General features: G+C 43.5%; 23 protein-coding genes and 3 long non-coding RNA genes across 60 annotated transcripts; 19 read left to right on the forward strand and 7 right to left on the reverse strand.

Moving 5' to 3' along the window:
• Nucleotides 1–12510: 12510 nt before the first annotated feature.
• On the forward strand, nucleotides 12511–29809 carry LOC114828700 (nuclear body protein SP140-like protein). 3 transcript variants are annotated; one of them, XM_034295213.1, is made up of 15 exons: nucleotides 12511–12907; nucleotides 14143–14317; nucleotides 15484–15726; nucleotides 17047–17169; nucleotides 17709–17842; nucleotides 18211–18258; nucleotides 18494–18542; nucleotides 18617–18826; nucleotides 21893–22032; nucleotides 22137–22205; nucleotides 22381–22508; nucleotides 24562–24679; nucleotides 24831–24905; nucleotides 25185–25328; nucleotides 28987–29809. In XM_034295213.1, exons 1-15 carry the CDS (start codon nucleotides 12764–12766, stop codon nucleotides 29074–29076), a joined length of 1890 nt encoding a protein of 629 aa, XP_034151104.1. In that variant the 5' UTR covers nucleotides 12511–12763; the 3' UTR covers nucleotides 29077–29809. The 3 variants fall into 3 exon arrangements, with proteins under 3 accessions (XP_034151104.1, XP_034151105.1, XP_034151106.1); XM_034295214.1 differs by having other exon boundaries at nucleotides 17047–17166; XM_034295215.1 differs by lacking the exon at nucleotides 15484–15726.
• Nucleotides 29810–38908: 9099 nt separating this feature from the next.
• LOC117595242 (nuclear body protein SP140-like protein) lies at nucleotides 38909–58620 on the forward strand. 2 transcript variants are annotated; one of them, XM_034295211.1, is made up of 15 exons: nucleotides 38909–39533; nucleotides 47314–47488; nucleotides 47670–47891; nucleotides 49037–49156; nucleotides 51383–51516; nucleotides 52460–52507; nucleotides 52937–52985; nucleotides 53069–53272; nucleotides 54935–55074; nucleotides 55172–55240; nucleotides 55415–55542; nucleotides 56042–56159; nucleotides 56480–56554; nucleotides 56925–57068; nucleotides 57745–58620. In XM_034295211.1, exons 1-15 carry the CDS (start codon nucleotides 39342–39344, stop codon nucleotides 57823–57825), a joined length of 1899 nt encoding a protein of 632 aa, XP_034151102.1. In that variant the 5' UTR covers nucleotides 38909–39341; the 3' UTR covers nucleotides 57826–58620. The 2 variants fall into 2 exon arrangements, with proteins under 2 accessions (XP_034151102.1, XP_034151103.1); XM_034295212.1 differs by lacking the exon at nucleotides 49037–49156 and having other exon boundaries at nucleotides 38912–39533.
• A 261-nt stretch (nucleotides 58621–58881) lies between these two features.
• LOC105023396 lies at nucleotides 58882–63817 on the forward strand. 3 transcript variants are annotated; one of them, XR_002197437.3, is made up of 5 exons: nucleotides 58882–59320; nucleotides 59498–59569; nucleotides 60324–60613; nucleotides 60991–62326; nucleotides 62484–63817. XR_002197437.3 is itself a non-coding variant. In XM_010892550.4 (4 exons), exons 1-4 carry the CDS (start codon nucleotides 59113–59115, stop codon nucleotides 61741–61743), a joined length of 1323 nt encoding a protein of 440 aa, XP_010890852.1. In that variant the 5' UTR covers nucleotides 58882–59112; the 3' UTR covers nucleotides 61744–63817. The 3 variants fall into 3 exon arrangements, 2 of the variants coding, with proteins under 2 accessions (XP_010890852.1, XP_010890853.1); XM_010892550.4 differs by having other exon boundaries at nucleotides 60991–63817; XM_010892551.4 differs by having other exon boundaries at nucleotides 59540–59569; nucleotides 60991–63817.
• A 50-nt stretch (nucleotides 63818–63867) lies between these two features.
• slc25a17 (solute carrier family 25 member 17) lies at nucleotides 63868–69827 on the forward strand. Its single transcript, XM_010892549.5, has 9 exons — nucleotides 63868–64241; nucleotides 64491–64551; nucleotides 64630–64696; nucleotides 64814–64965; nucleotides 65561–65677; nucleotides 66101–66249; nucleotides 67199–67294; nucleotides 67654–67736; nucleotides 68838–69827. The coding sequence occupies exons 1-9, from the start codon at nucleotides 64167–64169 to the stop codon at nucleotides 68986–68988; spliced, it is 951 nt and encodes a 316-aa protein (XP_010890851.1). The 5' UTR covers nucleotides 63868–64166; the 3' UTR covers nucleotides 68989–69827.
• Nucleotides 69828–70091: 264 nt separating this feature from the next.
• Nucleotides 70092–75775, forward strand: LOC105023393 (zinc finger protein 701-like). The gene is made up of 4 exons (XM_010892545.4): nucleotides 70092–70534; nucleotides 70752–70855; nucleotides 72256–72361; nucleotides 73308–75775. Exons 1-4 carry the CDS (start codon nucleotides 70270–70272, stop codon nucleotides 74237–74239), a joined length of 1407 nt encoding a protein of 468 aa, XP_010890847.2. The 5' UTR covers nucleotides 70092–70269; the 3' UTR covers nucleotides 74240–75775.
• Nucleotides 75776–75875: 100 nt separating this feature from the next.
• On the reverse strand, nucleotides 75876–82875 carry LOC105023391 (gastrula zinc finger protein xFG20-1-like). Of its 5 annotated transcripts, none has more exons than XM_029123039.2 (8): nucleotides 82361–82875; nucleotides 82003–82090; nucleotides 81825–81911; nucleotides 81623–81731; nucleotides 79593–81282; nucleotides 79361–79488; nucleotides 78875–78980; nucleotides 75876–78517 (listed from the first exon to the last, which is right to left on the reverse strand). In XM_029123039.2, exons 5-8 carry the CDS (start codon nucleotides 79891–79893, stop codon nucleotides 77853–77855), a joined length of 1200 nt encoding a protein of 399 aa, XP_028978872.2. In that variant the 5' UTR covers nucleotides 79894–81282; nucleotides 81623–81731; nucleotides 81825–81911; nucleotides 82003–82090; nucleotides 82361–82875; the 3' UTR covers nucleotides 75876–77852. The 5 variants fall into 5 exon arrangements, with proteins under 5 accessions (XP_028978872.2, XP_028978871.2, XP_034150824.1 ...); XM_029123038.2 differs by having other exon boundaries at nucleotides 79352–79488; XM_034294933.1 differs by lacking the exons at nucleotides 75876–78517; nucleotides 78875–78980; nucleotides 79361–79488 and having other exon boundaries at nucleotides 80416–81013; nucleotides 81086–81282; nucleotides 82361–82868.
• Nucleotides 82468–88977, forward strand: pgls (6-phosphogluconolactonase). 2 transcript variants are annotated; one of them, XM_020050524.2, is made up of 6 exons: nucleotides 82468–82525; nucleotides 84641–84910; nucleotides 86353–86460; nucleotides 86565–86666; nucleotides 87900–88040; nucleotides 88306–88907. In XM_020050524.2, exons 2-6 carry the CDS (start codon nucleotides 84647–84649, stop codon nucleotides 88450–88452), a joined length of 762 nt encoding a protein of 253 aa, XP_019906083.2. In that variant the 5' UTR covers nucleotides 82468–82525; nucleotides 84641–84646; the 3' UTR covers nucleotides 88453–88907.
• A 2-nt stretch (nucleotides 88978–88979) lies between these two features.
• Nucleotides 88980–107543, forward strand: colgalt1a (collagen beta(1-O)galactosyltransferase 1a). The gene is made up of 12 exons (XM_010892540.3): nucleotides 88980–89534; nucleotides 93329–93439; nucleotides 93661–93778; nucleotides 94934–95068; nucleotides 97722–97926; nucleotides 99672–99791; nucleotides 100088–100164; nucleotides 102267–102373; nucleotides 102573–102705; nucleotides 104359–104486; nucleotides 104872–105078; nucleotides 105436–107543. Exons 1-12 carry the CDS (start codon nucleotides 89317–89319, stop codon nucleotides 105704–105706), a joined length of 1830 nt encoding a protein of 609 aa, XP_010890842.1. The 5' UTR covers nucleotides 88980–89316; the 3' UTR covers nucleotides 105707–107543.
• A 7380-nt stretch (nucleotides 107544–114923) lies between these two features.
• gmip (GEM interacting protein) lies at nucleotides 114924–153022 on the forward strand. 3 transcript variants are annotated; one of them, XM_034295234.1, is made up of 21 exons: nucleotides 114926–115560; nucleotides 117141–117284; nucleotides 124544–124631; nucleotides 126788–126884; nucleotides 127186–127240; nucleotides 131433–131558; nucleotides 134769–134833; nucleotides 135368–135475; nucleotides 135865–135945; nucleotides 136045–136209; nucleotides 137209–137346; nucleotides 138189–138379; nucleotides 138555–138688; nucleotides 138839–138934; nucleotides 143232–143392; nucleotides 143936–144112; nucleotides 144395–144532; nucleotides 145710–145912; nucleotides 146486–146834; nucleotides 150352–150454; nucleotides 151253–153022. In XM_034295234.1, the coding sequence occupies exons 1-21, from the start codon at nucleotides 115314–115316 to the stop codon at nucleotides 151846–151848; spliced, it is 3462 nt and encodes a 1153-aa protein (XP_034151125.1). In that variant the 5' UTR covers nucleotides 114926–115313; the 3' UTR covers nucleotides 151849–153022. The 3 variants fall into 3 exon arrangements, with proteins under 3 accessions (XP_028979225.1, XP_034151125.1, XP_034151126.1); XM_029123392.2 differs by lacking the exon at nucleotides 150352–150454 and having other exon boundaries at nucleotides 114924–115560; nucleotides 151253–151372; XM_034295235.1 differs by lacking the exons at nucleotides 114926–115560; nucleotides 117141–117284 and adding an exon at nucleotides 118690–119096 and having other exon boundaries at nucleotides 151253–153020.
• On the reverse strand, nucleotides 117229–131240 carry LOC109616367. The gene is made up of 7 exons (XR_002197489.2): nucleotides 131154–131240; nucleotides 129071–129227; nucleotides 128634–128785; nucleotides 128355–128515; nucleotides 128192–128209; nucleotides 127979–128054; nucleotides 117229–117315 (listed from the first exon to the last, which is right to left on the reverse strand). It is a non-coding gene; the product is annotated as an uncharacterized LOC109616367 (long non-coding RNA).
• A 4187-nt stretch (nucleotides 153023–157209) lies between the features above and the next one.
• On the forward strand, nucleotides 157210–186294 carry lmx1al. The gene is made up of 9 exons (XR_002197344.2): nucleotides 157210–157464; nucleotides 161720–161805; nucleotides 162481–162676; nucleotides 181664–181896; nucleotides 182271–182431; nucleotides 182589–182666; nucleotides 183705–183822; nucleotides 184027–184179; nucleotides 185944–186294. It is a non-coding gene; the product is annotated as an LIM homeobox transcription factor 1, alpha-like (long non-coding RNA).
• Nucleotides 186295–191854: 5560 nt separating this feature from the next.
• chchd5 (coiled-coil-helix-coiled-coil-helix domain containing 5) lies at nucleotides 191855–195953 on the reverse strand. The gene is given in 4 exon segments (NM_001310971.1): nucleotides 191855–192344; nucleotides 192652–192803; nucleotides 193095–193235; nucleotides 195852–195953. Coding segments are annotated over 4 exon segments (372 nt in total). The 5' UTR covers nucleotides 195854–195953; the 3' UTR covers nucleotides 191855–192267.
• Nucleotides 195954–196121: 168 nt separating this feature from the next.
• Nucleotides 196122–212592, forward strand: atp13a1 (ATPase 13A1). The gene is made up of 25 exons (XM_010892535.4): nucleotides 196122–197107; nucleotides 198154–198243; nucleotides 198554–198817; nucleotides 199601–199756; nucleotides 200268–200337; nucleotides 200548–200654; nucleotides 201500–201629; nucleotides 201798–201853; nucleotides 201976–202102; nucleotides 202462–202599; nucleotides 204733–204853; nucleotides 205017–205174; nucleotides 206585–206760; nucleotides 206919–207029; nucleotides 207353–207478; nucleotides 207597–207705; nucleotides 207846–208039; nucleotides 208365–208461; nucleotides 208755–208945; nucleotides 209304–209418; nucleotides 209504–209700; nucleotides 209860–210002; nucleotides 210284–210395; nucleotides 210710–210853; nucleotides 211764–212592. Exons 1-25 carry the CDS (start codon nucleotides 196745–196747, stop codon nucleotides 211872–211874), a joined length of 3606 nt encoding a protein of 1201 aa, XP_010890837.1. The 5' UTR covers nucleotides 196122–196744; the 3' UTR covers nucleotides 211875–212592.
• A 65-nt stretch (nucleotides 212593–212657) lies between these two features.
• Nucleotides 212658–221560, forward strand: LOC105023383. 5 transcript variants are annotated; one of them, XM_010892533.4, is made up of 11 exons: nucleotides 212658–212836; nucleotides 213446–213467; nucleotides 213702–213987; nucleotides 214191–214264; nucleotides 214408–214480; nucleotides 216594–216660; nucleotides 216964–217002; nucleotides 217472–217543; nucleotides 218233–218380; nucleotides 218860–218947; nucleotides 219583–221560. In XM_010892533.4, exons 1-11 carry the CDS (start codon nucleotides 212829–212831, stop codon nucleotides 219687–219689), a joined length of 984 nt encoding a protein of 327 aa, XP_010890835.2. In that variant the 5' UTR covers nucleotides 212658–212828; the 3' UTR covers nucleotides 219690–221560. The 5 variants fall into 5 exon arrangements, with proteins under 5 accessions (XP_010890835.2, XP_019906526.2, XP_010890832.2 ...); XM_020050967.3 differs by having other exon boundaries at nucleotides 213711–213987; XM_010892530.4 differs by lacking the exon at nucleotides 212658–212836 and adding an exon at nucleotides 212853–213143.
• A 563-nt stretch (nucleotides 221561–222123) lies between these two features.
• pbx4 (pre-B-cell leukemia transcription factor 4) lies at nucleotides 222124–267152 on the forward strand. Of its 4 annotated transcripts, XM_034295236.1 has the most exons (9): nucleotides 222124–223560; nucleotides 230288–230361; nucleotides 249758–250005; nucleotides 254213–254403; nucleotides 255101–255236; nucleotides 255835–255883; nucleotides 259934–260067; nucleotides 262970–263056; nucleotides 263279–267152. In XM_034295236.1, exons 1-9 carry the CDS (start codon nucleotides 223382–223384, stop codon nucleotides 263369–263371), a joined length of 1191 nt encoding a protein of 396 aa, XP_034151127.1. In that variant the 5' UTR covers nucleotides 222124–223381; the 3' UTR covers nucleotides 263372–267152. The 4 variants fall into 4 exon arrangements, with proteins under 4 accessions (XP_034151127.1, XP_010890831.1, XP_010890830.1 ...); XM_010892529.5 differs by lacking the exon at nucleotides 259934–260067 and having other exon boundaries at nucleotides 222125–223560; nucleotides 263279–263367; XM_010892528.5 differs by lacking the exon at nucleotides 259934–260067 and having other exon boundaries at nucleotides 222128–223560; nucleotides 255835–255991; nucleotides 263279–263367.
• Nucleotides 267153–268334: 1182 nt separating this feature from the next.
• On the reverse strand, nucleotides 268335–278335 carry lpar2a (lysophosphatidic acid receptor 2a). Its single transcript, XM_010892527.3, has 7 exons — nucleotides 278071–278335; nucleotides 273383–273695; nucleotides 272652–272769; nucleotides 272248–272399; nucleotides 271501–271679; nucleotides 270078–270340; nucleotides 268335–268936 (listed from the first exon to the last, which is right to left on the reverse strand). Exons 2-7 carry the CDS (start codon nucleotides 273688–273690, stop codon nucleotides 268850–268852), a joined length of 1107 nt encoding a protein of 368 aa, XP_010890829.1. The 5' UTR covers nucleotides 273691–273695; nucleotides 278071–278335; the 3' UTR covers nucleotides 268335–268849.
• A 14331-nt stretch (nucleotides 278336–292666) lies between these two features.
• Nucleotides 292667–324523, reverse strand: brd4 (bromodomain containing 4). Of its 3 annotated transcripts, none has more exons than XM_034295030.1 (21): nucleotides 323806–324523; nucleotides 307544–307973; nucleotides 306111–306248; nucleotides 305516–305651; nucleotides 304984–305369; nucleotides 304453–304842; nucleotides 303511–303639; nucleotides 302792–303070; nucleotides 302040–302257; nucleotides 301560–301936; nucleotides 301287–301394; nucleotides 300431–300630; nucleotides 299185–299395; nucleotides 298496–299037; nucleotides 297690–297978; nucleotides 297308–297414; nucleotides 296601–296760; nucleotides 296148–296281; nucleotides 295731–295936; nucleotides 295239–295479; nucleotides 292667–294979 (listed from the first exon to the last, which is right to left on the reverse strand). In XM_034295030.1, the coding sequence occupies exons 1-21, from the start codon at nucleotides 323907–323909 to the stop codon at nucleotides 294911–294913; spliced, it is 4854 nt and encodes a 1617-aa protein (XP_034150921.1). In that variant the 5' UTR covers nucleotides 323910–324523; the 3' UTR covers nucleotides 292667–294910. The 3 variants fall into 3 exon arrangements, with proteins under 3 accessions (XP_034150921.1, XP_034150920.1, XP_028979677.2); XM_034295029.1 differs by having other exon boundaries at nucleotides 296154–296281; nucleotides 296601–296766; nucleotides 323806–324522; XM_029123844.2 differs by having other exon boundaries at nucleotides 296601–296766; nucleotides 323806–324522.
• Nucleotides 324524–344398: 19875 nt separating this feature from the next.
• Nucleotides 344399–348612, forward strand: LOC105023379. 5 transcript variants are annotated; one of them, XR_828971.3, is made up of 8 exons: nucleotides 344399–345415; nucleotides 345615–345747; nucleotides 345869–346258; nucleotides 346534–346614; nucleotides 346757–346828; nucleotides 346909–346962; nucleotides 347125–347288; nucleotides 348404–348612. It is a non-coding gene; the product is annotated as an uncharacterized LOC105023379 (long non-coding RNA). The 5 variants fall into 5 exon arrangements; XR_828972.3 differs by lacking the exon at nucleotides 345615–345747 and having other exon boundaries at nucleotides 344410–345415; nucleotides 345869–346074; nucleotides 346170–346258; XR_002197445.2 differs by lacking the exon at nucleotides 345615–345747 and having other exon boundaries at nucleotides 344411–345415; nucleotides 345869–346037; nucleotides 346154–346258.
• A 592-nt stretch (nucleotides 348613–349204) lies between these two features.
• Nucleotides 349205–352042, forward strand: LOC105023378 (protein PET100 homolog, mitochondrial). Its single transcript, XM_010892524.4, has 4 exons — nucleotides 349205–349467; nucleotides 349858–349944; nucleotides 350055–350087; nucleotides 351399–352042. The coding sequence occupies exons 1-4, from the start codon at nucleotides 349441–349443 to the stop codon at nucleotides 351504–351506; spliced, it is 255 nt and encodes an 84-aa protein (XP_010890826.1). The 5' UTR covers nucleotides 349205–349440; the 3' UTR covers nucleotides 351507–352042.
• Nucleotides 352043–352118: 76 nt separating this feature from the next.
• LOC109616239 (protein FAM102B-like) lies at nucleotides 352119–356357 on the forward strand. Of its 2 annotated transcripts, none has more exons than XM_034294979.1 (8): nucleotides 352119–352505; nucleotides 353236–353356; nucleotides 353687–353716; nucleotides 353894–354010; nucleotides 354387–354433; nucleotides 354663–354754; nucleotides 355243–355563; nucleotides 355650–356357. In XM_034294979.1, the coding sequence occupies exons 1-7, from the start codon at nucleotides 352321–352323 to the stop codon at nucleotides 355527–355529; spliced, it is 879 nt and encodes a 292-aa protein (XP_034150870.1). In that variant the 5' UTR covers nucleotides 352119–352320; the 3' UTR covers nucleotides 355530–355563; nucleotides 355650–356357. The 2 variants fall into 2 exon arrangements, with proteins under 2 accessions (XP_034150870.1, XP_019906279.1); XM_020050720.2 differs by having other exon boundaries at nucleotides 355243–355458; nucleotides 355980–356357.
• A 266-nt stretch (nucleotides 356358–356623) lies between these two features.
• Nucleotides 356624–375303, forward strand: stxbp2 (syntaxin binding protein 2). The gene is made up of 18 exons (XM_010892523.4): nucleotides 356624–356707; nucleotides 357465–357514; nucleotides 357694–357775; nucleotides 358209–358285; nucleotides 358428–358503; nucleotides 358699–358802; nucleotides 359243–359391; nucleotides 359694–359778; nucleotides 361367–361497; nucleotides 361692–361799; nucleotides 361902–362025; nucleotides 362148–362228; nucleotides 364435–364576; nucleotides 367404–367510; nucleotides 367633–367731; nucleotides 370473–370558; nucleotides 373451–373611; nucleotides 373775–375303. Exons 1-18 carry the CDS (start codon nucleotides 356671–356673, stop codon nucleotides 373846–373848), a joined length of 1773 nt encoding a protein of 590 aa, XP_010890825.1. The 5' UTR covers nucleotides 356624–356670; the 3' UTR covers nucleotides 373849–375303.
• A 2181-nt stretch (nucleotides 375304–377484) lies between these two features.
• Nucleotides 377485–390320, forward strand: LOC105023376 (pollen-specific leucine-rich repeat extensin-like protein 1). 4 transcript variants are annotated; one of them, XM_010892522.3, is made up of 13 exons: nucleotides 377485–377681; nucleotides 379162–379300; nucleotides 380455–380552; nucleotides 382222–382347; nucleotides 382726–382834; nucleotides 383337–383557; nucleotides 385182–385367; nucleotides 385694–385855; nucleotides 385974–386115; nucleotides 386901–387166; nucleotides 387740–387949; nucleotides 388144–388182; nucleotides 388875–390320. In XM_010892522.3, the coding sequence occupies exons 1-13, from the start codon at nucleotides 377631–377633 to the stop codon at nucleotides 389637–389639; spliced, it is 2514 nt and encodes an 837-aa protein (XP_010890824.2). In that variant the 5' UTR covers nucleotides 377485–377630; the 3' UTR covers nucleotides 389640–390320. The 4 variants fall into 4 exon arrangements, with proteins under 4 accessions (XP_010890824.2, XP_034150847.1, XP_034150848.1 ...); XM_034294956.1 differs by having other exon boundaries at nucleotides 386991–387166; XM_034294957.1 differs by having other exon boundaries at nucleotides 379203–379300.
• Nucleotides 390321–390483: 163 nt separating this feature from the next.
• Nucleotides 390484–394809, reverse strand: LOC105023374 (zinc finger protein 81-like). Its single transcript, XM_010892521.3, has 2 exons — nucleotides 393830–394809; nucleotides 390484–393653 (listed from the first exon to the last, which is right to left on the reverse strand). The coding sequence occupies exons 1-2, from the start codon at nucleotides 394026–394028 to the stop codon at nucleotides 392467–392469; spliced, it is 1386 nt and encodes a 461-aa protein (XP_010890823.1). The 5' UTR covers nucleotides 394029–394809; the 3' UTR covers nucleotides 390484–392466.
• Nucleotides 394287–404359, forward strand: xab2 (XPA binding protein 2). Its single transcript, XM_010892520.4, has 19 exons — nucleotides 394287–394403; nucleotides 394803–394951; nucleotides 395721–395844; nucleotides 396239–396436; nucleotides 397298–397432; nucleotides 397612–397776; nucleotides 398016–398160; nucleotides 399258–399409; nucleotides 399662–399781; nucleotides 400281–400412; nucleotides 400624–400755; nucleotides 400984–401097; nucleotides 401382–401544; nucleotides 401932–402122; nucleotides 402214–402336; nucleotides 402751–402922; nucleotides 403406–403532; nucleotides 403709–403821; nucleotides 404100–404359. The coding sequence occupies exons 1-19, from the start codon at nucleotides 394368–394370 to the stop codon at nucleotides 404165–404167; spliced, it is 2559 nt and encodes an 852-aa protein (XP_010890822.1). The 5' UTR covers nucleotides 394287–394367; the 3' UTR covers nucleotides 404168–404359.
• Nucleotides 404360–406640: 2281 nt separating this feature from the next.
• On the forward strand, nucleotides 406641–442960 carry camsap3 (calmodulin regulated spectrin-associated protein family, member 3). Of its 6 annotated transcripts, none has more exons than XM_010892514.4 (18): nucleotides 406641–407184; nucleotides 418018–418280; nucleotides 428976–429131; nucleotides 429502–429588; nucleotides 429835–429867; nucleotides 432171–432309; nucleotides 432706–432845; nucleotides 432931–433015; nucleotides 433190–433220; nucleotides 433473–433543; nucleotides 433953–434025; nucleotides 434138–436412; nucleotides 436539–436672; nucleotides 436776–437062; nucleotides 437577–437679; nucleotides 438317–438456; nucleotides 439652–439770; nucleotides 440431–442960. In XM_010892514.4, the coding sequence occupies exons 1-18, from the start codon at nucleotides 407052–407054 to the stop codon at nucleotides 440731–440733; spliced, it is 4572 nt and encodes a 1523-aa protein (XP_010890816.2). In that variant the 5' UTR covers nucleotides 406641–407051; the 3' UTR covers nucleotides 440734–442960. The 6 variants fall into 6 exon arrangements, with proteins under 6 accessions (XP_010890816.2, XP_010890820.2, XP_010890817.2 ...); XM_010892518.4 differs by having other exon boundaries at nucleotides 433989–434025; XM_010892515.4 differs by having other exon boundaries at nucleotides 433476–433543.
• A 1532-nt stretch (nucleotides 442961–444492) lies between these two features.
• On the reverse strand, nucleotides 444493–451559 carry nr5a5 (nuclear receptor subfamily 5, group A, member 5). Its single transcript, XM_010892513.4, has 7 exons — nucleotides 451288–451559; nucleotides 448315–448430; nucleotides 447245–447386; nucleotides 446281–447005; nucleotides 445744–445863; nucleotides 445310–445457; nucleotides 444493–444803 (listed from the first exon to the last, which is right to left on the reverse strand). The coding sequence occupies exons 1-7, from the start codon at nucleotides 451403–451405 to the stop codon at nucleotides 444556–444558; spliced, it is 1617 nt and encodes a 538-aa protein (XP_010890815.2). The 5' UTR covers nucleotides 451406–451559; the 3' UTR covers nucleotides 444493–444555.
• Nucleotides 451560–544101: the final 92542 nt, after the last annotated feature.

The following is a 544101-nucleotide window of genomic DNA, read 5'->3' on the forward strand; positions in this document are numbered from 1 at the left end:
CGGACAGGGTCCAACAGGCAGGAAATCAGTCCACTCACATTGCCAAGCATCAACCAAAGCATTGCCAAACACCAACCAACCACAACCACCCTGAATGAGGGCTGAGTATTGCCAACAGAGTTCACTCCAGGTATACACAAACACTCTGTTCTGCCTCAGGAACCATGGATTCCAAAAAAGCACTGGGAAGAAAAACGGATGTAACAGCGGATTGCCTGCTATTCAATATTTTTTTATGCTATGACAGAGTCTGAGCCCTCTAAATCTTGGAAAACCGCTAACTCACTTAAACGTGGTAACTCCTCGATAACCCTACCAAAGCAAATTATATCAGATGCTGGGATCATCAGTGACCATCTGAAATATGTGATACCTTAATAAGCACTTCATCTTTCTTTATGAAAGAAAAAATTGCCAATATAATCCTGACTGGGCTATTTCCTCAGCCCCTCGGCTATCTGGGGAAGTGGAAAACAATAAGCCTGTTTGTAATTTCCAAAAATTCACAAAAAGTGAGGTCTTATAAACTTAATCTCAGATAGACTCTCAGGAATTGGTAGGCACTGACAATCTGGATCCATACTTGCTCATGGGTGCCGTTCCTGTCATTGCTAATACAGTGACGCATATCTTCATTCAAACACTAGTTGTAGAAAAGATTGCTAAAGCTTTTGTTTGAACAGTCCACAAGGGAGGTGATAGTAGTGAATTGGATAATTACCAGCTCATCCCTAATCTTGCCTGTATGGCAGAAAATCTAGATTAATTGGTGAATAAGGAACTCCAATAATTTCTAATGAGTTACAATTCTCTTTCCAGCATTCAATCTGGTTTCAGACCTAAACACAGTACCACTAGAGCCACAGTATGTGTTGTAAATGATATTAGTAATGCCTTAGACAATAACAAGTGCTGTGTTGCCATGTTTGTGGATTTGACTAAAGCCTTTGACACTGTGGATCATGCGATACTTTTGAATAAGGCTGCCTGTTGATGGTTTCAGAACTATCTTAAGGAAAGAAGTCAGGCTGTTAGAGTAGACGGCATCCAGTCAGAGCCACTGGAGTTGTCTAAAGGGGTCCCACAATTGTATCAACCCATGCGTTCGTTTGTTCGGGAATGTAAGCGTATACACAGTAAACGAAAGTTAGTATTCTCTAGCTAGAAAGCAATTTACTTATTTCGTCTTTGATATACACCTCGGACAGTCAATCTTAATTTGCTTGAGGTAGAAAGGAAAAAACATATTTTATATCTGACTCTGAATACGATCAGGAAGAAAATTTTCGAGGGCTATACCTTAACTGTTCTAACCATAATACACAGATGATGAATTGACTGAATAGAAGATTGGAGAGCAGCTAAAAGGGCGCGATGGTAAACAAGTTAATCCCCAACTCGTGCCGAGAATATCCAGAGGCAATGTATAATTTGTGTATTATAACGTAGCAATCAGAAGTATTAGTTACAATCTGTTTTGTCTCCAAGGGTTGAACTAGGTAACATGATGGAATTGCATTCGCCTTTAGTCCTCTTCAAAGTGAATGTGTATCACGATCCTCTGTATTAAAATGTTTCACACAAAAATGGTATGCCTTGTTTGGGAAGTTGCTCCATTGATTCTGCCATAATACAACTCGGGAGAGGCTGTACGTGTTATTGTCCCAATTTCAGAGTGGGTAGAATTTAATTAACTCAAGATCCATGAACAGGCAAACGAGCAGAAAGAAGTTTATTGATACAAACAAAGGAAATCCAGAAGTTCAAAGTTTATACATCAAATGCACTGAATAACACAGCGCCATCCTGCACCGAATAACACAGCGCCATCCTGCACAATGACATTCTTGTGACATGGCACACAACATCTATGTAGTAAGAATTAAGAAATATATAAAGCAAAAATACAGCTGAAAATACACACAAAAGTGTAAACTAGCAGCAATTTTAAAAAGCTAGGTGAAGCCACCTATCTTCACACAACTTGTTCAGGTTAATTCTCACACTCACCTTGATGACATATCACTGCCGAAGAACAGAAGCTGTGAATGGTGGCTATAGGAATGCTATTGGCAGTTTGAATTCAGCCAATTCCTTATCGTCAGTGTACAGTATAAAAAAATCTATGCTGCCACGACAGATTAATGAATGTAGTTTGAAGTGTTTTGAAGTAATTATTTTTCAACTTTGTGATAGCGATAAGAAACGTTACCATTCATGAATTTGGACAATGCTAATAACGCTAATAGACTCTGTGCACCAGCGTAGTGACGAACTTCTGCTTTTGTCTAGAAGTCGGTTTTGCAGTTTCCGGTTTACTTACTAATATTCATCCGCATTAGTAAACACCTAAACTCACAACAAGATGAGTGATGCTGTTGTACGGAGAAAAAAAAAGAAATATAATGTACGTGACTCATTTAAGTTTCACGGTACAAGTGGGGCTTCATTTTAATCAGGAGAAAGTCCTCTTTTTAATATAATATGGCTTGCGCCCTTCAATGACTTCAAACGCAAGACTAGAAATAGTCAGAAAAGGCGATTTTTTATATACTTCCACGTAACGCAGGTTTAAGCGTAATATAGGACCAGATGTTTACTTCCTATGCCAGTTGTTATTTTTCAGTTTCGTTGTGAAATGAGGTTACAGTAGTAAAATAAAAGAGGAGACCTGTTTTGGTGCTTATTTGAGGCTATGGAAATTTAGCTTCATTCAGGTTAGAAGAGGCTGAACAAAGGTTTGTTTCAATTCACTTGCTATAGGGACGTGCTAGCGTTCCAGCTCAGCCAGCGTTCTTTTGCCGTTTTTGAGGCTAGGGTGAATTTTTATGCGTTCTATTGTCCTGCCTAATACTACACTAAAAAGGAACACGTCGCTAACTAGCTTAGCCGATAGCCGGCCGGCACACCATAGTAAACTACTTACCCTCATAGTTGTGCAGATAACACAATACGTATAGAGTTTGAATCCCTTGTTCTGCTTGCTTGTTGGAGCAGGGGACCAGGCATCAACAATTCGATGGACATCACAATGCTTATTTTAGGCAGGTCTTGGAGGCAACGTGGGTGATCGCCTTAAGTAAAACGGAAAATTATATGCCGACATCTGGCTAAAGCGGAAAATGGAAGACATACAAGACTACTGATAATCTCCCTCAATCCGGGGCTCCATGCAAAATCTCACCCCGTGGGGTCAAAATTATCACAAGGTGAGCAAAAATCCCAGAACCGCACAGGGGGACCTAGTGAATGACCTGCAGAGAGCTGGGACCAAAGTAACAAAGGCTACCATCAGTAACACACTACGCTGCCAGGGACTCAAATCCTGCAGTGCCAGACGTGTCCCCCTGCTTAAACCAGTACATGTCCAGGCCCGTCTGAGGTTTCCTAGAGAGCATTTGGATGATCCAGAAGAGGATTGGGAGAATGTAATATGGTAGGATGAAAACAAAACAGAACTTTTTGGTTTGGAGGAGAAAGAATGCTGAGTTGCATCCAAAGAACACCATACCTACTGTGAAGCATGGGGGTGGAAACATCATGCTTTGGGGCTGTTTTTCTGCAAAGGGACCAGGACAACTGATCCGTGTAAAGGAAAGAATGAATGGGGCCATGTATCGTGAGATTTTGAGTGAAAACCTCCTTCCACCAGCAAGGGCATTGAAGATTAAATGTGGCTGGGTCTTTCAGCATAACAATGATCCCAAACACACCGCCCAGGCAATGAAGGAGTGGCTTCGTAAGAAGCAGTTCAAGGACCTGGAGTGACCTAGCCAGTCACCAGATCTCAACCCCATAGAAAATCTTTGGAGGGAGTTGAAAGTCTGTGTTGCCCAGCGACAGCCCCAAAACATCATGGCTCTAGAGGAGATCTGCATGGAGGCATGGGCCAAAATACCAGCTATAGTGTGTGAAAACCTTGTGAAGACTTACAGAAAACTTTTGACCTCTGTCATTGCCAACAAAGGGTATATAACAAAGTATTGAGATGAACTTTTGTTATTGACCAAATACTTATTTTCCACCCGAATTTACCAATAAATTCATTTAAAATCCTACAATGTGATTTTCTGGATTTTCTTTTCTCATTTTGTCTCTCATAGTTGAAGTGTATCTATGATGAAAATTATAGACCTCTCTCATCTTTTTAAGTAGGAGAACTTGCACAATTGGGGCTGACTAAGTACAATTTTATTGTTTTGGAGGGGGCGCCGCTGAGGCCGGGTCAGGGAGGGCGCCGCTGAGGCCGGGTCAGGAGAGGTGCGGGGCGGTCGGGTCAGGAGGGGGACGGCGGCGGCTGCCCAGTCCTCGGCGGGCGGCGTCAGCCAGTCCTCGAGCCACTACCACTTGCCAGGGATGGAGCTGAGCTTTCTCTCCCATGGGTGTGAACCTTAGTCTCCCCTTTGGTGCTAAAATCTTCTGCTCCCCGATTTCCCAACAAAAGATAGAGGCAGATAATATTATTATAATTAGCCTTGTAGGGTTGTTATGAGGCTACAACAAAACATACCTGTAGTGTACAAACGTCACTGTTTAGCTGCTGTTGGGACATGGATCCTAACTGTATTGTTGTGGGTGGTGATGTATATCTTGGGGGTTTAGGTGGACCAGTCTGAGTCAAAAGGTCCAGGGCCATTTTCCATTCCCAGTCTGTCCCTGTTAGGTTGTATCAGCTGGTACATAGTTGTTACAATTCATATTTTATAGATGTTTTAAAAGTAAAAACAACCCTGTAATATGGGCTTGAATTTTCCAGGCACGATAAAATCTTTATGATAGAATACCATCTGCGTTTTAAATATATAGCTAATATATAGGTTATATACGTTTACTATTTCCACTTTCATTGGGTCAGTTATTTGGACAGTGGTGCCTTTAGGTTACCATTGCATGCATGTGGTTGAGCAGGAGAGTTTGTCTGAGACCAAATGCGCTAAATCTACTTTTAATCTGCATTTGGGCACTGACCTAAAACGTGCCCCAACGCCTAACCACTGCAAACCGAAATTGTGTCTGCATTCAGACGGTGAGGACTTTACAACTAAATTATACAGTTTATTTTATTGCACAAACACAAATATTTATATACAGGAAGTATAGAACATTCATGAACAAAAATGCAAGGGAGTACAAGAAAATACAGATTATACTAACCGCCTTATTAGAAATGTGAACGCATCCAAAAGAACCAGTTCACCAAAAGACTCGGAATCACAAATTAATTCACTGTCCTCCAGGACAGCTCGGTGTATTGAACAACTGCGCGGAGAACAACAGACCTAGACTATCTGCAGGGAAAGAGTCGAGATTACATTGCATGATAGACACAGCTTTATAGAACCTACAAACCGAGACTTTGCTTCAAGTTAAAGAATACTAAATGTAATCATTCGATCGATGAGTAATCTATCGTTAGCGTAGTCGTTACTCTAAACTTTACTCTATACGTCAATGCCACAAATGAACGAATGACAGATTATTTTTACAGAACGACTCGAAAAAGACAAATTTGTACAAAGAGTCGGATGTCACAACACTAGCCTATTGCGCAGAAGGGCCGACGTTCTCCTCTTGGAAGGGCGGGTCTGGTGTTATATGATACTTCATCAGCGTCTTTTGAGCAACATTAAAGAAACACTTCAAAATCTGGAATTTTTCAAAATAAAAGAGACCAACGAATTACTTATAAACTGAGATAAATTGAGTTTATTAATTGTTTGAGAACATGTACCTCTCAAAACATTGACAACAATTCAAATATGATCATATTTAAGTGTAATTTCGATAAAAAGTGGGTGTTAAAACACGTTCCAAGGGTAAAATTCAGACAATGCCAATGACAGAATATGGAATACATATTGCCTCATAGCTCATAAACTATTGAATATTCCACAGAGAAAGCAGTGTAGGAAATGTCCAGGAGAATGTGTAGAGTAAGTCAAACCTGTCTAATCATGGGGAACAGTGTGCTACATCTAGCAACACAATATTTCCACACCCTCTTTTCCACAATGTAACTTATGGATATGAAATACATATTGACTCATACAGAAAAAACGATTCTATACGCCACAGTGAATGTATTGTAGGAAATGATCAGGAGACTCTATAGATTGATTATATGCAAAGAAATCAAGGGGCACTGTGTATTTGCAATTGTTGCTGGTGTTTAACTCCGCCCACCCCATTGGCCATATGTAACTCAATGGATATGAAATACATATTGGCCTATAAAAAAATAACTATTCTACACGCCGCGGTGAATGTATTGTAGGAAATGTTCAGGAGAGTGGATAAGTAATTATATGCAAAGAAATCAAGGGCACTGTGTATTTGCATTGGCCACAATCCAAATGACTGATTAGCCATCAATTTAGATCCATTATCCCTTGTGTTAATGGTGGTGATAATCACTACTGTACTTAGTGATTACTTAACAATTCAGCCAACGATCTTAAGTAGTTGTCAATGGCTTACATTAACCGGTCATTAGGCTTCCTGTTCCACCTTTAAAGGTGAATCCCAAAAGAATGTTTTCAGTTGTATACTTTTTGATAAACAAAATCATTTTTACACAAAATCACGCCATAACCAATTTCCAACTATTACATACTAGAATACATTCAACTTCATCATCTCGATAAGAAGGATTTATTTAATTACAACTACATTTAAACAATAGCTTAAAAAAATAAGTATTTGTCCTTATATTAAAAGTAGGAAATTGCAAAGTAGGAAGGCTTGTATTGTGTATGAGTGTTCAGTACGATTTGTGGACTCTAGAGAAAATAATAACACTTTAAAAACTTCTTGCTCGGGTACAGACATTGTCTCAGAGCCCTGGTGGTCCAGTGCCCCCTGCCAGACGGTAACAGAGCAGATGTCTTGGATGTCCTTATGTAAGATTAGGTCAGGATATCAGCACCTGAATACAACAAACATTTTGAGAGCCATAGTGCAAGTGCACATATTGCATGATCACATTATTTCAGACTAATCTTGTAACAATGTACATGGATTAATTTGTTCATGGGGTTCCCCATCTGCTGAATATGTTCTGACATTAATGCAATAACTCATATAAAATAGAACATCTCATGTTGTTTTTAATTAATTAATTAATGTTATCTCCAAATAGGACTTCTTTAGTGAACACACACACATAGGGACCACAACTATTTCCATCTACCTGAGCTTTGAAATTCCCACAACGATGATAAAATTCATATTTGAGAACATGTCCACAACTTTTGCATGTAAAGCCAAATACTGTAAAGCCAGATACTTCTGTAGTGGGTGAAGAATGCTCTGCAGTTGATTCTCATGCTGCTTTAAGGAGTCTCGTTAGTTTAACATTCAGTGTTTAAGACCGTTCTGTGCATGTACTTTCTTTTAATGTCTATAGCTATGGCCATCCAATGGTCATTTAAAATGACAGGTATTATTACATTTTCAAAACACCACCAATTGTGTGCTACTCTAGGTACCTCAGGCAGAACATCATCCTTTCAGAAAATAGATTTTGTAGCTGTTGGCTAACGAAAGACGCAGGCACATCAGCACAAGTGATCCTCCAAATGAGATTTAATTAGATCAAGGTACTCGTCAATTATCTTATCACTGAACCAATTTCCATAGCTTATTGTATCAAAATCCTCAGCAGCCAGTAAAGATGGTTTTCTGTGAGTTGGCTTAGGAATGTCTTTATTTAGAGAGGAATCACATTTCCTTACATTTGTCAGTACACATGTGAATGACTTCTTTCTGACCAAAGTGGAGAACTTCTACACTACTTGTAAGATCATATGCAAGAAGACAGAATGTGCCTTAAGCAACACTTTCTGAGTAATACAAAAGTATAGCCCACTGGCATCTTGATGTCTTAGTGCAGTTTGCATGCCAAAGCTGGTCATTGTATTTATACAGTTTCATAAATGAGTATTCATCTGAAAATGTGACTACACTGGAAAGAGTATAGGTGTGTTTGCTAAATATTGAAGGTAAAGTGTGTGCTTCTAGGTAAGTGTGTGCTCACTGTGTCCATTTTTATAAGCAACGTCTTTGGGGTAACATAACAGTTGGAATGTTGGGAGCCTTTTGATTTCTTAGATACATTACATGCTCTGATCTGTTGGACTGAAACAAGATATTCACCAATGCTTTCTGCAGAAATCTCCCTTGGTTCTACTATGAGTTGTTTTGTGTTTAGACTGTGAATGTAGAGCAGGTCATTTGCCAAGAAGTTAGCAGGTAGAATTTCATGAACAAAATCTTCAACTATATCCTTTACACAACTATAATGAAGTTGGTATTGAACCATGGATTGTGAAAACATGGTTGAATCCACTGCTTCTAACTAGGAAATGGCCTTTTTGAAGTGACAAGATGGTTTCACTTGATCAGCTCTAAGTAATCTCTTATGGCATTCTTGAAATGCTAATGTAGTTTTCAGAAAAATCTAAATGGGTAACGCTCCATCCACTGTATGGTTGGAAAAGTAGTCATACTGTGGAATCACAGAAATATCTGATTCTGCATCATGTTGGTGTACATCACTACAATTGGTTTGTGTCTGAGGCTCATTAGCTACTTCATAGAAATATATAACCCCGTCTGTACTTATGCTAACCCCTTCCCTAGTCCTGCCAACAGAAATGTATATGTCATCAGCCCAAATATTTAAAGTGTCAAAATCCAGCACTGACCAGAAATGCCCACCTGTAGATGTTTTACCTGAATGGCATATCACAGAGCTCAATCTGTACTTCTCCTTCTTGTTGCCAACAACTGGGATTTCAATTGTACGGGAGGGAAGAACTGAGTTTCTATTAACTGTATAGTTGTCTGCAACATGGGGCACAAAAAACACTAGAATATCTGGTGTGGTGTTCCAAACGGTTTGTCTAATCAATACACCATCACACTGACTGCATTTGTTGGGTACTCCACCGTTGGTGATTAGTTGTCTGAAAAGACTATCAAGCGATATTGTGTCTGTATTCAGTCTAAGTTGAAAATGTGAGTTGAAGTAATGCTCATTGTGTGAGGTGCTGATTTTGTACATTTCACATCTATCAGTATTGCATAGCACTGACCGTTGTTTTGATACCCAGCTGTTGTAACCAGGGGAGTAATTGATATATAAAATCTATGGGGTCATTATGCTGACCTAATTTCAATGTTGGAATTGTGTGGTTTATCTCTATCAAAACTTGCTTTAATACACAATGCTTAAATTTGTGTCCAGGCCTCTGAACTGCAGACAAGAGAGCAGCAAAGTTCTCTTTAATATCTGAACATTCTGTAATGGATTGTGAGTCAAGATTTTTAAAAGAAGTTTTTACTATGCTGAGATGTAACAAAGACTGCAAGGTTGAGTTGAACCAACAGTTTGAAGCTCTGTTTTCAAATCTACATATAGTTCTTTTAGGATCAAAATCCTGCTGAGAATTTAACAATTTGGCCAAATTTGACTCATTACGCAATGCATTCTGATCATTGGTCATCCCTATATTTTCATTAAGACTAAATGAATTAGAACTTATAGGTGGAGGAACCTGAAAAGACCTAAGAAGATGCTTTGGTGCTTTTCTCATTTTCTCCCAGCCTTCCTCCGGTTGCGGCAATATGTGTTGCCTTTTGGGATTTCGAACTTTGATTTTCTCCCATATGTCTCTCTGGCCAGCTTTATGCAGAGTATACAGTTTGCCAATACATTCGTCAATTCTATGTTTTTTATCATCAAGGAATAGAACTTTTGTGTTTTTGAACATTACCTCACTAATTGCTGTACTTTTCTTATTCTGTCTTGGTTTTGACTTGTATGATTCTGAAAACCTCTGTAAATCTCCTGTCATAAGGTCAGACCAAATTGGTATTACAGGGAGAAAGTTTTTGAATAGTGTGTCCAACATCCCTTTCTTAAAGTAAAGGTTCTGATCTGTGTATGGGACACTACTGCTAATATCTTTGATGCTTTTTTCTCGAATTTGAATAAAACAATAAAAGGTGATTTTATGTATTTTAGAACTTCCTGATCACCCAGTCGCTCAGATAATCTGCCATCTAATTCATCCATTGAGTTGCATGGTTCACTTTTACAATGGCTGTTCAACCTTCCTGCTTGACTATGCACACTTACAAGGCTCTGTATTACCAATGTACTATTAGTTCTGCTCCCCAGGACTATGCAAATGTCATACACCAAAGCACAGATGTCCTTGAGATGTGTGGAATTCAACAACAAGCTGAACATGTACATGCCGACTCTATACCTATCATCTTTACCAGTAAACTGTTTTTTACAGAGTTCGCTAGCCTGTCACATTAAATGACTTTTACAAGCCCGTATGATACAGAAGTCAAGATCTCCTGTTGTGGCATGTCCTTTGACTATTCTCCAGCAACGCTGCAAATACATCTCCATATTGTTATTGTTAAACACTTTCATAGCTGCATTCAACAACACTAAGGACCTATCACTATTCATTTGTACAGGTACTGCATTATTGTTAAACACCAGCCTTTCTTTGTCTCTCATTGTATTCAAAAACTGCTCTACTGCACTCTGTGTATGATCCTCACTTATCATAACTGCAACAGGAGCATAATTCTTTGGCGAGGATGGGCAAGCTACAACTATATCATAGAGTAAAATCATTTTTTTATTGACTCTAGAGTTGATCACACCACCAGTGGCATCCCAGAAAGCTTGGTCATATCATGCCAGAGTCTGATTCCCCCCTCAGTAAAACAAATTACCTTAAAAGGAGATACTTGTAACACATGAATGAACTGAGCCGCTGTTCTGAGCCGCTCAACATCAGAGGTCAGCATTTGCTATTAATTCCCTGTGAACTTTATATGGGGCAGTATTATGTAATGACAATGCAAGTTTCTTCCTCTCTGGACCACGAAATGGTCTGGTCTTGATACCATCTTTAACAGAATGTATAATACTGCCTAAATATGAGACATGGAAATCTTGTATATTCACATTGTTCAGAACAATATTAAATGTTAACTCGCATGAAGAATGGCCACAGTATCCATTTATTGTAAGATATGTTTTTTTTTATATCCTTTTCTGAGCAATTGTGAAGTGATGATTTCGAAAAGTTACTAGTACACAGTAAGGATTGGACTCTTACATTTTTTCTGCAAATAGACCTACCCATGAAAATCTCTTAAAATATCTACCACTCTTTTCAGAATGGACCCTGTCCCATTCATGATGAGTCAAAGTAAACACACTCTTGTTTGGAGTGGGAAGCCTGAACCCTCCAAAATCCGCTGCATCTGACAAAACACACTTCAGTGTATCCTTGCTTATACTGATATCAACCTCTCCAGATAAATGTTGCTCATAAGATTTAGTTTCCATAGAGCTTGCAATGTTGTCATCAGATGCACCTTTATCAGAACGGTCTGTCTCAAACTGATAGTATTCATTTCCAATATCTTCGGTGTCTGAGATTTTATCGGGCACTTTGGACATTGATCATATGAAATATAGGCTACATCGGGATGAACATTAAAACCAGTTTCTTTATCTTCAAACGTGTCTAAAGGTTGCAAATTAAGTTGGCCTTCTGAGGGTGTTGTCTGACAAGTTGACATTCTCTCATTTAAAGTGTCTTTAGGAAACGGATGTTCTACATGAGCCTCATTTACATTCTCTGTTTGTATCATTTTGTTGATCTTGTCCTCACTAGCGATAGAATGTATACATGATTTTGCATATAATTACTCTATCCACTCTCCTGAACATTTCCTACAATACATTCACTGTGGCGCATAGAATAGTATTTTTTTTATAGGCCAATATGTATTTCATATCCATTGAGTTATTGTGGCCAATGGAATGGGTGAGTAAAATGCCAGAAACAATTGCAAATACACAGTGCCCCTTGATTTCTTTGCATATAATCAATCTATAGAGTCTCCTGATCATTTCCTACAATACATTCCCTGCGGCGTATAGAACAGTTTTTTTTTCTATAGGGCAATATATATTTCATATCCATTGAGTTGCATTGTGGCCAATGGGATGAGCGCAGTAAAATGCCAGCAACAATTGCAAATACAAAGTGCCCCTTGATTTCTTTGCATATAATCAGTCTATATAGTCTCCTGAACATTTCCTACAATACATTCACTGTGGCGTATAGAACAGTATAAAACAGTTTTTTTATATATTTCATATCCATTGAGTTACATTGTGGCCAATAGGATCTAGGATGGGTGGAGTAAAATGCCAGCAACAATTGCAAATACACAGTGCCCCTTGATTTATTTGCATATCATTATTCTACCCACTCTCCTGGCCATTTCCTAGAGTACATTTTTACAATATACACTAAGCAAAGTGTCAAAATCGATACATTTAATATTATTAAAATTGCGTTTTAACGCGGACTTCTATTTTGAAGGCATTATTGTTGCTACGGAATCTCTAATGTTGCCAGCATGACGCTAATGATACTTTCACTTTCAATAATGTGATTTGAATATCACGGAACTGTGCCTGCGAGGGCGGGAGATCTACGGAAGGCTACTCTGGAAATGAATAACGTACCAGCCGAAAACTTGAAGATTACCGCCACAAAACAAATCAATATTACTGGGACCTGTAACTTATAAATTCTATGTTCTTACATGACATCACTTACATTGTAGCTAAGTTCATTTATAAACGCGCAATCGGAGAAAGATATTGATGTAACAACAACACAGTGAGTTAAAGACGCAAGAATTGGCGCCAATGGACCCGTTGGATTTTGTGACAGATGATCAATTACTTAGGTTTTTCCGATGTAGTAGGACAGAAATGTCGTGCATGGAGCAACCACATATCTTCCTTTATCAACTCCGAGACCACAACCTCATTCCAGAGGAAGTGTACAAGGTGAGAGACAACGCTTGATCCTGGCCTCCTTCAAAACAAGTAGCTATACCATTACAATCTGTCCCAGGCCTGGCCAGGGTAAACCATGTTGTACAGAACATCGTGGTAAAATGTTTTATCCTATAGTTCAAAAGGTTTATTTGTCATTTGCAATATGGCAATGAAATGCTTGGTTTTCCTACTCCCGGCAGTTCAGTTAAGTAACTGTAATTATAATATATAAATAAGAAGATAACAAGATAACACTAACTATCAATAATAACACCTACAAAAAAACAGGAAGAAGAGGGTACCTGCACTAGTGACGGCCATAGGCTTCGTTACCGATCTTCTAGCAGCAGGATAATGTGCATGCAGCGCTAACCCAGATTTTCGTATTCAAAATAAAAGCAATAATTGAACTATATAAGGCAATATAGTTAACAATGCAGTCTGTACATTTTATGTTTAATGTCCGTTCCAATATTGTTCTTGTCTGTTCTTTTTTACAGACTAGATTGTTAACTGTATTCCCTTATACATTTCAATTATGGCTTTTTGTGATAAAGGGTGCTGCCAGCGTAATATCCTGCTGCTAAAATAATGCTAATGAAGCCTCGTTTGGCCATCACTACCGACTGGTCATTCTTACATTCTTGTCTGTCCTGTTAACACAGGGGTCTCAAACCGGTTCCACGGAGGGCAGAGTGTCTGAAGGTTTTAGTTTTTTTCTATAAATTGGTTCCCAGTTCAGACATAAACAACCAGGTGAGGGTAGAAACTAACCATTTATTGACCTAATTAACCAATCAAGTACAAGGTGAGAGGAAAACCCTCCAGACACTCTGCCTGCCGTGTAACCTGTTTGACACCTTTGGTAACATATTGAGATGCAGGTTGTTTCAATCTAGAGCACGGATTGGAAACTTTGAGAATTAAGGCCACAAAATATCTGAATTGATCAGCATAAACACTACCATAAAAAAACGTTGATCCATCTGACAGCCCAGGGCCACAAATTGGACTAAATTTTTTATATTTCTGGTTGTTATCATGCCATTCGCTCAACTAGACAAATAAGATAGGAATCCCTAAGAAACACACTCTGGTGGACTTCTACCGTGAGCTCCCCGGGATATCTGGGTCATTTCGAGACCGGTTTAAATCCTTCCGTTTGGAAAAGCTAAATGTGACGCAGTGAATATACCGCTGTGCCATTCAGATGCCCTCATATGTTTTATATCGGACTTCTTCAGAAGCTGATTCGGAAGAAGAGTAAGGAGCAGAGGGAGAAGGGTTTGTACGACATGCTGAACTGGTTGGAGGAAAAGAGACCTGACTGCATCAAGCTCTTCTGGCGCTGTGTGTTTAAGGACCACCTCCTGCAACAGTACCCCACGCTACGCCTGCTTCGTAATAGCCTGCTGGACGGTCAGTGGGTCTTTTCTTTGGTTGTTAAATCTGTTATTATATAATCAGTGATATTGTGTTTATTTCTCTGGTAAATTCTGTTAGTGTTTTAGTTTTCCATGAAAGTCAGAAACCAATACTGTATGGTTTGAAATTGTGCCATTGACTAAGTATTCTAGCACCTGCTTCTTTCCCACAAGTGACACGTCAGAACGTCTTAAAAGCCCTGTACGGTAGGCTGCAGAAGTTAACAAAAGTGAAGTGAATTAACAAAGTTCACACACGAACTGGCTTGTGCTAAAAAAAAAATGCATCCATCAAGCTTAAGGTAAAGTGATTCATCAACGTGAACCTTCAGTGGTAAACACAGGGAACAGTTGGGTGGCAGTGTGCTTGCTATTGTTGACAGTTTGCAAACATGAAGCCACAAAGGACAGCAATGATCTTGGCTAGCCTCACAGCGGCCATCTCAGGCAGAGAGTATAGAGAGGAGAGGAGGCTAAGAAGAAGAAAGTCTACAGTCCCTCAGTAACTTTGAATATACACTGATCAGCCATAACATTATGACCACTGACAGCTGAAGTGAATAACACTGATCTCGTTATCATGGCACTTGTCAGTGGGTGGGATATTTTGGGCAGCAAGTGAACATTCTGTCCTCAAAGTTGATGTGTTAGAAGGAGGGAAAATGGGCAAGAGTAAGGATCTGAGCGACTTTGAAAAGGGTCATGGGCGGCCATGGCTCATTGATGCATGTGGGGAGTGAAGGCTGGCCCGTGTGGTCCGATCCCACAGACAAGCTATTGTAACTAAAATTGCTGAAAAAATTTATGTTGGTACTGATAGATAGGTGTCTGAACACACAGTGCATTGCAGTTTGTTGCGTATGGGGCTGCGTAGACGAAAACCAGTCAGGGTGCCCATGCTGACACCTGTCCACTGCCGAAAGCATCTACAATGGGCATGTGAGCATCAGAACTGGACCACGAAGCTATTGGAAGGTGGTCTGGTCTGATGAATCATGTTTACCTTCACATCCTGTGGATAGCTGTGTGTCACTTACCTGGAGAACACAGGCATCAGGGTGCACTATGGGGCGGAGGCAAGTCGGTGGAGGCAGTGTGATGCTTTTAACAGCCTGTAACTGTAATGTTATTGTCCTTGTTACACTCTGTATCCAATCCCAGGGTCGTTCACATTATGTGAGAAATTGCCAGAGAAGATGGAGAAGAAAGTGGAGGAGGAGGTGAATGGAAAGAAGAGGAAGTATTCAGGGGAAGGAGAAGAGGAGCCTAAGAAGAAGAAAACAACTGTCATTAGAAAGAGGCAAACGTCAAAGGAAAATGAGAGTGGTGAGGAAGAGGAGCAGCCCAGCACATCCACCCAGTCCACACCCAGTCAGAAGAAGAAAGTCCAGAAACCTGTCTTCAGTAAGTCCCAGGATTCACACTCACTAGAGAAGCGAGAGGTGGCCTTGACTGAGAAAGTCTACAGTCCCTCAGTAACTTCAAATATCCACTGATCAGCCATAACATTATGACCATTGACAGGTGAAGTGAATAACACTGATAATCTCATTATCATGGCACCAGTCAGTGGGTGGGATATATTATTCAGCAAGTGAACATTCTGTCCTCAAAGTTGATGTGTTAAAAGCAGGAAAAATGGGCAAGCGTAAGGATCTGAGTGAAGTTGACAAGGGCCAAGTTGTGATGGCTAGACGACTGGGTCAGATCATCTCCAAAACTGCAGCCCTTGTGGGGTGTTCCTGGTCTGCAGTGGTCAGTACCTATCAAAAGTGGTCCAAGGAAGGAAAAGCGATGAACCGGCAACAGGGTCATGGGCGGCCAAGGCTCATTGACACATGTGGGGAGTGAAGGCTGGCCCGTGTGGTCTGATCCAACGGACAAGCTACTGTTGCTAAAATTGCTGAAAAAGTTAATGCTGGTACTGATAGAAAGGTGTCAGAACACACAGTGCATTGCAGTTTGTTGCATCTGGGGCTGCGTAGCCACAGACCAGTCAGGGTGCTGACCCCTGTCCACTGCCCAAAGTGGCTACAATGGTCACATGAGCATCAGAACTGAACCACAGAGCAATGGAAGGTGGCCTGGTCTGATGAATCATGTTTCTGTTTACATCCATGGATGCACTAATGGGAAGGAGGCAAGCCAGCGGAGGCAGTGTGATGCTTTGGGCAATGTTCTGCTGGGAAACACTGGGTCCTGCCATTCATGTGGATGTTACTTTGACACGTACCACCTACCTAAGCATTGTTGCAGAACATGTGTACCCTTTCATGGCAACAGTTTTCCCTGATGGCATTGGACTCTTTCAGCAGGGTAATGCGTCCTACCACAAAGCAAAAATGGTTCAGGAATGGTTTGAGGAACACAACGAGTTCAAGGTGTTGACTTGGCCTTCAAATTCCCCAGATCTCAATCCAATCGAGCATCTGTGGGATGTGCTGGACAAACAAGTTTGATCCATGGAGGCCCTACCTCGCAACTTACGGGACTTAAAGAATCTGCTGCTGAAGTCTTTGTGCCAGATACCACAGTCCATGCCTCGACGGGTCAGCCTGTTTTGGCAGCAAAAGGGGGACCAACACAATATTAGGCAGGTGGTCATAATGTTATGGCTGATCGGTGTACATCATTCAATAAAAAATGTAAGACTTATTCAATTGTAATAAAATCTTTTTTTCACTACATTCACAAGTTAATTGTCTCCAACGTGTCCTGATGCAGGTTCTCCTCTCAAGAAGGGGGAGACAGCTGACATCTGGACATGGCCCTTCTACAAGACCCAGCTACCAGTTACCTGCGGGGACAAGAAGGCCACACTCTACCGGGACAAGCTGGCCAGAGGTGGTAGGTTAACAGACTCTGTGAACCATGTCTGAGACCTGGGGGGGGGGGGGGGGGGGGGGTGTATGGCATTCTATTGATAAGTCACCCAAAATAATTTTTTTTGGTCAGCAGTATGGATTGTTGATATCTGCTATTTAATTGGCCAATGTGTAAGTATTAGTCAGCAATGCAGCAGTTACAGATTCAACTAAGAATAAGGTTTAAAAAGCAGGTTGCATTGTTTTATTTTGAGATATGCAATCAAGGCCAGTAGTCTGAGAGTATCCTACCAGGTCAGTAGTCTGAGAGTATCCTACCTGGTCAGTAGTCTGAGAGTATCCTACCTGGTCAGTAGTCTGAGAGTATCCTACCTGGTCAGTAGTCTGAGAGTATCCTACCTGGTCAGTAGTCTGAGAGTATCCTACCTGGTCAGTAGTCTGAGAGTATCCTACCTGGTCAGTAGTCTGAGAGTATCCTTCCTGGTCAGTAGTCTGAGAGTCCAGGAAATGTGAGGCAGGATGTCAAGTTGCTGTACTGACTTCCTCAATCAAATGTTTTAGGGGAGGACTGCATTTTGGTAGATGATCAGTGGTTCACCCTGGCTGGCTTTGAGGAGTTTGGGGGGAAGAAGAGCAGTAAGAACTGGAAGACCAGTATCCGCTGTGAAGGGATCACTCTGGCAAAACTGATTCAGGTACAGCATACAGACATACAAACTGATCCAGGTACAGCATACAGACATACAAACTGTTCCAGGTACAGCATACAGACATACAAACTGATCCTGGTACAGCATACAGACATACAAATGGAGGTGTGTCATTCCATGTAACAACATCTACATTTAACCCAGCACTGTTAAAACAAAGGGCTCTGTAACATTCTAACTACAGTATAATGCCAACTGAGCTGCCAACAACTAAGAAAACCACACCTGAGCATCAATGTATTTCTGTAAAGAAACTAACTGGATCTGTTTTACTTTAAAGTGCCACCAAGTCATTGAATATTGGAAAGCAATGTCCTTCTGTCTGTCTATAACCTCTCCCATCACCGCCACAGGAAGGTCATTTAATTTCACCAAGTTTCAAAAGAAGAAAAGTTGGAAAGGTGAGACACCAATGTTTAAATATTCAAAATCTTCTAAATACAATTTTTTTGTCCATCTAGTTATACAAAGGTCTTTAAGCTTGGTACATTAAGATCTTTATAAACATCAGATGTGATTGGTCAAAACACCAATTAGTGGAGGAAAGTGTTATTATAGAGCTGCCTTTGCATTTAATCAGCCTCTGCAACATATGTGATTTGAGTAACACTGATCAGTCCCTGTCTCCCCAACTAGATCAAGACAGAACTGTTTCCCTCCAACAAATCAGCAGTCTCGAGCACAGGTATATATACCAATCACCGTTCAATAGAATATTTCTGAAAGCTCTTAATAAATATCTTAATTTCTCTTTGTCAGATTCAGAATATGAGAGTGATCAGGAAGAGGACGATGAAGAAGTGGAGGTTGAAAATGAAAAGGAGGAAGGAGAAAGAGGAGAGCAATCAACCTCTGCTGGAGGAGGGGCCAGTCCAGGAGGGAGTCAGGTTGTTGGTTTGCGAAAGATTGTCTTCCAAGTCACCTGTGGCGTCCTCAGTGGGATGCTACACAAGGACCGCTTTGCATCAGGTATTTGAATCTTTTCATCTAATTACAAAAATACACTTCTAATTTGATTTGGTTTGATGAATTTGCGTTACCACACAGAAGATTTACACTTTTCTGCGAGCTTATATTAACACAACTGGGATGGTGTTACAAAACACAAACAACGATAGCTAATAGGTGATTTGATTTCACAGACCGGCCCTCTTTCCAATAACGCTGGCTTGTATGCACTTCCCCATTAAGCCCACGACGATCATCTAGTCTGGTGATGCCTCTGCTTTCAATTTGTTAGAAACATAACAAGACTGTATTGCTATTGACATTTCTCAGAAGCTTTTGTAAGTACTGGACTCTGGTGTAAATATTGCATGTTGACAACATTATTTCTCTGTCTTTGCATCAATTCACACGCTTTGAGCTTTCACCCATTGCCCAGTTTCAGTCAGTTTTCCCTAGAGAGACTTTCACAAATTGCCCTCTTTAAGTCAGTTTTCACTAGATACTTTTCTCCCATAGCCTCTTTTTTTCGAATGTCTCTTACTGAGTGACTGACTGACTACCTACCCCTTGTTAAATAGCGTAGTGGTTAGAGACGACATGCAAGGGTCCGTGTTCGAGCCTTGCCACAGTCAAGAATTATGCATTAGAATTTGTTCAGGATAGCCAAAACTTTGCAGGCTACAACCTTCACTAGCTATAATAATAAATAATAATATATGGGATTTTTTGCACCTTTCAGGAGAACCAAAGACACTGTACATCTACAAAAAACTAAAAACACAATAGGAACAGTAAACATGGCACAGAAGGAAAAGCCAGCATGTACAAGTCTGTTTTTAGTCTATTTCTGAAGATGGTGATGGAATCTGAATTGTGGGTGGCAATAGGGAGAGAGGTCCAAAGTTTAGGGGCAACAACACTGAATGCCCGGTCCCCCATGTTACAGAGTCTAGTCTTTGGAATGATGAGAAGTTCAGTATCAGAGGAACGGAGCCTACGAGAGGGGTTGTGTATGTAAAGGAGGTTGGACAGGTATGAGGGGGCAAGGCCATGAAGGGCCTTGTAAGTGAGGAGCAGAATGTTGTAATTGATGCAGAACTTGACTGGAAGCCAGTGAAGATTGTACAGTGTTGGAGTGATGTGCTCCCTGGGTTTGGTGTGTGTGAGAATTCTGGCAGCTGAGTTTTAAAGATGCTGGAGCCTGTCCAGGGTTTGCCTGTTACTCCGTACCAGACTCCATTACAGTAGTCCAGACGTGATGTTGTGAAGGCATGTATGAGGGTCTCTGCAACTGGGTCCGTGAGGGATGAGCGGAGCCGAGAGATGTTACGTAGGTGGAAGAAAGCTGATTTGGTGACAGACTTCATGTGGAGGTCAAAAGAGAGGGTAGAGTCAAAAACTACACCCAGGTTTTTGACCATGGAGGATGGGCAGATGGAGCAGCCGTTGATCGACACACAAAGTCACCAATTTTGTTGAGTAGAGCCTTGGGAGCCACCAACACGATCTCAGTTTTACTGCTGTTGAGTTTGAGTACATTTTATGTCATCCATTTTTTTATGTCTTAAGACAGCTGATCTGAGATGGGGGAGGAAGTTGAGAGTTGGGATTGGTGTGGATGTAGATCTGCGTGTTATCTGCGTAAAAGTGGAATTGAAGACCAATGCCGGCGAATGATCTGGCCCAGGAGTAGCATGTAAATGATAAGCTATATTGTAGTAAGCTATATTGTAGTATATTGTAGTTACATTGCTACTATTTCTGATGGATTTTCAAAGTACACATCCATGCATGCTTTTTGGGGTAATATACACTAGATCACAACCCCTTGCGCAGTAAAAGAGGATGGGTTTCCACAATTCTCTCGTCTTTTCACTTGATGAAAATGTAAGTTATCGTCACCTATATTGATAGGTATGTCATTCATGAATGAAAGAAAAACGAACATTGTTGTGCCATGAAATGAAATAGCACAACACAAATTCTATTCACTTGATGAATAGGTTATCGTCACCTATGTTGAAAGAAAAGTGAATGTTGTTGTGCCATGAAATTATATTGATTTGGCATTGTAAAGTTCAACTTCAGTCTTGCTAGAAATGGCTCAATTCCAAGTAGTGGGTTAGTGTCACGTCTTCGGGTTGCGGAATAAGGAGGAGCAGGAGAACAGCGTGATAGAATGTATCTTTTAATACTATAGCGTTGAAATAATATGTTGCTACGAAGCGTAACACAGCTCTTTTGTTTGGTACAGAGACAATTACACACAAAGACAGGGGGAACAGAGGGAACATATATACTGGGGGGAATGATGAGGATGAGGAACAGGTGCGCTAAACAGGACACAGGTGAAATGTATAATGAGATGGACGGTGGTGTCAGAAGGCCGGTGACGTCGAACGCCGGAGCCCGTCCGCTGCAGGGGGAGGTGAAGAAGCAGAGGGCGCAGTTGTCACAGTTAGTAGATACTAGTAAGCCTATTACTGGCTAATATGCTGTTAAAACGGCCAGTAGCATAAGCCATACAGTTCATAGTTACTATTTGTGGTGGAGGTAAACTTAATAAGAAACGTTAGTCAGTTTAACACAATGCTTAATGGTGTCTAGCGAAATATTCAAACTTGGCGTTATGTTAATGTGTGACAAAATGATTTAATGTCAAGACACTTGGTATATGTATAGCTTAGTGGGGTAGCGGTTAAAGACACAGCCTCTCACATGGGAGACCCCGGTTTGAATCCAGCGAGGGCAACAACATACATCCCTTTTGATCGCGGGCCGGCTGAACTAGGCTTTCCTGGTTCCTTTACTTGTTATTTGTTTTTCATCTACAGTCCTTTAGTAAACCCAGCAAGACACTGTTCTTGTTGTAGCCAGGTACAATAACACCTTAGTCACTTGTCCACCAATCATCAAGCCCTCCTAAGAGATTAATCAGGTCAGTTCATCCAGGGCTTAAACAAATACATGTCCTGTATTTGGGACCTCAGGGACTAGAGTTTAGAGACACTGACCCAATGTCACTCCTGTCAGAAGTAGGTCTATATTAGATTGACACTTGGGTCCATACCTTTTCTGTTTCCCCAGGGACTCGTGGGAAAAGTGTCCGTACAGAGCGGAGCTGGATGACCCCAATGGAGTTTTTGAGGGGGGCTTCAGTCATGGCAGAGACCTCCTGGAAGAAAGACATCCTGTGTGATGGGAATCCTCTCAGTGTCCTCATCGAGGTGCAGAGGGATAAAGATAAAGCCTTTAATAACATTTCTTTCCCATTTTTACATGAAAAGTTTTTTTTATTAATTGTAATGTCCTTGTTGGTTTCTCCTGTCAGAATAAGGTGTTGATAATCCACTCTGTCTTGTGCAAGTGCAAGTTGTGCAATCCCACTGCCGAAGACTTGGTACGTTTCCCCCCTGACCCTCTGGAACATTAGCAAACATCCAATTAAATGCTTCAGTTGAAATACAATTCTAGGATGTTTCTTTATAGAGGATAATTGTAAAGAAAGTGAGCTGTAGAGGAGGTTTTTAATTAACCAAGCCATTCTGACCTTCCTCTCTCCTCGGTCTGGGCAGCAAGAACAGGTTAACGATGATGACTGCTTCATCTGTAGGATCCAAGGCAGCTTGATTTGCTGTGATGAATGTCCACGCTCTTTCCATCAGGGATGTCACCTACCTAATGTAGACGATGCATTGCTGGGGTTGGTTCTGTTTAAGATTGAAAAAAATACTTTCTGGGTTCTTGATGAGAGACTGGGTGTGGTCCATTTGTTTTGTTTTATCTACATATCGTGTGTGTGTGTGTGTTGTTGCAAACATGTGCATATATAAAGATAAGCTGTGTTTCGGTCACATCTTTGAATTACTTAAGAGTAATTTCTTAAATTGTAATTTAAGCATGTACAAGTCTGTTTTCAGTCTATTTCTGAAGATGGTGATGGAATCTGAATTGTGGGTGGCAATAGGGAGAGAGGTCCAAAGTTTAGGGGCAACAACACTGAATGCCCGGTCCCCCATGTTACAGAGTCTAGTCTTTGGAATGGTGAGAAGTTCAGTATCAGAGGAACGGAGCCTACGAGAGGGGTTGTGTATGTAAAGGAGGTTGGACAGGTATGAGGGGGCAATTACTTAAGAGTAATTTCTTAAATTGTAATTCACTGTCTTGAAGTCCAATATATTTTTTTTAAATACCTGTCATTTGTGGTCCCCTTACGTCCTTGTAAGATATATGGTGGCACTAAGGTGGGTCAAGACAACATGGAAGAGATATACACTCACCTAAAGGATTATTAGGAACACCTGTTCAATTTCTCATTAATGCAATTATCTAATCAACCAATCACATGGCAGTTGCTTCAATGCATTTAGGGGTGTGGTCCTGGTCAAGACAATCTCCTGAACTCCAAACTGAATGTCAGAATGGGAAAGAAAGGTGATTTAAGCAATTTTGAGCGTGGCATGGTTGTTGGTGCCAGACGGGCCGGTCTGAGTATTTCACAATCTGCTCAGTTACTGGGATTTTCACGCACAACCATTTCTAGGGTTTACAAAGAATGGTGCGAAAAGGGAAAAACATCCAGTATGCGGCAGTCCTGTGGGCGAAAATGCCTTGTTGATGCTAGAGGTCAGAGGAGAATGAGCCGACTGATTCAAGCTGATAGAAGAGCAACTTTGACTGAAATAACCACTCGTTACAACCGAGGTATGCAGCAAAGCATTTGTGAAGACACAACACGCACAACTTGAGGCGGATGGGCTACAACAGCTGAAGACCCCACCGGGTACCACTCATCTCCACTACAAATAGGAAAAAGAGGCTACAATTTGCATGAGCTCACCAAAATTGGACAGTTGAAGACTGGAAGAATGTTGCCTGGTCTGATGAGTCTCGATTTCTGTTGAGACATTCAGATGGTAGAGTCAGAATTTGGCGTAAACAGAATGAGAACATGGATCCATCATGCCTTGTTACCACTGTGTAGGCTGCTGGTGATGGTGTAATGGTGTAGGGGATGTTTTCTTGGCACACTTTAGGCCCCTTAGTGCCAATTGGGCATCGTTTAAATGCCACGGCCTACCTGAGCATTGTTTCTGACCATGTCCATCCCTTTATGACCACCATGTACCCATCCTCTGATGGCTACTTCCAGCAGGATAATGCACCATGTCACAAAGCTCGAATAATTTCAAATTGGTTTCTTGAACATGACAATGAGTTCACTGTACTGAAATGGCCCCCACAGTCACCAGATCTCAACCCAATAGAGCATCTTTGGGATGTGGTGGAACGGGAGCTTCGTCCCCTGGATGTGCATCCAACAAATCTCCATCAACTGCAAGATGCTATCCTATCAATATGGGCCAACATTTCTAAAGAATGCTTTCAGCACCTTGTTGAATCAATGCCACGTAGAATTAAGGCAGTTCTGAAGGCGAAAGGGGGTCAAACACAGTATTAGTATGGTGTTCCTAATAATCCTTTAGGTGAGTGTTAGTCTAGAGTGTACTTCATAGTGAATAAAAAATAAAATAAAAATAAAAATTTCAAATAAGAGCATTTTCTAAACTACTTAAATCAAAATACAACACTTTTGTTTTGTAATTATTAGATACATTGGTTTTTAGAGTATTTAGTCATTCTGACTAGAATGGGGGACCTTCCACACCTGTTGGCGCGAGGCTGATGTTCAGGACGGTGCACCCACACCACACTAGATATTGTTTGACCATCACTTTGTGTTTGTGTCAATACAGGAATGATCGTCCCTGGGTGTGCACGTTCTGTATACTGAGAAACACTCAATCATGGCGTCAGCCCAGTAAGAAATCTTACCAGGATGTTCTGAACTACCGAACCTCTGACCGTCTTCTGGTGAGAAAAGTTATTAACTACTAGCATCGGGCCAAATGCCAATCAATTAATCTTTAAACTTTCTGTCTATCGTCCATCCATTATATATGTAACAGTGAATAATTGTACTGAATGAAATGTAAGCCAGTTTGGGGTGTGTGTTGACTGACAGGAATGCCAGTACCTCCTGCTGTGTCTGTACCACACAGACGAGGACCAAATCTTTGTGAAAAATCCTAGCATCAACGTAAGTTTACCTAGGCTCTCTTTTGCACACTTTTTTCTCTCCATTTATCTCACCTTGTCTCTCTCCATGTATTTTATACTACTCCAGATTGATTTTGTTTCTAAGACATTTGTCTAGGATGTCCATATATGCCTTCAGAACATTCCACAAGGGGCAAAAAAATTTAAATGACTGCCCCCCCCCGTCCACAGTGCGGTGGAACAGCAAGCCTATTTGATGGTGATTCGTGTCAGTGTGTCAGCTTTAGACCGTCTCTCCATCTGTGTGTTTCACTGCCAGGTGAGAAACTACTCCAGCATGATAAAGACTCCAATGTGGCTGGATGGGGTGGTGGAGAAGCTGCAGAACAGTCAGTACCAGACGGTGAAGGCCTTCGTGGCCGACGTGTTGCTCATCTTCACCAACTGTGCCGCCTTCAACAGGGTGAGGTTGATATGTTGCCCCGTCTCATTTCCAGAATAACCTAAAAGCTGATAAACACTTTGAAGAACAGCTTGAATGTACACATTTCAAATGTTATGTTTCTCTTTTTGCTGGACTGCGAATGACTCTTACTGAGTGAGTGACTGACTGGCTACCCCTTGTTAAGTAGCGTATTGGTTAGAGAAACATGTGGGCGCCCAGAGTTCAATCCTCACCTCTGACAGAACAAAGCATGCATTAGGCATTTTTCATGATAGACAAAAACCTTGATGGCTACCAGCTTCCGTAGCTATGTTATAGTAAACCTAAAATAAAACTGTTTACGGTTATATATGCAACTATTTCTGGTGGATTTCTGAAGTACACATCCATGCATGCTTTTTGGGGTAATATACAGGTGCTGGTCATATAATTAGAATATCATCAAAAAGTTTATTTATTTCAGTAATTCCATTCAAAAAGTGAAAAAAAAGGTGTCTGGAACTATAGAGGTACTGGAAGCAGTAAACTGACTCAGGAAGACATGCCCTGAAAGTGGCCTGGTCCTCCGTTCCCTCAAGGTATCTAGTGTGTTTCCCCCTACACCCTCATGTGTTTAGGACTAATAGAAAGTCAGCACAAAATAAAATGTTCTAGTGGTTTGGATTCTGCTGGAGGTTACATGGCATGTGGATTTTTGCAGTGGTTGTCAGAACTCCTCTGGAACCCCCAGTTATTCCATGTACAGGTGCTGGTCATAAAATTTGAATATCTTCAAAAAGTTGATTGAACATGAAAAGTATGAGCATGTACAGCACTCAATACTTAGTTGGGGCTCCTTTTGCCTTAATTACTGCAGCAATACGGTGTGGCATGGAGTCGATCAGTCTGTGCCACTGCTGAGGTGTTATGAGGGCCCAGGTTGCTCTGATAGTGGCTTAGCTCTTCTCCATTGTTGGGTCTGGCGTATCGCATCTTCCTCTTCACAATACCTCATAGATTTTCTATAGGGTTAAGGTCAGGCGAGTTTGCTGGCCAATTAAGAACAGGGATACCATGGTCCTTAAACAAGGCACTGGTAGCTTTGGCACTGTGTGCAGGTGCCAATTCCTGTTGGAAAATGAAATCTGCAACTCCATCAAGTTGGTCAGCAGCAAGAAGTGTTCTAAAACTTACTGGTAGATGGCTGCGTTGACCTTGGACCTCAGAAAACATAGTGGACCAACAGCAGGCGACATGGCACCCCAAACCAAACCAATATTCAAATTTTCTGAGATACTGAATTTGGGATTTTCATTAGTTGTCCGATATAATCATCAAAATTAAAAGAAATAAACACTTTAAATATATCAGTCTGTGTGGAATGAATGAATACATTATAGAAGTTTCGCCTTTTGAATGGAATTACTGAAATATATAAACTTTTTGATGATATTGTAATTATATGACCAGCAGCTGTTGACCACAAACCCTTGCTCAGTAAAATAGGAGTGGTTTCCACGATACTCTCATCTTTTCATTTGACGAGAAAGTCAGTTATCGTCAACTATATTGATCAGAGTCATTCACAAATGAAAGAAAAACAAATGTTGTTGTGCCATGAAATGAAATTGCTTTGGCAGTGTAAAGTTCATCTTCAGTCTCGCTAGCTGTTGCTCAATTCCTATGACTATTCCAAGTATTAAGTTAGTAGATACTAGTAAGCCTATTACTGCCTAATAAGCTGTTAAAACAGCCAGTGGCAAAAGCCATACAGTTCAGAGATGCTATTTGTGGTGGATGTAAACTTAATAAGAAACGTTAGTCACAATGCTTAATGGTGTCAGGCTAAATATTCTTGCCATGATGTTAATGCATGACAGAATGATCTTATGTCGAGATGCATTTTTATGACGAGGCAGTATGTCCAAATCGGTCCCAGTACTGGCGTACTAGCTTACTATATACAAGACAGTACTTCACCATCATCCACGAAATACAGTGGGGAGAACAAGTATTTGATACACTGCCGATTTTGCAGGTTTTCCCACTTACAAAGCATGTCTGTCATTTTTATCATAGGCACTCTTCAACTGTGAGTGACGGAATATTAAACAGAAATCCAGAAAATCACATTGTATGATTTTTAAGTAATTCATTTGCATTTTATTGCATGACATAAGTATTTGATACATCAGAAAAGCAGAACTTAATATTTGGTACAGAAACCTTTGTTTGCAATTACAGAGATCATACGTTTCCTGTAGTTCTTGACCAGGTTTGCACACACTGCAGCAGGGATTTTGGCCCACTCCTCCATATAGACCTTCTCCAGAACCTTCAGGTTTCAGGGCTGTCGCTGGGCAATACAGACTTTCAGCTCCCTCCAAAGATTTTCTATTGGGTTCAGGTCTGGAGACTGGCTAGGCCACTCCAGGACCTTGAGATGCTTCTTACGAGGCCACTTCTTAGTTGCCCTGGCTGTGTGTTTCGGGTCGTTGTCATGCTGGAAGACCCATCTTCAATGCTCTTACTGAGGGAAGGAGGTTGTTGGCCAAGATCTCGCGGTACATGGCCCCATCCATCCTCCCCTCAATACCGTGCAGTCGTCCTGTCCCCTTTGCAGAAAAGCATCCCCAAAGAATGAGGTTTCCACCTCCATGCTTCACGGTTGGGATGAAGATCATCCTCCTCTGGATCATCCAAATGGTCATTGGCAAACTTAAGACGGGCCAGGACATGCGCTGGCTTGAGCAGGGGGACCTTGCATGAGCTGCAGGATTTTAATACATCTTGGCCATTGTGGAGAGGTTGAGTCTGTTTGATTGAGTGTGAGGTGTCTTTTATACAGATAACAAGTTCAAACAGGTGCAGTTAATACAGGTAATGAGTGGAGAACAGGAGGGCTTCTTAAAGAAAAAGTAACAGGTCTGTGAGAGCCGGAATTCTTACTGGTAGATAGGTGATCAAATACTTATTTCATGCAATAAAATGCTAATTAATTATTTAAAAAAGTAGGAAAACCTGCAAAATCGGCAGTGTATCAAATACTTGTTCTCCCCACTGTATGTACTTGTAGTATGTAATATGCGATTAGAGATTCAGCCATTGCTTTCGATTAACATTGTAGTTCGCATAGCATAATTGTTGGCTATTCAACTGTCATTGTTTTCTAAAGAAACAAACCAGTCATGGAGTGATTCTGAAGAAGCGAACCCGCCATGTTTCGACTAATTGGTTTAACAATGGAGAAGTATACCGACACTTTGCACATGTATAGCTTAGTGGCGTGGTTGTTCAAGACACAGCCTGTCACGTAGGAAGCCCTGGTTCAAATCCAGCGAGGGCAACACCATTCATCCCTTCTTATCAAGGAACCCTGGTTCTTTTTTCTTTTTAGTATTTTACGTACTATGGTACATTAGACTTTTTGTTTCGTTGGGTCAGAAGGTTGAGGACCAGCTTGAAACATTAGCCAGGAAAGCCCGTAATCTTTAGTTCCCACAGAAACTGTTTAACTGATGTATGTATACCATTTGAAGACAGACAGTCTCATCCATTTACATTAACATTTAAGTCTTCTGAAAACTGTTATCCAGAGTGCATACATTTTCAAAATGTTTCCTTAACAAAATTGGATTAGGCTAATATATTGTCTAGATTGATATTGATTATTTTCTATTAATGAATTATTCTGAAGGATAATTCAGAGTTCCGTGAGATGGGTGAAAGACTGGCGGATCTGTTTGAGAGAGAGTTCCGGAATACATTCAGCATTCAGCAGCAGTGACCCCAAATGCACATCCTGTGGAGCTTTCATCAAGTGCTTACCATTGCTTTCCTAAAAGACAATGTCAAGACTACCCTGGCCTTGTTTACATACATGTACACCAGTATGTACATCTCTTTTTTTCCACGTATGTACATTGTTATTCATTATGGATCTTTCAATCATTCTTTTCATTTGTTTCACTGTAAAACATGTGTTAATTTAAATATAGAATTGTGATGATATTTCAAAGTATTATGGGTCAAATCATTCGGCAAGGTAGCCCTTCTCTACAACCTTAGTACACGAGAGGTGGCTTGTTCTAATCCCCAAGATGGCAAAATCATGAATCTGTTTTTCTGTCCTTGAGCAAGGCAGTTATCCCAATTTCTTCTCAGGGTGTTGCAGACAATAAGAATTAGTTGGTCAAATCATGCATTAATGGTTGCCCTCCCAACCTTAAATGCCTGTAGGCCTGAATTATGTCAGGAATTCTTCAGCATTGGAGTGTCAGAGACCCTTATAACTGTCCAGCCAATTATGTCGAACCTCTGAGTACCCGCTAACAAATTAACAAACTGGAGAATTGTTCATGTTATATGTTCATGTGATTTTGAAGTGCAATATAATTATTTGATTTGAATGTATTAACTATATGTGGCTATATATTGTATTTAGTAATTATCTTTATACTGCTTTTGGTGTTTTTTCCCTCATCTTCTGATGAAAAATAAACTACTACTTTTCTAAAACACATTGGCCCTCATTTATCATTCTTGCGTAGAAACGGGTGTATATGTTGGCGTAAGATTTTGCTTACACTCCTCTCACCGCCTGATTTATGAAGCTGTGCGTACCTTTAAAATCCAGGTGTACGCAATACCTTCCCTTGATAAATGTCGCGGCTGAAAACGATCGTCATTATAATAACACGCCCCATTATATTCAAGTCTCCGCTTCCCCCACGCCCTCATTTTACGCCATGGACACACGGAAGACGGCAAAAAAGAGAAACTTCTCTGACGTGGAGATTGAGACGATCGCCAGGGAGGTAGAAAGAAATAAAATTGTTTCATTTGGCAGTTTAAAAAGCGGAATAAAAGATGATGATGTGATGTCGAGTACCATTCATTCACATTAATAATTGCATGACAATTTGTAATATTCGTCTTATTATTTCATGATATTTATTATTAATGACGTTTATTGTTATTTAGAAGAAGAATGTCGTTATTATTATTATTTCTATTATTATTTAAAAGAAGAAGAATGTCATTTTTATTATTTTGTCAGTCTGAATTATATTTTGGTAATTTAAAGCCTTTTATTACTGAACCCAGTCCATGCGCAACTGCCGGGCCTAACCCTGAAACGTCATGTAAAGCGCACAGGCTCGCATCTGAAGGAATACATATAAGTCAAATGCTTTGGTAAAGTCACACAAATGAAACCTTGAAGTCCACGTTGCACAAAAATAAACACTGAAGTTTGTAATTATGTTGTTTTTTTTTACAGTGGGTCATAATATATCATATATTTTAGTTTGTCAGTGCATTAGGATTTTTCTTTCTGCGCATTTCGGCACTAACTCAAAACGTGCGTACACCACCTCCTGAACGTCCATATTGATAAATCTCAAAGTCCTCGTGGTTTTGGGTGTACGCCAGGTGTACGCTGGAAATTTGATGTACGCACTTTTGATAAATGAGGGCCATTGTACTTGCTTATGTAAAGTCTGTCCCAGAATGTGAATGAGCAGCAGCGCCATCTTCAGGCAGGCAGCGTCTGCACAGCGTTTCTGCACCCAGTTCAAACCTCTCCACTCGGCAGGGCCTGCGCACGCTGGCCACACGTCACCACAGAGGCCAGCAGCGAATTCCTAAATAAAAAATGTGGGGATCTTGATACCAAGCCAAGGTCAAGTAGACCAAGAAAGATTTCAGCCAAAACTGCCAGAAGGATTTTTTGGCATATAAAGAAAAACCCACAGGTAACCTCAGGAGAAATACAGGCTTCTCTGTAAAATGACAGTGTGGTTGTTTCAAGGAGCACAATACGACGATTCTTGAACAAAAATTAGCTGCATGGTCGAGTTGCCAGAAAGAAGCCTTTACTGCACCAATGCCACAAAAAAACCTGATTACAATTTCCCCGAGAACATCTTGACAGGCCTCACAGCTTCTGGCACACTGTAATTTGGAGTGACGAGACCAAAATAGAGCTTTATGGTCACAACCATAAGTGCTATGTTTGGAGAGGGGTCAACAAGGCCTATAGTGAATGGAATACCATCCCCACTGTGAAGCATGGTGGTGGCTCAATTATGTTTTGTGTGTGAGCTCTAAAGGCACAGGGAATCTTGTGAAAATTGATGGCAAGATGGATACAGCATGTTATCATAAAATACTGGCAGACAATTTGCATTCCTCTGCATGAAAGCTGCAAATGGGACGCTCTTGGACTTTTCAGCACGACAATGACCCTAAGCACAAGGCCAAGTTGACCCTCCAGTGGTTACAGTAAAAAATGGTGAAGGTTCTGGAGTGGCCATCACAGTCTCCTGACCTTAATATCATCGAGCCATTCTGGGGAGATTTCAAACATGCGGTTCATGCAAGACAACCAAAGACTTTGCATGACCTGGAGAAATTTTGCCAAGATGAATGGGCAGCTATATCACCTGCAATAATTCGGGGCCTCATAGACAACTATTACAAAAGACTGCACACTGTCATTGATGCTAAAGGGGGCAATACACAGTATTAAGGACTAAGGGTATGCAGACTTTTGAACATGTTTTGTTTTATGATTGTGCTATTCTCATATGACCAACAGCTGAATGTGAATCCCATAAGAAATAAGTATTTTGCCTGCTCACTCATGTTTTCTTTACAAATGGTACATACACTCACCTAAAGGATTATTAGGAACACCTGTTCAATTTCTCAATTTAATTATCTAATCAACCAAACACATGGCAGTTGCTTCAATGCATTTAGGGGTGTGGTCCTGGTCAAGACAATCTCCTGAACTCCAAACTGAATGGGAAAGAAAGGTGATTTAAGCAATTTTGAGCGTGGCATGGTTGTTGGTGCCAGACGGGCCGGTCTGAGTATTTCACAATCTGCTCAGTTACTGGGATTTTCACGCACAACCATTTCTAGGGTTTACAAAGAATGGTGTGAAAAGGGAAAAACATCCAGTATGCGGCAGTCCTGTGGGCGAAAATGCCTTGTTGATGCTAGAGGTCAGAGGAGAATGGGCCGACGGATTCAAGCTGATAGAAGAGCAACTTTGACTGAAATAACCACTCTTTACAACCGAGGTATGCAGCAAAGCATTTGTGAAGCCACAACATGCACAACCTTGAGGCGGATGGGCTACAACAGCAGAAGACCCCACTCATCTCCACTACAAATAGGGTAAAGAGGCTACAATTTGCACGAGCTCACTAAAATTGGACAGTTGAAGACTGGAAGAATGTTGCCTGGTCTGATGAGTCTTGATTTCTGTTGAGACATTCAGATGGTAGAGTCAGAATTTGGCGTAAACAGAAGGAGAACATGGATCCATCATGCCTTGTTACCACTGTGCAGGCTGGTGGTGGTGGTGTAATGGTGTAGGGGATGTTTTCTTGGCACACTTTAGGCCCCTTAGTGCCAATTGGGCATCGTTTAAATGCCACGGCCAACCTGAGCATTGTTTCTGACCATGTCCATCCCTTTATGACCACCATGTACCCATCCTCTGATGGCTACTTCTAGCAGGATAATGCACCATGTCACAAAGCTTGAATCATTTCAAATTGGTTTCTTGAACATGACAATGAGTTCACTGTACTGAAATGGCCCCCACAGTCACCAGATCTCAACCCAATAGAGCATCTTTGGGATGTGGTGGAACGGGAGCTTCGTGCCCTGGATGTGCATCCCACAAATCTCCATCAACTACAAGATGCTATCCTATCAATATGGGCCAACATTTCTAAAGAGTGCTTTCAGCACCTTGTTGAATCAATGCCACGTAGAATTAAGGCAGTTCTGAAGGCGAAAGGGGGTCAAACACAGTATTAGTATGATGTTCCTAATAATCCTTTAGGTGAGTGTATAAATGCAAACGTAACATAACAAAAGTTGTTTTACTCTCCTAAATATAACCAAGATGTGTAACTTTCCAACCTTAACCAAGTTGTTTCTTAATATCTAACCTTAACCACTGTTTTCCTTTCCCACCAAGTTCCACTCAGGTGCTGTGCACACTCATTTTCACACTGTCTATTGATGAGGGAGGTTGTCATAGTACTGGTGGGCCACTCTTGGTAGTACTGGTTTCATTGCCTGCAAGTCATTGAATTTCCTGAGAGTAATTGGAAATTGGGCAGGAAAGAGTGGGACCCAGTGGAATGGTTCTTCGGGGATGTTGATTCGCTGAGGCAGGTCCTCCCATTCAGACTCAAAATCCAACTTGTACCGGATTCGACCATCAGCCAAGTACTGGAGAACCCGGAGGCCATGGACTGTGGGGTCACCAACTTTTTTACCTGGTCGAATATTGGTGACATAGGCCCCAGATAACTTAATGAAGTCATTGTGGTATAGCTGAGTCACCTTGTATGGGGATGGATGCATTCGTGCAGTCTCAAAGACGACAATTTAATCACGTGGAGTGTAAATATCTTTGACGATGCGCCGCTCAATGAGGCTATGCATGGAGTCACACTCCATTTGTGTGTGCCCAGCAACCTGAAACTTTTGCTCTATGGTGACACCATGATTCATGGCCAGATGAAGGTAGGTGTTGCTGATGGCACCACACCGATTTTGATATCCACAGCCATCACTCCAGACAATGACTTTCTCAATGTTTCCGTTGGCTTCTAGGATTGATTCGAAGTGTTTGGACTGCAGTTGGGCAAAAACCTCACTGCTGAGGGAGCCTTCATGCTCTTCCCAAGCGTAACAATATGCATCTTTGTTGTACATGTTGAAGCAAGTAAAGTTGCGCATCTGTAATTTAGTTTTGTAATACATTGTACTTGCTTTCGTCTGGGGGCACAGTAGAACGCATTGAAGGTCCATTGTCCACACTGAAAGTTTGTCACTGGATTCCTTTTTATCCTTAGCTTTTTCAGCTTGAGCCTGAGCCTTTAATTTCTAGTGAGTAGTAAGGGTATCCTGATCTGTATTTCCTACCTTGGCGCTGTCACATACATCACACTGGTCTTTTTTTGGTATGAACACAGAGTTATTCTGCCTAAGTCAAAGAGATGACTAAGGCTGATAGTGTTTTTGGATTCTAATAAGTGTTGTGATTGGCTAAGGACAATGATGCAGCAGTGGTAGGACAGTTAGGCAGATATCACAATTTGGACAAAAAATGACTTAGGCAATTATGCTATGAGGCTAACGATATTTATTCTTAACATAGACCTATTAGCATGTTTTCTAAAAATAAATATGAAATCACTCATCAGCTATATAGCAGCCAATATTATTGTTTTTTTCGTTGTTATGCTATATTCTTGTTAATATAGACTTGCATGAAAACGAAACAGAGCTGTATATATTACAGCCTTGTCACGTAATTCTTTCCTCCATCCTTGCCTTGTTGCCATATCGTTAATTAATCTCCCTCTCTCAACCTCCTTCATCTGTACTAGGCTCTGCTGCTGTCGCTGATTTTTCACGTTCATAAGAGGGCCCCTTAAAATCTGGCTCCACAGTTTCTTCCTAGGTTCCATTCCCACTGTTTTTTTTATAGTCACTGTGCCCCAATTATTTTGTGTACATGCACTTTGTGACCACTGCCAATGCAAAAAGGGTTCTATAAAATGTATTTGATGAACAGAAAACACCTGTGGATGAGTGTATCATCCAACATAAGGTCTGTATTCCAGTTATAAATCCTCTTGCTCTGATTTCTATTGAACACTGAGACAACCATAGAGCATGAATATTTATAGATGACAAAGGAGAACCCCTGTAGATTATGTAGAGTATACTAAACTACATATTATACTGTACTACATAAACTACAGCAAAATCAGTGTTCAATTTGAAATGAGTTCTGACAAATGTTTCAAGTAGTAGGTGAACACAACTTGCCAGGTATGGATTGGGTGGACAGCCTGGCAGAATTTCTGATGAAACCTGAAGACCAGCCTGACCCTCAACTACCAGTAAAACGTTTTATGTTCTAGTCCAGTTTATTTATATATGACAATCACATGTATGCCTTGACCTGTATAGCACACACTCATTTTGGAGTCATGATTTATCCTTAGAATCTAACATCACCAACATTGTCAGACATTGTGGTAAAGCAAATAAAACTCCCCAGTCTGAAATAAAATCATTAAACACTAGTACTTAGTGTGAACTGTTATTTACATTAGTGATTCAATTAAGATCTTAATGTTGTATACGCTATATCAGCTGAGTTGTATATAATTATAAACCGGGTTGCTCAAACACTAAATCCTGATTAGCTGTAAGTGACACAACCGCAGGAACGCGGGGATCCAAATGCAGACACAGGCAGAGAAGAATGATCCAAAATCTTTATTAAACCAATAGGGACAAGGCAGTCTCATAGTGGTAGTCCAGGCAGGGGTCGGTACCGATGATCAGATGGTTGGCAGCACAGAGAGGCAGACAAGCTCGTAGTGGAAGACAGGCAGGGTTCGTTATCAGGTGGTCAGAAGAACACCTGGTGAGGGGCTGAGACAAGACAACAGGTGAAACACATCAGGGCGTGACAGTAAGATCTGGTACAAGTTAGTAACAGGTTTATATTAGTAATAACACAGGAAGTTTCAGGTGTCTGGCTGATATACAATGTCAAAAACTATATCCAGGCATTCTTCATCACATGTCATATATTGGTCAACCCTAACCCCTTCAAACCTATTTGCTTAAATATCTTAAATTATCTATGAATAATTAATGTTATTGTAAGTATGAATATTGAAGAATGACTGACCAACACAAAGGTTATTCAAAATGTTTTATTAAATATGGAGACACATTAAATGCATGTCAAACAAACAGACCATAAGGCCATGGTTACTGAGTCTGTAGTATGGTTACTGAGTCTTACAGTATGTCAAAGCTGTATCCAACTACGGGAGAAGAAGCATCCAGACTGGAAAAACATTTCTCATAACATAAAGAGGATGAAAAAGGTGTCTGGAACTATAGAGATACTGGAAGCAGTAACCTGACTCAGGAAGACATGCCCTGAAAGTGGCCTGGTCCTCCGTTCCCTCAAGGTATCTAGTGTGTTTCCCCCTACACCCTCATGTGTTTAGGACTAATAGAAAGTCAGCACAAAATAAAATGTTCTAGTGGTTTGGATTCTGCTGGAGGTTACATGGCATGTGGATTTTTGCAGTGGTTGTCAGAACTCCTCTGGAACCCCCAGTTATTCCATGTACAGGTGCTGGTCATAAAATTTGAATATCATCAAAAAGTTGATTTATGTCAGTAATTCCATTCAAAAAGTGAAACTTGTATATTATATTTATTCATTACACACATACTGATATATTTCAAATATTTATTTATTTTAATTGTGATGATTATAACTGACAACTAATGAAAATCCCAAATTCAGTATCTCAGAAAATTTGAATATTACTTAAGACCAATACAAAAAAAATATTTTTTGAAATGTTGGCCAACTGAAAAGTATGAACATGAAAGGTATGAGCATGTATAGCACTCAATACTTAGTTGGGGTTCCTTTTGCCTTAATTACTGCAGCAATACGGCGTGGCACTGCTCAGGTGTTATGAGAGCCCAGGTTGCTCTGATAGTGGCCTTCAGCCCTTCTGCATTGTTGGGTCTGGCGTATCGCATCTTCCTCTTCACAATACCTCATAGATTTTCTATAGGGTTAAGGTTAGGCGAGTTTGCTGGCCAATTGAGAACAGGTATACCATGGTCCTTAAACCAGGTACTGGTAGCTTTGGCACTGTGTGCAGGTGCCAAGTCCTGTTGGAAAATGAAATCTGCATCTCCATAAAGTTGGTCAGCAGTATGAAGTGCTCTAAAACTTCCTGGTAGACGGCTGCGTTGACCTTGGACCTCAGAAAACACAGTTGACCAACACCAGCAGATGACATGGCACCCCAAACCATCACTGAGTGTGGAAACTTTACACTGGACTTCAAGCAACGTGGATGCTGTCCCTCTCTGGGACCTTGATTTCCAAAGGAAATGCAAAATGTACTTTCATCAGAGAACATAACTCAGCAGCAGTCCAGTCCTTTTTGTCTTTAGCCCAGGCGAGATGCTTCTAACGCTGTGTCTTGTTCAAGAGTGGCTTGACACAAGGAATGCGACAGCTGAAACCCATGTCTTGCCTACGCCTGTGCGTGGTGACTCCAGCTGCAGTCCACTCTTTGTGAATCTCCCCCACATTTTTGAATGGGTTTTGTTTCACAATCCTCTCCAGGGTGCGGTTATCCCTATTGCTTGTACACTTTTTTCTACCACATCTTTTCCTTCCCTTCAACTCTCTTAATGTGCTTGGACACAGGGCTCTGTGAACAGCCAGCCTCTTTAGCAATGACCTTTTGTGTCTAGCCCTCCTTGTGCAAGGTGTCAGTGGTCATCTTTTGGATAGCTGTCAAGTCAGCAGTCTTCCCCATGATTTTGTTGACTACAGAACTAGACTGAGAGACCATTTAAAGGCCTTTGCAGGTATTTTGAGTTAATTAGCTGATTAGAGTGTGGCACCAGGTGTCTTCAGTATTGAACCTTTTCACAATATTCAAATTTTCGGAGATACTGAATTTGGGGTTTTCATTAGTTGTCAGTTATAATAATCAAAATTAAAAGAAATAAACACTTGAAATATATCAGTCTGTGTGGAATGAGTGTATACATTATACAAGTTTCACTTTTTGAATGGAATTACTGAAATAAATCAACTTTTTGATGATATTCTAATTTTATGACCAGCACCTGTAAGAGTTGGACCTCATTTATACTTTTAATCTACAATCTTGTAACTAATCAATACAAACATTGAATTATTAATAAATGCCAAATAGAAATCTCTTATCCAATACATTGATCTCTTTATAATTATTATTTAATTTATGTTGGTGTAAATGTTTAGCACTAAAACGTAATCCTATCAGTGTAACCTATATTTTTTGTCTTATGTCCATTCTTTCTGAATAGGTGAAATGTAGTAATGCTGGAGTTGTCATTCCATAGTATGTGCTCGGGAAAGGAGGGTAGTATACTTTTTCTGTCAAGGACAGCATTCAACAACAGTGTTGAAATAAAGTATGTTGAGAGATTTAAATGAATAAGACCAATATATTACTTTGTAGGCCTACTTTCACACCCTCATACATACAGACACACACAAACATGTTAAATTAACTATCTAAATGGGACACCTAAATAGATTTCCCCCCAAAAAGCCTACTTTTAGTAATCCTTCTACTAACCCTAAACCTTACCACATTGGTTCCCAAACCTTTTCAGTCATATTAGACAATAAAATAAAACTTGTATATTATTATACAGGCGGGTGACCAATGTAAGGAAACACCAACTTGAAGTGTTTCAGGTGTTGGGCAACTACAAGCCACTTGCCCCATGTTACCCTATGTCTTCAGGCTTTCACCAGCCTGATCGTCGTTTTCTTTTTGTAATGGAAAACACCATGTATGATTTCTTACAATTTAGTTTTATATACTTGTTATTTTTTGTTCTTGTGTTTTTTTTTTACCCTTTCCCTTTCAATTGTTTTTACAGTGTTATTTTCAGGTGCTGTAATGTTTAAATGTTTATCTGAAATGTTCAGGACCCATACATTATGATATATGGAATTACAAATTAAATTGTATTGAACATTGCTTAGTACGGTGGATTGATAGTATACATGTTGTATGTGATGTTATGTGTCGTATTACCACAAACAAAACTGAAAGTGAACTGATTTTGTTACACCAGACAGGCGATATTTCTGGGGAAATGATGCAGAATTCCGGTTCTCAATAATAGTTTCACTTTCCCTTTCCATGTTTGAAAATCTTTTAAACAGATTCAAGTGCGAACTATAAATTACAGCTTCATAGCCGCACGTATACCCGCAGGCTGCGATCGCTTTGTTACAATAAATACATCTTACCTTGGACCATATTGATTCTATTTCACTACAATCCTTAAATTGAACTTTAATCTATGATTACAAGCTACGTTATGATCCAGTAATAACCGTCTGCATATGTGACTATTTTTGCAACAGCAATAACTAAAATCTAAATGGAAAAATTATTTGCGCAAATGGACCAGGCAGATTTTTTGACAGATCAGGACCCGTTGGAGTCTCTAAATCAAGAGAAATTACTTCACTTTTTCCACAGTAGAAGGAAACAGATGTCCTGCATGGAACGCCCGGACACCTTCCTAAACCAGCTCCGAGTCGACGAACTAATTCCGGAAGAAATGTACCAGGTTTGAGCCGGTAGACAGCCAGAAGCATTCAACCAGACTTACATAAAATTCAACCCTGACCAAAGACACAGCATCTTACACAGAACGTATTTCTTACGTGACGTAGGCTATTCTATAGTGCCCGCATTTGATTTACTGTTCTGTTATTACTGGTCATCTTGAGCAATAGAGCAGAGGTGTCATAACGGTTCCATGGAGTTCCGAGTGTCTGCGGGTTTTCACTCTCACCTTGTACTTCATTGATTAGGTCACCACTTGGTTCGTTTCTACCCTCACCTGGTTGTTTAGGTCTGAACTGGGAACCAATTTATAGGAAAAAACTAAAACCTGCAGATCAGTGGCGTAGGCATAAATTGTTGTTTGGCTGGGCATGAGTAAAGATGGCTGGGCCCAAAAACTAAGTACAGCAAAACTAACAGACATATTTAGTTTAAATCTGACCAAAAAACAACAAAAATCCACTGACAAACAAGACCGTTTTATTAAGTGGAGACCATAGGGAGGGCAGCGCAGCAACAGCGTTGACAAAAACACGCATCCTTTCCGAGTACAACCACGACCAAAAACATGAAACAAATGCCCAACATGTACATATCACTTACAGGCTACATATTCTTTGAGGAAAGGAGGAATCGAGAGAGAACGATAAATTAGAGAATACAGGAACCATAAAAAGCGCATTATAAAGGTCAGAAATTATACTGTACCCGGCGTGTTCCGTCTGACAGCCACAACATTGGCAAACGCCAATATTAAATTATAAATACTATCACGAGAGGCATGAATACATTCACTCACTTGAAACATCGAACAAATAAACCTGGCCTACAAAAGCAGGCACCATCATAATAATAAAACGACGGCAACGAAAGCGGTCGCTTACTTAGTATCGAATGACATCATGATGCTAAATCGTACATATTCAGGCTTAGCTAGTTCCACAGCACAAGGCGTAACCTGAACAATCCAGGGTAATGTAACCAAAGACAGAAAAAAGCTGCAGCCAAAGACGTTTAACACAATATCATTATCAAGAAAATGTCCTGTGAATGCAAATAATTATTTGCATTCATTTTTAATACATTTGTTTTCGCCCTTTCAAAATATTTTATTTCCAATACATATATTTATGATCTCAATACTTTTTAGTTGATTATTTTTTTTCAATATTAATTATTTTATTTGCAATATTAATACTTCTGTTTTGTTCTTATTGAAACAAAAGTAACTCCATACCCGTCCCCCCTGGGATTTGCTCCTTGGTCGAACTGTATTACAGCCAAGAAAATTGCCTGTACCACTTCTATGAGAAACTACGTTATTTTCCATTTATCATTGTACTGGGGAGCACTCAGAATTGTGGTTGTGTTGGCGGTTCGTCTACTGCAGACAAATCCGGAGGTGGTGCAGAGTGATGGTTATCCTGGGCTGTCAGGTCCCTGAACAACCGAAGCAGGAGCTTGGTCCGCATTGTCGGCAGTAAGTCAGACTTGTTCCCTGTGCATGTTGGACTCCGGCAGGGCTGCCCTTTGTCACCGGTTCTGTTCATAATTTTTATGGACAGAATTTCTAGGCGCAGCCAGGGGCCGGAGGGTGTCAGGTTTGGGGACCACACGATTTCGTCTCTGCTCTTTGCGGATGATGTTGTCGTGTTGGCCCCTTCAAGCCAGGACATTCAGCATGCACTTGGACGGTTTGCAGCCGAGTGTGAAGCGGTGGGGATGAGAATCAGTACCTCCAAATCCGAGGCCATGGTCCTCAGTTGTGAAAAGGGTGGCTTGCCCACTTCAGATTGGTGGAGAGTGCCTGCCTCAATTGGAGGTGTTTAAGTATCTAGTGGTCCTGTTCACGAGTGAGGGAAGGATGGAACGGGAGATTGACAGACGGATCGGTGCAGCTTCTGCAGTAATGCGGTCGATGTATCGGTCTGTCGTGGCGAAGAAAGAGCTGAGCCGCAAGGCGAAGCTCTCGATTTACCAGTCAATCTACGTTCCTACTCTCACCTATGGTCATGAGCTTTGGGTCATGACCGAAAGGACAAGATCCCGGATACAGGCGGCCGAAATGAGCTTTCTCCGCAAGGTGGCTGGGCGATCCCTTAGAGATAAGGTGAGAAGCTCGGTCACCCGGTAGGAGCTCAGAGTAGAGCCGTCTGGGCATCCCTGCTTAGACTGCTGCCCCCGCGACCCGGCCCCGGATACGCGGAAGATGATGGATGGAATCTCAGTGATTGTACAGAAATCAGGGGCGGAGCCAGCTGATATAAACATACGGGGCTTAGCCCAAAACTAGGGGGTTCTGGGGGCATGCTCCCCCGCTGGAGATTTCCCCCCCAATTATGTCAGCTAAATGCACAATTTATCAGGTTGTTTAAAATAATAGAATGCCTAAAATTCTATACACAATCTGGGAAAATGATGATAGTTACTCAGTAAAAAAACAAATAAATAAAAAATCACCCAGTAGAGCCTACAACCTATTTTGTATTTAATTGTTCGCCAGCTGTAGTGAATCCAAAACACCAAACATTTTAAGGATGACTAATTTTTACCCCTGGCAACTAAAAACAGGCAACCATTATCTGACCATTTTTAAGTTAGCCTACATAGGTAAAATTGTAATTTGGTGTAAACATCATTACTAATCTTAAGAGTTCTGTTCTGTTTAGTTTGTGCCTAGCTGATAAATTTGCTACATCAGAATCCATGAAATGGAAAAAAGAACAATTGAAGCTTTAACTGCACAACAAGGTTTATCATGTATTTTTAAACAATACACAAGTAATAATAATGTAATATAATAAAACAATAAAAATATGTTTTAATAAGACCTGTGACCTGTGTCTTATTATTAAATATGTATACTTTTTGTTCAGAATTTCTGCATTAAATACAGATGATAGTGTAATATGTTACAGTAAAATAATGATGCGCTGTCCAAAAAGCTTACATATAAAATTGTGGACAGTGATATTCATTTAATTAGCAATACTCTGCTGCTACTATTTATTCATTATTACTGTTCACCATAACAGTTCCTTTAATTATGTAAATACTAATACATTTATTACATTATTACAGGCACATCTCAAACATTTTGTTGGTATATCATTGTGCTGCACCACCAGAACCAGAATGAGAGATGAAATAATTTTTTTAGTTTTGAGTTGATTAGCTGATTAGAGATCTTGTCAGGTCGTATAAAAAAGTATTTGTCCTAAAATTCTAATACATTTGTACTGGAATTTTGATTTACTTGAGCTGTAAGCCCTTATCATCAAGATTAAAACAATAAAAGGCTTGAAATATTTTACTTTTATGTAATGAATGTAGAATATATTAAAGATTTACTTTTTTCATTAAAGTATGGGGGGGGGGGGGGGTGGAAATCACTTTTCCAGTGATATTGATGCATCTGTACTTGGGATTGTTGTCATCAGGAGGAGGAAATAAACTTTCTCATGTCTTTCTGATCTTCTTTATCACTATATTTCTCAATTAGTCTCTCTTCTTATCCCACTAATGTGCCGAGATTAGCTGTAAAACATGCCCTGAGATTGCTTTTGATACAAGCTGTGTGTTTTGGTTTTACGAGTGAGGTCTGTTACTAGTGTTCCTGTTTCGTATAAAAAACTTTGTTATATCCATAACTTCAGCCGGTTAGCCAGTAAGCTTGCAACACTGATGAAACATACAACATGACAACATGCATGACAACAGCCCGCCAGCCCCTGATGACAAGTTAACGACGAAGAAGAAGATTTATATTCTTCTTCGCTAGTTTTTATTGGCAGTTGGCAAACAAGCTGATTGATGCGGGATGCATTACCGTCCGCCACCACGCACAGTAATAGAGCTTTTGTTTTATTTTTTGCCACTCCAGTCAGAAAGACTGAGAGGAAATGAAACAAAGTTGAAGTTATTTTAAAAAACCTAAAAGATTCGGGGCTTTTGATAAAACATTCGGGGCCCAATTAGCCACCCCTGCTCCACCGCTGACAGAAATGTATCTTTCAAAACAACCATTTTTTTAATAGCTCACTATCCATGAGCTAGAGATCTACAAACAAGTGTGTTGTGTTCTTTTCCCTCTACTCTCAATTAATACATTTGCCGTATTTTATTATAGTATAGCTTTTACAGTCAAAACTGTTTTTATTTTAGCCTTTCTGAGAGAAATGCATTATGTTGTTCAAAGTGAAACACTATTTTGTTGCTTCAGTCTAAGTTATTGTCTAGAGACAGTTAGTTGTGGGCTGGGGGTGATAGTTTGACTGTCCTGTATTTCACCCTATCCAATCTGGTCACCCTACCACACAGGGATTATGGATTTGGAAGGACGAGTAATGGCCTTACCAAGGTCGTTAAAATATGTCATAAATGCATTTTAACATTACAGTTGGGTTAAAGTTAGGTATCACTGCACTGGGTTTAAGGATAGGGTTAAGGTTAGGTATCACACCACTGGGGTTAAGATTAGGGTAAAGGATTAGGGTAAGGTTAGAAAACAAAAAAGGTTAGGTTAAGGTTTGGTTAGGGTTAGGTGTCACAGCACTGGGGTTACGGTTAGGGTTTGGGTTAGAAAGAAAATCACTTTTAACACATTGACCTTGTAACACCACTACTCGCTGCCTGTATCAGGAAGTTCCTATTTTGAGCAGTATCTTGTGCACCTGTCTGTAGAGCTGAAGGACCTGGGTTTGAAACACAGCCTGCCAATTGCAATTTCTTTTTCTGGATTATTAATATAGCAATACTTCACCTAACCTAATATATCTTGCGAAATCAGCTGTCAAATGTTTACATAAAATAGTCTTCCTATTCCCAGAGACCTGGTTGGTTCACAAGATTATTTATATAGCAGAATTCATACATCGAAGCAATTCAATGTGCTTTACAAAGAAAAATATATGAAAGTACAATAACATAAAAACAAATACTCAAATGAAAACATCAAAACAAATGAATACATCATAATAATAAAAAAGACAATAAGAAAACCTATACAGATTAAAAATGGGATAAAAACATAGGAAGCTATGAGGCTAAACAGGTTACGTTTAAGTGCTCAGTCATAGGCACGTGAGAAGAGAAGTGTTTTTAATAAGTTTGCTATTGTTCGCACTACCTTGTTTAACGTTTCTCAGCATGGAATGAGTCACAGTGGCAATAGGTAAAACTTTATTAACTGCTATGGTTATGCAATCAACAGGCTCCACTATGCTAGCAGGCTGGCTAACAGCCTGCGGCTTGACCTGCACCCTATCTCATGGTGAGGCTATAGGAGTGAGACTCTTGTCAATGTTCCTAGATAAAAGAAGAGCACCACTCCAGCTAGTATGGAGTCTGTCACTCCTCAGCAGATCAGGCTTGGCCCTATTTCTGGGAGAGTCCCAAAAAGAGAGCCAGTTATCTACAAACTCTACCACCTGCGACGGGCAGAACTCTGTTTTCAGCCAGCAATTGAGTTGCGCAAGTCTGCTGTAGAGCTCGTCACTACCCCTAGCTGGGAGGGGGCAGAGACAATTACTCGATGCCGACACATCTTTCTAGCTAGTTTACACGCTGATGCTATGTTCTGCTACGTAACCTCTGACTGTTTCATCATAAACGTCGTTTGAATAACAATATCTCTGTACTTTCTATACTTGCCAGTTTTAGACTTCGCTAGCACCAACCCCAGATTTGCGGCTACGTCGGTGGCTCTGCCCCCCGGTAAATCAGCCGGCTGATTCTTTAGTCAAATACTGCGGGTAATGGAATCGCCGATGACTAAAGTTTTCAGTTTTTCCGTACCACCGGTAGAACATGCCTGCCGATTATTCCCCTCCAAAGACGGCTCAGATCTTGACTCCGACTCCAGTGGGGAAAACCTATTGAAAATATCAGTTGGCTCTGGCAACGACTCAGGTTTAACTGGTCGACGGCATTTCTTCCCAGTGACCAAGAGAAAGTTCATGCCAGGCTGCAAGAGCTGTGCCGGGGGGCTAACATGACTATCGTTTCTTCCTGGTGGCACAGACGCAGTTAGTAACATAATCCTTGCGATAGTTCTCCTTGTTGTAGATACAACAATTACAGTGATAAGGCATAGTAATGATAATTAGCGTCGGGTTTTCAGGGTTGAGTAGTTCCGTTAATTATGTCCAAAAAGAGTTTGGTAAAAGGTCAGTAGATAAAAAGTATTGAGTTGGTAAAACTCTTGAAGTAGAATTTGACAAATTAGTTTATATAGAGTAAATTTGAAAAAGTTTGGCAGGTAGCCAGGTAGGTAACAGCAGGCAGCGTACAGCACGTCAAAAATCTCACAATACAATGCAAATCTACCACACACACTCACGTGGTTGACTTTCTCAAGGAGGTGTGTAGGCTCTAACCAGAAGTAGAATACTGTACTATATTGTATAAATGTAAGTTGAACAGCAATTTTATTTTCAGATTTATACCGCAACATTTACGCATTTACCGTGACACATTTCTTGCTGAAGCTGAAATGCACACGGGGATCATTCTTTGCGCGCTCTCAGAATTTTGACATGAAAAGAGGAGTTCTGCACTTTGAGGTTCGTAAGTGAAAACCGGTGAAAACTCCACGAGCAAGAGAGTGTAGGAAATCTAATGGAAATACCCTATTTCCAGAAGAAGATTAATTCTCCACAATTGTGTAAAGTTTCCTGATGTACACTCAAGTTCAAAGTTTATTTATCAAATGCATCAAATGACACAGCCTCATCCTGCACAATTACATTTTTGTGACATGGCACACAACAACTACGAAGTAAGAATGAAGAAATATGAAAAGCTAAAATGTATCAATAATATACTTAAAAATATAAACTAGCAGCAATTTTAAAAAGAGTGGGATGGGGAATATGTACAATATGGGTATTGAACATTATAAATACAATATGAGTGTAACATCCCTATGAATGGTACTGTACATACAAAATAATATTCTCATGTACAGTACATTAAATGTACATGGAAAGACTTCAGAGCATTTGGAATGTTCAGTATGATCATATGTTGCTGGTTGAGGAGCCTTATGGCCTGAAGTGGAAAAGAATTGTGAGTCTGAAAGTGTGTCTACCAGACTACAGCTGTGTGAACAGACCATAGCCTGGGTGGCTGGGATCTTTTATGATGTTCCGTGCTTTCCTCAATCATCGTGTTTGGTAGATGCCTTGCACAGAGGGGAGATGGCAGTTGATGAAGCGCTCCACAGACTTCACCCTCTGGAGGGCCTTGCGATCAGCAGCGGAGCAGCTGCCGTACCAGGCAGTAATGCAGCCTGAGAGGATGCTCTCAATGGTGCACCTGTAGAAGTTGGTGAGAGTTTTTACAGACATGCCCAACTTGAGTCTCCTCAGGAAGTAAAATAGTTTTTGTGCAGTTTTCACTGCAGACCTTGCTTGCCTGGAATAAGTGAGGTACAACGGTGTTGCACTTCTATGAGCTGTTATTCTTTTTGCATTTATAATTTTGTTCAGTGTATAATAAAATGCGGAAAACGTAATCCTTTTTACTGTTGTCTTTAAGGACACAAATAAAGAATGTTTTCTTCTACAAGAGCAGTGAAACGTAGGCTAAAATGACAACAAAAGAAAGGGCAGGTTGCAGCAATGGAGAACAGAGTGTGTGTGCATTCACAAGTAGTTGGGTAAGATTCTGGCAGGGGGTCGGTTTTCGGCACAGCACCGGATTCAAAACACCCCGTTTGATGCAGCTAAATGCACCAATCAGAGGCACTTATATGTTTTTTTATTTGACCTCTTCTTCAGAAGCTGAAGTGGATAAAGAGTAAGGAGCAGAGGGAGAAGGGTTTGTACGACATGCTGAACTGGTTGGAGGAAAAGAGATCTGACTGCATCCAGCTCTTCTGGCGCTGTGTGTTTAAGGACCACCTCCTTCAACAGTACCCCATGCTACGCCTGCTTCGTAATAGCCTGCTGGACGGTCAGTGGGTCTTTTCTTTGGTTGTATTAACTGTTTCTAACATTATTTGTATTTCTCCAGTAGTTTCTGGTAGCATTTTGGTTTGCTTTGGAAGTCAGAAGAGCTGTTGCTTCGATTGTTGCTACTAATTTCATTACTTACCCAGAGTTTCAAGCTAAATTTTCTGACATCTCTGCCAAAGGTAAGGAAAGCTCACCTCATGCACATACTGAGGAGGAGGATGAGAAAGGGAACAAGAGGAAGATTTCGGAGGAAGGAGAAGACGATGGGGAGGAGAAAAAGACAGTAAAGAAAAAGAGAGAAATGAGAAAGGGAAAGGAGAGTAGTGAGGAAGAGGAGCAGCCCAGCACATCCACCCAGTCCACACCCAGTCAGAAGAAGGATGTCCACAAACCTGTCTTCAGTGAGTCCCAGGATTCACACTGACTAGGGGGGCAAGAGGTGGCCTTGACGGGCAAAGTCTAAAGTCCCCCAGTAACTTCAAATATACATCATCTTCAATAAATAATTAATTAATTTACATATTTATTTTAAATAAAATATTATTTTCACTAAAGTCACATTGGCCCTCATTTATCATTCTTGCGTAGAAACGGGCGTATATGTTGGCGTAAGATTTTGCTTACACTCCTCTCACCGCCTGATTTATGAAGCTGTGCGTACCTTTAAAATCCAGGTGTACGCAATACCTGCCCTTGATAAATGCAGAGGCTGAAAACGATCGTCATTAGAATAACACGCCCCATTATATTCAAGTCTCCGCTTCCCCCACGCCCTCATTTTACGCCATGGACACACGGAAGACGGTAAAAAGGAGAAACTTCTCTGACGTGGAGATTGAGACAATCGCCAGGGAGGTAGAAAGAAATAAAATTATTTTATTTGGCAGTTTAAAAAGCGGAATAAAAGATGATGTGATGTGGAGTACCATTCATTCACATTAATAATTGCATGACAATTTGTAATATTAGTCTTATTATTTTATGATATTTATTATTAATTACGTTTATTGTTATTTAGAAGAAGAATGTCGTTATTATTATTTCTATTATGATTATTTAAAAGAAGAAGAATGTCATTTTTATTATTTTGTCAGTCTGAATTATATTTTGGTCATTAAAAGCCTTTTATTATTGAACCCAGTCTGTGCGCAACTGCCGGGCCTAACCCTGAAACGTCATGTAAAGCGCACAGGCTCGCATCTGAAGGAATACATATACATCAAATGCTTTGGTAAAGTCACACAAATTAAACATGTTGCACAAAAATAAACACTGAAGTTTGTAATTATTATGTTGTTAATATATCATATCTTTTAGTTTGTCAGTGCGTTAGGATTTTTTTTTCTGCGAATTACCTCACTAACTCAAAACGTGCGTACACCACCTCCTGAGCTGGCGTAGGATTTGAGAGTGCCGTACGCCAACGTCCATATTGATAAATCTCAAAGTCACCGTGGTTTTGGGTGTACGCCAGGTGTACGCTGGAAATTTGGTGTATGCACTTTTGATAAATGAGGGCCATTGTCTCCAATGTGTCCTGATGCAGGTTCTCCTCTCAAGAATGGGGAGACAGCTGACATCTGGACTTGGCCCTTCTATAAGATCCAGCTACCAGTCACCTGCAGGGATAAGAAGGCCACACTCTACCGGGACAAGCTGGCCAGAGGTGGGAGCTTAACAGATTCTGTTAACCATGTCTGAGACCTAGTGGAAAGACCAGCATGTTTGCATTGTTGCTATGATTTGCAGTTATATGTACACTCACCTAAAGGATTATTAGGAACACCTGTTCAATTTCTCATTAATGCAATTATCTAATCAACCAATCACATGGCAGTTGCTTCAATGCATTTAGGGGTGTGGTCCTGGTCAAGACAATCTCCTGAACTCCAAACTGAATGTCAGAATGGGAAAGAAAGGTGTTTTAAGCAATTTTGAGCGTGGCATGGTTGTTGGTGCCAGACGGGCCGGTCTGAGTATTTCACAATCTGCTCAGTTACTGGGATTTTCACGCACAACCATTTCTAGGGTTTACAAAGAATGGTGTGAAAAGGGAAAAACATCCAGTATGCGGCAGTCCTGTGGGCGAAAATGCCTTGTTGATGCTAGAGGTCAGAGGAGAATGGGCCGACTGATTCAAGCTGATAGAAGAGCAACTTTGACTGAAATAACCACTCTTTACAACCGAGGTATGCAGCAAAGCATTTGTGAAGCCACAACACGCACAACCTTGAGGCGGATGGGCTACAACAGCAGAAGACCCCACCGGGTACCACTCATCTCCACTACAAATAGGAAAAAGAGGCTACAATTGGCATGAGCTCACCAAAATTGGACAGTTGAAGACTGGAAGAATGTTGCCTGGTCTGATGAGTCTCGATTTCTGTTGAGACATTCAGATGGTAGAGTCAGAATTTGGCGTAAACAGAATGAGAACATGGATCCATCATGCCTTGTTACCACTGTGCAGGCTGGTGGAGGTGGTGTAATGGTGTGGGGAATGTTTTCTTGGCACACTTTAGGCCCCTTAGTGCCAATTGGGCATTGTTTAAATGCCACGGCCTACCTGAGCATTGTTTCTGACCATGTCCATCCCTTTATGACCACCATGTACCCATCCTCTGATAGCTACTTCCAGCAGGATAATGCACCATGTCACAAAGCTTGAATCATTTCAAATTGGTTTCTTGAACATGACAATGAGTTCACTGTACTGAAATGGCCCCCACAGTCACCAGATCTCAACCCAATAGAGCATCTTTGGAATGTGGTGGAACGGGAGCTTCGTGCCCTGGATGTGCATCCCACAAATCTCCATCAACTGCAAGTTGCTATCCTATCAATATGGGCCAACATTTCTAAAGAATGCTTTCAGCACCTTGTTGAATCAATGCCACATAGAATTAAGGCAGTTCTGATGGCGAAAGGGGGTCAAACACAGTATTAGTATGGTGTTCCTAATAATCCTTTAGGTGAGTGTATGTTTTGGTCAACAACGGGGAAGTTACTGCTTCCTACAACAACACAAAACATGTGCATTATGAGGAGAACAATGATTCAGGTGAAAAACAAGTTTAACTTAAGTCTTTTAACAAATGCTGTTATCTTCAGTGTTCATTGTTAACTCACACTGGACGTTGGACAGAATTGCATGTTTCTGCTCACAAGACATTCACTCTGTGCCCTCAGAAATGATCAGAATCAGATGGTGGATGTCAGGATGGACTCAGAATGCACCTTCATAGTCTTTAGCAGGTTGAAATTTTTCAACAAGTACATCCTCTGCTGAGCTTTCTTTGTTAGCGAGGTGATGTTCAGCTTCAACTTGAGGTCCTGGGCGACCTCAAGTGTGGGGGGGGGGGGTTATCAGAGTGGCAGCTGGAATCGTCCGGTATCGTCTTGATCTGCAACACAACCAGGAGGACTCTGGACAGGGACAGCATCAAGTCTCCTAAAGTCCACTATCATCTCCATTGTCTTTAGGGCGTTGAGTTCTAAAGACAGTGGAGTTGTTCTGACTTCACCAAGACACCTATTAATCTCCCACCTGTAGCTGGACTCATTTCCATCAGAAATAAGTCAGATGAGGGTGGTGTCATCTGCATACTTCAGGAGCTTGACAGAGTGGTGACTGGAGGTGCAGCTGTAGGTGTACAGGGTAGGTGGGACTGGACGCATCCTTGAGGGGAGCCAGTGCTGATGGTCAGAGGGTCAGAACTGCTTCCCGAGCCTCATGTGCTACCTCCTATTGCTTTACTGCTCCACATCTATGCCCTTCGCACAACAGACTTAAAAAGTTGTAGTTTTTGCCAGGGTCTTAGATGGACCATGACGTGGTCTGAAAGACATTTCAATTTACTATTCTGACCTTCTCATTCATGGTCTGTTTAAGGGGAGGACTGCATTTGGGTAGATGATCAATGGTTCACCCCGGCTGACTTTGAGGAGTTTGGGGGGAAGAACAGACGTAAAAACTGGAAGACCAGTATCCGCTGTGAAGGGACCACTCTGGAAAAACTGATCCAGGTACAGTGTATAGACATGCAAACTGATCCAGGTACAACATACTGACATACAAACGGATCCTGGTACAGCATTCTGATATACAAACGGATCCTGGTACAGCATACTGATATACAAACGGATCCTGGTACAGCATACTGATATACAAACGGATCCTGGTACAGCATACAGACATGCAGTAGTCTACATAAGGTCAGTGGTATTCAAAATCATTCAGAGGAGACCCGTTTATTAACCTCTAGAGTAATTTGTAGTGTTCATTATTTGTATATCGTCCTGTACGATAAATCTGCACTCCAAACGCTTTTGTACGAAAAGCGCTTATTATTATTTATACAGAATATTGTCTGTCCTGCTGATGCTACTTGAGGCTTTACGTCTGGATTTTTTAGTAGATCCAACCCCTCAGCTTGATTATAGCTGCACATTGGTTGATCAGGCTTCATGTTTAGACTAAGACACTCCAGAGTGAGGTGCAGTGGATGAGTGCTAATTTTTTCAGACGGTTTTTACTGGTCCATGTGGGAAGGACCCAGTGTCTTAAGCTAAACAGTTAGCCTGTCAAACTCAAGGGCAGCTGTAAGAAAGGATAGGCTTGGACCAGCTGGCTAGGGATGCAAATGGGTACATAAGTCTACATAGGACTACATAGGACTGTATTATGTTAACACTGGATGGAGGTATGTCATTCTGTGTAACAACATGTGGGCAAGACAACATCTACATTCAACCCAGCACTGTTAAAACAAAGGGCTCTGTAACATTCTAACTACAGTAGAATGCCAACTGAGCTGCCAACAACTTTAAGAAAACCACACCTGAGCATCAATGTATTTCTGTAAAGAAACTAACTGGATCTGTTTTACTTTGATGTGCCACCAAGTCATTGAATATTGGAAAGCAATGTCCTTGTGTCTTTCTATAACCTCTCCCATCACCGCCACAGGAAGGTCATTTAATTTCACCAAGTTTCAAAAGAAGAAAAGTTGGAAAGGTGAGACACCAATGTTTAAATATTCCAAATCTTCTAAATTAAAACATTTTTTGTCCATCTAGTGGTACAAAGGTATTTAAGCTTGATACATTGAGATCTTTATAAACATTTACTAACATAATTCAGTGTCAATTAAAATGTTCTTGTTTATAACTAATTCATTTGTATTCATTTTTTTTTTTTGTTCTTACCATTGTAGATGAAATCCATATTAGTCTAATTAGTCTGTGTGTAAACAGGCAGACAAATTCTCATGTTCATTTCACAAGTTGGTCTTTTGGCCCGTCAGATCAGCTCTGATGTGATTGGTCAAAACACCAATTAGTGGAGGAAAATATAATGATAGAGCTGCCTTTTCATTGGATTTAATCAGTCTCTGTAACTAATGTTATCTGAGTAACACTGATCTGTCCGTGTTGTCTCAACTAGTCCAAAAGAGAACTGTTTGCCTCCAACCAATCAGCGGCCTCAAGTACAGGTATGTACACCAATCACCATTCAATAGAACATTTCTGACAACATAAACATCTTAATTTGTCCTTTAATTTCTGTCTTTGTCAGATTCAGAATATGAGGATGTTCAGGACGAGGACAATGAAGAACTGGAAGTTGAACAGGAAAATGAAGGAGAAAGAGGAGAGCAGACGACTCCTGCTGGAGGAGGAACCAGTCCAGGAGGGAGTCAGGTTGTTCCGCAAAAGACTGTCTTCCAAGTCACCTGTGGGGTCATTGACGGGATGTTACACAAGGACCGCTTTGCATCAGGTATGTGGTATTTGAATCCTATTGATCTAATTACAAAAACACACTTGATTTGACTTGATGAGTTTACGTTACCACACACAGAAGATTTACTATTTTCTGCGAGCTGATATTAACACAACTGGGATGGTGTTAAAAAACGCAAACAACAATAGCCAACAGGTGATTTGATTTCACAGACCGGCCCTCATTCCAATAACGCTGGCTTGTATGCACTTCCCCACTAAGCCCATGACGATCATTTAGTCTGGTGATGCCTCTGCTTTCAACCTATTAGAAACATAACAAGACTGCATGGCTGTTGACATTTCTCAGAAGCTTTTGTAGGTACTGGACTCTGGTGTAAATAATGCATGTTGGCAACATTATTTCTCTGTCTTTGCATCAATTCACACGCTTTGAGCTTTCACCCATTGTCCTCTTTGAGTCAGTTTTCACTAGATACTTTTCTCCCATTGCCCCCTTTTTTCCGGACCGTGCAAACGAAAAGAGTGAATGTCTCTTATTGAGTGAGTGAGTGACTGACTACCTACCCCTTGTTAAATAGCGTAGTGGTTAGAGATGACATGCAAGGGACTGTGTTCGAGCCTCGCCACAGTCAAAACAAATGATACATTAGAATTTGTTCAGGATAGTCAAAACTTCGCTGGCTACAACTTTCACTAGCTACATTATAGTAAGCCTAAAATAAAATATTTTACAGTTATAATGCAACCATTTCTTGTGGATTTTCGAAGTACGCACCCATGCATGCTTTTTGGGGTAATATACAGTAGATCACAACTCCTTGTGCAGTAAAAGAGGAGGGGTTTCCATGATTCTCTCGTCCTTTCACTTGATGAAAATGTCAGTTATCGTCACCTATATTGATAGCTGTTGTATCAATGTCATTCTTGAATGAAAGAAAAACAAACTTTGTTGTGCAATAAAATTAAATTGCTTTGGCGCTGTAAAGTTCAACTTCAGTCTCGCTAGCAATTGCTCAATTCTTATGAGTAGTATTAAGTAGACACTCGTAAGCCTATTACTGTCTTATAAGCTGTTAAAACAGCCAGTGGCATAATTGTATGCACTTCCCCACTAAGCCCACAGCGATCAATAGTCTGGTGATGTCTTTGATTTCAACTTGTTAGAAACATATCAAACATAACAAACTATTGACATTTCTGGAAAGCTTTTGTAGGTACTGGACTCTGGGGTAAATAATGCATGTTGGCAACATTCTTTCTCTGACTTTTCCTCAATTCACACGCTTTGAACTTTCACCCAGTGCCCTCATTCAGCCAGTTTTCCCTAGAGATACCTTCATCCATTGTCCTCTTTCAGACAGTTTTCCCTAGAGATACCTTCATCCATTGTCCTCTTTCAGTCAGTTTTCACTAGAGATACTTTCTCCCATTGTCCCTTTTCATCTCTTATCCTTTGGTACACCCAACCGGACACTGTTCTTGTTGTAGCCAGGTAAAATAACACCTTAGTCACTTGTCCACAAATCATCAAGCCCTCTAGATTAATCAGGTGAGTTCCTCCAGGACGTAAACAAATACACGTCCTGACTTAGGGACATCAGCAAGTGGAGTTGAGAGACACTGATCCAATGTCACTGGTCAGAATCAGGTATATATTGGATTTACACTTGGGTACATGCCTTTTCTGTTTCCCCAGGGACTTGTGGGAAAAGTATCCGTACAGAGCAGAGCTGGATGTCCCCAGTGGAGTTTTTGAAGGGGGCTTCAGTCATGGCAGAGACCTCCTGGAAGAAAGACATCCTGTGTGATGGGAATCCTCTCAGTGTCCTCATCAAGGTATAGAGGGATAAAGATAAAGCCTTTAATATGATTTCTTTACTATGTTAAAATGTTTACTACTAATAGTAATGTCCTTGTTTGTTCCTCATGTCAGAGTAAGGTCTTGATAATTCACCCTCCATTGTGCAAGTGCAAGTTGTGCGATCCCACTGCCAAAGACTTGGTACGTTTCCCCCCTGACCCCTGGAACATTAGCAAACATCCAATTAAATGCTTCCGTTGAAATACAATTCTAGGATGTTTCTTTATAGAGGATAATTGTAAAGAAAGTGAGCTGTAGAGGAGGTTTTTAATTAACCAAGCCATTCTGACCTTCCTCTCTCCTCGGTCTGGGCAGCAAGAACAGGTTAACGATGATGACTGCTTCATCTGTAGGATCCAAGGCAGCTTGATTTGCTGTGATGAATGTCCACGCTCTTTCCATCAGGGATGTCACCTACCTAATGTAGAAGATGCATTGCTGGGGTTGGTTTGAAAAAAAGATTGAAAAAAATACTTTCTGGGTTCTTGATGAGAGACTGGGTGTGGTCCATTTGTTTTGTTTTATCTACATATCGTGTGTGTGTGTGTGTTGTTGCAAACATGTGCATATATAAAGATAAGCTGTATTTCGGTCACATCTTTGAATTACTTAAGAGTAATTTCTTAAATTGTAATAATACTTTCTGGGTTGTTGATGAGAGACTGGGAGAGGTCCATTTGTTTTGTATTGGGAAACCCATTTGTCTGCATATCGTGTGTGTTTGTGTGTGTGTGTTGTTGCACACATGTGCATATATAAAGATAGGCTGTATTTCTATCATGTATTTGAATTACTTTTGAGGATTTTCTTCAATTGTAATTCACTGTCCTGAACTACAATAAAAAAATGTAATGACCTATAATTTTGACTAGATAAATATATAATGGTTTGCCTATACCTGTGTAATTGTTTGCCCATACCTGTGTACATGTTTCAATACAGGAAGGATTTTCACTGGGTGTGCACATTCTGTATACTGAGAATGAGCCTGTTGTGGCGTCTCCCCAGTCTGAAAACTTACCAGGAGGTTCTGAACTACCGAACATCTGGCCGTCTTCTGGTGAGAAACAATATTAACTACTAGCATTGGGCCAAATGCCAATCAATTAATCGTCAAACTACAGCTCCGGAAAAAATTAAGAGCACCTTTTTATTTCCTTTCCAAAAAAGTTGAAAAGGAAAGTTTTGAGTGAGGAACACAAGAGTTCAATTTGCAGTGGTCTCTTAATTTTAACCCTTTTTTCCTCACTCAAAACCTTCCTATTCGACTTTTTCCAGAGCTGTATTTCTATCTACACGTCCGTCCATTATATATGTTACATTAAATAATTGTTTTACGAATTAAATGTAAGCCAGTTTGGGGTGTGTGTTGACTGACAGGAATGCCAGTACCTCCTGCTGTTTCTGTACCATGCAGACGAGGACTGCATCTTTGTAAAAGATCCTCGCGTCAATGTAAGTTTACTTTGGTCTGTTTATCTCTCTCTCTTTCACTCTCTCCCTCTTTCTCTTTCTCCAGTCATCTCTTCCTGCCACTCATTCTCTGTGTTTTATCACCTGTGTGCAGGTGTTCATAAGAACTACTCCAGATTGATTTTGTTATAAGACATTTGTCCAGGATGTCCATATATGCCTTCAGAACAGTCCACAAGGGACAAAAATATAGAAATGAATGCTAAGTACTGGGACTGAGCTCCTAGATTAAACCATCCAGGCCCGGCCCCCCCCAGTCCACAGTGCGGTGGAACAGCAAGCCTATTTGATGGTGATTCGTGTCAGTGTGTCAGCTTTAGACCGTCTCTCCATCTGTGTGTTTCACTGCCAGGTGAGGAACTACTCCAGCATGATAAAGACTCCAATGTGGCTGGATGGGGTGGTGGAGAAGCTGCAGAACAGTCAGTACCAGACGGTGAAGGCCTTTGTGGCCGACGTGTTGCTCATCTTCACCAACTGTGCCGCCTTCAACAGGGTGAGGTTGATATGTTGCCCCGTCTCATTTCCAGAATCACCTAAAAGCTGATAAACACTTTGAAGAACGGCTTGAATGTACACATTTCAAATGTTTCTCTTTGTAGTAACCCACAGTGGCGTCGTTAGGCCTGGGCGTCTGGGGCTATAGCCTCGGATCTCAAACGGAACAAAAAGAATAATAAGAAGAAAATAGCCCCTGATCTATTCATCTATAATTCCGATGGCGCATTATGGCCATGTGGACGTGTAGCCCGCTAGCGTGTACATCGAACTTTTCCACATGTACATTCAAAACCCTGTACTTTTTGTCCCGGGTGGGGTGGGAGGGTGGGCTGAGCCCTGGATGTATTGTGACGCCTCTGCTTACCCAGTACCTATGGTACGTTCGACCTTTTGTTTCGTTGGGAGGGGGTTGAGGCCCAGATTGAAACATTAGCCAGGAAAGCCCCTAGTCTTTAGTTCACACAAAACACTGGTTTAACTGATGAGTACTGTAATACTGTTTAAAGACATACCAGTCTCATCCATTTACATTAACATTTAAGTCCTTCAGCAAACTGTTTTCCAGAGTGCATACATTTTCAAAATGTTTCCTTAACAAAATCACATTAGGCTAATATTTTCTTGCTTGATTTGGACTGTTTTCTATTAATGGAAATGTTTTTATTCTGAAGGATAATTCAGAGTTCCGTGAGATGGGTGAAAGTCTGAAGGATCTGTTTGAGAGAGAGATCCGGAATGCATTCAGCATTTAGCAGCAGTGACCCAAAATGGACATCATGTGGAGCATTCGTACGCTGCTTACCGTTGCTTTCCTAAAAGACAATGTCCAGACTACCCTGGTCTTTGTTCACAGACTGGTACACCAGTTTGTACATCTCTTCCACGTATGTTCAGTGTTATTCATTATGGATCTTTCAGCCATTCATTTATTTTGTACTTGCTGTGAAACATTTGTTCACTGAAATCTAGAACGATGGTGATAATATTTCAAATCAAAGTATTAAGGGTCAAATCATACGGCAGGGTAGCCTAGTGTTCAGCTTCAGTAAACGGTAAAATGACCAATCTGTTGTTCTGTCCCTGAGCAAGGCAGTTATCCAAAATTCTTCTTAGGTTGGTGCAGAAGATGAGAATTAGTTCTTAGTCATACCTGCAGTACTTAGGCCCCTGAAAGTCAAACTAAGACAATGTTTTGGGTTAATATTTTAATAAAACAGATTTTTATATGTAGTAATACATGAACATAAAATACATACAAATAAAATACAAAACAAATAAACACTTACCAAATAAATGACTTCAGTTTGACTTTCAAGTGCCTAAGACTTTTTCACTGAACTGTACTGTTTAAAACAATTGGAACAAAGCATGTAGTGTCAAATCAAGCATTCATTGTTGCCCTCCTCTGAGGCCTGATTTTGTACCTGGCCACGGACATAAAACTGGAGAATTGGACACTTGATGTAATATGTTCTGATATTGACATACAATACAATTATTTGATGTGAATGTATTATGAAGCTATATATTTAGTCATTATCTTTATACTGCTTTTGGTGTTGTTTCCTTCATCTTCTGACAAAAAATAAACTACTACTTTTCTAAAACACATTGTACTTGCTGATGTAAATTCTGTCCCAGAATGTGAATTGGGTTGAGAAGCAGCATCGCCATCTTCCGGCAGGCAGCGTCTGCGCAGCGTCTCTGCACCCAGTTCAAACCTCTGCACTCGGCAGGGCCTGCGCACGCTGGCCACACGTCACCACAGAGGCCAACTGCGAATCCCTGCCCAGAGCTGCGCAGCAGCGTTGCGCAGACAAGCTCGGCAAAGAACGCAGCCATTTATTTTCAGCTTTTTGTAAATACACGGGTCCCAGCAAAGTGGACGCCACAATTGTGACAGACGTAATTGAAAGACTAAAACTTTCCCCTTATCCAACGTATTTCTAGAAGCTGCCACATACGCGGTCCATTTAGACAATAGTCAAGTGTTTTCATTCCATAGCCAAGAAAGTGCTCTTGGTATACTCAACGCTGTAATGTCATTGAATATTACGGTGAAAAGTGAAGATTCCGAGTCTTTTGATGAAGAAGACGAATCATCTTCGTTGCTTTCGGTCAGTAGGGGCTTTGAGTCTGCAGCTTGTCATGATATTTCTCCTGGAGGTGTTCCGATAGAAGACCATGCAGGGTATTCAACAAAGAATGAGATTCTGGAAACTAAAACTACCAAACCCATCTTACTATGTAAGTTGCTTTTTCAGTAAATCACAAATGTAGCGCATTTTTAAGTTTTTCACTGGAACCTCTACTCTTACTGCAGTCTATAGTGCAATATCAGAATTGTATACGAGCTATCGCAAAAAATACGGATCTTAACTTTGACTGCGCATGTGACAACTGCATGTCTTTAATCTGCACTAGATTCTGTGAGTGGTGATCGGTTATTTTCCTCTACGTCAACAGATGGCAAAACCGTCTTAAAAATTGCTCCAGGTAAGTCAAGAGCTGAGTAAAATAAAGTCACCATATAATTTCTGTAAGAAATGTGTAACCCTTAAATTATGTGGAATATAACCCTGTGAACAAACTAATGTGAAAGAAATGGAACAACCCCTTTAATATTTATTTGGCCCCGTTTTTCGAAAGTTATATATCTGTATTTTGGCTTGGATTAAATGAATACAAATAGAATAAATAGAACGGAGAAATCTTTGCCTTTGATGGGGAGTTCCTTTGTGTATGTATTTATCCATCTTGATAACAAACTTCAAGGTCCCATTTTTTGGCAGCACACAGAACCAACTCTCACTCATAGTGGCTATCAGGCCTACACAGAATCAGAGTTTTATTGCCAAGTAAGTTTCACAACAAACTAGGAATTTGTTCTGGTATGTTAGTGCAGCAATTTTGTACAAAAGAAATAAAAACAAATAAGAATGGTGGACTGAGCATAAAAACAGCAGATTCATTATCATTTAGCGCAGTGGTTCTCAAACCTGTCCTGGGGCCCTGCAGCCGTCCCACGTATTGGATGTATTCTAGCACAGCCGAAACAACTTTTTAACTAATTATTAAGTCGTTGGCAGCTTCATTCAGGTGAGCAAGTTCAGGGCTACAACTAAATGGTGAGACAGCCTGGGTTTCCCAGGAGAGGTCTGAGAACCACTGATTTAACAGGCACCCTTTTCCAAAACAGCTTGCGGGCAATCGTGCACCAATTAAACACTCCATCTCCTCCACTCGGCAGCTCCGGCGAACCGGCCTCCGCCTCGGCCTCTCCCCCAAGTGTCCCCCGAGTTCTCCTACCAGGCCATTGTGTACCTGATTGAAGCGGTGGGGCGTCGCTGGAGCCTTTATGGGACCCGGGAGCGCTCTCAGCTCTTCCAAAGCGTCCAGAAGGAGCTGGCAGAGCAGGGCCACTGCCACCCTGTGGAGAAGATCCGCCGCAAGTGGAACAACCTGATCGTCACCTACAAGAGGGTGAAATACAGATGCAGGGAGACGGGCCAGGCCAGGACCTCCTGGGAGTACTTTGAGGTACTGGATTTTCTGTAATAACTCGGTTTATGAAAAACCCAATCACTGCGGTCCACTTCCATCCAGTGAATGCTTGTCGGTTCTTCCGGTGACGAGATTAAAAGACGTGACAGGAAAGTTAGCTGCCTAAACCCCAACAGCTCAACATTCTCTGTCTCTCTTTGTCTCGGTCACTCTTTGTCTATCTCGGTCGCTCTGTGTCTGTCTAACTCGCTCTGTCTCGGTCACTCTCTGTCCATCTCGGTCGCTCTGTGTCTGTCTAACTCTCTCTCTCTCGGTCACTCTCTGTCCATCTCGGTCGCTCTGTGTCTGTCTAACTGTCTCTCTCTGTATCGGTCACTCTGTGTCTGCCTGTCTCTTTCTGTCTCCCCTTTAAGATGATGGACGCCATGCTCGGTGACACCATTGGCGCAGAGACGACAAGCAGCCCCGCCTTAGTAACCAGCTCACCTCTAGTAACAGGCATACCTAAGATGACCGTCGCCACAGAGCCCGTCAAATCTGAACAGAAGCCACTCCTTCTTCCCCAAGGCAACCTCATTGCCGCTGGCTCACGGACACTCACCCTGGTCTCCCCCTCCTCCCAAGCTCTCTCCAGCCCCGTTCCTTCCCCCCTCCCTGTGTATACGTTTGTCAGGTCACTCCCTACCCCCACGCCCGTACGCTCCCCCCTCACTCTCTCCACCACCTTGGATAGGCCCTCCTCCTGGGTACCCAATAATTCAGACCCTCTACAGCCAAACCCCACCCCTGCTCTGGCCACACCACCCCCCGTCCCCAGTCACGTCTCCTCCAACCTCAGCCGTGTGCGCCTCCTCAGAAAAAAGCGCAGCCGATTCTCTTCCGCCTCCCAGGGCTCCTCCACCACCTCCCTCATGGCTCAGCAGCAGAAGCGAGGGGAGGAGAGCACCTCTGTGCTCCAGGAGTTCCTGAGGAGGCAAGAGGAGCAGGCCAAGGAGGAGAAGGCAAGACGCGACCGTGCGGAAGCCCGGGAGAAGAGGCGTGAGCGAAGGGAGGCCCGCATGGCAGAGTCCCTGGGTCGGATGGCTACTGCATTGGAGCTGCTCTCCTCCAAACAGGACACTGTCATCGCCCTGCTGCAGAGGTTGGCAGAGAGGGACAGGAAATGACCTCACACTCGGATCCCTGTTTGGACAGACTTTCTTTGGTTACGAAGTAGAACTTGCAAACAGAACACCGTATTTTTACTGATTAAATGGTTTGTTCATTAACTGACCCACTGATTGTAGTAGTCAGTCATTTACAATGACTCCACTGTGTTGCAACGTTTTTCCTGGGAGAAACCGGCGTGGCCAGCAGAAACTGCTTATTAGTCAGGTAGAGTAGAATAGGGACACGCGCGGTGAAACTCTTTCTCGCGACTCCAGTTGAACCAGTAAATCCCAAAACAGGCGGCCTGCCTCACAAATGACATCCTGTTCCCTCCTAAGTGCACTAATTTGGCACTGCCACTGTCAAAACGAGTGCACTTTGAGGGGAATGAGAACGCAGGCGCACCTTCATTTCAGCTCCTTTCAACAGGCTGAGTGAACGGAGCCGACTCAGAGGTCGGCTGACAGCCCGGTGGCGTGAATCGTACCTGCGACACCAGCGGAGCTGTCGGAAGTAAATTGTTTGAGGAAGGCTATCTGAAGAGTAGTGGCAGTGTTTACCCAATGGGTGTGGCCTACGTCACAGCAAAAGCGCTTTCAAGTAAGACTTATTTTTCTATTGATTCTCTGTCCTAGAGGTGACCTGCACCTTACTGTGTGGAGGATTTGCTTCAGGAGAGGTAAGCAGTCAGTGTGACCCACTGAGGCCGGGAGAGGATATATCAGATAACCAGTCGCTGGTTTCACCTTTCACACAGGAAGACGGGTGCCTTGTCTCAGCCGACGCATACCGAAACACCGGGAGAACGATTGACTGAGATGATCCAATAAAAGAGTTTACCTGAAAGAATCCATTGCGGAGCAAACAGAGAGGGACACGGCGTTCTGAATCCAAGCGGGGCTCATGGCATTTGCTGAGGTCACGCAGATCGTGGCTGGACTGGGAGTTTTGTCTCTCTCTCTGGGGGCACGGACAGCACTTGGACTTGGGGACATGGAGGAGAGGAGCCCGGGAGTGGAAGTGACCCTGAAAACAACCGGGCAACTGGACTTCCACCAGGGTGCGGAGCTGGTGTTGAGAGCAGCTTCTACAGGGGGTATCACCTGGTTACTTCGTGGGGTAGCACTGGTCTTGGTGGTCTGGATTGCAGAGGTCTTGTCTGGGTCTAAAGGCCTGGTCTCATCAGTGCTCCGCGCCCCCTGCTTGGGGCTTCTGATCGGGCTTGGACTGGGAGCTGTGGATGGACTGTGCAAGGCTGGGGAAGTCCTAGGGCCCGAGGTGTGGTTGAGAGTTGTGTGTAATGGGATAAGTGGGGCGGGGGTCGGGGCCAGCGTGGCCGCAGAGAGCGGAGTGGCCATCGGCGGTCTGTTGAGCCTTGCGGCGGTCAGGGCGGCAAAGAACGTGGCCATCGGGGGTAAGATCAGGCCTGCTCCACTTGTTGTCCTTTTGGTAGTTGCTGGGGCATCAAGGATGGTGGTCAGCTTAGCCCCGGGGTGTATGGCTGCAGGAGCCTTTGCTGGATCCATCCTGGGCACCGGAAGGGACGGACAGGCCTTTGCAGCCCTTGGGGTGCTTGGGTTGGGGTGGTGCGCTGGGTGGAGGTGGCTCGGTGGGGGCGGGGGCAGTGCGTTAGTTCTCGTGACGTGGGGAGAGGCGGTGCGGCTTTCAGCGGGACATGTAATAGGCGGGGTTGCTGGATCGATTGTGGCCGTGGTTGGAGTCATGTGCCTGGGGATTCCTCTGCAGATCTACCCCGCGCTGGTAAGTGTGTTACTGGGCGCTCCGATCGCAGTCCTTTCCTGGACGAGCGGGGAGGCTGTCTGTCGAACACTCGCCGAGTCGGTGGAGAGACTGTTTGTGTCTATAAGCGTCAATACATATCGTGGACAAGAAGAGAGACTTATGGATACATTCGGATGGGACAAACGACCTCTGCATGCTTGATATATGTATAAATGCATTAAATATAATGTATTTGTGTTGTAGTTCTGCTGCTATTGACTACTTGAATGACTTCCTAGTAGACTAAAATGCGTTAATTTGACTAAATGATTTCCTGTTGTAATTCTGTATTAAAGATTTTACATTTTGTTCGGGACCACAAAAAAACAAGTATTTTCTAAATTAAGCAAAGGTTTGTTTTTTGCTAAATGTACTTAGTTATAGCTAGAGGGGCGCATTTAAGTTTGATTGACAAAATGAAAAGCCAATGAATTGAAGACGCGGCCTCACGTACTGTCCAATCGCCTTTGGATATGAACGACCTGGATGTAAAAGGTAGAAGTGCATTCTGAGTAAACCCCCTGATCCAGAGTTCTTATACTGCAGGTGTTTTAGGGGGTAAGACATTGAAATATAAATGTATATTTTGCCAAACAATTGTGCTTAGTCGAAAAGGGAAAACAACGTGAAGTTTATATTTGTATCTACTGCAATCAAAATGAGCTCTGGAGACTTTCGATTTGCGGAGGTTTTCTCGTACGAAAGCTTGGTTCATGCAATGGCAGGAGCAGTGGTAAGTGAACTTTGTATTAATGTGCATTGCTTTGTTAATCACATGTTATTGCTGATTTCGATTAATGATAAATTGACAAGATTCGGGGTAAAGTTAGTGCTCTGACATGAATTGTTTTCGTCAAGAATTGCTATTTCACGAGCTAAAACTGTCAAGGCTGTCCCCTATAAATACTGTTAGCCTAAAATCACGAAAGGTTCCCATTTTAAGATCCTGCTTGTAAGTGACCGAATTACTGAATATTTGTAGGGGAGTGTGACAGCTATGACCGTTTTCTTCCCACTCGACACCGCGAGACTCCGGCTGCAAGGTGAGGCTACTCCGTCCATAACTTCATACTTTATGTTAATTGGTGTGGAAGTCTCACGTCTATTCTTCTTTTCTGTAGTGGACGAGAAGAGGAAAGCAAGGTCCACTCCTACCATTTTATCGGAGATCGTCAAGGAAGAGGGGTTGTGAGTTAACACGAGCACTGTAAATCTACTCCTTCACATTTGTCGTCCCCCCCCCCCTTTTTGTATTCACAGAATCAACCAAGGATGTGTCATTTTCCCCCTGTGTCCCCTGTGCAGGCTGGCACCTTACAGGGGCTGGTTCCCGGTGATCTGTAGTCTGTGCTGCTCCAACTTCGTCTACTTCTACTGCTTCCACAGCCTGAAGGCCAGCTGGCTTCGAGGACTCAAGTCAACCCCAAGCAAAGACCTGCTCATTGGCATCACGTCAGGTTGGCCTGCCCAAGACCCCTGAGACCCAGATGTTTTCATGTGCAGCTTAGGAACTATAGTTGCATTATTTTTTTGTATGGAATTTCTTTAATTTGGTCCGGTTTATTTTTTGTATTTTTTTTATTGCCAAACACTGCGAAAACACATAACCAAAAGTGTTTGTTATAACCAGTCATTTATCTGAGATAAAGGTAATAGCCACCGGTCTCCCATAATTCTCGTCAGATGAGCTCATGGATGTTGATATTACAAGGTGTGACTGTATGAGTCTTGAAATTACATGTTGGGACTGGATGAGTCTTGATATTACATGGTGGGGCTGGATGAGTCTTGATATTACATGGTGGGGCTGGATGAGTCTTGATATTACATGGTGGGGCTGGAGAGACCATTCCTCTAGGCTGGACTGCCTTCTCACCGTTCTTCTGTCTTGTAAATTCCAGTGCCGGCAACAACAAAAAAAAGTTGGGAAAATAAAACACTTCAAACCAGTTGGTTGTGAATGTCACCTGATATACCAAGTTATTCTGACTTAAAAACACTACGTGTCAAGGAATGACTCCAAGCTATCGGTTTCCCTCTGTCTCTCTACAGGTGTAGTGAATGTGCTTGTGACAACTCCACTGTGGGTGGTCAACACCCGCCTCAAGCTTCAGGGGGCAAAGTTCCGCAATGCAGACATCCGTCCCACTAACTACTCTGGCATCATGGGTAAGAACAGCAGCAGCAGTATACGTTTTTTAAAACTGATGAAGTGGCCGTGAAATCTGATGTGTGTGCCCCCGTACCATGTCTCTCTGTCATTCCTTTTCAGCCTCTCATTTGCTCATTTTCTTCTCATCTTCTATATATCAAAGCTCTTGTCACCGTGGCTGGCTGTGTTTGGGTCACCGTGGCTGGCTGTGTTTGGGTCACCGTGGCTGGCTGTGTTTGGGTCACCGTGGCTGGCTGTGTTTGGGTCACCGTGGCTGGCTGTGTTTGGGTCACCGTGGCTGGCTGTGTTTGGGTCACCGTGGCTGGCTGTGTTTGGGTCACCGTGGCTGGCTGTCTTTGGGTCACCGTGGCTGGCTGTCTTTGGGTCACCGTGGCTGGCTGTCTTTGCGGTAACCAGGTTCCCTCTCCTTCCGCCACCAGATGCCTTTGTACAGATTGTTGAGGATGAAGGGATTGGAGCCCTGTGGAACGGGACGTTCCCCTCTCTCCTGCTGGTGCTCAACCCGGCCGTCCAGTTCATGATCTACGAGGGCCTGAAGCGACAGCTGAAGAAGGGGGTGCACCGAGAGGTAAGGGCCGAGTCAACTGGACTGTGGACCTCGAGGCAGACACAACCTACCGTTGTGCTCCGGTCGAGTCTGGAATAGACCCTGTCTTCCCTGCTTGTCGGCCCGCTGATCATCCCGTCATGTGGATGAGCCTATGAAGGACCTGAGACGAAGAGAGGAACCGGTCCTCATGGTCTACATGTTGAGATATTGATAAATCCCCCCCATAATGAATATGACCTGAAGACTGGATGGGATTTGCCATGAAACTTTAATTCTCATTGGTTGGGGGAAAAGCCCACCTTCCTAGGTCTTACAGCAAAGCAAATAGGAACAGCTCACTTCATTACTTGCCCAGTGCACACCTCTTTTTAATAAGTACACAGTCATGGTGCAGTCCCATCACCAGTATGTCAGAGTACTCTGGCTAGGATACTGCCGTGTAATGGTGTCTGTGCTCTACGCTATACAGACATAGATGTTTCTCTCCCAGAGATGTATCACAAACCAGTTTCTTGAATTATGTCGAGCGAGGTGGTGTTTCCGGAATGTTCAGGTGCATTGTCCAAACTGTGTAAAAGCTAAAGACTTTAGTTGCTATATCAACATTATATTATTCATTAAATTAATTTACATCCATTAGTTATTTGCATATGACATGATAAATGCCTTGTGTGCTTAGTCTTTTTCCTAACAAAAGCAAACACTGTATAGCCTCTCTGAAATTCTTCAGGGCCACCCCTTAACTGTTTACCAAAATTGTGACAGGTTTCCAACTTAATTTTTGTAACTAAGTGTTCAGGGCCTTCAACTACACCTAGCTAAGCCTAACACTTGTCTGCCCTCTTCTATGTTGTGGGCCTTAAACTGGACCTAGCTAAGCCTAACACTGTGGCCTGCCCTTACCTGTGTTGAGGGCATTAAACTGGACCTAGCTAAGCCTAACACTGTGGCCTGCCCTCACTCATAGCTGCTGTCTCTGGAGGCGTTTATGATCGGAGCTGTAGCCAAAGCTGTGGCCACAACTGTCACTTATCCACTGCAGACTGTACAGTCCATCCTCAGGGTAAGGTGTGTGTCTGTATGTGTGTCTGTGTGTGTGTTGTCCCGTCCCTACTGGGAAAAAGTCTCCTGGTCAGGTTCTCCAGGTTGGGTTTAGTGTAAAATGAATTGTGATTACTGGTAGGTTCAAGCATTAAGGCAGGCATATTCAACTCTTACATTACAAGAGCCAGATCATGGATTTCTTGTTTATCTGGTTCCCACAAGAGTGGGTGTGTGTGTGTGCGCTACAATGTTTGTAGATGTTTCTCAGTGCTCTGCTGTGACATTGGACTCTCTGGCATGTTCCTCTCTAAGCTAATAGATTGACCTCTGTGCACTAATGTCTATGGTGCTTGTTTCTTGTCTGCATCTCACTGTCAGTTTGGCCAACATGGAGAACACACAGGCAGGTCCCTGCTGAATAGCTTGAGAGGGGTGATGCATCTACTGATCAACAGAGTGAGGTACGTACACACACACACACAACCCTATCTTCAGCCGCCACAACTGTCACAACCACAGCGAACGCATTTATCTATCAGTCGGTGGTTGGTGTTCCAGGATGCCTTCATCTCAGCTCGTGTTCATCAGTAGGTCACTGTCAGATAACATGGTTCCTCCTGAAGTGTCCAGTCCATTGTATTATGATGATGGAAGCTGGGATGAGAGTCCAGACAAACCTGAGTCTTTTCACTGGAAATCGCTGTCTTACTGTAAGCATAGCTCACTATTGGTCTGACCACCCTGTTTTCTGTACCCTGAATCTGTGTGCAGGAGCACATGCAGGACAATACAGGAAAAGTACACAAGACTTGTATTATCAGATATCCGATTGTATGTCGCACACATTTTCTTTTCGTATAATTGAGAGACATCAGTTAATGGTGTTACGTCATTCAGAAATTCTGAGACCCCAAAAACTTGTCATTGTTGTTGAAAACCACCATGTATGTCTAGAGAAGTCCGGTCAAGAAGAATCATCTGAGACAATGGTGTTTTTCAAAGCATAGGGGCTGGTCAGAAAAGATAGCCTGTGAAGGTCAGGTTCAGGACGCTGAGGCAGAGTGAATGTTTATTTCAATGACAATTCCTATGTCTTTCTAGACACTTTTCCCAGTCTTCTTGTGTTTCTTTACAGCTGTTGGTTAATTGCATTGCAAAACCCCTAACACAATTAATGCAATGTAATATTTCTGTAGTCTTCAGCATATAATTGACGGTCTATAATGTCCTGCAAATTGCAGAATGTGTGGGGTACATTCTAGAACACCTTATGGTTATTCATTAATATGTTTATTATAGTGTTTTAAATTTCTCTCAGCAATACGCAATTGGTATTCACTAGTGACACTGCATTTTATGCTTTTGTGTGCCACCTGAGGGCTAAGTTAATTTATATGCCAGAGAATATGATTGAGTGGAACGTTTTATTTTGATTGAGTTTTAATGAATACGGTGCAAGTTTTGGGAATACATGCTATAAAGTCCAGAAACGTGCATTAGCATTTGTGAAAATGTATTTCACCTGTGCCAATTGGTTTTTATGTTTCTTACATCTCCCACAGGAGGCATGGGTGGCAGGGCCTTTTCAAAGGCCTGGAGGCTAAACTCCTTCAGACTGTCCTGACGGCAGCACTCATGTTTCTACTCTATGAGAAGATCGCCAGCAGCACCTTCAGAGTCATGGGAGTGAAGAGGCCCGTGTCCAGTCGCTAACCCGTATTACGACCGTAACGATCAGATGCGATGGAGAACGTCAGCACACCCCAGCAAGTTGACTACAGGGAAAGCATGTGAACAGTTGCTAACGCCTTACATATATTACAGTGCTTAGATGGGTACTTTCAGTCAATCGTATCATACAGCAATGTGACATATGACACTCTGAAGTCACATGATGCCATTGTTTAATGCGTACAAATTCTTAGCTGGGGAGCGTGACCTCAGAGAGGAAAAGGCAAAACAAAAATAATTCTAAAATAAGCCAGATGCTTCATTCAGCATCAATGGTCCTAAGGCTTGTTAGCTGATTGGACCACACCCCATTGCCAGGAAGACAACATCAGGTCTGGTCATTATATAGACCTCTGATAAGCTGTGCGCATTTGAAGGATCCTTTTAAGCTTGGAAGGTGCCTGTGCAAAACAGCTCATGTCTTATTTATTGTTTAGGCTATATACATTTTTTCTTTTTACATTTTGTGGACAAACAAAACGTGTCAAAACACGGGTGATGCAAGTGAATTTCATACTTTCGTACTAAGTCGGCTGCAGTATTGAAATATTACTTTTGTGTTAAATTGTTTCCATGTCGTGGGTCTATGGTAATCGCACTTTTCAAGTCGCTGCAATGTTTTGTCATCAGTCAACCAATTGTTATATGTCTGACAAATCTATGAAATCATTTGGAGATTTGTTTAATGTGAAAATAATTTACTACATTGGGAAGAATGTATAATTTACCAGTATACCAGGTTCTTGGAAAGGCTGATGGAACTAAACGCTGCTGCACCAGTGACAACATTTTATAAAAATTAAACTATATTGTTTCTCTGATTTGCACGCTCCTTTGTACTGATGTGGCACACATTTTTATTTAGTAATGGTTTCTATGCATTATTTATTTTGACCTGTAGGTGGGGCTTCATTTTAACCGGTACAGACCACAAGATATGATTTAAGGTCAAACGATTTACGCTTAAGGTGGTCACGTTTTTGATTAATCAGACGTATTAATTTTGACTAAACACGTTTCAATCAAATACATTTAAAATCTATAAAATCTACAAGTAACGTCATAGATATGCGTCGACCGGAAGTTGAATATCCATTCCCAAATTGCCAGTCGGTTTACCGCTTGTTTTGGTCCCTTTGGTACCCAGTCAGATTATTTACATAGCAACTGGGTTAGCTTTTTAGGAATAGGAAATAGACTATTTCGTTTGTTTAAACAATTTCAATATCAGTACAGAAGGAGTTTTGACAATAAAGCAGAGCTATGTCTGTACGCGCATCTTTTCACACACAACTGTCCTCCATCATGGATGTACTGTCCAGGACCGCAATGGCTCATGTGTGCAAACTGGTTGACGACGAATACTCGGAAATATCTCGAATATCACAAGAAAATGAGGCTCTCACTGAAAAGCTGCATAGTCTGGAATGTGAACTGACCATTGTGAAAAGCACAGCCCCAAAGCTGGCAGGGAATTATCGCTCCGTGGGTGTTCAAACTGGTGAAACAATCCCCAGACCTGACAGAGGTGAGCTAAATGTTGTAGTTTTGAACTGTTACTTCGAAAATTACCGCATTATTAAAGGAGTTGAATGCTTGTGTTGACTCGACAACGCACGCAGCCAGGCAAAGCAGTTAAATAGTCAAACATCCCTCTTGTCCAACGTTATAGATTTTCGCCCTACAGGGGACACTGTTTTCAGTGTCCTTCATCTAGTCTCCCGTGTTACGTATTTCTCTCTCAGGGCTGAACGGATCTCCCACCGTTGAAGGAATCTTTGGGAAGGAATGGTGCCTGGATCTATGGAACCACGGGGACTCCAGCAACACGGGGAACCCTTCGCAGCAGGTGAGGGGCATATTTGTCTTTGCACTGAGATGTGAAAACACTAGGGGAGGATTTGGGAAAGCAACAGGAGACAAAGGTTTACCAGGGAGCTTGGCAGAGGACACTGTCGGCATCAGGACTGGAGTATAGATCCTGATTTCTGGGATCAGGTTTAATTCACTGCCAATACAATTCTTTACAAGCCAGAATGTTGAATAAATCATTTTAAACTTATCCTAGATGTAAGGTTTCTCTTCATACAGGTCTGTATTAGGGAAAACAATGTCATATACAACATTATATACAGATGGGTGACAAAGGAAAAGACAACATTAAGTGTCTCAGTAAGGTGTTACTGCAAGTCTCTGGACTTCTACTGGAGAGATGAAATCCCAATATTCCAAAAGGTGTTTTGATGATGGAGAGCTTTGTCTAACAATTAGATCCGTTCCTTTTGCGATCTTGATCAACTGGACCTGCTCAGTATTTCTATCCATGCCACAGAGCATGGCAGGATGTTAATTGCTTAATTGTATCATCCAGTACACCTGCATGGAAGCACCTGCATTCATTATGATCCTCCACTCGTGTATTTAGGTTTTATCTTTCATTTGTCACCTATCTGTATGCAATTTAACCAATGTATTTTTGATTACACAGGTATGGCCTTTAACATTTAAATTCCTGCTGTCAACCCCTTCAAGAATCCAGGACGTACATAAATACAAAAAACTAGCCTACTCACTACTCAGTGAAAGCTTCGCTAAAAGGCTCTGCATGGTGGTAAACCATGCGCAAAAGTAGTCTAGCCGGTGGTGCTAACGTTCGTTAATACACAACTCAGCCATGTATTTGATAGGTACAATGTATCATTTTGACCGGCAGGAAGCTCTTGAAAAATCCATAATTTTATGAAGGCTAATCTCATTGGTTTAAAACAAAAGGTTACATGAATGTATAAGGAATATATATATTTTTATTATACATCACAAAAATATGTATTTTTATCTTTTGGATTTCAATCCAACGATGGTTGTGGGCTTAATGGGTAGTTAGGTTTAACAGGTACACTTACCCTAATTGCTGCCCAAAATCCTGTTGCCTCTTCCTGTCCGCCCCTAATAATGCACTAATAATAATGCACTTAATGGGGATTTGGCCTTGTTATTTACCGCAGGTCAATAAAGCTGTTTTGTAATTGTACCTTTTATTCATTTATTCATTCATTTTAGCCAAGATAAAATGTTTTCTAAAATGTTTTCAAATCCAAACTGCCAGCAAAGCATGTTACTGAGCCAGAGCTCTTAACATGAATAGATAAATAGATAAAACCTTGTTGATTAACGTGCCCCATGGCTGACGTTCACCCTCTCTGAATGCAGTTCTTGCTGTTATCTGCATGTTTCATGGTCCTGTCATAGTCAACGGAGGTGCCTCCAGGCCAAGCTGACGTCAAAGAGGAGGATTTTGAGGTGGAAATCATAAACTCCAGTTACCCACAGCAAAGACCTACAATCATTCTAGACGGTATGTGGTTAGAGGATCTGAGATGTTGGATTTTGTCTGCCTTCGACGGTGTTAAATCACCTATGATTTAACTTTTTTGGCATTCAGTCAAGTCTTATGTGATCATTGTGGAGTGTACGCATCATCTTTCCTTATTAGGATGACAGAAAATTAAGGATATTTCCCAACCACCTGTTAATGGGTTACTTTGGGATTTCCAGATTTCAGATATGTTCCTACTTACCTAGCGTCAGACTTACCCAGTGTCAGACAAAGTGATGGTGAACGTTTTTATGTCTTTGCATAAAGTTGTAAGAAAATTGAGGTGTAGCATAATGATAGCTTTGCTGGGTGTCAATGGGTACCAGCCAGCTCTTCTCAAAAGCAGTGAAATTCCTCAGTATATTCTAGCTCCAGAAGTGTTTTCTACCTCGAAGTCTGACATGACTTTCCAAGTGTTCCAATTATTTGATGCCAGCTTGCTTCCAATGAGAAACAACCATATTGTTGTTGTTTTGTTTTACGGTAGTTTTGTACAAACCTACAAGTCTCACAAAAAGAGAGTGCAGACCACCCTAAGAAGTCTATAGTCCGTTGTGAATGAGGAAGTCGATGGAGTCTATTTGTTACGATTATCAGTAAGCATTATTAGTTCACAGATTACTATGTAGACCTATTGTTGTGTAATAATAACAAAACAGTTTGGGAGTGTTTTTGTGGGAGTGTGAATTGAGAAGAGCTGGCTAGTACAACTTCTTTAAAACCAGCAATTGTGCTAAGCTATCAATATGCTACAATATGCTAGGAGTATCAATAAACTCGCCAACTTTTTTCAAACTTCATGCTATTACGTAAAAATAGTATCTATCAGTCCATCTAACTCTGGGTAAGTAGGAACATATCCAGAACCTGGAAATATCAAAGAATCTGTTTTAGTGTCTCATAAAATTTTTATCTGTTGCTTCAGGAGATGACGAGCCAGTAGACAACGTAAGAGGGGATGGCTCAAAGTACCCGTCCTTAGATTCCTACCTCCAGGAGAGGCCGAAGAGACCGCATGAACGACAGCTAGAGATGTCTACCACGGATGTCTCCACCGGACACACCTTACGTTTCATCTCCATCGACGGCATGGAGGAGGAATACGGTGAGCATGTGTTTCCCATCGAGGAGGATGACGCCAACGACGCCGAGTTCCTGCCCGACGACGCCGAGCTGCTGCCCGTCGAGGGACAGGACGAACACGCCGTGAAGCCGGCGCATTCGGAGAAGCCCGTGGCCAAGTCAAAAGCCAAGGGCGGAAAGACTAAGACTTTCAGCTACTTCAACAGGTTTAACTTGCACTCCCACAGTAAGTCGGACACCAACAAGATAAGCTGTTCAATCTGCAAGAGGACTTTCCTGCGTCAGAACCATCTGACGATGCACATGAAGTCTCACAGCTCCCTGTACTGTAGTGTGTGTAAGAACCATTATCCGGGCAAAACTCAGCTGAAGAAACACAAGTGCGCCGTGGACAATTTTCCCACGTCCAAGTACTTCTGCCAGTACTGTGGCAAGTCTTTCACGTGTCAGTCCAGCCTGAGGATCCACCACCTGGTGCACACTGGGGAGAGACCCCACACGTGCACCGTCTGCGGGAAGGGTTTCACGCAGAAGGGCAACCTGAAATGTCACATGCGCCTTCACACGGGCGAGAAACCGTACAAATGCCCCGAATGCGAAATGAGCTTCACCCAGAAAATATACCTCACGCAGCACTTGGCCAAAGCTCACGGCCAGAAGGAGGACAAGAAGAAGAAGAAGAAGGCACCGTTGCATAAATGTCCGAAGTGTCAGTTGTCTTTCGTCAGTCAGCAGCTGCTCCAGGTGCACATGGCCGTTCATGAAAATAAATGATTCATACATTTGGTAATTCTCTTCACATTGAGGGCGAGTGCCTGCCCTGCTCAAACTTTAGAACCAAATACTGTCTTTAGTGTACGTAATACATTATTGGAGCAACCTTAAGCCAAGACCGAGCAACCTCGTCAGGGGGTTCAGAACAGGACCCAGCTGGAGTTGGCAGCACCCAAGTTAGCTACAGCGTGTTGTAGCCTTTGAGTGTATTTGATTGCACTCTTGTTAAGTCTGAATTATTTCACGTCACTAGCCGAGGACGCATTAGGCTATCTGGTGTGAATTTACTACCAACACTTAGACCTCGATTCAACCCCAAAGTGTGTCGTAAGCGATGTGCCTTTCACAGGCATTGTTTGTTTAGTTTTTATTTTCAGGCATTTACACTTTAATTGGATAGAGACAGTGGGTAAATATATGTGTACCCGCCAGTGACAGTGGCCTAGTCCAACCTACACTACTTCAAAGGAAATGTTTTTGGAGATCACTATTCCCTCCAAGTGCAGATGCTGGATCAATCAGAAATGGCCTTTAAAAGCTGCAGTGCCTGTACCCTGCTTTTGGATTGAATCCAGGCCATAGTAAATTATGACGTCAAGATGAATTCAGAATACAAGTTGAAGGCCTTCAGTTCATTATCAACAATTTTTTGTTGGGCAGAGAACATTGTGTGCATGACAGTTGCACAGTTCATGTCTAATGTTCACCGCTACATTAGTGGTATTTGCCCTGCCATCATTCCTTCACATAAGCTAGTCATCTCATTCTTTTTTAGACTCTGGAAAGGACGTGCTGGAAAGGCACAGCGGTGAAGTCACAGCTTTGCAGTACCGCCATGTCATTGCTAACAGGAGTTCAACACCTGGCCGCGGCATATCAGCTGTCCCTAGAGCCCTTGCGCGCCCCAGTGCACATTAGTCGCTGTTGGACAACATTGTGTTGTCGCGATCTATCAGGTCCTCACGGTCATTTAGATGCCTGCAAGCGCAATTCTAGTTGTTGGCCAGTGATTGTGTTCTTCAAGCGAGTAGTCACTGGTAAACACTTCCTGTGTGACAAGCAGAATTGCCCGGTCGATCCTCAGCTCTCACAAACCCTCTGTGGAATGGTTGCGACGAGGCATGGCTATAATTGCAGACTGGGCAAAATGAAATTGGGAGGACAGTTACGCTAAAGTAGTGCCTGTAACGAGACTGGTCAGCGTCCAGCTGATCCTAACTGCACCGCCCCCGTGCTGGACCCCGGGGCGTTGTCCGCAAGCCACGTCCAGGAAATGAAACCCTGGCCGCATTGACCCAGCTGTCCTGTAAAGCGGTGCCGTAGGCCACAGCGCTGCCCATGGGGCAGTATGTTCTTTATTAGGACAATTTTGCAAATCCCATTGCAATTGCTTTGCAACTTTGAATTTAATCACCACCGACAATGAACAGGGTTTTACTCAAGGAATGAGTCTGCTAATGACTGGTGCAGGATTGGCTCTGTGTGCTGGAGCCGTACTCTCCCTTCGTAGATCTTGGTAGACATTTCATTGGGTAATGTTAACAGTTTGCCATTTCTCTTCCCACCAGTGCAATTGTTAGTTGTTTTGTATATAATGCTTTACAAACATGTCAATCATTGTTTCTTCTGGAATATACTCTGCTGCTGTAAACTTTATTTTGTTTTCATTATTGAAACAGCATTAAAAGTACAGTATAAGTATATCCTAACGACCGTCTGATTCTGTGGACGCATTAACATATTGAAGAATACAAAATTCATGTGAGTATAAATAAGTAAACAATTTAGTACTAATTGTGTGAATCCATTAAAATAATTAAAAATAACAATTGGCACACATTCAAATTATCTGCATCTACCACTCTTCACAGTAGCACAAATAACATCTGGTAACAGGAAAACCACTGTTTAGCACGCAGAAACAGTATCAAGTCTTCAGAGTGAATGCATCAATAAGAGAATTTCACTCATCTGCGTTCAACCTAACAGTGGGGCCAGTCACTTGCCAATTGAGGGACAAGAAAGCCAGGTCTGTGTGTGCAATCCTCTGGGGGGAACACTCATGAAACTGTCCTCTCCCAGCTAGTGAAGAGTAACGTCTGGTTCGTGTTTGTTACGACCCTGCTACAGTACAGCCACTGAGGGAACGCTAACTTAAAAAAAGAAAATAATCTGTATAAGCTTGCATGGCGTCCGTCAGCAACGTCCAAGCTTGAGATTTCTGAGGTTTGACTTGATGGCTGACGCGTGTATTTATTGTAACTTGTGAACTGCACAAATAAAATAAATGGTTTATGTTGAAAAGGGTAGAACTAAACATTGGACCTGATGCTCATGAAGTGTTCGGGTAAGTAGCTATGTTGTTACAATAGTAGGCTTGTTCTGGTATAACGCATACCTGGGTATTTTAATTTTGTTAACAAACGTTTAATTGTCCTTGTGTTTGCCCCTTTTTGATCTACAATGTTAAGACCGACCATAATAATAAATATAGAACTTAAGTGAACATATCACATAAAAACCTATCATTTCCATTTTGGGCTGGATGTAATAACACTGTATGTAGATATCACAACCAAATTTCAATTAGCTATCAAATTCTATGTTTGATGATATGGTCCTTGGTGATTTTGAATGGTCCATTTTGCCTCAATTTTTACAACCAGTGGCCAAAAATCATGGACTGCATCTTTAACTATGCAAGATTTGTGTTTGGCGCATCTGAACTGTGTATCAAGCCCCGCCATGACATCTCAATTGGGTTTGGATATGGCCATTCCTAAAAGTTCAAACGTATATTTCAATCAATTCTCAAATAGACTTGCTTGAGTGTTCACGATCGGTCTTTCTGCATGACCCAAGAGTGCTTCAACTTCTGCTTACAGGTGGCCTGACGAAGAATTCTGGGATACAGAGCAGCATTTATGGTTCCTTCAATAAGTCATCTAGCTTGAGGGAACAAAGCATCGCCACAACATCACACTGCCACCACTGTGCCTGGCAGTTGATGTGACGTGTTTGGGATTTCGCAATGACCACATTGAATTGCTGTTACCTCGGGTCCCCTTTATTTGGTATTATATATTGATTGAAGATCTGATAACATCCATTGTTAAAAATATATATTTTTAAATGTAGACAATCACAAAGGGGACTGAAAGATGCATACTGGGATTTTTGGCCACTGGTTGCAAAAGTGACATGCCAAAACTGATCCGCAAAAAACGGTAACCATGATATTCATATACTAAATATGGACACTTTACATACATTTCCACACTAGCTAGATAAAAAAAATACAACTTTTTAGCATTTAACTGGTGTGGAAATGTATGAGTACTTTGTTAGTATTCAGGTAGCTTGGACTTTCATGAGTACTTTGTTAGCATTTGTTTACACAGAAGAAAAAATGGTGCTGTGTATGGTCAGTAATACTGTATAACCTGGTATGGTGAAACGGAATGGAGATCTGGATCCTGCTGAGACCTATCCGGCAGAGAAACTGATTTGACTACAATAACGCGTAAGATGTTTCAGTTGCCAGTTTGAAATGAGGTTGAAATGTTTAAAAGATTTTAAAATAAGATCCCATATAAAATGTCCTCGTATCCCTTTAACTGAAACACTGATGTGTGTTAAAACCATGTTTATATGTGTAGCTCTTTCCACAGTCAACGCAGCTGTAGGGCTTCTCCCCAGTGTGACTCCGGAGGTGGACATTCAGCGAGCTCTTCTGGGAGAAACTCTTCCCACACTCTGTGCAGCTGTAGGGTTTCTCCCCAGAGTGTGTCCGCTGGTGCAGCTTCAGGTAGGTTTTCTGAGCGAAGCGCTTCCCGCAGACTGTGCAGCCAAATGGTTTCTCTCCCGAGTGCCGTCTGATGTGGACTTTCAGGTAACTCAGATAACCAAAGCTCTTCCCGCAAAAGAGACAGTCAAACTGCTGTTTCTGGTCTTTCCCATTTCCCTGGTGTTGGTGTTGCTGGTTAGGCCGGTTTCTCTGCGTGCTCGTTGTGTTGAAACTGCGGGTGGGATAGTCCATGTACATTCCCTCGGCTGTCTCTGGGCCGGAAACCTCTGCTGTGTTGTCAACCAGACTGGCCAGAGCAGGGTCTTCCATGAGGCTATCAATCGACGTGGGTTGCTGTGTGTCTGGCTGGATCTGAAGGCTGCCTGCAGGGCCGGGCATGGAAGGGTACGTGTTCAAGTCCCCTTGATACAGGTGAAGTTCACTGGCGGCTGCCCTCTCCCCTGCTGGTCTGTCCTCAATAGCTACACTCCCTGAAAAGTGGAAACCAAACCGATATCAATACTGTCACGCCAGCTGTAAAACAATTCAATCAGTACCGTGTTAAAGCCCTAGTAGTTTTCCCCCACCGCATTTTGCCCCACACGGTAATGCCGAAACCCAAAAGCGACCCCAACTCAGATCCCTCGCCAAGCCGCAAGCCCCCACCACACCCAAGACGAGTCTGAGAGATTGCATTTCCCGAATGAGAATTTGACGGAAGTATTATTGTGTGGATTTAGTTTTGAGGTTTCACCATGTCACAGTCATAGTATTTCACTGAAAGGAAGAATGTCATAAATTTTACTTCTGAATTAACTACCCGGACGTCTCCACATAAAAGCACACACTTTTTCTGTTGCTTGTATGTCCCCTCAGCTGGTCCACTGGTCGATCCTCAAACATCTCTTCCTTGACAAAGACCAACTCAGGCTCATTGTCCACCAAGTCTATTGCCTACACAAAAAAGGTGAAAATGTTATAGAATGCAACACCTTGTTATTCAATAGCCATTATAAATTCATTAAAAATCTAAGATTTTCGCACTTAAAAGTATGTGATCAATCCCTATTTGCATCTTAAAGATTCTGGTGGTTAAAACAAGCCGCAGGTTTCTAAACTAGGGTCCCCAGACCAGTTTTTCTTCCAGTTTACAGAGTATTTATGTGAAGATCAAAATGATGTGCACTTAATCACACTCTGAAACACAACATCATTTGGAAAATTTCCACGGTGGTTCAGACTTATGACATTCACTATATGTGACGCCGCCTGCGCCGAGATATGCTGGTCATAAAGGCTGTTAGTCTTATGTAAATAAATCCGACCTGAGTGACCTCATCATCACCCAAGATGGCCGATCCCATTGTCTCTTTATGTTGAGGGATGGACTCTCCTTCTCTCCACAGATCCATGCACCAGTCCTTCCCAAAGACACCTTCTATGGCCGGAGCAGACTGCTTCTCTGAAAATGGAAGCGTGAATTATTAATACAACTCATTGCCTATGTACTGAGAAGCCTGAAGCCAAGGCTAAGTGCGATTGACCGTCTTGTCTAAAAATGCTCACCTCGATTCTCTGTAGCGCTATGCGTAAATACTTGTCCCGAGACCTGAACTCCATTCTGACGACGGTTTGCGATTACCTTTTTACGCTCCAGCAATTTTACTGTCTTTAATTCAATCTCCAGCATATAACATTTCTTCTTCAGTGCCTCATTCTCATTCATGTGTTGGGATATCTCCGAACGGAGCACGGCCGAGCACTCGTCGACAAGTTTACCGATTTCAACCACGGCAGATTTGCTTAGCATTTCCATAATGGAAGCTAACTGGGTCTGAAAACTTCCCCGATTCATCATCGTATTCATTTTTTCGTATTTGTAAAGAAACTACAAGTCCAGTATATAATCTGCTAGCGATATTAATAAAACTGAATAATAATAGACATTTGGTGGCTGGCTGAAATAAGACCCCTCGCTCTGCAACGAGCATGCGCAGCTCATGAACCTAAAGTCAAGATGGTACACAAACAAAGATGGTTAATAAAGGGCTTGAATCCCCAGAAGGTACGTTCCGGTCTGCTTAAGTGTTGGATCTGCCCAAGACACCGACGCGAGAGCAGGGGTGAATTCGACTTTCACTGAAACAATGAAAAGGAGAGAGTGGGATGTCTCGATTGTTCCGTCTCTGTCTAAACATTACCGCGTGGAATTGTGGGACATATTACCGTAAAGCTCAATTGATAAGTACAACATAATTTGAGCTAATCCAAACAAGATAGTTACAACCTCCTGGCAATCGGATTTTACTTCCAGTCACGATTTCAATCTTATTCATCCTACAAACCTATTTTGTTTGGTGGTTAAAAGGTATGCAAAACAATAGCCTAGTAAATTTTGAAAAAGAATCTTTATTATTCCAGAGAATACAGACATTCTATAAGGAAAACGTGAAGGACTGAAGTTGAGCAAATCCACCGCAGAGGTGCTTAGCGTATGATTGGAACTATTAATGTATTATTAAAAAAATGTTTCAATGTTGTCCCTCTGTACTCTTGTAAACTGGGCCCCTGGACTCTCTACTGAAATGCATGCTAAACTCAGTATGAACACCCATGTGTTTCTTAAGATTACAGTTCTTAGTGAACCCCTTCCCACATTTCATACAAACGTAAGGTTTCTCTCCAGTGTGGGTACGTTTGTGCATATCAAGAGTGCATTTCTGAATGAAGCTCTTCCCACAGTCGAGGCAACGGTACGGCTTCTCTCCAGTATGCGTGCGTTGGTGGGTATAAAGATGTCCTTTCTGTGCATATCTCTTTCCACATAATTGGCACCGGTAGGGTTTCTCTCCTGTGTGACTTCGTTGGTGTATTTCCAGCTGACTGTAGCACCTGAAACTCTTGCCACATTGCATGCAGCCAAACCTTTTAGTGCCTGACGTTCTTAGGCTGTGTATCTTCATATTTAACTTTGCTACACTGGAGCTCTGAGGAGAGAAGTTCGTTATACCACCACAGCTGTTTCCAGTTGCATAGTTTGTCTGTGCAGCAGATGTTACCTGCTGTGCATTTTCGCTCTGTGAACATGCAGGCGGCGTCCATTGTGTGTCCAGGCCCTCCAGTTGCACTATGGATGAGGCCAGATTGCTATGGTTCACTTGGCTCTCAGCATGCGTGGGTTGATTGTCTGAGTCATCTGGACAATGCTGAAGCCCATTGAGACATCCGGCATCTGTTTCAACTGATTTTGCTGCTCCTGCTTGTCATGAAGGAAAGCATGTGTTAGCGAGGTTTATGAAAATAATGCATTAGCACACCTTTTAAGACAGTATGTAACAGTCCTGACTGCTAACACAAAACCTGCTAATTTGTCTGCATTCAGAATTTTGCATGTTTTGACCTTGTTAGCTTGGTGTTCTAAATTACCAACCTTTTACAGGACATTACCGAACCATTCAGAAAACACTATTGCAAGTCAATGGTCTACCCAATTTTGAAATCCCAGACACTATTCACTCGACAAGATCCACTGACCTACGGTCACTGTAGAGCTCAGCCCGAATCCCCTGGTGATTTCTAACACCATCTACACCCACCTTTTTTATTCATGAGCTCTGTCTTTGGCCCACCGTCCCATATATCCACCAATGAAGCCTCCTCCTTGATCACAATCAGCTCAGGCTGGTCTCTCATCACGGCAGTAGGCTGCAGGGCAAAGAACAATAGTTGGAGAAAATGGAACCTGGCAAAAAGGACAGTGAGGCTACTTGACGATATGAGTTTGATGTCCAGACTTACCGCTGTGTGGTCAAGGTTGGTCCAGCGGTCTAAACCACTGCCTCCAGTGCACAAGTACTGCTGCAGCATGAGTTTGAATCCAGCCCACTGCTCTTTCAGGAAAAGCGTATCTTTTCCACTGTGTCTATTAAAAGCATGAATGCCTGAAAAAAAGATCTAAAAAAATAAATGAACTTACCACCGTTTCCAGAACACGAGAACCATCTTCAGCCCTTTGGATGCCTTGTGAATCTTGGGGAGGGCAAATGTTTTCCCAAGAACTCTCACTGAGCATACAAGAAAAAAATATCTATTCTGTCAGGTGAATAACTCTGGATTCAATCAATCTATTGATTAAATGTATCTTTAAATGTCATAATGTCTTTGTGGCTAGAATAATCCAAAAGATGAAAAAAATTTGCACTTTTGGGACAAAACCCCCCCAAGAACATTGCCTACATATTTGAAAGTAACTGACCAAGGTCTACTGAGACATGTATTACTCCTGCGCATCGAGTTTTTATTAAAGGTCAATTTTACAAACCAATTTTACAAACCTTTTGATGGCAGGTACTGAAAGCTCGGGCAGAGGTCTTCCAAAAGAACCGTTTACTGAGCCTTCTCTTGCCCTTGTTGGCGTTTTCGTGCGCGAGTCTGTTGTTCCATCCTGCCGGTGCCCACGGCCGATCCAAATCAAACTCTCCATCAACTGCAGTTTCTCTGTGAGTACTGCGATTTCATTGCGACCCCGAGTGATTTCTAATTTTAAAACCTTAGATTCGATGTCGACCAGTTTGCTTATTTCTGAAACAGCTGTTTTTGATAAAGCGTCCATGATAGAAACGAGTTGTTCGTGAAAAGAATAGATTGCCGACATTTTGGCAGATCTTGCACAAATGTCTATTTAACAGTAGGGTATACGTTACTTCAACCAACCGATTACCGTATGTATTAGTTTCCACGAGCTGTCAAATATTTAAAATATTGTTATGGTATGTGTGTTCCTCGAGTCCATTGTAACAACCAGTGAGCTAATCGTAACATGCACTCAAAATAAAGACACATGGTTCCATCTACAGGATCGGCGGGGAAATCACAAAGGTCAAAGAAAACGTGGTATAGTGCCAATTCTGTATTTAAATGTTTTCGATGTGAATCTATTTTTTAAATAATATATGAAGCCTTTTTTACATCAGCCGTTTCAACAAGCGCTTATTAAGGAGCAGGCAACTTGTGGAAGTAAAGTGGCTTTAACATATTTGTTGGAATAAAACAAATTAAAACAATGACTCAAAACATTATGTTTTAAGTTATAAACAATTATTATTGTATATTTTAAACGCCAAGGGCCGGTTAACGGACAAAACCTAGTCCTGAACGAATAAATTAAGTAGGCCTAGTAGTGTGTCTCCATTGATATTAATTTCGGACCAGGATCCTCATTTTTTTTACACCATGAATAAGCAATCAGTGTCTGCAAAATAAGCCTCACAAGAAATATTTTTTTCATAAGGTTATAGGACCTCATTTTTTACAAATGTGTGGTTTTCTGTTTCCACCAGATTCTGTAGCCACATCTGATTATATACCCAAAAAGTCAAATTTGAACCAAGACGTATTTTTGTGTACATTTAAGATTATTTTAAGCAATAGGAATAACAAAGTGGTTAGGGTTACGGTTAAACACGTTTTAAGAAGATAGATAATTAGGCGCAATTTATAATTTCGACCTATATAAACCCCCGCTGGTCTCGTGAAGTTGCGCACATAGATATTGTAATCTATGCTAGCGCCTCTGGTTTTAAAATCTTAATGGGTTGGAATTCCAACCAACTTCCTATTCGACCGCATATTTATGAATAATACGGGAGCAATCACCTGTGCCACCCCATTGTCACAATGCTGCTACTGACGTCAGACCGCATATAGTGGCTACAAATATCTTCTAAATAGCTAATTATATTATTAACAATGAGTGTCCACTAAAGACCCTTCTAGTCTTAAACATCCACTTAATATACTGGAGTCACTCCATTCAGAATGAACCATAGGAGGGCGGTCTTGAACGTCTTATCGGATTTGATTGGCTATAGAGTGATCGTATCAGGAAGTGCTGGAAACCACCAGTCCCACAGTCAAAGCTGTTAGCCGACAATACATTCTACTATAGGTAACTATTCCATATTGTCTTTCATTGATATTCTAATATGACCCGTATCATTCACATTGTGGAATGATTGAGCTTCTCCTAATTAGAGTTTTTTCGGTAGCCTTGCCTAAATTGAGGTTATATTGGTGGTTAGCGTTGACTTGTATTGCCCAGCATGCCAACCAAAACATTTTGTTTGAGAACGAATACGCATATAGCTCACTGTAGGGAAATGGCCAAATCATTGAATTTAAACGATTATGAGCTTATTTTATAGCCTTTTCATAAAATTGTATAGCTCACCCAATGCTATTGTACACATAATGAACTGCCTTGTTTCAACATCACTGTTGCTGTGGTTCTATGTATAATCAATCTGAAACAAAATGCCAGAGACGATAACTGTTTCTCAAAAACAATGTTTTGTAAATATAGGCCTACTTCAACGTAATTCGCTGGTTCTCGCTGCGGTTTGCGTTTCACTTATCCGTATAGACAAAAACAACGGAAATACAAACCGCAGAATTTTAGAAAAGAACAGTGTCCTGACATTTTGGTCCGTAACCTAACACTTCCCTTTGCATATTGTTGTCTCACAATACCTCCCGCTTAAGGACAACATTGAAGTTTATTCAACATATTTATTTCACATCAGCTCTTCTACAACAAAACACGTCTTCTCTTCCAGTCAGATATGTCTGCCAGAAGAGTGGTGGTGTTCCCTTCCGCAGCTGAGCTTGGTCCGACTCTTGCTCACTTGGTGGCATCTCGGGCTGACAAGGCCCTTAAGGACCGTGGCCGCTTCACCGTCGGCCTGTCTGGTGGCAGCCTGGTGTCAATGCTCAGCAAGGAGCTGCCCGCCCTGCCGGACCTGGACTGCAGCCGCTGGCTAGCGGGGTTTTGTGACGAGAGGCTAGTTCCCTTCGATGACGGCGAAAGCACCTACGGACTGTATAAGGTGACAAAACCTTGCTTGTTGTCCTTCGACGTGGCAGCATATACTTATTTTACAGGGATTCCTGTATAAAATGAAACTCTGTATATAGCACATTTGTTGCAATAAATTAAACTCAGCAAATAAAGAAACGTCCTCTGACTTTCAACTGTTTTCACTTTCAGTAAACTTAATGAGTCAACACCATAAGACAAACTAAAAATGTTTCACAGACATGTGACTAACAGAAATGTGTCCCTGAATGAAGGGAGGCTCAAAATCAAAAGTACCAGTCAGTATCTGGTGTGGCCACCAGCTGCTTGAAGTACTGCAGTGCATCTCCTCCTCATGGACTGGACCAGATTTGTCCTATTGCGGACAGTCTATGCACTGATGGAGGGATTGTGTGTTCCTGGTGTGACTCGGGCAGTTGTGGCCATCCTGTACCTGTCACGCAGGTGTGATATTCGGATGTACCGATCCTGTGCAGGTGTTGTTACATGTGGTCTTCCGCTGCAAGGATGATCAGCTGTCCTTCCTGTCTCCCTGTAGCGCTGTCTTAGGCGTCTCACAGTGCGGACATGGCAATTTATTGCCCTGGCCACATCAGCAGTCCTCATGCCTCCCTGCAGCATGCCTAATGCACGTTCACGCAGATGAGCAGGGACCCTGGGCATCTTTCTTTGGGTGTTTTTCACAGTCGGTAGACAAGTCTCTTTAGTGTCCTGCGTTTTTAGAACTGTGACCTTAAATTCCTACTCTCTGTAAGCTGTTAAGGTCTTAACGACCATTCCACAGGTGCATGTTAATTAATTGATTATGGTTCATTGAACATGCATGAAAAACATTGTTTAAACCCTTTACAATGAAGATCTGTAAAGTTATTTGGATATGTACAACATTATTGTTGAAATACACAGTCCTGATAAAGGGATGTTTCTTTTTTTTTTTGCTGAGTTTACATTTCAATGCACTGTATACCACATATACAGTGCTAATGACCATTAACACATCAGCCTGATGTCTGGGTGTTTCAGTAAGCAGGCGTATTTACTCTAAGTGCATTTAAAAATACATTCTCAATAAGACCTTTAGCAAGGATATTTTATTTACGAGCCCGGGTGAAGTCACTCACTCTTGGTTGTCCCTCAGTGTTGACAGATTTGATTGACTGTAAACCACGCACTCACCTGCACACTCCAGAAAAGATAAATGAAAAAAACCTATACAACCCTATCTGTAAATCGAACAGCCCAAGCCCATTTTTGGCCGCACACTGTCATTAAAAGTAGCCCAATTGTTTGGGAAACCTCCCCATCTGTCAACACTGGTCTCCCTGCATTATGGCAGCTATTCGGGATGGGAGGAAGATGGGTTGAAACCTTTAAAATGGGCAGTTCTTCTTATCAAGTGTTGTTGCCAGGAGGTGAAATAACAGCTTTTATTCAATCATGTTTGTGTTGAAGAGTCAGTTGTTTTCCAAAATCAACATCCCGGACAGCGGAGTGCTGGCGATCGACCCCTCTTTAACCGTACATGAGTGTGCTGAGGATTATGCCAACAAACTGAAGAAGGTACACACGCTCAAAACCTTTCACGTGCATGGTTACGTAACATATTTTAACATGTAAAATACATGTCTTGACATGAATTCTTGACATTCTGTGTACATACATAGGCCTTCCCAAATGAGGACATTCCTGTGTTTGATGTGTTGCTGCTTGGCATGGGCCCTGATGGACACACCTGTTCCCTTTTTCCCGATCATCCACTGCTGGAGGTGAGCACCGTCTACAGCTGCGTTCCAGCTTGTCCTTAAATGGCCTGTAGGCTCCTTCCAGATTCACTGTTTACCTTTTTTTGCAATCTGTAGACACGCACTGGATTTGCTCACAGGTCGTCTTCATTGCAGTCTTTCTGCATTGATTGTAAAATCTCATAATGGCCGGGAAAGTGATTAGCATTTTATATGAAGACATGTTGTCAGATTACAGCGGTGCTGATATGAAGGCAACTTTGAATAGCACCTGTGTCATTGACTGACTTGTAAAGCTGACATCAAAAGAGCTAAAGTAGATAATTGGTATGGATATATTTGACCCTTCTTGTTACTCTCCAGATGGTCTTTAGATGTTACATCAGTTCTCCAAAAGAGGAAAGAAAGAATGCAATTACGCAAGGCGTTGCTTCACATGGATGTAATTAAAGCTTCCTTTAATCGTAGAGTCATCTGTTATGGGATACCAGAGAGCCCTCAACACACATGTACCAAGCAGCAGCCGTCGTGCGTTTTCAGTGTCGTCTGGCTGCCTCATCAAACCCTTCACAATTAGCCGAAAGTAAAGACTTGTGTTCAACGCGTGTCAGGGGAAGGCGTTTATGTTAACACACACCGTGTTGCGTAAAGCCGCAGAGGCTGAAGGGTCAAAACAACCCAAGGAGATTTTAACCACGTCAGCAAAGATGTTACTGTCAGAGACACACTAAAAACAGAACAACTCCTGCACTTCAGTCCGTCCCAATAAGAACATCAGAACAATTTTTTTTTTAAGTCGCTGGTTGACATTAGGCGAATACGGGGTTAACATATGGACTCCGAGGTTTAGAAATTGAATGTGCGCATGGCCAGTGTTTTTGGAGTATCAGTGCAGGGTTTTTGACCATTATCTTTAGACCCTTTCAGGGTATTATTCTGTAACAGTGTACACCAAGTGCTGTGTTTTTAGCAATCCTTAAGTTCTGGCATGAATGTGGTTTTAGCCCCTCACCTGGTTGGGGATGGATTTATTCTTTTTTTTCTATTCACCCACTTTTTAAATTGACAATTGTTTGGAAATCCACTGTGCCTTAGCTAAGTGTGCGTTCTTTTTGCAATGTGTGTAAGATGTTGCATTGACCTCCTGTCACCAGACACTCACCTTGTGTAATAGCTGTCACATGGTTGCCTTGGTACTTTAGGGTTGGCTCTGAGTGCTTTTAACATTTGTTGTGTATTTTGGTGAACCCCTTTTAGGAAACCCAGAAGATTGTCGCTCCAATCAACAACTCACCCAAGCCCCCACCACAACGTGTGACCATGACATTTCCCGTGGTAAACTCTGCACGCTGTGTGGTCTTTGTGTCAACAGGGGGCAGCAAAGCAGCTGTGCTAAAGGTACTGCAACTTAATCTCCAAACTACTGATGCAGTTATTTCACCCTGAACATGGCATACCAAGCGTCACAAAATATTGCTATATGATGACTTGATTAACTTGTATTTCAGTTTACCTGGCATTTACAGTTATGAGAACATTTGATCGCAAAATGAAATGTCGCTTCATACCAGTAGACGATTGAAAGGATTTCTGTGGTTGTTGATAACACCATGAAAAATGATTACTTTTCTGTTTAACTTGTGGCTCTAATTAACCCCCACAGCAAGTGCTGGAGGGTGGGGAAGGTCCAACCCTACCCGCGGCCAGAGTGGTCCCAAGCCAGGGGGAGCTGTTCTGGCTTATAGATGAACCGGCAGCTGCCTCCTTGACAGTCCATGTTGAGAGACAAAGCACTGCAGCTAAACTCTGAACACCAAAGTGCAGGATCAAATGGAGCTCAAGAACTGGACATGAACAACCAAATGTGTGGGATGTCTCTGAACATTCCTATTTCAACTTCAAGTGTTGGTTCAGACGTGATAGTGAACGCTAAATACAGCTGTAAACTGGGATGTGCAGTGATTGCATCGAGAACACTGTGGTCTTACCTCAGTTATAGTTGAACTGTACTAACTGCCAGTATATCAACAAACATACTTTGAAGTCGTTTCTGGATGAGTCATTGTATAGGAAACAGTGTATTGTAATAACAATGTGGATGCCATAAAAATAGATTTGCAAAGGGTCGGAGTTCCCACGTCAGGAATGCTTTATCTGTTGATTAATCTGGTAGTTTAGAGTTGGATTTAAAACTTAACTATAAAATTGACTGATGAAACTTTTGGCAGGCATTTCTAAAATAAAACATTTAATGATGAACTGAAATGGAACCGATTTGAACGTTTTACTCAATTATCATCAGTATTGTAATTTTGAATTAATAAATCAAAGTATGAAAATGAAATAGCTTGCATATCGAAACAGTTTCGATAAGCAAAATGGTTTATTTGATATGTTGTTATAAACTTGATGTTATAATACATTGTTACCAGTGTAACAGACGAACGAAGGCCCATCCCCTTTAAATATTGAGGAACATCCCCTTTAAAATCTTTGGTTGGAAAGACAGCCCGAGACTATTTGCAGCGTTGTCACTAGGTGTTTCATTTTAGTCCGTGGCGATATATTTTCATAAAAGGGCTTCAAATCAGTGAGATATTTCCTGTTTTTGCATAGTGTATTTTTTTTCTGTTAGTTTAAAAGTCGTTTTTTTCTCAATTTACTGTGTTTTGCGATGCACCGGTACATCATCCTACTGTCCACCGCCCTGACGTTACTGCTCTCCGGACCAGTTCAAGGATACTTCCCCGAAGAGCGCTGGAGTCCCGAATCTCCACTTCTCGCTCCGCGTGTCCTCATTGCACTTATCTGCCGTAACTCGGAACATTCTTTGCCTTATTTCCTTGGAAATATCGAACGGCTGAATTACCCCAAGGACCGTGTGGCAGTTTGGTAAGTGTCTTCTGGACTATTCGGTTGAGTGCAACGTATGGTCACAGTTGGCGTTGATGTGGCTAACTCACTAGCGAGGTTGCTAGTAACTTGGCTAGCTAGTGAACTCGTAGAGGTGTCTTGTTCATTGAACAATTCGGTTGCAATCCAAGGCCACGGAGGCAGGGTCTGGGCATCACCACCACCAACAATGACATTTTAAAAAACCAAGATCATAATCAGAGCAATCATGTCATCACAAAGATGTGCATTTTTCTGGAAAGATTAATCCAGTCGTAGGGGGCGCGACTTCTTTGCGGTGAGTCTGCGATAGAGTTTAGCGAGAAGAGGAGGGCTCATCTTCCCTCAACGTCATCAGATTTTCTAATGATTGAAGCTTGTAGGCCTGTGTACTGTTGGAATTTATCAGATGTTTGGTATTTCTGTGGGAGTGTGGGTGGTATTAGCCATTACAGCTAGCCAGTGCACTGCCTACGTGGTATTTATTCACCACTTGGAAACAGACTGGATTTGTCCTCTTCCATGGGACGACCCAGTACTTGTCTGTCTGAGTTCTTCTCACCTGCGCCAAATTGACCATATCCCCTTTACTTGTAGGGGTACGCCCCATTCACATTTATGAATGTTGTCTTCTGGGGCCTCCATAAAAAAAAAAACGAACTGAGATGATGTGGCGGCAGTGATGCATCTGGCCTGTAGGCCAAAGAAAGTTTGTCCAATAAAATTCCCAAAACTGGCAACGTGAGAAGTCCAGCCTTGTATCCTTAAACAAGACAGTTAACCACAATATGCTTCTGTAAGTATCTCCAGACAAGAGTCTGCTATGACTGAACTGTAGAGTGAGTATTGTGAAAATACAGCCATTAGCTAAATAAGACATTAAAGGAAACATTTAATGGACTATGATGTGTCCAATTTTCACAGCTGTTGTATGTGGCCCATTTACAAACTATTCACTCTAAAGGTAAATATGATGATTAGTTGGGAAATCTATCATTAGGTGGTAAGGACACCTACAAAGGACACCAGCTCTATAGCCTATGGTGGCCTGGTGTCTAGTATGGACTCGTTGTGAACTGAAAAGGATCTTATGTGACAATACGATTTACGTTGCGATTCACCCTATTTCACTAAATCTATATGTAGTCGTGGAAATAAAAGCGATTTTTGAAACTTTTCATATATTGTCCAAAACGTTTTTGATCAATATGTAACCTGTTCTGTGGTGTCTGTGTGGTCACCTCAGCTAGGCCAAAGAAAGCACTTCTACCCCGCTCAACTGATAGTTACCTGTGTAGGCTTTTCAGACTGACAGTTTTGTATATGGGCCCTACGATATATTGACTAATCAGTAAACTGTCTAGCAACTGGGAATCAAATTTCAGACGTGAAGAAATAAACAGCAGAACTGATATAACTTAGTTGTGAGAACTTTCCCCAGCAAATAGATCTGCCTGGAATGACCTGTTCCTTGTACATTCAAAACATGTAGGTGTGCTGATCTCAGATCCGAGCTCTCCTTACACCATATTTACTTTGATCTAAAAGGATTAAAGCTGATCCTGTATCTGCTTACAGGCAATGTGAGAGCGCACAGACGGCATCTGTTTCCACCCTCTGACACTAGACAAGGTGGCTTTGTGGTTAGGGTGACTGACTAGTCTCCATAAGGTCCCTGGTTTTAATCCTACTGCCGCCAAGGTGAAAGTAAGAAAGTTAACCCTAATTGCCTCCTGTGACATTACCTCCAGGTCATTGCTGTAAATAAGCGTTGACTTGCCTGCTTTGATAATGATAAACCTGAAAAATGAAGTAATGTTTATGAAAATATACTGGCCAAATGTAGATGGATTGAGTTGGACGTATGCTGTTATTAACATGCATTAGTCAAAAGCAAGTGCAGAATTCTGTTGGATGGTCAAATGAGTCTCAGTGTAGATATATGAAGGCAAGTTTATGGTGACAGCAACATTGTTAGTGCTGGCTGTTCAAGCGCTCAGTTGGTTTATTGCATAAAGTGCAAGAGTGGGAATCTCCAACCATGTCTTTCACTCCCGCTCATAGAATGCTCCGCCTCTAGGGACTTCTGAACCAAAACGGGGTGTGGCGAGCAGCCTATATATCTAGCCTTAGGTTCTGTAAACAACCAGCGACCGGCCAATGTGGAGGATGGGGCATGGTGGGGGGGGGGTGGCACTCTAGCCCTGGGTCTGAGGCGCTGACGTTGAACTGGGGGCTGGGCTGGGGCCCTGGATTTAAGGGGATTGGAATGCTCCAGAATGTTCCTCGCTCACCTTAGCTTGTCTCTATCAATGGGCTTTAGTCTACTAGTCAGGCAGAGTAAGGATTTGAATGTACTTGCCTAATTCCAGGCGTATGGGCTACACTCCAGATAGCAAGAGTCAGTTATCGTTTTGTTCTTGTTTTTAAAAAAAGCTAACTTATTTCCAGGTTGTAGTTGTGTAGTGTGTGGTCGCGCGCGCATGGGTGATAGCAAGACATGTTGTTTGTAGGATGTGTTTGTAAGACTTTTTCTAAACAGCTTCCTATGTGATAAACAGTTAAGTTATTCTCATAAACATTGGTCATAAACACCGTCTTACAGCAGTTGGAGGTGTTTTGTGAGGTTCCACAACCTTAAGGACATTTCACCTCAAATTCAAAATTTCTGGTAAATTCCCTGGTAAATTTGAGTCCCAGCTATAGATAGGAATGATTTAAGTTGTCACACATCCGAAATGAGTTTAACATTTTCACACAGGTGTATTCAGTAGCCCATTGTTTCTCTTCTCTGTGTCAGAGAAAGGCCCAATAGGTAATCCAGGACTGAACCGTCCCGTTCTCCTGAACGTTGCATTGCCAACTTAGGGCTGTGTAATAGCAGGTGACCCGGGAGGAGCCAGAGGAGCGGATTTCGACCATGCGTGAGACTCGGAGTGCCCCGGACATGTCCCGGGGCGGTTTGATAAGTATGTGGGGATCCTAAACATTGCAGTCTGGAGATGGATGAGAGTGTGTTTATCGACGAGCCGCTGTGTTCTCGCAGGGTAGTGTGACATCAGCTACGCAGCACTCCGCACAGGGAAGAGACAGTCTGATCTGGCTGCCCGCCGTGTTACACATTCGACTGTCCGCTGGCCACGTTAGGCCTGGAGGTGGAGGTCAGTCCAGGGCTGGAATCATTGGTTAATTGTCCTTCTTGACACGTTCCGGTAGGTCTCTTCCAGTTTGGTTCCACGGGGCGCCACGCAGAGACACAGCCCAAGACCTAAACCTGTAGATACTAATCTGAAATAACATTATATGAGAGTCTGCTGAGAAAAACCAACATTTTCTTTGTCTTGTGCTTGTACCTACAAGGCTAAATCATTTAAATATATTTAAAGTGTAATTAACAACCGTACTGCTCTCTGATCCAAAGCCTACTATAATATTATAAATAGAAAGTGTAATGTATGATTTCATAATCAGGAGGAAGGATAGAGGACTCCAAACACTGGGGTGTTTCTTCATGGGTTCAGGAGGAAGGTTAGAGAACTCAGTCAGTCAATCTGTCAGTCAAATGTATTTTATAAAGCCCTTTTTACCTCAGGCTCTGGGGGAAGGGTAGAGAACTCCTGACACTGTGATGTTTCTTCACGGTTCCTCAGGCTCTGGGGGAAAGATGGGTGTTGTGTTGCCACAGAATCCCCTGGACCACATAGAGATTGAAAAGCTCAACGTGTGGTTTGAGTTGTTACCTCGGCATTCGCTGTTGGAACGTGATGAGTGATGTCGTGTCCACATGTTTGCAGGGTTGCGACGGACCACAATGTGGACAACACCACGTCCCTCCTACGGGACTGGCTCGTCAAAGTCCAGAAGTTGTACCACTATGTGGAGTGGAGGCCGCAGGAGGAACCCACGTGAGTTGCCTCATCTTCACGCAGAAACTCTGTTCTACCCCTGTCCACGTCTGTTGCCACAGAGTGAGATGATTATGAACTGCCTGCAAAGTATAAATCTGCTTTACAGTGAGACGGCTTTAATGTAATCTTTTAATGTAAAGTTTAACAGAGAGGCGCCTTAATGTACTGTAGTGTTACAGAGAGACCAAATATACTGTTTGTTTATGTTTGTCTTCCAGAGAGTACGAGGATGCAGACAGCCCAAAGCAATGGAGCAACTATCGCTATGCACATGTTATGAAGCTACGCCAGGCAGCGCTGGAGTCTGCCAGGGAGATGTGGGCAGACTACTTCATGGTACATCTCCTTCCTGTCTCCATAATGACCCTCTTTCTCAACAGCGAAACTTAATGGGTCCCAAATGGTGCCCTATTCCATGTATAGAACATGGTGGACTAGGTGTCATTTGGGGATACAGATGTATATCTCTGTAATATAAGATATCGTAGTTTGCTATGTCTTGTCTAATGTAGTGCACAATGTCTGGTTAAAAGTAATTCAGGATGCAGTCTCACTCCTTCACTCCCATGCCCTTTTCCCCCCAGAAACAGTTCTCTTTTAAAAGCAGTTACTAAACAGTAGGACTCATGCTTTCCTATAACACTTCATTTTAACTAAACCATGTAATTAGGCTCAGTTGTACTTTTTTTATGAAACCTGGCAGAACCCTAAATATGAAAGCTTTGACAGATATGTTCTGGCACCCCTCAGCATGGACACATTGTCCAGGATAACATTCTGGGACGGTGTGAATCAGGTGATTTTGTTATTGAAATGGTCCTGTTGTCTTCTGTTATTTTGCAACAAAAACCCAACTGGTTTCAAACAGCACAGCTGAAGTATGAGATGTTTTGAGCCAAGATCTGAGTCCAGGTTTGTCTCTTCCCCCTTCTAACAGTGACTCTGTTGGTTGGACTTTTAGGCAACAAGGACATCTGTTGTTTTGAAGTGCAACTGAGCAGGACTAATGTGGCGGGCTTCATGTTCAAAAGGGGTACTTTGGTACTTTGGCATTTTGGCATTTTGGCAATGAAGCTCAACATATTTCCCCAGAGCCAGCTTAGAATGAGTGAATGTAGTTGTTTTGTTGTTGTTTCTGCATACCATGTTACAAAGTAAGATTGAGACAGCATTTTCTAGCCAATCTAAACCGACTAGGACAAAGACGGAAAGTCCAGGAGAACCCGAGTTACAAACGTTGGCCAACAACTACTTAGCAATTGTACAATCCCTCCTAGCAATGTCCATCAAACTACATGCTGAGACATAAACGTTTTAACCAAGTTCATCTCAGGGTGTCATTGTCAAAATCACAAATGATCTTCAAAGAGGATGATGTTCCTGATTCATTGTTTCCTGTCCTTTACTTAATTACATTATGCACGCATGTGAGTGCGCATGCGCACGCACATACACACACCCACTTCATGCCAGCACCCTTTTGCTGTTTAGGTGGTGGACTGCGACAATCTTCTGACCAACCCAGATGTGCTGTGGAAGCTCATCAAGGAAGACAAGACCATCGTAGCTCCCATGCTGGAGTCCCGTGCTGCCTATTCCAATTTCTGGTGTGGCATGACATCCCAGGTACCGTGTGTTTGTGTGTGTGTGTGTTTGTGTGTTTGTGTGTTTGTGTTTTTTTAGGTCTAACTATACTCATGGGGACCAAATGTCTCAATGAGTATAGTAAAACCAGAAAATGTTTACTCATGGGGAACTTTTGCCGGTCCCCATGAGGCAAAAGTCAATCTCCGGCTCAGGTTTTAGTTTTAGGGTAAAACGTACAATTCATTTTAGAGTTAGAATTGGGGTTTCTTTAAGGTCCAGGCTTTGTTGATTACGTTTAGGGTTAAGGTTAGGCATTACATCTAGGTAAAGTTTAGGCATAAATGTTACTTTATTGAGGTTAAGATTAGGGTAAGGGTTAGGATTAGGGTTAAGATTAGGGCAAACGGAGCATGCAATTTCTATTTACTGGTCCCCATGAGGATAGCCATACAAACTTGTATGTCTGTGTGTGTGTGTGTGAGAAAGACAGAAAAATGCCTCTCCATGATGGATGACCGGGTACATGGTTTTTTGGGGGGTATTCTCTGGGTGATGGCATCTTGCCGTGAGGCTACTTTTCCAGTAATCAGGTAGGTATTGAAGATATGTGGGTACAGTAGGGCTGGGGTGTTGTGGGTTTTTAGTCACATACTCTATTGGGCTGCAGATGGCCTAAGAGTTGGAGCATCTGACTAGTAAACCAAATCTTATTAAATTAAATCACTGAAGGTGATTCGTTCTGTCCCTGATCAAGGCAGTTAATCCCATTTTGCTTCCATCTCATTGCTATTAATGAAAATATTTGTCAGTTATACTTGACTGTTCAAGTAAGAGCAAGAAAGCACTAAAATAGGATTGCTGCTTGCCTACATGTTACCATGGCTCGTAGACGCGGGGGATTCTCTCTCCCAAACCAGGCAGGAGTGAGCATGTTTTCTGCCTAAACCCGGGAATATGTTACTTTTAGCATGAATACACAAAATGTTACACTGTGCTGTGGAAGTTCTGAGGTGACATTGGTAGTTTGTCGTGTGGTGTAATGAACAGTGTACCTGAAGAAATGGGTGTTCGGAAACTTTTCAGACCCCTTTACTTCTCCCACTTTTATAATTTTTTTACTTTACAGCCTTATTCTGAAAGTTTATTTTTATAATACATTTGTTCACACACAATTTTTTCCTCATAATTTTTTTTTTCAGAATGTCTTTCAACTTGAAATAAACAACAACATAAATATCGAATTTACATAAGTATTCTGACCCCTTTACTCAGTATTAAATACTAATAAAACATATATTTGACAACCATTACAGCCTCAAGACTACTTGGGTATGATGCCTGTATTTGGAGATTTTTCCACAGTTTTCCTCTCAAGTTCTGTGAGGTTGGAAAAGGAATGTCACTGCACAGACTTTTTCAGAACTCTTCAGCAGTGTTTCGTTGGGTTCAATTCCAGGCTCTGAATTGTCCTGTCAATGTTATGTGGATGTTTTATCAGATGCAGGACGTACTGTATTTCTAAGTGTACTTTTTATCTCATGTGTACAAACGCTCCTTCCTTTAAGTTATTCTTGTTAAATCAGCTGATTATTGTTCGGAGTGCTGTTATCTTCATCAGAAATATTAACCAGAGACAGACATGGCTTTTGCCAATGTGTCCTACAGTATCTTCTCCAGAGAGGTGCTTGTTATCAGATATGCTCTCTCACACATACCTTTATTAAATATTCTGAGCTGGAAGGTAAAGACACAAAATGTGCTAAAAAGTGCAGTGGAGACCACTGGAGACACTTAGAAAAAAAATCAGATATACACTTGTCACAAACACACAACTGTGGTATCTTGGACATAAATGTAAAATTGTTAATTTTCTTTAACTTGTCTGGCTTTGGACATTAATGTTTCACATGCATTTTGTCATAGTTCTAAGAAGGCCTTATGCATCCCCTCTGAAACATCCACTCTGTGCACTTTCATATATTAGTTAAATAAGCTTTTGCTAAACCATATGCGTTACCTGGCCTGTGCACAAATGTATGTCTATAAAAACGCATGTGGGATGTATTTAAGTTACTATAATAGTATAATTACGTGAACTGCCAAACTCCTGTAAGTAATTTTCATCACCTCGCACACAGTCTGCCATGTTTGATGCTATCTGTTGCAATTGCAAAGTATGTATTTCCCATTCCTTTACAACACTCCTAAATACTAAGCCTTGTAACAGAAGTATCAGACCGCAAATCTCCATTGAAAACATAAAAAATTCTACAAATATTTGAGCCACGGAAAATAGACAATTTAAGCAATTTTTCAAGTTCAGTCGGTGCTCAACCAGACAAGATATGAGGAGAGATGGAATCTCAAATAACCTGTCCAGAACCAGTGTAGCTCTGGGAATGATATAATATTATTGTTATTATTATTATTCTCAGCATATTTTCTTATAATATCATTTCAGATACTTTCTGTATTTCACATTATCACCGGGACCCCGGATTGTGTGTGTGTGTGTGTGTGTGTGTGTGTTATGGACTGTTTGTGGGAGACTTACATGTGTGTCCTAGGTGCCTTCCAAAGTACTTTGCATGAAATCCCACATGAATCAAGGAGAGCATGGCAGTCTGGAATAAAACATCAAAGTGCTCATGGTTTTCTGAAGACATCTTCCCAATCCCCCGCCTCCCTCCAGGGCTACTATAAGCGCACCCCGGCCTACATCCCCATCAGGAAGCAGGTGCGTAGGGGCTGTTTCGCTGTACCCATGGTGCACTCCACCTTCCTGATTGACCTGAGGAAAGAGTCGTCACGCCAGCTGGCCTTCCACCCGCCGCACCCAGACTACAGCTGGGCTTTCGATGATATCATCGTCTTCGCCTTCTCCGCTCGCATGGCAGGTACTGCTAACTTCTCTCATGTCCTTTTCAGTGGCTCCGATTGGGTATGCTTCACTGTCTTTGCCTGCTCCGCTCACATTCATGGAAGGTCTTCGGCTGTTACTCAGGGTCCACATTCATGGAAGGCCTGATGCTGTTATTCAGGCTCCGCGTTCATGGAAGGCCTGATGCTGTTATTCAGGCTCCGCGTTCATGGAAGGCCTGATGCTGGTATTCAGGCTCCGCGTTCATGGAAGGCCTGATGCTGTTATTCAGGCTCCGCGTTCATGGAAGGCCTGATGCTGTTATTCAGGCTCCGCGTTCATGGAAGGCCTGATGCTGGTATTCAGGCTCCGCGTTCATGGAAGGCCTGATGCTGTTATTCAGGCTCTGCGTTCATGGAAGGCCTGATGCTGTTATTCAGGCTCTGCGTTCATGGAAGGCCTGATGCTGTTATTCAGGCACCGCGTTCATGGAAGGCCTGAAGCTGGTATTCAGGCTCCGCGTTCATGGAAGGCCTGAAGCTGGTATTCAGGCTCCGCGTTCATGGAAGGCCTGATGCTGGTATTCAGGCTCCGCGTTCATGGAAGGCCTGATGCTGGTATTCAGGCTCCGCGTTCATGGAAGGCTGGATGCTGTTATTCAGGGACCACGTTCATGGAAGGCCTGATGCTGTTATTCAGGGTCCATGTTCATGCCTGCTGCTGTTATTCAGAGTAGAAGAGCCTGCAGAGTAGAAGAGTTTCAAAAGTAAAAAATAAAAAAAGTTATTCCATGAATAAGGCTATATAGACTAGACCACTGCTTTTATTGAAGAGAAATGTACTGTGATCTGTAATTAACGGCTGATGAGAGTCATCTGTTAAATAACAAAAATGTACTGGATAATAGAGCAACACTCTGTCTGAGGCTCTTTGTGAATAGAAACCCTGGTTGTGTCTGTCCTCCTCTATGTCCAGATCTAGTCAGGGTGAATATAAACCCTGGTTCTGTCTGTCCATTCCGGTTTCCAGATCTAGTCAGGGTGAATATAAACCCTGGTTCTGTTTGTCCATTCCGGTTTCCAGATCTAGTCAGGGTGAATATAAACCCTGGTTCTGTTTGTCCATTCCGGTTTCCAGATCTAGTCAGGGTGAATATAAACCCTGGTTCTGTTTGTCCTTTCTGGTTTCCAGATCTAGTCAGGGTGAATATAAACCCTGGTTCTGTTTGTCCATTCCGGTTTCCAGATCTAATCAGGGTGAATATAAACCCTGGTTCTGTTTGTCCTTTATGGTTTCCAGATCTAGTCAGGGTGAATATAAACCCTGGTTCTGTTTGTCCATTCCGGTTTCCAGATCTAATCAGGGTGAATATAAACTCTGGTTCTGTTTGTCCTTTCCTATGTCCTGCTCTAGTTAGTGTGGGGTTGGGAGGAGGGGGGAGGTCATCTGGGGATGCCTATTTTCTTTTTTTTTTTTCTTCTCTAAATTCCTGGGGATTTAACCATGGTGAGTTCCCAGAGGTTTTCAAGTTCCATGCTAGGTCATAGTCAGTGCTTTGTGCCCTCTGTAAAGATATATTAACATGTATAAAGACACCCGTTACAATAAATTAAACTCATATTCTGAAGGTTATTTTCAGGTGTGACAAAGTGGATGAAAAATCCACTATGTGACACTGGTTAAGTCGTTAATCTTCCCGGGACACACATTAATAACAAACAGTCTACCACATGTTGTTAATCTCAACATTTCTGTCTCTCCCTTTCTTCACTCCGTCCTCAGATGTGCAAATGTTCCTTTGTAACAAGGAGACTTATGGGTATTTTCCCGTGCCGCTGCGAGCCCATAACTCCCTGACTGACGAAGCAGACAGTTTTCTGCATTCCTTGCTGGAGGTGAATGGTGAGTGTTATGTCATAGCCCCGGGTCAAACGGCAGTCTGCACTCCATTGTCCATGCCTGACTGCGCCAGCTAGCCAGTGGGGTAAAGGGATGAAATTATGTCAGATCAGCTTGTTTTGCAGATTGGGATCTTACCGGGAATGCTGGCCCGTTATATTGCTTCATTCTATGAGCTATTTTAGGGTTTTCATTAGAAGTCCGAGGGCTGGAAAGTTCTTCACAGTTTTTTTTAAGCAGTGTTACAGGAAGTGTTGTGCATGTTGTCTATCGCTCCTATCACTCTTCTCCTTTCTTAGTGCGGAACCCTCCAGTGCGACCATCAGCGTACCTCCCAGTCCCGAGGAGGGTACCAGACAAACTGGGCTTTGATGAGGTGAGAATATCAGCAGGGCAAGATGGCTGATTGGTTCTTAGTCGACCTGGGGTTCCTCGTTGGCCCTCCAAGGAAACGTAATCCTCTGAGGGCCGAATGTCTGTGGATTTTCAAGCCAACGTTGTGTTTTACTAATCAGTTTAGGTCATTGATTAGTTGGGAACTCCCCTCACCTGATTGTCTAGGTCAGAAATGGACACAAGTGGAAAGAAAATGACTCTTGTAGATGTTTAGATGTCCTTTAGTTGTGGTCATGAAGTTCCTCACAGAAATGAGAGGTTTACATTCCAACAAGTGAAACTTTATTATATAAGGGGATTGGGTCCTGTTTCCTGTTGGTAATGGAAGGCCAACCATCTTCCATACCATTTCAGACCAATACACGTCACCTGTTCATTACCCCTTCAAGACAGATGGGCTACAATCACACTGTCGAACAAGAATTCCACCATCTACATCCATAAATAAACAGGGAAGACTGAACTCAGGTCAGCAAACAATACCTCACAAAATAGTACAGTTGCTAATTCTTTTTTTTCTTTTTCTTTTTTGCTGCTGGGTGTGGTACTATTCAAACAATGCTAAAATTACAGATCAGCATTTTCACATTCGGTGAAAATATGATTTCACCAAGGCTCATCTTTCTCTGACTTTTTTTATTGTTGTGGAGATTAGAGACTTCCTGGACGCATGATTACTTAAGAAAATGACCACAGTTATCACAAACAAAATGCGTGCCTTTTCATGTTGATGAGCACACCTCTAGAGTCATGTTGCGGTTCTGTAGTGGAGTTTGTTGTCTCAAGCGAATTACCTCAGTCCAGAGGTATAATAACAGAAACTATGGCCTGGGTAGATCGCTCCAATCTGCTTTCACGCATGCTCACCCTTTGGGGCCGTACACTGACAGGTGGGATGAGGTGCAATCACATTTGGATGTGCATTTACTAGTTAACAAATACATAATTTGCTCCGTTGTTGGTGCAAGTTCCTTTGGTGTTGTTTGTTTAAACACTAAATTAGTGGTTGTCTCCATTCAGGAACTCCCATTATAGTCGTCACAACTCATCACAATGGTTTTCTCATCCAAAGTAAGTACAGTCATTGGTAAACCATCTTTGGAAGTTGGGTGTGTATAATGTGAAGTTCAACAGTTAGATCACAACTTCAGTATCTTCCCATGAGAACAACATTATCGTGTTGTCATGGTAATGCACCAACAATCCCTTAAGTCTTTTCGGTGTATCGAACAGTTTAGAGAACATGCTGTGTTGTTCCTCCTCTGTTTGTGCTTCATCGCAGTGCTGTGCCCTACGTGGTACAACTCCTGGAGAGCGGTCAGATTAGGTCACTATCATAACATAATTCAGTCAGTTGCAATAACTGGTTACATTAGTCAAAGTTAACATTAAAACCCCCAGGTTTGCCCTGTCTCTCAAAATTACCCCCAAGTTCTCTATCATCTTGCCAACAGTGGATGTCCTCCACTCTCCACTGTGAACCAGCCACTCTCAAACATAGGCTTTGTTTTACAAATAGGTTCCCTTCCCTGCCTAAGTTTATCCAGGAAGACTTGCAAAAGGCAGAAGAAAATGGTCATGGCACCATTGGTTGTCATGGAATTCCACACAGACTAGAGAAGTCTACATACAAGCAAGAGAACCATTATTCATATACGCATAGATGAAGAAGCAACCTTTTACAACCAAATTCTACAGGTTACTTGCTGAACAGCAGTCTTACCCGTGGTATTGACTCGGTATTGACTCGGCATTGACTTGGTATTGACTCGGCATTGACTCTGCATTGACTCGGTATTGACTCTGCATTGACCCTGCATTGACTTGGTATTGACTCGGCATTGACTCTGCATTGACTCGGTATTGACTCTGCATTGACTCTGCATTGACTTGGTATTGACTCGGCATTGACTCTGCATTGACTTGGTATTGACTCGGTATTGACTCTGCATTGACTTGGTATTGACTAGGCATTGACTTGGTATTGACTAGGCATTGACACTGCATTGACTTGGTATTGACTGTGCATTGACTTGGTATTGACTCTGTGTCATAAGGCCACTGTGTTGCATGTGTGCGCAGGTGTTCATGATCAATCTGAAGAAACGGAGTGACCGGCGGGTGCGCATGCTGACAACCCTGTACGAACTGGAGATCGCCTCCAAGGTTATTCAAGCAGTGGACGGCAAGTAAGTGAAACCCTTTACTGGAGGCGCCTCTCTCTGCGCGCCATGAACGCTGTCAAAGGTAGACTCAGGGATGTGGCACCAAAGTGCACAGCCAAAGTAAGAGGCAGACGTTGTGTCATTGGATCCACTTTTTAAATGACCTAAATTATCTCACATTTTTGAAATCTTCGTTACTCTCTCCCTCTGCCGGTTGCCGTAGAGCGATGAACATCAGTGAGATCAACGAGCTGGGGATCCACATGTTGCCGGGCTACAGCGACCCGTATCATGGCCGCCCCCTCACCAAGGGGGAGCTGGGCTGCTTCCTGTCCCACTATAACATTTGGAAAGAGGTGAGCCCCAGTGTCTGCAACCCTGTGGGGAGTGTTCAGCAGGGAGAAAACGTTTGAGAACGGCGCAAAACCAATATCTGGTGTTGAACCCTTGTAACTGACACCAGGTTTTTGTCGATAAGAGCCTTTGAAGACAACAGCCTACCGTCGTCCTCCTATCCTATTCCATCTTTTGGGGCTTTGAGCAATGGCAGTTAGCCAGGGAATGGTGGTATCCCCATAATAAAATCAGATCCATGGCCGGGATGCAGCAGACGCCAATTCCTGGGCAATGAGAAGGTGTTTCATATACAAGTTTGGAAGTTATTTATGTTGTAAAATTTACTTCATGGTATATTTTGGAAAACAGGCAGCTTCTATTGCTACGAATGTACGCTTGTCTGTCAGGTGGCTAGGCTAGTTTAGGTCGGTATGCTAGGTACCTCGCAATGTCATAACCCATTGATATATGAAAACTTGTGGATGTGGATAAATGTCTGCACAAACTACTGTGATGGCCCACAGTATTCTGTAATGGGTTTTCTATTAGTAGTTTAACACACATTGTGAAATTGACAAATGAATGTACCTGATTTTAGCCGCTAGCCTAGCACTAGCTACGACATGACAGGGTATAAATTGTCTCCCACCACCACCAGTGAAGCTGTGCTTGTGTAGACTGCAGCCCCAGCATTAGTTTGATGGGAGAAATGTATTGATGTTGACTGTATGCCATTTCTTTTTTTATTGGCTTCAAAGAGGGATAACTTTATTCATCGTAAACCAGCCAGCGGTACTGAAAACATTATAATGGGATGCATTAGCCTAACTTTGCCAGGTTTATACAGCTCCGGAAAAAATTAAGAGACTACTGCCTTTTTCTTTCCTTTCCAAAATTGTCAAAAAGGAACAGAAGGGTTAAAATTAAGAGACCACTGCGAATTGAAGGTTTCTGTCCCTCACTCAAAACTTTCCTTTTCAACTTTTTTGGAAAGGAAAGAAAAAGGTGCAGTGGTCTCTTAATTTCTTCCAGAGCTGTATTTATAGATAATGTGTTGCTTTGTATTGTACAGGTGAACTATGTGACCCTTTAATGAACAATACACATTATTCACAGATAACAATAATAATTTATATTATTCTCGTTTATATAAATGATATTTATATCATATATTTATTTTCTGTACCATGTACCAATATTTCCTGTGGAGACTGTGATTTACGAGTACCCTAATGGCAGATGATGTCTGCAGAACAGCGCCCCCTGCTACTCTTCTAATGAATATACAATACATGGAAGAACATTCATTTTTTTTATGTCATTCATTTTAGGAGAATAGCAATTCTACCTGATATTTCGTTTCTCAAATAGTTCCAATAGTTTCCAAGTATTTCTTTCAATTTCACATTAATCTGTCAAAGTTGGTGATTATGGGCAGAACCATAAGCTCAGTGAGAACCTTCCTTTACAAATGTCCAAATCCATTTATTTGTCACTAAAGCTGCATTGCTAATGAAATAAATCACAACACATTATGGTATATACATTACAACGTCAACAAAGGTTTTGCTGCAGTGTGCTCCTAATGAATACAGCCCCTGTCACTCTAGGGTTCAGATTCCTTTGTGTCCAATGAATGTGAGGGTCACAGTTTTCTCTGTGTGTGTGTTTAGATTGCAGAACGCGGTCTGAAGACTTCCCTGGTAATCGAGGATGACTTGCGCTTCGAGGTGTTCTTCAAGCGACGCTTAATGAACTTGATGAGTGAGGTGGAGAGTCAGAGGCTGGACTGGGACCTGATGTATGTATCATGTAAACACAGTTTCATCACCCACACACACACCCTGCATTTTAGTTATGTAGCAGGCAAACCCCTTTTCTTACTGTCCAGGTCTGTGCTTCTTAACCTCTGGTACGGGGACTGGAATTGCCTATCTGAGATATCTCTAGCCCTTTAGACATGTGACATTTTTAGACGTTGTTTTCTGTCTTTTCAAAATATTTAAGATCCCCTGTTCTAGTTGGTTGACAATGTCTTTGTTGTTCTGTTTCCCCGGACTGTTGTTTTCCTTTCCCCCGACTGTTGTTTACCCCTGACTGTTGTTTTGTTTTCCCCTGACTGCTGTTTTCCCCTGACTGTTGTTTTGTTTACCCTGACTATTTCCCCTGACTGTTGTTCCTCACAGTTATATAGGCAGGAAGAGAATGCAGGTAGACCACCCGGAGAAAGCTGTACCCAACATACACAACTTGGTGGAGGCAGACTACTCCTATTGGACGCTGGGCTACATGATATCATTACAAGGTGCCCAGAAGCTGCTGAGAGCAGAGCCATTGAAGAAGATGTTGCCTGTAGACGAGTTCCTCCCGGTCATGTTTAATAAGCACCCGGTGTAAGTTTACTCTTCCCTGGGATCAGTCGTAAGAATCTTTTCCTCTCTCTTCCTTTGTCTTTCTCTCATTTCTCACTTTCTCCTTGGGTCAGTCTCAAAATACTTTTCCTGGATTGCTTGAGTCCTGTCCTGTCCTGTAGTGTCAGTACAAACTAAAGAAACCAGTGGAGTAAAATGAAATTTTTCAGAAGGTCCCATTAAGAGTTTTCAGGGGCAAGGAGAGAAGACTCCGGGAAAACAATGTATGAGATTTCCCCCCTTTCTACCAATCCATGTGTTCATCATAATGCCTCAACACCTCAAATTGTGTCTCTGCACCTCCTGTCTCTCTCCTTTCCTTCCTCTCTCTGTCTCCAGCTCAGAATACATGGAGCACTTTGAGAAACGGGACCTGAAGGCCTTCTCAGCTGAGCCGCTGCTGGTCTTCCCGACCCACTACACCGGTGACCCAGGCTACATCAGCGACACAGAGACCTCTGTGGTGTGGGACAACGAGATGGTCCGCACAGATTGGGACCGGGCCCGCTCGGGGAAGACCCACGAACAGGCCGAGATCAGCACCGAGGCCCAGAACTCTGACGTTCTCCAGTCACCTCTGGACAGCACAGCCTCGCGGGACGAGCTATGAGATGGGGGGGGCGGGCAGGCAGAGGGCAAGAGGAAGGGGAGGGGGGCAATGGAGGATGGATGGAGAAATACACCGAAGATTAAGAACTAACGTGGAGGATTTTACCCATGTTTTTTTCTTGTTTTTATCTTTCTTTTATTCTCTTTGGAGACATAATGTATCTTACATAGGGGCAAATATTTCTTTTGTTTTTCTCTGAAATTGACAATATAAAAACAAAAGGGATCCGTTACATTCAGTTGTATTTAAAACCTATTTTCATTTTAATTTTTTTCCTGAATTTTGTTGGACTCACCCTGTTTATTTTAATTTTTTACTGCTTTTTGCCAGTCACTAATTGTGGGTGGGATCTACAGGTCAATAGTGGTCTGATTGGAAAATCTGTTACATATCAGTGAAGTGATTGGCCCAGGAACTATGACAGTGTCTCTTACTGGTCACCCCAATTACTTTGTGCTTTATGGCCTAGCTCATCATGCTAAATCTCACCACTGACCCGAGTAGACCTTGTCGCCTCTAGAATAAATAGTTCATGAATTAGCTGTGGATTTATTAACATGTGTTAATATGTATTATAACAGCATATTGTACTGTAGCAGTCTTCGTGAAAGGCCTGGAAGACAAGCACTTGCATGCTTTTCAAGATGGTTTTCCAATTTTTATCCTTTTTATTTTCAAACCTGTTTGATAGACCTAACATATCTTTTCTATGTTTGAAGATTGTATGTGAAGTTTGTGTGTGCCGTGTCATCTTATATTTTTAACAAAACCTCAACAACAAGATGGAGGTCATATCACAGAACGTAAGAGATTGATGCCAAAACAGCAGTAATTAAAAAGAAGCAGTTCCCAAAGTTGGCTTGCCTCCTCACATCCTCCCTGCCAGACCGTAGCCATTGAGCTGCAGTGGGAGCCCTTTATAGCAGGGCAGTACTTCTTAAAAAGCAACAGCTCCCGAAGTTAATCGCTACGGGGCGAATGCTAACTTGTACTTAAATCAAATGTTGGCATCGATGTGACAAGTGAAAATTCATTTTGAAGTGTCCATTTCTCTGTGTCAGTCAGTGACTGTTGAGTTACAGCTGGGCTGTTTATAGCAGCGTTCCTCCTCCCTGCTGTCCGCAGACACTGCTAAAGACGCCTAGCACGTTTCGCTCACGGAGAAGCCTTGTGATTTAAAAAGGACAATAAAAATTCCCTGCAGAGATTCCTCCCAGCCACATCCAAACTGGGTCGGTCGGTTTGTGCCCCACCTCCACCTCACTGTCCTTTTGAAAGTGGAAAGAGGAAAAGAAAACACTTTGGCCCCTGTGCCAAAGCAGTTCAATAGAAGACTGCACTTAACAGATGAGATTCAGAGCTTGGACAGTTTGTCATGCTTTATAGCCCTCTTTTCTTAATTTATTGCTGGCCTGTCGAGAGAAACCGCTGTATTCGGGGACCTCCCAAGGTGTTGGTTCTGGCTGAAGCGTTTCTTTCCAAGGCATTGATTGTTGCGCTGGTGTTCCCTTCCAAGGCATTGATTGGTGCACTGGTGTTCCCTTCCAAGGCATTGATTGGTGCACTGGCGTTCCCTTCCAAGGCATTGATTGGTGCACTGGCGTTCCCTTCCAAGGCATTGATTGGTGCACTGGCGTTCCCTTCCAAGAACTAGTGTTGCCTAGCGTTAATGTTGGTTGTAGCACTAGCGCTGCTTGTTAGGCAGTCACAGTGAGATGGGAGAACATGGTGCTCTACATGCTTCAAGCTTATGAATCATGGTGTTGAAGAAGATATTACATTCTGTCTTTCTGTATATCTGTGTTATAGTGCATTCATACCAAATAAAATATTTTGTTAAAAAATTATCATTGTGGTCTTATTCTTCCTGTTACAATTTTTGGCAGTTGCTTACACAATGGAAGTGAATGCTTTAGACAAAAGCGTCAAAACCTTTTGCAACCATGCCTGTTTTGTACCCTTGCAGTTGTGTGTTTCTGTGTGTATGTGTGTCTGTCTGTGTGTTAATGGTCTACAGGTGCAAGAGTGTGATAAGATGCCAGTTTTCCCACCTGTCATTACTGTTCCGATCCAGGCCAATCAGCTGATTCTTAAGAGACATAATTTTGTTTTTCTCCAGTGTCTTTTTGTTTTCTTTGCTCTGTGTGAAGCGGTTGCATATTGTTGTGTAGTATCTTTTACTACAGGTGGTACGTGTCAAAGTAACATCCCCATGAATGGCAGAACCCAAGGTTTCCCAGCAGAACATTGCCCAAAGCATCACACTGCCTCCGCCAGCTTGCCTTTTTCCCATAGTACATCCTGGTGCCATGTGTTCTCCAGGTAAGCGACAAACACGCACCCAGCCATCCACGTGATGTAAAAGAAAACGCGATTCATCTGACCAGGCCACCGTCTTCCATTGCTCTGTGGTCCAATTCAGATACTCACATGTCCGTTGTAGGTGCTTTCGGCAGTAGACAGGGGTCAGCATGGGAACTCTGACTGGTGTGCAGCAATGCAGCCCCATATGCAACAAACTGTGATCTTACACCTTTCTATCAGTACCAGCATTAATCTTTACAGCAATTTGAGCTACAGTAGCTGGTCTGTTGTATCAGACCAAATGGGCCACCCACGTACATCAATGAGCCTCTTTGGTGAAGTTACGCCCATCAGCGCTCATGTTGCAGGGTTTACATTGGTTCTCTGTAGTCCCAGACAATGTTTTGAGGTCTCTCCAGGCATCACACAACTGTCCACATTGAAATGTATTTTCCACCTTTTCTTTAGACCATTTAGCTTCCTTAATTTGCTTACTTCATTTACCTTGAATCAAATTACACTAGATCTTGACACCTATGGAATACGTACATTTGTTTCTACTGTAATATTATTTTAAGTTCTTTAATTATCCAAAGTTTATAATTTAAACATATTTTCAAAGGTATTACAGGGGCTGGTCATAAAATTAGAATATCATAAAAAAGTTGATTTATATCAGTAATTCCATTCAAAAAGTGAAACTTGTATATTATATTAATAAATTGCACACAGACTGATATATTTCAAATGTTTATTTCTTTTAATTGTGATGATTATAACTGACAACTAATGAAAATCTCAAATTCAGTATCTCCGAAAATTTGAAAATTACTAAAGACCAATACAAAAAAAATCATCATCATCATCATCATCATCTTCTTCCGCTTCATCCGGGGCCGGGTCGCGGGGGCAGCAGTCTAAGCAGGGATGCCCAGACTTCCCTCTCCCCAGACACTTCCTGCAGCTCTTCCGGGGGGACACCGAGGCGTTCCCAGGCCAGCCGGGAGACATAGTCCCTCCAGCGTGTCCTAGGTCTTCCCCGGGGTCTCCTCCCGGTGGGACGGGACCGGAACACCTTTCCTGGAAGGCGTTCCAGAGGCATCCGAAACAGATGCCCAAGCCACCTCAGCTGACCCCTCTCGATGTGGAGGAGCAGCGGCTCTACTCCGAGCTCCTCCCGGGTGACCGAGCTTCTCACCCTATCTCTAAGGGAACGCCCAGCCACCCTGCGGAGAAAGCTCATTTCAGCCGCCTGTATCCGGGATCTTGTCCTTTCGGTCATGACCCAAAGCTCATGACCATAGGTGAGAGTAGGAACGTAGATTGACCGGTAAATCGAGAGCTTCGCCTTGCGGCTCAGCTCTTTCTTCACCACGACAGACCGATACATCGACCGCATTACTGCAGAAGCTGCACCGATCCGTCTGTCAATCTCCCGTTCCATCCTTCCCTCACTCGTGAACAAGACCCCTAGATACTTAAACTCCTCCACTTGAGGCAGGCACTCTCCACCAACCTGAAGTGAGCAAGCCACCCTTTTCCGACTGAGGACCATGGCCTCAGATTTGGAGGTACTGATTCTCATCCCCACCGCTTCACACTCGGCTGCAAACCGTCCCAGCGCATGCTGAAGGTCCTGGTTTGAAGAGGCCAACACGACAACATCATCCGCAAAGAGCAGAGACGAAATCGTGTGGTCCCCAAACCTGACACCCTCCGGCCCCTGGCTGCGCCTAGAAATTCTGTCCATAAAAATTATGAACAGGACCGGTGACAAAGGGCAGCCCTGCCGGAGTCCAACATGCACTGGGAACAAGTCTGACTTACTGCCGGCAATGCGGACCAAGCTCCTGCTTCGGTCGTACAGGGACCTGACAGCCCTTAGCAATGGACCCAGGACCCCATATTCCCGAAGCACTCTCCACAGGATGCCGCGAGGGACACAGTCGAATGCCTTCTCCAAATCCACAAAACACATGTGGATTGGTTGGGCAAACTCCCATGAACCCTCCAACACCCCGTAGAGGGTATAGAGCTGGTCCAGTGTTCCACGGCCCGGACGAAAACCAGACTGTTCCTCCTGAATCCGAGGTTCTACTATCGGCCGTATTCTCCTCTCCAGAACCCTGGCATAGACTTTCCCGGGGAGGCTGAGAAGTGTGATCCCCCTGTAGTTGGAACACACCCTCCGGTCCCCCTTCTTAAAAAGAGGGACCACCACCCCGGTCTGCCATCCCAAAGGCACTGTCCCCGACCGCCACGCGATGTTGCACAGGCGTGTCAACCAAGACAGCCCCACAACATCCAGAGACTTGAGGTACTCAGGGCGGATCTCATCCACCCCCGGTGCCTTGCCACCGAGGAGTTTCTTGACCACCTCAGTGACTTCAGCCCGGGTGATGGACGAGTCCACCTCTGAGCCCTCATCCTCTGCTTCCTCAATGGAAGATGTGACGGCGGGATTGAGGAGATCCTCGAAGTACTCCTTCCACCGCCCGACGACATCCCCAGTTGAGGTCAACAGCTGGCCACCTCTACTGTAAACAGCGTTGGTAGGGCACTGTTTCCCTCTCCTGAGGCGCCGGACGGTTTGCCAGAATCTCTTCGAGGCCAGCCGATAGTCCTTCTCCATGGCCTCACCGAACTCCTCCCAGGCCCGAGTTTTTGCCTCCACAACCACCCGGGCTGCAGTCCGCTTGGCCTGTCGGTACCCGTCAGCTGCCTCAGGAGTCCCACAAGCCAACCAGGCCTGATAGGACTCCTTCTTCAGCTTGACGGCATCCCTTACTTCCGGTGTCCACCACCGGGTTCGGGGATTGCCGCCTCGACAGGCACCGGAGACCTTACGTCCACAGCTCCGAACGGCCGCTTCGACAATGGCGGTGGAGAACATGGTCCACTCGGACTCAATATCTCCAGCCTCCCTCGGGATCCAGTCGAAGCTCTGTCGGAGGTGGGAGTTAAAGATCTCTCTGACAGGAGACTCGGCCAGACGTTCCCAGCAGACCCTTACAGTACGCTTGGGCCTGCCGAGTCTGTCCAGCTTCCTCCCCCGCCATCGGATCCAGCTCACCACCAGGTGGTGATCAGTTGACAGCTCCGCCCCTCTCTTCACCCGAGTGTCCAAGACATACGGCTGCAGGTCAGATGAAACGACAACAAAGTCGATCATCGACCTGCGGCCTAGGGTGTCCTGGTGCCATGTGCACTGATGGACACCCTTATGCTTGAACATGGTGTTCGTTATGGACAAACTGTGACTAGCACAGAAGTCCAATAACTGAACACCACTCGGGTTCAGATCAGGGGGGCCGTTCCTCCCAATCACACCCCTCCAGGTGTCACTGTCGTTGCCCACGTGGGCGTTGAAGTCCCCCAGTAGAACGATAGAGTCCCCAGTTGGAGCACTTTCCAGCACCCCTCCCAGAGACTCCAAGAAGGTCGGGTACTCTGCACTGCCGTTCGGCCCATAGGCACAAACAACAGTGAGAGACCTATCCCCGACCCGAAGGCGCAGGGAAACGACCCTCTCGTTCACCGGGGTAAACTCCAACACATGGCGGCAGAGCTGGGGAGCTATAAGCAAACCCACACCAGCCCTCCGCCTCTCACCATGGGCAACTCCAGAGTGGTGAAGAGTCCATCCTCTCTCAAGGAGTGTGGTTCCAGAGCCCAAGCCGTGCGTAGAGGTGATTCCGACTACCTCCAGTCGGAACCTCTCAACCTCACGCACTATCTCAGGCTCCTTCCCCGCCAGCGAGGTGACGTTCCACGTCCCTAGAGCTAGTTTCCGTGTCCAGGGATCGGGTTGCCTAGGCCCCTGCCTTCGACTGCCGCCCGATCCTCTACGCACCGACCCCTTATGGTCCCTCCTGTGGGTGGTGAGCCAACTGAAAAAAAAAAAAATATTTTTAGAAATGTTGGCCAACTGAAAAGTATGAACATGAAAAGTATGAGCATGTAAAGCACTCAATACTTAGTTGGGGCTCCTTTTTCCTGAATTACTGCAGCAATGCAGTGTGGCATGGAGTCGATCAGTCTGTGGCACTGCTCAGGTGTTATGAGAGCCCAGGTTGCTCTGATAGTGGCCTTCAGCTCTTCTGCATTGTTGGGTCTGGCGTATCGCATCTTCCTCTTCACAATACCCCATACATTTTCTATAGGGTTAAGGCCAGGCGAGTTTGCTGGCCAATTAAGAACAGGGATACCATGGTCCTTAAACCAGGTACTGGTAGCTTTGGCTGTTGGAAAATGAAATCTCTGCATATCCATAAAGTTGGTCAGCAGCAGGAAGCATGAAGTGCTCTAAAGCTTCCTGGAAGACGGCTCCGTTGACCTTGGACCTCAGAAAACACAGTGGACCAACACCAGCAGATGACATGGCACCCCAAACCATCACTGACTGTGGAAACTTTACACTGGTCTTCAAGCAACATGGATTCTGTGCCTCTCCTCTTTTCAGACTCTGGGACCTTGATTTCCAAAGGAAATGCAAAATTTACTTTCATCAGAGAACATAACTTTGGACCACTCAGCAGCATTCCAGTCCTTTTTGTCAGGCGAGCCCAGACGAGACGCTTCTGACGCTGTGTCTTGTTCACGAGTGGCTTGACACAAGGAATGTGACAGCTGAAACCCATGTCTTGCATACGTCTGTGCGTGGTGGTTCTTGAAGCACTGACTCCAGCTGCAGTCCACTCTTTGTGAATCTCCCCCACATTTTTGAATGGGTTTTGTTTCACAATCCTCTCCAGGGTGCGGTTATCCCTATTGCTTGTACACTTTTTTTCTACCACATCTTTTCCTTCCCTTCGCCTCTCTATTAATGTGCTTGGACACAGAGCACTGTGAACATCTAGCCTCTTTAGCAATGACCTTTTGTGTCTTGCCCTCCTTGTGCATGGTGTCAATGGTCGTCTTTTGGACATGTCACGTCAGCAGTCTTCCCCATGATTGTGTAGCCTACAGAACTAGACCGAGAGACCATTTAAAGGCCTTTGCAGGTGTTTTGAGTTAATTAGTTGATTAGAGTGTGGCACCAGATGTCTTCAATATTGAACCTTTTCACAATATTCTAATTTTCTGAGATACTGAATTTGGGGTTTTCATTAGTTGTCAGTAATAATCATCAAAATTAAAAGAAATAAACACTTGAAATATATCAGTCTGTGTGGAATGAATGCATACATTATACAAGTTTCACTTTTTGAATGGAATTAGTGAAAGAAATCTACTTTTTGATGATATTCAAATTTAATGACCAGCACCTGTATTGCCTCCTCAAATGTCATCACATACCCTGAGAAAGCCTCCACAGCCTCATCACGTGTGTTGTTACAGTCTTGAAAATCTAGGGTCATAGAAATGTGGTCCTGAAACTGCAGCCTCCGGCTGGGGTCGAATACTGTCTTCCGGTAATCCAATTCGCTAGGTGGCGCTGTCGTCGTGAATAACGAGGGTCCTAGAACTGCGGTCCTGAAACTGCAGGCTCCTACTGCAGCCACATACTATTGGGGAAAGTTCTTGTGGGTGTGTCTTTGGGTGAACTAGCATCATAACAGCAGGTAAGCTGTATATTAAGGTTTGAGAATTGCACGTGTATGAAGGATTTTTTCCTTTTTTCATTTTATATATCTACTCAATTCATATGCATCATTGATGTACTTCTTACAACCTGCAATGCTAGCTAGCAAACCAGCTTGCTAGAATTAAGTAGCCACCAGACAGCTAAGGTATCTAATATTGACACTAGAAGCACCAACTATCTCGGCCACCTGTCTCCACACCGTATTTTCTTTTGTTTGCGTCTCTGTAGGAAAATAGCGTGCAATTGTATAGCTCCCATCACTGCTACTAAAACATCCACCTTTTAAAAAGGACCGCAAAATCTGTTCATTTTATTCTTTTAATTGCACGGAGAGCATTTCACAACCAGCTACACAAAATCCTGTGATTGGTCAGTCCCCAGGGATAGGCGCGGGTGATTTGGAACAAGTTGGAAAATCTAAACTTTTTCATCGCCTCTCACGGATCCCACGCATCGCCCCGCAAGCCACTAGCTCGCCACGCTTCCCTTCATTGAAATGAATTGAGCCATCGCTCCCATTGCGAAAAGTGTGAATGAACAGTGAGAGTTGAGTACCTCTGGTGTATAATATACTGTGTGATACCTTGTGTTGTCCACAGGAGTGTGCACGAGTCAGTCTGTTGAGCAACCTGCCTAGAATAACAGACCTGTGAGGGAACAATAACCTAACATAGTTGCTGTGGGATGTCAGAGCTGTGTGGGTTGGATCTCCCAAGTAGATCATGGGTGGAGTTGGCGCTGAGTTACACAGTGCTTACATTGTTTGGCTGCACAAATGCCTACTTCCCACTTTATCAATAACAAATACACAATAAGTCGAAATAAGAGGAAATATATGTGGTATATACATAAATAAACACAGCAGTTGCCGTGGAAATAAAAATACACATACACACTTGTAATATTGTTCTACTAACAAGATATAATGTAGTCACTATCTGGTCTCTACATGTCACAAAGGAATGTCTGCCATGCATTCAAGCAATTCCCGCCCAAAAAGTACATTTACCTCCAAAATGTGATTAATATATCTGGATCAGACTTAGTCTAGGGTGTACCCAGATATATTTTAGCACGGTAACCAGCGTAAATCTACACAATGTGCAATAAAATGCGCTTTTTTAACCGTACAAACATACTTATTTATCGGATAAATAGCCTAAGAGTGGATGACGTGCGGGGAGCCAGCTTTGTCTTTAGCCGCGACTACAGTTATTGCTATCCTTCAGCTAAACAAATCCACGGTTGACGTAACGCCAAGAACGTTTCGACACAGGAATGTGGACGAACAAGATGCTTAGCGGAACAAAATTTTGTTAAGTATTGAGGTGAAATGTAAGCCTAGTTTGGGTCACAGAAAGCTCTCGTCGTTTGATAGACCTGAAAAAAATTGCTCTTTTAAATACATTTACATCACAAAAGCGTTGAGAAAGTTTGTCTGATGACCTGGGAGAACGTCGCAGCGGACAAGGTAGCCTATTGACCAGGCTTCGTGTATGCGCGATGAACACTGCCCGGGACAATTCACACCTATGGAAAATACATTTCTATTAACTCTGATGTTTTTTTGGCTCTAAATTAAATGGAAGTTATGTTTTTCTATTAATATAGACTACTACTTTGAATATACATTTTGAATTACCTGAATATTTGTTTATTTTGTTATTATGTTGCGTTTGTGTGCCCATATGGAATTTCAGACAACTTCAGTTAGAAATGCCTTTGGATTTGAATGTACATCTCGGCCTGCGGCGTGCGGTTGTTAAACATAAGCCAAGTGAACAGGGAGAAAATTATTCTCATTTACCCGGAATGACCACCACCACTGCCAAACTTGTACCGTGTCAACTCGGTCGTGGTATTCGTAGCATTGAGTACAACAACATACCGTGGACTGTAACAAAACTCCGCGCTGTGGCGGAATGCCTGAGACAACTTCGGCTTCTTTTTCAGGACTGTTGCGGTAAGACAATTGAAAATACGTGTGACTTCTACTAACAAGGTTCTGTTTCTGAGAGCTGTAAATTCTCTCTGAGTAAGCCCGTGCACAAAAAGGGGGGGGGGGGGGGTGGTGCTGGAGCCCCTGTATCTTTCCCTACAGACTTAACAAGTTACCTTTTTGCCCATCTGTGTCAGCATTCTACCTGCGTGGGTTAGGGTTGACGCGCGCCACCGGAGCAGACGGGCGTACAGTTAAGACAAAAGTATTCATACCCATGCCAAATTTTGAGCCATAGTACATTTTTATTTGACCAATAGGTTTCTTCTGGCTGGAAATGACATTAGCAAGTGACAAAACATGGTAAGACATTGCGCTGGAGATACAAATGAATAACGTAACTATTAGAGTTTGGGTTTTTTTATTACGAAAAATGCCATGTCCAACATTATTCATACCCCTTAAAATTGTTGCAAATTTTTGAGAAAATGACGTTTCTATACCATTCAAAATGGTCTTGTAATTTCCACAATTCGAGAGCATTCTAATCACCTATAAATGGAGAACAGCTGAACAGCAGTAGTTCTCTAGTCAGTTAGTCAACTGCAGGTCATGGCTAAAAACAGAAATTGTTACGTTGTTCATTTGTACCTCCAGCACAATGTCTTACAGGGTTTTGTCACTTGTTTATGTCATTTCCGGTCAGAAGAAACCTATTTGTCAAATAAAAATTCACTATGGCTCAAAATTTGCCATGGGTATGAATACTTTTGTATGTTGTTCACCTGCATGACGAGTATGGCGAAAGCTAGGCCTTAAACATCTTCAAACTGATTACAAGAATGACTTCATAGGAAGTGCAATTAAACAGTTTAAACAGAATAAAATAGGCTACACGTTTATTACATTGGTACTGAGACATGGTGTTTTGCAAAGTGGCCCTAAAAGAGAGAAATTATAGTTTACAGTCACAAAATCTGGACACTAATTGACCAAAAGACAGATAGAAATGTAGACAAAAAAACAAACAAATTCTGGGTATTATTATTCTCATGTGCTCCACCCCAAAACAAGACCACATTTCAATCAGGACTGATATTTTTGAAAATACTAAACACATCCCCCTACAGTATTTTGTTACAAATTACATTGAACTTTAATTCAGGCCATTAAAAGAAATCTCCAAAGAAGTTTAAATACATATATCAAATAATGAAAAGGCCCCTTTCTCGGCCCCCAGCAAGGATACTGTCCTACTAACCTATATGCACACTGTCCGCTCGACAGTGTGCAGTTACCAGTAGATACCTGAAGGGGTCGCTGTCCTACTTCAGTATGGATAATGCAGTGAAGTTGTTGGGCCATTAGGCTCACTGATGCTATTGAGCAGAGGCACAAGAGGCTGTGCTGTGTTTTGAATACACCCACAAGTAACCCGTATCTTGTTGCTTATTTATATCAAACATTGCCAACATATTGAATTAATAGTGACTTTTATATTCCAATTAAAATGCGTGATATGATTAGTAAGTGCACAGTATTCATCGTTTTTTCTTCTCACCCGAACACACTTTGTCTTATTTCTTTTCCCCTCTGCCTCCCAGAGCCAGGTGGTCCTCCGCAGGCGAAAGTGTCCTTTGGGCTCGAGGCCCTACAGGAGTCCGTCCAGTCCCTGGCAGAACGCTATCCATCCATGGGTCGACCTCCCGTCAGCCACGCCCTTGCCATGCTGCGCCTCTCCCTCACTGGTCAGTCAGTCTCCGCCCCCTAGAATGCTTCCTAAACGCAGAGTGTTACCTTACAGTTGGGTGGGGAAAGCATTTGCATGTGGCCTGATAACAGGGGTCTTGCAATCTGGGCACAATTAAAATAATAGAAATCACAAAAAATATTTGTTAGGCTCTGCTTTACTCTTATTCTGTCTGGTCCCAGGTGCTCTGGGGCAATGCTACATAGACTCCTGTGGTAACATTGGTCGACGAATAAGGCCGTTCCCCTTCCTGGACAGTTGTCCACAGCTGGCCAGTTAGAGTACGTGGCCTGAACCCCTGAACATGCAGCAACCTCCGCGTGGTTTCAAATCCAATGTTTTTAGCAGCGTTCTTTCATGTGTGCATTGGCGGGGCTACCTGTAACAGCGACAACTTCAGAGAGGAAACCCGGCCCCACCTCAACACGTTTTTCTCAGAGCTCGTTGCTGACTAGTTAAAAGGCCACATTTGGGACCTAGCCACTGATTAGCCCGATGGGCTACATGTGGCGACCACCTGCTTCAGTTTGCTGTTTGGCTGAGGGTGGGCTACAGGGATTGCGCCAATTTCTAGCATGCCTGATAAAATGTATGTCTAGCCACTAAGTGTAACAAAATGTTATCGGGGGGAGCGATGTTATGGCAAATATGTTCAGGTGTGTCCAAACACTTCTGCCTATGGATATAGTATCCATTACTAACAGTAAAGACCTAATACGTCCGCCTATGGATATAGTAACTGTTAACCTGCTGGCCCATTTCAATCAGTTTAAATATTAATACATAATTTTGCTGTCACTTTTTAACCAGAACAACTTATTGTGGTGAGTGCACATACTTTCTTACTTTTCTGTCTTAGCCACCAGTGGGAATCAAACCAACAACCATAATGTTGCTAACTCTACGCTCTACAACTGAGCTACACAGGGTCTTTATGAATGTTTAAAGATATATTTTCCTTGGGCATGTCATGCTTTATTGGACAGCAAAGTGGCGAAATATAGGGGAGGGAGTTTTTTCGGAAAAAGCAGTAGGTGGGATCTGAACCCACGCTGAAGCGGTTCGTGTGCACCCTAGGACACGTGGGTTTTTGACTCTTAACTGTCACCTGTGAGGACTGGGAGAATTGGACATCTCACAATGTTGCAGGTTTAATTGGTGAGACGTACAAAGTCAAACGTAGTATTGATATGACCTGGCTACCCAAATGCCTGAGTGCACATTTGGACAAAGTGGTTTTATTCTAGAACATCTGCAAACTGTGCAAACTGCTTCAACATGCGCACAGACATGGACACTTTCTGAATAAAAATACTTTTTTTTTTTCTCTCTGCCTCTCTCTCCTTCTGTACATACCCACACATCTTTAGCTCTTTTCTGTGTGACAGCATAGGTTGGGCTTAAAGTGACAAAGGGCCACACTTCCTCTTCTGACGAGTGTTGAAACCAATTGGCCAACCTCCCCTTTGCAGTTGAGGAAGACAACTGCTCGAGAGCAAACAGAAACGGTTCAAACCCGGGCACTTCACCAGGCAGCAGCGCCTTGAAAGTCAAGTGCATTTGCGTGGAACTAGAGGAAACTGAGCTGATTTCCTGCTCTCTGGCGCTTGTTCCGTAACGTGTCTAGGTAGGCGGTACTAACGTTGATAGAATGTTGGCGGAACATTGACTGAAAGTTGCCTGAAGGTACAAGGACCATTGATGAGGCGACAGTGGTAGATCGGTTAGGTGCGCCTGTGATATTTTGTCTTAGCGATGGAGAGAGAAGGAGAAGCCGAAGTCATGGAGAAGGAGGCCTCCACGTCCTCAGGTGAGTAACAAGAGAATGGATCGGTGTTGTAGTTTAGTTCAGTTTCCACTGCCCCTACTCCTGAACTAAAGCAAGCTCAGCAGAGTGTCTAAATGTTTAGTGCGTTTGTGTGTGTGGCTGCGTGTGTGTATTTGTGTGTGTGTGTGTGTGTGTGTGTGAGGTTGCATGTTAGATGCTTAACATCCTTCCCATTGGTGAACCGCCTGAACTTGTCTTCCATTTTGTGCTGGTGTAGAATTCTGTAATCTTTCTTTGAACTTCTTACACCACATAATCAGGGACGTCAGTCTCCGTTACTTTAGCAGGATGGTTTGAAGACCAAAAAAATTCATTTTTTTATGAAACCACCATCTAGAACTATGAGAAACTGTCTAAACTGTAGGCCAGGGATATTCAAATCATACCCTACGAGGGCCAAAGCCCGCTGGCTTCCTGTTCTACCTCATCATTAATGTCTCCCACCCGGTGTCCCAGGTCTTAATAAGTTCCTGACTGGGGGGTTGCAATGAAAAATGGAGTCGAACTGTCTTGGAGGTCCGGATTTGAAAACCCCTGCAGGCTGTTGGCTTTAGCACTGGTTCTCAATCTCTTGGGCGCCGGGGATCCATCTTGTGTTAGGAAATTCACCGAGCCCAACTCAGGACTGACTTAACAAGAGTGCATGAGTGAACATTATCATGTTTTGGGCCCTACAATGTAACATTTATAACATCTTTGCAACTGAGGAGGTTGTTACTGTTTTTAAGCTTATTTCACACAACTCTACACATTTTACCATGAGGTTGAGAGAGATCCTTTGCCCTTTGTTTTAAAGATGAATTAATATAAACCCTTGTCTCTGTTGCCTAGGGTTCAGTTTATTCCAATTTTATTGTATGACAGCCTCTAAACTATTCCTTGTATCACTTGGCTAGATCTGTTTAAACTGTAATAAAAACAATATAAAAGGCTAAAACGTACAAAACTTAGTGATTGGCTTCAGTTCAATTAGCTCTTAAGCCGATGATACACTCTACATTAATTTATTCAAAATTGCCTATCAAATCGCTAGTAGACACTCAGTTCTACCTACTGTGTGTTTTTCTACTGTGTGAACAGAAATCTATTAAAGTGAAAAACAAGCACTTTATATCTACTGAAAAAAACGCTACACATACAGTGTCATGCAGGATGTGGTTGACCTGAATGAAGACCGAGAGAGGGACGACAGAGTGAGGCAGAGAGATGGATGACTTACTGAGGCACAGAGGAGGAGGACAGACCGAGGCAGATAGAAGAGAGTCAGGTGGAAGAAGCAGGCTTAGACAGAGACAGAGGAAGAGAAAAAGAGAGGTGTTCATTTTTCCTCCGCTGCTTACTGCAACTTCAAAGCTTTTGCATTTCAGCCGCCCTGAAAGTGAAACGCAGTCAGCTTCAACTGTGACCAGAACCTTGTTGTCAGGCTTGTCTGCAATCTCAGCACGTGTGCAAGCCTGCAAACATTTTTTTGGGAGAAACTACAGCGATAGTTTGAGTTTCACTCAGGGCAAATGTACCAACCTTCCGTATGAGACTAACTAAATGGAAACACAGGAACAAATAATTCCTGTTATTCCTTTGTTCCGGGTTAACCCTGCGTACCCTGATGGGGAGCGGGCAACATGGATAAAACTACTGTACGCTAGATGTGCCCCTTAGAGAGTAAATACATATATACAATAAAAAGCATATCCACGCAAATTTAGAAACATTTTGAAATTCCGTGAAAATTATTAGATTAAAGGCGATGACAGGTTGAAAAATATTAAGTTCCGTGAGCGAGAGGAATGACAGATGTCTTTAAATGGAAACGCACTAATTTCACGTTTACGATTTGAACTACAAGGTGCTTTTAGACCATCACAATTACTATAGTTTATGCAGTTCATAAAATGTGACATTTAAGTTTTTGTAATCCTATTTTAGTATTATCTTAAGATCTTACTGTCAGGCCCCAAACAGGGCCTTTCGAAGGATTATAAATTCAGCGTGAATATAATAAGTGTTCCGTTGCAGGATCAGTTTAACCTTGCTTCACAACAGCTAAAAATAGAACAAAAATAGGATGTGACGGTATATCGTCGTATAACATCCAACAGTGGCTATCGGTACATAGTGACATGGAATTATGTGGAGGATATGGAAATGTGAAGCGGTGACGTCACCCCATTTTTCTCACTTGTCTCCCATTTTCTTGAAGATGCATTGTCAGGCATGTCATGCTTTATCGGATGGGAAAGTGGCGAAAGATAGTAGAGTTTTTGCTAAGTGCGCAGTAGGTGGGATTCGAGCGTTCATATCATTAAATCAATGATCACGAAATGTAGTGGTAAGTAATGTAACTTTGGGATTTACATAGGGTTTTGAGCAATTTCCTACGGCATCCCCAGAATGTTGGAAGGCTGTGACATGAAATTGGTCCCCTGTACATTCTTCAGACATCCTCTGTTTGCAGGGTCATTTGATGCATTTGATGCCACAAACTTGTGTAAGGGAACAGATGGGCCGGAATGGCAATTTTGGGTGGTCATTTATATATACTTACATACAGTACAGGACCAGTTCTAGGCATACGTGACATAAGAGGTCACTTAGGGCCACCGTCCACAGGTGGGCCCCGACCACTAGGGGCCCCAAATCAAATTTTGCATAAGGTCCCTAATAGGCTACAACCAGACTAGCAAGCATACATACAGTATCTCACAAATACTTGAATATGACACTTTGCTACAATGTAAAGTTGTGAGTGTACAGCTTGTATAACAGTGTAAATTTGCTGTCCCCTCAAAATAACACAACACACAGCCATTAATGTCTAAACCACTGGCAACAAAATTAAGTACACCCCTAAGTGAAAATGTCCAAATTGGGCCCAAAGTGTCAATATTTTGTGTGGCTACCATCATTTTCCAGCACTGCCTTAACCATATTGGGCATGGAGTTCACCAGAGCATCACAGGTTGCCACTGGAGTCCTCTTCCACTCCTCCATGACGGCATCACAGAGCTGGTGGATGTTAGAGACCTTGCGCTCCTCCACCTTCCGTTTAAGGATGCCCCACAGATCCTCAATAGGGTTTAGGTCTGGAGACATGCTTGGCCAGTCCATCATCTTTACCCTCAGTTTCTTTAGCAAGGCAATGGTCGTCTTGGAGTTGTGTTTGGGGTCGTTATCATGTTGGAATACTTACCTGCTGCCCAGTCTCTGCTTCAGTATGTCACAGTACATGTTGGCATTCATGGTTCCCTCAATGAACTGTAGATCCTCAGTGCCGGCAGCACTCATGCAGCCCCAGACCATGACACTCCCACCACCATGCTTCACTGAAGGCAAGACACACTTGTCTTTGTACTCCTCACCTGGTTGCCGCCACACACTCTTGACACCATCTGAACCAAATAAGTATATATTTGTCTTATCAGACTACAGGACATGGTTCCAGTAATCCATGTCCTTAGTCTGCTTGTCTTCAGCAAACAGTTTTCAGGCTTTCTTGTTCATTATCTTTAGAAGAGGCTTCCTTCTGGGACGACAGCCATGCAGACCAAATTGATGCAGTGTGCGGCGTATGGTCTGAGCACTGACAGGCTGACTCCCCACCCCTTCAACCTCTGCAGCAATGCTGGCAGCACTCATGTCTATTTCGCAAAGACAAACTCTGGATATGACGCTGAGCATGTGCACTCAACCTCTTTGGTCGACCATGGCGAGGCCTGTTCTGAGTGGAACCTGTCCTGTTAAACCGCTGTATGGTCTTGGCCACCATGCTGCAGCTCAGTTTCAGGGTCTTGGTCTTCTTATAGCTTAGGCCATCTTTATGTAGAGCTACAATTCTTTTTTTCAGATCCTCAGAGAGTTCTTTGCCATGAGGTGCCATGTTGAACTTCCAGTGACCAGTAAGAGGGAGTGTGAGAGCGATGACACCAAATTTAACACACTACTCCCCATTCACAGCTGAGACCCTGTAACACAAACAAGTCACATGACACAGGGGAGGGAAAATTGCTAATTGGGCCCAATTTGGACATTTTCACTTAGGGGTGTACTCACTTTTCTTGCCTGCGGTTTAAACATTAATGGCTGTGTGTTGAGTTATTTTGAGGGGACAGCAAATTTCCACTGTTATATAAGCTGTACACTCACTACTTTTCCTTGTAGCAAAGTGTCATTTCTTCAGTGTTGTCACATGAAAAGATATACTCAAATATTTACAAAAATGTGAGGGGTGTACTCACTTTTGTGAGGAACTGTACATGTAATCTTAAACACCTCAACTCCAGTCTTCCTTTGGGAACCTATGGTTACATTGCACCATGAATGGCTTCTCCCAAAGGTCCTCAACTAACCAAACATAAATGGCTTCTCCCAAAGACCCTCAACTAACCAAACATGAAAATTAAAACCACTAATGAGTAATGATTGCATTTTCCAACAACCAGGAATTGTGTTTCAATTAAAAGTTTTTGTGTGTCAAAGTCTGTATTTTTTTAACCCTTATACAGGTAGCAATATAAGGAACTGAGTACAGATGCCGTATCTTAATTTGAGTTTCACACAGTAAGAGCCAGAGAAAATAAGGAAATGTGAAGGGCTATGTGGATTATAATTCATTAACATGTTTTGCGAGGGAACCTCTTTTCTTTATTAGGGCAAATGAAGTCTGCAATTTTTAGCTGTAAATTACAATCTTTTGAAGCTTCTGAAACCTCGTGAATTACGCTGCGAGTTTGTATTTCCAGCAAGAACAGAACAGTGAAATTAAGATACAGAATCTACAGTGGTTGTCATCAGGTTTTTGTATGGCATTGATGTGTTTTACACAGTGAGGTCACGTTAGGTCACAGACAGGGAAACCACAATGTATTCTGACGTGAGAGCAGCATTCCACCTGTGTTTTACACTCCGTTAACATTCAGAATCATGTACAGGTCATATTTCATTGAAAACTGACAACACGATGGAGTTGCCAGAATATGAAACAAAAACAACCCTTTGTTTGAATTGCATTTCTCTTTTTCTCATGTCGACTTCAGGCCTTCCTGTATCAGACCTTTTACAACATATGTTTCAGTCCTTCCCATATTAGAACTTACTAAGACTCTGCTTATCGGTTGTTCGCACAGAAGAAGCTGGCAAGTTGAAATGCCCAAGTGTTAGAACAAAGGCCTTTTACGCTAGCACTCAGTAACACTCCTGATTGTCCGTCACCTACACCACCCTTCAAACCCACTAACTGTCTTTTATCTTCCCTCGGGGTTCAGTTGGGTGTACAGACTGTTTTAATGGATTTGTTTGTTATTCACGCTTTGTTTTGTGAGAGGAGCATGTTTATTTTTTGTATTTTTTTAGGTATGTTTGTGTGATTTTTCTGCATGAACAATAAAAGATAATCTCAAAATTCCCTCATCTCCCTCTGTATCCTACCCCAGATGCCAAGATCCCCAGCCAAACACAGACCAAGCGCTACAGCGAGATCTTCCGGGACTTCGACAACTTTGAACTCTCACTGGTCTACTCGTAAGTCTGACTTTTAAATTCACCCGTCGCGTTCACCCTTTTCTTGACTAACATTGCAATGATTGCAATCAGATTAAATCGGGACAGCTCTGATGTCTGCGGGACCGGCTCAATCAATCAATCAATCAAATTTATTTAAAAGCCCTTTTTACAACAGCAGTTGTCACAAAATGCTTTTACAGAGACACCCGGCCTTAAACCCCAAGGAGCAAACAACAGTAGTGTTGAATTTTGGCTAACGTACAAAGTGAAGCGTACAATAACTAACCGTGTAATACAGTAACTTACACATTTTGTGCATTTCTTCCAACTGTTGCCAAAGAGAGGAAGTGTGTACTCAATAGGTCTACCTAATCTGCATGATGTTATTAACTGATTATATTCTTCCTCATGCATCTACAGTGGGGAGAACAAGTATTTGATACACTGCCGATATTGCAGGTTTTCGCACGCAGAAGTCTGTCATTTTTATCTTAGGTACTCGTCAACTGTGAGTGACGGAATCTAAAACAAAAATCCAGAAAATCACATTTTTAAGTAATTAATTTGCATTTTATTGCATGACATAAGTATTTGATACATCAGAAAAGCAGAACTTTACCTTTGTTTGCAATTACAGAGATCATACGTTTCCTGTAGTTCTTGACCAGGTTTGCACACACTGCAGCAGGGATTTTGGCCCACTCCTCCATACAGACCTTCTCCAGATTCAGGTTTCGGGGCTGTCGCTGGGCAATACCGACTTTCAGCTCCCTCCAAAGATTTTCTATTGGGTTCAGGTCTGGAGACTGGCTAAGCCACTCTAGGACCTTGAGATGCTTCTTACAGAGCCACTCCTTAGTTGCCCTGGCTGTGTGTTTCGGGTCGTTGTCATGCTGGAGACCCAGCCACGACCCATCTTCAATGCTCTTACTGAGGGAAGGAGGTTGTTGGCCAAGATCTTGCGGTACATGGCCCCATCCATCCTCCCCTCAATACGGTGCAGTCGTCCTGTCCCCTTTGCAGAAAAGCATCCCCAAAGAATGTTTCCACCTCCATGCTTCACGGTTGGGATGGTGTTCTTGGGGTTGTACTCATCCTTCTTCTTCCTCCAAACACGGCGAGTGGAGTTTAGACCAAAATGCCCTATTTTTGTCTCATCAGACCACATGACCTTCTCCCATTCCTCCTCTGCATTATCCAGATGGTCATTGGCAAACTTCAGATGGTCCTAGACATGCGCTGGCTTGAGCAGTGGGAGCTTGCATGCGCTGCATGATTTTAATCCATGACAGCGTAGTGTGTTACTAATGGTTTTCTTTGAGAGTGTGGTCCCATCTCTCTTCAGGTCATTGACCAGGTCCTGCTGTGTTGTTCTGGGCCGATCCCTCACCTTCCTCATGATCATTGATGCCCCACGAGGTGAGATCTTATATGGAGCCCCAGACCGAGGGAGATTGACCGTCATCTTAAACTTCTTCCATTTTCTAATAATTGCGCCAACAGTTGTTGCCGTCTCACCAAGCTGCTTACCGATTATCCTGTAGCCCATCCCAGCCTTGTGCAGGTCTACAATTTTATCCCTGATGTCCTTATGCAGCTCTCTGGTCTTGGCAATTGTGGAGAGGTTGGAGTCTGTTTGATTGAGTGTGTGGACAGGTGTCTTTTATACAGGTAAACAGGTGCAGTTAATACAGAAAAACGAACATGTCTGTGGGAGCCGGAATTCTTACTGGTTGGCAGGTGATCAAATACTTATGTCATGCAATAAAATGCGAATTCATTATTTAAAAATCATACAATGTGATTTGATGGATTTTCGTTTTAGATTCCGTCTCTGACAGTTGAAGTGTACCTATGATAAAAATTACAGACCTCTACATTCTTTGTAAGTAGGAAAACCTGCAAAATCGGTAGTGTATCAAATACTTGTTCTCCCCACTGTATGCTAAGTCCTACTCAGCCTCTACCACTTTCCTCCATGTGTTCTTATTAGGTGTTGTATAGGTGTGTTATTCATTAGATAATGCTGTCACATCTACCTAGATGGTTAAAATGGCTGACGGTACACAGATTACCTGAAAGTGACACCACCTTGAACTTGTAAAGCACCCATGTAGCCCTTATGAATCCTTTACAAAGGCTTCATTGAGCATTCATAACATGTGTCCCATCAGCACGGTGGAGGAGATGCTGCCAGACCCCGACTCTCAGTCTATCGCTGAATCCACCTCTACGGAAACAACTGAAATTACAGAGGCGGATAATGTGACGGTGAGGGAACATTGCTATTGGTCAATCAACCAGCCAATCAGTTGCTATGTCATCTTTGTCAGTCAGTCCTGTTTCCCGCCTGTTGATTGGCTGCGGTTATTAGGTCACATTTCCTTCATTAATCGCTATAATTCGTAGCATTAATTCAATGCACACTGAATTATCACGTCTTTTGGGTACCGTTCATACTAGGCAAGTGGGTGATCAGTCAAATTCATTTTCTGTTGCCGTTCTATTCGTGTGCAGTAGTCTTTAGGTTTGTGCCTGACTGACGACTGATATTGTGTGTCTTGCCTTGCAGTGTGACGAAGACGTCTATCCTCCGGATGGAGATGATAAAGATGGAGGTCTAACAGGTATGTTTCTGCTGTGCTCTGGCGTGTTGTATAACTGCACGCGTGTGAGTGTTTGTGTGTGAAGACAGCCTAACCCTCACAGACACGAGACAACGCAGGAAGACACACGTTTGAACCTGGTGGGTAACGCGTTACCCATCATGCCGAGCAGTAGCCCGGGTTTGCGACAGGAATGCTAAGACAGGTTGCATTGCATCTCAGTCAGCAGTAGAAGACTTTGGTTTGAGTGTTGAATCACAAGGACAATATTGTTTCAAGCCATTCTCTTCGGGAAACACTGCCCTCTGACTGACACCTGTAGATGGCCAATCCACATAGGGTTGGATGGGTGACGTGGGCAAGACTAGAGGGGAGGACAGTCAGTCGCGCTGGTTAATCTCCACCTCGTCAATCTCCCATGCTGTCTTGTAATTAGCTGCCGACTCTAATTGCCGGCGTGCTAACGAGATTAGGAGAAGACCCAAGGGGGGCGGAGGGAGGGGATTAGTGCTACAGACAGATGCTCTCTGGTTTACCCCTAAGGCATATACATCCAACAGGAGTCAGGCAGCGAGGTGAAGGGAGAGAAGAAAGGGATGGGGGGAGAGAGAGAGCAAAGTGGGCAGAAGCGTAGGCCTACGTTGAACATTCAGTTACACATCGTATTATTTTAGTAATGTGACAATAAAGAGCACAGAATTCTCCCAGGTGCCTTTGGGTGTTGATTTGTTCATAAATACCGTCCATGGACATACAGACCTGTGAGATTGGCCCTGTGGCCCCAGGCGATTCGGCATTAGACCGGTGGGACATCTGGTCCAAATAACTTGCACCACTGTGTGTGGAAACAATTCAATCAGAAGGTTCGACCATAAAGCTTGTTCAGTGTAGTGACTTTGTAAATCCATTCCCTTCTTGTTAGTGGGGTCTTGGCTAGCTTCATCTTTAGGTCGGTAGCTAGCTGGCACTTACCGAGTGGTTGTAATGTTCCTGAAAAAGGTAATGAGGGAAGCATCCCAATATTAAGTATGTTAGGGACATTATGGGACAGAATGACAGTTTTCTCAACTCGCCGGTTTAGAAAATTATCTAGCAAACTTTACGGTTACTGGTCAAATGACACTAGTCTACCTACCGTCCTTGAATTGACTGGAACAAGCAGACAAGAAAATTGCGAATGGGAAAGGTTCAATTTTGCCAAGAGCCGATGGTTAATGGAGGCTTCCCCAGGTGTTCCAGTCAACACAGACCAGGAGAATCATGAGGTAGCCACATTGGCCAACCTCTCATATATGCCTGTAAAGAGCCGTGGTTGTCAGATCGTGCTGTGTTCAGAGGCACACACCAAAACAGTCTGAAAACACCATCCTTATTTGATGGTTGGCATTAAAAAAAAAAATCCCTGAGCAAGTACCTGGTTCGGTGGAGGCACGTGCAGCTGTCATCCAATGGAGATTAAGGATTAATCTCAGAGCCGCAGAGCGGCATTTGAATTAGATGCTGGAATGGAAACATCCTGGAGCAGTGCCGAGTAACAGTGTTGACGGCCACACATCCCATGATGCACTGCAACAGACAGCACAGACCCGCAGGTTGTTGAACGGCATAATATAATCACAGGGATGGAGTGACATGTAGATATTAGGTTTGTAATGTGTGTTTAACACCACACCGTTCAAGCCATTAGTATTAGCACCGCCTCCCCAATCAAGGTGACACCAGTTGCCTATGAAGGCGGAGGAAACACCCTTGTTTTGTCGGTTGGGGACAGTCCCTCTCTTATCTACTCATTAACCCTTCTATTCTTATTGGCAGACTCAAAAGCCTTGGTTTCTCAAATGACGGCCTCACCTGGTTTACCAACTACTTCTCAGATAGGGTCCACTGTGTTAAATCGGAGGGCCTGTTGTCTGGACCTATGGCTGTCTCTATGGCATTGTTTCTTAATCCTGGTCCTGGGGACTTTTTCCACAACAGGGCCTCCTTCACTTGTGGTGCCACGCTTGCCCTGGTGAGAATGATCATAGTACCAATCTCAAACTTCAGTGATATCATATAGAGAACAGCCTCAAACTCTGTCCTGAAGAACATTGGATGTGGTCTATCACAGTGCCATCCGTTTTGCTACTGGAGCCCCTTATAATGCCCACCACTGCAACCTCTACACATTAGTTGGCTGGCCCTCATTACTCACCCGGTGCCTATCTCACTGTACCAATTCATTTACAAGTGCTTGCTAGGCAAAGCCCCACTGTACCTTAGCTCATTGGTCAACCTTTGCTTTACATATAGTATCACTCCTTTGCACTCTACCATTTGCACAGGTATTTCCTAGTGTTATGCTCCCTATTGTCTTTGCCACACCAGTTTTGCACACGAACTGACCTACCTCGCAAAATATACCTCAATTTGTACAAACTGTATAACACTCTCTACTGCATTTTTTCACTTTTAGCTACTCTCTAGCGCATTGGTACTTCTGTTATTGCCTTATCACCTTTGCACTAACTGTATATAGACTCATATATAGACTGCATTTGTATTTTGTACTCGGTGTGTAACTGTATGTTGTCCACCATGTTTGCACTTTGTCTCAGCCACGTCGCCGTTGCAAATCAGAATATGTTCTCAGTCAGTCTACCTGGTTAAGTAAAGGTTCACTGAATGGGACGCCCCAGAGATGGCAGAGGATGAAGGGAGAGAAAGAGGAAGAGAGATATTTTCTTAAGGGGGGGGGGTGAGAGAGGAAGAGATAAGATCTAGCCCCCCCCCCATGTTGGCTAGACAATGGTAGGTCAGTCACGCACCCATAGACCAGGAGGTAAAGCCTGGTGATGATCTAAAGCCTGTCACTGCACAATCTGGACCTGCCCTCTCAGGGTAATCCCTGCAGCAAGCACGCACACACACACACACACACCAAACACATACAGACAGAACAGAGATGCTTTCTGCAGAACGTGTGTCCAAAAGAGGGAGAGGGAGCGCATGTGGTCAACCCATCACTACAACACGCAACCGGAATATCTTGTTTCTTTCAAGACCTGCATTTTTGCCTGGACACTGTTTTAATGGGGAAATTCTCTTTGTTTCAATGGACGCTTTTTTTCTTCCCTGTTCTCACTGCTGGAACAGTGAACTCACAGTCGACTAGAGTTTATGTCACAGTCGACTAGAGTTTATGACACAGTAAATTTTCACGGTGGAGAAGAGGAAGCGATACAGGAGATGCAGTCATATTTCTCAGAAGAATGATGCTTTGACAGATCCGGTGGCCTAATTCTGTTCCTACAGCCCTACCTGTGGAGCGTTAGGAGGAGGAGGAGGACAGTGGAAATGATAGTGGCGATGAAACCCGACCAGTGAGGGAGAGAGCGACTGAGAGATGGGTGGAAGGAGAGAGAGGGCACAGAGTAGAGTGTTAGGAAGGGACAAACCACATGACGTTGCAGGGCCACTGCACGTCACCATCTGCAGTCAGCGTGAGTCAGAACCAAGCCTTCCTTAGCGACCACAGCACAATTCACCCATTCTGCTGTTGCCACAGCAATTAACGCTGCAGCGATCGTCTCAGATCGTCACACTCTGTCTCTGTCTGTCTGTCTATGTCTCTCCTTCTGATGGAGGAAGGGAATAATAGGAGAAGATGTGTAGCTAAAATTATGTTTGACCCCCCCTTCTCTCTTTCTCTTCCTTCCTTCTGTTATTAATACTGAGACGCCGTTTGTTTGGAAACAGCTGGTGTGGACATTTCAGTGGACATATAGATTTTTCCACATTTTCAGATTTTGATCTGCATGCTTTGAGGTGATTGACCTTTGACCTGACCCCCACCCAAGGTGTACGGACCGCTGACACAGGGACCCTGTAACTGACTCCTTCCCAGTCAATTCTTTTTTTCTCTCCATAGTAATTGTCTGACCAAATCACCAACCTGTAGTCAAAATGGAGCATTGTTTCTGCTGAACAAAACGGAGAAACAGGACATAAGCCTTCTGTCCTGCCGTATCTTTTCTCCCCCGTCTGTGAGGAGTTTCACTTCCCTCCACAGACTTGGATGACACGCTGACAGCATGACCCCCCCAAGCACTGTGATCTCCGCAGTCTCCTTGGCGTCAAGGGGCCAAGGGATTTGTCTGTGACAAACCGGGTGGGTGGGGGTGCCTGGCGTGTCGTAGGGGTGACGCGCTGACACTGATGTATTCCCTCTCAGCCCAAGAAGCCGACCTGGTCCTGTGTCGCTGCGAGGGTGGCGTGGATCTGGCCCTGCAGTACGCTAAGATGTGGTGCCGCTACGCCAAGGACCTGCTAGCCTGGATGGACAAGAGGATTACCCTGGGTGAGTGTGGGGGGACAGTGGAGTGTGGCGGGAAACTGAGGAGGGACAATGGAGAGCGTTTTGCTAAAAGAGCCGCTGGCTGGATTTGGGGCAGTACATACACACTAGAAGCTGCAGGTTAGACGCTGGCCAGTTTGCCATTCGCCGACTAGCGGCAAAAGGTTTGACGTGTTTTACCCTCCGCCGGCACAACAAAGTTTAAGACAGGCTGGTCCTATTTTTCATAATCTTCACTGTTATTTGAAGGGTTATCTGAACCTTACAACTAAGAAATGTCACCACCCCACCCCCCAAAACAAATGTAATCACGTTTTGGATTGCACTGTTAAATTCACATGTCTCAGGTTAGCCCCTTAGTGTTTCATTTAAATCTGGGTCACGCCTTTCATAGTGTACATGTACTGCTCAACATGGGTTTGAATATGCCCCACAGTTCTTTCAGTGTAAACTTTCTCCTCTGTCCTCCCTGCGTTCCTTTCCACTAAAGCCTGAAATTGACAAAACATTAATCCCTAAATCAAGTCACTGATAGTTATCTAGAGATTGAAACTAACAGATTTACCGAAAGGTAAAATATTTCAACACATATATTTGTAAGTATAAAGAAAGCATACAGCTGCGTGAAAAATTACATGGTACAGAAAATAAATATATGATATAAATATCATTTATATAAACGAGAATAATATAAATTATTCTTGTTTTCTGTGAATAATGTGTATTGTTCATTAAAGGGTCACATAGTTCACCTGTACAATACAAAGCAACACATTATCTATAAATACAGCTCTGGAAGAAATTAAGAGACCACTGCACCTTTTTCTTTCCTTTCCAATAAAGTTGAAAAGGAAAGTTTTGAGTGAGGTAGAGAAGCGTTCAATTTGCAGTGGTCTCTTAATTTTAACCCTTCGGTTCCTCACTCAAAATCTTCCTGTTCGACTTTTTTGGAAAGGAAAGAAAAAGGTCCGGTGGTCTCTTAATTTTTTCAGGAGCTGTATATTTGTAAGTACCCTCCAGAATAATTGGTATGAACAAAAATGGCTGTGAATAGAATGGCACTATTGTTAATCAGCGTTATACTAAACTCTGAACCTTTAATTGAGTGAAAATTGTTCAAAGAAAATAAATCGTCATCAAAAAATAATTGTTTTATTTACATTTGAGGCCGTGAGCATATGGGAAGACACCATTCCTCCAAACAGAAACTATCCAGATCCTTCAGAGTCCTTGGTCCTTCTGTAGACTCTCTTCTTCAGCTCACTTGACAGGTTGTCATTGGGATTTATGTCGGCAGAATAGGATGGCCATTGTAAAAGGATTTTAGAGATATGGTTTTTGCTTGATATCCTGCTGGAAGATCCAGCAACAACCCAGTTTTAGCCTCTTGGCAGAGGAAGTCTTTGTATCCTCAGAAGATTCCCGGGGCCTTTGGAAGTAAAGCAGCCCCACAACATCACAGATCCACCACTCTTCTGCACAGTGGGGATTATGTTGCTCTCTGCATGATTATGGCTCTTTTCACGCCAAACCTTCCTCTGGTGTTGCCAAAAAGCTTAATTCGACCAACGAACCTGGTTTTAATCAAAGTACCAATGACATCTACTCCAGCAACTCCAGCTGCTTGTGTTTGTGAATTGGTGACCTGCAGAAGCTTTCTTCTGGCTATTCCAAATAAGCTGTTGGCATGGAGGTGGCATCTAATCGTAGTTTTGGAGACTTAGTGACCCCAAGATGTACCACCTTTTGACGATCCTTCTTACTGTGTGTCTGAGAAAAATGTGCCTGTCCTCTTCCCGGCAGGTTCATCACAGCTCCAGTTGTTTTACATGTCTTTGTTATTTCTCTTATTGTAGAGATAAATAAAGGCATGTATGTTTTATAGCCATTGGCTGATTTGTGAAGGTTGCTAAACTTTTGTCTCTTTTCGTTTGGATGATCTCTGATGGATGACTACTTAAGAGTTTCCAAAGAGTCAGATGAAATTGCAATTAGTAATATCTTATCCTCAATACACATCAATTGGATTTTGTTCATAATATTTTTTAGGGGTGCCAGTAAATGTGGCACGCATGCTTTTCAAATGAAAGTTGTTGATCACAATTGACTTTATTTTGAAGAATTTTCACTCAATTAAAGGTTAGACTCATATGATATTTTGATTGTAAGATCAAGCTGATTAACAACAATTAACTTTTTTCCTAGGATACCAATACAGTACTTCTGGAGGGCACTGTGTGTGCCTATAGATAAACTGCTGAAAACATAGGCTACTATCTTTTTTGGTTTCACAGCTATCCTCTCTCAGACGCAGGACAGATAAACAAAAATATATGTTTCAGGACAACTTCCTGGACAAAGAAAATATGTCTAATCATTCTGAAAATAGTTTTGTTTTTATGGAATTGCAGTTCCCACTTTCACAGTTTTTTTGCCAGCAAAAACTAACAGTCAGTTACTCTACTCCTGAAAAAGACAACATATATACTTTTAAGTAAACATGTCTTGACATGAGAAGAATGTGTGTTAATTCCTCACGGGTAAACAATCTTGGAACCGATTGGCTGGATGCACGGTAGTCTCCGCAGTACCCCCTGGTGGTAGAACTGGAGCATAACTTGGCCAGGCTAATATATCCCAAACCTCCTACTGAGGGCCGCTAACCTCTGTCCCTTTATACAATGTCTTCATCCACTTGTCAACAAATGTCACCTAATTTGGATCACTGCCGGAATACCTGAAGTGAAAAGTGGAACGTGGCCGAGGAGCTTGTGAAGTAGATTACGGAGCACCATGTTGGGGTATTAAAGAGCCAGGTGACTTCTGCCCTGTAACATCATCAAAGCAGTCTGTGAGGCAACACGGAGAGGGCAGGAATTGGATGGGTCATGGTGCTGAACTGTAGCCTAAGAAATTACATTTAAATATAATTCTCATAATGCGTTCAACACTACAAGTGATCACAATGAGGCGTTAAGCCTAAAAACAGCCCTCAGTTGTGGTATTTTGGCCGTCCGGTACACCTCGCCAGTCCAGCTTTAGTGCTTAAATACATTCCTATAAACAGTCCCTAATGGAAGTTTCACCCAAAACTAAACAAATGTCCGGACAAAGGCTTTTGACTAGCGAGCCGTTTGTGCTGGTCAATGCTGGTTCTCCCTGAAATCAATCCCCAGCTGTGTCACAACTGAGTCATGCGGGTTTGTTTTGCAGAGCAAGAGTTTGCCAAGAACATCATGAAGGCGGCAGAAACGGCCAAGTCATGTGTGGCCCAGCAGGTATGAATGGAGCGGTTGTGTCCCGTGTGGCTGGAAGTATGTAAGTGGTGATTGTTTTGATGTGTACAGTTCTGATCTGAAACATTCAACTGATGTCCGATCACCCTGTAGGCCTAGCTTTCTCTGAAAATGTATTAATTATACAATTTGTTAACATTTCCCTTGCTATGCTGTCAGTGATATATTTAATTATAAACGAGGTGGTTTGAATCCTGAATGCTGGATTGGCTGATAGGCACAGAGCATTGCGGAGTGCCTGGTCACAGCTCCTTGGTGTGGTATATTGGCAATATATCATAAACCCCCGAGATCCCTTTTTATTATAAACCGGTTATCAACACAATTAGAGGAATAAAAAAATATGGTACCACACTTGTGGTCTCCTGGTATCGGTATGACAGAAATTAAATTTTTACTGCTTTATTGGAAACGGTGGTGCTCTTAGCTGTGATTTATTGGCCGTAAACCACACCCCTAATTGTTTAATTAACATCCTGAAACCACATGAGGACCTGGTTGTTCCTGTTACTGTAGGACATGATGCCCCTGCAGTACATATACACCATGGCCCTGGAGCACGACGTGAAGACCAGCCAGGCTGGCAAACACACCTCAGATCTGCTGCACCAGCGCTGCTTCATGGTAGGGTTACCACAGGCAGACAGACAGGTTGAATGACAGACAGATGGGTTGACGGACAGCCAAGCAGACAGACAGACAAATAGACAGACCGCCGAGTGGGCAGGCAGGCAGACGGAAAGCCCACAGACAAACGGACAGACAGGTAGATAGACAGACTGACAGATAGGCAGGTAGACAGACAACTGAGCAGATAGACAGGCAGCCGAGCAGACAGACAGGCAGACCTACCGGTAGACTGACAGACAGACAAGCAGACAGACAGGTGGAATGACAGACAGACGGGTTGACGGACAGATGAGCAGACAGGCTTACAACATGCATGAACATGTTCAAGTAAGTGTGGACTGATTTATTAGGACATATAACAATCCTACATCTTTGTCTTGAAGGCCCTGATGGCCAAGAAGAATGAGATTGATAAGTGGCGTCGGGAGTTCAAGGAGCAGTGGTCCAGACAGCAGAGGAAAATGGTAAGTGCTGGCATGTGGTAACTTCTGGCCGTGTGTGTGCGTGTGTGCGCGCGTGTGTACGTGTGTGTCTGCTGTTAAACAGCTTCTCTGATTGGTCAGAACGAGGCTGTGGTGGCCCTGAAGAAAGCTCGTCAGCACTACATTCAGCGGAGCGAGGAGCTGGAGAAGACCAAGGCTGCGACCGCCAAGGTCGGGGACGACCTCCCAGCGGGACACAAAACCCTGGACAAGAGGAAGAAGTCACGCGATGAGGCCCACTCCAAGGTGCGTCCACTATATGGGATCCCATAACATTTCCCTCTTTCTGTGGTTCCACCTTTTGCGTTTTTGTTTTTCACAGCATTTATTTTTTTTTTTATCATACATATATTTACAATACAGACGGGTATCAAGGAACTTAAAGTTTCTCAGTTAGGTGTTGGGTCACCATGAGCTTCAATGCACCTTGATTTAGATTCTACAAGGGTCTGTTGGAACTCTGCTGGAGGGATGGAACATCATTCTTCCAAAAGACATTCCCCTCATTTGGTGTTTTGATGGCAGTGGTGTGTTTTGAAGGCCACAGCATATCATCATTTTCATACTCATCAAACCATTTAGTGACCCCTCGTGCCCTGTGAAACCCATTGTCATCCTGGAAGAGACCCAATAAGGAATCCTCTCTCAAAGACACTCTTGCCATCTTTATCGAGAATGAAGGTCAGCTGGGCCTGCTCAGCATGTTTATACAGAGCATGATAGGATGTTAACTGTTTAATTGTATCTTGCTGTACACCTGTATGGAAGCATCTGCTTTCGTTATGTTCATCCACTTATTTGTAAAAAATTTTTCATTCTGTAATTTGTCACCCATCTGCATTACACAGTCGACTCCAAAAGTATTTTGACAGAAATTATTTTGTTCTTTTGGCTCTGTATTCTAACATTTTGTGTTTCTAATTAGGCATGCGTGTTAGTTTGTTAATACAGGCCCTAGAGAGATGTCAGTGCCTAGTTTTGATTGTAGGCTTTGCATTTGGAGTCTGTTACTGATGTCCAACAACACTGAGACCAAAGAGGTGTAATTACAAGTCAGGATGGCCTTCTTGAAGCAGATGAATTGGAATCAACATATCAGATGCATAGCTGAACATTTGGTACATTGAGGAGACCAAAAACACTGAGCTTACCAGCGACAAGCGCCCTGACAGACAAAATGTTTGTTGTTTTGAGTCATTTTGCCTTCCTGTCCCTCACTCTCCTTCCATTATTGGGACTCCCCAGGTGATGGAGGCAGAGATGCAATACCGACAGTGTGTTTCTGAGGCCCAGGACCACCAGGACGAGCTGGAGAGGGTCAAGGAGAAGATCATCATTCACATCCGCAAGCTTATCTGCCAGGGGGACACGGTGCTGAAGGAGGTGGGTTCCAGACCCATCCCGAGCTGAACGCCATGGGTGAAGAGTATAAGGCAATAGGGGGGTTTAATAAGGCAATAGGGCGGTTTAATAAGGCAATAGGGGGGTTTAATAAGGCAATGGGGGGTTTGATAAGGCAATAGGTGGGTTTAATAAGGCAATAGGTGGGTTTAATAAGGCAATAGGTGGGTTTAATAAGGCAATAGGGGGGTTTAATAAGGCAATGGGGGGTTTGATAAGGCAATAGGTGGGTTTAATAAGGCAATAGGTGTGGTTTAATAAGGCAATAGGTGTGGTTTAATAAGGCAATAGGTGTGGCTTAATTAGGCAATAGGGCATGGGGTTGTGGAGTATGGTAAATATACCACAGCTAGGGGCTGTTCTTAACGAGCGAACACAATGTGGAGTGCCTGGATGAAGCACTTAGCCAGGTTTTATTATATAATATATACGGTTGTATTATATACTATATAAATATAGCCTCCACAATGCTCAGACCTCAAACCAATAGAGTATATTCGGAGTGAGATGGAACAGGCTATGGTCACAGAATGGATGTACCCCCATTCATTGGGAGCAACTGATTAATACCAAAACCTTAACATGGACCAACAACCCTTCATAAGGTTTCAGACACCTTGTTGCACCCATGCCCTGAAGTAGAGTTCCAAGACGGACCTGATAAACTGGCTACTGAGTCTAGATAAAGGCTATCTTCTATTCTGAGTCTCTGGATATAGGCTCAGGTCTCCTCTGGCTTTCAAAGGTGTCTTGAGCTCAGTGGTACGTCCTGGATGAATCAATACAATTAACGTAATCAAACAATTGTCCTGTGCTACCTCCAGGCGACAGTGAACATGTTCTACTATCAGCGTCAGCAGACGGAACCGGTTCCTTTAGGTTACCACAACTTGGAGTTGACGTGCCGGCCATGTGAACCCGGGGAGCCGTACCTGCTCTACGTCTTCAGGAAGAGAACCGCCAAACAGCAACCCCAGACCTTCACATTCCAGGAGTTTGTCCCGCAGAACAAGAGGTGAGGACGGGGGGACCGATGTGTGCTCCTCCCGGTGGGCTTCAGTGCCACTGGATCCAGGATACTGTTGAGCTCCTTCTCCTGCACAAAGATGTTCAGATATCCAGATGATATTTGAAAATGTTAAGGGTGTGTGCATATGTTTGTGTGTGTGCTCGTTCTAATGTGTATGTAGCCGACGTAAGACGAGCAACCCAATCAGCTCGATCCAGGACTCTTTCCCCCTGCCTGATGACAGCCCAGTGAAACGGAAGGGCAACAGTGACAGTGAGAGCATGGGAGGCAGTCAGGAGTCCCTTTCTAGCCCAGGTAAACGGATGTCCTTCAGCTAACACTTTCTGTTGTTAGGGAGGAAAAAAAGTACCACGCAAAGTCTTTGGTCCTCTGTGTCTGATCCCTCTCCCCCTCTGTGTGTCTGACATCTGACCCGTCTGACCACTCTGGACCCTGACCGTTTAGCCTATGGCACCAGGAGGCTACCAAAAGCCCCCTCAACGGGGACGATGTCATCAGACGACTTGGATGAGAGGGACATGGGCACCGTGATGGAGGGAGGTCAGGGTCCCCGTCGTCAGCTAACTCATTGAAGCCCCTTACCCCTGCACCCTAACCTCTAATCCCTACACCCTAATCCATGCACTTTAATCCGTATACGCTAACCGCGCCCGAAACTATGGACCCTAAACCATACACCCAACCCCTACACCCTAACCTGTACCCCCTAACCCATACACCCTAACTGGGGATGCACTGATCCGATACTGGCGTCAGACATTTATCCAAAACAGGGTTGTCAGCTGTAAGTGACAGTATACCGCACAATCACCTGCAGACTCCACAGGTTATTGCGTACAACACTATCTGTAAACCAACCCGTCTAAACCCATTTTTGGCCACACACTGTCATTAAAAATAACCCAACTGAGTGGGAAACCGCCCATCTGGCAACACTGACAAATTGTAATATCAATGCTGAAATCATGTTGTTAAATGTTAATGATGGGCAGACCAGAAACATATCTAGTGTACTCAGTAACAACAACAATTGTCTGCAGTCTGGAATGAACATACACTTGAAACAGACACTAGTAAAACTAGTGCATGCAAATGTTGCAAAGCAAGTGTTGAAAGGAGTGACAGTAGAGAAGCTTAGGCTTGCTAGCTAACGCTATCTATGTTGGCTAACGCTAGCTAAGTTGGCTAACGCTAGCTAAGTTGGCTAACGCTAACTAAGTTGGCTAACGCTAACTAAGTTGGCTAACGCTAGCTAAGTTGGCTAACGCTAGCTAAGTTGGCTAACGCTAGCTAAGTTGGCAAGCGTTGGCTGATGTTAGCTAACGCCAGCTAGTTAACAACAGTCTAATTGAAAATACATTACTTTTAACTGTGCAATCTGATGTTGAAATCCATTCAGATTCATAGCTAAATTGCAAGCCTTCATGTTTGGTGGCATGCATTGTTTTGTTTTAGTTTCATTTTTATTTCCTAAAGAGCCTAATGTTATCCTGGTGTCACTTTGACTTTTGAAGTTGTGATTGGACGACAAGCTAAACGTGCCAATTCATATGGAATTTTATGATTTTAACCAAATACAGATAACAAAATGCTTGTATAAACTTGAAGGAAAATTGTCAGGTAGATAGTCACAAGCCTAGTTTACACCACAGTGAATTTACACCACTTTCCCATTGTACATTGCAATAGAATTTCCACAAATACCTTGGAGGGTCTTTTACCATTTTAACAACATCAGATCTAGTAAAATATGTAACGTTTTCATAATAAGTATCATAATCTTAAATATTGGCAAAGTTGTTAATAAAATGTTGTATAACATACAATTTAGTCATGTAAAATTATTATGCAATCATAGCAAGTCAACAAAATAAAAATAGCAGTATCAGGTCGATACTCGGTGATGTTCAGAATGGGTTTCAGAATGGGCAATGAAAAAGTGGTATCTGTTCATCCCTAACCCTAAGCCGCATCCCCAAACTCACATACCCTAACCCACAGACCATACACCCTAAACTACACACCCTAAACCAGGGATGGGCACCTTGGATGGTGGTGGGGGCCACAGAATGTATGTACTGGTCATCAGGGGGCCGCAGATTAACTTGGAACACACACACACGTCCATGTATTGTATGTAATTATTAACAAATGTATTAAAAGTACAATGTATTAAAAGTAGGTGTGATGCTAGTTAACATATATCTGGGCAATTTTAAAATGTATATCAACGTTACGTTTTCCCACTCTGCTCATCTCTCCCGGGATTCAGCGCGTTAGCTGCCTTGTTATTAAACACGTTGATACCCTTTGCACGCTATAGAATTATTTGGCTAAGTAGTTTTCACTACTTTGATATTTTGGCTTGTACAGAGACTTCTTTAATAGGTGTCATCAAGTGTTTCATTGCTCAAACAACATACTCTCAGACATCACAACAGCTTTCTGAGACCCTGAAATTACTGTTTGATATGTAAACATGCAAACAATTATTTCAAGTCTATTTCATGTTTTGTTTCCAGCATAGATTTTGTTTCCAAAACTAAATTTACAATTAATTAAAAGGTCAAACATGATATATATTTGAGGTAGACCAATAGTTGATGTTTAAAGGATAAAGAATAATGATAGTTAGGAGCAGGAAAAAGCTGATAGTCTATTAATCAGCCACCACACTCCGTGAAAAAGTGACATTGTCTGGAATGAACCATCTTTGACTTAATTTGAAACAGGATAACTGTTGGACTGAACATCTAAGTCAAAGAAAATACGTAAATAAACAAATAAATCTGGAACTGAACAAATTGACTGATTGCAAAAATAACACTGTGTGGGAGCTATATTAGAGTTTACTTTATTTTAACGGCCTCTGGACATAACAGCTACCAGACATACACCTCCGGGAAAAAAATTAAGACCACTCTACCTTTTTCTTTTCTTTCCAAAAAAGTTGAAAAGGAAAGTTTTGAGTGAGGAACTGAAGCATTCAATTTGCAGTGGTTTCTTAATTTTAACCCTTCTGTTCCTCACTCAAAACAGTCCTTTTTTTATTTCGTATTCCAAACCTGATTGGTAGATTGTCTTAGCTAGCTTGTTAGCTCTGTTGTTAAAAGTGTTTTGTGGAGCCAGGCTATTTGTTCATGTGTTAAATAAACACATCAGTAGCAAGAGGGAGTTTTGTAGCTTTACTGGTATGTATCCTATATTTTGAAATTTGTTTTTACATTTAAAAATGCCACTGGCTGTTCCAACGTTTACCCTGGGACCTTAGCCCACGTTTTCTAACCCCATCACCTCAATAATGTGTCAAAGGTTTTTTCCATTCCATGGGGTCTTTACCAGTTGTTTAGATTGTTATCAGGAGTTAATCCCATGCACACATTTACAGCAAAAGTGGCCCCCAAATTATCAGATATAGCCATTGGCCCATAGTTGTGCTAGGCCTGCAAATACGGCTAGCCAAATTCTAACAACCAAGCTTGCTAGAAAAACAGAGACTGCATGCTTTCAGCAGAGCAGCAGTTATCTTCAGTCTAATACATTAATAATGTCAGTTACCTTTCATTTAAATATAAATGATCTCAGGAACTGTACACAGTGACATTACCTTGACTTCTTGTATGGAGTCTCCGGCTCGTCGCAAGGTGACGTAAATCGCAAGTGACCGTTAGAGGCTGCGCAGTAAAGTTATGCTGATAGCACTAGTTTGTAAAACGTCCTATCGGCGCCGATTAATCAGGACAAATAATTAATCGGCCGACCTCTAATATATATTTATATTTTAATCTTTTTTTGTGTATATATTGTCGTGCAAATCACTAATGGGAAAGGCACAGAGACTGTAGATTCTTTTCACAAGTAAAGCTTTATTCAAGATTTATAAACCTGGAGCAGTTAACAATACTCTCAGCAGAGTCAGTTCAAGAGTCCTCCGTTGAAGGTTTAGCTCAAGTCTATATACATTCAGTACAGGCCACTGTGTCTTTCTCCCAAGCATGACTAGTCTACATGTCTCACCAGCTTCTCTGCAAACTTCGGCTTATAAAGATAACAAGATTTTTACAGCCCTTGAGAAGTTCAGCCAACACTATAGCTATCTGTTGTAGGCGCATCCTGTACATGTGAGCAGAGCCAAAACACACAATGGCCTTATACTTAGAATAAGCAGTATGATTTCATTGTACAATGGAATAAGAACATTTCTACCACAATATCCTGTTTTCTTAATTCATCTGAGGGCCACAAAAAGAGGCTGTGGGGGCTGCATGCAGCCTGTGGGCCACCAGTTTCCAATGCCCGCCCTAAACCATACACTCTACCTGGTCCAGGAGATCTGAGGAGACTTCTTGCCTACTGCCAAGACTCGAACATAGGCTGTGGGGGTCAGCTTGGGGCTAAGAAAGAGCACCTTAGACGGCTACACTAATTTGGATGCCCTAAAAGTGGAATTGTCACCATGTTTCTTTCCTGCTGATTGGTTTGCTGGAAATTTCACCATAGTTCTTGCATGCAGATTGGTTAGTTGGAAATGTTGGCATATAACTTGCCTGCTCATTCAGCATCTGGAAATGTCACAATATTGCATGCAGATTGGTTAGCAGAAAATCACCATATTGCTTTCCTACTCTTTGGTGAGCTGAAAATGTCCCTATATTGCTTAATTACCTACTGAAGTGTAAATGTCTCTCAATTGCTTCCCCTTATCTAGGAGAGGGAGTGGCTAGTGAGAAGGGTTCTGTCTGGATCTACCAGGGGTACATTTGGTGGGTAGAGTATCCCGGCATGTTAGGCATGCACCGCACAGTTTGACTAAGCCTTGTCCCGTGATTCTGTGTAGATTCCCTGGACTCAACTCCAGAGGGGAACGGTGCCGTGGGGAAGGTACGGACGACTTCCCGAGCTGCACTGACTCACCGACTCAGGAAGATGAAGAGCAAGATGATGAAGTGCAAACAGTGTGAGAACTACATTGTGGTCAGCGGCATTGAGTGTGAGGAGGTGAGAGATTACCGCCATCAGACATACGTGGAATTTAGCTACATAAGGAGAATATTTATCTAAATGAAGAGAACATTTAGAAGATAGGGATTGACAGATATCTCAGTGCTTGTCTTCATACCAACGTACATACGTACTCATCTTCTGAGGGCAGAAATAAATGTGATTGGTCCAGGCAAACCCCCAAGCAAAATGGAGAGGAGTTGGTGCTCATGAACAATTCAAGCTATATCGAAAGAGCGAGTGAATGTTAGACCAAAATTTCACCACTGAATGTTAGCTACATTACATCACATATCGTAATCAAGCATGTTCATTAGGACATAACAGGCAAACTTACTCTCTCGCAGGCGTTATCAGAATTGTGCGCTTCTTGATGTAATTTGAAGTCTTCGTGAACACCGCCTCCTCTCCATTTCAACTAGGTGTTCGCCCATTCCAATCACATTTCTTTCTGTCCTTGAGAAGATGTTTGAGTCAGTAAAACTGGTATATCCTGGCAAGGGGAAGAAAAATTGACCCCAGCCCTCCCTCCCATTGCAGTGCGGTCTAACAGTCCACAGGAAGTGTCTGGAGGTCTTACAGCAGGAGTGTGAAAACCGTAAGGGGATTCTATTTGGGGTGGGCTTCTCCCTACTACCCCGGGAACGACCAGACGAGGTGCCCTTCGTGGTCCAGCGATGCACCGCGGAGATAGAGAGTCGAGCGCTGACTGTGCAGGTACTCACTGGACAGGCCCAAATACCCTTCCTTCCTGCATGCCTACATGATCCTGGATGTGCTCACTAAGTAATCCATCGGGTGAAACTGGGTGGGGAAACGGACCAGTTAAATGTTGATTGTTAAAGCCTGCTCTTTAGGTGTCTTTTTAGCAAATCTTCTTGTCAAGGATAAGTAAAGTAGCCAACAGGACAACTATCTTGCAGAAGAGACAAAAATGTATCCTTGCTGAATATCACTCTTCTCTCCCACCTTTCTACCCTCTTCCCTTCTTCCTCTCAGGGGGTGTATCGTATTAGTGGGTCAAAGCCTCGCATCCAAAAGCTGTGTCTGGCCTTTGAGATCCAAAAGGACCAGGTGGACCTCTCTGACCTTTCACCTCATGACATCACCTCTGTCCTCAAATATTTCTTCAAGCAGGTATGACTTCACAGATGAACAAAGGATATAGATAATGCGGTCAATAGAGAGCTGAATCTAAAACTATAGGTAATGCAGTCAATAGCCTATAGGGCTACATGTAAAACAATATAGATAATGCAGTCAATATAGGGGTACATCTGAAGCAATATATATAATGCAGTCAATATAGGGCTACATCTGAAGCAATATATATAATGCAGTCAATATAGGGCTACACCTAAAACAATGTAGATAATGCAGTCAATATAGGGCCACATCTAAAACAATATAGATAATGCAGTCAATATAGGGTTAAATGCAAAATTATAGATAATGCAACCACATGGGGCTAAATCTAAAAATGTACACACAGTGCAGTTAATATAGATCTAAATGCCAAAAATATAGATAATGCACACAAGATTTTAATCAATCACTGACACAAACACCGACTTGGGCACAGCACCCCTGGACGTGATTCCGGTAGACTGTTGTCTGTTGGTCGAGACAATTCGGCTGACGGGCATGAATTGTCCGTTCCGTGCTCAAGTTCGCTGGGCATCATTATGGCCGTTATTAGCAGCCAATGGTCAAACGATATTCCCGTGGCCTTGCAAGCACATACACAAAATATGTTGCCAGTTTTAAGTATCGTTAACTAAGTATTATAAAGCAATTTGTTCGTCTGCATCCTGCAGATTTATCTTTTAAACTGTTACTCAGCCCTCTGGCACCATAGACAGAGGGCCTGAAGATGGGAACGGAACTACCCTCAACCAGGGTTTGTTCTCAGAAGTCCGTCAGGAAATGGCTCTACAGGTCAGGCTGGAGTTGCTGCTAACAGTGTATTTCCAAGATGCTGGAAAAACTGTCATTTTAAAACTCCTTCATGGCTGTCATCAATCGCCCTCTGGCGCTTACAGTCGACCAATTACCCATTTGTTGTTTACCTTTGTGTCACTGATATTAATAATAAAGAATTGTACCTGATGTTTTATTTATGGAGACGTGAGATTTTGATGATTTTATGCAATTTATCAGGACTCACTGAATAGTCATTGAGGCTACATTTCAACTTGACAACACATTTTCATATACAACTCAAGATTCACTTTCTGTTAATATTCCTGTGTATTCCATAATAAGAAATGCAGTTTACAATGCAAAAAACAACACACCGTTGTACTCCTCACAGCTTCCAGAGCCCTTGTTGACCTTTGACCTGTACAACGACTTCATCAGAGTGGGCAAGGACATCCAGCGGGTCAGTGAGAAGGAATCCACGGGGGAGTCACCAGGGGTGGTGGAAGACATCGTGCACAACTTGAGAGACCTGCTGGAAAGACTGCCCCCTTTGCACTACTACACACTGCGACACATGATGTTTCACCTTCACAAGTAATACTACTATTATAACTACCAGTACTACTGTTATTACTACCAACACTACTATTATCACTGTCAATAATACTGCCCCCATTCCACTACTACACACTGCAACACATAAAGCAGTAACTACTATTATTTTTATACCACTACTGCTGCTACTAATAGAGTACTACTACATGCCACTAGTAGACCAATGCTACTACATCACTGCTATCATTACTACTAGTTAATACTACGAATACTACTACTAGCATACTGCTATTACTACTACTATTACTACAAATGACTGATATATTTGCGTCGTCTACACATGTACTACTAGTGTACTACTAGTACTTCTAGCATACTACAATTACTTGTAGTAGGTATTCTACTACTAGTCCACTACTAATACTACTACTACATTGACAGCCGATATTACATCACCAACCTAGGACCTCCTGTCAATCTGTGGCACCTCCTGTCAAACCCCTAACAAACCCCTCTATTTTCTTTACTCCTTTGGTTTTTTTCATCTTTCGCCTCCATTCCTTTGCTCTCAAATGTTTCCCTCTCTTTCTCCCTTTCTCTCTCCCACTGCAGAGTGTCGGAGAACTATGAGGAGAACAAGATGTCTTCCGGTAACCTGGGCATAGTGTTTGGGCCGACCCTGCTCCGCCCGCTGGTGTCTGTGGACGTGTCCATGGTGGCTCTGCTGGAGAGCACATACCAGGCTCTGCTTGTGGAGTTCCTCATCACACACCACCGCCGGGTCTTCCTCCGCCCCCTCGACACCCCTCCTCCACCCGCCCCCACCGCCCCGCTGCCCGACACCCCTCCCCGGCTGCCCAGCCCGGCCCCGGCCCAGGACGACGTTGCCGGTCCTGAGCCTGGAGCTCGGGATTCCTCCGTCGAAGGGGACTCGTCCAAGGAGAGACCCCACTCGCTTGAGGTAGGGGGAGGGCCTCCGCTGGGCTCCACTTGATGGGTGGGGTCTAAAAATGGCGCCATGCTAATGTGTGAACTGTCTTTTTGACTGATGGGTTCACTCTGACCTGACAGACACACATATAGTCATTGAAGACTTTTCTAACTGAATACTAGTTGGTATGTATTCTAGTTGGTATGTTGTCGTAGTGCTTTAATGGGGTTCAGGTGTTTGAACCCATTCACTTCCATGGGCACACTGAGTTCAGGACACCATGGTTTCCTATGGCTTCTGTTACCTGGGGTGACCCCGAAGGGGCAATCTGGGATTCAAAGGAAAACAAATGTTTTGGTGAACAGCTGAGGGATCAGGCTGCAGATCTGTACTCATGAGGCACTATAAAAAATGCAACTTAAGGAACTATAGCTGTATCAGTAATTGCTTGCGGTTAATAATGAAAATTTGGCCCTAAATACACACCTTTGTGTTTAAAAGGTAGTGCATTGTGTTAATGACCCACTGTGTGGAATTGTAAATTATGGACGGTACTTTACTTAATTAAATGACTGAAATGTTAAATTAGTTCAATCTAGGGCTGCAACAAACAACTATTTTGATAATCAATGAATCTGTCAATTACTATTTTGATTACTCGAAGCAGTAAAATAATTTTTTTGTGTTTTTCTCATCATTTTACAATGCCATCATTACAACAACTGTAGGCAGTAGTTAGAAAACAAATAAAAACATGCAAAAACTAAAGAGATATCAAAATATAATTTTCAAAACTGCTGGAAAAGCATTCCAGGGTATCATGAAGCTGGCTGATAGACTTTTGACTCGGCGCCAGGATGAGATAACTAAGGGAGCATAGCATAGCATAGCATCATCTTCCGCTTATCCGGGGCTGGGTCGCGGGGGCAGCAGTCTAAGCAGGGATGCCCAGACTTCCCTCTCCCCAGACACTTCCTCCAGCTCTTCCGGGGGGACACCGAGGCGTTCCCAGGCCAGCCGGGAGACATAGTCCCTCCAGCGTGTCCTAGGTCTTCCCCGGGGTCTCTTCCCGGTGGGACGGGACCGGAACACCTTCCCAGGAAGGCGTTCCGGAGGCATCCGAAACAGATGCCCAAGCCACCTCAGCTGACCCCTCTCGATGTGGAGGAGCAGCGGCTCTACTCTGAGCTCCTCCCGGGTGACCGAGCTTCTCACCCTATCTCTAAGGGATCGCCCAGCCACCCTGCGGAGAAAGCTCATTTCGGCCGCCTGTATCCGGGATCTTGTCCTTTCGGTCATGACCCAAAGCTCATGACCATAGGTGAGAGTAGGAACGTAGATTGACCGGTAAATCGAGAGCTTCGCCTTGCGGCTCAGCTCTTTCTTCACCACGACAGACCGATACATCGACCGCATTACTGCAGAAGCTGCACCGATCCGTCTGTCAATCTCCCGTTCCATCCTTCCCTCACTCGTGAACAGGACCCCTAGATACTTAAACTCCTCCACTTGAGGCAGGCACTCTCCACCAACCTGAAGTTGGCAAGCCACCCTTTTCCGACTGAGGACCATGGCCTCGGATTTGGAGGTACTGATTTTCATCCCCACCGCTTCACACTCGGCTGCAAACCATCCAAGTGCATGCTGAAGGTCCTGGCTTGAAGGGGCCAACACGGCAACATCATCCGCAAAGAGCAGAGACGAAATCGTGTGGTCCCCAAACCTGACACCCTCCGGCCCCTGGCTGCGCCTAGAAATTCTGTCCATAAAAATTACGAACAGAACCGGTGACAAAGGGCAGCCCTGCCGGAGTCCAACTAAGGGAGTATTTGTTATAAATGAGGGGGCATGTCTAATCACTGTGCTACACCCCCCCCCCCCCCCCCCATCCCCATGACGAAAGATTTAGAAGCTTATACTCTCATGTAAAGCCGATGGGAACGTGTGACTGTGAAGACCGGACCCGGTGGATTTCATATACCATCGGCTGTGTATATGGGGAAACAAAACTGATTCTATCTGGCCAACCCAGTCGTGCTCCCAAACCAATTCTGGAAAATTTTGCAACAAACTGTTTTTGTTAAATTCTTAATCATAAAGCGGTCCCACTCAGTACTTTTTAAATGTTTGGTCATACACAACTTCCCTCTGGTGTAGCCTCCATCATCCTTCAAACTGTTTTTTTTTGTGTTTTTTTTTACTGTCTCCTGTAGACCCAGCTAATCAATAATGACATTCGCTGCCAAGAACTTGGATTATCGACATTATCGATTTTTATTGATTAGTTGTTGCAGCCCTAGTTAAATCAGTGTTTTTACAAGTCGTCCATCAGACCAGGGTATCATGGCCATTAGACCAGGGTGTCACAGCCATTAAATGCCAGACCCCAAATTGCCACCCTGACAGCATCTATTTGTATACCTGGTAAATCTATGTAGAAGCTTGCTGGTCTCTGAACTATCATCTACAACCATTGTGCTCTTGAGCAAGGTCCTTACTACAATAACTGCTATGTAAGGCTACAGTATAGAACATCTATCAGCTCCTCTCATGTGGAGAGCTGCTTGGTGTGCAGGCATTTGATCCAACACTGAATCACACCAGAGATTTTCAAGGTAGTGTCCCTTGATGTTTAGGCTGAAATGTGGTTAGGTCAGGGCCTGTGAACAGTAGCTATTAAGATTTTTTTCAAATTCTATTTAAGTCCAAAAACCGATGTACCAATCCCAGATTGCCACTTTAATGCTCCTGGCTCAGCTGAACTATGCCTCTGGCTGTGGCCAATCCTAAGGGGATTACCTGCTTATTCTGTGAGGCTTAGCGCAACGCAACATGGTCATGGCTGTGTGTGAGTGTGTGAGAGCATTACCTCTAAGTTCACTCTTCTGTAAAATACTACTAAGTCTGAAATTCCTCTTCTTCTGTGAAACATTGCTTCCTTTTCCTATTTCCTTTACTTACCTTCTTTCCTTCCCCACCACTAATCCACAGGACAGGACATTGTTGAAGTCAGGTTTTCATAGGTAGGTAGGGTACATGAGAACAGGAAGTCAGCTGAGATCCATGGCTGTCCAGAGCGACTATATACGCACAGCACTGAGTATTGACCAATCCTGGGTGGTTACTGGTCTGGGAGAGAGTTAAGGCCCAGCTCTCTAAACTGGATGGAAAGGATTTGGAGGTGTTTAGGGAGATGTGGATTTAACTTTATTTTTAGCCTGAGAAACATTACTAGGAGAAAGAAATGACCAAACCTATTTTCTTTTCTTTAGTATGATGTAATTGCCCTCTTATGTTGGAAACATTTCGGATCCACAGTTACGCAGTCAATCTCTCTGTGAGCTTGTCCCTTATCCAGGCCTATATCTGTTGTAAGGTGTGTTATTTATTTATTAGTCTTCAGCGACTCCTCTTCCTGAGGTCCTTAGAAAACAAACAACACAAGACCGAACAGATGTATCTCGTTTCAGCATTCCATTCCCAACAAGTCCTTCCCCTTAAATATTTGGTATCTGTCCCCAAAACTCCACTTGTGTCATTTCAACAGAATTACACAATCAAGGGAGATTCGAGCGAGGGTTATATATCTGACAAGTCGTCTTCCAATGAGGCAGTGGACCAGCTCAGCTCTGAAGCCAATGAGAGAGCAGGTAGGCGGGATGTCCTGTAGCATCACAGGGATGATTGGTTTAGCCTAAACAGAGTTAGCAGTTTTTTAAAATCTGATCCATAGTTTTCTCATTTATCCTTTCCTCTTGCCTGTTGTTTTCTGGTTTGTGCTATGGCACCCTCTGCTGGCTTGACTCTAGATCTTTTCTGCCTTTTGCCAATAGCCTCACAGTCTGAGTCTCAGAGGTGAGGCTAACTCATGCCCACATGTTATGAGAGAGGGTGTGTGATTATTCATGTCAAGTTCAAAATAATCTGTTTCTCCAATTTGTCAAATGGTTTCTCCATTTTCCCATAAATCCACCTACCTCTTCCCCTCTGTCTTTTCTCTCTCCCTCCCCTCTCTACCCACCCCCTCTCTCTACCCACCCCCTCTCTCTACCCACCCCCCCTCTCTACCCACCCCCTCTCTACCCACCCCCCCTCTCTACCCACCCCCTCTCTACCCACCCCCTCTCTACCCACCCCCTCTCTCTACCCACCCCCTCTCTACCCACCCCCTCTCTCTACCCACCCCCTCTCTACCCACCCCCTCTCTCTACCCACCCCCTCTCTCTACCCACCCCCTCTCTACCCACCCCCTCTCTCTACCCACCCCCTCTCTCTACCCACCCCCTCTCTCTCCACCCCCTCTCTACCCACCCCCTCTCTCTACCCACCCCCTCTCTCGACCCCCTGTCTCTCTCCACCCCCTCTCTCTCTCCACCCCCTCTCTCTCCACCCCCTCTCTCTCCACCCCCTCTCTCTCCCCCCTACCCCTCTCCCTGTCCCTCCCCTAGTCATGGCTGTGAGGCGGGCCGCTGCCCTGGGTGATCCGGAGGGCGATCTGGAGCTGAGGCACTCACCCTCCGTGGGGAACCAGCCACGGAGACACTTCATCAGGCAGCCCTTCAAGTACCAGCGCCAGCCCACCCCGGGCCTCCGCCGCTCCGCTGACACCACCAGGGCCGGGCAGCTCGGGGAGGAGGACGAGGAAGGTGAGGAGGAGGAGGAAGAGGAGAATAGGAGGAGGAACCAGTCGAGGAGTGCCGACAGCTACCGCAGCCCCTACCCTGACCCTGGGAGCCAGCGGAGGAGGAGCCTTCGGTCTGAGCCCCTCCCTCAGACAACTGCCCATTCACTGCTCAGCAAGGCAGATGGCTCCGCCCATGACACCCAGACTGACCGAGAGACATGTCCATGTGAGGTTCCACAGGGGGCAGAAACGGTGGTAGAACCATCAACACCCAATCCTACGCCAGGCACCGGAGACCAGGAGGCAGTTGAGAGGCGGAGACAGAGCAGGGACGAGGCTCTGAATGGCCCGGCCCGGAAGATCTTGTCGGGGCTGAAGCTCAGACGCAGCCATTCAGGACTACAGCAACACTTTGTCTGAGGAGCTGCAGGGTTGGAACTTGGACCATAGAATTAGAATCACATGGATCTGTTGGGATTCTATTTCTATGGTTAAACCCATAGGATGTAATAGAATGTAACTTCTAAGTGGAGCAAAAAAAACCACACCTTGATGATTAATTACTCCAGAATGCTCATAAGAACATTTTAACATGATCATACATGGTGATGCACATTTAAACACAGTTCAGACTCTCACACTATTCAGACTCAACATACACACAGGTACAAATCAAACTGTTTAGGCCATTTGTGTATTCTTTTTAGGAGCAAAATCTGCATCACCACAAACTGCATGTTTGCCAACCGAAGGACGTGAATCTACCGAAGCATGTTTGCCAACTGAAGGACAGTTCCGTTGTCCACACTTTGGTTGTATTCACTAGGAACGAAACACAAACCAGACGAATGGCATAGGTAGAGGCAGATCTGAATTTGTTCAGGGGAAAGTATCCTTTTCTGTTGAGCACTAATAAACCTCATATCTCTGCCACGCCAGGACTGGATCAACAGCCAGAGAGACTAAATAAACACTTTGATAGCAAATGTCCCATCAGTGTCTTACATCGTTCCCTGCTCCAGTGCACTATACAGAGAATAGGGTGCCATTGGGGACGTCATCTCACTGTAATACTGCGTGGTTGGTGGTGTGCGGAGCTGGCAATGCCAAGACTACTAAAAACCACAGACTAAATCCAGATGGATCTTCTAAATGACATTCTCCTTACTTAATGAAGAAAGACATTCCATCTATGGAGGCCTGGTGTGGTTACAGACTAGAGTCAGTGTACCCTCTCATTCTCAGAGCCAACCTGTTGGATGTATCGGTCGGTGGGAGGGTAGATGCTATTGACAGGCTCTTTCTCTAGACAATTTGTGTTATTTATTTATGAATGTCAACTCTGGATTGCTCTGGAGGGTTTGGACAGAGTTTGAGACGTGTTGATAATGCCATTGTGGTGACTTGAATAGGGTTATACTTTCTATTCTCTGTAATTCTGTGGTTTGGGAGCTGTGTGGAGAAGAACTATGTCCCCGGGGAATTATTGACCCCTTGGTGAAGGACAGCAGAAATGCCATGACAAATTTGATTGGTGTTCATCAGTCTTTAACTGAGGTACAATTGTTCAAATAAATAAATATTTTTCTCAAAAACGTGTCATGGTTATTGGCACCCCTACGAATACATACAAACAAAATCTAATTGAATTATCTTTCCATTATATAAACAGCTCTGGAATAAATTAAGAGACCACTCCTAATTTTTCTTAAATTAGCAGTCATTCCATTCCAGTGTCTGTTAAATTCCAACACAGGCACACCTCATTTTACTTAAATAAGGTACTGATTACTGATCGATTACTGATTGAGGTACCTGAACCAAATCTAATTTTTACAAGGAAAAGTATAAAAACCACTGCTGTGGCCATCACTATCCTCTTGCAGTACCTCAAAGGTAATTTGAATAAAAAAATAACTATTCAGCATGACAAAGGAGTTGAAAAGAAAAGCTTTGAGTGAGGAAAAGAAGGGTTCAATTCTGGCTTTACTGGCAGAAGGATACAGTGAGTGTCAGGTTGCTTCCATCCTGAAAATTTCAAAGCCGGCGGTTCATAAGAACAAGGTCAAGCAACAGACATTGGGGACAACAAAGCTACTGACAGTCGAAAACGACTGTCCACTGACCGAGATGATATTCAACTCATTAAAATGTCACTCAACAACCATAGGATGACATCAAGTGACCTACAAAAAGATTGGCAAACAGCAGCTGGGGTGAAGTGCATGGCGAGGACAGTTCAAAACAGGCTCCTAGGGGCAGGGCTAAAGTCGTGCAAAGCTAGAATAAAGCCCTTCATCAATGAGAAGCAAAGAAGAGCCAGGCTGAAGTTTGCAAAAGACCATAAGGATTGGACCGTAGAGGAATGGAGTAAGGTCATCTTCTCTGACAGGTCAAATGTTCTGCTTTGCCCAAAACCTGGTCGTCTAATGGTTAGACGGAGACCCTTAGAGGCCTAGAAGCCACAGTGTCTCGCACCCGCTGAAATTTGGTGGAGGGTCAGTGATGATCTGGGGATGCTTCACCAAGGCTGGAATCGGTCAGATTTGTCTTTGTGAAGGACGCATGAATCAAGCCAAGTACAAGGTTATCCTGGAGGTTATTCCTTCTGCTCTGACGATGTTCCCCAACTCTGAAAATTGTTTTTTCCAGCAGGACAATGCTCCATGTCACACAGCCAGGTCAATCAAGGTGTGGATGGAGAACCACCAGATCAAGACCCTGTTATGGCCAGCCCAATCTTCAGACCTGAACCCCATTGAAAACCTCTGGAATTTAATGAAGAGGAAGATGGATGTTCACAAGCCATCGAACAAAGCCGAGCTAATTTAATATTTGTGCCACGGGTGGCATAAAGTCACCCAACAGTAATGTGACAGACTGGTGGACAGCATCCCAAGACGCCTGAAAGCTGTGATTAGAAAGTCAGGGTAATTCCATCAAATATTGATTTCTGAACTGAACATTTGTATTTTGTTGTTGAAAAATGCTTCCTTTGCATTATTTGAGGTCTGAAAACAATGCATATTTTTTGGGTTATTTTGACCAGTTGTTATTTTCTACAAATAAATTCTCTAAATTACATACATAAATACATACATCTTCTTCCGCTTCATCCGGGGCCGGGTCACGGGGGCAGCAGTCTAAGCAGGGATGCCCAGACTTCCCTCTCCCTAGACACTTCCTCCAGTTCTTCCGGGGGGACACCGAGGCGTTCCCAGGCCAGCCGGGAGACATAGTTCCTCCAGCGTGTCCTAGGTCTTCCCCGGGGTCTCCTCCTGGTGGGATGGGACCGGAACACCTTCCCAGGAAGGCATCCGGAGGCATCTGTAACGCTAAATTACAATATTTTTATTTGGAATTCAGGAGTAATGTTGTCAGTAGTTAATAGAATAAAACTAAACTGTTAATTTTACTCAAACACATACCTATGAATAGTAAAACCAGAGAAACTGATAATTTTGCAGTGGTCTCTTTTTTTCCAGAGCTGTATATATATAATGTAAATTATCTGTTTCTCTGGTTTTACTATACATAGGTATGTATATATATATACCGGTTCACCACATATATACACACACACACACCGATCAGCCATAACATGACCACCTGTCTAATATTGTGTTGGTCCCCCTTTTGCCACCAAAACAGCTCTGACCCGTCAAGGAATGGACTCCACTAGACCTCTGAAGGTGTACTGTGGTATCTGTCACCAAGACGTTAGCAGCAGATCCATTAAGTCCTGTAAGTTGCGAGGTAGGGCCTCCATGGATCGGACCTGTTCATCCAGCACATCCTACAGATGCTCGATAAGATTGAGATCAGGGGAATTTGGAGGCCAAGTCAACATCTTGAACTTGTTGTGTTCCTCAAATCATACCTGAACCATTTTTGCTTTGTTGAAGGGCGCATTATCCTGCTGAAAGAGGCCAATGCCATCATGGATTACCATTGCCATGAAAGGGTGCACATGATCTGCAACAATGCTCAGGTAGGTGCTAAGTGCCAAAGTAACATCCACATGAATGGCAGGACCCAAGGTTTCCCAGCAGAACATTGCCCAAAGCATCACACTGCCTCAGCCGGCTTGCCATCTTCCCTTAGTGCATCCTGGCGCCATGTGTTCTCCAGGTAAGTGACAGAAATGCACCTGGCCATCCATGTGATGTGAAAAGAAAACGTGATTCATCAGACCAGCCCACCTTCTTCCATTGCTCTGTGGTTCAGTTCTGATGCTCACATGCTCATTGTAGGCAACTTTGGGAGTGGACAGAGGTCAGCATGGGCACCCTGACTGGTCTGCGGCTATACAGCCCCACACGCAACCAACTGTGATGCATTGTGTGTTCTGACACCGTTCTATCAGTACCAGCATTAACTTTTTCAGCAATTTGAGCTAAAGTAGCTTCTCTGTTGGATCGGACCACACAGGCCAGCCTTTGCTCCCCACATGAATTAGTGAGCCTTGGCCACCCATGACCCTGTCACCGGTTCACAGCTTTTCCTTCCTTGGACCACTTTAGATAAGTACTGAACAGACCGGGAACACCCGACAGGGCTGCAGTTTTGGAGATGCTCTGACCCAGTCGTCTAGCCATCACAATTTTGCCCTTGTCATAGTCGCTCAGATCCTTACGCTCGCCCATTTTTCCTGTTTCTAACACATCAACTTTGAGGACAGAATGTTCACTGCTCTGCGATCAGTCATAACATTATGACCACTGACAGGTGAAGTGAATAACACTGTTAATCTGGTTATCATGGCACCTGTCAGTGGGTGGATATATTAGGCAGAAAGTGGTTTTTCATTACACCTTTTCCCCTTGACGACATGGACGTCGCCAGACCTGCAAGAGCCCAATGACGCCACTTCTTGGGGATTAACCAGCAACCTTTTTGTTTTCCTGGCCCAATGTTCTTGACCATTAGGCTACCCTGCTGCCCCATTAATTTCCTTGGCAAATTCTAATTACTTGTTAATACGTAACTTCTTATTAATTTCCAAGTATTACATCCATTTGACATGCATTTAAGTCATAACTGATTGTTTAATGGGCTTACAAAAAAAGCATTCTGTAGAAATCCTCGAATGATTGATCAGGGCAATGGGCAACGCCACGCTACGTTCCATTTAGCCACACGGTGGCGGTAGAATTCTCTGTGGGTAGGAAAAATGCCCATCACAACAGGGTCTAACCATAAAACCAGGCAACCGTTAACTAGGCTACTTATTCTTTCTAGCAAGTAGGACACAATAATGTTCTAATATTTTTTCAGGATTGTAGGTTTTGTCTCAATCACACAAAGCTCATCAAACCCTCTCTCCATACACACGGATAATACCACATGGTCAGGCCTATTGATCAATGAATAATATATAACAACTCACGAGAGCCATTGGAGAAATATCTTCTATAATATTAAACTTCTTGATAGAAGTAGCCGTGCATCTATTCATCTAATGACTGATGCTTATTTTACAAGCGCATAAATTCTATTGCGCTTGTAAAATAGAATGTATGCGCTTGAATTTATCCACATTGGTAGGTCAATGTGGTTGTCAAAGCACGGACTTTTTATTAGGTTAATAGAATTGTCCAAAAGACAAGACGATGGCGATTCCTCCATTGACTAGTACGTCTCCATCTCTCTTATCACCACAAACATGTCTACACTTACTCAGTTTAACCGTTATTTTACCAGATATTTTACGTAGGCATACGTCGACGCACACCTCACATTCAGAACACCTTACCGTCTCTCTTTCCTCGCAGTTTCTCCTGCCCCCTCGTTCTCTCTTCTTACTCAAACTCTCCCCCTCCCTCGTTTTTCGCACACTGAACTCTGCGCTCACAGTCAGGTTCCGAGCTGCCCGGAGAAAAGAGAGCGTGACAATAGAATAGTTTGCCTGTCATGCTGCTATTTGGAAACTGTCTGGAGTTTGATATAGGAGTACGACGCGGCTACGGACCTACTAGTTTTTTGTTATTTTAATGCTACCACAGAGATTTCAGGAGGAGCGTGCTTCACCTCAAGGTACGTGCGCCCTCCGCCAACATCGACAGGTTGTTGGTGCGTTGTCAGCCTCAGTTTGCAGATAATGTTGTGGTCTATGCGATGAGTTGCATTTTTCATTACATTTGCCACATAATCGACGATCGTCTGACTTGGTGTTATTATTTCAGTAAGACCCAAGTGAATTCCCCCAAAGGTTTGACCTTTATTCGTATAGCAGAGGTTACCCTATGTGTAGCCTTGTCTAGTCTACATCATTTAACATTCATGTGACATGGACTGAAGAGGTATTTTTAATTTTCACATAATTCCAAAGAACAATTTTAAATACCCACATACTTGCCTTATTTGTCGTTAAACTTGTTTTCCTCTAGTATGGTTGGCCAGACTTTTCACCCAGTATTTTCTGGGTTTTTTCAGTGGTCTGCAACCCGTTGTCCGTAAAGACATCAGACAGTTTCGATAGCCAATCCCAGGGGTTTTCACATCTCTGCGAGACCCTGCCTTTTCCAGATCATTTACTAGGAAAGTTCGAGAACAAGCACACCTGATGCAACGCGTCAACTAGTTATTAATGCCTTGATTGGGTAAATCGGTGAGTTAGTTCAGAGATACAACAACCTTGTGAAAGGTTGGGGGCTCGCGGATAGATAAGGGTAACCGGTACCATGACTCTGTGGTATCATTTTTTTTTATTGGATTTCAGCCAACCCGGACCCGGAGTCATGTTTCTACAATTGGAGTTGCAGAAATGTGGCGTGTGAAAGGAAACAAATGATATGGGATGAAATATCTCAAATCAACATAATCAGAAATGATAATAGTCCACATTTTTACACCAACATGGTTTGTAGAATATCAACTACATGGAGAGCAAGTAGAATCAAAAGCAGCAGAGACTGGCTCCTCTCTATGTTTCTTCCTTGACATCCGCCTTTCTAGCTCGGTTCATTTTTAACCACTGTGCTTCTAAATCAGCGTTGCTCGCATTGCTGAGTTTTGGATAGGTCATCTGTATGAACATAACTTACTGTTGATGTAAAATAGGCTTTATAAAATACTTTTGATTGATTGATCGTTCAACTGTTTCCAGTCGACGAACCTTATTATAAGTGCGTTTTTAACGCTTTGATATCCGCACTGGATTGCTTTACATGACTGATGTATGTTTTTATAGGGGGGCAAAATAACATCTAAACAAGTTGCCCTTTCCAGTTAAGTATATTATTAGAAAGCTAACATTTTACATTTATATTTTTAGCTGTTAGAAGAAGGTTTTGTCCAGAGCGACAATACACAATACAAAATATTTTTTCGTATGTGCATTTAGCCTAAAGGCTTATATTATAGTAATAATGTTTTGCGCCTTGTTTCCTAGCTTGGATCAAATTGTTAACATAAGCATTACAATGACGGTACAATTTAGTTGTATTGTTATTTTAAAGACAACTTGAGTGTTTCCCAAGAAAGTAGATATGAGAGAAAAAAGATTTCATCCCTCCCCCTGCCAATGAATGTATTTGATATTTATTCCAGGGCTAGCACACCTGCTAAGACTTTTCAGCTAGTCATCAAGCTCATTCACCTGACAAGTGAATCAGCTGTGCCTATTCCAGGCTACAACAAAAATTAGACAAGTATGGGGGTCTCTGAGGAAAGATTTCAAAACCCAGCACTTCTATGAACCCTGAGCAATCGCACACCTTTATTGTAGCCGTGAACTAGCTCAATAGAATGAAGCAGCCAAGGTTTTGATAGTTTTGCTAGAATACATCCAATACGTGGAACGGCTGTGGGTTCCCAGAAGAGATTTGAGAACAACTGTGCGGCCGCACCATGTGTCCATATTGATAGAATACAAAAAAATTGCACTGCTCTCGGATTAGGTTTGTTTTCATTCCAATCGTAGGTCCTTAGAATAATTCCACAATACTGACAATAGATCAAATCATAGAAATAATGCCAATATCACCCATGCGGAAAATTGTCTATTAACAGGGAACAGCATTTCGCACATTTTGTCACACATTCAACTTACTGAGTTGAGTATTATAGACATTAGGCCTAGCCTATCATTTAGGCAAAAAATATTTAACATACTTTTAAAACCGAGCTGTAACTTGGTATCGATCACTTATTGTTTTCAGTAGGCATATGACTGAAAATAAACGCAAAGCCTATTATGTTGTCATCTCTGTATTCATTCCAAGTTAAGTTGTATCCTTCACTTGTTAAAAAATTGCTAATAGGCCTACTTTGGCCACTTTGTTGGCGTATGCCTAACGTTTGCACACACATCTTAATTCTATAAGCAGAGGTCTATGAATACAGTGCAACGAGGAAAGGGCAAACATCTTTCAACTACCCACTAAAGGTTGTCTGGAAGATTTTTTTGTAGGACACTCGTTACCAATGAAGGCTCAGAGAAACGACCTGTCCGCTACTTCCCTGACCTTAACGCTGCACACGGTTCTGGGTAACGAGGCTCGTGTCCGTTAACTGAGTTATGAGTATTGGACATTCAAGTGCAATCAGGGTGTGTATTCTTTGTTTCTGTTATTTTTTTTCAGGTGAGTTGACTGAGAATAGATTTTCTTTTATAGCAACGACGTGGGGATAGTTACAATACAAGACGTAGGCAAGACGCACGAGTCGAATAAAAACCCGCTTCAGAACGTTGAAACTGTGCGACAGGTTGATTAATACATTTTAGCAGTTGGTCAAAACCTACATAACATTCCAATGCCTATGTTTGTTTTGAATATATCATTTTATTGATGTATGTGATTTTCGAAAATTATATAAAAGATTAATTTTCGGACTCACAATTGAAATATTCTCTTGCAGTAAGTGGATGTTCAGTAATTAAGATGTATGCAGACAAATAAGCCTATACAATTTTTACTCTAGATTGCAATTTAATACAACATATTTTTTCCGTTTGTAATAACGGTGTAAATTAAATTGTAGGGTATTTATTAATATGCCCTAACCCATTTATAGAATAATTGATTCACGTTACGTGAAGATATTTCAGGATATTTTATTTTATTCCTTAATATTTATTCCTAAAATGTTGTGTAATAAAAGCACATCCTCTTCTAATGATAGAAAAATGTTTCTTGGAAGTCTAAAAATGTAATTACAGCTACAAATTAAGAATTGTTTGGCCAATATCTATTATAGCCAATAATTGAAAAACAATGAATGCATAATTTGATTCCTAAATTCATTTAAAATAACTAATATTTTTCGCTTAAATTGGTCATTTAGAATAATTAGTTCTGACGAGTAGGACATAGATTGGAATTAGATTTAGGCGTTCTTTAATTATAAATAATAATAATAAATAATAAACCCTAATGCATTTAACGCTAATTTGGAATATTGTAAATTAATAAATATAATTATTTTCGCTATGTTTAAATAGGCTTATTGCATATATTGCATTTTTGAAATGCCATGATTTATGCACACGGATTAAGTTTGGGTTCATGGAATATATTAGGAAATTACTAAGTATCGTGGTTGCAAATAATACCACACAGACAATCATTAGTCCTTCTGATATTATTTGCATATTAGCTAATATTATTAACTGTTTTGCATATTATCATTAGGTCTATGTTTTATTATAGGCTATTATTCCGAGAACAAAGTGAAAACCCATGCTATTTTCTATGTATCATATTCCACAAAGCCTCCATTTATTTTATTAAACTATCAGTTATTACAACCCAAACGATTACAGACGGATGTGGATTTGGTCCATACATGCGTTTTTATTAGGCTCGTGCTTGGCGTCAGCAGGTCATTAGAACTAATGTTCTAATTTACAGTCAAGTTTACACCTACGCGGACACGATCTCCCCGTCTGACCTCGTATTTTACGGAAGGAAATAAACATTAATTAACGCTTCCCGTCCGACGTTCAATGTCTATGTGTGTTGTGTTCAAAAATGATTTAGTCAACGGTTCTGAGCTTTGACAAAACATTTTATTGTATTTAATTGTGCTTATCGAATAAAAAAAAAAGTTATTTTCTGTTTCATTCGCTTGACTTACATATCTTGTATTTTTAAAGTTGGAGGCCTCTCAAATGTAATTGGCCATAGTTGACGAAGTAGCCTCTTTATTGTACCTATTTAATTTATGCTTGATTTATTTTATTTTAAATCCTATTTCTCACTCTTCACAACCTTTTACATTTATACATGTATTGATGATAGGCAAAGCAAACTGACTTTTTCTTTCATGGTGACTCTCTCTCCTCCAGCGAACACAGCCAAGGTCGGAGGGGCGGGATGAAAACAGAAGAGACCCAATCATGTCTTCAGCAGGCTCCCTCCTCCACGCCATTTGGTGAGACAGAAGTCACTAAAACTGAACCTGAATAAACATTTATCAGATATATTTTAAAATCGTGATTTATATATATGAATTTCTTGATTCCTTTTTAACTTGGTATTAAGGTGTGGCGACAGGAACGTACACATTATATAAATGTGATATGTAGTCATATATTACATTTTAATTTTACATTTTAATACTGACATGATGGGTAGGAACTTAACATTATTGAAAGCATTTTGTGACATTATTGGTTATAGACACTGGACACAGCTCACATGCATTTATTAATGATTAAAACTTTCACGCTTAAAATGTCCACATGGCCCAAGCCAGAAGAGGACTGGTCACCCCTCCAAGCCTGATTCCTCTCTAGGTTTCTTCCTGAATTTCGGCCTCTTTTAGGGACTTTTTCCTAGCCTCTGTGCTTCAACACTGTTGTTGATTTTTTTCCTAGCAACTGGGTGCTTTGTAAAAGCACTTCGTGACAACTGCTGAAGTAAAAATGGCTTTATAAATAAATGTGATTGATTGATTTACATTTTCTGCTTCATTTTTAGAGCCGTTTGAGTCCTTAATAACTAAAATATCAAGCTCAGTGGAGAATTTTTATCTTTGTCCGCCACGTGGACCTTACACGCTTCCACTCACCAATCTGTCCCCTGTGCGCCTCTCTCTCCCCCCCAGGTTCAGAGCACGGGGGCGGCGGAGGGGGTGAGGTGTGTGCGGGGTGTGAATCGCCAATCGCGGACCGTTTCCTGCTGCGTGTCAACGAGCGCTCGTGGCACGAAACCTGCGTTAAGTGTGCGGTGTGTCTGAGCGCACTCAGTGGGACCTGCTACTGCAGAGATCGTCTGCTCTACTGCAAGCACGACTACGAGAAGTAAGAGAGAAACACTGATATCTTAGTAGGACCGGTTGGGGGGGGGGGGCGCAGAACTTTCTATAGTGTTTCGACACCTTTTCCCCCTCCTATTGAGTCATTGGTTCCAGCGCACTGAAAAGAGCTGTGGAGTGGCTCAGGGGACTTATGGGATTGACGGGGAATCTGCGGTGTATAAAATATAGGATTAAAAGATATGGGGGTTTTCTCCGTATGAATGAAATGCTGGATGGCTATTAGTGAAACAGCGTGTCAGCTCATTTGTGTGTGTTGGTTCGTCTGTGGTTGTGTGTGTTGGTTAGTGCTGGAGTGGGTGTGTGTTGGTTAGTTTTGGAGTGGGTGTGTTGGTTACTATTGGAATGTATGTTATTTAGTGTTGGAGTAGGTGTGTTGGTTAGTATTGGAATGTGTGTGTTGGTTACTATTGGAATGTGTGTGTTGATTAGTATTGGAATGTGTGTTATTTAGTATTGGAGTGGGTGTGTGTTGGTTAGTATTGGAATGTGTGTTATTTAGTATTGGAGTGGGTGTGTGTTGGTTAGTATTGGAATGTATGTTATTTAGTATTGGAGTGGGTGTGTGTTGGTTAGTATTGGAATGTATGTTATTTAGTATTGGAGTGGGTGTGTGTTGGTTAGCATTGGAGTGGGTGTGTGTTGGTTAGCATTGGAGTGGGTGTGTGTTGGTTAGTATTGGAGTGTGTGTGTTATTTAGTATTGGAGTGTGTGTGTTATTTAGTATTGGAGTGGGTGTGCTGGTTAGCGTTGGAGTGGGTGTGTGTTGGTTAGTATTGGAATGTGTGTGCTGGTTAGCATTGGAGTGGGTGTGTGTTGGTTAGTATTGGAATGTGTGTTTTGATTAGTATTGGAGTGGGTGTGTTGGTTAGTATTAGAGTGTGTGTGTTGGTTAGTATTAGAGTGTGTGTGTTTGTTAGTATTGGAGTGTGTGTGTTGGTCAGTATTAGTGTGTGTGTTGGTTAGTATTAGAGTGTGAATGTTTATTAGTATTTAGAGTGTGTGTGCGTTGGTCAGTATTAGTGTGTGTGTTGGTTAGTATTAGAGTGTGAATGTTTATTAGTATTTGGAGTGTGTGTGTGTTAGTCAGTATTAGTGTGTGTGTGTTGGTTAGTATTAGAGGGTGTTGTTCATGCAGAGAGTGTGGGGTGCATGTGTGTCTGAGTATATATGTTCAACCTGTGATTTTGTGCCTTTCATGTGTTTATGTGTATATGGTGTGTGATGTGTGTGTGTATATGTGGTTTGTGTGTCTCTTGTGTGTGGTTGTGTGTGTGTGTGTGTGGTATGTCTGTGATGTGTATGTTTGGTGTGTAATGTGTGTATGTTTGTGTGTATAGTGTGTATGTGTAAGTTTGGGGTGTGATGTGTGTGTGGTGTGTGTATGTGTGTGTGTGGTGGGTGTATGTATACATTTGGGGGGTGTGTGTAGTGTGTATGTGTGTATGGTATGGGTATGTGTGTGTGGTGTGTGTATGTGTGTGTAGGTGTGTGTATGTGTGTGGTTTGTGCATGCATGTGTGGGGTGTGTGTGTGGTGTGTTTGTGTGCGTGTGTGGTGTGTATGTATGTGTGTGGTGTGTGTATGTATGTGTGTGGTGTGTGTGTGTGTATGTGGTGTGTATGTATGTGTGTGGTGTGTGTGTATGTGTGTGGTGTGTGTGTGTGTGTGTATGTGGTGTGTATGTATGTGTGTGGTGTGTGTGTGTGTTGTACAGTGGGGAGAACAAGTATTTGATACACTGCCGATTTTGCAGGTTTTCCTACTTACAAAGCATGTAGAAGTCTATAATTTTTATCATAGGTACTCTTCAACTGTGAGTGACGGAATCTAAAACAAAAATCCAGAAAATCACATTGTATGATTATTAAGTAATTAATTTGCATTTTATTGCATGACATAAGTATTTGATACATCAGAAAAGCAGAACTTAATATTTGGTACAGAAATCTTTGTTTGCAATTACAGAGATCATACGTTTCCTGTAGTTCTGGACCAGGTTTGCACACACTGCAGCAGGGATTTTGGCCCTCTCCTCCATACAGACCTTCTCCAGATCCTTCAGGTTGCGGGGCTGTCGCTGGGCAATACCGACTTTCAGCTCCCTCCAAAGATTTTCTATTGGGTTCAGGTCTGGAGACTGGCTAGGCCACTCCAGGACCTTGAGATGCTTCTTACGGAGCCACTCCTTAGTTGCCCTGGCTTTGTGTTTCGGGTCATTGTCATGCTGGAAGACCCAGCCACGACCCATCTTCAATGCTCTTACTGAGGGAAGGAGGTTGTTGGCCAAGATCTCGCGATACATGGCCCCATCCATCCTCCCCTAAATACGGTGCAGTCGTCCTGTCCCCTTTGCAGAAAAGCATCCCCAAAGAATGTTGTTTCAACCTCCATGCTTCATGGTTGGGATGGTGTTCTTGGGGTTGTACTCATCCTTCTTCTTCCTCCAAACACGGCGAGTGGAGTTTAGACCAAAATGCTCTATTTTTGTCTCATCAAACCACATGATCTTCTCCCATTCCTCCTCTGGATCACCCAGATGGTCATTGGCAAACTTCAGATGGTCCTAGACATGCGCTGGCTTGAGCAGTGGGAGCTTGTAAGCGCTGCAGGATTTTAATCCATGACAGTGTAGTGTGTTACTAATGGTTTTCTTTGAGAGTGTGGTCCCAGCTCTCTTCAGGTCATTGACCAGGTCCTGCCGTGTTGTTCTGGGCTGATCCCTCACCTTCCTCATGATCATTGATGCCCCACGAGGTGAGATCTTGCATGGAGCCCCAGACCGAGGGAGATTGACCGTTATCTTGAACTTCTTCCATTTTCTAATAATTGCGCCAACAGTTGTTGCCGTCTCACCAAGCTGCTTGCCTATTGTCCTGTAGCCCATCCCAGCCTTGTGCAGGTCTACAATTTTATCCCTGATGTCCTTACACAGCTCTCTGGTCTTGGCCATTGTGGAGAGGTTGGAGTCTGTTTGATTGATTGTGTGGACAGGTTTCTTTTATACAGGTAACGAGTTCAAACAGGTGCAGTTAATAAAGGTAATGAGTGGAGAACAGGAGGGCTTTTTAAAGAAAAACTAACAGGTCTGTGAGAGCCTGAATTCTTACTGGTTGGCAGGTGATCAAATACTTATGTCATGCAATAAAATGCAAATTAATTATTTAAAAATCATAAAATGAGATTTTGTGGATTTTTGTTTTAGATTCCGTCTCTGACAGTTGAAGAGTACTTATGATAAAAATTACAGACCTCTACATGCTTTGTAAGTGGGAAAACCTGCAAAATCGGCAGTGTATCAACTACTTGTTCTCCCAACTGTATGTATGTATATTGGTGTGTGTGTGGTGTGTGTATGTGTATGTGTGTGATGAGTGCATGTGTGTATGTGTTTGGTGTGTGTGTGGTGTGTGTATGTGTGTGTGTGATGTGTGCATGTGTGTATGCATGTGCGGTGTGGTCAGATCCCTGGGGGCGGACGGCTGAAGGACATAGTCTGCAGGTTGTTATCATTGTTGTGAAAAGTGTCAGACGACATCCAGCCGAACAATCACTCCCACTGTAGAAGACATCTGGAGGAGAGGAGAGGAGGAGAGGAGAGGGAGGACAGAGGAGGAGAGTGGGGAGAGGGAGGACAGGAGCGGTAGAAAAGGAGAGGGAGGGACTATAGCAGACAGCTGGAGAAAAAAACATTGTGGTAAGAAAGGGAGACAAAGGGTGAGAAAGAGAGGGAGAGAGGGTTTAGTTGAGGTTTTGAGGAGAGAGGAGTTGAGAACAGAAGAGTTGAAAGGTTGACAACTTTGGGACCGAGGAATTTAGAGGTAGAGGATTTGAGAGGTTGAGGAGTTGAGGACAGAGGAGTTGATTATGGAGGAGTTGAGGAGGTTAGGACAGAGGAGTTGAGGACAGAGGAGTTGAGATTAGCATAGAGGAGTCGAGGACAGAGGAGTTGCGGAGGTTAGGACAGAGGAGTTGAGGACAGGGGAGTTGAGGAGGTTAGGACAGAGGAGTTGAGGACAGAGGAGTTGAGGAGGTTAGGACAGAGAAGTTGAGGACAGAGGAGTTGAGGACAGAGGAGTTGAGGAGGTTAGGACAGAGGAGTTGAGGACAGAGGAGTTGAGGAGGTTAGGACAGAGGAGTTGAGGACAGAGGAGTTGAGGAGGTTAGGACAGAGGAGTTGAGGGCAGAGGAGTTGAGGAGGTTAGGACAGAGGAGTTGAGGACAGAGGAGTTATTGCTTTACATTCTTAGCATGTTCATTTCCAACCTGAAATTTAGGAAGAACTAGTGACTTCAACAGTGATGGAATATCAGTGTGATGAATAGAGGGTCACTATAATTATGCATTATGGACCACAGGACATTTTGGAGGGAAGGTCACATTGGAAATTTCTTTTTTTGTTTCTAACAGTATATACTAATACAATCCTAATCTGGTAGAACCAGATTGGGTATCTATATTAAGTCTAAATTCACTGTTTAAACAGTATATTTGCTACAAGCTGACAGAGTGAAAAGTGAAATCAGTGACAGAAAATCTTAAGTACAATATTATTAATAAAATACAATAATCCTGAATTTATGTTCTGACCTCTGTCTCAGGTACACATGTTCTGAGTTGTTATCCGGCCTATCTAAATCTTTTTTTCTACTTTTCAGTCCAAAATGAAATAAACAGACATTGCCATGAGTATTGGGAGATCAAAGTCAAAATTGCTATTTTTGCTGTACAGGCATATGAAAACACAGTACAGTACAGACTATCACCTTCTATTACTGTTTGTTTCAACAGTTTCTTTCTATTACTTGGTTTACCAACTAAGGATAACAGCACTGACAGGGTTCCATCCCTCTTTTTTATGTGCCCATAAGCATTGGGACTTTAGGCTCACAGGTGTTTCCTGTTGCATTGATTGTTCACATATAAAAGAGCTGTGAACATGTAGTCTCCGTTCCATCCTTTGCTTTTGCCTTTGGAGTCTGTGTTTGGTGTCAGTAGGTGTAATCCAACATGAAGACTAGGGAGCTGATATGGTGGAGGTGGTGTCATGGGACGGGAACTGCTGTCTCTGGAACTCACTCAGTCATCTTTGTTGATGATGTAGTGAATGATGGCAGCAGTGGAATTAATTCCGAAGTGAACAGAAGCAGCTTGGCAACTGATGTACAAGAAAATGCCACCAGACCCATTTTGGAGGCTTCTGCAATGCTAGAAGACAATGACCCCAAAACACATTGCCAACGCAACCAAGGAGTTCATCAGGGGAAAGCATTTCCAGACTGGCCAAGTCAGTCTCCTGATTTAAATGCGATTGAACATGCATTTCACAGGTCTTTAAGGTCAACTCAAGCCATATTTTTGCCAGTGATTGAAGTGATGTCAGTATAGTTCGATGGAAGTTAAGCATTTGTAATTTAGGCATGAAACTCTATTTTCATTAACTCCTACGCAAACATAGGGTCTACTGACCTGAGTTGTCAGAGAACTTTATATACTTTTGTGTTCATCATGTCTCCATTAGGTGTAGGTCAGCTATTCCGTGCTGCGACTCAGTGAATTCATCGCATGGCTCAGCATCATCCGTGGCCGTTTCATTTTTCTAAAAAATATTTTAAGAGGAAAATGCTAGAAAGCAGAATTAGCTGGAATGGCTCATTTAAGACAGCCTTTCAGATGCTGTAATAATGTATAATATGCTACATCACCCTCATAGTTGCATGGTGACTTGGCACATGACTCCTCTGGTGACCTTCAGAAGATCAGAACAATGTCTCCTTGTTTTCCCTGCAGTCCCTCCATCAGCGGACACGCACACGCACACCCACTCTCCCTCAACTCCCCCTTAACTGTAAGTAGGTACAGGAGTGTGTTCTAGTATATAAAAAAAGGTGTGTGTTTAAGAATGCAGAAACTGGAAAGCCTTTGCTTCTGTTGAAAACTTCAGTTGTGGTCTGGAGTTAGTATGTTAGAAGGACCCCAGGGAGGTTTGCACAAGATTCTGTTCTGTTTATCTCTAATAGATTTTTTGAAAAACAGAAAGACAGATAGAAAACCTGAGATACCGCTACCTAGACAGACAGACAGAAAGAGACAAAGAGACAGACAAGCCATTACCCAGACAGACAGTAATACAGAGAGACCACTACCCGTATAGACAGAGAGACAAAGGGACAGACAGACAGGCCACTACCCAGACAGAGAGACAGACAGGCCACTACCCAAACAGAGAGACAGACAGGTTACTACACAGAGAGACAGACAGCCCACAACCCGGACAGCGAGACAGACAGCCCACTACCCAGACAGAAAGACAGACCACTACCAAGACAAATAGACAAACAGGCCACTACCCAGACAGAGAGACAGACAGCCCACAACCCAGACAGTGAGACAGATAGCCCACTACCCAGACAGAGAGACAAACAGGCCACTACCCAGACAGAAAGACAGACAGGCCACTACCCAAACAGAGAGACAGTTAGGCCACTACCAAGACAAAATAGACAGACAGGCCACTACCAAGACAAATACACAGATAGGCCACTAACAAGACAAAGAGACAGACAAAAACAGAGACAGACAGGCCATTAGCCATTCCTGTCTCCCCCAAACACCCCACTCTTATACACTTCTTAAAATGCCCTCATCTCACGTGACAACAATATACTTCAAACACAGAGACACACACACACACAGTAATATACTCTCCACACCCCCCACAGAGCAGACAGAGATTCCTTCCCTTCATCTCTCCAGGCAGACCCAGGTCTCAGACCAATAAAGGCAGTCTTCCCAGAGGCCCGGCGGGTGGAAACAGGCAGGAGAAGCCCAGAGGAACCAGGAGCCTATAGGTTCAATATATGTCTAGAGAAGCTCTAGTAGATAGACGGAACATTACCTGCTCCAATGACAGTGAGTGGCGTGTGAGTAAAATACGTCTGGATTGGGTTTCGGTCCCACACTGACATGGCGATCAACACTTCAGGTTCTAATAGTAAACCCTGGGAACCGGGCCTTAGGCAGAGCTGCCCAACTCCGGGAGAGCTACGGTACTGTAGATTTTAGTATGGAAATTAGGGGTTAAAACCTACAGGACAGCATCTCTCCAGGAACAGGTTTGAAGTTAAAACCTACAGTTTACTGGGTTCTATATGGAATCTCTGTTTGCCTATTTGGAGTCTCCCACACAGACATGCTCCAGTATCTCTCTGAGCCATCCTGCTTCCTCCTCTCCGACTCTCACTCTCTACCTATCTCCATCTCTCGGCTCTCTCGCTCCCTCTCTTCCTCTCTCCATTACCTCGTTCATCACTGTCTGGTTTGTAATAATATTTCTCGATTCCAAACCTCATTTCCCGCTGGTAGAGATTGATAGCAGTGATGACACCAATCAGTTTATCTCTCCGTTTATCCCTCGTTTTCTCTTAATCGTCTCTCCTTTCAGCTCCTCTTTGTGTCTCGAGACACAAGAAAAGTGAGAGGGCATGTAGGGATAGAGAAAGGGAGAGAGAAAGAAAGAGTGAGGTTGAGAGAGAAAGGGAGGAAGAGAGGAAGGGACAGCCATGACCTTATGTACCAATCCACTCCATGATGGCAACTTGATGGCAACTAGCAGGAAAACGATATACATACTGTGTATATATATATAAACTGCACAAAAGAAAACAAGGGAACACGTAATCCTCACAGTATAACACCAAGTCATTTAAACTTCAGGGAAATCAATCTGTCCAGTTAGGAACCATAAGCGATTGTGGATCAGTGTCACCTGTTTTGGTGTAAATGAAAGTGACAACAGGTGCACTGGAAAGGCAACAGCAAGAGAACCCCCAAAAAGGGAATGGTTTTGCAGGTGGTGGCCACAGACAATTGCTCTCTCCTTCCCGACTGATTCTTTTCTAGTTTTGTGTTTTGCTAGTGACTTTGTCACTACTGGTAACATGAGGCATTACCTGCAGCCCATTCACATTGCACAGGCAATCCAGATCCTCTCTCGCAAGGTTTGCTGGGTTTTCCAGAACAGCCTCAAGAGCATGGAGAAGATACCAGGAGATGTTACATGAGGAGAGCTGGACAGGGCATCAGCCCAGCAGCAAGACCGGTATCTGCTCCTTTGTGTGAGGAGGAACAGGAGGAAAACTGCCAGAGCCCTACACAATGAAGTCCATCAGGCTACTGGTGTGCATGTTTCTGACCAATCTGTCAGAAACAGACTCCATGAGGGTGCCATGAGGGCCTGAGGTCCTCTAGTGGGACCTGTGCTCACAGTCCAGCACCGTGTAGCTCGATTGGCATTCGCCAGAGAACACCAGAATTGGCAGGTCTGCCATTGGTTCCCTGTTCTCTTCACAGATAAGAGCAAGTTCACAATGAGCACATGTGACAGACGTAAAGGAGTCTGGAGACTCTGTGGTGAACGTTATGCTGCCTGCAACATCATCCCGCATGACCGGTTTGTCAGTGGGTCAGTGATCAGTGGGTCTGGGGAGGCATATACTTGGAGGGTCGCACAGACCTCCACGTGTTAGCCAACGGTACCCTGACTGCTGTTAGGTACCGGGATGAAATCCTCAGATCCATCGTCAGACCTTACACTGGTGCAGTGGGCCCTGGGTTCCTCCTAGTGCAGAATAATGCCAATGCCTGGCCTCATGTGGCCAGAGTGTGTAGGCAGTACCTGGATGACGAAGGCATTGATGCGCTTGACTGGCCCTCACATTCCCCAGACCTGAATCTTTTTTTGACCAATAGGTTTCTGAATTTTATTTGACCAATATGTTTCTTCTTGCTGAAAATTGCATAAACAAGTGACAAAACACTGTAAGACATTGTGCTGGAGATATAAATTCATAACATAACTATTTTTTCATACCCCTTGAAAATGTTGCAAATTTTTGAGAAAATGCAAGTTTCTATACCATTTAAAATGGTCTTGTAATATCCATCATGAGAGAGCATTCTAATCACCAATAACATATATATATATGTATATGTATATATCGTTTGAAAGTTTTGGGTCACTTAGAAATGTCCTTGTTTTCCATGAAAACATTCATAAATGACAGAATATCAGCCGACTGCTTCTTCCCTATATAGTTCTTGCATAGTATGTATGCTACTGTATGCTTGGGTCATTGTCCTGTTGTAGGAGGAAATTGGCTCCAATCAAGCGCAGTCTACAGGGTATGGCATGGTGTTGCAAAATGGGGTGATAGCCTTCCTTCAAGATCCCTTTTACCCTGTTCAAATCTCCCACCTCACCACCACCAATGCACCCCCAGACCATCACATTGCCTCCACCATGCTTGACAGATGGTGTCAAGCACTCCTCCAGCATATTTTCTTTTGGTATTCATCTCACAAATGTTTGTTGTGATCTGAATACCTCAAACTTTGATTTGTTTGACCATATTCCAGTATTCCTCTGCCCAGTGTCTGTGTTCTTTTGCCCATCATAATCTTCTCTTTTTATTTTCCAGTCTGAGATTTGGTCACTTCTTCACCGGTTATGTTGAGACTGGTGTTTTGTGGGTACTATATAATGAAGCTGCCATTTGAGGACCTGTGAGGTGTCTGTTTCTCAAACTAAACACTCTAATGTATGAGATCTTAATTTTCTTGGCTATTTCTCACATGGAATAGCCTTCATTTCTCAGAACAAGAATAGATTGACGAGTTTCAGAAGAAAGTTCTCTGTTTCTGGCCATTTTGAACCTGTAATCGAACCCACAATTGGCTAATGCTCCAGATACTCACAAGTCTAAAGGACTATTTTATTGCTTCTTTAATCAGCACAGGTTTTCAGCTCTGGTAACATAATTGCAAAAGGTTTTCTAATTATCTATTAGAAGGAAATAGTATTATAAGGACGTTTTTCAGTTGTTACATGTACATGTCTATCTCGTGAACCTCATTGCTGCTAACCCTACATTCAGTTGCACATGCTACACCTTCAATTTGCCTCGATTGCACATTTAGAATTGCCATTTGTACTTGCATTTGCCTCATCGCATGCTATCCATCCCAATTGTAACATACATTATACCTAATACTTTCATTTTCTGCCTTCCTCTACTTGCCTTCATTGCACATTTAGAATTGCCATTGGTACGGCATTTGCCTTCATTGCGCATCTATACATTGCACATCTGTTTGTCACATCTGTAACATTATACTTCTCAATCAATCAATCAAATTTACTTATAAAGCCTTTTTTTACATCAGCAGTGGTCACAACGAGCTTTTACAAAGCACCCAGCCTGAAACCCAAAGGAGCAAGTACAGTGGCTAGGAAAAACTCCCTTAGAGCGGCCGAAATTCAGGAAGAAACCTAGAAAGGAACCAGGCTCAGTGGAGTAACCAGTCCTCTTCTGGCTGTGCCGGGTGAACATTGTAACAGTACAAGTTGTAATAATTAGTAAAATGGGGTGATAGGCTTCCTTCAAGATCCCTTTTACCCTGTTCAAATCTCCCACCTCGCCACCACCAATGCACCCCCAGACCATCACATTGCCTCTGCCACGCTTGACAGATGGTGTCAAGCACTCCTCCAGCAACTTTTCATTTGGTATTCATCTCACGAATTAGCAAAACGGGTGAACATTTTAAGATTTTAAGAAGTTGTAATAATTATTATATGCATTTGGGTTGTGACTAGAGTCTATAGATCCTAAGCCAGTCAGCTGAGACAAGGACAAGGAATGGGACAACCGAGTGGAGGGGGTGCGGGGTGATTATCAGACTGGCAGCTGGAATCGTCAGGTATCATTTTGATCTGCAACACAGCAAGGAGGACTTTGGACAGTGGTAGCAACGAGTCTTTAGAGCCTGTTACTTGGGAGGTGTGGGCCAAGACCTCATGATAAGTATGATACTTAATACTTACAAATGTGTCCCCTGTTCTATTTGCTCTTCTGGTTAGATGCTAACTGCATTTCGTTGTACTGTACTTCAATTACAATGAAGTGGAATCTAATCTAATCTAATTAGTTTTTCAAAATGATAAACTTGGATTAGCAAACATAACATTCCACTGGAACACTATGTAGATATTCCATTAAAAAAAATTATGTTTCCAGATACAAGTCATTTACAACATTAACAATGCCTACACTGTATTCATTATCAAGCTGATGTTATTTTAATGGACCAAAAATGTGCTTTCCTGTCGAAAACAAGAAAATGTCTAAGTGACCCCAAACTTTTAAACAGTGGTGTGAGAAAGATAGGTTGTTGTCTAGGGTCACGCCAAGGTTTGATGCACTCTGGGAGGGAGACAATATTGAGTTGTCAACCATGTTGGAAAGATCATCAAGCGGACAGGCTTTCCCCCAAAAGAGCAGCTCCGTCTTGTTGAGGTTGAGCTTGATGTGTTGGGCCAACGTCCTTGCAGAGATCTCAGCCAGTCGCTTAGAGATGAGAAAAATAGTTGAGTGTCATCTACTTAGCAATGATATGAGAGACCACGTGAAAAGAAGACAGAGCCAAGTGACTTGGTGTATAGAGAGAAGACATGGCCTAGAACCAAGGTGGTGGAAAGGTGGATCTGTCGAGTCGAGTGGCCGAGTGGCCCTTCGTGAATGTCACAGTTTTTTGCTCAGCTGACTGAAGCCCTGTTCCGTGAACTCACAGTGAGGACAGTGCCGGCAAGGAGCAAAGTGGATGGTGAGAATGGTAGGACCTGGCCTCAGAAGGGAGAACGATCTCGAAGATGGGGGAGATGACAGGATGAGTGAGCAGTTGGGGGGTGAGAATGAGTGTTGTGGTGGCACATGACCTAGGTGGGGGCTGACAGTGTAGGGGTGGAGGAGAAATATAGATGAGGAGACAATGTAGTGGTCAGAGACCTGATGGGGGTTTAACATGAGATTAGTCCACAGACAGCATATAATCAAGCTGACATCAAGTGCATTGTCGGCCTTTTGAGTCGGGGAAGGTGAGGTCGTAAGAGGACAGAAGTGGAAAGAACTTTCACCCTTGTCCCTTGCGTACAGGGATTATTCCAGATTCTCTGAATCTTTTAATTATGTATTGTGTATTGTAGATGATGAGATCCCCAAACTCTTTGTAATTTTACATTGTGATATGTTATTCTTGAATTGTGGCACTATTTGCCCACGCAGGCTTCACCCCTCCCCATCCTCACTTCTGACAGGCCCATCCTCTCTGGAATGATCTTTTAATACCCAATCATGTTACTGACTTGCCAATTGACCTAATTAGTTGTGAGATCTTACGCCAGGTATTGTTTTTAGCATCATACAACTTTTCAGTCTTTTGCTGCCCGTCCCATCTTCTTTTTTTAAACATGTTGCTGGCATCAAATTCCAAGTCAGCATGAATTCAGCATGAAGAAAACAGTAACATTTCTCAGTTTCAACCTTTGATATGTTGTCTTTGTACTATTTTTTTTATTGAATATAGGGTTTATCATTTGCACATCATCATTGCATTCTGTTTTGATTGTATTTTTTATTCACAGCATCCCAACGTTTTTGGAAACAGGGTTAAATGAATGTACCATTTGTAATTCAGTAATATAAGATAGGTGGTCGGGGGGTTGAAATATTTTGCAACGTGCTGTTTAGCAAATCATGTCTATTCTAATGAATATAAAGAATCCCACTTCAGTCTGATAGAGGGTTCAGTCTGATAGAGGGTTCAGTCTGATAGAGGGTTCAGTCTGATAGAGGGTTCAGTCTGATAGAGGGTTGTTAGTCTTGGGACGGACACAATAATCTAAAGTGGTTATGGACGTACAGACACACAGACATACCTTCAGACAAAGAAGACAGACAGGTATACAGACAGGCAGACAGGCAGACAGACTGACTGGCAGGGAGACAGGCATACAGACAGCCAGACTGCCAGGGAGACAGGCATACAGACAGGCAGACTGGCAGGGAGACAGGCATACAGACAGGCAGACTGGCAGGGAGACAGTGGACTCCAAAGCCAGACTGAGTAGTGAAGAATAGAAGATAGAAGTGCAATTTTCACATCACCTCCTGGCTGAGGTCAATCAGGGATTACAGAGGAAGACCGAGTAAGATGCCAAGAAAGAGAGGAAGAGGAAAAGAGACAAAGAGGAAAAGAAAAGAGACAAAGAGGAAAGGGAGGAATAGGAAAGGAAGACTGATGGTCTCCTGACAGAAGTTATTTAGTGAGAATGTAGGTACACAAATGAGATGTATAAAAAAGAAAACTAAAGGAAGAGAATAGTTTATGAAAGTTGCAGAGAAGTGTAATAGCAGGAGGGTTGCTCAGAAAGGGACAAGAGAGAAAGATGAGAAGAGGGAAGCCAGAGAGAAGAAAATGGAAGACGAGGTGTGAGCCGAGGTGTATCTGTCTTACCCCCCAGTAATATTGCCACCATTTTTGCATAATGCCCGATGAGTCCCTATCATCTGGCCTCCCCCACAACAATTTCATTACAGACAGCTAATAAATGTTTCATGGAAGAACAAGCTGCTCGCCTCGCTGTTATTAAATCTGAGATAATAAAAGAAGAGGGAGAGAAATGGGGGCGGACCAGCGAGAGGGAGAGAGAGAGAGAGAGAGAGGGAGAGTGAAAGAGGGGGAGAGAGAAAGTGAAAGCGAGAGAGGAAGAGAGGGAGAGCGGTGTTGACATTCTCAAATCAGGCGGCTGTATCTCCTGTTTCTGGGGCAACGGGTACCCCCCCCCCCGTCCATCCCCCTCCATCTTCTCCCCCTTGCATCCCGCTCCGCCAGAGAGAGACAGGAAATGAGAAACCGCCAGACAGGATATTGCGTTCTCGTGGCCTGGGGATTAGCTGTTTTATCTAAACACACACACACGTCAATATCCACACACTCCTTTCACACCCAGTGAAGCGTCAGGCACAGCTCTTAGCCGTTTGCTTGATGCCTGGTTCATTCCTGTTGGTCATGTTATTCCATGTGTGAGCTGTCACATGCAGATCCCTCAGTCAGCCTCGGTCAGGGGAGCAGGTGAACAGTGGAGTCCATGGAGCCGTGCCTTCCAACTGTCCGCCTGTCTCTGTGTCTCAGGCCTCTACGTTTTGTCTCAGTAACCCGTGCATCGTTCATAATGTACACCAAAACACGTGTAGACACCCACTAAGACTGTCTGATGCTGTTTGGAAAGAAATACTCAGATTCAGAAGGGAATGACTGATTTGTGTGTGTGTGTATGTGTTCATGTCCTTTGGCACACATTGTCAAATGATGTGTGCAACTTAACTTATTGTGTGTGTGTGTGTGTCTGTGTGTGTGTTGCTGCGTATAGTATCAATGATGTGTGTGTGTTTGTGTGTGTGTGTGTGCGTGCGTGTGCGTGGCGGTGGGTGAGGAGGGGGGGTATCGTGGGGAATGCTGGGAGATTTTAATAACACAGAAGCAGTGCAGGGAGATTTAATAAGAGGAGATGATGTGATTACTGAACCCTGGCTCTGAGCCATCCTGTTCACGGAGCAATATCCGCTCGCTCTCACACACACTGACACACACACAAGCACAACCCCCCGCCGACACACACACACACACACACGGATACATATTCACACACATATAAATACATACAAACCCTCACAGAGTTGCTGTAAAGCTATAAGATGACTGGAACATTCAGACGTACTCTGCTGCTGTACCTCACCTGCAAGATCACCCCATCTGCCATTTCCAATATGTAGAGACAAACACCCACTCACCATCCGAATCCCGACGCACTCCCATGGATCCGTTCACACGGACTGACACATCCTCCACAGGTGTGCTTCCCCGCGTGCAAACAAGACAGTCCACCTCCACGTTCTGGCGCACACCTTGGTGACAGCTCATGAGAAAGGCTTTGTCCATACCATGAAGTATGAACACTTCAGTTGGAACCGATACAGGTTCATCTCCGGTATCCTACTCGTGTGGTAGTGTTGCACATTTTATAACTTGAACATGTTTTAACAAATCCGAACGTATCGTCAAAGTGATAATATACAGGCATTTTCTCTGCTGTCCCTTGAGGTGCCGTTCCTGTCGAGAAAGCAGTGGAAATCCCAGACGTGGCCTATGGTGTTTCGGGAGCGCCAAACGTGGGAGTAATGTGGTTTGGTTTACTCACGGACGTCCGTGAAAGATTTCCTCTGCATCTTTGTAGGTTTCGTAAAAGTGTTTATGGAGGTTTCATTAAGCCCTAAAAGTGGTGTCTCGTCTGAGGTGGGACCGTTCATCTCGATAGCGAGCACGAGATGTGTCTTCTCTCCCCAGTTCATTAGAACAAGTTGCACACTATCAAGCTATTCAGCACACTTCTTTTGGCCAAAGCCTTAGGGGCTATTGTCAAAAGTAGTGTAGTACATAAGGAATGGGGTGTTTTTCATGACCGTTTGGGTCTATTGTGAATTACACTTCTATTAGGGGGATTAGACTGATCTGCTTAGGGACCTCCCTCGGTGACAGTGGCCACAAGTTGCCTTCAGTTTCCAAGTTGAGTAAATTCTACAATGTGAGGCACTGCAGAAATAAATACAGAAAGCAGGACTTAAACACTGCAGGGCGGTGTGGTCTGGTGACTGTGGTCCAAGTTGCCTTTATTTCAAGTAAACTGAGGTCATTCTGTTGTATGAAATAGGTTGAAAACTATCATTAAGATTCACGTTTCAAAGTTTGTCAAATTCACCAAACAACACAGCGTCATCCTGCACAATGAAATTCTTGTGGGGTGGTACCCGGCAACTACGCAGTGAGAGTTAAGAAGAAGAATATATAAGCTAAAATATAGTCAGATAAATTTTTTTTTAATAAAGCAACAATATACATAACACTGTACACTAGCAATCTGGGTAGTATTATTGAACATGTAGATATGTCAAGTATGGCTGTAATATACATAACGGTGTAAACTAGCAGCAGTTGGTAGAATTATTGAATATTATAGATACATATGAGTGTAATTAGCTTATGAATGTTGGCATTGCACACTACAACTATGTAGTGAGAATTTAAGAAGAAAAATTTATACACAGCTAAAATATAGCGAGTAGATAAAGCAATAATATACATAACACTGTACATAGCAGCAGTTTAAAAAGAGTACTGTAAGCTAGCAGCAATATTGGTAGTAGTATTGAATATTGCAAATGGCAAGTATGGCAATAATATACATAACAATGTAAACTAGCATACATTTTGAAAGAGTAGGATTGGGAGTATTAACAGTATGGTAGAAGTATTGGGTATTATAGATAGATATGAGCATAATATGCTTACGAATGGAACATGCAAAGAAATATTCTAATGTCCATTAAAAGTACCTGAAAGGACATCAGAGCATCTGGAAAGATGTCCTCCACACCTGCTTCTTACCTAATTATAGGTAAAAAGCATGTGTTTGAATGACCTAGGGCAGTGTTGCTGATTGGCTGATTATTTGAATCTAGTGTTAAATGAAATGTCCAGATTCTGATTAGGAGGGCGGGGCTACTGAAGTGGTGGCCGGATGGTTGTTGCCTTAAATAGTGTTGAAGTTGGGCTCCTCCATCAATGTGTGTGTGTCTGTGTGTGTGTCTGTGTGTGTGTGTGTGTCTGTGTGTGTGTATGTGTGTGTGTGTGCACAGACAGCATGTATTTGCGTGTGTTTGGCAAGTGAGTGTGTGCTCACTAAAGTGCGCTTGTGTTTGACAGCAGCAACGGCGCTCTGTTTGAGGTGATTTGGGGAGCGTTGGCTAGTTGGTCAGACAGATGGATTGAGATGATCCGTGGCAGCTGTGATTGGGACAGGACAGAGTAGTGATGGCTCTAATGTGCCGAGCTGGCTCACTGTCCTCCTCTCACCTCTTCTCCTCCCCTCTCCGCCCTCCAGATTTGGTGTAGCAACGCCTTTCCTCTCGCTCAGTCAGGGAGCCGTGACACCTCCCTCCGCCCCGTCCTTCTTTGTCTTTCTGTAGGTGTTGTTACCCTTCACTTCTTGCCCCTTAGTTATTTCAACAACAAAAAATGTCTATTGTTTTGATGGTCTCTATTCGTTCTCTCTCTTGTGTCTGTTTTGGTCTCACTTCCTCTCTCTCTTTGTCTCTGTCTGTATACCTCTTTCTGTGGGTCTCTCTCTCTGACTCCCACTGTCTGTCGACTCCTACTGTCTGTCTCTCTCTCTGTCTCCCTCAGTCTCTCTGTCTCCCTTTGTCTGTGCGCTCTCTCTGTCTCTCTGTCTTAGTTTTATTCTGTCTCTCTCTGACTCTTTGTCTGTCAGTCTCTCTCTGACTCTTTGTCTGTCTGTCTCTCTCTCTCTCTCCGTCATCCTGTGTCTCACTGTCTCCCTTAGTCTGTGGTTTTCTCCCTGTCTCTGTCTGTCTGTGTCTCTCCCTGAGGGATAGGTTTCTCTTGTGTAATGACCTTGGAACACTGTATGCACTCTTACAAATATCACTGAGACACCTTAAGTGTAGTTATGCTGTAATTACTGCATCAGAAATACCACAGTCATTTCTATACCTGCACTTAAACTTAAGTTTCAAAACTGCCGTCTTTTTTTATAAGGTTGGAAATGTACTCAGTACATAATGTGTTGGTATCCTGGGCCTCCGTCAATATACTTTGCGTGTGTTTATGGCTTGGGTTATGCAAGAAAGAAAGAAAAGAAAGAAGGAGAGCGGGAGAGGGTGTGTGTGTTTGTTTGTGTGTGTGTTTGTGTGGTTGTGTATTTTGGTTTGTTAAAGAGGGTCTAAGAGATTAACCCCACGCCACGGCCAGTCCTGTGGTTATGAGTCTAGAGCGTCCGTCTGGGCATCGCACTGTTTAAACAACAATCTAATTAATCCCGTCTTTATTAGTTTCACTGAACTGAAGGGGCGGGGGGGGGGGGGCGGGAAACCTGTCAGAAAATACTGGAGAGGGAGGGGGAGAGGGGAAGGAGAAAACTGGGATTTAAGAGGAATTTAAAAAGCAGTAGTTTCGGGGGTTCAAATTGAACGGACATGTTGATTTAGAAGAGGGGTGGGAAAAGAAGTGAGAGCACAAAACGAGAGAAGAAGTAAGAGGACAAAACAAGAGAAGTAAGAGCACAAAAGGATCTAGGGAACGGTAGTGTGTGTACATGTGAACTGTCAACAGAACTGGCCAATCATCAGACTCGGATTACGGTGTGTTTTAAACGTTCTCTTCCTCTAAACCCTTCTAATTGTAAGTAACACTACAAAACGCGACTAGCTCGCTAATTACATTCATGTAAATGATAAGACGTGAGACTCCACTGCCACCTCAGTTCAGGCTGCCCTAAACATGAGTTCACTGCTGCCCCCCGGTGTCCACAGAGAAGAATGACCCAAAAAAATCACAAATCGTTGAAACATGTCTAAGAACTGTGTTCCTGGAAAATTCTGCTGTGGTATTTGCTTACAGGTTCGGTTGGGAATCTCTGAGCAGGGCAGCGGGTGTTATGTCTGGCTGTCTGTCTTAGGGCGCGTTCCAGGTTGTCTTTAATTCTGTCCACGCGTTCGTCTCTGCGGATTGCTGATATCACGGTTAGCGTGGTTCCGTACTGAGACGTTACATGACTCCCGCAAGCCGTGTCAGATCTGACTATCTGTGCAGCCAGACCACTAGAACTAAAATGGTTCGGAAGGTCACCTCGAAGAAGGCCTTGAAAGCTCTGCTCTGCTGTGTGGTGAAGACGGTGTCTTCTGCACACCTCAGGAGATTACCATATCCTGTCACTACTGTGATTAGACAGCCTGGAACACACTCAACTGAAATAAAGAGAAAACCCACCGTAGGCGGCTGGTGGTACTGAAATTGGGGAGGACAGGCTGATAGTGACGGCTGGAACTGAATCATTAGGCTGGTGTCAAAACGCACATGCAACCTGCGTTGTCTGCGTGTTAAATTCCACTTCACCCTCCCCAGACCGGGCTATGAGCCGTCCTCCCTGCGCCAGCCTCCTCTGCAGCCCACCTATAATACACCGGAAACAAACTCCTTTCCACCCCCTCTGCCCCTATAGGCTGTTTGTCAGGAAGTGCAGTGCGTGCCTGCAGGTGATTGGTCGCTCAGAGCTGATCATGCGGGTGCTCGGCCAGGTGTACCACCTGGGCTGTTTCAGCTGCTGTGAGTGTGAACGTCGGCTGCAGCGCGGAGACGAGTTCGTCCTGAAGGAAGGGCAGCTGCTCTGCCGGGGAGACTACGAGAAGGAACGGGAGATGCTGGCAGCCATCAGCCCCACCCCCACCGAGTCAGGTAACAGGACAGGCCGGTCAGCCACTTAAATCAACCAATCAGCCGACCAGTCAATCAACCAATCAGCCAATCGACCAACCTGTCAATCAACCAATCAACCGACCAGTCAACCAACCAGTCAGTCAACCCATCAAATCACTAGATCAAAACTAGGTGGAACTTTATTTTACGGTGCCGAAGGTTCATGGGGTTCACTTTATATTTCTACACAATAATAACCTAATCTGTTACTACTTTGCAAAATTCTTGGTCAAAAATGTTAAGTGGAAAAATACCCCCCATTTGGGCTGCTTCTGTGCACACAACCACTGGGCGCCACTCATGACATGAGTTTGTCTGTCGACTGAAGATCCTATTTTCTCTCTCCGCACCAGTGAAGAGTGAGGATGAGGATGGTGGGGGCGGTTCTGTAGGGGGGAAGGGCGGCGAAGGGAAGGACCACAAGCGGTCCAAGCGGCCACGTACCATCCTGACCACACAGCAGCGCAGAGCTTTCAAGGCCTCCTTCGAGGTGTCCTCCAAGCCCTGCAGGAAGGTGAGGACACAACGCCGGTCACTGCTCCCTATGTCTCTCGCTCTCCTTTACACACTAATACACGCTGGAGAAGACACAACACACACACAACACACACACCAACACAACACACACACAGTCACATTTAGTGTCATGGTCTGATTCATGTCAACTTCAGGTGAGAGAAACTCTGGCAGCTGAGACTGGTCTGACGGTTCGCGTCGTACAGGTGTGGTTCCAAAACCAGAGAGCAAAGGTGAGATTACCCCACCCACACACATTTCTCCACCACCCAATGGTCCACCTCCTCACAACGAACCTCCCCACCCTCCACCTCCTAACCCTGAACCTCCCCATCTGTTCAGGCTCCACCTCCTAATTATGAATACCAACTTGTATTAACTCCACAGAGTCAGTAGCTCTATAGTGTAATAACTCCATAATATAATACCTCCACAGAGTCTGTAACTCCATAGTGTAATAACTCCATAATATGATAACTCCACAGAGTCCGTAACTCCATAGTGTAATAACTCATTAGTGTAATACCTCCACAGAGTCCGTAACGCCATAGTGTAATAACTCCATAGTGTAATAATTCCACAGAGTCAGTAACTCCATAGTGTAATAACTCCACAGAGTCAGTAACTCCATAGTGTAATAATTCCATTGTGTAATAACTCCACAGTCAGTAACTCCATAGTGCAATAATTCCATAGTGTAATAACTCTACAGCATCAGTAACTTCATAGTCTAATAACACCACAGGATCAATAACTGCATAGTGTAATAATTCCATAGTGTAATAACACCACAGGGTCAATAACTGCATAGTGTAATAATTCCATAGTGTAATAACACCATAAGGTCTCTAACTGCATAGTGTAAAAATGCCATGGTGTAATAACACCACAGGGTCAATAACTGCATAGTGTAATAATTCCATAGTGTAATAACACCACAGACTCAGTAACTCCATTGTGCAGTAATTTCATACTGTAATAACTCAACAGCATCAGTAACGCCATAGTGTAATAACACCACAGGGTCAATAACTGCATAGTGTAATAACACCACAGACTCAGTTACTCCATTGTATAATAATTCCATAGTGTAATAACACCACAAGGTCACTAACTGCATAGTGTAATAATTCCATAGTGTAATAACACCACAGAGTCAGTAACTCCATAGTGTAATAACACCACAGGGTGAATAACTCCACAGAGTCAGTAACTCCACAGTGTAATGACTTGACCGGGTCCATTGCCATGGTGCCTGTGTGTTTGTGCAGATGAAGAAGATTGCTCGCAGGCAGCAGCAACAGCAACAGCAACAGGAGCAGGAGCAGCTGGGAGGGTCCAGGAGAGGGCCAAGCAGAGGGGGTCGTCAGAGCAACGATGACAGCGAGGGTATGACAGTGGGGAACTGGGGGAGGGGCTGTTCCTAAAGCCTTGTAGCTAACTGATCCATACCTCAGAGAAGTACATTTGACCACTGAATTGTTGTCAATTGTAGCACCATTACAGAAAGGTCAACTTTGGGCAGGTGAAATGTCTCAGGAGGTTAAAGGTCAGGATGGGGGAAATAGAGTGATGTTCTGTCTCTGTTTCCAGATGGCTCTAGTGGTCACGGATTGGAAAGTCTGTTGGCGTACCCCTCATTGCCACGACAGCAGCTGTTGGCTCTGGACCCCAACATTTACGGAGGAGAGCCGTTCCGTCATGGCCTCACACCCCCTCAGCTGGGCTCAGATCAGCTTCACTATGGTGAGACAAACAGACAGGTCAACTTTACAATGGTGAGAGAGACTGACAGGTCAACTACACTATGGTGAGAGACAGACAGGTTAACTTCACTATGGTGAGAGAAAGACAGGTCAACTTCACTATGGTGAGAGACAGACAGGTCAACTTCACTATGGTGAGAAACAGACAGACAGGTCAACTACACTATGGTGAGAGACACTGACAGGTCAACTACACTGTGATGAGAGACAGACAGGTCAACTTCACTACAGTGAGAGACAGACAGACAGGTCAACTTCACTATGGTGAGAGAGACTGACAGGTCAACTACACTGTGATGAGAGACAGACAGGTCAACTTCACTATGGTGAGAGACAGACAGACAGGTCAACTACAATATGGTGAGAGAGGCTGACAGGTCAACTTCATTATGGTGAGACACAGATGGGTCAATTTCACTATGGTGAGAGACAGACAGATGAACTTTACTAAGATGAGAGCGAGACAGACTGACACATACATTTTACTATGTTGAGAAAGAGACACACATATAGATCAACTAAGGTGAGAGAGACAGACAGATCAACTAATAAGATGAGAGAGAGACACACTTATAGATCAACTTCACTATGGTGTGAGCGACAGACTGGTCAACTTCACTACGATGAGAGAGACATACAGGTCAACTTCACTATGGCAAGAGTGTCATACAGGTCAACTTCACTTTGGTGAAAGAGACAGACTGGTCAACTTCACCACGGTGAGAGAGACATACAGGTCAACTTCACCACGGTGAGAGAGACATACAGGTCAACTTCACCACGGTGAGAGAGACATACAGGTCAACTTCACCACGGTGAGAGAGACATACAGGTCAACTTCACCACGGTGAGAGAGACATACAGGTCAACTTCACCACGGTGAGAGAGACATACAGGTCAACTTCACTATGGCGATAGAGTCATACATGTCAACTTCACCACGGTAAGAGAGACATGCAGGTAAACTTCTATATGGTGAGAGAGACATACAGGTCAACTTCACTACAGTGAGTGAGACATACAGTTCAACTTCACTACGATCAGAGAGACAGATACTAGAAATAGAAAAAGAAAGTGAGACAGAGATGGATACTTTATTTTAATAAATCTGTGTATTTGATTAGATTTATGTTACAAAGCTGATATCATAAAATAAATGGTTAAAATCTGGAATGCTGATTGATTTAAAGAACTGGTTATGACTTAGTTATGACTGGTTTATAGACACAGTTATGACTTTGTTATGATTGGACATAGTAATGAATTCACAACGTTTTACTGTTCTAATAGCCTTTATAACAGCAATAAGGCATTTAAGGGTTTATTGGTATTTTACCAATATTCCACGACTAAGTGCAGTGTCCAAGACATGATGTCATGTCTAAGAACAGATTTTAGCCCTGGTATATCCAGTACCACACCACTTCATGCCTAATTGCTTTAATGAAGTTTTTCTTTTATTGTAACTTTTGTTTGCTTACAGTGATTTGCAATTGTCAATTTGACCTTATTTGACAATGATCCTTTGAATTGAACTTGAGGTAGATAGAGAGGGAGAGACAGAGAGGGACTGGCTTAAAGATTCTTATTGTTTTCTTTATTACATTTGTTTCAAACGTTATTATGCATCTAAACCTAGCCCTTGGCATATAGCTTATTCAAACAAAAACACTGGTTTAACCTGTGGAAATGGGGTTTCTCATAGGCTAAATTTTGCGTCAACAACAAATTCTTCTCTCCTCAGATTCAGAGACTGTGTTTCATGATCTGGACAGCGATGGGAGCCTCAGTCATCTCGGGGACTGTCTCTTGGCAACGTCAGACGGTGGGGTACTGACAGGGCGGGTGGGAAACCCCATTGACCGTCTCTACTCCATGCAGAACTCTTACTTCACCTCCTGACCCCTCATCTTTGACCTCGGACCCGCGACTCATTCAACTCTAAAGAAGCAGTTAATGTATGTTCAACTGGGCCTACGCCATTAAACTTCATCTCAACAGACCAGCTGTAGCTGACAGGCAGGTCCTATGATGTGTTCTGTCTAATACATTGTCTTTATTTAACGTTTTTCACTGAGGAATTTACACTGAGGAATAAGTTTAGTTCCCTCCCCACCTTCTATTCTGTGAGGGGTGGGGGGTTGGAGCCTCATAGCGAGGGCAGCTAAAGCATTTGAGAAATATATGAATACTATTTGAACCCCCGTTTCTGTTTCACTTGTTAATATTCAAAAAGTTTATGTTAATATTCAAAATTAATTGGGAGTGGTTCATACACTAGCTCACGATCTAACACATGTACATATATGAAAAGGTCCAAATATTTGGCAGATGCTCTTATCAGAGCGAACAATAAAAATGAGTTTGAGTCAAGTGCCCAAACTTGCTTAAAGGTACATCAACAGATCTATCTTTATCACTGTCAGTACGGGGATTCAAACCGTTTACTATTTGGTCACTGAGTCAACGGCTTTATCACTGAGCTCTCTGCTGACCTGCTTGTCTCCAGATGGTTAGGGAGTCGACTTGGCAGCGGGCTTTGAGAGCAGCGTGAGGATGCATACCAGAGGGGTTACGGAAGGCTAGTGGCAAAGCTGCCTCAAGATACATGATTCATCTCCAGAAATGTCCACCTGATGTTCTTCAGCCGCTGTATGTAGAGATGGGCACTAGCACAGCCAATTATATTTTCGATTCAGTTAAACCAGAGAGATAATGGGGGTTAGGCCAGAATACACTTTACTGCTTGTGAATTTCGTATTGAAACACTGATAAGGCATTTCCAAATAGATTTAGGCTTAGGGTTGAGTAAGGGCGAAGCAGCATTCACTTTATCATGTCCCTTGATTGAGCATGGGCACCTGACATTCCAGGGTTGTGGGTTCAGTTTGCATAGATGACCAGTCGGACTAGTATGAAAACTGTATCCACACTACTGTAATTCGCTCTCGGTAAGAGCACCTGCTAAGTGAAATATAGATTAGGGACAGTAAATTGACCTGATTGTGGTTTATTTTGGAGATTCAAAAAGTAGTGGTTGATTTTGATGGGCATTTGAGAGATAAACTGCACTGGTTGGGTGTTTTCATCCATATCAAGTGAATCGAGTAGAAATTACAGAACATTTGAGGGCCTTTGAATGGCACAGCATTGAAGTCACTGCCTAGCAGTTAGCTGCGTCCTTGGGAGAGCAGGGTAATCAAATGTAACTGCATTGTTGCACTCTAGTGACACCTTGTGGTGGCTTGGGCACCTGTGAGTAGACTACCTGGTTGAGTGAGCATAATAATAACAAGGACAGTGTCAGATGTGGTTAGGAAGACACATACCTTGACATTTACTGTCCTGAGTCTGCTGGTAGTTTGTGTGGTAAAGCAGGGCCTTAATTATGAATTGGGTATCATACATTAGTATTGGGAAATGGGACAAAGAAAAAAAAAAAAGAATTACAGTAAGGTTTGTACATAGTCTCCCCCGATTTTAGGATACTAAAACTATTTAGACATTTTAAAATGATGTGTCCAGTAAAGTTGTAAAATGTCTAGTAAAGTCGTCATTTTTCGAACAAGGCACTTGTTGGTGTTTGAGCAGACAAGATTATGCTGTACACTGTACACATCCTACTGTTTCCATAAGCACTAAATCATCAATGAAGACAAGTTCCATAACATCCCAGACACCGTATTTCACAGATGAAGCAGAACGGCAGTTCCTTTTCTTCTCCACACTTTCTTCTTGCCATCACACTGGTTCATGTTCACATATGTTTCATTGTTCTTCAAGGCTTCCAGAATTATGCTGGGTCTTTCTAGTACTTTTTAGGCCATCCTATTATAGAGCCTAACTAATGTTTTGGCACCTAACTGATCTGATTTTGGTAACAGCCTAGCTTTCTCCACGATCTTACCGCCCCACACAGGGCTCGAACCAGTCATCCTCTGACCACAATGACAACTGTCACCCATGAAGCATTGTTACTATTATTCCATGACAGGGAAACAACTTCAAGGTTTCAGTGAGAGTGACACCACTGACTGACAAGCTATGCCAAATGTTTTGGCAAACTCTCTGATATATCTGCCTCATGATGGCCTGCTTGACTTGCATTGACACATCTTTGGCATGTTGTCAGACACTAGCAACAAACTCCAAATGCAAATGAGAATCAAAACTAGACATTGAGAGTTCTTGTGCATCCACTAACAGTGCAAACAAAAATACATGCCTAATAAGAGAAAGTTGTGAAGTGAACTTTCAAAATACCCCATAGTCATTGTACCATTTCGAATCCAAAGTGCTGGAATACAGAGACAAAAAGCCAAATAGTGTGTCACTGGCATTGACTGTACATAGTTCTGGTTGGCTCTCATGGCAGTAGGCATGTAGGTTGAAAGACCTTTTTTATAAAAACTGTACTGGAAATAATTTACAATTGTTCAATCCTCAGATGGTGCCACATTTTGTTAACATAGAAGAGGTGTTGTTTAGACGGTAGTTTTCCGTGTCCTCTGTGGTAGGTTTCTAATCCTGTGTTCTGGGGACACGAAGTGGAGCACTTTGAAAAAAGACAAAGAACAAAACATAAAACAATGTGGGGCTTGGTCAGCCTTTCTGCACGTTTCAGAGGACACCTCCAAGAAGGCTATGAAAGCTCTGTGCTGCTGTGTGGTCAGGATGGCACATCCTGTTGAATCCCCAGGAGCAGGATTCAGATTGCTATGGAGTAGGCTAACAGGGTCATTTAGAAGGCCTTATAAGGAAACAGGGTTTTGTAAAGAAAAGTGTAATGTCTTTTAAGTAGCTCTGGTCCTGGACATCATGTTTGGCTTGCTTAGGAAACTAGAATTTGTTTAACTATTTCATCAATACTGTATAATACTCACCAATAAAAGGTGCAGGGGTTTTTCCTAGGTTAAAAAAAGGCTGGGTCCAAACTAATGTGTAGGACTTAAATACTGATAGGGGGGTATCACTTCAGTCAAAAGTATGATAATGCTGCCTTCATATCTGGGTGGGAACTAGGAATTTACCAGTTGTAAAATCATAAATACCAGTTGGAAGTGTTAAAGTGCCTTGTACTAATTGAAAAACAGCAATTGGCCAAGGGAGTGTATGTAGGAAATGTACACAATTAAGGGGGGATGAAAATCTTTCTTGGATGTTTTTGCCGGACCATGTAAGTGGAGCAGCCCTAGAAGAGCGAATGTCTCCTACTGAGTCAGTCACAGACTACCCCCTTAAATAGTGTAGTGGTTAGAGACACAGACTACAGAACAACAGGTCCCACGTTTGAACTCCCGTCACAATCAAAACAGTTTAGGCATTAGGATTTGTTCAGGATAGACAAAAACTTGGCTGGCTACACGATTCTTGTTCAGGATAGACAAAAACCTTCAATAGCTACGTTATAGGAAGCCTAAAATTAAACTGTTTACTGTTATATTGCGACTATGTCTGGTGGATTTTCGAATGATGCATTAGGATTCGTTCAGTACAGACAAAAATGTTGCTGGCTACACGATTCTCTCATCTTTTCACTTGACGACAAAGTCAGTTATCGTCACCTATATTGATAGTTATTGTATCAAAGTCATTCACGAATGGCTAATACGCTGTTAAAACAGCCAGTCGCAAAAGCCATAAAGTTCATAGATGCTATTTGTGGTGGAAGTAAACTTAATAAAAGTCAGTAGTCAGTTTAACACAATGCTTAACGGTGTCTAGCGAAATATTCAAACTTAATGCGTGACAAAATGATCTAATGTGGAAATGCTATATCACTTTTAATTGTGGGCCAGCTGAACTAGGCTTGCCTGGTTCCTTTTCTGGTTTTTAGTGGGGTGTCATTTCATTTGCAATTGCCGGAATTTCTAAATTTTTTCATACAGTTACTGTTTACATGCATGTAAAGTTGAATTCCTCTATGCTATAAATGCCGAAAGCTAGCTTTACAGACAGAAATGTATGTTGTAAAGGCTGCCAGATAGCAGGCAAAGTTTGAGACGTTAGGCTAATGCTACAAAGGGTAACTGCTGTCCTCAGGTGGAAAAAGTGAACTTTACCAGAGGTTCTGGAACCGATTTGCAACATTCATAACTAAAACTCAGGGTTTAAAATTCCTGTAATTTTTATTTAATTATTGATTCGGACGCATCCAGGAGAGGCATTTCAAAGAACTCGTCTTTCCTCAAAGTATCCTCATCATGAATAACATACACTCCGTAATGGCCAATAAGCTGTCAAACATTTTTGCAGCCCAAGGGTGATGCATGACCCCTCCCACTAGTAGTCATGAGTTGGAGGAAGTTACCTTTTCAGCTTCAGGCAGTAAATTCACACTTCTCACTTTCTTACGAACGCAGCACTTGGCCCACTAAGTATTTTTCTGGAAAGATCACACAGAGAAAATAACAATGTCCTGAGTTAACGAGGAGGCCCATGTGTTCCAATGTAAAATAAACGTGTTAATAATATTGTATTTGCCATTCACACTACAGTACTGCTATAAGTATAATCACTGTAACGATTTCTGTTCAACACCGTACAATAACTCGTAAAATTTTTGTACTCTTATGGTGAAGTATTTATGTTTCAGCATGATCTGTGTGCCACAAGTTGGCAAAGTGTAAATAATTATTACTATGAACATAGCACTGATGACAGTATTTTCTTAGCCTATTCACATACTGGCCCTCTCTCATCCAGTTCACCTCCTGTATGATTTCTGACAACTGACTGATATATTTTTAAGGTATAGTATTTCGGTGGATATAATTTATTGTGAGATTTTTCTCTGCAGGGTACAAGACCATTTGTTATTTAGAATTTGACTGAAATAAATGGTGGAAGTTTTTTTGTTCTGTGACATCTTCCGGTGTAGAAATGTGCTTTTTCTGAGTGTAATTATGTCTTTTCTTCCATGTAATCTGCCAGGAAGGCTAGCTGCTGCTTTTGGCAGTAGCTAATGGGCATCCAAATAAAATCCTAAAAATCAGCCCAAATATGGCTACCTTATTATCTTTAATCTAGACATGTGCCAAGAACGCAGGGCCTCTCCTTCTATACAAGGTATGATGAAAAGCGTTAACATACTTCCAGAACAGACGCAAGGTTGTGTCAATATTTTGACAGTAGAATTTCAAAGGAAGAATCTCTCCTCCTGACTGGGTCCGCCTGACTGAGTCCTCCTCAGCCTTTCCCAGGTGAGGCAGAACAGGGGGACGGTTCTGCTTGGTAGTCAAAGGGCACATAACTCTGCATCCTCCCCATTTTCTCTGTCTCCGTGGTCAGTCACACAGATTAATTGTAACTCCACAGCCCCCTCCTCCTTCTCCTCTGGCTCTGTTCCATCAGCCAGGACCACAACCTCCCCCCTCAACCCTTCTGCGTTCTCCTTCCAGCCTTAGGCCCTTTGCTTTAGAACGGCAGCCCTTTCTCCACCACCTCCTACTCCTTCCTGTGCTCCCTTCTCCCTCAGCAGATGGGTATCCAAGAGGTGTGTGGGAGATACATTCCAGGGTTTAATATTCTACTGTGACTCACTTTAACACGAGTACCATACAGGCGGGAGTGAGGAAGGAGCACCCTTGAGTAGCCCCGGTGTCAAACATCAGAGGTTATTTAACAAAACCGGACGGACAACAGGACCGAAACATAGGAGTTCAATGAAACACTTCACTCAAAAATAACACATCAGAGATAGAACAACCACATTGCAAACAAGACACAAATCCTGGAACGACACAAAAATAACTCAGTTACATTCACTCCCAAAATGGCATTCATGAATAGTTAATTTGTTGGTAGAGGACAAGAAAAAAAAAAAAACCGTCTGTCCAGTGTATTTCAGGGAGCTGTAGGATTGATGAGTTATGACAGAACGTCAAGATGGACCCGGTCTTGAATCTTAACTTCCAAACAGAAATAAGCCCAGTAACTTCTGTATTCCGAGTTCTGTCTGTGGCCACTTTGGGATTTTTCAACAGAAGTCTCCTTGTAGAATGTCAGGATATAATCAAAATGACATGAGCATTCATTTTTCCATGATAGATTGAGCAGTTTGTTGTCCCTACTGTGAGAATTCCTTCTCTGGGAAGGATGGGTGATCATACTTTCTGGGTTCTGAGGGCTGAGGAACTTGATTTCCTGGTCAAAGAGAAGACACTGACTTTTACTATTAACACAACTAAAGACTCAACAAGTATTCAGTCTACTCAAACAGTATGATAAGGACACTGGACAGGTCTGAGTAATAAGGACACAAATCTAAGTAATAACAAGTTATAAAACATCTAATGTTTACTTTTGGTGGTACTTGGAGACTGACACTTAGAGAGACATTGATATTAATGCACTCAATGCCAGTGATAAGTCACAGTACAAGCACAAAACAGTGAGGGCCAAGGTGAAAGAGCCCAAGACCTACAAAGATCTACAACCAGGACACGCTCACCTACTCCAGCCAGGTCTACCGTCTCTGCACATCCGAGGAAACGTGCTACGTGAGCTGAACAAGAGGTAGGTGAGGTTGGGTTCTCTCTTAAGCAGCTGTCGAACATGGCAAACTCTTTAGAACAGTCTGACCGGATCTTCTGAATCACGGGGCTGCAGAAACAATCATCCACCAGATATAAATTAAATTAACAAATTATGCTTTTATTTTTTATAAGCGTTTACACTTCAAGTTCAATGTCCCCCTAAATAGGTAGTCATTTTAAGGTGAATAACTAAAGCATGGTAAAATATTGATCCACTGCAGTTAATCTTGGCCTATGGAGAATGTAAGTGAACAACAGTTGCTATGCTGACAGTAAACTTTCCGGGAAAACAATTATTTGAACCTTTACTGCAGATGTATAGAACAAAATACAGAACAGATCCAAACTTCCTTCTTACTGTGAAGAAGTACACTGTGCCACCTTCATCTTCAGATCATGACAGTGCTGTTGCCATGTTAACTGGTTGGATGCCACGCACTGTCCATAGTTCTCCATCTCTTTATGGCAATGCTTGGTGGTGATATCCATGGCAACCTGCCTGAAGAAGCACACAGACTTGCACATCAGTTTATGTACGGCGTTCCATCAGTCTCAAAACTCATGTGCACACAAGATAGAGTCGAGAGATCAGAAACACAAGCTGCGCATGCAGAGGACCAAACTCGAGCGCACGCTGACGCCACTTCGAGACAAAAAAATTAAATCGAGAGAGCAGAAAGTTACGTTGAAAAAGCAGAAAACCAGCCGCGTGAGCGAAGAACCAGGTCGCGCGAGAGTGTAAACATTGTGAGAGTACAAACATTGTGGCGTGGAATTTCTCCGCGACTTCTCAAAATTCACCTGCGCCTTCTCGAAAACCCCTGCTCTCCAGTGATGGGTCGTTCGCGAACGAATGTCTCTTTTTGGTGAACGATGGGAGCCGATTTACGAATTACAAAGAGCCGTTCATTTGGCCCTTAAATACGTTTGAGGCAAGTTTTGTTAAATAAGACATTTACAAAAGGCATTTGCCGTAAACCACAAAATAAACTCATAGCTGTACAAAATGTTACCCACAGTAAATTAAAAATGTAGAACATAAATATTATTCCAAAGGAATAGCCTGAACCGTTAACCCATTAAGCCGTAACCCTTGACTGATGTAATTGGCCAATGACGGAATTCGATAGGATATTCATAAATGTACGTATTAACTTCAATAATATATTTTTTTAAAACTCTAACTTGTAAAACATTTTTTTTAAATGTTAATCCGTATTACCATCTTGGAATATACTCTGTGAATGTGTTCAATTATATCGATTTTTTATATAGCCTATATAAAAAGAAACTGCGTGGAACCTGCGAAAAGACTCAGTAGCTAAGATGCCAACACGAGTGACACTCCTAAGAGATCTCAAATGTGGACGTTTTTTTACAAAACAAAAAACTAGGAAAATGCAGTATGCAGAATTTGCAAAGCAACACTTTAAAACCGTTCTGGCTCCACCAACAATCTCCACAGGCACGTAAAAACGGAACATCAAACAGTCCTGTTGCCACAGCTGAAAAGTTGCTGTTAGTGTGTTACCTGATGCTAGCAAATGCCTCTACTACAGTTGAGTCAGGGACCACTGCTACAACCTCCAACTACATCCAGTGCTGCAAGTGCATACAGTTACCAGACAAAAAAATAAATAATAAATAAAACTGCCACCCAGACCTACATAGGCCAGTACATGCCAAAGGCCATTACCTCAACGAACAATGTTAGATAAAGAAATGGTTAAAATGGTTGCCAGAGATTTCCAACCACTTCATTGTTGATGACAAGGGATTCAGAAAGTATTGTCATGTTCTAAATCCAGCTTATGTTCTTCCAAGCAGGACAACCCTATCTAACGCAATAATTCCTGATCTGTTAAACCTTGAGTCATGTTTATAGTTTGGCCAACGATTAGAACAAATGGCATGTTGAACTGCTAATAATAATTTTCCTTTTACAATTGACATTATTAGTTAATGTGTGTTACAATGTTTTGTTACTGTGTTCTATTGTGATCTGTTCTACTGTTCTTTCATTATTGGAAATGTTTCAATGGAGAGTGAAACATTTCACTCTTCAACACAATGAAAAGTTATTGCATTGTTAACAAGATTTTGCACTTATTTCTTAATGCATGGAACCTGCTAGGATTAAAACACAATTTCAGTGAAAGATAAATTAACAAATAAGTGTTACTTTCCACAGCTTAACTAAGGCCAGCATATGTTATTATGGCCTTTAGATTATTTGGGTTGATTAGAAACATTTGCATAATAATTATATTTCCAATAAAGGGTGATAAAAAGAAATTAAAAAAATAAAAATACTGAACGAATAAACGTTTTCAGAGGCAAAATGAACCATATCTTATAAATAAACTGGTCCAAGTGAGCCGGATCACTAAAAATACTCGAAATTCCCATCACTATATTGAGCTAATGGCCAATAATAGTTGGGTCACGTTGTATAAGTCCCGGGGTTTTAAATTAGCCAATCAACGGCATTGTAGCAAAAAGACGACATGTGATTAAGCAATAAGTCTACCAATCATATTTGAGGTACCATGTACTGTTTCGTGTCTTCAAACACGGAGGGGAGTAGTCGAGAAGTCGCGGAGAAATTCCACACTACCAAGTCTGTGCTCTTACACGGTTTATACTCTCGCGCGACTGATCCTTCCCTCACGCGGCTTGTGTTTCTGCTCTCTGGACTGAATTTATTTTATTCTCGAACTGGCACCGGCGTGCAGACGAGTTTGATCCTCTGTACGCGCCGCTTGTGTTTCTGCTCTCTCGACTCAATTTATTCTTCTCGAAGTGGCAAGTGCATGCTCTTGAGTTTTGAGACTGATGTGACGCCATATTTCTGGGCCATGTATTGTTCGATCTTGGACTGTGTGCACACTTCTTTGACAATGAGAATTTGGATTATTAGTATTAGTAGCAAATTAAATTTTCTGTTACACTGAACAGAGTATTGCCGACTAAACCAGAGGATTTCGTGTATGTGGACAGCAGCTCCAACACAAAACGTTTAGCCCGCATTTACACATAGCGACGACATTTTTGTTAATCAACCAGTGTAAATAGATGGCTACTACATTCAATTCAGAACACTTAAGACACTTACATGTTAGCGGTGGATGTACCTAGAGTGCGTGTTTAGCATGAAAGAAACGCGAGGAACAAGGATATGAAACACGTTTTCACCGGTTTTTATCCGTCAGGCGGAGACACCATATAATCCAGCAATTTGACATATACTATATTTGGATTGGTCGCAAACGTTGGTCGTAACCAATGAGGTTGTATATGAAACCCGTCGCCTACTACCATTGTCCTATCTCGTTGGACGTGTAGATGTCAATCACAGATTTGATAGTCATTGCTGACGACCAAAAGCATCGTTTTTTTTTTTTTAGGAAAACAACTGATTGAACTAAGACATTTCAACCTTTATTAAGACAACCTTGGCTTTTAAAAATAAAATATGATGCACTTTGACATTTGACTTTGAAACGTCATCAAATCATAGAGAACGTTAGAGGACGCATGCTTGAAAATGCCCCATTTTGAAATATTTGGCTTCGCGCATGGATATCAGTATATAACTTGCATTTATTGAATTTTTATATATTTCCGACGCCTTCATCCGTGAAATCGTCGCTCGAAATGCTCAGTTGTCCCCATGACATGTCAAACCTGGTCCGTCAAGTGTGCTTGTGATGCGTTTCCGGTACAGCGATATTGCGCTTCTGTGTGCTCTGGACCATTAGACTAGTCATCTAACCTTCTTCATGAGTCAAACAGTGTCTCTTTCGGCAGCAAGTAACCAAACGCCGGCCATTACGTGTCTGTACGTGGTGCCGTATGCGGAAGCAGCTGTAGGCGAGCTAGAACCGAAACAGAAAACTGTCTGGACGCAGGACAAAACAACTGGATTTTGTGGAACTGCCTCACCACCAACACCAAAAGCTTGGGGGAGGTGGAGGATAGAGGGGGCCCGAAGAGAAAGGGACTAAAATGAACGAGACTAAGAAACAGAGGAACATGGCTACGGGGGAAACGGGTCAGGGGCCGGGTGAGCTGCAAATGGCCCCCTCTATGAACAACCATAGCCAGCATGACAGCGCCGATACCGACGACGAGAACGTCAGGTCGGTGTCACTGTACCGGCGCAGACCCCGGTTATTCCACGGCACGGTTTTGCCCTTCTTGGGCGTGCTGTACCCAGGCTGGTTGTACGTGTGGCTCGGAGTTTACGGTGCTTCCGAGTACCCGGAGGCAGGCCTGCTGGCTCTTGCGGGCATCGGGATCGTGCACGTCCTCACGGCGCTTTCCGGTTATTGGTCCGTGCACGCGCATTGTTGGCTCACCTGCTCCAAGGTAAACGTGGATGAAATGTGGCCCTTAGTCAACATTAATTTAATGAACATTTTGACACTAGAGAGAGGTAATCGATCTCTATCCCATGTTAAGATAGTTACTTTGGTTTTAGCATGGAAATTGCCATAGAAGGCATCAGGGGCGTTGAATTAGGGGAGACAAGACCCCCCTTCAATATTACAGACAGGTCAAAGTGACCCTCCTGTAAAAGAGTGAAAATCCAGGGATTTTGCTAATGACTCATAATTGTATCCTAAATTAGTTACTTGGTGTTTGTTAATGAAGGGCCTACTTTGCAAATGACAAAATTATATTTGGTATTTGAAATACATATTTGAAATATATGCATCATAAATACTGCCCATCCCTGTCTAACACCATGTAGATACATTGGAAACCAAGTCTTTGAACTACCCTAACCTACCCTGCTTCTTGCATCCTAACCAGAGGTTTTTGGACTTTATAGTAAATCTTTCACTCACTTTACTATCTATAGGTCTGGCCAATCATTGGTGTCTATGAAGAACAAAAACATACAGTATACGAAGTAATTTACAGTGAAAGTGCAAATAAGATGACTAATTTACACCACAACAAGATTGCAATATTTTATTAAAATAGCAAGCTATGTACTGTATGATCCACTATTGGCCATATGAAAGCAGAAAGGTTTAAATAAGGAAAATAGCTAACTGGCTACCAGTCCTGATGTCAGCTTCCCTACTTGCATTTTCCAATCGAACTAGCTACCATTTACAAAACTCAAAAATTGTCAACAGTAAAGTTAGCTAGAAAACATTTGCCAGCTAAGGCAGTTAACGAGGGAGTACTGCTAAACCGCAACATTGACAAATTGATTTAAAGCAAAAATACATAATTTGCTATGCCCGCTGACAAAGAGTGGATAGAAAGCATATACATGCGTATACCCTCCACTAAACCACTGGTATGTAGTGAGTGTATGCAATGGCAGCTGACAACAAAGTGGGTATACGGGTAAACTATAGGGTAATATAATGTGTGTAAATTGCTCACCTGGTCCACAGGAGCCCAACCCCGACAAGGCAACTCTGGCCAAGGTTATTCCAACACCCAACAACGGTTCTCCTGAGCTGGTTCCACTGCAGAGAGAACAGGTGAGTTTGACCCTGGGGCTACACCTTGTTAATTTAACCCCGGGTTGTGTTCAGTGGGAAGAAGAAAAAAACAGTTTGGAATGTTTTGCTACCTCGTACGCCATACTGAGCACAACCCAGGGGTCAGAACGGTCTTCACAGAAAAAAATACATCTCTGTTAAATATATATATATATATATATATATATAATAAATATTTTTTTTCCATAGCACATTCTTTGTGTTTTACACTGCATTCTCTCTTTCCACTCTCTCGCTCTCTCTCGTTCCACTTCTTTCTATTTCTCCACCCACTTCCTCTTTGCCCCAGGACGAGAACGGGGAGGGCATCCTGTCCTTTGAGTTCCAGAAGATCCGCTACATTTTTGACAGCAAGGAGAAGAAGTGTTTCCTCCCTGTGTCCTTCCCTGTCCGACAGCCAATGGGCTACTTCCAGGGCTGGCGAGGCTACCAGGAGGAGACGGACCTGCGCACCGCAGAGAAGCGCTACGGAACCAACCGGGCAGAGATGGTGGTGCCTGACTTCCTGGAACTCTTCAGGGAGAGAGCCACTGCTCCGTTCTTTGTCTTCCAGGTGTGTGCGCGTGCATGCGTGTTTGTGTTTTGTCAAGTAGTCATTTGATAAGTCGTTCATCACTCTAGTCTCTGTCTTTCACTATCGATCTCGGTGAGGGCATGGCGTGAGGGGCAGGGGAGGCCTAATAATCACAGAGCATCTGAACAGTAACTAGAAGGTTGCTGGGTTGAACCCCAGAGCTTTGGGGCCATTTGCTCCCAAGTGGTTGCTGAAACTAAAAATGTTAGGGCCCTGAATGGTGCAGCGTAAAGTAGCTTCTCCGTCATGGCTACGGTTCGCCGACACGGGTGTCCCACGGAAGGTGGTGCAATTGGCTGGCATCGTCTGGGTTTGGGGGGTTGGTAATGGCATTGACCTCACCTTGTCGCGCTCTAGCGACTCCTTGTGGCAGCTTGGGCGTGAGCTCATTCTCACTACAAGTCTGGAGATTGAGTTAAAAATATACTGAAATGCATTATGGGGTTTTCACAGTATTACCGACCTGAACCAGGTACATTTTCTTTTCACATGGCCCTTTACATTGTTGTTGTTTCAACAGTGACAGTCGATGCCATTGCACAGATCAGGCCAGCACAGTACCACTTGTCTGGGCTGAATACTGTGTTAAGGGTATCACAGAACCAAGCTAATTCAACGCCCTGTTCTACTATGATGTTGAGTCGCGAGTAGTGTGGACTAACATAAGCTTAATCATCTTGTGAAATATGCATTTTTCTTCACGTGGCTGGTATGAATTTGAGTGCAGGTTGTACTGATGGATGCTCGGTCTCCCTCCCTCAGGTGTTTTGTGTGGGTCTGTGGTGTTTGGATGAGTACTGGTACTACAGCGTTTTCACCCTCTTCATGCTGGTCGCCTTCGAAGCCTCCCTGGTCCAGCAGCAGATGAGGAACATGTCTGAGATACGACGGATGGGGAACAAACCCTATATGATCCAGGTGAGCTGGCTTTATTGTGGAGTCCACACAGCTCTCAGTATGGCATTGTGGCCAATTATTAAATTCCTGGTAACGGCATAGAGACAGAACAGCCTGTTGGTCCTGTGAAGGGTAGTGGAACCTGTCTCAGGATTAAGAGGAAAATCTGTAATTAATAACAATATCACATAGTTTCATACATGCTTCTCTTGGCTTTAGTGCAATCGCCTAACACATCTCAGAGACTAAGTAATCGCTCCAGTGCTGGTTCCCAATTACTCCAGAATCAACCTTCAATTTCCTTCAAAGTGCGCTTAGAGAAAAGGCTTTGACACTTATAACTAGTGTCAACCTACTTTCATCTATCTTTAAGAGATCTCAGTTTGTGTTTCTCCAGTTCACAACGTGTAACAACTTTTATCTTTACTACAAAGTGTGGCTAGTACCTTTTATTTACCTTGGTACCGAAACGTTTCTCTCCTCAGCACAGGCTGCTGATGTTTCCATGCATGTGCTCATGTTTGTCTAACAGGTTTACCGCAACAGGAAGTGGAGGCCGGTGTCCAGTGATGAACTGGTCCCCGGGGACATCGTCTCAGTGGGTGAGGATCTTCCCCACAGTATTTTCTCATTGTACAACAAGGCTTTTTTCTCCAGTCTTCTTTTTAAAAAATGCGTTGGAGGAAAATTGGAAGAGAGTAAGGAGCTTGGATCCTTTCTTCGATTAACGGTTGTAAAGGATGCCCCCCCCCCCCCCCCCCCAAACAGCCAGCAGGTTTGTCAGTCAGTGTCTGTGTTTTTCCTCCCCCCAGGCCGCTCACCCCAGGAGAACTTGGTTCCGTGTGACGTGCTGCTCCTGAGGGGGCGTTGTATCGTGGATGAGGCCATGCTGACAGGAGAGTCCGTTCCTCAGATGAAGGTCAGACCAAAATCGATATCCTATACTGGACCAAAAAGCAAGCACGACGAGCAATGCAGGGACTCAAAAAATATCCATATTGTTAAACATCGGGATCGCTGCTATAGTGTGTCTGTAAAGTCTTCATAAGCATGGACTGTCATAGGTGATTCTCAGGTCATCTGTAAGCAAAATCATTCACTTCATCCCATCTCCATTACTTATTCATTAGTTTGATCGTTGTTATGTCTTAACTTGTGAAGGAAGTTGCCAGCTGGCGTTTGCGAAGTTTAGCATAAGTTTCCCAAAATACCTAGAACTTCCTTCAAATGCAGAGACATTATACTTTAGGGATGCAAAATAATACAATGCTTGGCTGATACTGATAGCCACATTTTTGTATAATTGTTCCCTGGCAAAAAATATAGCTTCTGATGATGCTCCTAATTTCAACAAATGCACATTTCAGTTATGCAAAAGCTCTCTATAAATATAATCTAATAACAAAAAACAATTATAAATGATATGACAATATTAAATTATCATCAATTTCTTGTTGTTGCTGCTCTTTCGGGTATCAGGCTGGATAGCTGTCTAGAGGTTTTTGTGGTCAGGCTGGGTACCCGTGTGGGGGCGTTGTGGTCAGGTTGGGTACCCGTGTGGGGGCGTTGTGGTCAGGCTGGGTACCCGTGTGGGGGCGTTGTGGTCAGGCTGGGTACCCGTGTAGGCATGTTGTGGTCAGGCTGGGTACCCGTGTGAGCGTGTTGTGGTCAGGCTGGGTACCCGTGTGGGGGCGTTGTGGTCAGGCTGGGTACCCGTGTGGGCGTTTTGTGACGACTGCAGATGCATGTCTGTTGTGTGTCCAGGAGCCAGTGGAGGACCTGGTCCCGGAGAGGGTGTTGGACCTAGAGGGGGACGCCCGTCTACACATCATCTCTGGGGGGACGAAGGTGGTGCAGCACAGTCCCCCCCTGCGTGCCAGCGCTGGACTCAAACGTCAGTTTCTAGCTACAATATATATCCTCTTAATTACATACATTTTAAATTAATGATGAAACAATTGTTGGTTTGTTTTGTAATATTAAGTCAATCAGTTGTCTGTGCCTAGTTTCTCAAAGAGCAGGTCATGAATATTGTCTGTTGTCGCTCTTCATCGCTTTGCAGCTGTGGACAATGGCTGTGTGGCATACGTGTTGAGAACCGGCTTTTATACTTCTCAGGTGAGACGCTGCTGTATTCCTCCATGTCAGTTTGTCCTGTGAGAAACACCTAAAAGTGTTTTCAGCACGATGGCCGCGGATTAATTTGAGTTGGTTTTTTCCCCGACCGGTCCTGTCCACAGGGTAAACTGCTGAGGACCATCCTGTTCGGAGTAAAGCGGGTGACGGCCAACAACCTAGAGACCTTCATCTTCATCCTCTTCCTCCTGGTGTTCGCCATTGCTGCGGCAGGCTACGTCTGGGTGGAAGGTGAGTGGTGGACTGGTGCGAGGCTTGGGACTGTCCTCCCATGAAACCGCGGACAACACTTGGTAATACGTTGCGCTGAAGAGATGAGTCCTCAGTGAATGTTTATGGGACGCTGAGTGGGCGTTTCTCACATGGATCGCCTCCAGCTGTTTGTTTAATACTTCTAGGTAAAGCAGGAAGGCCCGGGTCCTGTGACCATAGTGTAGGTAGGGGTATGTACTGCAGGACCAATTCAGAGACATCAGAGCAAGTCCATGTAATGATTTGGAGGTTAACAGTAAAAGTTGTATGTGTAACAACCTTTTGTAACCAGTTGTGGAACTGTGTGTGTGTGTGTTTGTGTGTGTTTTGTCCTGCAGGAACCAAGGACCCAAGCAGGAATCGCTATAAGTTGTTCCTGGAGTGTACTTTGATCTTAACCTCTGTGGTTCCTCCGGAGCTTCCTATTGAACTGTCTCTGGCAGTCAACACGTCCCTCATCGCTCTGGCCAAGCTCTGTGAGTCAGACTGTGTGTGTGTGACAACAACCGGTTTTACTATATTAATGTTGACTAAATCCTACCAAAACTATGACTAGCCTCTAAAACCAGGCCTAGAATGTCGCCTATAGTCGCCTATGGCTATAGTTTTACTGACACAGTTTTGAAGAAGAAAAGGTTTTGGCTTAAAGTGTTTAAGGTTTTAGTGAAAATTCTACACTTGGGGTTAGGTTATGTTTTGGGTTAGAAAAAATACAGGTTCTTAACACATACACAACCTAGGTCCAAGGCATAAAATTCCATTGAGTGCAAAGTTAACAAATGCAATTGTTTTAAGAGGAGTTTTGCATAGATTATTTGTGAGTTGTTGGACCTGAAATAGCTTTCCTGAAAAAATTATGTACCATGTTTTGATATGACCATGAAATTGTCTTAAGTTATTTAAAAACAAAAACAAAATTTCATGGTAAACCTGGTACATTTAATAGAATCTACTTTTATGCACAAATTATTTACTGCATTTTGTATTTTCGATCCAAAAATGTTTTATTGTTTTTTATTTTTTACCTTCATTTTCCTACAACATAGTACATTACCATTGTACATCTGCCTATGGGTGTCCTAGAGCAAAACTAAATCCATCCCCTTGTTTTAGAGAAAACATTTGTATAATTTTAGGTCCAGCTGGTAATTATTTTTTTTTTTATTCATAAGTGCACCCAATGAGGGTGAATTTTCCCTTGGCTCCAGTCCTAAAGCTGAGCTATTGGTTGCCAACTTACAGCAGAACTGAACACATCCATGTGTTCCATCATCTTTCCTGGTTCGAATGGCGTTACTTACTTTTGTAGCTCCCACCATGTGGTCATGGCGATTGTCTATGTGACTAGACAACTGCCACTGAAGACTCCGGGTGGATTCGGCATCATCTCAGTCTCAGTTTGTCTGAGAGGAAAATGCTCTGGCTTTCCCCTTTCGATTTATGTATACCACACCATTGTGTCAGAGATTGAGATTTCTTTTGTTTGGTCACCGCACCTTCACAGATGGTAATGCAATTCTTGATTTACTGGAATAATGACTTATATCGCCTGTTTCGTACGTTTCTGCTGAAGATAGTTAAAGCATGATGATTCACTCGTATGCAGGGCAGGCCCTGGACGTTCTGCCTTCTTAGGCAAGACTTAAAAAATACCGTTGTCACGCTGGAGGGAGGCAGCCAGTTGTCACGCTGGAGGGAGGCAGCCAGTTGTCACGCTGGAGGGAGGCAGCCAGTTGTCACGCTGGAGGGAGGCAGCCAGTTGTCACGCTGGAGGGAGGCAGCCAGTTGTCACGCTGGAGGGAGGCAGCCAGTTGTCACGCTGGAGGGAGGCAGCCAGTTGTCACGCTGGAGGGAGGCAGCCAGTTGTCACGCTGGAGGGAGGCAGCCAGTTGTCACGCTGGAGGGAGGCAGCCAGTTGTCACGCTGGAGGGAGGCAGCCAGTTGTCACGCTGGAGGGAGGCAGCCAGTTGTCACGCTGGAGGGAGGCAGCCAGTTGTCACGCTGGAGGGAGGCAGCCAGTTGTCACGCTGGAGGGAGGCAGCCAGTTGTCACGCTGGAGGGAGGCAGCCAGTTGTCACGCTGGAGGGAGGCAGCCAGTTGTCACGCTGGAGGGAGGCAGCCAGTTGTCACGCTGGAGGGAGGCAGCCAGTTGTCACGCTGGAGGGAGGCAGCCAGTTGTCAGGCTGGAGGGAGGCAGCCAGTTGTCAGGCTGGAGGGAGGCAGCCAGTTGTCAGGCTGGAGGGAGGCAGCCAGTTGTCACGCTGGAGGGAGGCAGCCAGTTGTCACGCTGGAGGGAGGCAGCCAGTTGTCACGCTGGAAGGAGGCAGCCAGTTGTCACGCTGGAAGGAGGCAGCCAGTTGTCACGCTGGAAGGAGGCAGCCAGTTGTCACGCTGGAGGGAGGCAGCCAGTTGTCACGCTGGAGGGAGGCAGCCAGTTGTCAGGCTCGTATGGATTAACGGAAAATAACCCATTTCAATAGCTAGTTCAGATGTGTACATTCGCCTGCTTTTTGTACCCATCCTGAAATCTCATTAACACATTTACAGTATGACAGGATGTTAATCCTCACAGTGGCACTATCTGAGGCTTCTTCCTCCCCTCATCACAGATGTGTTCTGCACGGAGCCCTTCAGGATCCCCTTCGCTGGCAAGGTGGAGGTGTGCTGCTTTGACAAGACGGGCACGTTGACCAGCGACAGCCTGGTGGTACGAGGAGTGGCGGGCCTCAGGTAGAACCACGTTCAGCCAGTGTAGAGCTTGTTGACATTCCTTACAGTTGCTTAGTGAACACTGAATGCATAGGAAAGTGTGTGTCTTTGCCTTATTTAAGGCTGGCCATTTTGAAATGAAGAGGTGCGGATTGCGTAATTTTGTATTATTTATTAACTCCAGAGAGGGGAAGGAGGTGATGCCGGTGTCCGAGATCCCAGTGGAAACGCATCGGGTGGTTGCCACGTGTCACTCACTGGTAACCCTTGATGACGGACAGCTAGTTGGAGACCCTCTGGAGAAGGCCATGCTAACTGCTGCTGACTGGACCCTGACTAAAGGTCAGTACTTCAGACCATTCTGTACTAGACTGGACCCTGACTGAAGGTCAGTACTTCAGACCATTCTGTACTAGACTGGACCCTGACTAAAGGTCAGTACTTCAGACCATTCTGTACTAGACTGGACCCTGACTAAAGGTCAGTACTTCAGACCATTCTGTACTAGACTGGACCCTGACTGAAGGTCAGTACTTCAGACCATTCTGTACTAGACTGGACCCTGACTGAAGGTCAGTACTTCAGACCATTCTGTACTAGACTGGACCCTGACTGAAGGTCAGTACTTCAGACCATTCTGTACTAGACTGGACCCTGACTAAAGGTCAGTACTTCAGACCATTATGTACTAGACTGGACCCTGACTAAAGGTCAGTACTTCAGACCATTCTGTACTAGACTGGACCCTGACTGAAGGTCAGTACTTCAGACCATTCTGTACTAGACTGGACCCTGACTGAAGGTCAGTACTTCAGACCATTCTGTTCTAGACTGGACCCTGACTGAAGGTCAGTACTTCAGACCATTCTGTACTAGACTGGACCCTGACTGAAGGTCAGTACTTCAGACCATTCTGTACTAGACTGGACCCTGACTAAAGGTCAGTACTTCAGACCATTCTGTACTAGACTGGACCCTGACTAAAGGTCAGTACTTCAGACCATTCTGTACTAGACTGGACCCTGACTGAAGGTCAGTACTTCAGACCATTCTGTACTAGACTGGACCCTGACTGAAGGTCAGTACTTCAGACCATTCTGTACTAGACTGGACCCTGACTGAAGGTCAGTACTTCAGACCATTCTGTACTAGACTGGACCCTGACTAAAGGTCAGTACTTCAGACCATTATGTACTAGACTGGACCCTGACTAAAGGTCAGTACTTCAGACCATTCTGTACTAGACTGGACCCTGACTGAAGGTCAGTACTTCAGACCATTCTGTACTAGACTGGACCCTGACTGAAGGTCAGTACTTCAGACCATTCTGTTCTAGACTGGACCCTGACTGAAGGTCAGTACTTCAGACCATTCTGTACTAGACTGGACCCTGACTGAAGGTCAGTACTTCAGACCATTCTGTACTAGACTGGACCCTGACTAAAGGTCAGTACTTCAGACCATTCTGTACTAGACTGGACCCTGACTAAAGGTCAGTACTTCAGACCATTCTGTACTAGACTGGACCCTGACTAAAGGTCAGTACTTCAGACCATTCTGTACTAGACTGGACCCTGACTAAAGGTCAGTACTTCAGACCATTCTGTACTAGACTGGACCCTGACTAAAGGTCAGTGAGTGTTCCTTCAAATGTTTGGTTAATCCATGTTTATCTATGTTGTGTATACCCTCTGGTCTCTCTCTCTCTGTCTCCCCACCCCCTCTCTTTGTCTTGCTCTCTCGCTGGTGCAGATGAGAAGGTTTTCGCTCGTGGTATCAAAACCCCAGGTCTGAAGATTCACCAACGCTTCCACTTTGCCAGTGCTCTTAAGAGAATGTCTGTCCTGGCCTCCTATGAGAAGCTGGGCTCCACAGACCTGTGCTATGTATCCGCTGTGAAAGGCGCGCCGGAGACCCTCCGCCACATGGTGAACATCCTGGAGCTGAAACACTGTCTGACCTTTCATGTAGAATAACGTTTCCGTCTGACAGCATGCAAGTTCAGAGTTGAGTTGATGCCCCGTTGCTGCGGTCGCAACCTGCTCACTACATCGGTTCTCTTCTAACCTGCGGATTGTTCCTACAGTTCTCCGGGCGTCCGGCCAGCTACGATCAGGTCCACCAGGAGATCTCCAGGGAAGGGGCCAGGGTGTTGGCCTTGGGCTACAGAGAGATCGGACACCTCAGCCACCAACAGGTAGCGCTGTCTGCCTTGCCGGCCTGGTGTTGGCTAAGAGACACCTTGACATTTTAGAGTTACTCTTCTCCGTGTAATGTGTGATGTGGTTCTCAGTCAGGGTGCAGCCATGCCAATGTTTAGGGGGTTCTTCTTCTATGGCAAAAATCGAATTCCAAAGCAAGAATGTTTGGTCTTTTCTATTTAAACATCTAAGGGTGACGCTGGATGAGAACATTCCCAGTGTTCCGGCTGTTTTTCTATTGAAGTCCAATGGGCTTTGTGTTGGGTTTTCATCGCAACACTGTTAACATTGTTGGCTGACTTTGTGGTTGTCTGTCCAGGTGCGCGAGGTCACTCGCGATGCTCTGGAATGTGACCTTCAGTTTGCTGGCTTCATGGTTGTGTCCTGTCCCCTGAAGACCGACAGCAAGGCGGTCATCAGAGAGATCCAGGAGGCATCTCATCATGTGAGGAGGCTGTCTCCGTACACACACACTCACATCGACTCCCAAGCAAGAACACACACACACGCCAGTGTTGACGAGGGTTCTGTTCAACCCGTAACGGTGCTGTTGTCTCTGCCAGGTGGTAATGATAACAGGTGACAACCCACTGACAGCGTGTCACGTGGCCAGAGAGCTCCACTTCATCCAGAAGGAACACACACTCATACTGCAGGCAGACCACAACCACGGTAAGACGCGCTAGTGATACGAAAAAGACATTTGGCTAGCAATTTCAGAGAGACATTACCATATTACCGTACAGAGTGTTTTGCATAATCAGTACTGTATGTATTTCACCTGTGTATTCTGTTCAAATTGTTTCTTTCAGGTGAGTGGCAGTGGGAATCTATAGATGGCAGTGTATGTGTTCCGTTGCCCCCGTCTTCTGTCCCCTCATTGGTCAGTCAGTATGACCTGTGTGTGACTGGGGAGGGGCTAGCCAGACTGACCAATGACACGCGGTTGCTCCACGCCCTCCTGCCACATGTCCGGGTTTTTGCCCGGGTCAGCCCTAAGCAGAAGGTCGGTCTTCTAGCAACATTCTATCAATATTAATCATATCAAAAATGGAACCCTATTCATCTTCTAGTGCACTGTTTTCTTGGCACTATATTGGAATTTTGTTGCCATTTCAGACCGACAAATATTCTATTTTGTGATAGTTTTGTTGGATTCTTAATTTAATTTCACATTTACATATTGTGGTTGTAATCATTGATTACATAATTAAGATTATAGTTACATAAAACCAAATCACCAAAGAACTGGCTGTACATTAAGGCTAGTTCCTCACATTTTTTGCTGTAATTTTCTCTTCTTTACTGTGTTTATTGTAATTGTATTGCAGGAGTTTGTAATTACTAGTCTTAAAGGATTGGGTTACACAACGCTGATGTGTGGAGACGGAACCAATGACGTGGGAGCCCTCAAACACGCCCATATTGGTGAGGTCATTCATAGCTGTGAACAATATTCAGCAAAGTTAGTGCACACACCTGTTTTTGACCATCTCAGCTTGTAAAGGAACCGTGTTGGTCGTACTAGAAGGGGGATTCAAAGGGCTGTTGTCCGGGTACGAAAGCACCCTGGAGCTCTGACCATGATCCCTTCATTTAACCCTGTCCTATTACCATTAACAGACATGGCAGTCATTTTGTTAACGTTCTCATGCTCTCTCGCCTCTTTCTCTCCTCCCTCCTCCTCTCTCCTCTTCCCCTCCTCCACCTCCCTCTGGCAGGAGTGGCTCTGCTGGCCAATGCCCCAGAGCGGATGCCTGAAAGGAAAAAGAAAGGCAGAGAGAAGGAGGCGCCGGCGGCTGACTCCAGACCCCCCATACCCCCCGTCTCCAGCTCAGGGGTCAAGCTGACCTCCAGGGCAGCCAGGCAGAGGGTCATGGCCCAGAGAGAAGAGCAACTAGCTGCACAGAAGGTGGTTTGTGTTTGTCTCCGTGTGTGGCAGATTCTCACTTCAGAAAATGTTTTAGGCCTAGGTTTTTCCAGGTGCAGGGTAAGAATTAGGGTTTAGTGGTTAGGGGTAGGAGTTAACGCTAGATGTAGTGTTAGGGTTTTGGGTCGGTTTTAGAGTTAGGGAATGTAGCATTTTAAAAGCATATTCATGCTTTTCCTCATGGGGTAGGTAGGGGTGGCTGGAGAGGGGTTTTATAAATATTTGGGTTGGTCTCATATACCATGAACTCTGGTTGTACCTTCTCAATGACATATACACATTGGTCCGGTGGAGAGGGTCTGCTGAGTGACTAACAAACAAACTGTGGTTTCTGTTAAAGGAGAGGATCAGCCAAGTGTTGAGGGAGCTCGAGGAGGATCAGATCCAAGTGGTGAAGCTAGGAGATGCCTCCATCGCTGCCCCGTTCACATCCAAACTGTCCTCCATCCAGTGCAGTGAGTAACACACACACAGTGATCAACAACAGTCGTTTTTGTGTACACCCCCAGCGTATCCAGTCACGTGTGTCTGTCTCTGCAGTCTGCCACGTGATAAAGCAGGGCCGCTGCACTCTGGTGACCACCCTGCAGATGTTTAAGATCCTGGCGCTGAACGCCCTGGTGCTGGCCTACAGCCAATCTGTTCTCTACCTGGAGGGGGTGAAGTTCAGCGACTTCCAGGCCACCCTCCAGGGACTGCTGTTGGCTGGCTGCTTCCTTTTCATCTCCAGGTCAAAGGTGAGAGGCCACAGGAAGAGACAATAGAATAGTCAGGGTGGCCTGGGCTGGTCTCTCTCATTCTCACTCTTGCTCTCTCTCTGTGGTCCAGGCTCTCCCTGTCCAGCCCGTAACTCGTCTTAATGCAATTTCTCCTCCTCTCCCCATCTCCCCGTACAGCCCCTGAAGACCTTATCCAAAGAGCGGCCCTTACCCAACATCTTCAACCTGTACACCATTCTGACGGTGCTGCTGCAGTTCTCCGTTCACTTCTGTAGTTTGGTCTACCTGTACAAAGGTGCTCAGAGCAGAAGTCCTCCAAGGTGTGAATATGCATATATACACAGTATACACACACACAGCAATACCGTACAAGCATCCTCGTCCTTGGCCTTCAAATGGTGGGCCTACATAAGTGATTTACTGTCAGCCTGTGAACACGGCCCAGACCGGCGCCGATAACCGAGGCCATTCAGGCGTAACATGATGTTCTCAATATAGGAAGAGGTGTTTCATCACGGGTGACGGACGTCCGTAATGGAACAAAACAAGTCCTAAGTCTTCCCCTGATAATGCCTGGTGTCTGTCGTTCTCTGTCTCCCAGGGAGGAGCGTTTTGCCGACCTGTACAAGGAGTTTGAACCCAGTCTCATCAACAGCACTGTGTACATAATGTCTATGGCCATGCAGATGGCCACTTTTGCCATTAACTACAAGGTACTCCTTCTCTTCCTTCATCACTATTACAACATGCTGATTACAACATGCTGGTCCCACTGTGCAGGAAACCGTGTGACGTTATATTTCAGTCGTTCAGTGGGTGTCCTTAACCGGAGCCAATCCTTGGTGGATTTGTTGTCAGTTTGATACATATCCATCAATGAGTAATAAAAGTGTATTCCACAAAATGAGCAGTAAGGCAAGAGGACGTGTTATATGGCCAACATGCCAAGTCTGAGGACCATGTAAGGCACAATGTAATGCGGAAGCTGAGAAGATAATTGCCGGGGCTGTGTGCTGTGTTTTTCTAGGGTCATCCTTTCATGGAGTCCCTGAGAGAGAACAAGCCTCTTTTGTGGAGTATTGCCCTGTCAGGCCTGGCCATCGTGGGCCTGCTCTCAGGATCCTCTCCAGAATTCAACGAGCAGTTTGCTCTTGTAGATATCCCAACAGAGGTCAGTACATACACATTGTGGGATAGTTTTAAGAGCAAGGCTTTATGACCTGTTTAGAGCAAGGCTTTATGACCTGTTTAGAGCAAGGCTTTATGACCTGTTTAGAGCAAGGCTTTATGACCTGTTTAGAGCAAGGCTTTATGACCTGTTTAGAGCAAGGCTTTATGACCTGTTTAGAGCAGGGCTTTGTGACCTGTTTAGAGCAGGGCTTTGTGACCTGTTTAGAGCAGGGCTTTGTGACCTGTTTAGAGCAGGGCTTTGTGACCTGTTTAGAGCAGGGCTTTATGGCCTGTTTAGAGCAGGGCTTTATGGCCTGTTTAGAGCAGGGCTTTATGACCTGTTTAGAGCAGGGCTTTATGACCTGTTTAGAGCAGGGCTTTATGACCTGTTTAGAGCAGGGCTTTATGACCTGTTTAGAGCAAGGCTTTATAACCTGTAAAGGGCAAGCCTTTGTAACCTGTTAAGGGCAAGCCTTTGTAACCTGTTAAGGGCAAGCCTTTGTAACCTGTTAAGGGCAAGCCTTTGTAACCTGTTAAGGGCAAGCCTTTGTAACCTGTTGAGGGCAAGCCTTTGTAACCTGTTGAGGGCAAGCCTTTGTAACCTGTTGAGGGCAAGCCTTTGTAACCTGTTGAGGGCAAGGCTTGTTAAGAGCATGTATATGGCATTATAAAGTATGCTGAATATGTGTGTAGTTGTTTATTTATTAAGTTAACAAATCTTACAAAAGTGAGAATTTCAGAACATTAAGCTTTGTTATTTTGTAATCAGAGAATGACTAGACATGGAAGACATGCAGTAGTGAAAAATAATCAGGCTTGTAATATGAGGTTGTCACTAAAGAAAGCTGTTTAGTCCAATACTAGGCTTAAGCTGTGTTGGTGAAAACATGTTTTTCTTTTTCTTCCTGCAGTTCAAGCTAATCATTGCCCAAGTCCTGGTAGTAGACTTTGTCGCCGCCCTGCTGGTCGACCGCATTCTGCAGTTCCTCTTGGGCAAAGGAACCTTGAGGCTGCCTTCCTGAATCACCAATGCCGACAGCTACACTGAGCGACCAGGGTTGCCCTCAGCAACCGAACTGCAGAGGGGGAGAGGACTTATGGGAGAGGGGACAAGACAGGAGGCTGTTGTGACGCACAAGCTGAGACAGCTGAGGTGGACTAGACATGGATGGCACGCTGTTTTGCTGCAACACACCCCCTAAAAGTTCCCCCCCCGGTTCTCCTCTGTTCCTCCCTCACTAATGGATTTCAACTTTTAGTTTGTTTTATGATTTAGACAAAACATTGCTTCAAGTAGTATTTGGCTCTTTCTAATTCTTTGAGTGTTTGATCTGAGCTTGCCCGGGGGTGCCGAATCGGTGCGGTTTGCAATTTTGGGATTGTTCTGTTGCCCTGTGCAAACTCGCTCGTGTGCAGCTAAAGTTTTTGAAAGAAGACAAATGCTTCTGTAGCCCTGTTGTAGTTACCGACTTTGCCTCTCTTTCTTCTTGTTTCATCCCTCCCTCCCTCTCCCACTATAGGCCAAGAAGACAGCAGTATTGTGTGGAGTTTGAGATTGTGTGCTGGCTCATGTGAAGCATGCGTGTGCGCATATATATATATATGCGCGCACACACACACACACAAAACAGGGGCATTCTCCAAGAGAACTGCAAAGTGTTCGTTTTTTTTCCATTTGTTTTTTCTTCATTTTGTAAAAATATAACTCTTGCAGACTTATAAAAGACCAAAAAATGTAAATGGAGTCAGTTGTTTTTTATGTTCTGTGTATTCTACTACAGTCCAGTACACTCTAGTAGAATACAACTTGTGCCAAAGCAGTAGCTGTGGTGAAAAATAAAGTAGAGAAAGTATAGCTAGCCTACAACCCTAGGAGTGGACACGAACTACAAGTTCTGTTCGTTCTGTCTGAGAATGAACTACTGCTACTACTGAATGACCAGAGGGCCATGTCGTGAAAAACAACAGTTCCCAACATGCACAGGTTTGTAAATGGGAGGGGCAGGGGTTGGTGTGGTTTCTACTAGATTACACAGACAGACAGGCTCTAGCCAAGTCACATTTGCAAAGAAAATATAGCTTTTGGTTATAGTTTAAGGTTATACATGACGGTAACAATGAGTTAAGGTTTGAGTTAGGTTTAAAATACATTTCAACGCAAATAAATAGTAGAAATAGGCGGGGTTAATGACAATATTACTGCAGCTACAGAGACTAGTGACGGAAGTGGTGTTGCGCGGGCTGATTTTGAAAGAAATGGCGGATCTTCATTCTGGGAAGCAATCCGAGAGGTATTCCCTTTAGTTAATAATTTTACTGGTTACTACTTAAAGTGAAACATTTTGTAATTAACGTCGTCAGTGAGTCTTATTGCGGTGTCATTTAAAAGCTATGCTACATAGCTAGAATGTTAATGTATCTAACTTCTTTGGGCTTGTTTTTTTAGCCACCCCAACTGACGTTAGTACGGTAGCTAGCTGACGTTAACTCGCTAAACATGTCAGTACGTATGTTTTTTAAACAGCGGCTATAAAATTAAATAAAAAAAACCAACTTAATCTTTCTCTTCTTGTTTTAAACTTGACATCACCAGCTGCGGTAGCTCTGCTGAGAAGGTAGGTTGCTACTTATAACACAACTCGGACTACAGTAACAGCTGATTTTTATTCTCAAAACCTTTTTGGTTGTGTAACAATAATGGGGCAATATTAGTAATTATTACTTTTCACCTTTTGTAATAATATAACCTCAATGTTAGCCTAGTTCCCCATACCAGTGGTAGTGATAAATGTGAATAGAGAAAAGGCAAATTATTTTGTCTCTCAATCACGGTATATCTCATGGTTGAGCACCCTCAGCAGCAACTCAAAAGAGATTACCCCGGGAGTCCAAATCCAGGAGCACCACATCTGAAAACAGCTTGCAGACACACCCCTTCCTCGGACATCGCACTGCCAGAAACATCCGAGATGCAGGCGGAGCCAGCGGTGGAGCTACATTCAGGGGGAGCGGAACAGAAAGAGGACCCGGAATGGGCCGTACAAACGCACAACCCGTCCGGCTCACGGAGGAAGTCCTGGAGGAGGTCAACCAGGGGGAGGCACTCTCTCTCTGCCCTCCCCAACACCTGTCAGGGTGAGACCTGAATCTTTATTCATCGTGACAGCCTGGAAACCTTTGGCTGTGGTGTCTGGGATAGGTAGTCATCCACCTATTCCAAGTTGCCCCTTGAAACAATGTGTACACATTTAAAAATTGTCTGAACGATGCTGTAAATGGTGAAAGACAATGTAACCACAGAACCCCCCCCCCCCCCCCCCCCCCCCCCCCCCACTCAGCCTTGTGCAGGTCAATCAGCCGGTCTCTGCCAGAGGAGGAGAGGCTGGAGAAACTGATGGAGGCTTCAATGAGGGTATGTTCCAGTGATTATGTCTGAGGTGGATTTGACGGGGCCAGGGCAACTTCCACTGGCAGATTGTTTCTGCGTGCGCCATCACAGCTGACAAATCATTTGACTTGATGTTAATACGTCCTGTGTTTCCCCTCTGTCCTCAGCTGGCAGTCGAGAAGCTACAAGACTCACTGAGCACGACACCCGATGCCAGTTTGGAGTCGCTTCAGGCACAAGGTTTGTCAGGTCATTGTACCGTCCATTGATTCCGCTGTGTTCGTTTTACCGTGGCGCCTTGCCATGGCAAAATCTTTCCTGACACTTCAAGAAACAATGTTTTGTTAGACAACGTACACTTCATTTGTTTTTATAGGAATTTTATCACGTTGAGATATTTTCTGTATGTGATTTGAGAACCGTAATCAGAGCCACCAATACACTCTATGCAGACTAGCTGAACCAGGAAAACAGACCTCCTGACCGCGTTCAAAACAACTCTCGTTCTCCCTACGCTAAACAAATGATATCAGAGTGTTTGCCAGCAGTAAGGAGACAGATCAGGCCAGTCACCAGAGGAGGAACACAGGGTAATGATATAGATCAGGCCAGTCACCAGAGGAGGAACACCGGGTAAAGATCTAGATCAGGCCAGTCACCAGAGGAGGAACACAGGGTAAAGATATAGATCAGGCCAGTCACCAGAGGAGGAACACCGGGTAAAGATCTAGATCAGGCCAGTCACCAGAGGAGGAACACAGGGTAAAGATCTAGATCAGGCCAGTCACCAGAGGAGGAACACAAGTGACAGGTACCAGTCGTTTGTTTGCATGGCTGTGTTAATTAGCTAACCACTCAGTTATTCTCACCTAGTCTAGATATGGTTAATATTGCTGCCACAAATGTAACCCCAGTTATATTGAGATGTGTTGAGAAACAGATGTTAGGTACAGCAGCAATAACAGTACTATTTTTGCCTTGCTAGCTAGTTGTTCATCCAACATTAAATGCAACTTAAATGTGTCGGTTTTCAATGTGATTTTTCTTCAGAGTAAATAGTTTAAGCTGTTGCAACAAAAGAGAAAGGGGGAGCAGGGATTTAAAGTTGAATCAAATGATGTATTTACCTGAACCTGAATAACCTTAATTAATTAGGAGAATGATTATTACCATCTCTTGAAGGTTATTGTGGAAAATGTTCACAATTTCTACAAGTAAAACCTTCTCAGAGTCTGGTATAACAGTTGATTATTTCAAGTTTAATTATGTGGATCCACGGGAACAATTGTTTTCACATAACAGAGTATAAGTACAGAGACCAACAGAGTAGTGTTATAACAATTGTTCTGATTACATATTATGGCTTCTAGCTATTTATACTCCCTCTTATCAGCCCCCAAAATATTATCTGAAATGCTATGAGATACATTCAAAACAAGTCACACTAATAGGAAAACAAGATAGAACCCTATACTGCCATAGTTACCAGACCTGATCTGAGCGACCCCCAGTCCCTGTCCTACACATACGGAAGGATACAGAGGAGACACAGGCAACCTAGGAGCCAACTGAACAGGGTCGTAGATAAGATAGGGTTGAGGCCTGGCACCTCGGATGTGGCTCTAATCACTTCTAAGAACAGGGCATGCTGACCTAGGTCTTCTATACGTGGCAACCATGAACAGTCTAAAGCAATCTAAGGCCTAATCTATCATAGTTAATTTGCATAATAATGATATAATTAGAATAGGGTAATAAATTAATCTTTAACATTATGCTGTGTTTTTTTTTTTTTATAAGAAGTGTATGTATTACTTTAGTGCGCAGGGAGGAGACGAGTCTGGATAGTGAGGGACAGAAATGTACAGAATGTAGTGAGCCAGCAGGCTACATGGAAGAGGAGAGAGTGGAACAGAGGATAGGAGACAGCAGAGGGAGGAGGAGAGAGTGGAACAGGGGATAGGAGACAGCAGAGGGAGGTGGAGAGAGTGGAACAGGGGATAGGAGACAGCAGAGGGAGGAGGAGAGAGTGGAACAGGGGATAGGAGACCGCAGAGGGAGGAGGAGAGAGTGGAACAGGGGATAGGAGACAGCAGAGGGAGGAGGAGAGAGTGGAACAGGGGATAGGAGACAGCAGAGGGAGGAGGAGAGAGTGGAACAGGGGATAGGAGACAGCAGAGGGAGGAGGAGAGACCCCCCACTGTATTGGTTTTGTATTGTATTCAAGTATATACATGAATACGTGCTTCCTGGTTTGCTGCTGTAACGTTGAACAGGGACCAGAGCAGTGTGTGCATGTTTTGTTAATGGATTTGCATTCATTACCACCCTTCTTTTCTTGCCCCCCTCTCAGTGGAGGTCCTACAGAAGGAGTGGTTTTCTCTAGCCAAAGACCTACGCTCTCACACTCCCACTGCCAGGTAGTGCTGTCTTAATGTGTTCACCTTTTTTGTGCTGTGTTGGCTGGACCGTGGCTGAGTTGCTCCTGTTGGCTGGACCTTCCTATTTCTGCAATGACTGGCTGTGTTTAACAGTCATCCTACTGTATTGTCTAATTTGGTGAATAGTTATTACCAACCCTCCCTTGTAACAGTCTGGGGACTGTTCAGTCTTTTTTGGGGCTTTCAAAGCAGACTTCAAGGCCTCGCTGTTGGGTGGCCTGCCGTTCCTCTGAGACATTAACAATGTGGTTGATATTATTGGTTTTGACTGTCTCTTTCCAGTGACCCAGGCTTGGAGCAGATCAGGGAGACCATCCACAGGTATGACTTCCCTGTCCTGTGGGCCTGTGTCATGTTTTTGTGCACTTGCCCTTAATTGCTTATAACCCATTTGATGCTCATACTCAATGGCTATCTGTAAATGAAAGTTTTGGGGGGGGGGTGCATAGTTTTGACATGACGTACAGTATTTGTTAATCAACTCGTCTGCCATTAGATAGGAATACATGCAGTTTTTCATCTGCCTTCTTGTTGCCTGGGAAGATTGTATAACCCATTGCTTACCAGACTGTCTAATCTCAATGCTTCAAAGTGGGCATATTTTTCAGTTTCAACATTTAACGTGTTGTCTTTGTACTATTTTCTATTGAATATAGGGTTGAAATTGCGTTCTGTTTTTTACATTTTGCAGTGTCCCAACTTTGGAATAATATACAGGGTTGTATATTAGAGCGTATGAGAGGTGTGTGTACATACAATGAATGGTAATTGTTCTAACTTTGTGATTCAGGCTGCAGACTGAGCGTGCATCTTGGAAATTGCTGTTAGAGAAGCACCGGAGTAAAGCTAAAGAATTGGACAGGTGACACCCACATGCAACTCCACTTACCATGCCCCAACTTGAGGTAGTCCGTAACATATATTTGTTTCATCACATTGTTTCTTCCCCAATTTTATGTCAATTTCTTTACAAAGAGCCTGTCTTACCGCAGCAACTCCCAATGGGTCCGGTAGAGTTGAAGATTGTGGCATACCTTCCCCCTGGGCATTGGCCTTTTTCACCAGACAGTGTATCTAACAATGAAGTCAGTCACAAGGAGTTCACGCTCATTGATCATTGAGCTCAGTTAGCTTGCCTGTGTTTGATCTGAAATCGCTTGAGCCCAACTGTAACTTTGAAACCTAGACTGATGGACAACTTGGCGCTGTGAAAGAGCACCTCAGACCATTCCGCCACACGGGGGACCACAGGAAAAGGATTTCTCACCTCACAGGCCTGATCATCTTCTGGTTTTTGGCCAATGGTGGTTTCACCTCTCATTGGATCAGCCAAGAGCTGGGATGATAAACCAAAAACGATCAACCCAAACCACGGCAATTACTCTGCTGTCATCATTAATTATGATATGTAGCCTACACTAGAGAAATTAGGTTTGAGGTGAAACCACCACCTGGGTTTTTGATAGACTGTGTCTGTGTCTCCATTGCAGGCGGGTGGAGCAGGGTCAGGAGGTGGGGTTGATAGACCGTGTCTCTGTGTCTCCATTGCAGGCGGGTGGAGCAGGGTCAGGAGGTGGGGTTACCGTTGGATCCTAGCCGTGTGGCCCAGTCCTCCCAGAGCCAGCTCATCCTGGCTAAGCCGGATTACCACAGCGTGCTCGCCAGACAGCAGCCCCTACTGCACACGGTTGACATGGTGGTAAGAGGAACTATTTACTCCGATGGCCTCGTCTCAGTTCTCGTTGTGAGGATGTCCTGTCAGTGGGACATCCGAGGTCCCCGGCGTGTAATGGAACAAACCGGTGTCGTGGTTTTTCTCCTCGTTTCATTCACGTGGCCACACGCTTCATGTCAACGGGAGATTACGGTCTAATTTATTTCGACGTTTAACTGAAATGGGAGTTTAGGTTTGCCCCTCGTTATTCCAATGTTTCGTACTCAGAATGTTTGATAGTGGTAACTCTGTTTCATTGATGCGCTACGTGTTTTTAAATAATACGCTTTTGATACCTGTGAGCTGTTCATGCTCTCCTTTAATGAGATGAGGGGCATATGTTTGTGTGTGTGTGTGTGTGTGTGTGAGAATCTGCCATAAAACATCCCTTCTTCTTGGGCCTTTATTTGCCTCAACAACAGAACTATCTCAGCTCCCTGTTAAAATGGGTTTGGCGATTTCAGATTAACACCCAGTGCAAGATGATCCGCGAGGTGCTGTCCATCCAGGAGAGTTCTGAGCTGCTCTTACAGGAGATGAGCAGGAGATTGGGTAAGATGGAATGGATGGATCATTAAAGAATCATTTTAAATATGGTTCTGGACATTCCGCCATGGCAATGGGGGCGGGGAAGATCCGTCTCTAAGGTGATTTGCACATTTGGCAAAAAGAAGGCATGAATTATTTACGTAATCATTATTTTTATCGAGAGTGAGAAATTATCCTTTTTGCACTTTGTTGGGAAGGAATGTTTGTTTGATCATGCCAATTCAGGCAGATCAGTAAATCCAGATGATGAAATGTTGTAAGTATGCAACAGAAATATTCTAAACAAAAACTGCAGCCTCCCAGCTCTTCAAGCTGGCACTCAACATAATTGGCTGCACACAATGTGCTTATGAAGTGTATAGGCTGAGTCCTCTTGCTGCTGTGTGACATGAAATGGGTGTGTGTGTGCCTGGTAGTACAGAGGTCATCTCCAGCAGTACACAATGTGGCAGAACACTTAGATTTCAATGTTCTGTTTCTATCTTCTAATTAGATACATTTAGTTAGTAACTTCCCTTCTCAATCTGTTTGAAGAGGATTTGGCACTAATATAATCATCCTGCTTGTGTGTTTGTACATTTTTGTTTACGTATTCCTTCAGACCACTGTGTATTCCTAAAGAGTGTTTCTCCCCACAGCGGCTGACGCAGGATTCCAGGATCTGTCGTCTGACCCAGTAAGGAGTTTACTGGCAGTACCATCTATGTCTTCCGGGTCTGCCGCTCCGTCTACCATGTCATCCTAGCCCCCTCTGGCTGCCCCCCTCACAAATGGTCCCGTTGGTACCCCTTTTTATGCCACAGCGAGAAAACATGAGCAGATTGAACTCTGTTTGAGAAGCAGGACCAAACACCTCCTTTTCCCCCCCTCAATAGCACAGACTGTGAGTAGTGGCCTTGTGTCTGGTGAGGGACAGGTTCAGTGGTTGGTGAACAGGAGGAAGGACTTTGTTTTGTAAATAATCTTTTCTTTGCTTTGTAAATAATGTAATCTCTCATTGGATGATTGCTGAGTGTACTATATTGCTTTTGTAAATGTTTACTGCAATTGTACCAGGTCTTCACTAACCTCTGATAATTGGGACAGGATGAAGAACAGGTGTGTTTTGCCCCTCCTTGTAATGGTGTTGCCTACCACTGTAAGGACAAAGGTGCCGTTTAGGACCGGTGGGCTATTGCCCACTAGAGGGCGAGATTGTCATTTATTCAAATAGCTAAGGAATTTTCAGCTACTGTAAAGTCTCTAATATTTACCTGCTATCGAGGTTTTTTTTTATGCTTATTTTTTGGGAAAATGTTCTTCCTGTACATTATCTTGTCTAATATCTTGGTGACATTTGATTTTGTCTTTCTGATAATTTAATCAGTTGTTATTAAAATCTGCTTGTCTTGTTTAACTCTAAGGCAATATGAAATGTCATAAATATGTATAAATGTATCATACTTTTCCCTGTCCTCTTTTCTACAAAAAATCTTTCATGTGTTGTCCAGAGGTTTATCCTCTTCCCTTGAGCGCTGCTGCGTACATTTCTCTGTCCTTTCTCCTGTCCGTCAAAAGAAGCCCCTCCCCCACCCCATCGTGACTCCCTTCGCTGGGTCACTGAGGCAGAACGAAAGCATGACATTATGCCAAGTGATTCACAACCCCCCCCCCCCCCTTTTCTTTTTTCAATCTAATCCACTCTTTATCACTTCCTACGTTCTCTCTCAACATCTTTCGTGTTACTTGCTGGTGTTTTGGGGCTTTCTTCAACCAGGTACATTAAATTGCGTAAAACCAATGGGGTTTAAGTCCTGACCACAAAACAGCGTGCTGGGATATTGAACTGCACCTATAGGCTCAAATCACTAAGCATTGACAAATTGTAAACATTTGTATTTTCTTTTTGCTGTTCTTGCAGCAGGGGGTAAGTGGGTGGAGGAGCACAGGCCGAGGAGCGGGGGAAAGTGTGGAGTGTCACGAAGGGAGGGTGTGCACGGCAAGAGATCGATTCTTATTTAGATGAAAATGAGGCTGGGTGCTTGTGGGATGAGAATGAGGACATCTCTTGCTTACAAACTGAAAGCAGAGTCACATTCCTTTCAGGCACCGAAGAAACAACTTTATAATGTATGGCGAGGTAGATAAATATGGATTATTTCATTTATTACTTATATGTATTTTCTTCGAAATTTAGCCTGTGTGTAAATGTACAATGGGTTAAATGTGAATGGTTTCTTGAGACTCCTGATGTGCCCAGGACTTACTAGTGAGAACAGCCTTGCCAGCATAGTAGAAATACTCTCCCTTCGGTGGGCCAGGCCTTTATGAACTCTAGCCCCTCTTCCCGAACTTCAGATTGATTAGGAGGAGATTGTAACGGAGGGATGTGCTGAGTGTCAGCATAATCCGCGGCCAGTTTTGTCCCATACACTCCCCTTTGGGCTGCGCACACCCATCATTCTAGCGCGGCAGACAGCCTGTCTTCTCCAGGCCTACTCAGTCTCCGATTCGTCCGGAGGAGTTCCCGTCTCTCGTCCGAGTGATAAACGGCAGGGATATCCTCTGCGTTTGCAAAAAATAATGAAGACATTTTTTGTTTTCAATCTGTACTTCGCTGTCAGCATTTTTGTGCGTTATAAGACAAATGTTTTTTATTATTATCATTAAACACATTCTTACTATGTGGTGTGATTTGTTGAATTTGACTAAATTATTTAGTGTGGCCTAGATATAATGCTTCCGAATTGCTCCTTGTCATACTGAATTAGTTATTTGATGAAGTAGGTCAATGATTGAGGCGTGGGGGAAATTCAATCAATTTTTCAGTTCAATGTTGAGGTAATTTCAGCAGTCAAATTAGACTTTTCACAACTAATTACAGTTGTATTAGAGAGACACTTCGCTAAGTTCAATAATCACCATTTTCTAACTGCCTAAGAGGCCGAACCCACTCCGTGCCACTAAGGTCAAGACCTGTTTTCAGCTGTACATTACGGTAGCACAGGTGGTTGAATTAACGGTCATTGCCTGAATATGTACTGCTATGATAGGCTTTGGCTTAGTGCCCTCAAAAAGGTTAAGGGTTTGCTTAGACTTTGGGTCTTGAGAGGGTAGTTTCAGATTTCTGTTCCGCATAAAGCAGAAAAATATTTCATTAAATAAAATACAACCTGACAGCCCCTATTGGTGAAATAGTAGCATTATGCACTGAATGCCAGATTCCCCGGTGTTGTGGAGCAGCAGAGAGGAGACGCAAACCTTCAGCCAGGGAAAAATATGAACACGCCGCACAAGTTTTGCCTAGAAGGGACTGTGTGAACTTGCCGATGCTATCCGATGGAAATTAATACCATTATGTAACTTAAAGCAACAAAAAAAAATCTTAAACGTGATTTTATGTGGGAGGAGAGTGGAACCCTTTGGTCAAGTCAAGTGAAGGTTCTTGCAGAGTACTATTGTACTGTAGTACCCGTAAAATACACGGCGGGTGGTCATCCTTTTGTTGGCTAGCTATTAAGCATGCCCGCTTCCTTGCCTTTTGAACTACCATAACCCAGCATTAACAAAATTGTTTTGAGATGCGATTCTGAGTTTGTTGTTCTGTTTTATCACACATCAAGCGAGCTAAGCTTAGAGCGTTAACGTTGTGGTCCTCGCTTGCTATGTGACGTTAGCCACTTTTAATAAGCAAGCTACTCTGCTAACGTCGCTATTTAAATCATCACTACTTGCGCCATAGTATGCTATTTGCGTAGATAGACGTATATTACATTATAACTAAGCATTTATTTTCTATTGTCAGGCAAGATTTTCAGCACTTAAAATAACTAGCTAACGGGCAGCTTAGTTGATGGCTGGCTTTCTAATTTGATAATTAGCCACAAGCTAACTCAAACTGGTGTTCTGTGAACGATGCTCACTGGTCCTCCTCGCGCAGCTTTTTCCAAAGCTGAGAAAACAATGCTCTGTTTTTATAAGCCGCTCCGAACCAACCCAAGTGTGTGATTCTTGATGTATACATCAAGCTAGTAAGGTGTTTGCAGATGTAGTTTTTTTTGTGTGCATTATTTTGAATGCATATTTTATTCGGCGGTCAGGACGCTTTTATTCGGGTTTTAGCGCGAGGCGCTGTTTGCCAGTTCCCCAGTTGGTGCTTGTGCCCGTTGCTTTTTTTCTGTATTTCTTGGGGCTACAGCTAGCTTGCTAGTTGCTTAGCTGCATTTATTTGCTAGCTTTACCGTGGTTATTGACATCGGCCAACACTATAACGTTAAATCGTATCTGAATGTGGAACCGCTTTGCATGTTTACTTTTTGGGATAAGTAGCTAGTTGGCTGAAATTAATTACTATCGGCCAGTGGCGTATGATTTGCGCTGGGGGTTGCATTGTTAGATAGCTAGCTAGCTGGCTAATTCGGTATTCTATTCTGAGGAAAACAGCAAGTCTTTAAAAGTATGGATGATCAGACGCGAATGCTGGCAGGTCTTGCCGGACTGGGTGGGTTATCGCATGGCGACGTTGGCGACCCAGACTCGGTTAGAAAACAACTCGGTCAACCGCAACAAGACATTGGGGACATTCTACAACAGATAATGGCCATCACAGACGAAAGCCTGGACGAGGCGCAGGCCAGGTAAGAAACGTGCTGCGATGGAAAGATGGAACGAAGATGAGACGAGCGATAGCTACTGTACTGTAATGTTTTTGTTCATAGCAAGCTGTCTAGTTTTTTTGGAGGGGTCGCTCGTCGCTTGTTTGCAACAACGATGGATATTTTGATGTGATGCATATTGCCTTTAGTGTGTTTTGAACCGATATTATTTAATAATTAACTAATGTAATGGTTGGCTACACAGACATACATCCAGCTTCCCTAAACACTCACGTTACCGCATACATTGCCATGGGTTTAAGGCTCAACATGTGTAATCTCGTTGCATTTACGTTTATTCTCTCCACATTTTGCGTCTGTGACCAATTTAATATTTTACCGTTATATTCAAATAACCTGTCCGATTATTTCCAAGGTTGTTGGAAATCCATGGTTACGGTGAACAATGTAACCCGGACTATATATAATTATTGGTCATTATTTAGTGCCTATCTTATGGTGTTTATGATAGCTAGTCTGTTCGCGTCGATCTTGTATAGTGGGTATAACGAACTTACATGACAAAAGTTTCCTCCGAGGGGTTGCCAACTTTAGACAAGTTAGTGGTTGTCCACAAATGTCAGGGCCATCGTATGTGCATGGAATAGGAACAATTTAGAAATATTACAGTTGTAAATTCATTAGTTCGGTGTACTTTCTACTACTACATAACCTACGTCATAAAATTGATGTCGGACAGTACGGTGGATGATTGAGATTTGCGTGTTTTTCTTCTTTTTAATTAATATTGAGTGCAAATAAACAAAATATCACTTAACACATCAGTTTGTTCCCATCCTGACAATTTGTGATCCCCCAGGTTCAACAGAAGTGCCCTACTGTTGATCTAGTGCATTGAATTGGGAATCTCTTTTATTGGGGACTCGAGTAAATACACTTGATTCATCTGCTTCATTGTCATTAACATAGATAATCAGGCAAACTTTAATTGAGCCGTCACTGTCGGTGATGAGCTTTGAAATTCAAATGGTCGTTAGTTAAAATGTTGGACTGCTCAGGGCGTGTAGAGCGCATCGCCATCCCATCTGATATGACACAACATGGTTACGGATGTATTAACGTGGTGTAGGTATAGCGCACATTCAACCACTGTTTTAATTTAACTGGGGGAAAATCTGTTTTTGGAAGTCTCACTATAATGTTTGTTTGCATATCATCAGTCATGTTGTGCGTGTGCTTGTCTGTTTGACAATAAGCAAATGATCCATTATATTAATAAATGCCATGTGGCTAAGAGAAGCTGTAGGTCTACTGAATGAGTGGAGGGGAAGGAGCGTCAGAATTCCGAACAAAAGACGCGGCCCTCCGCGGTCCCAATACGAGACTGAGACCAGTGATGTGTCATTAGCTAGTGATTTTCCACCCCACGTTTGACCACCTGGTTCCCTTAATTAATTCACTCCCTCCTTTCCTGGTGGTGTGCATCCTTTTCATTGTGCACGGGGTGCAATCAATTCTCCTATAATGTGTACACGAGTGCAGCTGTCCGCAAATCGAGTTTCTATTAACGAGATTGGTCCGGTAAGCTGGACGCTACATGCGCTCATGCGATGATTTTGATAAATCTAAGAATATTGCTTTTACTGTTGGTTATACAACTGTAACAGGAATACGTTTTCAACAACCTTTCTAAGGCCTAAAATTCTAAATAGATTTAAAATGCAAAGACATGTTTTAAGTGTCGTTCAGGTGTTTTTGCTGGTTAGTGACTAACGTTTTTGTTTTTATTTTAGTCTTTTTTTTATGAATTACCTTCTTTTTGTGCCTGAAATAATATACCTAAAATGGGTTTTTCTTAAAAAGGGATTACATTCCCATACCAACAGATTACAGCCTGCCAATCCACTTCGGGGTAATTCTGTCACTCAAAATATTTCCACCACACCTCCAGCATTTTAAGAACATAGAACATTAAACATGGGCTACATTTCTCTGAGAAAGGATTTAAATAGATTTTTGTTTATCCAGCGCATGATTCCATGTCACTTGAAAGGAGTTTAAAACAGACCCCTGCTCCTACCTGTTTTTGGCATTTTGGTGTGTGGTTGTACATCACCCAGCTGACACTATAAACCTAAGGCATATATACTGTTTCATTTTTGTAAGTTTAACTCAAAGTTAATGAGATGTTACTAATTAAAATGTTTTTGACACTGATTTTTCATTCTTTGTAAGTTTAGAATGATTTCCCCAACATGCTCTACAGCAGGTTGATATTTTGAAATTGTCAACCTTGTTTTGCATGTACACTACATGGTTTATTTTAGAAAAAAATAGATAAAACTAATAAATTAAGTAAATTTTGCACCTAATATTGACATGGTTGATCTAATTAAATAACAATTCTGTCTGGCTGTCAGAACACATGCTGGACTCCAGTAGACCTTTCCCTTCCCTTTGAGGTCCAGTGCCATGCAGGTAGGGGTGTAGGTTTCCCTTCCCTTTGAGGTACAGTGCCATGCAGGTAGGGGTGTAGGTTTCCCTTCCCTTTGAGGTCCAGTGCCATGCAGGTAGGGGTGTAGGTTTCCCTTCCCTTTGAGGTCCAGTGCCATGCAGGTAGGGGTGTAGGTTTCCCTTCCCTTTGAGGTCCAGTGCCATGCAGGTAGGGGTGTAGGTTTCCCTTCCCTTTGAGGTCCAGTGCCATGCAGGTAGGGGTGTAGGTTTCCCTTCCCTTTGAGGTCCAGTGCCATGCAGGTAGGGGTGTAGACGTTCTAGCCACTGTACTATGCAAAGCAAGACTTCAAAACCCTTGTTGGATACATATTTTTATTACTCCTGAAAAATGTATAACATGGTCTAGGAACTCACATTACAAAAAATTATTTAAAGTGAGTTAGTTCAATAACCATGTGTCTGTCATTAACAAATACAGTTTATTGGTGGTAACGAGTTCACTTAAAAGGACAATACATACTGGGAAATTATATTGGAGGTGTGGCTTAAATCTGGTTAAAGATGTGTATGCATTCTCAATAATTTGAGTATGCAATGAAATGTTTAATTAGCCCTAAACCTGTTGATTTTGCAGACCTCTGTTGTGAAATGTTATGAAAATATTAGGGCGAAAATATTAAGGCTACTGTCTTTTTTGTTTTCTGCCAACTTGTTTGGGTTGACAGTGTACTGATGTTTACATCTTAGGGGAACTCTGTACCCCTTTGTGATAACATCGCCTTGTGTGGACCCCTCTCTTTCTTGTGATTTCCAGTTATGATGTTTCAGTAGGGCCAATTGCACATCGGCGTATAGCACCAAACAAGATAGAAGTGAACATTTTGGCCGTTTGGATCCTACAATGTGGATCGGCTGAAGATGCGTAAATGCAAGTCCTTCTACCCGCTCACATGACGTGATCTATGACCTCATTGGAACCTGTGGGTGCTTCCTGGGATCCCAGAGATTTGTTGTGGATCCCAACTTGTGGGTGAATTGCAAGTTCAGGGGGAGAGGGGTGCAGGCCGTTTTTGTTCCCTTAGGTGGAAGAGGGGGAAAAAAGTACTGTTTATATCACGGTGGACTACCTGAATACATGGGAGTGACCCAATGCACCATCAAACAGCTGCACTACCTCAAACGAGAGGCGTTGCTACCCTTTGTTTTGGATAAACTGAAGCTGTGTCCATTTAAGTCTGTTGCGGCTGGTAGCGTAGCAGTCAGAGCAAATAAGCAGTAACCAGAAGGTTGCTGGATCGAATCACTGAGCCGACAAGGTGACGCGCCGTTCTGTTCTTGAGCAAGGCAGTTAACTCTGATTGCTATGGGGTCGCAGTAAAAATGTCAGATCCTCCTGGCTGTGAGCCCGCTCCCAGGAGGTGTCCTAGGGAGTGAGGGACCCGTTCTAACTCACACATGCGCGTGTGTATATAATATACGGCACAGTGTTTGAGATAACATTGTCCTTCATTATTGCAACTGTGCTGGAAATATTCATGATTAACTGTTATAGAAATGTGATTTTGGTCATTCTGAGTGTGTGTGTGAATGCCCTAATGGGTCCAGGACCCGATGCATGTGGGTGAAATATACTGGAATGGACGCCCTGACGCGCACACACACAGAGGCACCTGCTCTCCGGGCAGGGTGATGGGTTGCACACAAAAAATCGAGGGAATGAAGTAGGTTCCGACCCGGTCTAGTAGGAGGGGCCATGTTTTGCTTCCTGCTAGCAGGGGTCATGTTTTACTTCCTGGATGCAGCGAAGATGCCGTGGTATGTGAAGTGCTTAACCCCCGCCACCGGGGCGCCACCCCTCTCCCTGTCCCCTGTTACCCTGTGTCCAGATGCTGGCCAGAGGACTCGCCGGCGCACTGGGGCGGATCAGACGACCCCGCAGAGGGAGGGGGAGCGGGGGGGGGGCGCGGCAGGGGGGGGCCTTCCGCTCAACTTCCAGCACAGGTCAGTAGAGTACAGGACAGACTCACCGCATGACCCATTAGACCTCTACACCCACCCCACCCCCGCTCCTGCTTACCCCTCCTAATGCCCTCCCGCCTTGCCCGTGGCTGGCACGCCCCCCACCCCACCCCTACACACACTTTATTCCAGCAGTTATGAATTAAAATAGGTTTATTTTTTTTATTTTTTTTTTTTTACCTGAACAGATCCCACATACTGGATATTTTTTGAGGAAAGTGAATAAGTAAAAATTGCCTGACACATACAGGACGTGGACCCAGTTAGTGACTTGAGGAGTAACCAAACGAGCGGTCCCCTCGTTGAACGCAGACACATCCTAATGCACTTGCTGTAAGCATTTAAACAGTAATGTCCTCATGTTATAGCCTAGTTTAGATCTGTTACATGGACTCAACTGGAGTTGAGACTAGGTCATGAACTACTATTACTCGTATTCATTTGTTGTGTTCTGATTGTTTCTTACACTGTGTTGGAAAGCTGCTGCTAACGAGTTGAAAAGTAGTTAATTTATTCCTTTATGAAATGTATCCCTTTTTTCTTCTTTACTGATGGTTTTTTTTCCCTTTGATTATTCCGTTATCCGTCAAATCCATAAATGTACATTTTATCTTTCATTTATTTTGTCACGTGATTCCCATTGTATGTCATGCCTTCTGAACACAAGTTGAAATATCACATCTTTTAAACGTTTTTACGTTATTTCTTGATGTTTATAAATAGGCATTGTCTCGAAAAATAGCACAGCGTCGTGAGTTTGAATGGTTTGTATCGAGAATCGCAGCTCCAGGAACTTACTGTGATACTATTAAAGGACTCCGTATTCATATTAAGCTTCTTTTGCGATGCTGCTCAGACCAGAACAGTGAGGAATACCTGAGTCATGTTTCTTAGAAGGATGCGTCTTTACGCATGTGCAAGTTGTATGGACTACAGACTTGAGAAATACAGTGTTACGGCTTTTAAAAATAAGCTTATGTAGCTTAAGGCTACATTTCAAGTTGTTCTCTGCAATTCTTGTGCACTTCACATTCTTCTGTACATTTTCACGCATTTGAGTAACAAGACAACTGATGGCTGTTTATTGGTCAAGATGTACTGTATTCTTCATATCACGGGTGAGACACTGCAGTCAGATTGTACCTTCAATCCCTAAATTCAGTAGGTTGTATTTATAGGGACAGAATACACGAAATCTGTCTAAAGTTGACAAACAACTGTATACAAAGGGTGGTGAGCATATAAGATATGAGTGGCGACAATATGATACACTAGACGTGCAACGTTTTTGAGGGCGAGACAAATGAGGAGATGGTGAGGTCTGTCTCCGACCTGTCCATTCAGCAGCGGTCCACCTGTGCGGTTGCCTGTAGCATGTCGCCATTCAGCTTGATACCTCCCCCTGCCAACACGGGACGGCAGAGGTCTGTGCCGGGTCATGTCCTGTTACTGGAGACTCCGCCAGTTTTGGAGACTCATTCAAGTCCTCGAGAGGAACCGCCCAGAGCAACATGGAGGGGGGGGGGGGGGCAGCACGTCTCATTACTTTGTGTTCGTGCATTTGTTAAATATTATAATTAAGACTTTGGAATGTAATTACGTTATGATATAATTAAAAGTCAGTGTCAGTGAGTGTTGGGCAGAGTATGCTTTTGCAAAGCGCTGTGAGTCTACAAAAGTCACACGGCTTGGGAGGAAAGTTAATGAAGCGCTGTGACAGACCTGAATTTTGACATTTCATCAAGCTCCATGCAAAAACGCGAGCACAGGGTCTCCCTAGTGGCACAGCAGCATAATGATCAACAGCCTAGCGTCGAAGCGCCACTATGTCCCAGGTTAAACCTGCCTAGTTGAAGAGGACACGTCTTGATCTTTGACTCTCCAAAGTGACTGGGTGTTGCTGCAACAAGACAAGGTCACAATTATCAATTGAACAATACAACATTTGAGGAAGGTATTATTTTAAAGAAAAGTATTTTTAGATAACCTAGATTCAGGGAAAAATCTTATTTGCATTTCTGCCGTCTTCTCAAACCCAATTGGGTGAAAAGTGAAGTGGTCAAAGCATAGCAATCTCGGCTGAAGTCTGCATCAATCCAGAACCACCAACTAGACCAATTTTGAACGGAAGACCAAATGTAGTCTTGTACACCAAGCAGTGTGTGTCACAGCTAGTATTTATGACTGCTTGTCCCAATCCTTTAACTCCCTTCTCTTTCTCACTATCTCTTTTCCCTTTTTCTCTCTCTCCTGCTCTCTCTCCTTCCTCCGGCAGGAAACATGCCCTGAACTGTCACAGAATGAAGCCGGCCCTCTTCAGCGTTCTGTGTGAGATCAAGGAGAAGACAGGTGAGTCTCCACTTCTCCTTCTCTGTCAAGTGCATCCCAAATGGCCCCATATTTAGTTCGCAGCCCTATTCTGAACTGCAGTAGTGCACTAGGCAGGGAATAGGGTGGTGTTTTGGATGCGAAGCTTATTTTTCGTTCTCAACTCATCCCGCACCTGCCATAAGCCCAGTTCGCTGCCTTTTTCCGAACAATGCGCTTGAGCGGAATTGTTCTGTGGCACGGGTCCACGGTTCTGTGGGAGTTGTCAATGAAATGATGCAGCTTGCTGCTTCCCAGGGTTTTTGAAGGATTGGGATTGGTGTAATTATGGGCTGGAGCATCTCCACCGTATTACATGCCACAGACCTCCCAACCTTTATGTATTTTGCGTAGGATGTACACAATTTAAAGTCAAATTACGCTGCTCCAAAAAATACTATTTTTGCGTATTCACTAGTTGTGTGTGTGTGTCATTTTTATTCACCGTTTAATATTGGAACTGAGTCAATCAGAGAATTCGGTCGAGGGAAAAATCTCAGCGTCCTTTTTCGCCAGCCCCTAGCAGTTGTGATATAACTCCCTCACGCTGCAGTAACCGGAGAAAGGGTAGGGAAATCAAAAACAACCCGTTTGCTAAATAGATGTTCAAAAATATCACGTTTTAGGGGCTATTCCAGAACATTGCTAACCAGTATTGTCATAGTTAGCAATCTTTTCAGCTGTTTTCATTACGACGAAGGTAGCTATCAGGTGTAAGTAACTGACATTCATTCCGTAATGCAGAAAGTTTAGCTAGCAAGTGTAGCAAACTTCACAGCTTTTAGCCAACTAATGTAACTTTAGAGAGACCAATTTCTCATTGAAAATACGCAGATATAGTTCTAATTTAAATTACCAATGTTTTCACTACTTTGAAGCTTGCTTTAACGAGTGTTGTGATTCATGAGACAACACTTGGCTTAAGTGCCGCAATGTTTCACGTTGTTAGTGCGGAGTAACGTCGACAATGATGTTGCATGAGGAACCGTAGGAGTCTGACAGGAAGAAAACGTACCTGTAGGCTTACCTTCCAAAAAATCCCAACGAATCCGCCCATATCAGAAGTGGTTGGGAAGATGCAAGGAGACATGCCTTTAGCAATTAGCGCTCCAGAAAAAACCCTTTTGCACAGTGTGCATTTACAATTTTGACATCACCCACCAAGGAGCATCAGGTAAAAAAATTCACATATCTGCATTTGAAATAAAAGTTAAACATAATGTTATATGAAGATAGTGCTTGATATTATAAAGTAGATGCTATATGTATAATATTTCAGTAGTCATTAATAGAAACCAAATGCAGGAAATGAGAAAATGCAGGGGTTTTCTTACCATAAAATCTGTTTAACTATTGAACAAAATACAATAGCAGGACTGACGTACAAGCCCCCTGCCCGCCTTTTCAGACTGCAAAAGTCATGTTGGGATAAAACGAAAAAACTGGAGGGTGTCACAGCATCTGTCCCCAAATCATCAGATGTTATTTTCAATTCTGATTCTATGGTTAGTTCAATGTATGCATATGTATATTTTGGGGGTTGTTTATTGAGATGGTGGAATGCCCACTTCCTGAAGACTATGAAGCACTGCGATATGCCGTGTCCAGGTGAATTACTACTTATAATAATGTCTCAGGGTTGGCAGGTCACATGCACCAATCAGATCCTTTGAGATCCACAGCCGACAAACGGAATACGTGTTTACTGATTGGGTTCTAATAATGATAGGGTGCTAGCTGTGAGATTGATTGTTATGGGGGCTGGAGTGGGAAAGTTTAGGCTGGCCTTTAGCTACCTCCCCTCTGAACCTTTTTTTCTCTCGACTCTCTCCTCCCCTCGTTTCTCTCCCTCCTTGCTCCTTCACTCCTCGGTGTCTCCCTACTCCCATTCTCCCCCTTCTATCTATCCCTTTGGATGGCAGTTTTTAAGTGCTTCTCCTCGACTGCCTCAGGTCATCGGGACCTGTCAATAGTGTGTCATTGTTGCTCTCTGATTGGAGCAGGGTCAAGGTCTGTCTTGATTGGACCAGGGTTGCCCAGGCAACCAGTACTCTAATGCCATTCCCTCTTTAAAGAAAAAAAAAACAAGATAGCAAAACATTAGAGGTGTGATGGGGACAGGCCTGTGAAATGTGTGGCATGGATGGGGAAATGCCCTGGTTATGGCTTGTTTTTGTCGGTCCTCTCAACCACTCCTCCAGTCCACTGGGTGATCTCAGTCTTGTCAGTGGCCTCTCTTCCTCCTGGCTCTGTTGACCTGTATGCCTGGCCATTTCCCCATTTCCTTCACCTGTGTGCCTGGCCATTTCCCCATTTCCTTCACCTGTGTGCCTGGCCATTTCCCCTTTCCCTTCACCTGTATGCCTGGCCATTTCCCCATTCCCTTCACCTGTGTGCCTGGCCATTTCCCCATTCCCTTCATTTTTGCAGATCCCAGGAGGAATCTCTGGACTGTCAATAGAAGATGGGATATTTCTTGCAATTCAGTTTAAAGGGCTTTCTTGGCATGGGAAACATTTTGTATGGAAAACATAACATTTAAGTAATGAAAGTGGGAAAAGGTAATGGAATATCAGAGTCCACCACACACTGAAGTTTGATAAGGGTGAAGGCATTTGAAGTTGTACTTCGTAATACATTATTATTGTACTGAGTAACAAAAAGTCCGGGGCTTGGCACCAAGTGAGAGCCGGGCCACTCAGCCATGGCTTAGCGGCGCTGGCCCTTGTCAATGAAAACAGCAAAATTTTAACCCAGAGAAGAGCCTTATGTGGACTTGACAAAATGGTACGAATTACTCAAGATGATCCCGACCTATTACAACTGAAATGGTGAAGGAACACTGCATTTGCATGTTGCACCAGCTGACTGGTAGATCGCCTGGGCTAAGGGCAATCCACCAGTCAGCTGGTGCAACATGCAAATGTAGTGTTCCTTCAACATTTCAGTTGTAATAGGTCGGGATCATCTTGAGTAATTCGTACCATTTTGTCAAGTCCACATAAGTGCACTGCATATTATGGATACTCCTAAAATGTAGGGTGTGTATTAAATGAAACATTTAGTTTTTAAAATCTCAACCAATTGATTGAGTTATTTTGTATTGATGTTTCCTCATGTCAACAGATCACACATTGAACATGGCATTATTTCATACAGCAGATTGTTAGTGTTTGATTTATCTTTTAATTATTTGAAGCTCTGTATGATCTGAGAGAACAAAGGCTCCAATGTTGTCATACATTTCATGAAAGGTCAGGAGGTTTCCACCTAATTGTTTTGGGCTGTGTTCAGTGTCTTCCCTCGGGCATGCTCGGTCTTTGGTGTCGTCTATATACCAAGGCCATGCTCACGGATTCTGTACTAAGTCGAGGTGTCTTTGATTTCTGTTCCGTCACAGTGTCAGGTATTCTGCCGCTGTCTACTGTGTTTAGGTAGAATTCCAGTTTGCTTTGTTTTCTGGTTAGTTCCTTCTAGTACGTCCAGTAGATCTCCTTTGTCTCATGATCTGGTTGGGTCTGTTCTGCTCTGTGGTCGTCTGTTTGGGTTTGTGAGCAGAGCCCAGGGACTAGTTTATGAGGCTCTTCTCTGGGTTAATCTCTCTGTAGCTGGGGCTCTTGTTATGGATGGGTTGAGGTTTATTGGTTTGTGTTGTAAATTAGTGGGTACAGTCAACATTCAGCTCTGCATGGATTATTGGGGGTTTTGCGTTCTGTTGTGAGAGTCATTGAATTCTGCTTGCCTGAATCTCCGTTGGGTGTTTGTCTCATTTTGTGACTTAATGGTTGGTAAGTGGACCCAGACCTACGAACCACAGAGGGCAATGGGTTCTTTGGCGCAGTGTTTTAAGCCAGCTCATGGTGATAAAGTTGAGTTTGATGATGTTGTTTACTTCAAAGGGCCCAATTTGCCTCGTCTCAGGTCTTGTTCAGGTTGGCCCACCTGTAGCATCGATGTTTGGGTGGACTTCAGTGTTGTTGTCTCTCATTTCAGTTTCAGTGTGAACAATGAACAATTGTGCTTAATACTGCTGAAGCTCCAAGAAGGTAAGGTAGTTGACCGGAGCAGTCCAAGAGCCTGTCTCTGGTGCCCGTCCTCTGCGGCGTGGGTTCATTTCTGTTTCTGCACACTCCTCCGGCTTTCTCCTCCGTCAATAAACCATGAAATACCCTAAGATGGATCTTAAATAACTAGCTGCAGTGCAGAAAAAAGACATTTTAAGTAAACATACAGTGTTGATATGCGCACAGTTCTGTCTCTGTTTCACAGCGGTCTATGAAAGGCCTCAATCAGTAGTCCTCTAGTATCTCTGCTCGATTTTCTGCAGTCTATACACACACACACACACACACACACACTCTCTCACTGAACAGCAGGGATAAAAGCGAGCTTGGTGCTCCGGTCTGCTCCTGCTGCTTCGGTCCTGCCCCCCCCCCCCATCCACCCCCCGTTCCCTCCCTTCTTGCCTTCGCATCGCTCCCGTTCTTGAAAGAGAAGACTTGCTCTGAACTCCGGGCTTTGATATGGTAATGGATGGGGGAGGGGAGGGAGGAGTAAATTCCTCTGAGTACTGCAGTTGGGTAGATTGTTTTCATTTTTAAGGAAATGTTCAGCTCAAAATGCCAGGACCCCCCCCCCCCCCCCCCATCTCCCCTCTTCCTTTCTCCACCACTGCCTCTTCTGGCTTGCTCTGTTCTCTCTGTCTCTGAGACTCTCTTTCTCTCCCTGTTACGATAAACATGACCTTCATCCGCGTGAAAACTTTTTTTCCTTTTTTTTCTTTCTTAAAACCTTTTGTTGAAGATTCACTCTGAAACAAATTAAAAGCCGTGGTAAGTCTTTTGAGAGAGGGGGGGACGGAGAGATGAGGAATTGATCAAAGTTGAAGAGACTTCTTTTGCTTCAGCTGGGGTCGTCCTGCTCTGTTCTCTTATCCTCTCTCTTGGGCTTTGGCAGTAAAAATAGCTTCTGGTGCAATGGGGAAACTTTTGCCAAATGTTTTCATAACAAGAGACTGCTGTTCCTCCTTTGCGTGTTCAACCCTTGTCCACCTGCTCAGATTCGGTTAGACCTGTCTTTGTAAAAACGAGGATCCTTAGTCACTGCAGGCACGGTCAGAACCCCTAATTTACATTCGCCCCGGTCCAAATCAAACCCATGTCCCTTAGTGCTGTGTTCTGGCTACAGAGCCTGCACAAATGGCTGTGTTGGTCACACAGGGCTGTGTGTTTGTTCTGAGTCTACGTTGTAGAGCATTTTAAAGATCAAGGCTGTAAAAACTAATGACTGAGTGTGGAGCCCTCAAGCATGCCAAGCCAAGGTTTCTGAACCGGCTCCATGGCCCCAGCCTGAGAGATGTTGTTTTCAGCCCTCCAGATGAAGCGGTTTGCTTTTATTGGTTGCTAATTGAATAGAAAAGCATGAAGACTGTTCGGCTGTAATTCTTTCCTGATGGCAGCTTCCTCATTGTTACATTACATTGAAATATTATACTTCTGCTTATTGATTGTGTTTGGTATTTAATATGTTAATATTTGTGTTCTGTAAAAACGGCACATTATCACAGAGACCTGGCTTACAAAGTGAGTCCTAGATAGAAAATGTGAATATCTAGTGGACATTCCAAATGTAGAGGGCAGTGTCACTGTTCCCGCACAAAGGGCTGCATGAGGTCACCGGAAACGTCAATTCTGGTCCTTTGGACAGATTCATTTTTTTTTGCATTGGCATCTGTTGAACGTATCGCTCTGGACCTGCCCCATAGGCGGTGATTGTAACAAAGCGCGTACAATGCCGTCTCAGACACTGTTGATCTGGAGCCGTTGGCCTGGCAGCACAGTGAATCACACAGCTAATTCTGCCCTTTTTAAAGAGTCTTACCTCAACCTAGACATTAAAGTTAATGAGTTGTTGGAGAAACCTCTGGCTTTTTAATGATTTTTAATAAGGTTAAAGCCTGCGGCGATGTTTTGCTGAGAGGGAGATGTGGTCATGTGTAGTGGGCCACTTGGGACGGAACACCAAATCATAGAGCCTTTTTGGACTGCAACACTTATCCTGCTGACATTCATTTAAATAACATTTCTATAGTATGGAAAACTTTTTTTATTCTTCACACATGATAACGAGAAACCCTTCTTGGGAAAATTGGTTCGGAGAAGTGTCCCTCATTACCCCGGGAATGTGACATGCGTCAATCAGGATTTTCACCTATTTACATTATTTTAAAACAATTCGTTCATCAAAACATAGTGTAAAGACGGTCTGTTACCAGTACACCGCTTGGAGATTGATCGGATAAATATAGTATAGTATTAGGAGTTAAATTGCTTTTAGCATTCCTCAAATACTGAAATACAAACATAAAAACAACATTCACAAGCATCAAGTAAAAGAGAAACAAGTAACTCTCATTCTGCTGTCCGTGACATTATCCCACTTCCTTCTAAACCAGTGGGCTGTTGCCCGGGTGCTGACCTCTGAACCGGGAATGGTCCTGATCGGTCACTGAATAGGAAGACCGGTGCTGCTGGAGGTGTTGTTGGGGGTCCTGCAGAAAGACTCTCCTCTGGTTCAGATGCCTCGGTGGGGACGTTCAAGACCCAACAGAACAGCAGGGGTTCTAATCCTGGTGGTCTGGAACCCAACCTGTTCCTGCCCCCATCAGGGCCGCATGATCCTCCCCCTTCATTCCCAGCTGACGTGCTGTTGGGGCGGTCCTCCATTGCCCAGATGGACGTTACACGTTTTCGTGTAACAAAAACGTGGCAGTCTCTCCCTCACTATGGGGCAGTTCTCTCCCTCACTATGGAAAATCCTTTGAGTACCTCAGATGGTAGAAAGGTGTTGTATAATTATTAATTGTTGCTATTGTTGCTACTAGATTTTAAATATTTTAGACTGGCAACATTTTTGTGGAAGAAAGTTATTTAAATGTTGCCTTATTACACAGACGAACTTGGTCAGGCATTGGCTCACAACTGGATGAACTCAGGCTCATCTAATGACTATCCAACCAACGTTTTGTTTATTGCCATGACGCCGATTTATACAGTGGATCACACCAGATGATTTCATTCTGCAGTGCTTTATATCTCCAGTTGTTATGGTTCTTTCTCCTTCTGTCTCTCTCTCTGTCTCCCTTTTTGCCGCTCAATTTTGCAGAATGCAAGGAATGAAAAAGAGAGGGTTGCTTGTGGGGGGGAGGGAGAAGGAGCGATAGAGAGAGATTGATGAGGCAGAAAGAGCATTAGTAATTACTCTGTATCCATTCCCCCATGCCAGATTGGCAGAGGGCTAATATCACACAGACCCTGGGACCTGATGGACAGCAGCCCCGCCCCCCTACCAGCCCCCAACACAAGCCCTCCGACCGGGGAGGGACGGCCGGCCCGCCACCCCAGCCTTGGTTTGGCCTTAATGCTGTGTGGGCTGTCGACGGTGTGGTTATCGGACCCCCCCCGTGTCATTTTATTCCCCCAGGAACCAAAGGCTCTTGCTACTGCGCTTGGAGGACAACATCTGGCTCATCAGGAGGAAACACAAGGTGGTGCACTGTTGAGGGACAAGGGAACCGATTGGGATGTGTCGCTGTAGTGGTTGACGCTACATCGCTGGCCGGCAGCCTGTCGAGTTGAACTGGAGCACGTTTCGACCAGCGCTTGGGTTGGTCGATGCCTGCTGTCAGTAATTTGAGGTCCAATCCTCTATTTGAGGTGGAACCAAGGGGCAGGCCCATTGTCTGGTCAGGTGTGAAGCTGAATGGTAATGCAGGAGTGGTCATGACGTTTCTGTTAACAGATGGGTGCTATGGGAACAAAGCCTGTAGTCCAGTGGTCTTCTACTTCCCCTTCCCTCTCTCTCTCTCTCTTCCCTCACTGTCTCTTTCGTTTGCTCTTTCCTTTCTCTCCCTTCCCCTCGGCCTGTGGGGGTAGTGCCTTGTTGTGCAGGCAGCCTTCGCCCGGGTCCTTAATTAAAGATATGTAAAGTGGTCTCAGCTGGATGGCATTAGGGCAGTGGGGAGGTGGCGGGCGGTTGGAGTGTCACAGCTCCCTGTGCCCTAATCCCTACTAATTAAGGCTTGATTACAATTGATGGGAGGGAGCCTTCATGCCTGGGCCCAGATCTGTTTGTGCTGTCTGGCAGACGATGACCCGAGGAGTTGTTGAGACGGCACAAACCGATCCCGGACCGGGCTAGACGCCTGAAAATCACCACTCAATATAGAGGTTTTTTTGGGGGGGGGGGGGGGGGGGTTCTCCACTATTTCTGGATATCCAAACTGTGATGAGGACCCTGCTTTATCGCAGCAACTCCCAGCAGAGTTGAGTCCCCAGGGCGGATCTGAGCAGGATTGGTTATCACCTCAGGATTAGTCTGTCTGTTCTGGGTTACTGCAGATATTGTCAGCCTGTTGAGTTTCTGGTCCTGGTTTCCTTGGAGGGATCTAAAGGGGTGACCATCCAGAAGGAGGCATTCCAGATCGTGGTGAATATGCTTTGTGCTTGGCAGTGTGAACAACATGCGCGCGCACGCACATTAACGTACATGCACAACCCGCCTTAAGCAGCTCTATAGCTTGGGTTCAATGCAGGTCATGTTTGCTGTATGGGTAACTAATTAGAGATTTAACCGATATGTGATGGTCACCAGGACATCTGTACCCCTGCTGAGATTTAGGACAAGTTAGGTTATTAATCTTAATGAGACTAGCCTGGAAAAGTAAATGTTTAATTACCGCGTAGTACTATTTATACAATAACCGAATCAGTGTATTGGATTACAGACTTAGGGCAAGTGTGTGTATAGAGACTTACACAGGCACACGCACGCGCAGTGTGTGGAACTTGATACAGTTCCCTGCACTCCCGTGTAGGCCTAGATCCTCCACCTCTGTTTCCGGTACCTCCCGACTGTCACGGTGCTCGTTGGCCCGTTATATATGGCCGCTCCACTTCTGATCTATCACTTAATTGCCACCTCATTTGCATAACAGTGCAAATTAACGACCTCTCAAATGAGCTTTCATTTTTCACAAAGTCTTTAGGAGCTCCTTAAGAGCCAGCGCTAACGAGCTCTGGCGAGCAGTCTGCTGGGCTACTGAGGGACAGATATAGGAGGAGACAGTGGGATAGAGCGAACGACATGAAGATGAGATGAACACTAGGACAGCAGAAAGAAGGGAGGTATTGGAAAGTTAAATTGAGAGGAAAGCAGGAGGACTGAGTGAGAAAGGATACACTTCTTGCCCAACTCCGCCCCTCCTTGACCAACTTAGCTGAGGTGTTCTATAGCTGGTGTCATACTTACCTGGTAAAATACCAGAAACTAAATAGAAAGCCCCTGGGGTGTGAAGGTCCCTGCGCTTCCTGAGGGGGACTGGACTTCAGTAACACTGGGACATCTGAGGGTCCCAAAGGACAGGATTGAGAAGCGCAGCGCTAGAAGGCAGATCTGTCTGATGGCTTCCAATTATGACATGGTGCAAAACACCTGCACCTGTCTGTCTGTATGTGCATGCAGTCAGTAGGCCTAGACCTGGTTGAATTAAGGTGGGTGTGTGTGTGTGTGTTCAGGATGGGATCGTGCCTATTCACACACCTAATTACTTACCAATGTTAACTCACTAGATTCAGGGAGGAATGAAACACACTGCTTGTGTGTGAGGGTGAATGCGTGTGTGTGTCACAGGCTCTCAGTAAAGAGGGCCAACATCATGCAATGCTGCTTGTTTAGCCTGAGCTGCTTAAAAGCTGGGCCACATGGATTCACAGATTAACTCTCCAAAACATACCCTCAGCTAACTGCCTCCTCCCTTATTTCCATAACATGAGAGAGAATAAAATGCTAGATAGACTTATCTTAGTAATCATTTCCATAGCGTTTGAATTTAAACCTGGCATGTTTGAGACATACTACGCAGGATTGTGCACTTCGGTCGAGAGAAAATTAGAGCGATATTTGTGCCCACTACACAGAAACTTGATATAGTTCCAACACAATTGCCTTCACATTTGCGAACCTTCGGGGGGGCTCTACTGAAAATGTGGCGCATGCTACCTTGGAAAGTGTTGTCTCGAGCTATCGATATCGTCAAGTTTACACAGCTAAATAATCTGGCATGTCGAGTCTTCTGTGACGTCTCGGAAAATGTACCCTAACGTTAACAAGCCAAAAGAGCCCCAGGAACTGCACTCCAGACGGCGCTCCAGACAACTCCTGCTGCAACAGGGGACCCTAAATCATCCTGTTGGTTCAGTCGCAGACTTATCGCAGTTTATTCCCGGGTTCTAGAATCACTGTGCACTCTGTTCTGTGATGAAACGGAGCACTCACCGGGCTCGTTCCCTCATGGCATTCAGAATTTCAGAGTAGTCATTCTAGAATTCTATGCATCATCGTTTGAATAAAATATATTCTACGGGCGTGTGTCTGGTGCTTGGGCCAAACGAGTATTGTAATGGATGTGAACATTTTTCTGAATACAGTTGTGATGAGCATTTCCAATAAAAATGAATCAGGTTGGCAAAGACATTTGCTATGAAGCCACGGTGTGCATAATGCCATAACTACAGGTGGTGGGACAAAGATGAATCATCAGTGTTTTTTCTGAGATTTCTAGGTGCAAGGGAGAGCATTAGGTATTACCTAAATCTCGCCCTACTTTATCACAGCAACTCCTAGTGAACTCTGGACAATCGATGTTAAGATGTCTTTTGTTCTGAAACGCATCGAAACCTGTCTGGTTCTTATCATGCTGCTCCCTCAACCAGGCACTCTAGCCCTGAAACCTTACGTTTTGAAAGACATCCACTCTACGGCCACCTTTTCTGGGCTTTCTACTATCTTGATTTCGCCCCAAGGAGTCGCTCTACCGCAATGAGGCAAGGCAACCATGTTCCATTATTAACCTCTCAACTGCACGGTGCTGGTAAACTGCACCACCCTCCAGGGAATCCCAGGGTTAATCCTCTAGCAGGATTCCAACCGGCTCCTTCAATCATTAGATTCAACTTTATTGTCATTGATCAGTACAAGTACAGTACAACAAAACAACGTACAGCCAGAAGTGCAAATAGAAGATGGCAGGAAATGTACAAGTGTTAGGCATAGTGTGTGTTATTAGTGGAATGTAAAAATGAGCAATGAAGGCTAATAGGGGAGGGCTGAATTTATTTTCTGCCCTATTATTAAAAGTATTAAGTATATGTATGTACAAGTGGGAAATTAATAGTTGTGCAATGAGGCAAATGCAAGCACAAATGTCAATTCTGAATGTGCAGAAAAATGCAAGTACAATGGTAATTCTGACTGTACAGTGCAGGCAAATTGAAGGTGCAGGTGGTATGTGCAACTGAAATGTGGGTATAACGGCGATGAGGTTCCTGAGGTAGACACGTACATGTAACAACTGAACTCATCATACTTTGCAAGGCAGTGTCAGAGTCCAGCAGTACAAGCAAGTAGTGCAACAAGGTCCCTGAGAGGCAGTACTAAGCAGTGGATGCGTATGGTTAGTCATTTGTCACAGAGTTCAGCAGGGCAAACAGTTTGTGGCATTGATGTGAAGGGTTGCTGGTGATGCCATATGCCCTATGCAGACACCGCTTGCGCTGAAGGTCCACAATGGTAGGAAGCTGGGCACTAGTGATGTTTTCACCACCCGTTGTAGGGCCTTCCGGTTGGCCTAGGAGCATCTGCCGAACCACACTGTGGTGCAGTTAGTCGAAATTCTCCCGATTGTGCAGTGGCAGAAGTCCACATCGATCTGGGAAGACAAGCAGGCCTTCTTCAGCCTCCTCAAAAAGTACAGATGCTGCTACACCTTTTTGACCAGGTTTTAGGTGTTGAGGGTCCTGAAGAGAAACTTGAAGATGTGGGTACCCTTGAATTTGAAGCTGGACATGCTCCACCTCAGTGCCGTCGACGCAAGTTGGGACGTGACTGCAGCCTTAAGTCTTCCTTTAATCCACAATGAGCTCCTCGGTTTTCTTTGCATTGTGGGACAGATTGTCATCAGCGCACTGTGCCGCCAGGCACCTGACCTCCTCCCTCTAGCCTGACTCGACATTGTCACTGATCAGGCCTACCACCGTGGTGTTGTCTGCAAACTTGACAATGGTGTAAGAACTGTGTACAGGAATGCAGTCATGGGTAAAAAGGGAGTACAGAAGGGGGCTCAGCACACAGCCTTGTGGAACACCAGTGTTCAGGATCAGGGTGGAGGAAGTGAAGTTGTCTAACCAGACAGACAGTCCAGTTGCAGAGAGAGGGGCTGATCCCTAGGTCATGGAGTTTATTGACCAGCCTAGAGGGGAGGACTGTTGGAATGCTGAGCTAAAGTCTATGAATAGCATTCTCACATAGGTGTTGGTTTTGTCCAGGTGGGTCAGGGCAGAGTGTAATACTGTGGAGATGGTGTAGCTAATTGTGAGGCAGTGACTTTAATGTGGCATTATTTGCAGACCCCATCTGAAATGTTGTAATATGGTTACATGTATAGTGTGGTGTAATACCCCTACTATTTTATTTTGTTTTAACTTCGTTCTGATTGTCTTGGTTAGTCAGTGGTTTTAGCTTGGTTCTCATGGTCTGGATTAGCCAGTTGCTTGAACTTGGTTGTGATGGCCTTGGTGAGCCAGTGGTTTAACTTGGTCGAGGTGTCGTGGGTTGGCCAATGTTTATTATTGTTTGTGAATGCTATGAATAAGAAACCCTTTATTTTGTTCTTTAGTTAGTTCACCTGTACTTCTGGATATTTGTAAGTACTGTTATGGTAGTAGCAGGAGTAAGTGCATTTCTGAAGCCTTTTCCTACAAGGTTCTACCTTACTCCTTGTTGCTCTCTCCATTCCTCCCTCCACTTTCATCTTTCCCTCATTCCTCCATCCATCTCCTTCTTCCCTCCTTCCATCTTTCCCTTGCCTTCTGCATTCTATTTGTTTGTGATATAATTTCTCATTCTCTCTAAGAATTTTTGTATTTTTATTTCCTCTTATGACTCCCTTATTTTTTCCAATTCTCCTTTTAGGCTACTCTCTCTGCCTGTCTGCCCCCCCCCCCCACTCTCTCTCTCTCTCTCGCTCTGTCTGTCTCTCTCTGTCTCTACCTTTTTCTTTTTCCATTCTCTCCCCCAGTGAAAGGCGGAGAATCCCCAAGGGAGCTGATGCAATTAAAATGCTAATCCTGTCTGTCTACTGAGAGAGGGAGGAGGAGGGGTGGAGGGGAGGGGGGCTGACAGCATGAGGGATTGCAGCTCACATGGAGAACTCGACTGAAATGGAGAACGGGGGGTGTAGAGAGGAGAAGAGGGGGAGGGGAAACACGGGGGGGTGCAGAGAGAAAACGGGATGCGAGAGAAAAAGAGAGAAAAGACAGACTGGGGCTAAAGAGAGAGTGAGCTGAGGGATGGATGATAGAGTGAATGTGTTCAGGGTACATACATCTATAATGTACTGAGGACGTTTAAGTGTCGGCCCTGCTGCTCTGCTGGGGTAGGAGACCACCGCAGCCCACCACACAGGTAGGCGCACCGTGGATCCAGGGGGCAGGAATAAAGTGTGCGTGCGTGCGTGCATGTACTGCACACGTAGTGATGTTGGCTGTGAAGCCGAAATTAGCTTCAGTATTATGTATGCAGTGGAAAGCACAGCTGGGGAGCCTGAATATTTCATAGTATGGCTATAGCGCTGCTCGCCTCGCCCTCTCTCGCTCTCCATTTGTCTGTCTTTTTTCCTTTTCCTGTCGCTTTCTGTCTCTCTGCCTCTCTCCTCTCCCATCAGGGTCTCACTGTCAACCAACCTGACTTAACCCCAGGTCACTACACTGAGGGTCTCACTGTCAACCAACCTGACTTAACCCCAGGTCACTATACTGAGGGTCTCACTGTCAACCAACCTGACTTAACCCCAGGACACTATACTGAGGGTCTCACTGTCAACCAACCTGACTTAACCCCAGGTCACTATACTGAGGGTCTCACTGTCAACCAACCTGACTTAACCCCAGGTCACTATACTGAGGGTCTAATTGTCAACCTACCTGACTTAACCCCAGGTCACTATACTGAGGGTCTAATTGTCAACCTACCTGACTTAACCCCAGGTCACTATACTGAGAGTTTGTGAATAATTGGACTGTGGCCTCAGAACACCAGCTTCATATTGCTTTATTGGAAAAAACATTGTGGCTGCTCAATATGGAGTGCATAGGCTCTAATAGGGGTGGGTTAGGGGGTGTGTGTGTCAGAAATAACAGCTCAATAATTGGAGTAATTAGGAGAATCTGAGGTCATTAGGAGATTCAGCTTGGGTGGGGGTGGTGTGAGGTGAGGGGGTTAGGGCGGTGGGCAGGATGGAGAGGAATGACATGAGTCCTTTTTTTCAAAAATGGCAAAAACTTTATTTAAAGCCCTGTTCAGACAGTTTTGTTGTTGCTGGTTGTGTTTGTGTTTCAGTTGTGGTAGTACACATGTACTTTCATGTGCTGGGTTCAACATTAATAATGGCCCGGGGCCAGTAAGACCTAACATTGGGGCAGTACACAAATGCCTCGTTTCCACAGGTGCCAAACACTGGTGTTTCACCCCTAAGTCCAGACTATGTTCTGTTTCCATTGACACGGACTGGTGCCAATAGGCCGTGGCCGAGTAGCCCGGCTCTCACTTGGTGCCATGTTCCGGACTTTAGGGGTTTGCAGGGTTTGCGAGTTGAGGTGTTACAGTGGGGAGAACAGGTATTTGATACACTACCGATTTTGCAGGTTTTCCCACTTACAAAGCATGTAGAAGTCTGTAATTTCTATCATAGGTACTCTTCAACTGTGAGTGGCAGAATCTAAAACAAAAATCCAGAAAATCACATTGTATGACTTTTAAATAATTCATTTTCATTTTATTGCATGACATAAGTATTTGATACATCAGAAAAGCAGAACTTAATATTTGGTACAGAAACCTTTGTTTGCAATTACAGAGATCATGCGTTTCCTGTAGTTCTTGACCAGGTTTGCACACACTGCAGCAGGGATTTTGGCCCACTCCTCCATACAGACCTTCTCCAGATCCTTCAGGTTTCAGGGCTGTCGATGGGCAATACGGACTAGGCCACTCCTTAGTTGCCCTGGCTGTGTGTTTCGGGTCGTTGTCATGCTGGGAGACCCAGCCACGACCCATCTTCAATGCTCTTACTGAGGGAAGGAGGTTGTTGGCCAAGATCTTGCGGTACATGGCCCCACCCATCCTCCCCTCAATACGGTGCAGTCGTCCTGTCCCCTTTGCAGAAAAGCATCCCCAAAGAATGATGTTTCCACCTTCATGCTTCACGGTTGGGATGGTGTTCTTGGGGTTGTACTCATCCTTCTTCTTCCTCCAAACACAGCGAGTGGAGTTTAGACCAAAAAGCTCTATTTTTGTCTCATCAGACCACATGACCTTCTCCCATTCCTCCTCTGGATCCAGATGGTCATTGGCAAACTTTAGACGGGCCTGGACTGCGCTGGCTTGAGCAGGGGGACCTTGCGTGCGCTGCAGGATTTTAATCCATGACGGCATAGTGTGTTACTAATGGTTTTCTTTGAGACTGTGGTCCCAACTCTCTTCAGGTCATTGACCAGGTCCTGCCGTGTAGTTCTGGGCTGATCCCTCACCTTCCTCATGATCATTGATGCCCCACGAGGTGAGATCTTGCATGGAGCCCCAGACCGAGGGAGATTGACCGTCATCTTGAACTTCTTCCATTTTCTAAATATTGTGCCAACAGTTGTTGCCTTCTCACCAAGCTGCTTGCTTATTGTCCTGTAGCCCATCCCAGCCTTGTGCAGGTCTACAATTTTATCCCTGATGTCCTTACACAGCTCTCTGGTCTTGGCCATTGTGGAGAGGTTGGAGTCTGTATGATTGAGTGTGGACAGGTGTCTTTTATACAGGTAACGAGTTCAAACAGGTGCAGTTAATACAGGTAATGAGTGGAGAACAGGAGGGCTTCTTAAAGAAAAACGATCAGGTCTGTGAGAGCCGGAATTCTTACTGGTTGGTAGGTGATCAAATACTTATGTCATGCAATAAAATGCACATTAAATATTTAAAAATCATCCAATGTGATTTTCTTGATTTTTGTTTTATATTCTGTCACTCACAGTTGATGTGTACCTATAAAAAAAATGACAGACCTCTACATGCTTTGTAAGTAGGAAAACCTGCAAAATTGGCGTTGTATATCATTTGCTCAATCTTCTCATAATGGTTTTAATCTGATCTCACAGATCCCTGATAAAATAAAGAAAATAATGCAACAGTACAGGGAAGAAAAAACTCTAAACAGAAAGAGTTGAAATGACTGAAGGTGGTATGATCCCATTGACTCAGTAGAATTACGGAGCTATGAGACTTTTTATTTTACTACCAGAAAAACAGTGCCTTTCATTTTTCATAACCGGATAACCAAATCACGTTTATAGTTAACTCCTCCCTCCCCACGTGAGCCTCTCCATAAGCCCTTGGTACCAAAAGTATAGTCTAAACAGGAATGTTTAGAGCCAACATTAGCATAAATCACCAGTGTAGCCCTGGTACCAGGGTACAGCACCAGTGGAAATGCAGTAGGAAATGTAGTATGGTGCTTGTCGGCAGTAAGTGTCATGTTAACTAGGTCTGCCTACACACTTACTAACAGTGACTCCCAAAAAGCCAGCAAACCAACTAGTGGGACTACATCACCTGTTGGATTGAATGTGTATTGTGCCATATTTATGTAACCATAAATATTAACTCAATTATTTAATTATCAAGCTTTTATATTTCACATTAAATGCAAGTATCTTCATGAAAATCATATTTTGATAACTATATTTCTTAAAAGCTAATCACGTACGTTGCATCATATTTATGTATACAGCAATTGCTTGTATCAGCTTGTCTCACGTCAAATGCAAAATTGTGGTATAAATCAATTATTTTTCAATTATTCATAAATTCTGATGATTGGATATTTGCATACACTTCTGTACAATACAGTTGTATTTTTTAAATAAAAAAATACAGTATTGTATTTTTTTAAATTCAGTTTGGTCCAGTAAAAATCTGACCAGGCCAGTAGATTTCAGTCCAGTGAAAAATAGTCAGCATTGGACCCTGTTGTATGCAGTTCACTCTGGATTACTATTATAAAGTTCATACTGTACTCACTTTACACTGTTCACACTGGACTCTCTTTACACTGGACTCGCTTTACACTGTTCACACTGGACTCTCTTTACACTGGACTCTCTTTACACTGGACTCTCTTTACACTGGACTCGCTTTACACTGGACTCGCTTTACACTGGACTCGCTTTACACTGGACTCGCTTTACACTGGACTCGCTTTACACTGGGCAGTAAGTGTCTGTTTACACTGGTGTCTGTTTACACTGGTGTCTGTTTACACTGGTGTCTGTTTACACTGGTGTCTGTTTACACTGGGCTGACATTGTTTCTCATATGACATTCCAGAATGGTCAAGTAAGGCTGAAGTGTGTTCGATATGTGGGAGTGTTCTATCGGTTTTGTTGGACGAGACGAGTTTATCAAGAGTAGTGCTTTGTCAAACCATATTTGTTGAAGCAATGGCTTATAAATGTGGTCAGACAATGTTGAAACGATGTCTGATAAATTCATATTACATGTCCGGCTCAGCCTTGTCTGCTGAAACCGGAAGTGATTAGTCTGGAGTGCAGTCTGGGACAGGACACCTCATACACACACACACACACACACACACTCTCAGGACAAGCTAAGGAGCTCCAACTCTCATAACACCATCCATGCAGACGCACATCAAACTCTTAGGTAGTTGGTGTGTTGGTACCACACACTGGGAACAAAAACCTTCCTTTGTATCTAGCCTAAGTAGCTGCTACGGTAGAGCTTTGTGACTGAAAATGAGAGAAATGGAGGGAAAGAGAAAGGTAGAAAGCAAGGCAAGGGGAGTGCAGCAGGGGGTGTTGGAGGGAGGGGCCAATTACGGGGTCATTAGTTCATTCGGCTGGGTCGGCAACATTCCTGAGCCGTGAGGGAGATGACAGGGGGAGGGAGAAGAGAGATGAGGAGGAGCAATAGAGATGTGGAATGTAACTGGGACGAAAAGAGCAAGGACCTAAATGGAGAGGACAGACTAAGAGAGAAAAATAGGAGATGTAGAACCTGAGGGAGGGATTTAGAGATTCTAGAACCTGAGGGGAGGGATAGAGAGGTTCGTGAACCTAAGGGAGGGATGGAGAGGTTCCTGAACGTAGAGACAGGAAAAAAAAAAGACAAGCTGATGGAATATGTTAAGAAGAGTATTAATCCATGGAGAATGGAAATGTCCTGCTGTGCTGCACACACATATATATATACACCAGAACTTTAAGCAGCAGAACTGTGAACGGGACAGAACTGGGTTGCTGGTCTCACTGGAAGCAGGCCAGGCTGAGATGGCCCAGTTAACACACCTCCAGCAGACCCACCGACGGAGCATCATTTTCACACACTCCCCTACCAAATTTAGCTCCATTGATCTGAAGTGTGTAGCATCCTTTTAAGTTCCACATCCATCCACCATTTTCACCTGAAAGGACCATGCCCACTACATCAGATAGTGGGACAACAAAGGCTCTTAGTCGTGTGTGTGTGTGAGAGAGCAATGCGAGCTGGGCAGGGAGTCAGAAGTCCTGGGTTTATTACTGTGGTGGCGAGGACCCAGTGAAGGCTCTACTTATGGCCAGTGCAGCTCGTAGTGACAAGAAGTGTAGTCACATTACCCTGTCCATGGCTCATGTTGCTGCTGCCAGTCGCCCTCTCTGCCAGTTGCCCTCTCTGCCTGTTGGCCTCTCTGCCTTTGTCTCGCCTGCCACTGATGAAGCCCCACACTGCCATCTAGTGTTAGAACAGTCCATTGCAGGTCTCAGAGACTCGTTTAAAATTCACTCGCTGTCTCAAAGACTGCATTCCAAACACCCCGCTATTATCTACATAGTGCACCAGCTCAAATGCAGGGCCTTACATAAAGAATAGGGCACCATTTGGGAACCTGGGCCTAGTGACTCAGGGGAGAGAGTGGGCAGTTGGCAGGGTTGTTTTGACAGCTCGACACTTGGCTTCTGCCGGAGGCTTCAGCATTGATCACGTGTCCCAGTGAGCCCTGCTTCCCCTGAATAATCATCCTTTCTACTGGAGAAAGTAAAGTTTTGGGGCATTTTGGATAACTCTTCACACCACATTGTAAATGAAGGCACTTCTGAAGGCTCGCGAGGTATCCTGTAGGTGACATCCTACCTAGCTCACCCAACCTCCCCAACTCATATCTACTGAGAAGGAGGCTTAGACATGATGTTGTCTTGTTGACTGCCCCCCGTCTCTCCAGTGTTGAGTATCCGAGGAGTTCAGGACGAGGACCCCCCGGACCCCCAGATCATGCGTCTGGACAACATGCTGTTGGCGGAGGGCGTGTCCGGCCCGGAGAAGGGTGGGGGCTCGGCGGCGGCGGCGGCGGCTGCGGCGGCGGCAGGAGGTTCGCCCGGTAGCGACGGCAGCATCGAGCATTCAGACTACCGGGCCAAGCTGGCTCAGATCAGACAGATCTACCACTCTGAGCTGGAGAAGTACGAACAGGTAGAGGAGAGGGGGCAATGAGGCCTGTGTACACATACATACACACACACACACACACACACACACACACAAACATACAACTATACACATACAAACACATTCAGAATAAAGTTATTTGTTTCAGGCCATTTTGAGCTGGTAATTGAACCCACAATTGCTGATGCTCCAGATACTCAACTAGTCTAAAGGCTTGTTTTATTGCTCCTTTAATTAGCACTACAGTTTTCAGCCATGCTAACATAATTGCAAAAGGGTTTTCTAATGATCAGTTAGCCTTTTAAAATTATAAAATTGGATTAGCAAACACGACATGCCATTGGAACAAAGGACTGATGGTTGCTGGTAGGTGCACAGAGGCCCATTATGTAGATATTTTAATAAAAAATCTGCTGTTTTCAGCTACAATAGTCATTTACAACATTAACAATGTTTACAGTGTATTTGATCAAATTGATGTCATGAAAATGGACAAAACGTATTTTTCCTTTCAAAAACAAGGACATTTCTAAGTGACACCGAACGTGCGTGCGTGTGCTTGCGTGTGGGTGTACACAACAATCAGCCGTAACATTTTGACCACTAACAGGTGAAGTGAATAACACTCATTATCATGGCACGTGTCAGTGGGTGGGATATTTTAGGCAGCAAGTGAACATTCTGTTCTCAAAGTTGATGTGTTAGAAGCAGGAAAAATGGGAAAGCTTAAGGATCTGAGCGACTTTGACAAGGGCCAAATTGTGATGGATAGATGACTGGGTCAGAGCATCTGCAAAACTGCAGCCCTTGTGTGGTGTTTTTGGTCTGCAGTTGTCAGTGCCTATCAAAAGTGGTCCAAGGAAGGAAAAGCAGTTAACTGACGACAGGGTCACGGGCTACCAAGGCTCATTGATGCATGTGGGGAGCAAAGCCTGGCCTGTGTGGTCCGATTCAACAGACAAGCTACTGTGGCTCAAATTGCTGAAAGAGTTAATGCTGGTACTGATAGAACGGTGTCAGAACACAGTGCATCACTGTTTTTTTTGCATATGGGGCTGGGTACCCATGCTGACCCCTGTCCACTGCCGAAAGCGCCTACAATTGCCACATGAGCATCCGAACTGGACCACGAAGCTATTGACAAAGGTGGCCTGGTCTGATGAATCATGTTGTCTTTTACATCATGTGGATGGCCGGGTGCGTGTGCATCGCTTACCTGGAGAACACATGGCACCAGGATGCACTATGGGAAGGAGGCAAGCTGGCGGAGGCAGTGAGATGCTTTGGACAATGTTCTGCTGGGAAACCTTGGGTCCTGCCATTCATGTGGATGTTACTTTGACACATACCACCTACCTGAGCATTGTTGTTGACCATGTGCACCCTTTCATGGCAACGGTATTCCCTGATGGCATTGGAGTCTTTCAGCAGGATAATGCACCCTGGCAAAAAGCAAAAATGGTTCAGGAACACAACAATGAGTTCAAGGTGGTGACTTGGCCTCCAAATTCCCCAGATCTCAATCCAATCAAGCATCGGTAGGATGTGCTGGACCAACAAGTCTGCTCCATGGAGGCCCCACCTCGCAACTTGCAGGACTTAAAGGATCTGCAGCTAACGTCTTGGTGCCAGATACCACTGCACACCTTCAGAGGTCTAGTGGAGTCCATGCCTCGACGGGTCAGGGCTTCCTCTTGATCAAATTCCAGAGGTTTTCAATGGGGTTCAGGTCTGAGCGTGACAGGGTTGGGCTGGCCGTGACAGGGTCTTGATCTGGTGGTCTTCCATCCACACCTTGATTGACCTGGCTGTGTGGAATGGAGCATTGTCCGACGACCAGGTGTTGGGCAAAGCTGAAAATTTGACTTGTCAGAGAAGATGACCTTACTCCATTCCTCTACGGTCCAATTCTTATGGTATTTTGCAAGCTTCAGCCTGTCTCTTCTTTGCTTCTCATTGATGAAGGGCTTTTTTCTAGCTTTGCACGACTTCAGCCCTGCACCATCCTCACCGTGCTCTTAACCCCACCTTTTTTTTTTGTAGGTCACTTGATGTCATCCTACGGTTGTTGAGTGACATTCGAAAGAGTTGACAGTCATCTCGGTCTGTGGACAGTCGTTTTCGCCCTCTGCCAGTCTGTAGCTTTGTTGTCCCCAATGTCTGTTGCTTGACCTTGTTCTTGTGAGCCGCCGTCTTTGGAATTTTGAGGATGGAAGCAATCTGACGCTCACTGTATCCCTCTGCCAGTAAAGCCAGAATTGAACCCTTCTTTTCCTCTCTCAAAGCTTTTCTTTCCAACTCTTGTCATGCTGAATATTTTATTCAAATTACATTTGAGGTACTACTTGCACTGTTTTTGCCATCCAGCGTGCCCTATTGCAAGAGGATAGTGATGACCACAGCAGTGGTTTTTATACTTTTCCTTGTTAAACTAGATTTGGTTCAGGAAATCACCTTATCAGTACCTCATTAAGTAAAATGAGGTGTGCCTGTGTTGGAATTTAACAGCCATAAATGTAGAGATGCTGATTAGGAGTGGTTTCTGAATTCTTTCCAGTTCTGTGTATGTATATATCTGTGTATGTATGTGTATATTTATGTATATGCATGTATGTACAGTTGGGTCCAGAAATAATTGGACACTGACACAAGTTGTATTTTCGCTGTTTACCAAAATATATTCAAGTTACGGTTAATGTATTTTCTCAGCTCTAATTTGAGGGTATTCACATCCAAATTGGAAGAAGGGTTTAAGAATTCCAGCTCTTTAATAGGTAGCCCCCTCTTTTTCAAGGGACCGAAAGTAATCGTATAATTGATACAAAAGGCTATTTCATGGACAGGTGTGGGCTATTCCTTCGTTATTTCTTCATCAATTAAGCAGGTAAAAGGTCAGGAGTTGATTCCAGGTGTGGCATTTGCATTTGGAAGTAGTTGCTGTGAACCCACAACATGTAGTCAAGGGAGCTCTCAATGCAAGTGAAACAGGCCGTCCTTAGGCTGCAAAAAAAGAAATCCATCAGAGATAACAGGAACATTAGGAGTGGCCAAATCAACAGTCTGTCAAATTCTGAGAAAAAAGAACACACTGGTGAGCTCTGCAACACAAAATGGCCTGGACATCCACAGAAGACAACAGTGGTGGATTATTGTAGGATCCTTTCCATGGTTAAGAAAAACCCCTTCACAACATCCAGCTGAGTGAAGAACACTCTCCAGGAGGTAGGTATATCATTATCCAAGTCTACCATAAAGGGAAGACTTCACGAGAGCAAATACAAAGGGTTGACCACAAGATGCAAACCATTCATAAGCTTCGAGATAGAAATGGAACAGAAAGGCCAGATTAGACTTTGCCAAAAAACATCTAAAAAAGCCTGCACAGTTGTGAAACAGAATTCTTAGGACAAATGAAACTAAGTACCTGTACCAGAATGATGGGAAGAAAAAAGTATGGGGAAGGCTTGGAACAGCTTATGATCCAAAGCATACCACATCATCTGTAAAACGCAGTGGAGGCAGTGTGATGGCATGGGCATGCATGGCATCCAATAGCACTGGGTTACTAGTATTTATTGATGATGTGACAGAAGACAGAATGACCCACACCATACTGTGTAAGCAATGGAGGAGTTTTTCAAGGTTAAGAAGTGGAACATTCTGCAATGGCTAAGTCAATCACCTGATCTCAACCTAATTGGGCTTGCATTTCACTTGCTGAAGACAACTTAAGGCAGAAAGACCCACGAACAAACAACAACTGAAGACCGCTGCATTAAAGGCCTGGCAAAGCATCACAAAGGAGGAAACCCAGCATTTGGTGATGTCCATGCATTCCAGTCTTTAAGCAGTCATTGCCTGCAAAGGATTCTCGACAAAGTATTAAAAATTAACACTTTATTCATGATTGTGTTAATTTGTCCAATTCCATTTGAGCCCCTGAAATAATGGGACTGTGTATGAAAATGATTGTAATTCCTAAACATTTCTTACGATATTTTTGTTCAACCCTTTGAATTAATGCTGAAAGTCTGCTCTTCAATTGCATCTTGGTTCTTTCATTTCAAATCCCTTGTGGTGGCGTTCAGAACCCAAATTATGGAAATTGTGTCAGTGTCCACATATTTCCGGACACATGCGTGCGAGCGTGTGTATGCGTGTGTGTAATCAAACATACTCAGAAAATAATATTTTAAATTGGTGCTTACCCTCTGTTCTCCTCGTCCCACAGGCGTGCAGTGAGTTCACCAACCACGTGATGAACCTCCTGCGGGAGCAGAGTCGCACGCGGCCGATCTCTCCCAAGGAGATTGAGCGCATGGTGGCTATTATCCACCGCAAGTTTAGTTCCATCCAGATGCAGCTCAAACAGAGCACCTGTGAGGCCGTTATGATCCTCCGCTCCAGGTTCCTCGACGCCAGGTCAGTCTTTCTGTTGGTTTGTTGGCCTTTTATGTACGTTTCTCGAGGCGGAACTTCACCATGCTAGTCCATCTCTTTGTAGGGCGTAACTCCACAATGTTAGTCCATCTCTTTGTAGGGCGGACCTTCACCATGTTAGTCCATCTCTTTGTAGGGTGTAACTTCACCATGTTAGTCCATCTCTTTGTAGGGCGGACCTTCACCATGTTAGTCCATCTCTTTGTAGGGCGGAACTTCACCATGTTAGTCCATCTCTTTGTAGGGCGGAACTTCACCATGTTAGTCCATCTCTTTGTAGGGTGTAACTTCACCATGTTAGTCCATCTCTTTGTAGGGTGTAACTTCACCATGTTAGTCCATCTCTTTGTCAGGCGTAACTCCACCATGTTAGTCCATCTCTTTGTAGGGCGGAACTTCACCATGTTAGTCCATCTCTTTGTAGGGTGTAACTTCACCATGTTAGTCCATCTCTTTGTAGGGTGTAACTTCACCATGTTAGTCCATCTCTTTGTCAGGCGTAACTCCACCATGTTAGTCCATCTCTTTGTAGGGCGTAATTTTACCATGTAAATCCATCTCTTTGTAGGGTGTAACTTTACCATGTTAGTCCATCTCTTTGTAGGGCGTAACTTCTTGTTCGTCTGTCTTTGATGGGTGTAAGAGGCATAACTTTAATGTCTGTCTTTATCTCTGTCAGACGTAAGAGGCGTAACTTCAACAAGCAGGCGACTGAGGTGCTGAATGAGTACTTCTACTCCCACCTGTCTAACCCGTATCCCAGCGAGGAGGCCAAAGAGGAGCTGGCCAAGAAGTGTGCCATCACCGTGTCTCAGGTACGGGTGCTCGCCATGCTGTCACCACATGTAGTTGATATAATTGTCTATGTCTTGATCTGTTTTGGTATGACATAGCATATGTATTGATACAATGTAGATTAATGTAGTACAATATAATATGACAAATTTGAAATGACATATATGTATCTATTCAGTGTTTCAAACCTGCTGCTTACCCTGTCGGCTGCAGGGAGACAAATGTGAACACCATTTCAAAAGATTAAGGATGATGGACCAACACTTTTGGTGCATGTACATCCTAGTTTTGCGAAGAGGAAACAAATCAAATGTAATCAAATGTATTTTATAAAGCCCTTTTTACCTCAGCAGTTTTGACCAAGTGCTTTTACAGATACCTAGCCTGAAACCCAAAGAACGATCAACCACAAGAAACTATGCACGTGGCTAATAAAAACACCCAAGTGGGGTCGAAACTTAGGAAGAACCCAGGAAGAAACCCAGAGAGTTACCAGACTCCGTATTCTTGCGTGTTTTGATGAGAAATGAGGGGAAACATTTTGCAAACTCTAATGAAGAGGAAAGATACCTAGTGGAAGCTCTAATACACTGGTGTGCCCCCCCTCCCCCACCTCAGGTTTCTAATTGGTTCGGCAACAAGAGAATACGGTACAAGAAGAACATTGGTAAGTTCCAGGAGGAAGCGAACCTGTACGCAGTTAAGACAGCGGTGGATGCTGCCAGCGTGTCGGCGCAGGCTAGCCAGGCTAACTCTCCGGCGACGCCCAACTCAGGTACCGTGTTCCCCTAGCAACCTCCCCTGACCTCCACCCCTCCATCTGTACCTCAATCACCAAGAGCATGTGATACACACACACACACACACACACACACACACACACATACATGGCAGAAGTATAGAACCAAATACTCTTGTCTGTCTATCTTTTTTCTCTTGTTTGATGTCTGACAGGTTGCTGTGATGTAACTGTCGTCACCAGTTTTCTATAGTGCAGATGTTTTCTGAACCAACTCTTATTTGGGACCGTTTGCATGAGCCCCCCATCAATCACATTTATTTCATAAAGCCTTTTTTTGCTACAACAGTTGTCCCAAAGTGCTTATACAAATACCCAGCCTAAAACCTCAAAGAGCAATCAACAATATGTTGTAGCACAGTGGCTAGGAAAAAAAACCTAGAATGGCAGAAACCTTGGGAAGAACCAGGCTCTGTCGGTTTGCCAGTCATTTTCTGGCTGTGCTGGGTGGTGATACCTTTGGCCATATGGTGTGCGTACCTTAGATTTTGTGGATTTGGGTGTTTTAGCCACAGCCAGTGCTGACAGGTGAATGCAATGTCCATGGACAAACATTGGCAGTAGAATGGCCTGTAGTGAATTATGTTGGTGGGTGGGGGGGACCGTTGAGCTCTTGGACCGTTGAGTGCTGAGGCCTGTAAAACTTGTCTCTCCTTGGTTTCAATACTCAATATGGAGTTCTGAACTGACTCAGGAAGTAATGGCAACACAAGGACTATGCTTCAGGAGCTTCATGGAATGGATTTCCATGCTGAACTGCCATACGCAAGCCTAGCTGGGGTGGGGTAAAGTTTGCCATCAATGGGCTCTGGAGCACTGGAAACAAGTTCTTTGGAGTGTTGAGTCCTGCGTCACCATCTGGCAGTCCGATGATTGAATTTGGGTTTAGCAGATGCTTGGAGAAAGCTTACAGCCCAAATGCGTAGTGCTGACTGTGAAGTTTGGTGGAAGAAGAATAATGGTCTGGGGCTGTTTTTCCATGGTTTGGGCTAGGCCCTTTAATTCTAGACTTTGTGGCATCCAACTTGGTGACAACAGTTTGAGGAAGGCTGTTTTCTATTTCAAAATGACAATGCCTACATGCACAGATCAGTGTCTACACAGAAATGCTTTTTCAAAAATCAGTGTGCAAGAAGCCTGCCCTCAACCTTAAGTTTGGGATAAATTGTCTGTGAGCCTTGTCTAATCCAAAATTAGTGCCAGACCTCACTAATGCTCTTGTGGCTGAATGGAAGCAAATCCCTGCAGCTGGTGGAAAACCTTCCCAGCAGTTGGGTTGTTACAACAGTAAAGTTAGGACCAACTCCATATTAATGTTCATGATTTAGGAAGGAGATGTTCTACTTGCATGCGTCCACGTACTTGTGGCCGTGTAGTGTGAGCGCAAATGAATCTCATTTACTTGAATTGGGTGTGCTTGTTCAGGACTATAACAAATATCTGTGCTGTTGGGGGTACTAAACCTCTGTTCTAGATGCTGGGCTGTTACCCTCAGAGGTGGGGGACTCGAGTCACATGACTTGACTCGAGTCTGACTCGAGTCACAATTTTCAGGACTTGTGACTTGCTTGATTAAAGTATGAAAATTACTTGACTTGACTTTGACTTGAGAACAAGTTACTTGAGACTTGACTTGACTTGAAGTGGAAGACTCGACAATGACTTGAACTTATAATAAACAAACAGCAATAAAATTATTTTATATGTTGTGACATCAGCACCACTAATCAGCGTATGTGCCTTTAACGCTGCACAATTCAAACTGCGCCAAACATGGCAGACAGTAACGTTAGTCGAGCTCCACAAATAGTATTGTTTGGATACAAGGACTTAGAACTGGACCGTGTGAATAAAAAAAGATTTGCCAGATTTTAAGAACCACAAGGAAAGGTAAGAAAGTAATCTATTTATATTCAGTTTTACAAAGATCTATAACGATTAAGTTACTAATGTAATGAATTAATCTTTTGTTTGTCATAATTTGGCCTTGGTTGCATTTTTTTTTCTTGTTAGAAATGTGACTATTATCATTACAGAATACATCTGGTAAATAGATGTAAGGGAATTTGACTATAACAGTGGCATAGCCTGAATTTTAATGTTGTTGGGCATCTTAAAATGAGCGTAATGTCTGTAAATGGCCATTATGTCTGTATTAAATGTGCGCATTTTCAAGTGTTTGTGGACTGCTTGTGGAAACTAAAAAGCATTGTGCTTACACCATAACAGTTAACTTTACTGCATGAAAGGCTAACATGGAGGCGTCGATGTGATTACTAGCACCTAAACATTTCGAAGAGTTTTTTTTTTTTTTTACTCATACAGACAAGAATAATTACAGCGTAATTACATATTAGGCAGTTTTTCAGTCACTAATTAGTTTATAAGGTTATTATTAAACCTTATTACATGTATTGGCTGAATTCCAGTGCAGAATGCGTGTTATTTCTTGATAACAGACCGTTGCCATTAAAAACAGCTCGTTGCTATGGACGCAGCAGGATTCTAACTAGAGACGGAACAGACTATTTTCTTTAGAGGAAGCAATACAATCGTTTTTAAATCAATAAATTCCTTTTGAAATCAATATTTTGTGTCAAATTATTGATTTATTTGGTAGGTAGCCATGTAATAAGTGGGATAAGGTATAGCGAGGCGGTTGTTATAGCGAATACAACCCCTTCAGGCTGATTCAAGATCCCCCCCCAAAAAATTGTACTGCGGAGGAGAAAAATATTTCATTTTGAAATCAAGCTTCACACCAAACGCACGTCAGAAACAGAGGACAGTGTGTGTGTGTTCATCTCTTTAGTACTGTGACTTGACTTGAAACTTATAAGGACTCGACTTGCTTAGGGTGAACCCTTGACTTGACTTGCTTGATTTATCTGAACTGTGACTTGAGACTTGACTCGACTTGATGGTTAAGACTTGAGACTTGCTTCGACTTGACCATGTGTGACTTGTCCCCATCTCTGGTTACCCTGTTAAGTAACTCCACCCCTCATCCTACCAGGCATTCGATTCAGTTCCCAGACTGTCATTCTCATTTTGAACAGTTTCTGTAACATGTCAACACTTCCTCTTTAATGTCTTCATTTTAAAGTCTACAGTTCGTAGTTTTTATTTCTTGTTTTTTTTATCCCTGTAAGGTTTCTCTCCTTGGTTGTCCGTCTAAACAGCAGCCAGTCTCCATTTGCATTCAGTGTAGACAGAAAGAGACACACACACACACACACACACATTTCCCAACTACCCCTATTTGCTCAGGAAGCAGACAGAATCAGGTAGGTGATGGATCATTCAGTCATTGTAAGTCTTACTGTATGTCTGCCTCAGAAATATATTCTATGTTAATTTATCTGGGTTCTGGTGTCTTTATTTATCTGGATTCTGTTTTTATGGGCCTCCTCTCCTGACTCTTCTGCAGTGAGTTGACAGGACACGGCAATCCAGAATTAACAACTAGACATGTCTGGATTCCACTTCACAATGCTTACTTTTTTCAATTGAACTAAAACCAGGTTGGCCAGCTTACTTGGACCCATTCTTGACAATTATTTGTGTCGTCTTGTTTGTGGTCCATTTTCTGTGTTACAGTTGGCACATAGTTTGGCAGTTGCTCTTGTCCGCACACTGCCTCCTGCATTTGTTTTAAGTGTTCTCCAAGTGTTATATTCACACCAGCAGAAGCTGAGGAATTCTTGGGTAGTCTTGTCACGGCTTTTCATGGCTCACCCATAAATAGTCCACGATCCTACATTTTCAACACTAGCCACTTTTTCAAAAGCCAGTGCAGTTTTAACTTCCTGATTGAACTGGTTGCTTGTTCCCGATTGGCACAATCTGGAGCCTGATTGGCTGACAGAGCCGAAAAAGAGGTACCTGATTGGCTGACACGGCATGTGTTGCCTGCAGGGTCGTCAGGGTCATACAGCTTGTCTCATGCAGGCGACGCTGCTGCGGCTGCCTTCCTTGGCCTTCGCCCCTTGCACCTCAGCGGGGGGGCCGGGGAGGCCCCTCTCAACGTCGCCCCCACTCTACAGCCCCAGGTAGGCATCTAGGACTTTTGGGAGAGCCTCATCTAGGACTTTTTGTGTCCCACCCACAACCCCTTCCAACCTCAACCCAGTGCTGCAGAATTACTGTAATGTTACCAAAGTGTTGGTCATCCCTGAAATCCTGGTTATTGGGGTTTCCAGAATCAGGAGTTTGGGAAGATTTCTGGAATTTTTGCCATCCCCAATCTAGTCACCCAAACATCTCTCGACACCTGCTCTCCTATTGGATCCTAGTACCTATGATCCCTAGACACCCACCCCAAGCCCTCCCGTATCTACTGTCCTGCCTTAGCATCAACCCTGAACCCTAGACACCCACCCCAAGCCCTCCATGATATACTGTCCTGCCTTAGCATCAACCCTGAACCCTAGACACCCACCCCAAGCCCTCCACTATATACTGTCCTGCCTTACCATCAATCCTGCTCCCTAGACACCCAACCCAAGCCCTCCTGTAGATGGTGTCCATTCCTCGTCTCTTCAGTCCCTTTAGACCTCTTTGGATAGAACCAATCCTTCCAAATGTCCTGGTGTTGTTTCAGACCCCCTGGGTAGAACCCACCCTACCACATATCCTGGTCTTGTTTCAGACCTTCTCAGGATAGAACCCACCCTACCACATATCCTGGTCTTGTTTCAGACCTTCTCAGGATAGAACCCATCCTACCACATATCCTGGTCTTGTTGTTCTTGTTTCAGATACACTCTGAGCCGAACACACTCCCATTCACCATTTAAATTATTTCTCCGTTCAATGCCTACGTCCTTGTTTGCTTCCCCAAATTGCACCCTATTTCCTTTATAGTGCACTACTTCTGATCCTGGTGGAAACACTGTCATTTGGGATACAGCTGATCCTTCGTCTCTCTGTCCACCCAGTCGGTACCCTGACGTGGTTGCCCTGGTCCTCGTTCCCCTCTTGTCTGTTAATCTGTGGAAGTACCCAGTGTGGTCTTCATTGTGTTCAAGATGATCACCAGATCTCTGCTGTAAACTTGTCAGTCTTGAGGGGAAAAAAACAAACCACTGATATAATGGACTTATAGACTTCATTTATTACTGATTTAATTATATATTTTTTTGCCATCAGTCTACACGCAATAACCCATAATGACAAAACGAATACATTTTTAGAAATTACTGGCAAATTTATTGAAAACTTTGCCATGCCACTCAATTGAGTTTAGATGCTCTCTGTGTCCTTTGAACATCCTTGATGGCCATATAAACTCAATGTCCAAATGTGGCAATTTCAAATAATTGGACAGATTTAGAAAGACACGAATCACAGTGCATGTCAGAGTGAAAAACTAAGCAAGAACATCCAAGGAACTCTGTAGATGTCAGAGTTAGAATTGTGTCATGGCATATAACTGTGTTATATAGTATCTCACAAAAGTAAGTACACCCCTCACATTTTGGTAAATATTTGATTATATCTTTTCATGTGACAGCACTGAAGAAATGACACTTTGCTACAATGTAAAGTAGTGAGTGCACAGCTTGTATAACAGTGGAAATTTGCAGTCCCCTCAAAATAATTCAACACAGCCATTAATCTCTAAACTGCTGGAAACAAAAGTGAGTACACCCCTAAGTGAAAATCTCCAAATTGGGCCCAAAGTGTCAATATTTTGTGTGGCCCCAGACTTCATAGGTTGCTACTGGAGTCCTCTTCCACTCCTCCATGATGACATCACAGAGCTGGTGGGTGTTAGAGAACTTGCGCTCCTCCCCCTTCCATTTGAGGATGTCCCACAGATGCTCAATGGGGTTTAGGTCTGGAGACATGCTTGACCAGTCCATCACCTTCTTCTTTAGCAAGACAGTGGTTGTCTTGGAGGTGTGTTTGGGGTTGTTATCATGTTGGAATACTGCCCAGCAGCCCAGTCTCCGAAGGGAGGGGATCATGCTTTGCGTCAGTATGTCACAGTACATGTAGGCATTCATGGTTCCCTCAATGAACTGTAGCTCCCCAGTGCCGGCATCACTCATGCAGCCCCAGACCATGACCCTCCCACCACTATGCTTGACTGTAGGCTAGGGGAAGCTTCTCAGCGGTGAGGACTGGGAGACTGGTTAAGATTAAGAGAAGGATGAATGGAACAAAATACAAAGAGGTCCTTGAAGCAAATCAGATCCAGACTGCAAAGGACCTCAGACGGAGGACGAAGATACATCCATCAGTGCAACAATAACCTGAAGCACTTAGCTGAGACAACGAGTCTGTGGATGTACTTTTAGCGACCCAAGCAAAGCCTGAACTTGAACGGCATCTATGGGGCAACCTCAGGATCGCAGTTCACCAACACTACCCATCCGATCTGACAGACCAGGAGAAGATCTGCAAGGAAGAATGGGATAAACTTTCCAAATCCAGGTGTGCAGAGCTGGTAGACTTAACACCGTGACACGGTTATCGCTGCAAAAGGCGCCTTTTCATTTAACTGAATAAATACACCTGTGACTTCCTTTTCAATGAATTGGCACACATTTCAATAAACACATTTTCACTGTCATTATGGGGTATGTGTGTAGATTTATGCCAAAATATTTTATAATTTGTATTAGTTTTCCAGTTAACCTGAAACATATTTAAAAAATAAATGCATTTATTCATTTACAAATGTTTTGTGGCCTGTGTTCAAATAGTGTCCATTATCTTCTTAATACTTCAGCAGCGCTGAGCCAAGCCTGGCACACCAGCTGTCTGGTATTACAGGTAGACCGGCTCAACCAGACTGTCACCAATGTGTCCCTAGTCGCGCATTAAGGCTAGTCCTGGAGTTAACAACAAGCTAAACACGAAAATCTCCTTAGGAATTTATTTTGTAGTCCTGGACTAGGTGTGTGTGTGTATGCTTGTGTCTGACACTGTGTCCCCCTCCTCCAGGTGGATACCCTGCTCCGTGTTACACCCCTGATGGACGGTTATGAGCAGCTGAGCAGCAGTGCCCTCTATGCCCAACACTGCCTCCACGTCAGTCAAACCTCTTGTCCATGCTTTTCCCACACACGGTAGAAGGATATTCAGGCCCACTGAACTCTTAGCGTGTCTGACACCACTTGACAATTTGTGTCAACATTAAGAACAATATTACATGCAGTCAGATGTATTTAGTTCATTGTATAAGTGTTTTTTTCTGATGAAACCAGCTGCCCAAATTGACGCCTGTCTTTCTTTCTGAACGTTTTCTTCCAGGTTAGCGACAGCTGGCAGGACTCCACCGAACCATCCTCCATCACCTCTCCAACCGGCCCCCCTGGCAGTGTCCACTCAGATACCTCCAACTGAGACGGACTTCACCTCCTGCAGTCCCCTGTCTCTTCTGGGCTCTACTCTGACCACTACGCTACCCCGCCCACCTGCCCCGCCCACCTGCCCCGCCCTACACGCACACGCCAGCTTGCCTCCCTTACCACCTGCCCACTGGTCCAGACTGGGCAACTCAAGGCAGACGCAGTCTGTCCCCTTTTCTCACACACACACACACACACACACACATATACACACACTGTCACTTTACTATGGATATTTAAAATGGACAGCTAATCTTAACGGCCAGGTAAAGGGCCTTTCGGGTGGTCCTCCTCCGTGCAGACAGGCTGTGTTGGGGCCCAGCCCGCATCCACACTTCATCTCAGACGGTCCATTGACCCTGATGTGGACGGCACCCCGCTCCACACGGCTCCTCCCTTTATCGCCGGGCACTGTGGCGATGTGGATCGCAGACGAGCTCTGCTCATCTTGTACCAAAGCGCTGACCCACCCCGTGATCCTTGCCCCGCCTCCCTGAACACCATTTCTGATCCCTCTAAGAACCGACCTCTGGGCGACGAGGAACAACGGAAACACTGCCCCTCGTTCCCTTAGTCTGTTACCGTGGATCCTGATTGGGTTGGGTGAGAGTGTTGAGTGCTTAACAGGTCACACATTCTCACACACAGACGCGCACACACACACAGACACACACAAGCTTCTTTTACAACCCTGTGTTTGGAACACGGACACAAATCTGTCAAGCACAAACTTTTGCACCTTTTGAGGATGTAGTAGGACCTGGGAAGAGGAGGGCGGGAGGTGTGGAGAGGAGCGATCCTCCACCGTCATCCGTAGGTTCTCCTTTCCTCGTCTTTAGGAGAAGCTCTGTAGATTTTACTTTCCTCACTTCTGTCAACTAGTTTTTGTTGAATCTAGACTTTTCTTTCAAATGCCGTTTCACTTAGAAATGCACCTGCCACCAAATAAACATGTTTTGTTGTTAGATCCTAAAAGGACTGGACTAAAAGACGTTTGGAGCCAGAGAGATGGTTATGTCGCAGGAAAGAAATTGACTTGAGAGTTTTTTATATATATATATAATTGTGAGCGTCTTCCATGCATGCAGGCTTCTTAGGTGTTGAGTAATGGGTTTCTCCTGTTAAATAGCATATTCACTTCTCTTTTAGTTTTTTTCTTCAAACAAGGTTATTATGACTTTTGACAACACAGACCAAAAAGGAGTGAATGCATCATGCGTTCTTAGGCTGTTACTGTAGAGTTCTTGGATGTCGGTCGGGGGGATGGCGCCCCCCTCTTTTTTCCACTGCAGAACATTTTACTAGTGTGCAGTAATTTACGAGACCCTGATTTTTTTTTTTTTATTATTATTATTTTTTGCACCATGTTCTATCAGTTCCAGTTCCTTTTTGGTGTACCTGAAGGTCTACTCAAGTTACATGATGACATTGTTCTCGTGTCCAAGCTCCTCCAAAAAAATCTATTCAAACTGATTTCACACTTCACCACCGACACCCATCCCCAACTGAATGAGTTTCAGGTGTGCAGCTGGTTCTTTCGGGAAGGCGCTACTATGTCTCTTAAAACCAGTGACTGGTTTGCAAGGCACTGTCTGTCAAATAGTAGATTTCAGATGGATGATCACCAAGCTGGAGTGGACCTTTACCTAATGGCTACCCCCTCTAGCACAGTCATGTTCAGTAAGGCGAATACATTAAAACGTGAGGTATGCAGCGATATGCTACTACATTAACGTATCCGATGTGTTTCTTGTTGCAAAACATTTAGCTACATTCTGCCTTACTGAACAGGACCCTGGCAAACCTCCCCAGTTGAGACAGTGCTGTAGTGCTCATGACAACTTGTTCAGCTCACAGGAAACACTACTGTATTGTAGCAAAACCAAATATAACAGTTAATAGGATGACTTTATTCTACATGTTGGTTAATGAAGGGTATGTTTTCAGTTTCAGGGTTGAGCTAATTTTATGTGTACTTATCCGTGGGGTGTCTTCCTGCCTCATTTAATTGTCAGTGTTGGCAACTGTATTTTTTTTGTGTGTGTGTGGGGGGGGGGGGGGGTCAGAGGCCAGAGGGTGGTTTGGGTGATTGTATTGTTGCTGTGGAGACAGTGTTGTTGTCGAGGAGTTCTGCTGTTCCATAAGAAGGCATGTCGTTCTCTTCACTCCATCTCAGAACATCTGCGGGTGAAAATTGATCCTAATGGTTTGTTCTACGATTTGGCCAAACAAAAAGGGCTTTCATCTCCTGAATAACTCTTACCAAAAAGGCAGCACTGGTTTCATTACCACAGTAGTATTCAGAGCCAAATCTGAGGTTTTTCTAGGGTTTTTACTTTTTATCATCAACTGTTGTGAGAGCTGCGGGCATTTTGATAAAAGAGAAACTATACTGTATTAAACTCATCCAGATGTTTGAAATGGTAAAATGGGGTTTTGTTAAGTGTGTACAGAGAGCTGGTATTACTCAAAGTCCTCTGTCCTTGTTTACTCATACATAGTAAGTCTTATTATGTCTTAACAAATATAATATGATCACTACACCAACAAATTAGTCCCCACTTCCTTTCCCCCTCCCAGTCCTCAACGGATGTCATTGTACAGATTGTGGAATGTCTCAATGTTTCTCTTTTTATAAACTTTTTTTTTGTTGTTGCTTTTGGGTGAGTTATCTGCTTTGTTTGGCCTTCTTTATCTGAGGTCAAGTTAAAAAAAAAATTGCGTTGATTATTTTAATTTGGGGTCTTTGATTGTTGATTGGGGTTAGAGTGTGGTGGTTTATGGTATTGTGATTTGGTTTGCTGCTGTCCGAATTCCCTCTGGAACTAGAACTGGTGGAACTGTTTTCAAGCAATATCCCCAGGATGTTCATACCAGGGTCGTTGGTCGACAACTTGTTAGCAAACACCAACAATGTATTTAAGTATTAATATTTCAACCATCAAAGCAGAGTCTTCCGTCCTCAAGCAGAACGTTGGGAAAGGAACTGTCCTGGCATCCCCTCGCTCCTGCTTGCATTCAGTCTATTCTTAAGCTAACACACCTGAATCAACTTGTCTGAGAGCCCTTGACCAGTGGATTCTAGTGAGCTTGTTCAGGACTACAATAAAACTGAGACATCAGAGGTTTGTGAACGTCTGATCTAGAACCATCTGCTTCAATGGTTACTTTCCCTAAAAATGGGGTCTCGTCAGTGCTTGCCTCAACAGCTGCCAATGACTGGGTCTTTCTGAACCCATTAAAAAGTCCCTTGATCTCACATTTCTATTTGATTTCAGGCAATGCTGTGTGGATTTACACCACTAATCCGGTTACCTGTCACCAGAGTAGCAGCACTGTTTACTGACACGTGGAGCTAGCAAGCCTGCCCTGTGCTTCCACAAGTCAACATGACATGGAGCTTCAAGTTGGATTCTATTACAGAATATTCTCGCATTCTAAACATAGGATTCTTTCTACTTGCCGTCAGAGAATTCCACAGCACCAAATCAAAGGATATCTGAAACCCTTTAATGTGTCACTTTGTTTTATTAGTATCTTTGTATATCCCTTTCTTCCTCACATCCCCCTGTATTTTAACCCCCTCTTTCTTTCTACCTCTGTCTCCTGTATATAACCCCAGGCCCCCTCCCCACTGTTTCAAGACCCGTCGGTCTATATGAACTCCTTTTATACCTCAACTTTAGAATTGTTCTAGAACAAGTAAAAAGAAACAATATTTCAAGTTGTAGTGTTCCTTATTAGACAAAACTAATAAAATAATTTAGTGTGCTTTTCATGAGGTTTGTTGATTTTTTTTTTTGGGGGGGGGGGGGGTGTTCTATGACAATGATGAATCTCGATGCTATTGACATTTAAATAAAATAGTTATTTCACAGTATTTTACCTAATTCAGTTTAATACAATCATCAGATGAAACCCATTTTTACTCATCCATGAACATACACCAATCAGCCATAACATTATGACCACTGACAGGTGAAGTGAATAAAACTCAATCTCATTATCATGGCACCTGGCAGTAGGTGGGATAAATTAGGCAGCAAGTTAACATTTTGTCCTCAAAGTTTATGTTTTAGAAGCATGAAAAATGGGCAAGTGTAAGGATATGAATGACTTTGACAAAGGCCAAATTGTGATGGCTAGACGACTGGGTCAGAGCATCTCCAAAACTGCAGCCCTTGTGGGGTGTTTTCAGTCTGCAGTGGTCAGTACCTATCAAAAGTGGTCCAAGGAAGGAAAAGCACTGAACCGGCGACAGGGTCAAGGCTCATTGATGCACGTGGGGAGCGAAGCCTGGCCCGTGTGATCTGATCCAACAGATTAAATACTGTAGCTAAAATTGCTGAAAAAGTGAATGCCGGTACTGATAGAAAGGTGTCAAAACACAGTGCATCGCAGTCTTGCGTATGGGGCTGCGTAGCCACAGACCAGTCAGGGTGCCCATGCTGACACCTTTCCACTGCCGAAAGCGCCTACAATGGGCATGTGAGCATCGGAAATGGCAGAATGTGTCCTGGTCTGATGAATCATGTTTACTCTTACATCACGTGAATGGCCGGGTGCATCGCGTACCTGGAGAACACATGGCACCCCTGTTTTGGTGGCAAAAGGGGGCCTACACAATATTAGGCAGGTGGTCATAATGTTATGGCTGATATGTGTATTTCCAGATGGGGACATTTTCAATGCACACGACTAGCTAAGTCAGTTTGGGGACAAATTACTGCTATTAGGTATCACACTCACACACACACACACACTCACACACCTTTTAGTTTACCTTTTTACATAATTTGTAATCGTTACCGGGTGTCAAAACACAGAATGATCTATTTGGTGTTTTGCTGAATGGTGTCAAAACAGAATAACCAAGGTGGTGTTTTGTAAGATGGTTGACCTGACCATGGACCTGGCCAGCATTTAATGCATGTTTACTCAACAGTCAAACCACCTGCTTTGAATACTCACAGTCACATACTTATGTGCTTGCTTTATTGTGGCAGTTAACCTGCTACAGACAATGTACCTGATACACACCATTAACCTGCTACAGATGAGTGGTCCTTTGGCTCAGCTAGTAAAAGGAGAGCACTGCTACAGAAGAGTGGTCCTTTGGCTCAGCTAGTAGCATTGCACTTGCAACATCTGGACCGACAAACCAAATGAACAGACACACGATCAAGTCTCTCAGAGTGAAAACATCCACCTACCAGCATGAATTGTAATGTTATTTGCATATCCCCTTCTCATGGGGTGGGCAATCTCAGCGAATGTGTTCACAGCCAGCTGTTTACAGAAAGGTTAGCTCTCATGCTCAAGGCCAAAACTACTGATTCTTTTCAGCTCAGGGATTCGATCTAGCAACCTTTCGTTTATTGGGCTCCCTGCCCCGTTAAGTTCATGAGTGGATGTAGATCTAATATCTGTGGCGTCTCCTGCTGTGATCCAGCCGTCGATGTGAAGAGACCGGTCACCACTTTCTCTCGATCAGCTGACAAGAACCACCAGTGGCTTGGTCCTCTACTTCGATCTCAGAGATGTCCTCCACCTGTGGTGACTGGGAGCAGACAGACACAAACGCCATCACCTTTACTGTGGCTCAGTATTCACTTCTCTACATGCACACACAGGCACACACATATATTATTCCAAATGTTTAGGGTCATTGTTTCACTGTGTCATAGCATAGGGGGTCAATACATGAAATCAGTTCTGTTCTATATTTGTAGCTTAAAACAACTTACATATTTTATTTTTCACTTTGACATTATGGCTTTTTCTGTGCTGATCAGTGGCAAGAATTCCTTATTAAATCCATTTTGGGAGTATGTTGTAACAATAAAAGGGGCGAATCCTTTAGCACTGTACATTTGCATTTCAGCATACAGGCACATTTTTTTAATCACAACTGTTCACAGATGGTGGCATGTTAGACCACATATTTGGATATAAAGAGATTTGGGAAATAGAGGGGGTCTAATTTAACAAACCCCATGTTATTATTTTGGGGAAAAGGCAGATGTCTGGCCCAATGTATTCTAGTCTTTTGGGAGCGCTAGTAGAGATTTGTTTTTGCCATCTCACAGCAAATTTTTTTGTGCCCCTCCTTGATGACAGGGTGAAGAAAATGGTTTATTTCCTGCTATTGTACAGATTTTGCCAAAGGGCAGAGAACATGTTTTTAATGTATAGTTCATTAAATACATTTGAGATTAAAAAAATTATTAATCTTGTGAAAGTCCTGCCAAAGGTCTGAAAGCAGCTTTTTATAGCAAAATATCTTGCAACTCTTCATATTTTCCCCCGCCAAAGTACTATCAACGCCTGTCCCCTTTAACAGCATACAGTCACATTCAAGGTAAGAATAGACAAATGAAAAAGACCAGGTTTTTTGTTTTTACCAACAGCACCCGTCTCTTAAGTGAATCTCGGAGAAACTAAAAGTCTGCGTCTAAGAAATAGATGAAAATGTCTATTTGGGCGCTGGAGGAGAACATTTATTAGTGATTTCTTCTGCCAACATTTTTTATGTTGCAAATATTACAGGTTAATCTCAGCGTCATTCCTTTTTTTGCCCCTTGCCCAGTTCTCAAAAGAAGGATGTCCAAAGATACTTTTACAACTGTTATATGATCAGTGTAGGCTGCAAAGAATTCATGCAACATTTTAGAGATTGAGCAGTTTCTTAACCCTTCTACCTTAGGCTGTAGCGTGTCAGCCTCCACAGGGGACGACTCCCCCTGGTGGTCACAGCTTCTCCTACATAGGAAGCCTAGGATACACTTGAAAGTCCTCCTCATCTCCTTGTCCCGGTAGGTGTAGATAAGCGGGTTGACCAAGGAGTTACACTCGGCAAGGATCAGGCAGTACTTTTCATAGGCCGCTGCATGACTTTCTTTACCCATTATTCCATCCAACAACAGAGTCACAAGGCCTGGGGTCCAACACAAGACAAACACACCTGAGGAGATGAAGAGGGAAAGGGGGGGGGGTTTACAATCACCATAACGGCATCTGTTCCACCATGGGCAGTGACGCGGGGGGTCAGGTACCTTTTAGCCTTGTGTAAGATTGTCAGGTAGGGATGTGCACACAACTGGAAACTAAATCTGTATCATGAAGGGGAAACCAGCGTGACACCGTATAACAATGCGGAACAGTGTCGCATCGTGTCGAAAGTGTCCCAGACCAGTTCTCAGGTCTATAACAGGACCACAGGCGAGATGAGACGGGGGCAGAAACGGAAGTGGTTTAATACAATGAAAACACCAGGGGAATGTAATCAAGTTGCTTCTGTATTCTACTTCCTGTGGAAACCAGTAGTTAGCATAGATAGTGTTGTGTGGAAAGATGTGTCATCATACCTCTGCCATGCAGGTGTTACGGCAGAACACAGTGGTTTGACAAGAAACACAAAGAAAACACACACCGCATAAAGTCTTACCTCGAATTTGAAAGGGAAACAACTACATCACAGATTGTGTGGTGGAAGGAGGGGGCAATGGGGCACTCTCTGCGCATAATATTGCTTTTATGGTTTTGACTACTTTATATTTGCTGTTGCTAGATTGCAAGACTTTTCATAGTGATTTGGTTACAGGTAACTATAATCACTTGTTCTATTAAAACAGGTGAACTAAAAACAGACAGAAGATGTATAGATGCATAGTTAACTTAATCCTTCACAAAGTTCTATTAAGCAGACTAGTTGGGAGAAATAATTGTGTCTTTAACCTCACTCTGACCTGCTCTTCCTGAGTGAGAGAGCAGCATGTTTCAAGACACAGACCAACACTTGCCAAAGTGATTCATGATGTTAGACACGTCAGTTGTACTTTTGGCTTACTGCATGTAGCTACTGAAGTTCATAGCCAGTGAAGTTGTAGTTAATCCTCAACTAATCCTTATTTGTTTTGTCCCAAGCCGGATTCGATACCCGGTCCCCTGTGTGTCAGACCGCGTCTCTAACCACTACGTTATTTAACAATGGCTGGGTGTCAGCCGGTCGTCGCTCTTCCAGGCCGGCTTCGCGTACACAGACCAGCAAGACATTCCTGTACAGACCTTTTGTTGTGTTCAATAAAAGTATCTGAAACAACCTGTGGCCGGTCTGCCACTCACCCAGTACTATGGATATAGTCTTCATGAGGTTGACCACGGTCTCACTATGGGCCCGTGGGTAGACGCTGTGCCGGGACATCCGTCGGCTCTTCCGCCTCACGTATACAAGGATGCGTGCGTACACGGCCACCATGAAAGAAAAGGTGAGGAGGTTGAGAGACGCCCAGAAGATCAGATACCTGGAGGACAGAATGTGTTGTTGTCGTCATGTCTTTGTACAAACACACAGCACCCACACCCCCACACCACACACACATGATAATCAAGATAGGTGTTTGGCTAGACAGGCTTTGTTATAGGACTAGACATTTCATCTAGAAAAGGGGGAGGGGCGGTTTACAGGCTCTGACATGGTCACAATGTGACATCACCTGCATGTCTAGCTTGTAAAGCACTAACTTTAACAAGATAGCGCCTGGCATTAAGAATTTCCTACCTTCTCTATTCCCAGCAGGGCCGTCTAATGACTGAACGTCTTACAATTCCGGGAAACCATAACCCTACTTTATCTTCTCAAAGGCTGTTTTATCTATCATATTATAAACAGTTTATGACTAATAACCCGCGCCAGGCCTGGTTACAAACATCCTGCCAAGTCAGAACTCTCGACAAGGGTTCACATGGCTCACTGCAAGAAAACCGTTTCAGACTTTCAGCTCAGTTTCAGACTTTCAGATCAGTTTCAGCCTTTCAGACCCTAACAACTAGGAGGAGACAGAAGGTCGGATCCCGCTCCCGGGTGTTTACTTGCGGCTGTAGAGCGGGGCGATGGTGGAGCAGTCGCTGAGCTGGCACTGGCAGTTCCAACCCATGGACGGCACCAGACCCATGACGATAGCCAGGATCCAGATGAACACGATGAGCAGCACCACGCGCCTGTTGGTCATCTTGTTGTGCAGCTTCACGACAATTAAACACGAAACAACACAGGTCAACGCAGAGTCCATTTCTCCTTCTGACTTTGCTGGCGGCTACCTCGCTGAGTAAAGTGTACTTACGGTTAGCGATTTCAGCGGTTATTTCACCTAGCCATCTTGAGCTAGCTCTAACTGTAAGTCGCCATGGACAATAGCGTCCGCTACTTGACTGAGATGTCGAAATGTAAATGATAAGAGTTGATGAGGAAGACAGCAGATGCTTTGTGTTTTCACCTGCATGGTCATGACGGTCTGGTGGCGTTCCACCGCAACGGCCAACAGGTTGGCCACAGATGCAGTCAGGCTAATATCCACCAGGGCATTCCTGATGAACCACTGCTGTTTGGTCAGTCTGGAGAACAGGAAGTTATAACAAGCTCATTTGTTTGTCGTCAACTGTAAGATAATCCAATTGGTTCTTTAACCCAACACACCAGCGACACACTTGTTTTTCTGTTCTTTTAGGGACCAGAGAAGTAAAAATCTGTATTCTCTACCATCTCAGTCTAACCTTAACCCACCGATTGCTTTATCCTTTTTCCTAAACTTTACCTAGTTCTAACAAACCCTAAAAGTTACCCCAAATATATTTATTTAATAGTCCTGTAATTTTACCACTCAAGTTGATAAAGAACCAATTCTTATTTTCATCAAATTCCTGGGAGTAATGTTAAAGGAGTAGGAGGAGCAATTTCATAACTCTCACCTTGGCAGCAGTAAGATTGTAACCGCCCCTAAACATTAACCCCAAGTGATACATTTGATCCTTAACTGAACCCCTAAGATGGAGGTATACATCCACCTCTCTGTATTGTCAGAAGAACAAATCAATAATGTTTTACATCCTCGTGAAGGCCTTTGGTCCTGACTGGGTCTGTAAATCATGCACAATACAAATGACCTGCTGTGGGATTGGAAAACAGGACACGCGCACGCACGCACACGCGCACTACTGCCAGCAATACCTGCTCGTCCAGGGTCCGGTGTTCAGCATGAGGTTGGTGTAAGCCAACCCGGCGAACAAGTCTGCTGCCGCCATGTTGGCCATCAGGTAGTAGATGGGGAAGTGGAAGCGCTGGTTGACCTTGATGGCGACCATCACCATGACATTGGACAGGACCATGAGGAGGCAGATCGGCAGACCCACACCCACGATGATGCATTCCCGGATTCCCCAGTCTCTGCTGATTTCCTTGCCCACGTACTCGTAGAAGAAGGTGATGTTGCGACCGTAGTCGCACGCGTTCCTCGCGACCCTGCTGTCGATCTCCATGAGCGCTGGAGGAAAAACGAGATGTGGATCCACAGACTTAAACATGGCAGCATCTCCTCTCTGCCTCATCATGGCATCTGTCAGAACATGAGCAGCCCGTTGAGGCCATCTCAACACTACACCCAAGAGAAAAAACTGAAAGAACGGAGTGCACACAGCAGCGTCCGGTCTGATGCAAAGCCACCGCTGCCGATCAGCGGTCACCTGACATTATGGAATGTCTGCTCACAAGTATAAATCATTGGCTGATCCCTCCTGACTCCCCGGCTGGATACATGGCTCCCACCCAGTTGACTACATGAAAACGCCTGAAAGTCCCCAAAGACACTGACCACAATAAAACAGATTTTTGGGCTCTGGATACCTCTAGCCTTCTCTACGCGAGGAGCAGAATGAAATGAGTGGGAGGAAGGCCTCAGGGATGGGAAAATGAAAACACTCCTCTTTGATGCAAGTCACTACTGTAAAAGAGCGCAGATGAGACAGCTACTTGCTATCAGCCTATTTCACCACCATACTCCTGTTCCTTCCAATTCATTACAGGGTGGCCTCTGCAACCAGCAGGCATGTGTAAACCTGCACATGCTGAGAGAACAGGAAGAACTATCTAATCGTACAGTGCACCGCTATCTGATATGCATGTATGACATCAACTGTGACATAAACTGTATCCGAATTGAAATATTCACCAGTAAAGTAATAGTTGCAAGTTGAAATAAGACTTAACACTACATTGCATGATCTGTCATGAGTGTTAGTTGTCCTCAATGCCCCCCGGGGGACCACAGGGGGCCCTGGAAGCAATATTTTGGAAATTGGGGGCATTGAGGTACCCTAGGGGGGGCCTTTGTTTTAAGGCGAGTTTACACCACAGATGCTGCCTTCACAGGGACGGGACGGCAGAGTATCAGAGTATAATCTATTACATTTCACCCACAGGGCTTTTATTGTTTAAACTCTGAAAAATGTATGTCCTCTTTCTTGGTTTTATCCGTGGAAGAATTTCTCTCTCGTTAATTAATTTCTCTGAGGGACACATGGTGAGCACATTGTTATCGTATTGGTTACACATTTACAAGAGGGATACTCCTCTGTCAGAATTCCCCTGAAAGCAACTTAGCGTCCAGCATCCAGACACACATTAAAACACTTCAATACAAGTGTCTTTGTTCACATGATTGCAATACAACCAGGCGCAGGGCTCTCACTAACTTTCAAAGGTTTTTTACTTACTTCCTTTGAAAGTTAATCCTGGCTGTTGTTTAATTAAGATTTCAATGTTAAATCGCTAGCTGTTTCTAATTGGCTGCTGTTTCTTTCCCTGGGAAACTAATACATCTGTTTGTCAATCAATGATTAGCTTTTTTTAATGATTTTTTATCATAACAATAGCAACAATAATATTAATAACAACAATAATAATAATAATCATAACAATAATAGTAATTAATATTCAGGGCAATTAGCTTACATCTTATTTGATGGGGAGCGGTATGGGACCTGGATAATGGATGGGGGAAGCTGGCCCAAAATTGGTTGAGAACCACTGGTTTAGTGGCTCACCTGTTTTAATTAGATTTTAGCAGCAGAGATCATTCCTGCACAAGCCATCATAGCGGATGGCAAGAAATCTAAAACTACGAAGGGTCCTGCAACGCTCAGTGATAGGGCCTTTATCATTCACCATCCACAGTCCTCAATTACCTGGACAGTGACAACAATATTTTGTTTTGGCCCTGTACTCCAACACACTTAAAATTAAACAATGACTTAGGAGGTTTAAATGCAGCTTCTCTGCTTTGAGGGCATTTACATCCGTAAACTGTATACATTGTCTACCACATTTTAGGGGACCAAAAGTAAATGGACACATTAACAAAGTTAACACAGTTGGAATGGTGTTAGGAAACGCATGCAGAATTTCTTTTTGATAGCGTGAGCTTTGTTTCAGTGGCACAGGGTTGAATTTTGCCCACCCCCCCAACCCCCAGTCTGGGCTGAGCCATGAGTCTAACAATCCTTGATTCGACCCGGGAAAAATGACCAATCTTAAATAAAGTCATCATGATTAGTACTGGGTGGCAAATGTTTTGCATTCGTTGATTGCCTGAAGTTTACAACCCGGCAGGGGTCAGCATCTGTAGGGGTCATCCCCACACATAGGGGTCAGAATATGTAGGGGTCATCCCCACCCGTAGGCGTCATCCCCACCTGTAGGCATTATCCCCACCCGTAGGCGTCATCCCCACCCGTAGGCGTCATCCCCACCCGTAGGCATTATCCCCACCTGTAGGCATCATCCCCACCTGTAGGCATCATCCCCACCTGTAGGCATTATCCCCACCTGTAGGCATTATCCCCTTGTCTTTATTAAATGAAACATTCAGAATAGATGACTGACTGTCAAGGGAAACCTACTTGGTGGACATGTGGGCTGTGTGCTTGGGATTACTGTCCTGCTACATGATGGAGCCATGTTAAATTTGATTGGGTTATATTTCTGGAATTGGTTTGTATCCGAGCCGGCAAGATGTTTTTGCACACTTCAAAAATCATCCTATGTATGCCATTATATCAATCACATTTTGATTTATATCATACATGTCGACAACACAACACCCCACCCACCTCATATCACAGATTTGGTGGCATGTCAGTTCCACACATCAGGGACTTATTCAGATCCGGGAAACCCGGTGGGTGTAAATAATAATCCCCACCCGTAGACCCAGGACACCCGATGGGTGTAATTAATAATCCCCAACCCTAGAACCAGGACACTCAGAGGGTGTAAATAATATTCCCCACCCGTAGACCCAGGACACCCGATGGGAGTAAATAATAATCCCCAACCCTAGAACCAGGACACCCAGTGGGTGTAAATAATAATCCCCACCCGTAGACCCAGGACACCCGATGGGTGTAAATAATAATCCCCACCCGTAGACCCAGGACACCCGATGGGTGTAAATAATAATCCCCACCCGTAGACCCAGGACACCTGATGGGTGTAAATAATAATCCTCACCCGTAGACCCAGGACACCTGATGGGTGTAAATAATAATCCTCACCCGTAGACCCAGGACACCCGATGGGTGTAAATAATAATCCCCACCCGTAGATCCGGGACACCCGATGGGTGTAAATAATAATCCCCACCCGTAGACCCAGGACACCCGATGGGTGTAAATAATAATCCTCACCCGTAGACCCAGGACACCTGATGGGTGTAAATAATAATCCTCACCCGTAGACCCAGGACACCCGATGGTTGTAAATAATAATCCCCACCCGTAGATCCGGGACACCCGATGGGTGTAAATAATAATCGCCCCCCGTAGATCCGGGACACCCGGTGGGTGTAAATAATAATCCCCACCCATAAATCCGGGACACCCGGTGGGTGTAAATAATAATCGCCCCCCGTAGATCCGGGACACCCGGTGGGTGTAAATAATAATCCCCACCCATAAATCCGGGACACCCGGTGGGTGTAAATAATAAAGGTAGAACAGAAAACCATTAGGACACATACCCCTGGTGTAACAGGTAATTTTCCATAGCTCAGCTAACCTTTTTAATTTAACAAACAGTTAATTTTAGCATACCTAATGTACTGGATGAGTGTAGAACAAGGCTGTAGCGGGGTTCTGAATTTTCATCATTCACAGTTGCATCGAGTTGGCAGATACCCCATATCGGCCCAATAAAATCTACTACAATAAATTCAAAAATCCAATGTTAAATTGAAAGGTTCAACCTTGTTAAGCATTATCAAGACCAAACATGGCATGGATTCACATTTCTTATCAGTTGTCACTTCAATTGAAACCTCTATTTTGAAAGCCAACAGCCAATTTCACTGCAGCTCATCTGAATGTTGTTCACTGCTCAGGGGAAATAACCAATTTTATTGGGCATGCTGTCAGGTGGTCCTTTCACCGAATCGCTTATATCCAATTTTTCAGGTTAACGGCCACGTTAGTACTTTTCAGTCCCTAAATCTAAGAGTGAAACTGTACATTTTCCAGGAAAACTGTGTAGCCTAAGTGACACTACACCTGAGTGGCCCAAGTATTTTTTTTTTAATGTTTGGATTTGACGACTAAGTTCAAATAATAGTCTAACTTTAATCATACGCCTTATGTCACGAAACAAGTGCAGACATTTCTCAAAACAAATCAAAGTGGGTTAGGCCAGGCAGTCACATCGGATTAGGAAACAACTACGCTGGTGAGCGTTAACTCTGGGGAATTAAACGAAACCAACCGCAAAACTAATGATAATTTGTATGTCTATAATCAAAATCCACTGTTTTCCTCCACTGCAACGCGGAACATCACCAATAATGTTGTAACATGACCAAAAGGTAAACTTACCTTGCTTCTGTTCACTCGAAACTACGTTGATAGTGCTAGTCCCTTTTGCCACAACCTGGTGCAGTGTTGCCAGGTATGCCTATAATTCTAACACCAATGACCGCTTAAAACCCTCCCAGAACCAACTAGCGCAATTTTTTTTGTAGAAAAAGACCGATTGACACATTCACATAGACACATCACTTAGCATGACTTCCGCGCGTGCTGACTATCACAAGAACGGTGTTGGCACTGATCTCTCGCTGCAATTCAGCTGCCGACCGCACCTGCACAGCTCCCGCCTCTTTATGCCGATGATACTCAAGTATGTATGACTCTCGAACTGTATGACAACGGCTCAATTGACTCTCTGTGTCACTGCATAGAGCACATAAATACCTGGATGAACCAACGTTTTTGATTATATTGTGTTTGGCAACAAAAATAAAAGAACAAGTATTAGTAAAGAGCTGGATTCTCGGACCCTTAAAACCTGGGATCAAGTGCGTAATCTTGGTGTTCTGATAGACTCAGACCTCACATTTAACAGTCATATCAAAGCGGTCACCAAAACAGCATTCTATAATTAAAAAAATATAGCCATCAAAGTCACCAAAACAGCATTCTATAATTAAAAAAATATAGAATCAAAGTGTTTCAAAAAGACCAAGAGAAGCTTATCCATGCTTTTATCTCTAGTAGGGTTGACTACTGCAATGGCCTCTTAACTGGATTCCAGAAAAAGACTAAAACATCTGCAGCTCATTCAGAATGATGCTGCTAGAATGTTAACCAGGACCAAGAGAACAGAGCCCATCACTCCGGTTTTAAAATATTTTGCATTGGCTTCCAGTCAGTTACAGAATAGATTTCAAAGTGGTGCTTTTATTTTATACATTTCTGAATGGTTTAGGACCCGAATACATTTCTGATATGTTTGAAGAATATAAACCAAGCAGGGCTCTTAGATCCATGAACACAGGTCAGCTAGAGCCCAGAGTCCAAACTAAACATGGAGAAGCTGCGTTTAGCACTTATGCTGTACACAACTGGAATAAACTACCAGAAGATCCAGACGTGCCCCAAACGTATACATTTTTAAATCCAGGTTAAAAACACTTCTCTTTTCACGAGCCTATGACTGAGCACTTAAACCTAACCACTCTGTTTAGCCTTATAGCTTCCTATGTTTTTATCCCATTTTTAAACTTTATGTTTTCTTATTGTATTTTTTATTATGATGATGTTTTCTTTTGAGTATTTGTTTTTTTTTTTTGTATTTTTATTTCTCAATTTTTTTTTCTTTGTAAAGCACATTGAATTGCTGTTTCGATGTATGAATTGTGCTATATAAATGAACAAGCACATACACATCTTCTGGTCCACGCTCCCTCTACACATTATCTGATAATGAACAGGTCAAAGTGAAAGTAAAAGGAACAGAAGTAAAATAGAATTATTAACTGAATGCTGATCGCCAGATTGCGGTGGTAGACAAGACATGTACGACAAGTACGGTATGACATCACATGAATTTTTACTGCTCTATTTGGTGATCGGTTTATAATAACAATAAGTAATCTCGGGGGTTTACGATATATTCACAATACCACGACTATGTGATGTATCCAGTCACTCTACGATTCCTCGAGCGAATGAACAGCTCTAGCCGTGGTATATTGGCCCTACCACACCCTTTCGTGCATACATTATTGCTTAAATATAATGTGACCAAGTAGCCACAAACAGGCTATCCGCAACAACTGTCTGCAAAGTAAACCACATTTCGGGAAATAAATAAAGCAATTTCATTGGTCCTTCAAGACAGAACAGTAGAAATTCTCAATAGGCAATCATTTTTGTCAAAGTAGAATAAATTGTTTTTGCAACTGAAGTGTGAAATCCAAATGTCCTACTTGTGAAAGTGTAAAAATACTGTTGTTTACTATGAAAATACATTTAAACCAATGAGTGTCATAGCTGGGGTATAATATAAAAATATTATATTGGGTTTAAGGCGCCTTTAGAGAAATCCAAGGACACTGTAGAGCTAAAACAAAACACAAAACAAGAAGAACCAGAAATCAAGGAAAGAAACCATAACAAGCACCTCCGAAGCTAACTGAGGGAAAAACCACCATGAGTCCGTTAAAGGAGCTGATGGAATCTGAGTTACGGGTGGCTGAAGGGCGAGAGTTCCAGAGTTCAGGAGCCACTCCTCAATTGGCAATGTTGGGGAATGTTACTTTTAAACAGCAATTACAGTTAGCAGTTACAGTGCCCATAAAGTAAATAGTTACATTACTTAGTTACTTTAAGATAATTCATTTGATTCTATTTTCACATGTTGGTCACTTATACCCAGAAGGCAGACATGTAATGGGTTTTCATATAATTACATAGGCAGTCACCAGCACATAACATAACCAATCATTAATCATTATACAGAAAGTGTGACCAATCCTATTATCTCAAGTAATCATGCAGCTCCGGAAAAAATTAAGAGACCACTGGACATGGACATGACAATGAGGATGGACAGATGGAACAGTCGTCAATGGACAAGAAAATGAGGATGGACAGATGGAACAGTCATCAATGGACATGACAATGAGGATGGACAGATGGAACAGTCGTCAATGGACATGACAATGAGGATGAACAGATGGAACAGCCGTCAGTGGACATGACAATGAGGATGAACAGATGGAACAGCCGTCAATGGACATGACAATGAGGATGAACAGATGGAACAGTCGTCAATGGACATGACTATGAGGATGAACAGTCATTAATAACCATTAATAACCCAGATATTCCCAAGCAGGGAATCGTAACATTGGCAAAGTATCTTAACATTTGACCCCGTTAAGATAAGATTTTAGAAAAGATTTTAAACACTAATTAAAAAAATAAAAACACTTCCATGAACCAAACACTTTGTATATTGATTGATGACAAAAAGATTTGGGGAGTAACGGGTATCAATTAATCAGTTATCAATTAATCATGTACAAAAAAGTAACTGTAATCTATTACGTTACCAACAAACCAAAGAAAAGATTACTTTTGGATTACTTCAATTGAAAAAGAATTGGTGGACGAAATAATTATGACATGTTTGAGTTTATTATTTAATGTTATAAAAACATCTTTATTTGAACCAAAATATGAATTGCGCGCAAATGTGGACGCACATAACCAGTTTAGTGACGGAGGAAGCGCTAGTTAAAATTTCTCCGGTTTTGATTGGTTGGAGGGCTGTTAAAAACAGAGTGTATCTTCGATAATATTAGCCGAGTGATATAACATTTTATTTAGTTATCTACTCGACGCATGATTCTAGGAACAATGATAGTCAATAGGCCTACCTGGTGTTATATATTTTTCAAGTTTCAAGGTTTATTTGTCAAATGCACCGAACAGCCCAGCCAGGACGAATTGCACCGAATAACTTTTAGAGGAATTGTTTAATAGATTAGGCAATTTGTTAGATAGCTGTAACATGGCGCTGCGTTCAAGATAAAACATTACATGGAATTTACTACAACATTTGAGGAGAAAAGGTGTGTTGGGAAGGACTCTACCAAAGGATGATTATTTGTATTTGACGCGGCCACATCAACTCCGTCCATACAGGTAGGCCATGTGATTCTGCTTGCTTTGCATCTCTGAAAATTGTGTTAATCGGTTATCATTGGCTGCTGACTTCATTTTTTATATACAACAATGTCAATACCCTTTTCGAGTAATTTCCATTTATTTTTCAACAATGTTTTGAAGCAATTAAAAATTAAACACAAATAACAGAACAGGCTTAAGCATTTAGCCTGTAATGTAGAGGTGTAGCCCAATCATATTGAAGTAAAAAGCAATGGTTTAGAAACCCATTTCCAAAGGCACTGTAGCCTACACAACCCATAAGGTAAAATTTGGATTCCGTTTTTGGCCAGCTATGTAAACTCTAACAATAATTGATTCCGCAAAAGTTGTTCTGTTTGTTATAGGCTATTCCTATTTGTTTTCCAATGCCTCTTAATATGAAAGTAATCTAAAAGTAATTCAAGGTAATCAGATTACGTTAATGAGTTTGAGTAATCAAAAAGTTACGTTACTGACTTACAAATGTGGACAGGTAACCTGTAAAAAGTAACCTACCCAACGCTGATAACAAATGAGTTTCAAAAAACTGCCTGGCTACCTGACCCTCTTACCCTAGCCAAATAATATAATGTTCAATTATAATATAATTATTTAGAAAAGTAATTTGTCTACTTAATTTGTCTATTTGTCAAATGCACCGAACAACACAGCGTCATCCTGCACAATGAAATTACAAACACTATTGAAGGATTGTTCATGAAATAATAGTTAATCAGGGCAATGGCGGGGCGTTAGGGGGAGAGCCGCAAAAGTGATTGTAAAAAATAACTTCCAAACTGAAAGTCTTTACTCTTCTATAACATGGCATTCACATGAAAAGGCAGACCAGGGTCCTGAATAGTACAATACTACATTTAAGTACTTTAAGCTTGCATTCATATTAGGGGTGTCGTGATATTCCGGTATTTGCGATAATTGTGATATTTAAAAAAAGAAATATTGAAATCATGTTAATTATACACATATGATAATATCGTATTCACTACACAAAAATGACTTTGTATTTTTACAAAACCTCCCCTCGGTTTTTCTGTGTTCATTCATGTCACCTACAGTGGGAAGAACAAGTATTTGATACACTGCCGATTTTGCAGGTTTTCCTACTTAAAAAGCATGTAGAAGTCTGTCATTTTTATCATAGATACACTTCAACTGTGAGAGACGGAATCTAAAACAACAATCCAGAAAATCACATTTTATGATTTTTAAATAATTTATTTGCATTTTATTGCATGAAATAAGTATTTGATCACCTACCAACCAGTAAGAATTCTGGCTCTCACAGACCTGATCGTTTTTCTTTAAGAAGCCCTCCTGTTCTCCACTCATTGCCTGCATTAACTGCACCTGTTTGAACTCGTTACCTCTATAAAAGACACCTGTCCACACACTCAATCAAACAGACTCCCACCTCTCCACAATGGCCAAGACCAGAGAGCTGTGTAAGGACATCAGGGATAAAATGGTAGACCTGCACAAGGCTGGGATGGGCTACAGGACAATAGGCAAGCAGCTTGGTGAGACGGCAACAACTGTTGGCGCAATTATTAGAAAATGGAAGAAGTTCAAGATGATGGTCAATCTCCCTCGGTCTGGGGCTCCATGCAAGATCTCACCTCGTGGGCCATCAATGATCATGAGGAAGGTGAGGGATCAGCCCAGAACTACACAGCAGGACCTGGTCAATGACCTGAAGAGAGCTGGGACCACAGTCTCAAAGAACCATTAGTAACACACCAGGTCATCATGGATTAAAATCCTACAGCGTACGCAAGGTCCCCCTGCTCAAGCCAGCGCATGGCCAGGCCCGTCTGAAGTTTGCCAATGACCATCTGGATGATCCAGAGGAGGAATGGGAGAAGGTCATGTCACCGTATTGAGGGGAGGATGGATGGGGCCATGTATCGCAAGATCTTGGCCAACAACCTCCTTCCTTTAGTAAGAGCATTGAAGATGGAGCATTTTCTGATGTATCAAATACTTATGTCATGCACTAAAATGCTAATTAATTACTTAAAAATCATACAATGCGATTTTCTGGATTTTTGTGTTAGATTCCGTCACTCACAGTTGAAGAGTACCTATGTTAAAAATTACAGACTTCTACATGCTTTGTAAGTGGGAGAACCTGCAAAATCGGCAGTATATCAAATACTTGTTCTCCCCACTGTACAGTTGTGCTCAGAAGTTTGCATACCCTTGGAGAATTGGTAATATATGTACCATTTGTAAAGAAAACCTGAGTAAGCAGGCAAAACACGTTTTTTATTTCTTATAGGATTCATATTCAACTGTAGGTGATAACAGAATGGCACAGTCATAAAACAAAACATGGCAACAAAGAAAAAAAGTTCAAAAGTCTGCATACCCTAAGTTCTTAATACTGTGTATTGCCCCCATTAGCATCAATGACAGCGTGCAGTCCTTTGTAATAGTTGTCTATGAGGCCCCGAAATCTTGCAGGTGGTATAGCTGCTCATTCGGAATTTATTATTCTAATTGGACTCTTAATATCTCACCCGGCACAGCCAGAAGAGGATTGATCACCCCTCTGAGCCTGGGTCCTCTCTAGGTTTCTTCCTAAAATTCGGCCTTCTTAGGGAGTTTTTCCTAGCCACTGAAATCCAATACTACTGTTGTTTGCTGCTTGGGGTTTAAGGCCGGGTGTCTCTGTAAAGCACTTTGTGACAACTGCTGTTGTAAAAAGGGCTTTATAAATAAATTTGATTGATTGATTGATCTTGGAAAAGTGCCTCCAGGTCATGCAAAGTCTTTGGTCGTCTTGCATGAACCGCACGTTTGAGATCTCCTCAGAGTGGCTCGATGATATTAAGGTCAGGAGACTGTGATGGCCACTCCAGAACCTTCACCTTTTTCTGCTGTAACCACTGGAGGGTCAACTTGGCCTTGTGATTAGGGTCATTGTCGTGGTGGAAAGTCCAAAAACGTCCCATGCGCAGCTTTCGTACAGAAGAATGCAAATTGTCTGCCAGTATTTCTGATAACATGCTGTATCCATCTTGCCATAAATTTTCACAAGATTCCCTGTGCCTTTAGAGCTCACACACCCCTAAAACATCAGTGAGCCACCACCATGCTCCACAGTGGGGATGGTATTCTGTTCACCATAGGCCTTGTTGATCCATCTCCAAACATAGCGCTTATGGTTGTGACCATAAAGCTCTATTTTGGTTTTGTCACTCCAAATTACAGTGTGCCAGAGGCTGTGAGGCGTGTCAAGGTGTTTTGGGGCATATTGTAACCAGGCTTTTTTGTGGCATTGGTGCAGTAAAGGCTTCTTCTGGCAACTCGGCCATACAGTACCGTCGTATTGTGCTCCTTGAAACAACCACACCGTCTTTTTCCAGAGCAGCCTGTATTTCTCCTGAGGTTACCCGTTGGTTTTTCTTTGTATCCCGAACAATTCTTCTGGCAGTTTTGGCTGAACTCTTTCTTGGTCTGCATTTGCAAGGCTTTGGTTGTCTTTTTATATATTTTTCCATCTTTATAAAGTTCCATTACCTTGTTACGCAAGTGTTTTGACAGTTATTTTCTCCATGGTTCAGTATCTAGCCTGCTCAGTGCATCCACATGAGAGCTCACAAACTCATTGACTATTTATACACAGACACTAATTGCAATTTAAAAAGACAAAGGTGTGGGAAATTCATCTTTAATTGCCATTTTCACCTGTGTGTGTCAGCTTGCGTGTCTGTAACAAGGCCAAACATTCAAGGGTATGTAAACTTTTGATCTGGACCATTTGGGTGATTTCTGTTATCATTAAGATTTAAAAAGGAGCCAAACAACTATGTGATAATAAATGGCTTCATATGATCACTATCCTTAAATAAAATACATATTTATGCATGATCAGTCGTATTTTCCAAACCAATGCCAAAATTTCACAATTTCCGCCAGGGTATGCAAACGTATGAGCACAACTGTTCATGCCTACTTTGAATTTGATGCCAGAAACATGTTTAAAAAAGCTGGGACAGGGTCAACAAAAGACTGGAAACGTTGTGTAATGCTAAAAAAAACTGGGGGAATATCTCACAACTAATTAGGTTAACTGGCAACAGGTCAGTAACATGATTGGGTATAAAACGAGAATCCCAGAGAGGATGAATCTTTCAGAAGAAAAGAAGTGGGGTTCACCATTCTGTGAAAGACTGTGCAGGGAAATATTGCAATAATTTAAGAATAACGTTTCTCAATGTAAAATTGCAAAGAGTTTAGGGATATTATCATCTACGGTACATAATATCATTAAAAGATTCAGAGAATCCGGAGAAATCTCTGTACGCAAGGGACAAGGCCGAAAACCAGTATTGGATGGCTGTGATCGTCGGGCCCACTGCATTAAAAACTGCCACGATTATGCAGTGGACATCACTGCATGGGCTCAGGAATACTTCCAAAAACCATTGTCTGTGAACACAGTACATAGCTGCATCGACAAATGCTAATTAATGCTCTACCATGCAAAGAAGAAACCATACATAAAAAATATTTTCTTCTTTGGGTCTGAGCTCATTTTAGATGGACTGAGATGAAGTGGAAATCTGTCCTGTTGTCTGACAATTCAAAATTAGAAATTACTTTTGGGAATCATGTATACTGCATCCTCCAGACTAAAGAGGAGTGGGACCATCCGGCTTCTTATCAGTGCACAGTTCAAAAGCCAGCATCCGTGATAGTATGGGGGTGCATTAGTGCACATGGCATGGGTGACTTGCACATCTGTGAAGGCACCATTAATGCTGAACAATATATGCAGGTTTTAGAGCGACATATGCTGCCATCCAGACATCGTCTTTTTCAGGGAAGGCCTTGTTTATATCAGCATGACAATGCCAAACTGCATTCTGCATGAATTACAACAACATGGCTCTGTAGTAATAGTGTCTGGGAGCTAAACTGGCCTGCCAGCAGTCCAGACTGGTCCCCTATTAAAAAAATGTGGCACATTATGAAATGAAAAATACGACAAAGCAGACCCCGAACTGTTGAGCAGCTGCAATCCTAAATAAAGCAAGAATGGGAATACATTTCACCTTAAAAACTACAGCAACTGGTCTCCTCAGTTCCCAAATGCTTACAGTGTATTGTTAAAAGAAGAGGTGATGTAACACAGTGGTAAACATGCCCCTATCCCAACATTTTTTAAACGTGTTGCTGGCATCCAATTGAAAATAGCCATGTTTTTTCCCCAAAACAATAAACTTTATCAGTTTCAACATTTGATATTTTGTCTTTGTACTGTTTTCATTTAAATATTGGGGTAAATGATTTTCACATCATTGCATTCTGTTTTTATTAGCATTTTACCCAGAGTCCCACATTTTTTGGAAACAGGGTTTTACATTTATTAGGCCCTAATCTAATGGATATAGATTTCTGCCAAAAGGTTAAGTATACGTATTGTTGAGATTGTAAGAAATCCATATGTCAACTGGTATGATCTTAATAAAGTAAATAAAGTAATACGTGAAACTTGAAATGTAAGTGTGAACTTAGATCTGTGATCTCCCTTGGGGTCCCCAGGGAGGACGCAGGAGCCACAAGATGAAGAAGATGGCCAGAAGATGAGGGGCACAGCGGGCGCCGCCTCACTCAGCTCCAGCAGTTTGAATTTTATTTTTGTCTCTCCCCTTCCTCCTCTGTTTGTTAATGAAACGCCTTTCAGAGTCCCGAACACTTGTCCTGGGCTGTTCCCTGTGTCTCTCCCCTTCCTTCTCTGTTTGTTAATAAAACGCCTTTCAGAGTCCCGAACACTCCAGTGTGTCTCCCCATTACCCTGTTTTAGTGTAGAAATGCTTGCTTGACGAAACTGCAGGAATATTGATGTTGAAACCTGTCTGGAAAATTATGGAACTGAAATTTTAAATGAAGAAGTGAATACTGAAGATGATTCTTAGAATGGCATAAAACCTTTTTTAAAAGCTGCTTGTCCACAGCCTGGTGGGAGAAACAGCCCTATTCTGAATGTTCTGAAGTATTCATGTTACTGTACATGCTCATAATTAGATGTTGGGATGTAGCTAACAGTTCAAGACTGAAATGTATCCTCTCACATTGCTTTTTGCATTAAATCCATTTTACATGAAAGAGTGTTGTGGCTCTGGCTATGAATCTGAAACGACCTATTCCTCTTTGAATGTTGTGTAACTGCAATTTACTTTGAATCTCCCCTCTTGAACCTCTCTTCTGGTCCAGATTAATCCTTTAGGATCTACAGGGGAATTACTGAAATTATTGAAATCTAGAGCAGGGTGTGAATATTTTTGCCCACTTTTACAGCACACATTCCTTCATCTCATATGCTCACCACTTAATGTATTGTACATACATTTATATCCACTTCAGTGGATTTTATTTATTCTTTCCTTTTATTTAGTTTTTTATGTGCATAATTATTAAGAACAAATCACAGAAGTGCAGGACTTGAAGGATCTACTGCTAAAGTCTTGGTGCCAGATACCACAGGACACCTTCAGGGGTCTTGTAGAGTCCCTGCCTCGGTGGGTCGGCGCTGTTTTGGTGGCACATGGAGGACCAACAACATATTAGGCAGGTGGTCATAATGTTTTGGCTCATCAGTATATACTGAATAAAGGAACACACACTCACAAATAATCTTTCAGTTCAATATAATGTATTATTAGAGGTTACCTAATGTGGACCTTGCTGGAATATCTTCAGATACTGAAATAAAAGCCTTTAATCATGTGTGTTGTGAGTGACTGTACCTGAATGCAGTTCTACTGAAATGTGAACTTTGGGACTTTCATAAAATGGATCTAACTTATTTACAGAGACACCTGGGCTAGAATCAACAATCCCATTTACCCCAGAGGGACAAGGCAAGGACGTGCTCTTTTGCCTCTGCTTTTTGCTTGACAAGTCTCTCGCTAAAAATGTTAAAGACATTCAATGTAATGTGTTATTAAACCCCAATGAAGTATCCCAGTCAATTTATTTGATACATTCTCTGGATATAAAATGTACTGAAATAAGAGCCAGCTTATGCCTGTACAGATGCTTAACTCTTCTTGGCCAGAACAGAAAAATCTACTTACCTGGCGATAAAAGTTATGGTTGACTATTCTCTATATGAATTAGATGGAAGTAAATGATGACTTTTCTCTGTATATAGTATATACTAAAACATACTAAATAATATATAAATATTCTCCTATATCTAAAATCATTAATAAATGTTCTTTATTTAAAGCAACCCTCCTCAATCTTACAGACATGTCATGTAATGTTATTTATTTGTGTAATAAAAAAAAAAATTCAAACAAGAAAAAGGGATTGTGCTTTCGGACATCCAACCTACCACAAGGAGTCATGGTTAGGCAACCCTGTCCACAGGGAGGGGCTGAGAGAAATTGTGCCAAAATCGCCCAAAGAAACAAAAGTGGGTGGGATTTAGCATGTGGGTGTGATTTATACACTTTCAATTAATCCAGCTGCTTATCTCATATCATCAATAAACACTAGTGACCCAGTGCCATTGGAAGCCCTGCATGTCCATGCCATCACACTGCCTCCACCGTGTTTTACACATGATGTGGTATGCTTAGGATCATGAGCCGTTCTAAGCCTTCTCCATACTTTTTTCTTCCCAAAATGTTGGTACAAAGAATGTTGTTCCAGACCTGGGCTGGCATTTTTCAATGTTTTTCGGCAAAATCTAATCTGGACTTTCTATTCTTGAGGCTTATGAATGGTTTGCACCTTTTGGTGAACCCCCTGTATTCTCATGAAATCTTCTCTTTATGGCAGACTTGGATAATGATATGCCTACCTGGTGGAGAGTGTTCTTCACTTGACTGGGTGTTGTGAAGGGATTTTTCCTTTACCACGGAAAGGATCCTATGATTATCCACCACTTCCGTGGATGTCCAGGCCTTTTGGTGTTGCAGAGCTCACCAGTGCTTTCTTTTTTTCTCAGAACATACCGAACAGTTGATTTGGCCATTCCTAATGTTCCTGCTATTTCCCTGATGGAGATTGCAGCCAAAGGATGGCCGGTTTCACTTGCATTGAGAGCTCCTTTGACCGCATGTTGTGGTTTCAATTCTAGACCTTTTAGCTGCAAAATAAATAACAAAGGAATAGACCACACCTGTCCATGAAACAGCTATTGAGTTAATTGTCCAATTACTTTTGCTCACTTGAAAGAGGTGGCTATATATTAAAGAGCTGTAATTCTTTGCAGCTAACATAATTCCTAAAACCTTCCTCCAATTTGGATGTGAATACCCTCAAAATAAAGCTGAGAGACTGCACTTTAAGCCCGTATTCAATATTAAACTGTAAGCTGAAAATATATTGGTAACAGCCTAGATAACAAAACTTTTGTCAGTGTCCAATTATTTCCAGACCTAACAGTCTCTAAAACAGAAGCACACCCCTCTTAGAGTATGCAATCAAGTTTTGTTATGGTAACAGATTAACTCATGGCTACAGACTGAAACTATGTTGCTCAACACGCTTATCTTGTCAATAAGGCCTGAAGGGTTGTGGTATATGGCCACAGTTAAGGGCCGTTCTTATCACTACCTGGATACACCCATTACTGTAGCTCTGTGGTTTACTGCAATGGCCATGTACCAGAAACAATTATTTGTTGCTTCAATGAACTGCTAATCAATTAGAACTATAAAATCTGTTCTATCATACCTGTGGTATATATTCAGCCAGTCAGCCATTAGGGTTCAAACCGCTAGTTTTACAAGCTCTGTTAGCTGCCAAGAATCAGAGTGGTGTAAAGCGTTAGGCATGCAGAGGCACAGTCCTATCCAAATATATGGACATGCTTGCACTTACATCTCTCAAAGTTACCAATCATTATTGCAGATTAAAAACCAACTACATTTCCCAAATGATCCCCCCAGAGCTAGTGCACAGTTCCACAGAGGTTTGGCGATGATTACTGCCGAAAAATGTTTTTTGTATCTACCACAGAGTTTGCTGGAACACTGGTATTTTCTCATGCTATTATTCATCGGCTATAAACAATGATTCCGTTTTTTTGAGGGATGTTGTAGGTTTGCGGTGGTATTTTCATGTATGGCATCAACTGCATCAATTCTGGTGAAATTCAGTTTTCTTCATGACTAAAGCATTGTATAGTGCCCCGTCTCAGCCCCAAAGTCTTATGCTGCTATATTATTGCGCTGGGGGAATAGGGTCAGTTCTGATTCTCCACTATAAATCCTTGTAGATCTAAGGAATGCATTTTCTAAAATGTCCCTGTCTCCTGCCCTGTTTTAAACTTAGGAGGACATGAGGTCTTGGCCCACACCTCCGGAGTACAAGGCTTCAAAGACTTGTTGCTGTCCCTGTCCAAAGTCCTCCTGTTTGTGTTGCAGATCAAGAAAATACCCGATGATTTCATCTGCCACTCTGCTAGCGTGTCACATCTGTCAAAACACAAACTATCAACTCCACAGGCTGTCCCTCCACTGCCACCCGTGGAGCAAAAAGGGGTTCAAAGGGTCTCCCTAAAAATAAATTGGCCACATTTCAGAGATGGGCGTGGCCTAACATCTGGGTTGTCAGTTTCCTTCCCACGTAGGGGAAAAAATATGAATACGTATTCACTCATTTGTCCAAGTCGTCGTTCCGGATAAGCATGTCTGGTAAACGACTTAAATGTAACATATTGGTTCAATACTGTGATTAGAAAGTTGTACTCTAGTCTGGTGCTTCTCAAACCTGTTTTGGGGACCCCCAGCTGGTATCCTATGCATCCCAGAGCTCTCACATGTGAATCAACAGGTCAGCTAATTATCAAGCCCTTACGTTCATGAGAACGGCTGCTTTAGTCTTACACAGCCACTCACATAACTGGACTACATTACTACAAGCAAGACACTGAGTAAATTGATTCATGCCAATGAAATGATAAAGGAACACCCTCTTTTTTTGTTTATTTTTTATTTTCTATAAACGAGATGAGTTTACTCCATGATCATAACAGATTGAATCATTTACCTCGACAGACCACTCACATACCAAACAATAATCGAGGGAAATGTTAAACAGAACCCCCACCCCCCCCCCAAAAGAAACTGAACACAAAATAAAATACCTGAATAAAGCAAACTCTCTGCTGAGCACATTCTGTGAAGAATCCATTTCTATGGCACATAACGAGCAAGTTACCAACAGTTACCATGGGGATAAAAATAAAGAATTATTAAAAAGGCTTAAAGGAATGAAAAAGGTTCTTATCCTTTTCATAACTTGTCTAACAGAACAAAATTATATATATATATATATATTTATATATATATATATATGAAGGTGACTTTAGCAAGGAAATGCGTTCTCTTGTATTTCTGTTAATCCCTATTTAAGATGCTCGACTGCCGCAGGACATTGTCCCAGCGCCACACGCTAAAATCAACCACGGTCACGCACGCACTCATCCGCACAAACATCCTAACACACATAAAAGCTAACGTGGCGCAGCAGATACCAGTCTACTTAAAACTACTGATTGGATGGGAAACGTTTTTGAATAAAGGTTACACTCATCATAGAAGTCCGGCAGAAACTAGATATTTAAACCTGAATATCGTTAAATGGGTAAAATATAAAAAGGCAATTTTTTTAATTTTATTTTTTACACAAGCTCTCCCTTAAAATGTTCACCCCCTCCCCCGACCGCCTCTAAAACCTTTCCCACCCGTTATGTTTACCGACCCTAAGTGTAACATATGCCAAATAGAATCATAGAACTATACAGGCACGGGAGAAAAACACTCCTGGAGAGAACGCAGAGAAACAGATCAAAGCTTCGTTACACCATACCGCTGACCTGTCTTCCGCTCCGACTCCAATAACAGAATTAGAACTCACATGTATTCACTACAATTGAACAAGAAATAGGATAGAAATCAGATTTTTTTTCCCCAATAGCTTTTCTGTCCAATTTTAAGTCGTTTTTATTCCTCTTTTTGTCTGCAGCTTACAGGGGCATGCCTTCCATTACTCCATTAATGAAAACTGAGACTCACACACAGACAGAATATCGCCCTCTGCAATATTCTAGAGGAGCTGGCTGAATCCCAAATGGCTCCCTCAATCCCCTTTCTAGTGCACTACCACTACAGTACCCCATTAGCCACGGTCAAAAGTAGTGGACTTTATTTAGGGAATTTGGGACACCCATGCAACCGTGTACATCGGAAGCATTTCAAGAGCCCGGTTAGGTCGATAAAGCGTTTAGAAGATCACCTTTTACCCCGGTTCTTGTCCGCCACCGGCACTAGGATAAAAGGGTGGGGGAGGGGGGCTTGGGCACAGCCCGATCACAACACTTTGGATTTGTTCACACAGGCAACCCAACACCAGTGATTATACACTTCCAATACACGGCTTCATTGTAAATCTGGATAATGTGACGTATCCTTGAGATAGGATTTGAACTATGCACACTCCGGGCCAAAATTACAGCGAGGAACAGGAAGGAATCAACCCAGCTGCTGAATCGAATGGTAATGGACACCGATTCTCTGGTTCAATAGAGTGAATGTGAATCCGCTGCAAAGAGGAAAACACCATTGATTAATTAAATTAACGAGAACACTTTCCAAGCTGTCCTTAAGCATAGCAATGCACAAGATGTTATAGTCATGGCAAACTCAGACTCCAACCAACCAAGAGAAGCTCTAGAAACTGCTAGAGAATGGCCATGTTCTAAATAACACCCTATTACCTCTAGAGGTGCAATAACCTTTTGGCCAGAAGCCCTTAAAACTAGAGCACTATATAGGCAATAGGGTGTCATTTGAATTCCCCCTGTCTCTAGTAGTGATCCTGCTCTGTTCTGCTCCAGGTTCATACAATGAAGATGAAGAAAATATGAAATGTGGAAAAACTTCAAATGGTTCTGCCTTTAATTAACACTTGTTGGAAAAATGCATATATTACGTTTTGTCCTCTTCTACAAACTACCGAAAATGCTTTGTGTGAAGAGGTGTGAAAAGGACAAGAAAGAAAAAAAAATCTATTTATATATTATTAAGAGAAAACATGTTAAATGAACAGAGAAAAAGCATTTGTCGAATGAGTAGGAGTAGTTCAACTTTAAAAAGGTAATGGTTGTTTGGCATAGACGTTGGTCAGGGAAATGTGGCGTGAGGGGGATGGGGGGGTAAAAATAAAAATATACAAAAAAACAAAACAATTAAACCGGATGAACAGTAAATCATAGAATAAGAAAATACATCTTTACAGTAGATCCTACGTAATGAAAAAAGAAATCTGCACATAAATCTGCCTCCCTCCTACTCACGGACTGCTGTTAAGGATTTGTTCATAAGCCCAAGCAAGGGAGAGGTCAGCCTATCTAGTGTACTGTCTCATGTGTGTGTCTCTCTCTACTGGACAGGAGAAGTTAGACTGTACCTCCTATCATGAGACAAAAATGCATGTCAGAAGTCCCTGCCCTCGCCCCCACACACACACACACACACACACACACACACACACACACACACACACACACACACCTATAACCCCCGACACAAAACATCGCATAAAAACACTTATTCTGCCCCTCCCCTCAGACGTGTGTGGCGATCCACATGAACGTCCTGGTCCGTACATATGAACGAACCAATCATCACCACTTCACTTGTTTCTCAGAGCATTTCACCATTGTCAGCGGTTTTCCTTTTCAGTTATCGTCTTTAATTTCCATTTACAGCACCGTCCCTCCCCCCACTCCATCCCTTGTGACAGAAAGAGACAAGTGATCACGTGACCAACAGAAGTCCTTTCCCTCCTGTCCTGGTTCGACTGGGGGGTGGGGTTGGGGTGTCCACAAGGGTAAAAGGTCAACTTCCCCCGGTAAGAAACGACACCAGAACTTGGTTGAAAAATCCCACTGGTGCCACCTTAAGTCCGCGGAGGCCACGTGTCAGGGCGGCCAACAGCCCGGCAGCGCTCCTTCTGCCTGGGCCAGTCCAGCTGGAGATCAGCATCTGGCCTGCTCTGGAAAAGGGGGATTGATCGCTTTACCTCCTCCGCCTTAGTTATTGACCCCCAAACCCACCACCTCCTCTGATGTCACACAGAAGAATCAATTTCATCAGTAATTCCATATTTATAACTCCATTATTTTGTGTACTTTTCGCAGTTTTTTTGTTTCTGGCAGTTCCTCTAGTGATCAGAACAAGTTCTCCTCAAAGATAGCCATCAGGTCGCTTTGGAAATTCATGTCGATGGTCGCTGTCATCTGGGAAGAAGAACACAAACAGAGCGGTGTCAGGAGAGCTTGTAACTCCGAAGAGAGACTGACCAGAAACTCATTTAGAAACATCTGTAGTGCTCCTCCCCTACTGTCAAGGCCCAAGGACATATTTTGGAGGAGAACTAAAATACAGACCATGAAGGGAAAGGGGAGGATCTCTCAAAACAAATGTGACTTATGACACACTGCAGAGAATCACAAGAAAAAATCCCCAAAGTCCATCTGAACAAAAACCAAGTCTCACCGCCTCTCTCCTCCTCCTCTCCTGCTCGCGGCGTCGTGCCACCTCCCTTTGCTGGTCCAGGGCGCTCTGGGCTGAGGGCTGGGGGGGGGTGGGGGCCTGTGGGGGCTGGGGCACTGGGGTCTGCTGCTGGGGTGGTGGGATGTGCTGCTGGGGCTCCAGGCGCCTGCTCCGGGACTCCTCATGGACCCTCCTGGACGGCTGCTGAGGCTCTAGGATGTCATCGTCATCCCTGTCACGACCCCTGGGGAAGGAGAGAGAGGGAGGGAGAGAGTGTTTCCAAAAGATTAGAGGCTGATGTTTTTGGCAACCCGGACATGTGAAACAGAACGGCAAACTCGATTCCGCCGACTGATTTGGTTCATTCATGGAGGTTCGGCAGACAAACAGGGATGTTCTTTCTTGCCAAAGAAGACCAGTGTAAAACATCGACATGACTGTTTGGCCTGTTTGAGATCTAGAAAACATTTTCCCAGAGGCTGGTGTTATTCCCACCTTAGCTTCTCCTGTTCCCGACGGGCTTTGTCCCGCTCAGCCTGCTCCGCTTGGGCTTTCAAGGCCTTCTCCCGCTCTTCCTTCTCCCGGGCCGCCCGGCGGAACTGCTCGAAGCTGTCGCTAGAAGACTTCACCGCAGATGAAGGGGCTGACGTCGACTTCTGGGCCAGGCTGGCCCACGAACCCATGTTCTTCACTTTTACATCCTGGTTGGATGGACGACAAAAACAGACAGAACGAGAGAGGAGGAGATTAAAGAAGAGCAGACGTATTAATAAAAGGTCTGAACAACGGGTTTCACTTCTACTCATCATGTGATGTTTGCACAACAGGTAATATAATGTGTATATGCATGTTTCTGGCGTGCGTGCGTGCGCTAGCACTGTGTGGCAACATGTTGCCCTGAACTTCACCCACCTGTACCTTTTTGGGGGCGGGGGGCGTCTTGGGCTCCTGTTTGAACTTGTCTTTGTCGGGCAGCGATGAGGAAGGAGGCCCACTGGACTCTGACGTGCGGATGACAGGCCGAGAGGCCTCCATCGCCTTGACATCTGAAACACATCCGCACACGGTTCAGCCTGAACACGTGACAACACACACACAACCACTGGTTTTGGAACAACACCTTGGATTATTAAAAACGGGTGCGGGGTGTGGTAGCTCATGCTGCAGGTATGTACTGAGAAACACTATTCCTCAATAACCTAACCTTTCTGCCTGACCTCAACACAACTCAAATTCTCTCTCAAAACCCCAGAGTTGGATGAGGCTTCACGTTAAAGCGAGGACCGGACAAACGTGTGTCCGTTAATTTTCCCTGTTACCATGGCACCCCACACGGACTGGAAACAGAAAGCAGTGTGTACTCACTGTGCTGTGTGTGGCCCGGGGCCGAGGCCTTGTTGTGGTTGTCGGGGTGTTTGTGAGGGTCTTGTCTCATGGCCGGGCTGAACGGCTCTCCTCCTCCTCTCATTACGGGAGAGGGAGGCAGCTTCTCCTCCTTCAACCCCACCAGGGCTGGCGGCGCCCGCTGCTCCTTCAACACACAGCCAGAGGGGGATAAGGGGCACATTCTGGGAGATCCGGGATCTTCAACCGAGGAAATACACTCTGAACATCGACCTGAGCGCGCACCACCGTGACCTGAGCGCGCACCACCGTGACCTGAGCGCGCAGCACCGTGACCTGAGCGCGCAGCACCGTGACCTGAGCGCGCACCACCGTGACCTGAGCGCGCACCACCGTGACCTGAGCGCGCACCACCGTGACCTGAGCGCGCACCACCGTGACCTGAGCGCGCACCACCGTGACCTGAGCGCGCACCACCGTGACCTGAGCGCGCACCACCGTCAATGCAGGCCAACAAATACACAATAACTGCATTATCTAACTTCACACGATGACCAGATTGGGCTAAAAACATGACTTGTCCTGTTACACTGAGCAGGGACAGGGTGCACTCTGTTCTCTTTTCCTTCAGGGGAATATCATTGGCTCTAACTGGCCAGGCAACCTGAACTATGAAGAGATCCCTCTAGTACCCGAGTAGAAACAAAGAAGCAGACGGAGAAACTCACTTTCTTGGGTTGCAGGTTGTGAGGCGGAGAGGGGTGCGACATGGTAGGGTACTGGGGAAGGTGGGGGGAGGGCATCATGAGGGGGGAGGGGTTCTCCCTTAGGTGCCCTGCAAAGAAAGAAAGAGGTTAGTCACTGTTTTCGTCTACATCAAGTCCCTCAGCACATTGCATCATAATAACTGACAAAACACACAGAGGTGCTTCATGTGAAATACATATGTTGACCCCCCCCCCCATATCTTAATAATATGGCTTGTGTCTTTGGTGAACCAAAAAAGGAAATAAAGTAAATTATAGTAAAAGGGAAGACCTGGGACACAGAACCCTGGGCAGTGGTGCTCCAATGAGTCTATCAACCAATTAACCAATCAAGACCCCTCACCGCCGTACGGGTCCGCCTTGACCTGCCGCGGTGACGGATGCTGCTGTTGGATGATGTGCTGCGCCTTGCTGGAGGGCTGAACGGGCCCCTTGTGTTGCACCGGCGCCGCCTGCCTCTCTACCGGGCCCGTCTGCTGCTGGGGCCCTGGCCCCGGGGTTGGGTACCCCATCTGGACATGCTGCTGCTGGAGGTGCCGGGCAGCCTGGTGAGGGGGCAGGATCTGCTGGGGCGGGTGCGAGGAGGCGGGGGGCTGGGGGGCCTGGAGGGAGGAGGGGTGGGGGGGCTGCACCTGGAAGAAGACGACAGGGTAACATCAATGACCCATGGGGAGATTCAACACTAGTGTATGGGACATAAACATATTGACTCTCAGCCTACTGGACGTAACATTCACAATATATGGTGGCCGTCTGGAAAATAACATCCATGTACTGAAAGGAAACTATACCCAATGTCATTACATGGCTCTAAGACCAACAACATTTACTCAAATTACCACCTGAACATACGGTAGTAATTTCCTATTTCTACGGAAGTGCCAGTTTTGTTCGTTTCCAGAATAACCGCAAGATAACGTCTGGCGGTATCACAATTAGATAACAGTTAGCAGTATCATAATAGCCAATGGAAAAGAGATACTTCAGATTTAAGAGCAGGACGCGTTCCTCCGACCCAGCCGCTCTGCTTGACCTATCGCACAGCTCGCTCAGCCAGGCAATCGGCCAGACTGAGCGCGCTCGGGGAGAGAACCAGCCATACCCCCACCCCGCCCAATGTCCACACTACAGTACGTCCATGGAACCGACCTGTACAGACGGCAGGAGGGGAGCCTGGTTCTGCTGCTGCCGGCCCTGGAGGGACTGCATGAGCTGCTGGGGGAGCTGTGTAGGTGGCCCAGGCCGGGCCTGGCCCTGCTGGAGCTGCTGCAGGTAGAGCTGCACCTGGCTGAGGGGCAGCGATGGGGCCGCCACCTCCTCATCATCCTCCAAGAGCATCTGGGGGGGCTGGGAGGACAGCAGGCCCTGCGGGGTGAGGGTGGGGGGAGACAAGGGCCGCTGCTGGCGCTGCAAGGACTGCGAGGGGGCGGGCAGGAGGATGTGGGGTGGGAGGTGGTGCTGGGGTGGAGGGGGGGCTTGCTGCTGCGCCTGGAGTTGCTGCTGTTGTTGTTGTTGTTGCTGCTGCTGCTGCTGCTGCTGCTGTTGTTGTTGTTGTTGTTGTTGTTGCTGCTGCTGCTGCTGCTGCTGCAGGGTTGGTGGGGGTGCTGCTTGCTGCTGGGGGGGTTTCGGGGGGAGAGCGGCGGCCCTGTTGCTAGGTCGAGACGGCTGCTGTGGCAAGGCGTTGTGCAGGGCTATAGGCAGAGGAAGGTGTCAGGGGTCATGTGGGAAAGGCCACCATAACAAAAAGAGAAGGTCAACTGGCTACCAGGTTAAGCTGTGAACAGAGAACACAAAGACCACCTGACCACAGACGGTGTCGTCTGAGCAACAGGACTTACCTGGGTTAGGGTTGAGGAGGACGGGGTGTTGGTTGAGGAAAGGGTGTGTCTCTGGGGACACAGCCCCCCCGGCTGAGTGAGCGTTAAGGTGGGGGGGCCCGGCGGGTGACGAGTGATGGTGCTGGGACAGGTGCATGAGGGGCTGCTGGCCGAAATTGGGGAGCGAATCAAATGTGTTCTCCAGCAGCTGGGACGACTCCAAAGCCGTTACCTGGACATTACATACCCACACTGTCAAACTGCACTGCTCCTGAACACATCTACTGTCAAACAGCACTGCTCCTAAACACATCCACACTGTCAAACTGCACTGCTCCTGAACACATCCACACTGTCAAACTGCACTGCTCCTTAACACATCCACACTGTCAAACTGCACTGCTCCTGAACACATCCACACTGTCAAACTGCACTGCTCCTGAACACATCTACTGTCAAACTGCACTGCTCCTGAACACATCTACACTGTTAAACTGCACTGCTCCTGAACACATCCACACTGTCAAACTGCACTGCTCCTTAACACATCCACACTGTCAAACTGCACTGCTCATTAACACATCTACACTGTCAAAGTGCACTGCACTGCTCCTGAACACATCTACACTGTCAAAGTGCACTGCACTGCTCCTGAACACATCCACACTGTCAAACTGCACTGCTCCTAAACACATCTACACTGTCAAACTGCACTGCACTGCTCCTTGACACACCCACTCGCCAGGTACATTTGTTTTGGCTTGATACTCCAGAAGATAATTTAAACAACAAAAGAAACAGATGCCGCTGACAAGTATCACAAGCTTGGTACTGTCATGGCTGGGACTGAATACTAAAACGCAGAGTAATAAAAATGTGTGAATTGTACTAATAGTTTTGGTACCCTTTGAGTAAAATGTAATGCTGTCCTATGTTTATGGAAACACTGTTACATTATAACTGACAGCATGCTCCTTATCCTCCATCTAAAAATGCAATTAACCTTGCAGCCCAAATAAGTTTTTTGTTTATTGTCAAATATAATGAAATGTAATAAGCTTTTATTATCCAGGATAAGTACTGATGTAACCAAACAAATTGTCACAAATCTTATTTTTAGGATTACAATGGAATATTTGTGTCTTATCATGGATTATTTCCAACGTTGATGATACCTAACATTCTCGAATAATTTACGTCAGTCGTTCTTTCTGGGGGAGGAGGCACCTTATTGGCGGCAGGGGAGGGGTTATGGTGTTGTTCTTACCGGGGGAGGAGGCACCATATAGGTGGCGGGGGAGGGGTTATGGTGTTGTTGTGGCTTCAGATGTACGCTGGGCTGAAGGACAGGAGCCTGGGGTTGGGGCTGATTCTGGGGGAGGGACCCTGCTCCGGGCATGACATGTTGGAGATTGGCCTTCTTCCCATCCTTGGTCCCTTGGCCTTTCTTCTGCTTGGGAGCCATTCCTGACACAAAAAAGGAAGACGGACAAGACAGTCGGTGTTCACCACACCGTTGTAATATTTGGAGATTTAGCAGACTTTATCAGGAGATTTTATTAAGAGTGACTCAGGGTTGATTGTCTTCCTCTTTTCCCCCCTACAATGGCCAGGTCAGGGACACGATGTAACAATTTATGGGATTTTTTTCTTCAGATGCTCTGTCCCCAATTTTTTCTCTCATCTGTCCCTAATGTCATCCCTCGTGGCGCTCTGTCCCTAATGTCATCCCTCGTGGCGCTCTGTCCCTAATGTCATCCCTCGTGGCGCTCTGTCCCTAATGTCATCCCTCGTGGCGCTCTGTCCCTAATGTCATCCCTCGTGGCGCTCTGTCCCTAATGTCATCCCTCGTGGCGCTCTGTCCCTAATGTCATCCCCCGTGGCGCTCTGTCCCTAATGTCATCCCCCGTGGCGCTCTGTCCCTAATCTCATCCCTCGTGGCGCTCTGTCCCTAATGTCATCCCTCGTGGCGCTCTGTCCCTAATGTCATCCCTCGTGACGCTCTGTCCCTAATGTCATCCTTTGTGATGGTGTGTACCTAATGTTGTTTCTCATGATACTCTGTCCCTGAAGTTATCCCTCATGAGGCTCGACCTCTAATGTTAACCCTCACAAGTCCTCACCGGTCTCCTCCTCACTGTCCGAGGAGCTGGAGTCACTGCTGTCGGAGTCAGAAGAGGAGCCCGTCTTGGTTTTGGCTGCTGACATAGCTTCCATGGTCTTCTCTGCCACTGCAGGAGAAAGTAAAGACAGGCATTCACATATTGTTCACAAAATTATCCAATCTTTCTTGAACCTATATAGGTACTAGGCCCCAGAACACGACAGTATAATAGGGGAGTACTTAACCAATAAAACTAAATAGTATTTAGTGACACACAGTAAGTAGGACTCACCTGGAACCTTCTTTTTGTTCTTGCGCAGGCACGATGACACATATCTCTCCAGCTCCCTCAGCGTGGACGGCTTGAGCGTCTCAAAGTCGATCTCGATCTCGTCCGGGTTGGAGTTCTTCAACGAGGGCTCCCGGGACTGGATGATGTGGACCACTCGGCCCAGCTTGTCGCCAGGCAGCTTGTTGATGTCTAGGCTCAGCTGCCTCTTCTCCTCGTAGGACATGGGCTTGCCCTTCTCGCCGGGGGCTCCGGCCGTGGGGTCCTCCTCCAGACCATCCCCCAGACCCGAAACGGGCTGCAGGGCCGGCGGCTGCAGGCCCGCCTGAGGACCCAGCGCTGCAGAGCGGTTGTTCTTTACAGACCCTCCCTCCTTCTTACTGCAGGACCGGGAAATAGAACACAGAAAATTGTGTGAACATCCAAATGACCCAGCTGCATCACAAGTGCGCTGGCTCAGCTGCGTCACTAGTGTATGCCCACCTGGTCTTCTTGGTCTTCTTGGGAAGGAGCTCCTTGCTGCTGCTGTTGTTCTTGGTCTTCTTGGGGAACTGGATGGCCGGCTCAGGTAACTCCTCCACCGCTCCTCCTTTCCGTTTGTGCTTGTCTTTCTTCTTCTCCTTCTTCTCCTTCTCTTTTCTCTTTGGTTTGCTGGCCTGCGGCTGCGATAGTGCCGCCAGCTGCTCGTGTACAGCCTTGAGCTGAAATGGAAAAGGAAATGGTCAGAAACACAAACGGATGCCTCGGGTGGGATGTCTCCAGCACCAAAATAAAAATGTGTGAAATCATATTAATTAGTGAAAACTAAAAATAGGATATTGGTAAATGTGAAGGAAGAAACATAGGGACATAGAAAAATCTCTCTGATAGGGTCATTCTATTCTACATACCACAATATAAAGATATGCACTGTCATATTAAAATAGGATAAACTACAGGACTACAGGTCTTATGTGAGTTGATCAATTTATTCAAAATAACTTACCACAGACCAATACTGTAATCAATTCAACACAACATTCCCTTGGCTATAAAACCTTAGTTACATTGAAACTATATTGATTGTACTGCCTTTCAAACCTCTGAAAGTGACCTTTGACCCCTGATTAAATACATATCCCTATCTGGGGGATCACGATAAAACGTTTCAGTTTAGAAAAACACAATTTAATCAGATCAGCTGAAGTAATCCTGTTCATATATCTGGGGTCAAAGACCTCTTAATCGCAGCTCACCTGCTCCTGTAGCTCGGCCAGCCTCTGCGCCCTTTCCTCCTCAGAGTCGTCCGTGGAGGATTCTGACTCCGACGACGAATCACTGGAGCTGTCTGAGGAGGAGGCAGTGTGTTTGACCGAAGAGCTGGTGCCTAGGTTGGAGGAGGCGGGGTTTTGGATGGGCGGTGGCTGGGACTTGATGATTGGTGCAGAGGAGTGAAGCAGAGCGGGGGCCGGGGTCGTGGCCAACATATCCTCAGGCTCGTCCGGCATTTTGGCGAAACGCATTTCAAACACATCCTGTTGGAGAAAGAAAAGGAGGCCACAATGAGCCTCAGCGTTGATAGAGAACTGACCTGGGTCCTTTTAAGTACATTGAAACACAGGGAAGAAATTGCAACGTCAAAACCTCCATTTTCGTACGTTGTTATGAAGTACCTCCAAATTACAAAAAATTTCATCCCCTTACTATACAAATCCTAGATTTAAAAACACATTCGTCAGCCACAGTACAATGGAAAATAGCTGACTTTGTAATACTTAGTATAACTACATTGATTGTGTTGTTATGGTGTTTTTACGTAGTATATCCACAGGGTTAGTGATACTGTGTTATCTTGTATAACTGCAGTCATAGTGTTTTTGTGTTATGTTGTAAAACTACAGTCAGCGTTATTGTGTTATGTAGTGTAACTACAGTGATAGTGTTGTTGTTATGTAGAGTAACTACAGTGTGTTACCTGTAGTTTGCGTGCCATCGCCACCACCTCGTGGTCTGGTGGGTTGTATTTGTAGCAGTTGGAGAACATTAACCGCACGTCGGCAGCAAACTCCTGGGCGTCTCTATACTGTCTGTTGTCCAGCTTCAGCTGAAAAACACCAGAACCCCTCATCAGTCCAACGGGCTGAGTCACACGGGGGGATCGGTCCACCCGGCTGAGTCACACGGGGGGATCGGTCCACCCGGCTGAGTCACACGGGGGGATCGGTCCACCCGGCTGAGTCACACGGGGGGATCGGTCCACCCGGCTGAGTCACACGGGGGGGATCGGTCCACCCGGCTGAGTCACACGGGGGGATCGGTCCACCCGGCTGAGTCACACGGGGGGATCGGTCCACCCGGCTGAGTCACACGGGGGGATCGGTCCACCCGGCTGAGTCACACGGGGGGATCGGTCCACCCGGCTGAGTCACACGGGGGGATCGGTCCACCCGGCTGAGTCACACGGGGGGATCGGTCCACCCGGCTGAGTCACACGGGGGGATCGGTCCACCCGGCTGAGTCACACGGGGGGATCGGTCCACCCGGCTGAGTCACACGGGGGGATCGGTCCACCCGGCTGAGTCACACGGGGGGATCGGTCCACCCGGCTGAGTCACACGGGGGGGATCGGTCCACCCGGCTGAGTCACACGGGGGGATCGGTCCACCCGGCTGAGTCACACGGGGGGATCGGTCCACCCGGCTGAGTCACACGGGGGGATCGGTCCACCCGGCTGAGTCACACAGGGGGATCGGTCCACCCGGCTGAGTCACACAGGGGGATCAGTCCAACCGGCTGAGTCACACAGGGGGGCTAAAGGCACTGTTTCCCCTGGAATATTTTCCCATGAACACATCCGTGTCACCAGAAATACCTCCTAACATAAACCTGAAAAAGGGGTAGAATCTCTGGTGCTCACCTTGATGGTGGCCAGGTCCATGGGGTGTTTGATGATGTCGTGGTAGTCGTGCAGGCCCAGTGCCTCCACGTCCACAGGCTTGTAGAAAGGCCAGGCGTAGGCTGCGTGCTTCTTGTTTAACATATCCCGCACCACGCCGGCGCAGTACCGAAGCTGCTCCTGCTGCTTGGGGCTGTGGCCCCCAACCCCCGGGCCCCCAACGGGCCCCAGGCTGAGGCCCGGCTGGTGCTGGGAGTCCGGCGCCTCCTTCTTAAGGAGCTTGGCGGGCCTGGCACTCTCCCGCCGGGGCAGAGTCTTCCCCGACTTGGATTCAGCCGGTGAGGACTCACTCAGCTGGTCGTTGGCCGTGGGGGTGGTCGTGTCCGCTTTCCGCTTCTGGCTCTTTCTCTGCTGGAAGGGGTGGAAGGAAGGACGAGAAGAGAGAAATCAAAAGAAAAAAAGAGGTGCATTTTAAGTCGTGAGCTTGAATTGTAGTCTGTAGTGTTCCGATTCCCGTGCTATAACGAACAATCCAAACCCCCCCCAACTCACTTTGGCCACGGGCACTGGGTTCTGCAGGATGGGGGCGGCACTCTGGATGGAGGAGGGCGGCAGGGTAGTCTGGGCGGGGGGAGTAGGAGGCATGGAGGTCATGACGGGGAGCTTGGGGGGGGCCAGGAGGGGCGGGTCCGACGAGCCCATGGTGTATGGGGCCCCCAGCTGTGGCGCATGGGTGTGCGACGGCAGCTGGGGGGGCACGCGGGAGGGCAGCGACTGCATGAGGGCCTGAGGAGGTAGACAGGGAGGACCCTGGGCCTGGTGACCCAGCGGCACTGGGGGTCCTCTGGTCTGCGGGACCGGGGAGTGGTCGGAGAGGCCCCGCGTTTGAGGGGTGGCGGACGGAGAATCCATCGTGGAGCCCGGCTTCACACTCAGACCTGGGTAGGACAAACGGGTGGGCAGAGGGGCCGGATGCGATTCAGTGAGACGAGGGGCGAGTGAGTGTGTCTGTGTGTTTTTGTGAGAGAGCGATGGAGAGGGGGTGTGTGTGCGCGTGTTTGCCAGTGTGTGTGTCATACGCCACCTCCATCCCGTCGACCCCGGCCTCGTCCCTTTCCGGTCATGACAGCGATTTCCGTCTCGTTCTGGGGCATCTCCGTGATCTTCTGCAGAAACATCTTCTCCAGCTGCTCCGCCATTAAAACAATGTCGTCTCCGGGCTGCCAACAGGGGGTGACAAACACACTGGAATTACAACCCTACTAGCCGGGGACGTCGTTACTGCAGTCATCCACATGGACCGACACCATCAGACTGGTGCAAACGGGAATCAAAACACACTGAATAGAACAGGAGTCCCCCTACATGGATTTCAAGACAGTGCTCTTTTTCCTCTTTTTATAATTCAAACAAATGGAACCAGGCGACCAGTGTCCATTCGCATCACCTGGCCCTGACCAGATCTATACAGTAGTGGACTACTACAACACTGCGTTATTAGTTCTGCTGTGGCTCGCTTGGTTAGAGTGCAGCGCAGCAGCTTTGTGGGTTCAATTCCAAGGGGAAAGCCCTCACCACTCGAGTGGTTGGATGAGAGCGTCTGCCGAATGGGTGGAATACAAGTAAACAAGAAACTGATGATTTAGTTGATTTTAAGGGTGGGATTGTGGCAGAAGTACCTTGTTGTAGATGTAACAGTTGGTGAACATGGTGTTGAAGTCTTGAATACATTCCTGGGCGTTCCAGTAGTAACTGTTCTCCAGCCGCTTCTTGATTGTTCCCATGTCCATAGGACACTTAATAATCTTGTAGTAGTCCTGGAAATGAGAACGTAATTGATTACACGCTTCAGACTATGTTCTAGTGGGGCCACAGGACACATTAAGAAAGAACTGTTCGGCGTGGGGACCTCGGCTCTGTCCACACAACGACCTGCACCAATACTTAGAACAGGATGCGTGAATAATTAAAACACAAGGCCTTCTAAGGTCTGATCATGGTCCAGAATGCAGCGCTGTTAGTTTATACTCAAAATCTGCATTTCCAACACACCGGCAGGATGCGCTGTCTCCTGTCAGAGACCGTCCAACACATCACCCCAGGTTGGGAGGTTAGAGATAACCTACACTCCAACAAACTCGCCCTCACAGTTGTTAACGATGGAGGAGGAGTCACGGTGCCATGGTAACCAAGTGGGAAGTGTGAATTCACCACAGGATGAGACTGACCTACTCTGGTGGGAAACTCTTTACAAGTGGGAAACTCTGCAATCATTCTGAGCGGCCTCTTCAACACGATGACCTCTGACCTCACCTACATTCTACTGGTCTATTTTTTGACAGTTAAATTTAACACAAAAGATGAACATAAAAATAAACTATTCACTAATGTGTTCCGAAGCTGCTGTTTAAATTTCATGGTTGTCATGTCTTCTTGGCCATTAGTCAGTTGGAATTTCTCACTAAGTTCAAAGCTCCTGAGTATCCAACAGCTATTAATCACTGGTAAATCAAGTCTTGCCGCGAGGGGACCCAGCAACAGAATGGAAAAACGACAGGACCGGCATAACAAACCAGTCACATAGCAGGAACATGACAAACTTTCCATTGTCCTCGAAACCTGACCTAGGATTTATGATGTTCATTGGCTGGTACACCCTTGTATCCTCCTAAACATAATAATTATCCCCCAAGGATGCATTCGGATGATAGACTGACAGAACGAGCCCACGTTTAGGTCATAGAGTCCTTTTATAAAATAGTACTGATGTTATGGTGTATCCTTCAATGTAACCGTCAATGTAATCTTACATGGATTTATATTTTCACCCAAATGTCATTCTAAAGGTTGTTGGCATATCTGAATAACTGCTCATCCCAGGACATCAACACTCATGATTTAAAATACATTTTGGGTGAAGGGTTCAGACACAAGAAAACGTAAAACCATCTGTAGACAGTCTTTAGAACGGTAATTCGTTTGCAGATTCAGTAGTATTAGTGTTCTAAAAGACAGTTTAGTGAATTCTATTCCTAAGAATGTTTCAGTTTTCCATGACGTACGTCTCTACAATTCTAGTCCATACAACGAGACACAGCACGAGAGAACTTACCGGCAGGTTGAGTTTGACCGCGTCGACGGGCGCCTGGAAGGGCCAGGAAAAGTTGTGCTTCCACAGGGTCTTCAGCACGGCCTTCAGCAGGTACTGCAGCTGGTTGGTCTGCCGTTTGGGCCGCGACGGGTTCACGTACTCCGGAGGCGGCGGGTTGAACTCCGGCACCGTAGGCACGTAGGCCGGGGGCTGGGGCTGCCCTGCCTGGCTGCTGCTGCCCGACGAGGACATCTGCACCGAGGCGGCGTCCAGGCCGTCGCCCATCCTGGCAGAGGTGACGGGCACGGGGGCCGAAACGGGGACGAGGATTGGGGCAGGGGCGGCGGTGGCCGCGGGGGCGGCGGAACACCAGTTGTTCAGTCTCGACGGCGGTGCGGATGACTCCACTGAGAGAGCACCGCTGATTCCATTGCACTCCTCACTGGTCTCTCTGGAGGTAGGCGGGGTGGGGGGAGGGGCAGACGGAAAGACATTAGCAACTGTGCCAACCGTATGAACACTCTTGAAACAATCTGCGCAAGTATTTTTGCAAGAACTGAGACATTCGAAACAAATGTCTGCAGTCTCATCTCATCTTCCCCCTAACTCTCAACCTAACTAGCCAACGTCGACATCACAAAGCATTCTTCATGCAGGAGGGTTCGATGACGGTGATGGACAAAAGAAGCCCACAAAGTGGCTAACACCCCGGTGTCAAAATGCCCGGAGCAACACGGAAACACAAAAAACACAACTTGTCCCAAATGCATCCAAGCAAACCTTAGCAGCAGTCTGATCAGGTTAAAGAAATGACAAAAGGAAGGGATGTATATCTAAGGTGCCGAAGACACCATCGTCCCTCTCCTGCCCAATTCAGCATACAGGTGGTGCCCACACTAAACCCACCCAACACCCCAGGCCTCCACCTGTTTCCCATGTTTACATACTGCACATATCTTTTAACCTTTTCACGCGTGAGTTTCAAATATGCCTTAACGGCCCCCCAGAGTGAGTTTTTTTGCGCGTGAGTTCAGCACTCACTCAGAGTTCCAGAATTTGATTGTGACGTCACAAAAGATTTAATCTGCAGCTTCCCAAAAACACCACGCTGCTTACTAGTTATGCATCTAATTTTTTATTTAAATTATATTAACAAACTTCTACAGGTAGTAAGGTTAAAAATGTATATTGAATAATTATGAACCAATCTTAAAAATGCTGTCCTATTTCTAAAGATCGCGGCGAGAAAGATACTGAAACGCTTCACTTGTATCAATAAAACACGCAATCTATCAGGCAATAGGTGGTGTGTAAATAGTTTTACGTAATTATTCAGAAGCTCTCAAAAAATTATAGATTCCGATTCTTGCATTTAGTAATGGACAAATGCGATCAGTGAAAAGGTAGATTTTTGAAGATTAGGAGCTTTTTTCTCAACAAAAGTAGTGCTGTAATACTGTTTTAGTTTGTGCCATCGGTTTGCTACTAGATCTGCCAATTGAACTATTGTGCGTGAACCCTACCAAAACAAACTGACTGGATTAACCCCATGTTAGCTACATGCATTGAGTGGCGTTCAGACGGTTGACATGAAGTCACTTTGCCAGGTAAGGAACACTAAATACATTGCATTGCAAGCTTCTCTTTTTGACTCAAATTCAAAGAGCTGCAAAGAGCTGGTTTATGTGTAACTGTAGCTAGCTAGCAAACGTCAGCTAACCGCTAGCAAACGTCAGCTAACCGCTAGCAAACGTCAGCTAACCGCTAGCTAACAAAGTTTGACCTGTAATGCAGTGCAGCTAAAATGAAGATCATAGTTTTCCCAGGATGGCAAATCTGTCCGAAAGACTGGCAAATGTAAAATGACCATCAGGTCTTAGAGTTACTCACCTTTCTTTATCTTTGATTGATAAAAAGCATAGCAGCACCCTCAACAGGTAACGTAACTTGAAAGTTTTTACACAATGATTTTGACAGGTTGTCAGCTCTTTCAGGAAATGGTTAGATGCTCTATAGTAGTCGCTAATATAATTCGTTTTTGCGTATTATGTTTATTGTAGAAAATCTAACTTCTAGTGTTGGCTACCTGTTGGTACGTAAGTAACACTTTTTTATGCTTGCTACCTGGTTAATAACATAGTGTGGTCTTGAAACAATTACAATCAGGAAATGAAGTTATAAACGCTGTTTGAGCTAAATGTGAGTAAATAACAGCGCGGTCTGACCAGCCATTGTTACGTCACTCGTACCTAGGCGTTCTAATGATGCGTTCTAAACAATACGTTCTAATCACACCGATGTGATCGTACGCTTCAGGGACCACTCTAGACTGATCACACCGGTGTGATCGTACGCGTCAAAGGGTTAATTTTCTATTGTGCCCTCATCAAGCATATTTATATTTGTCCTGGGTTTAGAGTTGCATCTGTGCCCAATTAAACTAAAAACTGAAAATTCAACAGAATTGAATGACACTACATTTCTGCTCTGCGCTGGAACCGTACCAAACAGTGACCCTGAAACCACAAGACGAGCTGTTGGTTAAACGTGCTGCCATTGCAGTTTTCTAAGCATTTATGCGGTTCGGTGTTGCAAAGGGGTGTGAATCCCTCATACTTTCCATCCTGCCGTGAGCGTGATCACATGCTGGTTAGCGGAAGAACCGAGAGATGAATGAGCGTGAAGTAGGGTGGAATTTTCCTGGATGTCTAGTGAAGTGAGACTGTGTTCTTGTTAGACATTTTCATGGTTTTGTTTACATGCCCGGTTGTTTTGTAATGTTAGTCTGACTACTAAACAACAGTTCCTACAGCAATTCAATTAAAGGGCAACTTAACCTAGAAATACATTTTCTAAATGTTTCCAGGCCTCAGAAGTTGTCCTTACACAGTTTCAGTCTCGCTGTGGACTGAGAGCAAAGACCTTATAACATTTCTAAAAAACAGAATTTAAAAAAACAGTACCCTTTCTATGGGGCCCTAAAGAGGAACCTGAACATTTTTCTAATGTGACATTTTCTGGGGGATTTTCGCTGCCTGCCAGAGGCTTGTGGAATGTGTATGTACTGGCCGTACGCGTGTGTCTGGTGTCAGACCGTGCCAAACTACAGCTGCTGACCTCCTGACTGGCCCATTAAAGGTCTCGATGTTAAATCTGAAAGCAGCACGGCACGAAGGCTTGTGCCGAATGATAAAGGGGTTTCCGGAGAGGCACAGGAAGTAGTGGGCCCTGCAGTGGGGGCAGTGAGAGGTTAACCACCATCACTCCGTTGTAGTCTCAGAGCCATGACGCTGATCAAGCCTGGATCGGTGTGGCTTTATAGATTACAACTTAGGGTTCAACGTCGACGTCACCGCCCCCCGACCCCACCTGGGCTGGACAAGGTGTCATCTTTTAATGCACTGGCGTCATTCAGGGGCTAGAGGTTGGCTGTTACGTCACGCAACGACAAGCAGTGGTGCATAACTTAGCAATGTAATTACCTTGGGCTTTAGGATCATTTTGTACGAATACAAACGTAGACTGCAGAGGAGGGTGGGGCACTGCTCCAGCAGGGTCAACCAGAGGTCACATCGAGTGTTGAGCAACACACCGTGAGACTTCAGAGGGTGCTTGCAAAGCTGACTCAACAGACCAGAATGGGGTTTATGGTGAACAGGGGGGGGGGGGGGGGTGGCCCTGATTTGTTAATATTCCTCAAAATGTAAAGGGAAACCTAGACATGAGCAAATGTCTTAAGTGGAAACATTCCTTGGTACAACCTTGCCTAAGTGACACAGTTTAACATTTTCTTTCTTTGATTTGACAGCTGTGACATGCCCGTTCTGGCACAAGGCAACTGCTAGAACAGTGGATGATTAAGCATGCATGAGCCCTCCAGCCAAAGTCGCCACAAGAGAGCCTGCAAGAGGGATCAGGGATTTCTACCGGAGAAGCGGTTAACAACGCAATCATGACCCAACAGAGCAACTGTATAGAACAGCATACTACTCTCGGACTGATTTATAATCATATTTTTTGGTAAATACCTTACACGTTGACAAGCTCGTTTAAAATGTAGCCAACAAGGACTGTAAATTAGATCTTTGGGACGTTCTGTGAAAAGAACAAATCTGGAATTTGGCAATATTACAGGCCATGTGATTTGCGCTATGATCTCAACTTCTACACTCACACTGTATGCCCTGGCATTCTGACCTCGTTTTCCACTTCATTTTGAAAATTCTTATTGTGCAGGGCAGTAGTTGCCTACCTAGGGCCACATTAACTTCCTTGTCGTGAAGTGTTATATAAAAGGACAAGAACGATTCCAATTGACATTTATGTCAGCTCACAAAACATGGAACCAACACTTTATGATGCGCTCTATTTTTGTCCAGTAAACATTTACGCACGTTTTTCAGGTGCCTATCAGGAGTATTTATTGGAAAATATTGGAAAAAATAAAGCACCTTGAGTATTGTGCCCAGATTGCACTTCGCCCCTCTTCCAAACATTTCCGATATTGTACCAGCGTACTTTGACCTTGAACGGCGTGCATCCTACGCAATGTGTACTCGGCAGGTCCATCTCAACCGCCAAAAAGAAACACAATGAAACAAACAATCTGTAGAGATATATGGCACCTACAGAAAGCATTCAGAGTCCTTGACGTACGCCATATTTTGATATCGCATAGATATTTGTATGTATGTTAATCATTAAACATCTACACACAATATGGCAAAGCAAAGAAACACTTCCAGAAATATGTGCAATTAAAAAAATATATAATTACGGAATTCTCTCATGTATATACAGTACCGGTCAAAGGTTGGACACACCTACTGATTCAAGGGAATTTTTATTTTTGCCATCTTCCACATTGTAAAATAGAAGTGAAGACATCAAAACAATTAAATAAAAATGTGTTACAGATCAAAATACATATTGTAGATTCTTTAAATCTGTCACCCTACGCCATGAGAGCTTTGCAGTCTTCTCAACAAGCTTCATGAGGTAGTCACATGGAATGCATTTCAATTAACTGGTGTGCCTTGTTAAAACAATTTGTGGAATGTCTTTCCTTCTTAATGTTACCTTCTGTCATTACAGTTAACAGCCTGAAATTGTCAATTAACAGCACCTCAGATGGAGAGATTTTTGGTTCCAATTGGCATGTCTTGTGAGGAGATAATCTCGGCATATGTGGTTTCCACTGTGAAGCATGGAGATGGTGAGACGGTATAGGGGTCCATTACTGGTGACACTGTCTGTGATATATTTAGAATTCCAGGCACATTCAACCAGCATGGCTACTAGAGCATTTTGCAGCAAAACGCCATCCCATCTGGTGCTCGTATTGAATCTAAAACATGTCACTTCCACAAGGTTACATGAAATACTCAACCAAGTGTTAAACATTTTTATTTGTTCAACACTTGTTTGGTTACTATACCATTCCATGTGTTATTTCATAGTTTTGACGTATTCACTATTATTCTACAATAGTGGAAAACAGTAAAAATAAAGTAATACTCTTGAAAGAGTAGGTGTCTCCAATCCTGACTGGTACTGTAATGCCACGTTTCCACTGGTGCTTTACCCCGGTACCAGGGCTACACTGGTGATTTATGCTAATGTTGGCTCCAGACCTTTGTTTCCAGAATACATTTGGTACCAAGGACTTAAAGAGGGTCTCATGGTGGGGAGGGAGGAGTAAACTATCAATGCGATTAGATTTCCAGTTACAAAAAATAAAAGACGATATTGTTCTGGTAGTAAGATAAACAATAACGCCATACTCAGTTTGTTTACAATACGGCATTTGAACTTAAGCATTAAAAAATGTCTTCCTCAAACGCTTCCCTCCCTACCCGAGCCCATGCTTAAGTCCTTGGTACCAAATGTATAGTGGAAACAGTAAAGCCTGGAGCCAACATTAGCATAAATCACCGGTGTGACCCGGTTGCCGCGGTAAAGCACCAGTGGAAACGCGGCATAATAGAAGGATTTTGGAGAACTCTGAGGTAATTTTGTGTTGTTATAGGTTCTGCAGGATACGTCTCAGTGCTACGCTTTTCTATCGAGACAATGGCATCGTATCACCTTTGGTCGTTCCAACTCTTTCCGTTCTGAGTCTTTGCTTCCCTGTACTGTTGCTTCATTTTCTTTATTTTATCAGGGATCTGTTTGTTGGATCGGATGAAAACCATTACGAGAAGCCTAAAGCAAACGATACACATCGCCATTCGAATAGAACAAAATGCTGCGTTTTCACACCATGTAACACGTCCATCCGCAAACCCCAGACCAAGTCCTAAAGTCTGGGGCTTGGCACCAAGTTAGAGCTGGGGTACTCGGCCATGGCCTAGAGGCCGACTGGCCCGTGTCAGTGGAAACTGAAAAAAGGGTAAAACACCAGTGTTTGGCACCAATGGAAATGTGGCATAGGTATTCAGACTCTTTGCAGAGACACCTCACATTGGGCTGATAGGCACCCTGTGTCGTTCATCCTTAAAACAGAACGTGAGGAGTCCACCTGAGCAAACTTCAATTGATCAGACATGATATAAAAGCAAAAACCAAGACATTAACTCTTTAGATCTATGAGATAAATGTGTTGTGGCATCTGGAGGTTACAAAAAAAATCTGACACGCACTGAAAGTCCCCAGGAACACAGTGGGCTCCATCATTGTGGAACCAGTTTGGAAACACAGAAACTGTTCCTGGAGAAGGCCGTCCAGCCAAACCACATTACTGGGCAAGAAGGGCATTGGTCAGGGAGGTGACCAAGAACCCAATGGCCAGTCTAACAGAGCTGCAGAGTTTTTCTGCATAAGTGGACCGGCTAGAGGGACAACCATGTTTGCGGCACTCAATCAATCAGGCCTTTATGGAAGAGCGGTCACACAGTAAGAACTCCTGACCAAAAGGAATATGAAGGACCTGAAGGATTCTGATGGGGGGGTCAGTTATTCAATGACCCCCCCCCATTCATGAGTCATTTTAACAATAGATCGGTGTATGTTTTCATATAAATGTGTGTATCATGACAATTATCTGCGTTCATTATTGTACCATGCATCCAATTATCAGTAATAAACATGTCTTTATAATACTGCCTCGCTTCATCCATTTTTCTCAGAGAAAAAAACAGCCTTTGGATGGAGCACTTAGCTGGAAGAGCACATATGAAACCAATGATGTTGCAGAAACATGCTTAACTGAACGACCTAGTTGAACAAGTCACTAAAAGGGACATGCTACTTGAATCAGTAAAGGCATGCAAAAAGGAATTAATCGTTCACGAACTGCACATCACCAGTGACAGACTTGTTTGCTGGCTGCTGCTCCAGGAACGTTTCTAGGACCTCCGGGACACTACTCCACTAGGTCACCACTTTAGAGCTATGGCCATGGCGCTACTGTGAAAAAAGGTTACTATGCAATCGCTGGAAGTTTGAAACCAGCCAGCGTGGCTAAATTCAACACCAACGCCGCAACATTTTTCATATTAAACAGCATTGCCCATGATGATAATTGATTTCTGGATTTTAAGAGTCAATTTCAGATCATCCAAACAAGATAAATCAGAAAATCTTCACCAGATGTAGAACTTGCCATTAAGACACACTGAACGCCAAGCTCTACATGTGGTGAAAAGAAGGTACAGCTCATCACGTGAAAAATATGATCATTGAGGTAAAGCGGAGTGGTGGAAGCATCAGGATACGGGGATGCTTCTCAGCAACAGGGGCCAAAAAATTAGTCATGTTTGAGGTAATGATGCTCAGAGAGAAAACCCGATCCAGAGCACACAGGTCCAGACTGGGACGAGGACTCATCTTTCAGCACAACAACAACTTGAAGCACACAGCCAATACAAATATAGAGCCAATACAAGCCGCTGGACTGGCTTCAGAACGAGTCTGTGAATGTCCTTGAGTGGCCCGGCCAAAGGATCTGCACGGAACAGCAGTATTAACTGCCCAAATCCTTGTGTGCAAAGCACGCAGACATACCCAAGAAAAATCTAAGCTGCGATTTCTGCCAAAGCCAATTCTACAAAGGACTGTAAAGTTTCTGAGCACTTATGTAAGTTAGATATCTAATTGTTTAATTTCAATGAATTGGCACATTTCTAAAAAGGTGTTTTCATTTTGTCATTATAGGTTATTGTGTAGTTTGAAGCAAATATCATCAAGACAAGAAAACATGGAGAAAGTATAGCCACAGGGTACAAACACACAAGTCTTGTTTATTTGTCGATCAGAAACCACCTTCTGAGGGCTAATGCTAATGCTAATGTTTCAACCAATCCGTTTCTTTGCTGTTGCAATTTGAAATCAAATATTTATTGTGAAGTCAAAATGACAAAGGATTACAAGACTTAAAGAACAACGAAGTTCCGTCAACTCCGATTCCTCGACCACAACCGAGCCACACACCCACCACGCCAGACAATATTCCATTACCCTGTCTGATCAGTGTTCACTATCCTGTGGTTATCTGCATGTTTTTATTTTTTTATTTCCACTTTCTTAGCCAGCGCCTGACATTTTACTCACAACCAGATGACACAGATAGGACCCTAACCTGCTCACCATAGCAACACAAGTCAGAACAAACTCCATGTGCATGAAAGAGGTTTCTCACAGAAGTCATACAAGTTTCCTGTATCACAACCAGGACCTAAAACTGTAAAAGAAAAAAAAACACTGGGTTCTGTCATCATCTGTGAGTGGGCAACTTTCAGGAAAAGATGAACCAGCCCTGTTCTGTGCACTCTGAACTCAGCTCGATCCAGTAACACAGTAATCTGGACCTGGGTTCAGAGTTCGCAGAGCTAAGTCAAAATAATACCCTTCATTAACAAGGTTCAGTCTATCCGTCAGTATGTGTGTGTGTGTGGGGGGGGGGGGGGGGGTGTGGCACCATGGGGAGACACAGCGGCTCCTCCTCATTCCTTGGAAGCCTCCAGATTTTGGCGTGTTCCAGGTTCTGGGAAGGGCGGGTGTGGGTGTTTATGGTGTAATCTGGCTGCTGTTGAATCCCTGTGTTCCCATCCTCAACCTCTGATTCTCCCTCCCACCACATCCCCTCCCCCTCTTCCCACCTCGCTCCCCACCCCCGCTCCTCTCCCTCCGCTTTCCCCCTCTCCCCCAACTATGTCACAGGGACGATGTGTTGCCGACAGAGAACAAAGATACAACTATGATAGTCTGCTGGCCAGCCCAGCCCAAGGCCACACGCAACTCCTGCATGGCTACAAATAACACACACACACACACACGCAACTCTGCTCAAACACAAAGTTGGGATCATAGAGAGGGTTTCGGTTTAGTGCCCGGGCCAGTCACACACACACTATGATCAGGCTGACTAACTACATTCCTGATGAGTCACCTTTCTGAGAAGGAAGTTTTACCGACCGCATGATCAGTGCCTAGACCTCCACACCGCCCACGTCTGACACAGACACGCGGTGGACATGACTAACTGACCTCCCCATGAGACCACGTCAGAGGAGGTCTACTTCTTCTAGTACCTGCCTTCCAGCTCACCAAAGGTCAGAGCGCCCCTGGCAGGGCTCCGGGAAACGTCTGTCACAAGGGACTTCCTGATAGCTGCTGCTGATAACCGAACAGACAGTGGCACACAGACATCAAAGACCGACGTGATAACGTAGCAGCGCCGGCACAATAAAACAAAAACGACCAACACTGTCAATGCAGATCACCTACCGTTGGGAATTGGTTGATATCGGCAATCATGATAAGTGGCATTTATCAGAGAAATGCGTATTTGAAACGGTATGCCACAAACAACTAGTCATTTAAGTACATAAAAATAATCTGGTAGATATTACTGCTAAGGTAAATCTATTTGGCCATTTATCATTACAACAATATGGATATGAAGGTTTATCCACATCACCCGGGTCCATGTCGGAGGTGGTTAAGAGTCCTGGTATCACTGTCAACACGATCCCTGGATCGTCGACAGCCTCATAGTAATAAACAAGTAAACAGCGGCTGTGACATCAGTTTTCAAAATGACACATTGACCTTTGAACTCTGTCTGTACATTTCACAACGTTTACATCTAACTGTTATTCAAAACAAGGACAGGGGATGGTTCTTGCTATTGTTCCAAAATATTAAAAAAGATACAAAATCAATTACTTTAAAATAAGATTACAGACAGATTGTTTGGAGTCTGATGGGCAGAATGGACACAGATGGGCAGAATGGACACAGTGGTGGTAAGCAGCGTCAAAAGGACAGAAGACATAAGTCTGGCACCACGTTTGCTTTGTAGTGTCTGTGTGTGTTTTGAAAAGGTCCAATTTGGACACTGATAAGTGACAAATTTGGTACGATGGGCCGGTACAGTAATGTGTTCATGATGTCAGAGCTGAGGGTCCATGTTCGTTTGTCAGGAAGCCGTTCTTAACTTGAACAAAACAGGCCCTCCTACCTCCCACCAATAGGGCAACATGAGCAAAATGGGTTGTTTCCAAATGAGGAGATTTTGCAAAGGTCACTAAATTAAGTATTGTGAAAGATTGAGGATTACAATAGTAATCACGTTGTACACCAATGACTTCTTTAAAACGGGTGATAATATTACCATCATTGTGTCTGAACTGCCTTTTCAAAACCTAAAACTTCAACATTATTTAGTCACATGGGAAATCAAACACTTTTTCAAATTCAGCCCATCGGACCCAGGCTGTTATTCCCAATGAGCTGACAGACTTAAAACTTTGTTCACCCGAGACTGCGGTAAAAATATTCTAAGATATATAAATATACATATATTCAATGATGCTTCGCAGCCACAATAACTATGCCCCCACCACAGTGAACAGACTGGCATAACTCAATACAGAGTTCAAAACCTACACCAGACTGGAGGGACGGATCCGGACACAGAATGAACAGCGGGCGACCAATTATTTTTGTGGTGGGCCCGGGTTCAACACCTTCTATCATCGCTTGTGCAGAGAAGCTTTCGGTACACCAACATCTCAACACAAGTGTGAATTTGGCGTGCAAGTGGCCGGCCAACAGGAACTGGCTGAACAGTCTGGCAGGGTGCTGGGGATGCGTCAAGTCCACAACTGTGTAAACAGACAGGTGTGAGTCAGACTAATGTCAATAGTCCGGGCCAACACCTCACGAGCGGAGAAATGAACCCAGTGGTCAAGTGTCCGGCCAGTAAACGAAAAGTCCAAGAATGCGTGGCATCCTAACCTGGTAGATGAACACATCGGGAATGGAGTAAGAAACACTGCCAAAATTCCACCAAGCCAGACATTTTTTACCAGCAAAATAATAAATTGCCTTTTTGCGTCACATACATTCATTTCAGTACATTGCATTGAGGTAATAAGGTATTATGTTGAATACAAAATTTTTATTTCCAATGACAATTTATTAGCTTCTGATTTTATCTATTGCATACTGGCCACACACAGAACAACTCGTCACCAATTTACACCAGTATCTCTTCCTTGTGAACTTTAACATTATTTGACAATACTTAACACCATTCCCTAATAACAAGTGCTTACCCGCAATAAAAAAAATTCTAAAACCGTTCATGAATCACTTCCCAAATGTATTACAAACTCTATCCAAAGCTAACCAGCAAAAGCAAATGAACATCAATAACTACAAAAATGTTTTTTTATATTAGAAAGGTTCTCAACATTAACTTAAGCTCTAACCATTTCCCAAAGTGCTCCATCTTATATTATTATTTACCTTATATAATGCATTATTTAAATAGCAATTTGTTTAATTAGCGGTTTCTTTTTCATTTGAAAATGTACACAATTATTTTGAAGGCAAAATGCGAAAATCAAAAGTCTTACTGTTGCTGCTGAATGTATAACATTTCACCGCAGACTTTTATTGAGAAGGCAAAATATGAAAACCGGAGTTCTTATTGTTGCTGCCAAATCTCTGTTACCCGCATGACGCGAATCAATTGCACCCATCTAGTTCCTGGCTAGCTCTTTACCTTGGGTTGTCGCTCAGACGATGGCTACCTTCTTTATATCAAAGACAGACACACAGCCAGTTACTTTTCTGACCGCACTCGCTAGCTTGATACTCCAAATGTTGTTGCTCTGCTCTGATGCTCGTGTGATAGTAAAACTGCGAGCGATGGAATATGCGAAAAGCTTGGGGAAAAAAATAAGAATAATTGTATGTCATAAAAATAGTTTTTCTGTTGCGGCGCATCCCTCTCCGCTGCTCTGACTACAATAAGAGTGTAGAAACATTTATACACCAGTTTGGCGGACTGCCTTCTGAGATTAACATGAAATGTACCTGCATTTGGTGCTTGGCGGGTGTTAATTTCAGACCCAACCTGAGAGCCTAAGGTTTGTTTTTAAAGGCAACATTATTATAGTAGCTTGGTTGGTCTCTCGCTCACTAATGTCAGGAGCTGTCAAAATGCTCTCTTCCTCTGTTTTTGTGAGAATCCCAAATGCACTCGATTCGTTGCCTCAGATACCTCAGCTTTCATTTTATAATCCAACAGGTTTTGAGATAGATGCAAGGGAGGACGTGAGTAAATCAAAGACATTGAATGGAAATTGTTCAACATTAACAGAGACGCATTTCCATCCCCAAGTCAAAGGACCCGAGGAGGCATGGCATTAGCCAGGCTAACAACATCCTCCCACGTCAAGGTCACAGGCTCTTTCCAGGGGAACGACTACAATCTAAATGTGAATTGGGTCATTTGGAACGTCGCAGGTTTACACCTGGTGCACATTACGGTTTCATTTCTCAAACGTCCCGTCAAACGTCCGGATCAGAAGCCTTGAGACACACACAAAATAGGCTTCTCCCCCTGCGGGCCATTGCACCGATACTGGGCCGACTTCAGAGCGTTGACTTGAAACCACAACCAATGACGGAACCCATTTGACCCGATAAGGCAGGACGACACCAAGGAAACAACAGACGCTCTGGGAAACTGACCTGATAAGGCAGGACGACACCAAGGAAACAACAGACGCTCTGGGAAATTGAGGCCAGTTTCGCCAGGTCTGGAGAGATGTTTATGTAGCTGGCTGTGGGCTCACCCCTTTAACACCAAGACTGGTCCCAAATGGCAGCCTGTCCCCTTCCTCTAACTTCTAACTTAGTGACCCACATAAGGAATAGGGTGCCATTCGAAACAGACCGCCTAATGAAGGGGTGTTCATATAGCAAAAGTAAACATGAGCCCATATTGGACAAACCCTGGTATGGGCCGCGGTTTGCTTCATTTTAGCAAAAAAAATTTAATAAAGAAGTGTGGTTTGACTGAATAAATACACCCCAGGTCTATCTGGGCCCATTCTCACCTTCCCACTGAACACAAGCCTGGTTTCACTTGTCAGAGAAGAACCTGTTCGCACTGGTAGGCCGACAGACAATTGATGACAATAGTCCATTTTGACAATGCCATCAGTGTTAGGGGTGGGAGGCCAGTGGATTAGCGGACTTCATTTGCAGTTGGAAGTCAGAGGTCCGAAACAACACGTGAACTGTGACGGTTGGTAATGAAACTAACACCTCAGTAATCATCCCATAAACGCCTATGCATGCAGCACGTGGGTGAGGGTGCAGCCGACGTTAACATTCACCCGAGGCTGCCACACCTGCAAAGACGCTTTTGCTGTTTGCGTATACGATTTTACGCTAATGTTCGATACTTCCAACCTGTGCAACACACACACACGACGCACTGCACCTGGACCCTGAAACGCACCGCTGCAAGCCTTAGTGGGTAAGGAGTACCATTTGGCGAGCTCCCATAGAGAACGATAGACAGCCCAACATTTTATTTAGTGGTTGGATCCTAAATTACATTTTCACACACAACAGGGTCTTGAACTTACAGAAAATAGTGCAATAAACAAAAAAACATCTCATAGGTGACAGTTCTGTAGGGGGGAAACACCTCGTTAATGAAAGCGGTCCAAAACAAAACAATATCCAGACGTGTCCAAGACAAAGGACACAAAACACTCAACCACTCCGCAATTCTGGTGTGCAGTAGGGCATCCATGGATATTCAATGCATCCAACCTTGAAGCAGACCCAAGCAAAAGGGGCGTCCCACCAGATACTAGGCAGGGGTCCCCTTACAAAGTGGCAGATGAGTGTTCATCTCCTAGTGTGGCTTTACACCTGCGCAGGCACACACCCTTTTGGTTTGTTTCACCAACGCATGGTAGTAGAAGAACAGAGAGCCATTTAAAATGGGGATCGTCTCAGTGGGGCTGGTCGTGCTAACATGAACACCGTAATGGGACGGATCCATTGACCCAGCATCCATCCAAGTCCATGATGAGGTAACGAACCGGGCCCGAAGACTGGTCACGCTTTAATAGTCGTGCTCCTTCACTGAGGGGCGGCCTGGCCAAGGGTCATTACACAACCCCATAAGTAAACAGGAATAAAAGAGAAAAATCAATGGCACCGATGTCCAATTCTTCCCTTATCAACACGGCCCGCCGCTGTACAAAGGGCAATGACAACAGTTGACCCGACACACAAGGAGACACCGTGTCAGGGATCCGACTGTGAGAAGCATTGATGGCAGCTCCATTCAGATCGCATATTCTCTAAAAACACGTCAGATGTGAGAGGACAACAGATGTTGTCTCTCCCTGGGAAAACAACTCCACAGACCACAGACACATGACCTCACTGGAGGTGAATTCAAACCCTGCCGCAGGCTGGCTTCCGGACAGTTCTGGAATAACAGTTGACCTGTGACCTGGACAAACTGCTTTGGAATGCTGAGAGAGAGAGAGCAAGAGAAGCAAGCGGATCCGGTTACCGAGCAGACAGGTTGTAACCAGGAGATCAGGCTCTGCCGTACCTACAGACCCAAACTGTCCCCTCCGGAAAGCAAACAAATCATCATAATCATTAATGTTGTCCTGGGGAGGGAGAAGTCCAGAGGGTCCTGCCCTACGTGGCACAGGGTTGCGTGCGTGTCCCCATTGGATCCCCAGCCCCTATGCAGCGCCCTAGCGAGCGCGCACCACTCGGACCGATGACTCCCTGTTCAAGGGAATAGGACACCGGTTGGGATGCATGCCTCTTCACTTTTCTTCATTCTTGAGAGCAAAGGGGTGAATAATTAATAACCCCCGTTCTCCGGGGAGCAACGGGTAGTGGCAGCACCAACACTTCCATCTGTGCACGTGGCCCGATGACGTCAAGGGACGGAACGGGGTCAGGCCAAGGTGGCCAAGGGCTGCCGGGAGGGACGAGCATCCTCTCCATCAGCTTGGCCATCAATCAGGCTCAGCTTGCCTCCTAAACGGTGCACCGTCCCCAAAACACGCTGCGTGGTGTTAGAACGGGACGATTTCAGACTCGGACCGTTTTATCATTTCAGCAGGGTGTCTTCCACGCACGGAAAGCCTCCTTCTGTTTTAATAGGAGACGGAATGACTGAGTCAGAGGCGTGTCACATCACACTGTTTGGAGTTCTCCTTCTCCCACACCAGCAACACCACCCGCGCAAAAAACTGAATGGGTATGTTCACTGTTGCAACATCTAATTATTGTAACCACATTGATTCAGGGGATTCTCGGCTCTAGGCACAACAGTCACTCTTGAGTCACTTTGTAAATAGTGCCATGTTATCTGACAGACTCCACACAAGACACACACTTATGGAACCATCTCGTTCACAGAAACATTTTTCTCTCACTCAGTTTTTCCTCTGTCTCACTATCAAACTGTCTCTAAGGCTGAACTCCCAAGACCAGTTGATCAAGGCTTTGTCAAGAATCAGGTCATGTTTCCTAAAAGGACCAGCCCTGCTGCCACAACAACACACAGCATTTTCCTCTACTGTCACTCCTACCACACACACACACACACACACAAACACACACACAGATACACACACACACACAAACACACACACACACAGACACACTTATCAAGGATTGAATAGTGACAAAATCCAATCCTCAGATTGTGGATTTCACTACAGGCTTTAGATTGATACTTTTGAGAGGAAAAATAGCAAAACTCCTGTATTCGTCCAGAACAGAGACTTGGAAACTGGAGCTTTCTGGCAGTTTCACTTTCACGTACTGCATTGGTGGTGGCCTCTTTCCATTGCAAACCCAAGTTGTAGCTTAGCTGGTTTTCAACACAACATATGTAAACTAGTATTACGAGGAGAATCTCTGTTGAAAAGGTTAGGTAAACCTGTTTTACAGAGAAAAAAAAAGAGGAAAGAGTATCAAACAAACCTTACCTTTTCACAGAGACCGAGGAGTAATGAGCAATTTTTTCCAACAGGGCATCCAAAGTCTGAAAATCCAGCAGATCGTTAGATTTGGCGTGCATTCTGTAATCCATCTAGAAGCTTCCCTCAACACATACCAAAAAAAAGAAGAAAAAAAAAAGAACAGAAGTTGCGCTCCCTTTCTTTCCTTTCACCCCAAACACACAGAGAAAGAGTGATCCGTTCCGTTTCAACACTCCGACCTAGATCCGTTTCGCAATAACCCATTCACAATAATCCATAAACACGATAAATCCATACGTCGCAGCTCGAGGGAGAAGCGTTCCGGGGGTAAAACAGCCCCAGGAAGGAGCCTGGGAGCCGGGTAAGATCTGCACCCTCGGAGGCCTGGCTGGAGCCGGCTGGGTTATCTCTGCGTGCCGGTCTCCTTCGCTCTGCCCCCTCCCCCTCTCAGCGGCTGCACAACAGCCCAATAGAGACAGGCTCCTCGGCCCATTGTGTGTCCTTCCCGGGCCTCCCCCCCACACACACACACACAGCCAGAGACAGGGGAAAAAAGAGGGCGGTTGGGGGGTGGGGCTTTAAGAAAATAAAATCCAGGAGCGTCGGCTTCGTCCTTTCTCCCACGACTCTTCTTTCCCCTCACACTGTCTCTCACACACACGCAGAGAGCATAGAGTGCGGCGGTTACTCAACGATGAAAAATGGCTCTGGTGTTCCGCTTCCTCATTGACTGCCAGTCTCAGCCCACAGCTTACGTTGCCCCTCCCCTCTTGCACGCTTCCTCCGCTCACTCCACCCCTCCCTCCTTTTTCTCTGTCCCCCACATCAATAGCTTGAGGCCCCTCCCTCAGTCCCTACCTCCCTCTCGCAATTACATTTCAATTTAAAGGGATTCACTGGCAACGGGAAAAGTTTGTTTGCGTCGCCGAAACAAGGGGGAAAACAAAAAGTCACATAAAAAAAAAGAATGTAACAATAAAAATGTGCACGGGGGGGGGGGGGTCTACCTCCATCACCCAACACCCCTCCTAAAAATCCTTCTTTCCAACTTGGCTCGGCTCACCCCTCCCCCACATACTCTTCCCCTTTCAGGATAATCTTGTGAACCAACGCCTGTCCGCCTGCCTCCCCCACCAAATCAAGGGCTACCTTATCTCCCCCGTCTCTCTCCCCCCTCACTCGCTTTCCCTCCCTCCACCTCACTGCTGCTCGCTCACAGAAAATCACACAGCACGTCTAGACTGGGCCAATGCATGCTTTTGTATTGCATGCCGGCTGGGGCTTTTGTCAATGCACAAGAGTGAGAACAGCAAGAGAAAATGGGAGATGGTAGAGACAAAAAAATTGAAAAAGTGAGTAGAGAGCGAAAGGCCTTTTTACACTACAATGTCCAAATGAATCAAGCGAGACTTAATTTGTTGCGTAAACGGCGCGCTAAACCTGCTCTCGGGCACTACCTTCCGAGGGAACGGGACAGTACTGGACCACTGGAGACCTCCCCTTGTGAGAAGAGATCGACAGGTGCTGTACTTTTGCTGTACTTTTACAGTTTCCAAAAATGCTTCAAGCAAAGGGAAACTGCTTTCTTTTCAATGTCTATGTTTTGTGCCAATTAATTAAACTTCAGCAAATGCTTCAAATGGCAGGACTTCAAACCCGAGTTTGGTACAGGAGTAAACATTTCACAAGTAATTCAGAACAGATTCTATATTCTCATTGGCTTAGTTTTACAGGGGTAGGTCATGGCAATTTATAAAACTACAAACTACATTTGTCGTTTTGTATGATAATCCGTGTTTGCCATGTTATTTTTATTTAGACAGACAGGTTCTGTAATGATACTAGTCCAATCTGAAACAACATCCTTTCCGTTTTTAGGAAAATATCAGAGCTCGACTGGTACTGCTAGTGGTTTTATAAAAAAGCAATCATAAAATGTGTGTTTTGTGCTAACATACCCAAATATCACGTCCACTTAGGGCTTGGCGATATCAACAAATCAGTATTGCAATAGGTAGACCTAATTCCCTTAATAACAATATATAGCATTATTGAGGTACTTCTTAATGTTAATTATACTAATTTATTTAGAAGAATGTCTCAACTGCATAGGAATATGGAACATTGGTTCTTAGCCTTTTCTAGAAAGTTATTGCAATATATATTGTCAGAGGCAATTGGGTCCACTTATCGCGATACTGATTTATGTTGATATCGCCCAGCCCTACTTCCACTGAAACTAATCAAAAATGAAACCCCACTAAAACGTAAAGGATAGCATATGCAGTTGAACTGACAAATCTCAAAATCAGTTGAGTAAGGATGTGACGTTTTACTCCATTCACCTTAGACACAGATTATGTGATTCCCAAATCTCATCCACATTGAAACACCTTTAAAAACTAACTGGAGCCTCTAAATAAACAGCAAATCTTAAACGTCAAAATCTAATGCTCAGAAGCCCATTGGTCAACGTTCCACTCTGCCTCATTTTTAAGGATGATGGCGGTTGAGGAACAAACATGGTGGACACAAATCAGTTGTGAGCACAGGCCCCTTGATTCCAGCATGAATCCAATCACATATGAAAAGACCATTCAAACATGCCAATAGTTATCCAAACATTCCTCAGTTTCTCCAACAACAAACTGATATAACAGACTGAGGAGCTATTCGGCATGAGAGCAACGAGCAAACAATCCTAATTTCTTCAAAGAAAGACAGTGTTTTAAACACACTGCCTGACTAGGGATGTTAGCAGACAGATGACAGCAGTCTGGCATCTTTGTCCACAGGATAATTTGCATAATTTAATGGAATAAAACTGGCGTGTGTGTTGTTGTCAGGTTGTCATGCATCATCATGCATTCCAACAGGTAAGCTGTGCATCGTTGAATTTTAATTAAGTCACCCCAGCTCAGCTGGAACGGACGCAAGCTTAAATAACTGGCAAGGTGTCAAAGTGAACACTCCTTGAACAAAAATGTAGTCAATACTCATTTTTTGAAAGAGTGAAAGCAATATTGCTGGGAGAAGTTCCCCTATATTTGGACATACGGATCTTCATTTCGACACCACGGAACACAAGGTCGCTTATAAACATCAACAAACAACGGTGGTAATTAACTTGTCCGTCCAAGGCACACTGGACCAGCAGTCTAGTTCACCACACTGGTGTAAGATACAAAAAAGATTAAATGGGCAAGAGGTCGATAATTAGTTGACCTCTGGCCCATTTCATCGACCCGATATTGCAACTGTATCTATGTGGAGGGTTGTCCAGCAAGCCCCAAGCATGTGGCCAGGTTAGCACTTTAAATCAGATGTGAACGAAACCAAAACAAATACAGACGCGGAAATGTCAATCTAACTGATTCATGACTGAATGTGCATGAATGTTACACTGGGGATTTTTTTTTAGCACCCCCCCTTTTTCTCCCCATGCCCAATTTCCTGATGCCCAGTTTGCCATCATGGTTTCCCAGTTCTTCATCATTGTGAACATAAAGAAATACTCCCCGTTATCAAATGTTTCTGTTTGAAACCCTGTAGTTGTACAAGAACTGGGCAAAAAAAATTATGAAACCACACATTTAAAAAACAATATGCGTATCAGATCATATTAATGTTAACCCTTTAAACTACTTCTAAGATCAATTGTTGAAGCCTTACATTTTACTATAAACAGAGCCCCTTTTTGCTATTTAATTTAGTGTTAAACTCCAAATTTCACTGGTGTAGGCTACTTATAATGAACAATAACAGAAAAACACCTGAGACACATGGTCTGTCCACTTAGCAGTGATTATGTTTCAGTTTATTCTTCCAAGCTTAAAAGAAACCAAAATCCAACCCCAGAAACGAAAAAGCCTGTCACTTGATGAATACTTCCTCACTGAAACCAGCATTTTATCTGCTGTTCTACTGGTTCCTCAGATCATCTTTTTGTTGTGGCCCGGAAGACAAAGCACAACCATGAGTCACATCCACATACCATTCTAGTGGTTGCATTTCTTGGCTGACCCTCTTTCTACATTTTGAGCTGTCTGTCACACACCAAGTACCTCCCATCAGACGTGTATTTAGATTACATTTAAAGACAATTAAAGCCTGGCAAGCGTTTCAAACCAAGGTTTCATTACAGGAGGTGCATGTTCAACACCCAACCTGTGAGATAACAGCCACGCTATTGTGGCATGTTTGAATTAAGCTTTTAGCTTGTTGGACAGGTCATTTCACCACCAGACACCAATCTGACCGTTGGTTAATCACTGAATGAGGGGGAATTTAAAGTGGGTGCAGATATACTGCAGAAATCATGGAGTTCCAACGTGAGTTAACACAGAGGCATTGTTTGCTTTATGAGCATAATAAAACATTTCATTACACACACACAAACGTTTGTATGGCTATCCTCACGGGCACCTGAAAATAAAAATGGCTTACTTCCTCGCCCTAACCCAACCCTAATCTAAACCTAACCTTAACCACAAAAGAGTAACATTTATGCCTAAACTTTACCTAGATGTAATACCTAACCCTAAACTTAACCAACAACGCCTGGACCTTAAAGAAACCACAATTCTAACTCAAAAATGTTTTGTAAGTTTGACCCTAAACCCTCAGCCGGAGATTGACTTGTGCCTCATTTGGTCCCCATGAGTATAGAAAGACCTAACACACACACACACACACACACACACACACACACACACACACACACACACACACACACACACACACACACACACACACACACACACACACACACACACACACACACACACACACACACACACACACACACACACACACACACACACACACACACACACACACACACACACACACACACACACACACACACACACACACACACGACAGTTAATTTTGCAGCCACCCCCCTTCCTCCCTGTAGACCAGTCAGCCATCTGGCTTCAGAAACAACAGTGATTCACCTCATCATGACTCATTCGAAGGACAGGGACCGATGAGTGGCACACACCTCCTACCTACTGTCTGCCAAACTACATGCCAACGCGAGCGAGCTCAAGAGAGAGGTACAGCTCAAGAGAGAGGTACAGCTCAAGAGAGAGGTACAGCTCAAGAGAGAGGTACAGCTCAAGAGAGAGGTACAGCTCAAGAGAGAGGTACAGCTCAAGAGAGAGGTACAGCTCAAGAGAGAGACCAGAGAACACCTATGTCCTATCATGAAGAACATTGGACAGACAGATGTGCAGTAAGGCAATATAACTGAACACTCCTAACAGAAGAACAGCCAATAAGAGCCTTAGAGCCACTCTCCCCTCCATCAAAAAAGGCATAAAAAGCCCCGTTCAGGATGATGCTCAATTATTATCATTAAATATTTTGGACTAAAACGGACAGGAATAAGGAATGCCAACATATGATTTCTGTATTTTGAGCCAGTTGGCGATTTATAAGCAGTTGGTCTTGTTTACCTCAGCACATTTTATTGACAATGAAAATCAATTCGGCATTGATCAAATATGACCCACAGGCAGAACGGCACTTTCCCAACCACACACCTTAACGGGACAGAAGTGCCAGGCTGCATAAGACCAATGGCAATTTCTACTAGCTGTAAAAGTTTGAAAGGTTTACAGCACACTCCATAATACCTGTTAATTTTCACAAACGCCTCACTCCATGTTGTTACCAAACATCCCATGAAGCAGGGAGAGAGAAAGGGGGAAAATGAGGTCTGAATCAAGTCTAGGTTAAATCAATTATATAATTTAAAGCCAGCGTGTCAATGACAGTACAATAGTAGAATGAGCTCAACAAAATTAACAAATCCCCAGGGTCTCATTTACCTTAAGGCCCACACCTTAAGGCCCACGTTACCAAAAATATATTTTCACGTATAAATGCGTTATGTGGAATACATTTCTGGTCGGGGGGGGGGGGCTCCCAGAATTTGTCCAATAGAAACAGTTGTTTAAGTCGCAGAAATAAATATTTTGCAGATACACGGCTTTGTTTGGCGGGTGAATACATCCGTAATACATGTTTTAGGGGTGTGAGGTTAACCACACAACCCGGATGACGTCACACACACCCACGAACACGCACACAGACACACACACCAGATGTGTGGAAGACAGATCTGTGCAAACCCCATTCTCCCTGTAACACAATCTTCTCACCCCGACTACATTAAACACACACACACACGCACACAATAAACCTTCTGTTGCTCACACAACCACACCATTGTCATTTAGCAGATGCTCTTATCCAGAGCGACTTGCAGCACCTCTAAGCGCCATGCTCAAAGACAGTCCCTCTCAGGATTCAAACAAGCGACCGCTACTGGCCTAAAACTCTAACCAAAGGGAAGTGGTCTCAGGACAGATTATTTCATGTGCAAAAACAAAAACACTCCAATCACTTTAGAATGTCAATACTAGATTGAAAGTATATAGAAAAGATAATGGAACTACACATCTTACTGTCCGTTTCCGGCCCACAAAGATGATTTTTACAAATAAATGTAACTAATTACATGAAGACAATGAGTAGTTGGGCGACCAGACATCTTACAAAAAGTTTGAAAGACTAAAGCAACAACATTTTAAAAGTGAAATGTGAATACGCAGCCCAATCACAACGTCAAACTGCTACAAGCCAGAACTCACACGGGAGCCTCCACATGGCAAGTTATGAAAAAACCTTTGGTTAATCAATAAAAGATGGAACCAAAGATAAATAGCACGCTAAGCACCAAACAGGTAGCTATTTAGCTGCTAATTGTAATGGAGCTGGAAAAGTAAGGTAGCATTAGCTAGCTAGTGTGTCTCTCAGATTGATGATTTTACAAAGTCTTAGGCAGGTCGCACCAAGAACTCATGTTGCACGATCAGCTCGACAGCTATGTAGTAATCTACCGGTGAAAACAATTAAAATCAAAAACATAAAATAAACAGTCCTTGTTTCAAATGCCCCGAGGGACAGGTGACACCTATTTGACTGACACCAGTCTTTGTGCTGTGTGACCAGCGGAACTGTCAACAAAAACAACAAAGAGTATTGGCTTTCATGTGTGACTTCATGTTCAGTTACTTATTCAGTAATGTCAAAACTTCTTCCAGCACCGACATTTTAAAAGTAGCATCGATTGTCTTGCATTTTAGCTTCTCTGGTGATGTGCAGGCAGAAGTAATGTGTGAGTTTCTCATCGGTTTTCTCCTTATTTGCTCCAGCCTCAAGGAAGGGTCAGTGAGTCACGGGGCTGCTCGCTCCATCTCTCTATATTTTAACTCAGTGGTCTGGGCTCAGGAGTTTGGGGACAGAGGCGTAAATAAATTACAGTAATTACACTCCAAAATCAAATTACACAGCTTTTTAATAATCATTATGACAAAACGGAGCCTAGACTATTAAAAAAGATGCATACTACAGCATCACCAACCCACACACCAGCCCCCATATGACCCCAACGCACTTAAATAGGACAGTGTCCAGGCCAGCAGAAATTCAGGCGGGGCCAGGACATCTTTTAGCCAACTGGCCTGGTGAAGAAAAAAAAGTGAGCGTCTGTGCACCCCAGCCCTAACCACCCAGCTAGGGAGCCACAGCGCCCTAGGGGACACCCTGAGGGTCCCAGCACCATATGTACCCGGAGACCATGAAACAGCTGTCAGAGAGACAGGGTTCACCCTCTGCTGACACAGAGCTCCAAACAACACCCTATTTCTGAGGGCATTTAGGACACAAATCAAAGGTAATGCATGTAGTGGGGAGGGGGCAGCGGAGAAAAACTTGTGCATGGTCACACGGACGAACGACGGGTCACACACATGCAAACACACACGTAGGAGCTGAGAGGAGACCAGGAGGAGGAAGCGCTTTCAGAGGCCATTAATCATGTGGAAAACACGGCAGCCATAGCCAACAGGGACCTGGGAGAGAGTGAGAGGTCAAGGGGAGGGGGGAATGGAAGAGTGAGAGAGGGAGAAGAGGACAGCTAACCAATCAGCTGGCTCTGGGTGTGTGACTATAATAAGAGTCAGCTGTGTGTGTGTGTGTGTGTGTGTGTGTGTGTGTGTGACTGAGGGAAGAAGGGGGAGACAGGTGATGGAGTGGGGAAATGAAGAGGCCCACTGAAGGACAAAACCAGGAAGTCCTTCTGTATCCTTGAGCCAGACACATCGTAAAACTAACCCCCATTCAGGGCTCACAGCGAGTACCCGGGAGGAAGTACCCCCCCGGGAGTAAGTACCCCCACCCCCCCCTCGGGAGGAAGTACCCCCCGTGAGGAAGTACCCGGGAGGAAGAACTTACATGTGTATCTCTGTGTGGAGGTCCTTATGCCTGCGTGCATCTCCTCTCCGGAGTCATTCAGCAGACGGTGCTGCCGCTTGGCCTGGCCGGTCACCTGACCCAGAGAAGAGCCCCCTCAAATCTCACTTTGCAGACCGAGCCGGGACACACAGAGCCAGCCACAGCTAACAGAGCACACTGGCAAGATGAGAAGAAAGACACCTGGGGGCAGAGAATGGCAGTCTCACCACACAGAGGAAAGACATCTAACACACAAACATTCACACATTTTTCTTCTTTTCCCATTAGCAGACACACCCTAAATGTTTTAATATGGATCCATTTCAAGTCTGCATTCACATCACAAGTCCTCCAAAAGGGCTCCAGAATGCAGATATACAGGCCCTGCTATTTAGAGGGTGTTTCTTTTCATGTACCGTTTCTGCCGGCAGTGCACCGGCTTAGTTTCGGTTTAACCAAGTAGATTAGGTTGTCTCAAAACAACAGGTCACTTATATACATACACACAAACACATTTGCTTCAAAAGCCAGCAGATAAACATCAGATTCTAATGTCAATTTGCTAGAGTTTATTGGGTAAACACACCCACACACACCCACAAACCCACACACACCCAACCCAGCCAGCACTGCTGCAGAGAGAATTGACGACACGGTTCAACTAATTTCAGCGAGTGTATTTAGGTACAGACATTTGGAACTTGTAAATCAACATCACGGTGAGCAGGCGTAGATTACACCAATGTTTTCAACTGTGTGAAACACAATTTTCCCAAAGCTCGCTGGATTAGCCTTGCTAATCAGACAGATGTCTCGTGCAGCTTTGAAACAAAAAGAAAAGATTTGTACTGTTTAACAATAAAAAATAAATAAATGTATGACCGACATCAGCCTGCTAAACCCACAAAAACCTGAGCGGCCTTGGGGATGGTGCAACGTAGTACTACAGCCGCATCCGTAGAATGGACGTGACCCCACCATAATTTTAAGTTCCCACATGAGACTCTGAATGGCCTTGAAAGACATCCTGTCTGAACGCAATTTCTGGTCATGGCGCGCCCACAGCACAATATCACCACTGGTAAATGCCCCCGAAGAAACAGGAGTGGAGAGGAGGAATATGACAGGCTGGGCAAAAAAAGATCAATAATAAAACACTTCTTAAGACCCGTAATGTAGTTTCCGAAAGTTTACAGTGAATGTACGACATTCAATATTCTTTTTATCCCTATAAAAATAGTGCAGTATTACAAGAAAAGAAAAATCCAGAATCAGGCAACAAATAAAATGAAAAGCTACACAATAAAATCCATGTGAGCAATTTAATGTTTAATGCAGCGATCCTGACCTGACGAAGATCTGTTTGGGATTGAAACATTGTCAACCAGTGCGTTTTATTATATGACATTTTTGTTGTTCTTCTATCATTACTAATGCAGGGTTCATCCACTATGAGGGCCGGAGCCTGCGGGTTTTCAGTTGTACCTCAACGTTAATTGGACTCACCTGGTGTCTCAGGTTTAAATAAGTCCCTGATTAGGGGGTTGCAATGAAAAAATGGAGTGGAACTGGCTTCGAGGGCCAAAGTTAATGATTTAAAAACATGCATATTCACGTTGCTCACTACAACTAATCCTTGGTGTTTGCGTCAGGACCGCCCTGTGTTCCACCTGAGATACCGGACCTCAGAGGCATAGAGCTACCATTATTCATGTGCTAATGTACACAGTACATAGCAGTCAACTTACCAGACCTAACCTCAAAGTATGTCAAAACTTACGGGGAAGTTCTGGTTCAATTCCACATGTATCACATCGCTAGGTACTAGGGACGTGGCGACTATGGCCAGCAATTGGTACTGGACAATTACAGGCATAGTCATTAGGGATGCAATGGTCCCCCATGGTTCAATACGTACACGTGACCCATGGCATTATAATAAGCCAATCATTTTCCTATCATTTCTGAAACATATTTATTGTGCTGCAGACAACACCCATGATGTAGATTCAGATCCACAGAACCAGACAAATACACTCACCTAAAGGATTATTAGGAACTCCATACTAATACTGTGTTTGACCCCCTTTCGCCTTCAGAACTGCGTTAATTCTACGTGGCATTGATTCAACAAGGTGCTGAAGGCATTCTTTAGAAATGTTGGCCCATATTGATATTATAGCATCTTGCCGTTGGAGATTTGTGGGATGCACATCCAGGGCACGAAGCTCCCGTTCCACCACATCCCAAAGATGCTCTATTGGGTTGAGATCTGGTGACTGTAGGGGCCATTTCAGTACAGTGAACTCATTGTCATGTTCAAGAAACCAATTTGAAATTATTCAAGCTTTGTGACATGGTGCATTATCCTGCTGGAAGTAGCCATCAGAGGATGAGTACATGGTGGTCATAATGGGATGGACATGGTCAGAAACAATGCTCAGGTAGGCCGTGGCATTTAAACAATGCCCAATTGGCACTAAGGGGCCTAAAGTGTGCCAAGAAAACATCCCCCACACCATTACACCACCCCCAGCCTGCACAGTGGTAACAAGGCATGATGGATCTATGTTCTCAAATTCTGACCCTACCATCTGAATGTCTCAACAGAAATCGAGACTCATCAGACCAGGCAACATTCTTCCAGTCTTCAACTGTCCAATTTTGGTGAGCTTGTGCAAATTGTAGCCTCTTTTTCCTATTTGTAGTGGAGATGAGTGGTACCTGGTGGTGTCTTCTGCTGTTGTAGCCTATCCGCCTCAAGGTTGTGCGTGTTGTGGCTTCACAAATGCTTTGCTGCATACCTCGGTTGTAACGAGTGGTTATTTCAGTCAATGTTGCTCTTCTATCAGCTTGAATCAGTCAGCCCATTCTCATCTGACCTCTAGCATCAACAAGGCATTTTCGCCCACAGGACTGCCGCATACTGGATGTTTTTCCCTTTTCACACCATTCTTTGTAAACCCTAGAAATGGTTGTGTGTGAAAATCCCAGTAACTGAGCAGATTGTGAAATACTCAGACCGGCCCGTCTGGCACCAACAACCATGCCACCCTCAAAATTGCTTAAATCACCTATCTTTCCCATTCTGACATTCAGTTTAGAGTTCAGGAGATTGTCTTGACCAGGACCACACCCCTAAATGCACTGAAGCAACTGCCATGTGATTGGTTGATTAGATAATTGCATTAATGAGAAATTGAACAGGTGTTCCTAATAATCCTTTCGTTTAGTTTCCGTGGGTCGAAGACAATAACCCCAAGAGTCATGTTCTGCCGTATGTTGTGTGAACAACTACCGTAAACATTCTCTTAAGTCCCTGGAGCTTATTGCGGACAAACGGGCAGCTGACAACCCTACGGAAGCACCAGTGAACGTCTGCCCGCACTCGAATGAATGAGGTGATGCATAGTCACATTCAAAAATGAATTACGACCGCCTATCCCATTGTGATTAGGGAGAAACCATTCACGGACTACATCTATGACATAGTCCGTGAATACGGATAGGGAAACCACACGGACATGGCTTGTTGACAGTGTCATGCCTACGCGCTTACTAGCATTGACACACAAGAAGCCTGCAAACCAACTAGGTCTTATGTCACATCAAATGCAAGTATCTTCATGAATGGATAATAATGATATCTACAGTAATATTTTGGTAACTACTTATTAAAAAGTAATCACGTATGTTGCATCATATTTATGTAAACAATTGCTTGTATCAGCTCATTTCTCACATCACATGCAAAATGGTGATATACATCAATATTCTGATGCAGTACGTCTGTACAATACAATCGTAATTATATAGTTTTATTCCGTTTCAGAGTGATTATAATAATAATAATAATAATAATAATAATAATAATAATAATAATCACTCCGGCTAATACATTTCAGAACAAAAAAAGTAATAGTCGTTCGGTTGTTTCAATATTGATGATTATTTGTGACCGATTGTGCTTTCGTCTGAATAGGCGTCCAATCTGTTTGAATTATTTTTATTAACTTAATAAAGTGATCATTGTTTCAGTTTTGATGAGTCTATTAGCGTATTCACTACATTTATATCCAGGCAATGTATACTGTACAATTACAAAAAGAGAATTTCAATTTATTGTATCATAAATGTTTCCATTAATTGTGCTTATTATATTTAATTCAATTTAATTATAAAAATATTGTCTGTATAAACACTCTTGTACGATTGAATTTGCATTAACTGAAATTAGAAGCATAATCCAAAGGAAGATCTATATTAAAATTATGCCAGGGCACTGAAATGACAAAACATCGATATCAACATTGGTCGATTGTGCAAATACCTGCCAATTATTTTCTTATTGGTGCATTCCTACTGAGTACTATGAACAGATTAGAACACCGTTTACAGTTTAGAATACAAGCCCTCACCTTGCATTCAACTACACACCTAGCTAGCAAATAACATTGCTTGTTTCTGCAGTGCAAGTGATGTTATGGTGAGAAACTTTAGCCAGCTTAAAGGGGCACTTCACCCTTAGATGGCGTGTAGTATGTCTGAGAGATTTCTACACCAGCAAGATGTGTTTCAAACATAATTAGCCTGGAGAAGCAAGGGGGTTTTTTGCAGCAAAGAGTACATGCTATTACATCACTGTGTGAAGCAAATTATTGTAGTCATGTTTTATTTCAATTCGCTCTGTCGTAGTACCTCCCCTTCCTCTCCACTGCACAGGTTCTTTAAATCCATCGTAGACTGGATAGTGCTGGCTAGCTAACGTTACAATAAGCAGCACTATGGCGTACCGCCATGATTTGAAGGATTACTTTTTGAAAATGATCTTAGATTACGATAATGAAACAAATGTTTGAACCAGAGTAGGTGAATGTACAACAGATTTTAAAGACAGTGGCAGCGGGATATTACAGGATTTTTTCCCTGCCTGGTAAAATGCATTCAATTTGGATTGAAGAATGTATTTACTAATCGCATTTGGACTACAGAACATTAACAAGACCAAAGCGGCAAAAAGGTTGGTTAATTCCATTGATTAGTGCCTTGCTTGATGCTAAACAGTGGGAATTTATTGCTTATTTTGGCTAAATTAATAAGATAACTATTGAGATCTGTGGCTGGCATTATACTGTAAAATGTCTAGCCTACTCTTTTTACATATGCTGGTTACTGTTGTTATAACGGCAAATGATTTGAGCCTTGCTAATTATAAAGCCATGCCAGTGAACTTACCTATTGAGATCTGCGGACATTATACTGTATTGTGTATTTGACCAAACACAAATGCAGTTGTGTAAACAGTAATTACAACGGCGGCGTCCTTCATAGAACAACTGGATTACATGAGGGAATGGCCTGGTCTTTTCAGATTAGCCCAGTTAAAACACCAAATGTCGATAATTGAAAACGGTCGCTATGGAAATGCCTTATTGAGAAGCAATCTACTGTACAAATGCGTACTCTTTTTAAACATAGTTACTTTGCTGTCATTCCAACAAACTATAGCATGCTTCATATAATGACCAGATTTAGCATTGAGAATGCACAAATTCTTAGCCATTTCTACTGGAAAAAGTGTTTACGTATGTTCGTGTTTTGCCAAGTAACCGCAAAAGTACAGATTTAGCTTGTCAAAAGCAAATGATCCTTTACGAATTTCTACAGGGCCCACAGGCAACACAGCGAGTGGCAACTTAATTAGGTAGACCACCCCAATCACAGAAACGGATCACCCCGACGGACACAAGACCAAGGCTTGCTATATAAAGCAGGCATACAGTGCCCAAGCAGTCAGCTAATGTTTCGACAGAGCGCAATAACTGGCCAATCAAGTGACTTTCAGCGTGGTATGACCCTCCGTGCCAGACGCACCAGTACAAGTATCCCAGAAACAGCCACCCTCCTGGGCATTTCACACATTTCCATGCACAGGGTTTACAGAGAATTGTGCCACAAACAAAACACATCCAGTCAGCGGCAGTCCAGTTGGGGGGGAAACAGCATGTCGATGAGAGAGGTGAAAGCAGAATCGCCAGAAGCGTACAAGCTAACAGGCAAATAACAGCCCAGCACAACAGTGGTGTGTACAACGGCATATTGGAACAAACAACTCCTCAGTCCTCGTCACGAACAGGCTTTTGCAGTAGAAGGCGACAGCGGGTTCCACTTCTAACAGCTAAAGACAAGGATCTCTCTAGTGGGTAAATCACCAACAATGGACAATTGGAGATTATTACAAAACATTTCTGGGTCCCGTCAACCCATCACCGGAATAACTGGACAATCCCCCAGATCGTAAACCCAGGAAACTTTTGGATAAGATGCAACGGGCGGGAGAAATCTTAATTAGGGGATTTGATATACAGTGAATGAGTTGAATATTATAATATATTACATTAGAATATATAGTCACAATAAAATTACAACCATCTATTATGATCAATGTTAATGAATGATTCGCATGACAAATGTCTGCAGGTTTGAAATTAAATCCTTTCGTTAATCCATTGAAATGTACAGATTTATTGTTCAGTCTACATACCGCCTCCCTCTGCTGATCTCTATTTAGAGGTTATACCCACAAGTAGGCCAGAGATGGAGTTACCATAGTTACTCAAGGAAGATATAGCTATATAGTCAGTGGGAATGGGAACAGAAAATAAAAGTATCCAAGAACAGACCCAGCTCCTCCACCTTATGCCTCACAACTGATACCCTTAGTAGGGATGGAAGCATGTATTTTTGTATAGTTGTATTCAGTACTATAAACCTGTCTTTTGCCCCCTACAGACTTCCAGCATTATTCTTAGAATCATTAATTTGCTCTAGCCTACTTTCACTGCAGGGTTGAGCAGTGTTTCGCCTTACTCACGCGCCATGGGTGGTCCTTTCCTACAGCTGGTTGATCAAAGGGTTTGGCCAAATTCTTGTGTTCTCCCTCTTAAATCAAAACCGGGCAGGCAAAACCCTGCTCCCGTCCTTCCAAGTACTCTTGTGGTCACGACACCTTTCATTTAGATTCCCACTTTCGCTAATTCCACTTATTTTTGACAAATCTGGATGCATTTGGCACCAGTGTAGACATAAAACACACCGATCTAAAAGCTTAAGACAAAATTCACCTGAAACAATGAACTGGTATGAAAACTGCCAAGCTATGGATAGCAACAGGGTGACACTCATGAACCCGGTTTTTAAGTGTCTGAAGATAATGGAGTTTCAAAAACATGATGCTTATGCAGAGCTAAACTGTCACACATAAGTGTCTTTTCTTAACCTTTTTTCTTTTCTTAATTGTACATTTTCACCGGCATTTTCTACACTGCCATCCTACAATGATTAGCTACAAAAATGCTCCCACGTTCAATCCTCATGTGATCTTACAGTTCTTTTCAAAATCCTAAATACAGTGGGGAGAACAAGTATTGGATAACCTGCAAAATCGGCAGTGTTTCCTACTGACAAAGCATGTAGGTCTGTAATTTTTATCATAGGTACTCTTCAACTGTGCTTGACGGAATACATTTTTTTCCCCAGAAAATCACATTGTTTGATTAAGTAATTCATTTGCATTTTATTGCATTACATAAGTATTTGATACATCAGAAAAGCAGAATTTAATATTTGGTACAGAAACATTTGTTTGCAATTACAGAGATCATACGTTTCCTGTAGTTCTTGACCAGGTTTGCACACACTGCAACAGGAATTTTGGCCCACTCCTCCATACAGACCTTCTCCAGATCCTTCAGGTTTCGGGGCTATCGCTGGGCAATACAGACTTTCAGATCCCTCCAAAGATGTTCTATTCGGTTCAGATCTAGAGACTGGCTAGGCCACTCCAGGACCTTGAGTTTCGGGTCGTTGTCATGCTGGAACACCCAGCCATGACCCATCTTCAATGCTCTTACTGAGGGAAGTAGGTTGTTGGCCAAGATTTCACGATACATGGCCCCATCCATCCTCCAATCAATACGGTGCAGTCGTCCTGTCCCATTTGCAGAAAAGCATCCCCAAAGAATGAAGTTTCCACCTCCATGTTTCACGGTTGGGATGGTGTTCTTGGGGTTGTACTCATCCTTCTTCCTCCAAACACAGCGAGTGGAGTTTAGGCCAAAAAGCTCTATTTTTGGCTCATCAGACCACATGACCATGTCCCATTCCTCCTCTGGATCATCCAGATGGTCATTGGCAAACTTCAGACGGGCCTGGACTGCGCTGGCTTGAGCAGGAGGATCTTGCGTGCGCTGCAGGATTTTAATCCATGATGGCATAGTGTGTTACTAATGGTTTTCTTTGAGACTGTAGTCCCAGCTCTCTTCAGGTCATTGACCAATCGGCAGTGTATCAAATACTTGTTCTCCCCACTGTATGTTGCTGCACACTGTCTATAAATAATAACACTAAAACCAGTTCAGGTGTTTGGTAAATATAGGGGGCACCAATATACACATCCGTGCTCTTTAAGAAAACAGACGAGCTACTTCATCTGAAGTTAACTGTCAGTGCCGAGAAATCTGGTCATCTTTCGCTTATTTACAGTATGTTTGGTTACACATCAAACGCCCAAGGTAAACCAGCAGCCTTCAGCTAGAACGCAAAGACAATCCATATGAAGAAACTACAGTTAGACAGTGTGTGCATTTCCCTTGCGGTCCAGCTACAACTACCATGTACAACTCCACTTCCACCAATAAATATTGCATGATAATGAGACAACAATGTTACAACTAACCGTACTTTCGTTTTTCTAAATATCCCAAAGGCCTCAACTGTTTTGTTGCAGTTTGTACTAGAGAGGTTGGGTGATGTTCCTGTACCTGGGACAGTGATTTACACCCACTGTTGATGGTGACAACATCTCAACTTCAATAATGGTTTTATTACATTTGAACTTCACCCACAGATCACTAATACATTTTACCATTACAAAACAACATTCCCTTTCTGTTATTGTACATTAGGCAAAGCCTGGCTATAAATGCAGTAAATTAATTATTAGACATTCACAAAACGGTCACAGAAAAAATTACAATCATAGGACCATAGGACACATGACTTGTTGTTTTCAAAGAAATATATAAAAATGACTGTTTCATATTGAACGCCAATTCGACAAAGACACAATCGGTCTAAAATAAATTAGCCAAATTAAAAGCAATCTTCATCTCCATACCCAACTTTTTTTTTTTTTTTTTTTTTACTTACAGACTGGGACTGATTTCCAACAATAGTCCCTCCAAATTTAGAGGCAGAATGTCAAAAACCTTACAGCAAATAAAACAAGTTATATAAGATGTTCATGTCAGACAATGTAATATATAGCCCGAAAGACTTGCTCAGTAGCTAACGTTATTAGCCACAGCAGCTACCTAGGAAGGGATTGTTTACTGATTAAAGTGGTTTAAAAAGCTTGCTAGGAGTTCAACAGTTCACAAGTTAGATTGTCACTATAGCTTAGTTTTCTTCTGGAGCAGTTAAGATATTCACCGGCGGAAAATGAACACATCTGTACCACAACTGCCAGACAACAGGGCAACTGTGCCAGAGAGACAGACATTTTTGGATACGGCCCACGTGACGGGGCAAAAGAAAAAGAAGAATGCACATAAATTAAAGGGGATGTTTGGCGTTAGACTAAGCCTAACATATAGCACCAATACGTAAAAAACACGTTTTTTAGAAAATAACATTACTTTTTATTAGTGGTGCACCATTTTCTAACATAATAACCATACAACTTCAGTAGCGCATTCATTTTATTTTTTCCAATAGATCATGCCATCCGCAATGGACTGGTACAAGTGGGGATCTGATAGGTTTGATGAAAAATCTTAATCAACCAGTAGACCAAACGGGGTCAATCTTTCCATTTTGTGCATTTTATTTGCACTGAAATACTGTTCATTAACACCTGTATTTGTTCACTGATTTTGGCTAAGCCATATGCAGCTACATCTATAATTACATCTCACACTGATAATTTATAATGGATGATTCCCGTAAATGTATGTTTTCTAAATGGTAGTCGAATCATGTATTAACAACTATAGTCTATTTGTAATTTATTAAATCTTATAAAACCAAACAAATCCCATTGAAACAGTATTTGGCAACAGCTAGCAACAACAATCAATAAAACATTATAAAATGTAAATTGCAATACAATATACAACATTGCAACGGAATTTCCATTACAGAATTTTGGTCCAGAAGGAAAACCAGTTGAGAACCACTGGTCTAGGTCATCTTTGAGCAAATGTTGCTCTGGAATTAACAAAAAGGTTTTTTTCAACTTCTCTCTACTTACATTAAAACCAACATTTATAATTGCGTTGGTAAACAGTTCATTATAGCAATTAGGCACCACTGAGAACTGCAGTTTATTCCCAAAATATCAACAACGACGGGTATTCAGGCCCTCCGTATTGCACCGTTCATAAGACCTGCCCTTAGCCTTGGCATGGCATATTGGCCACCACATAATGTTCTTCACTGCCTAATAATCTATTTAATAAAAACAGTTTTTAAGCAGATAAGAACAGGTCATAATATCTGACATGCTAGAGGGAAAATGTACAGTTTACAATAGTGTGTTTACAAAAAATATACAAACATAATGCCAGCACAAATACGTGAAATGCTTGTTCAGACACTAATGGGATCCTACCAAAGTCAAAAGACATCAGCCAAAACGAAAGTAAGGGGTCGACTGAAGGGAAGCTCTTTGTCGCGGAAAAGATGGCCATGCTATTGTTATTTTTTAACACACCGACAAAGTTCAATATATGGCTGAGATTTCAGAAAAACCAAATAGCATGACAATTCAGCTTGTTTCCTTACAGCTGTTCTACAAATGCCAACGTTTTCTACTTCTCTCCAGACCTCCTGTGAGCACACAAAATGGCGACTGCAAGCAAGCAGCTTCAAGTCCTCATTCTAAATCCCAAACGCACGGACTTGTCAAACACCTTTTTCAAATGTTCAGTTACAACGGCTATTACTTTCAGGCAAATACATGAGTATAGATTTCACCGTTTCGGCTAATAGAACAAAATAGCACGGTAACAACATAGTATTGTGAGGTATTGTACAAAGAGTCCACTCCGAAGCAGCTAACGGTAGCTTAGCTAACACCAGCGGTGGATTTTCCGCGTAACGTAACTAGTTACGCAATATTACCTACTTCTATTCAAGTCAAGGGACGCAAATGGCGTTGTATAACCATTCAATAGCCATCATTGACAAAATATCCGTATTGGTTAATTAAAATACACAAGTACTTGAGAGGAGTAACGTCCCAAGTTTCTCGTCTAGAAGTTAGCCCTTTTACACATTAAACTAGTAACAGTATATAACGTTGGCTAGAACAACTAAGAAAGCAATTCCTTGCGTATCATTTTCAAGAATACAAGCTACCTACGTAAAATAATATTGGTATTCCCAAAAGGCTCAATACCGTAGTCTCGCGCATACCATCCATTCAACACAACAAGCTCATAGAATACGCAACGTTTGTTGGTTTACTTGCTAGCTAACTTGATAATCAGCCAGCTGTCAAAATACAGTTAATGTTTGCTAGCTATCCTCTAACTAAAAACCTAGCTAACTCACCAAGTCAAATATATATGGCCAAGTGATGGCTGGCTGGGCATCATACTAGCTGGCTAGCTAGCTAGTCACGTTAATAGTGATATAACGGTACTGTCTAAGACTTTGATGTACGGTAAAGAAAGGCAAGTGGAAAGCCACATTTTGTAACCTTATGTTGAGGTGCAATATATCAGGACATGCCTGGGGGATAACGTTAATGTCGAAGGGTACATTTTTCCCCCTAAACTAGCTAGTTAGCTTGGCTAGGCTAGCTTGTTTAATAACCGTGTCTCACAGTCAGTTGCAGGCCTCCAGACGGCTCGCTCCCTGTTGGCGCCGCGCGCACGCTACGACGACCTCAATAACGATGGAGTCCTTATATTTGTGCTCAAGCAGGAGCTTCGTGTGTAGAATACACTTCTTTCTATAGACGTGCATGTACACAGTGTAAAAAAACAAAATCGTTTTACCTTGTTTAATCGGTTGTCAAGGTGCGCGGGATCTTTCTTTCCCAGGATCCAGAACAAACACCTCTCGTTGTCGGTGACGTCATGCGCAGACAACGTGAAGTACGTGAGGACAACATTATACAGTACAATACTTGTTCGCAGGGTCGGAAACAAGGCGCTGCTCAGATTATCATAAATTCGCCAGTATTTTGAAATACCTCTGTATCATCGTATTAATTGTGCTAAATATTGTATACAGCTTATATTAACTCCAAAGTTTCCAGACAAACTGTGATCCAAACTGTGAATTTATATTGCTCAATCCATAACTTCCGTCACAGGTAGCAAAATTTATAAGACTGGGTTACATGCTTTGACTGACACAAAACCTCAATTATGGATGTGTTGCATTGATTTATTTTTTGGAACATAATTACATTACAGATCTTTAGGAAATGTGTTGTTTAAGAATCCAAAGAGGTGTGTTGCAAAATTGATGGAAATATTTTTTCTTAAAAACGCAGAATAACAACTTGAGTGAAGGGGTTTGAAGCAGAGGCGTTGATAGGATCACAATAGTTTCGGGGCTTAGGTACCCTATACGGAAGCGCAGGAAATAGTTGAACGGGGAAGCGGAAAAGAGGACAACATCGGTACTGGTGCTCCACTGAGTGTTGAGGCCAATGTGGTTCAATTGGTAGGGCTTGCAACTCCTGGGTTGTGGGTTTGACTCCCACGGGTCTGTTTGAAAATATACTCACTACTGTAAATCGCTCTGGGTAAGAACGTCTTGCTAAAGGATTTAAATATAATTTAAATCAACGTTTTTCGGTCACACAGATCAGGAGGTTGTTGCTGATGTAGCGACCTGGTTTAGTTACACGAAACATACATAAATGGGGAATAATAAGGAACGTTGAATGTCAATGATACAAATGAGAATGCATACGTACATCAACAATATATAATGCCGGGAATACAGAATGTATAACCGTAGTGAGTAAACAATATATAAACTGTATTTAAAGTGATAAGGGCTCTTATGTCATGGTTGTGTGTGTGTCAGATTAGCGCACGCGGATGTGTGGATGACACAACATTCCGAAGAGTCGTATGAATGCGGAGCGTGCTGTTACAGTAGAACAATTACAATATAGGACATGCGCGGATTTTCCGTGGTCATTTATTTCCTCACCAAGATCCAATACAGACCTAATCCGGCGGCAAGATATTTTTGCTACAAAACAATTTTCATAGAACATAAGGTGAGTACTCAAACTCAATCTCGAAATCTAGTTAGCTAGCTCAGTTATATGCGTAGGTAAGCAAAGTGTGTTTCTATCTAATAATATGAACTACAACAATGTGCGCAGTGTACCTAGCTAGTTAAGTACACTGGTATTTTTTTTAAATGGGGCTTTCTATGCGTTTTGTCCTTTCATCCAAACGCAAACTGCGTTTTAGGTAACTGTAAACGGACCTTTTGAAAAACTTGTTTCAAGGTGAAGATATCCAGAGACTCCGTTTTCAGTGTTTACAGGGAAAACTGAGATTTTGTCGGGTTATGTCGGGGTGCCTCTCTTATCTCGGGTTTTACGTAAGAGTGTGCGCCGTTCTCTTTTGTTTACAAGAGGCAATTTTGTGCAATTGCGGACGTAGTTAAAATAGTGCTGGTTTTAATCTTGCTAACAGGAATTTACATGTTTACCCAAATGTAGTTACTCTCCCACGGTGTTGAGGAACAGAGGCAAAGTAGTGGTATTCCGATGGTCTTGCATGGTGTGGCCCCCTTATGCTGACAAAGCCCGGATTTTAAACACATTGTTCTGAAGATCTCCCCAAAACCAGCCAAAGGATGGAAGCAATACCCAGCACGAAGTACTCTTTGTAATATTCTGTGTACAGCCGTATTTATTTTTCGAATGTATGTATTTATAATACTACACATACATAATTATTTTTATTACCTTCATTAACTGTGCATGGTCCTTGTAATCTGTTAGAGAATATTTTCACAAGATTGCAGAGTGGTGGGAGAAGTCATGTGTGACATCAGACATCAAAGCTGACTAGAAGCAAGAATGCCAAAGAGGCCGACAACATATCAAGTGAGAAAATATTAGTTTTTTATTTTATTACTTTAGCCTGATGTAGGAAAGTATCAAGTGAGTAAAATATATCAAAATAGACACTCTAGTAAAATATCTTGACTAAAATAATCTGGTCAAAAAGCCTTTTCAACTAATTTGTTGTGCTTTAATATATAAACCAATAAGACTCCGGTCATCCACCAGAATGGCATTAGTTGGGGAATGTGACACTGAAGGGTCAACAGGGTCAGATATGAAGTAACATTATACTCATTTTGATGTTTGTTCTTTAGGTCACTAGCCATCCAAGTTCCAGACCAGATCGCAGGCCAGACCAGACCAGCATCTGAAAGGAATGAACTTAAATAGACATGGTAATTAACCTACCAGAACACAGTAGCGCATACTGAACATACGCATGCCACGAACCCGGGCTGTTTGGAAACCAGAGCATGGCACCTGGACCATGACACAGCTTGACCACTATTTTCATATCATCTATTTGTGTCCCAACAGCGAGTTGGAGGCCAGGAGTGGAGGTCCAACCTACCACTTCAAGTCAAATGGAAGAAAGTAACACTCTTGGAAGTAGGTTGAATAAGTATAACACAAAACAGCAGTCCTGTTATACTTTCAGTGTTACTGAGCCCTGTCCTTGTCTCTTCTAGCTCCAAGACCTTGTTTTCAGACCTGTGAGCAACGTGTCCCACCAAACTCTACAGGTACTTGTTTTAACATTATAAATAAAATGACTGGAGGGTCCCTTGGAAATTCCTTTAAAGGCTTTGCACCTGATTCAACTAAAATGTTAAAGTAGTATGAAAATCCCTAGCAGTACGAATGTGCAGTTTTAATGCTTTTTTTTGCATTGTTTTGCGTTTCAGACCTCAAAGTTGTCCTTAACCAGGGACAGAATTTTAAGCAAACCATGTGGTGTGTGTTCGAGACGGTCTTCACACCAGACTTGGCAACCCAAACCAACTGAACTGGTGCGGGAGGGGGCAGAAGACTGTCATCTGGTCAATGCCACTGAAGGATGCTGTTATGTGTAAGTTAAACACTTGCTTATTTTTAGAGAATTTAAACATTGGCAGACAAAACCAACTCATAATTGGAAATGTGGATGCTGCCCATACTTCAGTGTTTTCTATGGAAATGTATCTTCCTGTGTTGGGAATGTTGTTGAGCGGGGCTGCCCTCCATCTATTCTATTCCCTCCATCTCTTTCCTTCCTCACTTCCTCTTCTGTTATCGCAACCTCTTCTTTCCTCTCTTCTATCCTCTGTTCCACTATGGTCTACTCTCCCCCTCTTCGATGTACCTTGTTGGCACTCTACTTTCTGGACCACTCTGTCCCTCATTATCAAGACTATTGTCTCCCCTGCCTACTGAAGTAATGCGTACACTTATGAAAACGCAGAGCATAACCTTTAAGAGATGGTAATAATTTATCCTAATAAATACGTTTATTCAGATTCAAGTATAATACATAATTGAATCCAAATTTAAAGTTGCCAATTCTTGTCCCTGCTCCCCCATTCACTTTTGTTGCAACAACTTAAACTATTTACTCCTGAAGAAAATCACACTGAAACCTATACATATGTTGCATTTAATGTTGGATGAACAATCATGAATAAGCATGGAAATAGTACTATTAGTGTTAGCTAGCCAAACTTGCTTTTCCTAACGTCTGTGTTTCTCAGTACATTTCAATATAACTGGGTATACAATTGTGGCAGCAATATTGATAGCTACATCTTCTGGTGACTGGCCTTTTCTCTCTATAACGTGTGTTCCTCTGATGACTGACCTGATCCTTCCGTCTCTGTCCTGCTGGCAAACACTCTGATGTCATTTGTTTAGCGCTGGGAGAGCGAGAGTTGTTTTGAACGCGACCAGGACGTCTGTTCTCCTGTTTCAACTCGTCTGCTTAGAGCGTAGTAGCTCTGACTATGACCGTGTGATCTGCGTTTCTCAAATTGCATGCATAAAATCGCTCAACGCTACATAAAATAAGAACGGTTTTGTACACTGAATTGTGTACGTTGTCTAACAAATAAACTTTTAGATTTGTTTCTTTACGTGGCGCCACCACGTTAAATTGAATGCTACATAATCACGGTTATACTTATTGCAATCGCTTCATATTTTGTCTTTCAGGTTCTGTTCTTAAAAACCCAAGTTTGCCAGTAATTACTGAGGTCGCGGTTGAAAGGGCGGAGACGGCTGGAGGGAAATACCTACTGAAGAAGAGGACGATTAATTTGTAGCTTATATAATGCACAATTGTTTGGTGTTTTTGTTTAGGCTTCTTTAATTTTTTCTCTGTTTGTTAAATTGTATATCTTGTAAATAAAGTTCATACCTTAGTCTTTTTCTTGTCTCTTCACTTTACTTAAGCTGTAGATGTATGAACCTTCGGCAGTAGAGCTATTAAATGTCGGCTAAACGTCGTTCAAACAATCTGCGGAAGGGAAAAATAGACGTCTACTTAACGTCTTGCGGATGAGCAGCCGACGACGTATGTCGGGCCGACATCGGTAAGACGTATATGTGTTATCTGTGTGGTTCCCTATTCAAGTATGGGACAGGACTGTGGATGGAGTTGTATTTTGAAATGTGTAGATATATTCATGGTTTGCACATTGTTCATTTGGCGTCTATGTGCAACAATGTATACTGGTAAACTCATTTACTTTACTGACCCACAAATAATTGTGTGGTTGCTATCTATGCTTCACGTTTCACATGCTGTAGTGACTTTCAGTCATCCTCTAATCCATTCACATATATTGGATTTATTAACTAACGTAAATTTGATATGTTAGTCATGCGTGTAATTTAGCAAGCAGATCCATTTGTATTGTATTTAATTGACATTTTGCTTTACTTTTAAAAAGGTCCACTTGGTGGCAATGTGCAACTGTACAAAGCATGACCAATGCATGTCCTTTGAAAAGCTTGAAGTGCATTGAACATTGAAAACCTGGCGATGTCTCGTATCTCATCGAGTTCTATTTTATTTAGCTAATAATAATCTTAAACGTTTCAGCTATGTAAAAACAAAATAATTTCTCTTCAAATTGTATGTGCGACTCTATTCACGGATTGGATATAGTAAAAAGACGTTCCCGGAAAACCAGGAAGTACGGAGTGAAGGTTGACGTGAGGTCTGGTGCAGCAAGATCGAGTCTAACATGGGGGTGAAGATTGAGGTGTTTCGGGTTAGTAAATGTTTGTACAGTCGTCGTGTGATAAGTAACATACACGTGGGTACACTTTATCGGTTGTAAAGATCATAGCTTTAATACAAGAAACATAATAGTTAAAGCGACACACTGTTTTGCTCTTAGTGTTATAGCTGTAAAGCTACAAAGCTAACGGTAGCTTGCTAGCTATGCAGCTAACTGCTCATGTAACCCAGTCCTCGTCTACACTTTTATTTTTTGGTCAGCGGACAGTAGTAATTGACAACGACTTGCCACACCTAAAACGGATACATTATTAAGGCATCCAATGTATTAAGAGATGACTTGAATCACTCGATTCAAACGTTAGCCTCATCTGTATTTTGTTTTTTGTAATTCAGATGCCTGTATTTTTTTGATTATCAGATGATGGTTTATCTATCCTTCCCTGTCACCATGTTCTGGATCTCAAACCAAGCCGAGTACTTTGAGGAATATATTGTTAAGAGAAAGGTTAGTCTTCTCTAGCAAGCTTTATTAATTGTTTGATTTGATTTACACATTGTGATATTCTGTAATTTTTAAGTTTCCTCTTTCATGGTGACCTCACTGATGACCTTCAGCGAGAGATTTTCCCACCTGATGAGAAGATCCATGTAAGTGTGTAAATAATGTGTTGTCATGCAGCAGTTATTGTTTTCTTAGTTTTTTTGAAATAGTAACTTATGGCAATTTACATCTGCCATCTAGTGTTGAAACTGTTGGCAAGTAAAGAGAATACATTTTAGTCTCTGTAACTTGTGCATTGCCATTACAAAAAGCAAGACCCAGTCTATAATATACATTGGACAAAACCATCATAATTTTGTCTAATGTCGCCACCCTTATTGTTATGCTTCCATTGCGGCATGGTGCACTGACAACAACCTGGCCCTAAATGCACTTCTACCAATGCACAGTTGAGAGCATTCTGACTAATTGCGCCACAGTGTGGTTGGTGGATGCCGTCCTACTATCAGGCAGTACAGGTCTCTTCGTTCCCTCACCAGTAGGCTCAGGAACAGTTTCTTTCCATCTACTATAACCCTGCTGAACTCTGTGACCCAAAACTAACCATACCCACTGCATAGTACTGCCTCTCAGGGACCTTGCTGCAGTACTCTCTTTGTACTACTGGACTCTGACATAGCTTTGCAAAGTCTGATAAGGATGCTTTCAGTTGTTACTTGTACATGTCTACCCTAGGAACCTCATTGCTGAAATCCCTGCATTTCAGTTGCACATGCTAACGTGCACCTTCTGTTAGCCTTCACTGCACATTTAGAATTGCCATTTGTGCTTGCATTTTGCCTTCATTGCACATTTATACATCCCACCTATAACATACATTGTTCTTAACTGTTTCTTTTCTGCCCTTCTGGTTAGATGCGAACTGCATTTTGTTGACTGTACTTACTGTACAATGACAAAGTTTAATCTAATCTAATTGCAGGGCTCTATAGAGCACTGACTTGGCTCACATGTGCTTGTAAATATTTTGCTGTCCAAACTGACATTTGTAGTGCGCAAGTTTGCCCTATAAGAAAAGGGAAGATTTTAACTTTAAATGCTCTTCTGACGCCTATATTTTTCTCAGTTTTCCTGAGTTTGTCTATTTTTCTCCTGGTTTAAAGACAAAGGCCAAAGTAGTGGCCTGGACATAACTAGAGTTGCTGGAAAAAAAGATCTCTGCTTCCAAATAGCCAATGTTTGCAGACTAAAATGACTGATGGTGTTTTGATCGTTTGATATGTTTCATACTGAGTAGTTGAAAATAGGCCAACTCCCTGAGTTGGTGGAATTTGAATGACTGGGGATGTTGTTTATTGTTAACGTCCCTGTCCTTAAGAACATATATACATAAAGTATAAATAGCTGTTTCGATTGGTTAACAGTGGTAGAGAATGATTGAACAATCTTTGTTACAGAGGAAAGAGCTAGAAGACTTCAAAGAGAGAATGCGAGAACGCAGGGAACGGCGGCTACAGAAACACATGGCCCTGGAGGCGGCCAGTGTGGAAAATGCAGAGAGATAATTTGAGGGGCATGACTACACCAAAGCCCAATCAACAGCCTGCTTTCATACCCTTTGGTCCACAGGACCAGTGTCACTCACATGCACCCTTTACCCATTGTACTGCACTACTTTTGACTAGACGTCCTGATCGAAAGTAGGCATATATATAAAAAAATAAGGGTCTAGGGTGCCATCTTGGACACAACCATGAAATTGGAAGAGGATGGATTTCGTGGAGTACGTAGACTGTTGGGCCTACAGTGTAGGCTATCCACTCTTAGGGAAGGTTTGCTGAGCAGAGTCTCATTATAAAGCTTGGTAGGAAATGCTCTTTCACTGCAATCAAACTAGAATTTCACTATTAATTATCTGCCTGCTCTGCAATGGTGTCAATGTGAATCGTTGATGTATGCAAGTGTTTCAAAACAGATGAGCAAACTGAGGATATGTCATATGGCTTTGAATATTATTTATTTTTGTATGATTTACATTGTCTTTTGAACATGGATGTATCAGCATAGTCCTTCAATAAAGTTTAAATTGGTCTTTCCTGAATGCCCTCTGTTTTATTTTGTGAGGGTGTGTCTATAAACTCAATGATGTCATAAAGCCACTGTTATGTGATGTGTCCATGCTGGTTCTCATTGCGATGCAGAGAAAGACCTTTCGATTGGGAAAGTGCAATCTGTTTTAAAGTAACACGGAAGCAGAATCCCATCTTCTGCCGAAATACATTTTAATATTGTGCCGTCTGTTGGACGCGACCCTGAAAGTAATTGCCAAACTGATTTCATAGGGTCAGCTTGTGTCAGGGCCTGTTGAAACGGGACACCATGGAGGCTGGCCGGCGCTTAGCTGCTCGCTTGCAAACCGGCATGGTGCCTGGGAAGCACTTGTGGACACACAGCTTCTCAGTCACACTGCTTTTAGATGAGCTGGCCAATGTGCCTCGTGTCACAGGGTTGATTTTCTGCAAGGTTCGCTTGCTTGACGGTTCTTTCGCTGAGGAGTCTGGAAGGTGAGCTGGTGACACCTGTTTTACTCTTTGTTTGAATTTTTGTCTGTATGTAAAAATGTCAGAAGTAGCCTTATTTCATAGAAAAAAATGTCTACGTCTGTAATTTCAGTCATTGCTTTCTTTTCTATTTAACAATTAATATTTATCTTTCTTCCATCTGACTGCAGTAGGCCTGTTGTCCAGAACTTAGGATGACTGATAAAAACCAAAAATTATTAAAAACAAAATTATCACTGGAAGGTACAATAGAAATATGGCACAACTAACTGGAGAGAAACTATTAGTGGACTAAAATCATTCCTCACGTCCTACACTCTTGTAAATATCAGAGGGAAATGGGACTGCATTAGAGGTAAACACCCCAAGATTTTAAGTGAGAGTTGATTTACAGACCATTACAAAAACATTTTACCAAGTTGTGTGTGATCCATGTCGATGTGTACATATGGCAACCTAAAGTCCTGATAAAGACAGTAAAACCTGAAAAATGTATCCCTACTACAAAAAAGAGATTTCAGTTTAGGGAAAAACGTACAATGTGTGATAATGTCAGAATTGTGGTTTCTTTTAATTTTTGGCATTATTGGTTAGGAATTAGGACTAGGTAAAGTTTAGACAAAACTTAAATTTACCGTGATTAGGGCCAGGGAATAAAGAACATTGATTTCTGGGTTAGGCCTCACAAGGATAGAAAAGACAAATGTATATCTTTGATTTGTGTGACCCACAGACTGGAGGTCCTTCACAACTCTGTGAAATGGGGAAAGATATTAAAATTTCAGTGCAGAACTGCCGTCAATAGCTCATCTGGAGTCCTGGATGACTGTATTTGTCGACTGTCGGTCCGTAAGGTAAGCTCGTTTAAGGATTGGGGTAAGCTCCAGTGAAATTAGATACAACATTGAATTCACTGATGATTATGAAATTACATTGAGTTTAGTTTGACTTTCAACATTCTGCAAGTTAGGTAGTTGGTATTGAGTTGGAATTAAGATTATTTCAACAGTTGACATTTTTCACTTGAATTGAAATTGTAAATTGTACTATAAATTAATTCAATAAAATCTCTCGTCCAGACGAAAACAGAATATGTTTAATGAGCCACGTGCTGTTCTAGTTCTGAATTGTATGCAATAGTGCAGAGGGAAAATCTATATAACTGTCTTTGTCTTTTTCTACAGGATACAAAGGGAGGAATATCCTACAAGAAGGTAGGATTCAGAGTAGTCTTGTTCCATGGATCAATCCAAACATACAGCAAAGGCTTTTTTAGTCAGATTTTTTGGATTGGCCTATCTATACAGGCTTCAGAGTGGTTTTTCCCGCACAGCTGAGTGTCACTTGCATACCGTAACACCCAGTTCCTCAATCTATATGTTTGTATTTAGGTGGGATACGTAGATATCAACCTGTCTGAGTATGCAGGCTCTGGATGTGTGACTCGACACTGCCTTCTGGAGGGATATCTGAAGAAAGACAACAAGCTGGACAACTCCCTTCTCAAGGTCAGCGGCTGTTTTGCTTGTCCCTAATTGGACTCTATGCTTTTACAGTGCAGTACTTTAACCTGACACTTATAATCCTATATCATTGCACGAAAAACAAACAAACAGGAAAAGCAGACAGTCCTCAGACAAATCAGAAACACTTAAGTTGACAGAAATTACTAAAGCTGGGCTTTAGTTTTAGTGTGTGAAGAAAGGCTACATTTACACAGGAAACCCAATTCAGATAATTCTTTCAATAATCAGTTTTTGGATTGAATCAGATAAACACCGAGATCAGATGTGGGCGCTCTTAGGGAAATGGAAGTTTGCAGTTTAACAATAGACTGAGAGAAAAACATCTTGTAACGAAACACATCCTGTTTCAACAATACAGGTGACACTACGGATGCAGCTTCTTCAAGGAGATCCGTGTTTCAGAGTGTGAGAATCCTGATCAACTTTTGACTGTTTAGGGTTCATTACTATTTACTGTCACGGTCATTATTATACATAAAGATCCTCCCATTGAACAATCTCTTTATTTATACTAATCACTCCCATTTGGATTGCAACATGTGTACTAGTAATATTCTGGGTATGTGTGAATATACTTAGCGAATAAAGATTCTGATTATAGTTTTTGTCACTGTCCTGTGTGTACTTTTGTCAGCCCAACCCAGCCATCCTCCCTCCATAGAGGACTTTGTTCACCTGAGAATGTTGAGCTGCCTGGAGAAAGTCTGTCCAATGACCCTGAGCCTAGTATGTACAAGCCTGTTAGCCCACTGAGCTAAAGTGTCAGCTACTAGCTCGGGGAGCTAACATTAGGATCAGATCTTAGTGGTTTGCCAAAAGACCTCCGTTAAGATGTTCAATTCCCATTGGGGCCATTCATAAGTGAAAAAGAGTGAATGTGATGCTGTAAATCACTGGATAATCCCACAGCCTTTACTAATCAGATACACACTCTTATTTCATTGTTTTGTTTGTCATTCTATCATACAATCCCAAACTGTAACCATCCAAGATCATTTGGCATTTGATCGCAGCGTCTTGATTTCAATAAATACTCTTCACATTTCATCTGTGTGACTTGATCGTTATTGTTTTAATATGTTTTTTGAAGCAAGCATTTTGCTACCCACCTCATCATTTCCCCCTAACCCTGTGAATGGGACCAATATCCTTGGGTTTCTTCTTTTTTTTTTTTTTTTGCTTCGGGCTAAACAGCAACTGTGTATTTCCTACAGGTTCACCAGAGGGCGCCTTGAGAAGGCATCTGGCGATGACGGATGGGCTGCGGCCCGGTGCTGTACCCAGTCAGCTCCCAGAGGCCCAGGAGAGGGCCCAGGTTGCCGGTCAGTTGACCCGGATCAGCCACACTCGGGTGGATGCGCGGGATGTTGTTGAAAGCCTCTGCCTGGAGAACTTGGGCTCAGAAATGGAAATGTCCTCATCCATGGAAGGTAGCCTACTGCTGCAAGACCGTTTTCAAGGACACAGATTAAGCCTAGCCTGTCTAGTCTCAGAAGCATGATACGGAGTACCTACAGAAAGGCTACACCGCGGAGGTTTTCACATTTTAATTTATTTATTAGTAATGGAAATAATAATCCGTAGTAAAAAATGAAATGAAACGCACAACCTTTGCTTTCAGACTACCAAGGAACATTCAAATAGCTAAGGTCAGTGTTATGGAAAGATACAGATCAGGAGAAGGGTATATTTCAAAGGCCTTCAATCTCCCTTGGAGCATGATTAAGACGTTATTAAGAAGTGGAAGGTGTGTAGCACAAATATCTTTAAAAGTGTGGATTATGGTGTAGATATTACAATATATGCAACTCTGAAGCTCCAACACATGCAAATGTGAAACGTTCAAAGGGGTGTAGACATTCTATAGGCTGTATACCACTCAGTAGAAAAAATAATGCTTAGTATTTCCAGTATCATTGTGTCCTTAACATTGATGTTGCATCAATTACAGAACCTGGACTTGCACTCTTTGTTGGTCAGGATGGCACAACCACACTTGGTGTAACTCACATGCAGAACAGGTAGCCTGATCTGAAATGTCCTGTGTTGTTGTCTAGGCTTGTCAAGCAAGTCCCAAGTCTGCTGATATATACTGCTGAGTTGTGTGTTAGTAACTGACCTACTGCTCTGTCAGCAAATCTCTCTCTTATACAGTTAATCTCTTGTCTTGTCCAGTAAAGCTTAAATGCCTTTGTCACGTTGGTTCTGATGTAATATGATTCTGAATATTAGGAATTCTATTGATACCCTGTTCCAATGTGTCTCAACAGGGACTCCATTACTGGAAGTTTAGACAATGTCATCATAATGAAATAAAGACATTTCAACCCTCCAGACCACAATAAAGTTTTTTTTCTCTCTCCAAATGCTGGTTTTACAGAGAGCCCATTTTATTTTAAATGCTCTTCTCAACAATGTAATCATAATGTTCATAACATATTCTGAGCTCAGCTGATTGTTCGAAAGACCAGAAATAAAATCTGACTTGGCTTCTGGCAATTACGTTTAAATGCCTACTATTAGGGTTAAACATTAGATACAGTTAAAGTTTTCTTCGAAAACAAAGCGGACGTTACGTAACTGTTATGCTCATTTTGCCAGTCTGTTAACATAAAAAAAATCCACAACACGGAAGTGTCAAGATGGCTCCCAGCGGACTGAAAGCGGTAGTCGGAGAGAGTAAGTGAATAAAAGTTACATTTTACGACTGTCAGGTATCTATTGTTCCACAATTTAAATAGTCACGGTTTGATGATACCCAGCTTTTATCATGTCTCGAAATTTAAGAACAGAAAACATTCATACAAACTGCCTGGATAGTTAGCGTTACGAAGCCTACGTTGCTAACTCTGATAAAGTCAGCTTCCTGAAATAGAATATAATAATGTGACTTGATAGTGTATGCCTCATCAGAAGTTCCCATATTTCAACTATAACGTGAGTCTTTGCTGACCTCATTCAAGTAGCAATGATGGGAGTGATATGCCGAGTTGGGTGTAGCTATTTAACTTTGAGATGGCTTGTGATTAACCATGCATGTGACGGAAGGTAATGTAAACTGCCCGTGCAGCTACGTTCATGTTGTTTATCCTTTTACTACTTAATACATTACTGTTTGACACTAATTAGCTCCATCAGAAAAAAAACACACGATCAAGTGGGTAAACTTAGTGTTTTTTTGTCAAAGACAAAACCCAGGAAATGAGTATTCCAGTCCCACGACCACTGTTCGTTTCCTTCTTTTACTGGATCAACCAGCACTCCGCCCCCTACCCAAAGCAGACCTTTTGTTTATGGCATCATTGACTTGGTTCTTTATTGACCCACCTGGTAAAAACAAACCACTCCTTATTCCGAACTCCGTTTAAAAAAATGACAGTTAGTTGTTCAAGCCATTTATGTCGCTCTAATATTTTCTTCCGTCTTTCCTCTTAAGAAATCCTGAATGGAGTTATCAAAAGTGTGAAGAAGGATGGAGAATGGAAGGTATTAGTGTATATTTTGATTAACTCTCACATGCGGAACATTATTGACAATTTGACCGAGCAATAGTCAAGATCTAAGACAAAAGACATTGTCTTCCTCTGTCTCATTGTCAGTCATGGGAACCTAGAAATCAGTATAAATGTATTGTTACTTGAGAACGTCCATTTGTTTTTTTCCAGGTGCTCATTGTGGACCACATTAGCATGCGGATCCTGTCCTCGTGCTGTAAGATGTCCGACATCATGGCGGAGGGGGTGACTAGTAAGTGTTGGGATGGAATGGCCATTGGGCTCTCAACTGGTGGGTTTGATAGAAACATCCAGTCTGAAATTTAGACTAATGCCGCTTAGAAAGGATAATGAATACGCTTAAGTTCGGTCTGCCGCTCTACCGGTATTACTTTTTCAAAAAAATACCTTGTCTGAAGTGGGCATAACGTCCATCACTAGGCAACCATAACTGTCAATAAAAGAACTTTGAGCTGCCCTTCTGGGTGCCGGGGTGAACATTCTAGTTCGGAGCAGAATTCTATCGACTGAAAGGGTTAATGCTTTTCGATTTTCTGAAAGGTTTGCCACCATTGACGCGTAACACTGTAGCAGTGTTTGCTGTATGAAAAGGGTGAGACGGCCAGTTTCAATTTCGGCCGTGGCATTCTGCAGTCAAATTTAGTGTTGTACTTTTCCTCCCACAGTTGTGGAGGACATCAACAAGCGCAGGGAGCCCATCTCCAGTCTGGAGGCCATTTATCTGATCTCTCCTTCAGAAAAAGTGCGTATGCCTTCTTCCTGTTGGTCCCTCTGTCATGATGTTCGCTGCCAGATCCTGTACCTCTGTTAACTCATTAGCTTTATCAGATTTCTGTAGCTTTCAAATTTTCTGAGTAAAAGCTGAATGTATTTGTCTGTTTCAGTCTGTTCATGCTCTCATCAATGACTTCAAAGAGACAGCTTTCACCTACAAAGCGGCTCACATTTTCTTCACAGACAGTAAGACTGTTTGTTTAAAATGATTATTAAACTAACGTAATGACAAACCCTGTCTTCTGATACAGACGGTCTGTTTTTGTTCTTTTATTTATAATATGTCCTAACAAGATAATTCTTTGGAAAGAAATTCTAACTGTCAATATAATTTGTCTAAAAAAAATAGTAATAGAAAATCTAATTGGGCCTATGCTCCAGATTGCCCAGATAATCTGTTTGCTGAGATCGGGAGGTCCAGAGTTGCCCGTGTCATCAAGACTCTGAAGGAGATCAACGTGGCTTTCCTTCCCTATGAGTCCCAGGTGAGGCACACCTGTGTACCTTGTCTCCCTTCTCTAAACCTCAATCAGCTCTGGCGGGCGGTCAACCGCTGATCCAGTGAAACTCACCTCCTGTGGTTTGCTCCCATTGAAATGTGCATTATCGGGTAGCTCTTTGGAGTCCTTACAGAAGACCATATGAATTTCACATGTGGATGCATGTAAATAATGCGGTGCACGTGTGAATAGCATTTGATCTTGTTTTCAAAATGCCAGTGTCAACATGTGATGCCTCGAAATGGAAACCAGTGTTCCCACACATTAAAACATCTAAGCACATGTGAAATGTTCCCAGAACTGGAAACTCATTCGCATAACAGTATAATTTCACATGTGAAATTAATGTTTTTTCCTTTCGGGGTGTCCAGTGAAAATGTCCGGTAATCATGGTCTCTAACCCCCCCCCCCCGACCCTGCCTTAGGTCTTTTCATTGGACGATCCCAGCTCCATGCACTCGTTCTACAGTCCTGTTGCCGAGGGCGACAAAAGCAAGATGATAGAGACTCTGGCGGAGCAGATCGCCACCCTGTGTGACACCCTGAAGGAGTACCCTGCCATCCGCTACCACAGGTACTGTTAACTCACCCCCAATGTTCACCACGATGTTGGGCATTCATCTCTGTAAACAGACACTCAGTGTGGCTCTTCTGAGAAGTGAGAAAGGAGGGCAACACTTCAGATGGAAAGCGAGCTGATGCTGCTCCAGGCTTTTGTTTCGAAGGCACAGGTCTGTTGTCTGGCCTTACACAACTTGCATTCAATGGTAACCTCGCTGTTACCATTGAATTGTGTTGTTTGGTTACTTCAGTGTCTGCTAGTTCAGTTCTCTCTCTTGTGACCCCCCTCCCCCCTGTTTCACCCCACCTATGTAGGGCTTCTGAGGAGACGGCCAGACTGGCTGAAGAGGTGTATCAGCGTCTGATTGCTCACAAAGCAGACAACCCCAGTATGGGTGAGGTGAGGAGACTACCCTACTCTTCAGGACTGATAGCGCTGTGTGCCTGTTGACACTACCAGAGGTTTTCCAATAGTATCGAAGAATTGTTGCAAAGGTTTTTTTATTTTTTTTTTAAACCCCCTTAACCCGGGAGAAATGACTTTGGTTCTTACAAGGCTATTCTTTGAAATCGCGTAAATGCCGACCTCGTGTTACGAAAGGTGTGTCAAATGATATGCCACTATCTGATTGTGAAAAGCATGTCCCAGTGGGGTACCTTAGACCTAGTTACTAAGGGTGACTGAGCGGGAGGAAGAAAAATGCCGTTAGCCTTCTGGTGACTCTGTGGAGCCACAGTTATTTAATGTTTTATCTACTCTATTGTGTACACCAATGAGGGACTGGTGATGTTGCTGGCTAAACATTCCATCCCACAATACATTATATTATTTTCCTGCCTCAGCTCGTCCAATGGGACGCGCCAAACTGTTTCATTATGTAAAATGAGACTTCTTGTCTCCTGAAAACGCTCTGCCTCGTGGGGTTAAAAGGCCCATTTGCTCTGCTGAAAATGACAATTTCCTCCTTAAACCCATTGAAAACACTGAAACATGCAGTGCATTGAATGACTTCTAAAACTATAAAAGGCTTCTTTTTCATGAATGTACTCGGCTGTTGATAATGACTAGTGAAGTGTCACATCTGTGGGTGTTTCTTGTGCCTCAGCTGTTTTCTGCTTTCTCGCTTGATTTTCCTGTTGATTGTCTTTCACACTGTGCTTCTCCATCTTGCTACATTTTCTCTCCTTTTTTCTCTTTCCTAGCTCACATTTCCTTGATTCCGTGTTGGACATCTGAAGGCATGTATTCATTTGATATCCTTTTCCTGTCTACCCTTGTCTTCTGTGATCTCTCTGTCTCAGTACTGGCTCTGCTTATTTTAGACAAGGAAATATCCACAGTGTGGTTGATGTACGACAACGCCAGTGTAATACAACACTACGCAAATAGAATGCAAATACATTTTAGTAGCTTGGCAGGCAGTCATATCTCGAGCCACTTAAGGAAGCAGTTAGGGTTATCTGCCTTGCTCAAGGGAGGAATTATACATTTTTCACCATGGCAACATAGGGATGTAAACTAGCCTCTTCAATTACTGGTCAGATGCTCTAACCACTAGGTGGTCTGCTGTTTTTCATGGTACAGATATTTTATTGTTATTGACCACCCAGGCACTGACTGGCTCACAGTCATATAGATGGATATCTGTAGAGAGAATCGGCTTCAACACTAGATTGAGCCTTTATTGTAGCTCTTGAAATGTAGACTATAACATCATGCCGCAGGCTAATCAGTGAACACCTCAGTGCAGTTCACTGCCCTCTTTTGCTTGTTATTTCCACATCTTTCCACAAGGAAACGCCGGCGGCCGTTCAGGATCCAAACCATGAATGTGTGTCTCTGAACCAGGCCGCTTGTTGGTTAAACCTGTGAGCATTCCTGGTATTGCGTTGTGGCGAGATACCGTGATGTACTTAACTGGTCGTCTCAAAGTGACATTTGTGGGATGCTTTCCTGCCCGAATGTTGAGTGTCTGGTGTGTTTCCAGGGTCCCGACAAGAACCGGTCCCAGTTGTTGATTGTGGACCGTGGCTTTGACCCAATCTCCCCCATTCTGCACGAGCTGACCTTCCAGGCTATGGTGTATGACCTTCTGGACATCAAACAGGACATCTACAGGTCTGCTGTGTCTGATTCCCCAATTGCCCCCTACTTGCTATTGGGTACACTACATTTGACCAGGGACCATGAGGACATTATCATTGTTGCAAATGTTTCTGTACTTACTATACTGCCATTGTCTACATATATACATACTATGAGCAGAGGGAATCTGTCATATTGTGACTGACAGCTGCTGTTGTTTTTTGTAGGTATCAGTCAACTGGAATCGGGGACTCCAGGGAGAAGGAGGTTCTCCTGGACGAAGATGATGAGCTGTGGATCGAGCTGAGACACATGCACATAGCTGATGTCACCAAGTTAGACACATTTTGTGACGATTCAATACTTATTTTACAAATAGAGCTAAGGTTCATGTGAAATGTTTTTTTTCTTGAATAAAAAACGGACTGATGTTTTAGGAAAGTGACGGAGCTGCTCCGTGTTTTCTGTGAGAGTAAGCGGATGAGCACTGATAAGGCCAACATAAAAGACCTGTCCCAGATGCTCAAGAAGATGCCACAATATCAGAAGGAGCTCAGTTTGGTACGTCTTACACGACATTCCTACCTCTCAGAAAACTTAGGATCTAACATGTTTCTATTTTAAATCACATTTTTTAAAGTGCAACGTTATTAAATGAGCCATGTGTTTATTTTGATCTGCAGTACTCCACCCACCTGCACCTAGCCGAGGCCTGTATGAAGAGATACAAAGCGTCTGTGGACAAACTGTGTGAAGTGGAGCAGGTCAGTGCTGCCACAGAACAAGGATGTGTCCCAAACTGAACCCTGTTCTCTGCATAGTGCACTAATTTAGACTTGTGCCCATTAGTTGTCAAGCTCCCTCTCTTGTGAAACCAAATGACTTGACTTATACGGGTCCCTGGGGCGACGTTGCTGTGCTGTTTAAGCAGGTCGGTTGGATATTGTCCCCCTGTGAGTAAGTCACCAGGATAATGATGTGCTATTATGCAATATCAAAGAACAATGCTCTCTGGTTCCTGGACCGTCCTGTTAATCCTTCGCTGGGGCACTGACCTCCCCACGTCGTCCTTTTCAAATGTACCCTTTTTCATAGAATTACATAAACAAGTAATGTTACAGAAGCTGCGATTGTCATTATCCTGAGGAAGGGAGAATGTGCTTATCTTGCTCTCTGTAAGCCAATAATCACAAGCTCTGTTTGGCTGCAATACATTTTCAGGATGCCTGTATGCATTCATATCTTGATTGCATAGTTCAGTTGTGCTTGCTTGTGTTAGTCTCATCAACCTCAAATGAAAGTGCAGTCTACATTTTTGGATTAATATATCAAGTGGGAATGTGTGTCTGCGTGTCTCTGTCTACAGTCAAAAACATGAGTGGTCCCTGAACACAGAGCCCTGCTTGAGCTTTAGGTGCTAGGGCCTTTTGATGGAAAATACATTTTGGCGTTTGTCTCTGCATAGCTTGCCGATGTCTGGTCCAGGTTTGTTCAAATTCAAAGCTAGCATGTTGTCATGGAATTACAGTGCTGGAGCTAAGTAATGTTTTCCTTTCATGTTCACATGGGAAGTTGTATGTCATGAGGCCTGCAAGTGTAAGGTCCACTGGGCAGGTAGGTGACCTCTTATTCCTGACCAAGCTTTGGGGATGTCCACGATTAGGTGAAACTGCAGATAGAAGACTCAATATCAAGTAAATGAGCAGGTCCTGAAAAGGACTTGTCTGATCAGTGTAGCTGACAGTTTTTTCTGGATTGGAGGTTGACCTAATTTAACTTAATGGAACATTGCATTCTGGGATTCCCTATCGCTCTTTACCTGGAGATTGGCATGGCTTGTGCGCGGTGTTCGGTGCCTCATTGTACGCTGTCTGATGTGAAAGGGATGGCCGTGCACCGGAATCTCTCCTCTGTGGTGGCATGTTATTATAACCCCCTCCCATCCTAGTTCCCAGAATAGCTCCCAGAAATTCTCCCTCTCCACAACATTGTCTCACTTGGCTCTTAATAGTTCCGTGGTTTTGATCTCTTTCCTAAGGCTTTAGCTCTAAAACATTTGAGTCACCCATAGCAGAGCCGTCAGGGATGTAGTGTTGGATCTGTGATCTCGAGTGTCAGTGCCCATGGAACGGTGATCAGGGAGCGTGAACTTCTAACAGATCAGGAGTCTTCAGTCTGAAAGCTTTGCTCTTTATGCTAATCCTTTAGGGACCGTTTGGATCTTTGCTCACTTCAACAGCTTGTGGACGGGCACACTGTCACCCATGTCACATAACTGGGTTCAGTGAGTTTTTGTGCATTGCTCCTCGAAGCAGATGTGTGGCATAATCCTGTTCACATTTGTCATTTAGCAGACGCTGTTATCCAGAGCGACTTACAGTAGTTAGCGCAACTGTTTTTACATATTTCTGTAGCTGCCCTTCGGGGAACATACTCAACAAACCTGGAACTGTGACCAGCATGCATCAGCTCAAATATATGTTAGGTTGGTAATGTTGGTGTAAACTATTTATCTCCCAGCAATGTCTAAAACTATTACAAATGCCCTAGGGAAAACTCCTTTTTTTTTCATGGACAGAGAGCATACTGCCTCCAGTGCATGTGGTTTGTGGTATAGACTTTCTTGTTGAGTATGTTAAGTATTGTTGGTGTATTGATGTGCTACATGCTTTTAAGTTCACTTTATGTAACTTATCTGTTTTTTCTTTTCTCTATCTTATGCCACGGTATAAATAATGTACTTTTTGTTAGGAGCGAGTGGTCCAGAAATTGACAGTTTCTGCTCAATTCTTCAGATGTAGCATTACTTCACACCAAGGGAATTCCAGTTTAGTAGATTGTTAATGGTTGTTCCTCATGTGGTCCTAATTTTTTCCTACTTGATTTGTTTTCCTGGATCTGACAATAAGGACTACAGTAGATGGGGGAACTTGATATGAACTTGAGTGTTGTTGATATATTGTCTCCCAGGACCTTGCCATGGGCAGTAATGCTATGGGTGAACCTCTGAAGGATGCCATGAAGAGCATCGTCCCTGTACTTCTTAACACTGACATCCAGCCCTACGACAAGATTCGCATCATACTGCTCTACATCTTCCACAAAAAGAACGGTATGTTTTTGCATAGCCAGAATGCAGCTGCTTGTCAGTAGCCATGACTACCCTGCTTCTACTGTGATAATGAGCAGTTGGCAGGCTTTAGTATGAGAACTCAAATCTACTTTAACATTTCTGTTATTTTGCAAGTGCTCTTGTACAGAGAGACTAAACAGTTGTACATTTGGTTTTATACCGCTCCCGGGTTATAGGGATTGAACCCATAACCCTGGCATTGCAATTGCCATGCGCTATCAACAGACCCTCTACTTTGTAGTTAGTATAGTAATTGATCACGTTACGTCACACTATTGTTTTGAATGTTCCCTTTGAGCCAGATGTCCAACAGATTTCTCCTCAATGCTACCTAAGTGGGGGCTGATGAAGATTTGGTCTGAAATGCATTATGAAGGCTTGAAAACCCAATAAATCCACTTAAGGAAGCAAATGATTAGCTTCACCTTTTATCGTCTTTTTGATTTCATCAAATTATAGTTGCAGGATAATGTTTTCTACCAAATATTTGCGGTTATTAACATTGTTGTTGTGTTTCCAAGCAGGGGCATAGGTGCTGGGTGGGCCTGGGGCTTGGCCTACCCAGACTGAGACAGTTCTGACATTACATTATATATTATGTTTCCACCCAAATTTCTGCAGACGCACCCAGTAACACATTTCTGCCTACGCCTCTGTTTCCAAGCCCCTTTAGTGTCATTTGGTTTTACCTGTAATTAGCCACTGTTAAGTCATTAGCCCCAGTCAGTGTCCGGTCATCAATATGGCTGCAGCTGCTATAGAATATTAGTGACCATGGCAACAAGGTGATTGAGGGGCAGTGCATAAATTGGTGCTGAAGTTATGTACCTAGTACTAACTGGTGATTCTCTCTGTACAAGCACAGTGATATATTTAGAGTTTACTAGCTAAATATTTTGAAATACAGTCATGGCCAAAAGTGTTGGCACCCCTGAAATTATTCCAGGAAATCAATTTTTTCTCACAGAAAAGTATTGCATTAACACATGTTTTGCTATACTCCAATATACCCTTTGTGTATATTGGAACAAAACAAAAAAAAATTGGGAAAAAAAGCTAATTGGACATAATTGCACACAAAACACCCAAAATGGGCTGGACAAAATTCTTGGCACCCTTTCAAAATTGTGGATTAATAAGATTGTTTCAAGCATGTGATGCTCCTTTAAACTCACCTGGGGCAAGTAACAGGTGTGGGCAATGTAAAAATCACACCTGAAAGCAGATAAAAAGGAGAGATGTTGACTTAGTCTGTGCATTGTGTGTCTGTGTGTACCACACTAAGCATGGACAACAGAAAGAGAAGAGAACTGTCTGAGGACTTGAGAACAAAAATTGTGGAAAAACATCAACAATCTCAAGGTTACAAGTCCATCTCCAGAGATCTAGATGTTCCTTTGTCCACAGTGCGCAGCATTATCAAGACGTTTGCAACCCTTGGCACTGTAGCTAATCTCCCTGTACGTGGACGGAAGAGAAAAATTAAGGAAAGGTTGCAACGCAGGATAGTCCGGATGGTGGATAAGCAGCCCCAAACAAGTTCCAAAGAAATTCAAGCTGTCCTGCAGGCTCAGGGTGCATCAGTGTCAGCACGAACTATCCGTCGACATTTGAATGAAATTAAATGCTATGGCAGAAGACCCAGGAGGACCCCACTGCTGAGACAGAGACAAAAAAAAGCAAGACTACAGTTTGCCAAAATGTACTTGAGTAAGCCAAAATCCGTCTGGGAAAACATCTTGTGGACAGATGAGACCAAGATAGAGCTTTTTGGTTAAGCACATCATTCTACTGTTTACCCAAAACTGAATGAGGCCTACAAAGAAAGGAACACAGTACCTACAGTGAAATATGGTTCACTGTAGGTTCAAAGATGTTTTGGGGTTGTTTTGCTGCCTCTGGCACTGGGTGCCTTGACTGTGTGCAAGGCATCATGAGATCTGAGGATTGCCAAAGGATTTTGTCGCAATGTAGGGCCCAGTGTCAAAAAGCTGGGTTTGCGTCCGAGATCATGGGTCTTCCAGCAGGACAATGACCCCAAACATACTTCAAAAAGCACACAGAAATGGATGGCAACAAAGCGCTGGAGAGTTCTGAAGTGTCCAGCAATGAGTCCAGATCTAAATCCCATTGAACACCTGTGGAGAGATCTTAAAATTGCTGTTGGGAAAAGGCGCCCTTCCAATATGAGAGACCTGGAGCAGTTTGCATAGGAAGAGTGGTCCAAAAGTCCGGATGGGAGGTGTAAGAAGCTTATTGATGGTTATAGGAAGCGATTGATTTCAGTTATTTTTTCCAAAGGGTGTGCAACCAAATATTAAGTTAAGGGTCCCAATAATATCTTCCAGCCAATTTTTGGAGTTTTGTGTGCAATTATGTCCAATTTGCTTTTTTTGCCTTTTTTTTTTTGTTCCAATACACACGAGGGGAATAAATGTGTATAGCAAAACATGTGTTAATGCAATACTTATCTGTGAGAAATAGTTGATTTTCTGGAATAATTTCAGGGGTGCCAACACTTTTGGCCACTGTAGTTTTGGGGTTATTTTATTGAGAGTGCTTATAGGGAGGGTAGACGTGTGCTGAAGGAGCAGTAGATGGTTGAAATCCATGCAGGGAAGTCAGACTGCTGGACCACCCTAGGCCATGTTCTACCTGTTTGTTTAGTTTAGGTAGTTGACTGACTCCTGCGTTCTGGTACACCCCTCTGGCTAGCTAGTGAGCCTGTTTTGATTATGCTAAACAGGTGGTGAGTCATCACTCAGTCTTTGTCTGTGTTAACGGGATGTTCTCCGTACACTCGCAGGCATTGGAGAGGAGAACCTGACCAAGCTCATCCAGCATGCTAACGTGCAGGCAGACAGCAACATTATCACCAACCTGCAGCACCTGGGCTGCCAAATAATCGCTGGGGTTAGTTTGTCTGCCTCACACCGTGTAATTTGGGGAAATGTTTCTCACCTGTGGGCTGAACAAAATGCCTTAATTTACAGCAAATCACTGTTCTGACTTTGAAAGGGCCTGTTGTGTTTCAGGGTCCTAATTCTGGGAAAACACTGCCTGAGAAGAAGGTGCGCACAGACACCTCTTATGAACTCTCCCGGTGGACACCCACCATGAAAGATGTGATGGAGGTATGGTGTGGTTGTAGGAGCTGTTTTGTGTGTTGTATAACCTAGTTGTTTTGGGCTGTCACACTTCCAGGGCACTAGGTGGCAGTCACGTTTATGTCATGCGGTGGGTTTGTGTGATAAATAGGTGTAGAAAGTTTAGTTGTTCTTGGTTATGGGAGCTTATGGTTTCTTACCGCTATCACCACGATAATCTACAGCTACCACTACAGGATTACTTTCACTCTGAACCATCACTCAGCACCATGGTAACAACATCAGTCATTTGTCAAACATTGATGTTACAATAAATTAAAAAAATCAAACTAGATCACGGCTTGAATTACACACATTGATTTAATGCACGTAATGAGACAAGCATTACCATAACCAATTAACTAAGTGGCTAATGGACCTTTAAGCAATGATAGTCACTACAGTGGTATTTAGAGAGATGGAGGTACGAACCTCTTGGTTTTTCTGTGTTCATTCATGTCACCTACAGTGGGGAGAACAAGTATTTGATACACTGCCGATTTTGCTGGTTTTCCTACTTTCAAAGCATGTAGAGGTCTGTAATCATAGGTACACTTCAACTGTGAGAGACGGCATCTAAAACAAAAATGCAGAAAATCACATCGTATGATTTTTAAATAATTAATTAGCATTTTATTGCATGACATAAGTATTTGATCACCTACCAACCAGTAAGAATTCCGGCTCTCACAGACCTATTAGTTTTTCTTTAAGAAGCCCTTCTGTTCTCCACTCATTAACTGTATTAAATGCACCTGTTTGAACTCGTTTCCTGTATAAAAGAAACCTGTCCACACACTCAATCAAACAGACTCCAACCTCTCCACAATGGCCAAGACCAGAGTGCTGTGTAAGGACATCAGGGATAAAATTGTAGACCTGCACAAGGCTGGGATGGGCTACAGGACAATAGGCAAGCAGCCTGAGAAGGCAACAACTGTTGGCGCAATTATTCGAAAATGGAAGAATCTCCCTCGGTCTGGGGCTCCATGCAAGATCTCACCTCGTGGGGCATCAAAGATCATGAGGAAGGTGAGGGATCAGCCCAGAACTACATGGCAGGACCTGGTCAATGACCTGAAGAGAGCTGGGACCACAGTCTCAAAGAAAACCATTAGTAACACACTACGCCGTCATGAATTAAAATCCTGCAGCGCACGCAAGGTCAAACCGGCGCATGTCCAGGCCCATCTGAAGTTTGCCAATGACCATCTGGATGATCCAGAGCAGGAATGGGAGAAGGTCATGTGGTCTGATGAGACAAAAATAGAGCTTTTTGGCCTAAACTCCACTCGCTTGGTTTAGATTCGGTCACTCACAGTTAAAGTACCTATGATAAAAATTGCTTCTGTAAGTGGGAAAACCTGCAAAATCGGCAGTGTATCAAATACTGTATGTGATTGCTGGGAGTGACAGAGGTACACCACTGTTCAAAGGTTTTCGGTTACTCAATGGAAATATTTTTTCCCATTAAAATAACATCAAATTGATCAGAAATACAATGTAGGCATTGTTCATATTGTGTATGAGTATTGTAGCTGGAATCGGCTAATTTATAATTACATATCTACATAGGCGTACAGAGGCCCATTATCAGCAACCATCAGTCCTGTATTCCAATGGCATGTTTGCTAATCCATAAAGCTGATTGATCTTTATAAAACCCCTTTGTAATTATGTTAAAACAGCTGAACACTGTTGTGCCAATTAAAGAAGCAATTAAACTGTCCTTTTGTAGACTAGGTGAGTATCTGAAGCATCAGCAATTGTGGGTTCGATCACAGGCTCAAAATGGCCATAATGCTGGCCTTGCAAAGAAAAAGCCATATATCAAACTGGCCAATTAAAAGAAAAGCTTAAGATGGGCAAAAGAACACAGACTGGACAGAGGAAGTTTCGACAGACAAATCTAAATTTGAGGTGTTCAGATCACAAAGAGGAACATTCGTGATACGCAGACCAAATTAAAAGAATCTGGAGGAGTGCTAGACGCCATCGGGCAAGCATGGTGGAGCCAATGTGATGGTCTGGGGGTACTTCGGTGGTGGTGAAGTGGGATATTGGTACAGGGTAAAAGGGATATTGAAGAAGGAAGGCTATCACTCCATTTTGCAACACCATGCCAATCCCTGTGGACAGTGCTTAGAGACTTCCAACTACAACAGGACAATGACCCAGAGTGCAGCGCCAAAGTGTTGGGAAGAAGCAGTCTGCTTGTATTTCGGTCTATAATGGATTGGCCAACACCAGATCTCAACCCTATTGAGCTATTGTGGGAGCAGCCTGACTGTAAATTAGGTAAGAAGTGCCCATTAGGCCAATCCAACATGTGGGAGATGGTTCAGGAAGCATGGGGTGAAATCTCTTCAGATTACCTCAACAATTTGACTACTGGAATGCCAAAGGTCTGCAAAGCTGTCATTTCTGCAAATGGAGGATTCTTTGATGAAATCAAAGATTGAAGGAGACAACTATTATTTCAATTAAAAAGTCATTATTTCTGACCTTATTAATGGCTATATTTGCTATTCACTTTGTGATACTTCCTATTCAAACTAATTTAATGTCCTTGTTTTCCATGAAAACATACATTTCTAAGTGACCCCAAACTTCTAAACGGTATAGTATGTAATGGTAGTTGTTGTGACTGAGGTATGTAATGGTAGTTGTAGGAGTGATGGAGGTATGTGAAGTTGTCTCTGACCTACCCAACCTCTCCATTTTCCCAGAATGCCATAGAAGACAAGCTGGACAGGAAGCAGTGGCCGTTCATTGCTGACCCTGCCCCCATCAACACCACTCAGACAACAGTCAGGTGTGCATCAGATTTTTCACCAGGAAGGGGGTGGGACCACCGCATTCATGGGGCCAGATGGAGAACAAGGGTCACATGCAACAACACCTTAATCTCAGTTTTCCGCTTTAAAATAGAGCTTTGTCTCCTGCGAGCGTGGGTACGACGTTAATGTTGATCCAGGCTGCCATCAGAAAGCCTGGGAATAATCCCCATACCTGTCATTACTGTATTCATTAATCTGCCATCATCTGAATGGACCCTAATCTGTCTTTTAAAACCAGTGGACACAATGAAGTGCACATTTCCAAAATGTCCACCTGCGTCCTAGATAGTGTCCTCTTCTTGTCCCCAGTAAAGGACTGTTTTGAGGGCGGGGTTCAAATCAGAGTAGTAAAATGCAGATGTGAGTGTTCCATTAATATGACGACAGCTGTGGATGTCAGATGTGTTATAGCTGTGTTCCAAGTGGCACCTTATTTCCTTATAGTGAACTAGTGCACTCTCACCCATTTGGTTAAGGGTATAAGGCGCCTTTTGGAACTAGTTCTGGTGATGTAGCTTTGAATGTGTCGTCCGGTGTTTGTTCCATTACTATATTAATAAGGTTTCTGGAGTTAATCTGCTAATGGTTTTTGTCATTTTAGTACATTATGGTATTCTGGCATTTATCTCTCGCTGTTAGAAAGTTTTTTTGAGATTCAAAACATCCGAAGTACATAATCGATACAGCTGAAATGTACGTCATCTGGTCAAAACATTCTTTACCTCATTAATTTGGTTGTACCATTAGTCATCCAAAATGCAATCCTTCACAACCCTAAAATATATATTTTTAAATGCCTTATGAAACTTAATTTATACAATTTCAGTGATAAAATACCATGTTTTATTGAATAATGTGAATTTTTCTTAAGCAGCCACTTTGCCTAGCCATATTGGGAATATTGCCACAATTTATATTGTCTAATGAACATAATATGAAACATGTTGATTTAAGATCCCTTTTTGGGGATAATTGTGTGTATGCTATAAATCACAACCTGCCTACTTATATTTCAGACATGTTTTTGATGTAGGAATAAAGTTGCAATCTCCAGAATATGAGAATGCCAAGTTTGAGAAAGCAAATTGGTAAAAACGCAGCCAGACACACCACAGTCCACACAGATCTTGTGACAATACACTTTTAGAGCTTACCAAGCACTCTCGGTGAATTGTGATTTAATAAGAGTTTATTTCACTTATTTATATAGACATGCAAAGTCTATATTCTCAGTTAATGTCAAGCCCAGATGTCTAAACGACTAACATGTACAGGTGCTGGTCATAAAATTTTAATATCATCAAAAAGCTGATTTATTTCAGTGATTCCATTCAAAAAGTGAAACTTCTATGTTCATTCATTACACACAGACTGATATATTTCAAATGTTTATTTCATTTAATTGTGATGATTATAACTGACAACTAATCAAAATCCCAAATTCATTATCTCTGAAAATTAGAATATTACTTTTTAGAAATGTTGGCCAACTGAAAAGTATGAACATGTACAGCACTCAGTACTTAGCACCTGAATTACTGCAGCAATGCGGCGTGGCATGGAGTCGATCAGTCTGTGGCACTGCTCCGGTGTTATGAGAGCCCAGGTTGCTCTGATAGTGGCCTTCAGCTCTTCTGTATTGTTGGGTCTGGCGTATCGCATCTTCCTCTTCACAATACCTCATAGATTTTCTATACAGTTAAGGTCAGGCGAGTTTGCTGGCCAATTATGAACAGGGATACTATGGTCCTTAAACCAGGTACTGGTAGCTTTGGCACTGTGTAGGTGTCAAGTCCTGTTGGAAAATGAAATCTGCATCTCCATAAAGTTGGTCAGCAGCAGGAAGCAAGAAGTGCTCTAAAACTTCCTGGTAGACGGCTGCCTTGACCTTGGACCTCAGAAAACACAGTGGACCAACACCAGCAGATGACATGGCACACCAAACCATCACTGACTGTGGAAACTTTACACTGGACTTCAAGCAACATGGATTCTGTGCCTCTCCTCTCTTCCTCCATACTCTGGGACCTTGATTTCCAAAGGAAATGCAAAATTTACTTTCATCAGAGAACATAACTCCACAGCAGTCCAGTCCTTTTTGTCTTTAGCCCAGGCGAGACGCTTCTGACGCTGAGTCTTGTTCAAGAGTGGCTCGACACAAGGAATGCGACAGCTGAAACCATGTCTTGCATATGTCTGAGTGTGGTGGTTCTTGAATCACTGACTCCAGCTGCAGTCCACTCTTTGTGAATCTCCCAATCACTATTTCACAATCCTCTCCAGGGTGCGGTTATCCCTATTGCTTGTACACTTTTTTTCTACCACATCTTTTTCTTCCCTTCGCCTCTCTATTAATGTGCTTGGACACAGAGCTCTGTGAACAGCCAGCCTCTTTAGCAATGACCTTTTGTGTCTTGCCCTCCTTGTGCAAGGTGTCAATGGTCGTCTTTTGGACAGCTGTCAAGTCAGCAGTCTTCCCCATCTTTGTGTAGCCTACAGAACTAGACTGAGAGACCATTTAAAGGCCTTTGCAGGTGTTTTGGGTTAATTAGCTGAGTGTGGCACCAGGTGTCTTCAATATTGAACCTTTTCACAATATTCAAATTTTCTGAGATTTGAATTTGGGGTTTTCATTAGTTGTCAGTTATAATCATAAAAATTAAAAGAAACACTTGAAATATATCAGTGTGTGGAATTAATGTATAAATTATACAAGTTTCACTTTTTGAATGGAATTACTGAAATAAATAAACTTTTTGATGATATTAAAATTTTATGACCAGCACCTGTAGATGATGTATACACAACGGCCAACTTGTAGAGTGGACACGCGACAGCTAACGTGCACGTCTTGTCTAACACTGCAGCAGTGCACGTTTTGGACACTGGCACAAGAACAAGCCTCCTACGGAGTATCGCACCGGACCTCGCCTCATTATCTTCGTCATTGGAGGCATGACCCACTCAGAGATGCGCTCCGCCTATGAGGTCACTCGAGCCACCGATGGAAAATGGGAGGTCCTGATTGGTAAGCAACACAAAATACCCTAATGGTGTACATTTCCTTTTATTTACCCAGGCATGTTTTCTATAAGTACTTCAGTTTTGTTTTTACTATACTGAAATGTTAATGTTTTAGTACTATAGAATTTATTTTACTAAACCAGAATGTTGGTGTTTCCTGTTAATAGGTTCCTCCCACATTGTCACACCCACCAGCTTCCTGAGTGACCTGAAGAAGCTGGATCAGGTTTTAACTCCTTAATGTTTGGTTAAAAAAAAACTCTACTCTGGTCTGACTGGTAGGGTGCTGGTCTGCGTCTGCTGGGATAATGGCTCTGAACACACACACCTGGGTTCAAATTGTTTGTTTTGTTTTAAATGTGTTTTGATTGTGCCTGCTGGAAGTGCATGATGGGTGTTGTTTGCAAACATGTTTGAATACTCTGATTCTATGGGCTCAGGCAAGCTACATTATGCGCAGTTAAGTATTTTAAATAAAGCAGGTGTTTGAGTCCAGGTTCTTTTGAGATGATTGGGTACTGATTCTTTGTTGTAGTGTTTAAGATGACTGTAAAACAATAACATTTTTAGATATTATAACTCAAGAACAGTAGCTTGTGATTCTCAATCTTTTTAGAATGTATCTCATTTTTAATTATGCTTAATTAAACAAATTATGTATATACGTATAATGTAATGCTGCAATTATACTTGCTCAGAATATTTAATTTAAACAGTCTATATTATGGAAATGTTTTGAAACTGTGTATGTGCCTTCTACTGTAATTGAGTTTCAAACATGTGAATTGTAATTCTTTTCCTTAACATTCACCTTTCACTTTTTTCTATGGCATAAGTGGTGATCTCTGCTCTCAGGTTGTTTATACCTGTCCAGAACTTCATGCCTACAATTCCTCACGTAGTAAATTACCTCAGTTGTTTCAGTCAGAAGATCAGAAAAAGTTCAAGCTTTCTTCCCAATGGCAAGTGTTCGCCTGAAGGAATCTGGAATCTACTGCCTTAACATGACCAACAGCCAACACCAAAGAGGCTGTGTCCATAGACATGGTTAGAGGACTTTAACTGGGAGAAACATGCATGGACAATGCCATTGAAGGCATTCACCTTTTTCTTGTGTAGTCAAGTTGGTGAGAGTTTGAACTTAATTGGCAGACCTTTACTGAAAGGCCTAGTGGGAGTCATGTCCACCCGTGGGATCGCTAGGGATCAGACCGTCTAGTTGACTCCATAATGCAAACATTTTTATAATGAGACTAGTCTTCTATCTCTGTGGCTGCAACTCCGCAGTCTAAGATGGCTTCCTCCCCTTTTGCCCTGTCTTTCCTCTGCAACTAAATGATAAGTACAACGCAGGTCAAAGCAGTTTATCCGGCAACACATTTCCTGTTGGAAAACTGTTTTCGTCAGCTCTTTTCCTCTATGGTTAGTGCAGATTAAGGAAGATCTGAAGAGAAGTGGTAACTATATCGATTGTGGAGATGTAGTCTGTGTTGGGAGCCTTATTTCCACTGTGTGCCTTCCATGCGGTGTTACATTACACTCTGAATGTCTTTCAATATTTTAGGATGTCTCCCCCTGAAATCATGCACTTTTATGATCAACAATTATATATTTTATAAAGAAAGGGATGAGGTATGTCTGGGACTTTGCCTTTGTATTTTGGTCAAAATTATTAATAAAATGTTCGCATACTTGGTGTTCTTTGTCCTTTTTGCCTTTACTTTTATTATTGAAATGTCTGTTCTAGCTGCCAGGAGAATGGCTGGTGTTTACCTGGAGAAGTAAACGTAGGTGGATTGTGTACTTTTTCACCCCACAGTCTCTTTTTGAAATGTTGGGTTAGGCTGCAATGGTTTCAATTGGGATTCCTTTTGATTAATACCAAATACACATCTGGTTTATTAGTTTGCTGTGTTTTTAGGGTCATTGGCCCTCATTTATCAAAAGTGCGTATACCAAATTTCCAGCGTACACCCAAAACCACAGTGACTTTGAGATTTATCAATATGGACGTTGGTGTACGGCACTCTCAAATCCTACGCCAGCTCAGGAGGTGGTGTACGCACGTTTTGAGTTAGTGCGGAAATGCGCAGGAAAAAAAAATCCTAACGCACTGACAAACTAAAAGATATGATATATTATGACCCACTGTAAAAAAAACAACAACATAATTACAAACTTCAGTGTTTATTTTTGTACAACATGGACTTCAAGGTTTCATTTGTGTGACTTTACCAAAGCATTTGATTTATATGTATTCCTTCAGATGCGAGCCTGTGCGCTTTACATGATGTTTCAGGGTTAGGCCCGGCAGTTGCGCATGGACTGGGTTCAGTAATAAAAGGCTTTAAATTACCAAAATATAATTCAGACTGACAAAATAATAAAAATGACATTCTTCTTTTAAATAATAATAGAAATAATAATAATAATAACAACATTCTTCTTCTAAATAACAATAAACGTCATTAATAATAAATGTCATGAAATAATAAGACGAATATTACAAATTGTCATGCAATTATTAATGTGAATGAATGGTACTCCACATCACATCATCTTTTATTCCGCTTTTTAAACTGCCAAATGAAACAATTTTATTTCTTTCTACCTCCCTGGTGATCGTCTCAATCTCCACGTCAGATAAGTTTCTCTTTTTTGCCGTCTTCCGTGTGTCCATGGTGTAAAATGAGGGCGTGGGGGAAGCGGAGACTTGAATATATAGGGGCGTGTTATTCTAATGACGATCGTTTTCAGCCGCGGCATTTATCAAGGGAAGGTATTGCGTACACCTGGATTTTAAAGGTACGCACAGCTTCATAAATCAGGCGGTGAGAGGAGTGTAAGCAAAATCTTACGCCAACATATACGCCCGTTTCTATGCAAGAATGATAAATGAGGGCCATTGTCCTTACTGCAAGGTAACCTCCCAAGTCCAAGGTCTCTTTCCTGTACTTAACTCTACCTAGCCCTCAATCTAATGAAAATCATCCCCATAACATGATGCTACCACCAGTGATGGTGTTCTGTAGGAGATGAGCTGCATTGCCTTGTTTCTAAACATTTAGGGGTGGTAATAACTTATGCCTACTGTCATACCTCTTTAAACTGTGTTATAGCAGTCTATAGTAAATATTTGTCTCACTTTAACAACGCATGCAGTGTATGCTTCAGTCTTGTACAGCTTTTCATTATACACAGTGGTTATATAACAGGCCCGTAATCTGGTATTAGTGGTGGGGTGTGCTATTTACTATTGTCATCTGTAGCACAGCTGATGGAGCAGGCAACGTTTGATTCCCGGTACCGTCCATATTCAAAATCCACTTATTGCCAAGGACTTTATGAAATTCCATTGTTTTATATTATAAATAAATACACTATCATTTTGTTTCTCAATCACTTGAATGAGACAGTATTTAGTTTTGAGAGAAGCGTTGTGTGTTGCTAGACCTTCGGAAGCTAACCACTTCAGGGGATTCCAAGTGGCGCTCAAATATACTGTAGGTCATTTAATGATGACTAGAATTAATTGACACTAAGAAAACGGTGAACCGTCTGGTAACCACACTTCTATTAGCTATCCTAACCTGCAGCATGGCACATCGCCAACCTGTTGGGGATCATTTCCTGTTCTCCACAAAGCACAAACATTCATTGGATAATGTGTGATGTTAATGCAAGCACACAGTGAACCAACAATGAAAACATCATCCTTCACTGTTTAAAGGATTAGCTAGATATTTATATATTTTCATCTGGGATTACAGATGCCGATAATACAGACGGTGTGGGGGGGCGGTGGCTGGGACACAATGAGGCACACTTAAATACTATATAGGTTTAGGAAGAACATTTAAAAGCATTTGATCTATCCACATCCCACTTTTTAAGGCTTTGGTGCTACCATTATGAAAGCTTGGAAAAACGCGTGTGGATATTGTGCTTACATTTTTTTTCACCCTATTTTCTACTGTCGGAGGTAGTGAGTCGAATGTTTTGTGATTTCTGGTGTTCTGCCTGATGACAGCTGCTGAGGTAGATATGCAGACGGGAGGTTACAGTATCATGTTGGTATGTAATTCTGAAAAGACAATATACATTTTCCATCAAAATACACCTAAAATTACAACGTGTTCTTTTTTACATCAGGATAATGGCACCATGTGAAATTGTTTTTCAATATGTTTACTGTTATTCATTTCCAGTGTGGTTGAATGAGTTCAGGTATGTGATGACAAGCTTTGTATTCTATACTGACCGAATATTGTCATTATTTGCTTTGTCAACTGGATAGACTATGTTCATTTTATTAGCTTCTCTATAAGAGTGCTTGGCCTCCAAGGTTTTTGCATCTTCTACAGAGACACAGACTTAGCATTATGAACTTCAAAAGAAATTTGAATAATTACAATTTCGTGAACATGTAAATGCACTTTGGATTTGAAATGACTGTTGGGTTGAAGTCCTTTAATCTGACACTTAATCCGTGTCGGAGGAACAATTTACGAAGTATATAGCATGTTTTGTTATAGTCCCCTCATTTGGGTACCAAAACTATTTGCACAGAATAACAGGCATGGAATGGCTTTCTGAAGGATTCAATCCTATTATCAGACATTTTCCCTGGTGAAGATGAATCTTATCTTCCGTGGTGATTCTATACCAGGACTGAGTCATTGTTTTGCTGCAAGATGAAGCACTATCCAATGAGTTCAGAGGCATTTGGTTGTTGCTGAGTAGACAAAATGTTTTTTTAAACCTGAACTTCAATGAAGGCAAGTGAGCCTATTCTGGTGGCAACCATACATTCCCAAGCCATGAGTCATCCTCCACCATGTTTCACAGATAAGATGGTCTGCTTTGAATTATCGGCAGTTCTTAATTGTCTTTTTCTTTCCATCACTGTGGTGCAGGTTACTTTTTATCTCATTGGTCCTTAACACTTTGTTCTTGAACTCTTCAGGCTCTTTTGTGTAGTTTTTAACCAACTATAATCTGTACGTTTTGCTCCTGAGGCTTATTATTGTTTGTTTATTTGTCAGTGACAAATGTATTTATTATTTAATTGAATTGCACGGCTCCCTTGTGCAGGCTCTAAAAATGAAAAAACTATTCTGTATCAGGTGATGACCTTCAGGCAATGCTCAAACCTTACATCCCTGCTTAAACTTTCTCCTGCCACCTCTGGTCTGTTGGCCATCCCACCTTGATGGTGGGGGGGGGAGGGGCAGCTCCACTCTTCAGAGCCAAAACTCTTTCCTGTCCTGGCAACCCTAAGGTGGAAACTAATTTCCCTTAAGGCTAGGGCAGCAGTTCTATGAGTTCATGCCTATTATTTGAGAAACTCCTGTCTTGAAAAATTCCTACAAATGTGATTGGTGTTGCTGGGTTGTGTCACATTAACTAAAAGTCATTATGGATAAAATCTGCTAAATAACTAAAATGGGGATTAGCACTTCTGTTCTGGGAGAACTGTAACAGGTCCTGGTCTACCACCTACTCACAATGAAAGTAAAATTCCTCCATCAACTAATTATTATTGGTGCCAAAGGGAACAGAAGCTGAGCAGGACTGTTTCCTCGCTATGATCAGTCAAGCCCAAAGTTGTCGTATGGACGAGCAGCGCTGCACCTTGGAGCCCACTGGGACCACTACATCTACCCCCAAACTCACCACTACTATACTGTCAGGTCAGTTACCCCCAAGCTCACCACTACTATACTGTCAGGTCAGTTACCCCCAAACTCACCACTACTATACTGTCAGGTCAGTTACCCCCAAGCTCACCACTACTATACTGTCAGGTCAGTTACCCCCAAGCTCACCACTACTATACTGTCAGGTCAGTTACCCCCAAACTCACCACTACTATACTGTCAAGTCAGTTACCCCCAAACTCACCACTACTATACTGTCAGGTCAGTTACCCCAAAACTCACCACTACTATACAGTCAGGTCAGTTACCCCCAAACTCACCACTACTATACTGTCAGGTCAGTTACCCCCAAACTCACCACTACTATACTGTCAGGTCAGTTACCCCCAAACTCACCACTATTATACTGTCAGGTCAGTTACCCCCAAACTCACCACTACTATACTGTTAAGTCAATTACCCCTCAACTCACCACTACTATACTGTCAGATCAGTTACCCCCCAAACTCACCACTACTAAACTTTCCAATAAGTTACCCCCCAACTCATCACAACTATATTGACAGGTCAGTTACCCCCAAACTCACCACTACTAAACTGTCAGTTCAGTTACCCTCCAACTCACATCCACTATGCTGTCAGTTCAGTGACCCAAACTTACCACTACTCTTCTGTCCAAGCTGGTAGAGGCACACCCAACAAGACACACAACAAGATACATTTTCAGCAACGACCTGGGAGCAGTTGACTTCCTTGCTTAGGGATAGAACAACATGAAAATGAATTACTAAAAATAGAGCGTATGTTGAAACCCTAACAAGTAATTGAGTTCAGGTCTTTCAGCCACACCCATTGCACACAGGTGCATAAAGTCCAGCACATAGCAATGAAACCTCCATAAACAAATATTGGCAGGACAATGCCACCTTTGTCAGTCAGTTCCTGAAAATTCTGCCCTACTAGATCTGCCCAAGTCAACTGTAAGTGCTAAAATTCTGAAGTGGAAGCATCTAGGATCAACAACTGCCCAGCCACGAATTGGTAGACATGCAAACTCACAGAGCCAAGGCGTAATGGCCGGCTGTCTCCATGCTTTTGGCCATGTAGTGTATGTATTTCAGAGTTGTGAAATAAAACTACGTGGAATAAACGGTGGCTGAACGGTGACTCCTGTTCTGATTGCACAGGTCCAAAAGCTGACCACCTCCTCCGACTCCTGGCCAATACTCAGAGTCGTCGCTGTAACAACCAACAACCGGCACTTCCTGTGTTGCCAGGGATACAGGTACATCCTTTATTGGTGATATAGTACGCCAAGTCTGGTAAATGACTAAAATATCCACGTTTAACCAAGACATACACAACATACACCGATCAGCCATAACACCGATCAGAGGGTGGGATATATTAGGCAGCAAGGGAACATTCTGTCCTCAAAGTTGATGTGTTAGCATTGTTGTAGACCATGAAAATTGTTGCAGACCTGGACTAGGTTTAAACAGACTCAAGACTCATATGCATTTATTCATTATTACAATTTGTACTCTAAATATGTTCACCTGGCACAGCCAGAAGAGGACTGGTCACCCCTCTGAGCCTGGTTTCTCTTTAGATATTTTCCTAAATATCAGCCTTCTTAAGGAGTTTTTCATAGCCACTGAAATTCAACACTACTGTTGTTTGCTCCTTGGGGTTTCAGGCTGGGTGTTTTGTAAAAGAACTTAGTGTCAACTGTTGATGTGAAAAGGGCTTTATAAATAAATTTGACTGATGGGCAAGCGTAAGGATCTGAGCAACTATGACAAGGGAAATTGTGATGGCTAGATGACTGGGTCAGAGCATCTCCAAAACTACAGCCTTTGTGGGGTGTTCCCAGTCTGCAGTGGTGAGTACCTATCAAAAGTGGTCCAAGGAATGAAAAGCGGTGAACCGGTGACAGGGTCATGGGCGGCCAAGGCTCATTGATGCACGTGGGGAGCAAAGGCTAGACAAGCTATTGTAGCTCAAATTGCTGAAAAAAATAATGCTGCTACTGATAGAAAGGTGTCAGAACACACAATGCATTGTAGTTTGTTGCATATGGGGCTGCGTAGCCGCAGACCAGTCAGGGTGCCTATGCTGACCCCTGTCCACTGCTGAATGCGGCAACAATGGGCACAGGAGCATCAGAACTGGACCACGGAGCAATGAAAAAGGTGGCCTGGTCTGATGAATCATGTTTTCTTTTACATCACGCAGATGCCCGGGTGCGTGTGCATCACTTACTTGAGAACACACGTCACCAGGATGCACTATGGGAAGAAAGCAAGCTGGCAGAGGCAGTGTGATGCTTTGGGCAATGTTCTGCTGGGAAACCTAGGGTCCTGCCTTGTGGATGTTACTTTGACACGTACCACCTCCCTGAACATTGTTGCAGACCATGTGCACTCTTTCATGTCAATGGTATTCCTTGATGGCATTGGCCTCTTTCAGCAGGATAATGCACCCTGCCACAAAGCAAAACATTTTCAGGAATGGTTTGAGGAACACAACGAGTTCAAGGGGTTCACTTGGCCTCCAAATTCCCCAGATCTCAATCCAATCGAGCATCTGTGGGATGTGCTGGACAAACAGGTCCGATCCATGGAGGCCCCACCTGGCAACGTACAGGACCTAAAAGATCTGCTGCTAACCTCATGGTGTCAGATATCACAGCACACCTTCAGAGGTCTAGTGGAGTCAATGTCTCAATGGGTCAGGGCTGTTTTGGCAGCAAAGGGGGACAAACACAATAGTAGGCAGGTGGTCATAATGTTGTGGCTGATCGGTGTACAACATACACAATATATAAAAGTAGCTATAAAAGTTATACGCTTAAAGATGTTAAACATGAAAATGCTCTTAAATAAATAGAAATGAGCTATAATCCCAAGAGAATGCGGACCAAAACACTGATTGTCTTCTTACCTGTCCAGGTGTTCAGGATGGCTGTAGACCAGTCTACTGAAACCCAGACCCCCCGGACTGAAGGGGCACCTGGGACACTCCAGAATTCACACTTCACACCAGCCTCTCCCACCTCCTCCCAGTCGCTCTCCCAAGTATGGAAGGAGTCATTTTAGCAATGTCTCAATAATTTGACACTTATAGGAGTGGCCGATTTCCCCCCCTTACCTGCTCAGGAGAACAACTGGTCAGTTGCTTGTCAGAAACTCTAGGATATCAGCCACCATTTGTGTATGATAATGACTATTATAGGCTATAGGACAAAGGTAATCAATTAACGCTTACAATCAATCAATTCTTGGTACAATCACGATGCTTACAAGGCCAGGGTTGTGGGTTGAATTGCCAAAGGGAAACAGATCAAAAATGTATGAAAACGGAGGTCTGTCCTCCTGGATAAGAGCTTGTGCTAAATAACGTAAATGTGAATAACTACTTGCTGCAATTTGTGTTACTGGTATTGGTCTGAACAGGAAGCAGAAACACTGGAGCAGGAGAAGTTCCTCATCATGATAAGTCGCGCCCAAAGTGGACGCATGGACGAGCAGCGCTGTATCCTGGACCAGAACTCCTTACCTTTAGGTGGGTGTGAATTTCAACAGTGCCTTTAATTGTTTAGATAATTAGTGGGTGTACTCCTAATTCAGTTCTGCATTATTTTGCAAAGTTCTTCAGGCAAACTCTCAATTGGGTGTTCATCCCCCTTTGTGAATTCTTGGTTGGTAAGAGGATACCCAGTAGAAAGGGCAATGGGTTCAATGACTGATTTTAGGATTTGTGAGACATTTTCTAATTGGAATGAATTGTTGTTTTTGGCATTGCAGAAGGCCCTTATTGTCTTGTTATGCCTGGGCTTCTGATCCATCGCCAAACAATTAAGATAATATTTGCTTAGTCTTTTGATCCAACTCCAAAACATTTTTGATCAAGTTGAGGGAAGAAAAAATATTTTACCAAATTTTAACTGCACACTAAGTTGTGTTCCATTCCATGCCAATGGATTTTCCAGACGGTGCTCTTCACACAGATTCCCCCGTAAATTTGCCTCTCCCATTGTTTTTCCCTCCATCTCTCCTTCCCCCAGGACCAGATTCTGAGAAGTTCTTTAAACTCCTAGCCAGCTGCCAGGGTCGTCGCCTGGACGACCAGAGAATGGCCCTACCCTCGATGCCGGGGATGGAGCAAGTAGAGGAGAGCTTCCTGAGTCCCTGGAGCATTGCTGCTACCTCCAGGAAGACCCAGTCCAGTAGGAAGCTGACTAAATCAACTTCCTTTTCCACTGGATTAGATAAAGAGAGGCCTGAGGTTGGTTACCATACAAACCCTGTCTATACATCATCGTCGGTCATAATCTGCCCGGACTCCCTAATTGGTCAACAAGCCCAAGCAGATTTTTTTTGTTCAGTTGGAGACATAAATAAATACAAAAGCCTGCATTACAAAAATATTCTATTGTGCAAAGGTCTCAGGCAAAAAGCTCTTTATCTGCGCAGTAATTGTTTATTTACTTGCAATATAACTAAATTTATAAAAAAACAGGATGAATACTATAAAAAGTTAAAGAAATGTTGTCCAATAGGTAATGAATATCTTGTCAGATAGTTATAAGATAACAATAAATTGGAAGAAACTTGGCAAACCGAAGACATAAAAAGCTGTCTTTATCTGATGAACAGTACATTAAAGTCATTTCCTTGAGGGACAAAAGGAAATCTAGTTGGGGTTTGGGCATCTGGCACCGTTACTTACAACAAATGGTTTTGTCACTCACCATTCTAAAGAAAGGCAACTAGCAGAAGAGACTGCAGTATGTGAAAGACCATAAAGCATGAACAACCAGTGGCAGAATGTCTTATAGAGCGTTGAGTCCGAATTCAACTTACAACCTCAGAGCCCAGACCTCAAGAACAACCTCAAGACAAAGACAAAAACCAAAATAAGCTAATGTCAATAGACATTCTGCAAGAAGCTTGGACGAATAAATTCACAGGACCACTTAAAATAGTCAAGAAAGTCAATTAAAAAAGGTCTTTTAGAATACTAACAGGTTTTTGTTGCTTGATGTTGTATCAATGTTTTTTGGGGTTTCTTCAACCTGATGTAGTGTTTTATTTTTAGCAAATAAACACTTACTGCTCAGATAAATGCCTTTTGAATCTAATACTTGGATTGTTATTTTAATTTTTTTATTGTCCAGCTCAGTCCCTACAGCTATCATCCTGGAACCTGTTTTCAGAGTCAACCCTAACTGAATTACTAGATTATGATAACACTAATCACATACTGGCATCAACCCTGAATACCCACATTGTATGATCATCCCTGATTTCCCACATGGTATGATCATCCCTGATTTCCGACATGGTATGATCATCCCTAATTACCAACATGGTATGATCATCCCTGATTAGCCACATAGTGTTATCATCCCTAGTTACCTGATGATGGAGTGATGAAATGGTGGTGCCGTCAGGGGCATTCTGCTGACCTAAACTGCCTAATCCTGTTCACTACAATACTAACTAACTTACTAACTAACTAAATTAATAACAACCAACTTACTAACTATAGATGCAAAAAAAAATTTAGTTAGGGGCATTCTCTTAAGACCTATACTACTTAATATTTTCCATAGCAATACTTACGAACCAACTAACAATTAACTTACTAACTAACTTACTGACTATAGATGTAAACATTTTTGAGAGTTCACAACTGCATTCCACACCTACCTAAGTGAGAATTGACATATCTCACAGATTAATCTTAATCTCACAAAATAATCTCACAGATTAATATGAGAGATTTACCTCAATGATTTATCTCACGGACTTGGACCCATGTGAGTGTGACGTGCTGCGACACGGGCATGCTCATTTTCTAAAATATTTAACAATTCAATCTCCCCCGCTGGTTTCGGTGTAATCAGGAGTCAACCGTTGAGCAGGACATGTTCCTCATCATGGTCAGTCGTGCCCAAAGCGGTCGTATGGATGAGCAACGCTGTTTCCTGAACCTTGGCCAGACCAACCCTTCTTTACCCAACAATGGAGTTAGTGAAACCAAGGCCGACCAGGAATCAGACAATCTGTATTACTTGGTGGCCAGGGTCCAGGTAGGTCTTAGATCTGGAAATGCTAATTGTAGCGTGATGACCGTTACATTATAAAAATAAAAACAATTGGTGAATTTTTCACTTTGTAATGAAGAATGTATCAACCTACACAATTGGGGTGGTAAAAACATGAATAAATCTTGACGAAAATACAGTATGTAAATGTGTTAGGACAAAAGTAGTGAACAACATGGAATATGGCCTTTAGGACGCACACTGTATTTGCCATCACACTTTAACATGCAGGGTTACCAAACGATGAAAACATTCACAATGATATTATTCATGTATATGAAATGATATTAGGAATGTCTTGTTTCTCTAAGGGGTCCAGGATGGATGAACAAAGGTGTTCTGCCCCCCTGATCCTCCACGGTTTGAGTTCCCCTTCTCCTGCTGGTGTGGACCTCTCCAGAGGGACATCTGACAATGTCTCCCTCCCTAGGAATGGCCGGAGGTGTGTGTCCCTCACCCCAGTCCCCATGCAGGTCAGTCAGACTTCAAAAGTGATTACATCACCATTACCTTTAACTCATAGCTGAGAGAGGGATATTGGTTATGTTGCCGATCAAAACACACTTGGTATCTGTATCTTGTCCTCCATAGGAGATTGGACCAACACAGCAGGAGGATTTCCTTGCTATGGTCAGACATGCTCAAAGTGGTCGTATGGACGAGCAACGCTGCACCTTGGAGCCCACTGGGACCACTACATCTACCCCCAAACTCACCACCACTATACTGTCAGGTCAGTTACCCCCAAACTCATCACTACTATACTGTCAAGTCAGTTACCCCCAAACTCACCACTACTATACTGTCAGGTCAGTTACCCCCAAACTCATCACTATTATACTGTCAAGTCAGTTACCCCCAAACTCATCACTATTATACTGTCAGGTCAGTTACCCCCAAACTCATCACTACTATACTGTCAGGTCAGTTACCCCCAAACTCATCACTACTATACTGTCAAGTCAGTTACCCCCAAACTCACCACTACTATACTGTCAGGTCAGTTACCCCCAAACTCATCACTACTATACTGTCAAGTCAGTTACCCCCAAACTCACCACTATTATACTGTCAGGTCAGTTACCCCCAAACTCACCTCTATTATACTGTCAGGTCAGTTACCCCCAAACTCATCACTACTATACTGTCAGGTCAGTTACCCACCAACTCACCACTATTATACTGTCAGGTCAGTTACCCCCAAACTCACCACTACTATACTGTCAGGTCAGTTACCCCCAAACTCATCACTACTATACTGTCAAGTCAGTTACCCCCAAACTCACCACTACTATACTGTCAAGTCAGTTACCCCCAAACTCACCACTATTATACTGTCAGGTCAGTTACCCCCAAACTCATCACTGCAATACTGTCAGGTCAGTTACCCACCAACTCACCACTGTTATACTGTCAGGTCAGATACCCCCCAAGTCACCACTATTATTCTATTATATGTCCCTCTTCCACTCTCTCTTTCTCTGCATGTTCCTCCCCCTATCTCTCCCTATCTGATAGATGAAGAAGTTGAATGGTTCTTTAACTTGCTGGCCAACACCCAGGGCCATCGGCTTGACGACCAGCGAGCAACCCTTCCTTCATCCCCAGGTATCCATGGGCCTCAGGATGAGGCTGCCCCTGATCGACAACCAAAGGCTGCAGAGGAAGGAAAACCAAAGACTCCCAAGGAGGTACAACCAAAGGCTGCCCCAGAATTGCAAACAAACGCTAACCTGGCAGGACAGCCAAAGACTCCAGAGGAAGAACAACCAAAGGCTGCCCCGGTAGGATCCACATAGGCCTTGACCTGACTTTCAAATCAACCCTCAGCCCAGTGAGGCCTACACATTTAAGACCCTACTACTAAAGCACCTCTCTATAAAGTGATTGGACGGGTGTAAACAAAATTGTCAGGAGTGGCTATTGTCCCTTTTAGTTTATTTGGTAAGAGCATGACACTTGTAAAACCTGGGTTATGGATCCTATTCCCTGGAGGACCAGTACAAAAAAAGAATGACAGTTTATCCACTGTTGATTTACATACGAGTGTCTTTTTTATAACTTGGTTCTCAAGAAGGCGAAATGAAGAAATAAGAGTTTAATTAACCTGTCACATCCTCTCACAGGCACTGGTGTAGGAGCTGGGCTGGCAGCTGGTTTAGAACTTGCCAATAATCTAGAATTCACCGTCAGACTGGCTGTGTTTGCACAGGCAGCTCAGATTGGTTTGAAAGCCTGATAGTTCATCTGATTGGTTAAAAAGCCTCAGTGTTGATCTGATTAGTTAAAAACCTAAAGCCTTGGGGCAGAAAGCTACAGCATTGATCAATGATTTCATACACCCTCTGTTCTCTCAGGGCTTCAAGACAGAGCATCCCCGAAGGGGTTCACCACCGCAGATTATCCTGATTGAAGGCACCCCTGAAACACCAAAGAAGGTTTACACCGCACCAACCTCTCCCACCCAGGCCTTGCCTGAACCTCCAGTCCCACAGAGACCTCCACCCAGATCATCCTCCTTTGGTCCAAACTCTGACAACCAGACCATACAGAATCATCCAGCTCAAGTAAATTCATATAATTTAAAAACTTTGTTTTTTTAACTATAACCCTGAAAACTGACGTTTTAAGAGCTATTCAATTAGGTTTGTGTTTTGTCAATACGTCATGCAACAGGTGAGCTCGAAAAAATGTATTTATGTTTTCCAAATGTAACTATCCTAATGTATTTCACTGACCTGTGATATATTTCTCCCTGAAGGTAACGTTGACCATGACCATAAGTTTCACCCCAGAACAGGTAAGCTTATTCATGTCAGTATTGGAGTTGTTTTAAGCGGAAGGTCATATGACATTACTGGGTACAGACTTAGGGTGGTCTGTGTGATGCGGTCCACAAGTACACTGTTAGCTAATAGGTATGTTAAATAAAAATACCAGCCCAAAATGTCTAGCGCAGAGGTCTTCAACCCTCTCCTGGGGACCCCCCAGCCATCTGATTCGACAGGTAAGGGCTTGTTAATTAGTTAATACGTTGATTCAGGTGTGCTAGCTCTGGGATACATCGAATAGATGGAATGGCTGGGGGGTCCCCAGGAGAGGGTTGGTCTAGCATATTCACTGTGCTTCAGATAAAGTTTGACTCGTCAGTAAGTATACTCTTTCCTTACACTATTGTTCCCTAATACTACCTTTTCCCAAAATCAGAACCATACATGCAGTGACATTTTCGTTATTCATATTGTTCTGTATCTTGAAAGTTTCCTGACATAAAGTGACTGACACATTAAATGCCAAATGTTTTTCAGTGGTATTTTTCTTTGTTACAGTGTGTTAATACAGGAATTCCCATATAACACTTTTGGCAAATAATTTTTTAGCTAACAGAAAGAACTTGCATAAAGACAAACATTAAGCCAATTAAATAATATTATAGAGCTGTAAATACACAATTATTTGCTTAAGAATTAGCTTTTTGTTTATGTTAATCAGGGATGGAAGGCCAACAACCAACTTCCATGCTCCTTCCCAGAAATGGTTCTTACCCTGGGACCTCCAGGAGAGACTGTGGTGGTCCCTCTTACCCACAGCCCAGGCAAACCATTTTCCCTCAACTTTAACCTGGTCCCCAAGGAGGACTTCCTCTCTGGACCCTCCCGTCACCAGGCTTCCTATAGACTGGCCAAATCCAGGAACTCTTCTCCTAAGCTCGTCGGAGGATCCAGAGACCCACACTCCAGACCAACCACTTGTAATCCAGCCGGAGGTTCCAGAGACCCTCAATCCAGACACTCTTCTCCTAAACCCACCAGAAGATCTAGAGACCCTCGATCCAGACACTCCTCACCTAAAGCCAGTGGAGGATCTGGAGATCCTCGCCCCAGACACTCTTCACCTAAACCCACTGGAGGATCTCGAGATCCTCACTCCAGACACTCCTCTCCTAAACCCACCCTAGGATCCAGAGAGCCATGCTCCAGAGCAACTTCACCTCACAGCAAAGCGTACAGAGATCCTTATCTTAGACCATTACCTCCTAATAAGATACCACAGAAGCGTCGGTCCCCCAGCCGTGCACCTCCCGTGACCAGCCCTATTAGCCCAGAGGAAGACTACTTCTCCCTGATAAGGAGGGTGCACACAGCTCAGCTCCAGAAGGGTCTCAGGATGGTGAGGGAGTTTGGGAGAGGGCAAGGAAAGTGTCAGGGAAAGGGGGGTGGGGGGAAAGACCGAAAGGATGGAGGCAAGAGAAGATAGTGGGTGATGTGAAGGGTCGAGCTGCAGATTGTTTTTATTAGTTAGCTTATGACTATTTTATTCATATTTTTTAATTATTCATTGTTGTTTGTTATTGATGTTTTTGCTTGTCAACTTGTGAATTAATTGTGAGCATTGGGTTCATTCCAGGTAAGCCTCAAGTGTTTCCTTGTGTTTGTCTTTGAAGATGTCCACCACGATTGCAAGGGAAGTATCTGGAAAATCAGTTTACAAATATCTTATCTCTTGCAAGTGTCTCATGATATGCAAGGTTGTTTTTGTATGATCACCCCATTGCAGCTGCCAAGCTCCTCTAAAAACATTGTCCTCAAAATGTGATGTCACCCTGAAAAGAAACCCTGTTTTTTTCTGGAGAATTCACATGGATGATCATGAACCCAGAGTGGATCTTTAAACCCTACCCAGCTGCCCACCATTGGGGCAGTATAAAGTTGCTCCAGTAGAGCAGTCTGGGGATGAAGTGACTGGAAATGCTGCAGCTCAGAGAGCGACTACGTCAAGCTATGCCGTTCCCCAAAATGGAAGCCAGGGAAAGAGAAAAAATACAGTCCTTCCTCTGCCACCAGAGAAAGCTAGAAATACATTAAAACTCATGTTTTGAACACATTTTCAGTGTATTTCTTGTTAATAGATATCTAATAAAATGAAGATGATTGAAAAGCTATTGCTGAATTTTTTTTTTTTTTTTAATATTATTGTAGACATGGGTAGGGGTGTGTGTCGTTGTACACAATGTTTGGAAAATTGCAATATCCTCAGTTCAGTCTCCAGTTTATCAGTCTCATAAATGACCAATGGAAAACACAGCACACTAATGAATGACTAGTTTGAAGACAAAAATCTTTATTCTGCATGTTGAGAAGATTATTTAAAGTCCCATCACACCAGGTCAACCTTAGGAATCAATCCATGTACATGTGGTTGAGTTTGAACATCAAGGTGCAAACTCAACCTTATCAAGGTTACCTTATCAAGGTAACTTCTGGAGTAACTTGGTGATGTCTGGTGTAACTTCCTTATAAACCCGTACAAGGAAAGATGGATATGTTTTACCCGAGGTTTACTGTCATGGCAATTTACGCTGCATCTCTAAACTGCTCCAAACAGGTTATCTTCATGTTTAATTTGATGTTACCCAACATAAGCACTGCCCTTCTACCCACAAAAAGGCTTGCACATTTGGAAGACCCAATCATCATTGTCGCACGGATTGTGGGAGCCATACTCTGAAGGTGAAGGTGTTTAGAGGCCGTGTAACTCTAGGTTACCCCGGTGATGTTCTCTAATAATGATTCACATCTAATTGAATTCTGTATATTTGCAGGCTTCTAGGGCCAGACGTCTCCAATGCCACTAGCCGGAGTAGGCTAATGCCCTAACTGTTGAACCTTGCTTTGTGATATTTTGCCAGCTGACATTTCATGTATTCCATTGGTGATGCTGAACATCTGAGCAAGAATACAGTAGGCTATGGCGTGCAGTTCGCAAGGTGGTAGTCTACTTGCTCTCACTAAACTGCTTGATGCATTTGTGGTGTTCCCATTTAAGCGTTCTAAAGATCAAGTATGCTTTTAATGCGATCGCAAATAATTAAAACAAAATACTTTGTCTATTCTTAAAATGCATAGGCTGGGCCTAGCCTACACACACACATTTGTTTTTCTCCATAGGAATCCCAAGAGTGATTGTGTGAATGACTGTACACATATCCCCATTAGAGCGCACCTGGGAGAACATGATGGTGGGTATGTCAATAGGAAGTCATTTCACAGCATTAATCTTAAGGTATTTGATCATGAAATTCATACAGGTAGCATGAAATTCAAAGGGTCAATTTCAGAGGTGTAGCCCATGTGTAGGTCGTAACTGAATTATCCTAATGGTTTTCACATATTAAGATAGACTATTTTACTTGTCCTTACATCTCAATCATACTACAAATAAAAGAAGAGTCTGTAAGCCCAAATAGAGAACATATGACAAGAACACTGCTTCCACAAGGTCGGCAATGTGCTGCCAAAAAAACCTCCCTGGCCTTGTTGGCCGCCACAGTGTTAGATTTGGCCGTTAACCTTTCTTTAAAGTCCTCATATCCTTACATTATAAACGTTAATTCTTCCGGGGGAAGAATAGGGAGGACGAGCCATTGTGCAAAAACAGCCAGCGTTACCGAGCGTGCCCCTTTTCGGCAAACGCACACAAACTCCAATTAAGTTAACACACATTCAACTAACAAACACCTTAATCACCGTTGTAGTACCATTTAACACCAATTTAGGCAATCTGAGTTTGTCAACCCTGACTTTCATTGATAACCCAGAGTTAAGACTGAGTAGGTTGAACTCCCTTCGTAGTATAGCCCTCTCATCAGCCCAGCAGCCAATTGAATGTATCACTGAGTGTATTATAATTTTTTTAACATAGCTTGGCACTCAAAGTACAGAATGAGCTGCTTAATAGAACCACGGTTACGTAAAGAAACTTTGGTGCTTTCTTTCAGTTTGCAAATGAATTCCATGAATGGACAAGTATCTAACTAGCGCACCGATTCCACAGACTTAGCAGTGGTTTCTCCAGAAGGACTCTGCCTCCTATCCAGGGGTAGTTACAGTATGTTTAGAATGTTCCTCTAGGGCTAGGGTGGTCCAGTGGTCTAAGCCGCTGCCGGCAGTGCCTATGGAACACAGAAGCACCGGTGCAAATCTGACCCACCGCTACTTCTGCAAAAACCCTCTCCCTCATCTTCCCTCTCAAATATAGCATTTAAAGAAAACAACGTGTATCAATCATCTTTCACACCAGTGTGTCATGTTGTATTCTCCTTCTTGTTGTGAACACTCTTCATGTGCCTTTTTTGGGATTCGAGCGCTTTGAAGCGTGTGCCACAGTCAGTGCAGGCATAGGGTCGTTCCTCGTTGTGCATCGTCTGGTGTTTATTCAGCGAGGTCAATGTGGCAAAACATTTATAGCATTCAGGGCAAATGTACGGTCTCTCCCCTGTGTGAATCCTCATGTGCACTTTCAGGTTATCACGCCTGTTGAAACCGCGGCGACAAACGGGGCAGGGAAACGGTTTGTCCCCGGTGTGAATCCTCCGGTGCTTCGTCAGACAATCGCTGGACCTGAAGCCTTTGCCACAGTCGCCACACCGATACGGTCTCTCTCCGGTGTGGATCATCATGTGCCGTTTTAGATTGCTGGTCCAGTTGAAACACTGACCACAGAAGTGACAGAATAGGTTTTTCATGTGTGTCTGCAAATGTTCCGTGAGAGTTAATCGGGACTCTAAATGTTTTCCACACACACCGCAGAGACAATCTGGGCCGGGGTCATCCGGGTGTTCTTGCGTGTGTTTTATTAAAAACACCACAGAGTCAAATTTCTCCCCACACAGGCCGCACCAGCAGGGAGCTGGAAGGGTTTGGCCGTTTGGGTCCAAATGGGGCAGTAACTCTGTGAATTTCCTTCCATTCTTCCAGATGCCACCGGACTTCTGCCCTGTTGTTGATTTCTGGGCTCTCTTTGATTTGAGTGGCTTCAACCTTACCCAGGGTTCTTTTTCCTTTACACTGACACCTTCGCTGAATTCCGTCGGGCTCGGAAAGCCGCCTGGGTTTACTGCGGAGAGGAGCCGAGGGTCACTGGTTGGGTCTGAAAATCCATAGCCTCCATCAGGCTCTGTTTTAATCTGTTCTGAAGAGGTGCTTGCTATGTCCTGTCCATATTCCTCATTTTGTATTAGGTACAGATGTGAGGGTGGACAAGTGTCTTTCATGTGACCATAGTCACTGCTAACACAGTCTTTACTACTGATGTACTCAACATGAAACGTCTCCTCCTGGTTGCTCCGCAGTTGCTCCTGTTGTTCCTCTTTAATATGTGCAGGCTCTTCTGGGTCTTCTCGACTCAGACCGGGGCTCCACTTCTCCTCACAACGCTGTTGCTCGGGATGGCCACCCTCTTCGAAGACAGTGAGCGATAACTGCTGGATGTCTGGAAAGGGGAGAAAAAAAAACTAAATTCAACTACTTACTTAGCCCATCGCATCGTTGAAATAACTTATACAAAATATCTAATTCAGCAATAAATATGTTATTCTCAAATAGTATTTCAAAAGATTGTTGAATAGCTTATATTTATGTCAACATACACGTATAAATGCTACAAACCTGTCGTGTTATCGTTATGTATATCTGGTGATTTCAGTGCGATCTCTAGCTGCCTCTGCAGACGGTCGTTCACCTCTTTCGAACGGCAGACTTCTTCCTGGTACTCTGCTATTGTTTTTTCAACAGCCCCAAATATCTCCTCAGCAGCTGCTGTTAAACGCTGGTTGAAAAACACTCTCAACAATTGGATTTTAGACATTTTAATGAAGCTGCTAACGCTAGCTAGACTGTTGTATGTGTTTTGATTGACGTGGCATTTGGAAACCTTTCACCTTCAGTTTTGGCCAATAGCGGTGCCAGAATATATATGTCTTGCGATTAGCTCGCCACCTCCTGGGCTGGAGGGATAAAAATAAGATTTTGTATATTTGGCAAATGATTGGACATTCTGTTGTGTGACCGTTTTACTAACCAATGATATTTCCAAAAGGGCGGGGTTTATTTTACGTTCGGAACACGTTGGAGGAGCCAGGAAGTTTTGCAACAATAATACAGACATTTTTAGGAACTTCTGGAGCTGCGGGTTTTAAAAACAAAAATGCCGTCTCTTAATGGGAAATCGGAAGTCATGTTTGTAAGTTTTTTTCTTCAATTTGTGTATTCTTTTGATGTATAGTACAATTGTTTTTTTAGCATGCTGTAATATGTTTGCGGCCTTCTCGAAGCATCGCCTCTAGATTTGAATGCACCGGCATTAGCTACCAGTTAGCCAGCCAGTCAAGACAAACGTTGACTTGCAGCTTCTGTCAAAACATTACGAACATAAACGAAGTCAGTAAAATCATATTTCTGACAATAACACCTATCTAGATACTTGCTTCCTGAGATAATGTACACTATCAGTAGTCTGTAGCATGTATTACCTCATACTGTACGTAGCCTTTTACTAAAACAACTCGTTAGTGCAACGTTGTTCAAACCACAGCGAAGGCAAAGCATCTTGTTGACCGTTTTGGGTGGCTGGCTTTCTCAGGAAGAAGATGACCTGCCTTACGAGGAGGAGATCATCAGGAATCCGTATTCGGTCAAGTGCTGGATGCGCTACATCGAGTTCAAACAGAACGGCGCCAAGTCCATTCTCAACATGATCTATGAACGAGCGCTCAAAGAGCTCCCTGGCAGGTAGAGGAAACATTTCTTACGTAACTACACCAGCTGTGTGTTCATAATGCCGACTGTGCTCTGTAGCAGAAACGTTTGTTTAAATTAAGCAAACCTGAAATTGTCCCATATGAACTCTGGTTGAAACGGTTTCTCTAACGATCGTATCCCGTCTACACCGAGCAATTCCCAGTCCAGTTCACGTGGACCCAAAGGAGGGCATTCATTCTTTTCTTTTTGTCTCAAAATGTTTCCACTTGTCACACCACAGGACTATGATTGGGGAAAAATACACTGCTACAGGTTCATGGGAAATTCTGTGATGTTCCCCACTGCTATAAGCAGTCTGTGTGTGTAACTAGAGTCAGGGACATTTCCTCCGTTAGGACCTGTTTCCCAAATTCAAACGAACCTTAAAAGCAGCCTAGAATATGGTCTGGTTTTTCTATAGACTCATTTTGTCATAGACTTATAACCAATTGAGGTTCTGTATTGAGTATCGTATTTAGTCCAGGACTTAGAGGTTTAGGGCTTGGCCCATGGTATTTATAGTTCTCTCCAGGGACCTGTCTAGCCATTCCATGTATTTGATTAATTCCAGAGCTGGCTGATCTGATTAGACCCATTGGCTAAAAATCAAGGCTTTTATTAATGAATCAGTTTTGCTTGTTCAGAGCTGCAATCAAATTGTTGGACCTCTGGGGGTCCCTGAGAAGACACCAAGAGGTTCCTCTGGGCTTTGCTGATCGTCATGGCTACGTGTTCACAGATTGTTTGTGTGACCTTGCAGTTACAAGTTGTGGTACAACTACCTGAGAGAGAGACGGAAACAGGTCAAAGGGAAGTGCATCACGGAGCCAGCCTATGAGGAGGTCAACAACTGCCATGAAAGGGCACTGGTCTTCATGCACAAGGTAATTCTTATAAACCTACACATTTGGTTCACCCTCTCATCCCCTATCCATAGGAAATACCCCTGCCCACTTGGGGAATGTCTGTGGCCAATTGTTAGCCTGACTGTTAAGGGACCACTACGATCTCATGATCAACCTGTTGAGCTCCTCCAAAAACAATGTTTAAAAAGAAAAGTTATCTAAAAGTGACCTCACCTCGCCTTTGATATTTTTCTGCAAATCCCAATCAAAGTGGGATTCAGGTGTGCAGAAATTAATTTGGGAAGTGGATGCCAGCCGGGAGGTTTTTTAGACGAATGATAAGGTGACCGGATTTTCCTGTTTAAGACGGGGAGTTTTTTTGTGTGATGTTTTTAGTATCTTCTGTAACGTGTTCTTCCCCGGGCTGCCTAAGATGCCGAGGATCTGGCTGGACTACTGTCAGTTCCTGGTGTCTCAGTGTAAGATCACCAGAAGCAGACGCACGTTTGACAGAGCGCTCCGAGCCCTGCCTGTCACTCAGCACCCCCGCATCTGGCCCCTGTACCTTCGCTTTGCCCGGAACCTGCCCCTGCCGGAGACCGCCATCCGCGTCTATCGTAGGTACCTCAAGGTAAGAGGTCACCGCCCCCGTAATATATATATATATATTACATAATATTTATGTTACGTCAATGCATTTGTGTCAGGTAATTTAGAGTTAAAGGTCCTAGAGAATAGGATGCATATTTTTCTCTCTTCTTTTTTTGCCCCTGGTCCTAATTTATAATTTAAAAAAAAATCTGAATCTGAAAGTAAAAAATAAAACAAGACATTACTAACATAAACAGTAGGTCTGGTAAAGACTGCTGTGTTACCAACCAATGTGTTGTTCACCTGAGAACCTCAATATGGCTACAGGTGGGTGTGTGTCTGCGCACGCAGTTGGCTGAGCAGGAAACCATTAAAGGAGTTCCACGCGTGTGCACTGGCCATTAGCTGTATGTAGACCTGATCTCCCTACTCCAGCTGTAAAATGATTGCATTGGACCCATTGTCTGCCGTGTCAGTGCTGGATTTATGTGACAGCCATTCGTTCTCCATTCTTGTACATGATCAGGTTGGCGTCCAACTCTCCACCGGCGTGATAGAAGAAGCTGAAGTAGTAGAACCCCTCAATGGGCACTGTAAACACGCCTGTGGCGGGGCTGTAGGGCCCTGCCGACGCTGGTGGAGACCATTCTATAGATCATTGTTGGCCTTTGAGAATGGGCCGGTGGCTTTCTCTGGCTCTCCCAGGGTGATGGAGAAGAGAACATTTGTCTTATTCACATTCCTCAGCTCTGCAAGCTTGCGCTCTGTGTCCACCATCGCGGTTTCCAAGGATGCTACTCTTTCCATGGCAGTTTGCAATTTTTGCTCTATAGCTGTGAAACTTCAAGGATACAGTAGGAGTTCTGTGGTCCCACCTCAGCTTTGTACTTTTCTACCCCAGCTGTCCCCGGAGAATGCGGAGGAGTACATAGACTATCTGCGTTCCTGCGGCAAGTTAGACGAAGCAGCAGTGCGCCTAGCAGCCGTGGTCAACGATGAGAGCTTTGTGTCCAAGGAGGGCAAGTCCAACTACCAGGTATATCATGTCTGACCTCAACATGCCACAATGCTTTTTTCCCTGCATGTCATCCATTCCTGGATAAATTGACAACTGACTGGTCATCTAAAAATTTCTCAAGACTCGTAATCTAGTGGATCGATAAATCTAACATTTTCTGCTTCATTTGCAATCGTGGCGGGCTTGATGGTGAACAGCTATGGCACGAGCTGTGTGACCTGATCTCCCAGAACCCAGACAAGGTGACCTCCCTGAATGTCGGCGCCATCATCCGCGGAGGCCTCACCCGCTTCACGGACCAGCTGGGCAAACTCTGGTGCTCCCTGGCGGACTATTACATCCGCAGTGGCCACTTTGAAAAGGTACCGGGCCAGGGATCATGTGGAAACGCCTTGGACCAGAGCTCAACAACATTGTGGTCCAATTTGGACATCTTCATGTGTCATGGTCATTTGGAATTCTGTATAAATACAGGGTCATATTGAATCTTGCCACCACATTGCCGCACTGTGACTGTGATACATGCCAAGACACTTTGCGGCGTGTTAACGGGCCTTTAAAGCACTCGCTAACGTGACTTCCTGTGCGGTGTCTCTCCTAGGCCCGGGACGTGTACGAGGAGGCCATCTTGACGGTGGTGACGGTGAGGGATTTCACCCAAGTGTTCGACAGCTACGCCCAGTTTGAGGAGAGCATGATCGCTGCCAAGATGGAGACCACCTCGGAGATGGGCAAAGATGAAGACGGTGGGGGGGGGTGTCATTCTGTTTGTCTTCTTCAGGGTCAGCTAGAGTCTCAGAATTTGATCAGGGGAAATCGACTCCTGGACTGGCTGTGGTACTGGGTTCTCCATCTTGGCTACAACCTATTTAAAAATCCCATTCACAGTTTACAGCAGCTAAATGCTTGTGTGTGGGCTCGCGGGTTCCGCGGGGGTTGACCATCACAGTCTAGGTTTGGAGCTTTGATGTTTGATAACGAGCCTTTTGACCATCACAGTCTAGGTTTGGAGCTTTGATGTTTGATAACGAGCCTTTTGACCATCACAGTCTAGGTTTGGAGCTTTGATGTTTGATAACGAGCCTTTTGACCATCACAGTCTAGGTTTGGAGCTTTGATGTTTGATAACGAGCCTTTTGACCATCACAGTCTAGGTTTGGAGCTTTGATGTTTGATAACGAGCCTTTTGACCATCACAGTCTAGGTTTGGAGCTTTGATGTTTGATAACGAGCCTTTTGACCATCACAGTCTAGGTTTGGAGCTTTGATGTTTGATAACGAGCCTTTTGACCATCACAGTCTAGGTTTGGAGCTTTGATGTTTGATAACGAGCCTTTTGACCAACACAGTCTAGGTTTGGAGCTTTGATGTTTGATAACGAGCCTTTTGACCATCACAGTCTAGGTTTGGAGCTTTGATGTTTGATAACGAGCCTTTTGACCATCACAGTCTAGGTTTGGAGCTTTGATGTTTGATAACGAGCCATTTGACCATCACAGTCTAGGTTTGGAGCTTTGATGTTTGATAACGAGCCTTTTGACCATCACAGTCTAGGTTTGGAGCTTTGATGTTTGATAACGAGCCTTTTGACCATCACAGTCTAGGTTTGGAGCTTTGACATTTGATAACAAGTCTTTTGACCATCACAGACTATGTTTGGAGCTCTTAACTGTGACTCAAGATAACAACCCTTTAAGGGGATGTTTAGGCGACGCTCCTAGGTCGTATGCCTAGCTTGAGCTTGAAATAGTTTCCGATTTGATCTCAACCGGAATAACCTGTAAACACAAAACAAAAGTGGCCTGTGTTGTTGTTCTGAACCCGTGTCTCCTAACCCTCTCAGATGACATGGACCTGGAGCTGCGTCTGGCCCGCTTTGAGCAGCTGATTGCCCGCAGGCCCCTGCTTCTGAACAGTGTGCTTCTGAGACAGAACCCCCATAACGTCCACGAGTGGCACAAGCGCGTCAAACTGTACGATGGGAACCCGCGGCAGGTGGGTCGAGGAACCGGGACGGGGCCTGCCTCGATCCAGCGAGCCTCTCTGAGTAGACGTGCTGATCCAGGACCGGTTCTTGATCAGCACATCCATGTTTGTCATGGACCAAGAGGCTCTGATCCTGGATTACGCAGTCCTACTCTGAGATGTTCCCTCACCTCAGGGTGAAAATGTATTCGCCCTGTCAAGCGCACAGGAATAAGTCAAGAGTCTGTGCTCTGATCCGTCTGTCTGTAATCTTGTCTTCAGATCATCAACACGTACACGGAGGCGGTTCAGACCGTGGACCCGATGAAGGCCACAGGGAAACCCCACTCCCTTTGGGTCTCCTTCGCCAAGTTCTACGAGGAGAACGATCAGCTGGACGACGTGAGTGGGGAACTGAATATATATATATATATATATATATATATATATTGGGTTTAGACTTTTTTTCCATTCTACGTGAAGTACTGCCTAGTGAAGTACTGCTTTGATATTTGAAAACGCATAGTCAGGCGTACTACTATCTGATTAGGGGATTAACATTGTAGATATACTCCATCATAGTAAATCATTAGTAAGGCAGTGAAAGGTTGCTCGTCAACATTTGTAAATGTTGGTGTCTAACTCAAATAGTTTCTTGAACATTGTGATCTTTTTTTTTTTTTTTTTTTTTAAACCAGGAAGTTACAGGAATATCTTCCAATAGTAGCCAGAACTTACGTTAGCCAGTCAGCGTTGACCCAGCATTGACCTTAGGCGCTCCAGAAATACTAGTAAACTGTTGATGAAAGAAGAAAGCACCTTATAAATGTCTCAACAAAATAACTTAAACGTTAAAATCATGTTCTCTTTGTATCTGTGTTTTTATTCTCTTTTCCGTCAGGCGCGGACCATCTTTGAAAAGGCCACCAAAGTGAACTACAAGCAGGTTGACGACCTGGCTGCCGTGTGGTGTGAACATGGCGAGATGGAACTGCGCCACGAGAACTATGACCAGGCTCTGCGCATTCTGAGGGTGAGACTGGCAGAACCCCCCAAATACGTCTGCCTTTTCCTCTAGGATATTTCTAATGCGTTTCAATCTGCTCCTACTGGCTGCGTGCGTGACTATTATGCCTGTTTATAATGTCTTATAACTTCCATTAGTGCCCCCCAACACCCCGTCTTACCTCAGGTGTTGCCATGCAGACTCTAACTTTCCCCTCACTTTCCTGCCCAATGCGTAGAAAGCCACAGCCATCCCGTCCAAGAAGGCTGAGTACTTTGATGTTTCCGAGCCGGTGCAGAACAGAGTGTACAAGTCCCTGAAGGTGTGGTCCATGCTGGCCGACCTGGAGGAGAGTTTGGGGACCTTCCAGGTATTGACGTCACTGGCCCCTTCATGCCGGGTTTCACCTCATATTGTTTAGCTTTGTGCGGTTGGTTCAATGCATTCGATTAGCTGCTTTTCTCTGATGCATCTTGTGAACAAGGATTGGCGCGTTTTAGGCACCAAGAACACATGTAACTACCGCCGGACATCGACGGCAACCAATCAATGGTGAACAACAACCCGTGGCTGTATTTCTGTCCCTTTTTTCCGTCAGTCTACCAAGGCGGTGTACGACCGCATCATTGACCTGCGCATCGCCACACCCCAGATCATCATCAACTATGCCATGTTCCTGGAGGAGCACAACTACTTTGAGGAGAGCTTTAAGGTGAGTCTGCCCACTCCTTAGCCCTTCAACACATGTCTGAGGGCGGCAGGGTTGCCTAGTGGTTATATACTCTGGCCAGTTACCGGAAGGCTGATAAATCGAGTCCCCAAACTGGCAAGGAGACAAATTTGTCGTTCAGTCCCTGAGCAAGGCGGTTCATGCTAATCGCTCCCAGGTCGTTGCTATTGATGACAGTCCTACTGAACCTGACCCTCCCGTTACCCTGGCGTCCACAGTCCTGGCCATTTTCAAACCCCCTCGTGGGCTGTGTGTTCTCCCCGCAGGCGTACGAGCGTGGCATCGCCCTCTTCAGGTGGCCCAATGTCTACGACATCTGGAACACCTACCTCACTAAGTTCATTGACCGCTATGGGGGCAAGAAGCTAGAGAGGGCCCGTGACCTGTTCGAACAGGCGCTGGACGGCTGCCCGGCCAAGTTCGCCAAGAGTAAGTGACGCGATGGTCAGGGGCACTGGTGTGTCCAGATGTCCGATGCTCGTCTGTGGGGATTGTTGTAGAGTGAAGACAAGGCTCCAGGTAACATTGTTAGTCCAGAGCTCTGAGAAATGTTAGTCTGTGGGTGGCATAGCAGTCTGAAAAGTGGGTTAATTAATTACTAGGCTGTTCGTTGTCTTTGTCTTACAATTAATGCAAACATTTTAGACATAATAATGTATGATGATGTGGTCATGATGATATGAGGGCAAAGGTAAGCAGGACACCAGGGTTGACACCCCTACTGTTACCACCAGTGTAACTAGGAAACCAGGGTTGACACCCCTACTGTTACCACTAGTGCCGGACGATAAGTTGACTGTCGGTTGTGATTGACAGCCATCTACCTGCTGTATGCCAAGCTGGAGGAGGAGTTTGGCTTGGCCCGTCATGCCATGGCAGTGTACGAGAGGGCCACGCAGGCTGTGGATGACACGGAGCGCCATCAAATGTTCAACATCTACATCAAGAGGGCCGCCGAGATCTATGGAGTCACCTACACGAGAGCCATCTACCAGAAGGCCATCGAGGTACGGATGACACACACACACAGGTGCATCTCAGTAGTCTACGTAAATCACATGATTGGTATTTATTTTAGTAACTACGATGTTCCTCCAGGTCCTTCCAGATGAACACTCCCGGGACATGTGTCTGCGCTTCGCTGACATGGAGAGCAAACTGGGTGAGATCGACCGTGCCCGGGCCATCTACTCCTACTGCTCCCAGATCTGTGACCCAAGGGTGAGCCGATGCACCACGACCTCCCACCCCAGGTCGTCTTCATGAAAACACTGTAGTCAAAAATTTTGAAACTTTGACAGGGGCGATGTTTTTTAATGGACACATCCACACCATACTTCCTGGTTTTACTAAGTTTGGCGGAAATAGAGGGCAATTACATTTAATGTATTTTTATTCAAAACTAATATATTACTTTTTTGGATTTTATTTTAATTTCTTTAAATATTTAATTTAGCTTTTTTATCATAGTTACATTGCAAAAGTAAATGTAAATGTAAAAAAAAATTGCAAACAGGACAGAATTAAGGAATTAAATAATCTTTATCAAAAAGATAAATTGTTCAATCGTAAAACTAAATCAGTATCTCTTATTTTTTTTTATTGCCAACTATCTTCCCTGATTCCCCCACCCAGATGACGGCCACGTTCTGGCAGACATGGAAGGAGTTTGAGATCCGTCACGGCAACGAAGACACGATCCGTGAGATGCTCAGGATCAAGCGCAGTGTCCAGGCCACGTACAATACGCAGGTCAACTTCATGTCTTCACAGATGATGAAGGCCACCACCAACGCCTCCGGCACCAGTAAGAACACACACACAATCTCAGACCTTTCCCCGGGCCAGATGGGGTTCAGTGTTAAGGCTAGTGTTAGTGTGTCAATGTGTAACTATGTTGTCCTGTTATTGGGTCCAGTCTCAGACCTTGGCTTGGGCCAGATGGGGTTCAGTGTTAAGGCTAGTGTTAGTGTGTCAATGTGTAACTATGTTGTCCTGTCATTGGGTCCAGTCTCAGACCTTGCCTTGGGCCAGATGGGGTTCAGTGTTAAGGCTAATGTTAGTGTGTCAGTGTGTAACTATGTTGTCCTGTCATTGGGTCCAGTCTCAGACCTTGCCTTGGGCCAGATGGGGTTCAGTGTTAAGGCTAGAGTTAGTGTGTCAATGTGTAACTACGTTGTCCTGTCATTGGGTCCAGTCTCAGACCTTGCCATGGGCCAGATGGGGTTCAGTGTTAAGGCTAGTGTTAGTATGTCAATGTGTAACTACGTTGTCCTGTCGTTGGGTCCAGTCTCAGACCTTGCCCCGGGCCAGATGGGTGTGGACGATATGAAGCTCCTGGAACAGCAGGCCCAACAGCTGGCTGTCGAGGCTGAAATGGACAAACCCAAAATCAAGGAGAAGATCCTGTTCGTCAGGTCTGACATTAATCTGTGCATTCCTCCATTCATTTAGCATCCTTTCCATTTCCATTGAGCACATAATGTCCGGTCATAATGGTTTTTGTATTTTTATAAAAACACATTAGGTTATGAAGTGAATACAAAGATGTAGGAGTCTTTAAATACCAGTTTTAATGTGTGTGTTTGTTTAGGAGTGACACGTCTCGCAGCGAGTTGGCTGAACTGGCCAAACAGGCCAACCCTGACGAGATTGATATTGATGACGATGATGAGGAGGATGGTGATGAAGACCAGGGCCCAGATGGTGAGTTTCAATTCCACCAGGGGGCAGAAAAGCTACAGAACATTCACATAGAAACAGACGGCTTGAAGACTCACCATATCCGAGCCTAGACCCCGTCCTACCTCTTAATTAAAGCTTTATAAAAAAAAAAAATAGACAAGTTCCATTTGGGAAGTTATCTCAGTACTTTTGAGGTCTTTTGGGCTGGTCTGGCGAGCTGTGAACTTTAGATGGGAGTAGGTTGCTGTTGTAGAGCAGGTGGTGATCTAAAGCTGTGTTCTGACTGCCCCCCCCCACAGAGGTGCAGCTGGAACAGAAGAGTGTCCCCACGGCTGTTTTCGGAGGGCTGAAGGAAGGAGAGGACTGAATACAGGAGGATGAGACAGTATCAGATCAGTCACCCAGATACGGCATCACAGGCAAACTCCCCTGCCACTTCTGTAAAATGTATGCTGAGAATAGTTTGTATTTTTTATGTTGTTGATCGTACGTGTTATTCATTCTGCTTTCGTAGTTTGTCAAGTGTGCACCCGATTAGTGAATAAAAACATTAAAATAAGTTGAAATGCTAATTGTTTTTAGTTTTTAAACCATTTAAATGCTCTTTCTAATTCACATAACTATGGAAATGCTTTTTTGGATTCCCAAAAACAATTGAAGTGCTCCTGTTATATTGAAAAATGTTAAGTGCTCCCTCTAAAGCTCAGGAGAAACCACATGGTGTTCATTATATGATGGCATGTTCAACGGATTTAAAACCTCTGAATACAGTTTCATAATAAACAGTGCCTTAATCTTTTTTAGTTTTTTTTTTATGGACCCCGCTAATCAAAGAGCACCTAGAGCCTATGAGGGCTTTCATATGTTAATTATTCTACAAATGCTCCTTGTCATTGATTTACTGATGAATGAAAACTAACCGTGGTTGTATTCTAACAGTACGAAGGCCTATCCTTCGATGCTTTAACAGTTTGATTCCAGACTTGTTTCACATGTTGAGAGACTGGAGAGAAGTTGTTATGGCAGTGGTCTCGTCTTATTACTCGCAGCGATTGTTCCGGATGCCGGAACGTACCTTATGTTGGTCAAAGTTGTTTCAAATGAGCTTGAAAATGTTCATCTTTTAATTCAAGTGCAAATGCCTGTTTCAGTTTTGCCTCCTGATGCCATTTTAGATTTAACACTCAAAATACTGGTCCAGGCTGCAATTACCCCAACGGTCAGCAGGTAAGTGAATAGTTTATAAAGGTGTTCCCATACATTTTATAAAACTACAAAATTACCGACAAAATGGCACTTACATTGCATTGGCTGTCGTGTGGCAGTGTCTTTAAAAGCTCTCCACAGTTCACAGTGTGATAGAGTAATATGGCCTAATTTGATGAGATTGTTGTCATTGAGATTGGCATCTATGACTGAGCTTGTTCACAGTGGACATATGAAATGCATGTGAAGACTGCTTTACCGACACCTCGGCTGCTGTTAGTCCTCTAACTCCATGGCAACAGGGTCTGTCTGTTCAGCACTGCTTCGCTTCAGCGAGAGCGAAAGCGGAATTTCCTGCCCTACAATAACACAGACGTTAAGCCTGGTGAACAGGAATGATTTAATTGGTACTGGAGCTGGGAGTTGTAGTAAGCTACAAGGGTCAAACTCATGTGGCCTTCTCATCCTCCCTGGCTTCTTGTTTTCTGATTTGGAATACCTTTCACTGTATCTAGCATTCAAAATGTTTTAAGATTTTGTAACACACACAGTGTTCTGAAGAGTGTGTTTTATATATTAGTGTATTCCAACACTAACCCAGGAAACTGTTTTTACTGATATATTAATATTATAATGAAAGGGAGAGAGAAAAAAGTTCTGCCCTTTTCTTTCCTAATTAGATTAAAATGTTTGAGATAATCTTCTGTCCAAAATTGCACCCTATGTACTACACTTTGCCCCACTACAGATCAGAACACTATGGGCCGTCTCCCTTTAATCCAGTGGCTCCTTGTCATAAGCAGTGCACTATATGATAGGTTTCCATTTGGAACACAGACACAAGGTAAATGTTGAGAGGACTATTGGACCTTCCAGACCGTCATGTGATTGTTAGGTCTGTGGCCCGCTGACTAGTCCGTCTACTAATGTCTCATCTTAAAATACTAACTGTAGATCGCTCGTATAAGATAATTTGCTAAATGAATAAAATGTTTTTTTTTTATTATATTGCAGCCAATCACTACACTTGCATATGTGAAATAGTCTACTGTTAACAACGTCATTCCACGATTACTGCAGATGTATAATCGCTATGGTCTGCAGTGACAAAGTAATGTCCCATGAGGAGCATGTTTAAAAAGTCAAAATCACCTAAAAACAACTCCATATTTGAGTTGATATTCCTTAATTGTGACTTGGCCATGAAACAATACATGGACCAAATCATTTAATTGATATTTAGCTAGTAGTGGCTAAAGCTAGCTGAAATGTGCAACGTCTGATTAAATAAAACTGAACCATTTATTTCAGTTTATCTTGGCTCACTGAATAATTTCAATGCTAGAAATTATAAACAAACTGTTAAATATTTAAATTCCCCTTTAAACAAATTCTCATAACATCTGCGGTAGGCCTACCCCTAACCAGCTGCTACGTAAATTATCCTAGAACCTGCCACGATAAGTCAGTTCTAACAAAAACTGTATCCCGTCTAGCCAAAACCGTCATGCACCTGTCTCAAGAGCGGTTTCATACCTCTATACCTGCTTTTGGCTTTCACACGCCTGAGATTCCGCCCACTTCACTTTTCATCAAACCCTATTGGCCAGTTGGCTGAGTGAGCGATGCCAGTTTGGAGCACCTGGAAATCAGTCATCGGTTGCGCTTCAACAGTGGGGCTCAAACCAAATGCTGAGCAATGCGGACTACGAAGCAGTGGAAATAATACAGATTTTCTTTAAGAAACCGACGTATTCAGGGCTCCTTTAAGGCTTAAAGACCGCACGCATTCATCTCATGACAGTCTTTTTTTCTGGAATCAGGGGAGAACGGACTATATCCTGAGCTGGGGCCGGCCCTGGTGCCTGGATATTTTTTCCTGAGAAAACGCTTACCCCACATCCGTGTTCCTATGCTCAGCCACAGTGCAATGGAATACGAAAAAGAAAACAATGAATGCTTGATTTGATGCCGTTTCTTGTACCAGTAACTATTTTCTAGTTATTTCACCCTTCCCGCAGCCACGGCCTGTCTACGGACTCGCTATGGTGGACTCGAACGCTACGAGGAAGACTTTTGTAGTCCCGGACATAAAACCTTTGGATCTGTACGATACTACCAGGGCAAAAATATGCGCAAGTGTGGGATGGCTCTTGGCTAAATCTTACGGCAATGCAGGTATGTAGCTTAGGCCAGTTGTAGATTGTCGTTTGCAATGTTCTGTTATGTGTTTTTCCCAACATTCCCTCCCCACCCGCCCCATGTATTCCAGCATTGTTCCCTGACAGTCAGTGTAATGAAAAGCGCATGCATGAAGGTGAACTGACGGCGCGCAATGTAAACTCAGCGATTTTGGGCACACAAAGAGTAGCCTACATGAAAGGTGGTAGAGAGCGTTAGCGGTATACATACTCTGCAGACCATTTTAACCAGAATAACTATATACATAATTTTACTATGCGTTATGCCTTACAATCGCATGATTTAGAAAAACATCCTTTAATGAAAATACGTTTTTTTTTTTTTTTTTTTTTTATCACAGCCTGTGATAGTAGTTAAGCCGATTTACGATTCAGCTCGATAAAGATCGCGACAAATAGATTGGTGCTTGAGGCACCACTATCGAATGGTAACGAGGCATCTGTTTGGACATCTTGCCTAATTTCAATCACCAATAATGGATCGAACCAGTATCATTGTCTGGCGACTGTGACAAGCGACTTGATAAGTGGTACTACAACCTGACCATAATGTAATGTTCACCACTGACAAAAACAGGCTGTGGTAAGGTCTGCTTTTAAACACAGGTCGACATTTTAAACATGTATCCAAACAAAAAATTACACGAGGAGTCGAGAATGCTCTGTTTTCCATAATAACGCCCATGGGATGGACTGAAAGCTCAGGATGCGCTTGGAGTCTGCTGAAACCATCCGGCCTGTCTCGATGACGCGTATACACACCCACTTAAGAGAAGCCCTTTGTTTATCACACGCCCTCGACAAGCCGATTTTTAGTTTCACTATTTTTTTTCATGCAGGATGCGCGCCTACTCCACCCAGATTAATGGAAATCTGTATGGAAAAGAAAAGACCCGGTAACCATAGACCAGGATTTACGCTTTATCCCAGTTACACAGTACACTGGGACCCAATATGGATTCATGAGTTAGGACTCCTGCACATAGTAAACTGACCAATATGGATTAATGAGTTAGGACTCCTGCACATAGTAAACTGACCAATATGGATTCATGAGTTAGGACTACTGCACATAGTAAACTGACCAAATGGATTCATGAGTTTCGACTACTGCACATTAAAATGGACCAATATGGACTTATATGCTAGGACTAATACACATAGTAAACTGTGACCCTAGAAGGACCACTCTGCCTCTATTTGGTATCTCTGAAATTATAACCTGTCTTTACATTCCTGAAATGTAAACAAAGGTCCCCAGGGTGCCAGGGATAATAGAATAGGCTTGGGAGGGAACACACACATTTTAGATTTGGTTAGGGTTTGACAGACATGGCTCAATTTGTACTTTAACAACCCTGGCTATGTGTCTAGTGTTATGCAATTCATGACCATGGGTTGAGATTGGGGCTGCCACTGTTCACTCCTGTTTGTGATCCTCTGCCTCTCTTCTTATGCATCAAGACAGCCTGTTGAAACCAACTAGCCAGCCACGCACTCGCTGTTGTCGGATGAAGGGCACTCACAAACCTGCTTTCAATTCCTCTGCCCATATTTTTCAAACCATGTTTGTTTATTGCAGACTTAACTATCTAACAGGGAAAAACATTTTCCCAATTGTGATTAAATTAGGTAAGGTGACTAATGGGGACATTTAGTGTTCGGTTTAGGGCAAAAGTTTCAGTTGGGTTTAGGGTTGGAATAAGTTAAGCCTAGTTAGGCTTTGGGGCTAGGATTGGGTTTAGCATTGGTGAAAGTTGTATTTCTTTTAAGGGCAATCAACTATTGTTGTGTCCCTGTTTCCATAGCTAATTGAATGTGCGTGCGTGTGTTGGCCTGTTTCTCATGTGTGTGCTGCCGTTCCCTGCATTGCCCAGGCCTGGTGACATCATCATTTCTTTTCCCAGAAACTGTAAGTTTGTGTGAATCACTGTTAACTAATGTCATGGCGACCGCTCATCTGCATGTGTATAGTGTTAGAAAGATAGTGTTGTCACAGCACCCATGCAGAAAGACATGTGGTCAGACAGACACACAGACTGGTCCTCTTCAGCCCTTAGGGCCAGTTAACCTGCCTATTGCTAGCAGGCTTCTTCACTCTCTGTTGCCATATGTCTGTGTGCACGCATCTGAGATGTGAGAAAGTCCATAATCCAGAATGTTCCCAGACTAAATTCACAGAAAAGGCACGGAGTGCGCTCACAGGAGAAGGCATGGGGGGCGCGCACGAGAGCGTGCTTACTAGAATTGACAGAACTGTGTAAAACAAAAGCCCTCCTTATCCCCCTTCCTATTAATTGGCCAATTCATTTTGTCTCCAGAGAGGGTGAGATAAAGCTATATATAGGAAGAGATTATATATAGATATTTAGAGAGAAAGATAGCGGGAAAATTCCTGAGATAAAACAAAGTTCCTCGGGAACAAAGGTTATAAACCTTTTTGTTTGTTCAGGATGCCTGAAACCCGTCTCTGCCTTGTGGCTTCCACCCCACTGGAACCGGGTCCTGTCCATTTCGCACCGAAAAGAAGAATTTTACCCGAAACTGGTTGGCCACCTGTAATTGTCCAATAGCAAAGGCCCACGTTTGTGTTTGCTAGTGGAGCATTCCCGGGAAACACAGCTTGCCTAGGATGCCCCTGTGATCTGTTGGATCGTGACTCATCACCCTCCACCTGGGGAGAATCTCATGTGGCGGGCCTCCTCATTCGCCACTGTGCCGCCACAGGTGTGTCCTTGTACCCTTCCCTTCGTGCACTGAAAAAACAAAACTAAAGGTGTCCAATAGGAGGAACTGCAGACTTTTTTTGCGTTTTCTATTCCGTAGCCTATTGTCTCAGTACTGGGTGCCCCAGTGAACACCACTTTTCAATATGAACCAAATTGGTCTGATTGGGAGGGTGTTCGGGCAGAAGTTGAGGAATGTCCAGTAAAGATCACAGCCAGGGCATGTTGTTTAATGGTTAGGAATGTGACAAAGAACCCAAAGGTTTTTTCCCTGAAGGTACTTTTCTTGCCCAAAGGCTAAGGATTTGCTGGCATCTCTTGCACATTCTAACATTTGTCCCTTAATCCACAATAAGAGAGGCACTAAGAGTGAGATTCAAGGGAGGATGCCAATGCTATCCAGAAAGAAAATCTGAAGGGGTGTTCAAGAAAGATGTCTCAACAAATTCAGTGTTCTCTAAACATATCCAGCTTCACAACCAGAAGAAACATTTGCAGAATGTTTGCGTCCAGAATGGCCGATCAACGTATAATCATATGGTTATGTATAGCGCAGATTGGTTCATCTGACAGCTTGCTTGTGCAGGCAACGTTTAAAAAGGTTGTCATGAAGATGATGGACATCATGGAGTCAAAAGATAGAACACAATATATTAGTATTGTGGAATACTACATTTTTACTGCTTATGATGATGTCGACGATGTTGAGTGCCTTTATTAAGTACCTCTCTGGATGTTCCGCAGCACTACTGGTACAATGTTATATCGACAGATAAGACCAATATGTAACTTTTTGGTAGATGAGAATGTTTTTTCCTCCACCCTGCCCACCAATATCAAAACCTCATCCAGAATCATGAAGCGTGGTGGCAGCAGCATCATGGTTTGGGGCTGATTTACTGCCTTCTTACTTTTTTAAATCATTTAGATCAATATCAGATGGTATTTCAGGAGCCATTTATGCAGGTCTGCATACAATGTTTCACAAACATTTTCTTGCAACTGTATGTCATCAAGATTTTTATTTTTCTCTCTCTGTCTTGGAACAAATGAAAATTGTCTCTTGCAGACAGTAGGATCAGTCCTGCCTTTCTGCTACGTCTGGAAGTTGCCAGAGACCTCAAGATACAATATGTAATGCAAATCCTGTGATTAGATTGCGATTTTCTAATTACCACTGATAACAATAAACAGACAAGGTAACAGCATATATTTAACGACACACGTAACACCATAATGGGACCACTACTTGTTGACATCAAACGAATTCTGCAGTTATTTATATTTGGTTTTTGAGGGGACTAGTGTAGCACCCTGAATCATGGTGGGGGTTGACGTGGAACGTTGGACCCCAGGATAACAGTGTTCAGGGCTAGTTACCAGTCTAAAAACAATCCCCTTCTTTGTCGTGGAAGCGGCGCATGTAATGAGCCTGCTAGGTATGGTGGGGGTTTAAATATATCTCCAGTGCATTTTCCCTGAAATATAAGCCTCACTCCACGGTTACAATGTGTGCCTTTGTTCCCAAACTGGTCATGCTCACCGGGATGCTTTTTTTTGATAATTTTAGTGAATTTTGTGATTTCAATTAAATCAAATGTTGTCTTGTGGATTTGTGTTACTTATTATTAGAGTTATTTTTTTCTGGGTAATCGTTAGAAGTTAGTCATACTTGACTGAATAGATACTAATATGACAATACTGGTTTTGGTGTTCCTCACTTGAAGCAGACCGCTGAAACGGCCTCTGTGTTTCCCCGCACTTCCTTAGCACCCTTATGCATATCTGAGCACTGAATTATTTAAAGTGGCCCCGTGTTCCTGAAGGGCTCTTTGCAGGGTAGCTAGACAACCCCTGGCCTCTGTTCTAATCAGGAAATGAATGGCTGTCTCCGTCTGCTGCTTTGCTCAAAGCCTTAATGAAAACAATGTGTTAATGTGTTCCCATGACAACGCTTCTCCAGTCTAATGCTAGACAGTCAGTCAACCGTCAGTCAGTAAGCCTGTCAGTAGTCCGCGCATAAGCCGGTTGGTTAGACTCCCATTCATTTAACCGGCTAACCAACCAGCCAACCTACCAGTCATTTAGCCGGCCCTCTAACCAACCAACCAACCAACTAGCTAGCAAACCAGTAGTTTAACCACCCTGCCAGCCAACCCGTCGTTTAGCCACCCTGCCAGCCAACCCGTCACTATAGCCACCCGCCAGCCGACCAACCCGTTGTATAGCCACCCTGCCAGCCAACCCGTCGTTTAGCCACCCTGCCAGCCAACCCGTCGTTTAGCCACCCCGCCAGCCAACCCGTCGTTTAGCCACCCCGCCAGCCAACCCGTCGTTTAGCCACCCTGCCAGCCAACCCGTCGTTTAGCCAGCCCGCCAGCCGACCAACCCGTCGTTTAGCCAGCCCGCCAGCCGACCAACCCGTCGTTTAGCCAGCCCGCCAGCCGACCAACCCGTCGTTTAGCAAGCCCGCCAGCCGACCAACCCGTCGTTTAGCCAGCCCGCCAACCGACCAACCCGTCGTTTAGCCAGCCCGCCAGCCGACCAACCCGTCGTTTAGCCAGCCCGCCAGCCGACCAACCCGTCGTTTAGCCAGGAAGAAGTTCTGTTGGGAGACACCTGTAGGCGACACTACAGAGGGGGTGTGGTGTATGGTCAATATACCATGGCTATGGGCTGTTGTGTTTAGCCAGTTGGCATCCAGGACATGCATTTAAAATTAAGCAATAAGGCAAGAGATGGTGGTGTATATAAGCAATTATTGAAACATCATGCCTAACAGCTGTATCAGCGATATACCACAAAGTCCGGAGAAGCCTTATTGCTATTTTAAACCAGCTACCCACGAAATTAGGGCAGTCATACCAGTGGAATATGGTCTCGTATCACAGCTATCAGCCAATCAGCATTCAGGATTCAAAGCACCCCATTCATGACGTGAATACAACCCTTCCACTGTCTCTGTTTACCTGGGTGTTTCGTCTCTGTATACTACTTGTCAAAATGGATCTACTAGTGGTATTACACTCAAATAGACATAACGCCAGTATTACGCATAGACGTAACGCCAGTATTACACTTAGAATATTACACATAAATATGCAGCAGTAAATAAAGTAACGTAATCTGCAGACCTCGTCGGGTATTTATTATTTTGTATAATTGTAAACGTTTTGGATGTATCGCGGGCCGGATAGAATGATTCAACGGGCCGGATCCAGTCTAGGGGCATTATCTTGCCCTTGTCTGCTCTTAGATCTCCAAGTGTGTAGGGGTCCATTTTTAGAATGACTTGCCTCATTTGTTTAATGTTTGGTTACAAACCCTCCCGCAGGACTATCCTGGCTATGCCGCACGTGCATGACCTTTGACCCCTCTCCTAGACCAGTAGATATTCCTGACCTGTGATAGTGGTGGTCAATAGGCTGCTGCCTGGACTAGTTAATATTTACGCACACACTCACACACACACTCTGAGAGTATACACACAGTCAGTCTAGTGTTTGCTGTCAAAATACTCAACATTGAAATCAACATCCTGGTGACATTGCATTTAGCGCTGACTCATCCTATTATACACACACACACACTGTCACTCACTCACCCTCTTGGACTCTCACTTACATATACAATTTCCTTTCTGTCTCTGAAGTGTTTTTTGTGGCATCTGCAGGGAGAATGGCTGTATTATGCTGTTTGAAAGGGCACAGGTGTGTTGCATTGCCTTTTGAAAACTCCTGTTTGGTTTTTTCTTCTGAACGCCTTTTTTCCGTCATTGCAGCTCCACGACTTGTCGGTCGGTCGGTCAGTGATGTGCTGACAGACAGGTGATAGAGTGGTCATTCATCTATCCAGGCTGATCCACAGGGAAATCGTGCTTGGATCGTGCTCATCTATCAGGCAGCCCCACGAGGCTTTGCATCCTGCTTTGCATTAGGGTTCAGAGTTTTAATTTTTTTTCTCCACAGCCACTTGGATGTTGTCGTGGTGCGCCGTGGGTTGAATTAGAGATCTTGTAAACATTGTTATTCCACGGATCTTGAAATTACTTGTTTGTGCGTATCAGTTGTCTTTCATTATCTTGCTGTGTATCTAAACAGTCTTCAGTCTATTCATGGGACAGTATTGGAGAGATGGGAAAGTTGGGGGTTGGGGTGGTGTCAGAGGGCAGCGGGCTGGACTTAAAACTATGGCAATTCATTCCTGGGCCCTAATCCAGTTTGTTTTAATCAGAGAAAGATGTTCAGATTGTGGTGGTTTTACGAGTGCTCATTGTTTTTTTTTGTAAATAATTATGTTTTGGTTTTTGAGTACACTTTACACTTTTTACAGGTGATGTTTGTAATAATTGTCTTTTATCTGCTACTTCCACTATTAAATTCACCCATTCAGTGAATTTATTGTAAAATTAATTGACTGGAATTGTCGGCCTCCGGTATTTTTGACTGGTGGTCCTCGTCCTGAACAGTGATGGTGGTGATTCCCTATTTAGACTACTGAGCAGCACCTATAAATTTAAATAATAGTCAGAATCCCCATAAAACCATGTGGCACAACTTGAAGATCCACTTCAACTAAGGTTGGTGTTTGATGTAGGCTAACACCGCCTCACCATTTTCATAATCGTGTAAATATCTAGAAGACTAGTGGAATTTTCAATATCAATATTGGTATAGTCAAATACCTTTTCTTGTAGAACTAATTTGATGGAAATATGTTGACAAACATCACCTTGTTCTTAAGAGATTTACCCATTTTTCAAAATGCTTAGCCAGATTAAGCTTAAACGCAACACAGGCCTTGCTTATGTCACAAATGAATGGTGAAATGCAGAAAGAACCAGCATCATGTTTTGCCGCTTGGCATCATGGGGATTGTGATGCGTCGTTTCAGTCCGTCGTTTAACGTCCATCACATGATGGCCTGTTTGCCTGGCATGTTTATTTGGCTAACAGTGCCCTGTCATTTAAAGTTGTCACACACGTTTGTCTCTTTATCCTTGTGACGAACTAACCCTGACCCCGAAATCCATGTTCCTTATTCCCTAACACTAACCTTAACCTCAGAAACCTTTTATGCCTAAACTAAACCTAGGCATTAGGCCTAACCCTAACTAGTGATGCCTAAACCTTAAAGTAACTCCAATTCTAACACCATGCCTAATTGTAAGTTTTATCTTAGAACCTACCCCTATGCCGGATATTGTATTTTCTCTAGGTGGGACTGGCAGAAACATTTTGGGGACCTATTTTTTCCATTGTCTTTTCTTCTGTCCCCTCAAGTACACACCCACAAAAACACACTCACAGGAAAATCTGCACACCCAAATGCAATATCTACACCTCCATGTTGTTCTGTTTGTATCAGAGCATCTCCCATAAGTACGCAGCTTTAATTTCTGCACCCAGACACTGTGATGTCTGTGGATGTGCAGAAGAAAAGTGAAGTGTGTGGGACATGTTTTTGGAATGTATGCCACATGATCCCTCAACATAACCATCCCCTACATTTAAGGAACCCTAATCACACAGCAACATGATTGTCGGGCCGATCCCTTTACTCTTTAATTTTCAACTACGTTGTTCTGAGTTGACTGTGTCATATACCTTGAACTCTCCTTTCAGACAAAAACTGTTTCCCTAATTGGGCTTTCAGCCCTCCAATGGTTAAGTTTGACAAAGTTCTGTGTAGGTTAGGATATGTTTACAGTCCACAGAAAGGTCTTATGGGCCTCCTGGGCATCTCCTTTGCTCTGAATGCCGCTAAACCAGTTTAAGAGGATTTGTTGGGTTTGGGTTTTCAGTTCCGTGTTTGCGCGGGCGTGTGTGTTCATGATAAATGGAAAAAAAGCTATTTTGTGTGGTGTTTGCTTTGTGTTCAATGTCTTCCTGGACACTGTGCCATTTTGTTCAATGATCCTCTATTTCAATTCAATCACTTAAAACAAAATCTATCACTTGAGTTAAACACATTTACCGTGTGCCTATTAAGTGGGTAGAAAGTGGGTTTTTAGAACTGAAAGACAACAACACAGTGTCTTTGTTTGTCAATGTTTTACTTTTCATAAAGTTATGTTTTTCCTGTCCTATCATGTGAATCACGCATATCTCTCTGTCAGCTCTTTTCAGAATTTTCCACTGAGGTCCAAATTCAAATGATCATGGTCCTGGTGATATGTCTGGTAAACCTGTGATCTTATCTGCTGTTATTGTCATCCCACCTCTAGTAAGGGGGGGGGGGGATTACCACAATATGGTTCCTTCAGGGTTGAAAATGACACAAACAATTGAGCTTCTGAATGAACACAGACAGAGAGGGAAATACCTAGCATCTAGTTAATACCTAGAAAATAGGATATTATATTGCTCCCTGGTGGTGCAGCATTCTAAGGTGCTGTTTATTAGTGCCAATGTGTCCCCCACAGTCTAGGTTTGAGCTTTGACTGTGCAGCTGGCTGACACGTGTGCTGGAACTCCATGAACCAATCCATATTGTCCTAACATGGTGGGGGGCGGCATCGTCAGTGGGAATTTTGTCAAAGCACTCAAGTGACTGAGGTGGTCAGTAGAGTACGTCTCACTTGGTAATATCACTTCCTGGTTGTACTTCCTGGTTGTGAGAGAGTGGATTGGTGTGAGTGCCAACCAGGAGGGCTAGTTCCAATGTGAAATTATGGAAAAGAGAGAAACGCATTCATCCTTGCTTCCTGTCTAATGTATGTACTGCTATGATTATTAGCTGAGACAGTACTGCTGACATTATTGTTCTTCATATTATTATTGTAGACTTTAATTATTTTTATTTTTTATTTTTTTATAAATGTTTTACTTTCTCTACCATTGTCAAGCAGGAGTACCTGCAAGTAAGTGTTAATGTGTAGTTTTTCTTGTGTGTTAAGTGTAAGACCATTAAAACTTTAAATTAAACAGGCATACTTGTTTTTCAGAGGTTTCTCTTTGAATCTCATTCTTCTGTTGACCTCTAGTCTGGGGAATGGTGGTTGAACCCCTGGGCAGCCCATTCACTATGAGGATTCTACCTGCAGTACTGATATCTTTCAGTGTCCACCTGTCCCCATTTAGCACAGCCAGGTTAGCCGCATAATACCATCATTCTCTCTGTCCTGGAGAAAACGTAAACACTTCTTTCAAATCATAGAGATCCTATTAAGTACTAGTGGTCAAATTCCTAATTCTGTTTCACATACTAATAACTAAAACTTTTATTTGATGGGTTTTGTTGAGGTGACGCTAGGACGATGCTGTGTTTTATCGAGGTGACGCTAGGACGACGCTGTGTTTTATCGAGGTGACGCTAGGACGACGCTGTGTTTTGTCGAGGTGACGCTAGGACGACGCTGTGTTTTATCGAGGTGACGCTAGGACGACGCTGTGTTTTATCGAGGTGACGCTAGGACGACGCTGTGTTTTATCGAGGTGACGCTAGGACGACGCTGTGTTTTATCGAGGTGACGCTAGGACGACGCTGTGTTTTATCGAGGTGACGCTAGGACGACGCTGTGTTTTATCGAGGTGACGCTAGGACGACGCTGTGTTTTATCGAGGTGACGCTAGGACGAAGCTGTGTTTTATCGAGGTGACGCTAGGACGACGCTGTGTTTTGTCGAGGTGACGCTAGGACGACGCTGTGTTTTGTCGAGGTGACACTAGGACGACGCTGTGTTTTGTCGAGGTGACGCTAGGACGACGCTGTGTTTTGTCGAGGTGACACTAGGACGACGCTGTGTTTTGTTTATGTTCGATGTGTCCCATTTCCTTCTTATAAACAGAACTCACTCTTAGACTCTGCCCGTCTGGAAGGGCCCCTGCCCGTCTGGAAGGGCCCCTGCCCGTCTGGAAGGGCCCCTGCCCGTCTGGAAGGGCCCCTGCCCGTCTGGAAGGGCCCCTGCCCGTCTGGAAGGGCCCCTGCCCGTCTGGAAGGGCACAAGGGCTCTGGTCGGAAGTAGTGCACTAGTTAGAGCATAGGTTGTGTAGTGGTGGGCATTGGTTTGGTCTTCTCTATTAGACCTTTTAGTTTGCTCTGCTGCCACATCAGTCCTTTTGTCCCTTTTGTCCCCTCCGTAGAGCATGTTCCTGTGGAGCTGCGGGAGCCGTTCTATCGTGACCAGTACGATCAGGAGCACCTGAAACCCCCCGTCACCCGCCTCCTGCTCTCCTCTGAGCTCTACTGCCGCACCTACGACCTGCTGCATGGGGGCCAGGGGGGCCCTGGGGCTCCCAAGGACAATTTGACCCTGCTGCAGCTCCTCGCCAACAGGGGCGTGGCCCCCAAAGACCAAGATGTCCCTGTCACCGACATGGACCTCCGGCATAAACCAATAAAAATGGTAAGAGTTGGATGTGGGTGTGGCTTGTTGACATGGTGGTTTCTGTTGGCACCTGTCTGTCAAGACTCTTCAAAGAGAATAGTTGTATTGTGTTTTTATATATTTTATGTGGTAAATCAGAAATGTATATATGCAGTGCCTTTAAATATTTATTAAAGATATAAATTGACTTCCATTGTAATCCTGGAATAGAGGAATATTTCAGTCATGCTGGTTACTAGGTATTTGTCTGTCTGCTGCCTGTGTAGGGTTGGGGACAGCCCTCAGAAAACAGGTTCAGTTAAGGAAAGATCAGAGTTGCTTTGGAAACTGCCCCAGGACAGGTTCACACTGGGACTGACCTGGTTTTACGGTCATACAGTGTCCCTCACAGGGTCACACTGGGACTGACCTGGTTTTACGGTCATATGGTGTCCCTCTCAGGGTTGATCAGGGACTGGCCTTATGTTGTTCAGAAGGGAGTTTTTTCATTGTTTCCACAATGTTGATGACTAAAGACCCTATTCTGGGATTCCCAGTCCAACCCCGGACCCCCTACTTCCAGTCCCCCTCCCCAGACTAGCTTGTCCCCTGAGGATAAGTGGATCCAGCTGTGAGGACCAGGGGCCATCATGGTGACTCCGGGGGAGATTCAGTCTTATATCCTGGGGGTAGGAGGGGTGGAGAACATTGTATGTACAGTGAACTATAAAAGTATTTGGATAGTTTCAATATGAGGTTTTGGTTCTGTATTATAGAAAACTGGATTTGAAATGATGCAGCTACAATGGAGCATCACCACTCACACTTTGGTTCTTATTGACTTTCCATACAATTGGTTTGGGAACGCCCAATGTTCTGGCTATGCCTCTGGTCAGTTTATTCTGAATTACTTTCCTCCTGAAAGCCAGCTTGAATTCCGCTGCTTATTTTTTGGCCATCATGTTGTTAGATATTCAAATGCAAAGCCTAGAATCAAGATATTGACAGGACTGTCGTACATGTGCAAGCTCATCACGTTAGATATGCTTATGTACTGTCAGATGCAAATTCCTGGAGGTGTCAGTGCTTTCCGTCCATGCAATAAACTAATGCACACCTGAATGAGCATGGATTTCTTGCGCATTTACTTGAACTAGCTCTCTATGAACTTGATGTGCAATGCCGCGCTGGCTGACATGACATGTTTGTGCATGAAACACAAGCTCACAGCAATACTGTAAGTTAATACACTTTAACTAGCAGAATAATACAGCATCACGATACACAGTCTCACTTTTAGCTATGTCTTAATAGTATTTCGAAGGGCAAAAACATGAACATTTGGCTTTACTTCAAGTCAGCTGTTGTTAGTCACTTAGTGGGAGGCCAGTAGCATATAGCATTAGCTTAGCCTGAGGTTTCAGCATCCAGGCTCCTCGCTGAGCTCATCCCGCCTCTTTGCCCATTTGTTTATCCGGGAGTGACGTGCATTGACGCGCTGCCAAAATGGCGACGATTGGCTCCGCCCACTTTAGGCTTCAAAACTGCTCTTCACAAACCTACGGGTGACGTCACGGACACTACGTCCATATTTTTTTACAGTCTATGGTTGAAATACGAAATGGAGGCGGGTCCGGATTGAATTCCCTCCGGGTCCGGATCCGGACTGGAGTCCGGACTTTGAGAAGTGCTGGTGTAGACTAACACACCTGACAAATGAGACGTCCGCAAAGCAAAATGTCCTTAATACTTTTTAGGAGGACTACTGTAAATACACATTTGCTGTAAAGTGTTAATGGGTAATCTGACATGGACAAATGTGCCCTGAAAAATTAAAGCTGGCAGTCTGTATTTTAACCCCCACCCCTCCTCACTGCCCACATTTTTTTTTCAGTTCACTCTATGTAATACCAGTCAATATAAGTGGCTCTGACAGATTGGATTAGAGCAGGTGAACTGAACAGCAATGGAGACACCAGAGCTCCGGCCTTCATCCCAGGAAAACAGCCTCTGGAGCAAGAAAAACTGGTTTGACTTACTAACCATTCACAAAGCAACAGTCATAAAACTTTTCTCTGTCTGCCAATCCTTCTCTGTCTATGTGTCTCTCATCATAATCTGGCCTTCAGTGTTCCAGCTTGTCATCTATTTTCGAGGGTCATGGTCACAAATGATCTATTGGCAGCCAATTGGGAAAGGGAGGCGTCAATGTTCTGGAAGCATTTCTAACAGAAACCAATGCATTGCAGCGTCTGTCTTTTCTCAGTAATTCACTGTGACCTAATTGTTTGTCACAGTCTGTAACCATACATTTTTGTGGAGATATATGACATAAACATTTGATTTCTTTGACCTAGAATATACAGTGCGGTTGTTTAATGTTTAGACATTGGCACAAGTTTTGTTGTTTTGGCTTTATACTCCAGCACATTGAATTTGACATGACATTTTGATTGACTGATGGAACTGATGATTCTCTGGCAGGCCTGAATGGTAGTTAATGTTTTTTACAGGGCATTTCTTGAATTCAGTCTTGTGTTTCAGCAAGTGAACCGCATGCTCAATTGGATTTAATGCTGGGTGATCGACTTAAGGCAGCTTTCCAGGGGTTTGCATGTTATGGTAACCTCTGAGCTTATGCTGCTGTAGTATGTTCTTCATGGTTCTCTTTGACCGGTCTACATCTATATACTAGAGAAAGGTATTGACCTGTCGGACAGTTGAAAAAGGTGTTTTCTTCACAATTTGAAGGCACTCTTTAGTCATCTAGTACAGTGGTCTTCTGTGGACAACCAGGTGTTTTTCTACTACTAGCTCACCAGCTTGTTTTTGCTCTTTACAACAAAATAACACCAAAATGTGGCGAAAGGGAAGGGGTCTGAATACTTCAAAGTGCATCGAGTGTATACCGGTAGCCGTAATCTCACCCGCATTACGACCCCTCCACTCTGAGCTTCTCCTCCTTGGGGGGGTTTAGGAGACGAGGCGACGACGTGCACAAGGAGAAGGCCTTTGTTATTTCCAGAGGCCACAATATTACACGCTGCCACGTCTTTTTAAGCTGCTGCCTTTTTAAACCTTTAAACTATTATAACTAAAACTATTACAACTGTTATTTCTAGTACTACTATTACTATTGTTTCTTTCACTACTTCTACTACTATTACTTTTACTGCTACTATGACTACTAATATTATTGTTGCTATTCCTACTACTATTATTGTTACTGTGACTACTACTATTATTGTTACTGTGACTACTACTATTATTGTTACTGTGACTACTACTATTATTGTTGCTATTCCTACTACTATTATTGTTACTGTGACTTCTACTATTATTGTTACTGTGACTACTACTATTATTGCCACTGTGACTACTACTATTATTGCCACTGTGACTACTACTATTATTGCCACTGTGACTACTACTATTATTGCCACTGTGACTTCTACTGTTATTGTTACTGTGACTTCTACTGTTATTGTTACTGTGACTGCTACTATTATTGTTGCTTTGAATACTACTATGACTGCCACTGGGACCCCTGTTCCTGCTACTGAACGAGGCTGGTGTGTCTCTGAGCTGGAGCAGCAGACAATGCTGCTGTCTGAGCCCTGCTAACGGCCCACCGCTGCCTGGGTCTGTCATGGAGGAAAGTGGGTCATGCTGCACACACGCTAGCATACAACACACACACACACACACACAGCATTAGGAGGATGGAGCATAGCAGCAATGTGGGCATTGGCCAGTAAACGGCTTTGGAGCAACAATCTGCTGCTGGAATATGTGTCATGCACAAAGACACACTCACACACGAATGTGAACATCTATGTATTTCATTATTTCTAAATGGCCCAAAATGTCCAATTCCCTTGTGCCCATGGTGTGTTGATGGCAATACGTTAACATCATCCTCTTTCAATAGCCAGTCTGCCACCCACAGTAAGACGTTCCACCCCTCCACTTCAGCATCGCCCCTCAGCTGGAGAGATTTGGATCAGTCAGCCAGTCCAGTTATAGCCTGCTGGAGCTGAAGGCATTGGGCTGTTTCCTGGGGTCTCGTGTAGCTCAGTTGGTAGAGAATTGTGCTTGCAACACCAGGGTTGTGGGTTTGATTTCCAGGGAGCACCAGTATGGAGATGTTTGTATTATTATTATTATTATGTTTTTTAAATTGCTGCTTGGGACTGTGGCCAAGCCCCTGGCCTCTTGTCTCAGGTTAAAGATGGAGATCTGTGAAGATTAGAGAGATAATCTTTTATCTAGACCGAACATCATCATTATCTTCATTATTTCAGTTTTCAATTGTCAACCAGACATGACCACTGACTCATAACACACACACACACACACACACACACACACATGCAATGTATTAATGTCTAGCGTCATAATCAGAATACAATGAGCTGAGAATGAATGTCAGAGACCAGACACTGGACAGAGTTGACCTGAGAGCTGCCGTCCAGCAACTGCAGTTGCTGTTGGTCAGTGAGTCACTGACTCTTTGACTTAACTTGTCCTGCTGGCTTGGCGGGTTTTCGCTCAAGTGAGCATCCGTCTAGAGTTCAGGAGGAATTAGGGGTGGCGTTGGTAGCGTCCCCATCGGCAACCCGTATAAGTCCACAATGGGAGTTGAGGAGTGCATCCACAGATCCCTGTTAAAGTAGTGCGTTTGAAAGGGTTCCATTTGGAACGCCAGCAGACTTAATCCTCTGGATCAGGAATGCTAGTGAACATCGTCTGGCAACACTTGTCACGGGACTTCCCTGTCACAGGACTTCCCTGTCACAGGACCTACCTGTCCTCACCAGGAGGGAAAATAACGCTTTCCTACAAGTTGCCTTTTTAGCCGTTAGATGTTATGGAGGAGACGGCAGACAGGGACATAAGACCACAAAGGACTGCGAGCTGGGATTGCCAAATTTTTCTTCTAAGGTGGAGGGGGGCAGAGTGGTCAGGTCGGAGGGGGAGGGTGCGGTCAGGTTGTAGAGGAGCGGCACGGCCTGGGCGGAAGGGGGCGGCCTGGTCTGGGCGGAGGGGGGGTCGGCGCGGTCAGGTGGAGGGCTTGCTAGCATCTCGCACACCACAGACCAGTAGGATTTATCTGCCACTTCAGCGGCAGGACACGCAGAGCCATGTGGTTTCTGTGTCAAAGGGGCAAAGTTGGGGAGGGGGCGAGGCTTGGTAGTCCCCCCTACCCCACAGCACCCCACTGATCCCCTACACATGGCTGATCCTTCTGTTTATCTCCCAACATCGGGGGGTTAAGTCATATTCCAGACATAATCAGATTTCACCCCAGTCCCTCCAAATGGCTCCTAATGATCTGTGGGATTGCTGTCGGTCCGCATGGCTTCGGTTGTTGTTATCGACGTGGATTATGGCAGTGCTGTTCCCAAGGCAAACCGTTTACTCTGTTAATGTGTTGATCGTGAATGCGTTGGTTATCGTCATGTTTCATGTACAATGTGTGGTTGGCTCAGGAGGATTTCACAGCGAAGGCGGTATTAAACCGGTGGGACGGAACTGTCCCTTCCGCCATCACTGTGCTCAGGTTTGTGGATGGTGAGGTGCATTGTGGGTCAGATTACTGGTTGTTATGGCGTTTTGGCTGTTAGTGGCCTGTGTTTCAGAGTTGCTCCTCCCACCCCTCCTCCCCGATCTCCCCCAGACGCTCTGTGTTTTTCTCTCTCTGCGTCTCTCTCTCTCTCTCTCTCTCTGCATCTATCTCTCTCTCTGCGTCTATCTCTCTCTGCGTCTATCTCTCTCTCTGCGTCTATCTCTCTCTCTGCGTCTATCTCTCTCTCTGCGTCTATCTCTCTCTCTGCGTCTATCTCTCTCTCTGCGTCTATCTCTCTCTCTGCGTCTATCTCTCTCTCTGCGTCTATCTCTCTCTCTGCGTCTGTCTCTCTCTGTGTGTGTCTCTCTCTGTGTGTGTCTCTCTCTCTCTCTCTCTCTCTCTCTCTCTCTCTCTCTCTCTCTCTCTCTCTCTCTCTCTCTCTCTCTCTCTCTCTCTCTCTCTCTCTCTCTCTCTCTCTCTCTCTCTCTCTCTCTCTCTCTCTCTCTCTCTCTCTCTCTCTCTCTCTCTCTCTCTCTCTCTCTCTCTCTCTCTCTCTCTCTCTCTCTCTCTCTCTCTCTCTCTCTCTCTCTCTCTCTCTCTCTCTCTCTCTCTCTCTCTCTCTCTCTCTCTCTCTCTCTCTCTCTCTCTCTCTCTCTCTCTCTCTCTCTCTCTCTCTCTCTCTCTCTCTCTCTCTCTCTCTCTCTCTCTCTCTCTCTCTCTCTCTCTCTCTCTCTCTCTCTCTCTCTCTCTCTCTCTCTCTCTCTCTCTCTCTCTCTCTCTCTCTCTCTCTCTCTCTCTCTCTCTCTCTCTCTCTCTCTCTCTCTCTCTCTGTGTGTGTGTCTCTCTCTCTCTCTCTCTCTCTCTCTCTCTCTCTCTCTCTGTGTGTGTGTCTCTCTCTCTCTCTCTCTCTCTCTCTCTCTCTCTCTCTGTGTGTGTGTCTCTCTCTCTCTCTCTCTCTCTCTCTCTCTCTCTCTCTGTGTGTGTGTCTCTCTCTCTCTCTCTCTCTCTCTCTCTCTCTCTCTGTGTGTGTCTCTCTCTCTCTCTCTCTCTCTCTCTCTCTCTGTGTGTGTCTCTCTCTCTCTCTCTCTCTCTCTCTCTCTCTCTCTGTGTGTGTCTCTCTCTCTCTCTCTCTCTCTCTCTCTCTCTCTCTGTGTGTCTCTCTCTCTCTCTCTCTCTCTCTCTCTCTCTCTCTCTGTGTGTCTCTCTCTCTCTCTCTCTCTCTCTCTCTCTCTCTCTGTGTGTCTCTCTCTCTCTCTGTGTGTCTCTCTCTGTGTGTCTCTCTCTCCCTCTCATTAGTGTAGCCTTGTGATTTGGCTTAGAGAGCTCTGCAGGATCCCCCCCATTCCAGGCTTTTGTTGTGAAAGACTGTGGCATACTCACTGTACCACATCAGAGTAAAATAGGCCGCTTCTTCTGTCCCTCTCTCTGTGTGTCTCCCACATTCTCCTGTCTTTCTTTCTCTGTGTGTCTCCCACATTCTCCTGTCTTTCTTTCTCTGTCTGTTCCCACATTCTCCTCTCTCTGTGTCTGTGTCCCACATTCTCCTGTCTCTCTGTCTCCCAGTTTCTCCTGTCTCTGTGTCTGTCTGTTTCCCACATTCTTTTGTCTGTCTCTCACATTCTCCTGATCATCTGTGTCATCCTGACAAGCTAATGTCTCCGTATGTGGAAACTCTAGAACTCTGGAAATGATAGCAAAGAGCTCAACTCCAGTTCTCCGAGTTGAGGACTAGACCGGACACCATGACATCCCAGCTCCGTCCAGACCGGACCGGACACCATGACATCCCAGCTCCGTCCAGACCGGACCGGACACCATGACATCCCAGCTCCGTCCAGACCGGACCGGACACCATGACATCCCAGCTCCGTCCAGACCGGACCGGACACCATGACATCCCAGCTCCGTCCAGACCGGACACCATGACATCCCAGCTCTGTCCAGACAGGACACCATGACCTTAACCCTCTGCACTTGGCCTTTGGCTCTATCTATTACATTTCCGACAGGGTACCCCGTCACAGGAACTACAAAACATCAATAACAAAATTGCCCAATTGTGATATTTCAATATTGGCTGTTTATATCGGCTAAGAATATTGCTATGGGTCCATCCCAACCCAAGACCGGACCTTCCTCCCTACTGGAAATATTACGCTCTTTCTTTCATAGTGAACTACTTTGACTGTTTCCCACCTAATGAGCTGGTTGACTATTTCCCACCTAATGAGCTGGTTGACATGCTGTTGTGCATTAAATGGAACACACACTGACACAGACTGAAAACAGACTAGCGTAGGAGGAGCGACATCTTGAGTAAATTAGATCAATTTCCCATTTCACCATCATCCATCCCTGTCTTCTGTTTCCTCTGTTTCTATTTGTGTTAGACATGTTCTCCCCAGGCTCTTAACCTGGAGAATGTGACCTATGTGATTGTTCACGGAAGAACTAAGACTGGGACTTTGAGACTTAATATCAGCAAGCTGACCTGTCTGTCTGTCTGTTTTTCTTCCTGTCTGTCTCGCTTACTGTGTTTCTGCCTGTCGGTCTGTGTTTCTGCTCGCCTGACTGTGTTCCAGCCTGTCTGTCCTTGAATGATCACTTCTCTAGGTCCTTTCAGAATCCGTCTGTCCTTCTGTGCCCTGATTTGCCTGGAAGGTCAGAACGTTGCGTGTATAAACAGTTCTAGACTCCACTAACTAGGTCAGATTTATTCTCTGGTGGGGAGGAGCTTGCCTGTACCTGTAGCCCGCTTCTCATAACTGTGTCCCTGTGTGTCCCTGTGTGTCCCTGTGTGTCTGTGTCCCTTTATCCAGGTTTTCCTCTCTGTGTCTTGGCCTGTCTGTATTTATGTCTGTCTGTCTACCTGTCTGTCTCTCTATAGTACTTATGTGGGGTCGTCAGTGCCTGGACAGTACCCATTCTATATTCCAATGAAACACAGAGTTCGATAAAACGGTGACCTTCCTCAGTAGTTCCAATCTGGGTGCCCAGATTCTGACCCATAGCTGCTACCCACCATGTCTAAGGAGCTAACCCTCTTATGGAGCAGCTCTCCTAACTGAGCTGGCCATGTTGTTGGTGTGTTTTAATGGGCTTTGGCCATGATAAAACCAGACACTAATGGGCTCTGGCTATTAGCCAGCTCTTAACCAAGCTACACACTTAAAGGTAGCTATGACATACACACAGACAGACAGACAGACAGACAGACATACAGAGCCATGGCTGCAGTTTTCTTGGTACTGTTCCTCACTAGTGAGAGTTGATTACAGAAAAGTGCTGAAGTACAACAGGAATGTGTCCTAAGGACTGTCACCTGTGAGTCATATTGCTGCATCTCCCACAGCAGTGAGGGAAGGCTGCGCGCATGCACGCTTGTGAAGAGGGAGAATAGAGGCAATGACTAAGAAGGGAGGAAAGAGAGAAGGTGCTTGCAGTAAAAATGTCTTCATCATGATGGCGAAGACAATGACTTTCTTGCGCCCTTGCTCTTTCTGTCTCTCTCAGTTTCAATGACATTTTGAGGTGTTCATTGTCATGGGAAACATTTGTTTACATTGGAAGTGGAAAATAATAATAACAACATTTATAATAAATGGGTGAAACCGTGATATAAGAATGTGAAATTATATTGAGAATTAAATAAAGTGCTGTGTATTGTATTAGTGAAGATTGTTTCTGTGCTCCACTGGTTGTCCTTTTATCATATTGACGGGTCACAAATCCTGCTGCTGTGACTGAACATTGAGCTGTTTCGCCTAACCGATAAGGGACTTTATCATTGTTTGATTTCATTTCAAATTCTTTGTAGGTCTTCATGATCTGAGGGAAGTAGTTGGCTTTAATGTCATCATACATTTTGCTAAAGGTTAGGAAGTGCAGCTCGGTTTCCAACTGATTTTTTTAGGGCATTGTTCAAAAGGCTGACCTGGCTCTTGAGAGAAACACAGGCTGTAATGGCTTGATTTTTGTTCTGTCACAGCGGTAAGGTATTCTGCCACTGTGTTCACTGTTTTGGACAAAGTAGAATTACTTCCAGTTTGTCAATTAGTTCTATTTTAGCTTTCTCATTATTAGGTTGTGTCAAATTGTGTTGCTGTACCAAGACAGGGGCCTGTTGAGGTTTGTGAACTGAGCCCCAAGACCAGCTGCTTTAAAAGGCTGTTCTCTTTATTTATCTTTCTGTAGATGAGGTCTTGTTATAGAAGGATTGAGTGTATCTTTAGACAGAGTGAGACATTTAACATCTTTTTGGATGTAGTTCTAATTCAGCAGGTATTATTATTTGAGGTCTCGCATTGAACTCTGAGAATACAAGACTTGCATTTGGGAGTTTATCTCATTTCATGAATTCTTGGTTGGTAAATGAATTCCAGACCTCACAGCCATAACGAGTAATGGGTTCAGTGACTGGGTGAAATGGTATAAGCCAATCTCAAATTTTTTGTTTTATGTTCTCAGTTGTGGTATCTTGTCTTGACTCTCAGGTCATTCACAGTCCTGGTGAAGTTGCCTGTGGTGTTGATGTTTAGGCCAAGGTCGTTATTTGTTTCCTATAGGGTCATACTTTTTTCCTCACTGAGATTCATTGTTGGGGCCTAAATCTGACAGAATTTGTGCTGAAGATCTGTCTCTCTCACTCTGTCTGTCTCTCTCACTCTGTCTGTCTCTCTCACTCTGTCTGTCTCTCTCACTCTGTCTGTCTCTCTCACTCTGTCTGTCTCTCTCACTCTGTCTGTCTCTCTCACTCTGTCTGTCTCTCTCACTCTGTCTGTCTCTCTCACTCTGTCTGTCTCTGGATCCATTATTTCTGCTAACTCAGAGCTGTGCTACTTGGAGACCCCCAGTGGCTATGAGTGGTATTGACTGACAAGCTGGTGTGTCATACCTCTGGCTCTGCTACAAGAACAGAGACCACTCAGTCGGACCAGACTGTCCCAAATGGCAACCTATGCACTACATAGTGCGCTACTTAGAGCTCTGGTCATTAGATGTGCATTATAAAGGAGGTAGGGTGCCCTTTGGGACACAGTCTGAATGTCAGTTCTGTCCACCATCATTGCATTAGCCAAGAGGGATTGATGCTGTAATAAATTGTCTAACCTGACTGTTCCAGTCCTTATGGTTCTCCCTGTCTTTCTTTGCTGTGATTGGTCCAGAGTGCCCATCTGACCTTGATTGATGCCCTGATGTTGGTGGGTGCTATGGAGACAGTGAGCGCGGTAAAGACGTCTGGCGCGTTGGCGGGGGAAGAGATTCTGGGTGGAGTTGGTGGAGCCAGCATGGAGAATGCCCTACTACACTGGGTGAATGGGGTATGGACTGAGACAGGGAGGTCTGTCTCTCTGTCATGCATCTGTCTTCCTGTCTGTGTCGTCTTTCTCTCTGCCTGTCGGTCTGTTTCTCTCTGTCTGTCTTTCTGCCGGTCATCTCTCACTCTCTCTGTCTCTTGTCTCTGCCTGTTGTCTGTCTGTCTGTTTGCCGGTGTCACTCAGTATTATCAGGGTTCCAAATTATTGAATAAATAATCAAACTGTACACAATCAGCACATACTGTACATAACACACATAATATACAGGTTTCGTGTTTTTGTGTTTAGTTAACTCTGAGCAGTTTTTCATGTCTTTGTAGTGTTGTCTGACAATATTACATATGCCTCCATGTGATTCCTCCATCCTCACTAGCTGAATGAGAGGCTCAGGGAGCGGGTGGACGGTGTACAGGGTGACCCATCTCAGGACTGCACGGAGCCACACCCTGTTCAACCTTCAGTAAGTACAACGTTACCCAGATACCACCCTGTCTTTGTATAAGGAATACATTACCTGTGTACTTCCGTTTCCCCTGTGTGAAGTTATCTCCTTCAAACTGTCCTCCTAAAGTAGCATAAATTATACCTATTGTCGACCTCCCTTCTCTCTTTCTCCCCTCGTCTCTGTCTCTTCCCCTCATTGCTGTAACTCCTCCCTGTTTCTTCTTTCTTGTCCATTTCTGTCCTTATTTTCTTGCCTTCTCAGTGTCCTACTCGCTGGTACTGGAAACTTCTCCCTGTAAGTTCCTCCTCTTTCCTCCCTATTCTCTCTGTTCTGATTGAAAGGCCTGTCCTGTTATTCCCGTCTTTCTGAAACCCCTGCTAATCCAATATGACAGTCCAGGCATACTGCTGGTATGCTCTAAAGTAGGCGGATCCCATAGTCCTGCACAGATGTCACATTTCCGTATATGATCCCATAGACCTGCATAGACGTCACATCTCTGCATATGATCCCATGGACCCGTATAGAAGTCACATCTCCGCGTATGATCCCATAGACCCGCATAGACGTCACATCTCTGCATATGATCTCGTAGTCTGACATAGACGTCACATCTCTGCATATGATCTCGTAGTCTGACATAGACGTCACATCTCTGCATATGATCTCGTAGTCTGACATAGACGTCACATCTCTGCATATGATCCCGTAGTCTGACATAGACGTCACATCTCTGCATATGATCTTGTAGTCTGACATAGACGTCACATCTCTGCATATGATCCCGTAGACCCACACAGACGTCACATCTCTGCATATGATCCCGTAGACCCACACAGACGTCACATCTCTGCGTGTGTGTCGATATGACATGATCAGGAAGAGTACAGGCAGCGTCATTGAGGACCAGAAAGCAATTTTCTTCAGAAAGCAATGGGAACACAGTTTAACCCTGACTGTCCCACCCTGTCCACTACTTAAAAATGGTGAAAGCCCTCATTGGTGGCGTCCACAGGTTTCATCCAAGTTGTGTCCTCTGTCAATCTCTATGATCTGAACGTACGCTGAGCCTGTCCCCAGGCTGATGTCACAGGGAGGGGTGTTTTATTGTTGTTAGACATAACTACCAGCTAATCTGCTAATGAGGCGCTAAATGACCTTCAGACTTGAAACCAGTTGCTCTACTCTGGGTTGTTTGGGATGGGAGGAATGTTTATTTTAGTTTTGGCAATATTGTCTTCCCGAGTTACGCCCAATTCCCTAAATAGTGCCCTTCTCTGGATCCGGTGAACAGAACAAGGTGCCGTTTCTGCTTGGATGAAATGTATTGTTTAATGTTTAGTTCTGGCCCAGTTCTGACTGACACTGCTGGCGCTGTTCATTTCACATGTTGTCTAACCTGAATAGTCCCACCTGTGTCAGGTTGAGCAGAATATCCTCCACTCCTGTCCTACTTTCTCCTTACAAAGCCCTCACTGTCTCAGGACTCTAGCGCCCTGTTCCTAGCATAACCCCATTCCTGACGCCGTGCCCTGGTCTGAAGTAGTGAATATAGGGGACAATGTGTCATTTGGGATGCAAAACATTCAGTCATATCTTCTGCTGTGTGGCAGCTGCATCTTTATGTTCTTTACCCTGTACCTTGTCTGTCTGTCTCTGCCTGCCTGCCTATCGCTGTGTGCCTGTCTTTCTGTTTGTTTCTGTCTTGTCTGTTTGTTTCTGTCTTGTCTGTCTGTTTGTTTCTGTCTTGTCTGTCTGTTTGTTTCTGTCTTGTCTGTCTGTTTGTTTCTGTCTTGTCTGTCTGTTTGTTTCTGTCTTGTCTGTCTGTTTGTTTCTGTCTTGTCTGTCTGTTTGTTTCTGTCTTGTCTGTCTGTTTGTTTCTGTCTTGTCTGTCTGTTTGTTTCTGTCTTGTCTGTCTGTTTGTTTCTGTCTTGTCTGTCTGTTTGTTTCTGTCTTGTCTGTCTGTTTGTTTCTGTCTTGTCTGTCTGTTTGTTTCTGTCTTGTCTGTCTGTTTGTTTCTGTCTTGTCTGTCTGTTTGTTTCTGTCTGTCTTGTCGGTTTGTTTGTTTCTGTCTGTCTTGTCGGTTTGTTTGTTTCTGTCTGTCTTGTCGGTTTGTTTGTTTCTGTCTGTCTTGTCGGTTTGTTTGTTTCTGTCTGTCTTCCCTCCACATGCTTGTTAATTGTTTTCTCCAGAAGCATGTTATTTTTATAGATGCCCTCCAGCCTGCTGTCTTAATTGTTGTCTGTACTGTCTGTGTCCTCATGGTTTTTAATGGATGTCTGTACTGTCTGTATGTCCTCATGGTTTTTAATGGATGTCTCTAGGTCCTATGGATTTTAATGGGTATCTGTAGGTCCTATGGTTTTTAATGGATGTCTGTAGGGCCTATGGATTTTAATGAATGTCTGTACTGTCTGTAGGTGTTTTTAGAGAACACCGGGCTTGAATCAGTACTTCGAATTCTATCATCAAGGACATTGCATTGTACTGTAATGCCTGGAGAAGCACCACCCTTTGTCTTCATTTGGTCTCTCTCTCTCTCCCCCTCTCTTTCTCTCGGTCTCTGTCTGTCTCCCTGTGTCTCTCTCTCTTCTCAGATCCGCTACAGAAAGGACAAGATGCTTTCTAAACAGAAGCCTACATTTCCAGTGGTAACTGAAGTTCGAGACCTGTCAAGTGGCTGTGCAATGGCTGCTGTTATCCACTACTACTGCCCAGGCCTGCTAAGCCTAGAGGGTATGGAAACACCAGAATAACATTCTCCCTATTGAAACACCCAGTAAACCAAAGGTTGCCGGTTCAAAACGCAGAGCTGACGAGGTGAACGACCCTGTGGTTCTGTCCCTGAACAAGGCAGTTGACCCTAAGGGCTCATGGGTTGTTGCTCTAAATTAGTTTATGTTCTCAGCATACTGACCTGCTTGAGCGATTGTTTATGTCACAGAGTTTCATTAACGTTGAATTCGGTAACAGTAACCCAGTTAACAGAGAAATGTGTTCATGGAACATTGGGCAACGTTGGGCAACAACGACATATCCTGATGTTCTGGGGGACGTCCTAAAGAGTATGTTGTGTTTGCATTGTGATTGTCTTTTCTGTCCAAGCTGTTCATTGTCCTTTCCATGTGGTAGATGTTTGCATGAAGGAGGCCATGGCGGTGGCAGACAGCCTGTATAACCTGCAGCTGATCCGAGAGTTCTGTGACAGCTGTCTGAAGAGCTGCTGCCCCCTGGTGTTGGAGGACCTGCTCTACACCCCACAGGAGCTCCACGTATGCCAATAATAATGATATAGATTCAGTTATTCCAACATGATGGCCTTACTGGGTGTTGAAAATTGGTCCCTTGTATTTTAAGGTCAACATACTAAGTTTTCTGGCAGAGCTGCTGGATTGGTTCGAGCTGCGGAGGCCGGAGTTTGTTCAGCCACTGAACCCCATTGGTAAGTGTTAGGCCAGGCCTTGTTCAGGAGGCTGCAACGTTAAAAAAAAGAAGCTCGCCCTACATGGGTCCTAAATTAACTCAGCTGCTCTAGATGTGATGGTATGACCCCCGCATGGGGTGAGGATATGTTCTGACAGTATTTGTTGTTTGAAACCTTTTACTTTTTCTTCAGCGACGAAGCCAACCAGTCGGAACAACAACAGGTACAGCACCTCTCACTGCAACACTTATTAACATTGCAGATATGTTAGGGACATCAGTAGGTCGGTGATTTCAGGAAGGGTTGCTTTTGAGTGACAGCTGTTTTTCAGTGCTGTTTTTTCAAGAGTGGGTTCTAAGTTAGATAACATTTCCGATGTGTGCGTTTATTGCTCATGAAAAATCTTCAAGTGTGAAACTTCATTTGGAAATTTGAACCTGAGAATGTATATTCAAATATGTTCTTCTTTGCTTAGCAGCTCTCCCTCTATCTTTAAGAAGCCATTCCTGCCCATCTCCTCGCCAGTGTTACCAGGTCCAGTACCAGGTGAGTGCCAGGGATGCCATTATCAGAATTTACATCTACCGAATACTGTGGTCTATCAGACATTATAATCCAGGAGACCGTGGTCTATCAGATATTATAATCCAGGAGACCGTGGTCTATCAGATATTATAATCTGGGAGACTGTGGTCTATCAGACATTATAATCTGGGAGACTGTGGTCTATCAGACATTATAATCCGGGAGACTGTGGTCTATAAAACATTATAATCCAGGAGATTGTGGTCTATCAGACATTTTAAACCAGGAGATTATAAACCATTTTAAATATTATGTGGTCACTATGCTTTAGCTGCACCTGATTATGTTGTAATGGAAGTGTAACCACTTTGCCTTCTGTTCTGGGCTGTTTTTATTATTTTTTGTCTCATTGTGGTGTTGATCTGTCCAGGGTCTCTTACTCAGTCTGCCTCCATGTCTCATGTAGAGGGAGTTGGGAGAACGTGGAACAAGAAGCCTTTCAGGTATGCCACATCTCTTTCTCTATCTGTCTGTCTCCATGTCCCCCCAAAAAAGTCAAATCAGGAAGTAAAGTCTTTCTCTCTCACAGCCTCCTCTATTTCTCTCTCCGTCCAGTCGTCCCCTGTCCTCCGCCGTGTCCTTCAGCATCCCCTTCGGCCTGGACAGCGACGTGGAAATTGTGATGGGTGGAGCCATCACCCGCTCTGTCAGCTCGGACGATGTGGCCCCTGGCCGGACCCCCGCAAGGACTCCGCCAGAGGACCTCAGCCACCTGCTCAGCAAGCCCACTGGCCAGGCCTCCAGCGCCCCAGGTTCCCACCGGCCCTCCTGGGTCACCAACGGCTCATCTGTGGTGCCCATGCGGCTGGAGGAGAACGGCCTAGGGGAGGGGGAGGGGGAGCTGCCCACCATTGAAGAGGCCCTGCAGATCATCCACAACGAGGGAAAGTTGGAGCCCCGACTTCACCCCGATGGGGCAGCTGACGGATTCTACCTACACTCCCCTGATGACCCGGCCAGCGTCCGACACAATGGACCTGTCCCTCACCACACTAACCTCGTGCCCCTCAGCTGCTCCGCCCCATCCCGCTCTGGGATGATGTACCAGCCCCACCAACATCGCCGTGCTGGTGGCGAGACTCAGCGACCCAGAGAGCAGCACTCCCCCCGTACCCGACACACCTCGGAAAGCTCGCGAGACGATGACTCTGTGTTGAGGGATGGGAGCGTGGATTCCGATGCTTCCGAAGACCTCCTCGTCCCCAAGGCCCAGTCCACCCCGGCCACGCCTGCTGGCCATGCCGGGAGCAGAGGTGGGGAGGCGCCGGACAGTGGGGTGAAGATGACCAGCTTTGCGGAACGCAGGAAGAAACAGGCTATAGTCGGGGAGTTGCCTAAAAGTGTCAGCACAAGCGAGCCCTCAACCCCGGCAGCAGCCGTGCCCCAGAAGTCGACAGAGGAGAGCCCCAGCAAGAGCCCAGCGCTGAGCACAGAAATGTCAGAGCTTGGGGCCCGACTGGAGGAGAAGAGGAAGGCTATTGAAGCCCAAAAGAAACGCATTGAGGCCATCTTTGCCAAGCACCGGCAGAGGCTGGGCAAGAGCGCCTTCCTGCAGCTGAAGAAGGATCAGGAAGACGAGGAAGGTGAGGTCAGCAGCCTCTCTGCTGAGGAGGACCTTGGGGATCTGTCACTGGAGGGGAGGCTAGCTCAGATGGAGGAAGTGGAACCACAAGAGGTAAAGGGTAAACTGCGCCCCCCGGTGGTTCCCGACAAACCGCGCCCCCCGGTGGATCACGAAAAACCACGCCCCCCGGTGGATCACGAAAAACCACGCCCCCCGGTGATTCACGACAAACCGCGCCCCCCGGTGCTTCAGGAAGGGAACAACAAACCCCCATCCCACCACGACAATAAACATGTGTCTTTCCCCGAGGTTTGGCCGGACAGAGTGCAGGGAGTGAAGGGCGAAGGTGCGGCTGGACTGGCCCGGGAGAAGCCTGGGGGCATAGTGAATCCACCAGCACCACTGGGCGATTACAACAACGCTGTGTCCAAGCTGAACGCGGCACTGACTTCACTGCAGAGTGACATGCAGCGCCTCGCTGAACAACAGCACCAGTTCATCAGGAAGAAGCCTGACACCAGCCTAAAATCCTGGGTCATCCCACCCAGTCCCATATCCTCCGCCCCTCCCTCTGCCCGCATGTCCAGGGGGTCATCTCCCCGAGACCTCGCCTCTGCTTCCTCTTCCCCCTCACCCTCCCGTCGCAGCGCCGCCAGTCCAGCCAGGATGCCCAAGTCACCCCATGTTCAGCGCCGTGCCCAGTCGGTGCCCCCGAAAAGCCCCAAGCACCAGGCAACCCACTACCAGCACGCCCGCCCCCAGGACCTGAAAGTGCCCAGCTTGTCGCGTGTCCTCACCCCCCCGCAGAACGTGGACACCATCCCCCACCTGCGGCGCGTCTCCCCCTGGCAGTGTCGGGATCAGAACTCCTCCAGCTTCAACATTGGTTCTGCCCCCAGCCCGTCCTCCGCATCCACGCCAGTCCCCTCTGATGGTCAAACCCCCACCGGGCGTTCCCTGTCCCTGGACGACCACCTGTCTGACGTAGGCTCAAACGAGGACCAGAGCGTCTTCAGCATGGACCTGGATGCCGCCGCCTCTCAGAGGAGTGACCGGCGTGGTGGTGGAAGCTCGGGGGCGCCCTCAGAATGTTCCTTTGAGAGCGACGTCCCGGCGGCTGCGGTGTTGAATGGCAAGCGCAGCAGCCTGATAGAGATCTCTCTGTCGACTCTGCGTGGGGACCAGGATGACCTGAGCGTCCTGGATGACTCCATGAGCGACGTTACAGAACCGGGGTTGAAGGAAGGAGTTGGCTTCTTCTTTAAGGTTAGTTAGGCAGGCATATTTGTCTGTTTCTCTCTGTGTGTTTTGTGCATTAAAGCCTGACTAAATGTGTGTGTGTGTGTGTGTGTTAATGTGTGTTTGTTTGTCCATCCTATGGTTTGTCATTAGGATGACACGGTGCGACCAGAGGATGAGATGGCCCAGAAGAAAGCAGCCCTGATGGAGAAACAGCAGAAGAGGGCGGAGGAGATGAGGAGACGCAGGCTGGAGCAGGAGGAGAAGAAAGAGAAAGAGCATTCTATGTGCGTCCTGCCACCTTGACCCAGTTATTTGTGCAACAAAATATTGGTAAAAATATTGGCGTCATTGATTGATTAAGCCCCTCCCCTTGTCCTCTACCTGTAGTCGTCCAGAGTGGTTTAACATTGAGGGGTGGGGAGACAAGTCCAGTGTTGGAGATGAGGAACGGCCCCGCGCCCCCGGCGACCCCCCTCCCGAGGCCCCCTCCCAGCGGAGAGACACCTTCACGCGGCAGGAGTACGAGCGGAGACAGCAGCTGAAGATCATGGAGGACCTGGACAAGGTGCTGCGGCAGAAACCCACCACGGTCCGCGGCGTCAAGAAGCAGAGGCCCAAGACCGTGTTCCGGGATGATTCCATGCTCTCCCGCAGCCCGGCCAAGGGATTCATGGGTAAATATTAACACCTTTGGGAGAAGTGGACTTGAAATTTTAGTGCACTATTTTTTTTCTTCTTCACAGAATAATTAGAAATAGTTGACACGTCTACACGTGACGATTTAATGACATGTTAAGGACCTATATACATGTCCCCGCTCCCCTGCAAACCCAAACCTTTCGGGCGTAATGCTCCTCCATCATGCTTAAAGAGACCAGTGACTCATCCGGAGTGGTGCAGGTGACTGAGTCACCCAATCACAGGGCAGCGCTGATGCAACAAGCCTAGCTTCAACTCCTCCTAACTAATAGTAGTGACTACTTGTGGCTGGTCAGGCGCCTTTAGCTTATTGGGTTTGGTAGTCGAAGCACTTTTCTCCCACGATGCATTTCTTTGTATCAGCACCCTGGTTAGGTGTGCCGAGTGATAGGAATTTGACCAGTGGTGGTGGCTGTGATGACACTGGGAGAAAAGGGACTTAATCCACCCTTTTAAAGGATGTATTTCATCTTCTGTCTGTCTCATTAGGGTCCAAACTCAACAAGGTCTATTCCCACTCCACCATGAACCTGTCTTCCGTGGCCAATGATTCTGGGAGCAGCGGGACGCTGACCGTCAGAAAATCTCCAAGGTAGCAGTCAACCATTTGTGCTTCACCTCACAGATCTGCGGTAACTGAGACACGCTGTAGTTAACCTCACACTGATCTGTGGTAACCGAGACATTCTGTAGTTAACCTCACACTGATCTGTGGTAACCAAGACACACTGTAGTAACCTAACTGATATCTATGCTAACGAAACACAGGTTAGTTAATCTCAGTGATATCTATGGTAATTGAAACACACTGTATTTAACCTCACAGATATATGTGGTAATTGAAACACACTGTATTTAACCTCACAGATATCTGTGGTAACCGAAACACACTGTATTTAACCTCACGCTGATCTGTGGTAACCGAAACACACTGTAGTAACCTCACCGATATCTACGGAAACTGAAACACACTGTAGTTAACCTCACATATCAGTGGTAACCAAAACACACTGTATTTAACCTCACAGATATCTGTGGTAACTGAAACACACTGTATTTAACCTCACAGATATCTGTGGTAACTGAAACACACTGTATTTAACCTCATAGGTATCTGTGGTAACTGAAACACACTGTATTTAACCTCTCAGATATCTGTGGTAACTGAAACACACTATTTAACCTCGGTAACTGAAACACACTGTATTTCCGCCGACTCGCCCCCACAGTCGGTCTCACTCTCCCGCGAGGCCTTCCTACAGTCGCTCCCACTCCCCATCACCGGGACGAATCGCCCATCAGAACGGCGAGAGGGACTGGGAGAACGCTTCAACGGTCTCATCTCCTTCCTCCATCCCAGAATACACTGGTATGTTAATGTAATATTGCCCCAGGGGGTGTGGTAAGAGAAATTGTCATGACACAAAACAGAGTGACTGAGGGCAGTTGTGGTGTATTGACATAATACCACTAACACCCAAGATGACTTATGAATATAATAAATGGTAGCCAACCCAGTTATAACAGTTAAAGGTACTCTGTTTTAGCCATGGTTTACAAAACCAGACCTACCATACTGTTTGAAATACTACAGCTTTTTGCCAACCAGCATCCAGGTCAAGAATTTAAAGGTGTCGTAAATATGGTCTCATCTTGTGGGAGTTACCTGTTTGGATTCAGACCAAGTGCCCACTTCTAGCACTAGCAAGTTTCACAAAGTTTTTTTGGATACATTTGTTGTTATTCTGTCTGTCACTGTTTAAATAAACCTACATTTTAAATTATAGACTGATAATTTCTTTGTGAGTGGGCAAACGTACAACATCAGCAGGGGATCCAATACTTTTTCCCCCCTCTCTGTATTATATACAAAAAAAAGGTTTTGTTTGGATGGCACAATCAATCCCTACACTATTCAGTGGTTCTTTTCTCACTGAATCGCTACTGATTGGACTGTGCAGAGTTTTAGCAACCAGGAAACGATAGGGGATTTCCCTTTTGTCATTGTCCTGTCTAAGGACTTGAAGAGAGATGGTTAAATCCTCTTGTGACAGATGGAGAGGGAGGGCGAAGCTTTTACATTTGAAGTTAACCAATGGAAATTCAGCGTTTTAGGATGCACTTTTGAATGCACCCAAAAATAAATATGTAAACATTCCACTATCTTTTCACTATTTTGGCAGATGCATTATGGGCATTTTCTGATACATGCAAAAACATATATGCATGTCCTGTTTAATATTTAGCCTTTAGATTATAGCCCAATGTTGATCTGTGATAGCGACGACTTCCCTCTTGTTTTAATCATTTCCAAACAATCTCTTCCAATTTTCTTAATGTCATGGCCAGTAGATTTGTTCATTTTAAGTAGTGAAGTTGTGTGGATATTGGAAGTAAGCCATGCTGTCAATACTGTGTCATCATAAGAACCTGTTTGAACTGGTTCAACTGAAAACAACTGTCTAGCTCACATTGACAGCCCTGATCTCTGGCGTGTCGCCTGTTGTGGCTTGTGTTGACTGGTCGGCTGTGTCGATTTTTGTTGATTGTGTTGTGTATTCCAGGGCCCAAGCTGTACAAGGAGCCCAGTTTCAAGTCCAACAAGTTCATCATCCACAATGCTATTTCTCGCTGCTGTCTGGCTGGCAAGGTCAACGAACCACAGAAAAACAAGATTGTTGAGGTCAGAACCCTTTATATTAACTCCCTGTAGATATGTGGTTGGCAACTGAGCAACCCAAACAAAAAAACACTAGCAGAACTCTGTTTCCCCCTTTCCTCTACAACAACAAACCCTTGTAGATCTCTTTTCCAACTCCACTACAATAACAAACCCCTTGTAGATCTCTTTTCCAACTCCACTACAATAACAAACCCCTTGTAGATCTCTTTTCCAACTCCACTACAATAACAAACCCCTTGTAGATCTCTTTTCCAACTCCACTACAATAACAAACCCCTTGTAGATCTCTTTTCCAACTCCACTACAATAACAAACCCCTTGTAGATCTCTTTTCCAACTCCACTACAATAACAAACCTCTTGTAGATCTGTTTTCCAACTCCACTACAACAACAAACCCCTTGTAGATCTGTTTTCCAACTCCACTACAACAACAAACCCCTTGTAGATCTGTTTTCCAACTCCACTACAACAACAAACTCTCGCAGAGAGTCTGCTACAGCCCCAAACTTGAAGATCGTTTTTTCCTCTCACTGCAACAACAAACCCTCATTGATCAGTTTCCCCCTCCCTGCTACAACAACACTCCCTCTCGCTCTCTCAGCATTGCCAATATCAGTATATTTAACATTGTTTTATTTCCGGCTACCCTGTGTCACAGGAGATGGAGAAGTGCCAGGCCAACCACTTCCTGATCCTATTCCGTGACTCCAGCTGCCAGTTCCGGGCAGTCTACACCATGAACCCGGAGACCGAGGAGATGGTGCGTCTCACAGGCATCGGGCCACGCGTCATCAGCACCGACATGGTGGAGTCTATCTACAAGTACAACTCGGACCGCAAACAGTTCACCACCATCCCGTCCAAAACCATGTCCATGAGCGTTGACGCCTTCACCATCCCGGGTCACCTGTGGCAGAGCAAGCGCCCGGTCACCCCAAAGAAGCTGGGGACACCCAAATAATAACACTGGCCTTTCAGTGAAGGGGGCGGGGTTTGGTGAAAGGAAGTTAAGGGCCCCTCCTCCTTCACCCAATCAACACCCCTAGCACTTTTCTCCTTTCTGTTGGTGCGTCAAAGAGTGGGTTGTGGTGTTTTGGAGACTTAATTCAGTAAGCCTGGAGTATCTAAAATGAATGAATGACACTGGCATCAATTCAAAATGCCTGGCCCTTTAACCCGGTCCAGCCTTCTGGTCTCTGCCACATTAAGACCAACCTGGGTCCTATTTACCAAGAAGCAAACAGAGACGAGTAGGGACTGTCTGAATTTGTCAAATGAGAAGTGCTACTTTTTGTCGTTGTTCATTTCCAATTCAAAATGGTTTGCTAGGGTGTGCACTAATGAATATGAACCTGGTTGGCTCTATATGTGGGGACATTGGTACATGTCACAATCAATCACCACTACTGCAGCCATTTAGGGCCCTGTCTGGAACCCACAGTGTCTCTGATTGGGCCGCAAGACCTGATTTATGTAGATTGTAAAAAAAAGAATGATGACGACATAAACAATGATGGGATTTGACTGGAACTGTCTGGATGAACTGGGCTTCATCAGATCTACAGGGTCCCTCTTCCCTGGGTCCCTGACTCCCCCATCCTGATGCCTCTCCGACTCCTCCCAGGTCCTATTGCCTCTCGCTGACTGCCCCCAGTCTGTTCTACTGCCTCTCCCTGACAATCAATCTCCCTCTCTTTCCTTTCTGTCATCTGTTCTTTCTTGTCATTTAATTCCAGGGCTATTTCTCCACCCATCTACTGCCTCTGAAGCTGAATGAAATCCTTAGCAAACTGCTCTCTCATGAATGTAGGACACACCCTAACCACTCGTCTCCCCTGGGTGTGTCACCATTGGCCAGTCGAGTATAGCGAGGTACAGTAGCAGGCGGGTCCACCGAGGGCTCCAGCACTCTGAGTGGCTGCCGTGCCTGTTGGTCAGAGCGGTATTAAGGACTCCGCCCAACTCCTACTGTACTTCAGCTGTAGACATCTGGATGTTTTTTTTTTATATCGCCCAACTCCAACTATACTTCAGCTGTAGACATCTGGATGTTTTTTTTTATATTGCTACTTTTGACAGTGTGCTTTGGGCCTTTGCGAGCAGAATCAAGAACTGAACTTGATCCGATTTTCTCTATTCGTCTTACCTTGCTTTAGTTTGTTTCCTGAGAATAACGCCATACTTAATGAATGAAACTGGAAAAAGTGACCGGGTTCTTTGCTTAGCGTTACCCTGTATTCCCAATTGTGTAGAGAGACAAAGATAGAAAATGAATGAGGATTTAATATATATGAATGCTTTTTATTGCTGATTTCTTTCTTTTTTGACAATGATTTGTACAAACAAGCTGAACTTTGTAAGCTATGAATAAGCTAGCCTGCTGCTTTATTACTAGTGCGGTGTGTGGGAGAACAGCGTGAAAGAGAGAATGAGAAGAAACTGTCAAGAGTCATGCCGAATTCTCCACAATCTAGGGACAAATAAACCCTAAAGGACAATATCTAACAGGTTGTGTCATTTAAGATAATAGTCACACACACACACACACACATACGGTGTGTTTTACCTATGGATGAAGGACTGTATAAACCCAGGTCTGCAGGGCGTTGTGTGTTTCTCTCTGAGGTGAGCCAGCTGTCCACTCCCCAGTTCTGTTTCACATCACTTACTGCCAACCACGGCAACATGTTCTTAAAATTCATATGTGAAATTCATTTTGTTTGACAAAAAAAAATGCATTTATCAAGTGTACGGCTGACAGTGGAAATGTAGGTTGGTGTGTGTGTGTGTGTGTATGCGAGCATGTGCGTGTGCACGATTTATGTAATATCTGTTTGTAGAAGAGGTGTGTGTGTGTGCGTGTGATAGTTAATCTATAACTGGATTCTGTGCAATTCGTCTGTAGGCAGTCAGTCAGGTATTCCCAAGGTGAATGTATGGGGTAAACTTTAGAAGGATGATTTGATGTTTAGTTTCAGATTCTAATATATTATTTATGTTCGTTCTTCGGTTAAGGTGGTGAGTCACATGTTAATTTCATAGAATTTCTGTCTGTCTGATTATTTTTTTTTGCCCAGTTACAACCACATTGATGTGGAGCATTGGTGTTGCTTTCAAAAGTTGTTCCTGATTGCAAATGAAACGCAGGCAACTGGGCCAGGCTAATAAAATCCTTTTACAAATCGCCATTACAACTTTAATTTACATCATGCTCATCTGTTTTTGTCATTACCCTACTTTGAACAAGCAGCAGTTTTTATTTTGGAGGCATACCACAGCAGTCCTAAACACAATCCATTTTGATTAATGTTTGTACTTTGCAGTTTTTTGAACGGCCTCAATTTTAACTACTTTCATCAGGGAATGTAAGTGATTTTTCAACATTCAATCCAATTATACCCTATAAAATGGACAGTTCTAAAAAAGGCACACAGGCAGAGATGTGTGCCAATTTCGATAAGTTGGCGTATATTTCTAAAAAGAAATTTGCTTTGTCATTATGGAGTATTATCTTAATTGATTAATACTTTTCTTTTTATATAAATTATACATTTAGTCTGTAACACAACAAAATGTGGAGAAAATGAAGGGGTCTGAATGTTTTCCAAAGGCACTGGCTCTACTGAAGTCCTGAAGTCTTTCGAAGTTGTTCGTTCAAAGTGAAACCATGATGACCAAGTTGTTGTTTTTTCATGTTCTGCATTGTCTATTGTCATTGTTTTGTCTGCATTGCCCCAATAGTATGATGGATATGGAACTAGTCTGATGTGACTGAAACTCTAATCTTCAAAGGCTGTTTTTCCCAATCCTGGTCCTCGGGACCCAAATGTTTCATGTTTTTGTTTTTGCCCTAGCACTCACACACCTGTTTTAAATGCCCTACCACTTACATACTTGATTGACGTAATCAAACTATCGTTTTTAATTTGAATCAGGTGTGTGAGTGCTACGACAAAAACATGCACCCCATTGGGTCCCTGGGACTGGGATTGGGAAACACTACCTAAGGTTCAGTGCAGTGAGACACACACATCTGTCAGAAATTTTAATCCAGATTTCTGCTTCACAAACTGACATGCATACAGATTTGAAATGACTATAAATGTGACGTGTATGAGTTCAGCATAGTGGAAGAGAACATACGGCAGGGACAGAATACTGATACTGTTTACTTGGAGTATTAAATTCAGTGGGAGATTGAATAATGTAATACTGACCTGAATAACAGGTAATGATCAATTGCATTTCACACAGTCAGCAGAGATTGTTCCTAACCGCCCCTTACATCCGGGATCGGATGAAATCTTATAACCTTAAAGGTTACAATATGTACGTCTGATCCTAACTGGCAGGGGACAGTATCAGCCAACAGTGAAGGTTATGGTCATGGTGGGCAGATTACTGGTAGTTGATCAGGTCCTGGGCCTCTGGATCGAGTGAAGAGGGGATGCTTTAAAAGAGTAGGAACACTTGAATCTGTTCATTAAGCACGTTTTCCACAGCGAAACGCGTTTACAACAGAGGCTTAAGTGTTTCTCATTGGTCTAATTCAATGAGTCGTTTTCTGTGTGGTGCCAAATGAAGAGCAAACAGGTGAAGGAAACTTCCCCCCTTCCCTGCTCACAAGGTGTTTGTTTAGGGTTCAGGATCTCTGAGTAGGACAGGGTTTCGTTTGTCTATGTTTAGTGTTCATGTTCTCTGAGTAGGACAGGGCGTCGTTCACTGTTCAGGATCTCTGGTTAGGGCGTCGTTAAGCGTTCAGGATCTCTGAGCAGGGCGTCATTCAGCTGTGTTTTGCATGCAGCATCTCAGTCAGCAGGGAGTTGCAAGGCAGGTCTCCCAGCAGGTGGCGCTGGTACAGATACTCCTCCACCTGCAGGCTGATACTTCGGATCTCCGGCAGGCGGAGCAGCAGCTGGCCGAATTTGTCGGAGTGACCTGGGTGGGTGTAGAGGGTGTGGTCCATCAGGGTGCGGTTCACCTTCTCCTGGGTCTGCTCCACCTGCCGGCGGTTCTGCACAGACTTCACGTCTAAAGGTTGGAGGACAAGCACTTAGTTAGCGGATTGCTAGTGGAAACCAGTGGGAAATTATTGGACAGCTAGTTGGACAGCTGAATGGACTTCTGCTGACTGGCAGTTTTGGAAAGTTTGGCATTAGTCAATCGGTAGCATTTCATAATGGCAACATACAATAAAGCTGTTATAATGGATTAATAAATCAAATGATCGGCTTTCGGAGTGGATCCCCTGCCTTCGGGAATGCATCAGCGAGTGACTGGGACCAGGACCAGTGATCTAGAACAGGGTTCCCGAAACCCCACTTTAGACCTCCTTCAGCATCTTATATTTGGGTTTCAACTCTTATCTGCCACAGCTGATTCTTTAAGTCAAAAGTGTGATTAGGTTAGGCTTTGCCACTTAAGGGTTAAAATCAAGATACAAAACGTCTGGGGACAATGTAGAGGGGTTTGGGAAACCCTGCCCCAGAGCAGAGCCAAGAGGAACGCCGATCAGTGCAACCGGAGGATTAACTTACCGGGGTTGAACAGGACCAGATATTTGAGGCACACAAACTCCTGAGTGTCCAGGTGAAGGGCCTTGAGTTTGACCACTAGGTCCTGGGTCCTGGACACCAGACCGATCAGAGTGGCGCCCGCCTGGGTCAGGATGTTGGAAACCTCGATCTGCATCATATAGACAGACATTTACGACCAGTGGAGTGGAACTTCCAGACTGTCAACAGCATCCAGGCCTTTCAAATTCTCAGACCGTCCCCATGTCTCTCCCACTGCATCTATCGCTCTGACTACTCGGACTACACGAGATGTTCAAACTTCTCTGTTGTGAATCAACCAATAAGGTATGAGTACGTCGATGAGCTGCACCGAGGAAGAGGTCGGAGAAAGTAAGGAGGCAAGGGAGAAGGTAAAAAGGAGGATTGTTATGTCAGTAGTTAGGATGGCGAGCTACCTGTTGTCCTGTGACCAGGTAGATGCAGCCCTCCCTGCTGTAGGCCACCTGGCGACACAGGTGATCAAGGACCAGCAGCTCACTCCAACAGCTCTGCAGCAACACCATCTGGTCCTCCACCTTTAAAGAGCCATCATCAGGAACACCACCATTTCACGTCACCACCGTCCGAATAGTCAGTTACACATTGCTCGTTGGGTTTAGAATTTTTGTTTTGAAGAAATAATTTCTTTGTATTGACTGTTCGAATCACCTGAATGAAAATGCTAAATAAAAAAATACATTTTGATTGACCAATGAGCAGTTTCTGTGTCTTGATTTATAATCCCTGAAAGGATAGGAAAAACAAGGAAAGGCTATAGAGATTTCTTTCTGGTCAAACTTATGGTTAGGATTAGGCCATTGGGGTTAGGGTCATAAATTAGATGTTAGGAATTTAGGGTTAGGGCTAGACATAAGGGAAACATCAGTTTGAACGGCAATGTTTTTTGGTCCCCCCAAAAGTGCAGAAATAGGAGTGATTTTGTGGGACGCTACCTTGAGTTCCTTGAAGAGTGCACTGTTCCTGGACCATTCCACCAACCCGAACAGTGTCTGGTCGGCCATTTTACACATGATACTGAAGGTGTTGAGGCGGTCGTGTTTTCCACGGCCCGCCTGCTCTCTCTGGAGGACGGCCAGCACCTTGGCACACAGCTGGCGCTCATCCGGCTCTCCCTCCAGGAGCTGGGCCAGGAAGCTAGGCGCGGGGGCGGTTGACGGGGGGGTTGGGGTGGAGCTTGGTGTGGATGTAGGTGGGGTGAGTAGCCGGTTAGGTGTGTGTGGGGCAGAAGGAGATAGGCCGCAGCAGTAAGGCAACATCTCCCTTTTCTCCTGCGGGTATTCCAACGCCCCCTCGTGAAAGGCCCCATGGTACCGCCCAGGGTAAGGCGGAGACTGGGGAGGGGCTACAGACGCCCTGTCCCGGCTCATGGTGCAGTCCAGAGGCATGGTGGTGAGCTCTGATTGGCCCATATTGGAGTGATAGGCCGGGGATTGGTGGAAATGGTCAGAGGGCCGGAGCGCTGACATGTGACTGGACATTAGGTGCAGGCTGGATGGTCTGTGGGGTTGTGTGCTGTCCAGTTTGATCCTGTAGGGGGCGGTGTCGGGTTGCTGTGGCTGCTGGTGGCACAGCCTTCTCTGCTGTTTCATCTGCCGGTCTCGTCGATACAAGGGGCCAAACTTGTTCCGACCACCTCTCATTCGGTCTGCTCTCACTGCTGTGGGACCAGAGAGCAATGCACAGCTGTGAATATGTTTAAACTATATTACTCTATTATTACATTATTATTATGTGAGAGAACTGTCATTCCTTGGAAATGTGAAAGTCCACTAGGAAATAATTACCCACTAATTCTACTGCTCTGAATGGCTGAGACCTCAAATGAGTTTGGTAAAAAGTATTGCGTGCGCGTGTGTGTGTGTGTGTGTGTGTGTGTGTGTGTGTGTGTGTGTATACCCTCTCTCTTCATGCCCACGGCCAGACACTTCTGGAAGCGGCAGTAGGGGCAGCGTTTCCTCTGGGAGGGGTTCATGGGACAGTTCTGTCTCTCTGCACAGGCATAACGCTTGTTGTTCTGTACCGATCGTTTAAAGAAACCCTGCAGAGAGGGGGTGGAGGCATATAGTAGGTTTGGGGTCATTTTAGGCAGTTTCCAAAATTCAAATACATACTTTGATTTATACACAATTTGTGTATATGGATATGCCCAGTATCAGCAACTGCTAGCAGGGTGGCCGACCCACCAATAAGGTAAACCTGACAGACATCCCTGCCACCCTCCCCGGACAGTGCTGAGCCAATTCAGATGGCCCCTTACAATGGGCACAGTCGGTATGCCACGGCTGGGGCTCAAACCCCTAACGACGATGACTCAGCTGAGCTGCAGGGCCCTCGATGTGTGGAATGGGGATTTGCCAGTGGCTAAGAAGCTGCCACCTGTCATATTGACTCATCTAATTTCCAGACACCTTTTCAGAAACTCTGGTGGGAAACATCCTCAAACTTTAGACAAAAAGGACGTTCTGACTAATTCCCAGCACATTAGCATGTTGTATGTCATTAGCTGGTTAGCTTTTCCTTTGCATTATGAACTGGCTGGCTAGACTGGATGTAACAGAGTGTTTGTTTACATGAAATGTTGGAAACACTGCTCAATCTGAAGCCAGCCCTGGCAATATTTCAATCAGCTAAAACTCAAAGAAAAGAAACACTCAGCCAAGTCCCACCCATCGACTACTAAAGGCTCACTTTCAAAAAGATTTGGTGCCAACAGCTTGGTTACATCCAGGGCCGGTTCTAGGCATAAGAGACATAAGCGGACGCTAAGGGCCACCGACTGCTAGGGAGCCAACAGCCGCTAGGGGAGAGGGGGCCCCAAATCAAATTTTGCACAGGGCCCCTAAAAGGCTAGAGCCGCCATTGGTTAATTCACGCCGGCTAGGCACATCCTCACAACACAAGGCCACTGATCCAAGCAGGTCTGCGGTGCGCTAACAATGGATGGGAACCGACTGGGCTCACTGTACCTTACAGCTCTCGCAGGTGAGCAGGCCGTAGTGATAGCCAGACACCCTGTCCCCGCACACGGGGCAGCCCTCCGGATGATCTGGCCCGGCCTCTGGTTCTGCTTTCAGCTCCTGAGCTGGAGAGGAGATGGGAGAGGGGAAGGCTTTAACTTGTTGCACCTGTCCTGGGGTTCGGGACAGGACTGGGTCCAATTCACATTAATTCACAGTTAATTCAGCAGGTGCACAAAATGTAGGAGGCTGACCGAGAGTTGTCAGTGCACTCAATGGAAATAAAATATTGTGTAATTGTTTGAACACTGATTACATTTTGTAGAAAATCCATAGCCGTTAAAAGATTAAACAAAACAAGGATCAGAACCAGAATAAGGGATCCACCCCCATGGCCACATGCAGTGGGAAGTAGAGATGTTGCAGCCCCCACGACACAGCCTCAGCCCCCCTGACGAGATTCTGTTCTCCACCGATGCTTGCAGGCAGTGTGTTTGCCGGTTGATGACTAGTCAAAAGCACTGTGAGTAATACTGCTCATTATCTCATGGTGATCTACGATGCCAATACAGTTCCAGTGGTCCCCAACCAAAGGCAACAAGGCCCCTGGGGGTACTTGACCAATCCACATGGGGTACATAAGAAGACTCATGTCACCATAAGCATGCTGGTTAAATGCACATGTGAGGGGCGCTTCAGCCGTCCTCAGTGCCGGTCCAATTCCAGTAGTTGGGACAGTTGCAGAAAGAGATTAGGAACCATTGACTAAGCCTGTCCACAAGAGAATGGGCAGGTTTTTGTACATATACTTTTCAATTGACCTCGGCCCAACTTCATGAAGCAGGAGGACCAACTGAGGATGAGATCCCTGTTGTTCCCTTTGTAAAGGGTTTGAATCGACACTGCATCTCAGAGTGCTGCTGAAACAGAATCAGTGGAGGCTTTTACAGTATGTTGAATATAATTACCTGACCAGATCCTAGATCAGTTAAAACTTTGGTCACCCCTCTGGCCACTTTTGTCCCTTATGATTTAAAAGGCCAAACTGTTTCCACGCACAGATGCTCACACATATATACATATACACACACACACAGAAACACACACATTTGCTTAGCTATTTAAAAGATTTTTACTCATTTTTACTAATTCTAACTTTTACTCTTACATTTTTTTGATTTTTGTCCCTATAATATTATTAGCCTAGAAACACACAGACAAACACACACACACACACACAGGCAAAGTCCATGCTTTCTCTTTCATTATTGGCCCAACATCAGCACTCCTAGTTCAGAACATTCTCTGAACATGAGCCCTGGCCTGGTTTATTGTCCATTAGACAGGAGGCCAAGATCTCTGAAGGTGTTGCAGTCTACAACACAGGCCTCTTATCACGCAGACTGATTGGCTAGAACTGTAAACCATATGACCCTTACAATTCACTGTCAATCTCAGAAGTGTGTTGAGCAATGGAAATTATGATGACAGACAGGATTATTTATCAGTCTCTGCCAGGTCAATAAGCTGATGAATACCGGGTTATTAAAAGTGTAAGGTCTCTTAGGGAAGCAGTCTTCAGGAAGTTGCAGTCATATCAGTGGATGTCTTTAAGGTTCTGTGATCAAGTGCGGTTCCACCCTGTGCTGTCCAATATCAGCAGCCTGACAGGTTGGGTCAAATCATGAACAAACAGACTGGACTGTCAGGTTATACCATCATATCATGAACAAACAGACTGGACTGTCAGGTTATACCATCATATCATGAACAAACAGACTGGACTGTCAGGTTATGCCATCATATCATGAACAAACAGGCTGGACTGTCAGGTTATACCATCATATCATGAACAAACAGACTGGACTGTCAGGTTATACCATCATATCATGAACAAACAGACTGGACTGTCAGGTTATGCCATCATATCATGAACAAACAGACTGGACTGTCAGGTTATACCATCATATCATGAACAAACAGGCTGGACAGGTTATACCAGAGGATATGAGGAGGTGATCATACCAATCTGGTGCGGCATCAATGGCAGGTAATAACATTAACCCAGTAACAATCACTATATCAATAATAGTTATAGTACCAGTAACAGTAAAATTCACAGTACCAATGGGCCTCATTCACCAACCGTTAAAACCCACTTGTGCAGATTCCACAAAGATTCTGACATTCACCAATGTTTTCGTATTTTGGATTTGTTCGTAGGTACGAACATAATCAACTCACACACAAGAGAACACTTATGCATGTTTGAGTCCTGTGTGCCAAATAATTAGTTATTGCATTTTCTTCAATTCTACAGTTTCTTACTACTTTGTCATAAAATGGATCATTTCTTCATGCATTAACATCACGCCAAGCTTGAATATTTAGCTAGACACCATTAAGCATTGTGTTTAACTGATTAACGTTTCTTATGAAGTTTACTTCCACAACAAACAGCATCTATGAACTGTATGGGATTCATCATTATGTTTATTATTATACTGTAAGAACATAGGTGCGAACAATTATGCGGTTTAAGAGCACTTAAATCTGACATAGACTTTTCTCAAGAAAGAATATAAGAAAAAAACATAGGAAGATATTGGTGAATGAGGCCCAATGACTTTGAAACAGTTATACAAATTAGTGGTAGTAACAGTACCGGTAATAACATGAACCGACATGAACAGCCCATGTTAGAATCAATAACATGAACAGTAACAACAACTATACCAGTGACAGTAACATGAACAGTAACAAACACTGTGACAGTAATGTACAGTACTGATAACAGTAACAATAACTACACCAGTGACATTATCATGTACAGTACAAATAACATTAACAATAACCATATTAGTGACAGTAACATGCACATTACAAACAACACTAACAATCACTATTCCAGTGACATTAACATGTACAGTACAAATAAAATTAACAGTAAAAGGACTCATCAAGACCAGTAGCAGTACTCACATGTATGCAATCCCTCCGAGGACAACAGATCCTGCGGGTAACCACTGTGGTGTCGGCCCAGGAGCTGGGACTGTTGGAAGGCCTGGTCCGCATGGAAGTGGCCCTGGTGTACGTTCATTTTGGACGGAGCGGGGAATGCCTAGTCACCCTGGCCTCTTTCTCACAGCCGGAGGGAGCCGGACGGACAAGGAGAGAGACAGGCAGACACAGCAGGACCTTTGCTGTCAGTAGGCCCCAGTGTTGGACTGTCGGACTTTGCTCCATGATGGCGCTGCAATAAAACCCTGACTGTCCGACTGGCACTCCTACCGCAGCCTGAGGGGAACCTATAGTTGGAGGAATTCCTGTGCAATAGTTCCGGTAGGTAGATAGACAGGCAGGCAAGCAGGCAGATCAACAACCGTTGTTAAAGGGGTTAATCACTATGTATATCATATGCCTCCTTACATTGTATGCGGCGTATCAAAAAGAACCTAGCACATTCATCCACAATTGGTTTATTTGTAATTATTTGTCTATCACCATTTTTTTTAGTAGTAAAAACCAACAGACAAAGTCAGTTTATCAGATATTAGCATATTTTAAAGGAGCAAGCTCTAGTGATGAAACACATTTCTGAACATAGGGTTTTTGACTCTACCATACCATAATACTTGTTTTTTGCATTATGCTATTGCTTTGCGTGTGAGTTTTGGATCATTGTCCTATTGCAAGATCCATGTTTGGTTCCGTTTCAGGTTTTTGATGGACAGCCTCACATTCCTGGTTACCTCAATTATGACAAGTTGGCCATGAGGCAGCAAAGCAGCCCCAAACCATAATGCCACCATCTACATTCTCTATGAGCATCTTTTGTTCAGATTCTGGGCTGAATGTTGTGGGACAACTTGTCCTATTTAGATGGCCATTGGTCTGGAATTTTCTCCATTTGTAGATGATCTGTCAACATTGGAATTATGTACTTCGAATTGTTTGGAAATGGCATTGTAACTCCTTCCAGATTTATGGGCATCAATAACTTTTCTTCTGAGTGCCTTGGACAGGACTTTTAATGCGGGCATGATGTGTTACCACACACCCATATGATTAAGACCAAACTGGACCACGTTTTTAATCTTTATGGAAGGCTGGACCCTACCAAGTTAATCCTATTATATACATTTATATCAAGTTTCATGAGAATATGATGCCATAAATACCAAGCAGACCCACTGTGAGCGATAAAGAATGTCTAACATTTTCACTAAACCCTTGGAAAACATCTTAACAATCTTCACCAGAGACTCAGTGCCATCTGTCATGAGTACATGAGGAGATGGGAAGCAATCTCAAGGATGAAAGGAACTTGAAATACTTAAATTAGATTTACATACTGTGAGACACAACAGCGTACTCTTAGTACAATTCAGCATGAGATGAGTATATAATCAAGACACACGTGTCTTGCACTGAACCTGAAACAATAAGCAAGAAAACAAGGGGAACAGAGGGATACAGATCCCTGTGATAGTTAGGGGGATGGAAACCCGGTGTGGGTACTGAGGAAGACATGACTCTCCGGGAGTGGAAGATGAAGAGGGTGTTAGGTTGTTGTCCAGGGGAGTGCAGGAAAAGGGCGTTGCATGGTGGCAGCTAGTAGACTGGCAAAACCAAGCACCGGAGCGGTGGGGAGAGGAGGCAGGAGTGACACCAACCAAAGGGATTTTCCTTCTTTACCAGGACTCAGGAAGAACTTGAGGAGATCAATGCCTAAACTCCATGAATGAGCAACTCGACTTTACAATTCACTTTGACCCTTCCCAAATAGGTTCTTGACATGATGGCTATTTAAGAAAAATAAATAAATATATATATCAATCTAGACCGATCTCCACAGGAAGCACATCGGTTGATTTAGTTGAAGGATATGAAGCTGTGATTACTCCTAACGGAATCTGGCTTCACAAAAGGATTCATGGATAGGTGAGAAACACAGGGGGAAAGCCTTCAACCTTAAAGAAAGATCTAAGCAGATCTTGTCCCCTCACAATTTACCCTGTACACTTTTTAAGCATCCTCCACCTCCAAGAGACATTGTGGTTGGATCTATCCCCCAGAGAGAAAGGAATCTTAACAGGAAAATGTTCCACACAGACTCTGCTCACTGTAGTTTGACATACAAACATAACTAATTTACCCCCTTAGGAAACAGAGATTGAAAATCAAAGGCCTGATTGGTTGTATTTCCACTAATGACGTGTAGTGGTCTGTCTTACGTACAAAAAACCCAATGTCTCAAAACTCGAATCAGTGAGAGCATTCAGCATCATACGGACAGGTGAGACCAAAAACCTAGTTTCTACTCATTTCGCACAAGGCAGAGACTCCATGAGCTGAGTGTCACGGAGAACTGTCTTTGTAAGACCTTTCTCTTGGGACACGAATGCTGGATGAGGCAGGAGCATTGAGTCTACAATAAAACCACCTTAAGTGTACAATAAAACCACCTGGGGCCTTCAATAGCAGTCTGCCGTGTTATCCTTTTGATTTGTTCATGAATGCTCCTTCAACACAAGCCGAGACCTTCTGGATGTACATATGTGTGGCTACCACTGGACTAAAAAACTTGTAATCACTACCACAAAGGTGGCCACTGCTAAAAACAACTGTGGAATAGTAATGTCTACTATGGTATAGAGTGGATATGTAGTCTACACACCTTATTGAAAATATAGCTTTTGTTTATGTAAATGCTAAAATCAAGACAAATCATGTCAGAAATATTTGCTTTCAGATATAATTATTTTTTATATTTTTAGACATAATAATTGGTTATATCTTGTAATCATTAATATTTACAAATTAAACAGTTACCTTGCCTCTGCTTAAGAATGGTTATAGTATTTATTTGTCTGCAATTTTTCAATATTTTCCTTGGACATATGTTATATATTACTAACATTCCTATTTGTTCAGATCACAGGTGTCAAACCGATTCCAAGGTGGGCTTAGAGTATGCTGTTTTTGGTTTTCTTCTTTTAATTGGTGCCCAGTGCAGACCTAAACAGCCAGGAGAGTGTAGATCCTAACTAATTAGTGTCCTAACTAATCAATCAGATTCAAGGTAAGAGCGAAAACCTGCAGACACTTGGCCCTCCGTGCAATTTATTTATCTCTGATAGTCCTTTTATCTCTGATAGTCCTTTTAAATCCAAGTGGCAGGTGAATTAATTCATAATGCTTGGTATCCCCACTCTGCATAGATTCCATTAGGAATAACACGTCACATTTGCACGCCGACATCATGTGAATTGCACGCCAGGTAGGACTCCATCACTCAACATAATAGATCTGCTCTCATGTGATGATTGAGACGATGGCTGACGTCAGACGAGATAAGTGAGTAGTCCAAGGGTGATTCCTTATCTGACCTCCCCTCTATCGGAATACGTATTATGACATCCACGGACACTCTCAATGCGTCCCAAATGACACCCTATTTAATAGTGCACTAATTAGTAAGTACTGCACAAGTGGTGTACTTTATAGGCGACAGGATGTCATTTGAGACTATTTTCTATTTGCCCTTGAGATTGCAGGACTATCATATCCATATTCTGTTTGAATCAAAGCCTTATATTCAGGGAAAGGTAATCTAGGACTAGGTTATGTTGGCAAAAGAGGCCTAACTTGACTGCGGATGTGTCGTCTGCACTGAGCAGGGTGAATGCACGCAAGGCTGCTGGTCCTGATGGAGTCCATGGGCGTGTGCTCAGAACATGTGCTGGGTAGGTCTTCACTGACACTTTCAACCTGTCACTGGCCCAGGCGCTTCAAACGTGCTTCAAGACTGCAACCATTGTGCCAGTGCACAGTCGACTGCGTCTAGCCTGAATGACTTCCGACCTGTCACACTCACTCCGATGATCATAAAGTGCTTCAAAAGACTAGATCTAGCCCACCTTCACCTTCAGGTATGCAGCAAAGCATTTGTGAAGCCACAACACGCACAACTTTGAGGCGGATGGGCTACAACAGCAGAAGACCCCACCGGGTACCACTCATCTCAACCACAAATAGGAAAAAGAGGCTACAATTTGCACAAGCTCACCAAAATTTGACAGTTGAAGACTGGAAGAATGTTGCCTGGTCTGATGAGTCTCGATTTCTGTTGAGACATTCAGATGGTAGAGTCTTATACTTTACCCCTGGTATGTCAATATTAGACAATGAAAGCTTTGTCATCTGAGAGATTAAATAGTTATATTCAGGAAATATAAAGGCTTCTGAAATGATCTCTGGCCTTTCTTGTGCCTGAACACATAAATACTTAATTCAGATGTTATAGCTGGCTGTATATTCTGCATATTCAAACACAGTCAAATACAGTCCAATTCCAATGTAAAACAGAATATTGCTGCTCATGTAGCACCAATGTCCAATTAAATGTGTGTGTGTGTGTGTGGAGGTATGAATGCTCCTTTGTTACAAACAACAACCGTTCAAAAAAATCAAGCCTACTAATGTAAGCACCAAAACCAATTGTGTTTATGCACTCTTCAATACCAGGCAAAGGAAAATAATCAGTTACTGTAACAGCGTTTACTTTCCTATAATCAGTACAGAATCTGTAGGTACCTTCAGGCTTAGGTATGAACAGACAGGGGGAACACCATGGCAGGCACGTGCACAGGGAGGGGCAAAGAGGCCCAACAGAAAATAAATATATTTTTACAAAGCAAAATTTATGTAGAATATATGATGAATATATGTCGAATACATTTAACTTCATACAAATTACATTTCAAGTATCAAAATGTATTTCACCTATTATTCTGAGATGTATTTAAAAATGTATACATGCATTTAACTTTATTCAAAATACATTTCAGGTATCAAAATGTGTTTCACCTTCTATTCTGAAATGTATTTGAAAATGTATAAATACATTTCAATATTGTCCATATGTATTTCACCCTAGAAATCTCATTACAATACATATTTTGTATAGAAAATACATTACAAAATGTATTTTGAAGCCCATATCGAAATAAATGTTTTAGATCCTGTGAAAGTGAAAAGATTAAGTGTAATTACCGATGTATTGATGATATCACCTTTAGGTGTTGATACATTTATATATATATATATATATACACATTTCCAAAATACATTTGATCTTACACATGCGTACTATAGCGACCTTGGTAAGGGCACTACTCACCCCTCTAAAAGAGGTAATGCTCTTTGGAGTATTGGTGCACTTGACTGGGGAGCATAAGGTTGTGGATTTGAAACACAACCTGCCAAATTACATTTAGACATACATTTTAAAATCTATTAAATAATTTTTTTATAAATATAAAAAACATTTTGACTTATATTTACCAAATGTATTAAGGAATATATTTTCAGAATGTGTTAACAACTGAAATAGATATCAATATTTTTTTGAATCGCTGGCTACCTAGTTCTGACTGATTTTCTTTTGTTAATTAGATTAAACTCTATTGTCACTGAACAGTACGAGTACAGTGCAACGAAATCCAGTTAGCATCTAACCAGAAGTGCTGACTGCATTTCATTGTACTGTACTAGTTACCCTAAGCTTTAGTGGTGCTAGCTTGGACTGTATTGCTCAGCAGCAATTGTACATTGCAACAATAGCTACATTAACTTAACAAATGGGAGGGTTAGGGTAATATTACTATGCTCAGCTGGATCACATCTTCATTAATGAAATTAAATTCTGAGAACTAAATGAAAAATGCATTTCACTAAAATGGAACAATCATTTTAACACAAAGTTGTTCCAAGAGTCATAGATATTCTTTCAAAGTTCTGAAATGTTAAATGGCTTTTCGGCCATATTCTCTAGGCTACTGTTTCTTTTAACAGATCTCGCATTTGCAAGACAGACTCAGCTGTACCGCTATGACCTGATAAGTCCTCACTCGAAACTGGACAAATTGATGCTGAACCTCACTCTGGTATGCCACTGCAGATAGCCTACTTGTTCTGTAGAGTAAATAAAGTTTAAGTCCTAGGCCCACTTGACTTGAACTGGGCTTGACCAACTCACTTTGATTGTATGTCTGTATTGATATGTTTCTTGAATGTGAAGTTGAAATGTTATTATTAGCCTAATGGCAAATTATCACTTACTACAAGAAAATCTTAGTGCTGCCAGCATAATATCCTGCTGCTAAAAGATTCAACAGTTTTTACCTGCTCTGTGTTTTCGAATATTTGATAAAACGCTTGCCGTCTGCTGACTGCCAGAGACCCTGAACCTCTGACATCAGGGGGGAAACCGATCATTAGATACAGTTCAGATGATTGATAATTGAGTGGTGGATTGCCAAGGTGTCAGCATTGGGTCCATAAGATGAACAATATGTAAGTCACTGTAGGTAAGCATCTGCTACATTACAAAAATGTAATTGTTGTAGGTTTTAACTTTGTTTACCTAACAACAGTGCCAATCTCAATGCATGTTCTCTGCATTACACTCAGTTTGTAATTTAATGACAAGTTTTGCTTAACGGTAAACACTCTGACAGCTTCACACTTACTTTTCAAATCAACAACATACTCCTAGCAAAATTGTAAAGATTGGTCTCCACATTGCAACACTATTTTGCCAATTGTCTGTCCACACTGATACATGTAAAAAAAAAAAAGAATTAATTCACACACAAATCAGAGCTTCAATCAATCAATCAAAATGTATTTATAAAGCGCTTTTTACAACAGCAGTTGTCACAGCAGCTTGAGAACTATAAACAGGCCACAGGTGCACATTATCCCATTTCTGGACAGCCCCCACATTGACTAATCCTTAATAACCAGGGGCTAAAGCAGGCAAGCACATTATCATCTGGGACAATGTTAGTTTCCACATTATCCCATATCTGGACACCCTCCTTAACAGACTAATCCCTAATAACCACGGGCCAGAGCAGCCCAGGTACATTATCATCTGGGATAATGTTAGTTTCCACATGATCCCATTTCTGGACACCCTCCATAAACAGACTTATCCCTAATGACCAGGAGCCAGAGCAGCCCAGGTACATTATCATTTAGGATGAGCAGTGCTGGGCGCGGGTTCCCAAAGCACTAATAGGATCGTAAGATGCATATAAGTGCCACTTTGTTACTTTTGTGGCATGTTCGTAGATATACCAGCCACTCAACTAACCAAAATTAAACCAACGCTTCATCAGTTGCTTAGCTGGTTTGTTCGCATGATGATCACACACAATTTAGGCGTGCAATTCTTATTTTCATGCAAAACATTTTAAAACAAAATCAAGCATGCAACATGTCGTAATTATTTCTCGCACCTAATCTTTTTCAAGTAATCCAAAAAGTAATCATATTGTTTTTCTGTAATCCGATTACAATATTTTAATTGGTAACGTAATGGATTACAGTTACTGATTTTAATCTGTTATATGTAATAGATTACTTGTAATCCGTTAATCCCCAACTCTGAAAATAAGAGATACCTGTTAATGTTTGGTGTGATCTAGAAAACAGTATGTTTTGGAGAATTTGCAAGCTATTTGTACAGTCAACAATGGCAGAGCGTTGTTAAACTAAGGAAATGTATTATAGCGGACAACTTTAAAATCAACTTTCTCAGTTACATAATAATTAATAACGCTGAATGCTTTGATCAAATTTAGAGGCTTATGACTCTGTATTTTTAAAACACACTGTAATATAAGCTTACATACAAATAAATTAAATGATACATGCCATTGCCCATCTTGGATATCTGTGATAGGTTACTTTAGAAGAACAATCCTTATTAACACATTCATCTAATGTGCAATTTGACATTTCCTGCACTTATTTAATCCCAAGTCAAGCGCTGGGCATTAGAAGACCAACAGGAATATAACCAACTGACAGGGGTAACTGGTCATTACAGGCAGGTGGTGCAGCCATTCTTAACAGTAGCATTTAGCATCTTCCTAAATTGCATATAATTTGTGTTAGGATTTTATTTAATGTTCATTGGTCCCTGCCTTGCTGCTTCAGACTGCATTCTGCCGATTCGATTTCACAGTAGTCGGCCATAGGCTAAGCGTGAATGCAGGGCTAGCCCCTCTCTCACAATGCAATGTACATTGTACGTGTGAAAATATGAATACACATGCTCAGAATGTTAGTGTGATCAATGTAGATCACATGTATTTGATCCCAATCACGTGTGACAGCGGTAGCTCCACTACACACCTGATTGGCTGTCTGTCTGTTGCCAGAAACTTAAAGCGACTTCAACCACGGGATATTGTCATCACTCAAACTGCTGGTAAAAGTAACCGCGGGTTTAACGTGGAGTGGTTTTTGAAGAAAAAGTGGCTAACGGTTAGCATACAAAATTGCTGCAGCAGATGGCCAGTGACGTAGGGTATCCAGTAGTAACACAAAACCAAAATGAACCACACCGGGTGTGGCCACATTTAGAACATAAAGGGTCCCCAATTGGAGGCAACGATCTACACCTGCCTCCAATTGGGGAGACCAAAGGAACAGAGGTGGCTAGAGGCACACATTCCGTCCTGTCCTGACTATGACCCCAGCCCAGTGCAGAGATGGCTAGGGTCATAGCCAGGACTTGACAGTTACAATGATTTGAAACATCTTTCTGAAAGGATTGCAAAACATAAGAGCAGTGGGAGTCATCGGACAAAGCTGTGAAATTGGGCTTACTTGGAAGGGTAAATGTCGCAGCCCAAGTTGACAGTGCATACAGGCGCTCCATTGAGCAGCATAACAAACAGGTGGAGGAAAACATGTACGTTCTCAGTCGGATCATAACGTATTAAACTGTGTGGAAAATGTGAAACCGCACTGCGGGGGCACGATGAGTCGGTGGAATCCTGGAAAATTCAGGTGCATTTTCGAGACGTGTGAGGGCGATTCGAGACTTCAGAGGCACTATGACGCTCAGCCCATCTTCAAAGGGACATCCAGCACTGTACAAAACGAACTGTTAGACTATGTATGAAGTGTACAGGGAGGAGACATCATTTGTTGCCATACAGGCAACTGACGTCTCCTGTAAATCATAAATGATGGTTGTGTTGCGATACATGTTGCCTGACAATACAGGGACAGAGAGGTTTTTGGAGTTTGTGGAAGTCAAAGATAAAGACTCCAAGGCCACCCGCTGTACAATGGAACTTTAAAAGTAGAACTGTCAATGCAGGTTGGGAAAACCACACTGCGCTGCTCCTGTGTATGGAGGACATACGCACATAACCAGGATGGGATGAGTCCATCATAAATTAGGCATACGGCCTGTCAAAAAAAACTCTGGGACCGAGCCTTTCTGCAGCTGCTGGAATTTTTCTTCTTTATGCCAGAAGTTGATGTTTTATACAACACTCTGCAAAAACGGAGCATTGATGCATCTGGGATTAACAGTGAGCTCACCTGTTTCAAGGAGAATGTCCAGAATATGCAGAAGCAAACTGATGGAACAGACGAGCCAGGCCGACGAGTAACCAACACAGCGCCGGTGATGAAGGAGGCATTCGACACAGTCATCTCACAGGTGGAGCAGAGGTTTTCACAAAGTGACCACCTGATCGCTGCCATGGTGGTTGACAGCTCGCTCTTCCCACAATTTGTCCTGTCATTCATTACATATGAGCTTGACTGTGCGGTGAAACTATGGCCTCTAGGAAACCAGGAAAAGTTGAAGTCTGAGCTGACCACTCTGTACTGCCACACTGAGCTTCACACTGGTAAGACGGCTCTGTCTCTGTTAAGATCCATCCATGAGAACAACCTAGAGGTGGTTTTTATCATCCTGTCTTTGTGGTGCTGGTCCGTACATTGTGTCACACCCTCCGCATCCACCTCCTCATAGTCCGGGCCAGGCTTTCTCTCTCTCCTGTCTGTATGTGGGGCTTTCCCCCCACTGCCCCTCAAGTCTCCACACCTGCTATTCATTCCCTCATCAGCCTGCCTATAAATACCCTGGTTTCCGGCTGTCCGGCGCTAGATCGTTGTTATTCACTACTAGGCAGTAACGTTTGTGCACCCAGTTTAATTGTTCCTTCCTACTAACCCTGTTTGTTCCCCGTTGCCAAGACCCACCTTACCCAGCCTCCAAACCCCTCCACCTGCTTGCTTGTCAACCACCTGCTCTGCCTACCTGCTGTCCTATCTGCCTCACCCTACCTACCTACCTACCTGCCCAGCCCCAACACCTCCGTCCTGGTGTCAGTCCTTCCACCCCAGCCACCATTAAAACACCCTTTTTGTTTCCCTGATTGTGTCTGGTGTCGTGCGCTGGGGCCCACTCGCGTATCCCCCCGTAACACATTGGTCATATTTTTGTGCTGGATCGATTGATATAGATGGTGACGAGTGTCAGTGTGTCCATGCTTATCTATTAAGTTTGTTGTCATAGAATGGATCTGTATCCCTAAAAAGTTGTCTTTCCACTTCATTGTGGCCTTCAGTGGTGTTGAGCTCATTGCTGTTCGTGTAGGACAGCAATTTCACAAGGTCTCTCTCTCTCTCTGTACTACAACACCTGGTAAAAGCAAGCCGCTACAGGTGTAACTCCTACTTGGAGGGGCTGCCTGCTGGTTCCTTTGGTGGATCATTCTGTCACGACGGTTGTGGAGTGCAGGATATTAACCAGGTGCAGGCATGTCTCACGTTCGTGGGTTTATTGAAAAATGAAAGCACAACGAACGGAAACTATAACTATTAACTGATAGAAACAAAAAGTGTGCAACGCTGCGTCTTATGCATACAACTTTCAACACAGTTAATATAGTAAACACTCAACAAACAAACTCAGTGACATGAAACAACACACACGAAGGGAGCCAATTAAATACACAGATAACGAGACAAACACAAGACAGCTGGGAGTGAAGCACCGGGGTTAGACATCAACCTAATTAAAAAGGGTATGGACAAGACAACATCACACCAGGACCACAAGAGGGCAGGACAACACGATAAACAACCTGCCCTACTCATTACAACAATCTAATACGAACTTTGGGGGAACACTCAAAAGGATTCTTCAAATAATCCCCTTTTAATGGTTCCTCCAATAATATTTTGAAGAACAATTCGGGATGGTGTTCTTGATAGAATGGTTATTTTAGGTACCATTGTAAGGAGTTCTTTAAATTATCCTTGAAGATCTTTTAGGGGTTCCCATACAAATTAAACAAAGATCATTTAAAGGTTCCGCCAATACATTTTTCTTTTTAGAGCCTACTATGTCTAAGTCTATTTACTTATTACATCAGGCTGACAGTAAACACATTTCTGCATACAGTAAAAATCCTGTATTCTTCTTTCAAATCTCTTTCCCTTTTTGTAATCCTCTCCTCTTTCATCTCCTCTCTCCTCTTTCTTCATATTTGTTCTTCCTCCTCCTGCACTCTGCTCCTCTGTCTCTGTGTCTGGGGTGCAGTCCTCCTGGTCTTCAGGGAAGCCTGGTCTCTTCTCCTGGTCTTCAGGTTCACAGTGATCAGAACATGAAGTGATCAGAGTTCACAGTGATCAGAGTAAACTCTGTAGAACATGGAGTTGATACCAAAGGGGTCCCACTCCACCAAGACTGTCTTAGTTACTGAGACACACACCCCTTTATAGAAGACAGCACACCAGTACTCCCCACTGTCAGCTAAGACTGGAATGGAGGACCAGCTGATGTTAATCAGCGGCTAATAACCAGTTGTGAAAAAAGGGATTAAGGTATTGGGTAACCAGTTTGGCTGGAAGGACAAATTGGAGCCCATGTCTGGAAGTACAACTAAAAGGAACAGTTAAGGAGACAAACACATTACCACTTAAAATTGTTTTTTACGGGGACAGATGTATAGTCATTGTTTTATCAAATTGGACCAGGGGCCATATTCACAAAACATCTTAAGGCTAAAAAAAATAGGTCCTAACTGCTGATTTTGGAGAAACTCTTAAAAAAATGGGCGTGTCAGTCCTAAATATAGGACTCTTAAACTTTGGGAAGAGTATTTCACAAAGCATTTTAGTGTTAGAACTAGCTCCTAAATCTGTGAAAAGTTAGCGGTAGTGAAGAGGACTGCAAAGTCACTAAGACCACACCACAAACAATCCTATAAGGGCTGCTGGCAATCCACCTCATAATCAGTTTTAATCGCAAGGATATTATGATCACAGTAGAGCTGGTCAGAGATGCAGTCACTTCAACAAACAGAAACAACCCAACAACACCGGAGATCAAGGCTGTGAACTCTAAGCTACTTGTCCTCAGGGAAAATGCAGATATGCAGCGTAGACAAACTAGGTATATCTCAGTCTGTCAGTAGAATATTACATCAAACAAATGCCCTCTCCAGACCCCATATTGTTTCCTCGTTCACCAACTACAAAGAAACAAAGCCAACTTAATGGCCATAGCTGGACCACCCAGTGCAGTTGGTGCTATAGATGGGACATACACTCACCTAAAGGATTATTAGGAACACCATACTAATACTGTGTTTGACCCCCTTTCGCCTTCAGAACTGCCTTAATTCTAAGTGGCATTGATTCAACAAGGTGCTGAAAGCATTCTTTAGAAATGTTGGCCCATATTGATAGGATAGCATCTTGCAGTTGATGGAGATTTGTGGGATGCACATCCAGGGCATGAAGCTCCCGTTCCACCACATCCCAAAGATGCTCTATTGGGTTGAGATCTGGTGACTGTGGGGGCCATTTCAGTACAGTGAACTCATTGTCATGTTCAAGCAACCAATTTGAAATGATTCGAGCTTTGTGACATGGTGCATTATCCTGCTGGAAGTAGCCATCAGAGGATGGGTACATGGTGGTCATAAAGGGATGGACATGGTCAGAAACAATGCTCAGGTAGGCCGTGGCATTTAAACGATGCCCAATTGGCACTAAGGGGCCAAAAGTGTGCCAAGAAAACATCCCCCACCCCATTACACCACCACCACCAGCCTGCACAGTGGTAACAAGGCATGATGGATCCATGTTGTCATTCTGTTCACGCCAAATTCTGACTCTACCATCTGAATGTCTCAACAGAAATCGAGACTCATCAGACCAGGCAACATTCTTCCAGTCTTCAACTGTCCAATTTTGGTGAGCTCGTGCAAATTGTAGCCTCTTTTTCCTATTTGTAGTGGAGATGAGTGGTACCCGGTGAGGTCTTCTGCTGTTGTAGCCCATCTGCCTCAAGGTTGTGCGTGTTGTGGCTTCACAAATGCTTTGCTGCATACCTCGGTTGTAACGAGTGGTTATTTCAGTCAAAGGTGCTCTTCTATCAGCTTGAATCAGTCGGCTCATTCTCCTCTGACCTCTAGCATCAACAAGGCATTGTTGCCCACAGGACTGCCGCATACTGGATGCTTTTCCCTTTTCACACCATTCTTTGTAAACCCTAGAAATGGTTGTGCGTGAAAATCCCAGTAACTGAGCAGACTGTGAAATACTCAGACCAGCCCGTCTGGCACCAACAACCATGCCACGCTCAAAATTGCTTAAATCATCTTTCTTTCCCATTCTGACATTCAGTTTGGAGTTCAGGAGATTGTCTTGACCAGAACCACATCCCTAAATGCATTGAAGCCCACAATTGCCTGGCAACTCACGTCTCCAACACCATCGTTAAGTTTGCTGACAACACCACCATCATAGGCCTGATCTCTGATTACGACGAGTCAGCCTACAGAGAAGTGATAAGATCACTGACTTTGTGGTGTCAGGATAACAACCTCCAGCTCAATATCAGCAAAATGAAGATGATTGTTGATCACAGGAAGCAGTGGCGGGGAGACCACGCCCCCATACACATCAATGGGTCTGCAGTAGAGAGAGTTCACAACATCAGGTTCCTCTGGGTCAACATCAGTGATGACTTGACCTGGTCTCATCACTTCAACATCATGGTGAAGGAGGCCAGGAAACAGCTCTTCTTCCTATGGCGATTAAGGAGATTTGGCATGGACTCTAGGATACTCTCCAACTCCTAAAGATGCACTATTGAGAGTATCCTGACCAGCTGTGTCACCGGCCTGGTATGGCAGCTGCACTGCCCTCGACCGCAAAGCACTTCAGAGGGTGATTAAAACAGCAGAGCGCATCACAAGGTCTGACCTGTCATCCCTGCAGGATCTCTACACAGAGAGGTGGAGCAAACGGATCATCACAGATCCCAGCCACCCATGCCATGGACTGTTTACCAAGCTGCCATCAGGCAGAAGGTACAGGAGTATTCAGTCCAAAACAAACAGGTTACGGGACAACTTCTTTCCACTGGCTGTAAGGCAGCTCAACTAGGGAACCCCTCTTCATCCATAGTCCCTTTCACATGTCACTTAATATCATGCACAACTGTCACTTATATCATGCACACCTGTCACTTTTACCTTGCACTACATTTGTATTGTTGTATAGTGTTATTATTGATTGATTGTGTTTCGTCTTATTTTAAATTATAATTACTGTTACTTTTTAACTTTTAACCGCACTGTCGGGAGTAGGAAAACCAAGAATTTCATTGCCATAACTTTTATTGCAAATGACAAATAAACTCATAAACCTTTTGAACCTCTGATAACCACAGGTCAAAGCAACGTGTCTGTGGTCGTTAAGTCCTGTGATCCTTGGCTTCTTGGGAACTGGGATGATGATGGATGATTTGAAACAGGCTGGGATGCAGCATGTCTCCAGTGAGGTGTTGAAGATGACAGAAAACACAGCAGAAAGCCGATCTGCACAGTGCTTTAAGGTGGAAGGGGAGACGCCATCAGGCCCTGCTGCTTTGTGGGGTTCTGTTTCTCAAATCTGTTAACGTCCCCCTCCAGGATTGAAAGGTCCATTGTAGTGGCAGAGGTGGGGATGATTGGGATGGGTGAATGTGAATGGGCCCTGATGGTGGGGGGTCGGTGCTGATGGCTGGACACACAGGGAGAAGGTATGTTGTCAGGACTGCCCTTTTGTCTTTCAAATTTCTCTTCATACATGCACTTGGCTTCCTTCACTGTTTTACCAAAGCTTTATTTAGCCTCTCTGAACCTGTCTCTCTCTCCCGAACTCCTCCTCCTTTTCCAAATACAGCCATCTGAATTTAACTATTAACCAGGGTTTGTCATTGTTGTAACTCATCCTGGTCCGTGTTGGTATGCAGCTGTCCTCACAGAAGCTGATGTATGATGTCACAGCATCAGTGTACTCACCCAGACCATTAGTGGCAGACCTAAAAATGACCTAAAAATTTACACAGAGATTATGTTGCTTCACTGCACGACAGTTGTGGAATGCAGGATAGGAGCCAGGTGCAGGCATGTGTCACGTTCGTGGGTTTATTTTTAAAATGAAACAAAACCAACGGACCCCAAATCCAACAGGAGGGGAGGGCGAGGAGCCACAGAGGAGGCGGCTCTGCTGGGGGCGGTGCCTTCGAAGCCAGCCGAGGGGGCGGAGACCCCCGGAAAAGGCCCGAAGAGGCGGAGCCAATGAAAACGGTCGAGGGAGCAGAGCTTCCAGACAAGCAGCCTGGGGACACAGCACAGCATTAGTTACAGGCGGCCTTGACTTACCCCAGACTGCTGCTTGTTGCTCCGCCCACTCCTTGACGTAGGCTGTTGTCCCTTGTTCCAGTAACCCAGGGACCAACACCCTCGGTGCTGATGGTACCGGATCCCTCTCCCCTGTTCCATCCCCATCTCCTCAGGCTCAAGCCACTCCTCCTCAGGCTCAGGCGGCTCAGGCCACTCCTCCTCAGGCGGCTCAGGCCACTCCTCATGCTCAGGAGGCACGGGCTGCCGCTTCTGGCAGGTAGGAGCTGATGGCTGGGGTGACTGACATGTGCTTCTTCCTTCGGCCTCCTCTCATACGTCATGTCCTCTCTGCCTCCTGCATCTCCTGCAGGAGCCGTTTTACCAGCTCCTCCTCCTCCTTAGTGAGGGGCTTGACCACTCCCCATTGGTTCAAGCCCCATAGCGTCCCCCAAACTTTTCTTGAGGCGATCTCCAGCCTCGCTCCATCAGGGGGTCTTCCTCCACCCTCCCAAAAACCACCTCCTCATCATCCGAGGAGAGGGAGTAAGACCCTCAATCACCCCTCCAGGTGTAACTTCTTCCTGGAGGGGCTGCCTGCTGGTTCCTTTGGTGGATCATTCTGTCACGACGGTTGTGGAGTGCAGGATAGGAACCAGGCACAGGCATGTCTCATGTTCGTGGGTTTATTTGTAAAATGAAACAAAACCAAACAACGAACAGAAACTATAACATTTAACTGATAGAAATAAAAGTATGCAACACCGCGTCTTATACATCTAACATTCAACACAGTTAATACACTGGTTGACACTCAGTGACATGAAATAATGATCCACACAACACACACGAAGGTAGCCAACTAAATACACAGATAACGAGACTAACACAAGACAGACGGGAGTGAAGCACCAGTGTTAGACATCAACCTAATTAACTAGGGTATGGACAAGACAACATCACACCAGGACAACAAGAGGGCAGGACAACACGATAAACAACCTGCCCTACTCATTACAGTTTTGCCTGTATGTGGGTTTAAGATGGACCATGATGTGGTCTAAGAGACCCAGAGCAGCGCGGGGCACAGTGTAATAGGCATTGTTAATTGTAGTGAAGCAGTGATCCAAAGTTGTTCCCTCTGGTCGGGATTTTAATTAACTGTTTATATTTCGGGAGTTTGTGGGTTAAGGTAACCTTTGTTGAAGTCTCCAAGAACAATAATTAAGGAGTCCGGGTATGACTGCTCCGCCCCGAGTATCTGTTCAGCTAGCTGCCTTTGTGTCTTGTGCATGTTGGTTGACGGTGGAATGTAAACACTGACCAGGATAAATGATGAGAATTCCCTCAGGCCGTAGAAAGATTCGCTGAAGTATATGACAGTTGTCATATTGTGTGTTTTGTTGAAAACATCCCGGTCACACTAATGTCAGCCTGCAATTAAAAATGTTACCATATTTGACCTTTCTTTGTTTCTGCAAATGTTACATACTGGCTAGATAACTAAATTAGCTTTTGACTACATGAGTCTTACCCACAAACTTGCTTCAAAACAATAGTAAGATATTCTACTGGTAGTGAAGCCTGGCTTAATGACTAGTTATATAGTCTGACTAAACATGATTTAGGCCTATTTAACAGTTTTGTGTAAACTTTTGTAGACAGTTATGCTTTATGACAGACAACAATGAACATAACCTTAATTGATTGTTTTTACATTTCACGTCCAGGAATGTCGACAAGCTAGGCTGTGAAACTTTGTGATTGGTTCTCCTCAGTGAGTGTCCTACATCAGGACCTCGAAGTCCACAAGGGTGACATGTAAAATTATATTGTGTGCTCTTTGTTAAATCAAGGATAGAGAAACAACAGTGTGTTTCAGTAGGAACTTCTCGCTGCTGGTACTTTGTTTAATATTGGTGTCATGGTGCGGTGAGCAGCAGCGCCACCGTGCCATATTTTCACAAGTTCCCATATCTCACGAACACATCCCGGACTGTCAAATGTTTCCAATCTTCCACACCAGGGGCCTGTTGCACAAAAGTAGAATGAAGAAATCCAGGATAACTGAAAAAGCGCAGCTTGACTTAGCGTGATCCGCTCATCGCGGCTTAATCGGTTGCACGTTTGCCGAGCCAGGATGAGAAGGTGAAGCTATGTCAAGCCAGGTGTAGATAGTCGGGATAAGTGCACGTCCACGGCGTTCTTAAATAGACCACGGTATCGATCACAGATTCACTGATTCAGAGATGGAGAAGACGCGTGCGGCATATTTTTCACCCGAGGAGCAGCAACTAATTATGTAAAGCATATAATGTGCAGAAAAGGAAATACGGCGGCTGTTATTAAACTGAGAGAAAAAGCCTGGCAGACAATAGCGGACCGACTGAATGCGTAAGTATTTAAAAACATCTACTTTCTAGAAAAGTTGTACACTGTTTTAATTGCTTTTAATATGCTTGTTTTATGTGTCGGTTTCAGTGCTGTATTTCGTTGTGTGCTAAATGTGCTGGTTGTACTGTAGGTGTCTTTGAGTAGGGGGGGGCTTCCTTGATTTGAACCAAGGAAGGCCTGTGATGGAAGGATCTGTATGTAACAGGATCCAGACGCAGTACAGTATGACAGCCAGCCTGGCAACATAGTAAGTATGGGCTAATGGAAATCTGAATTATGCACAATTCCTGCTGTGCTAATCAATGGGTGGTTTACAGAATTCACAAACTGTAAGATGTCTGTATACATGACATCTGAACAAGCAAATAGAGCTGGCAGATGCACAGATTGCTGTAAGTTTAAGGACTCTCCAGGATCTGGACCTTGGTATAGAAATCAAGAATAGAACACTGAGGAAAATCCAGAAACTAGAAAAATAAGTGACTTCAATCCACACTGTTAGCTCATCTGTAAAACAATGTATTAATCATGTTTTTCTTTCTCTCTCCCAAGCTCCAAACTGGCAAGTGACAGCACTAAAATAAAAAGCTTGAGAAGCGTTGTGGTGTTCCCTGTGTGATGAATGTACACTACACTATGCAAAGTTATTAGTTCAGTGAGATGAGATAAAAATTGAGGTTATGAAACCAAAGTAAGCTACTATAATATCGAACAAAACATTAGGCCTAATGAAGGAGTAACACAAACAATCCTTTATTGGAGAAGGACAAGACCATGAAATCACTCATCTGAAATAATGTATTGGTCTCTGACCAGCCTGCCATTAATGTCATCTGGGAATATAGCTGCATTGTCCCACTCAATCTCCGGTGCCACTGCTGGACCCCTTTCCTTTCTCAGACAGGCAATATTGTGTTGGACCGTGCAGACTACAGTAATGTCACAGGCCCTGTCTGGGGATACCTTCAGGTGGTGGAGACACTGAAATCGTGGCTTGAGAAGGCCAAATGCCATCTCAATTCAGGCCCTTGTTCTTGCATGGGCAAGATTGTATCCTTGCTGTGCTGCTGTCTGAGGGTCTGCAAGGGGAGTGAGAAGTTATGTCTCACAGGCATAACCCTTGTCTCCCAGCAGAACGCCAGATAATTCACCTGAGAATACAAAATGTAATCATTACAACTACACAAGTAAAACCTTTGACGCAATTGTGTTTATCAGTGAAATGTGTGTGGCCTACCTTGTGATAGTCGCTGGGAAATGGTACTGGACCTTAAAACTCGGGAGTCATGGACGGACCCAGGCCACTTTGCCTCCACATTGGTAATGATGCAGGCAACATCACAGATCATCAGAAACAATGCAGTGTTTCCTATTCAGTATACATGTCATGCACAGAATACATTTGGGCTAATTTTTACATGAAATATTGATACTGTGGAAGGATTTTCTGTTGACACAATCTCCCTCGTGGGCCCCTTAGGGGCGTTTAATGTGGATCTGTGTGCAGTCCAGCGCACCAAAGACATTAGGGAAAGCTGTAACACAAAATAGTCTGAGTATATCCTGTGACTGTTGTAATGTAACACATTTTTGTAATCTGTAATTCATGTTACCTGCAATCTTGTAGAAATCTCTTTGATGAAGCACATTCTTCTGTGGCCAGCGAAGGTAATAAAGATGTGTGCCAAGGATTTCAGTGCCAAACACACTTCTGACACAACGGCAAATAGTGCCTTTATTTAGAATTTCGGCATGTCCCACGGCATATAAAAACATGCCGCTTCTAAAAAATTGCAGTGCCACACAATAACGGATTTCATCTCCAGTAAATCGATACCTCTCATGCAGGTACTCGTTGGGAAAAGCTAAAGGGTCTGATCTGTCCCGAAACACCCTCTCACGTTTGAAAGCACGTCTAAATATCAGCGCTTCTTCATCCAAAATGTCATTCAGAAATGGGCATGCCATGGTGCAGGGAGAAACACAGGTGAATGGGACTTCATATATTGCCCTCATCACTGACTTCATTGAAATCCCTGTTGCAAATTCATCAACCATTTCAAACCATATTAACTGCAATAGTAGGATTTAAATCAAACTCGTCACAGCAATAGTGACAAGTAATGCGTGTTAATAACAATAAAGCAGAACACATTCAGAAGACAACGGAAAGACTGTTAAAGACGTTTATTTCGGATCAGAGCGGCAGCTGATTTAACACAAGACTCCAGGATTAATCTTAGCCTGGCTGTTAGCCTGCTCTGGAGCAGGCTAGCTGCAAAGAATAAATCTCCATGGTTACTTGGCTGGGTTTAATTCAGCCTGCTTTTGTGCAACCAAGTCAAAGCTAAATTAATCCAGGATAACTTGGATATCCCAACTTAATCCCTTATCCTGGTTTTGTGCAACAGGCCCCAGGTCCCAATCTACCTCGTTTGTATGTGTATATATGTTTCCCCTCTGCTCCCCACATTGTGGATCATTGTTGCTGTCTGTTAGTATGCCGGTGAGTGTTGTTAATGTGCAACGCTAAGACGCGTTGTCGCGCACTTTATTTTCATTCAGTCAGTAGTTAGTTTCGTTTTCCGTTCGTGTTTGGTTTGTTTGTTGTTTTAATAAAACCAACGAACGCGATATCTGCCTGCGCCTGGTTCCCTCCAACACTACACCACGACCTGTGGTTACAATTGGTCTGCAGTGGTGGGGTTATGGCTGTTTACAACAGCACAACCGCCAAAATTTTTTTTAAACTGTAGTCTGATAAAAAGAGAGGTTAAAGCATAATGTTTTAAAAATTGTCAAATTTGTGTAGCCCCTATGATAAGAACATGAAAAAAATAAAACAGAAACCTTCTCAGTGCCCCCAAAAATGTAGACCAAACATTTCCCTGCATCCATTTCCCCCTCCTTCCTCTTCTCTCCTTCTCCTCTCTCTCTCCCTCCATGCTCTGCCCCTCCTTTCTCCCTCCTCTCTCTCTCCCTCCACCCTCTGGACCTCCTTTCTCCCTCCTCTCTCTCTCCCTCCACCCTCTGCCCCTCCTTTCTCCCTCCTCTCTCTCCCTCCACCCTCTGCCCCTCCTCTCTGACTCTTTTCTCTCTACCTCTTTCTTCTTTCCCTCCTTTCTCTAGATTTGATGCAACCACATCCTCAATGTGAAAAGATAACAGAATCACTCATATAAGATCCACTAGGTTGGACGTGTTAGGAGTTAAACATCAGCAGACAGCAGTGTCCCTAGAAGACAAACAGACATCTCTGAATAGAATGGCTTGGGTCATTAAGCTCAGTGTTTTACTGGCTGTTCTGATCAGAACCATCCACACAGACCTGGACATCATGACAGAAGGGGATCCCTATATCTTTTACATTCCTATTGATGTAGACTACTGTTTGATCTTCAGATCCTCAGATGAAGAGACCCTGCTGCTGTGGAACATTTCTGACACAGTTAATAATTCCACCCTGGTTGGAGAGATTAAGGATCGACTGGAACTGAAACAGGATCACATTAGTTCATATCTCAGGATCAACAGACTCACTCAGTCAGACTCTGGAGAGTACAGGAACGACTGTTGGAGAAACGGCAGGGTGATGTACCAGGACAGTACTGACCTATTAGTCTGTGGTGGTGCAGAAGAAAGTAAGACTCTGTATACACATCCAGGAGACAGAGTAGATTTACAGTGTGGAGGTAAAAGAGACGGTAACAAGATGACAGTCAGATGGTTCTATTATGACTTGCAAAATAGGAAATATCTGAAGTCTAAGAACAGCTCATCTCTCATCTTCAACAACATCTCCAGGGCGGACATGTGGACTACTGAGTACATCTGTGTGGTACTGGAGGGACAGCATTGTGTTTCCAAACACACCTATACTCTGTACTATCGGGAACAGTATGTTGGTCTGTCAGTGGGAGATGAGGCTGTACTGCCCTGTTTTAACCAAGATGACCCCAATGGGACAGAAACTAGATGGAGAAGTAAAATATTCCTTGGGATGATGTCATGGGACTCCAATGATCTCACTAGAGGATGGAATCAGATGTACATGTCAGATGGACGAACATCAGGAAACTACTCCCTGGTCATCCCATCACTGATGCTCATCCACTCAGGGTGGTATGATTGTCATGCGAAATCTCCACCTGTGCATGACAATTTCATAACAGGCAATTATATCCTGGTGTGTCCCAACTCTGTGCCACTCACAGAGTTCTTCTCAAAGGGAGAGGAGGTTGTTCTCATCTGTAACTCTGATCTCACTGAGTCTGACAGGGTGGTGTGGTACAGACAGACTGCTCAGGGGAACCAGGGCATTCTGGACACACAATTTAATCTAGCAAACTACCCTGAAGACCTGGATGGAAGAATAAATGCATCTGACACTCACTCCTTTCTGGTTCTCTCTAACCTCTCACTGTCTGACAGTGGGGAGTACTGGTGTGCTGTCTTCTATGAAGGGGTGTGTGTCTCAGTAACTAAGACAGTCTTGGTGGAGTGGGACCCTTTTGGCATCAACTCCATGTTCTACAGAGTTTACTCTTCACTGATGGGCTGTGCTCTGCTGGGGATGGTCTGTGTTCTGATCACTGTGAACCTGAAGACCAGGAGGACTGCAGCCCAGACACAGAGGAGTAGCAGAGTGGAGGAAAGAGGAGAGATGAAAATATTATTGTGATTTTTTTTGCTTGACATTGTGATTGCAATTTGACTTGCGATATGATAAACAACAATTAACATGTCTTTCTGATGTGGTATACATTATCTGGCTACATAATATGTGATAGGGTCTGTTATTTCATTGTGTCTGTGAGCACTTTTCATATGGAGTTACACCTGCAAAAGAAGGGCCCTGCCTCAGCTCCTGCCTCAGGTCCTCCAAAATTTAAATAGTGAGTAAAATATTCGAAGTAATGTATTCCTGGAATTATTTGCTCAAACCGTGTTTCCCTAAAAGTTAGGATGCTGTGGAAAATTCTAATAAAAATGGAATGCAATAATGTGCAAATTATGTAAACCCTATTTTCAATTGAAAATAGTTCAAAGACAACATATCAAATGTTGAAACTGAGAAATTTTATTGTTCTTGGAAAAATACATTTTGAATTTGATGCCAGCAACACATTTAAAAAAAGTTGGGACAGGGCCATCTTTACCATTGTGTTGCATCACCTCTTCCTTAAACAATACTGTGTAAGCGTTTGGGAACTGAGGAAACCAATTGCTGCAGTTTTGAAAGTGAAATGTATTCCCATTCTTATTTGATATAGGATTTCAGCTGCTCAACAGTTTGGGGTAATTGTTGTGTTTTTTGTTTCATAATGCAGCAAATATTTTCAATGGGTGACAGGTGTGGACTGCAGGCAGGCCAGATTAGCACCCGGACTCTTTTGCTATGGAGCCATGCTGTTGTGATACGTGGTTTGGCATTGTCTTGCTAAAATAAGCAAGGCCTTCCCTGAAAAAGACATTGCCTGGACGGCAGAATATGTTGCTCCAAAACCTGTATATATTGTTCAACATTAATGACTTCACAGATGTGCAAGGCACCCATGCCATGTCCACAAATGGACCCCCGTTCCATCACAGATGTTGGCTTTTGAACTGTGCTCCTCTGTAGCCTGGAGAAAGTGATGTCCATGATTCCCAAAAAGAATTACTAATATTGATTTGCCAGAATACAGGACAGTTTTTCACTTCCTCTCAGTCCATCGTAAATGAAGAGAAGGCAGCAGCGTTTCTGGATCTTGTTTATATACGTTTTCTTCTTTGCATGGTAGAGTTTTAACTTGCATTTGTGGATTCAATGACATACTGTGTTCACAGAAAGTGGTTTTCAAAAGTATTTCTGAGCCCTTATTGTGATTTTCAATTCAGAATCTTGACTGATTTTTATGAAGTGCTGCCTGAGGGCCTGAAGATCACGGCCATCCAGTATTGGTTTTCAGCCTTGTCTCTTGTCTCAGAGATTTCTTTGGATTTCCTGAAGTTTATATTGATATTATGTACTGTAGATAATGAGATCCCTGAACTCTTTACAATATTTTTCGAGAATTTTAAAAATGCACTATTTTCCTGAGCAGTTATCTCCCCATCCTCTCTGGAAATATATTTTAATACACAATCATATTACTGACCTGTTGCCAATTAACCTAATTAGTTGTGTGATATTCCACCAGGGTTTATTAGCATTACACAATTTTTCCAGTCTTTTGTTGCCCCATCCCAGCTATTTTGAAACATGTAACTGGCATCAAATCAATATATTTTTCCAAGAAACAATAATTTTTCTCAGTTTCAACATTTGATATGTTGTCTTTGTAATATTTTCTATGGAATATGCAGTTAAAATTATTTGCACATCATTTAATTATTTTTTCGTTCACATTTTACACAGCGTCCCAACTTCTTTGCAAACAGGGTTGGAAATATGGGGATAATTGATTTGCACATTATTGCATTCTGTTTTTATTTGCATTTTACGAGGCGTTACATCTTCTTTGTAAATGAGGTTGTAGTATGATATACAGTGACACTAGAGTTAAAGTAACACCATTCTCTCCAGCTTCACCACAGTGACAATACAGCAGATCCACCATCAAAACAGTAATATTTTAACTGGAGCATGTTTTAAATAACACAATAATTTTCAGTTCAAATTGAAATACTTAGACAGGAATTTCTGCTGTCAGATTGCATTACATATAATATTTTTCACTCTTGAACTTTCTTTCCCTATTTCTGTATCCTTTAAATTATATTTTATATACATTAACCTGCTTATTTTTACAATAACCTGTTCATAGGGTCAAATGTGTTTGCTGAAATGTATCATTAAATTAATTGTAAAAAAAGTAGTAGTCGTTGTAGTATTAGTGGTAGTACTGGTAGCGGTAGTAGTAGTAGCATTATTATTTGTAGGCGTATCAATAGTAGTAGTAGTAGTAGTAGTAGTAGTAGTAGTAGTAGTAGTGGTGGTGGTGGTGGTAGTAGTAGTAGTAAAATATTAGCACTGGTAGGATTGATAGTAGTAATACTTATACAATAAGTAGTAGTAATGGTTGTACTTTTAATAGTTCATTGGTTTTGGACAATGTAGTTACATGTCATGTTTTGGTAGTCATTCTATGGTATATATTACATAGAATATTTCATGGTATATATTACAACATATGTTTATGACAAAGATTGTTGTCTAATTGAACATTACAATTGTTGAACTCAACAATTTCCATGAATAAAACAATGAAATACAGTGGGGAGAACAAGTATTTGATACACTGCTAATTTTGCAGGTTTTCCCACTTACAAAGCATGTAGAAGTCTGTAATTTTTTTCATAGGTACTCTTCAACTGTGAGCGACAGAATCTAAAACAAAAATCCAGAAAATCACATTGTATGATTTATAAGCAATTAATTTGCATTTGATTGCATGACATTAGTATTTGATACATCAGAAAAGCAGTACTTAATATTTGTTACAGAAACCTTTGTTTGCACTGTTTGAGAGATCATATCATTGCAGCGTTCTTGACAGCTTACGGCCGTCTTGAATTGTACAATCTTATGGAACAGTTACAGAGGAGAATTCTATACCACAACACATATTCTGTGGTTTATGTGAGCAAACAGGGTGACTGGAAGCCCCCTTTAACAAATGAACTTGAAGATGGTATCACAGAATGGTCATCGTGTGGTCCCAAGAATTATGGGTTTAGGACTAAAAACAATTGCGTAGTCTTGAAGGTCAAAGGCATCACACAAAACTTTGAAACACCCCAAAGGCATACCTGGAATCACTCACACATTTGGTCAAGGGTTTCATAAAAGACAAAACTAGTCTTACAAAATACAAAATAATCTGTCAGGGATAAAAAAGGTTTCCATCTGCGCAATGCATCACTCATCAAAACGTTCAGGGTGGTGTATGACATGAGAGTACTCCTAGCAGACTGTACCACGTTACCATTTGGCTTCTGATTAGATGGAGTTTGTGGAAGGTTTTGATTCAAGATTGCATTTACCTTTCTCAGCTCAGGTCGTTGGACCATCCAGCATTGGAAAAATTGTTTTGTACATTTATTTTTAGAAAATTCTTAACATGTATTAACTCAGAATTTTGACAATATAGTGTGGTGTTACAGTTGCTATCAACCGATGTATGATGAAATGTTGAAGAAAATAAAAATTAACTTTGTTGAAGGAATCCCTGAATCATTGAATGATGATCAACTCTTTCCTCCAAACAGAAATAATATTTTACTTTTGGATGATATGCTGTTTGCAGGTGGTGAACATCCTGAAATTGCCAGAGCTTTTACTCAATATACTCATCATCGAAACTTATCTGTGCTCTATTTGGTACAGAATGTGTTTCACCAGGGTAAAAATAGCTGCACCATTAGCTGCAGATAAACACTTTGGCTCAGCAAATGTATCCGGGGAGACAAGCATTTTTTGTGGTAAAACCATTCTAAACAGATTACGAATTATACCTCCAACCCCTGAACCATACATAGTAGGGGTGCCATAATAACCGGGGGAGTCCGTTCCCTACTTGATCAACATAATAAGATATGTACCAGTTAGGATCAAGTTGTGGATTGTGTAACATCTTTAAAATGGAAAGAAGACTGTACCGGTCGAAAGTGGAGTTTAAAAATCTCCCCAATCGAACATTATATTTTTATTCTGATCCGTCTTAATCTCAATCTGTATGTTTTCAATATACCTCTTGGTTACAGGTACACAGTGTGGCCGCGTATAATTAATTGTGATAATATCTCCGTCTGTTCCGTCTGTTCCCTCAATATGAACTGTCCGTAGGAGTGGCACAAATATGTCTCCTACCCTTCTGAAAATATATAATATCCGTACACACAAACATGTTGTAAAATCCTGCGTGTATGTGTACAGGCAGTGGGCTCAAATGATCTTTTGTTCCCAACCATCTGTTAGAACGCATACCTAAAATGTAGTCTAAACTGCCTCTAGTCTTGATGGCTGACTTGGTTTCCTCACTCTCAACTTGCTTTTGAATATTGTCATAACCTAAAAACTCTTCTCATTTACGGCCTGGTTCATCCCATAGACAACCGCTTCTATGTTTTTATAGTAACCGGTTTTGAGTCTGATAGCTATTGATAGCTGATAGCTGAGTCTATTTTGTAGAAAAACTCAAAATCTTATTTGTCCAGCTATGCGGTTATATAATCTCCACGAGACCTACCCCCCAGCTCCCCTGTAGCTCTATCGGTTTGGCAAAATATGATGTGGAATTATAACTTTTGTTGTTTGGATACATTTCGGCTGAGGCATTGCTGGGCAGAGTCAGATAAAAACCTGAGGTTTCCATGATTGTTGAAATCAGTTGTGAACAACACACCCTAGCAGTAGGTATTTTATCCTGTTGCGTCCAATACTTACGACTCTAGGACCCTGCTGTTGAACTTTTCCGAACAGTTTTTCCACCTGACAAACACGTGTGTTTCTCCTTTTACTTTTTTTCTTTTCAAAATCTCATCTACATGAAAAACTTTGTCTTTAGTTATCTTCACTTCTTAAAGATCTTGTTCATAAAAGGTACCCTCGACAGACTCTCCGTCATAATTGCTTAGCTTATACACAGGCCGTATACGTGTTACACATTCTGTCACTGAAAATCATTTGTTAATATTTCTTATCAAAAATAACTGTTGATATAGCTTTTTACCAGGTCTTGAATCACGACCCAGCAAGCAACACGCCAGTGGCCCACCGGCGGCCCACTAGCTTTTCGACCACATAATGCCGTGTGTTATGAGCTGGAAAATATCGCCACATCCTTTCCTTCAAAGTCCTTTTATAACATTCAATGAGGGAAGCTTTTAAATCTGAACCCGTATCAGTTACAGGTCCGTCACCTGTTTCTTGCACAATAGCTCTCTGAAGTCACTCCTTTCCTCCGAAAGAACCCGGGTGAGAGGGATTAAAAAATATTTTTTTCATTAGCTGCTCCATCCTCCTAATTCTTGTTATTATGGTTATTCCAAAGCAGAAAAGGTTGACGAGAATTTTTATCAACAGTTTACATGCTTACAATATCAATCAAGAGTTTAAAATCAGTTTTCTCTGTTACATAATAATTAATGACTTTGAATACTTTACATTACATTTACAGGCTTATGGCTCTGTATTTTTAAAACCCACACATTGATTATAGATGCCTGCAAACAAATTGGATGATATACATTACATGTCATCGGTGGTTCAAAGTAAATACGTAAAACTTTAGACAAATCATTTTCTAAAGGGCCATCTACTTCTAACGATATCAAGTTTAACTATTTTTGAGTCATACGGACACGATCCAAGATTTCCTCCATTCGTTGCACACGTTCAACATTAACAAAAGTTTGGGATGTGTAGAGTGAAGAATCATGTGACATTTTAACAATCTTTCCATCACTTATGTTCCTCGTGAGGGACGAAAGCTCAACAAAAGTAAATTTGTATTTATGTGTGTGCTGCATTGTCTCTGTGGAGATCGGTACACCTTCCCAATCGATCTCCAAACCAGTGTCGATATTGTAACCTCTCATGCCTGACTTCATTTCATGACACACCACATGGCGTATTACTTCCCAGTCAGTGATTTGGTACTCCACGCCACATGTGTTGTTTGTTTATTCAGCTCCCATGGCTAAAATGTACAACTTCACTTTAGAAGCCGGATAATCAAATGCAAAGCAGAGCATTTTTCTATCCGCCATGTCATGCTGATCCATCAGCTGCTTAAATGGTGGTATCTGAGTTCTATAAACATTACGAAAATTCTTCTGTAACTGCTACTCAATCCCCCCTCCCCTCCCCCCTTGCTTCTCAAGAAACCCTACACCAACAGTTGCATACCCTTTTTTCCCATAAAAATGTCATTTTTCATAATCCTTTTGACCTAACCCCTCTCATTCCACAGAATCACCTGCTCTACCCCTCCCTCTCTAACCAGAGATGTACCCCCGGAAAAACTACTCCTACCATCTGGTCATAAACCAAAAACACAGATGCAGCTGCAAAAGGTCAAAGCGATAAATAACTCTTGCTGTGGGGCGCCGTATACTGTATCTCTCTGAGGTTAAAGAGAACCAGAAAGGAGCGATGGTCAGATGCATTCATTCTTCAATCCAGGTCTTTGGGGTGGTTTGCTGGTTTAATTGGTCCTGTGTCCGGAATGGCATTGTCCACCTGAGCAGTCTGTCTGTACCACACCACCCTGTCAGACTCAGTGAGATCAGAGTTACAGCTGAGAACAACCGTATATTTCGGGAGCGCTCAGTGTACCATAACACAAACAAAGCCTATCATTGACCCTCACCTCACACACCTTTAAGTATATACCTACGAACCTCTCGACCTTGTACGTTTGACTTGCAACCATGGCACTGGGGTGTCAATCCAGACACTGCCAGAGATAGTTTTTTTTATGTTAACTGATGATATGATCCGATATTTTGAATGGAAAATGGTGCATAAGGCACCATTAAATTGTGTTAAACATCCCTGTGCCCCTGGGTCATGTCCCCTGATGGGCATTGCTGGTGGATGCTGGAATTGTTCCCAGCGACAGTAGAAAGAATCACTCAGAGTCGTTTCCTTTCCATTTTCGCCTCATCAGGTAATATATTCTTTCCACGCTCGCCTCAACAAGATGTTTTTTGTTAAAAATAATTACACAACTCTGGTCTTTTACCAGGTGTTGTGAGTCCGAATGGAAGGTGCGTTTAATCGTATTACCACTCAGCTGCAACAAATGACATCACAACTGGCGACCTCTGTGTAGAAGACCAGTCAACAGCCGATCAGCCTCTTGGAACACCACGTCGCTGAACCCCCACCTCTTCACCTGGCTGTGGTGAGTGAACCCCGACCTTCTGCTGTCCTATTGACCGAGCCCAAGTTCATCCCTTATAATGACGTTGAGGCGTATCTCCATGCCTGGGAGCTGTACTGACTCTACTGGCTCCCAGTTGAAACATAAATTCAATACAAAACCATGGTGTTTGCCTTTGGAACAATAAGGGCAACATCCCCTTTTGTACTTTCTAGTGATGATGAAACCCTACACCACTACCACTACACCACTACACCACTAGCCCATACCACTACACCCTTACCCCTACACCACTAGCCCATACCCCTACACCCTTACCTCTACACCTACACCCCTAACACTACACCCATATACCTACACCCCTAACACTAAAGCCCTACCCCAACCCCAACACCACTACCACTACACCCTTACCCCTACACCACTAGCCCATACCCCTACACCCCTACACCCCTACCACTAAACCCTTACCTCTACACCTACACCCCTAACACTACACCCATACACCTACACCCCTAACACTAAAGCCCTACCCCAACCCCAACACCACTACCACTACACTCTTACCACTACACCTACACCCCTACCCCCCTACACCCATACCCCTATCCCCCTACCCCTACAATCCAACCCCTTGACAGGAACTGCCTGCCAAAACTCTTCTCGGTCCTGGCACCCAATGAAAGCTTTTCTCTGTCCCGGTATCCAAATGGTGAAACATACTTCCTCTCAAAGCTAGGATGGCAGTTCACTTGAACGTTTATGGAGGTGAAGCCAGACACTTTTTTGACCACCTGGGTCTATTAACTACACTGGGAGATCTCTGACAAACTCTTATATAACACCAGACTTTTGGGTTTTTCAAAATGTATTATTATTAAGAGAAAACAATGTGGTATTAAGATGTTAATGTGGAGTATTAAGTTAACAATGTGGAATATTAACATGTTGGTTTGTGTGAATCAAATTAATTCAGAGGGAAGCTGTCTGCATGATGTGAACAGATTATTATGAGTCTTTAGACTGCAAACATTCAGATTATTATCCTCATCATGTTTTTATCTCTGGTATTTTTACACGCAAAGTTATTCTACTGTTCAACATCATTCTTCCAACTGCTGAGAAGAAAACAGATAACATCACAGAGCAAAATGGACCCAAGTGACCCGTCACAACTCAGAGAACTACACTAGTTGAGTTTAAGGTGGGATTGGCCCACATGATTCAGCATGGCTCAGTCCCTCTGTACATAAATAGTTATTTTACTACAGTTAGGGACTCACATTCTCATGTTGTGATAGTGTTGTTAACTAGGTACCATCCTTTTTAAGAACATTTTTCAACATGGCTGTGGTGAATTGGAACCAGCTCCTGGCAGATGTAGAAATGGTTTCTGAGACACATAGCTTAATTAATCCTGTAATATATACTCAGTAGATTGAGGCATGGTTTTTGTTGCTTGAAGCAATATTCTGGCATTTTATATTGTAAATGCAAATGTAAAAAAGTTAGTTTTGAGGAATGATAATGGGTGGAAGGTAGTCTGTTGATTATATCATTGTGCCAGAAACACAAAGGTTGCTGGATCAAATTCCTGAGCCCACAAGATGAGGCTGTACTTTTTGAGGAGGCTGAAGTATCCACCTTTCCTCCAAGATCCTAGTAGATTGTTCATCTTTACAGAAGCAAACACTTCAAGGATTCAGGGTCAAAAATATTTTACCATCTCTGTGGTATAATCTGTTGGTATAATCTGTTGGTTTGCCCTTGAACAAGCAGTCAAGTTTATTTTCTGCTGTTAGTCACTATAGGTAAGCATCAGCTAAATAACTTATAATGAAATTGAATCACCAGTTGTAGTTTTGTTCATCTAATAACTGGCCCAGGGTCAGTGTTATTGGTTGATCTCCAGATTATCAATTCTGCTGATGACACTCAACATTCTTTGACAGTATCCTGTTTTTGTCCAAACAAACTTTAAGGTGGTGATTCGTTCCTTCAGGTAATGTTCCAAAAATGTTTTAGAGTTTGATCTTATCTCACACAAGAAGCAACACAGGTTCTAATCCAGACACATATCATCTCATGTCTGGACTACTACAACTTTGTTGGTAGGACTCCCTGATTCTGACAAAAAACCTGGTGTTCATCTTTCCCATATAAAACTCCCACTCATTCATTCCAGCCAAACTCCCACTCCCACTCACTTAGTCCAATAAAAATTAATCTCAGTCCAGTCAAAACACCCACTCAGCCCAGTAAAAACTCCCACTCAGTCCAGTCAAAACACCCACTCAGCCCAGTCAAAACTCCCACTCAGTCCAGTCAAAACACCCACTCAGCCCAGTCCAAACTTGCACAACCCACACAGCCCAGTCCTGGCACCCCAAATATTTTTTGTCCGGGCTGAAACGGTGGAACCTGCTTCCCCTTGAAGAAGTTAAGAGTTCCTGCCCATCCACTGGAAACTTCAGAAATCATGGCTTTACAATGATTATCCGAATAACTCACAAAGATCTATGTTCACTAAGGTTAAGGAGACACATGAACTGCATCCAATCACTTGCTGACAGTTAAATGTCTTTTATAGGAATGAGCTCTCTGACCAAACACATGAATGTTTGTGGAGGTGAAGCCAGCCTATTGTTTGACGACCTGGTTATATTTACTAAACTAAGAGACCTCTGACATCCTCTGACATACTAGAACAACACTAAACTGTTCTAAGTATAAGATATTAGGAGAAAATATTGTTGTTGAGTATTAACATGTTGGTTTGTGTGAATCAAAGGCATTCAGAGGGAAACTGTCTGCATGTCGTGCAACATAAACAGATTATTATGATAAAACTATTTAGACTCTTCAGACTGCAAACATCCACATTATCTTCTGCATCATGTTTTTATCTCTGGTATTTTTCATATTAAGTAATTCTAATGTCACACATCATTCCTCCAGCAGTTCAGAAGAAAAACGATAACATCACAGAACAAAATGTCCCCAAATGTCCGTCTCAACTTCAGTCTGTCACGTGTCCTGCATTTGGAGCACGAACACCTGTTTCTCGTTACTGCCCTCGCCTGTGTTCCTGAACACTCTCCCTATTTAAGTTCTTCCTATCCTAGTGTATCTTGTCGGTCTTTGTTCCCACACCTCTGTAACATGTTTTCAAGTTGTAGTTTCTGTTTATGTTACGTCTAAGTTGTTTTAATTAAATGTCCTCTGTTCTCCCTGTGCCCTGCCTCAACTCTAAAACGTTAAAGAAAGACTGACCATAATGAAGGACTCGTGTGAGAGGACAAGTGACCAGTGGATGGCTCCCCCAAATGTTTTTTTTATTGGGTGCAGCGACAGTTGCAGTGGAGCTGAGGGTCTGGAGACGGTGAGTGATCTGTCTCCGGGACGAGGCCAACGTGGAGGCGGATTGGGGAGAAGAACATCAGCCCCACCAGCTGCTGAAGGACAAGTTGCTGGAGGTTGCTGGAGGACTGAGGTGTCAGAGTAGAGGGGCTTAACATATTGATAATGATGCAGTTATGTTTTAACAACATGCAGTTTAATTGGTTAACTCCTGCTGTCAGTGATGATGACTTGGCCTAAGGGAAACTGATTCAGAACCTTGTAGTTGGTAGTGTTGGGTCTGTTGGACTGTAGAGAGACCTTCTGCAACCCCAACAAATGTTAACAAGCACACACACACACAGACACTCCAGGAACCTGCTGAGCATGATGGCATCTCTGGTAAGCAGACTGACATTTCTAAATAGAATGACTTTGGTCATCAAGGACAGCATTTCACTGACTGTTCAGAAAGACCCATACAGAACAATTTGAAGTGATGAGGTGATTTTTATAACTTATACTTTTTTATGATGAATATAAGTATGTCATTCCTATTTAATGGAGACTACTGTTTGATCATCAGATCCCCATTTGAAGAGAACCGGTTGCTGTGGAAAACCTTTAACCCTTGACTTGGTAATTCCACCCCGGCTGCATAGATTAGGGATTGACTGACTCATAGATTAGGAATGGATTTACTCATAGACTTGATTAACAAAAGCATAACCTCTTGTGTCCCTTTCAATCGGAATTGCAGTATTGTTTTGGTATTGTTGCTAAAAACAATTTATCTGGTCACCATTTGAACGTGGACATGTTTATAACTGTTTGTCTGGATTGATACACTCCAGGTCTTACAGGATTGTAAGACAACAGTCTGTAAAAATCATAAAATTCTTCAGAGTAGCTGAAGCAAACAGACAGATATTTAGTCATTTATGATGTATTTCTCTATGAGAGCCCTGTTTGTGACACTGTGACATCATCATCCCGAGACAATTTGATAATTCACACCTGTCCCTGACCAGACAGTCATTATTCTCTACCTCCATCTCCAACCCCTCTTCCTTTCTCACCTTGAATGTTTCTTGTAAGTAATTAACCCAGTAATATGTTCATTCTCAAATTGTTGCAGCCATGTAACAGCCAATAATGTAATAACTGCTGTTAATGGAATAACTGCCAATAACAATACATTCTCCAATCTTAATGTAATAAAATTAAATAATGTAATAACTTACCAATAATGTAATAAAATGTCTGAACCAATAACATAACTTTTTGCCCATAATGGAATAAGTTCTTATATTATTGGCTTGTTATTACAATAAACTATTGACTGGATTAATAAAAAAAGTATTAAAATTGTAATAATTGGAGCTGAAAAGATTATATATACTTTTTTCACTGTGTGTTTAAGTTTTATTCATTAGATGTCGGACTTCCATTCAATAACACTTACCCTTACTGTTACTTTCATCAAGCCACACTGGGGAGATCTCAAACGTACCGTTCATCGAAGATGACCAAAGACTTTGCATGACCTGGAGACATTTTCCCAAGACAAATGGGCAGCTAAACCACCTGCAAGAATTCGGGGCTGTTATGGACATTTTTAAATAAGGTACATTTGAGAAATGTCTGTCTTTCCATTCCTCAGTCGGAAAAGGGTGGCTTGCCCACTTCAGGTTGGTGGAGAGTGCCTGCCTCAAGTGGAGGAGTTTAACCCTTTGGCGCGTACGATCACACCGGTGTGATCAATCTAGAGTGGTCCCTGGAGCGTACGATCACACTGGTGGGATTAGAACGTCATGTTTAGAACGAACCATTAGCATACCTAGCTACAAGTAACGTAACAATGGCTGGTAAAACCGCGCAATTATTTACTCACATTTAGCTCAAACAGTGTTTATAACTTTATTTCCTGATTGTAATTGTTTCAAGACCATACTAAGATATTAACCAGGTAGAAAGCATTCAAATCGGGACAAGAAGCGTTACTTACGTACCAACAGACAGCCAACACTAATGCACAAAAACGAATTATATTAGCCACTACTACCGATCAAAACCATTGCAAAAACTTTCTAGAAGTTACGTTCCCCGTTGTATGCATTTTATATAGTTTCTTCATTTTCACTGCACTGAATAACTGGTCACAATTTGTTAGCTAGCGGGCAGCTGACGTTTGCTAGCGGTTAGCTGACGTTTTCTAGCTAGCTACAGTTATAAATCAACCAACTTTTGCAGCTCTTAGAATTCGAGTCAACGAGAGAAGCTTGCAATGCAATGCATGTAGTGTTCCTTACCTAGCAAGGTGACTGTTCAAATGCTGGCGTGAATTCAAATGCTGCAGAGTACTGAAGTCACGTGCAAAAAAACTCACGCTGGGGGGTCGGTAAGGAATATTTGAAACTCACGCGTGAAAAGGTTAAGTATCTAGGGATCTTGTTCACGAGTGAGGGAAGGATGGAACGGGAGATTGACAGACGGATCGGTGCAGCTTCTGCAGTAATGCGGTCGATGTATCGGTCTGTCGTGGTGAAGAAAGAGCTGAGCCTCAAGGCGAAGCTCTCGATTTACCGGTCAATCTACGTTCCTACTCTCACCTAAGGTCATGAGCTTTGGGTCATGACCGAAAGGACAAGATCCCGGATACAGGCGGCCGAAATGAGCTTTCTCCGCAGGGTGGCTGGGCGATCCCTTAGAGATAGGGTGAGAAGCTCAGTCACCCGGGAGGAGCTTGGAGTAGAGCCGCTGCTCCTCCACATCGAGAGGGGTCAGCTGAGGTGGCTTGGGCATCTGTTTCGGATGCCTCCGGAACGCCTTCCTGGGAAGGTGTTCCGGTCCCGTCCCACCGGGAGGAGACCCCGGGGAAGACCTAGGACACGCTGGAGGGACTATGTCTCCCGGCTGGCCTGGGAACGCCTCGGTGTCCCCCCGGAAGAGCTGGAGGAAGTGTCTGGGGAGAGGGAAGTCTGGGCATCTCTGCTTAGACTGCTGCCCCCGCGACCCGGCCCCGGATGGAGCGGAAGAAGAAGAAGATGATGAATGTCTTTCCATTGGCTGGTATGTAAATCTTTACTTTGATTGCGACACACATGTCTGAATTATATCAGAGGATTATTAGGTACTTTTGACCATGTTTTCCTGCCTAGACAAAGAAGGGTGTCAGTCCTTTTGTTCTCAGGAATGTGGTCCTTGGGAGGAAGTAAGGTCAGTTGGCCCCTTTAGGTAAACACAATAGTAAACATTATGGCAGGAAGGATAAGGTGGGGGGACAGCATGCCCTTTGGGTAAAATGTATGTGACACAAGACTGATGGGCAACAACTTACCACACCCATTTTAACTGTAATAAATACGGATTGTTCATGTATTGAGTCAGAGACTCCTCGGATGATAATGTTTGTAAGCGTTTGACGCGTCTCTCTTATTTGCAAATAAATAATAAAACAGTTAAATTGTGCCAAGAGAATTTCGTCTCTGTATTGAGGCCCTGTGATGGAAAAATTGCCATCACAGGGCCTCAAAACGACATTTTGTCATTGATGCTAAAGAGAGCAATATTAAGAATTAATAACTAAAGGTATGCAGATTTTGAACAGGGTCAGTTCATTTCTTTCTTTGTTGCCATGTTTTGCTTTGATTGTACCATTCTGTAATGACCTACAGTTGAATGTGAATCCCATAAGAAATAAAAGACGTGTTTTGCCTGTACACTCATGTTTTCTTTATGAATGGTACATACATTATCAATTCTCCAAGGGTTTGCAAGCGTTTGAGCACAATTGTATTACAACAGCATGGCTCTGTAGTAAAATAATCTGGGTGCTAAACTGCCCTGCCTGCAGTCCAGACCTCTCAGCCATTGAAAACATTTGGCGCATTATGAAATGAAAAATACAACAAAGACCCCGAACAGTTGAGGAGCAGAAGTCCTACATCAAGCAAGAATGGGAATATATTTCACTTTCAAAACTACAGCAATTGGTCTTGTCAGTTCCAAAACACTTACAGAGTATTGTTAAAAGCATAGGTGATGCAACACAGTGGTAAAATGCTCCTGACTTTTTTTCAACTTGTTGCTTACATCAAGGTGGGCATGTTTTTTTCTAAAAATAATAAACTTTCTGTGTCACATTTGATATGTTGTCTTTGTAATATTTTCAGTTAAATGTAGGGATGAATGATTTGCACATCATTGCATTCTGTTTTTATATGCATTTTACACAGCATTCCAACTTTTTGGAAACAGGGTTGTAATTTAATGAAGAACATTTCGATTATTCCACTGAATTTTATAATACAGCAATGTTGTTTGCTGCATGCAGAAATGTGTTTACTGTCAGCCTGATGTAAATAGTAAAAGCACAGACAGTTTTTTTTAGTAAAAGTTGTTGTTTTGTTTGCTTTGGAAGGACTGTATACTTCAGCTGGTCTTTAACCTTTTCATGCGTGAGTTTCAAATATGCCTTAACGGCCCCCCAGAGTGAGTTTTTTTGCGCGTGAGTTCAGCACTCACTCAGAGTTCCAGAATTTGATTGTGACGTCACAAAACATTTAATCTGCAGCTTCCCAAAAACACAAAGCGCTGCTTACTAGTTATGCATCTAATTTTTTATTTAAATTATATTAACAAACTTCTACAGGTAGTAAGGTTAAAAATGTATATTGAATAATTATGAACCAATCTTAAAAATGCTGTCCTATTTCTAAAGATCGCGGCGAGAAAGATACTGAAACGCTTCACTTGTATCAATAAAACATACGCAATCTATCAGGCAATAGGTGGTGTGTAAATAGTTTTACGTAATTATTCAGAAGCTCTCAAAAAATTATAGATTCCGATTCTTGCATTTAGTAATGGACAAATGCGATCAGTGAAAAGGTCGATTTTTGAAGATTACGAGCTTTTTTCTCAACAAAAGTAGTGCTGTAATACTGTTTTAGTTTGTGCCATCGGTTTGCTACTAGATCTGCCAATTGAACTATTGTGCGTGAACCCTACCAAAACAAACTGACTGGATTAACCCCACGTTAGCTACATGCATTGAGTGGCGTTCAGACGGTTGACATGAAGTCACTTTGCCAGGTAAGGAACACTAAATACATTGCATTGCAAGCTTCTCTTTTTGACTCAAATTCAAAGAGCTGCAAAGAGCTGGTTTATGTGTAAATGTAGCTAGCTAGCAAACGTCAGCTAACCGCTAGCAAACGTCAGCTAACCGCTAGCTAACAAAGTTTGACCTGTAATGCAGTGCAGCTAAAATGAAGATCATAGTTTTCCCAGGATGGCAAATCTGTCCGAAAGACTGGCAAATGTAAAATGACCATCAGGTCTTAGAGTTACTCACCTTTCTTTATCTTTGATTGATAAAAAGCATAGCAGCACCCTCAACAGGTAACATAACTTGAAAGTTTTTACACAATGATTTTGACAGGTTGTCAGCTCTTTCAGGAAATGGTTAGATGCTCTATAGTAGTCGCTAATATAATTCGTTTTTGCGTATTATGTTTATTGTAGAAAATCTAACTTCTAGTGTTGGCTACCTGTTGGTACGTAAGTAACACTTTTTTATGCTTGCTACCTGGTTAATAACATAGTGTGGTCTTGAAACAATTACAATCAGGAAATGAAGTTATAAACGCTGTTTGAGCTAAATGTGAGTAAATAACAGCGCGGTCTGACCAGCCATTGTTACGTCACTCGTACCTAGGCGTTCTAATGATGCGTTCTAAACAATACGTTCTAATCACACCGGTGTGATCGTACGCTTCAGGGACCACTCTAGACTGATCACACCGGTGTGATCGTACGCGTCAAAGGGTTAAAGGGTTGTGGCCATCAAGCGGGCATCGATCAGAATGCAGACAAGATGTTCCCTTTAGATGATTTATTAGTATAAATGTTTCAACGGGCATTGGTGAGTGTGGTTCTAAAACAGATACAGATACAAATCAGTAAATGAAGACTACATAAATGCCAACTAGCCATTACATGCCTAGCAGGTATATATATAAACAAACACACAATCAAGAGATTAAATTAGAGTTTCGTTATACAACTTAAATGCAGTTCAGAGCTTAAGTGCTGCAAATTCACTGCAACAATACCCAACATTCTAAATAGCTAAAACATAATGACAAGATTCAGAATTCCTCCTTGATATAGTGCAAGAACAACCTAAATATTTCAAATGTAGATATATATATATATATATAAGATTGTAAAGCAACACCTCCATTAATATATATGCTGCGGTCTAAACAATTAAACATGTGGGCAGTGCGAGGCTCCGCCATTATACAATAAGGAACAGCAACGTGCTGCGAACTCGTTACAGCACAATGAACAAAGCGTCACTTTATAAGGTAGACGAACAACACCCGTTTTACTTACTGGTAGTTGCACGCACACAATTGTAAGGACTTGGATATAATGCCAGTAACACTATATAATAACTATAAATCAACCGCACAGTTTTCCAACGTCAGCTCCCTCTTCCTGGTTTTCTTGAAACTGAACTTAAACCATCTTCCTCAGCGAAAAGCCGAGCGCAGTGGCGCTCCTGATTGGCCAATTCTAAAACAGCCAATTTACCTGCCTACAAGGGTCGTCCTTCGTAACAGTTGTATTAGTCGTAAGTAGTAGTTTTAGTGTTAAATGTATTAGTTAATAGTAATTGAGAATATACTTTTTTATATTGTTGTTTTCATGGAATATAAATATTGTAATTACATCGCTTTTTTATTTCTACAAAAACAAATACATTCTTGTAATTGGTATTATGTTAAACCAAAATAAAAGTAGTAGATTGCCACAATAATATTAGATCAAAACAATCATTATGATTGTAATGAACACCACGACCAGAGTTGTGTGGGTCCAATTGCAAGAGTGCAATGGTAGATTTATTTTTCGTCGCACAAGGGAGTAGGCTAGCACACAAACGATAAAGCCAGGCAGAGAGTCGGAAACCAGAATCAGTCCTTGAGGGCGAAGGCACAGGCAGGGAGGAGCAGAGACGTGAAACCGAGAAGCAGGCCAGCAGTTCAGGAAGCCGGGTGATCAATCAGCGGAGGCTACAATACAGGCTGGGAGAGACGGTAAGGATATCCAGGGACAGGCAGGGAGGTTGGTATTCCGTGAAGGCAGTCCGAACAGGTAACTACACAGGTAGGGTAGGCAGGGAGAGACACGACGGGGCCGACGAACGGGTCAAGACGCAGGATACTGTAAACGAGGAGAGAGGACGGGACAAGAGGGTAGAGAACACAACAGGCTGAGACTCAACAACGTAGTGAGAGCGCGCGATAGAAGGCTTGGCAGGTCCACTGAGAACAATACCTCACAGTGGAGGGGAGGTAGAGCACGGGCTAAATAGAGGGGTTAACAGGGCACAGGTGTTCAATATTCAGGTGATTGGGATCTGGAGTGTTGGGAAGTGAACCGGTGACAGGTGCGGAGCGTGGCGGGGAGGAGTCAGACCGGGAGTGACGGGAAGACCTCACAATGATGCAGAAACGAAATCCTCAGAATAGGAACACCAGGTCATGGGAATTGAAACTGGTTAATAGTTTCAATTCCAATAGTTTCAATTCTCATTTACATGGCAAAACTAAATAATCAGCCTTGCACAGCCACCTGATCCTGCAAGCTTACATTAAAAAGTTACACTGACAAGGTTTGAATCACTGGTTGGGTGGTGATTCAAACCTTATTTGCATGGGGCGTTTATAAAGACCATTAAGAAAAGTTCATGTGCATGCGGTTGGAACGACCTGCAGCTAACCAGTGTTATGGAAATTCTTGAACTGATGGATACTTAGTCCTATACATGAATAAATGGGTTACTAGTTAAAAATACTGAATCTCTATGTTTAGATAAGAAAAGGAATGTAGAAAAGGGGGATCTGGTATTTGTTTATGGTCATCATTGATGGTGTCAGTAGATCATTGGGTTACCCATCAATCTGCCTATCTGTATAAACCATCAGTGTATCTGTCGTATGTTCAGATGCTGTGTGTCCCTTAAAGTTGAAAAGATTACCCACAAGGTCCTTGGTTTAATGTGGGGGAGGACAGCCTGCCCCTTGGTTAAAACCTAGGTATTGACAGAACAAAGGGAATGTGTATTATTGACATAGGACAGGAACTTACCACACCCCTTTTAACTGTAATAAATACGGACTGTTCATGTATTTTACTCAGAGATTCCTCAGAGAGTTATTTTGTATGCTTTTGACGCATCTCTCTATTTGCAAATAAACTGCTAATTATGCCAAGATAATTACTTCTTTAAGAGTTCTTATCAATGTAATTATCATCACACCAGACCAATAACACACACAATGTAATATCAAAGCACCATAATTCAAAACAACAAACAATACTGTACATTGAGCAACAGCAATCAAGCAAGCAGATTAGGAAGTGTAGCTGAACATGAAAACAGAAATCAATTATTGCAGTCTTAGTCATGAACATTTGCACATCAAAAGCACCTCAGCAAGTACCAATATATCATTAGAAAAAAAATTTAAACAGCATATTCATAAAATCTTAAAGGTAGTGCTCCTAATATCAGCTTGTTACCTGTATAAAAGACACCTGTCCACAGAAGCAATCAATCAATCAGATTCCAAACTCTCCACCATGGCCAAGACCAAAGAGCTGTCCAAGGATGTCACGGACAAGATTGTAGACCTACACAAGGCTGGAATGGGCTACAAAACCATCGCCAAGCAGCTTGGTGAGAAGGTGACAACAGTTGCTGTGATTATTCACAAATGGAAGAAACACAAAAGAACTGTCAATCTTCCTCGGTCTGGGCCTCCAAGCAAGATCTCACCTCGTGGAATTGCAATGATCATGAGAACGGGAGGAATCAGCCCAGAACTACATGGGAAGATCTTGTCAATCATCTCAAGGCAGCTGGGACCATATTCACCAAGAAAACAATTGGCAACACACTAAGTTGTGAATGACTGAAATCCTGCAGCCCCCGCAAGGTCCCCCTGCTCAAGAAAGCACATGTACAGGCCCGTCTGAAGTCTGTCAATGAACATCTGAATGATTCAGAGGAGAACTCGGTGAAAGTGTTGTGGTCAGATGAGACCAAAATCGAGCTCTTTGGCATCAACTCAACTCGCTGTGTTTGGAGGAGGAGGAATGCTGCCTATGACCCAAAGAACACCATCCCCACCGTCAAACATGGAGGTGGAAACATTATGCTTTGGGGTGTTTTTCTGCTAAGGGCAACTTCAACTCATGGACACGATATGACAATGGACAGGGCCATGTACCGTCAAATTGTGGGTGAGAACCCCCTTCCCTCAGCCAGGGCATTGAAAATGGGTCGTGGATGGGTATTCCAGCATGACAATGACCCAAAACACACGACCAAGGCAACAAAGGAGTGGCTCAAGAAGAATCACATTAACGCTCCTGTCTCAATCCGCGGATACGCAGATTTTGCTCATTAGCATGAATTAACAAAAAAACCATAATCAATAATATATATATATATATATATATATATATATATATATATATATATATATATGTATTATTATTATTTTTGTAAATCTAGACATATTCGTTAGGCATTCCGTTTGTGTTCCTATGCGAATCACCGTCTGAGAGATGACAGGAGAGCACATTTCCATACAATTTTATTATGCCGGTAGATCATTCCCCTCCGAAGATGGCTCGGGCCTTGACTCCGACTCCAGGGGGGAAAACCTGTTGAAAGTCTCAGTTGGATTTAGCAACGACTCAGGTTTAACTGACGGCATTTCTTCCCAGTGACCAAGATAAAGTAATTTCCCGGCTGCAGGAGCTGTGCAGGGGGGCTAACAACACTGTTGTTTCTTCCTGGTGGCACAGACACAGTTTTTTCTATTTCTACAGTAATATAATCCTTGCCTGACATTTGCGTCAGAAGCCGAGCCTCTAACTCTGCTATCTTTACCTGAAGACGATAGTTCCCCTCCTTGTTGTAGCTACAACAATTACAGTGGTAAGGCATTTTAATGATACTTAGTGTCGGGTGTTCAGGGGTGAGTAGTTCTGTTAATTATGTCCAAAAATAGTCCCGGTGTAGTAAAATTGGGTAAGAGGTCAACATATGAAAAATATGGCGTTGGTAAACTCTTAAAAATAGAATTTGACCAATTAGTTTCTATAGAGTAAATTCGAAAAAAGTTTGGCAGGTAGCCAGGTAGGTAACAGCAGGCAGCATACAGCACGTCAACGATCAAATAATGCAATGCTGGTCAAGGACGCTTTTGATCTAACTGTTCATCTAACTGTTCATCTAACTGTTCAATGATATTGGTTAAACTCCAGATGATGAAGATGTCAAAACCTCATTCCCGAGTTCAGGGACCCAGGATTATATTCATAACCAAAATATCTCTCTCAGTCCGTCACTATATTTTTGCTTTATTTATTTCTTAATTCTTACTTAGTAGATGTTGTGTGCCATGTTACAAGAATTTCATTGTGCAGGATGGCACTGTGTTATTCTGTGCATTTGACTATATTTTGATTATATTATTCAAATATAGTCAAATACAGTCCAGTATACAGCTACTTTCAGTTATTTCACACATTTTTGTTAAGTACATAATTCCACATGTGTTCATTCATAGTTTTGATGCCTTCAGTAAAAATCTACAATGTAAATAGTAATGAAAATAAAGGAAACGCACTGAATGACAAGGTATGTCCAAACTTTTAGCCTGTACTGTATAAAGGTAATTTACTTAATATAGCTGGCAGTATATAATGCTTATTCAAATACAGTCCAATTCCAATCCAAAACAGCCGATTGCTGCTGATTTAGCACCAATGTGCAATTAAATGTGCATTTCTGTGTATGTATGCTTGGGTTCGTTCTTTCTTTAACTATGCAACAGAAAAGAGATGTTTAATTTTATGCAGAATCAGGGCAGGATTTCAGACAACCCTGTGCTAGTTTTCAAAACATTGCCCCCAACTGCTTTACACTAATATGAAAACATTCATATAGACTGCAGGCTTTTCACAAACATCCATGGCTCACAAGAACTGACACATTGGTTTAGAACAATGACGTCAAAGGTGTCAAAGACATCAAAATATATACAATTAGAAGTTCTATGATGACTGGCAACATCTCTTAAGAATCAATAGTATTCCTTCCTGTAATAGCACTCAATGTGCTGACATGGTCAGACCAGGTAGAGCAGAGGTCTCAAACCGGTTCCACGGAGGGCCATGTGTCTGCAGGTTTTCGGGTTTTCCTTTAAATTGGTTCCCAGTTCAGACCTAAACAACCAGGTGGGGGTAGAAACAAACCAATTAGTGACCTAATTAGTCAATTAAGTACAAGGTGAGAGCGAAAACCTGCAGACACTCGGCCCTCCGTGGTATCGGTTTGAGACCTCTGAGGTAGAGGAATGAATTTCCCTGTCATCCAAGTATGCAGTACAGTCAGGGACATCAGCTAACAAGATTCACTTGGTGTTGGGAAAAGCCAAGACCGCATGCTTCAGGAAACTGTCAGGGGTTACAGATATGTTGGTGCATGAGAGGTTAGCAGCACTTTCCAATAATCCTTGAACAAATCAAGACTGCTAACGTAAGCACCAGAACCTATTGTGTTTATGCAGTCTTCAATACGGGACAAAGGAAAATAATCAGTCACAGTAACAGCATCTACTTGTCAGTACATTATCTGTAGGTACCATCAGGCTAAGCTAAGAGCAAACAGGGGTGCAACTGGGTTTCATAATGTTTTCAAAGTTTCAATGTATGGTGTGATTCGTAAAATAGGGTTATTAATGAATGTGTTCAGGCTTCAGATAAAATATCCATATTTCTAAATAGTTAAGAAAAGACAACCATCCAGGGTGTTATATCTTTTCAAATTATTGCAGTTTTACCACCAATTCAAATATGATTTTCTTAAGGTAATTGTATGTCCTCCAGTTAATTCCTCATTACACCATTTTAGAGAGGTTCATAAAGTTAAGGTTTGTGCTAAAAGTAATGCCAGTATTTCAACCCGGGACATCTAGGCACCCTAAATGAACCAATAGTTTTTAATGTTTAATGTTCTAGACAATTTCCTGCTTAATAATATGTCTAGATTTTATGATCATGGTGACAACATCAATGTTTCGGGTCAAAACATATTACACACACATCGAAAGTTAGGGAATCAGATTAGTAGGGCTGGTTATCTCTGCACAGTAAGCCATGATGATGTTCATGGAGGATAGTTTTCTGGAAAGGCTCTCACACGACGTGCTTGTTGACTCTCACACGACGTGCTGATGTTGTGTCACAGTGAAGGTGAACTACTCTGGAGAATATACAAACTGAAATCACTCAAGTGACAAGGTTGCATGGAATATTTTTAGCCCTGTCTTTGTATCCCACAAGCTAGCTGCTGATTAATTTCTGGACTTGTAGTCTGCAAAATAACATATGTAGTGTGTGGAAGGATCTAGGTAGTACTGTTCATAACCTTAGCAAGCCATGTAAGTGATATTACAACAGGAAGGTTATGAACCTGGCAAAGAAGTACTGCAATAAACACTGACCATGGCAGGCATAGTTTGTATGTGCAGTGTGTGTGTGTGTGTGTGTGTGTAAGCGTTTTGAGGTGTATTAAGACAGTTTCTCCTCTAAATCTTGTTGATTTTCAACAAGCATTTTCATTGATTCCCCATCACCGGGTCATTTTGACCCTGACATTAGGAATGTAACTGTTTTTTTAGAGGCCCTTGAAAATGTTAAATTTGGTCGCTGTGTTTTTTTTATATGTTCATATACACAATCTTGAGGATATCATCAAGTTTCATGCAGATCAAAAAAATGGGTCAATTTGACCCTAACATAACTTAAGGGTTACATAATGGCAGGTGTGTAATGACTTCTATTTAACATGAGTTTGAATGTGATTGGTTAATTCTGAACACAGCCACATCCCCAGTTATAAGAGGGTGTGCACATCTATGCAACCAGGTTATTGTAAGGTTTTTATTTTTTTAAATGTTTCCCCCTCGAAGATTCCAGTTTGTTTTTCAATTGAATTGTTCACATTATAGGTCACATTTAAAGTGGAAAAAGTTCTGACATGATTTACAGTGGGGAGAACAAGTATTTGATACACTGTCGATTTTGCAGGTTTTCCCACTTACAAAGGATGTAGAATTCTGTAATTTTTATCATAGGTACTCTTCAACTGTGAGTGACGGAATCTAAAACAAAAATCGAGAAAATCACATTGTATGATTTTTAAGTAATTAATTTGCATTTTATTGCATGCCATAAGTATTTGATACATCAGAAAAGCTTAATATTTGGTACAGAAACTTTTGTTTGCAATTACAGAGATATACGTTTCCTGTAGTTCTTGACCAGGTTTGCACACACTGCAGCAGGGATTTTGGCCCACTCCTCTATACAGACCTTCTCCAGATCCTTCATGTTTCGGGGCTGTCGCTGGGCAATACAGACTTTCAGCTTGCATGGAGCCCCAGACCGAGGGAGATTGACCGTCATCTTGAACTTCTTCCTAATAATTGCACCAACATTTGTTGCCTTCTCACCAAGCTGCTTGCCTATTGTCCTGTAGCCCATCCCAGCCTTGGGCAGGTCTACAATTTTATCCCTGATGTCCTTACACAGCTCTCTGGTCTTGGCCATTGTGGAGAGGTTGGAGTCTGTTTGATTGAGTGTGTGGAAAGGTGTCTTTTATACAGGTAACGAGTTCAAACAGGTGCAGTCAATACAGGTAATGAGTGGAGAACAGGAGGGCTTCTTAAAGAAAAACTAAGGTCTGTGAGAGCCGGAATTCTTACTGGTTGGTAGGTGATCAAATACTTATGTCATGCAATAAAATGCTATTTCATTGTTTAAAAATCATACAATGTGATTTTCTGGATTTTTGTTTTAGATTCCGTCTCTGAAGAGTACGTATGATAAAAATTACAGACCTCTACATGCTTTGTAAGTGGGAAAACCTGCAAAATCGGCAGTGTATCAAATACTCCCCACTGAGTATACTCCCCACTTTGTCTCATTATTTTACATCACAAAAACCTGGCATTTTAACAGGGGTGTGTAGACTTTTACATCCACTATATGTGATGTTCCGGTCCACTAGACCCCAGGATGCACATTGCCCACCACACACACACACACACCACACTTTTCCGCCAAAACCTACCGACTACACCCTTGATGACTCAACCAGAGACCCCAAACTTCTGAACAGCATTGAATGAAGTTAGTAATATGTATGCTTATAGGAAACAAAGACATTTGGAAAGATTCCGTATGCATGTCATACAAGCAGAAGCAGACAAAGATTATTATGATCAGTCAATTGATCAATCACATTTATTTTAAAAAGACCTTTTCACATTTTCACAAAGCGCTTTTACAGACACCCAGCCTGAATCCCTGTGATAGGATGATTAAGAATCTTCAAACCACAAACCATCAGAATATTATCATCAGAATATTGTTTACCTGTGGTATTTCACCACGTGAACAAACTCCACCCTGACACAGTCCTTCAGCCAATCAGATTAAAACAGAGGGGGGTATGTATGCTAAAGACCTAACAATCATTGGACAAAAACATGAAAGTCTTCATGAATATTTTATTTTGCTCAAGCAAAGGACTTCTGGAAAGAACAAAAGGGGTCCTTCTTCTGGGACACAATAAAAAATCCAAGCCTTTAAGATGTAACACAAATTGTCAATAGAGTGAGAAACAAAACTTGTGAAAACAAAAATAAATATAAGGTCTCTTACAAATGAAATTCAACACTTTTTTAGCAACACTTACATGCCTAGCCTGTCAGTCCCCTTTGAGAGTGGTTCCATGTGGTTTATTGAGGGCCCTGGACAATTAGGACACAACCTGCAAGTGTACAGAGGCCACTGTGACTCCATCTAGTGGCCCCCTCTCCACTGTGACATTAACTTATTGTCACGGTCGTGGGATGAAAAGGACACAGGCGCAGAGTAGAGGTAGGGAAGGTAATCCATGTTTAATGAAAAAAGAAAGGACTCCAACAAAACAAAAGGCAGCAACCAGTGACGTGGGTATTCCTTACACAGGACAAACAAAACCAAAATGAACCACGCCTTGGGGCCTACAAACTAAACTTAAATAGGGTCCCCAATTGGAGGCAATAACTAACACCTGCCTCCAATTGGGGAAACCAAAAAAAGGAGTAGAGGTGGCTAAAGGCCACCTCCTGTCCTGGCTATGCCCCGAGCCCAGCGCAGAGATGGCTAGGGGCACAGCCAGGACGTGACACTTATTCAGGTTTACAGTGTTTCAGTGTGTCCTCACGCCACCTGATGGTTCATCTCTTACAGGAAACCAAACACTTCATGGATGCAGGAACACGTCTTTCCAGCTCTGTGTTTTCTCAAGATTAACTAAACTCACCCACCCCGCTCTACCCTCTGTAAACTGTCAGGGACCCTGAACCTCTGATATCAGGGTGGGGGACCCTGACTACAAGACTCCAGAGTTGGTCTACGTTAGTAGGAGTGATAACGTCGGTTTGTTTAAAATAAATACATGTTGTGCAAGCATATCCACATATTGTGCAAGCATGAGCTTGCACAATAGTTATGTTCAGACCATAACCATCCTTTTGTTATCTGTGTTAGTTGACCACGTGACTTAACTCGACGCTGAGCCCTCAGTCCTCCAGCAACTCAGAGTAAAACAGATCATTAGATACAGTTCAGAGGAATGATAAATGAGTGGTGGGTAGCTGAGGGGTCAGAGCATTGGGCCAGAAACCTACTTGGTGTGACACACTATGGGGAATACATCAATCATGACCCTGAACTCTGAATGAGGCAGCCTAAAGAAACCTACCCAAAGACAGTGACTGGACACGCTAGCTGTCCTTTAAGGCAACTTGGAACACATGGAGGAAATTCATCCACTCCTGCAAGAACAGCTTTACATGCGTATATACTGCACCGCCTGTTTTTTGTCCCGGGGCGGGGAGGGGGGTGTGGGGCGCCTGTACGCACAGCTTGCACCTTGGCCTGATGTCACAATGCTATGCCAGTGGCAGATTGCCTATGTGTTCCACTGAGCCGACAACCTAAGCCCAGTGGAACACAATGGGAATCTCCTCACATTGCTCCTGGTTGTAGACTCACTGAAACACGTAGGGAATCTCCCTCACATTACTCCTGGTTGTAGACTCACTGAAACACGTAGGGAATCTCCCTCACATTACTCCTGGTTGTAGACTCACTGAAACACGTAGGGAATCTCCTCACATTGCTCCTGGTTGTAGACTCACTGAAACACGTAAGGAATCTCCCTCACATTACTCCTGGTTGTAGACTCACTGAAACACGTAGGGAATCTCCCTCACATTACTCCTGGTTGTAGACTCACTGAAACACGTAGGGAATCTCCTCACATTGCTCCTGGTTGTAGACACAGTGGAACACTAATGTCAGCCGGCAAAGAACATTTTTACCATATTTGCCCTTTCTTTGTTTCTGTAAACGTTAAGTACACAAAATGTGCTTATTTCTCAGGATTAATAACTAGTAATATAGTCTGACTCTATTATTTGTGGTGCAATTTATGATGTATTTCTCGAGCACTAATTAAAACAATTTGATACCTCATACAGAGATACAGTATTATTCCACCTCCACCTTCTCCACCTCAAACCCCTCTTCCTTTGTCACCCTGATTCTTTCTAGGGAGTAATAAGCCCAGTTATATGTTCAATGTTTGTTCTGCAATGGTGGCGTCATGAATGTTTACAACAGCACCAAACAGCCTATCATTCTTTGAAACCTGAGTCAGGTAAAAAGAGAGATTAAAGCATAATGTTTTAAGGGGCAGAATTGTCAGATTTGTGTAGCCCCTATGATAATAACATGAAAAAATACAAAACCAGAAACCTCCTCAGTCCCCCCAGAAATGTAGACCAAACATTTCCCTGCATCCTTTCTCCCTCCACCTCTTCTCTCTCTCCCTCCTCTCTCCCCCTTAAACCTCTCTCCCTCCTCTCTCCCTCCACCCTCTGCCCCTCCTTTCTCCCTCCACCTCTTCTCTATCTCCCTCCTTTCTCCCCCTTGATCCTCTCTCCCTCCAGCATCTCTCCCTCCTCTCTCCCTCCACCCTCTGTCCCTCCTTTCTCCCTCCATCTCTTCTCTCTCTCCCTCCTCTCTCCCCCTTGATCCTCTATCCCTGCTCTCCTTTCTCCCTCCTCTCTCCCTCCACCCTCTGTCCCTCCTCTCTCCCTCCACCCTCTGTCCCTCCTCTCTCCCTCCACCATCTCTCCCTCCTCTCTCCCTCCACCATCTCTCCCTCCACCCTCTGTCCCTCCTCTATCCCTTCACCCTCTGTCCCTCCTCTCTCCCTCCACCCTCTGTCGCACCTCTCTCCCTCCACCCTCTGTCGCTCCTCTCTCCCTCCACCCTCTGTCCCTCCTCTCTCCCTCCACCCTCTGTCCCTCCTCTCTCCCTCCACCCTCTGTCCCTCCTCTCTCCCTTCACCCTCTGTCCCTCCTCTCTCCTTCCACCATCTCTCCCTCCTCTCTCCCTCCACCCTCTGTCGCTCCTCTCTCCCTCCACCCTCTGTCCCTCCTCTCTCCCTCCACCCTCTGTCCCTCCTCTCTCCCTTCACCCTCTGTCCCTCCTCTCTCCCTCCACCATCTCTCCCTCAAGGTCAAGGTCAAGGATACTTTATTGTCCCCGAGGGGCAATTATTTGTACAGCCAGCAGAAAAAAACACAAAAACACAACACACATACACCATAGTATAGAAGCACACATAATCTCTAAGCCTCTAAAACACACTATTTAGAAAACAATACAATAAAAACATCTTAAAACAGTTCTGACAATTTGTTTAAAATCGAGATAGAAGTCGGCATAAGAGAGTTTCTAAATCTATTTGACCTGCATCTGGGCATGGAGTACCTACGGCCTGAGGGAAGTAGCTTAAACTGGCAGCACAAAGGATGACTAGGGTCAGCTGCAATAGCTTGGGCCTTCTTCGCTACTCGGTTTGAATAAGTGTGAGAAAGGGGTGAGAAGTTAATGCCTGCAATTTTACTACACGTCCTCACAATACTCTCTAGTCGTTTTTTATTTTTTGTGGACAAGGAACCAAACCAGCAGATAAAACAAAAGGTTAAGACAGACTCGATAAAACAAGAGTAAAACATTCTCATCAAAGTATGATCAATGTTAAAATTCCTCAATCTACGATGGAAATGCATACGCTGCTGGGCTTTGGCGCAAACAGCATCAGTGTGTGACTCAAAGCATAGCTTGCTGTCAATTATTGTGCCAAGGTACTTGTATTCTTTAACTATCTCAATCGGTTTACCATCAATGATAGTGAGGGGTAGAGGGGGGCTCTGTTTCCTAAAATCAATAATTAATTATTTTGTTTTAGAGACATTAATATTTAAAAAGGAACGCTTACACCAATCGTTAAAATCATTCACAATTGGTCCATGGTCAGTCGCACTTCCATTTAAAAGAGACACAATGACCGAGTCGTCTGCAAATTTTAGGATCTGTCTACCATCATATTGTGAGCGGCATTCATTAGTGTATAAAACAAAAAGAAGAGGAGAGAGGACACATCCTTGGGGGGAGCCGGTAGAAGATAGAAGATTGCCAGAAAAGGCACCATTAACTTTAACCCTTTGAGATCTTGAGGTTAAAAAATCTACTAACCAGGCTATTAGCCTCCTCTCTCCCTCCACCCTCTGTCGCTCCTCTCTCCCTCCACCCTCTGTCCCTCCTCTCTCCCTCCACCCTCTGTCGCTCCTCTCTCCCTCCACCCTCTGTCCCTCCTCTCTCCCTCCACCCTCTGTCCCTCCTCTCTCCCTCCACCCTCTGTCCCTCCTTTCTCTATGGCTCCACCTCCAATTTCTCTCATGTTTTATTCATTTTTATTCATTTATTCCTCTCATTACAAACTGTAATTTATTTTACATTCTATAGAGTATCAATGCAAAAGATGCAGAACCTTCAGACCATGAAATGAAACAGTGTAATTAGCAACAGGTAGTCATGTAGTTTTAACACATCTACTAGCTCTATCACTTCACAACTCAGAAGAAGACATATGATGCAACAACATCCTCTGTGTGAAAAGATAACAGAATCACTCATATTACATCCACTGGGTTGGATTTAAGACTTTAACATCTGCAGACAACAGTGAGACTTACCAGACAAACAGACATCTCTGAATAGAATGGCTTGGATCATTAAGCTCAGTGTTTTACTGGCTGTTCTGAACACAACCATCTATACAAATCTGGACATCAAAATAAAAGGGGATTCCTATGACTTTTACATTCCTATTGATGTAGACTACTGTTTGATCTCCAGATCTTCAGATGAAGAGAACCTGCTGCTGTGGAACATTTCTGACCCACTTGATAATTCCACCCTGATTGGAGAGATTAAGGATCGACTGAAACTGAAACAGGATCAGAATAGGTCATATCTCAGGATCAGCAGACTCACTCAGCCAGATTCTGGACAGTACAGGAAGGAGTGTTGGAGAGACGGCAGGGTGGCATACAAGGGCAGTACTGACCTCTTGGTCTGTGGTAGTGCAGAAGAAAGGAAGACTTTGTATACACATCCAGGAGACAGAGTAGATTTACAGTGTGGGGGTAAAGGAGATGGTAACAACATGACAGTCAGATGGTTCTATCATGACTTGCGAAATAGGAAATATCTGGAGTCTACGAACAGCTCATCTCTCATCCTCAACAACATCTCCAGGGCGGGCTTGTGGAATACTGAGTACATCTGTGTGGTACTGGAGGGACAGGATTGTGTTTCCAGACACATCTATATTCTGTACCATCAGTTACAGTATGTTGGTCTGACAGTGGGAGAGGAGGCTGTACTGCCCTGTTTTAACCAAGATGACCCCAATGGGACAGAAACTGTATGGAGTAGTGAAAATTTCCTTGGGATGATGTCATGGGACTCCAATGATCTCACTAGAGGATGGAATCAGATGTACGTGTCAGATGGAAGAACATCAGGAAACTACTCCCTGGTCATCCCATCACTGACGCTCAACCACTCAGGATGGTGGGATTGTTATGCGAAATCTCCACCTGTGAATGACTATTTCATAAGAGGTTATGATCTCCTGGTGTGTCCCAGGTCTGAGCCGCTCACAGAGTTCTTTTCAGAGGAAGAGGAGGTTGTTCTCAGCTGTAACTCTAATCTCACTGAGTCTGACAGGGTGGTGTGGTACAGACAGACTGCTCAGATGAACGATGTCATTCTGGAAACAAAATATAAGCAAGTAAACTATCCTGAAGACCTGGATGGCCGAATGAATGCATCTGACCCTCAATCCTTTCTGGTTCTCTCCAACCTCTCACTGTCTGACAGTGGGGAGTACTGGTGTGCTGTCTTCTATAAAGGGGTGTGTGTCTCAGTAACTAAGACAGTCTTGGTGGAGTGGGACCCCTTTGGCATCAACTCCATGTTCTACAGAGTTTACTCTTCACTGATGGGCTGTGCTCTGTTGGGGATGGTCTGTGTTCTGATCACTGTGAACCTGAAGACCAGAAGAAGAGACCAGGCTTCCCTGAATACCAGGAAGACAGCAGCCCAGACACAGAGACAGAGGAGCAACAGAGTGAAAGAGGAGGGAGGAGAGATTGATGAAGAATGAGGGGAGATGAAAAAGAGTGAATAAGAGAAATGAGAGTGAGAAGACAGCTGTGAGAGATAACTGAGACGAGGGAAGGAAAGATAGAAGTGAGGAGAGAGTTGAGAAGTAAAGAGTAATTTAGGGCAGCACAATATGGACAGAAAATCATATTGTGATTCTTTTGCTAGACATAGCGATTGCAATTTGATATGTGAGAATAATTAACTTGACCTTTTTGTGTGGTTTAGAGCATGTCTTTGGCAAAATAATATGTGATTGGCTCTGTTATTTCTTTGTCTCGATGAGCTCTTCTCATATGTAGTTACGCTGCTTCAAGCTCTCCAACATAAAAATATTGGGTAAAATGTTCGAAGTAATGTATTGTTAAAAGTATATTGTCTGAACATGTAAACCCCCCAAAAATACAGATGATCCACTTTTAAAGAGGTTTACACATTCAATAAAAAAGAGCAGGCTACAGCAAATGCAAATTAGGAAAATTTTAAGACACTCTTTTATGGGCTATTATTTCCACTTTGTAAATGCTACAGGCCTATATATTTTATAGGATAGCATATATATAGCATATAGAACTCTGTGTAAAATTCTCATAAAATCAAAATGCAATAATGTGCAAATAATTTAATCCCTTTATTAAATAACAAATAGTACATAGACAACATATCAAATGTTGAAATCTTTTTGAAGAGTTTTTATGCCCACTTTGAAAATAAAAATATATGCCCACTTTGAATTTGATGCCAGCAACACATTTTAATAAAGCTGGGGTGGACAACAAAAGACTGGAAAAGTTATGTAATGCTAAAAAACATGGTGGAACAACTCACAACTAATTTGGTTAATTGGCAACAGGTCAGTAACATGATTTGGGTATAAATAGAACATTCAAGAGAGGATGAGTCTTTCAGAAGTAAAGATGGGGAGGGGTTCATCACTCTGAAAGACTGCCCAGGCAAATAGTTAAACAATTTAAGAATAACGTTTCTCAACGTAAAATTGCAAAGAGTTTGGGGTGAGCCCCTCCACATCTTCTGAAAAAGCTAAGCTCTCTGGGATGCTCTTTTTATACCCAGTCATGTAACTGACCTGTTTCCAATTAACCTAATTAGTTGTGAGGTGTTACACCTGGCATTTTTTGAGGGTTAGGGTTATAAATACAGAATTAAACATGCTTCCATAGATTTTTTTTGATTAGGGAATCAATTAAGACCTTTTTGATAATATGAAATGTGTTATAGTATTTCACATGTGGATTGATATTGATGAGAGTCCATAATGATACTATATTCATCTATTGACATTTTGGAAATGACTGATTTAGTCTTTAACCTTGGTCCCTAAATGTGGAAGTGAGCCTGAATGGAGGAACGAATGTGAATGTCTGTTGAATCCCAAATATAAAACTGATTTTACCTCGGTATCTTATGGCACTCTTACCTTAATAATACAAAACAGACTGGATGCACAGTTGAAAAATACTAGCTGGAAAGGCAAGGAGAATGTGGGATACAAACCTGGCATTCTTCTTTCCCTTTGCAAGGCGCATGCCTAACTATCATGCCACAAAATTATGTAGGATATTATGGACATCTACGTTAACATTAAACATGTTATATTCCTCCCTGACCACCAGGTGACACCCCTGTGCAGTGAATTTAAAAGACGAGCTGTTATAAAAGATCTGACACTTAGGCAGAATTGTCATTTGTGTAGGCCTGTTACGAACCCAGTGGCTTTAGCAGTCTAGGGTTGAAGGTACAGAGACCCGTAACATAAAACGCATGCAAATTAGTGTAGTGTAAATGCACTGTAAGAACAAATGACAGACAACCAAAGATCCTGTCAAACATAAAACATTTATTATAAACACATGGTAAACACATGGTAAAGGGGTTAGGGAAAAGGGGCTGAGCTGGACCCAAGAAATGAAATAGTATAGTCCAAACATCCCAAAACTGAACTTCCCTGCCTCAAGAACCAGGTAACCAATACGAAAAATACAGTGGGTTGTCTGCTCAGTTCTAACTAATGTTTTTAGACAAGGTTTTCCTACGGGTTGTGTATGCCCAAGGGCGACTTGCTAAAAAACCTTTCCCAGGGACAAACAAAACACACAGGTTGAACAAGGACAAAAACAACAAACATTTGACTAGACACCGAACAAAGCACCACAGCAATACATACTCACATGACACAGGACGAAGTGAGATGTACATGCGAAACTAAGTGATGTATGTATGTATGAATGAATGACTGAACAAAGTGTCTGTCTGTCTGTCTGTCTGTCTGTCTGTCTGTCTGTCTGTCTGTCTGTCTGTCTGTCTGTCTGTCTGTCTGTCTGTCTAAAAGGGTGGGTATCTCAAGAGTGTCTTTGTCCATGTGGGGTAAAGCAATAGAGTCTCTCTGGGAGAAACAACTGACTGTGTTTTTAAACCAGGGATGTGTGATGCGATTGGGTAATGGAAAAAGGAACATGTGGTGCAATTAGGAGGAGTGTCCACTGATTGGTCCACCTCAGCAGTCAGGTGATGCACTCATGACTGCCAGGTGGGAAACACCAATGAGCACAATCAGGAACATAAGGGACACCTGGGAAAACGGCAGGAGGGAAAAACACAAACGTACATACAGGGTACCTGCTTGAGTAATACTGCCCCTTAAAACATTATGCTCTAATCTCTGCTTATTGGCAATCAACCTATTGTTTCCTCTGCAGCAGTGTTTGTAACTAATTTAGTTACCTCAAAGTAGTAGTCCTTTTACATGTGGTATTTCTGTTACTTTGTCCCTGTAAATAGAGTAGTGGTATTCAAATCTAGACCTCAAAGACAGCTCCACTCCATTTTTTTCATTTCAACTCTCCAGTCAGGGTATTATTTAGAACTGGGATACCAGTTGGGTGCAATTCATGATGAGGTAGAACAAAAACCAGCAGGTTCCGGACCTTGTAGGGTACAAGTTGAACACATCTGATAAAGAGTAAGATAAAAATAAAACATATTTATTTAAGACTGCTCCCTCCCAAGTTACTCTAATCATTTGCAGCTGTTTTGATGCCCCTGATTGTAGTTTTAACCCTTTTATGTGATAGTAAAGGTAGGGGTGAACTAAGAACATTTTATTCATTTTTCTTTTAATTATATCCACCCCCTTGCGTACAGACATTTCTCTGGATTCTCTGAATCTTTTAATGATATTATGTACTGTAGATTCTGTTGGCGATCAATACACAGTACCTTGGTCCTGGGCTTTGTGGACTGCTATTAATAATATTATGGTGATGTTATTGTTGGTAGTATCATATACAGGATCATGTGATTAAAATGAGTTACCACAGAGGAGCAGAACCTAATGCCAAGACATTGTATGTACTGTACATTGCTGTGCATAATTCTCTAACAAACGGTTTAACTAATACATAGCGTTTTCTGTCTGAAGTATTATTATTGACTAATGTTGGACAACTATTAATAAACAGTGTTTCATTCATAAACACTGCAATACACACCAATCAGCCATAACATTATGACCACTGACAGGTGAAGTGAATAACACTGATAATGTTGTTAGCATGTCACATGTCTGTGGGTAAACACATCAAAGTTGATGTGTTGAAAGCAGGAAAAATGGGTAAGCATAAGGATAAGGATCTGAGTGACATTGACAAAGGCCAAATTGTGATGGCTAGTTGACTGGGTCAGATCATCTCTTAAACTGCAGCCCTTGTGGGGTGTTCCTGGTCTGCAGTGGTCAGTACCTATCAAAAGTGGTCCAAGGAAGGAAAAGCAGTGAACTGGCAACCGTCCACTGACCCGTCCACTGCCGAAAGCACCTACAATGGACATGTGAGTATCTGAACTGGAGCACGGAGCAATGGAAGAAGGTGCCCTGGTCTAATGAATCATGTTTTCTTCTGTGTGTGCGTCGCTTACCTGGAGAACACATGGCACCAGGATGCACTATGGGAAGAAGGCAAGCCGGTGGAGGCAGTGTGATGCTTTGGGCAATGTTCTGCTGGGAAACCTTGGGTTGTGGATGTTACTTTGACACGTACCACCTACCTAAGCATTGTTGCAGAACATGTGTACCCTTTCATGGCAACAATATTCCCTGATGGCATTGGACTCTTTCAGCAGGGTAATGCGTCCTACCACAAAGCAAAAATGGTTCAGGAATGGTTTGAGGAACACAACAACCAGTTCAAGGTGTTGACTTAGCCTCCAAATTCCCCAGATCTCAATCCAATCGAGCATCTGTGGGATGTGCTGGACAAACAAGACTGATCCACGCAACTTACTGTACAGGATCTGCTGCTAACGTCTTGGTAACAGATACCACAGCACACCTTCAGAGGTCTAGTGGAGTCCATGCCTTGATGGGTCAGGGCTGTTTTGGCGGCAAAAGGGTGGCCTACACAATATTAGGAAGGTGGTCATAATGTTATGGCTGATCTATGTATATAATAGTGATTACCAGAGTTGGGGAGTAACTGATTACAAATCAGTAAGCTGGTATTGAAACTTTTTGGATTACTTACATTCATATTTTAATGTTTTTCAGATAGGACTTATTTAGAAGATTAGGCAACTGTCAGATAGCATGGTGATGTCTTCAAGACAAAACATGATATGGAATTTGTCACGAAATTTGAGGAGGAAAGTTATGTTGGGACGTTCTCTGTCAAAGGATCATGATTTGCATTTTTTGCAGCCACCTCAACTCCAAATAGGTAGGCCATGTTATTCTGCTTGCTCTGGATCTCAGAAAAGTGCAATCATTTGTTAACATTGGTTGCTGATGAAATTGACTTAAGAGTGCAGGTGTATATCACAGTTCATTTCTCTAATTTGCGTTTTGAAAATCCATTGCTGGTGGCCCTAATTAGGGGTGCCACCAGGAATTTTGGGCCCCAAGAAAATATTTCACATTAGTCCCCACCCAGGTGCACCAGGGGGATCATTATGTTTAAAATTAATTAGTGTCCAAAAATTAATCCATGAACTGCCACCTTAACGTGGTGGAGGGGTTTGAGTACCCAAGTGACCCTAGGAGCTATGTTGTCTGGGGCTATATGCCCCTGGTAGGGTCTCCCAAGGCAAACAGGTCCTAGGCGACGGGTCAGACTAAGAGCAGTTTAAAACCCCTTAATGATGAGAAAAATGTTGAGGTCCGTGACGTCGCCCGGTATGGCGCAGCCGGAGCCCCACCCTGGAGCCAGGCCCGGGGTTGGGGCTCATACGCGAGCGCCTGGTGGCCGGGCCTTTCCCCATGGGGCCCGGCCGGGCTCAGCCCGAAGGAGCGACGTGGGGCCGCCTTCCCGTGGGCTTACCACCCACAGGATGGACCATAAGGGGCCGGTGCAGAGAGGATCGGGCGGCAGTCGAAGGCGGGGGCTTAGACAGCCCGATACCTGGACACGGAAACTAGCTCTAGGGACGTGGAACGTCACCTCGCTGGCGGGGAAGGAGCCTGAGATTGTGCGTGAGGTTGAGAGGTTCCGACTAGAGGTAGTCGGGATCACCTCTACGCACGGCTTGGGCTCTGGAACCACACTCCTTGAGAGAGGATGGACTCTTCACCACTCTGGAGTTGCCCTTGGTGAGAGGCGGCAGGCTGGTGTGGGTTTGCTTATAGCTCCCCAGCTCTGCCGCCATGTGTTGGAGTTTACCCCGGTGAACGAGAGGGTTGTTTCCCTGCGCCAACGGGTCGGGGATAGGTCTCTCACTGTTGTTTTTTGCCTACGGGCCTAACCGCATTGCAGAGTACCCGACCTTGGAGTCTCTGGGAGGGGTGCTGCAAAGTGCTCCGACTGGGGACTCTATCGTTCTACTGGGGGACTTCTACGCCCACGTGGGCAACGACAGTGACACCTGGAGGGGCGGGATTGGGAGGAACGGCCCCCCTGATCTGAACCCGAGCGGTGTTATTGTGTCCGAGTGGACCATGTTCTCCACCGCCATTGTCGAAGTGGCCGCTCAGAGCTGTGGCCGTAAGGTCTCCGGTGCCTGTAGAGGCGGCAATCCCCGAACCCGGTGGTGGACACCGGAAGTAAGGGATGCCGTCAAGCTGAAGAAGGAGTCCTATCAGGCCTGGTTGGCTTGTGGGACTCCTGAGGCAGCTGACGGGTACCGACAGGCCAAGCGGACTGCAGCCCGGGTGGTTGTGGAGGCAAAAACTCGGGCCTGGGAGGAGTTCGGTGAGGCCATGGAGAAGGACTATCGGCTGGCCTCGAAGAGATTCTGGCAAACCATCCGGTGCCTCAGGAGAGGGAAACAGTGCCCTACCAACGCTGTTTACAGTAGAGGTGGGCAGCTGTTGACCTCAACTGGGGATGTTGTCGGGCGGCGGAAGGAGTACTTCGAGGATCTCCTCAATCCCGCCGTCATGTCTTCCATTGAGGAAGCAGAGGATGAGGGCTCAGAGGTGGACTCGTCCATCACCCGGGCTGAAATCGCAGAGGTAGTCAAGAAACTCCTCGGTGGCAAGGCACCTGGGGGTGGATGAGATCCGCCCTGAGTACCTCAAGTCTCTGGATGTTGTGGGGCTGTCTTGGTTGACACGCCTGTGCAACATCGCGTGGCGGTCGGGGACAGTGCCTCTGGGATGGCAGACCGGGGTGGTGGTCCCTCTTTTTAAGAAGGGGGACCGGAGGGTGTGTTCCAACTATAAGGGGATCACACTTCTCAGCCTCCCCGGGAAAGTCTATGCCAGGGTTCTGGAGAGGAGAATACACACTTTGTTCGGTCATTCATTCATTCATACATACATCACTTAGTTTCGCATGTACATCTCACTTCGTCCTGTGTCATGTGAGTATGTATTGCTGTGGTGCTTTGTTTGGTGTCTAGTCAAATGTTTGCTGTTTTAGTCCTTGTTCAACCTGTGTGTTTTGTTTGTCCCTTTGTCCCTGGGAAAGGTTTTTTAGAAGGTCTCCCTTGGGCATACACAACCTGTAGGAAAACCTTGTCTAAAAACATTAGTTAGAACTGAGCGGACCTGCCACTGTATTTTTCGTATTGGTTACCTGGTTCTTGAGGCAGGGAAGTTCAGTTTTGGGATGTTTGGACTATACTATTTAATTTCTTGGGTCCAGCTCAGCCCCTTTTCCCTAACCCCTTTACCGTGTGTTTATAATAAATGTTTTATGTTTGACAGGATCTTTGGTTGTCTGTCATTTGTTCTTACAGTGCATTTACACTACACTAATTTGCATGCGTTTTATGTTACGGGTCTCTGTACCATCCACCCTAGACTGCTAAAGCCACTGGGTTCGTAACAGGCAGATGTGTAGGCCTAATTGTCAGAACTTTTATAACAGCTCGTCTTTTAAATTCACTGCACAGGGGTGTCACCTGCTGGTCAGGGAGGAATATCACATGTTTAATGTTAACGTAGATGTCTTATCCCATAATATCCTACATAATTTTGTGGCGTGATACAGTGGGGCAAAAAAGTATTTAGTCAGCAAACAATTGTGCAAGTTCTCCCACTTAAAAAGATAAGAGGCCTGTAATTTTCATCATAGGTACACTTCAACTATGAGAGACAAAATTTGAAAAATAAATCCAGAAAATCACATTGTAGGATTTTGTAATGAATTTATTGGTAAATTCCTCTGTGAAATAAGTATTTGATCACCTACAAGCAAGATTTCTGTCTCTCACAGACCTGTAACTTCTTTAAGAGGCTCCTCTGTCCTCCACTCGTTACCTGTATTAATGGCACCAGTTTGAACTTGTTATCAGTATAAAAGACACCTGTACACAACCTCAAACAGTCACACTCCAAACTCCACTATGGCCATGAGCAAAGAGCTGTCAAAGGACACAAGAAACAAAATTGTAGACCTGCACCAGGCTGGGAAGACTGAATCTGCAATAGGTGGCAACTCAACTGTGGCAGCAATTATAAGAAAATGTACTTGATTGACTAAGTTAATAATTGTTTAGTTTCTACCCTCACCTGGTTGTTTAGGTGTGAACTTGGAACCAATTTACAGGAAAAACCAAAAACCTGCAGACACACGGCCCTCTGTGGAATGGTTTGGACACCCCTGTTGTAGACCATTAAATCATTCATTCAAAACAACTGATTTTGCATTAATTTGATTTGTTAACAACTTTCAACCACTAAGTTTTTTGGTGAAAAACAAGTACATTGGTTACAGTTTTTTGAGATGCTAGTCAGCCCTACCACGGTGTCGTCTGCGAACTTGACGATGGTGTTGGAACTGTGTACAGGAACACAGTTGTGGTTGAAGAGGGAGTACAGGAGGGGGCTCAGCACACAGCCTTGTGGAACACCAGTGTTCAGGATCAGGTTGGAGGAGGTGAAGTTATCTGACATGACAGACTGGGGTCTGATGGTTTGCGAGTCCAAAGTCCAGTTGTAGAGAGAGGGGCTGATCCCCAGGTCATGGAGTTTGTTGACCAGCATACAAGGGTTGATCATGTTGAATGCTGAGCTGAAGTCAATGAATAACATTCTCACATAGGGTTTGGTTTTGTCCAGGAGGGTCAGGGCAGAGTGTAAATTTGTTGAGATGGTGTTGTCTGTAGACCTGTTTGAACGGTAGGTAAACTGATAGGAATCCAGCATTGGGGGGAGGCAGGACTTAAGGTGGGCCAGAACTAGTTTTTCGAAGCACTTCATGATTGTGGGGGTGAGTGTAACCAGTTGGAAGTTATTTAGGCTAGATGTGGTCGACTGCTTCGGCACTGGCACAATGGTTGACAGCACACTGTGTTAGTCTGGATTTCATAACAAGTTTAAGTTTAAATATACCTTAGCCAAATACATTTAAACTCAGTTGTTCATAATCCCTGACATTTAATCCAAGAAACATTCCCAGTTTTAGGTCAGTTAAGATCACCACTTTATTTTAAGAATGTTAAATGTCAGAATAATAGAGAGAATTATTTATTTCATCTTTTATTTCTTTCATCACATTCCCAGTGGGTCAGAAGTTTACATACACTCAATTAGTATTTGGTAACATTGCCTTCAAGTTGTTTAACTTGCGTCAAACATTTCTGGTAGCCATCCACAAGCTTCCCACAATAGGTTTGGTTAATTTTGGTCAGACACTTGGTCAGTCATTTGGTAAGACACTTGGTGTGATTCACTATGGGGAACACTAGAATATTCCCCCTGATCCGGAGAGACAGAACTCTGAATGTGGCTGCCTAGACAACCTACCCAAATAGTGTCTGGACACACCAACAGTCTCTTAGGGCAACATGGAACCCAAAGCGAAGATACTCACCAACTCCTGCACCAGCTAACAGCACACTTTAGTTTATTTCACCTTTGTTTTACCAGGCAAATACATTCTTCTTGTCTGCAATGTAAATTGGGTCTCCCTGGGTGTCTTCATGCTCTGCAGTGGAAGTTGTCAAAAACTCTCTGTGCATTATGCTCCAATATCCAGGAGATCCTGTCAGCTATACTGAGTGTATGGCAGGCTGTACTGAGTGAATAAACTAAGAACTATTAAGTTAATTACTGCTACTTTGTAAAAACTGGGTAGACACTGAGCCTAGCGAAGTACACGTGCCGCCATCTTGGTACATCTAAGATGGCCACGATGACCAAGACAGACCAAATGGATGCAAAACAGTGGACTTTAATTCTGAAAACAGACAGGCAATAGCATTTAAATAATTTGTCCATTAAAACCTATTCACAAAGCTGCTAAGATCAACTTTTACAAAATAATGGGGAGAAATCTTAAGCAAGGAGAAAGGGTGGGGTGAAATCCCCTTTGCTATGGATGATGTCGTGTTCCACAAACAAGCCTACTTACTATGCCCACAGTGATTGGCTTATATGGGAGGGTTTGCTATCAGTGAACAAGCCTCTTCCATGTCTAGCTGCTCATAAAGAAATGTGCGTTCATCTTTTGATTGTGCAGTAATTAGTGCGATTATACAGTGGATATAAAGTCTACACACCCCTAAAATGCCAGGTTCTTTTGATGTAAAAGAATGAGACAAAGATTAATCATGTCAGAACTTTAATGTCCACCTTTAATTTGACCTATAACGTGAACAATTCAATTGAAAAACAAACTGAAATCTTTGAGGGGGAAAAATAAAAACTCACAATAACCTAGTTGCATAAGTGTGCACACCCTTAAACTAATACTTTGTTGAAGCACCTTTGGATTTTATTACAGCACTCATCTTGACGTGACAATACTTGCCCACTCCTCTTTGCAAAAGCGCTTCAAATATGTCAGATTGCGAGGACATCTCCTGTGCACAGCCCTCTTCAGATCACCCCACAGATGTTCAATTGTATTCAGGTCTTGGCTTTGGCTGGGCCATTCCAAAATGTTAATGTTCTTTTGGTGAAGACATGCTTTTGTGGATTTGGATGTGTGCTTTGGGTCGTTGTCATGCTGAAAGGCAAACTTCCTCTTTAGCTTTCTAATGGACACCTGGAGGTTTAATGCCAAAATTGCCTGGTATTTGAAAGTGTTCATAATTCCCTCCACCCTGACTAAGGCCCCGGATCCAGCTGAAGTAAAACAGCCCCAAAGCATGATGCTGCCACCAACATGCTTCACTGTGGGTATAATGTTCTTTGGGTGATGTGCAGTGTTGTCTTTGCGCCAAACATACCTTTTGGAATTATGGCCAAAAAGTTATACCTTGGTTTCATCAGACCATAACACATTTTCCCATGTGCTTTTGGGAGACTTGATGTTTGTTTTTGCTTGTATGTTTTTCTTCGTAAGAATACGGGAGATTGTCACATGTAGCACACAGCCAGTACTTGCCAGAAATTCCTGCAGTTCCTTTAATGTTGCTGGAGGCCTCTTGGAAGCCTCCCTGACCTGTTTTCTTCTCATCTTTTCATCAATTTTTGAGGGACGTCAAGTTCTTCATAATGTCTCTGTTGTGCCATTTTTTCTCCACTTGATGATAACTGTCGTCACTGGGTTCCATGGTATATCTAATGTTTTGGAAATTCTTTTGTACCCTTCTCCTGACTGATATCTTTCAAAAATTAGATCCCTCTGACGTTTTGGAAGCTTGTTAGGAAAATCCTACTAAAACAGCTGAACGTTACTTGTGACTCATCACTTTAAATGCTGGCAGGTGTGTAATGACATGAGTTTGAATGTGATTGGCGCTAAAACGCTTTGTGAAATACTCTTAGACCTAAAATTAAGACTAAAAGGCCCATTTCTTTGAAGAGTTTCTCAAAAAATCTGCAGTTAGGATCTACTTTTTTAGCCTTAAGATGTTTTGTGAATATGGCCTCTGGTCCAATTTGATAACACAATGACTACAACTGTCCCTGTAAAAAACAGCCCATATGCCTTGGTCTAATTTCTTTAAAAGTGGTAATGCCAGACCTGGGCTCCAGTTTGTCCTTCCAGCCACACTGGTGTTCACAGCCGTTGTGCTCATACATATTCTACCAGGCTCATCTCAGGTTGTCCAATACATTAGTCCCTTTTTCAAAACTGGTCATAAGCTGCTGATTAGCTGGTCCTCCAATCCAGTCCTTTATGCAGGCGTTCAAAAGCAGGCTCCTGTTGGCAACCTGTAATACATCAGTACAACACAACCAATTGCATAGCAAAAGGCTTGATGATAGGTTGATTACGTCCAACAAGTGTGTAAGTGGCAGGGCAACATTTAAACCAGGTGTGTGAGTGCTGTTTCCCAGGGACCCATGTTTTTGTTTTTGCCCTTGCACTCACACACCTGATTCAAATGTTGCCCTGCCACTTACACACTTGATGGACGTAATCAACCTATCATCAAGCCTTTAATTTGAGGTGTGTGTGTGCTAAGGCAAAAACAAAAACATGGGTCCCTGGGAAACAGCACTCACACACCTGGTTTAAATGTTGCCCTGCCACTTACACACTTGATGGACGTAATCAACCTATCATCAAGCCTTTAATTTGAGGTGTGTGTGTGCTAGGGCAAAAACAAAAACATGGGTCCCTGGGACCAGGATTGGGAAACAGTTTTTTATAAGAACATGTTCAACAAACCAAGAATATGTATACTTTGCAGATGTGAGATCGGACCCTTCTTACTAGCTCTGTGTATTTTCTATTGTGACAAATGGGAGCTCTTCTTCCCCAAAACCCCAACTACTACACTTATGAATACCCAGAGTGGACCCCAAGCTTTTGATCTCAGTGGGGACCCAGTTAAATGAACAGCTTTGATTTATGTTAGTAATGTTACCATTTTGTTTTGAGGGAAAAAAATAAATTTAGAAAGATTCTGTATGCATGTCATGCAAGCATAAACAGACAAAGATTATGATCAATAATTTTGTATTTGATAAGGCCCTTTTTATTAGCAGTTTTACAGATGTCGATCATAAAACCCCATGATATAATGATTAAGAATCTTCAGACCACAAACCACTATCATCAGAAATGTTTATTACTAAACAAACAAGTATTTCTGAATATTTAATGTTACAATGTTATGTTACCTTTTATGTATAGCAACACCGTTAAAAGCGTCAGTCCAATATCCAGGAATGTGCTCAATCAAAAGGTATAATTGGAAAGAACAAAAAGGTTCCTTTTACTGGGATTCACAAAAAAACACAAGCCTTCGAGATGTAACACAAAACATCAGCATAAGTTAAGGAACAAAACTAGTAACAAAAAGTATCTTAAAAATATCAATCAACACATCTTACAGATTGATAATGTAAAGTGGGGAGAACTAGTATTTGATACACTGTCGATTTTGCAGGTTTTCCTACTTACAAAGCATTTAGAGGTCTGTGATTTTTATCATAGGTACTCTTCAACTTTGAGAGAGGGAATCTAAAACAAAAATCCAGAAAATCTCATTTTTTAATTATTAATTTGACATAAGTATTTGATACAACAGAAAAGCAGAACTTAATATTTGGTACAGAAACCTTTATTTGGTACAGAAACCTATGGTCAGGTAGAGGAATGATTTACCAATGATTTCATCCCTCTGACCGTCTTTGGCAGCATCAACCAACTATTTGCATTGTCATGCTTGCTGGTTAACAATCAAAATGGACCTTTGGTCAGATCATGGGCCAAGCCGGTGTTAGAAATCGGCCGTTTCGTATAGTGGTTGTAATAATTAGCATACCCGTTTGTCAAGGGAGAGAGAAAGTATATTATTTATTGCAGCATTAGAAAGTCTTGTTCATGAGGTTACGGACCTGGTCTTCCTTACACAACCTCAATCTCATCTCAGTCAATCTCTTCTCACTGTAATGTTGGTTACCAGCTCGCCTATACATTAAGGGCGTTTCTAACTTTTTAGAAGTCAACCCCCATGCCATATGGCCATCGTAAACATTCCTGTCATTAGAGCGCTACCTACTGAGAGATAATCTAAACAGAGAGGTTTCTGTTGTTCTCATTATCTAGGCACATTCACTTCCAATGAAACGTACATTCATATTGTAATTGTTAATGCTCAGATTCTACACCGGTGTGTGACGACTGCGACCTCTGCTGGTTCACCTCCCCCTGCAGCGGGCGGGCCCCAGCGGTCGACGTCACCTGCTTTCTGACACCACCGTCTCATCATACATTTCACCTGTGTCTCGTTTGTGCACCTGTTCCTCATCATCGCTGTTTCCCCCGGTATATATGTTCCCTCTGCTCCCCCTGTCTTTGTGTGTAATTGTCTCTACTTTATGGAAGAGCTGTTCAACGCTTTGTTAATACATTTACTGATTTCTCTCGCTGGGAAACATTAAACTATCATTCCATCACGCCTTCTCCGGTTCCTCCTTGCTCCTCTCAAACCCCGAAGCCGTGACAGAATTACACACCAAAATAAAGACAGCAAGAATATGGAGCCTACGAGAGCCACAGGCGAGGTCGGTGTTGCGGAGGCGGTCCAGGTACATTCAACGATGCTGGCCAGCTTAGGCGCTGCAATGGACAATGTCTTAAAAGCGGTGCAGCGCCTAGAGCTGCGCCAGCAGACCCCCGCAGCACCGGCCGTTTCTCCGCCTGCCCCTGCCGTGCCGCCAAGCATGGGGGCACTACATCTCCCCTTACCCAGGGATTTCAACGGGGCGGCGGACCGCTGCCAGGGATTCCTTCTACAGCTGGACATCGCGCTCCAGGCGATGCACCCTGCGCCGACCGAGGCACAGAAGATCACCTCGCTCGTCTCCTGCCTGTCCGGAAAAGCCCTGGAGTGGGCCACCGCCGTCTGGAACACCGAGCAACCCACCCAGGGCAGCTACGCCGAGTTCACCCGCCGCTTCCGAGCCGTGTTCGACCATCCACACGAAGGAAGAGAGGCGGGTGAACGGCTGTTCCACCTACGGCAGGGGACGAGGTCGGCGCAGGAGTTCGCACTGGAGTTCCGGACCCTGGCAGCGGGATCAGGGTGGAACGAACGGGCTCAAATCGACCACTACCGTTGCAGCCTTCGTGAGGACGTCCGGAGGGAGCTGGCTTGTCGAGACGTGTCCCTCTCCTTCGATCAGCTGGTTGACATGTCCATCCGTCTCGACCACCTGCTGGCTGCCCGAGGACGTCCCGGAAGAGGCCCGTCCGTTCCACCCTGCCAACCTGACACCGCCGTCCCCATGGATTTGGGGACGGCTGCACTGCCGGGCAGATGTCGGGGAGGGCAGGTGCGGAGTGCCTCCAAGGGGCGACGAGGCCGTACTACTGCACCACACCGCACCTCCCTCCCTGAGTCGAGAGGCGACAGGCATGGCACTTCCGCGTCACCCCAGGTAGCACATGCACATTCGCCACTAACCTCTTCCCTCTCTATGTGCACTGTTCCTGTTAGGTTCCCCAGCTTTCCGCTGGTTTCCCGGTGTAAGGCGCTGGTAGACTCAGGCGCAGCTGGGAATTTCATGGATAGGTCTTTTGCCCTGCGGTCACGCATACCCCTCCAGGTCCTCGCCACCCCCCTGCCCGTGAGAGCTTTAGACAGCCGGCCACTAGGGTCAGGTCTGGTCACGAGTTGCACTGTTCCCCTCCTCCTGATTACCGACAGCCGACACAGCGAAACCATTTCATTCCACATCATCGACTCACCCACGTTCCCCGTCGTTTTAGGTTTCCCCTGGTTGTCCCTACACGACCCCTTCATCTCCTGGTCTAGTCGACGTCTGTCGGGGTGGTCGCGGAAGTGCCAGGGTAGGTGTTTGGGTGTTTCCGTTGGCTCGACCTCGGTGGAAAGTCCAGACAGTGCGCCCGCCGTGCCCATTCCCCCCGAATACAGGGACTTGGCTACGGTTTTCTCCAAAGCCAAGGCTGCTGTGTTGCCACCACACCGGCTGGGGGATTGTGCGATAGACCTCGTTGACGGAGCCGCACTCCCGAAGGGTCACGTGTATCCACTGTCCCGCACCGAAACGGAGACTATGAACGCCTACGTTAAGGAAGCGTTGGAACAGGGCTACATCAGGCCCTCCAAGTCACAGGTCTCCTCGAGTTTCTTTTTTGTGAAAAAGAAGGACGGTGGTTTGCGCCCGTGCATCGATTACCGGGCGCTGAACAAGATCACCATTCCGTTCCGCTACCCTCTCCCTTTGATCTCTGCGGAGGTGGAGAGGATGCACGGGGCCCGCTTTTTCACTAAATTAGACCTCAGGAGTGCCTATAACCTGGTGCGTATCCGAGAAGGAGACGAGTGGAAAAACGCTTTTAGTACCACGTCTGGCCATTACGAGTATTTAGTGATGCCGTACGGGTTGATGAATGCTCCTTCAGTCTTCCAGTCCTTCGTCAACGACGTATTCCGGGACTTGTTGTGCGAAGGAGTGGTAGTGTATATTGATGACATCTTGATATTCACTGCCACCCGCGCCAAACATGTCTCGTTAGTGCGCAGAGTGCTGGCTCGACTGCTGGAGCATGACCTGTACGTGAAAGCCGAGAAGTGTCTGTTTTTCCAGTCGTCTGTGTCCTTCCTGGGTTATCGCTTTTCCAGCACTGGTGTGGCTATGGAGGAGCCTCACATTGACGCCGTGCGTAATTGGCCGACCCCAACCACGGTTAAGGACGTGCAACGTTTCTTAGGCTTCTCTAATTACTATAGGAGGTTTATCCGGGGCTTTAGCCAGGTCGCGGCTCCGATCACCTCCCTTCTGAAGGGGGGGGCGACCCGGTTGCGGTGGACCGGGGACGCGGAGCGGGCGTTTGTGGAACTGAAACACCGTTTCACCACCGCTCCGGTCCTGGCCCATCCCGACCCGTCGCTCCAGTTCATCGTGGAGGTGGACGCGTCCAATTGTGGGCTCGGTGCCATCCTCTCCCAACGGACGGGGTGTCGTAACACGCTCCGTCCCTGTGCCTTCTTCTCCCAGAAGCTCAGTGCGGCGGAGCGGAACTACGACATTGGTGATCGTGAGCTGCTGGCCGTGGTTCGAGCTCTGTCGGCGTGGAGGCACTGGTTAGAGGGGGCTAAACACCCTTTCCTCGTCTGGACTGACCACCGGAACCTGGAGTACATGCGGGCAGCGAGGAGGCTGACCCCTCGCCAGGCAAGGTGGGCTATGTTCTTCACCCGGTTTGTGTTTACTCTCACCTACAGGCCGGGGAGTAAGAACGTCGGGGCTGACGCGCTGTCCCGCCAGCATGACACGGAGGAGAGGCCAGTGGATGATGCTCCCGTGCTCCCGGAGTCATGCATCGTGGCACCGGTGGTATGGGAACTGGACGCGGACATCGCCGGAGCGCAGCGCGACGAGCCCTCTCCGCCCACATGCCCTGAGGGTCGTACGTATGTGCCGGCGTCTGTCCGCGACCGCCTCATCTACTGGGCGCATACATCTCCCTCCTCCGGTCATCCTGGCATCGGGCCAACAGTGCGCGCCCTGGCCGGTAAGTACTGGTGGCCCACTTTAGCCAAGGACGTGAGGGTATACGTCTCTTCCTGCTCGGTGTGTGCCCAGAGTAAGGCACCCCGGCACCTACCTGTGGGCAAGTTGCACCCCTTGCCCATTCCACAACGACCATGGTCCCACATTTCTGTTGATTTCTTGACGGATCTCCCCCCTTCCCAGGGCCATACCACCATCCTGGTCGTTGTGGATCGGTTCTCGAAGTCCTGCCGCCTCTTGCCTCTGCCCGGCCTTCCTACTGCCCTGCAGACCGCGGAGGCCCTGTTCACACACGTCTTCCGGCACTATGGGGTGCCCGAGGACATCGTGTCTGACCGGGGTCCCCAATTCACGTCTAGGGTGTGGAAGGCATTTATGCAGCACCTGGGGATCTCGGTCAGCCTGACCTCGGGCTACCATCCCCAGTCCAACGGGCAGGTGGAACGGGTCAATCAAGAAGTGGGCAGGTTCCTCCGGTCCTACTGCCAGGACCGGCCGGGGGAGTGGGCAGAGTTTCTGCCGTGGGCAGAATACGCACTGAATTCTCTGCACCACTCCTCCACGGGCGTGACGCCTTTCCAGTGCGTCCTGGGCTACCAGCCGGTCCTGGCGCCGTGGACGCCGAGCCAGACCGGTACCCCTGCGGTGGACGACTGGTTCCGGCGGGCAGCGGGCACATGGGAGGCAGTACAATCCCGCCTCCGGCTCGCTGTCCGCCGTCAAAAGACCTATGCAGACCGCCACCGCGGGGAGGCCCCGGTGTATCGACCGGGCGACCGGGTCTGGCTCTCGTCCAGGGACCTGCCCCTCCGCCTGCCCTGCCGGAAGCTGGCCCCGCGGTTTGTGGGGCCTTTTAAAGTCCTGAGGAGAGTCAACGAGGTAACATATCGGTTACGCCTTCCCCCCGACTACCGTATTAACCCCTCGTTTCATGTGTCTCTCCTCAGGCCGGTGGTGGATGGTCCCCTCCAGGGGTGTGAGGTGCGGGAGGTGCCCCCTCCCCCTCTGGACATCGAGGGGGCCCCGGCGTACTCTGTCCGCTCCATTATCGACTCGAGGCGCCGGGCGGGGGGCCTCCAGTACCTCGTGGAGTGGGAGGGGTACGGCCCGGAGGAGCGGAGCTGGGTTCCGGTGAAGGACGTCCTGGCTCCCGTCCTTGTCCGCGACTTCCATCAGCGTCGGCCGGACCGCCCTGCTCCGCGCCCCCCGGGTCGGCCCCGAGGCCGGTGTCGTCGCGCGGCTGGGGCCGCGCGTCAGGGGGGGGGTACTGTGACGACTGCGACCTCTGCTGGTTCACCTCCCCCTGCAGCGGGCGGGCCCCAGCGGTCGACGTCACCTGCTTTCTGACACCACCGTCTCATCATACATTTCACCTGTGTCTCGTTTGTGCACCTGTTCCTCATCATCGCTGTTTCCCCCGGTATATATGTTCCCTCTGCTCCCCCTGTCTTTGTGTGTAATTGTCTCTACTTTATGGAAGAGCTGTTCAACGCTTTGTTAATACATTTACTGATTTCTCTCGCTGGGAAACATTAAACTATCATTCCATCACGCCTTCTCCGGTTCCTCCTTGCTCCTCTCAAACCCCGAAGCCGTGACACGGTGTAAATGTACATTTGTTGGTGCTTTGGGTCACTCTGCTTTGGATCAATCGTTTGGGAGATGCGTTGGTGATCCATGCATTCTTTTTCTCAAGACAACCAACTGCATGTTTTAGTAATAGCTGCATGTAATGGAATGTTTTTGGATATTACCTGATTTTACTGCTGCCACATTATGGTGGTCTGACATTGGGAGAGGAGGCTGTACTGCCCTGCTTTAACATAATTGCATTAAATGTAATGTTTAGTGTTCTTGAACTTTTGTGATGTAAAGTTTACATAATGTCACCTTACTAAAATAATGGCCCAAGTCATTTTTTCAGAGTTTTCAGAAAACACAAAAAACTGAACCACATACTGACATACTCTTGACATATGCCATTATACTAAAGGTGTAGAATCACATGACCTGTTCAACTGAGGATGTAGGCAATTTTACCAGAGGTGGCCAGCACCATGAGGAGATGATTTAGGCAAGAAAACCATTTTTGTCAAAAAATAACTTAGGCCATTATTTTAGGAAGGTGACGATAACAACTGCATAGTCTAAATGTTTCTGGGTCACCGACTTATAGGGTCAGATGTATTTGCTGAAATTCAACATGAACTTAATTGTAAGGTTCATGTTGAAAAGGTAAGTAATGGTAGTACTTAATGGTAGTGGTAGTATTAGTGGTAGTAGCAGTAGTAGTAGTGGAAGTAGTACTAGTAGTAGTAGTAGTAGTAGTAGTAGTGGAAATAATAGTAGTACTGGTAGAATTAATAGTAGTACTAGTAGAATTCATTGTAGTAATAATTGTAATTTTAATATTAGCATATTGGCCTAGGCACATTTTCTGTGAAGAACATGAAAAAGATTTTGGTGTTTCCCCTAGTTCTTTCCAGCAGTGGGGGGAGAGACTTGTTGACGACAACAAAAGGCTTGATGTGTTAAATGCCAGAAACTTGTTTTTAATGTATTGCAAAATTGTCCTTCATCTACACCAGGCTCTCTTGCATGTCAACGTTATTTATGACAAGGGGAATCCAGAGGGCAAAGCCCACCAAAAATATGAAAATGGTTGAACCTCCCCTAAAAGAAATATATTTCAGCATCCCAGAGCCTTTGGGGAAAAAAACATTACCCTTCCAATTCAAAATGCAGATTAAAAAGTCTCAAATACAAACTGCTTAACAATATACACAATAACAATATGCACACAAATGTAGCCTTTACTATAGGCCCACTGTACCGTACAAACAACTTAGCCAATAAAAGTAAATGGCCAGATTAGTTATAGTCTGATTAGCTATATATTTGAAACACGAGGGCAGCTGTATTCAAAAACCACAGCACCATGTACCTGTCTGAGAGTTCCTTTTGTTCTTGCCCTGATGAGTCCTAATGGACTCCAGGTGTGGCTTGTCAGGGCTCCTTGTTTGGGCTGCATTCAGCAACCCCGCTGTTCTCCTGTGTGGTGCCATAGGTGTCAGGTGGCACAACGCTGAAGCTCCACTACGGTGCCCCCCATGCCACACCTCCTTTCAGCTAATGGTGAGAGTGATAGAGTCACGGCTGTGGGGCAGGACATGAGGTGCAGAGCAAGAGTAGGGAAACATCCTTTTATTGGTACTGACAAAAACAACAAAAGGAGAAGTACACTGCAAAACGAAGCAAACAATGCAAAAAATTTACTAGAAAGCAAAAAAGGCAACTTAAATAGGGTCCCCATCAGAGATAATGCGGGGCAGCTGGTTCTAATTGGGGACAATCAAAAGTGGACCGCTGAGATGCCTAGAGAAACCACCTATTGCTATTCGATCAGTCCCTCTTTGTGCTTGGCGTATTATGATGACAATTTCATCGATCAGAACTATTAAAGGAGTAAGGACAGAGACAAAATTCTCTGAAGTAGATACATGAACAGTTCGTATTTATTACAGTTAAAAGGGGTGTGCTAAGATGCCCATCTGTCTTGTCAATAAAACACATTCCCTATGTTCTGTCAATACCTAGGGGCAGGCTATCCTCCCCCACATGGGTAACCTCTTCAACTCTAGGAAAAGATTCACAGCATCTGGACAAACAATAGATAGACTCTGATGGGTTATACAAACTCTGTACATCCTATTACAACTGACAGAAACTCTGGACTTTCACTTTTAAACCTAATATTTATTCCTCTTTTTTTATTCCTCAGTAATCACTCTCTACTCTTTTCTCACTCCTATCTTTCCTCTCCTCTTCTTTGTATTATTTCACAATTGTCTTTTCAGTCTCATTTCTCTTCTTTACTCTCTTTCATCTGTCCTCTTTTTTCATTAATCTCTTCTCCCTCCTCCTCCACTCCGTTTCTCTTCTGTCTAAGTGTCTGGGCTGCTGTCTTCCTGCTATTCAGGGAAGCCTGGTCTCTTCTTCTGGTCTTCAGGTTCACAGTGATCAGAACACAGACCATCCCCAACAGAGCACAGCCCATCAGTGAAGAGTAAACTCTGTAGAACATGGAGTTGATGCCAAAAGGGTCCCACTCCACCAAGACTGTCTTAGTTACTGAGACACACACCCCTTTGTAGAAGACAGCACACCAGTACTCCCCCCTGTCAGCCAGTGAGAGGTTAAAGAGAACCAGAAAGGTGGGAGGGTCAGATGCATTAATTCTACCATCCAGGTCTTTGGGGTAGTTTGCTGTTTTAATTGATCGTGTGTTTAGAATGACATCGTTCACCTGAGCAGTCTGTCTGTACCACATCACATTGTCAGTGAGATTAGAGTTACAGCTGAGAACAACCTCTTCTCCCTCTAAGAAGAACTCTGTGAGAGGCTCAGACTTGGGACACACCCGTAGTTCATAAGCATTTATTAACTTGTTTTTCCCTGGTTGTAACTGCTCATAACAATCATACCATCCTGAGTGGTTGAGCATCAGTGATGTGAAGATAAGGGAGAAGTTTCCTGATGATCTTCCATCTGACATGTACATCTGATTCCATCTACTAGTGAGTTGATTGGAGTCCCATGAGATCGTAATCTGTTTGGTTTTCCATTTTGTTTCTGTCCCATTGGGATCACCATGGTTAAAACAAGGCAGTACAGCTTCTTCTCCCACTGTCAGACCAACATACTGGTGGTGATGGTGCAGAGTATAGATGTGTCTGGAAACACAATCCTGTCCCTCCAGTACCACACAGATGTACTTTAAATGACTCTTGTCCTCAATAAAGATGTTCTTTATGATGAGAGACGAGCTGTTCGAATACTCCAGATATTTTCTATTACTGAAGTCATAATAGAACCATCTGAATGTCAGGTTGTCACCATCTCTTTTACCTCCACACTGTATCTCCACTGTGTTTCTTGGGACTTCATGCAGAGACTTCTTTTCTTCTGCACCACCACAGACTAATAGGTCAGTACTCTCCTGGTACATCACCCTGGTGCCTCTCCAACACTCCTCCCTGTACTGTCCAGAGTCTGACTGAGTGAGACTGTTGATCCTGAGATATAAACTATTCTGACCCTGTATCAGTTCCAGTCGATCCTTAATCTCTCCAACTAGGGTGGACTTATCAAGTGAGTAAGAAATGTTCCACAGCAGCAGGTTCTCTTCATCTGAGGATCTGGAGATCAAACAGTAGTCTGCATTATTAGGCATGTAAAAGCTAAAGGAATCACCTTCTGAAGTGGTTTTCAGGTCTGTGTGGATGGTTCTGATCAGAACAGCCAGTAAAACACTGAGCTTCATGACCCAAGCCATTCTATTCAGAGATGTCTGTCTGTCTGTCTGGTAAGTCTCACTGTTGTCTGCTGATGTTAAAGTCTTAACAAATCCAACCCAGTGGATGTTATATGAGTGATTCTGTTATCTTTTCACACAGAGGATGCAGCTGAACATATCTATTCATCTGAGCTGAGAAGTGACAGAACTAGTAGATGTGTTTGAATCACATGACAACCTGATGCTAATTCCATAGTTAGTCATATTATTTTTTGTTTCATTTTGTGGTTGTAAGGTTCTGCATTTTTTACATATATACTTTCTAAAATGTCAACTGGGTTAGAAGTGTTCCACAGCAGCAGGTTCTCTTCATCTGAGGATCTGGATATCAAACAGTAGTCTACATCAATAGGAATGTAAAAGATATAGGGATCCTCTTCTGTCATGATGTCCAGGTCTGTATAGATGGTTCTGATCAGAACAGCCAGTAAAACATTGAGCTTAATGACTCAAGCCATTCTATTCAGAGATGCCTGTCTGTCCATCCTGGTCTCAGGGGAATACGCAGACTATTTTATGTACATCTTTGACAGCCGAATTCGTAAAATAGATTATGTTAGGTAAAGTAACGTTAGAGTAATAATCCAGAAAAAATTCAGGGACATTCCGCTTCGCAGACAGGTGCTCTACCCGCTGCTCCAAACGGGAACTTCCGGTTAGAGGAGGCAAGTAGTGGTGTTACAATATTAATATGTTATAAGGGATTTTCGTTCTAATTCCAACCCAAACCTTAACCCCAGTGCTGTGATACCTAACCTTAACCCTAATCTAAACCCCAGTGCTGTGATACCTAACATTAACTCAACTATAACATCAAAATGCATTACATATTGTAGCAACCTTGGTAAAGCCATTACTCGTCCTTGGATCCATATACCCTGTGTGGAGCAATGGGTAGGGTCCAGGCCTGAAAGTTGGTGGTTCAAAACACAGCTTGGTCATTTTGTTCAAATTTGTAATAAATGATACATTTTCGTACCGTTCGTAAAATATACGTTTGTCTGGCGTTCGTGTCATATTATTCGTTTTAATAGTGTTTGTTACTTTCATACGTTGTAATAGCGTTCGTAGATATGTTACATTTCAGCCAATTTGTACTGTATTATACGTTTTGGTAGCGCATTGTAATGCAATGTAACATAATATATCACATAAAATCGGGGGCCATGGATTTACGTAAAATAGTCTGTGTAGTCTCCTGAGACCACATTGGTCTGTCTGGTAGGACACACCTTGGCTGCTGATGTTTAAGTCTCATATGAGTGATTCTGTTATCTTTTCACAGAGGATGCAGCTGAACATATCTATTCATCTACGTTGTGAAGTGACAGAACTAGATGTGTTTAAATCACATGAGAACCTGATGTCAATTACACAGGTATGGAAATTTGTTAGAAAATTATTTTCTGTTTCATTTTGTTGTGGGAAGGTTCTACACCTTTTACATACAGTATCTCACAAAAGTGAGTACACCCTTCACATTTTTGTAAATATTTGATTATATCTTTTCATGTGACAACACTGAAGAAATGACACTTTACTACAATGTAAAGTAGTGAGTGCACAGCTTGTATAACAGTGTAAATTTGCTGTCCTCTCAAAATTACACAACACACAGCCATTCATGTCTAAACCGCTGGCAACAAAGGTCTTCTTTACTCTCTTTCATCTGTCCTCTTTCTTCAACAATCTCTTCTCCCTCCTCCTCCACTCTGCTCCTCTGTCTCTGTGTCAAGGCTGCAGTCCTCCTGGTCTTCAGGGAAGCCTTGTCTCTTCTCCTGGTCTTTATGTTCACAGTGATCAGAACACGGACCATCGCCAGCAGAGCACAGGCCATCAATGAAGAGTAAACTCTGTAGAACATGGAGTTGATGCCAAAGGGGTCTTAGTTACAGAGACACACACCCCTTCATAGAAGACAGCACACCAGTACTCCCCCCTGTCAGCTAGTGAGAGGTTAGAGAGAACCAGAAAGGATTTAGGGTCAGATGCATTCATTCTTCCATCCAGGACTTTGAGGTAGTTTGCTGTTTTAATTGTTCATGTTTTTAGAATGACATCGTTCACCTGAGCAGCCTGTCAGTATCACAGAAACCTGTCAGACTCAGTGAGATCAGAGTTACAGCTGAGAACAACCTCCTTTCCCACTGAGAAAAACTCTCTGAGTGCTTCAGACTTGGGACACCCCAGGAGTTAATAAAGGAAACATTTGTTTTGATCCTTCTCAGGGGAATACATACAGTGGGGAGAACAAGTATTTGCTACACTGCCGATTTTGCTGGTTTTCCCACTGTAATTTTTATTATAGGTACACTTCAACTGTGAGAGACGGAATCTAAAACAAAAATCCAGAAAATCACATTGTATGGTTTTTAAATAATGAATTTGCATTTTATTCCATGACATAAGTATTTGATCACCTACCAACCTGTAGGAATTCCGTCTCTCACAGATCTGTTAGTTTTTCTTTAAGAAGCCCTCCTGTTCTCCACTCATTACCTGTATTAACTGCACCTGTTTGAACTTGTTACCTGTATAAAAGACACCTGTCCACACACTCAATCCAACAGACTCCAACCTCTCCACAATGGCCAAGACCAGAGAGCTGTGTAAGGACATCAGGAATACAATTGTAGACCTGCACAAGGCTGGGATGGGCTATAGGACAATAGGCAAGCAGCTTGGGAGAAGGCAACAACTGTTGGCGCAATTATTAGAAAATGGAAGAAGTTCAAGATGACAGTCAATCTCCCTCAGTCTGGGGCTCCATGCAAGATCTCACCTCGTGGGGCATCAATGATCATGAGGAAGGTGAGGGATCAGCCCAGAACTACACGGCAGGACCTGGTCAATGACTTGAAGAGAGCTGGGACCACAGTCTCAAAGAAAACCATTAGTAACACACTATGCCGTCATGGATTAAAATCCTGCAGCGCACGCAAGGTCCCCCTGCTCAAGCCAGCACATGTCCAGGCCCGTCTAAAGTTTGCCAATGACCATCTGGATGATCCAGAGGAGGAATGGGTGAAGGTCATGTGATCTGATGAGACAAAAATAGTGCTTTTTGGTCTAAACTCCACTCGCCGTGTTTGAAGGAAGAAGAAGGATGAGTACAACCCCAAGAACACCATCGAAACTGTGAAGCATGGAGGTGGAAACATCATTCTTTGGGGATGCTTTTCTGCAAAGGGGACAGGAAGACTGCACCGTATTGAGGGGAGGATGGATGTGGCCATGTATCGCGAGATTTTGGCCAACAACATCCTTCCCTCAGTAAGAGCATTGAAGATGGGTCGTAGCTGGGTCTTCCAGCATGACTACGACCCGAAACACACAGCCACTAAGGAGTGGCTCCATATGAAGCATCTCAAGGTCCTGGAGTGGCCTAGCCAATCTCCAGACCTGAACCCAATAAAAAATCTTTGGAGGGAGCTGAAAGTCCGTATTGTCCAGCGACAGCCCCGAAACCTGAAGGATCTGGAGAAGGTCTGTATTGAGGAGTGGTTCAAAATCCCTGCTGCAGTGTGTGCAAACCTGGTCAAGAACTACAGGAAACGTATGATCTCTGTAATTGCAAATAAAGGTTTCTGTACCAAATATTAAGTTCTGCTTTTCTGATGTATCAAATACTTATGTCATGCAATAAAATGCAAATTAATTACTTACAAATCATACAATGTGATTTTCTGGATTTTTGTTTTAGATTCCGTCACTCACAGTTGAAGAGTACCAATGAGAAATATTAGACTTCTACATGCTTTGTAAGTGGGAAAACCTGCAAAATGTATCAAATGTACAGTGTATCAAATACTTGTTCTTCCCACTGTAAATGTGCAGAATATTTAGGCAACTAAATTACAAAAAAATTCTCCAACTAACTTTTTTCTCCAACTCACAATTTTTAGAGAAAGTGCAACAAATAAGTAACACAAAATGAAAATTAAATACAATTTCTGGCCTTTCAAAAGTACTAATTGACCGATATAGCCACCCTTGTTTTCAATAACTGCCATGAGCCTTCCATCCATGCTGTCTGTCAGTGTCTTGATCTGTTCACGATCAACGTTCGCTGAAGCAGCAACCACAGCCTCCCAAATGCTGTTTAAAGAGGTGTATTGCCTTCCCTTACTGTAAATCTCACATTTCAGAAGGTTCCACAAGTTCTCAATAGGATTTAAATTAGGTAAGGGAGGGGGCCAGGTCATTATACGGGCATCTTTGAGGCCCTTGCTTGCTAGTGTGGTAGATTTTTTAAAAATTCTATAGTACATTAAGATTATATTGCTTGTTCTAAGTATAATCCAGTCATTTAGTAAGGCCATTGTGTGTTTCGACTCTGCTCATTTGTACAGGATGTGCCTAAAACAGATAGCTATAGATTTGGTTGAACTTCTCAAGGGCTGTAAACATCTTGTTATCTTTCTAAGCCAAAGACATGTAGACCAACATTGCAAAGGAGGGGGACATATTGGGCTATACTGAAAGTATAAAGGCCTGAGCTCAACCTTCAACTGAGAGGCACAGCCAGAAGAGGACTGGTCACCCCTCTGAGCCTGGGTCCTCTCTAGGTTTCTTCCTAAAATTCGACCTTCTTAGGGAGTTTTTCCTAGCCACTGAAATTCAACACTACTGTTGTTTGCTCCTTGGGGTTTAAGGCCGGGTGTCTCTGTAAAGCACTTTGTGACAACTGCTGTTGTAAAAAGCGCTTTATAAATACATTTTGATTGATTGATTGATTGAGAGCTTTTGACCTGACTCTGTTCAGTGTTGTTAACTGCTCCCGGTTTGCAAATCTTGAATAAAACTTTACTTGTGAAAAGAATCTACAGTCTCTGTGCCTTTCCCATTTAGTAATTTTCACGACACTAGCCAAGCAGTGAATTCCTTGGATGCATGTGATGGAGCATTGTCCTGCATAAAGAACTTGGCCTTCTTGAATGCTGAGGACTTCTTCCTGTACCACTGCTTGAAGAAAGTATCTTCCAGAAACTGGCAGTAGTTATTGGAGTTTACATTTTTTGGACCTTTTCAACCCGAAAAGGTCCAACTACCTCATCCATAATGATAGCAGCCCATACCAGTACCCCTCCTCCACCTTGCTGGCGCCTGACTTGAAGTGGCCCATCCATCTGGTCCATCAAGAATCTGTCTTCAGGTATTTCTTTGCCCAATCTATACGCTTCAACGTGTGAATCTTATTCAGTGGTGGTCTTCTTTCAGCCTTCTTGACCTTGACTATGTTTCTTGACCTTGACCTACAGGTAGGTTGCAGTTCTGGAATATGGTGGGACTGGAGTATAATGGCTTCCTGGTAGCTTCACATTTAATTCTTCACAAGTATTTTCTTCTCCGTACATTTTTTGCACCCCATTTGACTATTTGCAACAAAACGTTTGAGGTGGTCACGCCTCAATAGTTTAGCTATTTCAAAAGGGTTGCATCTGAAAGACGTTTTACAATTTATGACTTTTCGGTGTCAGTTAAATCTCTTTTTTGGCCCATTTCACCTGAGGTCATGAAGCTGCCTAATAATTATGCACACCTTGATATAAGGTGTTATTCACTGTTGCCCCACCCTCCCTCATTACACAAATGCATTTCACCTGAAAATGATTCAAACCAATGAGCATTCAAGTTTATATGGTTTGGAGTTGCAGAATTTGCATAGAAATAATAATACCATCAGAATACTCACTTGCCGAATAACTGTGCACACAGTGTATATGAATCCCTGCAGACCAAGAGATCAGCATCCTGTCTGCCATCCTGACCTCCTTCCAACACTCCTTTTGTACTGCAGTGGCGTTGTTAGGCCTGGGCAAATTGACCAAAAATAATATTAATATAAAAATAGCCCCTGATCTATTCATCTAATTCCAGTAGCACATTATGACAATGTAGACGTGTATGCCGCTAGCGTGTACATCGAGATTTTCCGCGTGTACATTCAAAACCCTGTACTTTCGGTCCCAGGCAGAGCAGGGGGTGGGCTAAGCCCTGAATGTATTGTGATCCTAGTGACGCCTCTGCTGTACTGGTCCTCGTCTGACTGAGTTAGACTGTTGATCGTGATATAATAATCAGCCAGATTCTTCAGTTCCAGTCAATCCCCAAACACTCCAACCAGGGTGGAATTATCAAGTGGGTCTGAAGTGTTCCATAGCAGCAGTTTCTCTAAATCTGAGGATCTGAAGATCAAACAGTAGTCTACATTATTAGGAATGGAAATGAAAAAGGAACCCCCTGTAATGATGACCCGGTCTGTATGGATGGTTCTGATCAAAGCAGCCAGTAAAATGCTCAGCTTTATGACCCAAGCCATTCTACTCAGATACATCTGTCTCTTTCTGCCTGGTAATGCAAACTGATGTCTCTGCTGATGTTTAATCAACTCAGCAATTTTGTGAACTCAAGCAGTGTCTTAGACAAATTTCAGTCAGGCTTCCAACCTCACCACAGTACTGAAATGGCCCTGATAAAAGTTTTAAATGATATACGGCTGAATACTGATTCCGATAAAATAACCAATCATCCACCATCAACTCCAGGGCTGCAAGGGGCACTGGGAACACCTTGGGGCTGGCACCAGACGGCGCCGCGGGGCGGCATCAGGCCGCAGAGCAGGGAGTGGGGTGTGCCGAATGGCCAGGCGACTACCCATCCAGTCCATACCGCGTCCGGTAGGTCCTTTTCCTAACTATGAAACACAGAATGAATAAACAGCTAAACCCATCCAAACCCATTGGCTACGTATTGCTTTAGATGCATTGCCACATTTCAGAGATTCGTTGCTGGCTAGCAAGTGAACTTGAAACCTTAATCATTCTAACTGGCTCGGTAGCACAGTAAGACTATTGATGGGGAAACAAAATGCACGTTTTGATACGTTTGCACAAGGCTAAATCTATCTATACATTAGGTTTCGTCAAACCACATTGCACATAATTTTTTCTTTATCTTTTGCTGAGAACACCACAATTAGTTAATATTATTTTCCAGCAGGAAATGCTGTCAAGTCATGTCTGCTTGGAAACATAACGTAGCTGACTAAAGTTTTGCTTGTCGTCTCGTCCAAAGCAAAGACTGGAGAAACCTTCCTAAAACATATCTGCACTCCTAGAAAAAAGAATATTGAATGATTTCCAGAGAATTGTTTGTCTGTCATCAATCTAGCAGGATACATTGCTTTCCTTTAAGAGCTAAAAGAGGTAACCTATCTGATTTGATCTTACTTGTCCAGTAGAAAGGGAGCCAACTCCGCATCACTATCCATAAATTTTTTCAACTCAATGCCAAATCAGGGTTTACCCTTGTTTCACTTCGTGCTTTGTCTGGCGCCCGCTTTACAACCGTATATTTTTGTTTCGGGAGCACTCAGTGTACCATAACACAAACAAAGCCTATCATTGACCCTCACCTCACACACCTACGGACCTCTCGACCTTGTATGTTCAACTTGCAAACTTAGCACTGGGGTGTCAATCCAGACACTGCAAGAGATAGTTTTTTTTTATGTTAACTGATGATATGATCCAATATTTTGAATGGAAAATGGTGCATAAGGCACCATTAAATTGTGTTAAACATCTATGTGCCCCTGGGTCGTGTCCCCTGATGGGCATCGCTGGTGGATGTGGGCATTGTTCCCAACAATAGTAGAAAGAATCCCTCAGAGTCGTTTCCTTTCCATGTTAGCCTCATCAGGTAATATATTCTTTCCAAGCTCGCCTCAACAAGATGTTTTTTTGTTAAAAATAATTACACAACTCTGGTATTTTACCAGGTGTTGTGAGTCCGAATGGAAGGTGCGTTTAATCATATTACCGCTCAGCTTCAACAAATGACACCACAACTGGCGACCTCTGTGTAGAAGACCAGTCAACGGCCGATCAGCCTCTTGGAACACCACGTCGCGGAACCCCCACCTCTTCACCCGGCTGTGGTGAGTGACCCTTGACCTTCTGCCGTCCTATTGACGAAGCCCAAGCTCACCCCTTATAATGACGTTGAGGCGTATCTCCATGCCTGGGAGCTGTACTGACTCTACCCGCTCCCAGTTGAAACATAAATTCAAAACAAAACCATGGTGTTTGCCTTTCTAGTGATGATGAAACCCTACACCCCTACATTCCTACTCCATACCCCTACACCCTTATCACTCCACCAACACCCCTAACACTACAGCCCTACCCTGACCCCAACACCACTACACCTACACCCCTACACCTCTACCCCTAAACCCTTACACCCCTACCCCCCTACAGCCATACCCCTATCCCCCTACCCCTAGACAGGAACTGCCTGTCAAAACTCTTCTCTCCTGGCACCCAATCAAAGCTTTTCTCTGTCCCGGTATCCAAACAGTGAAACATGCTTCCACTCAAAGACAGTTTCTACACGTCTTCAGAACGTTTGTGGAGGTGAAACCCAAACACATGAACGTTTGTGTTGGTTATTATGGAAGTTTTGAACTAAGGTTCATTTGGGAAATGTCTGTCTTTCTATTGGCTGGTATATAAATCTTTACTTTGATTGTGACACACATTATTAAGTACTTTGATCATGTTCTCCTGCCCAGTCCAAGAAGCGTGTCAGTCCTTTTGTTCCTTAGGAATGTGTCCTTTGGGGGGAAATAGGAGCAATTGGCTTGTTTAGGTAACCACAACAGTAAACATTATGGCAGGAAGGATAAGGTGGGGGGGACAGCCCTCCCTCAAGGTAAAACCTATGTAACACAAGACAGATGGGCAGCATCTTACCACACCCCTTTCTATAAATACGAACTGTTCATGTTTTAAGTTAGAGACTCCTCGGATGATTATGTTTGTAAGCATTTGACGCATCTCTCTATTTGCCAATAAACTGTTAATTGTGCCAAGGGAATTTTGTCTTTGTTCTTAATCCTTTAAGAGTGTCGATTGGAATTGCCATCACAAGGTGAAGCCCAAAAAACATGAATGTTTGTGGAGGAGAAGCCCAAGCACATGAACGTTTGTTGAGGTGAAACCCAAAGAACATGAACGTTTGTGGAGGAGAAGCCCAAACACATGAACGTTTGTTGAGGTGAAACCCAAAAAACATGAACGTTTGTGGAGGTGAAGCCCAAACACATGAACATTTGTGGAGGTGAAGCACAAACACATGAACATTTGTGGAGGTGAAGCCAGACAATTTTTGACCACCTGGGTCTATTAACTACACTAGGAGATCTTTGACATACTCTCATATAACACCAGACTTTTTAATTTTTCAAAGTATAACTTATTAGGAGAAAACAATGTGGTATTAAGATGTTGGTTTTTGTGAATCAAATGAATTCAGAGGGAAGCTGTCGTATACGACAGCGTGTTCCAGGTCCTGCCAATATTCAATATCCAGCCATTGAAGAAGAGTGGACCAACATTCCACAGGCCACAATCAACAACCTGATCAACTCTATGCGAAGGAGATGTGTTGCACTGCGTGAGGCAAATGGTGGTCACACCAGATACTGACTGGTTTTCGGACTCCTCTGGACCCCCCAATACAGTGAAACTGCACATTTTAGGCCTTTTATTCGGGCCATTCTAAGGCACACCTGTGCAATAATCATGGTGTCTGTGAGATGGATGGATTATCTCGGCAAAGGAGAAATGCTCACTAACACAGATTTAGACAGATTTGTGGACAATATTTGAAGGAAATAGGCCTTTTGTGTACATAGAGAAAGTCTTAGATCTTTGAGTTCAGCTCATGATAAATGGGGGCAAAAACTAAAGTGTTGCGTTTATAATTTTGTTCTGTGTAAATTTGATTGATTGATTGATATTTGATTGTTCATCTTTACAGAAGCAAACTCTTCATGGATTCAAGGTCCAAAATATTTTACCATCTCTGTGGTATAATATTTCCACTTCTCTCCTTCTTGACTGACAGGGACCCTGAACTTCTGATATCAGGGGGGACACGGATCCCAATACCCATGAGTTGGTCTAAGGAGAAGTTAGTATGAGTATTATCATGTTGTTTTGTATAAAACAAATACATAAGGAAGTATTCAGTCCACATTTTGTGCAAGAATGTGCAGGTTCGTGTTATCAAACATTCAGACAAACATCAGCATCCAGGTTTTATCTGTGTTATTTAACCATGTGACCTAATTCTTATCTGACCCCTCAGTCCTCCAGCAACTCAGTGGAAAACGGATCATTAGATACAGTTCCAATGATTGATAGTCGAGTGGCGGGTAGCTGAGTGGTCAGAGCATTGGGCCAGAAACCTAAAAGTTTCTCCTTGATCCAACAAGATGAAAAATCTGTTGGTTTGCCCTTGAAGAACCATTCAAGTTTATTTTCTGCTGTTAGTCACTATAGGTAAGCTTCAGCTAAATAACGTATAATGAAATTGAATCACCAGTTGTAGTTTTGTTCATCTAATAACTGGTCCAGTGTCAGTGTAATTGGTTGATCTCCAGGTGAACAATTCTATGGTAAATGCTCTGCTGATGACACTCAACAATTTTAGACAGCATCTTGTTTTTGTCCAAACAAACTTTAAGGTGGTGATTCGTTCCTGCAGGTTGATGTTCCAAAACATTTGTAGAGTTTGATCTTATCTCACACAGGAAGCAACACAGGTACTAATCCAGACACTTGTCATCTCATGTCTGGACTACTACAACTGTGTTGTTCTGACACCAAACCCCTGTAACTGATCCAGACTGCTGTGGCCCAGCTGGTGTTCATTTTTCCCATATGTCACCTTTGTCTTCTGCTCACTGTACTGGTTCGCAGCTGAAACACACATTCACAATAAAACCATGGCCTAGACTAAAAAGGGGAGCTTCTCCGCCCTACTTTCAGGCATTGATGAAACCCTACATTCTTACCGGAGTTATTCAATCTGGACACCCTGGGCTCATGTCTGTCTCACCCAACAAACGGGCAAATCCCCTCAGTCCAGTCACAATTCTACTCAGCACAGTCAAAACTCCCACTCATTCAGACCAGCCAAACTCCCATTCACTCAGTCCAGTCAAAATTCCAACAAACTCAGTCCAATCAAAACTCCTCTCAGCCCAGTCAAAACTTGCACAACTCACTCAGCCCAGTCCTGGCACCCCAACTCTTTTCTGTCCTGGCTGAAATGGTGGAACCTGCTTCCCCTTGAAGAAGAGCAGATTTCCTGCCCATCCACTGGAAACTTCAGAAATCATGGCTTTTCTAAGGTAATCCGAATAACTCACAAGGATCTATGTTCACTAAGGTTAAGAAGGAGACACATGAACTGCATCCAATCACTTGCTGACAGTTAAATGTCTTATAGGAATGAGCTCTCTGACCAAACACATGTTTGTGGAGGTGAAGCCAGCCTATTGTTTGACGACCTGGTTATATTTACTAAACTAAGAGATCTTGGACATCCTCTGACATATTAGAACAACACTAAGTTGTTCTAAGTATAAGTTATTAGGAGAAAATATTGTTGTTGAGTATTAACATGTTGGTTTGTGTGAATCAAAGGCCTTCAGAGGGAAACTGTCTGCATGTCGTGCAACAAACAGATTGTTACGATCAAACTATTTAGACTCTTCAGACTGCAAACATCCACATTATCTTCTGCATCATGTTTTTATCTGTGGTATTTTAGTACGTTAAGTAATTTTACTGTCACACATCATTCCTCCAGCAGCTCAAAAGAAAACCGATAACATCACAGATTTTTATTTTCTTGAATGTCCCCATCTCAACTTCAGTCTGTCACGTCTCTCGCATTTGGAGCAAGGACACCTGTTTCTCTCCCTATTTAAGTTCTTCCTTTCCTAGTGTATCTTGTCTGTCTTTGTTCCCACACCTCGGTAACATGTTTTCAAGTTGTAGTTTCTGTTTATGTTACGTCTAAGTTTTTTTAATGTCCTCTGTTCTCCCTGTGCCCTGCCTCAACACTAAAACGTTACAGAAAGACCGACCACAACGAAGGACTCGGGTGAGAGGAGTGACTAGTGGATAGCTCCCCCAAATGTTTTTTTTGGGGGGGGCTATAGCGTTGGGTGCAGCGACCGAGTTGCAGTGGAGCTGAGGGTCTGGAGATGGTGAATGATCCTGCTCCGGGACGAGGCCAACGTGGAGGCGGATTGGGGAGAAGAACATCAGCCCCACCAGCTGCTGAAGGACAAGCTGCTGGAGGTTGCTGGAGGACTGAGGTGTCAGAGTAGAGGGGTTTAACATATTGATAATGATGCAGTTATGTTTTAACAAAACATGCAGTTTAATTGGGTAACTCCTGCTGTCAGTGATGATGACTTGGCCTAAGGGAAACTGATTCAGAACCTTGTAGTTGGTAGTGTTGGGTTTGTTGGACTGTAGAGAGACCTTCTGCAACTCCAACAAATATTAACAAGCACACACACACACACAGACACTCCAGGAACCTGCTGAACATGATGACATCATCTACCTGTGACCATCTGTACCCAGTCAATCCACCCACGTTACAATGTTCCACATGTGGTTCTGAAGACTAAGTCTAAATATCTCTGTTCAGAGACACATCAGGGCGGATAGGCTACATGCAGGACCAACATGTCCTTTAAACCCCGTCAACAGGTCACTCTGGTAAACAGATGGACATTTCTAAATAAAATAACTTTGGTCATCAAGGACAGCATTTCACTGACTGTTCAGAAACACCCATACAGAACAACTTTAAGTGAATTTTTTTTACGCTGAATATACTTTAAGTATGTCATTCCTATTGATGGAGACTACGGTTTGATCACCAGATCCCCATTTGAGGAAAGTCTGTTGCTGTGGAACACTTTTAACCCTTGATTTGGTAATTACACCTCCCGGCTGCATAGATTAGGGATGGATTGACTCATAGATTAGGGATGGACTGACTCATAGATTAGGGATGGACTGACTCATAGATTAGGGATGGACTGACTCAGATAAGGGATGGACTGACTCAGATAAGGGATGGACTGACTCAGATAAGGGATGGAATGGGACTGTTTTATCACGTTCAATCAGATGGTTTCAGGTTCAAATCACCAGACAATCTGTTAGACTCTTGTTAGACTGTGGATGAGAAGTGAAGGACAGATGGTATAAAAAACAACTTGATTAACAAAAGCATAACCTCTTATGTCCCTTTGAATAGGAATTGCAGGATTGTTTTGGTATTGTTGCTAAAAAATAATTTCTGGTCACCATTTGAACGTGGACCTGTTTATATCTGTTTGTCTGGTCACCATTTGAACGTGGACATGTTTATATCTGTTTGTCTGCTCATCATTTGAACGTGGACCTGTTTATATCTGTTTGTCTGGTCACCAGTTGAACGTGGACTTGTTTATATCTGTTTGTCTGGTCACCATTTGAACGTGGACATGTTTATATCTGTTTGTCTGGTCATCATTTGAACGTGGACATGTTTATATCTGTTTGCTTGGTCACCATTTTAAAGTGGACATGTTTTGATATTTTTGTCTGGTCACCATTTGGACATGTTCATATCTGTTATCCAAACTTTTATAGCAAGGAGCCAATTTGTTTGGGAGAATTTAGGGACTGTCATCTTTATCTTTTAGGCACCTATTGATGAGTCAATACAGCGGTTTCATCAGCTCCTATGTTGTAATGAAATGACAGAAAATGTGAGTAAATATTTGATACACAGGCTTAGTTAGTAAATACTGTACTAGTAGCTAATGAAGCCTGGCTTATTAACTAGTAATATAGTCTTAGTCTGGTGCTTCTTGTGTCATTCTGACTGATACACTCCAGGTCTAACAGGATTGTAAGACAACAGTCCGTAAAAATCATAAAAATCTTCAGAGCAGCTGAAGCAAACAGACAGATATTTAGTCATTTATGATGTATTTCTCTATGAGAGCCCTGTTTGTGACACTGTGACATCATCATCCCAAGACAATTTGATAATTCACACCTGTCCCTGACCAGACAGTCATTATTCTCTACCTCCATCTCCAACCCCTCTTCCTTTCTCACCTTGAATGTTTCGTCTGAGTATATAGCCCAGTAATATGTTCATTCTCTAATCTTTGCAGCCTTGTAGCAGCCTTGTAGAGAGAGTTCACAACATCAGGTTTCTCAGGGTCAACATCAGTGATGACTTGACCTGGTCTCATCACTCTAACGTCGTGGTGAAGGAGGCCAGGATATGGCTCTTCTTCCTATGCTGATTGAGGAGATTTTTCATGGACTCACCAACTTCTACAGATGCACTTTTGAGAGTATCCTGACCAGCTGTGTCACCGCCTGGTATGGCAGCTGCACCGCCCTCGACCGCAAAGCACTTCAGAGGGTGATTAAAACAGCAGAGCGCATTACAAAGTCTGACCTGTCATCCCTGCAAGATCTCTACACAGAGAGGTGGAGCAAACGGATCATCACAGATCCCAGCCACCCATGCCATGGACTGTTTACCAAGCTGCCGTCAGGCAGAAGGTACAGGAGTATTCAGTCCAAAACAAATAGGCTACGGGACAGCTTCTTTCCATATGCTGTAAGGCTGCTCAATTCACGAACCCCTCCTCCCTTCCAGCCATAGTCCCATGCACACCTGTCACTTTTACATTGCACTACGGTTGGATAGTTGTATAGTTATTACTGATTGATTGTGTTATCTTATTATTTTTTATTATAATCACTGTTACTTTTTAACTTTCAACTGCACTGTCGGGAGTAGGAAAACAAAACATTTCATTGCCGTAAGTTGTTATTGCAAATGATGAATAAACATTTTGAACTTGAACTAATTGGGGACAGTGGCCAATAATTGGGTCTTATTTTTCAGCAAAAACACTAACCAACTACTGAAAATATTAATTTCCCATTAATGACATGCTAGCTAACATTTATATGTCACTAAAAATCATCAGGAACACAGTTGCAAAACTGTGCGTGTTTCACAGATTCATATTTCCCGAACAGTGTGGTCCTATCCAATAGAACAGGGTGGTCCTATCCAATAGAACAGGGTGGTCCTATCCAATAGAACAGGGTGGTCCTATCCAATAGAACAGGGTGGTCCTATCCAATAGAACAGGGTGGTCCTATCCAATAGAACAAGGTGATCTTAACCAACAGAACATGGTGGTCCTATTCAATAGAACAGGGTGGTCTTACCTAACAGAACAGGGTAGTCTTATCTAACCGAACAGCGTGGTCTTACCTAACAAAACAGGGTAATCCTCTGCCTCCAGCCAGGGAGTACAAATCTTCACATGCTCAAAGCTCAGGGTGGCTATCATCTTCTTGTAGTGCTCCTTCTGAGGTCCCTTACCTGGTCTCACACACAGATGAAAGCACATGTCGGTTGAACTCTACAGGAGGGACAAGGCTTGTAAGTATGTTTGTTCCAAACTAATGACATTTTTTGTGACACTGCTTATTCAATACCCACCTTTCCATTCTCAGCACAGTTGACATATTAATGCTGTGGAAAAAACCTGTAATTCTTCCAGAACAAATTGGATAAGAATGCATTATATTTTATTAGGCTGCTGAAGAAATAAGTTTCAACCTTACAGGGAAGTAAAAGTGGGTTGAGATGAACTTGACAGTCTTTTCTAATAATTATTAAAGATGAGCTTGACAGTCTTATTTTAATAAGTATAAAAAGGTCTTACTCAAATGTGCAGAATGTGTTTTATCATAAAGGCAGTTTTTAATTTGAGTCGGATCCAGCTGGATCTGCAATGTTTTAATTATGATATGTTTTTTTATTACTTTATTCAGAGATGAATAGGTTAATGACTAAATCTGTTTTTGAAATTATTCAGAATGATTTCAGAGAAATCTTAGAAGCAGAATATAGTGTACTTTTACTATAAACTATAGCTGATTCAAGTGGACAAAAGTATTTAGTACAGCTGTTTTTGTGACTTTTGTTAGTGTTGGATGGATGAGGACAGAGTGGACTTTAATTTATTTAGAAAGAATTTAAGTCATATTAGATCAGTGTCTAACAAACGATGAGACAGGTATACTTTTTGATAGATTTTATACCGTTGTTACTCTAAAAATACATGATGAAAATATGTTTTGGGGAGTATGTCCCGACCCCCAAAAATGAGGCTTAGACCCCATCCATGAATTTTCTAGTGACATCCCTGATCAATGTCAGGACTTTCCCCAACCAAAAGCCCTGGGTTAATAGTAATGTCTGTGCTAAGCTCAGAGCACGGGCCTCTGCCTATAGCTCTTGGGACATGGAGGCTTTAAGGAGATCCAGATTTGTCCTACGGAAGGCCATCAGAGGTGGAAAAAGAGACTACAGGGATACATTGGAGTCTAACTACCACAGCTCTGACCCCAGACACATGTGGTGTGGACTGCAACACATCACAGACTACAAAGGGAGGAATAGCAGTGATGCTCTTGTGACCAGGTCGGGCTGATCTATTTTTCCTATCGACAACGCCACCTAGAATTAACAAGAGCTCTAGGAACTCAACCAAAAGTTACAATAACTTCTCATCAGACTACAAACTATGCTCAGGTTCGTTTGGAGGGAGGAGCAGTATATAAAGTATACCAAAGGCGAAGCTATACATTAATCAATATTTTATTGCACCACAACTTCAATATGTCTTTACATTAACAATAAATTACATTACAATACTTAAAACATCGAGCAATAAAATATATATAAAAAACCATATCCATGCAAATGTCCCAGTCCCTGAGATGCAGCGTACACCAGCCGGCGACCAGCCGAGCAATCAGCTTCTTTCCACCGGAGTTCGGC

Source organism: Esox lucius, chromosome 11, assembly GCF_011004845.1.
Source record: "Esox lucius isolate fEsoLuc1 chromosome 11, fEsoLuc1.pri, whole genome shotgun sequence".
In the NCBI taxonomy this organism is placed as follows: domain Eukaryota; kingdom Metazoa; phylum Chordata; class Actinopteri; order Esociformes; family Esocidae; genus Esox; species Esox lucius.

Bases quoted from the DNA above. Each gene is read 5' to 3' on its own strand.
- brd4 (XM_029123844.2), bottom strand. From the start codon at position 323,909: ATGGATTACAGAATGCACGCCAAATCTAACGATCTGCTGGATTTTCAG. The intron at 306,249-307,543 runs GTAAGTTCTCTC...TCTCATTTCCAG, and splicing joins CGGTCAAACTCAACCTGCCG to GACTACTACAAGATTATTAA. The intron at 301,395-301,559 runs GTGAGTCCTACT...TTTCTCCTGCAG, and splicing joins GAACAAAAAGAAGGTTCCAG to TGGCAGAGAAGACCATGGAA.
- nr5a5 (XM_010892513.4), bottom strand. From the start codon at position 451,405: ATGAACGTACACCAGGGCCACTTCCATGCGGACCAGGCCTTCCAACAG. The intron at 448,431-451,287 runs GTGAGTACTGCT...TCTCCTCTCCAG, and splicing joins CTCGGAGGGATTGCATACAT to CTCAGGAGCTGAAAGCAGAA. The intron at 447,006-447,244 runs GTATACACACAC...CTGGTCCCACAG, and splicing joins CGTGGGCATGAAGAGAGAGG to CAGTGAGAGCAGACCGAATG.
- pgls (XM_020050524.2), top strand. From the start codon at position 84,647: ATGTCTGCCAGAAGAGTGGTGGTGTTCCCTTCCGCAGCTGAGCTTGGT. The intron at 86,461-86,564 runs GTACACACGCTC...GTACATACATAG, and splicing joins ATGCCAACAAACTGAAGAAG to GCCTTCCCAAATGAGGACAT. The intron at 88,041-88,305 runs GTACTGCAACTT...TAACCCCCACAG, and splicing joins GCAAAGCAGCTGTGCTAAAG to CAAGTGCTGGAGGGTGGGGA.
- colgalt1a (XM_010892540.3), top strand. From the start codon at position 89,317: ATGCACCGGTACATCATCCTACTGTCCACCGCCCTGACGTTACTGCTC. The intron at 93,779-94,933 runs GTACATCTCCTT...TTTGCTGTTTAG, and splicing joins TGTGGGCAGACTACTTCATG to GTGGTGGACTGCGACAATCT. The intron at 100,165-102,266 runs GTGAGAATATCA...ATGTGTGCGCAG, and splicing joins ACAAACTGGGCTTTGATGAG to GTGTTCATGATCAATCTGAA.
- LOC109616239 (XM_020050720.2), top strand. From the start codon at position 352,321: ATGGAGGCTGGCCGGCGCTTAGCTGCTCGCTTGCAAACCGGCATGGTG. The intron at 353,357-353,686 runs GTAAGCTCGTTT...CTTTTTCTACAG, and splicing joins GTCGACTGTCGGTCCGTAAG to GATACAAAGGGAGGAATATC. The intron at 354,755-355,242 runs GTATGTACAAGC...TATTTCCTACAG, and splicing joins GTCCAATGACCCTGAGCCTA to GTTCACCAGAGGGCGCCTTG.
- LOC105023391 (XM_034294932.1), bottom strand. From the start codon at position 82,680: ATGTCGGCAATCTATTCTTTTCACGAACAACTCGTTTCTATCATGGAC. The intron at 82,091-82,360 runs GTTTGTAAAATT...TTGTATGCTCAG, and splicing joins TCAGTACCTGCCATCAAAAG to TGAGAGTTCTTGGGAAAACA. The intron at 81,732-81,824 runs GTAAGTCTGGAC...TTTGCCCTGCAG, and splicing joins CCAACCTTGACCACACAGCG to CCTACTGCCGTGATGAGAGA.
- atp13a1 (XM_010892535.4), top strand. From the start codon at position 196,745: ATGAACGAGACTAAGAAACAGAGGAACATGGCTACGGGGGAAACGGGT. The intron at 207,479-207,596 runs GTGAGGAGGCTG...TGTCTCTGCCAG, and splicing joins TCCAGGAGGCATCTCATCAT to GTGGTAATGATAACAGGTGA. The intron at 208,462-208,754 runs GTGAGGTCATTC...TCCCTCTGGCAG, and splicing joins CCTCAAACACGCCCATATTG to GAGTGGCTCTGCTGGCCAAT.
- gmip (XM_034295234.1), top strand. From the start codon at position 115,314: ATGCCTTTGGATTTGAATGTACATCTCGGCCTGCGGCGTGCGGTTGTT. The intron at 137,347-138,188 runs GTGGGTTCCAGA...TGCTACCTCCAG, and splicing joins GGGACACGGTGCTGAAGGAG to GCGACAGTGAACATGTTCTA. The intron at 150,455-151,252 runs GTAGGCGGGATG...TCCCTCCCCTAG, and splicing joins TGAAGCCAATGAGAGAGCAG to TCATGGCTGTGAGGCGGGCC.
- lpar2a (XM_010892527.3), bottom strand. From the start codon at position 273,690: ATGGAGATCGACAGCAGGGTCGCGAGGAACGCGTGCGACTACGGTCGC. The intron at 271,680-272,247 runs GTAAACACCCGG...TCTGTCCTCCAG, and splicing joins GCCCCGCTCTACAGCCGCAA to GTATCTGATCTTCTGGGCGT. The intron at 270,341-271,500 runs GTGAGTGGCAGA...TCATCTCCTCAG, and splicing joins GACTATATCCATAGTACTGG to GTGTGTTTGTCTTGTGTTGG.
- camsap3 (XM_010892514.4), top strand. From the start codon at position 407,052: ATGGTGGACTCGAACGCTACGAGGAAGACTTTTGTAGTCCCGGACATA. The intron at 418,281-428,975 runs GTAAGAGTTGGA...TGATTGGTCCAG, and splicing joins GGCATAAACCAATAAAAATG to AGTGCCCATCTGACCTTGAT. The intron at 436,673-436,775 runs GTGCGTCCTGCC...CTCTACCTGTAG, and splicing joins AAAGAGAAAGAGCATTCTAT to TCGTCCAGAGTGGTTTAACA.
- LOC114828700 (XM_034295213.1), top strand. From the start codon at position 12,764: ATGGACCCGTTGGATTTTGTGACAGATGATCAATTACTTAGGTTTTTC. The intron at 18,543-18,616 runs GTATATATACCA...TCTCTTTGTCAG, and splicing joins ATCAGCAGTCTCGAGCACAG to ATTCAGAATATGAGAGTGAT. The intron at 18,827-21,892 runs GTATTTGAATCT...CTGTTTCCCCAG, and splicing joins CAAGGACCGCTTTGCATCAG to GGACTCGTGGGAAAAGTGTC.
- LOC105023374 (XM_010892521.3), bottom strand. From the start codon at position 394,028: ATGTCTAAAATCCAATTGTTGAGAGTGTTTTTCAACCAGCGTTTAACA. The intron at 393,654-393,829 runs GTTTGTAGCATT...TCCCCTTTCCAG, and splicing joins ACATAACGATAACACGACAG to ACATCCAGCAGTTATCGCTC.
- LOC105023396 (XM_010892550.4), top strand. From the start codon at position 59,113: ATGTCATTGAATATTACGGTGAAAAGTGAAGATTCCGAGTCTTTTGAT. The intron at 59,321-59,497 runs GTAAGTTGCTTT...AATCTGCACTAG, and splicing joins TACCAAACCCATCTTACTAT to ATTCTGTGAGTGGTGATCGG. The intron at 60,614-60,990 runs GTACTGGATTTT...CTCCCCTTTAAG, and splicing joins CCTCCTGGGAGTACTTTGAG to ATGATGGACGCCATGCTCGG.
- slc25a17 (XM_010892549.5), top strand. From the start codon at position 64,167: ATGAGCTCTGGAGACTTTCGATTTGCGGAGGTTTTCTCGTACGAAAGC. The intron at 64,966-65,560 runs GTTGGCCTGCCC...GTCTCTCTACAG, and splicing joins GCTCATTGGCATCACGTCAG to GTGTAGTGAATGTGCTTGTG. The intron at 67,737-68,837 runs GTACGTACACAC...CATCTCCCACAG, and splicing joins CTACTGATCAACAGAGTGAG to GAGGCATGGGTGGCAGGGCC.
- LOC105023378 (XM_010892524.4), top strand. From the start codon at position 349,441: ATGGGGGTGAAGATTGAGGTGTTTCGG. The intron at 349,945-350,054 runs GTTAGTCTTCTC...GATGACCTTCAG, and splicing joins AATATATTGTTAAGAGAAAG to CGAGAGATTTTCCCACCTGA. The intron at 350,088-351,398 runs GTAAGTGTGTAA...TCTTTGTTACAG, and splicing joins CACCTGATGAGAAGATCCAT to AGGAAAGAGCTAGAAGACTT.
- LOC105023383 (XM_010892530.4), top strand. From the start codon at position 213,040: ATGACAATATTACTGCAGCTACAGAGACTAGTGACGGAAGTGGTGTTG. The intron at 213,144-213,445 runs GTATTCCCTTTA...TGACATCACCAG, and splicing joins TCTGGGAAGCAATCCGAGAG to CTGCGGTAGCTCTGCTGAGA. The intron at 218,948-219,582 runs GTAAGATGGAAT...TTCTCCCCACAG, and splicing joins GGAGATGAGCAGGAGATTGG to CGGCTGACGCAGGATTCCAG.
- LOC105023393 (XM_010892545.4), top strand. From the start codon at position 70,270: ATGTCTGTACGCGCATCTTTTCACACACAACTGTCCTCCATCATGGAT. The intron at 70,535-70,751 runs GTGAGCTAAATG...TTTCTCTCTCAG, and splicing joins AATCCCCAGACCTGACAGAG to GGCTGAACGGATCTCCCACC. The intron at 70,856-72,255 runs GTGAGGGGCATA...GTCCTGTCATAG, and splicing joins CGGGGAACCCTTCGCAGCAG to TCAACGGAGGTGCCTCCAGG.
- stxbp2 (XM_010892523.4), top strand. From the start codon at position 356,671: ATGGCTCCCAGCGGACTGAAAGCGGTAGTCGGAGAGA. The intron at 356,708-357,464 runs GTAAGTGAATAA...TTTCCTCTTAAG, and splicing joins GAAAGCGGTAGTCGGAGAGA to AAATCCTGAATGGAGTTATC. The intron at 361,800-361,901 runs GTTAGACACATT...CTGATGTTTTAG, and splicing joins CACATAGCTGATGTCACCAA to GAAAGTGACGGAGCTGCTCC.
- pbx4 (XM_034295236.1), top strand. From the start codon at position 223,382: ATGGATGATCAGACGCGAATGCTGGCAGGTCTTGCCGGACTGGGTGGG. The intron at 254,404-255,100 runs GTCAGTCTTTCT...TATCTCTGTCAG, and splicing joins TCCAGGTTCCTCGACGCCAG to ACGTAAGAGGCGTAACTTCA. The intron at 263,057-263,278 runs GTCAGTCAAACC...GTTTTCTTCCAG, and splicing joins ATGCCCAACACTGCCTCCAC to GTTAGCGACAGCTGGCAGGA.
- LOC105023376 (XM_010892522.3), top strand. From the start codon at position 377,631: ATGACAGCTGCTGAGGTAGATATGCAGACGGGAGGTTACAGTATCATG. The intron at 385,856-385,973 runs GTCAGTCAGACT...TGTCCTCCATAG, and splicing joins TCACCCCAGTCCCCATGCAG to GAGATTGGACCAACACAGCA. The intron at 386,116-386,900 runs GTCAGTTACCCC...CCTATCTGATAG, and splicing joins CACCACCACTATACTGTCAG to ATGAAGAAGTTGAATGGTTC.
- LOC117595242 (XM_034295211.1), top strand. From the start codon at position 39,342: ATGGAAAAATTATTTGCGCAAATGGACCAGGCAGATTTTTTGACAGAT. The intron at 52,508-52,936 runs GTGAGACACCAA...TGTCTCAACTAG, and splicing joins AAAGAAGAAAAGTTGGAAAG to TCCAAAAGAGAACTGTTTGC. The intron at 55,241-55,414 runs GTACGTTTCCCC...CGGTCTGGGCAG, and splicing joins ATCCCACTGCCAAAGACTTG to CAAGAACAGGTTAACGATGA.
- xab2 (XM_010892520.4), top strand. From the start codon at position 394,368: ATGCCGTCTCTTAATGGGAAATCGGAAGTCATGTTT. The intron at 399,410-399,661 runs GTGGGTCGAGGA...TCTTGTCTTCAG, and splicing joins ACGATGGGAACCCGCGGCAG to ATCATCAACACGTACACGGA. The intron at 399,782-400,280 runs GTGAGTGGGGAA...CTTTTCCGTCAG, and splicing joins AGAACGATCAGCTGGACGAC to GCGCGGACCATCTTTGAAAA.